General features: G+C 42.7%; 1 protein-coding gene across 1 annotated transcript; it reads left to right on the forward strand.

The window, feature by feature from the left end:
- Positions 1-80,331: 80,331 nt before the first annotated feature.
- Positions 80,332-330,822, forward strand: LOC126237672 (tyrosine-protein kinase Dnt-like). The gene is made up of 12 exons (XM_049947741.1): positions 80,332-81,596; positions 217,998-218,125; positions 230,589-230,695; positions 256,002-256,132; positions 264,689-264,863; positions 294,166-294,493; positions 298,599-298,764; positions 306,340-306,499; positions 309,666-309,815; positions 319,908-320,067; positions 325,612-325,748; positions 328,799-330,822. The coding sequence occupies exons 1-12, from the start codon at positions 81,485-81,487 to the stop codon at positions 328,908-328,910; spliced, it is 1,866 nt and encodes a 621-aa protein (XP_049803698.1). The 5' UTR covers positions 80,332-81,484; the 3' UTR covers positions 328,911-330,822.
- The last annotated feature ends 245,894 nt before the right edge of the window (positions 330,823-576,716 follow it).

Below are 576,716 nucleotides of genomic sequence, written 5' to 3' on the forward strand. Positions count from 1 at the left end.
TTAGGTTTAAGTAGTTCTAAGTTCTAGGGGACTGATGACCACAGCAGTTGAGTCCCATAGTGCTCAGAGCCATTTGAACCATTTTTTGATGATTAGGTTCATCAAACGCCACGGTAAATAATGGTAGAATGTCTGTCCCGCGGCGGCACGTGAAAATACGACATACGCAAACTGAAGGCAGATAACTAATGTCATCCCAGAATTAACACTTCACTCGAAAATGATTTCATGGTTACGCGTATCCCGAGTAAGTTACTACAGCATCCGAAGCTGTTTATAGCAATGATACCGACGCGACGTGACTCCCGACACAGATGGTGTGCTATTCAGCGTCTGGAGAGAACTGGGCCTTTTTTCCTCGCGCAGTGTTCTTATATATAAAGCCGCGGTGCGGACGGCTAAGGGAACGCCTGATCAAATCGGCTCTCCCGACTAGCCACTGGGCTAGTAATGCACCACATTAAGTTATTGAATAAATCATAGCTTCTTTTGCTGATGGCCAATGAAGCTCTCAATTTAAATGTGCATTCAGCACACAGGTAAGTAATCATAATAAAAGTGTGATGTGGCTAAGGCAATTATTTTGGGCGAGAGAATTAATTTAATTACACTACACGCAGTAGACGAGCTCTGAACTTGTCCTTTGGAGATACGCTATCGCTATAGTTTTATAGTTATTCAGTTGAAACTTCTCACATCTTTATGATTATAGCGGATCTCCATTCTACTTAAATTTAAACATCCTAGCCTTATTTATTAGCATACTTAATCTATCTTGCTTCCTTAATTTTTAAGACAAAAACCAGAAAATTATGAATTTCAACAAAAATTTTAATTTGTGAGATCCAAAGTACTGTTTCTATTAAATTATTATGGAAAAGGAATCTAAATATAAATTTTTAAATCTGTAGCTCTTTTCTGTTGCGCCAATGATTTTTACAGAAGAACGTCCAAATTTCGAAAATGGTTAAAGCTATTGAACTGACATTCAACACATATTGATTTAGTATTACTCCTGACACGCTAGAAACGTTTCAAGTTATTTACTTGATTTTTAAAGTATTGTGCAACATTTATGACGTCAGAGCAAGTTACATCGTACTGGCTGGCACACAATGGAAAGACTGATGTGAATTTTATACGGCGTGAGTAGGCTGCTTCCCTACAAGCTATAAGGAAAAGATCTGTCAAAAGGGTACTGTACATTGAGGAACAATTTTTTTGAAAGAGGATATGAAGAAATATATGTGGGGTATAGGGACTTTTTCTTGGAAACGAGGTACGGAAAATATGGAAGTACAAGCACTTGTTGAAACTATAAATGCTTAGATAGTGTATTTTGTGGAATTAAATTTTGAAGTAACAGAGGTCTGCCAGAAGTAAATGAAGTTTTGGTAGGAAATTAAGTAGTTTCGGTTGAAAGTTAAGGAGGTATGGGCATGACGGATATTATTGAAAAGAAAGAAAAGTGAAATAGAGAACATAACAAATATGTGGTTAGACAAATTAAAAAATCGACAGTTGAAAGAAATGATCTGTCATAGGACAGAATAACTACAAAAACAATATCAATTTCGAGATGCTAAAGATGGTAGCACAGTACAATAACACAACATCTACTGTTAATTTTTACTACATGTAACATGAGCGCTCAGATCTCGCACATTAGCAACCAGTGACAATAATAATGCCTATATTAAAGTTTGCTTGACCTTCACAACAGAATACTTTGTCTTCAGAACAACGGAAGCTCAAAGCGACCTCCCTGCACGTCCAAATATCACGCAACCCGCCGGATCATACAGCTCTGGACCCCTCGCAGCAAAGCTGCGTCCACAGTAACAAGAGCAGCTTGAACACGCACTACTAGTTTTTTCACATTCGTCGGCGGAGTAGTGCACCCACAGGATGAAATCCAGGGGATTTAGGTCAGGTGAATGCGGTGGGCATACAACTGGACCTTCACATCCGAGTCATTTCCCTGGAAATTTTCTGTCCAAATACTGTCGCACTTTAATTCCAGAGTGTGGAGGTTTACAATGAGAAATTTCTATATGTGTGCCCATGTACATTGGAGTCTGTCATGGGCGCGTTACTCTGCTCGCCACTAGTCCCTGTCTGGTAGACATCGCGTACAGCATAAACAAACCGTCGGTCCGGAGCGCTGTTCTACGTAACGCGCATTACCCCTCTGACATTTTGTTCTGCGTGGTTCATCCTGACATCGCTAACTCTGAAATATACCGTTTCGAATTACACTGTTTCCGTAATTGTTATAGACGTGATGTTTCCACAATCCCATGGATAGAATAATAATAATAATAATAATAATAATGCATTGAGATATGTACTAAATAGCATGCGGTTACCAGACTCAGTGTTGAAAGTCATAGTTAATAGGACTATGGTGATAACACATACAAACAGTAACCGAGTTTGCACATTATTCGCAAAGCACATTGCTACCCCTGCTGGTAACGTAAAGCCCTAACGAAATGTAATGGACCTGAACGAGGCAAGAATAATAGTTAGTACTAATATGGGATCACTGGAGGAGGCTACAAAGCAAACAGGTTTCGCATCTGGTAGATGAAGTGGTGCGAATAAATTGACGCCGACGACGTGGAAAGCGCTTCTTTCAAAGCTGAATTCCACTCCTAAGAATGTATTATCTAAGGGCCAGTGATTTCTAAATGATCCACTGAAATCGCTGTTGACGATTAAGATGCCACATACCATACCACCTGGACTATATTTACCAAATGAAAAACAAACGCCTCAACCCAGGGTCGAACGTCGACCTCCTGCTTGCTGACCAAAATTCTAGCCATTACACATTTTTTTACAAAAATAGATAAACGAATGCCGTTCGTCTTCGGCTACATAACCAGAATAATAAAAGTCATCCCGTTAAGACATAACTATGCTTTATGCTATGACCCGCTGCGGATTTTTCGATGACTGTCGTCTCGTCGCTGTGTTGTTTCCGTTGTTTGACCAATCTCATTAAAAAAACGAACTGGAAAGACGTTCGAAGGTTATCTTCTCATATCATGGATAATCCAGCTGCGAGGCGGATTATGGAATGTGCTCCTAGGAAAATTATGAAAATATGGTCTGTATTTAGGGTTCTTGACGATCGCACAGTGTCGTTCGTTGAGGTAATATTAAAAATCGGGTACTGTCTTTTCGTCATTACCGAATAGGTAGTGAACAGCGTGACCGCTAATCCACGTCACAGAGTTTGTTTTTGCTCTTGGAAAATACACCTCATCTGGGAAAAGAAGGCCGCACGGGATTAGCCGAGCGGTCTAAGGCGCTGCAGTCATGGACTGTGCGGCTGGTCCCGAAGGATGTTCGAGTACTCCCTCGGGCATGGGTGTGTGTGTTTGTCCTTAGGATAATTTAGGTTAAGTAGTGTGTAAACTTAGGGACTGATGACCGTAGCAGTTAATTCCCATAAAAGTTCACACACATTTGAACATTTGGGAAAAGAAGTTATCGTGTAGTTATCCTGTCGGGAGTCGTGCATGTGACAAAATCCAATACCTGACGCACCAAATAGCAAACGTCCTTTGCCGACCCGCTTTCTAAACGATGTTCATCCGTATGAATCACTTGGCATGTGGCACACAATACTGAGTCGGCGAGGTGGATGTGATGTAGGCCGGACTGGCACAATTGTTTGGCATTTACACTTACGTACCATGCAGACTGAACGCCAGTATCAAGGGTGGTGGCATTCACTGCCTGCCATACAGCAAGCCACTTTGCAGTGGGGTATTTAGTTTCAATCATATTCGGCGTCCTGTTCAGTTGGATGGCAGTATATACCCCCTAGTCTTTATCAGGGGTGTGGGTAGTAGTGCGGTGTGGATGTAGCTGAATTCAATGAAAAATTGGTTAATGTAGAAGAAAGGTGCTGGGATGTCCTATATCATCACAGGGGGTGTGAGTGAGGTGGGTCGTAAGGCCTCCAGTAATAGACTTATGAGGCACGTCGGGCTTCGTCCCACAGGTGCATGTGACAGCTACGAACAGTGCCTTCGCTCTGTTACGATCATGACAAAGACTTAAACCCCCTCTGCTCCTTGGGGGGCTTAGGGGCTCGTAACGAATCTTAAATAACATGCCCGTACTAACAAAGGATCCCAAAACCGCCAATACGCGATAAGCTAGATTAGGTGTTATCTGGAGTATCTGTGCAAAATGGGGGATGCGTGACGCCAAATAGACGTTAGAATATCGCGTCCGTTGCAGGAGGTTTAGATTTCTAAGACCGTGGTCACTTATTCCTGCTCTCATCTCATTCAATAAACTCCTGTAGTTAAGGGCTGTCGAGAGCTGCATGTCAGATGTGAAATCAATGCCAAGACAGCGGATTGTGTCACTGATTCGTAGCAGTGCGATGCTTTCGTCGGATAGACCTCTGCCTATAGACAGGGCGTGCGATTTGTGGACATTGAGATTGCTCCCCGATGCCGCGCTGTAGGTCGCCACCCACGCCAGTACTGCACGAACATCGTCATTATTGCGGAGAAGGAGTACCAGATCATCAATGTAGGCGATGAAGCAAAACGTATGTCTACCAAGGGACATCCTAGTCAAGCACTGTCGGAGGCCGCAGAGTAGTGTTTCCAGGGCGAGGGTGTACAATATCGCCAAAAGATAGCATCCTCTCCGCACCGAACGGTGGATCTGTATCGGCGGCGTGAGACGGCCATTATATAACACCTTGGACGTCGCGCCGCGTAGACGCATCACTACCTCAACTATGATGTCTGGATACCCCATATGTCGCAGTACCTCCATCAAAAATGTGTGGTAGACTCAGTCAAAAGCCTGGCTGAAGTCGACTGAGGCGAAAACTCCCAGCATTTGGCGAGCGTTGGCTAGCGCAATCATATTTCGATATCGGCATAGTGCAGTGCGAATATTGTGTTCACCTCCTAACGATGCCTGGTCCTGAGGCACAACACAATGGAGCGATCGCTTTAGGCATGCTGTCAGAACCCGGGTGAAAATATTCATGTCACTGTTGAGTAAGGTCAATGGGCGATAATCACTGATCCCGGATCGGCCTCGTGGTTTGTGAATGGTTGTGTATGGGCACAATCAGCCCTTCTAGGAACGCCTCAGGGATCTGCGTCGTGGTAGACATAAGATCGCGGCAAATATCTGTACATGGCTGTGCCAGCAATTGCTGATATGTCCGATAAAATTCCAGAGGAAGGCCATCAGGTCCCGGGGACTTATGAGCAGCCCCCGCCTGTATTGCTTCAATGATTTCCTCGTCCGTTACGTCTTCAGTCAAATCCACTGCCACTGTCGGAGAGATAGTGCCATAAGTGAGTTGAGAGACTTCGGCGATCACCTCTGGGGGATGTCGGTGTTCCGAGTACAGCCTAGTGTGGTGAGCATGTAGGGCGTTTCCTATATCGTGCTGGGTATCAAGGCGTCATCCGTCTTCCGTCGTGATAGGTTGGATCAGTGTCCTGCGTCGGCGCCGTCGTTCTGCAATGAAGTGGTACACGGATGGTTCCTCCTGGGCCTCTCTGTCTTGAGTGCACGCTCTTACGATCGCACCCTCAAGGTGGCAACGTGTAAATCTGATGTTCTGTGACTTGGCACGGTTCACCGTCACCTGATTTGCAGGTGAGTACGGCAATGTTGTACATCCCCTTAAGATGCTGTAATAAAATTCCATGGTATGTCTCTTCCATGCTGCTACATCTTGACCGTAGCCTATCAAGGTCTTCCAGAGTGCTGTTTTAGCGGAGAGTAACCACCACGACAGAGTAGACCGGTAGGTGCCACGCCGGCGACGACAGGAATCGCACGCATTCTGTATAAGGCGCCGACATTCCTGAGAGGCTAGGTGGGCGACGTTCTACTTCCAAGGACCCCGGCTGTGCCATACCTTCTGGCGGCCGAAGGTAATGGCGCAGATGTAGGCCTCGTGGTCAGAAAACGCCGTGGGCAAAACTACAGGAGCTCTTGTCCCCCACCGGTTACTGTGGCCGAGCGGTTCTAGGCGCTTCAGTCCGGAACCGCGCGACTGTTATGGTCGCAGGTTTGAGTCCTACCTCGGGCATGACTGTGTGTGATGTCCTTAGGTTAGTTAGGTCTAAGTAGTTCTAAGTTCTAGGCTATTGACGAACTCAGATGTTAAGTCCCATAGTGCTCAGAGCCATTTGAACCATTTCTTTCGTCCCCGCGGCTAGGAAGCGAAGATTTAAATCCAGTTGATGGGGCTGGAGGAATGGCTGGTGTAGTGCGTAAATCCGGGTCGATCGCCACAAACATGTTCCCAAAAGTCCACCATTTGAAGATTATTTATAATTGTCTCAAGTTCTGTGCAGGGAGAATGGTGTGGTAACTGATCCTTAGGTGCTTGCCTACAGGTGAAGTCCCCTCCTAATATCAAGGCGTCCTGACAGCCCAGAAACAGGGGCCTGATTATATGAGCGAAAAAGGTGGAACGTTCGCGACGCTGACCAGATCCTGGCGGCGCATAGATGTTAATAAGTTTGACTCCTTGGATAGTAGGAGCCATTCCTCTGGCGTCAAGGAGATAGTCGACGTCTTCTGCGGGTATACCTTCGCGGAGGAGGATCGCCACACCACTGCCATTGTCCGACGAATGTGACGCCCAAGTCTTGTAGCCATAGGGTTCCTTGAAGTAGTCGACATACACCTCTTGAAAGTCCGCAATGTCGATGTCTGCTGCATTGAGCAGATCCTGTAGCATGGCTAGGTTATGCCGGGCACGTATGTTATTGATGTTAATCGTAGCTAGACGGCATGTTTGGTCAGCTAGGACGGCAACTGGGTTGTTTAGGAGGCCAGGTGTTGGCGGCAGGGGCGGCCTCACAGACGCTGACGATACAACAGTAGTCACTGTGACTGGTCGGAGCTGGGTACAGCCGAGGGAGCATCTCTGCCCTCGGCATCTTCCGGACACTGTGGCTCATCCTCGACATCATCAGCTCAAGAATCAAACGTAGCAGTTGGTAACTGTTGATCAGTTTTGTCATTAAAGCGCTCGCCCGCATGTTCAGTAGCAGAAGTGGTGTTGTCAGTCTAAGGATCAGGAATTTTATTCACCGTAGCATAGTGAAGGGACGGGCGGGTTGTGGTGGTAGAGTCCTGTGTGTCATCCGATGCCGGATCTTCGTCCCGGTCACACATCCGAAGCAGGCAATCATCGGATGGCGTATGGTGCCGTTTCTTGCACTTTCACGGGGACCGTTGTTTTCGGACATGTTGTTCCGTGTCAGAGTGTGGACGGCAATCGTCTGATGCGATCTCCATTGGTAGGAAGGCAGAAGTCGGGACAATTTCTGTCTCTACTTCTTTTTAGGCTCGTCTTGATGGCACCATTGATCAACGCCTTGTGGTAATTCTGCCAATGACGTCGTGGGCGGGGGAGGGGGGGAGTTACGGTATCCACCACACTGTCATCGACCATTGAGTGCGACATAGTATTTCGATCCTGGGCAGGAACAGCTGTTGCGGTTGCGGCCGTTGGGGAGTGAAGTAGGCTAGGTGTCGCTGGGGATGGAACTTCAGAAATCGGTGTCTGAGTCAGTCGGTGTTGAATACAGGCCGATAAGACATTTCCTTCCTGGCCACAGCCGGCGCAAGTACGTGGTTGTCCTTCGTGCATGACAATTGCTCTGCAGCCTCCAATTACTAGACAGGATGGCACGTAATTCGTCAGTGCAGTTTAAGACGGAGTATGTCTCAAACCTTTTCCATTTTTCAGCCATGTGGCTTAACACGTTGCCGTACTGTTTGAAAGCTGTCATCAAAACATCTGGCGGGACTTCGAATGGCAGCTCGAAGACCCTCACAGTGCGAAGGCCTAATCCAACGTGGTCGATGGATACTGTACCTATGTGGCCATCAGGATGCTTCAATTTAAGTCCATGAGTGTGTCTGCACACAACGTCAGTGCACGCTTCCTCATTTATCCGTTTTATGTACACGACACTGTTTGTTATAGAAAACTGGATCCCACTGATGTCTTGAGGTGCAATATGAAGTTCTTCTCGGATGAAACGATCAAGTTAAAGTGCTCGAGGTCTAGCGTACTCCGCTTGAAATGTGATCTCAGTTGTGGAGTTTGGGTACGAGTGTGCCATGACGCTACCTGGAGACGTACGCGTTTCACTCGCCGCAGCGGAAGGTAAACAGGAAAATACTCGCGCGCGCGGTACGCTAACAGGCGGGACACAGGCACGACGTCCTTGCCCCACTGCTGATAACATCGGACTGTTTGCACTAGTTGTACAGCACATCTAATATGTGCTGACCGAGGTGGTTACAGTGTTGCCAGATTGCTACTCTTTAACGTCCTTTTCCTGCGGGATGTACTGGCTCTAAAAAATTTCGTGAGATACATTTTTTTATGTGAGGAGTCGCTTTGCCAGGCCCGAGTGCGCGAATTTTGCTTCACCCTGTATAATCGTCAAGACTCTTCAGTTGTGAATATGCACCCTCACAGTCGCAACAGATGGCTGCTGGCCATCTCTACAGGGACTACAGTGGGTCTGCACCTTTGGTGGCCCACTACTATCATAAGCTCAGTAGAGCTACAGAGATACAGACTACAGCGGATCTGCTCTGTGGTGATCCACTAATACCACCAACATTCTTCAAGACTTCGATTGATACTGCAGTGGGTCTTCTCTGTAGTGATCCACCAATAGTACCAATATCTTTCAAACTTCGACTGATACTGCTGTGGGTCTGCTCTGTTGTAGCCTGGTACCAGTCTTACGCTACCATTTCAGAACTTCATGTCAAGAGCCAACACTGTGTTTCCGTGTGGAGGAAACACTACTTCTTCAAGACTGCATGGTTGTGCACTACTTACTTGTGCATTTTCATATACTGCTCAACCTTTTTGCTTAAAACTGGTGTAGACTTCTCTTCTCGTGAATTATTAGGACTATCTTTAGGGACTGTGAGGACGATTTTTACTTTATTGACGAACAGCATATTACATAACCTTTGTGTGCATCTGCTCTATTTAATATTGTTAACATAAAATTTTTAACAACTTAGTCTTGGCCACTGCCCAAAACAATTTGCAAAATTTTTCGAGGAGAGCAGTGGGGCTATGTAAGTAGCCTGTTTGTATGTTGGCAGTGTAACAGTTGTGCTACTAAATGTAACTGGGTTCTCTCTTTTGATGCAAGTCAATTGTCAGGATGAGCATTCTAAGGCATTCTGTCAGGGTGAAAATATTAAATAAATTAATTTTTCTCTCTTAACAACATGTGGGCAGGGTGGGTTCTTCCTTGGCTCGGGTATGAGGTCGAATGAAACATCATTTTTACATAAGATAACTTTTATTGAAGATTTGTACAACTGTATCTTACGGGATGTTCTGGTTCGGAGAGCGGCAGCTGTGTCGTTTGTGAAGTCTTCTGCTGCGGCAGCGGCGGCGGCGGCGGCGTCTGATTACGCGTAGCGGTGTGTATCTCGTGTCGCTGTCTCGCTCAGTTGACTGGAGAAGCGCAGCGCGAGGTGGCCCGTTTAATTATTGCGAGCGAAATCGTGCATCGGATGATACCTTGGGTGTCGCGTCCCAGTGTTTCTCTTCTCTAAGCGGCCGCGTGTGTTCTGCGTCGGCCAGCGGAGCGGCGCGGCGGGGGAAGGCCAGTGTGGCGTACTCGAACCACGGACTCCTGCTTGCCAGTATTCGGCTGTCAGGTCTTCATCCCAGCTCACAGGTGACTGCTGATGTGAGGCCGTCTCCTTCCCGTCCTCACGAGTCACCCGGGTATGTAAAAATCCGACTTCAAATACCTTTTAACTTCTGTCTTCTGGCGCAGCGGCTGCTGCTTGCTATTCCATTACAGCGGCGGACTTGGTTCGTCTGTGCATGATGCAGACTCTTCTTGCATGACGGTCTTCAGCACCGAAACTGACTGAAAACTACTGCTACTCTTCTTTTCTTCCTTCGTCTCTCGTCTTCGTCTCCGTCTCCGTCTCCGTCTTCATCTGACTTCATCCGCATCTGTCTGGCCCACTGCGTCTCGCGTATTTATTCACTTCAGTTTACTGGAGGTGAACGACTTCACGGTCATTGCCTCGTCTGTCACGTTGAAAAGCTTCTCGAAGAATCTTCTTAACGTCGGTCGTTGGCTCTTGGAATGTAGGTGAGGGCCTTTGATCACATGTGACGACTGAGAAACACGTGAGCCGGTCATTGCCTCTTCTGTCACGTTGAATAGCTTCTCGAAGAATCTTCTTTACGTCGGTCATTGGCTCTTGGGATGTAGGCGAGGGCCTTTGCTCACATACGACAACTGAGAAACACGTGAGCCGGTCGGGCGATGCCCTGACGGCTGAATCGACAGCGCCCGCTTATGTGTAAGTTGCTGACTTCATGGTCATTGTCTCTTCTGTTCTGCTGCTCGGCCCGCTGCTTGCGAGTATGTAACTCCCTAAACTAAACCAAGTTTTTCATTTATATCCTAATTTCTAGTTCACTTTGATTTCACTAATTTATTTACTTAAGTACCACTCAACAGCAGTGCTATAGACTGTGTTAATATCGTTGACAGCGATCTGCGCCCTCGGCAAGAGATTCTGTGGTTGGATGGACTAACAGTTAACGAGTGGATAGGGAAGAGTACGGATATGATATTCTTAGTGGAGACCCTGTGTTGGTAGGACATTCATTGTAAAGTCAGATGAAATGATGTGTTTACAAGAAAATAAGCAAGAAAAGTATGAGGATGGGTATATGCTTGATAATGTTTGGGTAGTGGAATTATTGACAACTATAAAATTTTTGGAACTGGATGTCATATGAATAAGATAAAAGTTTCAAAATACATTGTTTACTCTTCAACAAAATGTATCTATTTGATAACCATACGCCTTCTAGTACTTAGAGTCTATAGTAATTAGAATCTTTTTATTTAGCTGGCCATTGTTGCTACTTGCTGTAATTGCTGTAGTTCGTGTAGATTTTCTGTGAGGTGACTGACTTACGAAAAAAATGAGGTTTGCATTACCGGGTTTTATGATTGGAATGAGGTGATTAATAGAGTCGGAGCTAGTTTCATATTTCTTTAATTTCATGCTTTTTGGATTTGTATTATTGCTAAGATTTTTTTGCAATTCAGCCCATTCTTTTGTGTTAGTTATTGAAAGTCATGTTGTCAATGTATAGCAGTCTGATTGCATTGGGATTGTATACTGTGGGTAATTAATGAATAGGTTAAGTTTGTCAGATAAATGTCTGTAGGTCAGTGCTTAACAAAGAAAAAAAATTGAAGAGAGTGATTCAACGTGTCACCTGTCAGAGTCTTATCTAGACATACCAAGAGTCCCATATCACTCCAACTGCACGCGCCCCACACCATTACAGAGCCTCTACCAGCCTGAACAGTCCCTGCTGACATGAAGGGTCCATAGATTCATGAGGTTGTCTCGATACCTGTAAAAGTCCATCTGCTCGATACAATTTGAAATGAGACTCGTCCGACCAGGCAACATGTTTCTAGTCATCAACAGTCATCAAAAGCCCGTAACGATGATGTTTCGTTGAATGTTTCGCACGATGAGACTTATTTATGGCCCAGCATTGAAACCTGCATCGATTTACGGAAGGGTTGCACTTCCGCCACGTTGAACGGTTCTCTTCAGTCATCGTTTTTCCCTTTCCTACAGGATTATTTTCCTACCGCTGTGATGTCGGAAATTTGAGGTTTGGCCAGATTGCTGATAATTACGGTACACTCGCGAAATGATCCTACGGGAATGTCCTCACTTCATCGCTACCTGGGAGATGCTGTTTCCCATCGCTCGTCCACCGACTTTAACACCTCGTTGAAACTCACATAAATCTTGATTACCTGCCATTGTAGCAACCGATCCAACAACTGCTCCAGACACTTATTGTCTGATGTAGGCACTACCGACCGCAGCGCGATATTCTGCCGGTTTACATGTTTCTGTATTTGAATACGCGTGCCTATACCAGTTTCTTTGGCGCTTCAGTGTGCAAACGTGTACAGAATGAAACCTACGTGAAAAATAAAGTTTTAGTCATACCGGTAGGAACATGCCACTTGGTGGCTATAGATCTAGCAAGCTTCCAGTAATTTGCCATAGGAATCGAAGTTAGTACAGCCATTAAAAGTTTGCAGAATTCTATTCGGTGTTGAATTCCTGAAACTGTGCGTATGAAAAACTAACTGAACCTTGAAGCTTTTATAGTAAGCGATAAGCGCATGCCACAGCAGTGGCTTATCACTTCTAGATCACTACTGGAACCTTGCCAAATGTATAGCCACTGAACAACATATGCCTATCACGAATGACAAAAACTTTGTTGTTCATTTATGTTTTACTCTGCACAGTTCTCTTAAAGCTACAAACTTTTTATTTGGTGGTTTTCATCAATTTGCTGTATTCACTATACTTTTGAAATTTGTCTTACTATAGTATTATTTGTCTTATTATAATGTGTGTTTTTCGCGTCGTTTAAATCACTTGATAATAGACTAGTGTTCAACATTAAAGCCACAAACCACTATTTCCCCGTCCTGTGTCTAATTCACGATATGTTCATACAAACTGTCAACAGATGTCCGTACCAGGTGTCCTGCACGGAAGAGGGCGTTCTGATCAACGGACATCCACGCCATAAATGACTTCATGGCACACTATCAAACGGGATAGTGTTTGCCAAGTAGTCCCAATCCATAATCACTGTGTACACAGTCACAGACGGTGCAGCATGGCACAGTGAAGACTCCTACTAAGCTCTCTGCAGTGGAGGGCCATGGGAAGAATGGAAGCAGGGCAGTCGCGAAGTTATGCGGCCCACTGGCCTATTGTGAATCGTTCTGTTGCTCTTCGGTTGTGGCGACAGTTTATAGAGATCGAAACTGTATCCCGAAGACCAGCACGGGGCCGATCAGGTAAATCATCAGAAAGGAAGAATCGTTATTTGGCTGTGAGGGCACGACGTTACCGCCTTAGTACTGCACTTCAACTGGCATCTAACCTCGCAGCATCCACTGCACGTGTATCGAGGAAAACGACATGCAGAAGGCTTCGGCAGAGTGGCCTTTATTGTCGGAGAGCTGCTGTATGTCTACCTCCGACGGTCTTCACAGAAAGGAACGTCTAGAGTGGAGCCGTCAACATGCCACCTGGACGGTCGAAGAGTGGGCCACGTTCTTTCCACAGATGCTTCGCGATTTGGTCTGAATAGTGATTTTCGACAGATTCGCATCTAGAGGAAACGTAGAACACTATTTCGGGACCCAGCCAGTGGGGAAAGAGCCAGATGTCGAGGATGATACCTAATGGCGGGGTCAAGAATTATGTTGACCAGTTGAACACCTCTTCAAGAAATTGTACGGTTAAATCGGCAACGTTTAACAGCTGTCGGGTACAGTTACGAGATCTTCGGATATCATGTGCGGCTGTTGCGAAGTGCTGTGTGCCCAGACTTCATATTGGTATATGTTAAACATCGACCTCATAGAGCAGGAGGGTTGACATTTTTTTGGAAACGCCCTCTACGTTTGAATCCTGTAGAGCACGTCTAGGGTGCACTAGAGACAAGAGTTGCATCCCGTCAACATCCACCAATCACTCTTCAGGACTTGCGAGCAGCGCTAAAGGAAGAATGGGCGTTATTTCCCCAAAATGAGATTGATGACATCATTCACAGCATGTCCTGTCGTTTGTCAGGCCTGTATTGGTGCCAGCGGTGGCAACATACAATGTTCAGCATATTAACCATTTGTCGGAATGTGTGTTGTAAATCTGTTAAGTTGCAAATAAATAAATAAATAAATAAAATAAAAATAAATAAAATAAAATAAAAATAAAAAATAAAAGGAAGGACGTTTCTGTCTACCGTTATGCATGTTGGACTTGTTTACGTTCACTATTCTTTATATTGTTTCTACTTCACTATCACCTTATTGTACTGTTTTGTGACAAAATAAACGAAACCTTGCAAAATTTCAGTTTGCTGCCTTAATTTTGGACACCAGTATATTTTCTGTTTTATTGTGCATTTAAAATTGTCAATTTAAATGTAAACGGCGGGGCTAGCGGGTCACATGGCATTCACTTCCAGTTCCTCAAATAGATGGCCTCAGTATCGTGTAAGGGATCCATGATCCCACGAACATAGATACTAGTATCCGATACCCAGGTCGATTGCAGACCGGAGTCGATTGTCGAGCACTGCAGGAGGTAGTGAGACTAGTGTCGAGTGAGCAGTTGTATTGGGGAGATTGTCAAGAATGGTGGTCGAGTGAGTAGTAACCGGTAAATTCACCGGAGTATGACAAATGAGCGCGTCCCCCTAATCGTCGTGGGGTTGACCCTCACTGATACCAATTCGCGAGTGATATGAAACCAAAAGTGACAAGTGCCGAATTACGTGTTACGCGTCAACCGCATCGGCCAGCAACAACCATGGATTGCAGTGAGGATTGTTGTGAATGTTAACCACCATCATTGCGTGTGACGAAGTACCTAAAATCAGCAACCAATAAAAGATATAAACGTAATTAGACGTGTAAGGCGAAGGTAGCAACTGCCTCAGAATTTGTGTGTTAGTAGAAAATACATATCAATTTGTGCATCGCAACCTTTATGGTCTTTAATAATATACAAACATTCAATCATTAACTATTCCGTCTCAGAACAGCCGCACTCGGTTGAAATAACCCCGAAACCACAGCAGAAAAACCGATAGCCTTTCATCCATGTGTCATATAATCATACTAATTAACTGTTTGGCGGCTTTGGTAAATTACACAAAACCCAATAAAGGACATAAACAGGGGTGTTTCAATCGTCAGACCAAAAATCACCAATTTTCTCCTTCCTTTGAGTGCGCCACCTCGCTGTTTGCCCTCATTTGCGTTGGTCGCCTCCGGCTTACCCAGTCTAGCTGCAGTCGGGCTCGCAGCACACCACCTAAGTGTTCCGGCTACTATCTTATACCGTGCCACTTCATCTAGGCGGCTTATGTGTTTCAGTATTAGTTGTCACCACGGTATTGCGACTTTTCGTCGTATATAGCCCAACTGCTGTTAGAATATGATAAATGGTAGTTCTCATTAGCTTTCATTACATTGTGCGTACAAGTGTATGTAAAGGTAATTATGTGGCGCACAGCACTTGTTTTGTTTCAGCAACGGTCGTGCATTTAAAAATAATTACGATGCTCAGTTGTGGATATTAACCCAACAGGATTGTTTGTTCCAGAATATTGTTTCTAAGAACAAGCCATTATGATTTAAGGATGCATTAGAGCGACATGCCATCGGCAAGAAGAATAGATGGTGTAGTTTGTCCTTGTTATCTACCGTTCGCAGTACTAGTAGAGCAAGGCCATATTGATTAATATTACTAGACAAGTTCACTCTTCAGACCATTTACCCTGCAATAGAAGGCTGCTGCCCCTCTCCAGGAGCCACGGAATAGTCAGCCCTCTCCACAGATACCCCTCCGATGTGGTTGCAACTATGGTAATGTTATCTGCATTGTTCAAGCACGCAAGACATTCCACGTTGGCGAGGCTCGTGTTAGACGCATAGGGGGATGCGCAATGTGTTCATATGTGTATGATTATTTAGTTGGTTTATGAATTATTCATATGATTTTGAAACGTATCCCTGCTGGTTTTTGAACATCTGCCGCGTGCTATTAGCCGAGCGGTCTAAGGCTGGTCCCGACGGAGGTTCGAGTCCTCCTTCGGGCATGGGTGTGTATGTTTGTCCTTAGGATAATTTAGGTTAAGTAGTGTGTAAACTTAGGGACTGATGACCTTAGCAGTTAAGTCCCATAAGATATCACACACATTTGAACATCTTTGAAATCATGCTATTTTGATTTCTGAACGACTCATATGTTGATTTTTGAATGAGTGCATGTCTGTGGCAGGAGAAACCCCACCGCATCAGGAAATAAATAACTTTCCCACCGACAAAACGGAACAGGTCTACATGAGCTCAGTCGAATAAACCCGAATGGCTGAATGACAATCGCTGTTTTTTATGTGGTTGGTTTGATGTGTGAATGATAAGCGTTTTTATAATTACTTGCGAAATCCATAGATTCAGACTACCAGAGTGGAAATAAACCAGTAACAGGGATAACACGTAATAAAGACTACATATTATGCTCTCGCTCTACAATGTGGTCCATTGATCGTGACCGGGCCAAATATCTCACAAAATAAGCGTCAAACGAAAAAACTACAAAGGACGAAACTTGTAGAGCTTGAAGGGGGGAAAACCAGATGGCGCTATGGTTGGCCCCCTAGATGGCGCTGCCATAGGTCAAAGGACGAAACTTGTAGAGCTTGAAGGGGGTAAAACCAGATGGCGCTATGGTTGGCCCCCTAGATGGCGCTGCCATAGGTCAAAGGACGAAACTTGTAGAGCTTGAAGGGGGGAAAACCAGATGGCGCTATGGTTGGCCCCCTAGATGGCGCTGCCATAGGTCAAACGGATATCAACTGTGTTTTTTAAATAGGAACCCCTATTTTTATTACATATTCGTGTAGTACGTAAAGAAATATGAATGTTTTAGTTGGACCACCTTTTTCACTTTGTGATAGATGGCGCTGTAATAGTCACAAACATATGGCTCACAATTTTAGACGAACAGTTGGTAACAGGTACGCTGTAATAGTCACAAACATATGGCTCACAATTTTAGACGAACAGTTGGTAACAGGTAGGTTTTTTTTTAAATTAAAATACCGAACTTAGGTACGTTTGAACATTTTATTTCGGTTGTTCCACTGTGATACATGTACCTTTGTGAACCTATCATATCTGAGAACGCATGCTGTTACAGGGTGACTACTTGTAAATGTTACGCGATACGTGTTACGTGATACCACGAATTTATACGTTTGTGGCTATTACAGCGCCATCTATCACAATAATGCAATAAATGCTCAAAATGATATCCTTCAAACTCAATGCATTTGGCAATACGTGTAACGACATTCCTCTCAAGAGCGAGTAGTTCGCATTCCGTGATAGAGCGCGTGCAAAAAATCTGTCATCGTCCCGTAATTTCTCTTGTGCCCAGTGGCAAAACTGTACACGACGTTCAGAGTCGACGCCATGCAATTCATGGTGAATAGAAATATGGTACGGGTGCAATCGATGTTGATATAGCATTCTCAATACCGATGTTTTTGAGATTCCCGATTCTCGCGCAATTTGTCTTCTACTGATGTGCGGATTAGCCGCGAAAGCAGCTAAAATACCTACTTGGTCATCATCATTTGTTGCACGTCGCGGATGACGTTTCACATGTGGCTGAACACTTCCTGTTTCCTTAAATAACGTAACTATCCGTCGAACGGTCCGGACACTTGGATGATGTCGTCCAGATACCGAGCAGCACACATAGCACACGCCCGTTGGGTATTTTGATCACAATAGCCATACATCAACACGATATCGACCTTTTCCGCAGTTGGTAAACGGTCCATTTTAACACGGATAGTGTATCACGAAGCAAACACCGTCCGCACTGACGGAATGTTAGGTGATACCACGAATTTATACGTTTGTGGCTATTACAGCGCCATCTATCACAAAGCGAAAAAAGTGTCGAACTAAAACATTCATATTTCTTTACGTACTACACGAATATGTAATAACAAATGTGGGTTCCTATTTAAAAAAACCGTAATTGATATCCGTTTGACCTATAGCAGCGCCATTTAGCGGGCCACCCATAGCGCCATTCGGTTTCCCCCTTCAAGCTAGACGAGTTTGGTTCTTTGTAGTTTCTTCGTTTGATGCTTATTTCGTGAGATATTAGGCCCAGTCACTACGAATGGACCACCCTGAATATGTTGTTGTGGTCTTCAGTCCTGAGACTGGTTAGATGCAGCTCTCCATGCTACTCTATCCTGTGCAAGCTTCTTCATCTCCCAGTACCTACTGCAACCTACATCCTTCTGAATCTGCTTAGTGTATTCATCTCTTGGTCTCCCTCTACGATTTTTACCCTCCACGCTGCCCTCCAATGCTAAATTTGTGATCCCTTGATGCCTCAAAACATGTCCTACCAACCGATCCCTTCTTCTAGTCAAGTTGTGCCACAAACTTCTCTTCTCCCCAATCCTATTCAATACCTCGTCATTAGTTATGTGATCTACCCACCTTATCTTCAGCATTCTTCTGTAGCACCACATTTCGAAAGCTTCTATTCTCTTCTTGTCCAAACTGGTTATCGTCCATGTTTCACTTCCATACATGGCTACACTCCATACAAATACTTTCAGAAATGACTTCCTGACACTTAAATCTATACTCGATGTTAACAAATTTCTCTTCTTCAGAAACGATTTCCTTGCCATTGCCAGTCTACATTTTATATCCTCTCTACTTCGACCATCATCAGTTATTTTACTCCCTAAATAGCAAAACTCCTTTACTACTTTAAGTGTCTCATTTCCTAATCTAATCCCCTCAGCATCACCCGATTTAATTCGACTACATTCCATTATCCTCGTTTTGCTTTTGTTGATGTTCATCTTATATCCTCCTTTCAAGACACTGTCCATTCCGTTCAACTGCTCTTCCAAGTCCTTTGCTGTCTCTGACAGAATTACAATGTCATCGGCGAACCTCAAAGTTTTTACTTCTTCTCCATGAATTTTAATACCTACTCCAAATTTTTCTTTTGTTTCCTTTACTGCTTGCTCAATATACAGATTGAATAACATCGGGGAGAGGCTACAACCCTGTCTTACTCCCTTCCCAACCACTGCTTCCCTTTCATGTCCCTCGACTCTTATAACTGCCATCTGGTTTCTGTACAAATTGTAAATAGCCTTTCGCTCCCTGTATTTTACCCCTGCCACCTTTAGAATTTGAAAGAGAGTATTCCAGTTAACGTTGTCAAAAGCTTTCTCTAAGTCTACAAATGCTAGAAACGTAGGTTTGCCTTTTCTTAATCTTTCTTCTAAGATAAGTCGTAAGGTTAGTATTGCCTCACGTGTTCCAACATTTCTACGGAATCCAAACTGATCTTCCCCGAGGTCCGCTTCTACCAGTTTTTCCATTCGTCTGTAAAGAATTCGCGTTAGTATTTTGCAGCTGTGACTTATTAAACTGATAGTTCGGTAATTTTCACATCTGTCAACACCTGCTTTCTTTGGGATTGGAATTATTATATTCTTCTTGAAGTCTGTGGGTATTTCGCCTGTCTCATACATCTTGCTCACCAGATGGTAGAGTTTTGTCATGACTGGCTCTCCCAAGGCCATCAGTAGTTCTAATGGAATGTTGTCTACTCCCGGGGCCTTGTTTCGACTCAGGTCTTTCAGTGCTCTGTCAAACTCTTCACGCAGTATCTTATCTCCCATTTCATCTTCATCTACATCCTATTCCATTTCCATAATACTTTCCTCAAGTACATCGCCCTTGTATAAACCCTCTATATACTCCTTCCACCTTTCTGCCTTGCCTTCTTTGCTTAGAACTGGGTTGCCATCTGAGCTCTTGATATTCATACAAGTGGTTCTCTTATCTCCAAAGGTCTCTTTACTTTTCCTGTAGGCAGTATCTATCTTACCCCTAGTGAGACAAGCCTCTACATCCTTACATTTGTCCTCTAGCCATCCCTGCTTAGCCATTTTGCACTTTCTGTCGATCTCATTTTTGAGACGTTTGTATTCCCTTTTCCCTGCTTCATTTACTGCATTTTTATATTTCCTCCTTTCATCAATTGAATTCAATATTTCTTCTGTTACCCAAGGATTTCTATTAGCCCTCGTCTTTTTACCTACTTGATCCTCTGCTGCCTTCACTACTTCATCCCTCAGAGCTACCCATTCTTCTTCTACTGTATTTCTTTCCCCAATTCCTGTCAATTGTTCCCTTATGCCCTCCCTGAAACTCTCTACAACCTCTGGTTCTTTCAGTTTATCCAGGTCCCATCTCCTTAAATTCCCACCTTTTTGCAGTTTCTTCAGTTTCAATCTGCAGTTCATAACCAATAGATTGTGGTCAGAATCCACATCTGCCCCTGGAAATGTCTTACAATTTAAAACCTGGTTCCTAAATCTCTGTCTTACCATTATATAATCTATCTGATACCTATTAGTATCTCCAGGATTCTTCCATGTATACAACCTTCTTTTATGATTCTTGAACCAAGTGTTAGCTATGATTAAGTTATGCTCTGTGCAAAATTCTACAAGGCGGCTTCCTCTTTCATTTCTTCCCCCCAATCCATATTCACCTACTATGTTTCCTTCTCTCCCTTTTCCTACTGACGAATTCCAGTCACCCATGACTATTAAATTTTCGTCTCCCTTCACTACCTGAATAATTTCTTTTATCTCGTCATACATTTCATCAATTTCTTCATCATCTGCAGAGCTAGTTGGCATATAAACTTGTACTACTGTAGTAGGCATGGGCTTTGTGTCTATCTTGGCCACAATAATGCGTTCACTATGCTGTTTGTAGTAGCTAACCCGTACTCCTACTTTTTTATTCATTATTAAACCTACTCCTGCGTTACCCCTATTTGATTTTGTATTTATAACCCTGTAATCACCTGACCAAAAGTCTTGTTCCTCCTGCCACCGAACTTCACTAATTCCCACTATATCTAACTTTAACCTATCCATTTCCCTTTTTAAATTTTCTAACCTACCTGCCCGATTAAGGGATCTGACATTCCACGCTCCGATCCGTAGAACGCCAGTTTTCTTTCTCCTGATAACGACATCCTCTTGAGTAGTCCCCGCCCGGAGATCCGAATGGGGGACTATTTTACCTCCGGAATATTTTACCCAAAAGGACGCCATCATCATTTAATCATACAGTAAAGCTGCATATCCTCGGGAAAAATTACGGCTGTAGTTTCCCCTTGCTTTCAGTCGTTCGCAGTACCAGCACAGCAAGGCCGTTTTGGTTAATGTTACAAGGCCAGATCAGTCAAACATCCAGACTGTTGCCCCTGCAACTACTGAAAAGGCTGCTGCCCCTCTTCAGGAACCACATGTTTGTCTGGCCTCTCAACAGATACCCCTCAGCTGTGGTTGCACCTACGGTACGGCCATCTGTATCGCTGAGGCACGCAAGCCTCCCCACCAACGGCAAGGTCCATGGTTCATGGGGGAAGTACCCTGAATATAACAAAAATATATATATAACCAAATATATATATAAAATATATATAAATATATATAAATATAAAATATATATATAAAATATATATATAACAAAATTAAATATAACAAAATTAAAATTTGACAGAAAATTTTTGCCAAATCGCTACAACAGTACGGGCCACTTGTACAGTCCCTGGTTAGCTGCCGCCTGAATACGAGGGCTATTCGGATAGTAAGGAACGATAGATCGAGAAATGGAAACCACAGTGAATATCAAAACTGTTTTATTTGCAACAGTTTGCTGCACCTTCTATCTACTTCTTCACACAGTCGCCGCTCAGACTTAGACATCTGTCGTAGCGTTGTACCAACTTTTAAATTCCCTCGTTATAGAAGACTGCCGCCACTGCATTTCGAAAATTTTCTACTCTCGACTGCAGCTTGTTGTTTGTGTCAGAATATTGTGTTCACAGCGAGCGGTTCATCTGAGCAGAAATGAACATCAGGGGTAACCAATTACAGGCTGTATTGTGGGTGATCAAACAGTTTCCATCGAAAACGCTGCAGGAGCATCTTCATTGCCCCTGCAGAGTGCGGTCGAGAATTGTGGTGTAGAACGAACCGCATGACAGGTATGTGGATTGCATAGCTTCAGGCGCAATCTTCCGCCAGGCCCTCATACTTGGCCAGAGATGCTAATTTCTAGCCATCTTTAAGTTCTCACTGTGAGCTCAGAACTGAAAAGAGACATGATGTGATCGACGGGCGTACTAGGCACAGTGCCCAACGCATCTGTGCAAAGCTTCATAAGATTTTCACTCTATTTTCCATTTCTCGACTGATCGTTCCTTACTTTCCGAATAACCCTCGTACTATTCTCGGAACAGCGCGGAAAACGCTTTGTACAAACACGTAATAACGCCTAACTGGAGAATAAAAGTGGGACAACTATACCGATCATTCTGGCATGTTTCGTGAAATTAACGGAGAATAAGTTTTGACAATGGCAAAAACAGTTACAGAATTAGTGCGCCGGACTAAGACTCTGCCAGGAAGTTTCATATCAGCGCGGCAGAATGAAAATTTCTTGTGGACGACAATATTGTTTGCTAGAACGAGGAAGAAGAATAAACGAGGACAGCACAAAAATTACATGGAAGGGTACGACGATTTCAAATTTATACAAAAATTTGTCACTCATGCTTGAGAAACTGGAGCATATCAGTGAATTGTGAAACTCTTTCCTAACATAAAACCTGTAACATATAGCTTGTAGAAGACCTAATAGGCATTTGATTTTGGTACTTCGTGAATTATATTCTGTCTGGTGGCTTATGTAAATGAGATAGATAAAAATGACGACTTGTGCCAAAACAGTCTCGCTTATTTAGAGCGTGTTGCTGTTGTTGCTGTATTACAAAGACCTGTTTCGGTTTACCTCGTAGAAAGTGACAAAAAGACGTAATAAAATCGAGAAAAGAAACCAGTCTTGTGTTCCATCTGTAATAGCAGCCTTTTTAGTGTTAGACAACGACATTTTAATTGTCCATTTAGCAAACCGTTTGCGAACTTTGATGAGGTAATAGATTCTTTTGCGAAAAGGAAAGCACGCCGTGTAGAGCTGTAGCAAGATTAGATAGAAAAAATGCTGGGACCGAAGGACTGAAGAAATGTGTCCTGCCTCTCTTGTCTTTACTGGCTTTAACCTTCCTATATTTAATTTTATGGCACACAAAAGAGAAAGTTATTAGCTATTAGACAATAAAGAATGAATACTTTCTGTTGAGTTCTTATTCTCCTGGTCACAAAATAATACCACGTAGTATAAATTCTGAGGTGGTTTTGAAAGGGGGGGGGGTAGGATTTTAAACCGACCGTCTGGGAGCAGGAGAGGCACCAAGGAACTTTTACTTTCCACTGCCCTGAATATGAGTTTCTGGTTTCCGTTACAAAACATACACGTCTGAATTCCACAGCAAATTACAGTGAAGTGATTTAGAAGAATTCTCTGTAGAGAGGCACACTTAAGTCCAAATAATATTTCTTACATTTCCTCGAACATATACATTTTATATATCAACCCCTTTCGTAAAATGCGCGCTACAAAATGAACACATTTCTGAAAAACCGATTTTTTTAAAAAAATTCTTGACTTACTATTTCAAAGGGGCGCCACTATCCGGTTTCTGCCCAGATTCTGGAACATCGTAGATGCAGGGCTGACGAGTACTTTTCTCATAACTGTATTTGTGCAAACCGATAAACCTAAACTTGTTTGTAATATTTTGATAAAGTAAATGGAGAAAGCATTTCGTGTTAAATTACGCAAATTTTTATTTAATGGTTTTAATTATAATTCCACAGATTTTGTGGACCCAGATGCAAAAATTTCTTTTTCTTTCTCCAATTAATACTTGATTATACAATGAATCGCCAGGGAAACTCTTATATGAATACATATTTGAATACAGAAAGCCGTGCGGAATGGTCGCGCAGTTTGAGGAGGCGCCATGCCACGGATTGTGCGGCCCCTCCAGCCGGAGGTTTGAGTTCTCCCTCCGGCATGCGTGTGTGTGTTGTTCTTAGCATGAGTTAGTTTAAGTAGTGTGTAAGTCTAGGGACCGATGACCTCAGCAGTTTGGTCCCTTAGGAATTCACACATATTTGAACATTGTTTGAATACAGTGATATGTAAACAGGCAAAATACGATCCTGGCTTCGGCGACGCATATATAAGACAAGTGTCTGGCGCAGTTGTTAGATCGGTTACTGCTGCTACAGTGGCAGGTTATTAAAATTTAAGTGAGTTTAAACGTGGTGCTATAATCGGTGCACAAATGATGGCACACAGCATATCCGAGGTAACGATGAAGTTGGGTTTTCCCATACGACCATTTAAGAAATGTACCGTGAGTATCAGGAATCCGTTAAATCATTAAATCTCCGGAAAATAATCCTGCATGAACGGGACCGACGACGACTGAAGATAATCGTTCCACGTGACATACGTGCAATCCATCCACAAATTGCTGCAGATTTCAGTGCTGGGCCATCAACAAGTGTCATGGTGTGAACCATGCAACGAAACATCATCTATATGGTCTTTCGGAGCCGAAGGCCCTCCTCGCATACCCTTGATGACTGCATGACACAAAGCTTTACGCCTCGCCTGGGCCCGTCAGCACCGTCACAGGCCTGTTGATGCCTGTTAACATGATGCCTGATCGGACTAGTTTCGATTCAAATTGTATCGAGCGGACTACCTCAAGAATCCATGGATCTGCATGTCACCAGGGGACTGTTCAATCTGGTGGAGGCTCTGTAATGGTGTGGGGCGTGTGCCGTTGGAGTGATATGGGACCCCTCATAGGTCTAGATATGACTCTGATAGGTGACACGCACGTTAGCATCCTGTGTGTCACCTGCATTCATTTATGTCCACTGTGCATTCCGACGGACTTGGACAAATTCAGCATGACAATGCGACACCCCACACATCCACAATTGCTACAGAGTGGTTCCAGGAACACTTCCGTTGACCACCAAACTCCCAAGAATATTATTGAGCCTATCGGGGATGCCTTGCAACCTGATGTTCAGAAGAGATCTTCGGCCCCTCGTAGTCCTACGGATTTATGGGCAGCGCTGCAGGATACGTGGTGTCAATTCCCTCCGGCACTACTTCAGACATTAATCGAATCCATGCCACGTCGTGTTACGGCACTTTTGCGTGCTCGCGGGGGCCCTACACGTCGTTAGGCATGTTTACCAGTTTCTTTGGCTCTTCAGTGTATTTACACCATAGCCTATGTTAACTTTGATGTTTGTGAGATTAATAAACTATGAAAAGAGGCCCTCAGTTATGTGTCCACCCTAGTCAACCGCTCCCTTACTTCCTGCAAAACGGATTGTTATATACTCGAGGAAACGAATTGTTATACACTCGTATGTATATTGCGTTCTTCACGACAACCAACACAACTAGATGAATGGAGAGCTGGAAACTGTAATCTCGTTTACCCTGAGATAGTAATCTTTGTTTATGTTGTAAGCTTTACAGAACTTGCCTTGTGACAGCCATGGACAGCCATAGACACGGGTTCCCAGGTAGATGCCGTGTTTCTTGACTTCCGCAAGGCGTTCGATACAGTTCCCCACAGTCGTTTAATGAACAAAGTAAGAGCATTTGGACTATCAGATCAATTGTGTGATTGGATTGAAGAGTTCCTAGATAACAGAACGCAGCATGTCATTCTCAATGGAGAGAAGTCTTCCGAAGTAAGAGTGATTTCAGGTGTGCTGCAGGGGAGTGTCATAGGACCGTTGCTATAAATGACCTTGTGGATGACATCGGAAGTTCACTGAGGCTTTTTGCAGATGATGCTGTGGTGTATCGAGAGGTTGTAACAATGGAAAATTGTACTGAAATGCAGGAGGATCTGCAGCGAATTGACGCATGGTGCAGGTAATGGCAATTCAATCTAAATGTAGACAAGTGTAATGTGCTGCGAATACGTAGAAAGATAGATCCATTATCATTTAGCTACAATAAAGCATGTCAGCAACTGGGAGCAGTTAATTCCATAAATTATCTGGGAGTACGCATTAGGAGTGATTTAAAATGGAATGATCATATAAAGTTGATCGTCGGTAAAGCAGATGCCAGACTGAGATTCATTGGAAGAATACTAAGGAAATGCAATCCGAAAACAAAGGAAGTAGGTTACAGTACGCTAGTTCACCCACTGCTTGAATACTGCTCAGCAGTGTGGGATCCGTACCAGACAGGGTTGATAGAAGAGATAGAGAAGATCCAACGGAGAGCATCACGCTTCGTTACAGGATCATTTAGTAATCGCGAAAGCGTTGCGGAGATGATAGATAAACTGCAGTGGAAGACTCTGCAGGGGAGACGCTCAGTAGCTCTGTACGGGCTTTTGCTGAAGTTTCGAGAACATACCTTCACCGACGAGTCAAGCAGTATATTGCTCCTACGTATATCTCGCAAAGAGACCATGAGGATAAAATCAGAGAGATTAGAGCCCACACAGAGGCATACCGACAATCCTTCTTTCCACGAACAATACGAGACTGGAATAGAAGGGAGAAACGATAGACGTACTCAAGGTACCCTCCTCCACACGTCGTCAGGTGGCTTGAGGAGTATGGATGTAGATGTAGATATAGAGTCACATGCTCACCCTAAAAGAACGATGATGCCCATTTCCTTTGTCCCCAGACCTATAGTTCCCCTCCAACCAAATACGAATTTCAGTCTTTGACACAAAGTAGATATGAAGTGTTCCAGACAAATCCGTAGTCTGTTGGAACAGAGCGACGGGCCCATCGAACACCTTTTATTGTGCCACTTACATGCAGTTATCACTGTTAGCAAGAGGTTATCGCCAAGCGTGAAATTTCATCGTTGTCTTTTCAATTCTTGCTCTAAGGGAGATAGGCGGGCTGCTTGCTTGCTGTACAGAATATGTAATAGTAAATCAATACTTAAATACACAGCTCTAAAACTGGCAGTATATTTACAATGAGCCGCCGATATTTTTATTGGTAGGTACGTCGATATTATTTTGTCGATATATCGATCCTTGTTTCCGATACTTCGAAAGCCGATAATGGTACATTTTTTTATTTATCGATAGGTAGTATACCCGATGCTTTCAAAAAAAATCAACGGTCGTAGTTTCACACCCATATACTACCAAGAAGGGAGCCCTAGTGGGACTACAATTTGTCTGGAGTCTCACCAACTGACCAGTCTGGCATGTGTGAACCTACCAGGAGTATTGCTCCCTCCAGCTTAGCTCAATAGGGCACTGAGACGAACAGACCTCCCCACCAACGTTAAAGTGGTAGTCCGTGGGGAGGGGTGATAGTCCAAGATGTTGATAGGAATGATACACTGAAGAACGGCAAAGAAATTCGTGGGATTATTAGATAACATTTTAGGAAAGGGCATTAGATACGCAGTTCTGACGAGATGACTTGTCGACAACAGAGAGATTGGGAACGTAGAATGATACTAGATATCTGTAAGACTAAGAAAAATACGTACGGAAGACCAAATAAGAAATGTTCTAGTTCAACATGAGTAAGGGACATTTGCTGTGCCAAACAGCATGATTGATTTCCCTGCCTCTCAAAATTTATTTACAGTGGTATGTCATTGTGATTTTTGTTGCATCTGTAAGTTACCTTTTGTACAGCTGTGTACTTGTAACATGGAACACTCCATAATGCTTGCAATCTAGGCACTATGTGCAAATAATAGCTTCCGTATTAAATATGTATAATAGCTTGCACGCGAGGTGCGAAAATAAAGTAATGAGACTGATGCGAAAAAAAAGTTTCTTACCGTTTTAGTCAAGTTTCCTGTTGTCTCCCTCAAATTAGCTCCCTTCTGACTGCACACACTTTTTCCAGCGCTTCTGCCATTGATGGTAACATTTCTGGAACTCATCTTCTGTAATATCCTCCAAGACCGTCGACACAGCTTTTTGGACATCTTGTGTTGTTTGAAAATGGTGTCTCTTGACCGCCGTTTTGACCCTTGGAAATAGAAAAAAGTCGCATGGAGCGATATCTTGTGACTAAGTAGGCTGCGGTAGTACTAAGATTTGTTTTTAGGTTAAAAATTGCTGTACTGACAGGGCAGTATGGAATGGCGCATTATCGTGATTTTTGCACAAATCTTTCTCATACTAAGATCTTCAGTTCTTATTAGACGAACCGTTTCTCAATGGATGTTCAGTTCTTCTGCAATCATTTTCACGGATAATCTTTGATGAGATCGTACGAGTTCACGCACTGCGGCCAAGTTGACATCTGTCCATGAGGTCGATGGTCGTCGACTGCGGTCTTCATCTTCAACATTCGTTCTGCCTTCACTAAACGTTTTATGCCAACGAAATAATTGAGCTCTTGACATAACCTCCTCTCCAAAAGCCTTCTGAAGTTTATTGTAAGTTGTCGTCGCGTTTTCACCCAATTTAACGCAAAAAGAAATGGCATACCATTGGGCAATATTATGCGGTTCCATTTCAACAAACACTGTTAACTTATTAAAGCACAGCCAACGACTGAGCAGTTGCATCGATGTCAAAGATATTGTGCCTACGCAAGCCTGCAGGGTTGCCACAACTTGCAAAGAAGAATGATTTCCAATATGTAACGTCTTACAGTATAAAAGCTAAAAAAATACAGTGACGTAACACAGGCTGGGACAATACTAACCTGACAATAGCAAATGTTGAAAATGACCACCATTCATCTCTTGGCGGTTATTGGCCCTGATCAGCTGGATGCTGAAGGCAGATCAAAGCTGGACTGCTGGAATTGCTGCAGTCTCATTCGAAATGTTCTGCCGCAGTTCTTGAAGACTATGAGGGTTGATGCGACACGCCTTATATTTGAGGGTGACCACCACAAAGAAATCATAATTCGAAGTACGACTAACTTTTTATAAAATAGACTCTTTTGCATGTACACTAACTATGTACACAGTCATTCATCGTCAAACGTGCCGTTAACCGATAATGACCATTTTCGTTGGATATTTTGGCTTGAATTTAATTTTTATCCGAGCTCGTAAAGTCAATTAAGCTGATCTTATTTACAGGATAAATAACAAGTTTTTACAAGAATTTTAGTTGCTAGAGACAATAACTTCACTTCTCTCTTTTCTACCGCCTTCGTAGCGGATCCTTTTGTTTGAAACTCTATGATATGCATGAACAGCAAACTTAAATAATAAGAAAAGAAGCCTTCAAGTGGCTAGCATTTATAAAGACGTAAATGTGATTTTATCGAGTTTCTTGCTTATACAAATTTAGTCACCCCGTAACTGCAATCTGTACTTTTCTTTTTTATGTTACGTATGTGTCCAATGATATAATCTGATACACAGAAAGATAAAGGAAACAAACCATAATAAGCCAACTTCAAACAACAAAACAAAAAATCAAAAGTAATTTAAATAAAATTTTACAATGTGGACGTTTTTGGCTAATAACATAGAATACTCCACCACATATGAGGTGCCTATGTGTGTTATGCACTGAGATTGCAAAAGATATAGGTTAGCGATATGCTCATATACAGATGACGGTAGTATCGCGTACACAGGATACAAAAAGGCAGAGCATTGGCAGAGCTGTCGCTTCTATTCAAGTGATTTGTGTGAAAAGGTTTCCGACGTTATTATGACAGCACAACGGGAATTGACAGACGTTGAACTCGCATTTGTAGCTGGAGCTAGACACATGGGACATTCCATTTCGGGACCGGTTAGGGAATTCTGTATTCCGAGATCCACAGTATCAAGAATGTGCCGAGAATACCAAATGTCAGACACTACCTCTCACCCAACGCAGTGGCCTACAGACTTCACTGAAAACCGAGAGCAGCAGCGTTTGCGTAGAGTCGCCAGTGTTAACAAACAGCAACACTGCGTTCAGTAACCGAAGATCTCTATGTATGGCTTAAGACGAACTTACCTCTTAGGACAGCTCGGCGAAGTTTGTCGTTAATGAGCTATGGCAGCAGACGACCGACGCGAGTTCCTTTGCTAACGGCACGACAACGGCTGCAGCGCTTCTCCTGCGCTCGTGGACATATAGTTTGGACCCTAGAGAATGGAAAACCGCGTCCTTGTCATACGAGTCCCGATTTAAGTTAGTAAGAGCTGATGGTGGGATACGAGTTGAAACGTCCCCTTTTAACAATTATACAGGACTGTGCTTAACCTGACACACAATATTTTTAGCGCAACAACATCTGACTTTCAAAAATCCCTACAAAAGAATGGCCCTGACTAACATTAACCTATACCTTTCACAAATCACTTACCTCACCAAAAATCTTCGTTACTCGAACTACTGCAAAACAGCGAGCGCCACTACTGCCAGCTAAATAAAAGATTCAAACTCCGGAAGGCACTAACTACTGATAGGCATAGTTAGCAAATGAAAGATTTTAATAGAGAACAAACAATGTATTTACCTTAATAGTGTTGAAAAACCATAATATACATGTTCATGACATCCAGTCTTACAAATTTCCAAAGTCCGCCATCTCTCTCCCCACATCCACCACTGCTGGCGGCTCACCTCCAACTGCGCAACGCTACGCGCTGTTCACATCCAGCTGCCGCTGCCCAACACTACAATGGCAGACAACAATGCAAACTAGCCACAGACTGCACACAGCACACCCAGTGATTTTCATACAGAGCGCTATGTAACGTTGCCAATAAGAAAACATAAACAGCCTACTTACATAGCCCCCATGGTCCCCACAAAAATTTTTACAAATTGTTTTGGGCAGTGGCCAATAATGATTTGATAAAATTTTTCATAATTACAATAACAAAGAAATCAAAGGCACACACTTATTAATACAATGTTCGTCAAAAGCAAAAATTTTCTCACAGTCCATAAAGACAGTCCTGATCATTCATCACAGTAACATTGCAGTGTTTTTCTCAAAGTCTGAGCAGTAAAAGAAAATGCACACGGAAGTAGTGGATTTCTATGCGGTCTTGAAGAAGTAGTGTTGTCCTTCCAACGGAAAGACAGTGCTGACTCTTGACATGCTGACAGATAATGGGCCACAACAGAGCAAACCCACAGCAGAGTCATTCGACGTTTTGAAGAATATTGGTAGGTAGGTCATCACAGAGTAGACCCACTGTAGTCCTGGTAGAGAGTATGGTATTGGTGGGCCACCAGAGGTGCAAACCCACTGTAGTCCTTGTAGAAATAATGGTATTGGTGAGTCATCAAAGGTGTAGACCCACTGTAGTCCTTGTAGAAATAACGGTATTGGTGGGTCATCAAAGATGCAGACCCACTGTAGTCCTTGTAGAGATGGCCAGCAGCCATCTGCTGCGACTGTGCAGGTGCACAATCACCCTCGAAGAGTCTTGCAGACAATATAGCAAGTCCATAACCACCACTTGTGCACTCACAAAGTTTTTGAAATTGTCCTTAGAACCAGCAATGCTGTTATCCAGTCCCTTGCTGAATTTTTAACACACGTGCAAACACTAACAGTCCCTACTTCTCACATATTGTCCATATACTATGACCAACAGAAACGTGTGCAGTGAAATGGAACTTACAAGTTACTTAATTTGATGAACTGGTGTCAATTACAATTGTATAACATAAGAATACACTTACAAAGGTACAAAATACATCATTAAAGAACATAACAATACAGATAACATTTGTAGTACAGGCTTTACAAAAGAATCGAAATAACATATACATCAGTGTTACAGCAATTATGACATAAGTAAATACATAAAATATCAGAATAATTATTGAAACATCAACTTCACACATGAGCATTAAAACACAACAGAATTAATAATGTCTAACATCTTTACAAAGTAAATAACATATTATTAATGCAAATTATATTTGAGGATAACAGTATTCCTCATCATAGTAAATTTAGCTTAGTATTAGAAGAAGAAAAAATTCTTTGAAGCTACACAGAGACAGGAAGAAAACAAATACACAAGGGTACACAAACACATAGTGGGATAACACAAAAGGAAAGGACAGGGTTTGTTTTCAGTGTAACATTTGGTACTGCAGTCCAACCCAAAACTTCATTCCATAGATCTTTTTTTTCTTATTACAACATTTGTTTCCACCAAAAAAATCCTATCCAAGCATGCTTTCTGTATTCTGTTCATATCCTCTTTCAAAAAATAGTTTTTCTCCACTGTACACTACTTTTTTGGCCAAACCATTTTCTTATAGCTTCTCAATGCATTTCCTCCAATCCATCATTGTTAGTTTCTTATATAATCTACCCCCTCTTAAGCTAACTTAAATCTACTGAGCTCAGATGCTAAACTAAGGGATGAGGCAATGCAACAGCATAAAACAATTAATACAAACAGCAATAAAAAATGGAAGTTGTCAAACAAAGCTGCAGTAAATCTAAATTACCAAGCAATGCAACATTATAACTATTATGAGCCAATGTGCAGCAACAAGAAAAATAAATCAGTAGTAAAACTAGATTAACAGAGCAATACAAAGTGAAATTTAGTAGCACTATGCCTGGCAAACAGCAGCAGAAAATGCAGTAACTTATACCTAAACATGACATAGCTCAAGCAGAAAAAATATTACACTAAAGACAACAATGCAGATAAGGGAAATGTCTATTCACATCTTAATGTCTATGTAATTAAAGTGGTGCACCACAACTTATTCTACGAGAAATATTACCAAGTAGTTGAAAAGAAAATTCTGTATGCAATTCCTGTGAAGGGAAATGTCTTTTTGTGCTCCTTTGTTTGTTTTGAAGTTCATCATAAAGTTATTCTTTACTGGGTCAGTAGGCATAAAATATTCATATTAGTACATCTATAAAATTTTATTTTAACCAATGCTGCAGGGCAGCTAGAAACTAGATATTAAACAAAATGAGTAAATAAATACATAAAGCAAGCCATATGGCATTTCTCTCAACTAGCAAGACAATAACCGTGAAATGTTTCTCATCGTTTCATTCGGCATTTTAGTAAATATCATACATTAAGAGCTCCACAGTATAATCATATGTTTTCAAGTTTGAGCGTGTCGTATTTGCGATGCTTTCTACAAAGGAATATCAATAGCGAGGATAATGGCCTCCCCTTTTTTTTGTACCTGTGCCTCTGAAACTGCACACACTAATGGCTTTATCTCCAGGCGTCTGACACAGCTGGGTGCCCACGACACATTACGTGCAGGTGGTCACTTAACTTTCTTACGGAAATATTTACGACAGCAGTTTCCGCTACAGTGACAGTCTCATATAAAAATATTTCACAGGTCAAGAATTTGCATTACAAATCTGTAGAAACAAAATCCTATTGATATAACAGTCCAAAAAGTTTTCGTCGGCATTGTGATACATTCACGCATTTACACACATTTCATAACTCTTAAAGTATGATTCTTGGTTTCCAACATCCTCTTCCACAAATCAGAGTCCCTAAACACTACTCATTATTCCTTACCTTATTACACATATACATATTCGTCGACACTTCTTCAATATTTCATCATAATACATATGTAGCATAATCAAATTCCACATATAGCATCAGCTTATTGATCATAAACATACCTCAACAGCATAATACACATCGTCATCGTAATAATAACATCATAACACCTCAGTCAAATCTCAAAAACGTCGTAGCTTTCTGCAATAATGTCAAAACCTAAATAAAAAACCTCTGCTCATTTCAACAGTGTCATCTACCTCCAACGTACTTTAAAAATCATGATCCCATACCAAATATATTATTCAGAGCTCTCATAGTATCACAATGGTTCCGAAAAAATACGAACAGTTCACAAAGTACAGACAAAATACAATTTCGTAAGTATGAAATTATCCAACTGTGTAATTGCGTAAACATGTGTCACTGATGTAGTAAAAAACATGTTTATCTCTCAGTTAAATGATCAAATAGCTTTGTAATTTATGTGTTAGAGAAATATGGTACCGATGTGTAAAGTTGTATAAGCAAATACCATATTAGCTAGGGCTCCTTGTGCTTGCCAAACGCACGGTACACAAAGTAAGCGTGTACCCCCCTGAGGATTAATGTAATTATACCATCAGGTGTTACAGATTACAGCAATGGAATGAAATGTATCACGGAAAACCTTTGTATCATTGTACTTCAAATATCTTTAAAAATAAATGATTTAAGTACAAAATTAATCACTCAAATACGTGTCCTGTAGCGCTTAATGTACGTCTTGCTGTAAGATAATCTCTGTGGAAGTGTCGTAGTTATCGTCCTCCGAAAGCTAAGTTCTGCAGAAGCCAATGTACTTACCTCATGATACACCAGATTTCCAGTAAACCAAAATGTTGCATTAAAATCTCATTAGCAGTACCGGTAAATGTTCTAAGTATGTGAGCCTTATAGTCGTTACGTAATCGTGCAACTAACAAGTAAGAATGTACACACACAATAACACTGTGTCGTCTGTTCACTATAACAATGCATTCGTAATTATTGTCTAAATATGTTCCCTTGGTTCTTGATTGGATATTTAACTTCAAACATTGTTGCATATTAACAGATTCTAAGTCTGACAAAGCATACTAGTAATGTAAAGTGAAAAGTTATATGGCAAAGACAAAGTTAAAAAGCAGATTATTTTTCAACAAACGGTTTTACATGTGAAATGTGGTGTAAACCTTTACTCTTACTACTATGCAGAGCTCCAGCTTCAACGGAATCATCGTGTGGTATATCTCGGTAAAGAAGGTTAGCATCTATGTTATTTTTCTCTGAGCAAGCTGGCGCACGCTGCCGCCTGCTGTGCGAGTCATTGTCTCTCTCTTTGTTGGCGCGCGTCGTTATTAGGATTAGGAGACCTAACTTCTACAAATTCACCTTGCCGAGAATGCCCTGCCCTGTTTAAATCACGCCAGTTCTGATGCAATTCAGGTCCGTCGTTACGAATATATCGTCTGTCGTAATGTCGGTAGATTCCGTAGTTTCTTCCTTGTCCGTCACGTGGTGGAGAATTTCTCCCTGAATCGTAACTGTGCGCCGAACTGTTGCGTCTGAAGTTTTTATGTCTCCCTTGATGATAATTGTTTTGGTACCCATATTGTCTGTTTCAATGGTTATCTCTATCATATTCATTACTACGGAAATGCGATCTTTCTCTGTAACTATTACTCTGCCGGTGGTCGTCATACGGGTGGTGTGTGTTTTGGTAACGATTTACGTTGTAAGAATAGCCTTGTCGTGTATTATTTCTGTCAACGCGGAATTGTGACAGATGTGACCTGTAATTGTTGTGCTCCTGTTTTCGCGTTCCGCGATTGTCAGTCTCAATTTCCAGTTCTTGTAACAGTCCCTGAAAAGCTTCAATGTCGTCTTTGCAACGTCCTGCCAAAATAATATGTCGTAAATGTTCAGGCAATTTGATTAAGCAAATGCGGATGAGTTCTGAGTGGCTGTATGGGTTTGACAGGTACTGATTCTTGTGCAACATGTCTTCAAAATATTTCACAAGACTGGAAAATTCAGATTGTTCGAAATGTTTCATCATTATGATGCTATGTTTTACTCGGTCTTGTGTAGCTTGAGACCAATATGCTGAGAGGAAGGCATGATAAAATTCTCCTTCACTGTGATAATCGTGAATGACCGATCGCATTCTTACAGCTGGTTCATTCTCCAAGTAGCCACACATAAATTCTAACCTGTGCTCCAATGACCAGTTGGGAGGAAAACAATGAGAGAATTGATGGAGCCACGCTTGTTGATGAATGTCGTTGGCAGAATTCTTAAACGTTTTGAATTTACATGTAGTAATGAACAGCTTATAGTCAAAATCATCGTGTCGGCGAGTAGCATATCGGTCATTGTTACGTCGTGTCGGCGGTTCCATCTCAAAATTCGGTGCACCTTGCCAATTTCTTTCGTAATTTCCGAAATGCCCTGTGTTATTATTTTGTGGCTTTTCCGTATTTCTAAGTTCCTCTTCCCGTGTTGGAGCGCGAGCGTCCTCTGAAATATGAAATTTTTGTATTACTTGTGCCAACTGATCTTGTACTTACCGGATTTCTCTTTTGTATTGCGTGTTAATTTGATTCTGATTTTGTTTGAATTTCTTAATTTGTTCATACTCTTCCGTGTCACTGATGGCTACAGGTCTTGTGTCATTCAGATCATCATCTACCTTTGCAGATAAGTTAGTGAACTGATCCGAAAGTTCGGCTACTTTCTCCGATAGTGTACTTATTTCCTCAGTGTGTTTTTCTGAACCAAGTTTCAGAGTGTCCATTTGTGTTGAAATCGTATGTACTGTGTCCTTTAAGCTTTCTTGAGTTTTTGCAAGTTGCGTAACTGAATCGGTAGATGCAACTGAGTCAATTTTAGCTTGCAAGGTGTCGTGATTTTCATGAACAATAGTTTGCAGTTCTTTTATGGCTGCTTCGTGATTCTGTAATGCATTTTCATGACGCGAAAAAATAGGTTGGAAATGCTCACAAATTTGTGTTTTTACCTCATTACAGACTTTTTGACATTTCGATTCGATGTTACGTAACTCAGTAGTTAAATCTTCACGTGTTTGTTCAAGCGTGGTGTCTAACTTTTGAAGATTTTGTTCCATTGTGTCTAACTTTTTAAGATTTTGTTCCAATGTGTCTAACTTTTTAAGATTTTGTTCCACTGTGTCTAACTTGTGAAGATTTTGTTCCATTGTGTCTAACTGTTGCTGTGTTTGTCTCTGGTGTTGTTCCATTGTGTCTAACTGTTGCTGTGTTTGTCTCTGGTGTTGTTCCATTGTGTCTAACTTTTGAAGCCTTTGTCCCATTTGTCTCTGATTTTGTTCCATTTGTTGCATTAATTGCAATAATAATGTATTAGTGTCTGGAATCTGTTTCTCTATGCTTTTTGGCAGTGCATTTTCACCGGCAACATTCACATTTTGACAAGCAGAAAATGTGTCTTGACTCATTTGAGAAGACGGTGAGGACCCAAAACCTAAGTCTACAGTATTTGCAATATTGTGTTCTGTCATTTCGGATTCCTGAGGCGAGCTGTTGCCGACCGATCGATCGATAATGCTTCCTTGTTCACTACCTGTTTCACTGTCTACACCATTATTTGCCGCCCGCTCCATTTCCCTATGCACAATTACCAAATTACTACTTCGAATGTCTGTTAATTCACTACACAGTGGTGCTGATAAGCTACACTCGTCATCACTATTATTTCTCAGTTTACTTTGAAACCTAGTGTTACGTTTTTCACACGCCATTATTGTCACAATATTTCACACGATAACACAGAGAAGCACAATTTGAAGAGCAAAAATAAGAGAACACATTAACATAGCACTGAAAATAATATGTAGTTAATTGCAAGCGCAGCTGCGAAATACTTGGTGCAAATCTACATGCATGCCACAACTGTTTTACTGTACAACAATGAAAGACTGCAACTACAAAGGAGATTCTCTCTACAATTATGCACTAGCAATAAACAGTAGCTACGCTAATTACACAAACTACAAGAAAAAATCAGAAGATTCCAGTGAGGTATCCTGGCAGGGTCGCCATATGAAACGTCCCCTTGGAAAAATTTTACTGGACTGTGCTTAACCTGACACACAATATTTTTAGCGCAACGCAATCTGACTTTCAAAAATCCCTACAAAAGAATGGCCCTGACTAACATTAACCTATACCTTTCACAAATCACTTACCTCACCAAAAATCTTCGTTACTCGAACTACTGCAAAAGAGCGAGCACCACTACTGCCATCTAAATAAAAGATTCAAACTACGGAAGGCACTAACTACTGATAGGCATAGTTAGCAAATGAAAGAATTTAATAGAGAACAAACAATGTATTTACCTTAATAGTGTTGAAAAACCATAATATACATGTTCATGACATCCAGTCTTACAAATTTCCAAACTCCGCCATCTCTCTCCCCACATCCACCACTGCTGGCGGCTCACCTCCAACTGTGCAACGCTACGCACTGTTCACATCCAGCTCCCGCTGCCAACACTACAATGGCAGACAACAATGCAGACTAGCCACAGACTGCACACAGCACACCCAGTGATATTCATACAGAGCGCTATGTAACGTTGGCAATAAGAAAACGTAAACAGCCTACTTACGGAGTGTGGCGCAGACCTCACGAATCCATAGCCTGAAGTTGTCAACAATGCACTGTGCAAGCTGCTGGTGACTCCATAATGATGTGGCTGTGTTTACATTGAGAGTAATGGGTACTCTGGTCAAGCTGAACCGATCATTCACTGGAAATGATTATGTTCGGCTACTTGGAGACTATTTGCAGCCATATAAGAGCTTCATGTTCCCAAACAACGATTGAAGTTTTATGGTTAACAATGCTCCATGTCTCCGGGCTACAGCTGTTCGCGATTGGTTTGCATAACATTCTGGACAACTCGAGATATTGATTTGGCCTCCCAGATCGCTCGACAAGTATTGCATCGAACATTTATGGGGCATAATTGAGAGCTCAGTTCGTGCACGAAATCCAGCACCAGCAACACTTTCGTAATTACAGACTGCTATACAGGAAGCATGGCTCACCATTTCTGCAGAGAACTTCCATCGATTTGTTGAGCCCATGGCACGTCGAGTCGCTGCATTACGCCGGGCAGAAGAAGATTCGACTTCTGCGGCACCTCAGTGTGCTACGATGATCTTAAAATTGGTCTCTGCCAGAAACTAACTATAAAATGAATAAATAAAGTAAAATTTGCAGCTTTGGATTGGATTTTCGTTGTACCTCAGTGAAAAGTGTTGTCAATCAGGTAGACAGTTCACAGCCCATAAGCTATCTCAGATCTGTTGTTAATATTAATTAATTACATCATTTATGAAACTAGTGCTACCAAGATAGCTGACTCCGTGTGCAACACGAACAATATGAAATAAGGGTATAATTTTATTATTTCTTCTTGAAAAATCTTGATCTGGCTCAATATTTCTCATATGCTGCTGTTTAAAACGAATATACAAAATTTATTAACACGGTTTCAGTCATGGGTGTCATGGTAAAAATAGGTAAAATCATAATTATGGGAAATGTTGAAAACTGTCATCATGAACTGTATGGCCGTGGCAGCGGATTTTCTGATATAGCAGCTGGTTGTGTAGAACTTTCAGCTGAGATTTAAGAGTTTATTCCACAAATTAGCCACACTATTGAACGTTCGTTGAGTTGATAAAATATCTGAAGAAACGATGAACACAGCTTTCGATTGCTAACAAGACGCTTTCAGTGCTAAATGGAATACATTCATTCCAAACTGGAAATTTTTCAGCCCAAACAGGATGGTTTTCGGTTGAAAATGGCTGTCATTTTTCTATAGTACTGCTGGTTGGCTGTGTGCTGGTTCTTTATATATTTTTAATTTATATTGAACCTGTGTGACCATCTCCTCGCGTTACCTTAGAGAATTGTACTCGACTTTGCGTCCTGGCTGCTAATATACCAGGCCCATAACAAATGGTGTCTATATTGTGACCCTTATTTGATTAACTTGATAAACAAATTAATTATTTTTGAAATGTGCGCAACGGAAACTGGTGCGAGTTTCTCTAAGATAGCACGTTCTGGGGTGGTTGAACTCAAAGCCGTCACTATAGCAGCTGGCAGCCTATCTAAATTCACATTGCAGATTACTTCTGTCTTTCATTAACTTTAGAAAATCGAACTGAAAAGGCTTCCCAGGTTTAACTGAACTGAATAAGATACATCCTACCCATTTCATGTATCAGGTGACTGGGGGAATATTTCTTAACTGAAATGCTGACTCTCATTTAATAGATTTATTTTCTACTTTGATGAAAACTTTAGGAAACGACACATTAGAATCTTTCTTTAGTTAAAAAACTTATGCCTGAATCAGCGTTAAACCTCTCATGGGTAGAAAAATGACAAAACGAAAACACTACACGAATAATTTCATAAATGACACGTAATTTCATAATAACACAAAAATTATATGACACATAATTTCATAATAACACAAAAAATACATAAGTGGGCCACACCGTCTTTAGCGGGATAATCGTCATTCACTCTTTAAGACTCACTTATCATCATGCATGAATTACACCACTAGAAATTTAAGGTAGGCCACTGCTGAAGGTAGAAAACCTCTATCAAAGAAAAGATTCTGGGCAAAAATGATGTACTATTGGCGCCAAAATGAAGTGCGAACTGAACTCGCAAAGAAAGTACCAATAATAATTAAATTTCGCGACAGAAATATCTCGATTTACCATCCGATACACAATCTGCACTCATTGAGCTAAAAGTGAAGCTTATAACTCGGGAAATAGCTACATGAACTGATGGTTCCTGTTGCATGCTCACTACCAAAAAGCAAAATTTCACAAACACATTTTAGAGAAAACTACTGCAAATAAATTAAAACCGTAACCTGTACCGATGAAGGTATGTCGAATGCGTGCTATGAGCATACCCTGTTGTGAATTTTTAGCCATATTACCTCATTTCTATCTCACCAAATCTGCGAGCTGCTATGCTCCCGCGTCCGGTCCTTCTCATGGCTGGCCCCATAGCGCTCTCCACGCGCCAAAATCCGACCAACGTTCCTATTCAAACGCGGTGGTGGGGAGACTCACCTCACCCCCGCACCAACTTTGTAACCTACCCTCGTGCCTGTTTTCATCTTTGCTTGCTGCTCTGGCCTACCTGCCGATATTCTTGTAATGTTGGCAATGACTGCTATTCCCTTAAACTGTTCCCTTTGGCCCATGCTCCCGCTACATTTGACTTCCATTCATACCCATGCACACTCATACACGATGGAACAAGGAGTATACATATAAACGGCGTGTGACCTCTTTGTTAAATGATGAAAAGAAATAAACAAATGCGTCAAATATTCCTTTCATCCAGTGAAGTATCGAAGCTGCTAGCAATCAAAGGAAAACTTGTATCTCGATATAGAAAACATAATTACTTCCTACTGTCACCTGAGGCAAAACGAAAGTAACGCCTCAATTTCTCGATTAACGAAGAAACTGATGGATGGAATGGATTCAATTTGACTGGAACAATCCAGTCTAAAAAAATTGTTTGGCAGTTAACCGCAATAGCTTCAGCTTCTGAACAAGAGGTGAAGAGAGCAATTGAAGACATGCGCGGAAAAATGGTCAAATCTCAAACGTAAAAGTTTAGTGGTAAGTGTTGCCATCTGTTGTTGGGTACGGGAACTATTGATTGATCTGTCCCCTACATATCATGTTTGGATGTTTGGGGTCTCACCCGTAAATATCGTATTGGGATATCTTGGAATGAGACCAATTTAAATTTTGATAGTTCCCATACCCATAAACAGATGCTAACATTTTTCGCTAAGTTTTTACGTTTGAAGGTTAGCCCGTTTTCCCGCCCGTATCTTCAATTTGACGTACATACCATAACTTACAGGGCCAGAACTGTTCTCATGACTTTACGAAAGGGATAAGATGCATAGATAAATGAGAAACAAGTACGAATTTAAAGTTGTGGTACTCAGTCTGACAATGTGCTGTCATCGAAGGGATAAGCTTCAAGGAAACTAATAGAATCTGAGCTGTGTCAAATTAAAATTATCATGCTAAGGAACTCCCAGAGTTGCTTTACGATGTAGTGGCACATATTAATCATATGAGGAGAAATAGAGAATGAGACAACAGTTTGGGAAACCGAAACTGCTGAGTGTTGCCAAACATATGAACAAATTGAAAAGTCTTTCATGCCCAAGTATTCGTCTGAATGTGCGTAGGAAAGTATCAGGAAAAATGTTTTTAATCCAGTGCCCTTCCATAGGTAACTTGGTAGTATACGTAAATACTTCGGGAAATATTTGAACAAAACGTGGAATTGGGATGAAGTAATCTCACACCGAGGAGTGTTTGGTATTTTAAAAACTAAACTGCCAATAAATAAAACTGAAAAATTAGTAAATGTTCTTGAAACGAAATTAAAGCATTTTATGTCTGTACTGGACTCGGTTAATTGGGCAAATGAAGATTCTAAAGTAAGTAACATCACTGGCGCTGCTCATTTCACTCCGCTGGGTAATCATTGCAACACTGAAGTAGAATAGACGAGTGCCGCGACGCTGCCGTTAGGGCGTCCGAAGAACAATTGTAAACAAGTACACCAAAGTCCGGTGAGCCTAAATAAAAGATAATGAAGTCGTAACGTCCCCTTTGTAATCGGACTACTGCGTTGCGATGTAATTGACCGTAATCACGTATACCTAACAAAATTTTACAGTGATTACGGCAATCGTCACCGGAGGAAAGTGGTAGCGGTTAGTAGGAGGAAAGTGTACAACAGAACCTTCTGAAGGAAGAATCATTCTAAATATTCATAAAAATTTTGAAATTAGTGGACTTTATGCCAATCGCTCACGAACTACCCCAGGGGGAAAAGAAAACCACGTAATATTTTAATCCAAAAAATACTCATAAAACGTAAAATACTGATTAGCAAAAAAGCGATCATTAAACGGTCGCCAGCCCAATAGGGCAATGAATATCCAGAATCTTAGAAAGGAAGTGGCAAAGAAAATTATGCAAATAATCACTGTCGTAGCAGCACAACAGTTCACGAGAAAATAAATGAATCAGAAAGCACTGAGTTTGCAATTACTCAATCCGAAATACTAGATTTTGAAAGTAAAGTTAAGTGAAGTTGCTGGTAAATAAATGGTAGACTGTAACTGAAACTTCACTTGGTAAAAAAATTATTTTCAGCAGCCTCAGCATAACGTAATGCAAAATTGAGGAAAATGCAGGAAATTTACCTTAAATTATTGAAAGACTGAATTAAATCTACTTTTAGCAAATGAGCTACTAATTTACTTTTAGCATAACAATAAGGTACGTACGAAGCCAGCAGAGGTTACTCGCTAAGCTAAATACAGAAGATATAAAAATTTTCTCTCTTAATTTGTGCTGTATCTTTAGTTATTAGTTTTGCCAATGAAATTTTATGTTACTTTAAGAGAGTGAAGTTAATACAACTGCAAATTATCTAAGCCTCTATTATGCAATACAAGAACGAACAGTTACTGAGGCAGCAAAATTTTGACTGAATGTGGTCATTAGCAAACAAAGAATAGTGACAGTAAGTAGTAAATCAATTTTCGTATTTCTACTACAGTCGGTGATTGAATGGAAGGAAAGGGACCTTTCTCGGTATAATGTCTGAGGACAATGACACAAAGCTGTCCTACAAATTTTATCTACTGCAGGTTATTATTGACGAAAATTAATAAACTTTATGAAAGAAATGGCACTGGGTAATGTCTGCACAATATTAGTCAACAGTCTTACGATGTTGCGGCTGTGCTTACGACGAGGGATGTAGCCAACGACAATACTTAGCTGGTTCAAAAATGGCTCTGAGCACTATGAGACTCAACTGCTGAGGTCATAAGTCCCCTAGAACTTAGAACTACTTAAACCTAACTAACCTAAGGACAACACACACATCCATACCCGAGGCAGGATTCGAACCTGCGACCGTGCCGGTCGCGCGGTTCCAGACCGTAGCGCCAGAACCGCTCGGCCACCAGCGGCCGGCAATACTTAGCTGGCACTGTTCCTGTTGCTGCTGCTGGTTGAGAACCGCGAGACGTCTCCAGAGGCACCGATAATTATGGGACAGGCAATGGTTAGAATAACAGCTTCCTCTGCCTGTTCACTCCTACCGTGCTGTCAATACTCGCGGGTTAACGAATTAGGTTCACCTACTCTGGCGCGAGCGTAACTACACACCGCGTCTGCGAGAGCGCGCAACGAACACTTCCGCACTCTTTAGTGACTCTCGCTGCTCTGCTTTCTCTCTGCTCACAGCGTAACAGATACTCTCCATACACAAAGATAAACAACGGCACAGGTACTACAATTTCATCGTTGCTATCGATACATTAAAATAAATTTTCCTTGTCTATTACCCAGGAATTTACAATATTTACATTATAAATACAATCAGTTATATACAGCCAGAAATAAATAAACTACTATATCCATTAAATATTAACTACAGCTTGTTCTGCAGCTTACATATGCAGAATGAGAAGAATAGTACAAGTTATCAACGGATATTAAACGGCGAAAAGTTTTTGATGGTGCAGAAAGTATTTTATCTGCATTTTCGGTGTTATAAAGTGATAATGGATGCATTCTTGCATACCTTGCTAATGGAGGTAATCAGTGGTATAACAATCAACACGGTAGAAGGAGTCCAAATATCAGAAAACATAGTCAACAAATTGAACTAGTTAATTTGGTAGTAAAGTACGAAGTTGCGTTTGGAGACAATCCAGGTATCATTAATGATTATGAATACAATATGGAGGTAATTCCTCAAAATAAATGTTGTAGTACGTCTTACTCACCCCAGCGGTAAAAGCAACAGACTGTTATCAAATAAATATGCAACCTGTTATCCTTGAAGGTTATTGAGCCACGGGTATCCCTATACTGTGATTCCTGTTCGCTGTGACTAAAGAGTATGGTAATGTTTCCTTGGCCTTGACACTAAGGAAATTAATCAAGTTTTACTGTTCGTAAAATAGATGCTTTGTAGGCCTTGACAAAAACCTCTCTACATTGTTAATGTAAAAGTACAAAGGTTAAAAGTAAACCAAAGAAACAGTATTGATCAGAACGACCTGTAGTCATGCACTTATTGTGTATAATTCATGTACATCCTTTAGTTTCTTAATACATAGTTCAAAGAACATGCAGTAGCAGAAATTACCTTCTATCAATTAAATGAGTGTTATGAAGTCAAACTGTGAAACAGTGTGAGTGACTGAGTAATGCTCTCCACATCTACTGTATTTGTATGTATGTACGCAGTGTGAGAAAGCACACAGATTACCATTCTTTTGAAGTATTTCAATTAGGATCAGGTCTATTATATTAAAGACTAACTATTGTACTACTGATATCTGTATCTGTGTTGATATTTGTCACAAATTTATCGACCTGTTAACACTAAAAATATTATGAGATGTTCAGTTGCATGGACAGTTCAAAATGATATTCATGTGTTCAACTATAAAAACGCAGAAAAGTGCTGAGACAAAAACAGTACATTTTTTCTATTCACATTTTCATATATTTTTAGAGTCAAACGTACTTACACAAAAATAGCGGGTAACACTAACTCAGATGCCAGTGCAGTCCAGAGAAGAGACTGATTGTTTACAATTTGTGTGGTATAACTACGATGTTTTTTGGTCTACCACTGGCACACGGTGAAAAGAATATTTCTACTGCCATCATGGATATAACTGATAAGAAAGAGAACATAAGATAAACATGAACTTCAAAGTTCCAAGACCCTCCTGCTGACGTGCTCATATATATATGACTTCTCACACAAATGATTCAAGTTTGTAGTAAATCCAGTTGTGTTAGATGAACTGTTTTACGTAGGCAAGTGCATACAAGGTCACTGGAAGGAAGCAGTAAATGACCATTGTATTCGCTATCTTTATAAGCGACAACACTGCCAGTACTGCGCCAGATTGTCTAAGTGGAATGTTGGATACATAACCATTATTGACTTAAATGGTGCAGTGCAAATTTTGAAACTTCACCATACGAGGGCACTCAACAGTGTACATAGTGAAAATTAGCATTTATAACACTGGCCTGTAATATATACAACAGTCTGTGAATAACAGGCGATAATTCAAATCAATATTCATATTTTGTGTATATGGGTCAGTGGACTATGAACAGACTTGCAGGTTCATCAAGAAAATCTCAGATCTGTTTAATGTATTCAAATAAATAAAAAATTTGTTATATATATATATATATATATATATATATATATATATATATATATATATATATATATATGTGTGTGTGTGTGTGTGTGTGTGTGTGTGTGTGTGTGTTGTGTTAATAAGATATTTATTTCAGAACAACCTAATGGAAGTCTTATGTGTTATTGATACAAATATACAACTCCTTGAAACCAATGTATTCTGATGTCCATGAGCACTTACCACCTCACTGGGTGGCTGTCCAGTTTCCTACCCTCTATAATGTGTCCTGTCATCGACAACCGACATTTCCTTCCTACCAGAGTGTGAGCACATTTCATCTCAACACAGAAGATCATATGTCGATCGCTACCATCCAAAATATTCAAAAGTCTCAAACCAATTATTTTATTTACATAGCTTTCTATTTTTCATGTGTTCACAAAAGCCCATGGTTCTTACAAAACGGAACTCATCTTTTCTACGAATGAAGACAAATTTCTTTCCTATTTACACTCTATGTATACGTGATGCATTTGGAAAGATTAATGTGACTTAACAAATTCCACTGAATTTAGTTATTTATTCTCAAACAAAACATCTTCACCATGACACTATGTTCACTGCTCAAGTACAAAATTAAATTTTTTGGGTGCTGAATTCTCCAGAATGTTTCTACTTTTACTAAATCTGTTTCAAGAGTATTAACTTTACCTAAAACCATGTACTCATATTGGTTTCCAAAGACCTCAGATTCATTTTGCGCAAAATGAATTCCACACTTCATTTTGGCATGCACCTCTCGATCCATACTGTTTATAATTAGGAATGAAGCTAATTTCGGAATGCCCTCTCCCAGCTTTTAGCTTAGATTTCCCGTCTGATTAGGGGTAAATATATTAAACATGAGACTGAGCGATCATACAGTAATCCAGACTTTACCCATAGGCTATGATCTCTAATTATCTAGCATTAACTTCATCAAAACTGTAACTAATTCGTGAAGCGAGTGTCACTTCACTGAAAGACTGTATTGGCAATTTTTGTTTTGTAAACCCGCATTTGAAGGAAAACTGGTATACTTCTCTTACCACGAACATTATGCAGTCTGTTACAATAGCCCATTGACTAAAAGTTACTGTACCTTTGCAAAGTTTTTTGTACAAGTGAAATCAGTAGCATGCAGTCGAATGATAGAAGCGAGATTGTACTAATAAACACTAAATTCGTCATTTAAGGGGAGTGCATAACTTATTATTGGAATAGAACCACAAAGGTGAACTCTCATACCTGACTAAATAGTCTTTGTTGGACACGCTAAAGATAATAATGTCAAGTGATACTCTTGCATTTCAATCCAATGTAATAATTCCTAATGTTATTTCAGTTAAAGCGTTTGCAGCATTAAGGCAAAAATATTGAATGAATAGCAAAGAAGTATTTGAACCTATAAAAAAAGAGAATATTCGGCTAATTAACCTCTGTAAAGCCGTTATTGATCTTTGTTCTACAAAGCTGTAATTATTTTATCTATGAAAGAAGCGACATTAGTTGTTTCCTTTAGTATCTTTCTGGCAGTGGCACAATATGGATGTAGGTGTCTTCACTCTGTCATTTTTGCCATTAATAATAGGAACACTATGTTTCAAATTCAGTTTTATTTTGCTGAACGACCAAACTCACAGTTCTCCTCTTTAACTATATAATGCAAGTAATATGACGGCTTGCTTGGCGAAGCAACGTTCGAGTGCGTTAAGCGCTCTATTATTAGTTATATTATTATTAGAAAGTCTGACGTGCATCTTAATTCGAAGTACGATCAAATTTTTACAAAATAATATCTTCTTATATGTGCACTAACTACATACATGGTCATCCGTAAACAAGCGCACCGTTAACCAACAATGAATATTTTGACGTGAATTTAATTTTCGTTCAGTCCAGTAAAGCCATTGAACTTGATCTTAATTAAAGTGAAAATAATCAGTTCTTACTACAATTTCAGTAGCAAATAACAATAATTACACTTTCTCCTTTTTTGCTTTCTTTAAAGTGGATGCATCTGTTTGAGACTTTGTAACACACATGAAAAAGAAACATAGTCAAATAATATGAAAGGAATTGCTTCAACTGACGTGAATAAGTGTTACATTGCAAATATCACTGAGCTTAGGTTATTGGAAACACTATTTATTTATTGTTTCCAGTTTAGCGCACGGTCTAATGTTATACCTCAAAACTTCAGGTACTTTCTCATCTAAAAAAGGCCTACGTAAGCTACTTCTTGGTTATTTTTGAAATCCATGTATGCAGTTTCTTTCAGATTGATAATGAACTAATTTCTGATGGGCCATTGTGATTTATTATTAACTGATTTGAAAATGATTGCCTCAAGTGCTTCAAAATTATAGGAAAGATTTAGCACAGCTATACTATCAGCACACTATATTTCATTTTAACCGTCATGTGATTGTTCAGTACTTACAAATATATTGAACAGTATTGGTTCCATTACAGATGAGTGACGTACACCCTAGTCAATGCTTCCTGCTTCTGATCAGTATACGTTGGTATCGGTTACATATGGCCTTCTGATTGTGAGATATCATATAATTCAATTAGTATCGTGTCTACGAATATCAGCATTCTCTTGTTTCCTTACAAGAACTGAATGTGTTGTTCTGTCAAACCACTTGGAAAAGTGAAGAAAAAATCAAGGCCCTACCATCGTGTTGTTCAAGGCCTGTACGGTAGATTCTGTTAGTGATTCAGTTATGTTTCTATTGATTCCCCTTTCCGTTATCCATGCTCTGCTAGCTATTGGCTGTTGGTCTATTAAGGGCGAGCACTTCCAATGATTTTGAGAAGCCTGGTACTAAAGATGCCAGTTTGGAGTTAGGATCATCATCCTTTTCCATTTCGTACACTGTACTAGTTTAATTAATTTAAGCTGATTAGCAAACACTCCTTCTGGAATAAACAGTTGGCAATACCCAGTAGTGGTGCAGTTATTTTTGCTGTCATCTTCTTGATTAGGTAGTTTGACACTCCATCAAGTGTAGCAGAATGTTTTGCTTTTATGTATTTTTAAAATTATTTTTTTTTTACTTCCTCTTCAAATGCTAATATCAGGAATAATGAGTGGGTTGGCTTATCTGTAGTGGGTTGGCCTATCTGTCACTGTGGTCTGGTAACTTCCTTGGTTATTACATCTATGCTTCAGATTTTCTGCTGTATCTATGTTGTTACAATATAGGATGTTGGCAATTTATATTTTCTCTGTGATGATTTCATTACTCCTTTCCATACTTTCTGTTTCATTTGTTTTATTTGTGTATTTCTTGTTGCAACTCTCAGAATGAATTACATCCCAGGCCGTTTTCATTTTATTTCTTCTTTTTGAAATATCTCATCAATCGAATTTAACTTTTGCTTGTTTCATCAACTGTCCATACTGCTTCTGGTGCTGTTTATAGGTTTCAGTACTCTTCCCGTTTTTATTTCTCTGAAGATAGCCCTCAGTTCTTTTATTTCTTTTGTGAACCATTGCTTCTTTTCTGATTTTTTTGTCTTAGTTTTTGGAAACGCTATTTTGAAGGGATCTGTTAGTGTTTTTAGAAAACCATTTTTCATTTGTCCCTAGGAGCGTGTGCCCACTGTTCTTTTCTCAACATTACTCTGAATATGTTAGTGTTTTGCTGGCTGAATAGCCTAACACAACTTTCTCCGTTTTCGTCATCTGTTCGTGATGTCAGACTAGCGTAAACGTCACATAACTGTCCCAAAGTATCATAAAATTCAGTTTGTAGGACCTTTTTCTCCTTATCCATTACTATTAATGATATTGACAGTATTATCAATGACTGACTCGGTTTCCGAAGTCACTCTTGTTGGTTTCATTACAACTGCTTTAAGGTTGTGTATTTCTTGTTGCACCTCTCAGAATGAATTACATCCCAGGCAGTTTTGATTTTATTTCTTCTTTTTGAAATAGTCTCATCAATCGAATTTAACTTTTGCTTGTTTTATCAACTGTCCATACTGCTTCTGGTGCTGTTTATAGGTTTCAGTACTCTTACCTTTGTGTTAACAGCTTCTGTAATTTCTGCTTTCTTTGTGTCACTCGTCCCATATCAGAGTCAGCACACATTACAAAATTCTTAATTTTGTTTTTCTAGTAATAAACTTCCTGGCTGGTTAAAACTGTGTGGCAGACGGAGGAATGAAATTGTGGCTTTTACCTTTTGGGGGCAAGTGCTCTGCCGATTGAGCTACCCAAGCACGAAGCACAATCCGCCCCACAGCTTCACTTCGCCACAACAACTTCTGCCGTCCCATATTAACAGGAGTACTCCTGCGAAATTTGCAAAACTAGCAGATATAGAAGAGAGGATACAGCGGAGACATAACTTAAACACAGCCTGGGAAATGCTACCAGAAAGACTCATTCACTCTGCACCTGAGTGTGAGTTGATATGATACTTCCTGACTTATTAAAGCTTTCTGGAGGATCGAGACCCAAACATACAGAATACTCTTAACATTTTGTTCACGAAATCTGTAATGTCTAACGATTTCCATTACTTTTGGATAAATTTGTGTGTTTCCTGATGTCGGTGGTCTGGACGAGAAGCCATTTTGGCGTGGCGGCCTAGGTCCCTACAGTCAGCTGTTGCAAGTGGAACCAGCAACATCTTCATGAACCCAGAGCCGTCGCTGCGCTGTTGTCGGTGGACTCCACGAGAAGCCATTTTGGCGTGGCGGCCAAGGTCCCTACAGTCAGCTGTTGTAAGTGGAACCAGCACATTTGTGGACACAATATACTGGTGGAGCGGTTGGGCTCTTTCTCAACCCAGATGGACACCGATCCCTGTGGAGGCGGAGGGAGTGGCTTCTGAGATGTCCTATGGAATGTACCTGATCATCCAAAACGACTACATAATCTTTGGCAGTAATGCAGCCTTCCAGAGTAACATGGAATACCACGGAGTACCATGGCGTGGATTCTCAGGTCAGGACCGATCCTCCACGATATTTCACTCTTGGGACGTAGACTCGGCCAGAAGTTGGAAACAGTGTGAAACAATACTAATCCGACCAAATGACTTTATTTCGTAGTCTAGGCTTTATGGCTACGGGCCTTTGCACCACTGATGCGTTGTTTTGGAATTCCAGCACGCTCTGCAATTCCCAGCTGTAGGAGCTCCCTTGATGTCGTTTTGGTAGTGACAGCGTTCGCGAGAGCAGTATTCAATCCTGCAGTAACTTCTGCAACGGTAGTCCTCCTATTATTCATCACAGTCTTCTTCAGCTACCTTCTGTCAACATCACTCGACACACCCTTTCGAATGTTTGTGGTTTAGCGGGTGATGATTTTAAAACTTCCCTATATGTGGTATAAATCAATTGATTCGGTGCCTCTAAGTAAACCGAACATTTTGGCTACCTTGTTTATGGAAGCATACAGCATACGAACGTAAACAGTTCACCCACGTTCGAGTTCTCTTGACTCCGACATAATGCACTCACATCTACACAGAACACTGTCCTCAACACGTCTGCCACTTGCAATATGTTGAAGATATTCCAGAGGACCCATTCGTGTTCAAATGCAACAGCGCAACGTGTAGGCTTTGCTAGTATCTGGATTTATGTCAAAGCATGCATTTCACTCGGTTTTTTCCGTATTTTGTCCAGCCTGTGTATACGTGTTGGTAAACTGCAGGTTGCAAGTTCCTCTCGTGGTACGAAACCTCTGTACATATATTCCTGTTCAGACACAAATCCGTAGGAAGCGCTTGACGAGACTTAAAGTAAGTGGCTCGTAGGACTTCATCCTATAAGTGATTAAGGAGATCTGTCGATGATGTTGACCCTTACAGCAGCTCTTCTGGCACAATAAAATCGTGAAGCTATATCTTGGGAATGCGGCTACGTAATCTATTTGAAGTAAATCCTGATCCGCCGTTACGCATCACTTATTAGTGAATACCATAAAACAGTTTATAATTAAAGTAGTGGAAGCAATTCATCACAGAAAATAATTACGAAAACTTCTACAGAGAAATGACTGACGAAAACCTATTGCTGACTGGCTAGTTTAATGAACAGCAGAATTCTTGTGTATACCTCCTCCAACTTGGTATGAATCTAAATGTGAACGGTAGTTGAATACTTACTTGGTTTTATATTTAATGGGTTTACTGAATAGTTGTATTGTAGTATAAAACGACAATTACGCTCTTCCTAGCATCTAATATGCCAAAGGCTGACACTTATAGTAATTAATATTTGTTACCGAAAAGTTCTAGAGACCTTATGTAGTAAAATCCAGATTGATGCTATATTAATTTAGTGATTTATTTATTGTGATGGCATTTCGGCCATCTTGAGAACATCCCGGAAAGTTACAAAATATTTTTCATTATATTATAATGTCAGTGCACCGTATTTTAGAATACAAAGATTTGTTAATTAATTCCATATGTGATCAGTGGTCGTTGTCAATCTACGTATGTTGTATTACAATGTTATGCAGATTTTGGATTCTTATGCTATAAGCCGTTTTATAGTTGTCTCCTGTTGTTAACAGTCCTTTCTTGTAATGTTTATAATTTGACGTTTTAGCGTGAAATTCGACAGACTGACAGTTGAGATAGTTGGCCAGCGATGCAATATGGGTTCAGTTCCTACAGCGTGTTGATGTTATCATTTTAGGCCATCTTTGGTCACGAGTGCAACAAAATTTTTTACGAAATGTTTATGTTTTATATCCGTTAGTTCGTTGAAAATGTCATCAGGGTATTGTATTGTGTGTAGGTAGAGTTCTACCTTCTCGAGTAAATTCATTGTTAAACTCTTAGGTATTACACGCAAAATATTCATTGCTACCCCCATTTGTTCTGCCCTTTGGTTATCGCTCTTTAATTGGTTGAAGTATGTAGACGAATTATTTTCGCTAATTCTCGTGTGCTTTTGATAACTTACACTGAAGTTCCGCTCCGCCTGTCCTATGTGAAATTTATTGCAATCCTTGCATTTGATTTTGTGTATGATTGGGTTCGTGTATATTGCTAATTTTATTTTCCCTGAGTAAATATAAGCCGGACGTTTTTGTTAATTCCATAGGCGAAGTAGACACTTTTGTTCTTCTTTAATATGTTTAATTTGTTTGATACTGTATCGAAATATGTTATTGGTATGTATTTTGATGTTTCTGTGGTCGGTTGTAGTCCTTATGAATATTTGGTTATGTAGCTGTAGTGTTTCTTTTCTTTTGCGTATGTGTATTTCCGTGCCTCGGTTGGAACCATTTTGTTGTTTTATACATTGTAAATTATCGAGTTCCTTTTGTATGACATGTCAGTTCAGTGGTATTATGTTGATCATGGCTTGGAATATTCGTGCTTCTGTGCATTGGATGGTAGGAATTAGCATGGATGATGATGTCAGTTGTTTCTTTATATATATCTTTGTTGTATGGCAGCTTGGTTAGAGTTAGATTTTTTGATAGTAATTCCTTGTAAGTATATAGAATAGAGAAGATGAAATTTTACTTTTTATGCATATACAGCATACTCGGGAGAGTATATGATTAAATTTGTAGGTTATCTGAGGGTGTAACACGAATAAACTTTTGTTAATAGAGATGGAAACTCTGGCAGCTACAGAGGGTCTGTCTCAGATGGATATCGAATGAAACTAAGATCTTTGATGACGGATACGGGTACATCATTCCACTGTGCTTCGACTCTGCGCCAGAGTTCATCAACTCTACTGTATGGTGAATCGTGACGTGCAAGTCTCTAAAACCCATGAGCAGATGTTTTCAGTGGATGACAGAGCTGGAGAACGTGCTGACCAGGAAACACTCGAACACCCTTGTATCGAGATAGACCAGGACCGCAAGGGGTCTTGCTTTATCTTGTTGAAACATAACTTCAGCGTCAGAAGTATAAGATTGGCCATCCAGATTACCAGTTATGTGAACCAGAGTCTCTGCGGCATATAGCATCAGGACAGATGGTGAAATTGTCTGACAGTGACGAATGATATCCATTAAAATTAGTTCCTTCTTGGAGTCCCCAAACACGGGTACACCTAGCGTGATGCTGTCAGCAGAACAAGGAGTAATCAGGAACGACGACTTCGTACCACCTCTGTGTACGGCTTTGGAATCACTGCTGTAAGCGTGTAGCTCTAGTTAGGAGCTACCGTGTCAAGGGATGTTGCAACGACGGTCGCCGTGCTGACAGACTGTGGTGCTTCAGACGCCACCACGCTCTCTATGTAGATACTTGCCTTGCTGCAAACCAACCTATTTCCTGACTCAAGTAATGTAACGGGGCTGTACGATCCTTCACAGCCGACCAAAAAATATGTTTGTCCGTTACGTTTATATCTTTTGCTGGTCGCTATTGAGATCCTTTACGGCGCTGGGAATGACCGTCCTAATCCTATGAAACCCATATTCGTATGACAGTCCTGGTTTCCCGCGCGGCGATATCGTGGAACGATACGCAATAGTCTCGATGAGCTGCTATCCTGCTTCTGTCTAATTCCGACACGTGCTAATAGAAGTTTCTCCTTCATACGGGAAGCATAACGCAGTCCTTACGCAAACAACGTTCAAACACCGTTTCTGAATCATAAACCTGTTATGTAACGTTTCGTAATTATTGTAATGTAGTTGGTGTCACTTTTACGTTCTTTATACGATTACACTAAATTTTAATTGTTTGCATTTACAAATAAGTATCACCCTTCATGCGCAACTGACATTCGTTGAAACTCACCTCCATTATGTTTCAATATCAAAGGTCAACAATGTACAAACAGAAACATCAGTGTTCGACGTTCCGTCGACCATTTGGCCATTAGAGATGGAGCACTAGCTCGAACTGAGGAAGCACAGAAAACAAATTATCTGTATCTTTTCAAAGGACCATCCAAGAATTTGCACTTAAGCGAGTTGGAGAATCCCCGGAAAACATATATCTAGGTGACCAGCGGTGAAGTGGGCGCCTTAGTGAATTCACCAACTTATACGGTAAGATGTTATTGAAGACACAGTGTAAGAGCGCGCGCTTGTGTGTATGTGTGTGTGTGTGTGTGTGTGTGTGTGTGTGTGTGTGTGTGTGTGTGTGTATGTGAATTCCTAAGGGACCAAACTGCTGAAATCATCGGTCCCTAGACTTACACACTACTCAAACTAACTTATGCTGAAAACAACACACACACCCATACCCGAGAGAGGACGAGCCTCTGACGGGAGGGGCCACTCAATCCGTGACATGGCGCCTCAAACCGCGCGGCCACTCCGCGCGGCTACAGTGTAAGCGCTGGCGATACGTAGCCCTTCACCTTAACTTATTGACCAGAGTTACTGAATCCAGTGACGGAAACAACCATCAGTAATTCAGAAGTATTATATGGCTAGGATACGATGATATCAATGAACGAACTATAAGTGAGATGCAGCGATCGGCCTAACAGTAATATACGCAGGAGTACTACTTGATGGGTACTTGATTGAGGGGACAGTAGTAGTTCTGTGGTTGCAGAAATTAGCTTCCGCCTTTCTTTTTCCGTATCTTTTCTGTAGTATTATTTTTGCAGTATCAGCAACTAGCAGATACTGAGAATTATTATATACAGCCTTTATTATACACAAATCAACTGACCGGTCAAAAATTAGTGACCACAGTGCATACTCCCAGGTGATTCATTAAGTCTTTACAAATCATACAGTGATCCAATCACGTGGACAACCACGTACGCACTGCCTCTACGTGAGCATGACACGGTAAGACGTTTATGTTTCAAGCAGACATTATATGTAGACATCAGTAAATATAAGGACGTGACAGAGTGGCAAAAAGGGGCAATCGTGTTTGGCCGCGACATAGCCATACGGTATGTGAAGTTATTGGTGTTTCGCGGAGGACTGCTCAACATATCCTCAAGCAGCGCAGTAAAACTCGTGAACACGAAACATGACGTCAGAACTATGCTCGGGAAAGGATACTGACAGAGAAGGACGGGAGACGATTTTCACTAGTTTTGAATCAGTCGCTTCCAATCCAGACAGGGTTTGCTGTAGGCAGTGGATGAAGGTCAATCCCAACATGATAGTGAGAGAACATTACGGCGGGAACTTCATGCAGTGAAGATTTGCGGCCGGTCACCTCTCAAGATACCATTGCTTACACAGGCGCATGAAGAAGACAACGCAAAATTCAGGGAGCTGGTAGATACGCGTCTGAATTTCTTGACACTCCTCTACCATATTACACTCGACTCGTCAGAAAAATAGCCTGACTTGTACCGCGTAGGAAACCTGTGGGACTTACTGGAATAGTGGGTAAAACGCCGACATCAGCATCCCAGCAGTTTGGTGGAATTGTGTGATCGAATGTAAAAAGCCGACATCAGCATCCCAGCATTTTGGTGGAATTGTGTGATCGAATGCTCAGTGAGTGGCGTGACCTGGATGCGATGTACTTGCGCAACTTTGTGGACGTTTATCAAGTCCAGGGCTTAATCACACGGCATAAAATGATGCTTGTATTTGTTTTTCCGGTGAGCGTATCTGGGTTGTATGTCCTGTTTGAGTTATTCAGGCTGTAATTCTGAAGTTAAAAAAAAATTTAAAATTTAAGTAATGTTCTTGACCTTCGTATCGATTTAGACTGTTAATAACTCGTACATGAATATCTTAAAACTGCCAGTCAGAATGCAGTCTGGGAATATTCTGACATTATGATACACTGCTCAGCTGGGACATGTTGGAATATGGCAAACAAAAATTACTAGTCCTTGAAAACGGTGTGCCGCACCGATACTCGAACTCGGGAACTTCAATTTCGTGGGGCGACTCTCTACCCACTGAGCTGTCGAGTCACGACTCGCGAACTGTGCTCATAGTTTTGATACTGCCTGTACCTCATGTCTCATTTTCCAAACTTGATAGAAGTTCTGTTGTATAACTTGGCGAACTAGCACTTCTGGAACAAAAATATTGAGGAAAAATGGCTTAGCGGAAGTCTACGGAATTTTTCCTGAGTGCATTTTCACTCTACATTGGAGTGTGGGCTGATATGAAATTTTCTGAGAGATTAAAACTTCATGCCTTACCGTGACTTGAATCGAGGACATTTGTGTAGCATGTACTTGGGTGGAGCTGCACGAACCACCCTTATCATGAGAATTCCATATAACAATGGACTTTAGTGATGCCGGAGGTGAGCATCTACTTGTCTTTGCGCCATTCCCAGCAGAATCGGACAGGAAGCTTGCATGTCCAATACAAAAGTCGACATCACCGTCCCTTAAATCAACTTCTGACTGCTAACATGCCGTGTCCTGCCGATGATGTAGCTCGTTTAGTCAGGCGGAGAACACGCCACACGGTATTCGCTGTAAATCAAGTCTCTCAGTTTTATTGCGTTCCTCGCCGGAAGCACATTCGCAATATTTTTGGATGCGGTTCGGTGAAGAAGGACGCCTCGTAAAGGTGTCATTTCTAAAGCAGTGAGCTGTCTACTTCCGAAACGAAAGATAACAACTCTTCAGAGATGACAATCGTCATCTTTGTTGTTTTTGTCTCCATATTCGGTAAATAATGGCCGAGAATGTGCAGCGAATATTCGGTATGAAGAATATGAAAACTGAAGTTTGGAAATCTGGCTGTATCAGACAAATGCTCACTCGAATTAAGGTCCTAGAGTGGAGTAACTTACAATACACGGTGTGCGCTTGAGTACCTCAGTATACGTGCCCTCAACCGATAGTAATACTCGACTGCTTCATAATCTACGACGTAATTCTTTCTTACCTTAATATTGTTGTCTCCTAATTATTATTTCCCGAATTACACCGGTGCTTGGGTAGTAAAGCTGAAGATTTACAGAAAGGAGAGAAAATAAGCCTATAGCTTATCTGTAGATGAGGACAGATCGTTACCCTAGGACCAACTTTTTGAGATACTGCTACCATTTTAGGCAGATGTGTTTACGCTAACATATTTTAAGAAGATTACAGCTGTACGCCAATACATATTCGCGATGCCTTTAGCTGACGTAGGTCTATCAACGTATATTATTGCACTGGTATAACGAACATTGGTCTAGAAATTTTCTGTGTCATTAACTGAAATGCATGCATATACAAAGGAAAAAAAACACTCCGTCTTCAGACCACAAATGGCCCATCGGGACCATCCGACCGCCGTATCATCAGGTGAGGATGCGGATAGGAGGGGCGTGTGGTCAGCACACCGCTCTCCCGGTCGTTATGATAGTTTTCTTTGACCGGAGCCACTACTATTCGGGCGAGTAGCTCCTCAATTGGCATCACGAGGCTGAGTGCACCCCGAAAAATGGCAACAGCGTATGGCGGCTGGATGGCCACCCATCCAAGTGCCGACGACGCCCGACAGCGCTTAACTTCGGTGATCTCACGGGAACCGGTGTATCCACTGCGGCAAGGCCGTTGCCCTATATACAAAGGAAAACTGCATCATAATTCGTAATAACACAGGCTCGGCAATAACGATACCGGGGAAGCGACTTTCAAGTAAAATTGCTCGCCTGTACGGGTATATACATAATGGATGTACGAGTACAGTCTGTAGAGACATGGTCGACGACATCTGCAAGTTTCGATCTGCCGGCAAGTCATCCTCGGATAGCCTCGCGATAAGCGAGAAATCAGGGTCGAAGTCCCGGTCCGGCACATATTTTCACTGACATCATTAGATTCTACAGCTCATAGTTGTCCATATTCGCAATTCATAGCGGTTGTAGTCGCCACAGTGCCTGTTCCTTTGAACCTGCATGCATGTTCTAAGGAACATTGCATCGTAATTCGGGATAACAGAGGCACAGCAATGTCGTATGGTACGTCACGTTTGATGCCGAATAGGTGGACCAGTGGCAAGCACTAGTGCCTATAATTTTGTCGCCCTGTCGCATCGTTGGATGTCGTTTTCGGACACGGGTTCCTATTCTCGATTTGTTCCTCAAAAGACCCTCTATAGTCCATAGAAGTTTGTCGCAGTATTCCTGGGACGCTCTGTATTGCGTATTGAGCATCAATGGATGTACCACGAAACGCATGGAAAGAATAACAAAGTGCCAACAGCTGGTGAAGTGAAATTTTTAAAGAAGCAAGTCTGGCCTTTCTGCCACACACCTCATTCTGGAGGACAGAATCACGGTCTCCTTCGGAAATATGGCATACACAATTTACGAAACGATTAAGAAAATCACAGAGAGTAACAGATCACCCCAAGACAAACGGGAACCACTCACAGCATCAGTGTTGCGGAAAAATGGATATAGGAACTACAAGACGATCAATTAACTACAGGATCACCAAATGTAAGCAAAACTGCAGTCTTAGAGAGATATAAAAATGAGCTGATGCTGAGCACAGGTGCGGTTTGTTCCGAATACGCATCGAGACCGTCAACAGGATAGCCAACAATCTCAGGTTAAGCGGATATTATTTTTCTGTTTCGTGCAGGACGGACACTGTAAATAGCTAGTGAACAGGCACAGAAACTGAGGCCACGGAAAGATCATTGCGCATGCTGGCACGAGTAACCCTATTCCTCTAGCTACGGAGAACAGTTCTTGGAGAATAGCAGACGCTCGCGCTGGCGAAACGTCAGTTTGCCAAACAGCTTTCGGCCATCAGGACAAACGGCACCAGCTTTTCCTGTCCTAAATATAACTGCTCCGACTGCCATTTGCGTTTCTCTTCTTGTTGTGCGAAGACCTTCAGCTGTTTCGAGCATGGTGGAATTTCTATACTCCTATTGGTGCGAGGCCTCTTGCCTCTTCCGACTAAAGATTATCGAGCGTTCCCTTGTTCCTATTTTGTTACCGATACCCTTGTCAGACGTGCACTATATCCTGGCCATTATAGTTCCAGAAAGGCTTTGGCTCATTGCTGCAGGCGCATTTGTTCATTGTCTGCCCCTTTGAAGCATACCTATACTTTCACTCTGCTTCTTATTGTTTCACTTCTTCTGAAAATGTCCTACATTTACAAAGAAAACAGCATTTCTTCTGAACTCACAATTGTATTTAATATGTGAATTGTACCCGTGGTCTAGGGGTAGCGTCTTTGATTCATAATGAAAACGTCTTCGCTCCCGGGTTCGACCCCGCCACTGTCTAAAGTTTGATAAAAAATCAGCATTGGCGGCCGAAGACTTCCGGCATAAGAAGTCAGCCTCATTCCGCCAACGGCCTTGTCAAAGAGGGCGGAGGAGCGGATAGAGGTTCAGGGCACCGTCTTGTCATAGGGGTGGGAAATTGCCCCTAAAGGCGGAAGAATCAGCAATGATCAACGACATGAGGATGCAGAAGGCAATGGAAACCACTGCATTAAAGACACGTAACTTGTATCCACAGGACATGCGGCCTGTAATTGAAGAAGTACTATGATGATCTCTCCATTGGCAAAAGATTCCAGAACAATCCCCCATTCGGATCTCCGGGAGGGGACTGCCAAGGGGGAGGTTACCATGAGAAAAAGATTGAATAATCAACGAAAGGATAACGTTCAACTAGTCGGGGCGTGGAATGTCAGAATCTTGAACATGGTAGGGAAGCTAGAAAATCTGAAAAGGGAAATGCAAAGGCTCAATCTAGATATAGTAGGGGTCAGTGAAGTGAAGTGGAAAGAAGACAAGGATTTCTGGACAGATGAGTATCGGGTAATATCACCAGCAGCAGAAAATGGTATAACAGGTGTAGGATTCGTTATGAATAGGAAGATAGGGCAGAGGGTGTGTTACTGTGAACAGTTCAGTGACCGGGTTGTTCTAATCAGAATCGACAGCAGACCAACACAGACAGCGATAGTTCAGGTATACATGCCGACGTCGCAAGCTGAAGATGAACAGATAGAGAAAGTGTATGAGGATATTGAAAGGGTAATGCAGTATGTAAAGGGGGACGAAAATCTAATAGTCATGGGCGACTGGAATGCAGTTGTAGGGGAAGGAGTAGAAGAAAAGGTTACAGGAGAATATGGGCTTGGGACGAGGAATGAAAGAGGAGAAAGACTAATGGAGTTCTGTAACAAGTTTCAGCTAGTAATAGCGAGTACCCTGTTCAAGAATCACAAGAGGAGGAGGTATACTTGGAATTGGCCGGGAGATACGGGAAGATTTCAATTAGATTACATCATGGTCAGATAGAGATTCCGAAATCAGATACTGACTCAGATATAGACTCAGATCACAATGTAGTAGTGATGAAGAGTAGGCTGAAGTTCAAGACATTCGTCAGAAAGAATCAATACGCAAAGAAGTGGGATACGGAAGTACTAAGGAATCACGAGATCCGTTTGAAGTTCTCTAACGCTATAGATACAGCAATAAGGAATAGCGCAGTAGGCATTACAGTTGAAGAGGAATGGACATCTCTAAAAAGGGCCATCACAGAAGTTGGGAATGAAAACATAGGTACAAAGAAGGTAGCTGCGAAGAAACCATGGGTAACAGAAGAAATACTTGATTTGATTGATGAAAGGAGGAAGTACAAACATGTTCCGGGAAAATCAGGATTACAGAAATACAAATCGCTGAGGAATGAAATAAATAGGAAGTGCAGGGAAGCTAAGACGAAATGGCTGCAGGAAAAATGTGAAGACATCGAAAAAGATATGTTTATCAGAAGGACAGACTCAGCATACAGGAAAGTCAAAAGAACCTTTGGTGACATTAAAAGCAACGGTGCTAACATTAAGAGTGCAACGGGAATTCCACTGTTAAATGCAGAGGAAAGAGCAGATAGGTGGAAAGAATACATTGAAAGCCTCTATGAGGGTGAAGATTTGTCTGATGTGATAGAAGAAGAAACAGGAGTCGATTTAGAAGAGACAGGGGATCCAGTATTGGAATTTAAAAGAGCTTTGGAGGACTTACGGTCAAATAAGGCAGAAGGGATAGATAACATTCCATCAGAATTTCTAAAATCATTGGGGGAAGTGGGAACAAAACGACTATTCACGTTGGTGTGTAGAATATATGAGTCTGGCGATATACCATCTGACTTTCGGAAAAGCCTCATCCACACAATTCCGAAGACGGCAAAATATGACATGTGCGAGAATTATCGCACAATCAGCTTAACAGCTCATGCATCGATGCTGCTTAGAAGAATAATATACAGAAGAATGGAAAAGAAAATTGAGAATGCGCTAGGTGACGATCAGTTTGGCTTTAGGAAAACTAAAGGGACGAGAGAGGCAATTCTGACGTTACGGCTAATAATGGAAGCAAGGTTAAAGGAAAATCAAGACACTTTCATAGGTTTTGTTGACCTGGAAAACGCGTTCGACAATATAAAATGGTGCAAGCTGTTCGAGATTCTGAAAAAAGTAGGGGTCAGCTATAGGGAGAGACGATCCATATACAATATGTACAACAACCAAGAGGGAATAATAAGAGTGGACGATCAAGAACGAAGTGCTCGTATTAAGAAGGGTGTAAGACAAGGCTGTAGCCTTTCGCCCCTACTCTTCAATCTGTAAATCGAGGAAGCAATGACGGAAATAAAAGAAAGGTTCAGGAGTGGAATTAAAATACAAGGTGAAAGGATATCAATGATACGATTCGCTGGTGACATTGCTATCCTGAGTGAAAGTGTAGAAGAATTAAATGATCTGCTGAATGGAATGAACAGTCTAATGAGTACACAGTATGGTTTGAGAGTAAATCGGAGAAAGACAAAGGTAATGAGAAGTAGTGGAAATGAGAACAGCGAGAAACTTAACATCAGGATTGATGGTCACGAAGTCAATGAAGTTAAGGAATTCTGCTACCTAGGCAGTAAAATAACCAATGACGGACGGAGCAAGGAGGACATCAAAAGCAGACTCGCTATGGCAAAAAAAGGCATTTCTGGCCAAGAGAAGTCTACTAATATCAAATACCGGCCTTAATTTGAGGAAGAAATTTCTGAGGATGTACGTCTGGAGTACAGCATTGTATGGTAGTGAAACATGGACTGTGGTAAAACCGGAACAGAAGAGAATCGAAGCATTTGAGATGTGATGCTGTAGATGAATGTTGAAAATTAGGTGGACTGATAAGGTACGGAATGAGGAAGTTCTATGCAGAATCGGAGAGGAAAGGAATATGTGGAAAACACTAATAAGGAGAAGGGACAGGATGATAGGACATCTGCTAAGACATGAGGGAATGACTTCCATGGTACTAGAGGGAGCTGTAGAGGGCAAAAACTGTAGAGGAAGACAGAGATTGGAATACGTCAAGCAAATAATTGGGGACGTAGTTTGCAAGTGCTACTCTGAGATGAAGAGGTTAGCACAGGAAAGGAATTCGTGGCGGGCCGCATCAAACCAGTCAGTAGACTGATGTTCACTAGATAAAAAAGAATGGCTTTACTTGGCCTTTACTTCCCTTGAAATAGATCATGATGCCAAAGAGATGGAAGATGTCCTGGTGACTGCCACATTATTACAGCGGTCGCTTCAGATACAGGTACCTACTCACAACCACTTCGCACAGGGGCACACTTGAAGACTTGCCGTTGATATCATCACCTGCGATTGGAGGAAACACAGGTGTACTGCACATGTCGAAGAAGTCTTCGACATGCTAACACACACACACACACACACACACACACGATGATTTAATTCAAGGGTTGTCCGGAAAGTAATTGCGAATCGGTCGCGAAATGGACACTAAAGTGAAAACGTGCTGAAGCTTTGCACAGATGTGTTGAGTAGTGTCTCTAGTACGACCGTCGATCGCATCAAGGCGCTCTTTCCAGTTGCGAGCGCACTATGAGCGAGTAAAGGTGCCTAGAAGAACGATGTCTCCCGCCAAGTAGGATGGCCTGCTGAGAGGCTTCGCCTTAATGAATGCAGCCCACGTAACACAACTGCCACGCACTTCCTTCTTCATGGCAATTTTCAACCGCTCTCTGCAGTGGCAGTGAAGACGCTCCTGCAGCCTTTTTTATGGGAAGTGTTTGATCACCCACAACACATCCCTAATTGGCTCGTCCCGAGTATCATCTCTGTTCACATGGAACTCTGGATACGAAGACAACACTTGGGTGCAGGCTACGCGCTATAGACCAGTGCAGAGAATTATCGGAAAGCACAGGCGGCTGCATTCTGAGATGGCTCTGAGCACTATGCGGCTTAACTTCTGAGGTCATCAGTCGCCTAGAACTTAGAACTAATTAAACCTAACTAACCTAAGGACATCACACACATCCATGCCCGAGGCAGGATTCGAACCTGCGACCGTAGCGGTCGCTCGGTTCCAGACTGTAGCGCCTAGAACCGCACGGCCACTCCGGCCGGCGGCTGCATTCTATGATGATGGTGTTGGAAATTGGGTATTATGCTCCGACAAATGTCTAAGTCGGAGAGGCGACTATGTAGAGAAGTATCTTGGAAGTGTAGCTAACTTTTGCAAATGAAATGTTTCTGATTTCCACTGTGGTTTCCATTTAGCGACCACTTGGAACTTACTTCCTGGACAACCCTCGTATTTTTGACTGGGTCATATAATGACGGAGTTAATTCAAGATAGTCTCAATACCAAGTTATGAAAACTGTTTTCTAGGTGTTTCTCTTCTTAGTATGGCAAATGAAGCAGCTAGAAATAGCAACTGGGATCTCCTGGTATTTGGTTGAATGGAATAGCACTCCATAATGTTAGAATTTCGAACATCTCTTTTCTACCAATATTGATAGAGAAAGAAACGAATAAAAAAAGAATCCGGCTCGGGTTCTGTCTTACCCACTCTAGCTCTCATTACATGTATCTGAAGTCAATTCTGCTCTGCGCTAAGCCCTGTTGTTAGGTGATGTGTAACGTTTGCTTCTGTATCAGGTGTATATGTCTCTTAATCTTCCCACATCTCCCCACCGACGATGGGTTTTCCTCAATAAACAGTTTTTCCGTCTTTTGATTCTCAGACCAAGCTAGGATGAGCAGTGCTTAGCATTCGAGGGGACAACTGTTCACGCCCGGCCAATGAGATGCAGGTTTTCCGTGATTTTCTTAAGTCACTCCAGGCGAATGCGGGATTGTTCCTTTGAAAGGGCACGGACGGTTTCTTTCTCCATTTTTGAAACAGTCCAACTTTGTTCTCCCTCTCTAATGACCTCCACGCCGACCGAACAGTAACACCAACGTTGCTGCCTTCCTTCTCGGTATGTACTCCAGCCTCTGTATCCTCCTAGACCTGACAAATGCTGGTAATCCTGTTTGAATAAGTTATTTCCGTATTTCTTCGCTGTTCTCCTACTATGCTCTCCGTTTTGTCCAAATACACTAAAGAGAGTTTTCTTGTGACTATTTTTTTGTGTCAATAGTTTAGTTGTCACTGTACAAATATCTGTACCCTACAACAGTATGGCCTTCACCACCTTAGGGTGGGGGATGAAAGTACAGAAAGTACATGCTGCACAGGAACTTTCACGTTAGTTGATTGACAGCACCAGACGTAAACGGAAGCGGTGCTCACTGATCAGATGCCGTGCAGGAGTGAGGCAAATAATTTTTTGGTATCCAACGAGATTGCTGGAAGTCGCTAATCGCAGACATCAAAATAACCTCTGGTGGAATATCTAACATCATGGGGCTTTGTATGACTTACGAGGTTAGTCAAATGTCACATGCAAAATACCAACATCACTTGAAGTAACAGTACCGTATCAGTTTCCGACAGCTCCTGACAAAGACGGAGAAATTCGTGGACAGCATAACATATCATAAAAAAGTAAGGGAAAAAGGAAACAGAGCGTATTGTTTCGCAACCATTATAACTTTCAAATTGATGACTTTTGGTGTAATATTAACGAGAGCATAGAAGTGCATAGGCAAGTCATTTATAACAGACATAAGAAAAAACGGGATAAACTTCTTCGCCTTTTACCTGTAAACAAGGCAAAGTGCACTGATAATTTTGAAAAAAGTGATCATAAGTTTTTTAATAGGATTTTAAATATAACTGACATAATTTTTACTAAAGATGAAATCTCTTTGTTAAGAAAAGGTTTAAAATACAATGTCAAACCAAACTTATCTGATCAGCATGTAATAGAAAATATCATTGTTGAACTTAAAACTTGTTTAGATAGTATAAAAATCGAAAGATCGCAACAGACCAGAATTGCTCATGATGTATGTAATTTGCTTAGTAGAAATGTAGTTTGCCCTGAAAGTGTCAATTATAATCAAAAATTAATCAACTCCATTAATTTTAAACTTAGAGATAATGATGCTCTCATACTAAAATCAGATAAATGTAATTCTCTTATTATTGCTACAAAAGATGAATATGTAGCAAAAACTTTACAATTTTTGAGGAAAACAATATTTCTCAGCTACAGGTAGATCCTACCCCAATTTTACAAAAGAAATTAGATCCGCGGTCAATGATGCAAATTCCTTACTTAAACCTTTCCAGAAAAAACAGCTGATTAACATGAACCCCCAGCCGCCTAAGCTTCGATCCCAGTTTAAGGTACACAAAATAAATCACCCTATTCGGCTTATTTCTAATAGTATGAATAGCGATTAGCACGATCTAGCAAAATTCCTTCATTATAAATTAAAAAGGTCTTATGTTTTTCGAAATAATTACTCTATAGCTAACAGTCAGAGCCTTATCAACAAAATAAAAGACATACATTGCGACGAAAACACTAAGATGTTCTCATTTGATATTAAAAACCTTTATACCAATGTGCCTCTACTAACGAGTTTAGATATCATAGAGAATAACTTACGTTTGTTCAAAAAAGAACTCTCTGATGAACAGATCACTGATTTCATTAACCTAATACAGATCATAACAAAGTACAATTATTTCGAATTCAATGGACAGCTGTACCAACAACCTGATGGTCTTGCTATGGGCAATCCCTTAGCTGCCATCCTAGCAGACATTTTTATGTTTATTTTAATAATTTTTATGTTATTCCAAAACTCTGTTATAGGTAATGTAATTTTTTTTTACTTCTGATGAAGGCTGCCTTAGAGCAGTTGAAACCTAGGTAAAGTTGAAAAATTTTTACCTGTGCAACCGAAGAGCTGTATTTTCAAGTAATATTATAAATTTCGTCTACGGTTGCTGCATTATCGGCCATGTTAAAAATTTTTATCTACCTTCATTAGAATCCGTCATGCCAGGCATTGGTGTTCAGAAAGGATCCACGCATTGGGTGTAAATTATAAAATTAAGACGTACGATTAAAGTGAACTGGTGGAGACGGGTTGGGAGAACACCATGTGGCGCGAGTTAGGCAGTCTGTAATTCCAGATGCTTCATTACGGAACCCCATCGTAGCTCAGTAATGTAATGCTGACAGAGCACGGTGTCAGCTGGCAGCGGCCCGTGACAGAACTGCTTCCGTCAGCGGCGACTGCAGCTCCGGGGAACGTCGGATATCGGCGACCAAGTGTATTATGTATGGCACGGCTCCTGCACCCTGTGCTGTCCAGAAGGCGGGACCCTGGTGATGTAATGCAGTGACCCACTGCTCCCAAGTCGATGGATGGTCAGCTGCTTCCGAGGTCCGTTGCTGGTTAATCGTGGCAATGGTTCCAAATCCCGCGGTCTCAAGCAGGACTGCCGTGACGCAGAGTCGAACTGACGCCCATGAACAGTATTTCAGGTAGCAGCCAAGAGACACAGCCCCGTGGTCATTCAGCTTTGACACTAACGGAGATGACTAGGTATTTACAAGCCTTATAACTGTTCTTGTTTGAGCTTTGTTTTGCTTAGTGGCTTGTTTACTAAATATTTCGGCGGCCGCCGATGTGGAAAGTCTGATGGCTCCTGCCGCTTTGGTACTGCTGTGTTAACTGTCTCTACACCTTTCAGGCCAGCTCACCTCGCAAAATTTCGGTGGCCGTGTTGTATTTACTAGGCCATAGCCAGCTGGCACTGTTGCTATTCACTTCCAACGTCATGCATTTCTGACCAAATACACACATCAAAAAAAGTTGTGCATCACCCCGGCTCCCAGAACTAAATGTGAATGTCGTATCACACAGTCCCTTTGACTGTTCTGAGATGTTACTAAACCCGCCCAAAGATGTAAACAACCATGCATGAGTAGCGCCTATTAGACGGAGGGGGTCCGTAAGCCGATCGGTTCCAGTCATTCCACCAGGAAGGAGGTACACGGCTCGTGTTATCTGTAGCTGAACCATGCCTAGGCGGTCAATATCAACAAGGGAAGTGTCCAGGCGTTGTTACGTAGGAAGTTATTACGAGATGCCATTCGTTGTAGTAAGGCACACAGCCGTTTGGTAAGGTCGCTGCAAGATGGCTATTATTTTTTTTTTTTTGTCTCTTTACTCACAGCGCAGCAGACGCTCCTTGCGGTGAGAACTGCATAGCGTAACAGTCAGTCAGTACGAAGATTCATACCCTCTACGAATCTAAATAATGCATATTATTTGTTAACCGATTTAGTTCAAATTTGGTACACAGTCTTTTGTTATTAATGTGAATGATACTGTCAAAATTTCAGATTTTTATTTATTATAGTGCCGGAGATACAGAAAATTACCTAAAACCAATGCTTGTTTTTAAAACAATGTTAGGAAAAATACAGATTGACTTGCATTATCATTTGAAATCATTACAGTGCATAAAAATCAGTTAACAGAATTTTCTTCTTTAACACTTTAGTCACTGTGCATTACGTAATAAAAAATCGGTCAAAATAATTATTTGCGTATATTTTGTTGCGTGAGTGCGTGAGAATGATTTAGAGAGTGGATGTCACCTCGTCGTCGGAGCTGAATCGCTGGGACCACAATTAACGCTGACAGGTACTGTGACACTCTGAAAAAACTCAAACGGGCAATTCAGAACCGGAGAAAAGGAATGTTGAGGAAGGGCATACACATTCTCCATGACAACGCTCGCCCACACGTCGCTCGGCAAACCGTTGCTCTCCTGCAGCAGTTTCAGTGCAACATAATCAGCCACCCACCCTATAGTCCTGATTTGGCTCCCAATGACTATCCCCTGTTCCCTAGGTTAAAAGAACATTTGGCCGGAAAGCGATTCAGCTCCGAAGACGAGGTGAAAGAAGAGGTTCATAACTTTCTGAACAGCATGGCGGCGAGCTGGTAGGACATGGGCATACAAAAACTGCCACAGCGTCTACAAAAATGCATCGACAGGAATGGTGATTATGTCTAAAACTAGCTAAATGTTCAAGCTGTAAACTGATGTAAACCATTGTAGAAAGAAACAGGTCTATGTACTAGTAAAAAAATTAGGAGACCTTACTTTTGGGATTACCCTCGTATAAAAGCGGCCAGAATGAAAGTCAGAGGCGGAATAAGTTTATTTATTAATATGGAGAATAATTAGTACTTCACTTATTTTGATTAAACGGTATACTAGAAATTGAAGTTTTAATGACGTTCATTACTATCAGATTATTGATTGGATTAGGTAAGTTTTGCCGCGAGAATGATCGGGAAGAAACATTCTGATTGGTCGTTTAGATCAACAGCCAATTAGAATTAAGCTGTTCCCGCGCGGGGAATATACTGGGGTGGGCAGTGAGTAGAACAGTTCGATACAGTCGCTTGCTAACCGGCCAACGGAAGACACCGTATTGGATATTTCCGTAAAATTACTCTGAGAAATGAAGAAACAGTTAGTTAATTGCGGTTAGAATACCTCGTGACTAAAGCGACTGGAGTTACGAATATTTTAATGAAAGTTTGGTGTTTCTAAATTAAATAGTTTCAGAGTTACGAGCGTGTGAACTTTCTGGTCGTAGTAACTATCCGGCGTGGCTTGTTTCGTGCTTTGTATAGAATACTTTGGCGAGCACTTCTTTCAAAGAAGACCACTGAAACGATCGAATGTTTAACTCGCGAATAGTTGTGGGTCGGTACCTGGTAGAATCTGAAAACTAGTCGGTTCGGACTTGCAAAAATTCTGACTGCTTTTCGAGTGAAACTATTTTGTATAGACAGTGAACTTTTAATGACTGAGCACTGCCATATTAAATACGGACTTGATAGCCATTTCATGTGTTTCCATATGAATAAAAAGCAGATTCAATCTAATTGTAAATGCTTTCTGCATGTAGACTGCATCCTCCGAACGTCCGATTTTTTAAAATGAACTTTCAGGAACTGACTTTTAACTGCTTTACACTGCCTTCACGTATCTGCTACTACAGAGTGAATGGACGTCGGAAGGAAGCATATCGAGGTAGTGGACTTTCGATAAGTGAAAGATAGAATGAAGACGACTGATCCCGCCCCGCCACAGCATCTGGGAATGAACCAAAGCGATGTTGTTCGGACATGGAGGAGATACAGAGAGATAGGAACTGTCGATGACATGCCTCGCTCAGGCCGCCCAAGGGTACTAATGCAGTGGATGACCGCTACATGTGGGTTATGTCTCGGACGAACCCTGACAGCAACGCCACCATGTTGAGGAATGCTTTTCGTGGAGGCACAAGACGTCGTGTTACAACTCAAACCGTGCGCAATAGGCTGCATGATGCTCAACTTCACTCCCGACGTCCATGGCGAGGTCCATCTTTGCAACCACGACACCGCGCAGTGCGGTAGAGATGGGCCCAACAACATGCCGAATGGACCGTTCAGAATTGGCATCACGTTCTCTTCACCGTTGAGTGTCGCACATCCCTTCAACCAGACAATCGTCGGAGACGTGTTAGGAGGCACTCAGACTGAACGCCTTAGACACACTGTCCAGCGAGTGCAGCAAGGTGGAGGTTCCCTGATGTTTTGGGGTGGCATTATGTGGGGCCGCCGTATGCCGCTGGTGATCGTGGAAGGCGCCGTAAATTTCTATACGATACGTGAATGCCATTCTCCGACCGATAGTGCAACCATATCAGCAGCATATCGGCGAGGCATTCGTCTTCATGGGCAACAGTTCGCGTCCTCATCGTGCACATCTTGCGAATGACGACATCGCTCGACTAGAGTGGACAGCATGTTCTACAGACATGAACCCTATGGAACATGCCTAGGATAGGATGAAAAGGGCTGTTTATGGACGACTTGACCCACCAACCACGCCGAATCACCGATGAGAAAAGAGACAATCAGAACCAACAGTGCCTTGATGAACTTTCGGATAGTATGTCACGACGAATACAGGCATGCATCTATGCAAGATGACATGCTAATGGGTTTTAGAGGTACCGATGTGTACAGAAGTCTGTACCACCATCTCTGAAGGTATCACTGTATGGTGGTTCAACATGCAATGTGTGGTTTTCACGAGTAATAAAAAGGGGGAAAATGTTGCTTATGTTGATATCTATTCCAATTTTCTGTACAGGTCGCGGAACTCTCGGAACCGAGGTGATGCAAAACATTTTTTGATGTGTGTATAAACATTGCACTGTAACAGTAACAACTTATGTGTATTGTGACGTTCGTAAGTAAAACTCACAATTTGACATTTAATATAAGTTGACCATCAATATAAACAAATGCAACGTATTGCTTACACAATTGCAGAACAATTATCTGAAGCCGTTAATTCCATAAAATATCTAGAACTAAGCATACGGAGTGATCTGAAGTGGAACGACCACGTGAAATTAATCGCGAGTAAGGCATATATCAGACTAGATTTCATTGGAAGAATCCTCAGAAAAGAAATCCATCTACAAGGGAAGTAACTTACATGATACTCGATCGAGCAATATTTGAATATTGCTCGTTACGGCTTCATTTAGTAAACAAGAAAGCTTCACAGAGTTGTTCAATCACCTCCAGTGGCAGACGGTGTGGTGTGTTGCTAAAGTTCCGGGAGCGTTCGTTCCTACAAGAGTAAACTAATATATCACATTCTACCACGTGCTTCTCGCGAAAAGACCACGAAGATAAAATTATAGAAATTCGAGTCCACATGGAGTTTTACCTGCAATCGTTCTTCCCGAAAATACACGTGACTCGGATAGGAGAGGGGAGGGGTGAGTGACAGTGGTACATAAAGTACCCTCCGCCACACACCGCAAAGTGGCTTATGGAGAACAGATTTAGACATATAACTTTACACTCTGATTATGTAACCATGGGGCATGAAATTGTGTTTCATTATATATCTGTGACATTTCAGAATCATATTCACTTGTTTTAATAATTGAGATTTGTTATTAACGTTAAAATGTTTGAAGCTTGTACCACTGGAAAATGTTCTTAATTCAAACGTACACTGACTTCTAACAATGTGTAATGAGATCAACAAATGTAATATATAAAATATTACTCACTTAAAATTTGGTACATGACTATGAATGAGTAAAGCTGTTAAACTACTGTAGTTTACTTAGACTACCATTAGCGTAGACTACAATCTTTCTCCTAGTTTTTGTTGTTGTTGTGGTCTTCAGTCCAAAGACTGGTTGGATGCAGCTCTCCATGCTACTCTAGCAAGTGCAAGTTTCTTCATCTCCAAGTAATTACTGCAACCTACATCCTTCTCAATCTGCTTTTTGTACTCACCTCTTGGTCTCTTTCTCTCTAAGATTATTACTCCCACGTTTCCCTACAACACTAAATTCACGAATTCCCTTGATGCCTCAGAATGTGTCATAGAAACCGATTCTTTCTTCTAGTCAGGTTGTGCCACAAACTTCTCTTCTCCCCAATGCTGTTCATTACCTCCCCATTAGTTACGTTACAGACCCATCTAATCTATGGAATTCTTCTGTAGCACCACATTTCAAACACTCCTTTTCTCGTCTTGTCTGAAATGTTTACCGTCCTTGTTTCACTTCCATACGTGGCTACACTCCATACAAATACTTTCGGAAAGGACTTCCTGACACTTAAATCCATACTCGATGTAAACACATTTCTCTTCTTCAGCAAAGCTTTTATTGCCATTGCCCCTCCACTTAGACTATCATCAGTTACGTTAATTCCCAAATAGCAAAACCCATCATTTCGTAACCTAATTTCCTCAACATCACCTGATTTAATTCGATTACATTCCGTTATCCTCATTCTTCATTTGTTGTTGGTTATCTTATATCCGAATTTAAAGACACTGTGCATTCCCTTCAACTGCTTTTCCAAGTCCTTTGCTGTCTGTGGCAGAATTACTAAGTCATCGGCAAACCGTAAAGTTTTTATTTCCTCTCCCTGGACTTCAATTCCTACTCCAGATTTCTCTTTTGTTTCCTCTACTATTTGCTCAATGTACAAATTGAATAACGTCGGGGAGATCCTACAACCCTGTATCACTGCCTTCTCAACCACTGCTTACCTTTCATGACTCTCGACTCTTATAGCTGCCACCTGGTTTCTGTATAAATAGTAAATAGCCTTTCGCTCCCTATATTTTACTCTGCTTTCTTCAGAATTTGAAAGAGAGTATTCCAGTCAACATTGGCAAAAGCCTTCTCGAAGTCCATAATTGCTAGAAACGTAGGTTTTCCTTTCCTTAACCTACCTTCTATCAGAGGTCGTAGAATCAATATTGCCTTGCGTGTTCCTACATTTCTCTGGAATCCGAAGTGATCTTCCCCAAGGACGCCTCCGCCAGTTTTTCCACTCATCTGTAAAAGATTCTTGTTAGTATTTTGCCGCCGTGACTTATTAAACCGATAGTACGGTAATTTTCATCCCAGTCAGCATCTGCTTTCTTTGGACTCGGAATTATTACATTCTTCTTATGGTCGGAGGTTATTTCGCTTGCCTCATACATCTTGCTCACCAGATGGACGAGTGTTGTCGTGATTGACTCTCCAAAGGCTATCAGTAGCTTTAAGGGAATGTTATCTATTCCCGCGACCTTGGTTCGACTTAAGTCATTCTGTGCTTTGTCAAATTCTTAACGCAGTATCATACCTCTCTTCTCATCTTCATCTATGTCCTCTTCCATTTCCATACTATTGCCCTCACGTACATCTCCCTTGAATAGACCCTCTATATAACACATCCACGTTTCTGCTTTCCCTCCTTTGCTTAGAGTTGGTTTTCCATCTGAGCTCTTGATATTCATACAAGCGATTCTCTTTTCTTCAAATGTCTCATTAATTTTCATGTAGCCAGTATCTATCTTATCCCTTGTGATATATGCTTCTACATTCTTAAATTTGTCCTCTAGTATTCCTGCTTACCAGTTTTGCCCTCCTGTCGGTCTCATTTTTTAGACGTTCGTATTTCTTTCGCCAGTTTCATTTACTGCATTTTTATATATATTCTCGTTTCATTGATTAAACTGAATATCTCTAGAGTTATCCAAAGATTTCTACTGGCCCTCTTCCTTTTACCTACTTGATCCTACGCTGCCTTCACTAGTTCATCTCTCAAAGACACCCATTCTTCTTCTACTGTGTTCCTATCCCCTCTTCTTGACAATCGTTCCCTAATGCTCCCTCTGAAGTTCTCTGCAACCTCTAGTTCCTTCAGGTTCTCCAGGCCCCATCTCGTGAATTTCCTGCCTTTTTGCAGTTTTCTTAGTTTTAATCAGCAGTTCATAGCCAATATATTGTGGTCAGAATCCACATCTGCCTATGGAAATGTCTTACTATTTAAAACCTGGTTCCGAAATCTCTGTCTTACCAACATATAATCAAGCTGAAACCTTGAGGTGTATCAAAGTCTCTTCCATGTATACAGCCTTCTTTCATGATTCTTATGCCAAGTGTTATGTATGGTTAAATTAGGCTCCGTGAAAAATTACATCATGCGGCTTCCTCTATCTTTACTTTCCCCCAGTCCATATTCATCTACTACATTTCATTCTCTTCTTTTCCCTACTATCGATTTCCATTCCCCTCATCACGATCAAATTTTCGTCTTCCTTAACTACATGAATAATTTCTTTTATCTCATCATAGTTTCCCTCAATCTCCTCCTCATCTGCCGAGTTAGTTGGCATATAAACTTGTACCGCTGTGGTGGGTATGAGCTTTCGAACTCGGCTACAACAATGGGTTCACAATGCTGTTCATAGTAACTTATCCGCGTTTCTATTTTTTATTCATTATTAAACGTACTCCTGCTTTACCTCTATTTGAGTTTGTATTGGTAACCCTGTATTCATCTCACCAGAAGTCCTGGTCCTCCTGCCACCGAACTTCACTAATTCCTACTATTTCAAACTTCAACCTAGCCATTTCGCTTTTTAAATTTTGTAACCTAAGTGCACGAAGACGGGATCTGATATTCCTCGCTCCCAACCGTAGAACGCCAGTTTTGTTTCTTCTGATATCGCCGATCTTCTGGGTAGTCCCCGCCTGGATATCTGAATGAAGGACTATTTTACCTCCGAAGTATTTTACCCAAGATGATGTCATCATCATTTAACCATACAGTAAAGCTGCATGCCTTCGGGAGGAATTACGGCTGTAGTTGTCCCTTGCTTTCAGCCGTTCGCAGGACCAGTATACCAAGGTCCTTTTGGTTAATGTTATAAGGATAGATTAGTCAATCATCCAAACTGTTGGCCCCGCGACTACTGTAAACGCTGCTGCTCCTCTTCAGGAATCACACGATTTTCTGGCCTCTCAACAGATACCCCTCCGTTGTGGTTGCACCTACAGCACGGCTATCTATATCGCCGAGGCACGCAAGCCTCCCCACCATCGGCAGGATCCTTGGTTCAGGGGAAGTAGGGTCCCTGTAGCGTTTGTCAATGAAGATCACAACCACTTTGCCTATTTGTTAGGTGATATGCATACCTATCGGCTGATACTTCATTTCAATCACTTTCTTTGCGTATAGAAACTGCAAATGATGATCCCTCTAGAAACTGACTGAGGGTGTATAAATGGCTGTGTAACTCACAGAACTCTTTCGTATTACACATTTATGCTCCTGTCTGTTACTTAGAAATAAACATTATTTACAATAAAATTGAACCTGTCGCTGTATAATTGAGGTTTTCCTCGAAAATTGTTGATTTGTAACATCTAACAGAGGGATGTTGTAATAAAGATAAGAAATACGGGTTTACCATATAGTACTAGAAAACGCAGTTGCCTAAAAAAAGGTAAAATAAGAAATGAAAAACATAATCGTGTCAAATATTGCTTGGACGGCCGAGGTGGTCGAGCGGTTCTAGGCGCTACATTCTGGAACCGAGCGACCGCTACGGTCGCAGGTTCGAATCCTGCCTCGGACATAAATGTGTGTGATGTCCTTAGGTTAGTTAGGTTTAAGTAGTTCTAAGTTCTAGGCGACAGATGACTTCAGAAGTTAAGTCCCATAGGGCTCAGAGCCATTTTGATATATTTCTTTTTGTTTGTTCGCATCAGAAATAACTGTTTCAGTGCCACAAAAGTAAAGAAGTTACGCCAGCAGCTAATGTGTTCTCACTCATAAAATGCAATTAATATTTTATAAGGATATGAAATGCTGAAAATTGTACTAACATTGAACGATTTGCGGTTCTGATTATGTGCAAAACAAACAATAAAGAACAGTCATCGGCTCATCGTTGCTCTCTCCGACATTCATTTATGTCTCTTTCACTATGTGACTGGTAATTCAACCATTTACAAGCGAACTCTGATCCTTGCTGAGCGCAACTCTGTGCGTAGCTGGAATTTCGTGTAGGCTATAATTTAGCGTAAACACAAGAATTTTAATCTGATCTTATAAACAGTATGTCTGACTTGTAATATACAAAGATGTTAAAATAGAATAAGGCAAATATCACAGTTAGAAACTGTGTACTTTTCTTGAGGCAGCTTAATTGATAGCCTGCAAATACCTGGACTTTATTCATCCAGCATTTGAGAACCAGAGCACTTAGCGACTTCCAACGAACTTTACACGTATCTTCAAACCTTCGCGAAACCATTTTACTGATGTCCCTCCACTAAACTATGAAAGGAAGAAAATTTATCTCGTACTGCGTTTTCCTTGTTCAGACATATCTGAAAATTGTTTACGGTTCCTGAGAAAGAGTCATGTTTAAAACTGTAAAATTTTCGTTGTTCTTACGTATCAGACGTGATATTTTAATTTCTTATTTCTTTACTGTACCAACTCTATTCGAAGCGCATTTTTCAGACATTATCCATACATACCAGAGAATGTACCTGCAGAATTATATCATTGTACGACGGAGAGTTCAGAAGATATGACATGATAATCACTGACATGTGTGAAAAACAAGATCCAGCTTAATGTGTCACACCTTCTACATCTACATTTATACTCCGCAAGCCACCCAACGGTGTGTGGCGGAGGGCACTTCACGTGCCACTGTCATTACCACCCTTTCCTGTTCCAGTCGCGTATGGTTCGCGGGAACAACGACTGCCGGAAAGCATCCGTGCGCGCTCGAATCTCTCTTATTTTACATTCATGATATCCTCGGGAGGTACAAGTAGGGGGAAGCAATATATTCGATACCTCATACAGAAACGCACCGTCTCGAAACCTGGACAGCAAGTAACACCGCGATGGAGAGCGCGTCTCTTGCATATTCTGCCACTTGATTTTGCTGAACATCTCCGTACGCTGTCACGCTTACCAAATAACCCTGTGACGAAACGCGCCGCTCTTCTTTGGATCTTATCTATCTCCTCCGTCAACCCGACCTGGTACGGATCCCACACTGATAAGCAATACTCAAGTACAGGTTGAACGAGTGTTTCATAAGCCACCTCCTTTGTTGCTGGACTACATTTGCTAAGGACTCTCCCAATGAATTTCAACCTGGCACCCGCCTGACCAAAAATTAATTTTATATGATCATTCCACTTCAAATCGTTCCTTACGAGTACTCCCAGATATTTTACAGAAGTAACTGCTACCAGTGTTTGTTCCGATATCATATAATCATAGAATAAAGGATCCTCATACAATAAAGGATCCTTGAAACTTCATCAGGCATGACTTTTTAATTTATTGCGTTCTTACTACTAACTCTATTCGCAACAGACTTTACAGACGGTATGTACATGTACCACTGAATCCACGTACAAAGTTATATGATATTACAACACATGATTCAGGGGATAGGAGATGCGTGAAAGAAGGAGCCCGAATTACACAGATTGTATTTTTCCAGTGTTTCATGGTGAGAGCACTTAGCGATTTGAAACAAATTTACAGTATAAGTTTTTTAACATTTTGCAATTTTTTTGTCTTATTTACTTACTTTCAGACATGCAGCACTTAAGCGGGGTAGGACGTCAAACGAGCATCACAGTGCATTTTAATTTCCACTGTCTATACTTCTACAAATAAATGCATACAATTTTGTCAGCATGACCAGGAAAATATTTAGAATTTACACTCACAGTAGTGGAAGTTCGAAAACATAACAAAATAATTTTTTTTACATGTGAAATTTCATCATTTTTTCACTAATGGCAGCATTTGTTGCTGTAGGTACACTTTTCTTCATAAGTAAGAGAGACTCTTCGATGAATTTTGCACAGCATACAAACCATACTCAAAGCTGTAGTAAACTCTAGAGTTTTACAAATCTATTAAAAACTGTGGTAAAAATTGAGGTAATTAACTAAAAAATTTGTGTTTTTTCTAAACATGAAGTTTAAAATATAACAGCTCATTCGTTTTTTCATACATTAAATAAATTCTAGAGTTTCATACACCTGTAAGTATGGTTTGCATGGTGTGCAAAATTCATCGAAGAATTTCTCTAACTTATGAAGAAAAGTGTACCTATAGCAACAAATGCAGCCATTAGTAAGTGAAAAAATGATGAAATTTCGCACGTAATAAATTTTATTTTGTTATGTTTTCGAACTTCCAATGCAATGGGTGTGAATCCTGAATCCTTCCTGGTGATGCTGACAAAGTTTTTGAATATATTTGTAAAAGTATAGACACTGGATATTAAAATCTCCTGAGATGCCTCTCCTGCTCCAGGTCGGCCTGTTTGACGTCCTACCGCCCTTAATTCATTTGTAGTCATCAACTGTTTTCTGCATGTGAGTCCGATTCTTTAAAGGTTCAACGTTTACTGGTGTATATGTTCTAATGCAATTTTCGTATAACTATACTTCGTGTGTAGATGCCGATATAAATTATGCATTAAATAAATTAAAAAGCCATCTTCGCAACCAGAGTATAATTTATTTACAACTGTAAACTTATGACACTTATGACTGTCCCTTGTAGAGTGTGTCAACACAGAGGTAACAACTGATTTGCACTAAAACCACAGTGCACAATAATGCTGTAGACACACAAAGCCTTAGAAGGTAACAATGCAGACTACATGATCTCACCAATGGATCCTGTCTCTGAATTATTGTACAGACATCAAGCCCTCTGTATACGGTACTCTACTGACGTACTACCTTAAAGGTCAGTTTGGTCAGACTAGGGCCATTAGTAAAAAACAAGAGCCCGGAATAATTTTTTTTGACAATGAACCCATCATCATCCCACATTTATATTTTGCCATGTGATTGACAACAGTATGAAGTAGTTATGGAAATATTTAGAAAATTTTCAATTATGTAATTTTTGTAAAAAAATTAAATCAAAATATTAATTACAATTTTGAAAAAGGTTATTAATTAGAAGCTATGTTTTTTGTATATCACTGGAAAGAGCATGAAAAATGGTGCAAAATGACACCTTTCCCAGTTCTCTAGCTCAATTAGGGCAGCTCCTAGGGCAATTTAAAAAAAAGTCCGTTCACACATTTTTGGCCAGTTTTGGAAAAGTTTACGTGACCATATTTCAGGAATGGTTTGAGGTAAAAAAAATTAAAATTGGTATTTTTATTAGTTTCAGCACCCACTACAAGTATACCAACTTTCAGCAAAATCTAAGAGGGTAAGGTAAAATTTTTATTTAAAATGTGTTGATTTGACATGAATTGACTCGTATGAGTGTGTGTCTTGAGTGAAGAACAGTAAACAAGTGGAAGTCGCTCGGAGAGCCAGGAGGAGTACCGCCCTCGGCGGCACTCCAGCGCGCCTGCAGAGACGGCCGAGTACTGGCGCGGCGCACAGCCCTGCAAGTGGCGTCTGGGTCGGCCGGCGTCGCGGCGGTGCGCATGCGCGGCCGGCGCAGGGGGTGTGCGCGACGCCGGCCGGCCGGGCAGCAGCCACCCCGCAGTGGTCCGGGGCGCTCCAGCTGCGCCACTCGTCCCGGCGCTCCGCAGCTCCTACTCGCCGCCCCGCCTCGCTCACCTCGCCCACGAGACGCTGACGACGACGCCGGCGACGCCGACGCTACTCCGCGACGTCTGCCGAACCCACGCCACGCGGACATGGCCTCGCGGTACACGCGCTGTCGTTCAGCTCTGCTACAGAACTAATCCGCCGCTCGTTCCGAACAATAACTGCGTCTGTCGGAATTCTCTGTGACGCGTAATAGAGACGTTGCGTGTTTGGCTAGGCGATGGACGGATATAACGCTAGCACAGTGATTGTCAACAGCGATGAGGAGCGACCTACTTTGCGCGCTGTGCTGGTGACCGGGCCGTGTGACCGCGAGATGGGCGTGCCTTCGCCCGTGCTACTGCACGGTTGTACGGTGTGCTTACTTGACTTGGGCATACACTTGTGCCATTAATTCCTCTTGTTGCGAGTTGGAGTACACGAGCGAAAATCTTACCAAAGATTCTTACCAAATGTGACGTTCTTAACAAAGGTAGTGTGTGTTGTCTTTGAAGCCATTTGAAGCTACTTGCTTCCACACTCTTTTAACTTGCTCAATATCGATTAAGACACGTCGTATCCTCCTTAAATAGTCTCTAGCAATGACAAGTGGTAGTAACATCAAAACTCATAACGGCTGTTACTACGTTATACAGCACGCCTCTCTCTTGAGAATTTTCTCTTCTGTTCCATCTTTGTGATAGTCTATTTGCATTGAAATTCATACCACAATTCGTACCACAATTCATACCACAATGACACAGTAAAAACGTATTTCCACTATTTACTCCGACGTTGGAGTAATACGTTCTTCTGTGACGAAAATTTTCAGTGACAATAGTAATAAACTTTCTTAGTCTGAAGAATAGAAACCTCTTTCTGTGTTAGTACTCCTCTTAACATTAATTTAATCGCAACTGCATCTTTCGTCCAACACCAGATTGGCTGCATAAATTAGTTCTTTCGCTAAAATGGTGATGTGAGAGAGGTACAGATTTTCCTCATCTGTGAATTTAACTAGAAACTCTTTCTGGATATTAAGATCTGTGAGTTACCGCAGCAGTAACCGTAAGTGTCCACAGGCACTACAATATACTCAGACCTGACGAAAGTTTAATCGGTACGTCAGAGGCATCGCTTGTTACCAGAAGTGTTTAGGTACCCTGCTCAGACATTATAATCTAACTCTCGCGAATATCACTCCACGCCAGCAGGGACGACAGCCGTGCACGGATGCTGGAAGCGACTTCAATAAGTCTGCCAAGCCTTGGCGGCTCCGCCTGTTTTTTACGGTGTCCTGCAGCAGTAAGTCACAACTTTAGCCGCCGCTTTGGTAAAGTTGTTGCGTGCGCCCGGGCCGCCGTATAAAATTCAGCGCACGTCCGCGCAGCGAGCATCCCTCCTGGCTGCACCCGCCCCCCGCCGCCCAGCGACCAGGCTGGGTGCCCTCCTTTAACCTCCCGGTGGAATCCCGCTGGGAGGGCAGTTTGTGAACTACTTTGGCAACTGGTGCAGCTGAGAAAAGGAACGTAGAGAGCTACGCGTCTTCTCATTCTGCCCCCCTTCTTGCAAAGGGACAGCTTCAAGTGACATTTTTTTGTTAACTTCAGTGTTGCCCGATCGGAGATTGCGAGCCTTCTGGTCATGTAGGACGGCGGCTGATGTTTTGAGAAGTTCTGCTTGCACATATGGTAGAATCGGTTAGTGACCAGGGGGAAAGAACTGCAAAATTATGTCGGTGACCTTCCGGAGAACAGACTGTTGGCTTATAGTTCGCAAAGTGGAGCCGTTCGCCGAGTGAGATGTCGTTCCCGATGCTGGTACTTCGAGCCCTGACGCTGCTGGTGACGGCATCGGTCGCCAAGGCCCACCTCAATATCTTCATCAACCAGGAGGAAGTGATGAAGTTGCTGGGTGAGTACATTTACTGCCATATCACAACAGCATAATGCTACATTTTGTGTACCTATATTTTTTTACAGTATATCATGGTGACCTTTCACTATATAATTATTTATTCACATTATTTTGCCAGTATGGCCAATACCAAGTGGAATACTATGAAAAGTGTGCCTTAGCTCATGTCAAAACTAAAAATATCTGTCATATATCCTGGTCTATCCCATTTATCTTGGCCACTCGTTCAAAAAATGGCTCTGAGCACTATGGGACTTAACATCTGAGGTCATCAGTCCCCTAGAACTTAGAACTACTTAAACCTAACTAACCTAATGACATCACACACATCCATGCCCGAGGCAAGATTCGAACCTGCGACCGTACGGTGGCGCGGTTCCATGGCCACCCGTGATAACTTTTTGTCCAGAGGTAAAATAAAAAAAAAATTTTTTTGAAGCAAATTTTGCCTAAGTTTCCATGGGGTCTCTAATTAGCATGATTAGCTTTCTTGTGTTTTTATTCGTCACGGAGATACGAATAACAGCACGACTTTTTTAAGTAGTATCCTACATACAAGGGCTTTTCGGAAAGTAGGGTCCGACCTGCCGCGAAATGAAAACCACAGTGAAAATCAAAAACAGTTAGCCACACCTTCAAGCTAACTCTCTAGGTAGTCGCCACTCCGACTTAAACATTAGTCGTGGCGCCGGACAAACTTTCCAGTACCCTCGTCACAGAAAGCAGCGCCTGTGCTTCCGCCAATTCTCTACGCTGCTCTGCCTTTCGTTGTTTGTGCCAAAATGTTGTCTTCGTAGCCAGCGGTTTTCCATTTAGCACCTATTAACAAGGGAGGGAGCCGTATTGTGGGTGATCAAACACTTCCCATCGAAAAAGCTGGAGGAGCGTTTTCATTGCCCCTGGAGATGGTGGCTGAAAATTGTCTTGAAGAAAGAAACGCATGACATTTATGTTATGTGGGCTTCATAGCTTCAGGCGAAATCTCTCACTAGATCCACATACTTGTGTAAGGTATTTCTGCATGATCCTTTGCACTCTCACCTGAAAAGAGCGACATGAATCGATCGACAAGCACTCTAAAGACACTGTCCAACACATCTGTGCAAAGTTCCATCGGATTTTCACAGTGGTTTCCAATTCGCACCAAATCGTGCCTTGCTTTCCGAACACGCATCGTATTTTATCTGGCAGTCAGGTTCATCTCCTCTGTTCAGAAACGTATCACAGCGTGCCAGTCACGTACAAACGACGTTATTATAAAGGTAACACAAAACTCTCCTGTTCACGTTGTAAGTACATGCCATACCGTAACTCGTTCGCTTACCGGAGTTGACAGTAAACAGAACCACATTATTGGAATTAATGTTCTCCCCACCTACATTCTTTACAGATGAGCGACATTTCTACTTCCTCTTTGATGGTGTACATTGTACTCAAATAAGTCTTCTACGGAAGACGACTGACAGAGTGACCGCTGTATATTTTTGTTTACTGTCAGAACTAGTTAAGTGGTTGACTTACATCGCTCTCGGTACCTGCATTGTGTGCTAGACGCAAAATCATTTTGATGTTGCGGTTTTATCAATGTCATATCTGTATGAAAAGTACACCGTGATGCGTGTTTGGATAGGTCCTGAGGAGAGGTAGTGGATTACCAAATAAAATATATTTATTGTTGTTTAAAAAACACATGTGACTGTTCATTACTTTGTAACGTATGATGCTACAGAAAAGACAAGAATACTGGTCAGTATCCCCCGGGTAAATGAATAACATTTGCTTGACACAGTTGTTGTTTCTGGATAGTAAGCTATTTTAGATGGTAAAGACAAATGGACTACGCGCTCGTCATTATGTCCGTATTTTCAGTGTATCACATTAAACCGATAGGCATATTCGTTATTCCACTTCATAATGCCCACACTGACGGAATTTTAGTATTATATTCTATATTTGATTATATTTCGCAGACACGATGTCCTCTGAAAACTTTTGTTGATCACATATCCCGACCATGAGCAATTAATAGAAACGTAAATATCTTAAGGCGTTTTTGGACGTATTTGCTTTTGGATTGGAAGAAAGGATTTACCTAATCTCGTCTACCAGAAAGTCACGGGGTACGAATAATTAATTCTGTAATGTAGGGGAATGATTCGATAGTTCTGTTCTCAAGGAAACCGTCGGGACATTCCACTGGGGTAATTTAAGGAAGTCGTGAAAAATCACAGTATGGCGATCCAATGGAGACAATCATGAATCACTGCCTCGGTTGCTTGGAAACTGTGTCTGTCGTCGATGACGATGATCTTAATTCCTGATCAGCATTACCAAAGAATGTGAGGCCTTTGTCAGATTATATTGATACCATTTGATTACAGCTGGACGCGACATTTGGTCCATATACACCAGAATTTTATGATGGATTTGTGTGCAATTAACACGTTTTGATCACAGGAATCATAGAGTTCCACGTACTTGAGTTTCGAAATACTTTTCCGGTTTCCGCGCTTTTTCGATCATACACTCTGATGTAGTTGTTGTCCAGGCCGCAGCAGAATTTCGTCTGCACACATGCTGCGTAATGGTCTTAGTGTGGGACGAGCTTACTTTCTGAAATCCTTTATCACAAGAGGTCGTGTTTATACTGTTATGGGTAATGTCACTTGACTGAGAACAAACGAAATGAATATTTAGGAAAGAAGAAATAAGTACTATACAGATAAAATTTAAAAGTAACAAGCATTATAATCACCATAGAGTGTGGGGAGAAAACGATCATAATATACAGTGTTCATTATGTTTCATGATGTATAACGACGCCAGAGCACATTATCATAGCCTGTACTCCCTATTCATCATATTTCTGAGTGTGAGAAGTTCTAGGAAGGGTCTAATGACTATTCCCGGTTTTGCATTACGGTCGTTTTATTTGCATCGCCCTCTGATGCGCAGCTCTTCCTCGCCGGCGCTGAATTATCCGACGTACTGGATGTTGTGTCGGCCTGGTATGATACGGTACTGCGGGTTTGCCAAGTGCCACGCCAGTATCGAACGAAACACTCGCTTCAACATATCTCTTATATGTATCTCTCTCAACCCTAGTTGCACCCTGTATCATTTTCTCATTACCTATCAAGTTCCATTCGTGCTATCAATTCTACTGTTTCGACTTTTATGCTGTACTGAATTTGGTGTGGTAAGGATGGAGTAGGGGGATGGGGATTAGGTAACTGTCGTATTGCGGAAATTCTTTCTATAGGTGGAGATAGAACTGGTCACTAACATGTCCATTACGTCGTTGTATTAACCTTCTCAACTATGAAGGTGGGATGTATCTGGATACCCCAGTTCCTGTAACTATTGCATTCACAACAGTTAGTGTCGGAAACGCCAAGAGAACAGACATGCAGTGGCAACGGTCGTTCCGGAAAGGAACGTGTGGAAGTAAGGAAACAGAGTAGTTATACACACGCTAAATCCTTAGTTTCCTACATCTTCCTGATGGTACCGATATTTCATTTAGTATTCTCAATTCGTGAATTACCTACCTGCTGGCTCTGTGGTGGTGGCTGTATCGTATTTCTACCCCCTGTTGTATTAAACTTTTGGTACCATGGAGGGAAACTGTATTGCACAGCTCTTTGGAATAATACATACACGGAATCTGGATCGATACTGAAATATCTTTGACATACATTTCTTGCCGTGTCTTGGAAGATATTCTGAGCTCAAATCTAATGAAGTGTCAGAAACAGAAGACCTCCTTCACGCCAAACGTGTTGGATTACGAAATCATCGCCACGCAAAACCGAACTAGTGTTTTTCTCCGCTGAATTCCTGAAAGCACATGTCTTAAGATTTTGAAAAAAGCTAAACAGGACAATTGTTCACAACAGATTCAAATTATCCATAGAAAGCCTACATATAAAGTTTTGAGAACCAACCGTAAGTGATGCGTCTAGTACTATACCAGCACCCTCTACGTATCACCCCTGTAGGGATCGCGAAGACAAGATCAGATTGTCAGAAGCGCGCACTGAAGTGTTGAAGCGTCTCGCACACCACACATGAGTGGGACGAGCGGGAGTCCTAATACCGGCACACTGTTAAGTGTCTTCTGCCATGCTCTCCACAGTCGTCTGATGAATATGGATGTATATCTGTAGATGTATTGATTTGGTGCGTAAGTTCGTATCTTTTTTCATAAGTTTAATAAGCAAAACAAATAATATACAAAATAGAATTTTAGTCATCAATGGTATAGTCTCGTTCACTATTTACAACACTGCCAATGCTGTGGTACGTTTTCGATTCCGCGACCACAGAAATCACATAGTTTTGAGACGAAGAAGTCGTCGAGCCATGTTCGACGCGGAAAGGAAGTTCCTTGAAGGTGGTTCGATAGAGAGCGGAAAAGGTGAAAATCTGAGAGCGCGAGATCAGGTGAATAAGGTAAGTGGCGAATGACGTCGCAAACCCACTACTCCACGGTGTCTTTTGTCGGTCTAGCAGAATGCCGGCAGGCGTTATCGTAGAATAGCATCACTTCACGCAATCTTCTGGTTGTTGTTCTTGGACTCCGTCTGCAAGACGTCTCAGTTGTTGATAGTAAATGTCAGCAGTGATCATTACGTCTTGCGGAAGCATTTCGTAGCAGATCGCATCATCGCTGTTTCACCAGATGCATAACATCATCTTTTGTGAATCTGCGTAGATCTTTGTGCGGGTTGCTGCTGCTTTGTTTTGGCTCAGCCTTTCCTTTCATTCCGTTATTTTAGCATAAAGACACAATTTCTCGTAACCAGTAATGATGCAGGATAGGAAGGGTCGTAAATACACCATTTCTCCTCACTAGTAAAGACACAGAATAGGAATGGTCGGGGTCGTTCACGAGCTAATTGATGGCGATTAAGCAGAAATGCACATATGGCCACCATCTCATTTTTGTGTTTTTGCGGATTAGCATGCGGTACACATCACCCGATTTTTGAAGCTACCCCAATGCCTGAAAATGTCACATGGTGATAGAATGTTCACTGTAATTCAAATTTTTCAGTTCTCGAGTGCACTGACGGTGACCATTGTGGATTAACGAGTCTAAGCGATCTTCATTAAACACTGAACGTCTTCCTAAACATGGAGAGTCACTAACGTCAAAACGGCCGTCCTTAAACGAGAAAACCATTTTCTTCACATACTCTGTCCAATGGTATTATCCCCATACACGGTGCAAATGTTTCGGCTGCCTCCGGTGCTTTCATCCCTGTAATGAACACAGACCGAAGAAACTGTCGGTGATGTTCCGATTTCTCCGTTTGGCATTCCACTTTCTGGCGTCAACAGCTACATTCGCTATCTCCAGATTACAAAATGACCATATGTAAACTCATTTGGCAACAGTGAATTACACAAAAAATGACATTCGTTAAATAAACGTATACCACCAGGAATACCAACATGCAAAACAAAAACACCAAGAACTTATACACCAACCTAATAAATGTAGCAGATCGTCACGACGCTCATCCTGAACATCTTAATATAGTAGTCAGTTTTCTGTAAGTACAGTAACTCTCACAAAAATATTTTGGAAATATGGAAGCCGATTGCTTTCTCCAAGAGCTATCATCTGCAGTAATCTTATTCAGCGGAGAAAAACACTCGTTCGGTCTTGCGTGAGCGATGGTTTCGTAATCTAACACGTTTGGCATGAAGGAGGTCTTCTGTTTCTGATACTTCATTAGATTTGAGCTCAAATATCTTCCAAGACACTGCAAGAAATGTATGTAAAGATATTAGACGGTGATTTTCTGAATCAATTGTGTTAAACCTCTTATAGACGGGTGTGACATGTGCCTTATTCTTCAGTCACGGGGTGCGGCTCTTTGTCAGAGAGATTTATGGTTAAAATAGAGGCAACTCAGCTGCAAATTCGGTGTACTGTCTAAGAGTGTCAGGCCTTTGAGATTTGTTCAGTTTTAACGGCTGCAGCTGATTTTCAACGTCACTGTCACTAACATGTGTGTCCTTCATCTTTTCAGTGGCGCGGGTGTTGAACTGAGCTTTTCCTACTAAATGAACCTTTGAAAATGATGTTCAATATATCTGTTTTTTCATTGCAATCCTCAGTTTCAGTTCCGTCTCGTCCATGAGTATCTTACTGGAGAAAAATTTTCACTTGCTCGAAGTGTTCTTGATGGAAGGCGACTAACATAAAATAAAATAGTAATCTATTTCTTCAATTCTTCTCGTGGTAAACGGCACCGTACAGTTGTACTGTTTGAATCATTTGATATTTCATGGCTGCGATAACAGTACAACGTTTTCAAATATTTTGAAATTTTTGTCCGAGACTATAACACCTGTTTCCTACAGTTTAAAGTTCATATCAATAGCAAAATCATACAGTTACATTTCGCTACCAGTCTATCCATCGTAACAAGACTGACATCTAGTTGTGAATGTCAATAGTGCTCCTGCAATTGTTAATATTTACTACAGTGTAAGTCGTCCTGAATTATTTTTTATAAGGTGCTGCCAATCTGTTACGTGAGTTTATGATTAATGGTGCGGCTAGTGCAGGTTCTCTTTGCAAGAACTATTAACGTTACATAATATATTGTTTACGCACGCAATAAGTGGCTTTTTTTCGTTATTATCAATTTAGACAGTTCAACAAACATAAATAAGTACAGCAGCATATTCAAAACTATGGCCGTTTTTGTGCTCGTATCTTATAACACTGTTTAACAGTGACATAATATTGAACACGATGTTATTCCAGTTTATGGTCAGTAGATAATCGTTGTAGAGTCGGAACTATTTAGTGACTGTGACTGCGAAGAAAAGTCTTGCGAAAGGTATCATTCACGATTGTGACAGCATGTCGGGTTTCGCTAACCCTACCAACACTGACATGTGAAGCAGACACAGATGTGAAGTGAGCTGCCAAACGTCACAGGAGTGATTGTTTCAACAGAAGATATGCCCCGTATGACACCTAAGTGCTGCGGCGAGATAAACCGCGTTGCACGAGTCGGAACCTGACTCCGAACGTGCAAGACGCGTGGTTCATAGCATACCGGATATTGCACAAGGATCCTGCTATCCGAAGTTAACGGTATCTACGCAGGAGCCTCAGTATTGCAGAGACATTGTTTCCTCATGCATAAACAGTGTTTGTCGAATGGTCGTCGCTTCGCCACCACACAGCCATATGGAGTGATCGACGATCTGCGGTCGCTCTACGTGCATCAGAGACAAATACATTGCATATTCAGCGGCCTAAATCAGACTTCTGTCGTAGCGCTTTACCATTACTTTTGGACAATGGGCGCAATGTGCGATTTTCCAGCGCATAAATTCGGCAGTACTGTTATTTTTTTTTAAAGAAGAAAAAGGCTGGATCCATGGGAGAAATCTCGTGTACGAGACGACTGTAGAGACTGACAAATTTGCTCCTCCTGCGACACTGTCCAAACAACACCAGGGATATTAGCAGAAGGGGTTGGACGTAAGTCTGTGCGACGATGCCATGACCGCTTTGACACTTGGAGACGCCATTTTGAACAACTGTTGTAAAAGTAAGAACTTGTGTAACTTGTGGAGATAAATGAAATCCTATTACTGAACCGCAGTCTTAGAATTTTCGGTCTCTCTGACATGAAGTTATGAGTCTCGTTACTATTCCTTCAACAGGGGAACTTATCTGGGAATACTGAAGAGTATTCAACGGACTTTCTGCACGTCGAGGGCAGGGTTCGGGAGTTGGAGTCCTTAGTTTGAGTGCAGAGGCTAAGGAGGAACGTCAGTAGATTTTCTCTTATACCTTCCGACTTGGTAGTTTCCTGAGCAGAGTCTGTAACTTAAAACTGATAAATTATCCCACCTTCCCTGAATCTTTGTAACATCATTACTGAAACACCCTTCATAATTATAGTCTTATCCGAACGTACGCTCTTCGTTAGGACCTGTGCATTGCTTGCAGCGGCTACCACTAGAGAAGAACGACCACTTCGCTCTCCTGCCTAGTTTAAATCTTGTCTGACTTCTGTATTAATGCTGGTATAGGTTGTGGCCTGCGGGGTAGTAGTCAAAATATCGTCGAACGATAATATTCTAAGTTGTCTCTATTGTAGATGACTTTTACTGTCTTGAAACTCTTCCTATGATACTAATTTAATAACGTCGTCCCTCTCTAAATTAGAGTAGATGCATATCCCCACATTTCCCTCTGTTTCCGAATTGAAGATTTATTTACGCCTAAGGATATGTCGTACCAACCGATCCCTTCTTTTAGGCAGTTTGTGCCCTACATTTCTTTACTCTATAGCTCAAGTCATTAGAATTCGTTAGTTATCCTATCTGACAACGTAACCTTCATCATTCTCCTGTAGCACACTATTTCAGAAGTCCCTGCACTCTTTGAGCTTTATCGTCCTCATTTCGTTTCCGTATATGGCAATACTCCATGCAAATACTTTCAGAAAAGATTTCGCAGCACTTCACTTTCAGTATTACCTAATTTCTCTTTTTCACGCTATTGCCATTCTGCATTTGAAGCACTCTCTAGTTCGTCCGTGGTCACTTATTTTGCTGACCAGGGACCAAAACTCTTCTACTACTTTAGTGTCTCATTCTTTAATGTAATGCTTCTTCTTAATGTTTCTCGTAGTCTATTTTCAAGACATTATTAATTCCCTTGCCTTCACTGACAGAATGTATCTTCAGAAATCAAAATTTTAATTTCCACTATCTGAATTCCTTTATAAATTTTTCCTTTGTTTCCCTCAAAGCTTTCTCAATGCAAATTGTATATTACATGGAGGATAGCATGCAGCATCGTTTGATGTCCTTCGACATTTATAACTGCAGTCTGTTTTCTGTTCAGGATCCAGATAACATTAACAGCCCAATGTTTTATCCTAACTACATCACAATTTCAAATATAGTCCTCCAGGAAACAATGTCAAAAACTTTCTCTAAATCTACATAATAAAATTTTTTACGATAAGTCGCAGGGTTAGTATTGCCTCCCATCTTCCTAAATTTCGCCGAAACTAAAACTGATCTTCCCCGAGGTAAGCTTATACCAGTTTTCCCATTCTTCTGTAAATAATTTCTGTCAGTATTTAGGCACTATAATATTTGAAACTAATATATCGTAATATTCACACCTTTATACTTTAGGAACTGATATCCGATGCCACTTCGTTTATTTCATGTGTCTTGAAGACCAGGTGAAGTAAGTTTTGTTCAAAAAAAAAAAAAAAATGGTTCAAATGGTTCTGAGCACTATGGAACTTAACATCTGTGGACATCAGTCCCCTAGAACTTAGAACTACTTAAATCTAACTAACCTAAGGACATTACACACATCCATGCCCGAGGCAGGATTCGAACCTGCGACCGTAGCAGTCGCGCGGTTCCGGACTGCGCGCCTAGAACCGCTAGACCACCGCGGCCGGCGAAGTAAGTTTTGTCATAGAGGGTTCTTGGAAGGATCTGGTTAGTTCTCAAGGAAAGTTGTATGTTCCAAGGACCTTGTTTTGACTTAGGTCTGTCAGAGGTCTGTAAAATTTGTGTCGCAGAGGGATACCTCTCCTCTAATCATCATCATCGACTTCCTCCTCGATTTCCATAACAATGTCTCTAACTTCGTATTTCTTGAATAAAAACTAAAAACTAAACTCCTCCCGCACAGGCCATGAAGGCCCAAAGGTACCGACTGGCCGCCGTGTCATCCTCAGCGCATAGGCGTCACTGGATGCGGATATGGAGGGACATGTGGTCAGCACACCGCTCTCCCGGCCGTAAGTCAATTTCCGAGACCGGAGCCGCTACTTATAAATCAAGTAGCTCCTCAGTTTGCCTCACAAGGGCTGAGTGCACCCCGCTTGCCAACAGCGTTCGGCAGACCTGATGGTCACCCATCCAAGTGCTAGCCCAGCCCGACAGCGCTTAACTTCGTTGATCTGACGGGAACCGGTGTTACCCCTGCGGCAAGGCCGGTGGATATTTCTTGAAGAGATCTTCGATATATCTCTCCACGTTTCAGCCTTCCCCTCTTTGGCTAGTAATGACCTTACACCTCTTCAGGCATCATTTCGCTATATCCTGGTCTTAACTATACAATGACACTTTAGACGAAATAAAATGCCTTATAATGTGAAGTCTGTAGTAGAATCAACCATTAGGAGCGACTACATGAGAAATGAAATACGTATCATTAGATGAAGATGTAAAATTATGTGACATTTCCAAGGTGTTAACACGAAGTAAGGAGAGCGAGGAAAATATGGGTATTGAAAAAAGTGAATGTGTAAGTGGAATTTGAAGCGCAGAAGACAAAATAGACGCACCATATGTGTCTGCTCTCAAGTACGTTAGATGAGGAGACGTTAAACGGAGTGAAATTGTTATACTGCTATTAACTCTGGATGAACTTTTTGGAATGGAAAGCGAAGGAGTAAAATACATATCCGTTAACATAAAAGTTTGGTTCCTTACCAGATATTTGTAGCGCTGTACAGCTATTACTATTTTTCGAAAATAGATACCTTGTTTATACTTGTTGGCTACGTAATTTTCATCTTCATCTTTCAACCAGAGAAATGGACACTCTTTAATAAATTCGACCGACCTAAACTACAGTATGTTCCATGTAACAAACACGGAGCGAGATGGTGTAGTGGTTAGTGCGGAAGACTATCATTCGGGAGGACTATGGTTCAAATATTTTGTAAATGTTATCGTTAAGTGGTACTCTGGAAATGACCAAAAACATTTTATCGTACGCCATATTGATGGTTAAATGGGTTTTAATGTGTATTCTTTCTGAAGACGTTCGATAGCTCCGAAAAACAACGTCGAATTTATGTGATACCAACTGCATTAAGCCTTGACTCATTTCATATCAGAAGGTGGGGAAACCATAAGAAAGGAAGATTAAGATTTTCGGCAAAACACTATTTTACATTTATCGCCACGCAAATGCCTCGCAGACGGTAGAATAACGGAGCGAGAACTTTGCTACATAATATTTAGCTTATTTTCTGAACTTTTTTGAAAATTTTCACAATCAAGATATAGAAGAGCAGTACTATATAGTACAGCTTTTCATATGTTTAACTATCATGAGAAGTACACAGATAAGAAAGACAGTTATTTCTTAACGAAGTAGTATGAATCATAAAAAGTGTTAAAGTTTAACAGCTGCACAGTTTCAAAAAGGAGACAACGAATGATGTGCTTATAACGAATAAAGACCCAGGGTATGATGGATGTCTAATTAGATTTTACATTTAATATACTGCCGGTAGGCAGCGGTTTCCAATTCACTCAGGATTTATGGTTGCATAAGTGCATGTGGAGTACATGAAATGATTACATTTACAGATAATTCAATTGTTTCAGAGGTACCAGGTATCGGAACATGCTGAAACACCCATATTAGGACATGGTGTAGCCACCACGGGTGACAATACAGGCGCGTAGTCTGTCATCCAGTCGATCGTACAGATGGCAGATGTTGTCTTGGTATACGTTATTCCATGCCTGGTCGATCGGTTCAGGTAGTTCTGTAACAGCTGCTGCATGACGAGTCGCACGAGTCGCTTCCGTAGCATCAAATCCCGCACATGCTCGATTGGAAACAAGTGCGGAGATAGTGCTCGCCAGGGTAATTGCTACACTTCTAGCAGGGGACGTTGAGTTACACGGACAGCGTGAGGGAGAGCGTTATCCTGTTGGAACAACCCATCTCCTTCCTGTTTAAAGAACGATAAAAGAACTGGTGTAACAACACACTGTACGTACCGAGCGATGGTCAGCGCCACCTTCAGGAATGACAATTGTAGCTTATCACATGTCAGAGCACAAAGTCTGGGGTGAGGCCAGTGTGTCTCAGATGAATGCGCTATACCAGACAGTGCTCACCCGCTCTACGACATACGCGCAAACGACCATCACTTACGTGTAGGCAGATTCAACGTGCACTGCTGAAGGGCATGGTGCGCCATTCCATCTTCCAAGCGATCCTCTGAAGGCATCAGTCGAGCCGTTCAAGTCGATGCTATGGCTCGAGTGGAAGAGGAGCTAGTACCCGTAGTTCCACTGTTAACAACTGGCTAGCAACAGTTCGTGCTGACACGTCTAGGTTCAGAAGACCTGCTGTCTGTACTTTGATAACTGTACGATCTGCCACTGCCGCCCTTACAGTACGACGATCTTGGAGAGAGTCGGTGATACGTGGCCTTCCAGAACGTCACCTACATCTGTGAGAAGGTTCGCGTGATCACTAATACCAGCATCGTTGCACAACTGACGCAACACGGGTGGCAGTTTTCTGAAAGGACCATCGCGCCACTCAGACGGCAACAATTAGGCTCCTTTGAAACTCGCTCTGTTGGTTGTAGGAAGCGGGAGGGCATCTCGGTAGCATGGTTGCCTACTTGCTTCACATGCACGCACCATACAGAGACTCCTGACCGTGAGCATTCCCTGTTAAAGGATAGAGACAGTTGGTGCTCTGTTAGCTATCTATGCCAGTACGCTATCTGTTGGCAAACTACGTCGAAACCATTATTAGCACATCTACTATCCGACTGGTGGTATATGTCGTTATCGGATCAAAATTGACGTCGTCTTTTATGGTGTAATAATTTTTTTCCAGCACTATACACACAAAAATTTGCCCCTTCCCTAGCTCATATTTATCAAAAGTCCTTTGCTCATGCAGTAGTCCCGTCTGATTTGAAAAGAGTCCAGGTCACTTCTGTTCAGAAAAGCTTAATACATAGGATGCACATAATTACAATCCAATACCGTTTACGTGCGTCTCTTGGAAGAATCTAGAGCATATTCTAAGTTGAAACGTTATGACGTTTCTGGACGTTGGTTGGTTATTTGAGAAGGGGCCCAAACAGCGAGGTCGTCGGTCCCATCGGGTTAGATAAGGATGGGGAAAGAAGTCTGCCATGTCCTTTCAAAAGAACTATCCCGGCATTTACCTAGAGCGATCTAGGGAAATCATGGGAAACCTAAATCAGGATGCTTAGACGCAGGTTTGAACCGACGTCCTTCCAAATGGGAGTCCAGTGTCCTAACAATGGCGCCACCTCACTCGGTGCTTCTGGAAGAAAACAAACTTTTCTCAGAACATCAGAGCATGATTTCATGATAACCACTGCTATGAAATACAACTTGCTTTTATAGTATCGTAGTCCTCCAAGGCCAGAGCCAGCGGACAGAGACGTTTTGTGGGTATGATACCGCGTCATTATGTACTATTGAGGAAAAACTCGCAGCGCCATAAAATAATTAATGTAGAGTGATGAAATTTCAGGAATACATTTGTTCAAAATGGTTCAAATGGCTCTGAGCACTATGGGACTTAACTACTGTGGTCATCAGTCCCCTAGAACTTAGAACTACTTAAACCTAACTAACCCAAGGACATCACACACATCCATGCCCGAGGCAGGATTCGAACCTGCGACCGTAGCAGTCGCGCGGTTCCGGACTGCGCGCCTAGAACCGCTAGACCACCGCGGCCGGCGCACATTTGTCTAGGTAACATATTTAATTGATCACTGGTTAATGTAAGCGCGACATAAGTCACTGCAAATGTGAAGATTGTCAATCTTTTACACATGCTCGAAATTTAGCGCGGATTTCAATGCGAGGTGCTTACAACAGTTTCCACGACGAAACTTTGTCTCGAAAGCTGGCAGAAAATCCAAAGAGTTTCTGGTCGTATGTGAAATATGCTAGCGGCAATACACAGTCAGTGCCTCTCTGCCCGATAGCAAGGGAGATACTATCGATGACAGTGCTGCCAAAGCAGAGTTACTAAACACAGCCTTGCGGGATTCGTTCACCAAACAAGACGAAATAAATTTTCCAGAATTCTAATCAAGAAAAGCTGCGAAAATGAGTAACGTAGAAGTAGATATCCTCGGAGTAGTGAAGCGACTTAAGTCTCTTAACAAAAACATGTCTTCCGGTCCAAATTGTACACCAGTAAGGTATCTTTCAAAATATGCTGATACAACAGCTCCATATTTAACAGTCATATACAGCAGTGCGCTAGACGAAAGATCCGTATCCAAAGACTGGAAAGTCGTACAGGTCACACCTATATTCAAGAAGATCCACTGAATTATAGGCCCACATCATTAACGTCAAAATGTAGCAGGATTTTGGAACATATATTTTGTTCGAACATTATGAATCAACTCGAAGTAAAAGGTCTACTGACATACAGTCAACACGGATTTAGGAAACATCGTTCTTGTAAAACACAACTTTTTCTTTACTCGCACGAAGTACTGAGTGATATTGACAAAAGATTTCAAACTAATTCCGTATTTCTAGATTTTGAGAAGACTTTTGACACTGTACCACCCAAGCGGCTTGTAGTGAAATTGTGTGCTTATGGAATATCGTCTCAGTGACGTGATTTCCTGTCAGAGAGGTCACAGTTCGTAGTAACTGACGGAAAGCCATCGAGTAAAACATAAGTGATATCTGTCGACCCCGAGGTAGTGTTACAGACCGTTTCCAGTACATCATCCATATAAACGGTTTAGGAGACTATCTGAGCAGCCGTCTCATGTAGTTTGCAGACGACGCTGTCGTTTATCGACTAGTAAAGTCATCAGAGGATCAAAAACGATTCAGAAACGATGTCTATATGGTTTAAAAATTGATAATTGACCTTGTATAACGAAAAGGGTGACGTTGCCTACGTGAGTGCTAAAATAAATCCGTTAAACTTCGGCTACACGCTAAATCAGTCAAAGCTAAGTAAATAGGAATTACAATTACGAACAACTTAAATTGGAAGGAAAGCATAGAAAATGTTGCGTGGAAGGCTAACCAAAGACTGCGTTTTATTCGGGGCCACTCAGAAAATGTAACAGATCTACTAATGAGACAGCCTACACTACGCCTGTACGTCATCTTTTAGAATACTGCTGCGCGTCTGTACTCGAGTCGAGCGGCAGCGAGGTCAGCGTCTGTCCATCTAGTAGGTGCGGCTGTATTATATGCTCCAGGAACTGACAATCCCTGCTTCTAAACACCCAGTGGAAACACTGGACCAAAACTTACAAGCTATCATGATTCGTGAGAGTAATGACAGAATTACCCCAGGTGGTAACCAATCCACTCGTCGACAGACGACAACTGGGTTTTCGGATTCTGGGGAACCCGGGCCATCACGATCAGAGTTCTCAAGCAAACTTCGTCCCAAGGTTCCCATGTACATTGGTACCTTTAACATTCAGACCCTAATTCAACCTGGAAAATTACACAACTTAGTAACAGAGCTAGACCAACAAAAAATTAAGATCTTAGCGTTACAAGAAACTAGATTCACGGATGAAAATACAATAGACTATGGAAACTATCGCATCTTCAAGAGCAAGACTGACAAACGAATTGCCAATGGTACGCCACTCCTGGGCATGGCATTTGCGGTGCACAGAAATATATTAGGCTCAATTAGAGAGGTCTCTTCCATAAATAATCGCCTCATGACCATGCGTATCCAGTGCACCAACAAGAAATACACATTGATAAATGTTCATGCACCCACAAACATAGACAACAAAAAACGCCAACTACAAACTGAAAAATTCTGGACTAAACTTGAAGATGTCATGGCCAAAATTCCCCGGGATGGTATCAAAATCTTAATGGGAGATTTCAATGCACAAATTGGCAGAGAGAAAGAACACCAAAAAACTGTAGGAAAATATCCAGCACACAGATTCACCAACAGAAACGGACTGAGATTTATTGAACTATGCCAACAAAATAATCTAAAAATAATGTCTACATCTTTGAGAAAGAAACCTAGAAAACAAAAGACCTGGAGGTCCCCCATACAAGAGATCGGCGAATATCAGATTGACCACATTGCCATCTCCTATTTCGTACAGAAAGAGATCCATGATGTCCAAGTCCGCAGAGGGGCGAACATTGACTCAGACTACTACTTAACACGCATTAAAGTGAAATTCACCCCAAAAAAATTCTATCCGAAGAAAACACACATTATGAAATTTGACACACGAACAATCAAAGAAACCAATCTGAAGGAGGAGTGGGACAAGGAACCAGCTGACTCTTGGGAAACATTTCGAACAAAAATTACAAAGAAGGCAAAGGAACTGATCCCATTGAAAAAGAACACAAAACACCCCTGGTGGGACTCTGGATGTGAAAAAGCGCTGGAAGGAAGAAAGAAAGCCTTTCTGAAGTATAACAGTAAAAAATCCCCAGAAAATCTAGATCACTTCCACAACACCAGAAGACAAGTGGCAAAAACAATCAGACAAGTCAAGAGGAAGTACCTCAAGGAACAGTGTGAGTCTATTGAAGAAAATTTCCGTAACTATAATGCACGAGACTTCTATAAGACCTTTGCTGGGAGAATCAATGGATACGGCTCACGAAATCTATGTTTCAGAAAACCAGATGGAAAACTAGCGCTCACAAATCGGGAAAATTGTGAGGAGCTGGCAAGATACTTTTCCGGACTCCTCAATTGCCCTGAACCTTCTTCAAGATTCCCTCAAGAAATTGCTGTCTACACAAATCCAGAATCCCCACCACCTACACTAGAGGAGATCCAAAGACATATTCATAGACTGAAAAACAACAAGGCATCCGGAGAAGATAATATCACTGCAGAACTACTTAAAAATCTTGGACCAAATTCCCTCAAAGAACTCACTCAAATCATCACAGACATTTGGCAGACAGAAAAACTACCAGAAGATTGGAAATGCACCCTAATTCATCCACTGCATAAAAAGGGAGACATGGCAGATATAAACAACTATCGAGGAATCTCCCTTCTCCAAGTCACTTATAAAATCCTCTCAGCTTGTCTTCTTCAACGAACACAAGAACAACTCGAACACAGTATTGGTGAATACCAAGCTGGCTTTCGCCCTCACCGATCCTGTGCAGAACAAATTTTCAATTTGAAGACAACACTAAAATACAAAGCAGTCAGAAACAGTCCGATCATTTGTTCCTTTGTTGATTTCGCAAAGGCTTATGATTCAATCGATAGGCAATCTCTCTTTATTATCCTTGAGGAGCTAGGACTCGATCCGAAAACCCTAAACCTTATCAAAGAAACGCTCACAAACACAACTTCTAAGATAAAATTCCTGGGTGAAATATCAGAGCCCTTCCTGATCAAAACCGGCGTCAGACAAGGTGACGGCTTGTCTCCACTCCTCTTCAACCTTGTCTTAGACAAAGTCATCCGAGAATGGGAAAAAGAACTGAAGAATCAAAATTACTGGAAGCCTATACAACTAGGAAGATCTAAAGATGGTATTAAAATTTCATGCTTGGCATTTGCAGATGACGTGGCCATTCTAGCAGAAAACGAGACCACAGCAATTAAACAGATAGACATTCTCAAAGAATGCGCCGAAAAAGTTGGGCTACAAATTTCCTTCCAAAAACCAAATTCATCTGCTCAAAATTTGAAACTCAAAAACTGACTACAAAATATGGACAAATTGAGAGAGTTCCATTCTTTAAATACTTAGGCGAGGTCCTAGAACCCACAGGGGGAGAGAAAACTGCACAAAAAGTTCGACTGCAAAAACTGAAAACAGCATACTGGAAAACCCACAACATCTACAATAAAAAGTGTCTCTCCATTCACTCAAAAATACGACACTACAATACAGTAATCAAGCCCGAAGCACTATATGCCAGCGAAACACTCACACTCCATAGAAAAGGCGACCTGGAAGGCATCCTGAAAGAGGAACGCAAAATTATCAGAAAGATTCTTGGCCCAAAAAGAACTGAAGATGGATACAGGTTACAGTCTCGGAAAACTACAGAAAAATTATCTAACCTCGCCGCAGACACCCGGAAAAGAAGACTAAAATTTTACGGTCATATCCACAGACTCCCAACACCCAGACTCTCCCACAAAATTTTAATATACATTGAAAAATTGAAAACCATACCCTGGATACAAGAAACCAAAACAGATCTAGCAAATGCACAAATAAATTCTTCAGAAGTTATAAACAGAAATGTATACAGGCAAAAAATCAATAGTTGGAAAGTACTACCCGAGAATGAAGTTTGCAAGAGACAGGGGACAAAATGGACAGAGGAAAGAAAGAGAATTCATGGGGAAAGAATGAGAGAAGTTTGGAGAATTAAAAAATTGAATCGGAAAGCTTTGCGTGATCCGTATGGGTCCAATCGCACATAATAATAATAATAATAATAATAATACTGCTGCGCGTTCTGGGATCCTTACCCGACAGGATTGACGGAGTACATCGATAAAGTTCAAAGAAGACCAACACGTTTTGGACTATCCCGAAATAGGGGAAAGTGTGTCACTGAAATAATAGAGGATTTTGATTGGACATAATTAAAAGAAAGGTTTTTTTAGTTGCGCCGTAATCTTCTCACAAAATTTCAGTCACCAACTTTCTCCTCCGAATGCAAAAATATTTTGCTGACGCCGACCTGCATAGGGAGAAACGATCACCGTGAAATAACGGAAGTCAGAGCTCGCCCCGAAAGATATAGGTGTTCGTTTTTTCCGCACGTTGTACGAGTTTGGAATAATAGAGAATTATTGTGATAGTGGTTCGATAAACATAGTGCCAGGTACTTAAATGTGATTTCCAGGGTAACCATGTAGATGTAAATGAAATGCTTGACATTAACAACCGGTGTAACCACTACAATGTTGAAGGTTAGCATGCAAACGTGCATGCATTTTTCTGCACAGATGCCAGATGTGAGTTTGTGGGATCGAGTTCCATGCCTGTTGCACTTGGTCGGTCAATACAGGGACTCGTATGTGGATGACGTTGGGGTTTTATTATGTTGATTTCCCATATGTGCTCGTGTGGAGACAGATCTGGCGATCGAGGAGGCCAAGGCAACATGTCGACACTCAATTGAGCGTGTTTGTTACAAAAGCAGTGTGTGGAAACGTTTTATCCTTTTGGCGAACACTCCCTGGAATGTTCCTCATGAATGGCACCACAACAGGCCGAGTCACCAGATGGACGTAAAAATTTGTTGTGAGGGTGCATGGAATAGCAACAAAAGTGCACCTGCTGTCAAACGAAACGGCATCTGAGACCACAACTCCATGTGTAGGTCCAGCGTATCTAGGACGCAGACAGGTAGGATTTGCATTTTGCTGGTCCTCATCTGGCCTACTTCTAACCAACACACAGTCATCATTGGCACCGTGGCAGAACTAGTTTTAATCAGAAAACACACCAGATTTTCACCTCGCCGTGCAATGAGCTGTCGCTTCACACCACCGAAGTTGCAAAAGGCGACAATTTAGGCTTAGGCTCGGAGCTATCTTTCAAGTAACTAATTTGAGACAGTTCGTTGTGTCACTGTGGTGCCAGATGTTGCTCAAATTGCTGCTGCAGATGCAGTGCGATGCACCACAGCCATTCGCCGATCACGATGGTCTTCCATCTCGATAGTGGTACGTGGCCGTCCGGAGCCCAAACTTCTTGTGTCCGTATATTCTCGTGACCACTGCCACCACCAATCATGTACGGTGGCTACATTCCTGTCAAGTCTTTCCGCAGCACTGCAAAAGGAACAGCCAGCTTCTCGTACCCCTGTTACACGAACTCACTGAATCTCAGCAAGGTGTTGATAATGGCGTCTTTGTCACCTTAAAGGCATTCTTGTCCAGCAGGAAGTCACCATGTGCAATCTCGAAGGTAACTAACTCTGACGACCGTTAGATCGTGTATATAAAGCAAACCTGATTTTCATCCTTAGCGCCACTATTACGTGACTGGCGCGAAATCTGAACAGACATCATCTTTCACACGTAGAAACACGTCTACCTACTTTCGTTTATGTCCCACAACTTCGTCTTGGTGCTGGAATCCCTTTTCGGATGTATATGACGAGGTAATATATCTAGAAAACATTTATTTCGACTACCTGTCTGTTTCCAACACGACAAAACAATAGATGTAGGTGAACTGGTAGAAGACGTTTTCCTAAAGCTGCAAAGGTGTTTCACACTATACCAAATAGTAGACAACCACGAGGAAAATATAAAAAAATATGTGATACTGGATGACGGAGGTACTGTAGAAACGAAATTGTCATAGTGTGAGCCACAAGCAAGCAAAACATGACCACCAATGTTTTCATCACACAGAACATTTATCACATTAGTTCAGCAGCATTGCAAGATACTTCGCGTACGATCCTGTTGTCTATAGGAAAGTATCGTCGTTGGTTAACCGTAAGGAAGTGGAAGACACGGGGAAAAAATTTGTCGTTTTGTGAAAAGAACGGTGACTCTCTTTAAGTGCGGACAAATGAAAGAGAAGAGGAATAGTAGTAAAGATCTTGAGCGTGTCACATTATATAACTAGTTGTGACTTTAAGAACCGATTCGAAATGAGAGAATTAGTGAAATGATTATTATGGTAGGCGAAAGGAATATCTAGCAGTTCTATAGTACTGGTCTAAAAAAATGGTTCAAATGGCTCTGAGCACTATGGGACTTAACTTCTGAGGTCATCAGTCCCCTAGAACTTAGAACTACTTAAACCTAACTAACGTAAGGACATCACACACATCCATGCCCGAGGCATGATTCGAACCTGCGACCGCGCGGTTCCAGACTGTAGCGCCTAGAGCCACTCGTACACTCCGGCCGGCAGTACTGGTCTAGCGTTTGGATCTGTTGTTCGCCTGTTATATATATTAAATGAATTTAAATGCACTATTGGGATGGAAGAGGACATTATAAAAGAAATCTTCTAAACTAAACTAAACTCCGCCCGAACAGTCCATGAAGACCCAACGGTACCTACCAGCCGCCGTGTCATCCTCACCTACAGGCGTCACTGGAGGCGGATATGGAGGGGCATGTGGTCAACACACATCTCTCCTGGCCTATGTCACCTTACGAGACCGGAGCCGCTACTTCTCAATCAAGTATCCCCTCAGTTTGCCTCACAATGGCTGTGTGCACCCCGCTTGCTAACAGCGCTCGGCAGACCGCATTGGTCACTCATCCAGCCCAACCCGACAGCGGTTAACTTCGGTGATTTGACGGAAACCGGTGTTACCACTGTGGCAAGGCCGTTGGCCGCCAGAAACCTTCGGGAAACATAAGTAGGAATCCTTGCAAGACAGACCACGCAGATCTTGCGAAACATAGTTCACTATAGCTACAGACCGTGTCTGAAGAGAAGACTGTACGACTATTCTGCTGGCTCTGTCGTATATTTGTAGTAGGGATCATTCACTCAATATCCGAAGAGAACGGACAGAACCACCCGCCGCTACGCAATGTACAGTGGCTTGGCGGTCATATGTGGTGTAAATACCAGAAAATATTACCGATAACAGCAGATATTCAAAGAGGAAGTCGACTAAAACGAGTACTTCAAGTAAAATATACGAGAATAGGTCTCCGTCTACTGGAAACACTTATAAACTTTATACTGCTTACATGACTGGTACGTTTCTCCCTCTTAATGTACTACCGTCAACAGAAATAATACATAGAAAACAAGGGGCATAAATATACCTCTTCGTTCCCGTGACTGACGTCGACAGGTGGCGCTGTTATATCGTGCAGATAGTGACGCGCGGACGACAGCGCGCCCGGCTCCCGACAAAGAACGTTATCACACTGCGGGGGAGCTGCCACGTGGCGGCCAGAGATTGGAGCTGGAATGGGCGCCAGCGCGGCGCTCGAGCAAAGCCGAGTGAAATAGTAGAGGCGGTCTATTAGGACGTCAGGCGCACGCTGATGAATAGTGTGCCGAACGACAATTACGCGGGCCCAGAAATAGCGGCGCCTGACGGCGGCCTCGCACGCAACCCGCCGGACAATTCGCCCCCGCCGACGGCGGACCGCCCTCCCTCCCCACCCCCCCCACCCCTCCCGGTCACCTAACAATAGGGCGCAGCGATTGCTCTCGGGGGAGCGAGCGTGGGTGGCGGGGGAAAGGATGGGAGAGGGCGCTGTCAGGTGTGACACTTCCGGAGTTTTTATCGCTACAGCTGATCGCTGGAGCTGCCGGCACCTCGGCGAACAATGGCCGAAGTCGACGTCGACAAATATAGACACACTAGCTGGCTACCCGGCGTCTCTCGGTTAGTCTTTTCTCCGGATCTTGAACTAGACTAGACAATGTACAGGGTGGTCAGAAAATGTGTTAAATGCTTCTAGGGATGTTACAGGGCAGGTTGTACTGAGACATAAATGTTAAGAAAAAAATTCGATACGTTGCTCCGTTTCTGAGTTATTTAGCGTAGAATGTAGCCAATAGGGGCGTCGCGCTCTCACACTCAAGCGGCCTGCCAGGGGTGGTGTTGCCCAACGAGTGCTTTGTCTCGTTAGCTGAAACTTGAGTTTACGCGCGCGACGATCTAATTGTCTAACTTCAATGCTAAATAACCCGGAAACGGCGCAACGTATCGCATTTTTTTCTTAACATTTAGGTCTCAGTACAATCTGCCCTACAACATCACGACAAGCGTTTCAGACATTTTCTGACCACTCTGTATAAGTGTAAAGATAGAGTAATTTCATTTGCGTGTGTCTATCGAGACCAAGCGTAACTACATTTCGGGCCATTAAAACCATAACATAAGGAAGGCGGCAAACAACAAAAGTCTTATGTTCGTAAAATGATCAAATATATGTTGCATGCTTAGATAAGTAGCACAAAGTAGCTAGGAGTAACGCTGTCTACACTCTGTATGTAAATCAAGATCACCCAGAAGGCTTTCTCATCACTATAATGACTATAGGCTGAAGCAATGAATTAAATTTTGTAGCAAGGCCGGGATTCGAACTAAGGTCTCCTGCTAAATAGACAGATGAGCTAACTACGGCGCCACCGTGACACTGTGGGTAACACAGCTGCATGGATTATCCTAGTACATATCACTCCCTAATAAAAACTCCAAACCTCCACCCCTCAGTCACCTTTGGGCTGTATTCATTATCATAGCTAAGTTTGAGACTTCATATGTCTCTAGAACATATAAATTCCTATGATTAATATATCATCCACTCCTGCGGTACGGGCAGTATTATACCCATATCATTCAATGCTAAATTGCTATTCTAATGTTGGAGAGCCTCTGCAATACTGATAAGAGTTGAGAAGGGGAACATTAAGATGAGGTGAGGCACGAACAGGAGTTTGTATTAGGGAGAGAGATGTACTATGGTAATGTGTGTAGCTGTGTTAGAAGCATTGCTACGTTGGCACAGTGGTTAGCGCATCTGCCTTGTGAACACAAGAACGGATTCGAAGCTTGGCCTCGGTACAAATTAGTACTTCGGCCTACATACATTAGCAGAGATAGGAATCCTCACGAACAGGCTGACGACCTCTGGAGGGGCATGGTCGGTCAGCACAGTTATCGTGGTTGGGGATCCCCTTGACACGCCAGTAGTTAGACGCATTGACAGTGCTGCGCTCAACAACAATACTAGACACAGGAGAGGCACGACGTTCTCTTTTCAGACGAATCCTGGCTCTACATACAGCATCACAGTGGATGTAATCGCGCGTGGAGGCTTTAGGGAGAACGGACGTTGGCAGATTATACCACTTGACGTGATGATATGTCATGGTATTTCGAATAAAACAGTTACCTACGGTATTAATAGTCAGTAATTTGGCTAATGAGTGTAACATTTCTAGCGTGTTGGGCTCGGTGGCTGCGCCCTATCTTTAACGCGTCCGCAACATTATCTCACAAGAAGATAAAGCAAAACAAAAGATTGCTCTTGCTGTCTTGAACTACCTCGGGAAACAGAGAGTTCAAGTGTTGTCCTAGCCAGCATGTTCTCCAGGTCTCTGTCTGGTAGAAACACCTCGTCTTGGGTTACCGAGATACTGATGAACTCTAACTTAGGCACGCCCGGGTTCCCGGGTTCGATTCCCGGCGGGGTCAGGGATTTTTTCTGCCTCGTGATGACTGGGTGTTGTGTGGTATCCTTAGGTTAGTTAGGTTTAAGTAGTTCTAAGTTCTAGGGGACTGATGACCATAGATGTTAAGTCCCATAGTGCTCAGAGCCATTTGAACCATCCAACTTAGGGTAAATCAGCATGGAATGACGTTCCCGAATCTGACAATGAAGCTCAGTTCATCTCGATGCAGCTATGATTAATGCAAATCACACTTCCTTTCAATCCAGACATGATAAATAATAAGAGGTTTATTTCACAGTATTATTTTTGAAAGTCGAACACGTTGTTTCTTAAAAAAAAAAGTCTATAGTGGACAAAGAAACAACCAACCAGTCTACAAGATATTATATTAAACTGAAGAAACGGGGTGTTAATAAGGAAAACGTTTCTGCTGCGAAGTTTTGCAATATAGCATAATAATAATAATAATGTGACCTCACTCGTGGTAACATGTATACTGAAACGTCAAAACAAGCAGAGACGATTCGGGAATCACCTTAGTAAAGATGTAGGCTGCAAATAGGGAAATCAACTGAGGTAAGTCACTGATTATTAGGCAAAGCATGTGGACGAGTATCTCGCAAATGGCGAAGCTCGTCGAATGTCCACGTGCTGCTCCCGTGAGCATCTATGGGGAGAGGTAGGAGGACAGTGAAACTACAACTAGACCCTAAATGGCTGCATGTCCACGACTCTTCTCAGAACGCGGAGTTCGGAAGCTTGTCTGCTCTGTAAAGTAGGATCTGCGGAATATCTAAAGAAACAGCACAATGTTGGCGCACGCAAAAGTGTCTCGGAGCACACTGTTCATTGTATGTTATTGAACATGGAGCTCCGCAGCAGAGCATCGCTACGTGTTCATATGTTGACCCAACGACATCGTCAATTACGATTGCAGTGGGCACAGGACCATCGGGATTTAACCGTGGATCTGTGGAAAACTGTCGGTGAATCACATATTTGCTGCGCTAAGTCGATGGTCGTCTCCACAAACGGCATTATCGAGGCCAACGGCGGCTCGAACGTGCAGCGCCCCACGGACGCAGGCTGGTGGGAGCAGTCTTATGCTACGGTAGACTTACGCCTGCGCTTACATGGGACCTGTGGTAGTAACTGACGACATGCCGACAGCTGTGAATCACCTGCATCCCTTCATGCTTAATGTCTTCCCCGACGGCGACATCATGTTTCAGCAGCAAAATTGCTTGTGTCTCAATGCCAGAACCGTGCTACAGTGGTTCGAGGGGCATTATAGTGAACTGTCGTTGATATTTGGGCTACCAAATTCGTGTGACGAAATCCTAGGGAACCCATTTGGGTCCCTATAAGGCGCCATCATGGCTTACGCAAATCAGCTGCCTGTTATTTCCTCGAATTACGTAATATGTGCGTAGACAACTAATGCCACATACCTCCACAAACCTGCCAACAAATTGTCCGATCCCTGATACACAGAATCGATTATGTATTTCGATCCAAAGGCGGACAAACAAGCTATTAAGCAGGTGATCATACTGATTTGGCTCATCTGTGTATAAAACAACATAACTAATGATCTCATTCATAAAAGAAATTTAACTCTACTTCCCCTACGTCAGATCTATCAGATAATCGCCATGGAACATAAATCAATATGTAGACGTCAAACGGATATTTAAAATTACAGCCAGAAAGCTAAGTTCCATCGAAAAATAAATAAATATTTGACAGATTGACAGACCATACAGAAAATCACATCGCAGTGGAAAAGGTAATAGATAAGTATGTTCATTGTGACAATATATTAATTAAATGCTAATCAAAGTCTGTTTCAAACTAAGAACTCATCCGCAATATAGGCAGAGGGAAGTAAACGTTTTATTACTTAAAATCCGTACCGAATAATTGAAAGTTTTATTTTATTCTCAGATGGATCTTTATGTGTTTTTCAGCTATCACGTTGGAACGGAAAGAGTTTTTTCCTTCGATAATGCTGAATAAATGAGGTGAGCACTAGCCAAAAAGGAAGAGTAGATAATTCTGAGGAGCATAGACGTGAAAGGGGTTGATATAGGATGGAGTTCGGCTATAGTACACATTTGTAACTTGTCACGAACTCTTTAGCCTAACTCAATCAGTATGTGTAGAACAGAGGAAAGCTCTAGATTGAAAATTAATAGCAATGAACAAACGTAAATATCTACTCCGCCATAGGTAACGTCGCCAATGCACGACAGCAAAGTACTGAGGTATTGGACCTAAAGGAAGCTGGCGAAAATTTTGGTGATGGAAGAACTTTTCTTCACCTGTATGTTGGTCGCGGTGGATAATACCATTCATCCCATATGACAATGCATATATTTGTCATCGCTGAATTTCTTCGGGGTGAAATGTTTCATGTGAAACAAAGTGCACCAAAATGCTGTTTTTGTTTGTATATGTATCTTAAAGCAAAATGATCATTTCGATTCGTGAACATTTCGTTAAATAAATTTCCATTATCTCTGCTAATTCTACCACTCTAGCTAGCATCTAGCGCAAGTGGTCCAGAATGTAATATTACTGTAACACCATTTGATGATGAGACTGCAATGGCTCGAGAAATAGTCATTGGTACAACAAAACATATCAAACTAAAACGCTAATGACTGCATAATGCACATACATTAGCTGTCATCACGATTAATATTTCTCCAATTCTCAAATGAAAAGTGGCACATTCCGTGTAATACGAGAAAATTTATCGAAATATATGGATGAATTCTAGCAACATTCCCAACAGAAATACCATACAAGATTCCTATTTCACCAGTGAACACTACTTTAGGAAGCTCTATTGAACGGGAATAGACACCTCTAAAGAGGTCAGTAATATTAGCTGGACAGACAAACATAGGTACAAGGATGCAAAGAAATAGTGCTTAATAAGAAATAACTAAACTCATCGACACGAAGAAGGAAGTACAAAAATGTTATGGAAAAAGCAGGAATAGAGTAATATAATTCAATTAAGAATGAAGTAAATAGAAAGTGCAGGCAAGACAAACGAAATGACTGTGGAAAAACTGTGCGAAACTGAAAAACAAATGGTCGCCGGAAGGGTTGGTTCAGCATATAGAACAATCACAACAGCCTTAAATAAAGTTACAAACAAACCTGTCACATTAAGAATGCAATGCAAACTCCACTGTTACACGCAGCAGAGAGAGCAGATAGGTGGAAGAGTGCATTGGAGGCCTCTTCTACAGAGGAAAGACTTATCTATTGTGACCAATGAAGAAATAGGGGCCGGTATGGAAGACATAGGGAATTCAGTATTGGAATCAGATGTCAACAAAAGTTAGGAAGACTTGCGATCAAGTAAAGTAGAAGGGATGGATAACATGCCTTTCGAAATTCTCATTTAATTTCGGAATTGAGGTACAAAGCGACTGCTCGAATTCGAGTGTAGAACTTACTATCCTGGTGTCGTACCATGAGATTTTCGGAACAATATCAGGTACACAAACCGAAACAGGAAGGGTAGAACTACCGCGCAGTTGACTTACCGGTTCACCCATCAAAGTAGCTCAGAAGAGTAGTATTCAGAAGAATGGAAAAGAAAATTGAAGATCGGAAGGCGACCATGAGTTTGGCTTTTGGAAATATAAAGGCATCAAAGATGCAGTTCTGGCGTTAAGATTTGTAGTGGAGCAACAATTTAAAAAAATCATGACAGTTATAGTGTATGAGGTGGGATGGTTATGACTGAAGTAGTGCATACCCATGACATGGAAAATTGAGGAGGAAGAGGAGATTAGTGTATAATGTCCCGTCGACAACGAGGCCATTAGAATCGCAGCAAAAGCTCGGAAGAATAAAGAATGCGTCCGAAAGCTTTCGAAAGAACCGTTCTGGAATTTACCTTAATCGATTTAGGGAAATCACAGAAAACCTAAATCAGGATGGCCGTTCTCGGGTTTGAACCGTCGTTCTCCCGAATGCGAGTCTAGTGCACTAACGACTGCACTACGCCTCTCGATGCGAAAATCCAGAATGCCCGTGATTGGAAAACGGGGCAAAACTCCCTATGCAGGCATACGAATTTACTTTGAGAAGGTAGGTTAACAACCAAATGACAGCACATTGTAATAAATGCGGGCATTTAACCAATAAATGAAAATTCACATTTATAAACGATACTACATATGCCCTTAATATGCATTCAGTTGGGAAAAACTTCAACAGGATAACACTGAATGCAAAGTTAAAGAGACAGTTATATCTAGTTTCAATCTTGATACCAATTTTAGTGTCGTGTAGTGAATATTTCCAATGATCAAGCAAAGAGCGTATCAGTAAGCGCCAGTGAAAAGTGAACTTAAAAGAACAAACATCACAGACAAACGCAAAGTGCATCCTGCACATACAACTAAGTCCGGTCAACAGTTACAGAAACGACTAACTGCGGTAAGTGAACCAATACCGCGCCCCATGCGTCATTCCACGGAAAGCAATTGCTGTCCGAATCTCACCAAATAATTTCCAGTACTCGTCTGCATACGCGCCGGCTGCGAGCGGCTGTAAAAGGCGTACTGTCTCCATCTTCGAGTGTCTGGGACGCGAGGATGCCGGCAAGACCGTTGTACGTGGAGGCAGAAGGCGGAGCGTGGCTAAAGAGAAATTGAAACTTCTCTCTCAAGTATTGCAAAAACTCCAAGACTTTGACCACTGACGGTAATGATTCCGAGTGTCGTCCAATCTCTATCCAAGTTATGCTGAGATTGAAGTTTCAAGATATCCACAGAGTGACACCAAGGGTAAGACGTTTTGTTTATTTTGTGGGATGGGGGACAGACAGGAGCCAACCGTTTTTCTAGTCACTTACCAGGGCAGCTGTTGAGATGTGTTTTGGAAATCCCATGGAAAACTTCCAATGTACGCATCGCAGGTTTGCATGAACACTGTTTCGCTTCCGAGGGCATTAACTCCCGTTGCGTTAACATGGTCAGCCCCGAGTCGGGTTAAGCGCTTGGCTGTTGGCACCATTGGCCCTGAAGACCACTTGAGGCTGTGGCGAAGGTCATCCGATAGCTCAGGCATGTGCTTTATTAGCAACGTCCTCCATATAGCTTTGCAAACTTGTAAACGATTGGGGACGTAGCAGTTTTTAAAGTGTGTAAGAAGAAGCGAGTTGGCCGAACAAAATGCCCATGGCTAAGTACCTGAAATGAAGGATAACATTTATTAAGTTCATATAATTTTCAGTTTTCTCGAGCTCGGGATTATAGCCACGTCTCACTTCCGCGTTCAGAGTGAGATCCTGCCGTTATGTGACTTTAACTTCTATTGAAATAGGACCTCAACCAGCAATCATTCGTTATGACAGAGAGCGATTCGACGGAAAAGCGATACTAAATGATGTAGGACAAATTTGAGTGAGGATTACTGTTAACAACAGCATAAAGGTACGCAGCATCTCATTAGTTATTATACCGTAAAACAACCGTTTATTTTGCTGCGATATATACAAGGATGTGTCAATAGTTTTATACTAATTTATCTCCTGCATGCTCAGTCGTACAGTGTACGGATAATGTTCCATTTTCACTGAACACGTATATACTGCTCATGATTAATTCGGAACAACCAACAATATGCAGCGCTCCCCATTGAAACGCCAGTCATCAGAGACGTAACAACTTTTTAGCACTGTTATATTCTGCCGTCTTTTGCTAATTATTTCTTTGTTACTTCAGGTGATGCGCTAAAGAATATAATGGATAAATTTAAGGTAAACATTCACTGAACACGTATATACTGCTCATCATTAATTCGGAACAACCAACAATATGCAGCGCTCCCCACTGAAACGCCAGTCATCAGAGACATAACAACTTTTTAGTACTGTTATATTCTGCCGTCTTTTGCTAATTATTTCTTTGTTACTTCAGGTGATGCGCTAAAGAATAAAATGGATAAATTTAAGGTAAACATTCACAAAAGAACAAAAAAGTACGAAAGCCTCGTTCTCGAACTGATGCTGATAGTGAACCAGTACTGTATATACAGGCACTTGGCTATATTTTGATTCCATGTTACTTTTAGAAGATATTTGAACACCGCGATTAACAGTAAGGAACAGCCAAGCAGAACAATCAGCAGAGACAAGCTGTTACAGTGTTGATGAGACTAGGGTTCATGTCAGCGATGAGCCTGAACTTCAGATTCCCGAAAGCGAACAGTCATATCAGGCCATGCTGCTGATTTCCTGAGTTACATAAACAACACAGACAGATAGCTTCACTTCAGGCTATCCAAAACTTGTAATGAGGTATAAACGTAAACAAAAAAAGGATGGGCTACATGCTTTTCTGAGGGCATTAGAGAAAGAGAAGAATAAAAGCATGTGCCTGGATCAAGAAGATAACTATGACGAAGTTCTACTTTGGTTCAAGTCGATATTGCCATTTACGAAACAGTTCCCATCATTAAATAAATTACATTTTAGATCGCCGATGCAGGAGTTGTTAGTAAAGGGGATGTCGAAACCAAAAAGGCCACAAGTGCCACAACTTGATCATTCAGATCTTACTAAACGTTAAGAAATGCAAAATAGTAGCTTCATGTATTGTTATGGAAAAGGTAAATAGAAGAACTGATTTATTATTAATTTTTTATCTTACCTTGAAGTCACCAGCAACTTTTCTTGAACAGAAATAGGTCGCTGGAAATGAACTGCAGCACAGATTTTATGATATCCACTATATAATCAATCGTTCTAAATAAAATTCCAGCATACGTCTTGAACAGTAATTATTGGTCTTTTACTTATTCATACAAGTTGTGAAATTCTCCATAAATATGGCTTTCCAAATAGATACAATTAGTTTTACTGCTTTAACACAGACATTGTTTCTTCAGTAGCGTTTTCTAGTAAAATTGTCTCTCGTCTGTCAGTTTTAGATGTGCAGTGCCGAGTGGGCGGGAATATTCACAGCAGAACAACGCGTCTGCTTCCAGAAACTGTTCACTTGATCGTAGCGCGCTTAGGCAGCGGGCTCGGCACCAGCGCACTCAAACAAAATGCTTGACGTTCTGTTTTCTCCGTACTGTAGTGACATTCGTTTCAGCTTTAAAAACAATTTAGTTACAATTTTAGCGGCGCCATTCTCTTTCGCCTCTGAGAATGGGTATCAACCAAGGAAACTCACGGCGTCCATAGAATATATCTTTGACAACCGACAGCCATTTGAACCATGATGTCACCATGGAAATGGCATTCGAAACGGTGCCGTGACCCGGCGCTCAAAATACTACCAAGCTTCTAAGTTTCCGTATTACTATGAAATTTTTTGACGTACCAATCACACTAATGTGAGGACTGGGGTATTTAATCGTTACATAGTTACTATTTACATATTATTATATTACGAACATATAATTGACCATTTAGCAGTTGTCACGGAAACATTGTCAGCGTCTTGCCTCCAGACGACGTTCTGGGATACTGTTTAACCTATCACGTTGGATTATTATTTAGTTTTTTATAAAACTGGTTTTAACTTATACGATGCCCATAGGATATTTAATTCCTTTTTTTTAGCTGTTTACTGTTAAAGTTATGAACAATATTTATGAAAACGGATGTTCAGATCTTATAATACAACTCGTAAATCGCTTCCCATTGGCTGACACTGACGTCATGGGCGTGCCATCTTTCGCTCTATTTAACCTGTGGGTGCTCAACCGTCAGCACCAGTTCTGCGACTGGGCTCAGCATAGGTGTTACTTAGTGGTACTTCCTGGGGAGCAGTTCGTACCACCTTCCTCTGTTTGTTACGGTTCCTTCTCCGTTCGAAACTAGACTATGGGTGTTTCGTTTACGAAACTGTACGTCTGTGCCTCCTGCGCCGTCTTAACACTATCCGCCATCGTGGAATCCGGCTGGCCACTGGCTCCTTTTACGCTAGCCCGGTTAAGACCCCGTATGCAGAAGCTGCCGAACTACCGCTGTCCTACCGCCATGACTTTCTCCTCAGCAGACACGCATGCCGTTTGCCTGTCACCCATCGTATGCCTCCTTTCTCGGCGGCTCCTTTGATGCTAGTATGGGGCGCGTCCCTCTTCTCTGTTACCTATTGGATTTCGCTTTCGGCCATTACTCCGGCAGCTTAACTTTACCATAGATACCACTTTCCCGGCGGGTGTGGAGCATTCACCACCATGGCTTCGTGCGGCGGCTTGTTCGCCTTGGCCTTCATTCGCTTCCTAAGGAAACTACTCCAGCATCGCTCTATGGCCTTTAGCTTCACGAACTTCGCAAGTAACTTAGCGATAGTATCTTTGTGTACACTGGTGGCTCTCGGACTGCCCATGGTGTCGGGAGTGCCTTCGTCATTGGCGCCGACGTTTTTCCGTATCGGTTTCCGGAACGCTACTCAGTATTTACGGCAGAGCTTTTCGAGCTGCATCAGGCCACGCAGTACATCCGGTAACGCAGGCTTTCCAATTGCTCCGACTCTCTCAATGCCCTTCAAAGCGTCTGTATGCTGTACGCCGTCCATCCCTTTGTGCAACGCGTCCAGGAACGCTGTCACTTGCTCACTCATGATGGAAGTACTGTGATGTTTATGTGGGTTCCTGGTCACGTCGGTCTGACAGGAAACGAGGATGCTGACGCTGCTGCCTAGGCTGCAGTCCTCGTACCTCAGCTCGCTAGTTCTTACATTCTCTCCGATGTTCTCTGTGTTGCCGTCTGTCAGCAGGTGGTATTCCTTTGGCATCACCGCTGGCCCTCTCTTCACGGGAACAAGCTCCGGGTTATTAAGCCTCTCCCAGCGGCTTGGACGATTTACTCCCGGTCCTCTGGCAGTGAGGAGATCATTTTAGCTATGTTGCGCATCGGGCACTGTCTTTCAGCCATCGTTATTTGTTAAGTGGTGCTCCCCCACCACTTTGTACTCACTGTGCTCTACCTTTGATTGTCCGCCAATTGCTGACGGATGCCATTTATTTAACCCATTACGTTCTCATTTGTGTTTGCCGTATGAGTTACGGGCTGTTTTAGCGAACGACGAGTGGGCTGTTGACCGCGCTTTACTTCTTATCCGTCGTAGAAATATGGCGAAGACCATTTAATTTTTCGTTCAGGACCTCTGTTTCTCTATTGCTTATTTGACAGACCTTTCTCGACGTCCCTGTTTTTAGCTGTGTTCTCTTCCGTCCTTTGGGATCAACGTGTAGTCGTTTCTTGCTCCTCTCTTTGTCTTCGTGTTCTACAGTTATGAAATGGGTGAGTATGACCCAAGTTGTTTTTACGCCCTAAAACAAAACAAAATAAACAAAACAGGTATTCGAAGCTTCGTCGTCTTCAGCCACATGGGTAACGACGCATCATTTTAACGTATGTTCTTTATAATGTTCTCTGACTTCCCTGTTTGAATCGACACTTTTTATTTCAACTTTAGAGTGCCTTATCTATAGACGGACGTCTACTAGAGTCCGAAACTAATCATATTTTTAATACATGACTATGCGACGAGACTTTTTCTCTATAATTTTAGAATTTTGATACGTTAGCTACCTTACAATGAACCAAACGTAATGTAGCTACCGATTTCGTGTTTACCTGTAAACCCTTCTCAATTTTATTCAATAGTTTACTTAGCAATTAAGTATCACAGTAACTGTGACTACTATCTAAAAAATTGACATTTCATCAGCTAGATATTGAAACCATCAGGTACGAAAAAAAAATCAATTTCGTGTGCCGGTTACTTTGCTCAGAATCGGATGAGAGTTATTACACAACAGAGAAATAGCGCTAAACTGAAGGTAATGGTTTTCAATTTTTTAGAAGAAAAGGCCCCCCCATGAACCATGGACATTGCCGTTGGTGGGGAGGCTTGCGTGCCTCGGCGATACAGATGGCCGTACCGTAGGTGCAACCACAACGGAGGGTTATCTGTTGAGAGGCCAGACAAACATGTGGTTCCTGAAGAAGGGCAGCAGCCTTTTCAGTAGTTGCAGGAGCCACAGTCTGGATGATTGACTGATCTGGCCTTGTAACATTAACCAAAACGGCCTTGCTGTGCTGGTACTGCGAACGGCTGAAAGCAAGGGGAAACTACAGCCGTAATTTTTCCCGAGGACATGCAGCTTTACTGTATGATTAAATGATGATGGCGTCCTCTTGGGTAAAATATTCCGGAGGTAAAATAGTCCCCCATTCGGATCTCCGGGCGGGGACTACTCAAGAGGACGTCGTTATCAGGAGAAAGAAAACTGGCGTTCTACGGATCGGAGCGTGGAATGTCAGATCCCTTAATCGGGCAGGTAGATTAGAAAATCTAAAAGTGAAATGGATAGGTTAAAGTTAGATATAGTGGGAATTAGTGAAGTTAGGTGGCAGGAGGAACAAGACTTTTGGTCAGGTGATTACAGGGTTATAAATACAAAATCAAATAGGGGTAATGCAGGAGTAGGTTTAATAATGAATAAAAAAATAGGAGTGCGGGTTAGCTACTACAAACAGCATAGTGAACGCATTATTGTGGCCAAGATAGACACAAAGCCCATGCCTACTACAGTAGTACAAGTTTATATGCCAACTAGCTCTGCAGATGATGAAGAAATTGATGAAATGTATGACGAGATAAAAGAAACTATTCAGGTAGTGAAGGGAGACGAAAATTTAATAGTCATGGGTGACTGGAATTCGTCAGTAGGAAAAGGGAGAGAAGGAAACATAGTAGGTGAATATGGATTGGGGGAAGAAATGAAAGAGGAAGCCGCCTTGTAGAATTTTGCACAGAGCATAACTTAATCATAGCTAACACTTGGTTCAAGAATCGTAAAAGAAGGTTGTATACCTGGAAGAATCCTGGAGATACTAAAAGGTATCAGATAGATTATATAATGGTAAGACAGAGATTTAGGATCCAGGTTTTAAATTGTAAGACATTTCCAGGGGCAGATGTGGATTCTGACCACAATCTATTGGTTATGAACTGCAGATTGAAACTGAAGAAACTGCAAAAAGGTGAGAATTTAAGGAGATGGGACCTGGATAAACTGAAAGAACTAAAAGTTGTAGAGAGTTTCAGGGAGAGCATAAGGGAACAATTGACAGGAATGGGGGAAAGAAATACAGTAGAAGAAGAATGGGTAGCTCGGAGGGATGAAGTAGTGAAGGCAGCAGACGATCAAGTAGGTAAAAAGACGAGGGCTAATAGAAATCCTTGGGTAACAGAAGAAATATTGAATTTAATTGATGAAAGGAGAAAATATAAAATTCCAGTAAATGAAGCAGGCAAAAAGGAATACAAACGTCTCAAAAATGAGATCGACAGGAAGTGCAAAATGGCTAAGCAGGGATGGTTAGAGGACAAATGTAAGGATGTAGAGGCCTGTCTCACTAGGGGCAAGATAGATACTGCCTACAGGAAAATTAAAGAGACCTTTGGAGAGAAGAGAACCACTTGTATGAATATAAAGAGCTCAGATGGCAACCCAGTTCTAAGCAAAGAAGGGAAGGCAGAAAGGTGGAAGGAGTATATAGAGGGTTTATACAAGGGCGTTGTACTTGAGGACAATATTATGGAAATGGAAGAGGATGTAGATGAAGACGAAATGGGAGATGAGATACTGCGTGAAGAGTTTGACAGAGCACTGAAAGACCTGAGTCGAAACAAGGCCCCGGGAGTAGACAAAATTCCATTAGAACTACTGATGGCCTTGGGAGAGCCAGTCATGACAAAACTCTACCATCTGGTGAGCAAGATGTATGAGACAGGCGAAATACCCTCAGACTTCAAGAAGAATATAATAATTCCAATCCCAAAGAAAGCAGGTGTTGACATATGTGAAAATTACCGAACTATCAGTGTAATAAGTCGCAGTTGCAAAATACTAACGCGAATTCTTTACAGACGAATGGAAAAACTGGTAGAAGCGGACCTCGGGGAAGATCAGTTTGGATTCCGTAGAAATGTTGGAACACGTGAGGCAATACTAACCTTACGACTTATCTTAGAAGCTAGATTAAGAAAAGGCAAACCTACGTTTCTAGCATTTGTAGACGTAGAGAAAGCTTTTGACAATGTTAACTGGGATACTCTCTTTCAAATTCTGAAGGTGGCAGGGGTAAAATACAGGGAGCGGAAGGGTATTTACAATTTGTACAGAAACCAGATGGCAGTTATAAGAGTCGAGGGGCATGAAAGGGAAGCAGTGGTTGGGAAAGGTGTGAGACAGGGTTGTAGCCTCTCCCCGATGTTATTCAATCTGTATATTGAGCAAGCAGTAAAGGAAACAAAAGAAAAATTCGGAGTAGGTATTAAAATTCATGGAGAAGAAGGAAAAACTTTGAGGTTTGCGATGACATTGTAATTCTATCAGAGACAGCAATGGACTTGGAAGAGCAGTTGAACGGAATGGACAGTGTCTTGAAAGGAGGATATAAGATGAACATCAACAAAAGCAAAACGAGGATAATGGAATGTAGTCAAATTAAATCTGGTGATGCTGAGGGAATTAGATTAGGAAATGAGACACTTAAAGTAGTAAAGGAGTTTTGCTATATAGGGAGTAAAATAACTGATGATGGTCGAAGTAGAGAGGATATAAAATGTAGACTGGCAATGGCAAGGAAATCGTTTTTGAAGAAGAGAAATTTGTTAACATCGAGTATAGATTTAAGTGTCAGGAAGTCGTTTCTGAAAGTATTTGTATGGAGTGTAGCCATGTATGGAAGTGAAACATGGACGATAACTAGTTTGGACAAGAAGAGAATAGAAGCTTTCGAAATGTGGTGCTACAGAAGAATGCTGAAGATAAGGTGGGTAGATCACGTAACTAATGAGCAGGTATTGAATAGGATTGGGGAGAAGAGAAGTTTGTGGCACAACTTGACTAGAAGAAGGGATCGGTTGGTAGGACATGTCCTGAGGCATCAAGGGATCACAAATTTAGCATTGGAGGGCAGCGTGGAGGGTAAAAATCGTAGAGGGAGACCAAGAGATCAATACACTAAGCAGATTCAGAAGGATGTATGTTGCAGTAGGTACTGGGAGATGAAGAAGCTTGCACATGATAGAGTAGCATGGAGAGCTGCATCAAACCAGTGTCAGGACTGAAGACCACAACAACAACAACAGAAGAAAAGGAAAATCTCTACCGAAAAGCTAAGTCCAGGAGTTGATCTACGTTCGATTAATGAACATAAAGTATTTTTTACAGCAAGCAATTCTGAAAACTCATTTATATCATGTTGTATCAGGCGTTCCTCGCAGCTGGGCTGTAAGGGTGGGACAGAGTAGCCAACGTGACGCTCCGCGCTCTCACTAGACCGCTCACGCAGGGTGAGTTCAATGCGATTGCACTCTGCTGTCATGGCAGTTTCGAAAATCTGTCAAAACAACTTCTACATCCGTGACTACACATTTCTGCGGCACAGCCAGGAAAAGTATCACACAAACGGTAGAGGCGACTCGTGCTGCCTGTTAGTTGCGAACAGCAACCCTCGCTGTCACGAGAAAAAGGAGCGGTTACTCTGAGTAGTGCACGCCCCGGGTCTCGAAAACGACCATCAGAGAGCGTCACTGGGGCAGCAGCGTTGTTTTCAGCACGAGACGGAATTTCAAAATCGTTGAAGGACCGGACCACTCGGCACACAGGGATTAAAATTCAGGATGGAAGTATATCACTCATAAAATTGGTTGATGACGTTGTAATCTCTCGCGAAAAAGAAGGAGAATCACAGAAGGTTGTCTAATAAGTATAGAATATGGATTGAGAGTAAGGCGAAAAAGAAAGTAATCAAGAATGGCAAAAATAAAAATTAACGATAAACTCAACATCAAAACAGAGAATCACGAAGTTAAGGAACGTTACTATATCTGTAGCAAAATAGCTCATGACAGACGAAGTAAGGAAGACGTAGAAAACAGACAAGCCCACGAAAGGAGGGCATTCCTAGCAAAGAGGCGTCTACTAGTAACTGGAGGAAGAAGTTTCTGAGAGTCTACGTTTGCGGCATAATATTGTATGTTAGTGAATCATTGATTCTGCTAAAACCGGAAAAGACGAGGCCTGAAGCATTTGAGATTTGCTGCTGTAGAAGGAAGTTGAAAATTAGATGGACAAACAATATGAGGAATAAGCTGGTTCTCCGCAGAATCGGTGAAAATACAAACGTATGGAACCACCCTGGAGAAGGAGGGACAGAATGTTAAGACGTGTGTTAAGACATTAGGGAATAACTTGTATGATACTAGACGTAGCGATACAGGGTGAAACTGTAGAGGAAGACAGAGACCGAAACAGACTGACGCAAAAAGAAAATTGCAACTCCAAGGAATCGTACGAGATAAAGGGAAATTGGCAGGCATGTTTCTACATCTGAGATAAGAAGTGTATTCAAACTTTGCGGTAGCCACTTCAGAGTGGTGGTAGTAGCCCCACTATGAGCATGCAAATCACGTTTACTGTGAATACTCTCCGTCGTGAGCGTTAGGTACCTATGATGTCGGACATGGTGAGTTGATATTTGTCAAGAACGTCTTTAAGGCGTGAAAGACACCATTACCAACCCCTCACTGAGTTTGAACGATGTCGGTTATGGTCTGGGGTGTGATTTCGTATGACAGCACTAGCGCTCTCGTTGTTATCCTACGAACACTGAATGCAAATTTGTACGTCAGCCTGGTAATTCGATATGTTGTGCTGCCATTCATGAACAGCATTCTAGGGGATGTTTTACAACAGGATAACGCGCGCCCCCATACCACTTTTGTAATCCAACATGCTCTACAAACTGTCGACATGTTACCTCGGCCTCATCGATCGCCAGATCTGATTCCAATGGATCACATCTGAAACATCAACATAAGCAAACTCCTGCGTCACCCTCAACCAGCATCAACAGTCCCTGTGTCGAGTGAACGAGAGCAACAGACACCGAACTCCATTCCACAGACTGATATCCGTTACCTGTACAACACAATGCGGGCACGTTTGGATGCTTGGATTCAACATTCTGGAGGTGTCATCGGTTATTGATGCACCAGCATTTCATATTTGCAATGGTTTTTATCGCACGTACATCAAGCTGTGAAATTCCAACGTGTATGACTTAAATATATTACCTACATGTTACCCCCATGAACCATGGACCTTGTCGTTAATCGGGAGGCTTGCGTGCCTCAATGATACAGATAGCCGTACCGTAGGTGCAACCACAAAGGAGGGGTATCTGTTGAGAGGCCAGACAAACGTGTGGTTCCTGAAGAGGGGCAGCAGCCTTTTCAGTAGTTGCAGGAGCAACAGTCTGGATGATAGATCTGGCCTTTTAACTCTAACCAAAATGGCCTTGCTGTACTGCGAACGGCTGAAAGCTACTACAGCCGTAATTTTTCCCGAGGACATGCAGCTTTACTGTATGATTAAATGATGATGGCGTCCTCTTGGGTAAAATATTCCGGAGGTAAAATAGTCCCCCATTCGGATCTCTGGGCGGGGACTACTCAAGAGGACGTCGTTATCAGGAGAAAGAAAACTGGCGTTTTACGGATCGGAGCGTGGAATGTCAGAGCCCTTAATCGGGCAGGTAGATTAGAAAATCTAAAAAGGGAAATGGATAGGTTAAAGTTAGATATAGTGGGAATTAGTGAAGTTAGGTGGCAGGAGGAACAAGACTTTTGGTCAGGTGATTACAGGGTTATAAATACAAAATCAAATAGGGGTAATGCAGGAGTAGGTTTAAAAATGAATAAAAAAATAGGAGTACGAGTAAGCTACTACAACAGCATAGTGGACGCATTACTGTGGCCTAGATAGACACGAAGCCCACGCCTACTACAGTAGTGCAAGTTTATATGCCAACTAGCTCTGCAGATGACGAAGAGATTGATGAAATGTATGATGAGATAAAAGGAATTATTCAGGTAGTGAAGGGAGACGAAAATTTAATGGTCTTGGGCGACTGGAATTCGAGAGTAAGATAAGAGAGAGAAGGAAACATAGTAGGTGAATATGGATTGGGGCTAAGAAATGAAAGAGGAAGCCGCCTGGTAGAATTTTGTGCAGAGCATAACTTAATCATAGTTAACACTTGGTTCAAGAATCATGAAAGAAGGTTGGATACATGGAAGAACCCTGGAGATACTAAAAGATATCAGATAGATTATATAATGGTAAGAGAGAAATTCAGGAACCAGGTTTTAAATTGTAAGACATTTCCAGGGGCAGATGTGGACTCTGACCACAATCTATTGGTTATGAACTGTAGATTAAAACTGAAGAAACTGCAAAAAGGTGGGAATTTAAGTAGATGGGACTTGGATAAACTGAAATAACCAGAGGTTGTACAGAGTTTCAGGGAGAGCATATTGAAAAGAATGGGGGAAAGAAATACAGTAGAAGACGAAGCTTTGAGGGACGAAATAGTGAAGGCAGCAGAGGATCAAATAGGTAAAAAGACGGGGGCTAGTAGAAACCCTTGGGTAACAGGAGAAATATTGAATTTAACTGATGAAAGGAGAAAATATAAAAATACAGTAAATGAAGCAGGCAAAAAGGAATAAAAACGTCTCAAAATTAATATCGACAGGAAGCGCAAAATGGCTAAGCAGGGACGGCCAGAGGACAAATGTAAGGATGTAGAGGCTTATCTCACTAGGAGTAAGATAAATACTTCCTATAGGAAAATTAAAGAGACCTTTGGAGAAAGGAGAACCACTTGCATGAATATCAACAGCTTTGATGGAAACCCAGTTCTAAGGAAAGAAGGGAAAGCAGAAAGGTGGTAGGAGTATAGAGAGGGTCTATACAAGGGCGATGTACTTGAGGACAATATTATGGGAATGGAAGAGGATGTAGATGAAGATGAAATTGGAGATATGATACTGCGTGAAGAGTTTGACAGAGCACTGAAAGACCTGAGTCGAAACAAGGCCCCGGGAGTAGACAACATTCCATTACAACTGCTGACAGCCTTGAGAGAGCCAGTCCTGACAAAACTCTACCATCTGGTGATGCAAGATGTATGAGACAGGCGAAATACCCTCAGACTTCAAGAAGAATATAATAATTCCAATCCCAAAAAAAGCAGGTGTTGACAGATGTGAAAATTACCTAACTGTCAGTTTAATAAGTCACAGGTGCAAAATACTAACGCGAATTCTTTACAGACGAATGGAAAACTGATAGAAGACGACCTCGGGGAAGATCAGTTTGGATTCCGTAGAAACGTTGGAACACGTGAGGCAATACTGACCGTACGACTTATCTTAGAAGAAAGATTAAGGAAAGGCAAACCTACGTTTCTAGCATTTGTAGACTTAGAGAAAGCTTTTGACAATGTTGATTGGAATACTCTCTTTCAAATTCTGAAGGTGGCAGGGGTAAAATACAGGGAGCGAATGGCTATTTACAATTTGTACAGAAAGCAGATGGCAGTTATAAGAGTCACGGGGCATGAAACGGAAGCAGTGGTTGGGAAGGGAATGAGACAGGGTTGTAGCCTATCCCCGATGTTATTCAATCTGTATATTGAGCATATTGAGCAAGCAATAAAGGAAACAAAAGAAAAATTCGGAGTAGGTATTAAAATCCATGGAGACGAAAAAAAAAATCTTTGAGGTTCGCCGATCACATTGTAATTCTGTCAGAGACAGCAAAGGACTTTGAAGAGCAGCTGAACGGAATGGACAGTGTCTTGAAATGAGGGTATAAGATGAACATCAACAAAAGCAAAACGAGGATAATGGAATGTAGTCGAATTAACTCGGGTGATGCTGAGAGAATTAGATTAAGAAATGAGACACTTAAAGTAGTAAAGGAGTTTTGCTATTTGGGGAGCAAAATAACTGATGATGGTCGAAGTAGGGAGGATATAAAATGTAGACTGGCAATGGCAAGGAAAGCGTTTCTGAAGAAGAGAAATTTGTTAACATCGAGTGTAGATTTAAGTGTCAGGACGTCTTTTCTGAAAGTATTTGAAATGTGGTGCTACAGAAGAATGCTGAAGATTAGATACGTCGATCACATAACTAATGACGAGGTATTGAATAGAATGGGGCAGAAGAGGAGTTTGTGGCACAACTTGACTAGAAGAAGGGATCGGTTGGTAGGACATGTTCTGAGACATCGAGAGATCACCAATTTAGTATTGGAGGGCAGCGTGGAGGGTAACAATCGAAGAGGGAGACCAAGAGATGAATACACTAAGCAGATTCAGATGGATGTAGGCTACAGTAGGTACTGGGAGATGAAGTAGCTTGCACAGGATAGAGTAGCATGGAGAGCTGATCAAACCAGTCACTGGACTGAAGACCACAACAACAACAACAACATAAATCTATTGCTGATATGGAATTGCTATACATTAATTATTCCTTTGTGCCGTGATTTTATTTCCCGCCAGTGTCTACTGGGTGGTCTATTGATCGTGACCGGGCCTATTATCTCACGAAATAAGCGTCAAACGAAAATACTACAAAAAACTAAACTTGTCTTGCTTGAAGGGGGAAACCAGATGACACTATGGTTGGACCGCTAGATGGCGATGCCATAGGTCAAAGGGATGGCAACTGCGTTTTTTTTTTTACATAGGAACCCCCATTTTTTATTACATATTCGTGAAGCACGTAAAGAAATATGAATGTTTTAATTGGACCGATTTCCGCTTTGTGATAGATGGCGTTGTAATAGTCACAAACATATGGCACACAATTTTAGACGAACAGCTGGTAACAGGTAAGTTTTTTAAATTAAAATACAGAACCTAGGTACGTTTGAACATTTCATTTCGGTTGTTCCAATGTGATACATGTACCTTTGTGGACATACCATTTCTGAGATCGCATGCTATTATCTGTAAATACCACATTAATGGAATAAATGCTCAAAATGATGTCCGTCAACCTCGCTGCATTTGGCAATACGTGTAACGACATTCTTCTGAACAGTGAGTAGTTCGCCTTCCGTAATGTTCGCACATGCATTGACAATGCGCTGACCATGTTGTCAGGCGTCGTCGGTGGATCACGATAGCAAATATCCTTCAACTTTCCCCACAGAAAGAATTCCGGGGACGTCAGATCGGATGAACGTGCGGGCCGTGGTATGTTTCTTCGACGACCAATCCACCTGTCATGAAATATGCTATTCAATACCGCTCAACCGCACGCGAGCTATGTGCCGGACATCCATCATGTTGGAAGTACATCGCCATTCTGTCATGCAGTGAAACATCTTGTAGTAACATCGGTAGAATATTACGTAGGAAATCAGCATACATTGCAACATTTAGATTGCCATCGATAATAAGGGGACCAATTATCCTTCCTCCCATAATGCCGCGCCATATATTAACCCGTCAAGGTCACTGATGTTCCGCCGGCCGAAGTGGCCGTGCGGTTAAAGGCGCTGCAGTCTGGAACCGCAAGGCCGCTACGGTCGCAGGTTCGAACCCTGCCTCGGGCATGGATGTTTGTGATGTCCTTAGGTTAGTTAGGTTTAACTAGTTCTAAGTTCTAGGGGACTAATGACCTCAGCAGTTGAGTCCCATAGTGCTCAGAGCCATTTGAACCATTTTTGATGTTCCACTTGTCCAGCCATCGTGGATTTTCCGTTCCCCAATAGTGCATATTATGCCGGTTTACGTTACCGCTGTTGGTGAATGACGCTTCGTCGCTAAGTAGATCGCGTGCAAAAAATCTGCCATCGTCCGGTAATTTCTCTTGTGCCTAGTAGCAGAACTGTACACGACGTTCAAAATCGTCGCCATGCAATTCCTGGTGCATAGAAATGTGGTACAGGTGCAATCGATGTTGATGTAGCATTCTCAACACCGACGTTTTTGAGATTCCTGACTCTCGCGCAATTTGTCTGTAATTACTACTGATGTGCGGATTAGCTGCGACAGCAGCTAAAAGACCTGCTTGGGCATCATAATTTGCTGCAGGTCGTGGTTAACGTTTCACATGTGGCTGAACACGTCCCGTTTTCTTAAATAACGTAACTATCCGGCGAACGGTCTGGACACTTGGATGAGGTCGTCCAGGATACCGAGCAGCGTACATAGCACAAGCCCGTTGGGCATTTTGATCACAGTAGCCATACATCAACACGATATCGACCTTTTCCGCAATAGGTAAACGGTCCATTTTAGCACGGGTAATGTATCACGAAGCAAATACCGTCCGCACTGGCGAAATGTTACGTGATACCACGTAGTTATACGTTTGTGACTATTACAGCGCCATCTATCACAAAGCGAAAACAGTGGTCCAACTAAACCATTCATATATCTTTACCTACTACACGAATATGTAATAAAAATGGGGGTTCCTATTTAAAGAAAACGCAGTTGAAATCCGTTTGACCTATGGCTGTGCCATTTAGCTGGCCATCCATAGCGCCATCTGGTTTCCCCCTTCAAGCTAGACGAGTTTCGTTCTTTGTAGTTTTTTCGTTTGATTCTTATTTCATGAGATATTTGGCCCGGTCACTATCAATGGACGACTACTACAACTAATCGAAGATGTACGGTGCAAGTGTTACTCTGAAACGAAGAGTTGGCACAAGAATGGAATAACTGGTGGACTGCGTCGAATCAATCAGGTGACTGATTTCTCAAGAAAATAAATAAAGATTTAAATGAATTGAAAAGTCCCTACTGCCATGATGACACGTACTGAAAAGAATTTCAATTTGATTCGAGGTCTTATCCGCAGTAATTCGGCAGTATCTTTCAAACACACTGTGCAAGACCTTTCTTAATGAACGACTACACTAGAAAGCTTTGTTGAGTACTCCATTCAACGTCTTTATGTCGTTACTTTACCTGCCGATGTGGTTCCAAGCGGGATTCCGATGTAAGTCGTCAGACTCGACAAGCAGCCCTCAACACCTACCCCAAAAAGGCGCGGGCTGAGCGCGCCGCTTATCTCGTGAGATCCCGTTACGGGGCGCGTAATCAGCGATCTCTTTGTACGGGCGGCCGAGCTGGCGGGAGGCGGCAGCCACCACCAGCGCCCGATTACCATCTCTTTGAGGCGGCCGCCTCTCTATGCTCGTGCCACACCAGCTTCCTCGGGGAACCGCCAAACACCTGCTCTTCAATATCAATTACTCTCGAGAACTCTTTTGCTGGGAAACGAAACGTTGCCGCTACACATTGCGTCTTCCTCTTGTATTAGTCCTACACCCCAAATTGTGTAATCACCGAAGCTGTTTTGATTGTAACCCTCAAATTCAGGAAATAATATAGTCGATTCTGAAACTCCCTGTAAACGAGATGTGGAATCTTACTTCTTCTGTCTCCTTGTACACATACCGCCCAGCTTAGCCAGGGCGCTTTGCCTCTTCTTCCGCCTTTGTTTCCCTTTTAACTGCACCAGGGCTAGTGTTTCTTGGACAACATGGTTGTGGAGATGAAGCAGCGATTAGTATGATTAATCAATTATTCAAAAACAGTCTTAATCGCATTTATTATTATTATACCGTTAACCGATTTCAACCCGACGTAGGGGTCATCTTCTGGGCGTTTACATTGTGAAATTATAGATATCCGTCAGAAAGACTCTACTGTACAACAGCTAAAATGACGTAAATTTAAAATGTGTTACCAATTGGTCGACTGCTGGTGGTGTCACTCCTGTCTACATAACGGCAGGAAACTATGCAAGACTAACCCTTCGTATGGGCTTAAATAGCGTGCTGAGATCACGTGAATAGACGGCAACACCCCCAGTGGCGATCAACGGCATTTAATACAGTTTATTAAATGTAATTATTAGTCACCTTGGTTTAACATAAATTTAAGTGACAGTAGTTAACAGAAAACGGAACCATTCCATTTAAAAAGAGTTACAGTTATAGTGTTAGTTATAAAATAATAACAAATGTTCCGTAGTCAACTCGTAAAATTCGTAAAAGTATATTACATTATGTGCCATAATATAAAGTAAAACAATTTGTGACACACAAGAAGTGGTGTCGTCTTGTATTACAATATACACTCCTGGAAATGGAAAAAAGAACACATTGACACCGGTGTGTCAGACCCACCATATTTGCTCCGGACACTGCGAGAGGGCTGTACAAGCAATGATCACACGCACGGCACAGCGGACGCACCAGGAACCGCGTTGTTGGCCGTCGAATGGCGCTAGCTGCGCAGCATTTGTGCACCGCCGCCGTCAGTGTCAGCCAGTTTGCCGTGGCATACGGAGCTCCATCGCAGTCTGTAACACTGGTAGCATGCCGCGACAGCGTGGACGTGAACCGTACGTGCAGTTGACGGACTTTGAGCGAGGGCGTATAGTGGGCATGCGGGAGGCCGGGTGGACGTACCGCCGAATTGCTCAACACGTGGGGCGTGAGGTCTCCACAGTACATCGATGTTGTCGCCAGTGGTCGGCGGAAGATGCACGTGCCCGTCGACCTGGGACCGGACCGCAGCGACGCACGGATGCACGCCAAGACCGTAGGATCCTACGCAGTGCCGTAGGGGAACGCACCGCCACTTCCCAGCAAATTAGGGACACTTATGCTCCTGGGGTATTGGCGAGGACCATTCGCAACCGTCTCCATGAAGCTGGGCTACAGTCTCGCACACCGTTAGGCCGTCTTCCGCTCACGCCCCAACATCGTGCAGCCCGCCTCCAGTGGTGTCGCGACAGGCGTGAATGGAGGGACGAATGGAGACGTGTCGTCTTCAGCGATGAGAGTCGCTTCGGCCTTGGTGCCAATGATGGTCGTATGCGTGTTTGGCGCCGTGCAGGTGAGCGCCACAATCAGGACTGCATACGACCGAGGCACACAGGGCCAACACCCGGCATCATGGTGTGGGGAGCGATCTCCTACACTGGCCGTACACCACTGGTGATCGTCGAGGGGACACTGAATAGTGCACGGTACATCCAAACCGTCATCGAACCCATCGTTCTACCATTCCTAGACCGGCAAGGGAACTTGCTGTTCCAACAGGACAATGCACGTCCGCATGTATCCCGTGCCACCCAACGTGCTCTAGAAGGTGTAAGTCAACTACCCTGGCCAGCAAGATCTCCGGATCTGTCCCCCATTGAGCACGTTTGGGCCTGGATGAAGCGTCGTCTCACGCGGTCTGCACGTCCAGCACGAACGCTGGTCCAACTGAGGCGCCAGGTGGAAATGACATGGCAAGCCTTTCCACAGGACTACATCCAGCATCTCTACGATCGTCTCCATGGGAGAATAGCAGCCTGCATTGCTGCGAAAGGTGGATATACACTGTACTAGTGCCGACATTGTGCATGCTCTGTTGCCTGTGTCTATGTGCTTGTGGTTCTGTCAGTGTGATCATGTGATGTATCTGACCCCAGGAATGTGTCAATAAAGTTTCCCCTTCCTGGGACAATGAATTCACGGTGTTCTTATTTCAATTTCCAGGAGTGTATTTACGTAGAAAACATTTGAGTCAATTTAATAAAACGGCTAATATGGAACGACCACAAAGCCTTCTATTCCTTGTGGTTAGCTGTTGTATAATGGAATCTTTCTGACGGATATCTATAATTTCACAGTGTAAACTCCCAGAAGATGAGCCCTGCGTCGGGTTGAAACCGGTTGGCGGTATTATAATAATAAATGCGACTAAGACTGTTTTTGAATAATTGAGGGCTAGCGCTGTCCATAGGCACTGTTTGAGTGAGCAATGTGGGGTCTATCGAGTTTGGTGTCCGAGGGTAGAAGCTCGGCGCGTGGTTATTGAAAGTGGGTAATACGGTTGATTGACAGGGAAGAGGCTAAGTGGTATAACGAGTGATTTACGCGCAATGTATCTGACGCTGATTATTACAAATTACTGAAATAATCATCGTTGGTAATTGCCTCATATGTATGAAAGACAGAATAGTATTTTCGACAATGTGCTTGTAAATGCTAGAAATTCTAGCCTCTCCAATGATGTACTGTAATACTTTCCAAAGCTCCATGAAACCTGACTTGCACTGTTATTATTCAGTACAATGAAAGGACGAAAGTCATGAGACCTTGATATGTTCATATACAGATGGCGGTAGCACCGCGTACACATCGTTTGTACCCACGTGGTTCATGTCAAAAGGTTTCTGACGTCATTGTGGACGCACGACAGTTGAACGCGGAATGGTTATAGGAGCTAGACGAATGGGACTTCCATTTTCGTTACGGTTGTATATTTAGAGATCCACAGTGTCAAGAGAGTGCTAAGAATACCAAATGTCAGGTCTTACCTCCCTTCGCGGACTACGCAGTGGCCAACAGCCATCACTTACCGACCGAGAGCAGTGGCGTTTGCTTAGACTTTTCTGTGCTATCAGGCAAGCAACGCTGTGTTTAATAACCACAGAAATCAACATGGGATACATGACAAACGTATGCGTTAGGTAAGTGCGGAGAACTTTGGCGTTAATGGGCTCTAGTAGCAGACGACTGACCCAACTGCTAACTGCACGACATCTTCTGCAGCGCCTCTGCTGGGCTGGTAACCATATCGGTTGCACCGTAAACGACTGGCCTGGTCAGATAAGTCCCGATTTCAGTTGGTAAGAGTTTATGGTAGGTTTCGAGTATGCCGCAGATGCCACGAGACTATGGATCCAGGTTGTGTAGAAGGCACTATGCGAGCTGCCGGTGGCTGCGTAGTGGACTGGGCTGTATTTACATGGAATGGACTAGGTCCTGTGGTCCAACTGAACCCATTATTGACTGGAAATGGTTATGTTCGGCTACTTGTAGATCACTTGCAGCCATTCATGGACTTCATGTTCCGAATGATGTGACTGGCTCACAATTTTTCGTCATTGGTTTGAAGGAAATTCTAGAGAATTCGAGTGAATGATTGTCCACTCACATCGCCGGACATGAACCCCATCGAAAATTTATGGAACATAGTTGAGAGGTCACCTAGTGTGCAAAATAGTGAGCCGGCAACAGTTTCGCTACTATGGACTGCTATAGAGGGACCATGGTTCAAAAATGGCTCTGAGCACTATGGGACTAAACATTTGAGTTCGTCAATCCCCTAGACTTACAACTACATAAACCTAACAAACCTAAGGACAGCACACTCATCCATGTCCGACGCAGGATTCGAACCTGCGACCGTAGCAGCAGGGCGGTTCCCGAATGAAGCGCCTAGAACCGCTCGGTCACAACGGCCGGTAAGGCAGCACGAATCAATATTTCGGCAGGGGACTTCGAACAACTTGTTGGGTCTACGGCTTGTCGAGATGCTGCATTAGGTCCGACACGATATTGTGATGTATCCCATGACTTTTGTCATTTTAATTTACTTGCGTGGTCATTAACAGCATATTCTCATAGTAACGACTCTTATCGTAGTCGTAATGGTAAAAAGCACACCGCCAATAGATATGAACTCAACTATTAATTAAATAGTGAAACTGGCGCAAATTAATTAAATTGTGATAGCACAAATATTGCATCCTTCCCTAATCAACTGTAACTGTATGTTAAGTTTGTTAATTGTTGTGCATATCACATCAGTGCGAAACGCCTTGAAAAACTTAAATAATGTAATTATTACAAAACATGGTCACTAGTACACAGTGAACTATTGCACTGAGTATCTAATTAGTTATTCTAAGAATGGTTTCCGTAACTTGGACAAACAGAAGTATTTACTCTTACCGAGTGAGTTTGCAAAGTGTTTACACAATCGAGTCTCATCCGGGAGGACGATAGTTCAAATCGCCATCAGTAATCGTGATTTATGTTCTCTCTGATATCTCCAAATCGCTCCATACAAATTCCGTTCCTCTGAAACGGTACGGCGGTTTTCCTTCCCCGTCGTTGAAACAATCTGAGATATGCTCCGTCTCTAATAATCTCGATGTGCCGGGCGAGGTGGCCGAGCGGTTCTAGGCGCTTCAGTCGAGAACCGCGAGACCGCTACGATCACAGGTTCGAATCCTGCCTCGGGAATAGATGTGTGTGATGTTCTTAGGTTAGTTAGGTTTAAGTAGTTTTAAGTTCTAGGGGACTGATAACCTCAGATGTTAAGTCCTGTAGTGCTCAGGGCCATTTGAACAATTTGATCTCGATGTCGACGGGACGTTAAATTCTAATCTTCGTTCCTTTTTTGCGTTTACTAGTACGTAAATGCGTCGGGAGTAGAAAACGAAAACTCATAATTAAGTTACTTTAATGTATCGGACCATAATTCCTGTCAAATTTGGAAAAAAGTTCATAAATATTGTTACTCAAACGACGTTAAAACGCACGACACAACAGCACTCGTGGAACTTGTTTCCACTGTCGAATCTGACTGTTAAAATCATTTAACTTAATCATACATAAAACAATTATGCACTCAAAATGATAATTCAACGTCGAAATACTGCACGTCGAACTGCGAGGTCGATGCTGTAAAAATCACGGCTATTAGAAACAAGACAGAAAATCTGAGAAAAAACTACGTTGGAATAACTATTAATAAACAAATTGAATCAAATTCCTTTAATGACACTGATTATCTTCTAATTTTTAGACTAGGGTCTTGACTACACTGTTTAATTGTTGAGGCATTTCAGTGAGCTAGAAAGTGACATTTAATTACTACTGCAAATAAGTTAAGTGGCTCAGTTATATGATGTATTTATGCGAATGATTACATTCACATGGTAACGCACGGTTAAAATTAGGAATTTCAAGATCTTATTGTTGGTGATAATGGCATCAGGGCCGAGCGGGGTAGCCGTGCGGTCTAGGGCGTCTTGTCGCTTTTCGCGCGGCTCCTCCTGTCTGAAGATCGAGTCCTCCCTCTGGCATGGGCATGACCTCAGCAGTTTCGTCCCATAGTCCTTACCACAAATTTACAGTGGCATCGGGATAATGACAAACACTAACCACAAAGCTACAGTTACAATAATCATCTGTTATGTCATTTACCATTGTTGACTCGTGCTCTTGTTCTTTCAGCGTTCAACAGTCCTCCTTGAGATAAACACATGTTTATTTTGGTGCATTATTTCATAACAGTTATCTGCTGTGCAAACTGAAAATGTTACGGAGACGACGACTATCACACGAGGAGATAAAGGAATTGTTGGAGCACTCTTCTGATTCTCAAAACCCACCTAGTGAATGTGAATCAACTAGTGATGGTAATGATAAAGAGACAGATGTTCCCAAAACTCAGAACTACACGACGATGATGAAGAATCTGTTTATGAAGGCGGAGAAGAACAATTTAGTGCAAATCCTGTTCAGTATGACGTATTGTTTTCCCGTAATGGGGATAAAATATGGCTACACCTACCGAATCTGGGATTTCTGCTATGTGGAGCAAACAGGATGTACTGAAAGAACACCAGTGAGCTTCAAGTTATTCAGTTAACAACTGCGATGATGAAGAATCATGTTTTATATTGTTATTTGTTGTATCCCTCATTGACAAAGCGTGTATGTGAACCAACAATGAAGGTCGAATCGTTTGCGAGGACTGGGTGCATATAGATTATCATGAAATGAAAGCGTTTTCTGTGTTCTGGTCCTGACTGGGGTTTAGAACTGTAAATATCAGTGAGCTTTGGAGTGCTGAGAATGGCCGACCACTGTTGAATGAAATTATATCTTTCAACCGCTTCCATGCTATTTTAAGGCTGTTGCGCTTTGATAGTGCAACAGCCCGACATAAACATAGGTCAAGTACCAAAATGGAACCAACCATAAAAGTTTTCATTGAAGTTTCTGAGATGTGAAAAATTAGCCTTAGGGCTGCCTACAGGATAGTGTATGACCATTGATGAGCAGTTGGTCACATTTCGAAGTCGCTGTCCATTTCGACAAATCATCCCTCCAAAACTTGGTAGATGCGGAATAAAGTTCTGCGCAATCTGTAATAGTGAAACAAGCTACTGCTGGACGATGTAAGTGTATTTTGGGGAGAGGGAAGAAACTGGAGCCGTGTGACCTGGAGAGAATGTTGTAAAAATCCTGGTGATTGAACTTGAAAACTATGGACGTAATACCACCCGTGATAATTTTTTACATCTCTCGATTTGGCTCACTATTTGTTGTCAAAAGTTCTGACACTAGTCGGTATTATTCGAAAAAAAAAACAACCGAAGGTGAACTGCTGGAAGATTTTGTTACACCTAAAGGACGTGAAGTATATTCTGCATTATTTGGTTTTCAACCAGATGTGACGATAGCATCTTATATTCCTAAGAAAAAAAATATTTTATTGCCCTTAGCTCTTTTCCTGGCCAACCAAGGGTGTCATCATCATAAGTAACTGAGCCTGAAGTTACAATGACATAAGATGCCACAAAAGATGGGGTGACACCACAGACTAGAAAACGCGATGCTACGGCATGAAGAGAAAAAGAAAGCGCTGGTTATTGGCGGTTTTCTTCAACATGTTTGATATAAATTTAGTAAATGCATAGATAATTTAGATAATGCTGGCTACCAATAACAAACTCAGACGTCGAACTTTCATCACTCTAGGAAAGCAAGTAGTAGGGATGAAGAAGTCTAAGAATTCATTTAATAGCACCCAATCCAGCAATGGCAGTGAAGCCACCAGGAAACAAAAGTGGAAGAGGTGCATATTGTGTAGAGCAGAAAGACAGAAAAAGTCAAATTACATGTTATAAGTGCACCAAACCTGTATGCTCACAACATTCTGTTATTGTCCGTAGAACCTGCGCAAATTTACAGTAAGAATAAAAGCCATAAATAAAAGTATAAAATTGTGTATCTTATAATGTGAACTTGTGATAAAGAAAGTTATCTTGAAAGTACTTGTACCTGAATAGTCCTTGACACCATACGTACTCAAAATGGTGTCAATTTATGTCAGTTTGGACAACACGGGACTGACTGGTAGGCAACGATAAACAGATTTTCTGGTAAGAAGATGGTTAAAGGAGTAGAGCTGCCACTCTCTGTGATACGTAGAACGTCCACCAGAGTGCATCAGTGCTGTTCGTTTTTAGTGTTGTCACCAGGTCTAGTAGGGTACATAAGGGGCGGGAACAAGGTAAGACACTAAGTGATACTGTGAAGGACACGGGGATGAAGCGTACACGTGTGAGACGGCATATCAGCACCTGATAATTTGAATGGACCTTCATTGTGGGCGTCATTCGGCCGGGTAGTCGAATCGTGCAACAGCCATATTCGGGTGACGTAGTGGGCAGATGCTGGGTTGCTTGTGAAGTAGAGGGTGGGTGCATACGTCGTCAAGATTCCACTTGACTATGTCTGACAGGCACAAAGGAGAAACGCTGTAATGTGCACGTAGCACGTTCCTTCACATATGGCTCTACAATCCAAAACCAAATAATGGATTCCCTGAAACATTCTGTGTCTCCCCGTAGCATTGTTAGGAAACCAGCAGGAGTCGGACCAAGAAATTTCGGGCCCATACTTAGGCTGCCATTAACACCACACAATAAACGGCTGCATTTGTTGAGGTACCGTGTCCGGGGAGCACGGACAGCTGATGAATGTCCTCGCGTTCTCCATAATCTGTCTCTATGATGCTGGCTCATTATCATGGCGAGCAAATTCGCCGGATACGTTCCCGATAGAACATTTGCGTTACCGGCTCGAACTCGGTCTCAGTGACAGTATCTAGAATATTAAGGACCATAACAACAGTTGAGGACCAGCTTGGTTCAAGACAGAAAAATGGCTTTATGACACCCTAGTCAAGGGAAAGCAGAAAGGTGGAAGGAGTATATAGAGGGTCTATACAATAGCGACGTACTTGAGGACAATATTACGGAAATGGAAGAGGATGTAGATGAAGATGAAATGGGAGATAAGATACTGCGTGAAGAGTTTGACAGAGCACTGAAAGACCTGAGTCGAAACAAGGCCCCTGGAGTAGACAACATTCCATTAGAACTACTGATGGCCTTGGGAGAGCCATTCATGACAAAACTCTACCATCTGGTGAGCAAGATGTATGATACAGGCGAAATACCCTCAGACTTCAAGAAGAATATAATAATTCCAATCGTCAAGAAAGCAGGTGTTGACAGATGTGAAAATTACCGAACCATCAGTTTAATAAGTCACAGCTGCAAAATACTAACACGAATTCTTCACAGACGAATGGAAAAACTGGTAGAAGCCAACGTTGGGGAAGATCAGTTTGGATTCCGCAGAAATATTGGAACACGTGAGGCAATACTGACCCTACGTCTTATCTCAGAAGAAAGATTAAGGAAAAGCAAACATACGTTTCTAGCATTTGTAGACTTCGAGAAAGATTTTGACAATGTTAACTGGAATACTCTCTTTCAAATTCTAAAGGTGGTAGAGGTAAAATACAGGGAGCGAAAAGCTATTTACAATTTGTACAGAAACCAGATGGCAGTTATAAGGGTCGAGGGGCACGAAGGGGAAGCAGTGGTTGGGAAGGGTGTGAGACAGGGTTGTAGCCTATCCCCGATGTTATTCAATCTGTATATTGAGCAAGCAGTAAAGGAAACAAAAGAAAAATTCGGAGTAGGTATTAAAATCCATGGAGAAGAAATAAAAACTTCGACGTTCGCCGATGACATTGTGATTCTGTCAGATACAGCAAAGGATTTGGAAGAGCAGTTGAACGGAATGGACAGCGTCTTTAAAGTTGGATATAAGATGAATATCAACAAAAGCAAAACGAGGTTATGCTAATGGAATTAGATTAGGAAATGAGACACTTGAAGTAGTAAAGGAGTTTTGCTATTTGGGGAGCAAAATAACTGATGATGGTCGAAGTAGAGAGGATATAAAATGTAGACTGGCAATGGCAAGGAAAGCGTTTCTGAAGAAGAGAAATTTGTTAACATCGAGTGTCAGGACGTCGTTTCTGAAAGTGTTTCTATGGAGTGTAGCCATGTATGGAAGTGAAACGTGGATGATAAATAGTTTTGACAAGAACAGAATAGAAGCTTTCGAAATGTGGTGCTACAGAAGAATGCTGAAGATTAGATGCGTAGATCACATAACTAATGACGAGGTATTGAATAGATTTGGGGAGAAGAGGAGCTTGTGGCACAACTTGACAAGAAGAAGGGACCGGTTGGTAGGACATGTTCTGAGGCATCAGGGGATCACAAATTTAGTATTGGAGGGCAGCGTGGAGGGTAAAAATCGTAGAGGGAGACCAAGAGATGAATACACTAAGCAGATTCAGATGGATGTAGGTTGTAGTAAGTACTGGGAGATGAAGAAGCTTGCACAGGTTAGAGGAGCATGGAGAGCTGCATCAAACCAGTCTCAGGACTGAAGTCCACAACAACAACAATAGAATATGTGATGACTGCTGGAACCATTCGGTACAAGACAGACTGTGACAGATCTGGGATAGCTGCCGCACAGTACTGTTTCAGCATTTGAATATGACTAATATAGAGTACAACTAAATGTCACGTCCAGTCATCAATTGACCTAATTTTGAGTGGCAATTCGAGACGCAGTTTCAGCTCACGACGTGCAGTACGCTTCGCAGAGAATGATAGGAAGCATTCTTAACTTTAGATATTCATTAGTTGATCCAGTCATACAATTCAAAGTTTTTTTCTACGCTCTGGAGTCTTGTCCTTGCACGTTTCTCAATAATAGCTCCTTCGATTTTAAATTCTTTCTGTCATTGTGCAATGTTACCCAAAATTCCATTAACATTTGAAAATGTACTGATTTATAAAATAATGTAGGTTAAGAGGTAAAACTCGGCATACATGCCTTAAATGACATGCGGTTTTGTTGAAACCAAAAATGAATGCAAAAACCGACCAAAAGACGGAGTTTTCTTCGAGGAAAAGATGCTCTTCAAGCTATCAGCGTAATGAATGCGAAGTACGCCGATATGCTGCAGAAACGCAACATCCACAGCCTGGCTGGTAAATACCGGTAGAAAGGTACGACTTTTCACTTCCGTGTGATTATCGGTTGTGGGGGCATCTGAAGTCACAGGTCTAAGGCGATCGTTCAACCTCATTAGAGATTTACTGTAGACGCAGACATATCGGGTACACAGTCTCTGTCCCGGGTTTAGTATTTGTGTCAGGAAGGGCATCCTGCCACGAACACGAGAAATAAGAGCAATAAGAAGTAAAAGAAAGTTTGGAAACACGACATTTTGCCCTAATGTTTTGGTCAATTTTGTACTAGTTTGTTGTTCAGGTAGGTGGCCACTTCAGTCATTACACAAATGCATTCGCCACTGCATCCTTAAACAAACGACACTATAGACCTAACCTAACACACCATATTCTGTCGTTACATAGCATACAAACAGTATTCCAGTGTTACTAGAATCAGTATTATAGAACAATTTCACATTTAGCGCGATTTTGAATTGCAACTCTCAGTTTCAACGGTTAAAGTCGGCAACCGAGAAGCAAAGTGGCTTTTCCGCTATCGATATTCTAAGCAGTGCGTCAGTGAGTGCAGCGTTCGGACTCCTCCTACACATCTTGTAACTTGCGAAGCCGATGGAAGAGATCCGCCTTAGGCTTGCTGGATCAGTTTATCGGTATCGGTACAACTTCTGACGAGTTCGGCGTAAGACTTGGCCGCATACCAATGTTCGACGTATTTGTTACTCCGAGAGTCGTCACGCGGCTTTAGAGATGAGTTTCACAAAGTCAGAGATACTGACTAACCACTGCTTGGAGCAGAGTGTTGTGGGCGCGATGTGAAGCCAGGTGCCCCTGCCTCCTCGCTGAGTCCGAAGCGGTTCTAACTTCGAACGTGCTGCGGCGTACAGTCCCCTCATAATAAAATGACTTGCCTTACTTTAGGGAAACACCCACTCTGATTCAGGTGTAGCGTTCAACATCCAAGGTAGCAGACTAGCAGGAAGCGAACCTACAGTCACAGAATATTCGTTACTTTACACAGAACGTAACCTCTGAAGCAACTAATATGGGCAACATAATGTGAAACATTTGGTAAACCTTTATATAGACACACACAATACCCAAACTGGAATGTTGATAGTGCGTAGCAGTGGAGATCAAGTTCTATCTTCTAACTAACCTAAGACATCTAAGTAAACTATCTAATCAAAGGGTTGTAAACGATAATTGTTTACAGCATTCCACAGTCGGGTAGAGAAAGTCGAGACGAAGAGTTTGATACAGGACGGCTGTGGTCCATCACGTTCAGAAAATTACCATAAACTAACCAACAAAAACCAACTAAGATACAGTGCGTGCACTATGTGCGAGATTCTCAACATTTGTTGCCCCCTTGTGCCTCGATTATTGGCTCTAAAAAAAAAAATTAATATATCTTTTTTGCAGGAAAGGTAATGGGATACGTTTCCGCTAGAGGCCATGATTTCCGAGCTATTGAAGAAAAACATACAAAAGTAGCTTCCAAATACAACCCCACATCCACATTCACACCCCACCAGCCAGGACTTTTAGTATGTTTATCATGGACTTCGTTTCTACCACTGTACAAAAATTTGAGACCACGAAATTTATTCGCCATATTCGTTCTTCTTCTGTCTTAAATGACTGGGCTATTACGAAACCAGTATATCGTTGACGTTATTAATTTAAACTCCTCGTGAGGGAATTTTAAAGAAAGAAGGCCTTTGTAAACGTCATGCGTTAACTAATTAAGCCGTACAGCCTCAGTAGTGTAGTAGGTTTAAGGCCAGAAAACCCAACAATTTAATTGTTGATTAAATGCTGGTGCATTTCACAAAATTTTCCAATTTATAAGTGGCTCTCTACGCCGGTGACGTAAGATAGCCGAGTCAAGGAAGACTAAAACAGGTCGAATAGAGGAAATAATTCATTTAGTGGCAACCATCCGAGGCTGAGTGTGGCTGTGGGTGGGCATTAGAAAGCAACTTTTGTACGTTTCTCCTGATAATTCGAAAACCACAGCATGTAGCGAAAACGGGCCCCAGTACGAAATTGAAGAAAATTAAATTTCCTAAATATGTTCTGTTCATTTTTCTATAGAAAGGATGGTTTATGCACAGACAACGAAGGAACACTGAAAAGCTCGCGCACCACTGTGGTATGTTGTATGCAATTGTCGTTTGCTCCCTGCATATGGTTGTATGTGCGCTGCGGTTTGTGCCAGTCATGAGGTTCACTCTTTGAACCAGAATTTCAGTCCCGTAGCTGCTAGATTTACGGCCGTCACGGATGATTAGCGTTGGCCGGAGCTGTAGACTGGAAAGCAGCACGGAAAACCTGTAGGAATTGTAACTGTATCCACAACTATCGAACTGCAGAAACTGGCTCAGTGTGTTCGCAGGACTCAATTTATCCACGAACGGTGGAACAATCTCGTTTCTGTGATCTCCTTGGCGAGAACCGAAAAGTGGTTCCGGTACCAGAGCTCTCTTTGGTGGATGACGGAACTAGCGGTGGATTTTCTGAAGCTTTCGTGGCAAACGCGGAAATTTGTTCCATCCAGGCGGCGATTATCTGAACTCAGCGTGGTACCACGGCGTGGAGCGTCACTCATAAAGCTGTCGTCATACAGCTGCGTACAAAGGCGAATCGAGGTTGTGCGGACCGAGAGAGGTGGCGCGGTGGTTAGCACACTGGACTCGCATTCGGGAGGACGGCGATTTAATCCCGCGTCCAGCCAACCTGATTTAGTTTCTCCGTGATTTCCTTAAATCGCTCCAGGCAAATGCCGGGATGGTTCCTTTGAAAGGGCACGGCCGACTTCCTTCCCTAATCCGATGAGACCGATGACCCCGCTGTTTGGTCTCCTCCCCCAAACAACCCAACCCACGTGAGCCGGGGGCAATGGGTCTACAGTCTCTCAGAGAACTGCAATTGCTTCTCAATCTTCTTCCTGCCCCCTCCCCCCCCCCCCCACGCCCCATCCCTCGCACAGAAAGGCATAATGTACCTTCCATACTTAAGTGTAAGACTTTAGAAAATTTTCTCGCTATAGTAGTTCGTACTGTAATAGGTTAAGAAAACACCTGCCTTTATTCTAGAGAGTTTGGAGATGGCACGGTGATACAAAATTTCTTAGTTCAGTTCCCCCTACCATCCAGACCAAAATCCTGGATTCGATTCTGGCTGCGTACCATGTGACTACGTACTCACCCTGTAGATTCAAGACCGTAAAGAATTACTGGGAGATAATCAGTCTGTACTCAGAAGGGTATTAGGAACAAGAGAAGCTATTCTGATACTGAAGCATCTTATCGAAAAGTAAGAACAGAAAAATAAACTAACTTATATTGCTTTCGCTGATCTGGAAAAACCATTTTATAATGTTGACCGGCTGAAGAAAGCAGACGTAAAACTTGTTGGTTTGTACGTGATAGCTCATATAAGAACGAAGTGGCTATGACTAGGAATTCTCATCATAAACAAGAAGCAAGATTCTCCCTCCTCTTATGCTGACTGCTTACTTTCAGGAAGCTATAGACTACCTTCGCGGAACTTCTGAGGTGTGTATCAAAATTAATGGGCAGAAGATAGACACGCTACGTCATGCAGATGATACTGCTGAGGTTGCGAAGACTAGAGATTATCTAGAGAAGGTGTTCAGCACAATGGAAAGAATTTTCTGTAATCACTTTGCTATGAGAAAAAACAAACGAAAGACTAAGGTGGTGGTATACAGTAATGAAGAGGAACATTAAAGTCTAACTATAAAAATTTGTAGAGAGAAGTTAGACGTGTTAGAGGAATTTACCTTTTTGCGAAAGAGGGTCACAAGGGTTTGTAGAAGACAGAAAGGAATTCTGAGCAGAATACAGCAGACCAAAACTGCATTGAGTTTGGGAAAGAGCTTACTCACAGCAACAACATAAGTCTGGAAATGAGGTAAAGGGATCATGAGAGTATTTGTTTAAAGTGTGACCCAGTATGTATGTGAAACTTTGACAACAGGAAACGAAGGGAGGAGGTAGCTTGAATCTGTGGAGGTTTGGTGCTGCAGAAGCATGACGAAGATCAGATACCAATGAGGAGTTGCTGAGAATACAAGAAACGAGATCTGATTCGAGGTACAAGCAGTAAAGAACAAATTTGTAGAAGGTTTTTAAGACACAATAACATTACTGCAACAATAGGAAAAGGAGCTACTGAGGGGCGGAATCGCCGGGGATGAGTAAGAATGTCACACGCGTAGCAGATTACAACGACACAGAGGCAAAGATAAGACACTAAAAGGCGACGATGAGGAGTGCTGTATTATATGCAGCTGAGACGACGACACCAGGAAGAGATGGGGCAGAACAACTAGAGAAAGAAGAGAGAAAAATACTGATAAAAATACTAGGTCCCAAAAGAGGTGGAGAGAGGTGGATGCGAAGACCTAGGGAAGAATTGTACCGGAAAATGAGAACTATATCTGGGGAAATCAGACTCGAAAGGGCAAGGTTTGCTGGACATGTAGTTAGGATGAGTATGGACGGAATGACGGAGGGATACAACAGGGAGGACAAGGGGAAAGACAGGAACCAAGTGGGTTGTTGAACTTCAGAAGGACTGGTTGGAATTGGGGATCAAGGACGAAGGAAAGGAAAATTGGAGGAACAAATATACACCGACCAATATGCCGGAGATCAATGACAGAGAAGAATACAGGAAAAGATTAGAGTGTCATCAGTGGAGCCGACAGGAGAAACGGAAACTGAAGATCTCGGAAGAAAGGCGGGAGAGAAGAATAGAAAGAACGAAGAGGTTCTGGGAGAAGAAGAGGAAAATGCAGTCCAGGAAGGGGCTACCCGTGGTCCTACAAAGGCCATAACGCAAGAAGAAGAAGAAGAAGAAGAAGAAGAAGATTACAATGACGTACGACCGGCTACATATGCAGAAATGAAGAGGAAAGCAGACATAGGAGAAGAATGGGCCTACCAACCGCGCCTAGAACACTGAGGAAGAAGACTATAAATAAGAAAAGCAGTCTCCACACGAAAGAAAGTAGAAAAGAAGGATAAAAAGAAGAATAAATAGTTCTTCCATTAAAAGGATCCACACACATTGTTGAGTTTCACCCCATTAGGATGGCTTCCACGTTCTGTTATACTGTGCCGCAGTTGTTGCCGATTGCATTCGGCGTAGCATTTCGGCGAGCCTCTCTCGCGGCACAGCGGCGGCAACATTGTCGCGGGCTGGTACGGGGAACAGGTGAGATAATATCAGCGAATTAATACGCGGGCCGGATCGATGGGATTATCGGTGACCGCCGCGCCACCTTTGTGCGGAATACCGCGGCAGCATTAGCCGGGACCGGAACAAAGCTTTCATTAGGAGCACTTCTCGCGGAACAATTGCCGCAGACGGTCGGCACTCGGAGACGGCGTTGCCGAGCGCGCGTCCCTTATTTGTATTTCTGCGTAATGCGGCGGGCGTTTATCACGCATTCACACGAGTGGCGGGATCGCCGCGAGGACGTCTGCGGACAATTACGTTTAGCGGCGCGGCGTAATTGCGCGCTTTATTCGCGGCTCGCCGACTCGTCTGGCGTGAGCCGCGTGTGCTGCAGCCGCCCCCACGCCCGCACTCGCCGTCTCGGCTCTCTTTCTCCTTAGCTCTCGCGCAAACACGGGCGAAATGAAAATGAAACTGTTTGCCCGACGAGAGGGCCCCCGAGTCCCTCTTTTCATCGCGCCGGGGGTTCTCCCCTTTTACCTGGCACGTACTCAAATTAATGCGCTGCTACGATTTGCCATTAACTTAATTAAATCCGACCTACCCTTCTGCGATGGGCTATTATTAGGCAAATTATACACTCTCCGTCTGGTCGTCCTGATATTATGGAGTGCGCACACGTGGCGAAATCTCATTCCGCCGTCTCACATTTGGAACAGAGGATTGGCGGAGCTGGTGGAGGTCCGTGGAAGTCAGCCTTACCTATTACATCTGTGTAAGTACTCCGCAAGCCTCCGTACAGCGCATGGCGGAACGTAAATCGTGCCATTAATATCACTTTTCTTTCCTATTCTTTCACGTACTGAGCGAGAGAGAACCTACTGTCTGAATTCTAAATTACTCTTTACACCTCCTTTTTTGTTTTATTGTTTCATCAGTTCTTTAGTTCATTGTGGCATGCCACAAATTGCTCCCTTGATCTAAACTCTTCATTTTCTTTAATATCTTCAACGTCTTCAGTTACTTGCTGGATGCTACAATTTATTGGATACCTCTGCGTTATCCTAGAATCATTAGCCTCTACACCTCTCTGTAATGCCATAGAACTTATTCCCTGAAGCGTTATGATGTCTCCAGTCATCCTATTCCTTTTCAAAGTCAGTATTTACCATTGTCTCCTTTCTTTGCCAATTATGTAAGAAAACTCCTCATTCCTTATCAGTTTCTAATTGATTGACCATTCCTGCGCTTTAACACAGGCGTTTAAATACAGTTGTTAAAACTTCTAAAAGATAAAAATGAATGAAAAGTCCGTTAGTCTACAATAGCTGTATTTATTCAAGTCGGTTAGAGACGCACGCAACCGGTTTCCTAACTTTTAAGTCGCACCAGCTGGTGTATATAATGCTATACTATACGGTATAGGGAGCTGTAACAAAATGCAACAGAATAACAGTTGGCGTGGCTAGGTAAAGGTCTCAGCCTTCTTCAGTTGGTAAAAACCATCATCAATGATTAAGTTCTAGTCTGTGTTAAATTCACGAGGAACTGACATCACTTGACCAGGTAAAATATGTTCCAATTTGACTATATCAAGCATCGGACGAAGCTCCTCGTAAAAGTCCGTTGTTTGACATACGCCCACAGGAACATATTTTAATTGGTCAAGTGACGTCAGGTCAATGTGAATATAACATAAATCGGAGCTTCATCATTGACGATGGTTCTTACCAATTCCAGGATGCTGAGAACTTTGCGTAGCCACGCCAGCTGTTATTTTTTTTCTGAGTCATTTTGTAATAGCTCCCTATACCATATGGCATAGCATTATATACACCATAAGGAAGTTGCGAAACCTGTTGTATGAGCCTGTCATTGCCCAACTCGACTTCAATAAATACAGCTATTGCGGACTATTGTACTTTTCATTCAGTTTTATATTGTAAAAGTTTTAATATTTGTATGTAAACACATGTTTTTCGCTGTTCAAATAGTCGATCAGTTATGTATAATTGCTTTAGCTGTTGCTGCCCTATTTTTAAAATTATCCTACCAGTTCAAATCCCTTTCGACATCCTTTTATTTGCACCACATCCCAACTCTCCTATTTTCTGTTTTTCCAAGAGCCCGTATCTCACTTCCACGCAATGTTGTGCTCAAAACGTACATTCTAAGACATCTGTTTGTTAAACTAAAATCTGTATTTGATAATAATATAATTCTTGTCTAGGATGCCTAGTTGGCACGTGCTGCTCTTATCTGTACTGCTCTCATTTTTATGTCCTCATTGATTTCTCTGTCACGTGTTATTTTGCTTCCACGGTTCGAAAATTTCTTAACTTCGTCTCCTTCATTGTTAAGTTCTGTAACTCATTTCCCATTCCTAGTACCATTTATTGGGATCTTCCAGATTGGACAAGCCAGTCTGTCCAGTATAGCCTGTTCCCTGTAGAGAACTTTACAAATCTACGTGTGAGCACCTACCTGCTACTTTGTTCGGGGTAGAGACGTACTGCTGAGAGACCATAGAGTGGACTCCCGAGCTACCTCGGATAAGCCAGGGAAGTACCGCAGCGAGCGTAATGCATTGTATCTTCCCATGTGTCAGAATGCAGGAAGCGTGAGGATCTTGTAATGCATGGAAGCATTCTCAGACAGCCAAGTGCTGCAGTGAGAAAGACGGTCCACGTTGCAAATGCTTCAAAAATGGTTCAAATGGCTCTGAGCACTATGGGACTCAACATCTTAGATCATAAGTCCCCTAGAACTTAGAACTACTTAAACCTAACTAACCTAAGGACATCACACACACCCATGCCCGAGGCAGGATTCGAACCTGCGACCGCAGCAGTCCCGCGGTTCCGGACTGCAGCGCCAGAACCGCTAGACCACCGCGGCCGGCGCAAATGCTTCAATGAATAAATGTATTTTTGTATAACAAATTGTGTTCCGCCTTACCATTGAAGTGGAAGGTCAGTAAGTCCTCTCGCAGTCTACACTGAAAACTTAAATGTAGCAACGCAGGACCAGAGACCTGCAAGTGAATTGCATACATGAGCTTTTGTGTTAATATCATTAATCTTCCTCATTACTTTCGTCTTTGTTCGGTTTACTTTCAAACTATAGTGTTTTCTAATTAGACACTTAATTCCATTCACCAGGTCCTGTAAATCTTTTTACTCTCATTGAGGATAGCAATGACATCAGCAAATCTTATAATTGATATCTTTTTGCCTTGCATTTTAATTCCACTTCAGATAGTTTATTTAAGTAATTGCTTTCTCAATGTACAGCTTGAACAACTGGAGCGAAACTATGCATCGCAATGTAGTATTCTTTTTAATCCGGCCACTTCTTTCTTGGTCTCTCATGCTTACTGGTCCCTCTTTGTTCTTATGCATAAAGTATGTGCCCCGTCTCACTCCACGGTTTACACTTTTTTTTCTAGAGTTTCAAGCATATTTCTCTTCCTAGGTCTACAAATCCTGTGAACATGTCGTAATAATAATGTATGGACCAACGGCCTAGCACAAGTGTTTCAGTTATTACAAGCCACTTCGGTGGCTTACGTGATCCAAAGCAAGGCCAATAACTATCCGGGCTTGACGTTGCAGAGCTTCGGTGTTCGGAGGAGATTCGGCGTATCCACTTTATCATGAGCATTGGTATGCACTTTATCAAGTGCAAAGTAAGAGCAATCTCCCTGCTTCCTTTAAATTCCAAAAAGAGAAACTGAAGAAATCTAACAGACCTTCACTTCTTTTCTATTCTTCTGTACATTATTATAGTCAGAAGCTTGGACGCCCGAGTTGTTAAGTTGATTCTTTGATAGCTCTCGCACTGATCTGTCCTCACTGTCTTCGGAATTGTGTGAATGGTATTTTTATGAAAGCCTGATGGTGCCGCCCCAGTCTCATACATTCCACATACTAGCTTAAATAGTTGTTTGATTGTCACTTACCTTAATGGTTTTAGAGATTCCGAAGGCTTGTTATCTATCCCTCCTGATATGATCGCAAGACTCGGACTCTAATACTGGATCCCCTCCTTTATTTATGTCTTCTATAACAACGTCGTCTATGTTCCCATTCGTAGAGGCCTGCACACTTTCCACCTATCTGGTCTCTCTTCTACATTTATCAGTGCAATTTACATTGCAATATTAACGTTGAATCACTTGTTTTTACTTTCATGGAAGGTTTCGAGGTGCGGAATCTATCCTTCCGACAAACATGTGCCGGCCGGAGTGGCCGAGCAGTTCTACGCGCTTCAGTCTGGAACCACGCGACCGCTACGGTCGCAGGTTCGAATCCTGCCTCGGGCATGGATGTGTGTGCTGTCCGTAGGTTAATTAGTTTTAAGTAGTTCTCAGTTCTACGGGACTGATGACCTCAGATGTTAAGTCCCACAGTGCTCAGAGCCATTTTTTGACAAACATGTGTATTTCGATTTCCTGTTATAATTTCGTTTTTTCTGTAGTAATTTTCCCTTGGCTTTCCAGCAACTGCACTCGGAAAACAGCGCTAAAAAAGAACATTTTCCAATCAGTTACATGGTTGTATGAACATTATGTACGTTGTACTCAAGAAGGGGTAGACTGTAATACGCCTGAAGCGTTAAAACCACCATCTTAACTTCTCTCTGGTATTTTATTAATAGTGTAACGAAAATTATTGGACCGATGGGTACATTACGATATGTAACGTCAGTGTCTGGGCAAGAAACACTCCAATAGTAGTCCTAATAATATTTTATAACATATAGCCTGAAAGCAAGAAGTGAAGTACCCAAAACTGGAGAAAGAAACGAAATGAGGCTTAATGGGCTGAGATGGTATGTGAAATTATTTCATTTATTATAATAGCGAGTATGAGCCCGTCTGGGCTGCATCCACTATGTAATCAAAAGTATCCGGACACCTGGTTGAAAATGACTTAAAAGTTCGTGGCACCCTCCATCGGTGATGCTGGAACCCAATATGGTGTTGGCCAGTCCTTAGCCTTGATGACAGCTTCCACTCTCGGAAGAATACGTTCAATTAGGTGGTGGAAGGTTTCTTGGGGGATGACGGCCCATTCTTCACGAAGTGCTGCACTTAGGAGCGGTATCGATGTCGCTCGGGGAGGCTGACACGTTGTCGGCGTTTCAAAACATCACAAAAGTGCTCTGCGATCGCCAGATTGCATGTAGCCAGCGGGCGATGTAAGCAGGCCACACGCGAAACACTGCTGTGTAGTAGGATCGTTGATGCTAGCCGTAGGATACCATAACTTCCATTTAAGTTCCCAGAGCATTCCTGTTTCACTATCCTATGGGCTATACCGAAATGTTCCGATCTTACTTGGACATTTTTGAATTCGCTCCAGGTATGATGTTATATCTCCTTGCTAATGACTCCAAACACTGGAAGAGTGTTCTGCAAGCGGTCAGACTAGAGTCGTTAGTGCTATGTTCTTTTCAGATACACCGGACTTCTGCAAAATCCTAGAAAATCTAAGTTTACCATTATTCTTCCCTAATTCTGAGTTAACGTGACCATCCCATTGCATTTTGCCTCTTAGGATTGCGGCTAAATTTTTACAAAAATTTACTAGGACTTGGATAACCAAAGCTTCCAATATTGCTCTGTTAGAGAAGTTAATTAGTGAAAACGTCCTCCGTAGCCTAAAGGTGTGGTAAGGTATTGGACAGTTGACTGGTATCGTCGGGCCATACTTTTTGAAGACAACATGACTGGCCAATGCCTTTCAATTCCGGGTGGTAGAAGGCTTTAATTAACAATTGCTTCATTCACTAGCTACAGGCACATTGCCGTTTAAAGGCGATATGGTTTTAGCAAGATTGGGCTATAGCCCATACGGCCAATATTCAATGGCTACACCGAGGTCCAGCTCTCCATGTCGAGTAGTCTCACGATTCAGTGACTTCCGTGGATGGTAAGATCAGCTGATCTTTCAGCTCCTGATATTTTCTGTGGGGTCTTCTCAAGAACAAAGTTTTTCACAGCGCCTTGACAACACTCATGAGATGAAAGACGCAATCCTTGATGAGGAGCCATTCCTGAAGAACTGATTGAGAATGTAATGAGAAGCTTCCTCGAATATCTTCAGAAATGCTTCACCAGTGATGGAATCTATTTGTGTGATGTACCTTTTCTTAGAAACAAACTTATGGTGGCCTTTTAAATAATGGTACTGTGTTGTCTGTAAGTAAATATACCATAAAATACAGAACAACTAAACGACAATTTAGTACTTCTCGTGGGCTACCCTGTATATTCCTCTAGCTAGAATTACTCATATTATTGTTTATAAGTGAGCGAATATGGGCTCTCATGTTTCCCAAATTCCATGTACCATCCCAGACGCTGGCGAATTTTGTATCTCCTGTGGCTCACAATGAATTTCGCAACCATACACCCAAGTGCTACTCTTACTGTAAACACCGTTTTATTTAACACTGGAAAAAGAGTAAAGGAGGGGGATAAAGAGAACAGTCGCAACACTTACTTACACAGCAGTTAGAGCTCCGAAATCGGAGAGGGCAGGTTGCTTCTCGATTGAAGTTGAAGATGGCGGGGAAGAGGTCACAGACAGTTCCCGCTTTGGACTGATATCGACCAACCGCATCGACAGAATCTGATTCGTATGCGTCATTTTTTTCGACTCTGATGGCCATACGAGTGTTAGAATGATTGCACAGACCATTAGATAGTCCTGTACACACCGTCGTGACAAGCAAGCACGACATGTGAAACGTGTTTTGTAAGCTGGTCCCCAAAGTGTTGAAAACGAGCAAAAGGACAGTACAGTGAAGATGACGAATGAAATTTTTGAACTAGTTCAAATCGAACCTCTTTTTCCGACAATGTTATTGCTGGCGACGAAACTTCAGCATTTGAGCACGACCCGGAAACAAAGCACCAGAGTGCTGAATGTTACAACCTGGCGTCTCACAAGCCAACGAACTGCAATGTTGAGCATGTCGAAAGTGTACACACTTTTGACGCAACGGGTATGGCCCGCAAGGAGTTTGTATAAATAACAATAAAATAGTATGTGCCTCCAGGATCGATTGCAAACGCTGCCAGTTACGTTGATGGTCTCGAAAGATTGAGAAAAAATGTCCTTCGAGTGCGAAAGGTGATAATGAGTACCAAGCTGTTCCATCATGACAGTGCTTCCAGCCATACAGCTCTACATGTTCAATGGTGCCTGGTCAAGTACAACTTGGCAACGTCGCCCCAGTTCCCGCTTAAAGTCCAGAACTGACTCCGGCGAATTACTTTTCTTTCCGAAGCTTAGCCGGCCGCGGTGGTCTCGCGGTTCTAGGCGCGCAGTCCGGAACCGTGGGACTACTACGGTCGCAGGTTCGAATCCTGCCTCGGGCATGGATGTGTGTGATGTCCTTAGGTTAGTTAGGTTTAAGTAGTTCTAAGTTCTAGGGGACTGATAACCACAGCAGTTGAGTCCCATAGTGCTCAGAGCCTTTCCGAAGCTTAAGACCACCTTCAAAGGAGACCGTTTTGACGTTATTGAGCCGATCCATGTCACCTCTGCTTCCACTTATGAAGATAAAAGTGAATTAAACTTTCATCTTGTCACATAGGACTGTTTATTCTTCTTTCAAGGATTTAAGTTTTTATCCCTGTGATTGGCAAGGTTATGTGTTGGTGACCATATTTAATCATTTTCTCACGCTTTGAGAAACATCATGGAATAGTCTTTTCAGTACACTTCTCTGGGCATGAAAGCGTCATTTATCAATAAGTAACTCATTTCTACTCTTTGATTGATACCTTGTTTGGAAATTCCTAATATAACTTCTGCCCAGTAGATACATAATGCATGTAAGTTGATTATATCTTACAAGGAGTTGTGCTAGACCTCAAGATTTTCTCATTCCCAACCGAATCATTGTAATCCGCTATACTACATTCACATCAGTCTAAGTCTAAACGTGTATGAATACTTTACTTATGAACAAATATTATACTGGGGATATGAATAAAGAAGGAAGTACAAAAACTTCCGTAGGAATTCAGGAACACAGAAATAAAATTCGCGGAGGAATGAAATACATAGGGAATCTAGGGAAACAAACACGAAATGGCTGCATGAAATATATGAAGAAATCTAAAAAGAAATAGTTTTCGGAAGGACTGACTCAGTATATAGGAAAAACAAAACAACCTTCGGTGATATTAAAAGCAAGGTGGTGGGATTAAGAGTGGAATTGGAATTCCACTGTTAAATGCAAAGGAGAGAGCGGATAGATGGAAAGATCACATTGAAGGCCTCTAGGAGGGCTAATATTTGTGAGGTGTCATAGAAGAAGAAACAGGAGTCAAAATAGAAGCGACAGGCATCTAGTATTTGAATCAGATTTTTAAACATCTTTGAAATAATTGGGATCGAATAAGGCAGTAGGGGTAGGTAACACTCCAGAGGATTTCTAGAATCATTTGTGGGAGGGGCAACAAAACGACTATTCACATTGGCGTGTAGAATGTGTGAGTGTGGAGATATAGCATCTGACTTTAGGAAAATATCAGCCACACTATTCCAGAGTTGGCAAGAGCCGACAAGTGCGAGAATTATCGCACAATCAGCTTAACTGCTCATGAATCCAAGTTTTGACAAGAACATCATAACATCATACAGAAGAATTGAAAGGAAAATTGATGATGTATTAGATGATGAACAGTTTAGGTTTTGGAAAGGGAAAGGCACCGAGAGGCAATTCTGACGTTGCGGTTGATAATGAAACCAAGACTGAAGAAAAATCAGATCACAATCGTAGGACCTTTCGACCTCGAAGAAGCGTTTGACAAATGGAAGTGGTGCAACATGTTCGGATTTCTGAGAAAAGTAGGTGTAAACTATAGCGAAAGGAAGGTAATATATAATATGCAGAAGAGCCGTGAGGGAACAATAGAGTTGAAAACGAAGAACGAAGTACTCGGATTAAAGAGAATGTAAGATACGGACGTAGTCTTATCCCCTTACTGTTTAATCTGTACATCGAAGAAGCAATGATGGAAATAAAAAAAAAGGGTTCATGGGTGGAATTAAAATTCAAGATGAAAGGACAACAATGACACGATTCGCTGAGGCCATTGATATACTCATTGTGTGGTGTCACTGCTAGACACCACACTTGCTAGGTGGTAACTTAAATCGGCCGCGGTCCTGTAGTACATGTCGGACCCGCGTGTCGCCACTGTGTATTCGCAAACGTAGCGCCACCACAGGGCAGGTCACAAGACACGGACTTGACCTCGTCCCAGTTGTACGGACGACATAGCTTGCGACTAGACCTACCAAGTATTCCTCTCATTTGCCGAGAGACAGATTAAATAGCCTTCAGCTAGTCCATCGCTACTACCTAGCAAGGCGCCATGTGTATCATTGCTAATTGCTTACTACTATGCAAGAGATGTATTTCAACAAGAAGAACATCATTAAAAGTTAAGTAGATGACAATCTCTCTTCTTTTCTTTATAGTTTTCATCCAGTCTCCTGTTTCAGACTTTACGCCCGTCTGCGTTAGTTTCGCGTGCACCTAGCCACTCATTGTGTCGAGACCTTAGGGAATCGACACAACACATTGGAAGTGAAGAATAATGACATTATTTGCTGGATGCAGTGAACAGGCTACTGATTACAGAATATGGTTTAACAGAAAATCGAAGAAAGATGACAGTAGTGAGATATAGCACACATGAGAGAAGCGAGACACTTTAACAACAGAATTGCTGATCACGAAGTAGATGAAGTTAAGGAATTCAGTTTCCTAGGCAGCAAATTAACCCATGACGGGTGGAGCAGGGAAGACATATAAAGCGTACTAGCACTGCCAAAAAGGGCATTCCTGGCCAAGAGAAGTCCGCCCGTATCAAACATAAGTTTACTGATTTGAGAAAAAAATAATGAAAATGTGCACTTGGAGCAGAGCATTGTATGGTAGTAAAACATAGTCTGTGGAAAAACCTGAACAGAAGAGATTCGAAACATTTCAGGTCCGGTGCTACAGAAGAATGTCGAACATTAGGTGATATAATAAGGTAAGGAATGAGGGGTTCTCTGGAGAATCGGCAAGGAGAGGAACATATGGAAAACACTGACAAGAAGAAGGGACAGGATGGTAGGACTCGTGTTAAGGCAACGCGAAATAACTTCCATAGAACTAAAGGAAGGGTAAAAACTTTAGAGGAAAACAAAGATCGGAACACAGCCAGAAAATAACTGGGGACGTAGATAGCAAGTGCTGCTCTGAGATGATGAGGTTGTCACAGGAGAGGAAATCGTGGCGAGTAGCAACAAACCAATCACAGGACTGATGACTAAAAAATAAATAAATAAATTCGGCGATGGTGCTAAACCTCCATCATTTTTATGAGATGGATTTCCGAGCTGAGAATTACATAGGATTACATAGGAGAGTTCCCAAAACACTGTGCTATTGTTATAAGTGTATGTAGTGTATGCCAAGCATATTATTTATGTGGAAGCAGGAAATCCCTACTTTGGTGGCGATTGGCTGCAGTCCCCATACGGGATAGTATGTACCGTTACATCTATATCCTCCGTTCTGACTTCTGACCAGTTGAGTTACACCTCGTTGCAAGTACTCAGTCGTCGGCGAAACTGAAGTTCCTTGATTCTATTTTCGGCATGTCTGCAATGTACAAGCTGCAGAGAAGTGGAGAAAGGACTGATCCCTGTCATAGATAGTTTTAAATTTTGGTGGGCACTTGATGTTGGTTCCCATCACTCCTTTTCGGTCAGGACAACCTTGCGATCTTCTGTCCATAAGACACATTCAGTATGTCTTATGATCTGATATGTATATGTACCCGAGGTGGAATCAAATAGGAAGGACGAATAACAACAAAATTAGAATTATGTTAATACCTTCATCTGCTAACGGGCGTTGATATATATCAACGGGGACAGGTGAAAACGTGTGCCCCAACCGGGAGTCAAACCAGGGGTCTCCTGCTTACATGGCAGACGCTCTATCCATCTTTTTTACCAGACGTCGTATTAGCTAGTCTCGCGTTTTACCTCCTCTTTTTTTTCTTTTCCTTTTTTTCTTTTTTTCCCCTTTGACCTCTTCCACTCCCATCTGAGCCACCGAGGGCACAGAGGATAGCGCAACTGCAGGGACTATCTCGCGCACGCCTCCCGCGAGACCCACATTCTCACCTTGTATGTCCACACACTACATTCATAGTGTCCCACCCCAACTCGTGGAAGACATTCTTACCAAGTCCCGTAAGAGTTCGGGGAATATGTGTGCATCCGCACAGAAGAAGGAGGTCATGGCCGGTATTGCCAGAACTGTATACTTATATGGATTTGGTGTCTATTCTTTCAGACATGTTCGAAAGAACAGACACCATGCCCATATAATTAAATAACAACAAACGTTAGTCCCTGACTAATAACGCCGTACGAGCAATTACATTTTGGTTTTTAATACAGAATTCATCTGACTGATTCGTAAACGGCTTTAGACCCGTAGAGACAACGTGAGAAGCAGAGAAAATGCTAAGCAGTGCTGTGGTGAGGCGTCAAGGAGTGCGCCTGGAGGCTCGTTATCTGGAAATTTTTTGGTTCGAATGGCTCTGAGCAGTATGGGACTTAACATCTGAGGTCATCAGTCCCCTAGAGCTTAGAACTACTTAAACCTAACTAACTGAAGGACATCACGCACATCCATGCCCGAGGCAGGAGTCTAACCTGCGACCGTAGCGGTCGCGCGGTTCCAGACTGAAGCGCCTAGAACCGCTCGGCCACACCGGCAGGCGAAATTTTTGGGAAATTTGTGGTAAGTTCCTGTGGGACCAGACTGCTGAGGTTATCGGTCCCTAGGCTTACACACTACTTAATCTAAACTAACTTAATCTGAGGACAACAAACACTTCCATGCCTGAGGGAGGACTCGCACCTCCAATGGGGGGAGGGGGAGGGGAGCCGCACGAACCATGGCCAGACGCCCGAGACCACGCGGCTACCCCGCTCGGTTCGTTATCTGGGCAGGCAGCTGCCTCCGGTAAGATAACACCCAGCCACAGACACCGACAAAGCCCGGCTGCCGGGCTCTTTAATGACCGGCAGGGCGCGCTGCGCTTGACGCATGGCCCCTGGCAGCGTTCCCTCGCCGTCTCCGGTAGCGGCATCCTTCAGTGGCAGCAGGGTCTGAGTCTCTGCCGTTCTAGTGGTGGTGATGTGAGGAGCGACCGGGATGGGACCACGTGCTGCCGACGTGCGCCGCTTCTCGCCGCTTAGCTCCCTCCTCCTTTTGGCAACTACCTGCTGTCGTCGTCATATTCAGGCATTCCCGTGTTTACCAATACGTATAAGGATCAGTAACATCTTTAACCAAGATTTCTGATTATGTTTAAATCTTAATGCATTCCGAAACAGTTTATTCGCATTGTGAGTTCCGCGCATTGTTTCGACTGCGAGGGCTAGGAGAAAAAAAGTATGTACCGTCGCAAAGCAATGTGAAATCGGAACATCTTAAGTCTGTAGTAGGGTAGGAGGATGGTGACTTCGATTTATCGGAAGATTTTTAGCGAAACATGGTTTAGCTATAAAGGTGACCGTATATGGCACACTACTGCGACCCATTGTTGGGTACTGTACGAGTGTCTGGGAACTGCAGGACAGATTAATAGAAGACATCTAAACGATTCAGAGGCGAACTGCTAGATTTGTTACCGGTTGGTTCGAACAAGGCACAAATATTACGAGATGCTCCGGGGTCTCAAATGGGAGTCACTGGAGTGAAGGCGACGTTCTTTTCGAGGAGCAGTATTGAGAAAGTTTAGAGAACCGGCATTTGAGGCTGACTGCAGAACGACTCTACTGCACGATTCGTATAAAGAACATGAAGATAACATAAGGGAGATAACTGTTCGTATGGAGGCATATAGACAGTAGTTTTCCCGTCGCTCTACTTACGAAAAGACTAATAGCATTACAGGGTACCCTCCACTACGCACCATACGATAGCTTTCGGAGTACGTACGTAGCTGTAGATGTACGCTGAGTGCCGTCCACAAAGTTCCGAGACTGTTTTTATGCCCGGCTGTAAGAGACATCAGCGAAATTAATTACGGTGGTTCCGTCAACTAATAATTATGAACAGCAGACCTGCATTCGACCATTGTTCTTAGCAGGTTGTGTTAAGTAGTGGACGTGTGGCCATAATGTGTCAACGTTTTTACATCACGAACTCTAATGGAGTAATAAAGTGAACGTCACTACTTTAAGTATTCGAGACATTCTCCAGACTGTTTAGAAGGTGTGTGCAGTATTTATCCCGCGCACCTTGACACCAGCACGAAAACAACGCATGAATCAGAATATCTGCGGCAACTTGACTGAAATGTAAAGCCATCACGAGTGACGAGACTGAGTGCTATCATTGTAAAGCTACCACAGAACGACAAAGTGCAGATGGGTCTGTGATGGTTCGCCAAGACCGAAGAAGTGTGAATGTGACTTGCTAGTCAAACAACACCGTAAAAATGATAATTTCTCATTCTGTTACATGGTTGTTTGCACGTTATGTACGTTGTACTCAAGAAGGGGCACACTGTAGTACGCCTGAAGCGTTAAAACCATCATCTTAACTTTCTTTACTATTTTCTTTTTGGACCGGGGGGTAAATTACGGTAAGTAAACCCCGTATCTGGGCACAAAACACCCCAGTAGTTTTCCTGACAATATTTTATGCCATATAGCATGAAAAATAGAAGTGAAGCATCCAAAACGGAAGAACGAAACGAAATGGGGCTTCACGAGCTGAGATGGTATGTGAAATTATTTTCAGTTATTACAATATCGAGTATGAGCCCAGTTATCATTACGATCCTTACATCCCCTCTGCACTGAATACAGTACGTGATCCAAAATATACGTACACCTGGCTGAAAAAGACTTACAAGTTTGTGGCGCCCTCCATCGGTAATGATGTAATTCAATATTGCGGTTCAAAAATGGTTCAAATGGCTCTGAGCACTATGGGACTTAACATTTGAGGTCGTCAGTTCCCCAGAACTTAGAACTATTTAAACCCAACTAACCTAAGGACATCACGCAGATCCTTGCCCGAGGCAGGATTCGAACCTACGACCGTAGCGGTCGCGCGGTTCCGGACTGTAGCGCCTAGAACCTCGCGCGGTTCCAGACTGAAGCGCGTAGAACCGCTCGGGCACACCGGCCGGCCTCATTATTGTGTTGGCCCAACCTTAGTCTTGATGACAGTGTCCACTCTCGGAGGCATACGTTTAATCAGATGCTGGAAGGTTTCTTGGGGAATGAGAACCCATTCTTCACGGAATGCTGTACTGAGGAGAAGTGAAGCCTGGCACGAAGAATTCGGGTGGGGACTCTGTGCAGGCCATTCCATTACAGGAATGTTATTGTCGTGGAACCACTACGTCACACGCCATACACTATGAACTGGAGCTCCATCGTGTTAAAAGATCCAATCGCCATCCTCGAATTGCTCTTCAACAGTGGGAAGCAAGAAGGTACTTAAAACATCAATGTAGGCATGTACTGTGATTGTGCCATGCAAAACAACAATGGGTGCAAGCCCCCTCCATGAAAAACACGACCACACCGTATCACCAACGCCTCTGAATTTTACTGTTGGCACTTCACATGCTGGAAGATGATGTTCACCGGGCATTCCTCATACCCATACACTCCCATCGGATCTCCACATTGTGTACCCTGATTCGTCACTCAACGTTTTTCCACTGTTCAATCGTCCAATGATTACTCTCCTTACACCAAGCGAGTCGTCGGTTCGCATTCATCGGCGTGATGTGTGGCTTAGGAGCAGCCGCTTGACCATGAAATCCAAGTTTTCTCACCTCCCGCCTAACTGTCATAGTACTTGCATTGCATCCTGATGCAGTTAGGAATTTCTTGTGATGGTCTGGATAGATGTCTGCCTACTACAAATTACGACCCTATTCAACTGTCGGCGGTCTCTGTCAGTCACCAGACGAGGTTAATCTCTACGCTTTTCTGCTGTACGTGTCGCTTCATGTTTCCACTTTACTATTACATCGGAAACAGTGGACCTAGGGATGTTTAGGTGTGTGGAAATCTCGCGTACAGACGTATGACACAAGTGACACCCAATCACCAGACCACGTTCGAAGTCCGTGAGTTCGGCTGGGCGCCCCATTCTGGTGTCCAGTGACTACTGAGGTCGCTGATATGGAGTACCTGACAGTAGGTGGCAGCACAATGCACCTAATACGAAAAAAGTATGTTTTGTGGGTGTCCGGATATTTTTGATCACATAGTGTATATGCACTGCAAACCCGTTACAATCTTGTTTTGAGGCAAGCTGGCCCAGAAACGATGTAGCTGTTCGTTGATATGCTGTTGCTGCCACTCAGATGGAACTGACATGAAAACAGGTTGTACACTTTCTAACGGGGACAGATCTTGGAATTTTATTGGTCATGTCAGTACCTAAATAGCGTGTAGACAGTTTACAGAGACACCTGCCATGTGTAGACGACCATTCTCCTGTGAAAAATTGGCACTACGATGCTATCGAATGAATGGTACCACAGCAGAACGCAGGATGTTCGTGACGTACCTTTGTGCCATTAGAGCTCGTCGTCTATCAGTGCCAGGTGTGAGCTGAAATCATACCCGATGGCTCCCTATACCATGACGCCAGCAGTAACGGCACTGTGTCTCTCCAAAATATTGTAAGAATGGGACCTCTCCCAGCTCTCTTCTATACGCGCTGAAATTGTTCTCCGCGATACATGCAGAATCCAATGCGATTCGACAGCTGCCCTGCTTCCCGGTCACCGCATCAATCCAAACGCAGCCGTTTGTTTTGTGTTGATACCTACAGCTTACTCGTAGAATGGTAATCCCGGAGTCCTGCTGCTGTTAGTGCCCGAGCAATGACGCCGTTTGCCACATAATGCAGTGTTTCACTTGTTCTGGAATGGCGGGTGCAGATGTTAAGGGGTTATGATGCGTCTGGTACACAATAAGGCGAGCCCACTTTGAGGTCCTCAGACGGGTCGACTGTAACCTTGACGACGAGTATGCTTGCCTTCGCGTTTCAATAGAGTCCAACATTGGTCTTCTGTCACATCCAAACGCCCAAATATCTGGGTATGGCACGGTTTGGTCAGCCGTCCAAATGGAGACCCACGACGAGGCCATACTCAACCCCTGGCAGGCGGTTACGCGATACCTGGCAGAGGCTTCATCCAACCCCCTTCACAATAGTTCTCCCTTATTCCAGTATCGAATAGCGCGCGGGAAAAACGAACACCAATATCTCCCCGTGCGAGCTCTGATTTCCCTTCTTTTATTATGACGATCGTTCTCCTTGTTCAGGTCAGCGTCAACAAAATATTTCCGCATTAACAAAGTTGTGGATAGAAATTTCATGAGAAAATCCCTCTACACGAAAGACGCATTTGTTTCAATGGTGTCCACCCCATGTCCTGTATCATGTCCATAACACTCTCTCCCCTATTTCTCGATAATACAAAACGTGCTGCTCTTCTTTAAACTTTCTTGATGTACTCCGTTAATACTATCTGGCAAGAATCCCAGACCGGGCAGCAGTACTCCAGAAGAGGACAGACAAGCGTAATGTAGGCAGTATCTTTAGAAGAGATGCTCCATTTTCTAAGTGTTCTGCGAACAAAACGCTGTCTTTGGTTTGCGCCTTTGCAACATCTTCTATGTGTTCTTTCCAATTTAAACTGATCGCAATTGTAATTCCTGGGTATTTAGTTGGATTCGCGCCCTCGAGGTTTGACTGATTTATCGTGTAACCGAAGTTTGACGGATTCTTTTTAGCATTAATGTGAACGACCACACACCTCATTATTTAGGGCTGATTTCCAATTTTCGCACCCTTCATATGTCTTTTATAAATCGTTATTCAATTTGTTTTGATCTTCAGATGAGTTCGATGGACGATAAACGACAGCATCATCTGCAGACAACCTGAGACGGCTGCTGAGATTGTCACCTAGATTGTCTATATAGATAAGGAACAGCAGATGGCCAATAACACTACCGTGGCGAAGGCCAGAAATCACTTTTGTTTCACTCGATCACTTTCCGTCATTTACTACGAACTGGGACGTCTCTGACGGAAAATCGCGAATTCGGTCACATAAGTAGACGATATTCCACAAGCACGCAAATTCAGTTCAAGCCGCTTGTGTTGCACGGTGTCTAGAGCCTCTTGGAAATCTAGAAACACAATCAATTTGAAATCCCTTGTCAGTAGCACTCAAAACATCTTGTGTGTAAGCAGCTAGTTGTGTTTCACGAGAACTATGTTTTCTAAATGCACGTTGATTGTGTGTCAATAGACCGTTCTCTTGGACGGAATTCATAGGTTCGAGCACAGTATATGTTGCAAAAACCTGTAGCATATCGACGTTAACGATATGGGTCTGTAATTTAACGGATTACTAAAATTGTAAATTTGTGGTAAGGACTATGGGACCAAATTACTGAGGTCATCGGTCCCTAGGCTTACACACTAATTAAAGTAACTTAAACTAACTTACCCTAAGGGCAACACACACACCCATGCCCGAGGGAGGACTCGAACCTCCGACGGGGGAAGCCGCACGAACCGTGACAAGACACTTCAGAGCGCACGGCTACCCCGCGCGGCTTAATGCATTACACCTATTACCTTCCTGGAATATTGATGTGACCTGTGCCACTTTCCAGTCTTTGCGTTCGGATCTTCCATCGAACGAGCGGTTGTATATGACTCTTAAGTGTGGAACTATTGCATCAGCCCACTGTGAAAGGAACCTAATTGGTATACAGTCTGGACCGGAAGACTTGCTTTTATTAAATCATTTAAGATGCTTCAGTACTCCTAGGATATCTACTTTTAAGTTACTCATGTTGCCAGCTGTTCTTTATTCTAATTCTGGAATATTTACTTCGTCTTCCTTGGCGAAGGAATTTTGGAGGGCTGTAGTTAGTAATTCTGCTTTCGCAGCACTGTCGTCCATAGTATTTCCATTGTTACTGCGCAAAGTAGGCATACTGTTCTGTACCGTGTCTCAGAGTACTGAGTTATCTAAAAGGGTGTAGTGTTTGGAGGGAGCTCTACCCGGAAGGGCAACAGGTGCTACGAACCCTGATGACGGCTTTGAAACACTTATGACGTTGTAACAAAGTAGAGTAATTAGTTTATGTTTGATTAGTATTGAACACGATATCCATAGTGAACTTCCACGAACACCAGAGTTCGAAAAGTAAATCTTCCATTTGAAATTTTTGTTATTTTTAAAACTTAGTGACGATATATATTGGTTGGTGCTTTATTTTAAAGGTCTGTCTGGATCACATAAATTTTTACATTTCACTATGACCGGTTTCGGCTACTGTCATCTTCAGACCATAAAATATTCGGATGTAGTATCAACGTCAAACTAAACATGTAGGTACATAGTAAGTAGTATAAACGTCAAACTAAATATTTAGGTACATAGTATGTATCTACATGTTTAGTTTGACGTTGATACTACAACAGAATATTTTATGGTCTGAAGATGACAGTAGCCGAAATCGGTCAGAGTGAATGTAAAAATTTATATGATCAAGACGGACCTGTAAAATAAGGCGCCAAAACTATGATCACGGACTCATTTTCAGACTTTAGGACTTCAATTGTTATATTGGTTGGTTGGTTGATTCCGGGGAGATGACCAAACAGCGAGATCATCGGTCCCATCGTATTAGGGAAGGACGTCGGTCGTGTCCTTTCGTAGGAGCCTTCCCAGAACTAACCTGAAGCAATTTAGGGAAATCACGGATAACCTAAATCTGGATGACGGGACGCTGATCTGAACCATAGTCTTCCTGAAGCGACTCCACTGTCCTAACGTCGGCGCCATCTCGTATCAATAATTATACGTCTTAGTGTTGTGCGTCTGATAATAAATGAAGATTCTACAAGATGTAGTTGTGTGTAAACTCTAATAAAATTCCAGATTTTTGTGAATTCCTGGAATACATTAGCTAGTCAACTCAGAATAACTTGTGGTGTTTGAGGTCCAAAGACAATATGAAATTCTGAAGTACACCATCTTTCCGCCGTTGAATAGAACGCCTTACCAGTAGTCAACAATCTTGGCCAGTATAAAAATATCGGGCCGGCCGGTGTGGCCGAGCGGTTCTAGGCGCTTCAGTCTGGAACCGCGCGGCCGCTACGGTCGCAGGTTCGAATCCTGCCTCGGGCATGGACATGTGTGATGTCCTTAGGTTAGTTAGGTTTAAGTAGTTCTAAGTTCTAGGGGACTGATGACCTCAGATATTGAGTCCCATAGTGCTCAGAGCCATTTTATAAAAATATCGGAATACTCTTGACAACGGCCCTGAATCTCCCGTTTGTACAACGGCCGGTTGTTTGTGACTGGTGCTATAGCATAGTTGTAAGTGGTTGACAGTGGCCTAAGTACCGAGATTCCTATCGTGTGTCAAAAAATATGACCTTACAGATCGTGTGCATGAAATAGCCCCATTTTCCAGTCATCTGAGAGCGCATAGGTAGTGCCCACAACCCAGCGATAGAGAGTTCAGGGCAACCTTTGCAGATGCTGAATACTCTGCCACAAGATCAGTGTAAGCGGGGCCGGGGGGAGGGGGGGGGGGAGGCAGGTAATTCATTTAAAACACCACTGGGAACACCACGTCAAAGAATAAAGGCATACACAGAATGTAGGGGCTTGTAATCAGCTGCCAATCGAGCAATCGAGGCGTCCTGGCAGACGAGGACGGGAAGCGTATGGCCTAAAGGTACTGAGTGGAAGGCGCTGAGGCGACGAGGATAAGTGTTTGCCTCTCGCCGGAGGTGTCGCGCTTCAGCAGGGGCGACCGCCTCAATGGTAGCGGCGAGGCGCGGGGCGCTAACAAGAAAACTTCGCCGCCGCACTGTCTCGCTGCCTGCCAACAGCCAACAGCGACGAGACGAGCAATCGCTCAGCCTTCGATGTCACGTGACCAGTGGAAAAAAAATTCTACTCAACGGATATCTTACAAGTACTTTGGCACCACTCTTGTGAGATTTACTTATCATCGAACCTAATATCTTTCACCCGTTGTCGTTTACGTTAAATAACTGTAACTTTAAATATTGATTGTTGTTCTTTTCTATGCTGCTCTGATGACTGTAGTCATTAAAATATCAGTGTTTGCAGAGTCAACTGAGAAATTAATTCTCCAAAAGTAATGTCTGACAGGGTAGCCTTGTAGTAGTTACGGCTAACTGAACAAGAATGTCCTGAATAACTGTAACATTCACACTTGTGCAAAAGCAGTGAATCTATATTTTAATGGAAGAAAAATTTGCGTTCAAGTTTTGTGCTAACTTATTTGTCACGTCTTCAATAAATGGAAAACTGAAGAACTTATTTCCTGACAAAATAGCAAAAATTATTAAAAATATAACGGATGAATTAGTGCAACAACTATTTCAGGCTTACGTGCAGTTAATCGTAAAACTGTGGACGTAAACAAGGAATACCATTCAGCTTCAATAAGTACTGCAGTTTCTCAAGATCAATTGCCGGAACAAAATGTACTGGAACAATAACAGAAATCTCGGTTATTATACAGGGTGATTCAAAAAGAATACCACAACTTTAGGAATTTAAAACTCTGCAACGACAAAAGGCAGAGCTAAGCACTATCTGTCGGCGAATTAAGGGAGCTATAAAGTTTCATTTAGTTGTACATTTGTTCGCTTGAGGCGCTGTTGACTAGGCATCAGCGTCAGTTGATGCTAAGATGGCGACCGCTCAACAGAGTACGGCAGAAGTGAATCGACGACAGTTGTTCAGCGTGCATTTCGAACGAAGTATGGTGTTAAACCTCCTGATAGGTGGTGTATTAAACGTTGGTATAAACAGTTTACAGAGAATGGGTGTTTGTGCAAAGGGAAAAGTTCTGGACGGCCGAGAACGAGTGATGAAAATGTAGCACGCATCCAGCAAGCATTTGTTCGCAGCCCAGAATTGGCTGTTCCCTCAGCTCGAACAAGAAGCACAACAATTCATATTTCAGCAGGATGGAGCGCCACCACATTGGCACTTATCTGTCTGTAACTACCTGAACGTCAACTACCCGAGGCGATGGATCGGCCGCCAGGCAGCCCGTGACAGAGCACTTCATCACTGGCCTCCAAGAAGCCCTCATCTTACCCCCTGCGATTTTTTCTTATGGAGGTATGTTAAGGATATGGTGTTTCGGCCACCTCTCCCAGCCACCACTGATGATTTGAAACGAGAAATAACAGCAGCTATCCAAACTGTTACGCCTGATATGCTACAGAGAGTGTGGAACGAGTTGGAGTATCGGGTTGATATTGCTCGTGTGTCTGGAGGGGGCCATATTGAACATCTCTGAAGTTTTTGAGTGAAAAAAACCTTTTTAAATACTCTTTGTAATGATGTATAACAGAAGGTTATATTATGTTTTTTTTATTAAATACACATTTTTAAAGTTGTGGTATTCTTTTTGAATCGCCCTGTATATTATTACTATTTACACTCATAGAGCATGCGACATACAAGAAATGGTATTTCGAGACGGTTTTTTAACTTTTCTTTGTGTCCATATTTCATTCGTTGCCCCTGAGTAGTTATTCTTTCCTATAGTCAGCTCAAATTGTTCGCGTTTTATTAGGTCTTTCTGTCATGTTAACTGTCAATTAGACGACCACAATTTATTTTCTTCGGTATATCAAGCTAGTGGTTGCTTCATTCACTTCTTCTTTTGCTGAACCAACCTATCTTATCAGTTCAGTTTCAGTTTTATTGTGACTTTCACACAAAACTTGTCTAGTTAATTTCTACAGCTCCATTATTTTAGTATACTCACAGAGTTTTAGATGTCGAATGAAATTTTCCGCTCTAGCTGTTAAAATACTTTTAATTAAAAGTCACTAACAGTTTCGCATCAGTAGATATGCATCTTCAGACGATGTGTACAAGAAATTAAAACACTGAAGAATTGCAATCGTTTGAACATAGATGTGTACTACCATAAAGCGACAATATCAACTCACAGGTTACTTGAACAGTCACTGATCGGCACAGTGACTGCTCAGAGCCGAGTCCCGCCGTTGAAGATCTTGACTATGAACGACGGGACTTGACCCTAGGCAGCCACTTTGTCGCGCCATAACTGTTTAAGAAATCTGTTTAAGGAGCTTATGAGTATTTCTGTATGACTTTTTAAGGTTGTACGCATCTATTTTCAAACGATCATAGAATTTTGCCTGCGTTTTTTAATACTCGAATAAATACTAATGTACTTTTTAATTTCCTTCTTTGTTCTGAGACTGCATGTTCCTACTTCAGAATATAACTTGGGTCCAAAATTTAGTTGATTACTTTCCGTTTTGTCTTTGGGTTTCGTCTATGTTTGTCTAAAAGGAGAGTTCTAACCTCAAAAAGAAGTCATTTATTTTATTTTTGACATTTGCCTTCTTATTTTAGCTTTACTACAAGAATTTCATGAAATAAAATATTTCAGTCGATATCAACAACAGGAATTACTACTATATTTTTGCTATTATAGGATAAATTATTTAAAAAGAAGGAAGTTAATCCCTTCAGTGATGTAAATGTACTATGCAGCCTTATCGTTTTCTGTACTCATTGAAAGTGATGCCCTACTATATGTGCTGCAGACCAATAACCTATTACATATTCATTGTTCTTTAGAAATCAACTGCCTTCGACTTATCAAACGAATTTTAGTGATATGAGAGTAAACTGGGAAAAGAAAAAGATAATGTGAACTAGCAGAAATAAGAACAGCAACGAGCTTAACTCAGAATAGGGTATCACGAAGTAGAAGAAGTTCAGGAATTCTGTTATCTTGGAAGCAAAATTACCCATGACGTACGAAGCAAGGAGGACATCAAAAGCAGACTAGGAAAGACAAAGAGGACATTCCTGGCCAAGAAATGTGTACTGGTATCAAACACTGGCCTTAATTTCAGCAAGAAATTTTTGAGTACAGCATTGTATGGTAGTGAATCGTGGACAGTGGGAAAACCGACAAAGAAGAGAATCGATATGTTTGAGATGTGGTGCTACAGAAGAATTTTGAAAATCATGGAGAATCATAATATAAGGAATGAGGTTCCCCGTAGAATGGGCGAAGGAAGGGAGATGTGGAAACAATGGCAGGAAGAATGGACAGGAGGATAGATACACTATGGAGTAACTTTTATGGTACTAGAGACAACTATTGTGGGTAACAACTATAGAGGAATACAGAGATTAAATATGTCCAACAAATAACTGAGGATGTAAGGTGGAAGTTCTGCAATAAGTTTCGGCTACTATTAGCGAATACTCTGTTCAAGAATCATAAGAGAAGGAGGTATACTTGGAGAAGCACGGGAGATACAGGAATACTTCAGTTAAATTACATCATTGCCAATCAGAGATTTCGAAATCTTATGAAAGACTGTAACGAATACCCAGCGGTGGGTATAAACTTAGATCACAATTTACTTATGAGCAAGAACACCCTGAAGATTAAGAGCCTAGTCATGAAGTATCTGTGCACAAAGAAGTGAGATACGGACGTACTAAAGAATAACGAGATAAGCTTGAGTTCTCTGAGGACATAGATACTGCGATAGTGAAAAGCTCAAAAGGTAGTTCAAGGAATGAACATGTTTAAAAATGGCAATCACAGAAGTTGATAGGAAAAACATAGGTACAAAGAAGTAACTGCGAAGAACCATGGTAACAGAAGAAATAATTCTTCTGATCGATGAAAGAAGGAAGTACAAAACTGTTCAGGAAAATTACGAAATACAGAAATAAAAGTCGCTGAGGAATGAAATAAAGAGGAAGTGCAGGGAAGCTTTGGCGAAATGGCTACATGAAAAAATGCGAAGAAATCGAAAAAGAAATGATTGTTGCAAGGACGGACTCCGCATATAGAGATGTAAAATCAGCCGTCAGTGAAATCAGAAGCAAGGGCGGTAACATCGAGAGTACAATGAGACTTTCACTGTTAAATGTAAAGGAAAGAGAGAGGATAGACTCAAAGAGTACATTGAGGGCCTCTGTGAGGAGGAGGACTTACAATGTGACTTAATAGATGAAGAAACATGAGTAGATAGGGAAGAGATCCGGTATTAGAATCAGAATTAAAAAGAGATCTGGAAGACTTAAATAAAGCAGAAGTGGTAGATAAAATTCCATCGAAATTACTAAAGTCACTGGGAGAAGTGGCAACAAAACGACTATTCATGTTAGTGTGTAGAATATATGAGACTGACGATATACCACTAGGCTTACCAGAAAATATCATTCACGCAATTCCCAAGATTGAAACTGCCGAAAAGTGCGAATGTCATCGCAAAATCAGCTTAACAGCTCATGCATCAAACTTTGTGACAAGACTAATATTATCTATTATATGACGATCAGTTTTGGTTTAGGAAAGGTAAAGGCATCAGAAAGGCAGTTCTGACGTTGCAGTTGAAATGGAAGCAAGGCTAAAGAAACAGCCGAGAGGGAACAATAACAGCAAAAGACGTAGAACGAAGTTCACGGATTGTAAAGGTGTAAGACAGGGTTGCAGTTTTTCGTCACTGCTGTTCAATCTGTACGTCGAAGAAGCTAAGCCGAAAACGTTCAAGAGTGAAATTAAATTTGAAGGTGAAAGGATACCAGTGTTAAGATTCGCTGTTGATATTGCTATTCTCAGCGAAAGCAAAGAACAATTATAGGAACTCTTGAACTGAACGAAGAATCTAATGGGTCCCGAGTATGGAGTGAGAGTAAATCTAAGAAAGACGAAAGTCAGCGAGAGACTTAACATCACAGTTGGTTATCGCGAAGTAGATGAGGTTAACTAATTCTGCTACCTAGGCAACAAAACAACCCATCGTGGGCAGAGCAGGTAGGACATAGAACGTGGACTAATACTGGCAAAATGTGCATTCCACTCCAAGAAAAAATGGCTCTGAGCACCATGGGACTAAACATCTATGGTCATCAGTCCCCTAGAACTTAGAACTACTTAAACCTAACTAACCTAAGGACATCACACAACACCCAGCCATCACGAGACAGAGAAAATCCCCGACCCCGCCGGGAATCGAACCCGGGAACCCGAGCGTGGGAAGCGAGAACGCTACCGCACGACCACGAGATGCGGGCTCCAGTCCAAGAGAGCTCTACTGGTATCAACCACTGGTCTTAATTTGAGGAAGAAATTTCTTAGGGTGTACTTTTGGAGATCATTGTGTGGGAGTGAGACATGGACTGTGGGAAAAACAGAACAGAAGAGAATCGAAGCGTTTGAGATGTGGGGGTGTGCAACAAAAAAAATGTCGAAAACCTGGTGGCCTGATAATGTAATGATTGAGGAAGTTGTTCGCCAAATCGGCGAAGGAAATAAAGATATGGAAAACACTGATAAGACATCACGGAATAACATACAAGGTACGACAGGGAGCGCTAGAGGGTAAAAACTATAGAGGAAGATAGAGATTGGAATACATCCACTCAAATAATTGAGGGCGTAAGGTGCAAGTGCTACTCTGAGACGAAGAAATTAGCACAGGAGGGGACTCCCTGGCGGGTCGCATCAAACAAGTAAGAAGACAGATGACTCAAAAAAGAAAGAAGAAAAAAGGCTAGCTTTTCGAAGAACGCCACCGAGGAAACCAAGACACTCTGGCCGCCTTGCAGTAGATGTATGATTTTAACTCGTAATAGGTGAGTCTCTACTGCTTACAAGTCTTGGCCATGAGGTGGTGTGCACGTGACTGTCGGTTGGACGGCACCAGCGACGACGCCTGGATATATTACCCCTTCCAATACAGTCGATTTCATAGTCGACCGGAATATAGGTAAGTCTAAATCATGTTTCTGAGACGTTACAAAGAGTACTTCGAGCAATGAACATTTTTTTTGACTGATAACTAAATTTTTATTGAAAGAACAAATATTAAAAGAAATAGAAAGACGTTTAGTTACGTAAACAAAAGCCTTCGCTCAGAGCGACGCGTAAAACTGCATGTCCTCAATGGCGGGCACTAAATCAGATGGAGAATAGTTGGTTGGAGAGCTCTCGTACCGTCCAACGATATGATATTTTCCCTCATATGAAATGACGCAAGGCGCCTAAACAGCGTCAGCCCAATTAGGCGTATGGAAGATGTGGGCCAGGTGGTTTCGTGAGGCTCTGGACGTGTTTCCGTGCCTTGACGAGTGGCCATTCGCTCAGGTTACAGTGAAGATGAATCAGAACTCTTATTTCGACATTACTGGTGTCAACATGTGGCCCTTCTTTGTCGACTGTTTGGGATAGTCAGATAAAACAGCAGTCAAGTAGATTAGAAATCGTACTAGTTTAATCAGGAAAAATTACAGGGGAAAATTACGCTACGGATTATCATGCAAGACTGATAAATGAGGTAACATTATGTGGTCACCCTGGAAAGGTTTGTCGTGAAACCCTAGCACCGTGATGTGTAGTACGAGGCCTGTGTCTGCAAATCGGTGTCCTTTGCGATAACATCCATCCAGATACGACGATCTTCAACGTTGGACAGCAGTACGCTCCGATTGGTGAACTCGAAGTAACTCCGGTCTGAGTCTTCGGTCGTCGATACTGGAACTTCACTCAGTGTCTTGGCTTTCCGAAACTGGTGGGGTTCGCAACACGAGGTGTTGTGCTCCCATTCACGTGGAGAATGCGGTCTTTTGATTTGAATATTTTTTTAGCTGCTTACACTGTAGTGAGGAACTGTGGCAGGCGTGAGAGATCCACGATATTGTTGAGTGGTCCAGTTGTAAGGTCTCTTGATACGTGTAGAGTGAGGAGGAGAGCGCGACTCTGAAGAGATTGCAGTTGCTTCTTGTTTTCTGCGGCTGTCTTCCCCCAGACCTACTCTGTGACAGGGCGAAGCAGCACCTTGTACGGTGTAACATCCAGTATTTGAGAATGAGAACATAACATTCAACTTACTTTACATCTTTGAAACTTTTTTTTCTCGCTTACAACCACGCTAAATAATAAGAGGGCAAAAGTTCATCGCTTACTACACTCTGCTGTTCACGCAGTAACACTACCACATGGCCTTTTAATTTATTTTTCCCTTACTACTAACTTTAATCGCCAACGGCTTTGCTGCAGTGGTAACACTAGTTCCCATCAGATCACCGAAGTTAAGCGCCGTCGGGATGGGCTAGCAGTTGGATGGGTGGGCATACGGTCTGCCGAGCGCTGTTGGCAAGCGGGGTCCACTCAGCCCTTGTGAGGCAACCTGAGGAGCTACTTGATTAATGTCGTAGACTGATATATCGCCGGGAGAGCGGTGTTCTGACCACATGCCCCTCCGTATCCGCATCCAGTGACGCCTGTGAGCTGAGGATGACACAGCAGACAAACGGTCAATCGGTACCGTTGGACTTTCATGCCCTGATCAGGCGAAGTTTAGCGAGTTTTATTAACTTAAGTCACTTTGCATACGGGCTTCACACATACCACCCAATTAACCTGCAAAGTTATATCACTGAGTGACACATACATTGTCCACATTCATTAATGTGACCACCTGCCAGAAGCTTCAATAACCACCTTCTGCAGCGTGGACCGCTTCGAGACGTGCAGGATAATAGTCGACGGCATTCTGGAAAGTACTGACACAGGGATGTGGAGCCGTGTGGACTCCACTGCCGTGGCCAGCTGCGCGAGGTTTCTCTATTGGTGATCAATGGCGCGAACAGCCCGATCGAGCTGGTTCACAGATTCTCGATTGCATTTAAATCCGGGAGCATGCAATTTCCTACTGTTAGATACCAGTATGCCGAGGAAGAACAAATGGCGTGTATGCATGTGTCCCCAGGGACAGATGCATACTTTTGTTGATCCATGGTGCCTTCCAAAATAACGGGATCGCCCATGGAATGCCCTCTGGTCTGCATTACGATTGGTGAAGGGTATTTGCTTTCAGATGTTTCACGCCGTACACGCCAACACTTGTCCGATGGAGCATAAAACTGAGTCATCTGAAAAGGCCACCTGTCGCCACTCAGTGCATGTCCAGCTGCGGTATTGGTCTGCAAATTCCAGCCTTCGCTGCCGATGAACAGCAGTCAACATGTGTGCGTGCACCAGGCGTCTGCTGTGAAGGTCCATACGCAGCGACGTTCGCTGAGCTGTTGGTAGCCCCTTGGTTCATCTAGGAGCAAATTCTGTCCACCTTCGTGGCAGTCAGAGCCCCTCGCGCGGAGAACCACGCCGATTTAGCGATCGATTAATTGATGCGAGCCGGCACAACTGAGATACAGTACGCAGTGCCTAGTTCACATAACCAGCAGTCCGTGCATTCCTGCCTGCTGATGACGTGGTGACATTGCTAGAGGAGGCGATAGAAGTTGTGTTCATGGAGGGGTGCCTGATGATGGGATATAATTACTACTCGCTATAGCACAGCAATCAGAGTAACAGAGGGGAACAAGGGCCATCAAAGCCACCACAGTATCTCGCAATTAGTTAAACATCGCTTCTTGATATTACTGACATCAGTCTACTGTTTTCAAGCGGCACGTAACCTTTAGTCTATTGTGACAAAATAAAACACCTACAGCCGTGCTTATGATTTTATTTTATTTTGTTGCAACCAGTTTCAGCGCCTCAATGCGCCATCTTCAGGCTGAAGACACCACCTGGTTGCAACAATACAAAATAAATTTATAAAGACGGCTCTAGATGTTTTATTTTGTCATAATAGTAAACGGCCACCGTCCCAAAGACTTCCTGCCAAAAGGATGGACATACAATACCTTTCGTTGGTTAGTCTACTAAAAAGTTGAGGGAAATAATTTCATGAGATTTACAATAAATACGGCCAGTAAGTCGACATATGGATGGACTCTGATCCTCCCACAACCGTTCAAGGGATTCTGTGGGTCTCAAGTTCACAAGCGAATATAGTGACGTAGCTACACCTGAGAAACGTTTAATGGATAGTAAAATTGTTCTAATATTGTTGTATTTGATTTATGATCTTTTCATTCAATGAAAGAAAACATGCGTCGGTCATTTTTGCAGGTGTTCTGCCCAGTGTGACCTCCTGGAGCATGCTGGTCCAAGCACACTGGATGTTCGAATACTCTGACAACAATTTAGTACAAACCAAAGAGGAAATAAGAAATTTATGACAGAAGTTTATTGTTTAGTATTTTGACATAAACAACTTGAACTCAAAGTGTCACAAGAAGAACTATGAAGGGCGTTTCTGTGGTGGGGCCTCCCTTACAATGCTGAGAGTTAGTGACACTGCGACATCATCAGTGCGTGTAAATACGTATAATCTCCATTCAAGAACTGATGGCTTTTTTAAGCTGACTGTATGTAGATTTCTTAAGAGTTTTAGCCTCTGCTGCTCGTTAGATTATAGTAATTGATGCCATGCATTAGCAACTTGTTAGATGATGTCGTTAACTCGTAATTGGTGCAGGCCTATGTCAGTCACTTCGAACGAAGTTACAGTCAGAGTCAATAATCTACCAGTGACGTAACGACTTTCGCAGCAATATTTATAATAAATTTTACCTTTAAGGCTTATAGGAAAAGTAATGCTTCCGAATATTTTTTGTGAAAACTCTTAAAGCTTTTTAAATAAAATTAACGTCATTAACACTCCACGAATTTATTGTGCATGTGTACATATATGCAGACCTCAGCCGTAGAGAACTATGAATTGTAGAGCTTAACGTTGCGGTGTGTAACTAAACTACACTATGTGATCAAAAGTATCCGGACACCCCCAAACACATACGTTTTTCTTATTAGGTGCATGTGCTGCCACATACTGCCAGGTACTCCATTCAGCGACCTCAGTAGTCATTAGACATCATGAGAGAGCAGAATTCGGTGCCCCGCCGAACTCACGGTCTTCGAGCGTGGTCAGGTGGTTGTGTGTCACTTGGGTCATACGTCTGTACGCGAAATTTACACACTCCTAAACACCCATAGGTCCACCGTTTCCGATGTGACAGTGAAGTGGAGACGTGAAGGGACACGTACAGCACAAAAGCGTACAGACCAACCTCATCTGGTGACTGACAGAGACCGTCGACAGTTGAAGAAGGTCGTAATGTGTAATAGGCAGACATCTATCCACACCATTATACAGGAATTCCAGACTGGATCAGGATCCATTGGAAGTACTATGACAGTCAGGCGGGAGGTGTGAACAATGGGGTTTCATGGTCGAGTGGCCACACATCACGCCGGTAAATCCCAAACGACGCCTCGCTTAGCGTAAGGAGCGTAAACATTGGACGAATGAACAGTGGAAAAACTTTGTGTGGAGTGACGGATCATGGTACACAATGTGGCGATCCGATGGCACGGTGCGGGTATGGCGAATTCCCGGTGAACGTGTGTAGTGCCAACAATAAAATTTGGAGGCGCTGGTGTTATGGTGTTGTCGTGTTTCTCATGGAGGAGGTTTGCATCCCTTGTTGTTTTGCGTGGTCCTATGACAGCACAGGTTTATATTGTTTTAAGCACCTTCTTGCTTCCCACTGTTGAAGGGCAATTCGGCGATGTTGATTGCATCGTTCAGCACGATTGAACACCTGTACACGATCGAGCATCTCTTCATAATGCACGGCCTGTGGCGGAGTGCCTACACAACAATAACTTCCCTGTAATGGACAGGCCTGCACAGAGACCTGACCTGAATCCTATAGAACACCTTTGGGTTGTTTCGGAACGCTGACTTCGGGCCAGGCCTCACTGAAAGACATCGACACATTTCCTCAGTGCAGCACTCCGTGAAGAATGTGCTGCCATTCCCCAAGAAACCTTCCAGAACCAGAATGAACATATGCCTGCGAGAGTGGAAGCTGTCGTCAAGGCTAAGAGTGGATCAGCACCATATTGAACTCTAGCATTACCCATGGACAGCTCCACGAACTTGTAAGACATCTTCAGTCCAGTGTCCAATACTTTCGGTGCATAAGAAACAGCATGATGTAATCGCGTATCGCATTCGAAGAGCCCGTCCATACATGGAGCACCTTCTACGTAAGTATGAAAATGCTAGAGCACAGACGAGCGTTGCGACATTTGCAAGAATCCTATCCCTTGGGTTCATGGCCATCGTCCGTCCTCCATACAGTGCTGACGTTATCCTCAACCGATTTTCACTTGTTTCCAAAGCGGTGGAAGCAGAGGTAAGGACATTCTATGGTGACAGTAACAACAAACTGGTCTCTCTTTGGGAGAAATTTGTTCGTATCCAGGGCGACTTCGTGTAGGCTTGAAGGATAAAGATATAGAACTTTAATAACATTTGTTTTATTAAAAAAAACCTTAAGCATTTCCCCGTATATAATGCGGTGGGTTCACCTTTTAAATTCTTCTATGGGGAGAAGTATGAATATTCGTCCTGCTACAGGTCATTGAATAGTCATAATGTAGGCAGTAGCCGGGGAAAAACCATAATGTACGCAGTAGCCGAATCAAATTTTCATTATGTATTTATACAAAACATTTAGAGACTTAGGACGTCCTCGTTGGATGACTGTCTACTTCAACTTACAGTGTTTTCATCTGTCAAGGGAACCTCACAGAAAGGTTCTCCTTGAGTTTCATTGTACTTGTAAGATTTGATGCTCACTGCCCGGGCATCAGTTTCTTCAGGCAGTATCACGTAACTCTAAAAGTCTGTAACTGAGGCGAAACATGGGGACCATCCCAGTATTCACCTACTGGGATGTGGAAAATGCCTAAAAGCCACATCCAGGCTGGCCGACACACAAGCTCTCGTCGTTAATCCGCTGGGCGGATTCGATCCGGTGCTGACCAAAGTTCAGGAAACACAACATTAGAGCTCTCGGATAACCTGGCGGGTGAAGATTTAACGCAAATTGTGATAGTGAAAACAGCGAAACAATAAATCCATAAAACAAAATGTGACAGTTTGCGCGTAGATCAAAATAAATCTGCTTATTCCTTTCACCAAGACAGTTAGTCATTGAAAGCATTATTATTATTATTATTATTACTATTTCTTTTAACCTGCAATATATTGCTCATCCTTCAGAAAGCCTCGGTGGGTAGTAAGCCATACACAATACGATCTTGCTTCAAAGCATTACAGTGTAGCCGCATTTCCAGTCCACTGAATGCTTTCTTGTGTGCTACGATACCAAGGTTGGCACTACCTACGCTTAACAGTATCAATTCTGATATCTTCAACCTTTTAGTGGTGATAATACATTCATGTTCAGAGAAAGCGGAACACACTAGAGATCGGACTTTCATATTCAAAGAACGTGTACATCAGTATGTTCCGTAGAAAAGATGAGAATTTCAGTCACCTCGGTTCAGCATGCGTCCTGTTGCCTAGTAGACATAGGGTCCACCATGGGCCCTGGTAATTTATCCCGTGCGTGATGGCACAGACGCGTATAATGCGCCAATGGTGTCCTGTGTTATACCCATCCACGACGCATTCATCTGGTTCCAAATTTCATCTGTTGTGGTTGGCACTGGGTCATAGTGCTGCACCCGTCGTTTGACCATACACCACAGATCTTTGATTGATGAAAAGTCTGGTTATCAGGAGAGCCAGGACAAAAAGTTGACATCCTGCGACTCGAAGGAGGCACGTGTTAGTGCAGAAACATGTGGTTGTGCATTATCCTGCTGAAAAATGGCGTCTGGGGTGTTGTGCAGAAAGAATATGGCTACAGGGTGCCGGATGTCATTCACGTAGGTCCCACTGGTCACAGTTCCCTGGGCATGCACCAACCGTTATCTGTGGTTGTACAGAACAGCACCTCACATCATAAGGCCTTGAGGTGACGATGTATATCTTGTGCGAATGCAGTCACTGTGGTGCCGCTCCCCCTGCCGGCGGCCAACAAAAATGCGGCCATTATTTTGAAACAAACAGAACCTTGATTCGTCGAAAAACACCGATATCATACCTGGCCCCTGCGACGTCGTTCGATACACCATTGAAGTCTAGCAGTTTCCGCACATTTGGAAAGGGAAGGCGATGAAGTGGACGACGCGAACGTAACCCTTGCCGTAATAAATGTCGACCGATTGTCAACCCTGATAGTGTACGACGTGTTACACTGTTCCACTGTTACACCTGAACCGAAGAGGACGCAGACCTGTCCTGAAATCCCCATTCGTATGTGGTATCGATCTTCTTGGGGGTTGTCTGGGTGGTGCATCCTGACCCATCTCGCCGTGTTCTACGGCCTTTCGTGATCCATTCTGCACACACCCATTGCAGTGTGGAAACACTTCGTCCCACAAAAGCAGAAATTTCCCGGATGGATACGTCACATTCTCTCTTTCCAATAATGCGCCCTCTTTCAAACTTTCTGGTTTGACGGTACAGTTCGCGCATACGTCTGCGAGGCATCCTGCACGCCCGCTCAAGTCACACTGATCTATCAACTTTGATTTATAGGGACAACTAGAGCCGCAGTCACATCATACTGGTAGATGATTTTGTGCCTCGATATCGACGTTGACCTAGAATCTGTGGGCTGACATGGTTCAAATGCTAATCTCCTATGCAGAACATACAAATGTATAAGTCCTGTGGAAATGAACGTCCAACCTCTGGTCGTTGAAGATGTTCGGTTTTTAGCGAACATGAGCGTTTTTTCCGATGCTTTATCGAAGTCGAAATCTTTCCTGTCATTTATACAGTCTTAAAATGCCGCGTAGGCCTTGCGCATGTAGTAACTGAGACAACGCCAGCTTGAACTTGATACCTGACTTTTTCAGCACTTCTTGATCAGAGAAAAATCCCGGTCGGAAGAAGAGAAGCTGTGATCCATTCTTTCAAACACTCCTGGACTGACCAGAAAAGTTTAGGGGGACACCATAATGCGGTTTTATATTTGCCCGCACTCCTGACACGTAGTTCTTTTAGTGTGTTAGAGGACCGTCAGAGTCATTAACAACTTGAAGCAGACAAGATTCCATCTTGTTTTTACATCTAGAGTACTCTCCCTTATCAAAAACACACATAATCTCATCTTCAGTATCACAAAGAAGAAAGTTGAAATTGTGTAAACTAAGTTTAGTACGAGTATAGGTAGCTGGAACACTTCCTGTAAGTCCATGGTTACAGCTTACGTAGTGCTCTCAGACAGTGGTTAGGTAATACCGTCATTTCTCATGTCAGACAATGGTTAGGTACTACTGTAACTTCTCATGGCGTTGAAAGCTACTTCAGCTTTTCTGTGGTCTAATTAACGATATTTCCAAAAGGAAAGTTGAGGATAGTCATCGTTGAAAACTCTGGAATGAAACTTGTATGTGACCTTACCCATTAGGGTAATTGATCAGAAATACCTTTTCTGCCAATGAATATTTAAATTACAACTCAAATACTCGTCCTGTGGCTTCAGTCTGTTATAATGATTTAGTTCTCTGGGTATGGAATTAATATGTTCCTCAGTTTGTTCCATACCGGACAGCAAGAATTTGCAATTGGTTCCTCCCCCACTCGTTCCTTTATATGCAGATTTCCTCCTTGTTTCCTCTTCACCAGGTTTACAATAAGCTTTGAAGTGATTAGCAAAATGTACATAACAATCTTCTTGCATACCCTGCAATATTCTTCGTTTTCGTCTGGAACAGTGAAGGTTACCGAACATTGTCTTCGATCCTTGGTGAGATCAGTATATGAGCGATGTCGACGTCTTTCATTTAGCAGTAACTGCAATGAGCCTAGTAAGCAGCTGCCTGACTGTGTGTATCTTACTTGCAAAAGCATGGAAGGGAATCTTCTTCACATTAAGAGTGGTGGTCATGCACTCATAGCGGCAGCTACATATAACTTGAACTCAAAAACTGTGTGATTGTACGTAACCTGACAAATGCGTAGGTTGACATGGCATTATAACAGTTTTGGAAGACTTATTCTTCCACTAGCTTCTGCACTTGAATCTAAGCATACACAGGTTTGCAGAAATGCAATTGCTGATAACAACTTTTCAGAGCAGTTACGCTACAGTTGGACGACTTTTGTCATTGAAGTGCATATTCTCTTTGTTTTCTCTGAACGGCAAGCAGCAAATGTATCCCCCCCTCCCCCTTCAAATTACCTCTTCCTCACTGAAATACAGAGGTTTCAAAAAAGAATGACCTGATTTCCGACGGTAATAATTACGAAACATGGGACGCACGGGAAAGGAAACATGTTTGTTTCAATGAGCGTTGGCTAGAGTTTCGGAAAATCAGTTAATGTCAGTCACTGTGTCTTCTCAGTTTGCACTTAGTCACAAGTAACATGGTAGCTGCTCAACAGAAAGCGTTCAGTTTGCTGAGGTTTGCAAAGAGTGAGTCAGTGATTTTGGTCCGGCGTGGTTCTTGTCGGTGTTTTGGCATTGATCCGCCTGCACCCAAGAAATTCGTCGCTGATATTGCCAATTTGAAGAGACAGGATGCTTGTGCAAAGGTAAGAGTCCTCATCGACCTCGCACTTCAGATGACGCTTTGGAAAGGATTCGACAAACGCTTTAGCTGAGCCTACGAAAGTCTACTCGCCGTATAAGCAGAGAACCGGCAGTGCTTCATACGACTATCTGGTGAGTGCGAAGGTGTCTTTCGTTCTATAAATCATACAGGCTACAATTAGTGCTAGACCTTCAGGGCCGGCCGGTGTGGCCGTGCGGCTCTAGGCGCTTCACTCTGGAACCGCGTGACCGCTATGGTCGCAGGTTCGCATCCTGCCTCGGGCGTGGATGTGTGTGATGTCCTTAGGTTAGTTAGGTTTAAGTAGTTCTAGGTTCTATGGGACTGATGACAACAGATGTTAAGTCCCATAGTGCTCAGAGCCATTTGAACCATTCAGTTCCTGAATGACACTCTGCGTCAACGCACGGGACCCCGCGACATTGCCATTCAATCTGGGCCTCCAAGGTTGCCAGACATGACCCTATGCGATTGTTTCTTATGGGGGTATGCGAAGGAAAGTGTGTCATACCGCCTTTACCTCGTAACATAGAACATATGAAGAACATAATAACATTCCCAATAGCTTCTGTAATAGCAGATACATTGTGTAAAGTTTATTACAGATTTAGCTAAGGTCTACACGTCGTTCGCGCTGTTGCTGCTGATGTACACATAGAACAATTTAAACAGCAGAGCTACAATTTTGAGAATTTTAGAGTATTTTGCACCATGTTTGTAGTATGTCTTTGTTGATAAATAGAGCGTTTTTAAATCAGGTCGCTCTTTATGAAACGTCCTATATGTTTGTTGCTCATCAGATGCTATTTTAAATGACTGTAGAACTGTCTACATTTCAAGAATAGTTGCCTGAAAATATTACTTATTAATATATAATTATGTATGAAATAATATTAGCCCATACACCTACTCATTTAATTTATTTTCTAGCTCCTCAAAATTTCAGTAGCTTCAGTACCTTTCACTACTAATCCTTGAATTGTTTTGTTGTTTGTTGGAACTCGTAATGTTCTGTTTAGATTCGGAAATCGTGTTACTAGTAGAACCAGAAGCTATATCGCTTGCAGACATGTTGAGCGGGAATGAGAGATGTACATAACCACACATGCTAGGAGTCATGCAAAAAGCGCTGCAAATTTCGAACAGTATGGTCATACACCAAGAGCCATCTATGAATAGCCACTTCAACTACTTGCAGCAGGAAGACTACATAGCGCTTTTAGCAGGGAACTGACGTTTATACTACAGTACTGGCCATTAAAATTGCTACCCCACAAAGATGACCTGCTACAGACGCGAAATTTAACCGATAGAAAGAAGATGCTCTGATATGCAAATGATTAGTTTATCAGAGCATCCACACCAGGTTGGCGCCGGTGGCGACACCTACAACGTGCTAACATGAAGAAAGTTTTCAAACGATTTCTCATACACAAACAGCAGTTGGCCGGCTTTGCCTGGTGAAACGTTGTTGTGATGCCTCGTGTGAGGAGGAGAAATGCGTACCATCACGTTTCCGACTTTGATAAAGGTCGCTATTGCGGTTTATCGTATCGCGACATTGCTGCTCGCATTGGTCGAGATCCAATGACTGTTAGCAGAATATGGAATCAGTGGGTTCAGGAGGGTAATACGGAACGCCGTGCTGGATCCAAACGGCCTCGTATCACTAGCATTCCAGATGACAGGCATCTTAACCGCATGGTTCTAACGGATCGTGCAGCCACGTCTCGATCCCTGAGTCAACAGATGGGGACGTTTGCAAGACAACAACCATCTGCACGAACAGTTCGAGGACGTTTGCAGCAGCATGAACTATCAGCTCGGATACAATGGCTTCGGTTACCCTTGACGCTGCATCACAGACAGGAGCGCCTACGATGGTGTACTCACCGACGAACCTGGGTGCACGAATGGCAAAACGTCACTTTTTCGGCCGAATACAGGTTCTGTTTACAGCCTCATGATGGTCGCATTCGTGTTTGGCGACATCGCGGTGAACGCACATTGGAAGCGTGTATTCGTTATCGCCATACTGGCGTATCACCCGGCGTGATGGTATGGGGTGCCATTGGTTACACGTCTTGGTCACCTCTTGTTCGCGCTGACGGCCCTTTGAACAGTGGACGTTACATTTCAGACGTGTTACGACCCGTGGCTCTACCCTTCATTCGATCCCTGCGAAACCCTACATTTCAGCAGGATAATGCACGACCGCATGTTGCAGTCCTGTACGGGCCTTTCTGGATACAGAAAATGTTCGACTGGTGCCCTGGCCAACACATTCTCCAGATCTCTCACCAATTGAAAATGTTTGGTCAATGGTGGCCTAGCAGCTGGCTCCTCACAATACGCCAGTCATTACTCTTGATGAACTGTAGTATATCGTTGAAGCTGCATGGGCAGCTATACCTGTACACGCCATCCAAGCTCTATTCGACTCAATGCCCAGTCGTATCAAGGCCGTTATTACGGCCAGAGGTGGTTGTTCTGCGTACTGATTTCTCAGGATCTATGCTCCCAAATTGCGTGAAAATGCAATGACATGTCATTTCTAGTATAATATATTTGTCCAATGAATACTCGTTTATCATCTGCATTTCTTCTTGGTGTAGCAATTTCAATGGCTAATTGTTATGGCAATAAATTATTCTCAATAAAACTTGCGCTTAGATATTTCGACTCTACAATTATAGCAATGGTGGAAGACGCAGAGAAGGACTAGTGGTGCTGCTCTGCAGCCGATCTCTCTTCCGCCACTCATTGTCAGCAGACCTTCCCGTTTTGAAGCTGGCAGACTGCTGCCTACTGGGGACGCTGTGGACACTTCCTCTCGGTGCTCTTTCTGCCGCCACGTTCGGCAGCCCGTCTCTTTCCTCGCACCTCTCTGCCGCCCACGCTCCCGCTGGTTCCGCACCACAGCCCTGCTCGTGGGGCCGCCGCCCGCGGCGCGCTGGCGCCAGGCCTGCGCCGGACTGCCAGTTGGCGTGGTCGGCCGCGGCTATTAATCACTGCGAGCCGTGAAGAGAGAGGAGGGAAGGGAAGGGCGCGAGTCAAACGAGTGCGGCCCGGCGCCGGCCGCTGCCACGGCCGCAATCAGCATATGAAAGGCGGCCGCGTGACAAATTGCCAGCGAGCCACGTCCCTCTCCCTGTCCGCCGCTCTGCGGGGGTGGCTTTAGTTACCGCAGCCGCAATCCCGGCTCACACCCGGTCCTCATCCCTGTGCTCTGGCCCGTGTTCTCGCTGTAGTGCCAGGACTTCTGCGGTTACCGCCAGTTGCCGAAATTCGCGCACTTCCCCACCTAACCCCCGTCTTCGGAAAAATTTGCCGGCGTTTCGGCAGTAGCTGATTATTGATGTTCTTGAAACTGCTTCAACCGGAACCAGTATCGGGAAAATATCTTCTACTACTGTCTACTAAAAATGAAACGCATCCAGAGTCGTCGCTTGGAAACTCTACATCGGCACTGGCACAGAGCAGTAAACACATATGTGTTCTGTGGACAATTGGACGATTGACCATGTACAAACTACCCATAACAGCAGCTCATAACCAGTCGGCTTCTGAATGGGTATAAATTGCTGCTGGTGTCCCATAGGGCTCAATTATAGGACCAGTATTGTTTGTGCTATACACAAATGATCTGAAATGTTATACTGACGAAGCAGAACTAGTAATCTTAACTGAATATGCAACTATCATAATCAGTTTTAAAAGAGCTGGAACATCGAATGTAGTCATATCTAAAAAATTTAAGTATAAGAAGCGAAAAAAAGGTTCCATTCGAACGCTGTTAAGTCCAGAATCAGTATGTGTGTGGTGTCACCGCCAGACACCACACTTGCTAGGTGGTAGCTTAAATCGGCCGCGGTCCATTAGTACATGTCGGACCCGCGTGTCGCCACTGTCAGGATCGCAGACCGAGCGCCACCACAAGGCAGGTCTCGAGAGACTGACTAGCACTCGCCCCAGTTGTACGACGACGTTGCTAGCGACTACACTGACGAAGCCTTTCTCTCATTTGCCGACAGACAGTTAGAATAGCCTTCAGCTAAGTTAATGGCTACGACCTAGCAAGGCGCCATTAACCATTTGTAACGTTGCATGTACCTCAAGATAGAGTCTCACTTGTATCATGAAGAATGCTGTATACCAAAGGACAATATAAAAGTTAAGTGTTCTAGTAGCTACGTTCTTTTCTTTATCACATTCATTACGAATCCTGTTCCAGACTTAACGCCAGACGGCGTGAGTTGACGCGTGCCCTTTCGGCTACTTCACTGTGGACTGGCTGACTTAACAGTCCTCTACAATGTGAGTATAAATACGATAATCCCAGCGACGCACCAGGATGAAGATACCCGTTTGGTGAAAGGTAGCGTCCTGCTACGTAAAGAAATACGACACTGCCTCGTCCAACAGAAATCGTCGACCCTTCAAGGACCCCTTTAAGGGAATGAGCTTGCCGTTTTGGCCGACTGGTTCTAGGCGCTTCAGTCCGAAACCACGCAGCTAATACGGTCGCAGGATCAAATCCTGCCTCGGGTATGGATGTGTGTGATGCCTTTAGGTTAGTTAGGTTTCAGTAGTTCTAGGTCTAGGGGACTAATGACGTAAGATGTCAAGTCATATAGTGCTTAGAGCCATTTGAACCATTGAAGGGACTGAAAGCGTGATAAACGCATGGGATGAGATCTGGCTTAAAGGGCGAATGCTCTACTGTATCCCACTTGAGCTGGCGTAACTTCTGCGTAAGATATTTGCGAAATTGGATCGTGCGTTATCTGTCGCACCTTCCCATAACGGTAGTTATCGACAGACATGCTCCCGCATACACATGTTTCATTCTCCGATGGATTTCTGTCGGTGTTCCTCCTTCGGCGGCCAAGAAAGGAATAACAGCACGCTGATGTTGATCAGAGGGAATAGCGTAACCTTACTTCACGCTTTCGCATTTACCGCACGCACGTCTGACCGACACGAATATCACAGTAATCCACTGCGTACATATCAGTGCTTTCTTATCCGCAATGGAGTCACGCTACGTTGGATATAGGCTTGAACAACATCCTCAAACGGAAACGCTTTGACCACCCATTGAATTAGTAATTGTTTCTTGGTAAACTGTCTGTGACTCAACTTCATCTAATTCTGTAGAAGGCTAGATACTCGTCAACGACAGAGGAAGGAAACATATGGAACCAATAGTTCAAAAATTCCTGGGGTGCATATTAGCCACAATTACAAACGTATTGTAAATCTTCTCGAAATTTTTTTCCACAGTATTTGCTCTCCATTAAACTGTTGACTTCGGTGACAATATTTATTGACGTCATATGGAATACTTTTCTCGTGCAGTTCCGCACAGTTACGTCATCAATACACATAGAACAATTTAAACAGCAGAGCTAAAATTTTGAGATTTTTAGAGTATTTTGCACCATGTTTGTAGTATGTCTTTATTGATAAATAGGTGCCACGGCAGCTGGACAAGGGGGCTGTCAACTACAGAATTCCACTGCCGGTTCTGTAATATTACTACTTAGCACTTGCGCTGCGCAAGTTGCCTTAGAAGGCAACAGGTTGCTCCGCAGCAACGCCTGGGGCAGCACCTTTCAGGTCTACATGAAAGCTAGCACGGGTTTTAGACGCAAATGACGCTGTACGGGCAAGTGCGAGTATATCTGGCCCATCAGGACTATCATAGGTGACCTGCACTGGGGACTCGTCTCTCGTCACCTGATGTGCGTTCTGCCGTGTCCCGACGTGACAGGGCTTCTGACGAGCCTACTACAGGCGCCGTATTCCGCTTCAACACTGTTTTTTTTTTTTTTTTTTTTTTTTTTTTACCACTTACACAATCTATAAGACAGCCGGGCACCTCCACGGGCCGGGCCTGTCATTATACGCAGTCTCACGTACGTCTGTTCCTGCGTTCGGTCTGGGTCGCGATAAGCCCGGCTATCCTGTTCGCAGACTGCCCGCAACGTACGTTGTAGGCCGTTATGTGCTGCGGCTCTGTATCGCCGGCGCCTGCCTCAGCAAAGCCACCCTGCCGACTGCTGCATTTCCCAGCCACGAGCACTGGCGATATTTACTACATAGAATGCACTCCCAATGAAAGCTGTTATATAAGGAGAGTATTCTCTGGCCTTGCAGTTTTCACGAATACTACATTACTCATCCCCTGAGGAAACCCATACTCAACATCCAGACAGTCAGACTGTCATCCTACTACCACTGGGTGACCATCAACAACGCGGACTGCTACAACATATAGACACCCATGTCTATCCTCGAAACAAATGTGAGAAACGTTTAAAACAGTTATTCATACGAACAGCGGTCTCACAATAGATTTAGTGTCATAGAAAGCTTGTTGTGAAGTATCAGGCACAATCTGAAGTTAAAAGTACAATTAATAAATGCAAAATTGGAACAAATATAGTCACCACTATCCACAATTTAGCCTTACTTCTTCACAGGACGGAGCAAAGTATGTAGTCATAAAATTATACGACCGTCTTTTTTTTTGTACTAGCAAGTAATGAAAAATTAAAGTAAAAATTTAAATCATTTAAACTTGGTAATTCCTTCTACACCATACATGAAAAAATTTCTGAGTAAATAGTATGTAATAATTCTATTTAATTTAGTAAATGTCGCTATAGATTAAGATTGGGAAAAGAAATTGCAGAGAAAGCGAGGAGGTGAGAGGTTAATATGCCAAGTCACGAATATAATATTTGAACCAAGAAAGACAATCTTTATTTATAAACCTGTACTCCCAATTGTTACTTTGTATTTCTGTAACGCGTAAAGTCTGCTGTTCTATGATGAATGCAAGCAAACGAACAATACAGTTATAGAATTAGAAATTCAACCATTGAATTTCACTCAGCTCTGGTGATTCTGACAATATAGATGAAATAAAGCATAGTATGGTTCAAATGGCTCTGAGTACTATGCGACTTAACTACTGAGGTTATCAGTCGCCTAGAACTTAGAACTAATTAAACCTAACTAACCTAAGGACAGTACACACATCCATGCCCGAGGCAGGATTCGAACCTGCGACCGTAGCGGTCGCTCGGCTCCAGACTGTAGCGCCCAGAACCGCACGGCCACTCCGGCCGGCGGCATAGTATGTACTAAAGCAGATGGAAAAACATTTCAATTAGCAAGTGGTCCATAATAATAAATTCACTATATCAAACATTTGGCCACTATAATAAAAACAACAACAATAATAATAGTATTAATAATAATAATAATAATAATAATAATAATAATATAGAACACTGTGAAACTAGATGGTCAACGATAAAATATGTATAAATAAAATTTAAAGAAGAAACTGACTTCAATAGTGAGTAGTAAAGTTAATCCAGAATTCCAAAGCTAGCACAAATAATACCGATGAATTACGAATCGGGCTCGAAAGCGATAGACAGGAATATCTGTAACATGAGCAGTGAGCGAAGCACATGGGCTGATTTTGAACTGAGATTAGTACGGCTAGTTCCGTAATAGAGTGTATGAATAAAATACGATCGTGAATGCACTCATGGCTTCGACTAGGACAGGAAAACTGGGCTAGCCTTTATGATTAGATTAGATTAGATTTACTTTCATTCCAATTGATCCGTAGTGAGGAGGTCCTCCAGGATGTGGAACATGTCAGAAAAACAACAATACATGACAAATATTTACAACTAAAACAAATAAGCTAATGTACCATTCCACAGGTCCCAAGTGGAATGATCGTCATTTTTTAATGAACACTAAGAGTCATTTTACAAATACTAATGCACTGAATTTAAAATAAAAAAGTTTTTTATTTATTTATAAGGTAATACAACTACTGTAATACTTATTTACAATGAACACATTACTGCACTGAAATGGTGCAGAAGTTAGATTATACTAACACACACACACACAAATTTTCAATGAACACATTACTGCACTGAAATTGTGCAGAAGTTATGTTGTACTTATATACAAATCAGTTGGTTTTACTAAGAAATTCATCAATGGAGTAGAAGGAGTTGGCCACCAATAAATCCTTTAGGCTTCTCTTAAACTGAATTTCATTGATTGTTAAGCTTTTTATGGCTGCTGGCAAGTTATTGAAAATGTGTGTTCCTGAATAATGCACACCTTTTTGTACAAGACTAAGTGACTTTAAATCCTTGTGAAGATTATTCTTATTTCTAGTATTGATTCCATGAATTGAGCTGTTGGTTTGAAAAAGTGATATATTTTTAATGACAAATTTCATTAAGGAATAAATATATTGGGAAGCAGTAGTTAGTATCCCTAGTTCCCTAAACAGGCTTCTGCAGGATGTTCTTGAGTTCACACCACATATAACTCTCACTGCACGTTTTTGTGCCCGGAAAACTTTAGCTTGGCTTGATGAATTACCCCAAAAAATAATCCCATATGACATTATGGAATGAAAGTAAGCATAGTATGCCAGCTTTTTCATTTTTATATCCCCTATGTCTGACAAAATTCGCATTGCAAACAGAGATTTGTTAAGACGCTTCAGAAGTTCTGTGGTGTGCTCCTCCCAGTTGAATTTATTATCAAGCTGTAATCCCAAGAATTTAACACTGTCCACTTCTTCTATCTTCCTGTCATCGTATGTTAGACATATACTCTTGGGACACCCCTTACAAGTTCTGAACTGCATGTAGTGTGTTTTTTTCAAAGTTTAGTGACAAAGAATTGGCTAGGAACCAGTGATTAATGTCCACAAATATTTTATTGGCTGATCTTTCTAACACTACATTTGACTTGCTATTTATTGCAATGTTTGTATCATCGGCAAACAAAACAAACTTGGCATCTGGTAATGTTACTGATGGAAGGTCATTGATATACACAAGAAAAAGTAAGGGCCCCAAAATGGAACCTTGTGGGACCCCACATGTAATTAGTTCCCAGTTGGATGAGGCCTGATAGCTTGATACATGTCTCTTTCCTAATAACACCCTTTGTTTCCTGCCAGAGATATAAGATTTGAACCATTTTGCAGCATTTCCTGTTATACTATAATATTCTAGTTTACTTAAAAGGATATTGTGATTTACACAGTCAAATGCCTTTGACAGATCACAAAATATACCAGTTGCCTGCAATTTTTTGTCTAATGAATTAAGCACATTTTCACTGTAAGTGTAGATAGCCTTCTCAATATCAGAACCTTTTAGAAATCCAAACTGTGACTTTGACAGTATGTTATTTGAGATAAGATGGTTATAAAGACGACTGTACATTACTTTTTCGAAAATTTTTGAGAATGCTGGCAACAGTGAAATTGGATGGAAATTTGATGCTATTTCTTTACCTCCCTTCTTAAACAGTGGCTTAACTTCAGCATATTTCAGCCATTCAGGAAATATTCCACTAATAAACGACTGGTTACACAGATAGCTTAATATGTTACTTAGCTCAGAATCAGATTCTTTAATTAACTTTGTTGATATTTCATCATACCCACTAGATGTTTTTGATTTTAAAGATTTTATGATGGACATTATTTCTGTTGGGGTAGTGAGGGTCAAATTCATATTAAGGAAGTTACTTGAAATGTCTGGTCTAAGGTAATCCATAGCAGCATCTACCGAACCTGACAACCCCATCTTTTCAGTAACAGTTATAAAATGTTTGTTAAAAAGTTCTGCAACACTATCTACATCTGTCACCAATGTATCATTTACTCTTAATGCTATTTGTTCCTCTTCATGTCTGGTTCTACCGGTCTCCTCCTTCACTATATCCCATATTGTCTTTATTTTGTTATCTGATATGACTATCTTTTCCTTGTAATATATTTGCTTTGACATCCGTATTACAGTCTTTAATATTTTGCAGTATTTCTTATAATGTGCTATAGCATCAACATTGGAAATGTTTCGGAGTGACAGATACAGTTTTCTTTTTGTTTTCCAAGATACCCCTATTCCTCGAGTAATCCATGGCTTCTTTGTAGACTTTGCTCTAACCTTGGTAAGTTTTGGGGGAAAGCAGTGTTCGAATAAGGTAAGCACTTTATTAGCAAAAATGTTATATTTTTCATTCATGCCATGAACGCTGTAAACATCAGTCCAGTGAATGTCTCTGAGGAGTGTCCTAAAATAATCAATTTTTGGCTTACTGATTACCCTTTTGAGCTCAGATTTAACAGATTTTATATCCTGTTCAGTATTAACATTTAACAGAAGGAACTGCATGTCATGGTCTGAGAGGCCATTGACTATTGGTTTTGTAATATAATTTTGTTCATTGGACTTTTCTATAAAGATATTATCAATGACTGTTTGTGAGCAAGTGGCTATCCTAGTGGGGAACTTTACTGTGGGAATTAAGTTGAATGATAGTGTTACTAACTCAAACAAGTTCTTATTGGGAGAGTCTTTAAGGAAATCTACATTGAAATCACCAGCAACCACTATTTCTTTGTTTTTGGTTGTTAAATGGGCCAGTACAGCTTCAAGGTGGTTGACAAACAGATTAAAGTTACCTGCAGGTGCTCGATATACACTTAATATTATGAAGGATTTTTTGTGAAATTCTAATTCTATTGCACATGCTTCCATATGCTGTTCTAGGCAAAATTTATGAATGTCTATGTTCTTAAATTTATGACAGTTCCTGATGAATGTGGCAACTCCTCCTTTCTCCATTTCTGATCTACAAAAGTGAGATGCTAACCTAAACCCTGTAACACTTAAAAGTTTTATACCAGTGGTCACATGATGTTCAGAGAGGCAGATTATGTCAGCTGGGTTTGAAGACTCTAATTCATCTATGCAGATAGTTAATTCATTAATTTTATTTCTCAGTCCTCGAATATTTTGATGCAATAAAGATAGCTGACATTACTCATTGACTGAGTTAAAATTGGGTGGAGTTAAAATATCTGCTGACAGTTGAAAATTCTTAACCAATGGCTGTTTATGCTGATGTAATAAGCTGGAATTATGTTTTTTGATTTGTGAACATGCAGTAGGTTACAGAAGCAACTCAACAATTAACAACGTGGCTTAAAGCCAGTAGACAGACCAGACAGTGACATAAAAAATTACCAGTGTCACTTAGTGCGACAGGTAGACTCCTGTTAAATAACATCGTGGTTAATCCAGGCTTAAAACATACGGTTTACAATACCAAGTGGTGCAATGGATAGCTCCGAATAGCAGCTCGTGCAGCCCACACTTGACTAGCTCTGATTCAAAAGCCGCCAAATGCATTTTTCGTCGATTTTCAATTGAGCACACAACACGATAGAATACGTTTCAGGGTGTAAAACCCGCTGTAAACAGTTGAAACTGTAGAAAATTCTGTTCGGGTGCAATAGCCGCTAATTTCAAGTTGTCTTCGGGTAAAAAGCCCGCTAAATATCCAACGTTTGCAAAACCCGCCAAGTTCAATAGGCATGACAATCACCATGTCATGTCCGGATGTAAAATACGCCAAATGACATCAGACTTAGCAGTCTAGGCATTCAAAACTACCTTTTAGTTTCTTACAATTGAAAGGGATATTTTTCTTATTCAGAGATAGGTTGGCTCCGCTGTAGCGAACAGATATACAACAATGAAGCTCTCACTGCCGATATGATGCCGAAATGTACGCAGGTAAGCACAGTTCAGCTGATCAATAGGATGTTCGTTGACTTATTTGCATGAGTCTTTTGGAGAATGTAAACGATTTTATGGGCGATTTTAATGCAGAACGTGGTGCAAACGAAGTGGGAGTAATTGGAAAAGGGAGTACTTCTGCATAAAGTCGAACCCATCATTGTAGTTGCAAATGACCAGAACGAGACCGAGGGCGATGGACCCTCCAGGAAAAGGAAGGAGTGTCCTGATCAGTGAAAAAGAAATGTTTCCAGAAGAGAAAGGTATGCACAGGAAATGTATTATCAAAGCTATTCTATGCAATGAAAACTGCGTTGATACTAATTGTTATGACGTACGTAGAAGGATTAGTGAAAGTTACTGGTAATTGGTATCTCCAGAATCAAAAAGCCAAAAACATCGTGTTCACGAAAAGAAGATTTGTCTAGTTCATGGGGATGCCTTTTAAAACTTTGAAATAAGAGGCAAGAAGAGCATCTTGAAGAGGGGAAAAAGTTTCGACAACGAAACAGCCCAAAACCTAACACAGCTGGCGTAGAACTTTCAGAAGCCGAAATCGGACGCGTAAAAATAGTTTTGGGGCTCCAATTTGTTGAAGACTGGGCGACCACCGACAAACTCAGTTTCTACACCAAGGTGTTAGAAGAGCAGCAAGTCACTCCTAGAGACGCTCCTGCCGCTTTCAGTCATCAAAACATGCAGGAAGCAATTTTGAAATGATTTGCAGTGTTGAGGTACATGTCACTTAAAATCAATTTTCAACTAACTCCATTCTCTAGAATCTTTTGTCACTGTTTTAACTAAGATGAAACTTTCCGCCAATTTAATTATATTCTAAATTTTGTTGATGTTTTACTAAGATGAAATTTGTAGCTTATTGTATTTTATATAATACCTTGTCATCTGAAGAACGTGATAGTGTATTTTTTTTTTTAAAAAGAACTTAATGTTTAACATTCATACGTGTTCTCTTTTTGAAGTAAAGTCAGTTTTTCCTGGTGAAATAATGTCAAATTCGTATTTTTATTTGCCAATTTTGTAGAATTTTAGTACTTCTCTTTGAAATAAAAGGTTTTCTGTTTTTATTCGCAATAATTAAATTCCACCTTTCTGTCATTCCTATGACCAAATAGCGGATTTCACAAAGGAATGCTTGTTTTGTAATTGGATCGATATGTTCGCAAAACTCGTTAACTGCTTAAATCGGAAACCGCTAAGTCAGTATTTCACTTAAGATTTTAATATACAAATCATAATCGCAGATTTCAGCCATTAATGCCGTGCAGCTAATTATATTTTTATTTTTTTCTATAAAGAAAATTACGTCTTTAACAGTTTGGATGCGACGAGTTTTTCGCGATTATTTGTTTCGCTTACCATGAAGTTAGCGGCTTTTAGATCTGTGCTACTCAGCTGAAAGTGCTCACCAGACAACTCCGTGAGGCTCGGGTATTCCACTTAGCCCATGATTTCTGTGGATGCAAAACAGCAGACGCAATACCAAATCCGATCGACATGTTTCTCAGGCGTGTAAATCGACAGATTAGCAATACACACTCTCGCTCAAAGTCATATTTAAAGCATCCTTCTGCGACGTATCTGCCAACACTTGCCACTGGGTGGCCATCCTCCAGTTGCCGGCTGTCAACGACCGTCAGCGAGCTCATGCGGACCGCCCGTTAACTAGGCGCGATGGAAAGCACCCATGCCCCATAGCGGAACGCGAATGGGGCGGTTACTTTGCTATAAGCAAAGAGGCTATATCGAAGTTTCGATATGATATCGAAACAGCGCAGGGGGCAGAAAATGTCCAGTCATTTAATTGGCCGTTATGTAACTACGTTTTCACAGAGAAAATATATCGTATTTGTACATCTACTGACACGTCCCATATAACAGTAAGTTTTCGCGATTATTATCTACAAAACTTGAAAAAAATACTGTAAATTGTACCAAAACGTGCATTATATTTCGGAGCACCATATGGAAGTTGGGGAATGTTTTATTTAGCCTTTTGATTAGCTTTCTGTAGGACCAAAATTGTAATAGCCTCTGAGCATCAAGACTTAGGTTTTCATTGCTCTTCCCAAACCACTTTAGGACAATGCCGGAATCTTTAATCTGAAAAGCATACGACCGATTTAGTTCCTCATCGTTTTCCAATCCTAGTTTGTGCTCTGTTTCTAATGAAATCATAGTCAACGAGACGTAAAATCCTAACCTTCCATCTCTTGATTATCAAACTGGGTAAGTAAGCGTTATAGTCTCCAAACGGTTGTATCAGACTCCTAAATTTGTCCCTTTTTCCGTAATGTGACAATCGCTCCTATGGACCAAAACTGCTTCCCTTTAATTTATGCTATGTCTTCCAAAATTCTTTTTGTTGTATTATTGCAGGTTTGAGTGTAGTTCAGAGTAATGCAATTAATTGTGTGTTAGTAGGTGTAAAGTCAAAAGCTTGTGGTTTACCTCATTTCATATAAAAATTACTTGCCGTTATCCGTTCCTAGAAAATTTTGTAATTTCTTGATTGATTAATGCACACCTTGTTACTTCAGAGTGAGTCGTATCACAATCGCCCGCAGCCTACCTAACGACACATGTTCGTGCGATGCTGCTCAGTAGCTATGAACGTATTTGTAGGGGAAGCGCTCTGTTATTTGGGATAATTCATTTTGAGCGATGTTACTTAATAAAACTGTAAATTAGATTCATGAAGAATCAGTTCGTGATTATAATACCTTTGTGTCAAAAGATGGGTGAAACCGGTAGTGTAAAATTACTAGCATTACAATATACACTAAACGGATAATTTTCCGTTAATGTCAGGAGCGCATCGTTATAAGGAAATACTACAATTCACGGAATTTTCAACTGCGAGCCTGCTGTATGCTGTCTATTCTGTCACTGAAGTGTCCATTTCTTTTGGGCGTGATGAGTCAGCTGTTATTAATGTCGGTACTCCGAGGAACATGCTCAGAGTCGCCCTTTAGCACGTTCATGATGGGCTGCTGTTTTGGATGAGAAGCTGCGGACGGTTATCGCAGCGTATAATGAAATCAGTGGAACGCCATAAGTGCGCTACGATGAATACTAAGAGTGATCGAAGCTTATAACGTTGGATATTTCTCTCCTAGCCTATTCTCACAAGACATCATCGTACATTTCATCTCAGATGACGCAACGGAAGACGCAACGGGACATTTGTAATGCTGTAAGTTGTCTGCATTGATGAGAGAAGGCTCAACTCCGATGTCAGTGACAGTAGTGTGCGATTGCGTGTTCAACGTTTAGCAGAATAAGTGATGCGTCAGGTAGACATCTAAGGGGCTAACTCCTGGCATCATACGTACATCCTGCTCTCATAGTGTACTTCCGATGTTCATTGGCGAAACACTGTACAGTCAGGATATAACCAGGATCATCTATCCCAGTCTACGTCCATTACCACTACGTCAGCAAGGTGTGTTCATATTTCAGACGAAGATCGTGCATACAGATCCCGAGTTACCTAAAGCTGTCTCCGAGATGTTCAGCTGCCCTGGCAAACATGAACACCATACATCCTCCATTTGATCTTGGCTGAGGGTAATGGAGAGGCAGTGATCAAATTTTCATTTCTGTCGTTAACTATTTAAGATAACAGAAGAAAACGGAAAGATGGTAAATGACACTTTTAACATCTTCTATGTGCATGATAGCTGGACTGAATTGTAGCTGGAGAATACTATACACGATTTTGACATTGCGTGGAAGTCAGTGCCCATAAGTGTGACGTGGTGTCTCTGTTCCCATGTATTCTACAAAGTGTATAATATGTTAAGGAAACGTCATTAATATGGAGTTCTTATTTCAGACTCATTTCTTCATTTTCCATTTCAGTTTCTTACAAACAGTGGCACAACCGGAATAAAGTATTTTCTCTCTTTCATGCATCTGTCTTTCTGCAACTTGGTGTGCCAACAGAAAAGTGACTATGAAGAGTTTACCAGTATTATGTAACTAGTCTGGCTGGGTGAGAGAGAGAGACGGCAATCAAACATTTGAAAATTCTCTACTGCCGCTGCTGCCAAAGTGACTGGCTGCCCAGTGGTGTAAGTTAGATTGCAAAATGAGAGGGTACACCCAGAAGGAGAAAATGAAATGTGGACAAATAGTTTTTCATATGGTCCAGTAATTTGTATAACAACCTACAAAGTTGAAGCAAGGTTAAAACTTGACGGTACTCTAAAATAGGAGCACTGTTCCCGTTTTAACAAATCTGTACGGTAACTTATACCTAGTTCTACGCATATCTAACACGATTATTCAGTCTTGAAGATTTGGGAGCCAAATGAATGAGAGGAGTGCATTTTAAAAGGCCTAATCGGTACATCATTAGGAGCAGATAGAGGGAGAAAAAAATTTACTTCCATTCTTGCATATATTAGATACAATGTAGCTATTTACAGCTGTACTTCGTTTCTCTACCGTTTTGTGAGTAGGTGCACTTCATATTAAGAATTCATCGACTACTGATATTCCCACACAACAAGATATGATCAATGGGCCAATAATCAGTCACAGACCACATATATTTGAGTCATTACTATATTAATACGTACCGAGTGGTAGCTTAACTGTACATCAATTAGAACAGTCGCTTTGACCTTTCGTTTTCCAAATGATGAACTGGCACTCAAACCTGAATTAACTTCTACATTTTTGCCTTGAATGTGGCTTCTTGGAGCTATATTAAACTTGCCTCTAATAGCACGGCATCGAACAAAATTTATGGGAAATAATCTTCGGTTTTAAAGCAATTTGATACAAGCGCAGTTCCTTCAATCCAGCACTAGCCTGATGACCACCAGAAAAAGTTCTACTGTCACCTCTGCGAAAGGGTTAGGATGCTAAACTAAGAGTCACACGACGATGAACATAAGTAATTGCTGGTGGTAGCTGTTCTAAAGGCAGAGGCGGAAACATGTGCAATGGCAAACTCGGTGAGAAAAAAAGCCTACAACAATCTGAACGGGTAGTAAGGCTGTTGGCAAATTCCTACCAGCAGCGACAGTTCATGCGTGGATGTTTGGAAATGTTACTAGAGGGATGTTATCGTCATAGCTGCAGCGTCAGCATACTTGTAACATCTGAGTGATGGTCTTAAAATAGGCCGCTCGTTGTGCAAGATCGTGTGAGTTTTCTTTGTTTTCCATGTGTTTGGCTTCCTTATCTACGCCGTTTGGTAGGCTCTATGGCTACAACTGGCGGGGCCTGTTATATTTGCTGTCATACAGGTGTTTGCCGATATGGCCATTGTTGCAGGCTTTATTTAAACTTGCCTTAGGAGGTTAGATACCACGAAGGAAAAGTGTTTTTCGAGTGTCTGGAGTTTTTCTACAGGCAAGTGCCGAATTTGCTGAATACCTCGACTAGAGTATCGAGGTGGAATTCATTATGCAAATCCGCGGTGTGTGCGTGTTTTGGAGCAATGCCTATGATTCGTAGCATCTTGTTCTGTATGATCTGCAGGCGGCACAGACGGGTTGGAGCTACGTAGCCCAAGACTGGAGCTGCATACGTCATCAGTGGTCTAATAAGTGTCATGTACATGGACCTAGACTCCCTACTATTCAGTGTGCCGTGCCTGTTAGGCATAGGGTATAGCTGTTTCAGCCTCGCTTATGCTTTGTGTTGTGTGTGTCTCCCCATACGAGGTTCCAGGTACTTAGAACACCAATGTGTCTGACTTTCTCACGGAAACGTACTGGGCGTGCCTGTAATGTGATTTGCCTACAGTGTTGATATTCGTGCAGTTGTTTGGGTCTCTGTGTGAAAAGAGCGGCCTCACACTAGTCACACTTGTAGACGTTAACTCTGATATGCCATTTCTCCAACCAAAGATTCAATAGATCTGAGTCCTGCTGTAGTCGTGGGTTTCCAATCTTGCGCAAAGATCGCCGTATCATCTGCGTAGGTGGCAATTATCATGTTGTGTGTTGCTGAAATATCGTTAATGTTGATGTTAAACAAGAGGGGCCGCAGTATGGTTCAAATGGCTCTGAGCACTATGGGACTTAACTTCTGAAGTCATCAGTCCCCTAGAACTTAGAACTACTTAAACCTACCTAACCTAAGGACATCACACACATCCATGCCCGAAGCAGGATTCAAACCTGAGACCGTAGCGGTCGCGCGGTTCAAGACCGTAGCGCCTAGAACCGTACGGCCAATTTGGCCGGCGGCCGCAGTATGCTGTACTGGAGCACTCCGGCTAGTGTACATGTGGTTCTTATTGTTTACTCTGAATGTCAACATTGAAGTTTATGTGTGTGAGATATGAGTTAACGCGACATACGGGTCGGTTAGGAAACGCAAGAACGCTGGGTTTGTGATTGACGCCGTAGGGCCATAGACGGTCGAAGGCTTTTTCGATGTCTAGGGAGATAGCCCCCGTTGCTTTGCCTGTGTCATACTCTGTCTCTTACGTGCTCTGCTACGTGGAGGTGTTTCTGTGTATGAGAGTGAGGGTTTCCGAAGCGAATTGCTCCAGTCGCAGGGTGTAGATGTTGACGCATTGCCTAGTGAGTCGTTTTAGATTCACCTTCTCAACAATCTTTCCGCAGCGAGCTCAGCAGGCGGTTGGGAACCATTCTAGAGACGATACGCGGTTGCAAATGGAGAAATCCAGTGATACAAGACACTTTCACAAAGCGTGAGAAGTGGTTGAAGGACGGTGAAAGCATAAGTAGGCTCAAGGCGTTGCACGTTCACGCTTCATTACAAAACGTGGACGTCGGAGACCAACACATTCAGTAAAACAGGACAGTCGGCGACCTGTGGCAGATCATCTCACAAGAAAATAAGATGCAACTGTGAGCAGAAGAGTTTCGGCGTACATCAATCAGTACACCTACCGATATACAACGAAACAACCAAACGGCTCTGCAGAAGATAAACCTCTTGTGTTCTTGTGTTGAAACAATTGCACTGGTAATTACGACTGCAATGGGCACGGGACTGTCGAGACAGGATCATGGACCATTGGAAACTTGCCCTCTGGTCGGATGAATTACGATTCAGGTGTCCAGATAGGGTGTCTCCATCTTGAACGCCTGCTCGAAACATACGCCATGTCATGGAGTGTCCAGGAAGGGAAGGGAGGCAGCATTAATCTGTGGGAGCGTTCATACGAGCAACAATAGAAAGCACCAAGACATCTCCGGACTACATTAACATTATTTAGGCCGCCTCTTCATTCCAAGGTTGACGTCTTCCCCGACTGCGACTACATCTGCCAGCAGGATAACTGTTTGTATCATAGGCCAGAATTATGGTACACTGGACCGATCAGCTTGTTACTGACCTCATTTTGATGACCTAACCAGCAGATGTCCCTGATCCAAACACGATGCAATACATATGGAAGGCTATAGCTGGTTATTTCGTTAGACATGCGTGACCTTCACTTAGACAGCTTGAGAGGTGGCATGCCACTCTCTCACTTTAACAACATTGTCCAGCAGATTAATATTTACATTTTAGGGAATGACCTCAGTGTTCTCTTGTACTACATTTGCTATGTGTGGTTAATGATTTATTCTACTTGAGCAAATTGCGGGCAGAATGTTCCCGTAACTGCATGTGTAACTTGTTGAGAGCTTGCACCCGGAGTGCCATAGTAAAGGTGACCAAGGACAGAGAGTGAGAAGAATTGCGTGCCATAAATGCTGAGCGTAGCCATCTGGCCGTACGACTGAAACAGCGTTCAGCGGTTCTTATCTGCAGAGGGACTTCTGGCTGAAGTTCTCTCCTCCTTCTTTTGCTTCGAGTAGAACTGAAGGGTGCTGGTTCGAAAAAATTTTTACCTGGACGAAGCGCCAGTCCATTTCAGAAGATGGCTGGAGGGCTGGGAGGAAACCAATTAGGAGAGACTGCTGTAAACTGAACTTTTGTGTAAACGATGGGAAAGTCCTAAAACTCCATACATTCTCATGTTAGAAGCTGGGATGATACGGACGCTGTAGCTGGTGTTCACATCTAGTGGAAGTAGGACTGTAACCCCCACCCCCTTGCGCCAGGAAGTCGACAAGTTCTTTTAGTGAGTGGCAAAAACACATAATTCGTGGGAACGCTTGTCTGGGAAACTTAGCAGCCTTCTTTCAAAAACTGGAAAGAGTCGGCCTGAAATGATTAGCGCACTTCATAAATCAGGGACTGTCGTCGCATCCAGGTAGATGTTTTTTGATAAAACGTGTCGTGCTTACCACTAGAACGACGTCTCCCTACTCCAAAATCCTCTTTTTTCATACATTAAAGACGCGGAGTCGCTGATTGGTTCATCTCAGAATACACAAAGTCGAGGCTTGCTCGCTGAGCGTGGGAATCTCGGTGCTCTTTCTGGATTGTTTACCGGACCAACAGAACAGTCAACAGGGAAAATTCAGTGAGTAAAATATTGTTTTACTGGTTTGTGCAATGTGGGAGTAGTTTTCGTTTTGATAATTCAGCTCCCGTACCAATCCTTGATGGGAAGTAGTGGTGATAGTTGGAGGTCTTAATCTGATCGTCTTCCACTGGTGTAGAACTTCAGGTGTGAGATTTGTGGTCTGTATCTTGTGGGGGACTAAGAGCCTGTCGCAGTTTCCAACTGTACCGGCTATGAAAAGGCATATCATCTCGGAAATATTGTCCGTCATGTGGGTGAACTTATTCGTCCTGAGTCAGTCGTCTGACGTTTGACAATTGCAGCATGCACCATCGTACCTGTGAGTCAAACTGATTTCTACAGACCAACGAACGAGTACACAAAAATGGTTCAAATGGCTCTGAGCACTATGGGACTTAACATCTATGGTCATCAGTCCCCTTGAACTTAGAACTACTTAAACCTAACTAACCTAAGGACATCACACAACACCCAGTTATCACGAGGCAGAGAAAATCCCTGACCCCGCCGGGAATCGAACCCGGGAACCCGGGCGTGGGAAGCGAGAACGCTACCGGACGACCACGAGCTGCGCACGAACGAGTACACATCACACTGAAATCTTCCGGCATTTCAGCGCTCTGATAGGATAGTTTCCTGCTTTCAGATAATCAAACGGCCAGACTGTATAGTTTGCATATTTTAGAGGACTCGTCAGAACATTACACCTGCCACAGTGACCACTCCTCGCCCACAGCGCGCCGCTTCCTGCTGACACCTGAATCAAGTTGGAAGGATAAAGTACTTGTACTGCTGCCCTGGCGAAGGGTTGTCAAATGATACAGATGGCTCTCTGTACTCAGATGAACCATAGTTTGTGGTGTAGCTGACCGTAGTTGATTCAATTTGAATGCAATTGGACCTCGCAGTGGATTCATGTAAACAAAGCAAGATTGCGTTGTAAGAGGGATTACTTAAGGGGAGAATTTGTGTAGCTTCCACTCCAATGTATGCCTTTTCTATCAAACACCATTCCTTATTGATTTGTGTTTGTGATTTTTGTAGAAAATTCATCAACCGGTTGTCCAAAAAGTTGTATACTAAACGTAAATAAAACTTGTCATTTTTTCGTAAACTTAATTACGCCACTGTTCTCATTAATACCCCATTTACTATTGGCTCAAAAGGCTCTGAGCACTATGGGACTCAACATCTTAGGTCATAAGTCCCCTAGAACTTAGAACTACTTAAACCTAACTAACCTAAGGACATCACACACACCCATGCCCGAGGCAGGATTCGAACCTGCGACCGCAGCAGTCCCGCGGTTCCTGACTGCAGCGCCTGAACCGCTAGACCACCGCGGCCGGCCCATTTACTATTCATTGCTGTTATTTTATTGTAGTGGTACATGAGTGCACCAGCAATTTAAGGTTCAACACCATTAAATTAGTTAAGTGGATTATCAATTTGATGTCTGAAAGTGATTACATGCATAGGGCAACAAATGTGCCATGAGTAATTCACTAATGTGTACAGATGACTCATGTGAGTAGCACAGGATTTGAAGATTATTGACCAGATAGCATTTTTCTTTATGCAAAGATAATATTTAGCCTCAAAATGGTTCAAATGGCTCTAAGCACTATGGGACTTAACATTGGAGGTCATCAGTCCCCTAGACTTAGAACTACTTAAACCTAAGTAACCTAAGGACATCACACACATCCATGCCCGAGGCAGGTTTCGAACCTGCGACAGTGGCAGCAGCGTGGTTCCGGACTGAAGCGCCTAGAATCGCTCGACCGCCAGCGGCCGTCATATTTAGCTTACCCAGACATATATTCATGATTAAAACAATTGAGGACTTGCAAAATGGCGCCACATACTGCCTGAAATCTATCATGTACTTGTCGGAATCGCTACTTCATTCGGTTCCAAGGATGGACCAACATGCTATTAAGATGGTTGTAATGGTGTGACTCATGAGTGTTTGAAGTGTGTGTTGTGTAATTGAAGCACACTGTAGTAACTAACAAACCAGTCATCGGCTTCATTCTGTGACACACATTTAGGTCCTAACCACAGTCTTGTAGTTGCCAGAAAGAAAGAGATCGTCCTCGAGTTTCTGTACAGTGGATTGCTTTTTCTGGTAGAAGGCTTCGAACTAAAAGCGTTTTTTGAACGGTTTCTTGCACAAGATACATTTTTGTCGTGAAATGTCTCATGTGTTACGGATTCTTTATTGTTATTTAAGTTATTCAACGGAAATATCCATTATAGAAAGAATAACAGCATTTCCAAGTCTCTCTTACCTGTCTACAGAGAAATTTGCTATGAAATTCGGCAATTAAGGACGAGATCTCCTGCATCACATTCTGACTATCTCTGGCATGTTATACTCTCTCTGTTCACGTAAGCGGACCCTTTGGCCGTAAGATGGGAGAACTACGAGGATAAGTGAAGTACAGTGTGTCAGCAGCAAATTATTACCCAAACGATCAGCTCTGTAAACGTCAATTACCTGGCCCATGTGTAAATAGTAGGAAAAGATACTTTATTGTGTTGCCTGGATCGGCTGCTTATATTTTTGAAAGATTGGTCAGCGTTTGACAATATTGACGGGAGTACATTCGGAGTGAAATGCTATTTGCATTTTGTACAGAAACCACACAACATATGTAAGAGTCGAGGGGCATGAAAGCTAAGCAGTGTTTGAGAGGGGAATGAGACATGTTTGTAGCCTATCATTCGATCTATACGTTGAGGAGGCAGTAAAGGAAACCAAAGAAATATCTTGAGTGTGGATTAAGTTTTAGAGAAGAAATAAAAAGTATGAGGTTTGCCGATGGCGTTGTAATTCTATCAGAGACACCGAAAGACTTGGAAGAGCAGTTAAATAAAATGGACTGTGACTTGAAAGGAGGACACCAGATGAACGTCAGCAAAGGCAAGACAAAGGCAATGGAATACAGTCGATTTAAATGACATGTTACTGAGGGAATTAGATTAGCAAACGTGACATTTAAAGTCGTAGTTGTTATTTGAGCAGCAAAATATGTGATTATGGCCGAAAAAGAAAAGGTATAAAATGTAGACTGGCAATGGCAAGAAAAGCGTTTCTGAAGGAGAGAAATTTGTTATATTACATATAGATTTAACTGTACTGAAGTCTATTCTGAAAGTAAGTGTATGGAGTGTAGGCAAGTATGGAAGTGAAATATGAACGATAAACATTTTAGACAAGAAGAGAACAAAATCTTTTGAAAAGGAGAGCTACAGGAGAATGCTGAAAAGGAGATGGATAGATCACGTAACCAATGAGGAACCACTGAACAGAACTGGGGAGAAAACAGATTTGTAGCACATTGTGAGTGGAAGAAGAGATTGGGTAGTGGGACACGTAGCGAGACATCAGGGGATCACAAATTTAATAATGGACTGAAGTGTGGTGGTAAAAATCGTAAAGTGAGACCAAGAGATGAATACCTAACCAGATTCCCAAGGATGTAAGTTGCAGTAGTTATTCAGAGCTGAAGAGTTTTGCACAGGGTAGACTAGCATGGAGAGGTAATTCAAATGAGTCTTCGGACTGAAGACTACATGACAGGAGACAGCATTTTATGCAGTATCCTTGCTCGGTGCAAACGAATGAATATCTGTGATACTGTAAGACAGTGATGCTCATTTTTACTAAGATGCTACACAATTAGTACTATTATACGTTGGGACTTCGTGAGATTATTGGGATACAGTAGCTTTCTCTCCTGCTAAAAATTACTACCCTAAGAATGTTGGAGGAACAGAAAAGGAAATCGTTTCGTCTTTTTCAGTGTGCTGCAATCATCCGACTTTTACCTCTGCTCGCGGCCAATCGTGGCTATGGAGACAATAGTTATTGAAACATGAAATGTTAATTTGACAATTCGTCGTCCAAATATCAGACGAACAATGAAAGAATTATACCGTTCCTGCTATACTCCAACGAGACCGAAGTGAAAACATTAGTAATGTGTTAGACACAGACAGATCAATAAAATAGCATATACTCATCACTGTTATACAGTGACTTACGATACACAATAAAGATACTCTAGCCTAATTTACACAACCTGAACACTTTGAACTACGTTCAATTTCTGTAAATTTCCTTTAGTGCTTGGAAGAACAAACTAACAATTACTAAATATGGGAAAAGGCCTGATATTCTGTAACTGACTTTATAAAGCCACAAAGTCACTTCCACTTCTTATGCAGTAGGTTAGTCTGTTAAAATGTATGAAGTACGACGGTAAGTCAATTATTATCCGCAATTTAGTTATATTTTTGTTTATTTTGGTAGTACTGTCGTTTCACGTTTATGACACATGCTTTGTTTGTTTGTAGTTATATCTTTGCAATTTTCCGGCTGCTACATTAGTTTCGTTATCACTGCCATGCTGTTAATCATGGCTGCTACGTTGTTTACTTGTACCAATGAAGAGCAACGTCCAGTGATCCGTTTTTTTTGTGGTCGGAAGGAGTATTAGGGGCAGAAATTCATCGAAGACTTTCGGTACAGTACGTGAACAGTGTTTTGCCACAACGGAGTGTCTACGGATGGACTGAAAAATTCCGAAATGGTCGCACAAGTGTTAGGCATGATGAAAAAGCCGGACGACCGTTTACAGCCACAAATAAAGAAACCATTGAGCGTTCACGTGAAATGATTCTCTTACACAGAGGATTAACTATTGACGAAGTGGCACATCGTCTGAAAATTAGTCACGGTTCTGTCTAAGAAATCATCCTCAACAGACTTGAGTTTCATAAAGTTTGTGCAAGATGGGTCCTAGAACAACTCACACAGTCGCGTAAACAAACGTGCTTGGACATCTGCAGAAAACATTTGGATCGCTATGGTAACAAAGTGGACAACTTCTTAGACAGGATCATTACTGGTGGCGAAACATGGATCCATCATTACGAGCCAGAGAGTAAACGGCAAACTATGGAATGGAAACATCCAAGTTCGCCGTGCAAGGATAAGTTCAAGACCTAACCGTCCGCAGGAAAACTGATACTTACTGCCTTTTGGGACGCACAAGGTCCAGCACTGGAACATTATGGGGAAAGGGCACAACAATAAACAGTGTAAGTTACAGTGAGATGCTTACTGCCAGGCTAAAGCCTGCAATTCGAATCAAATGCCGAGGATTGCTTTCAAAAACGTTGTGTTGCTGCACGACAATGCCAGTCCGCATACTGCTGCCCACATTGCTGAAACGCTCCAGAAACACAAATTTTAAGTACTGGGTCATCCTCCATATAGTCCTCATCTTGTCCCTTCTGACTATCACTTGTTTGCTCCACTCAAACAGGCATTAATGGGCCGTCGATTTGCCTTGGATGAAGCACTGAAAGAAGCGGTGCATTCCTGGCCCGCATCTCAACCGGAAACCTTCTTTTATGCGGGCATCAGGAAGCTTGTACAACGATGGCCCAAGTGCGTTGAAACGCAAGGAGATTATGTCGATAAATTATGTTATTGTAAGTTTCTTATTGAATTATAATAACTACCTTGTGGATAATAACTGCCGGACGTGGTGGCCGAGCGGTTCTAGGTGCTGCAGTCTGGAACCGCGCGACCGCTACCGTCGCAGGTTCGAATCCTGCCTCGGGCATGGGTTTGTGTGATGTCCTTAGGTTAGTTAGGTGTAAGTAGTTCTATGTTCTAGGGGACTGATGACCTCAGATGTTGGGTCCCATAGTGCTCAGAGCCATTTTTTTTTTAATAATAACCGACTTACCCTCGTAATTTTTCCTCTAGAGTGAAATGACTGACGTCATGGGACATTGATATGCACATATACATAAGGCGGTAGTATCGCATACACAAGATACATAAGATCAATTTACTGGCGGAGCTGTCATTTGCACTCAGGTGTTTAATGTACAAAGGGCTTACGATGTGACTGTGGCCACAAGATGGGAATCAACAGACGTTGTACGCAGAATGTTAGTTCTAGCTAGTGTTGTGGCGTAACAAGCTAGCTACGCCACACTGAAGTAGCCGAAAGGGCACGCGTCAACTCACGCCGTCTTGCGTGAGGTCTGAAACAGTATACTTATGAATGCTATAAAGAAAAGAACGGAGCTTAGGTTTACTTAACTTTAATTTCCTTGTGGTACATATCTCTTGATAATACAAGTGAGACTCTCTCCAGATATGGTTAATGGCGCCTTGCTAGATCGTAGCCATGGACTTAGCTGAAGGCTATTCTGTCTCTCGGCAATTGAGAGAAATGCTTCGTACGTGTAGTCGCTAGCAATGTCGTCCGTACAACTGGGGCGAGTGCTAGTAAGTCTCTCGAGACCTGCCTTGTGGTGGCGCTCGGTCTGCGATCCTGACAGTGGCGACACGCGGGTCCGACATGTACTATTGGACCGCGGCCGATTTAAGCTACCACCTAGCAAGTGTGGTGTCTGGCGGTGACACCACAGCTAGACATATGGGACATTCCGTTTCGTAAACCGTTTGGGAATTCAATACTCCGAGGTCCACAGCGTCAAGGATGTGCCGAGAATACCACATTTCATATCTCTCATCTTGGTCAACGCAGTGGCCGACGGCCTTCAGTTAACGAACGAGAGCAGTGGGTCTGCGTAGTGTTGTCAGTGCTAACAGACAAGCAACTCTGCCTGAAATAACCGCATAAATCAACGTCGGACGTACGGCTAACGTATTCGCTACGACAGCGAGGCGAAATTCCGCATTAATGGGCTATGGCAGCAGACGACTGACACGAATGCCTCTCCTAACAGCACAACATCGTCTGCAGCATCTCGCTTGGGCTCGTGATTCTGTCAGTTGGACCTAAGACGACGGGAAAACCATAGTATTGTCATATGAATTCCGATTTCAGGTGGTAGGGGCGATGGTAATATTCGAGTGTGGAACAGACGTCACCAAGCCATGGATCCACGCAGTCAAGAAGGCACTGTGCAAGGCGGACGTGGCTCCATCATGTTGCTGATTACGTTTACATCGAATGGGACTGGGTCCTCGTCCAACTGAACCGATCATTGCCTGGACATGATTATATTCGGTAGCTTGGATAACATTTGCAGCCATCCATGGACTTCATGTTCCCAAACATGTCACTGGGCCACAACGGTTCGTGATTGTTTTGAAGAACATTCGGGTGAATGATTTGGTCACCCAGATAGCCCGAATTGATTCCCATCGAACATTTATGGGACGCAGTCGGCAGCACCGGCAACACTTTCGGAATTATGGACGGCTATAGGGGCAGCATGGTTCAGTATTTCTGCAGGGGACCTCAGACGACACGTTGAGTCCATATCACGTCGAGTTGCTGCACTGCGGCGGACAAAAGGAGATCCGACACAGTATTTGGAGGGATCCCATAACTTTTGTTACATCACTGTATTTTTTTGTTATGCAATATGTTCTTCACTGGAAATTGTTTTTTTAATTCAAAAACTTCGAGTTTGGAAACATAACTTTCTGCATTCTCAGTTCGTAATGGTAAATTCCTCACTGAGCTTTATACTGCTGATTCGTTTTTTTTAAAGAAAGAAATCTGGCATTAAAAAGAAACTTATCTTACAACCTTAGCTAACTGTAAGTGTTTTGCACTATGAATCGTACAATGATGATAGCTGGAAGACTACTGTTCGGAGGTTTAGGAGGTAATTCTAAATAGAACGACCTTTAAGGACAGGAACACGAAGCTACGAATGTTTTTGGAGAAAAGCTACATATATATCCTTTACCAGTAACCAGTTAAATTTTCTCAGACTGCCCAAATAAATGTTATCACAACCAGGAAAGAAAGAAGACAATTTCATCAAAGGAAATATCGGAAATCAGAACTGCTGGCCAGTGAGTCGGCTCACCTCTACGTACGTACCTGCTTCCTTTCCACTTCACCGACGCGTCTGTTGGCTGCTTTTCCTTGAAGGATCGCTTCCAATAACAACCGGCGAAGGGGAACAAGTCGCGAAACACAATAACGTTGTTTACCTCTCTGTTTTCCTTTTCCGGCTGCTACTGCTATCGACCGTCTGCTGTTCCGTCAATTATAATTGCAGCGGCAGACAGATCTGTCGGGTACAAAAACATTTCGGTTCTGCTGCCTCGGAGTCTGTGTTCTCAGATAACACAGCTCTGTCAATGTTTTTCTGTTTCTCCGCTCGTAGCCGGCTGTAACTTTTATTTGTAGCAGGTAGCGCTGGACAGGAGAAAAAAAAAAACAGGGTTCAATCAGGAAAACTGTCGCTTGCTGCTACTAGAAATCGTTTGACGGCCACAACATTAAGAATGGATTGAAAAATTCCGAAATGGTCGCACAAGTGTTGCGCACGATGAAGGAGCCGGACGACCGTTTACCGCCACAAACGAAGAAGCTGCTTTGCTCTGCAGATTTTATTGGATTGGACACTATCTGTGAGCATTACCAACATATTGCTCAAATGTACTGAATACAGAGAAACAGATTTTTTTTGTATTTCACAAAGAGGCTTAATACCCTATTGCTATGTTATTAATGTATCAGTGTAGGAATATCTTGTAAAAGTTTAGGAGATACGAAAATAAATGATTACATGGGCTCAATCATAGGTGGCAGATTTCGGTTCTTAGATATGCTACTGGGAAAATGCTGTAGATCTACAAAGGAGATAGCTTACAAATTGTTCTTATAATATTGCTCAGATGTATGCGATTTGTAACACCTACGAATAACAGAGGGTACTGAACGTGTACAAAGAAGAGCAAAATGAATGGTAACAGGCTAGTCTGACCCAACGAAGAAGCTGTGGAACATAAACTGGCAGATGAAGATAAACATCATCTACCACACGAAACATTAATTACAAAGTCTCAGCCGGCCGCGGTGGTCTAGCGGTTCTGGCGCTGCAGTCCGGAACCGCGGGACTGCTACGGTCGCAGGTTCGAATCCTGCCTCGGGCATGGGTGTGTGTGATGTCCTTAGGTTAGTTAGGTTTAAGTAGTTCTAAGTTCTAGGGGACTTATGACCTAAGATGTTGAGTCCCATAGTGCTCAGAGCCATTTGAACAAAGTCTCAAGAGCCAGTATCAAGTGAGGAATCTAGAAATGTAGTCAGCCCCTTGAACACTGCTCCAGTAGCGATCGCGAAGGCGAGATAATGATAATTACGGCACATACAAGGGCTTTGAAGCACTCATTTTTGCTGCGCTACATAATCGAATTGAACGAGAAAAATCCCTGATCTTTTAGTATGGCACATTGGAAAGTACCCTCTTCCATGCATTTCACAGTGTCTAGGAGAGTATGAATGTGGGTATGGATACGGCAGTAGTGCAATATCGAAAATGGATGGAAATTGAAGACACAAAGAAGAGAACTGCAAATAGTTACAAACTTGTTCATTCAACTTTTCGTGCTACTTATATTCTGAATATAATACTGAGAAAAATAAATAATCAATCCCAACTGTAAAGTGCTTCTGTAGACTTTGATGGCATTTTTTCTTGCAATTCTGCATTGTCTAAAGCAAACATTTTGTACCTGACGTTTCCCCTCCTAATGCGGGAGATATCTTTCGACACAATGAGGATGTCGTTTTTGCGCAAGGCAGAACCGTTGGACACTTGAATATACGTCAAAGAGAGCAATCGAAGCGCCGTGGGTCTGTCACTAATTATAATTTTACAGCGTTCACGGTGATAATGACTCCCACGAAAACTGCTGCCGCTAAGTACATGGCTGTCGAGAGTAATCACTCAGCGGAGGGCAGATGTCTGCCCTTAACAACACGAAGATTTCCGTTGATGACTGTAACATAATTATCTTCATAGCTGATTGTTGCGGTTTCTCAGGAAACTGTGTAAAGAGCGGATGGTGTATGTCAGTGATGCAATAGCGCTTACTCCGCAACTGCAGAGACGAAAATGTTTATTGTGGAAACACCAATACTTAAATCGGACTATCAATCTCGCTACAGTTTGCAGAGGTATTCTCGTCTTGCATTTATTTGTTAAGCTGTACAGTCACTGAGAATGGTGAATGGAGGTCATTTTTTGGAGACTGGGAGTAGGGACATGTCTTATTTCATCAAATGTTCGCATTTTTGCTACTTGTTGATGGTACAATATTAACGCTCAGAAGTGCAGACATGAGTTAGTGTAAAGGCATGTGCGACTACAAAGGGCCGCAATTGTTCCAGTGATCCATCTGCAGGATGATAATGTCTGTGCACACTGAATTACTGCGATCGATGAACTTTTCAGAAAGAATATATCCAGGGCAATATTTCTGGATCTGCGCCGCATAGGACATATCTAGAGGGTGATCAGAAACAGCCTGAAGAGCTTGTAAGAGTGTTACGGGGTAGATTGTGCTGATAAGTAATCGTTTAGCAAAAAAGTACGATATGTTGCGCTGTTCCGATGTTAGCCAATCAAGTCGTTGGGTGCGCATATTCAAACAGGCTGCCACAGACAGTGTCGCCAAACGTGTTCTTCATTTGATTCCCTCAAACCGAACAAACGTAGCTCTTGTTCACCGGGTTTGAATGTATTACTTCCGAAAACGCACAATTTGGTTGATAATGAATAACTGATAAGCCACAGACACACAGATGTCGGTGCATTACTGCATTTCAGGAAGTGAAAATGCTTGAGTTTACCCGTGAAACATCCTGATTGGCTAACGTCAATGCGAATTAAATCGGAAAAGTTGAGACGTAGCGAATTAATTTCTCAATAATTATTTTTCAGCACATCGTAAGTTACAACACACTTAGAATCTTTTCAAGCCCTTCTGTCACCAAAAGAAATCATGAGACGTGTAGAATTTATAAGGAATAAGATGTACCGCCAATAGAACTCGTGAATCATATCACAGATATTATTCCACGTCGCAAATGCAAGATGATTTCGGTCCGTCCCGTCATCATAGGCTGGCGTCAAGTAATTTCTACATTATTGTAACTACTGTCCACACCATTACCGTAGCTTGTGATCCTTTTTTCTGCGTATCTATATTTCAAATTTCGCTATCAATGAAGGTTACCAGACAGAGAAGTATCATTTCCGATAATTAGCCAGACAGAGAACTAACATTTCCCAAAATCAGTGATGCATCCATTCACAAACTTTCATTCATTGTCATCAAGTAAAACAGTCAGCAGCTTTCAATCGTCACAGCGTCATCCAGAAGTCATCTCCCAGTCATCATGATCATGACTGTTATCAAAGCATCATCCAGTCCTAATCGTCACCGTATCATCATCAAATCACAATCATCAGCAATATAATCACCACCGTTAGTAGTAGCTAATCGTTGTAACAACTCTTTACTCCATTTTCTCGATCACTGTTTACATTTTGCCATTCATTCATCGTGTACATTCTGACCGAAATTAAATACCAACTAGCAATCCCTGACTCACTAACTGTCACATTCCTACAAGCTTCCCATGTGCGATTTGAATGTTAGATATATTTACGAGAATGGTTATCATATCTAAAGTGCTGTTATGCAGTCACCGCACTAACGGTTTTCCTTTGCTAGAAAAGAACCTACACGTATTATGAATTACTATTTACTGTAATTAATTCAAGATAGATGCGCATCTTAGCACTTGGTCTTCAAGATGTGACTGCCCCTTACAGATGGCCAGTTGGCCACTACGTGTTCGTACATGGAAAACAAATGTTGTGTCCTAAAAGAGTGTTAACAGCATGTGAATATCGACTTCCACGTACGTGAAATGTCAGTAGCGGGGCCTTTTCTAAAGATGTCAGGAGCTTATGTAGAATAGTGTTTCACGCTTCTGTATGCCTTTGGATGGCGTAAAAGTGTTATTTACTAAAGGAGCTCTGCAGATAATGATAGCCGATCAACCGATGACATTCATTAAGAATAGAGAGAAGCCAAACAGAAGGGCCGAAAATTATGTCTTCCCCATATTGCTGGAAATTTACACAACGGCAAATTTTAGCACAGTAATTTAGCACGAGTCAAGGGTTTTGTAGTGCTGAGAGATTTGACTTTCTTCGAAATATCCACTGTTTAATTCCACATGATCAGACCCCGGAACTTACGAGAAATCCATACTTAATGGCACGCCATGCATTAAAAATCATTATATTCCCCCAGAGCGAAAAATGTATCGATGACTAGGTTGAAAATCTTTGCGATATCAGTGACGACATTATAGGTGAACTGATATTAAATGTCAAACAGCTCAGTGAAAATATTGTGTAGAAGTTAAAAAAAATCTGAAACAATTCTGCATACAGCAGTGATAGACAAACTGACTTAAATGTCAAGGAAGAGTGCTAGAATCGAAAAAAGCAAACTTTTCTAAATGACCATAGGTTGGTTACGCCTTGTCTTGCACCTGGAGCTCTCAAATGGTAACGAGGCAGCGACAAGAGCAGAGAAGATGGTGCCTTTATCCTAGGTTTCACCGGTTATTACATAGGCTCATCTGTTCGAATGCTTAATCTGAGCTGTCAGAACTATTAAACCGTTGTGTTAGAATTAGTCAAGATATCTTTACGTTAGACGTCAATTCCTGTGTTTTGTACCGGGTAAAACAATACTTAGTTCAGGTGCTGTAGGAAAACCCAATTGTCATTAAAGTTCGCAAATAACAAGACAGCTATATAAACAGTCTATATGTGGGGAGGACAACATGAAGTAGGCTACTGTTCATATCAGGTTCCGCACATCTCGCATTTAATGCAATTCACAAAACTATACTGGGCCGCATCCTTTTACTCCATGGCTGCTGGATGATTTTCCAAGTTGTATTTGAAAAGTGTACATGAACTATCTGAGTTGAATATGCCGTTTGTAAATCATCCAACGGCCAATGCTATCATGGGATACGGGAATGGTGTAATAAACATTGAAATAGGTTTTCATTCGAATAGTAGGTGCCGTTTTAATAACGAAGTATTTTGTCTTGCTTTTTGACAGTGCATTAAAAAATCAAGAATGGACAATGGACTTTCATCCTAACATATTAAGAAATGCATTTTAACAAATGAACTAGGAATAAAATAAAATATATTATTGATTTCTAAATTAAAATTTTGCACAAAATATTCCCGACAGTTGTGCCTGTAACATACTACTTACGTCCATTCTTTCTGGCTACCTCTCGAAACACACACTCTGTCATCAGAGAATGTGGCAAAATAAATTTTTAAAATTTTATTTTCAAAACACCTCTCATCTGCTTTCATTCTACGGTTTTGCTTTAGGACCTTTAGACCGATACCGGTAGGCGTTTTGAAGCGTTCTATGATCGTATGAAATGCAAATCAATTGTTAACATACAAATTGCTTAATGGAGCAAAACTACACCTCTAGACACGCCTCACTCTTTCTTTCCAAGCTATTTCACACACTTCTTGTTTCGATACAGTCTTAATCTGTATAGATGGACAATTGTGTTTTTCAACGTATTGTTTCTCCAAGAAATTTCCTTCCACTGAACGTCTATTACGGTGTTTCAGCGTTGGTATCAAGTCATTGCTCTGTACCTTGAATATTTACTGCATATTTCGGTTTGTCTTAAAGTTACATTTACAGCGCGGATAAATTTAATTTTCCGAGTGCAGAGATCTAAGGTACTGAGTGTGACGACGACTATGCATGCACAGAAACAGAGGATGGTGGTATATCCTACTGCATACGGAAATTAACCAGTTCTCGACGAACTCGCTAATGTCAAAGCAACGAATTTTGTCGAATAGTTTATACTGATGCAGTCACTTTTATTAATATTTTATTAGCACAGTGCATTTCGCCAGCATACTGCCATCATCACGTGCATTATACAGTTACTTATACAACAGCTCATAGGTTATGTACATTAGCTGTGTGTGCCAGTGGAATTAAGAATCGAAACATAAACCAGTGTCGAAGGATAAATCCGTTACAGTATGTACATTATGTGAATAGCATGATTAGATAATATATTAATACGTTTACTTGCATTTCTGTTGGCGATTTCATTCTCTGGCACACAGAGCACAGTAACGGGTAAATCAAAACTTAGCATTTTCACAAACATCTGTTTACATCTCTCCAAAGAGTTTTAAAATCTAAGATAAACTACTTACAATTTCCTAGACTGTTAACATCTTTCTAGAGAGTTATTAAATCTAAGCTAAACTACCTACAATTTCAAACACAGTAATATATGCCTATAGTGAAGATGAGGACTCTTATGTAGAAGTATTGGCAATATGGAGAATGTTACATGGATACTTAAAGAAAACTATTCTGTCAAGGAAACAAAAATTTAATCTTGGGGAAGTTTTTAAAGAAATTAACATTATTATTTTGAAGCTTATAATTTAATAATGCATCTCCATGTGCTGTGCCATGAATGAAGATATCCAGTTCTTCATATAAGTCCATTTATTGTCCCTTATTCTTTACTTGTTACTGTGCTCTGTGTGCCATAAAATTAAATCGCCAACAGAAATGTAAGCAAACGTATTAAAATATTACCTAGTCATGCTATTCACATAATATACACACTGTAACAGATTTATCCTTCCACACAGGTTTATGTTTCGATTCTTAACCCCACTGACCCACACAACTAATGAACATAACCTATAAGCTGATGTATAAGTAACTGTATAATGGACCTGATGATGGCAGCATGCTCCTGAAATGCATTGTCCTAAAAATAAAATATTAGTAAATAGTGACTGCAGCAGTATCAATTATTCCACATAATTTTATAATACAATCGCAAATCCCAAACAACATCCATATAACATGGATAAATTTAAATTTAAAAAACGAATTTTGTGTTTATGTCTATTATTCACTTTTATTTTACTGCTTGCTTTGTTTTCGAGACAATAAAAGGGTGAAAAAGGACACGATATGTGTACAAAGAGTATTATCTGAGACCAAACGTAAGAAACTGAAATACGATTTAAGTTATACAATACCTGAACAACGAAAAAGCCTGCTCAGTGCATAAATAAGAACGTTGATCAATGACCAGTTCAGAAAGAAACCTTCAAAAAGCAGAGATCGCCGGTAAAGCATTTATTTCGATAACCAGATAAATTGACACTTTATACTGCCTTCTAAATGTTGCAAAACTGTTGTGGCATTTGTGACCACTTGTTAACATATTGATTTTCGGCCACCAGTAACAGACGACGAGCCTTTGAAAGTCCTTGCCATTAGTGCTGGTGAAACGCAAGAAATTTCGTTGAACAAACTTCAGATTGAGTAAACGTTTGAAAATGGTTGGATGAGAATTTTTTTTCAGCTGTAAGTTCTCAGTTGTGCAGAGAATTTACTGTACCGCCTCATTCACGAACATCCAGCGTGCATCTTCCTTTCGTTACTAATAAAATGTGTTATCATCAGTAGCTTATTAATTCAGTTACTATGTTTCGACATTTTTAAAGAAGGAGAGTCGCTTACAACCACTCTTCAACGGTTGAGGCGCCAAAATGCACAACAGACACCACGCACGACACTCACAATTTTGCTGGTGACGTACTTGTACAAACGACCATTTGTGAAAAGCGAATCGCAATTCAGCACAGGTATTTTCACGAGCGATCGACTGAGACAAGGAAGTCACTCAGGTAAAAAGGGCTCCACTGTTACTGTGTTAATCTCTCTGGAATTCATATTATTCATTAACAATAGTACTGCATAAAGGCTGGATTAGAAGCTAACAGAAAAACCGTGGTTAGAAGAATGACTTTACTGCTGGTAATGTAACACTTTTCGGACTCAGCCTTCTTGAAGTATCTAGGGGCAACATGCTGCATGTAAATATAAAGGTTACAAGATGTGCACGCAACAATCATTAGCAGAGTGTGACCAGCAAAACACTGAGTCCTTTTATGACTGTTACGAGGTGTGGCTAGAAAAAAACCGGACTAGTACTGGTGAAACAATAAAACGAATGCAATAAGGCTGAAAGTCGCGTGGCCTGTCACGTGACTCTCGCTCCGCCTACTGCTCGAGTTTCATCTGCCTCCTGTACTCAGTCTGCCCGTGGCGTCTGTTTTAAGTAGTTGACGTTTTGTCTGTGCGTCGGAAAATGTTGAGTGTACAGAAAGAACAGCGTGTTAACATCAAATTTTGTTTCAGACTAGGAAAATCTGCAAGTGAAACGTTTGTAATGTTACAAAAAGTGTACGGCGATGATTGTTTATCGCGAACACAAGTGTTTGAGTGGTTTAAACGATTTAAAGATGGCCGCGAAGACACCAGTGATGACACTCGCACTGGCAGACCATTGTCAGCAAAAACTGATGCAAACATTGAAAAAATCGGTAAACTTGTTCGACAAGATCGCCGTTTAACAATCTGCTCTGATTGTTAAACGGCGATCTTGTCGAACAAGTTTACCGATTTTTTCAATGTTTGCATCAGTTTTTGCTGACAATGGTCTGCCAGTGCGAGTGTCATCACTGGTGTCTTCGCGGCCATCTTTAAATCGTTTAAACCACTCAAACACTTGTGTTCGCGATAAACAATCATCGCCGTACACTTGTTATAAAATTACAAACGTTTCACTTGCAGATTTTCCTAGTTTGAAACAAAATTTGATGTTAACACGCTGTTCTTTCTGTACACTCAACATATTCCGACGCACAGACAAAACGTCAACTACTTAAAACAGACGCCACGGGCAGACTGAGTACAGGAGGCAGATGAAACTCGAGCAGTAGGCGGACCGAGAGTCACGTGACAGGCCACGCGACTTTCAGCCTTATTGCATTCGTTTTATTGTTTCACCAGTACTAGTCCGTTTTTTTTCTAGCCCCACCTCGTATGTGCACATCTTGTAACCTTCATATCTACAAGCAGCATGTTACTCGTACGAATCTGAAGAGGGCTAAGTGCGAAACGTGTCATTTATGAGCAAGAAAGTCATTCAGTTTTTGAAAGCCGGCCGCGGTGGCCGAGCATTTCTAGGCGCTTCAGCCCGGAACCGCGCGACTGCTACGGTCGCAGGTCCGCATCCTGCCTTGGGCATGGATGTGTGTGAAGTCCTTAGGTTAGTTAGCTTTAAGTAGTTCTAAGTTCTAGGGAGCTGATGACCTCAGATGTTGTCCCATAGGGCTCAGACCCATTTGAACCATTTGTTTTTGAAGCATGGCTTTTCGGTTAGCGACCAATTCAGCCTTTACGCAGAGCTACTGTTCATTATCAACTTTGTGTCGCAATTGTGTTAAAAAGTTAGTCATTCACTTAAAAGAGCCCATGATCACTATGAAGGTCTGTTCAAAATATTCCAGAACTCCTTCCACAAGTTGTTTCTACGCTTACCTTTTACCTATTATGCATGGTATCCTTCGAAATGCTCTTCTGCACAACTGATACACCGCTCCTAACGCCGTTTCCACATCCGGAAGTACTCTTGTTGCGCCTCTTGCTGGATCGCGTGAAGCGCCGTCTGACTGGAGACATGTAGTGACCTCCGATTTCGCTTCTTTCCAAGTTCCGGAACGTGTCGGTTACACCCTGGGCCGAATGAAACGTGTAACGGAGAATGTGTGGAGAGAAACTTCCTGACCGAAGATGGTTCTGCAATGTTTTCCGTGGTGCTTTCCACACGTTACGTACACTAATACAGGTTACCATTAAGAGGAACGTTGAAAATTATTTAAAAATTCTCGGTGGTCAAGTGTTGCCGTTTTTTCTTCACCTTTACTACTAGTAGGCTGTGTACATATCCGTATTCCAAAACGACAACACCTGTGGTCACAGGGCTGCACCAATACCAAGTGTTACCCCTTCCAGAAAATGAAATTGGAATTGAAAAGATGACGTTTTGTCTCCGTATAAAAGATTCAAGCCAAATTGCAACTGATTCAGCAAAGTGCCAGCAGTACTTCCAACAATGGTAAAATCGCGAGTAGGGTTGCATACAAACACGAGGGAACTATTGTAAAGGTGACTGGAAATGAGGATACGTTGTCTGATGTTTAAGGGGATATTATCGGTAATTTTAGGTATCATCTGGTCCTCATCTACATCTACATTTATACTCCGCAAGCCACCCAACGGTTTGTGGTGGAGGGCACTTTACGTGCCACTGTCATTACCTCCCTTTTATGTTCCAGTCGCGTATGGTTCGCGGGAAGAACGACTGTCTGAAAGCCTCAGTGCGCGCTCGAATCTCTCTAATTTTACATTCGTGATCTCCTCGGGAGGTATAAGTAGGGCGAAGCAATATATTCGATATCTCATCCAGAAACGCACCCTCTCGAAACCCGGTGAGCAAGCTACACCGCAATGCAGAGCGCGTCTCTTGCTGAGTCTGCCACTTGAGTTTGCTAAACAGCTCCGTAACGCTATCACGGTTACCAAATAACCCTGTGACGAAACGCGCCGCCCTTCTTTGGATCTTCTCTATCACCTCCGTCAACCCGACCTGGTACGGATCCCACACTGATGAGCAATACTCAAGTATAGGTCGAACGAGTGTTTTGTAAGCCACCTCCTTTGTTGATGGACTACATTTTCTAAGGACTCTCCCAATGAATCTCAACGTGGTACGCGCCTTACCAATAATTAATTTTATATGATCATTCCACTTCAAATCGTTCCGCACGCATACTCCCAGATATTTTACAGAAGTAACTGCTACCAGTGTTTGTTCCGCTATCATATAATCATACAGTAAAGGATCCTTCTTTCTATGTATTCGCAATACATTACATTTGTCTATGTTAAGGGTCAGTTGCCACTCCCTGCACCAAGTGCCTATCCGCTGCTGATCTTCCTGCATTTCGCTACAATTTTCTAATGCTGCAACTTCTCTCTATACTACAGCATCATCCGCGAAAAGCCGCATGGAACTTCCGACACTATCTACTAGGTCATTTATATATATTGTGTAAAACAATGGTCCCATAACACTCCCCTGTGGCGCGCCAGAGGTTACTTGAACGCCTGTGGCGTCTCTCCATTGAGAACAACATGCTGTGTTCTGTTTGCTAAAAACTCTTCAATCCAGCCACACAGCTGGTCTGATATTCCGTAGGCTCTTACTTTGTTTATCAGGCGACTGTGCGGAACTGTATCGAACGCCTTCCGGAAGTCAAGGAAAATGGCATCTACCTGGGAGGCTGTATCTAATATGTTCTGGGTCCCATGAACAAATAAAGCGAGTTGGTCTCACACGATCGCTGTTTGCGGAATCCATGTTGATTCCTACAGAGTAGATTCTGGGTTTCCAAACACGACATGATACTCGAGCAAAAAACATGTTCTAAAATTCTACAACAGATTGACGTCAGAGACGTTTGTGGCTTCATGGACACTCCGGCATCCTATTGAATCTCGACTGGCTGGCTAAATCACCAGATGTTAACCGCAAAGAAAATCTCCGGGGCTATTTTACGGGATGTACTCGTAATCATGAATGAGAGGCTTACACTGTTTATGGTGAAATTGGAGATATTTACAGAAGTTTTTTCTCGCTGGAACATGGACGTTATCATGGCGGAGGCGGTATTGCACGGTGTTAACGTGATGTCTTCTGCGGTGACAAATTATTTATCCGATATGATTACCTCAGATAGGCTACAGGAAGACAGCTCAGGATGTCCTGTCGTCATGTGGGAGCTCATCTATCCGCGTAGCCAGCTGTGGCGCCTCAAGTGACGGCGTGCTTGTGTTTGTTGCAGGCCTGTCGGCGGAGCTGTTCTACGTGCGAGAGGGCGTGGTCAACACGTACGCCATGAACTTCGTGGTGCCCGTGCCGGCGCACATCAGCGATCTGGTCTTCTCCTGGCAGTCGCTCGCCAAAAACCCGGTGCGTATTTACATTCAGAGCTCTGAATGTTTTAGAGCAACCAACTTCCGTAGCTTTTACTAAATCCAGTGTTGTAATTCAGTTCTATCCTCAGTTAATTGTGTACCAAGAAAACACTGGCGATCCCAGTGTTCCACTTACTCTTAGTCTGCAATCATTTCACATGTGGAACAGAGCAGTGACCCATGGAGACTCGTTCCAGCAGATAAGTGGCCCCTTTCTGTCAAAGCGCGTTATGCTGAGGGGTTTCAACCTTGCCTAGTGAGTTCTCAGAATGCACATGAAGTGGGATCATTTGAACAGACTATTGGCTGCTTGCTTCTCGCGAAAGCAGTGGAACTACTCAGACTCTGTGTTCTTCATCCGTTTTGTGAAAGCACACTCCGACGAAAAGAGGCACCAAGACCCGATGGGATGAGATTTTCTTTTTCCGACAACCGATAACACAGAACCCGTTGGTTGTTCCGAGAAACAGCTAGTGTGGAAAGTCAAGAGCAGTTCTCCAAATTTTTGTGCAAGAGATGACCGTCCGTGAATTGATAGGATAAAAAAGCGAGCCAATGACGTAAACTCGTGAGTCCCTGATTCTCATACAGTGCAGCCTAAAAGGCTGCCGACTGGAGAATGAGTTTTACTCAGTTTTCGTTGGGAGAAAAAAAGTAATACGACAAGTACAACAATAGCTAAAGTTGGACAAACTTTTTGTCACCGGTGGGCATTTTTGACGTGAACTCTGAGCAAAGCACACACAGGAGATGGTGAAAACCCAAAGATTTCACTTAGCTACAAAGAAGCGAAGAAGACGCACTTCTCGATATCGCTTCGAGAATAATACTGGCACTTAAATTTCTCGCTGTTTGTGAGGAAATTTTAATTCCCATCACGTTTCCTTTGTTTAAGTGTACATCATCCGCAGTCTGCAAAGATTTCACTTAGCTACAAAGAAGCGAAGAAGACGCACTTCTCGATATCGCTTCGAGAATAATACTGGCACTTAAATTTCTCGCTGTTTGTGAGGAAATTTTAATTCCCATCACGTTTCCTTTGTTTAAGTGTACATCATCCGCAGTCTGCTCGTCAACACATAACAGTTTCGGTGAGAATATCTAGCGGCATCGGCTGGTTAGGAAGGAACGAGGTTAAGAATTTTCTAGTATTTCAACGCATCCATGTAAGTTCACCCACGATTAGGCGGAGAGGCGTCGTGGTATGGTTAATTTACTTTCTCTACCGGTACAGTCCCGCAATCATAATTATCCACCCGCGACTACGTTATAATTCTAGGAAGTTGGTCACTACCGACCACAGTTTCTTATCCGACAAATTTACCAGAACTATTGTTGTTTATCATAATTTATTTTCATGTTTCGTTTAGTTGTTCTTTGTCATGTGTTCAAGTAATTGTATGTAATGTCCATATTAATATGTGAACACTGAATACTCTGTAATAAAATTTGCTTCGCGAGGCAGAATGTTTTGATTTCATAGCTAGTGAATCCCGTTTCTCATGCAGTTTATTCGTACTGAACTCCGGGAATGTCAAGACCTACGACTCACTGGCAGGGCAATTTCTGCTTTCATAATAGCGTTAGTTGAAATCAGTTAACAATTTTATTGAGTCTCAGAGTTGTTCAAGAACCGATCTGCCTCTCAGCAGCGCAGCTGGTGCAGGAGGAAGGCTCAAATCGATTGGCACCTCATATACTGCTGATGTATGGTATCACATCCAGCTTATTCTTACTAAGTATAAGTTTTCACTTACGCTCTGTAAGTCGGATGTGACATGTTTCAGGAATGTTGCATTCTTTTGACAATGGCAAGCTACTGAACCGCGTAAGGAAAGAACAAACTAAATATTTGATGGTCAATACGATGGTGTCATTATAAACACAGAACACGACAGCCATATCTGATGAAGCTTCCATGCAGTTTTTATACGCTGACAACGTACAATGAGAGGAGAATGACTACATTCATTCGATAGGGAAACAGAGAGGCAAGCAGGCAAGTCCCTGCTATTTCCACTTACTTTCGTTACAAGCAGTTCCTAGAGGCTTTTCGCCGGTCTTGTTCTGGTCGTTCCATAGCGCGCCTTTCAAATGAGTTGTAAAGCACGGATAGGACTAGCTAGGAGTTTTGATTTTCCACTAAGTGTGTTAAGTATGTACATAACACAAAAATTCGTAACTAACTAAAGCAAGAAATGCACATCAACACAGTCTACGTAGATTCGTTGTAATTGTGACATAAAGTCACGCAGGAAGAATGCAACAACACTGAACATTAATATGAGTGCTCCAGAATTACTGAATTGGTCACGAAACGAAATGCCACTAGTCAAAATCCAGTGGGTTTATTTGACGCGTTTCGGGAGAGGCATCTCATCACATAGTTAGGAAACCAAAATACAAATGACAGAAAACGTACAAAGGTATAGAGAGCAACATGACAAAGGTATATTTACAAAATTTCATCGTATTGAGAGCTGCCATATACACCATGATCATCTAGGTATGCGGATGCAGAAAGAGACGTTGTAACGGATACAGCTGTCAAGGCAGACTAATCTCAGAACGACATTATGTTTTCCAAATAAACAATTTGTGCCACCAGGGTGCGATGAAGCATACAAAAGTGGTGCCGCATAGCGACGATAACAGAATAATAAATTACAATACATTTACAAAAAACTGTTGAATAAAAAAGAGAACTTTCACAAAGGTATATAAAGCAAGAAAGTTAAACAACATGCCGAAAAACAATTCTTACATTGGTATAAAGTACCATCAATAGAATAGGCATATAAAATAAAATGCATAAGGTATACAAATCAATTAAACAAAATCAATATTAAACGGTGTATTGACAAATACCGTACCACATAGTGATATACAGTAAAATAGGTGAAATTCCAATGTTAAGCGTGCCAAGTGTAAACATCCTTTTGCAGTTATTGTAATCAACATACGAAACCTCGAGTTGTCTTCTGATGAGCGGCGCTTGTTCAGAAAAGAATTTTAATCTCCCAACAGCAGTTAACAACCAAGGTGTTAAAAGAGCTATTCCTGAAATTAAAAACGTTTGTGAACAGTATAAAATTCCTGAATCTCTTCAGGCAGCCATTGCAGTAAAACGCGTAAGGCCTTTGACAAATCATTTAAGACTCAATTTTCCTCCAAAGCACTTCTGTTATCAGTCATGAATCTCAACACAAAATGATGTGAAGGTAGTGTTATCGTAACAAGAGCCTACAATGACAGCCTGTCCTACTTATCTGAGCTAAAGATTGTGTAACTAAGACTTTAGAAATTTTTGGAAACAACAACACTAAGGAAGTCTAGAAAAATCCTATGCTAAAACATATCGATGATTTGAAAAACAAAATATATGAGCAATTCAAATGTTCTGTTCTATTCAGACGTTGCTAAGAAAAGATGTTTAATCACGAAACCAAAACTTCCAAAATTAGGGTCACAGGTTAACCTTCATAAACAAGGTTCTCCCGTAAGACCTCATGTGAATGGATGCCAAAGCCAATATTTGTCATAAACAGTTTGTATTACACCAAATTAAAGAAGCTTACGTTTTTTCTAACACGTGGTCCGTTAAGAACAATTACGAAATGAAAGCATTAATTAAGAATTGTAGTGTGCCAGAAGATTCGTTGCTAGCTTCCTTTGACATCACTAATCCTTACACAACATTCCGCTGGACGAAACTTTCGTAATAATTCATATGAATTGTTGGAAACATAAAACATTAGCCATAGGAGAAGCCTATGAACTTCTTGAATTTATTCCTCTGATCTTTTCTTTCAATTTTTTTGTTCCACATGGTAAGATCTATCATCAAAGTGGTGGGCTTGTGATGGGGTGCAGCGGCATCAGTTATTCTAACTGCAATACTTTTTAATGACTCAGAGAAAACCTTCTTCAAAAATAGTCTGCCCATTATGGTTAAAACTGTTTTTTATTGTAGATAAATGGATGACATTGTGATTGTGTACCTTGGTAACGAACTGGCATCGAACTACGTGCATCCGAATTAGAGAATAGTAAACGACTCAGCTTTCTTGATCTTATGTTAACGAGAGAGATGGCACATCATTCCCCTTAGTATCTATCGTAAGCCAGCACCCACTGACAATATTTTCGGTAATGATTTTGCCCATCCACTTGCACAAAAACGTGCATACTTTCAATAAATGTACAATACATTAAGCAAGTTTTAGCTCAGCACTGAACGCTTGAATAAAGAGTATGATATTCTTATGCAAGTAGGTCGTGCCTATGAGTATTCGGATTCATTCATATTTGCTATCGAGATAAAAGTCTTTGATAAAAGTCATCTGAAAAACTTAATGTGTCTGTATCTTACACAGGACCGCATTGTGAAACCACTGCACTTTCTTTCAGGCAAGCGAAAGTGCAGATCAGTTTTTAGACGCGAAAAGTTAAGTTCGTTGAAGCGGAATTCTGTTGACGATAAACCTGATAAATATAACTGCTCAGGCAGCTACAAAATTAAATGTGGTTCCTGTGAATCTACGTTGGTCAAACTGGAAGAAGCTTTGCCACTAGTTTCGTGAACATGCTTATAAAAATAATTCCGCACTTGGGTGCCGTTTAGCAGGTGAGAGACATCGAAAGCTTCCCATAGACAGAGGAATGAATACACTTCCTGTCAAGCCAAAACGGAGTGAGTTAAATTTTTGGAAGAGTTAGAAAGATTTTTACACCAGTCGTGTGACCCATCTTCAGTGTTGAATGAACAGCTGTTTTCGAGACGCCAAAGATTCCACAAAATATTTGAGGAAACACTACACTTGTAATTCTATGTAGTTCCCACCGATTCTACCCTACTCCACACATATATTCGTCCGCTGTTGGTTGTTACGCTTCTTACTTTCGTAATATTTTATTAATTACGATGATTACGGGAATTAGTTTGCTTGCGCCACTTCCTTGCATTATACCTACGTTTTGTGCTATTCTTTACGCTCTATGTTGTTTTAAGCAGATCTATTTTCGTGTGCACACTTTTCATATGGATTTCTCTTCAGAGTTTGAGTCCCTGACGCCTTTGAGATTCAGAGTTATTTTGTACTTCATTTACTAATTAATGAGTTGTTATTACATTTTCTATTTAAGCACAGTATTTTATATATTACTTACGATATCCCTCATCTTGTCCTGTGACGGTGGGAGTTACTCCTCTAATTCTATGTATGTCACAGTTTTATGTTTCATTACGCAGTGATAGGTTTTCCGTACATAATGCATTAGATGTGTCTTCTGGAGGGTTTGAACCGCTCTGACAGCCTTTAAATGTAAATTTATTTTCGCTTATTTGTTATATTATCTTGTTCTCTAACTCCTAAGTATTTCCAAAGCATTATTACGGACTCTATAATGCTTTATATTCCTGGAGCTTTGCTACATTATTTTATGTATTTCTTCTTTCTCTGATTTATTTTAGCATCTTTCGGTGGTTCTAGTCCCTTTACCTAGTCCTGCGAGTGCTCGTATTCGTTTCGTATGTCACGACTGTTTCCTTCTTGTTTTTTAACACTGAAATTTCACATAATTCGCTGTACCTCACTATGTGGTATGGTTCACACTTTTTGTCAATACGTCATTCGCGCACAATTTCGATTTTGCGTAACACGTTTGTATATCTTATCCGTTTTATTTTACGTGTCTTTTCTACTGACGGCAATTTATAGCAGTGTAAAAACTGTTTATAGCACGTTTAACGTTCTGGCTTTGTTTAACTTTCTGGAAGTTACGTTTTGTATTCAACAATATTTTGTAAATGAATTAAAATTTATGACTCGGTTTTCGCCACTATGCCGCACCACCTATGTTTGCTTCACTGTTCTCTTGTGGCTTGAAGTGTCTACCTGGAAAGCACGATGTAGTTTTGAAACTAGTCTGCCATGACAGCTGGATTGGTTACAACGTGTCTTTATGTATCTAAATACCTGGGGATCACGGTGTTTATGTCAGCTTTCAATATGACGAATCTTTGTTTTTGCACTCTTGTCATGTTGCTCCCTATACATTTGTATAATTTCTGTGATTTGTATTTTGGTTTCCAAACTGTCTGATGATGAGTATTTCCCGGTAAGCGTCGAATAAAGTCATTGGTTACTTTACTAGTGGCATTTTACTTAGCGACCAATTAAGCAATTTTGCAGCACTAATATTAATACGTGGATATTGCTCTCTGGTGTGCAGTGTTTGAAGTCAATATTATTCATGGTCATCCCGTACGGCAGGTAAGGCGTTCTGCCAGCCACGGCCACTTCCCTCGTCACGCGTGCTGCTCTCTCTTAATCACGAAACTGTACCAGCACACGTGTCCGCCCCCGGTAGCTGAGTGGTCATCGCAACAGAATGTCAATCCTAGGGGCCCGGGCTCGATTCCAGGCTGGATCGGAGAGTTTCTCCGCTCGGGGACTGGGTGTGGTGTTGTCCTTATCATCATCATTTCATCCCCATCGACGCGCAAATCGCCGAAGTGGCGTCAAATCGAGAGACTTGCACCCGGCGAACGGTTTACCCGACGGGAGGCCATGGTCACACGACATTTACATTTAGCAGCACACGTTATCACTTGGTATAACTACCACGAATCTGTCTACAACACGACAGTGCCCCAAAACTCGTACGCAGTGCAGGAACTTAGCAAAACAGAGTTACTGGAGCGCAAAGCTCATGGGACATTAAACACATGTGAACGAGGAGCTGGTGACGTCACAGAGTGGAATTTCACGTTGCGTTACTCTGCGGATAGTGAAGTGAAGAAACTGGTACGTCAGATTTTTGTCTCGTCGAGTGGAACGTGATAAGTGAGATGCGACATCCTTTTACGTTGCACGCAGAAGTCACGAGCCACCATATTTTATTGAGTTAAACTACATATTTTGTAGGTTTCCTATATCATGGAGTACATGGTATGAAAATAAGCTGTTTCAAAGCATCAGCAAACTGAGAATCTCTCGAAAACGCGTCATTCTAGCTCCGATTTCTTTTAATGCAGGAAACCGAATATAGGTAGTTACAAACTTTCACCATTTGATGTTTTTACAGCTATAGCTCATGAAAATACACCATTTCAGAGCTGCGGTACAATCACAATGTATAAAAAACGCGTCCTATTTGATACAGTTTGTCGCAATTGTTATCAAACAATAACACTTGTAGATACAATCTTTAGGCAGTGTGCCACCACATACGGAGGACCAGCTGCCATGTTGAAGTCTTAGCTGATAGCATCATGAGCTGTGAAGCAAAAGGTAGCAGGTTAGCGTCTACCTTGTTCCTAATTTTGTTTCACCTTTTGTTTTCTAAAAGATTCTGCGTCTTTCTTATTAATTTAACTCAAGTGTTAGCTGCTGCAGTCGATAGCATTTATAAAAATGCATTGGCTTCAATTCTTGTGGCAAAGGCCAAGGACTGGAATGTTTACCGAGTATCCAGAAATCTTAACGTAACTGCGAGTCTCTGTCAGAAAGTAAACACAGGTTACACACTGGAAGTTTCTGCTGTCATGAAACTTTATACTTATACCTATATCTTGGGTTTGCAGACCACCTCATATTTTAACTTCTCGGTAAACTACTTTTTCAGCCGTGGTGAGCAGCTACGAGAAAGTCTCCTCCTTTCAAATGAAATTACGAAACGATTCTCGATCTTAAAATCTATGTGATGATGTACATTACTTCACAGTGATGGTACTCAGTGCAACATCAAGAGATTGGATACCATGCATGCGCAAACTGACATTAGATACTGCAACTATATTCAGCTTAAAACAAAAAATGAGAGGAAGATTCGAATGAGTTAACGAATAACGTCTACTAGCATATTTGTCAAGTCGTTGTACAGCTTTATACGCTGTTCATGCCATCGACGAGTCCAGAATCGGCAGCAGAGATAATGCATTTGTTTCACGCGCGTGAATTTTTGTGAAGAACCTGTGCAATTTACGCACCGATGCCACGACAGGCACCACATCTGGCGGGCTTCGCGATGTGAAACACATGTCGTATGATGACGGCTTAAGAGTACGATTCGAAACGTCTTGCTGGATTGGCGGTTGCGCTACACACTCACGTGGGAAATGGAAAGCAAGATGCACATTGTCCGTCACATCATGCAACATTTAAACTAAAACTAGTAACTGGGCGGACTTGTGGATTGCACCACTACACTGTCCTCCAGACCTATAAAACCTTGACCTGATCCATCCTTTGCCACACGAATTTCGCATGGATCTCTACCCCACCCAAGTTCTCTCAGTCCCTCCAAATCCTCGAACGCCATACACTCCGCCTCACTTTCCACATCCGTTTACCTTCCCCCACAAGGATCCTTTACCAACTCACCAGATTCCGCCTCTCCTTAGTCACACTGAACGCCTCTGACCAATGTACACCATCCGCAAACTGGACTCCGATAATCCCATCGTTTCCCCTCTACTTACTTTTCTTTACCAACAGATTCAACCAACTCTGCACCTACACACCGTCCACTTCAGCTTCCCCCTCCCACATCATGAACTCCGCCCTGACCCACTATAAGTCCACCCCACTCATTCCAAGTCATCAGTGCTTCCTCTCCCTCCTCTCCCCACATTCTCTTATCCCCCTTCCTTCCGACTGCCTTTCTTTCCGCACCCTCCTTTCTTAACAACTATTAGAGTCACTATTTATCCCTTCTACTTTACCCATCCTTTTGTCACAACAGCCACTCCTACCCCATCGCCGTAATACACCAAGCCCTCCATCGTTATACCACACAGGCCTCCCTTCCTCACCTGGCCAACCCTTTCCCCTTCAACTTAAGACTCCGTAACCCAGCTCAGTTGCTTCCGGTTCTTACACCCAAACCTCCACATGTCAGACACTCAGATCGGCACCACACGGTGTATGTCGACAGAGTACCAACTAAAACACCGATTTCGTGTGTTGTCGATCAGTAGAACATAAGCAAACAATAACTGAAGTAACGCCAGAACTACGGAGCATTGTAAAAGCGTATCTGTGACAATTGTTTCGAAGATCCCGCTTAGGTGGTGTTTTAGAGCGTCAGGGCATCGTACCAAATGTCCTGCGTTCTAACTCCACTGATTCAACTCTTTGTTTTCTTTTTAAGTGTTCACTCTTGAAACTGTTACGTCGGAGAACATTTTCCTGACATGTGAAAAGACTTTTCGGTGTTTATAGCAATCTTCACATGACAGTCTGCTTTCGCTTCGTTAGGTGAAAGTGGCAAACCTATAGAGTACATTTGTATAGATAGGAGTGGTGTTCTGCTGTACATGTCAATACAAACTTACTCTATAGGTTCGCTACTTTCAACGAACGAAGCAAAAGGATACTGCCAAAATAACGTTGCTACAAACTCCGAAAAGTCCTTTTACATGTTAGGAAAATGTTCTACCGTATAGCAGTTTCACGAGGAGACAGTTTAAAAAATTGTTATTATTGAGGTTTGAATGCTGGAGATTTGGTACTATGAACTGATGCGCTACCAACTCATCTTCGCGAGATCTTAGAATCAAATGTCATAGATACGGTTCTCTTAAAATCCGTAGTTCTGGTGCTACTTTTAATTACCGTGTACAGATGTTTTACAGGACGACAGCAAACAGCAATATATAAATCGGTGTTATGGTTGATACTCTGTTGACAAGTAACGTTTGATACCGATCTGAGCGTCTGACATGGAGGTTTGGGTGTTAGTCACAGGAAAGATCTTTTAAATATCAGTCTTTCAGCATCAAGTTTTAAAAAATTTTAATGCGGGCCTATTGTGTTTCGTTTTGCCTTTTATTGTTACTGATGTTAACTACCAGTGTAAGAAATCATGTCTCTTGTATATGTAAAAACATCCATTTCATTTTTCCCCTATAAAGTATTTTAAATTTGATGTAAATATATCCCCTATTTCATTCTGGTCTATTTTTCATGTTATTTAATTTTTGTTGTCAGTTGGCTAAAGAACGGGTTACCTTCTCCTCTGACAGCCCTCCTTAATCCCTACCCTCCACCCGTATGAGTGAGGAAAAAACTAGCATTTCAGAAATTTCTTCGACAACTTCCCTTGACGTCATAAATCGGCTGCTGTGAGACTCTTGACAACAAATTGGCATTCAGCTTAACACGTATGGATGAGCTAGTTAGTCAAAGCTGTCGTAGGAGCCAAATCATTATTCCCCCACCGGAACAAAATAACGGGGCAAGGCGCTGCGTTCACAGTCGACGTAGCAACGGTAAATAGCCCTCTCTCAGTGACAGGTGCGACTCGTTAGGGCGCGCCCTGTCCCCTCGTGGCCCAACTACAGGACCTACCGTGCCCCTCCCACCGCCCCCGCCGCCCCCAACCACCACGACTCTGCCTCCCTCTCCGCAACCAAAGCAGGTCCCGCCCACCGACACGTCCCCGTGCGCATTCTAACTGCATAATCCTTGCTTGCGCCGCCGCCCGCGCCGCGTAATGGTTTTCCGATATGAGGATTCCCGTCATTACCCCTGCCGCAATTGGCAATTTCCTCCTCCGGTGCCGCAGCGGACGGCACGGCGGCTGCTAGCAGTGAACGCTTCCGGCAGACGGAGCCCGGAGAACAGTTTCCGCAGCGACAGATCTGGCTCGCTGGCGCGCTGCTTCCGCCCGCTCTGCAGGCGCGCCGGGCCCGGCTAACTCCGCAGGCGCTGCGCACGTTGGCGCAAGGGGCGAGTAACAACTCAGGCGAAAATTTCTTCTAATGAGAGCTACAGTATTCAAAACCAAGTTTTCTCAGTCGAAAACAGTACATAATGGGTTTGGGAAAAAAATGTGAAAACACCGCGAGAAATTCGTGCTTGAACATAAATGCAGAATTTAGCCCAGCCCTCAGGTTGGTTGCTGTACCATATTTGACGACGGACGGTAGTTATCCAATATCCTCAATACGTTAGAGGTGTCAGTCGGGGTCATAACAGACTACTATGTAGTTGTGAGTGTATTACGTCGGAGCTCAGTGATTTCGAACATTGAGAAATTGTTGATCCTCGAGTTATGGTGCTTCCGTAACCGAGGTTGCCGATGTGTGTGGTGTTTCAAGAGGCGCCGTATCAATGATTTATGCTCTGTACAGGAAAAGCGGAGAGATATCATCCGCTAGATTATAACGAGGGCGATATTGTATGCCGGGTGATCGTTGCAGACGGTCATTTAAGAGAACTATGATGGAAAATTAGAGGACGGCAATCTCAAAAGTCAGTGCAGAAATGAATGTCTCCCTCTAGAACCCGGCCAGCACGAAAATAACAAGATGGATGATCCATAAGCAGGGCGCTGAAGGGGGAGCTGGAGTTCCAAAACCACTCGTTGCTGATGCAGATGCCCATAACAGGAAAAAGCCGTGCCGAAGCCATAGTAATCTAGACTACGGAGCAATGGAAGAATGTCATTAGGTCGGATAAGTCTTGTCGCACACTGTTTCCAGCATCTAGTCGAATTTACGTTACAAGAGTGGAAAACGGCGCAATGGGCTCCATGGGTGCTCTACAAGGTCGCATTGCTGCCAAGGAACATGTGACCATTCTGGCTGATCAGATCCATTCCATGGTACAATGTTCGTTCCCCAATTGGTTCCAAGACGACAGGACCCCTCCTTATACAGATCGCATCCGTTCGAAATCCCGAAGGACACAAATTTTCAAGTATTTCGTCTATCAGGGAGACACTGTTTTTCACCTAGTTTCACACGATCCTGAAACTTTTTCTTTGTAATTACTAAGAATTACACATTAACTGACGAAGGAAGAAGATAGAAGATTACACACAATATCTAAGAAAACTCGTATCGTCGTAAGTTATTCAGATTCCGATAAGGGACCTATCGAAAAATATAGTTCGTTCAGTGCAAAGCTGTCTAGCATTAGAAAAGAGATTCCTTTAAAAATGAATTAGATATTAACACAGTTATCCCGGTATCTACCATCGGTGGCTCCCACTAAACCCCCTTCCCCCATCGGACTGCGTGTAACAGGAGTAGGTCACGCTCGACTCTACGGATTATGTTACCAGCAATATACTACCGAATGATGTTTTACCCATCATACAAGCGTTACGTACTCTGAATGCAATTTTGTGTGGCCCCCCAGCGAGAGAGCTTTCTGAACGAATGAGATATCACATACTTTGTAATTCAACGAAAATTATTTTATGTAATCTCTTGTTGTCTTAAAATAATAAACTTTTAAAATAAAAGATCAGTATATTAAAGTGGCCTTCGAATGCGGGCGCCGCCCTACTTCGAGAAACACAGTTCTCAGCGCCAGCGAGAACGTGCTAAATATGGTGAGAGTAATCAGCAGGTGTGTGGTCTCAAGCGTCAACGCAGCTACAACATCGTACCTCTTGAATCACGAAATCTGCCTGTAGACGTGCTTTTGTGTGTGCTGTCGCAGCTGCCGTACGTGCTGGCGATCGACTACGACAACCACGAGGCGATGCGCCCGCCGCAGCTGAACATCTCGTCCCGAGGCCTCATACCGACCAGGGTGCAGACTTTCAGGTAAGCTGGGAGCCTACATACATCTTTTACTACTGCCCAAGCTTAATTTCAAATAGGGACTTCTTCATTAGCTATCTTACGTTGTTAATGTGATACGCAGACATCTGGTTAATTTTTAGTGTCGTAAATCTTTATTGATATAGTTATCGTTTCGTAACCAAATACTGAGTTTCCCGCATTGTTTCCACCACTTTGAGCCCGGCGCGCCAATGGCAATATTTCAGTGTTCATTTTGTTAATGAGTCCTTCTGAAGCAATTTTGTGGTAAGTGGTGTGTGTAATTTTCGACAGCAGTACTTTTCTCTATATGCAGTGGTAGTCAACATGGTCACTACCGTCCACTAGTGGGCGTTCCAACTTCCATGGTGGGCGGTAGGCAGCAGGGGTCTTAAAAGCATTTTCGTTAAATTCACATCTAATTTTGACCCAAAGTATTTCGTAAGTAATTATTATTATATGCTTTGACTTTCGGCAACTCGGCTTTGTCAATTTTATCAACTAAAGTTATTTCCATACTTTATAAGTTACTATTAATGTAGAACCGCTAGGTGGTTAAAATTTTTACTACCAAAGTAGATTTGAAAGCAGCAAAATTAGAGATATCTGTTATGTTGTAACGATAATAATCATTTCTTCTCGTGCAGAAAAGTTATTAATCTTCTAAACTCGCTCTCTAAGGCATGGTCAGATTTTACTTTACAGTTCGCATTATAATGGGCATGAAACAATATCTCAACGTAAGTGATCTCTACGGCCACTACTGGTATTAGACATTCCACCGACAGTACGAGTGTTATAAAGATTTTCAGTACGTTGTGTCTTGCAGCTCTCAAATATTGAGGAAAAGACATTTTAATACCAAAAGTGCTGCTTATTTATTGGCCAATTACTTGTGGGCTTTGCCCATTTCTACGAGCCACCTGTTACAGAGAACAACATTTGTTACGACTAGATGTTTAGAATGTGGATAACAAAGGTATCAGTGATAAGATATGGTTGGTGTGAAATGTTCTGTTTGCGTCATCATACTCATATTTGCGTTAAATATGCCACAGCTTTAGTTACACTTTACAAAATTATTTTAATGATGGGCTGAATATATATTTTTTTCGTAACTGTGGTACATTTATTAGACCGATTGTACACTGTAGAAATAGTGCAGCATACTTAATTGAGAAAAAAACTGAACAAAATTATACTTCACAATTACACATCAATATATGATATATTATTAAAAACTGCACAGACTTAATTGAAAAAATTAAAGAGCTAAAACTCTCAAAGAAAAGAACAGATTATTTTCCTTAGATGTAACTAATCTACAATCCTGGAAATGGAAAAAAGAACACATTGACACCGGTGTGTCATACCCACCATACTTGCTCCGGACACTGCGAGAGGGCTGTACAAGCAATGATCACACGCACGGCACAGCGGACATACCAGGAACCGCGTTGTTGGCCGTCGAATGGCGCTAGCTGCGCAGCATTTGTGCACCGCCGCCGTCAGTGTCAGCCAGTTTGCCGTGGCATACGGAGCTCCATCGCAGTCTTTAACACTGGTAGCATGCCGCGACAGCGTGGACGTGAACCGTATGTGCAGTTGACGGACTTTGAGCGAGGGCGTATAGTGGGCATGCGGGAGGCCGGGTGGACGTACCGCCGAATTGCTCAACACGTGGGGCGTGAGGTCTCCACAGTACATCGATGTTGTCGCCAGTGGTCGGCGGAAGGTGCACGTGCCCGTCGACCTGGGACCGGACCGCAGCGACGCACGGATGCACGCCAAGACCGTAGGATCCTACGCAGTGCCGTAGGGGACCGCACCGCCACTTCCCAGCAAATTAGGGACACTGTTGCTCCTGGGGTATCGGCGAGGACCATTCGCAACCGTCTCCATGAAGCTGGGCTACGGTCCCGCACACCGTTAGGCCGTCTTCCGCTCACGCCCCAACATCGTGCAGCCCGCCTCCAGTGGTGTCGCGAAAGGCGTGAATGGAGGGACGAATGGAGACGTGTCGTCTTCAGCGATGAGAGTCGCTTCTGCCTTGGTGCCAATGATGCTCGTATGCGTGTTTGGCGCCGTGCAGGTGAGCGCCACAATCAGGACTGCATACGACCGAGGCACACAGGGCCAACACCCGGCATCATGGTGTGGGGAGCGATCTCCTACACTGGCCGTACACCACTGGTGATCGTCGAGGGGACACTGAATAGTGCACGGTACATCCAAACCGTCATCGAACCCATCGTTCTACCATTCCTAGACCGGCAAGGGAACTTGCTGTTCCAACAGGACAATGCACGTCCGCATGTATCCCGTGCCACCCAACGTGCTCTAGAAGGTGTAAGTCAACTACCCTGGCCAGCAAGATCTCCGGATCTGTCCCCCATTGAGCATGTTTGGGACTGGATGAAGCGTCGTCTCACGCGGTCTGCACGTCCAGCACGAACGCTGGTCCAACTGAGGCGCCAGGTGGAAATGGCATGGCAAGCCGTTCCACAGGACTACATCCAGCATCTCTACGATCGTCTCCATGGGAGAATAGCAGCCTGCATTGCTGCGAAAGGTGGATATACACTGTACTAGTGCCGACATTGTGCATGCTCTGTTGCCTGTGTCTATGTGCCTGTGGTTCTGTCAGTGTGATCATGTGATGTATCTGACCCCAGAAATGTGTCAATAAAGTTTCCCCTTCCTGGGACAATGAATTCACGGTGTTCTTATTTCAATTTCCAGGAGTGTATATACCAACGTAGTCATTGATCAAACTGTTGACATAGTAAAAGAAAACCTCTTCAAATGCGGGAGGCTATATAAAGCAAAAGTAGCAATACTAAACACAGTATTATGTCAACTATTTTAGCTCCAGTGACAAAATATTTTCACAGACTGATGGTCTCACGCTGGGTAGTTGCTTGTCTGTCACCCTTGAAAATATATTTTTAGTCCACCTAGACAATAAATTTTTTGAAGAATAAGCTCACTGGAAGAGAAAGGTTATATACTATCTAAGGTACGTAGATGACAACATTGTTCTGTTTCGTATCAACAGAAGAAATTAGCAACTTCCACAAACAATTCAAAAGCATACACAAAAGCATCGCCTTCACTATAGAACACGAGCTTAACAACAGCGTGAACTTCCTCGACATAACTGTCACCAACACGAACTCGGTACATACTTTCAGTACCTCCCGCAAATTAAAAACTACAGATATCGCCATTCATAACTGATTTTGCCATATTGGAGCAATAATGAGGCATACTTTAGATCAGCAGCAGATCGAATCACAAAATACCCTTCCAGCAATGCAAATATTAAATCATAACTGAACCCCCTCAGAGTAGTGAGAACCATAATGGCTGTAAGACAGACCTAGTCCACAAAGTATACAAAAAGAACTTAAATACAGAGCACAAAATCATTATAGATGACATCACGCTGACAAAGACTGAAACATAATAGAAAGATAAATACTGCGAATTTGTGTCAGAATAAATTACTCAGTAACGAAAGCAAATCTCAAAATAGAGTTCTACACCATCAATACATTAGGAACCTGCATCATTCAAAAAACAGACAAAGCACAACAATGTAACAGTTCCGGCGTTTACAAAATCGAATGAAGCGGTTTTAATAAGGCCTACATTGGACAAACAGACAGAACTTTTAAAACGGGATATGGAGAACACAAGTGAAAGTAACGTTTCAGCTTTCAGCACACATCTCACAGAAAGTAAACACTCCACTGAAAATCCCGAGAGTAATCTCACTACCTTGCATAATGTCCCCAAAAGCCAATTAATGGAGATTTTAGAGGAAATACAAATCTACATTCACATGAGCAAGCACCCAGAGCAAATGTTAAAAAAGCAAACCGGACTGCGCAGCCAAAGGTTCATAGAAAATTTCCATAGCGCTTTAATCAGCCCATGAAAGACACCCCATCTTGCGTTAATCACCAAATTCGCGACCACAAGCGATTCATACAAACCTTCAATAGCACCTTTAATCAGCATATGAGTTGCACTCCATCTTACCTCAATTACTCACCAAATACGAGACTACAAACTATAGAGTGAAACAATAGGCTTCCTATCTTACACCTATGATGTAATGGAACGTTGTGTCTCACACTGAACTCAGTCAGTGATTCTCATACTCATCACTAATCATTGAATATATCAGAGATTATGTAAGATCTCATAATAAAAATTACTCGGATCAAAATCTGTCAAAATTAAGATAACACCTACAATAAGTAAGACACCATGACACGCAGTGTAATGTAATGAGGACACATTTCCAGTCCGTTGACTATACTATTGTCTCGAGGATCACATAATGATGTATAATAAAACTACCACAATTGACAATAAATAAATAATGCATACCATTACTAGAACACTGTGAGGTGTAACTGCATCCGTGGCATCTTTTAAATTATATAAGAGATACATTACGTGTGATGACGTAAACAGAACAATCCGCTCTTAAATACAAACACATAAGTATTTACTACACGTATTATTTTAACACTGATACCTTTATTATCCATATTCAACACGTCTAGTCATAACAAATGCTGTTCTCTGTAACAGGTGGCTTGTGAAAATGGGCCAAGATCGGACGTAGTCATCCAGTAAAGAAAATGCAGCTTAAGTGTTGAAATGTCTTTTCTTCAGTACAAGTGTTGTTGCCTACCATGAGTTCCATGACCTGAGTGAAACCAGAGTTGCTATTGGCAAACTTTGTGGCAACAACCGTATATAATTAAAGGAAGGGGCTGTCGATTATCTTCGATTGTTGCATTAATTACACACATTTAAGTGTAACAGATCTTTTGCTGTCTTCTTAACGACCAGAAAACGGACCTGTAGCAACAGAGATTGTAGTCGACCTAAGGGATGACGCGCAGCAAGCGTGTTCTCCAAACATAACAAGGCAAGAAGCATGAGAGCTAACATCCCAAAGATGTTCGGGTTCACATGCGATTGCTCTTCGTCGAAATGTCTTGGCTCAAACTCGTCAAGGGATTGAACCGCACATGTTGCATTACACGCCACAAATTAGACACTTGTGACCCTTTTGTTAAATTGTATGGCTGATGGCAAGTTTGCGAAATACAAAATTAACATAACATATAATAACATATAATAACTGAAATGCGATAGGGTGACGGACTTTCACCATTTCTCTTTAATATCATTCTTGAAGAAATTATCAGGACATGGGAAAAAGAAATCAAAGGAATCCAAATTGGCATTAGAAAGGATAATAGATTCAATGTGAGGTGTTTAGCTTTTGCAAATGACCTTGCAATCCTCACAAATAATAGAAAGGAAGCCACTAACGCAATAGAGAAGATACACGAAATTGCACAAAGAAGTGGCCTGCAAATCTCGTATGAGAAAACACAGTACATGGAAATAGTGCTACAAGACAAATTGCCTGTTGTGACAACCCATGGGAAAATCGTACAAGTACCACGTATTAAGTACCTGGGAGAAATCATCCAGCCATCAGGGATCAATCTAAAGTCCAAAGAGGAAAGAATAAAAAAAACTACAGAAAGCATATAAACTCACGTGGAACTATTATAAAACAAAGTCCATATCCATTAACGCAAAATTGGGGCACTACAACACTGTCGTACTTCCAGAGGTACTGTATGCATCTGAAACAACACAAATAGATGGACAAACTAAAATCAAAGAAATAGAGAAACAAGAAAGGAAAATCCTCAGGAAAATTTTTGGTCCGATACAAGAGTAAGGAATCTGGAAGAAGAGACCAACATCAGAATTATATAAATACACAGACAAGATTACGGATAAAATAAGGAAAAGAAGATCGCAGTTCTACGAGAATATCCACAGGATGAGTGAAAACAGAAATTTCAAAGCGAATTCTTAAAGTCGTCAACACAGGCAGGGGAAAAACAAAATGGATAAAAAAAATGGTTCAAATGCCTCTGAGCACTATGGGACTTAACATCTATGTTCATCAGTCCCCTAGAACATAGGACTACTTAAACATAACTAACCTAAGGACATCACAGAACACCCAGTCATCACGAGGCAGAGAAAATCCCTGACCCCGCCGGAAATCGAACCCGGGAACCCGGGTGCGGGAAGCGAGAACGCTACCGCACGACCACGAGCTGCGGACAATATGGATAAAAGAAGTTGAAGAGGACCTCAGACAAGCACACATAACAGTAAACGATGCAGAAAATAGAACTGAATTCAGGAACATCATCAAATACATAAATTTGACACCACAACACAAAAGAGACCAGGATGCAAATGGACAGTGGAGCGAAAGAAACAACACAGTGAACACATGAAGAAAATTTGGTCTCAGAAGAAAACAAAAACAATCATCATAAAGGGATTTAAGTTCAAACTCTCTCTTTCAATGGGAATAATCTAAAATAATAATAACATAATAATAATAATAATAAACAGTAATGATAATATCGGGAACGAAATTAACGACCCATAAATGATGTAGGCCACACAGTTGCGATTTGGTTAGAATAGTATTTATTCAGTAAGCTAACTAATGGCGAAAATGGTAGTATTTAGAAATACTGCTACACTCGAGCGCTTATTCATTTGACACAGTTCGATAATTCACAATATCATCGCGAAATACAAGTTATCTATGCGAAATGTTAAAGAGTTCATACTAAGCGCCCGGCTGCTCACCGCTCAGAGACAAGTCCTGCAATACCACACAACGCGAAATTTTCTAAGTCGTTTCACTTCCTAGATGCCTAAAGACCAACCGTCCGCTTTTGCTTCTACATCCGAACATTTACCCTTTGGTGTCTCCAGACGAACCGTCCCTCTGCCTGTCCCCGGGCGCTTTTCCCGCGTGCCGAATATCCTCGCTCAACTGATTAGGACATTTCCCTATCCTGAAGGCGTCCATCTGATTATTTTAGAAATTAACATATTTAAATAATTGAAGCTTGACAACTTTCACGTTCTAAATAAAGTAACAATAATTTCCATTATATAATAAACGTTAAATTCTTTTACGTAAAACCAATACAATTTCCTATTTAGCTTTGAATGCCATGGCCAGTACCATTGCACCAATGTGCTTTCTGATTAAAAAAAATAACAATAGTAACTATTATGCACTAAACTTTACAACACATATTCTATTACCTAATGATTCCATAAGGTGTCATGCTGTCATCGTTCGATGAGTTTTGTGTGGAGGAAATTATGATCTGATGCTCAACTGAAAATACTGTTAACTTAAATTTATTATATCTTTTAAACAAAAAAGCCACAGAGTTGATCATTACAACGTTTGTCATTTTAATGATGCTCTTGTATATGAAATATCGATCGTTAAGATCGACCAAGGCGTTCAGACATTAGCATTCACGTCTTTGTTACAAAACTTGTTAATTTCACTATTATAGATATGATCAAAATTCAAGTTTTATTGGGATCACCATGAACATTTATGGAGGATGGGAGATTAAAATTACTGTGGTTTCAGTCCCTGCATTACTACAGAATTAAATAGTTTCCATAAATGTTTCCCATTATGGCCGATCTTAGGTCCGCCATGTTTAACATTGCTACGTCTCCTTGGCCACAAACTCCTTCTACTGGGTTTCCCTATGACGTAGGTTCTCGTCTGTCTCACTCATACACTACAGCTCTTAGGCCTCAATAGAATAGACGACTGTGAATTTCCCCATCTCGTGGTGAATCTGCACCCTTTGTGGCACTCAGCCATGGACGACAGGGTTCGTTTCACAGTTCCTGCAGGCTGACTCTATCGCCCATACATTTAAATGAGAGCGAAATGCCCGTTAACTCGCAAGAAACTGAAAAAGACAACGTTTAAGTTAAGTATCTTGTGTTCCAAATATATGTGGAAAGCCCAATGAACCTAACTGGACAATGTTTTAAATAATAACAATGTGCTAGTCAATTATATACTTTTGTAGAACATGTGAACCTGACAGTGTATTTTCTGCCATCTAATCCTCTATACTATTTGAAGATAGCAGGTTTACGTGAAGTTCTAAAGGGCTTCAAGCTTACGAGACTAATGCTGCACCATTACAGTGCTGAAGCACTAGCACGTCACGCCTTAAGCGCAACGTGAAAAGTATTATATGACGCAGAATTTATGAGCGTTGACCAGTGTTTTTTCGATTATACTGTACCTGAAAAATGCGATAACAGCCTTTATCCAACAAGCCGCTTTTCTCTGTTTTATTATAAGAGCTTAAGCACTTGCTGGCATCGTCCACACCATACCTCTCTTTATTCCCCTGCATTTCCGTCCTTCTTCGTATACACAAGCTACCACCGAACTTTTAATATTTTATTTGTGAGTCTATCACCTCCGTGGCTATTCGGTAAGCTGTGTACCATCACGGAGCTTCGCACATACACATAAAAACTACGTTTAAGCTTATGATATGATCCAGCTCAAATTTCATAGTAATAATGTAAGTGTGGATGCAAGGTACAGCGCGTATTAGGCCGCAGTCTCTGTAACAATATATGTCTCAAGCATGGAATCCATGCATTTCCGTGCATAAGTTCATAATAGCGTATTTGTTCTTCATCTTCTCATACATCAATCCCTAGAGTTCATACACGGTGGAAAAAAATCACCCTGTGTAAGGAAGTTTGCTACACTCCAACCAACTATATTACTGTTCAAATTTAAAAGAAAATCTGTAAAACTTGAAAAAGAAATAACTAAGTTTCTATCGCATGTCATTTTTGATTACCAAAGCAGTAGGTAACTAGTTTGAATTGTATATAGGCGTCATGTGAATATCAGGAATTCTGTGTTTCTGTAGCGCATTCTAGACAGTGCTGTGTGGCTGTTCTCGGTAACGGTAAACTTGACGTCTAAGTTTACTGCGCTACCTATCGAATATTTTCTTGACAGTGTACAGAAGTGTTCTTCGAACTGCAAGTGGTACAAGAGAAACGAATTATCCATGGCGGGTTTCTTAAAGTCACAGCATAGATGATAGCGTCCTGAACGGTCTGTAAAAGCTGCTCATTGGATCACATTGGATGCGAAATATTTTTTATTTGAGTGTTTCATGTAGATGATTTCGCCTGATGCCTTTGTAGAGTTGTTGTTTTTGTTGTTGTTGCTGTTATTGTGGTCTTCACTCCGAAGATTGGTTTGATGCAGCTCTCCATGCTGCTCTATCCTGTGGGAGCCTCTTCACCTCCGAATAACTACTGCAACTTCCATCCTTCTGGATCTGCTTACTGTTTTCATGTCTTGGTCTCCCTTTACGATTTTACCCCTGACACTTCCCTCCAGTACCAGCTGGTGATCCCTTTATGTCTCAGAATGTATGCTATTAACCAATCCCTTCTTATAGTCAGTTTATGCCACAAATCTCCATTCTCACCGTATCGGTAGTATCATACTGTTAATGCTGGCATTTGTTAGGATCGGAAGCTAAGTGCGTTTTCATTCCAAGTAGAGTGACTTATATCCCGCCCACCCCTTCCAGTTGGCAGCTGTAGAGAAATACTAATTGGAGGTCATCAAATTGTTAATATACTTTCAAATCTGTACCTTGTCCATGAAGGAAAATACGAACGGCGAGAAAAGTATATAAAATCTCATTTGAAACAAAATTCCTTCACACACTCTCAAAAAATACAGTTACATCAGTAATATACGCTGAACCGCCAAAGGAACTCTTATAGGCATGCGTTTTCAAATACAGAGATATGTAAACAGGCAGAATACGGCGCTGCGGTCGGCAGAGCCTGTATAAGATAACAAGTGTCTGGTGGAGTTGTTAAGTCGGTTACTGCTGCTACAATGGCAGATTATCAAGATTTAAGTGAGTCTGAACGTGCTGTTATAGTCGTCGCAAGAGCGAAGAGACACAGCGTCTCCGAGATAGCGATAAAGTGGGGATTTCCCGTACAACCTTTCACGAGTGTACCATGAATATCAGGAATCCGGTAAAACATCACATCTCCGACATCGCTGCGGCCAGAAGAAGATCGAACAAGAACGGGACCAAGTACGACTGAAGAGAATCTTTCAGCCTAACGGAAGTGGAACCGTTCCGGAATTTTCTGCAGATTTCAATGCTGGGCCATCACCAAGAGTCAGCGTGCGAATCATTCAACAAAATATCATCGACATAGGCTTTGGAAATCGAAGGCCCACTAGTGTATCCTTGATGCCTGCGCGACACAAGCTTTACGCTTTGCCTGGGCGTGTCAACACCGACAATGGACTGTTGATGACTGGAGACATGTTGCCTGGTCGAACGAGTCTCGTTTCAAATTGTATCGAGCAGATGGACATGTATGGGTACGGTGGCAATGAATCCGTGGGCCCTGCATGGCAGAAGGGGACTGTTTAAGTTAGTGGAGACTCTGTAATGGTATGGAACGTGTGCAGTTGGAGTGATATGGAACACTTGATACGATTAGATATGAATCTGACAGGTGACACGTACGTAAGCATCCAGTCTCATCACCTCCATCCATTCATGTCCATTGTGCGTTCCGATGGACTTGAGCAGTTCCAGCAGGACAATGCGACACCCCACACGTCCAGAAGTGCTACAGAGTGGTTCCAGGAACCTGCTTCTGAGTTTAAACACTTCCGCTGGCCAGCGAACGCCCCAGACATGAATATTATTGAGCATATCAGGGAAGCCTTGCAACGTGCTGTTCAGAAGAGACTTCCACCCCCTCATACTCTTACGGATTTATGGACAGCCCTGCAGGATTCATGGTGTCAATTCCCTCCAGAACTACTTCAGATATTAGTCGAGTCCTTGCCACGACGTGTTGCAGCACTTCTGCGTGCTTACGGGGCCCCTACACTATGTTAGGCAGGTGTACCAGTTTCTTTGGCTCTTCAGTGTATATTGTCACAGTACGACCCACACAGACTGCATCTAGTTATTGAGATAGATGGGAACAAATGAAAAGTGGAAATGTCAAACGTTTTAAATACAATTTTTTTTTTACAAAGCGCGTTTACAGCGCAGTTGTGTTGGCGGTGCTCCGCTGCGTGTCCCTAAAGATGTTCCAAATGTCAAATCATGAAGAAAATGTTTCCTTCATTACGGGGTGGTGCATACTCTTTCCCTCTGGAGCTCATCTACATCAGCATCTACATTTCACTCCGGAGGCCACCTAATGGTGTGCGGCAGAGAGTACGTCTGATACCACTAGCTAATCCCCTTACTCTGTCCCATTCGCGTATGGCGTACGGGAAGAATGATAGTCGATAACCGTCTGTTTTGGCTCTAAGTTCTCGAATTTCCTCGACGTGGTCATCACACAGAATGTGTATGGGAGGAAGTAATGTTGTCTTACTCTTCCCTGAAAGTAGTCTCTCTAAAGCTCAATAGTAAACTTGTCCGTGCTGCACAACGCCTCTTTTGTAACGTCTGCTGATAGATTTCTTGAGCATACCGGTAACACTCTCGCACCGACTAAACGATGTCATGACGAAACGCGCCACTCTTTGTTCGATTATCTTCATCTCTTCCACCAGTTCTAACTGATAAGGATCGCATATTGATGAACAATGTTCAAGAATCGCTCGAACAAACGCCTTATCAACCGCTTCCTTCGTGAATGAGCTACATTTTTCCTTAAGATTCTTCTAATGAATCTGTATGGAATCTGCTTTTCCTACAATTTGTTGTATGTGGTCATTCCACTTAAGGTCGCTCTGGATAGGTATTGCCGGCCGCGGTGGTCTAGCGGTTCTAGGCGCGCAGTCCGGAACCGCGCGACTGCTACGGTCGCAGGTTCGAATCCTGCCTCGGGCATGGATGTGTGTGATGTCCTTAGGTTAGTTAGGTTTAAGTAGTTCTAAGTTCTAGGGGACTGATGACCTCAGATGTTAAGTCCCATAGTGCTCAGAGCCATTTGAACCATTTTTTTGGATAGGTATTCCTAGATACTTTACGGTACATAGTGTTTCTATCATTTTCTCATCAATAGTACAGTAGAGCATTTTTTTCTTATGTAAGTGCAGTATGTTACGTTTATTTACGTTTCGTGTCAACTGCCAGTGCGTGCACCATTCATCAACCCTCTGCAGGTCATTTTACAAATCGATACGAGGTGAAACATTGTCAGTACATAGGCCTTATCTATGTATGTTTCGCTTCGGGGCCAGTGTAGTCTCTGAGCAAATGAATAGATGATCTCGAATCGCTTCCTGATTTTAAATAACAACAGAATCTCTCAGGGTTTTTACTCAGGTCGGTTGACACACATTACTTTCAAAGTCATTGATTGCTCATTGTTCTCTTTACGCTGAACTTCGTTTCATTCAGCTATTGTTTCTCACCTTGGTTTTGACTTCTTCTTAATCTGAGATGAAGCTACTAACTAAAACATTTCTGCTGTACTTCTGTACTTGTATCTCATGTTTTATTAATAGGAATTGTAACAAAAACTGTTTGTCGGCACTTACACACAGACAGTTCCCTGGTACGGGAACGTTCTTCATAAATGATTTATATTCTGATTTCTCATAATTTTTTTCAGTGATGAAGAAAGCAGCACAGAAAAATACATTCTCATTGTTTTGGACACAAATAGGCTATGTACTCGTACAAAAAGAAGTACATAGTTTTCGGTTTTCATGAGATTTTTAACTCTTCAAATACGTGAAATAAATATATGTATACATCAATGTACCGGATGATTATAGTTAAACTTTCTCTACTTAACACGTTATACCACGGAAAGTAATCGCCGTACGAGTATCAAACTTGCTCGCATTAACGACCATAGTATGAGGTGCATGATTTCCAGGCGTACAGCGCCACCGTCCAGTTCCAGCTATGGCCACCAGGTGATCAGTAATCGTGATTGGTAGTCTCACACACCTGACCAGTCGCAGTGCGCTTGTTGACGTGTCAACATGATAGTGGACAAAAGGAGCAGGGCTTTGTTAGTGAAGCTCTATTATCAAAACAACAGTAATACTGCAGCTGCACTTCGAGAATATGGCCGACTGAAAAGATTACGGAAGTGTCCTCTTTCTCCACCTGCTGTGTGGAGCTTGATGAAGAACTTAGAATCAACTGGAGATCCGGACGTCACTCTGGAAGGAGGTCGACGACCGGTTGCACCACAACTGGTTGATGAAATCGCTGTTGCTAAGGCGGACAACGCGGCGTGCAATTCCCAATCCTCAGGCAGTGCATGCGCTGTGACACGACAGTTCAACATCTCGTGGCCCGCTATATGTAGAATGCTTCGAAACATTCTCAAATGGTATCTGTACAAGATCTGTATCGTACAGCAGCTTGCACCAAGTGTTTACTTCGCTCTCAACTTTCTTCGCAAGGACGTAAGTTGACGAGGGCTGGTCCTGGACCATCCTATGAACAGACGAAGCTCATTTTTCTCTTTCGATTGAGGTGAACACAAAGAATTGCCGAGTGTAGGGATCTTCAGCTCGAGTCACTGGGCATGGAGCGACTCTGTATGGTGAACGTGCCGACGTTTGGTGCGGCTTCATAGCTACGTTCATTATTGGCCCAGTGTGTTTTGAACGGTTTGGCGCTCAAGGACCAAAGATGTTCATTGTGACTGGCCAGTGTTTCTGCGATATGCTTCGCTATTGCATACCGCTCTACAGAAGAGAAACACATTGAACTCAACAGTTTTCACGCAAGGTGAAGCCTCACCGCACATCGCTCGTGAAGTTCATCAGCTTCTCCGAAACACATTTGGAAACGACCGAATTATAAGCCGATCGTTTCCAAATGCTTGGCCGGCACGATCACCTGATCTCACTCCCTGTGATTTTTGGTTGTGGGGCTACCTGAAGAACAGGGTTTACCAGTGGAACATTCCACACATGTGCTGATCTGAAGCGCAGCATATCAAGAGATATAGCCAGTATGCCTACGGACATGCTTTGTTCTGTGGTGCAGGCTGCAACCTGCCCTTTCAGACTCTTCTGGACACTGATGGCAGCCATACTGAGCCCCTTTTGATGCAGTAGCGATACCGGTACGTAATGGTATCATGCCGTAGCAACACATTAAAAGTGTTTCAATTGAAGTGAGCCGGCCAAAGTGGCGGAGCGGTTCTAGGCACTACAGTCTGGAACCACGCGACCGCTACGGTCGCAGGTTCAGATACTGCCTCTGGCATGGATGTGTGTGATGTCCTTTAGTTAGTTATGTTTAAGTAGTTCTAAGTTCTAGGGGACTGATGACCTCAGAATTTAAGTCCCATAGTGCTCAGAGCGATTTGAACCATTTTTTAATTGAATTGATTCTGCATTATTTCTCTTCCCCATGTCCTTGACATTAATGCTACCAAGTGTGGTATCGTACGGTAATTAGTTTCCGTGTTATAACGTGCTAAATAGGGAAAGTTTAATTATAGCCAACCGGAGTATTGGTAGGTAGCTTCCCACTCTGGAGTGACTATTCGGTATCTTACGAATCAAGATATATGCAAATATTATACAGTACTTTTTACTCCTGCTAATGTCTACAAACGTTTTAACATTATCATTAAAGAAAGTTGAACGCTACCGTGTTTACTGACACTGCATGTACTTGAATATTAGTATAGGGTTTTTTCTGCACGCAAATAATTTTTGAGCGATTGTTCTTGTTGAGTCTATCTAAGAACGCGGAGTTGATGTGAAAAAGTAGTAATGGAAAAGAAGAAAACCAATATTTTCATTAGAGGACGTAACAAAATACTACAATTCATTGAAAGCAATATGGAAGTTGATTCGTTTACTAGGTGTAGGGATTATACATACGCTACATATTTAAGACTAAGATAATCACTATTATGTACCAACGTTTAAATTTGCAGTTACTATGCAGCTAGAGATACTCGTAGACGTCGTAGTTAAGTTCAGAGGAATCAGTATGAGACTACGAGGACTAAAATGAAAAACATAAGCATTCTAGGCGCTGTAATCGTGTGGAAGGTAATATTAGCTCCAGCTGACAGTTTCCGTGTTCATTTGGAGTCGGCTTTGCATTCATTTTAGAAATTTAATTTTGTCCAGTGTTATACTGTAGGAAATTCTTTCCGGCGTTGTAATTATTTTGCCACGGCTTCATTCTACTGTTTTCTAAGTCATTCGTTCTAACAGATTATTTATTGTAACGTCTCTGGTTTCAATATTTGTTGAACTACAACAAAGAGATAGTCAGAAGTCATTTCAAGCTTTGGTCGATGCATAGATGCTGAAATTCTACATGTTCAGTATATCTAAGAGTTGCACTACAATTACTGTTTACTTTCGTAGTCATTATAAGCATTATCATTTTTCAAGAGATAAATTTTTACCGTTACATTTCAAGTTCGCAGCAGTTTGTGGTGTGCGTACTGTAAGACCTTCAGTACACACACCATCAGATTATTTGACTTGTCGCTCTAACGAGGTAGGCGAGTGTCAGCAAGATGTCTCGTGGTCTTATCGTGGCGTGTTTATCTTCTGCCGTTAGGTCAGACAATAGAAAGGCCACTTCCACGCTTAGAGTAGCAGTTTGACGGTGACCAACTTTAAACACAACTTGATTAATTTTCTCACACATTTATTAAAATAATAACAAGCATAACAATTACTTAACTTGGTTCCGGAAGCTATTTACAATTGACAATCTAGAGTTCCTTTGGTATTGGTACATTAATCTTATTCTCACATATATCTCTGATACTTGACAAAAGTGTCTATACATTTATCTTCATGGCTATATACAGGAATGTGGTAATCTTATTAGGCGCAGAGTGAAACTTGACTATAGACTGGTACAGACAAATGTAAACTGGTACAGACAGGTGCCGACAAATGCAACTGGTACAGACTGATGGAGACCGACTAATCGGAGGTCTGTCTACTCGCTATAATACCTCACGCGTTCATGTATCACTGTGCGAGTGTGATCCGCGAGGACAAAAAGGTTCTACGTAAGCAGCAATCTCATTGGATGTGTTACATATTAATACGCGGATAAGCGGAAGCAGAATTTGGTCTGTCTCTCTGGCAGCGCCATCTCGTGGTGCGGAGACGGACGAGCGCTGCGCCTGCGCTTTTGTGCTTAGCGGGGCGCGCTCTAGTGGGAAAGTTATGTACGCGCTGACTACGTGGAACTACACTCCTGGAAATTGAAATAAGAACACCGTGAATTCATTGTCCCAGGAAGGGGAAACTTTATTGACATATTCCTGTGGTCAGATACATCACATGATCACACTGACAGAACCACAGGCACATAGACACAGGCAACAGAGCATGCACAATGTTGGCACTAGTACAGTGTACTTACACCTTCTAGAGCACGTTGGGTGGCACGGGATACATGCGGACGTGCATTGTCCTGTTGGAACAGCAAGTTCCCTTGCCGGTCTAGGAATGGTAGAACGGTGGGTTCGATGACGGTTTGGATGTACCGTGCACTATTCAGTGTCCCCTCGACGATCACCAGTGGTGTACGGCCAGTGTAGGAGATCGCTCCCCACACCATGATGCCGGGTGTTGGCCCTGTGTGCCTCGGTCGTATGCAGTCCTGATTGTGGCGCTCACCTGCACGGCGCCAAACACGCATACGACCATCATTGGCACCAAGGCAGAAGCGACTCTCATCGCTGAAGACGACACGTCTCCATTCGTCCCTCCATTCACGCCTGTCGCGACACCACTGGAGGCGGGCTGCACGATGTTGGGGCGTGAGCGGAAGACGGCCTAACGGTGTGCGGGACCGCAGCCCAGCTTCATGGAGACGGTTGCGAATGGTCCTCGCCGATACCCCAGGAGCAACAGTGTCCCTAATTTGCTGGGAAGTGGCGGTGCGGTCCCCTACGGCACTGCGTAGGATCCTACGGTCTTGGCGTGCATCCGTGCGTCGCTGCTGTCCGGTCCCAGGTCGACGGGCACGTGCACCTTCCGCCGACCACTGGCGACAACATCGATGTACTGTGGAGACCTCACGCCCCACGTGTTGAGCAATTCGGCGGTACGTCCACCCGGCCTCCCGCATGCCCACTATACGCCCTCGCTCAAAGTCCGTCAACTGCACATACGGTTCACATCCACGCTGTCGCGTCATTCTACCAGTGTTAAAGACTGCGATGGAGCTCCGTATGCCACGGCAAACTGGCTGACACTGACGGCGGCGGTGCACAAATGCTGCGCAGCTAGCGCCATTCGACGGGCAACACCGCGGTTCCTGGTGTGTCCGCTGTGCCGTGCGTGTGATCATTGCTTGTACAGCCCTCTCGCAGTGTCCGGAGCAAGTATGGTGGGTCTGACACACCGGTGTCAATGTGTTCTTTTTTCCATTTCCAGGAGTGTATGTACACAACACAGTTCGACAGTCTAATGTGACTAGACAGTCTTATATGTTTCCGTTATACAGGGACCGAGCGAGGTCGAGTCTGCTTTCGGCTGGTGACCAGCGAGGACGTCTTGTTTACGTCCCGTCCGCAGAGTCGCGAGCGCGCGTAGTTTGTTTACTTCCTCGCCGCAGCTAATACTCCCGTCCGTTAGCATTGAGTCGTCATAGCTCATTCGTACAGAAAAGCTACCATCAAGATCAGCTTCCAGCCCGGCTACGCACGACTACGAGCCGTTGAAGTGGAACGATTCATCCGTGACGAAGTTCAAGTACGAACACAGCACATCATTGGTATCCACCTATCCAAGTAGCGTCGTTTACGTCAAGATGGTCGATGACGAGTTATGTCACGCAGTTGTGAACAGATGCGCGAACACTCTCAAGTTCAAACACTCCGATGGTCACATCGGTGAGGTTACTATTGACCATGCTGTACTAGGATTATGCACACTAAGAGTCTTCGAACTCCCTTTCGAAGTGCCACTGGACGTCGTTACCTCAGCCTTCCGCTCTTGTGGGACGGTAATTAGCCACGTGGCCGAAAAATGGAACACCTTCGAGACATACCAGGTCCTCAACGGCGTCCGACAAGTGAAAATTAAATTAAAGAAACATGTGCCATCCTACTTAGTCATAGGTGGCCGTCGAGCAATAGTAACGTACGACGTACAACCTCGTACTTGTTCTGGTTGCGGCCTGGAGGGTCTTGTGCGCTCGGCGTGTATTCAACGTCGGGTTACACAACTTCCATTACATGACAAGACACCATCTCCTACACTCACGGCCCTCCCCCTCAATTTCGCAGAGGTGACACGATCGACCGTCATGACAGGCGACAACCCCCTTGGAAGACAGGAAGCGTTAGAATGCACACCTGTCGCCAGTCCTGGATTGACCAACACCATTACGGTGTCTGCAGAGATTGAAGAATGCCGCCCATCGACTCCACATGAAGATTTGGACGAGAGAATGGAACTCGACGCTAGGGTTGTACCGACCTCTGCCTTTCTACCTGAGGAGGATGCGATACGGGAACCACAAACTCTTTCGGACACAGAAACCCACGTCCGCAAACAAAGGTCACCGAGGAAATATAAAGAGCGACGTCGCACACCCTCTGACGATTGCCTCCAGCGGACGTCTTCTCCAGTTGACGACCGGACGGCCGACGAAACGACAAGGAAAATGGATGACACGAGATCGCTCTCACCTGTCACTTTGTCTGATTTTGACAAACCCGATTCCGCTCTCTCGGGCAAACGGATGGCCAGCACAGCGCCCGCCGTTGGTACACAACCGGATACAACTGCGGATTCACCCTTAGTCTCTCAGTCCACCAGTGTTCTACCGCAGCCACCTTTAACTTACGGACCTTCGGCGGATGACATTGAAGACGATTCTACGGCCGCTGTGGTGGATGAGGAGAGAGGTCTCTCCTCCCACATCTCGGCCCCTCCCGAGCAGCAACATATGATGGCGCGGACGCGGCCAGCAGATCACAGGCCCCACCTTTAACGGCGACACTGACGGCGGCCCCCACCGCAGGAGACGATCTACAGACCTATTGCTTAACGACCATCAACATTAACACCATTCGGACACGTAAGAAGTTGTCGCTGCTCCAAGACATGATCAATGCAGCGTATGTTGATATTGTCTTTCTCCAAGAAGTCTTCGTCGCCGATTTCCCGGGTATGTACGGTTTGCGGCTCATGTGTACCACGCCTCGCCAACTAACAGTGGAGTCGCAGTTCTCCTCAGAGAGGGCCTCGAGGCGGACGAAGTCCGATATCTCCTTGACGCTAGAGGAATGGCCGTAACGGTGCAAGGCGTCCGGTTTATCAATGTGTACGCCCCTTCCGGAACGAATCGCCGTCGTGACCAATCGCTCTTCTTCGCAGAAGGAATAGCACCGCTTTTTCAGCCAGGCACGGTGACTTGCTATTAGGGGACGATTTAAATTGCACCCAAGCACCTAAAGATCAGCTGACACGCCATTCACCGTGCCCCGAACTTGGGACACTCATCGGCGATCTCCAGCTGGTAGATGCATGGGGACATGTCCGAGGAAATAGACCGGGATACACCCATTTCACGAGTCACTCGTCTAGTCGCTTCGATAGGATTTACGTCTCCCGTTCTCTCGCGGCAATGGTGAGTGACGCGGAGGTGTGGCCAGTAGCCTTTTCTGATCACGAGGCCTATATATGTGCCGTCACCCTTCGTCGCCAACGGGTGTGGCACAGCCGACATCCCTGGAAATTAAACCTTGCTCATCTCGCTTCTCCGGATTGTCGATGCGCCATCGAAGACACATGGAGTTTGTGCGTCCGCCGCATCCCAACGTATCAAACGTCGATTAGTTGGTGGTTAACCTGCGCCAAGCCGGCCCTACGGAGAACCTTTATTACGTATGGTCGTGAGACTGCTGCTTGGAGGCGGCAGACCCTCGATTTTTATTTCACCGTCCTTTGCGAATGCGCCTCCTTGCCACCCACACCGGAACGACAGTTGACAGTTCAGACTGCAAGCACAGATCGTAACCCATATGCGTCGACACCTCGAAGGGACGATCGTCCGTGCGCGAACACAAGACAGACTCGCAACGGATTGACCCACCATGTACCACGTCATCCGAGAACGTACACTGCGAAGACGGGCGCTGATACATGCCATCACCACTGAGGACGGCCGTCATCACACCACACAACGCGATATTGCTGCAGCCTTCTTCGACCATTACGCACGACTTTATTCTGCTCAATGTTCCGACCCGACGACGGTGATAGCAGTCTCACAACTGGTTTACGGCATTGTCCCATAGGATTTACAAACTGAATTATTGAACGACATTACGGAAGACGAAGATATCGGCGCCATCGGTAAAGGAGCGGCGAATAAGTCTCCTGGCCCCGACGGGTTCCCTGTGGAGTTTTATAGAACTTTCCAGTATTTACTGGCTCCCAAGTTAACAATCTGTCGGGAGCTTAAATTCCCCGCGGTGCCGCTCCCTGCGACCTTCGTAGAAGGAATAATTATACCAGTTCACAATCCTAAAGGTGGGGCTCGAATACAAGATTACTGCCCACTAACACTCGTCAACTGCGACATGAAGATATTCACCAGACCATTAGAGCCAAGCTTTTGATCGAGTGGATCACACGTACCTAACGTCCGTTCTCCAGCACATGCAGTACCCACAGCAATTCACAGACGTCGTGATGCGCCTCCTCCGAGGGGCGACTTCCAAATAGCTCGTTAACGGGTGTCTCTCGCAGTCCTTCCGATTTTCCGCTCCGTGCGTCAAGGCTGCCCCTTGTCAACGTTACTATATGCTCTGGCACTGGAACCGCTCCTCTGTGGCCTCCGTCAACGCCTCACCGGTCTTACCCTACGTGACGTCACATTTCGCTGTACAACATATGCAGACGACCTGGTTCTCGTGTTCCGCAATCGCGACGATGTCATCAGAGCACTAGAATGGATTACCACGTACGGTGTGGCTTCCGGCAGCTGTCTCTACGTCGCCAAATCGGTCGCCACGGCCGTAGGAGACGGGTTGACCCCAGCGTGTGTCGAACCCCTACAGCTTCGTGGCACTACCAAATGTCTCGGAATAGAGTTTCACGACGACATACGGCGCACTGCGGCTCTTAACTACCGCCGCTTATTACAACAAATTTGGGTCCAGATCTTCAACCTTCGTCTGCGGACCCTCGACATTCTCCAAAGGACACACTTCGTCAATGTTTACCTCGCATCACGCCTTCCACACATAGCGCCTGTTCTTCCAATACCGTTACTGATGGCTCGACGTCTATTAGCGGCATTCGGAGCCTACGTCAGTACAGGCATACTCTTCAAAGTCAGTTATGAGTCACTGACCCTTCTCCCAGAAAGGGGAGGTCTTGGTCTAGTCCATGTCCACGATAGAGCTGTGGCCCTGTAAGTCAGCTCACAGAGCAAGCTTTGACGCCACCACCCGGAAAGTTTGACAGGTTTGCTGTTGGAGTCCCTAGCTCCGCCCTCCCTTATGCCCCCACAGACGACGCAAGACATACCCCCACCCTTCTACTACTTCGGGAACTTTTACAATGAACACAGCTATGTCCGTATCGTAGTACCACCGACGAAACAGGGGTCGGCGCGGGATATATATCATGTCGTACAGCAGAGGCGCCCACCAAACATCGTGGAGACCAAGAGCCCTCAGGTTAATTGGAAGGTGCTGTCGAAGACGATTCACGCGGTTACACTGGACATAGCCGTCCGATCCACATGGTACATCACAGTCAATGGTAAGCAGATCACCCGATCACGCCTCCACAAGATAAACATGGCGGAATCGCCTCTCTGCGTAGACTGCGGGATGCCAGACACGGACGAACACCATCTCACATGTGGCGCGGCAGAAGAAGTATGGCGCTTGGTGCGACAAATTTTGTCGTATTTTCTACGAGTGACTCCGGAACACATTACACCTCGGTTTCTACAATTTCCGGATCAACGGTATTACCCACGCGCCAAGACCAACGCTGTCACGTGGATCCGTGCACATGCGGTACACTACTTATTTCACGATGGACCTAAAGATGTATTCGACTTTTGGAACTACCTACAAGAACGTCATTGCAAGATCGTACGCAACCCAAAATACAGACAGTATTTTTCTAATTAGTTAGTTAGTGCCCTACGCGACCCTCCATGCAGCTGGATCATCAACAGGTAGGAGAAGACACCCATTGAGTGAGCTGACAAGACTAAGTTCGATTCTCGGTGGAATAACATGATATACGTGAAGACGTACCTGGATGATGAAGCGTAAGGAGAGTACCGACACACCCTTCTGCATCCTGTATGCAGCACTTTTTTTTCGTTTTCCCCATATACATTACCTCGGTGTAGGAACGTGCCGAGATATTGTTTTCTTTGCTCAGTGCACGATGAGGTGCTAGATGCATTTATTTTTGTTGTGGTATAAAGTAAAACCACACTAAGAATGTATTAAAAACAGTAAATAAAATAAATAAATAAATAATAACTCCCACAAAAGATTTCCTCTGCCCATCCCTGATTCCTTGATTCCTTGACGGACGAGGGGGACACTGTGACCAGGTAACGACCCCTGATCGCTCTGCCTTCCTCGCCCTCCCGCACCTCTTAAAAAAAAAAAAAAAAAAAAAAAAAGATGGCGCAGTGGACTCGCATTCGGGAGGACGATGGTTCAATCCCGCGTCCGGCCATCCTGATTTAGGTTTTCCGTGATTTCCCTAAATCGCTCCAGGCAAATGCGGGGTTGGTTCCTCTGAAAGGGCACGGCCGGCTTCCTTCCCCGTCCTCCCCTGATTGACGAGACCGATGACCTCGCAGTTTGGTCTCTTCCCACAAACAACCCAACCCAACCCGTTATACAGGGTTACCGTTAGTGAAACCGACAAACTGCAGGGACGGATTCCTGACTGGAAAAGGACGGAAAAAGTTTCTATGAACATCTGTCCGGAAATGGACGGTGAGTCCACACACTGATTCTGTGCCGATACTGATGAGATGTCTGCAGGTTACTGATGAAGATTATGCAGATTGATGCTGCTAGTTCTGGTAAAAGTTAGCCCGCATCTCGTGGTCGTGCGGTAGCATTCTCGCTTCCCACGCCCGGGTTCCCGGGTTCGATTCCCGGCGGGGTCAGGGATTTTCTCTGCCTCGTGATGGCTGGGTGTTGTGTGCTGTCCTTACGTTAGTTAGGTTTCAGTAGTTCTAAGTTCTAGGGGACTGATGACCATAGATGTTAAGTCCCATAGTGCTCAGAGCCATTTGAACCATTTTTTCTGGTAAAAGTTGCTTTGTCGGCAAAAAGTGCTGATGACGTAAATTCCATAATTGCAATGGTCTGGTGCAAACACCAGAGCCGGCCGCTGTGGTCGAGCAGTTCTAGGCGCTACAGTCCGGAACTGCGCTGCTGCTACGGTCGCAGGTTCGAATCCTGCCTCGGGCATGGATGTGTGTGATGTCCTTAGGTTAGTTAGGTTTAAGTAGTTCTAAGTCTAGGGGACTGATGACCTCAGATGTTAAGTCCCATAGTGCTTAGAGCCATTTGAACCATTTTCCAAACACCAGAGACAAAATGCTTCCTTAGAGGGAAATCCGCTGCTGATAATCCTTCCACACGATGGAGATGGTAGGGATAATTGCGGTTGTCGTGCAGGATACACATAATCGTACTTCAGCCTAAACGATGTTGCCTGGAGCTGTTAGTAGGGTTCGTCTCATCATTCTGCACAGCACGGTCCTCCAGATTTTGTGTATGCACAGTCCACCGCCCTCCTGCACGTTTGTCTGTCTGAAAGGACGAATGATCACACGAACGTCCATAAAGAGCTAAAAATGTAGTGTGATGTGGTTGGTGTCTGTGAGGGTACTAGTTCTATTGTAGCCGTGCTGCCTGTTGACCATTTTCATCTGCTTGGTCGTACACAAACACCATCTCGGCTTGTTCCCGGCGTGTTTACCGGATCATTCTGTTGCTTACAGTACGCTCCGTTAATTACACAGCCTGCAACACACAAGGAACACACGGCACATGGTGAGAGGAACTTTCATTCGTCATCGCTATCTACCGTGGAAGCGATGAATTTCCGGACACATGTTCATGGGACGTTTCTTCCTCCATTCCCAGTCACGAGTCCGTCCCCGAACTTTGTCGGTTTCATTAACATTCACCCTGTATACTAAAGTTGAAACAAAATTTCCAGAAATTTCCATAATGGTTCTGCTACCTTTTGACACCTTCCAGAAAAAATGATGACTACGCACAGTCCACATAGTATTCAGTTTTTCCTTGGCATCTTTCTTTGTTTCAAGTTGGATATTCTCCTCTCATCACAGAAATAGAGCCGAGGATTTTCTCTATGTTCTATTTGTTTCTAATTATATTACTTTTAGTTTCTTCACCTGCTGCTGTTCGTGCTATTACAACAATAATGACTGCAACTATTTATACTACAACTAACAGAGCAACTACTTATTATATCATTCTTCTTCACTGGAGATACAAAGCCACATTCTTAAGGAATCAGTGCAGCATTTTTACGATTTAAGCTGTTATTTATGTAAACTGTTCTATCATCTCAAAACTGGTTTCCGCTTTTTAAGCCATTTTTCATCAATAAATGGGAACACAGTGTTGTGAAAGTAAATTAGCCGAAGTATAGGTAGCTACGAAAGTTCTCATATTAATAAAAATTGCAGCGAATTTATGTCTTGTGTTACTTTGCAAATGTTCTTCATGTTTTGACAGTTAGATTGTACACAAATGGTGAGAAACGCGCAAAGAAGTTGTCTTTACCAAGAATGAAAGTGAGTGTCGTCTACTAATTTCGAAGATCTGTTTGTGTACATCTATACGCAAAGGAAAAAGAGTAATTTGCTTCCACAGCAGTGTATCCCCATTTTGTAGCTGGACAATCGCTTAAAAAGCCGAAATCATTTGTCAAACGAATAAAAAGTTTAAATAAATATCAAATTTTGTGGGAAAAAGTGTATCATTCGTTCATTCTGATGAAAGGTGAACAAGCTTCTCTTCTCTTTTCAATGAGTGCCACTCGCTGATCGCGTATCATGTTGTGGCCGGTTGTTCACGTTCCCTGGGCTCCCATACTAACTTTTCTCGTCGACTGTTGAGTATGTTTAGCTCTTGCTTCAGGTACCACTAGAAGATGAAGAGTATCAAAATATTACTTTTTCCGTAAATTTTTCGAACGGATCTTACAACTATGCTCACGGACGTTCCAATGCTTTAAGTAATGGGGCTGCCAGAATCACCATAGTGTTTGCGGGTCGCAACGCTATAATCTAATTGAAGGCGTCAGCTGCTGTGTGGAGTGCTGAAAGAGGCTGTGGTGCTGCGGTTGCAGGGTTCGGTTCCCGTGCACAGGAGTGGTGAGCGCGGAGATCCAGGTGCTGCTGCAGCTCAACGTGAGCTCGCACAACCCGCTGCACAACCAGACCTGCCTCAACTTCCGGCGCAACAAGATCTGCCTTAAAGGTCAGTCAGAGACTTGGAACTTCTTGATTACACAATGAATGAAGGTAATCCACCGACGGGCTTCGTCTACATTTTTCGTTAATTTTGTGAAATTTGTATGTGCCCAAACTTCGCAAATGTCATATTTGTACATGGAATACAGACTAATGAAAGGAATGTTACATATGGTTAAGAATCTTTAAATAGTTGGCAACCGATTAAGCAGATGAACAATATCCTTATAACAATGAAATACTATGGGAGAGTAGCGCTGGAAGATTCAGACGTATGTGTTCAACAGCGGAGCGTTTTCCACCAGAGTGAAAGATGGGGATTCTACGTAGTCCCGGTGCGACATGCAGCTTGAATTTGTCTTACGGTTACAAAGTTCTGTAGATATACAAATCAGAAATTTTGTTAGTACATGAACATGAAATTGTGTACGCTGAATGTTTCGATGCGCAGTTACACACATCGCACTAGTCAGTCTGTTGCATTAACTACACCTACCGATATGTGAAAGAGCTGTGTTTTCCAGATTCGTGTTACTGAAATGCATTAGCTGTCGAAACTGCAGATGAATATATTAGTCACTGACATTATACTCGACTATTCATACATAAATCATAATAAGAAAGAGATGTAAAGAAGAGAATCACTCTAAATGAAAATCAGAATTCCTGGACAGAAATCGTCAGTCTCTGGAGTAAATGCGTCTTATTTCTTTAATAAGCGCATGATTCGAAGAAAACTGAAGTAAGTCTATGTTTTGTCGATGACAGCTCAGAAACGTTTGAACTTTCATTAGGAGCAGGGCACTGGCACTAAGTGCAATTAGTAACGTAAGTCAGTGTGAGATTAGATTAGATTAGATTAATACTTGTTCCATAGATCATGAATACGACACTTATAATGATGTGGAACGTGTCAGGTTAATAAAAGATGTCTGTACAAGATATTGCATGACACAAATGTTTAAGTTGGTTTTTTTCCCTCCCTTAATTTATATCTAAAAATTCAGTCAATGAGTAGAAGGAGTTGTCATCTAGAAATTCTTTTAATTTATTTTTAAATGCTGGTTGGCTATCTGTCAGGCTTTTTATGCTGTTTGTTAGGTGACCAAAGACTTTTGTGGCAGCATAATTTACCCCTTTCTGTGACAAAGTCAAATTTAACCCTGCATAGTGAAGATCATCCTTTCTCCTGGTGTTATAGCTATGCACACTATTATTACTTTTGAACTGGGTTGGATTATTAACAACAAATTTCATAAGTGAATATATATACTGTGAGGTTACTGTGAGGATCCCTAGATCCTTAAATAAATTTCTGCAGGATGACCGTGGGTAGGCTCCAGCAATTATTCTGATTACACGTTTTTGAGCAATGAATACTTTTCTACTCAACGATGAATTACCCCAGAATATGATGCCATACGAAAGCAGTGAATGGAAGTCGGCATAGTAAGCTAATTTACCAAAATTTGCAATAACCCTAATAGCATACGTAGTTGAACTCAGGCGTTTCAGCAGACCATCAACGTGTTGGTTCCAGTTTAACCTCTCATCAATGGACACACCTAAAAATTTTGAAAATTCTACCTTAGCTACAGACTTCTGTTCGAAGTCTATATTTATTACTGGAGTTGTGCCATTTACTGTACGGAACTGTATATACTGTGTTTTATCAAAATTTAAAGAGAGTCCGTTTGCTGAGAACCACTTAATAATTTTGTGAAAAACATCATTTACAACTACATCGGCCGGCCGCGGTGGTCTCGCGGTTCTAGGCGCGCAGTCCGGAACCGTGCGACTGCTACGGTCGCAGGTTCGAATCCTGCCTCGGGCATGGATGTGTGTGATGTTCTTAGGTTAGTTAGGTTTAAGTAGTTCTAAGTTCTAGGGGACTAATGACCACAGCAGTTGCGTCCCATAGTGCTCAGAGCCATTTGAACCATTTGAACAACTACATCACTTAGTTCTTGGTTTTTGGATGTTATTACTATACTTGTATCATCAGCAAAAAGAACTAACTTTGCATCTTCATCAATGTGGAATGGTAAGTCATTAATGTATGTCAAGAACAGGAAAGGACCTAAGACCGAACGCTACTTTGGTCACTTTTTGAGGTTTCTACGACTGCCGCCGCCTCTCGCATCCCACTCTCCATCGTTCACCGTCATTCCAGTCTCCTTCATTAAGACCTCTCGCCGCCATTGCTTCGTTGACTTCATCTTTCACCATCTCGCAGATCCACCGAGCTTTCTTCTTTGATGTGGAGTCGATTTCCATACACGTTTTGGCCATCTTGTCTCGGGCATACGCTGTAAGTGACCATACCAGAGTAGGCGCTTCCTTTCTATGTGGACTAGGATTGTGCTGTCGACATTTATAACCTCTCTGATTCTATCGTTTCTAATTTGATCAAGCCTGGAATATACACAGCTCCGACTACAGAAACCCAACTCGACAGCCAGCAGGCAATCTTTCTGCTTCTGAGTTAGTTCCCACAACAGTGCACCATGTGTTGTGAAACTTTCAATGCTTCTGTGGTAGACGGTATGTCCTGTTCTGCGGGTTATGTTTTTGTGTCAGAGAATACCATTTAGTTGTTCTATGGATCGCTTGACCTGGCCAATTTTATTATTTAAAGGATCCGTACTTCTACCACTGGACGACAGTTCACTCCCGGGTACTTAAAATTATGACTCCCTTTAACAGTATCAGCACCGAGTTGTAAATCGTTAACAGCATTTTCTCACACTTTCAGATACTTTGTTTTAGATACATTTATGACAAGACCCCATTTTTCACATTCTTCTTTTAATTTGCGGAGCATGTAATTTGCATCTTCCTCATCTTCAGCTACTAACAATTGGTCGTCAGCAAAAAATAAAGTGAAAAAGATCTTATCGTCTATAGGGATTCCCAATTCTGCCGCATTTCCTTTTCCAGGATTTTAGTGCCTCCTATAGGTAGATTTTAAAGAGTGTATGGGCGAGTGTGCATCCCTGGGGTAGTCCCCTTGTCACCTCAAACTCTTGAGATAGTTGATTCCTCACTTCTACCATTGCCATACAAACTTAGTAGAGGAGTCTGACAGCTTTCATACAGCTCGGTGACACGCCATTATCAGTTAGACTTGTCCATAGCTTGTTCTGTGGAACTGTGGCGTAAGCTTTCTGGAGGTCTACAAAGACAAGGTGGGTCGTAAGGCCCCTTGCTGTCCTTTTCTCCACAACGTTTTTAAGGGTAAATACTCCACCACTACAGGAGCGACCAGATCTGAGTCCATTTTGTTCTTCAGATTCAGTTATTTCTTCTTGTATCCTCTTTTTTAGGATACGGCCATAGACTCTAGCCATGGATAGCGTCACACCAACACCAAGATACTTTGCACAGTTTCTCATGTTGCCCTTCTTAAGTATTGAAGTAATTGTTGCCTTTTTCGATTCCTTTGGGTTTTCGTCACCTCTAACACATTTGTCAAAAATCACTGCCAATATTTCAAAGAGTTTTGACGGCACTTCTTTGACAGTTCTATACAAATTAATTCTGGAACTGGCGACTTTGTGTTTTTCATGGCATTAATTGCATTTTGGACTTCCTTCGGGGTTATCGGTGGTATATTATAGTAACTGATTTCAATTTCTGGTGGGTTCTCAGCGACTGCCACTGTCTTCTCAGTCAGTAATCCTTGGCAGTGTTGTACCCATTCGTGCATGCAAATAAGGTTTATATCTACTTTGTCTTTATTCTGTGTTCTCATTGTTTATAATACCTTCCAGGTTCTATTTGCTTGCGTATTCCCCATGATTTTTTTTGTTTATCTTCACCGGTTTTCTGCCAGGATTCGTTTTTGGCCTTAATTATTGTTTTCTGTGTATATTTTCTCCGCTCTCTGTATTCCCGCCAAACATTGTCTGATCTTTAGTTCAATCATTTCTTATAAGCTTGCTTCTTACTTTCTACCTTCTCTTGTACCGAATGGTTCCAGCAGTCATCACATATTCTATTGTTGTTGTTGTGGCCTTCAGTCCTGAGACTGGTTTGATGCAGCTCTCCATGCTCCTCTAATCTGTGCAAGCTTCTTCATCTCCCAGTACCTACTGCAGCCTACATCCTTCTGAATCTGCTTAGTGCACTCATCTCTTGGTCTCCCTCTACGATTTTTACCCTCCACGCTGCCCTCCAGTACTAAATTGGTGATCCCTTGATGCCTCAGAACATGTCCTAGCAACCGATCCCTTCTTCTAGTCAAGTCGTGCCACAAAGTCCTCTTCTCCCCAATTCTACTCAATACCTCCTCATTAGTTATGTGATCAACCCATCTAATCTTCAGCATTCTTCTGTAGCACCACATTTCGAAAGATTCTATTCTCTTCTTGTCTGAACTATTTATCGTCCACGTTTCACTTCCATACATGGCTACACTCCATACAAATACTTTCAGAAACGACTTCCTAACACTTAAATAAATACTCGCTGTTAACAAATTTCTCTTCTCCAGAAACGCTTTCCTTGCCATTGCCAGTCTACATTTTACACTCCTGGAAATTGAAATAAGAACACCGTGAATTCATTGTCCCAGGAAGGGGAAACTTTATTGACACATTCCTGGGGTCAGATACATCACATGATCACACTGACAGAACCACAGGCACATAGACACAGGCAACAGAGCATGCACAATGTCGGCACTAGTACAGTGTATATCCACCTTTCGCAGCAATGCAGGCTGCTACTCTCCCATGGAGACGATCGTAGAGATGCTGGATGTAGTCCTGTGGAACGGCTTGCCATGCCATTTCCACCTGGCGCCTCAGTTGGACCAGCGTTCGTGCCGGACGTGCAGACCGCGTCAGACGACGCTTCATCCAGTCCCAAACATGCTCAATGGGGGACAGATCCGGAGATCTTGCTGGCCAGGATAGTTGACTTACAACTTCTAGAGCACGTTGGGTGGCACGGGATACATGCGGACGTGCATTGTCCTGTTGGAACAGCAAGTTCCCTTGCCGGTCTAGGAATGGTAGAACGATGGGTTCGATGACGGTTTGGATGTACCGTGCACTATTCAGTGTCCCCTCGACGATCACCAGTGGTGTACGGCCAGTGTAGGAGATCGCTCCCCACACCATGATGCCGGGTGTTGGCCCTGTGTGCCTCGGTCGTATGCAGTCCTGATTGTGGCGCTCACCTGCACGGCGCCAAACACGCATACGACCATCATTGGCACCAAGGCAGAAGCGACTCTCATCGCTGAAGACGACACGTCTCCATTCGTCCCTCCATTCACGCCTGTCGCGACACCACTGGAGGCGGGCTGCACGATGTTGGGGCGTGAGCGGAAGACAGCCTAACGGTGTGCGGGACCGTAGCCCAGCTTCATGGAGACGGTTGCGAATGGTCCTCGCCGATACCCCAGGAGCAACAGTGTCCCTAATTTGCTGGGAAGTGGCGGTGCGGTCCCCTACGGCACTGCGTAGGATCCTACGGTCTTGGCGTGCATCCGTGCGTCGCTGCGGTCCGGTCCCAGGTCGACGGGCACGTGCACCTTCCGCCGACCACTGGCGACAACATCGATGTACTGTGGAGACCTCACGCCCCACGTGTTGAGCAATTCGGCGGTGCGTCCACCCGGCCTCCCGCATGCCCACTATACGCCCTCGCTCAAAGTCCGTCAACTGCACATACGGTTCACGTCCACGCTGTCGCGGCATGCTACCAGTGTTAAAGACTGCGATGGAGCTCCGTATGCCACGGCAAACTGGCTGACACTGACGGCGGCGGTGCACAAATGCTGCGCAGCTAGCGCCATTCGACGGCCAACACCGCGGTTCCTGGTGTGTCCGCTGTGCCGTGCGTGTGATCATTGCTTGTACAGCCCTCTCGCAGTGTCCGGAGCAAGTATGGTGGGTCTGACACACCGGTGTCAATGTGTTCTTTTTTTCCATTTCCAGGAGTGTATATCCTCTCTACTTCGACCATCATCAGTTATTTTGCTCCCCAAATAGCACAACTCCTTTACTACTTTAAGTGTCTCATTTTCTAATCTAATTCACTCAGCATCACCCGGCTTAATTCGACTACATTCCATTATCCTTGTTTTGCTTTTTTTTCCATAGTGCTTCATAAGCTGCGTTATGGATGGCTTGTTTAACCATCTCATACATCTTATCTACAGAGGTTTCTTCAACGGCAGCAAGTTTTTTTGCTAGCCATTGCTCGTACAAGAAGCGGGTAGAACTATGGTCAAGGCTATGTAAATTATATTGAATTTCCTCTGACTCGGTTTCCACTTGAATTTCTGTGTCTTTGATAAACATGAATAATGTCTTAGACATTAGCAAAAAATGGTCTGCTCCGCACTCTGCACCCCTCATAGCCCTCACGTGTTGTGCTACTAGCTTTGTTGTTTGCTTTGTCGTGACATAGTCTATAATGGACTTGATGTTAACGCTTGATTTCGCCCATGCGTATCTGTGGATGTCATTATGCTTGAACGATCCATTCAGAATTCTTAAGTAATTTAGCATGTAGAATTCTATCAATCTTTCACCATTATTATTTATGGTTTCTTCACCATATTGCCCCACTATGTTATCATTAGCTTTCCATCCTGTTCTGGCATTTAGGTCTCCTTGTAAAATGATTTCCTTGCGATTTTCTATATTTTTAAGAGATCTTGTCAGTTGAGTGTAGAATAAGTCATTCTTCGCTACATCAGCGTGCTCGTTTGGTGAATAGACCACAAAAATCACCACAGAATGGCCCTTTATTTTCATCTGTACTTGCAGAATTCTATCATTGACATATTCCCGGCTGGTTAGGTTTTTCTTGAGTTGTTTCTTTAAGGTAATGGCAAGTCCACTTTGGGCTCGTTGTTCCTTTGGCACTCCAATATAAATGTAAATGTAATCATTCGTCTCTTCTGTATCATGCCTTTTCTCTTTGGTGTCTGTTAGGCCCATTATTCCGACGTCAAGGCTCTTTATTTCTTTAAAGACTTCACGTTGCTCTGTAGAAATTCCTTGTATATTCCATGTGGCAATTCTCATTGTCCTTTTTCGTGCCTGTTGTCGTCTTCGTTTGATCCATTCCGTTCCGCGGCTAAATTGGGAGGTTTTGCATGTGATTTCTTTTGCTAGGGTGGAGTGCAGGTCCAAAGCCCCGACTAGGAGGTCAAGATGATTTTTAATCGTGCTTTTCTTCCACTAGACGATTGCCTTTCTGGGGTCAGGGGCTCTGTCTGTCCGTCCCTTGGACTACTTTGGGAATGAGGTGCCACTTACGCCAAGTCCGCAGTACCGAAGTCCATCTTCTTCGCCTTCTTTGCCGATGTGGTCTCCACCCGTAACCCTGGGAATGGGTAACACGTTATACCCCGCGTTACTGGGTCCCCAGCAGAACTTTTCCACCAGCTCGAAAGCCGGGCCCACTTCCGCGACATGGACGCGCCTGATGAGAATTACCCATGTGCGCTTAAAGAAGGGGGCTCTAAGCACCCTGGACCGGGTTAATGTGCGTGTATGGTTCCATGCACAAAGGCTAGGCACTGTTTTGTGAGTAAAAATTATGGACACATTTAGCAGGCCAGACTCAGCAGTGGTTCACCTGGGCAACATGTTATCTGAAGTGTTTGACGAGACTAATGTAACGATCGTCGCAGGTTAGTCAACAGCGATTTCTACAAGATATTTTCTGGAGAATATAGGAAGCCGTCATAGCAGAAGTTATTCTGTGTGACAGGTATCCGTCAGTGTATATTTCCTACAAGGAGGTGCTGAGAAGACGTCATTTATTATGGAGTCAACAACGTACAGATCACTCTTTGAGTGAATGAATTCTGCTTCATCTCGACTTGAGTTGCGTGCCTGCCTGCAAGGAAACTGATTGCCGTTACAGTTATAGGAACATTGTTAGAAGCTACAGGCTTTACGGTGGTGGTTCTCGTGTGAAGGAGAATCGTACTGGAAAAATATCTTCATTGATATCTGGAATACCCTTCAAGGTCAGAGCAACCTGTATCAGGTATTAAAGATACACATGCCGTATTTACCACGTGTAGGTCGTACGGGTTGCCCTTTTATTCAAAGAGGTGTAGGTAGCCGAACTTTTTGCACGTGATATAGTTTACTGAATTCTGACACCTACCGGGCGTATAGAACGTGTTAGTGACGGAATAAGGTGGCAAAATTTTGCCCTGCAGCCGCTACGGGTCACATCATGTGACTCTTTCCTACCAACTCAACAGGATGCTTACGGAGCTTTAAACCATCACGGAGAGAATACTGTTTAAGCAAACGAGTGGGTGTGACAAGTACGTATGATACACTATTCGTAATAATGAAATCGTAAATGGTGTTAAGGAAGAAGGAGAACTCGCACCGATGAAGAAGTTATGTAGTATCATAGCCAACCATTTCGTTTATCATTCCTGTTACTAGAGTTCCACAGATCGTTTGGTTATGAACAGTTCATGGAAAAGCTTCTGACCCCAAGCAGAAGTGGGGGACGTTATTTAAGTGACGACACAACAGAAGTAAGACACTACGTAATCCGTCTCTTTGTTCAGAGGAGGCGTCGCCGCGAAACGACTCGATCCGGCTGGACCCCGCCTCCCTGGTGACGTCTAGCGGCACCTTCTACGTGGCGGTCGGCTGCGCATGCGCTATGATCGTCGTCGTCATTGCCATCACGTCTGTTGTCTACGTCAAGAGCAAGAAGCTGCGAACCCAGCAGTCGCTGCAGTGAGTAGACCACAGATTTCGGCTTTTATCCTATGCCCTTTTTATATGGTTAACATACGTTATTTATGTAAATATTTTACATATAATAGAAAGATGAAAAACAAGGCTTATTTACGTACAATATAAGTATAGAAAGAGAGTATACAACCTTATATTGCGCTGTAGAGGATCCATGTCAAATAACAGAAAAAGTAGACTCAGTTGTATTAAAGCAATAATGTCCCAACGACATCTTTGAAACTAACTTTGTATTTAAGTAGTGCTTTTATTTATTTATTAGTATGGCTCACATGCATGAATTATATACTTACAGGTACATTACAATAGTATATGTGTATAGCAAAAATACAGAAAAGCAAAATTACGTAAATATTAACTAAATGTCAATATCTAAGTTCCTAATTCATATAAGAGCTGTATCATCAGCTTTCATCAGGTCGCCCCAACTCCTCTGATAAGAATGCAAGTATAGTAACATAATGTGCTTGATTGTCTGGTTCGCAGCCCATAGTCAAAAACCGGAGACCCTTTATTATTTGTAAAGTGAGTCTGCGCATCGACCATGCCCAGTTCAATTTCACCCATAGTTTCTTGTCGTGTTCTGTGCCAGCAGTACCACAGTTATACTTTAGGAACCACTCATGCTCTTCAGGATTTTCAGTAAGCTGACACTTCTGATCTGACAGGTCTCTCACCTCGATATTATAGCTGTTTTCCTTGCCGTAACGGTAGGTTTCTTGAAAGGAAGCTATTTCGTCGTAAACTTTGTATGTAATTCCCTATGGGTAATTCCAGGTTCTCATGTACCTTACGGTATCCCTAAGAAGGGCCTCGCTTCTTTGGAATTGCGCGTGGATAGATGTTGCTCAGCAGAGGAAGCCATAAATGGGCGCTGGTCGGATGGTCCCAATTATTAACCTCACAGTGTGGTTCAGCTAAATGTCGATCAAGTTGGTGTGGCAGCTGTTTAGCTATAACAGGGCACAACACTCTGCTGCTGAAAAGACCAGCTCAATGGATGGCGTGGGAAAGGTACCTTGTAAAGTAAGTAAAAGTGGTCGTATTATGTCCGCTGAAGTTGTTTGTAACAAAATTTGTACCCTAGCGACGATCGCGTTTGTGGATGTTACACAGTTAACACTCGTGGTTCTAATCATTGAAAATCCGTGTATGTGTCATACTATGGTACACGCACAAAGTAATTGACAGAGAGGCCCTAGGGGTAGGGAACACCAGAGGACGTTCCACTGTCAGAGTGATGGAAGACCTCTTGGACTGCTTGCAAAACAGCACTCCTCCTGAATAAGTCCCGTTTTTTTTAATCTTCACAATCCTTAAACCACTTCGTTCGTATGGCATAAAATCAGCTTCCACAAACAATGTGTTCAGGTGCAGTACGTACATAGCCAGGACGGTCATGTAGTTCAGGCACATAAAAATAGACAGTGCCGCTACATTTTTCAGTCAAGGGCAAAAAGCTTCCTACATCTACCAGGCAAACAAAGTGCGTTCATAGCTGGCTAGGACACAGCATTACAAGCAATCGTTAACCTATTAAGTCGCGAAGAAGATGAGTCTCACTTGAATTGCAAATCTATTCACAAAAATCTTGAAAGTCCATCAAGATATCTGATAAGAACTCGGCATTTGTGTTGAGAAAATTATCTCCTAAAATGGTATTTCAAGTATATATCCTTTACTTGAATGAAAATGACCTCGGATGGTGTTTAGAGCAATGTACAGGTAACATGAATATGTGATTTCAGTTTGCATAGATCTACCGACACCTCATGAGATATGACCAAAAATACCAAAGTACTACTATTTCACGGAGTGTGAAATCAAGTGCGAGTTAACGTCAACACCTGAGCGAATATATTTGTAAACAACTGACCTATAAGGAGATTTTGAAAAAAAAAAAGTCTTACGCCATTGCCCCAGGCGTAAATTTAGGCACCTAATCATGCAGGGGTTTCTCAATCGACTCCCAATGACCCTTCTTCTCTTACCATGAAATATTTATGTTTTATCCGTTGAAAGTAGGAGGCATGTTAATGTTGTATGATGGTCTAAAAGCCTGCTACCCTTAAATGGCATCAGGGGGACGGCCGGGATTCCCAATCACTTCCGACGGTCGTATCACCATTAACGGTGCCACATGTCTTCAGCAGATGAGACGGTATGAAGAGGTTTAGAATTCAGCTTAGGACACTGGCTAAAGTGTTGTGTTTAGGAACTGTACACCACCACTTCTCCACCTTTTTCTGGCCAATCACTGGTGGTGAACAATTCTTCTACCCAAGAGTCGAGTTCCACGGCAGAGACGTAAGAAGCCTCGGCTATGGAGGCGGGTGGTCTCTTGAAAAGCTTTGTCATACCACCACATGTCATTTTGAAAGAAGAATACTACTGGGAAAGTTACTCTTTTGTCGCACCAGTGGACAGAAAACAGTTGTACCTGACAGCGAATGGGTGCTGGACCACGTATATTCTCCACAGTTCCGTTACACCACAATGTTGTTCACATGATCACAATAGACCGTTCATCCACGGTCCCGGCTCGACGCCTGGAAGCAGAAACCAGTTTACATCTTACGTCGTCGAATGTTCGACTCCATTTGATGCACGACGATATGCAGGCTCTCATACAGGTAATTGCGTCGGCTTCCACTGACTACAAAGCACAAACATGTTACTACGGAGCTAACTCTTGCGTGATACCTTTAGCCTCTTGAGAAGACAAAGTATTCTCGAAAGTGTCCCGATAGCATCATTTTACGATAATGGCTGTAGCTGTTAGGCGGTGTCATAGCAAACGCGCCCTTCCTTATTGAACGCCATAGCTGACATAACGCCAGTTGTGTTGGGTGCCTTTGGATACAAGACAGGACATCGATTCCTAATTTTGAGATCATTTCAAAAAGCAGTCATCAAATGAAGATCCTAAGATTCCACAGCCTTGTTTAGGTAGAGCAGGTCAATTCGCGGCCAAATGTCTTAGATGAACAATCAGTGGCACCACTGCTAGCGCGCTTTGGATATTCAGTCAACATGTGTAGCACTTGGTGTGGGGTATAACTGGTCGGCAGCTTGGTCATCACTGCCTTTTACACTGGTGAACAAAATTAAAGAAACAAACGGAAATTTTTCAAGGTTGTATTTATTTTGCCACAAAAAGTACAAACAGGCGATAGTAAACAAGAAACAATGTACAGAATACATAACGTAAACAACTGCTACAAGCTTAATGGTACACAAAAGTAATCCTTGTTTTTTTCCAACTTAACGGATTTGCACACACATTCGACAACTCGTTAATGTTCTCGATATGGAATGTGAAAACCTAAAGCAGTAATACAGGTCTGACAACGACGGGGCATGATGTGAATGATGTCATAAATCTCATTTTGAGGCAGTATCGCCAATTCTTCCCGCAGAGCTACTCGCAAGTTTTGGAGAGTGGTTGGTGGACGCCAACGTGTTGCAACCGGCCTCCATAATGCGTCCCAGACATACTCTATTTCATTCAGACCTGAAAAGCGAGCAGGTCACACCATCTGTGCAATGTCTTCCACCTCCAAGAAAACATCAATCACCTGTACTCTATGGGGTCGAGTACTATCGTCCCTTAGTACGAAGTATGGGCTCACGGAACCTCGCAACAAAAGCAGATGAGGTCCCAAGATCTCCTCACCATACCTGACAGCAGTTACACCTTGGGCCAATTCACCCATACAGTTTCAAGAAGATGTCTCCGAGTACTCAACATAATCCCTGCGTACACCATTAGGGATTGTCCTCAATACTGATTTCTTTCCCTAATGTTTGGATTCCGAAATCATTTTCTACTTTCCCTCCACATGCGAATCCGTCGAGAATCACCCTCCGGACGAAATCTGAGCTCATCTGCCGAAAGAACATTGGCCCATTGTTCGACCGTCCAGTTAATACGTTGACGGCTCCGCTCTAGACGTTTCCATCTGTGAAGACGCGTCAGACATACACATACAGCCGGTCTCCGACAATAAAGGCTACTCTGTCAAAGTCTTCCGTACACCATTTGCCTCCATACAACGCGTCCAGTGAATGCTGCGAAGTCAGATGCCAGTTGACGTACAGTACTAGCGGGTACCGTCCTGCTTTTACAGAAAAATTGTGGTCCTCTCTTTCTGATGTTATACGTGGTCGAACCTGCCCTGTTTTTGAGGATACAGTCTCTGTCTCTGTAAACTGTCAGCACTCCCGAGAAGCAACAGAACGATTCACATTAAGCCATGGGGCTACATCAGTTTGTGACTGTCCTGCTTCCATTCTTCCCAGGCCCTCAACCGCAGAGATTCTGCTATGCGTCTCTGTGCGTTGCTGCACCGTCTGTGACCGTGTCCACAGCGATTGTGGATATGTGGCTAACAGGCAAGCAGTAACCGGTTTGATACGTGAACTGAGATCATCATTGGCGTGGTTGTCCGTTGTCCGGCATCCCACCTTCCGTGCAGAACACGATCGTACGCATATCTACAGACAGTTTGTATGATTAGAACGTGAATGAGACAGGATGGAGAAATACGTTTGTTGCTTTAATTTTGGACACCAGTACATTAAGTACCATTCATGTTACTTGGACTCGTATAAGGACCGTCGAAGGGTCCCTTTGGAATTCATGCCACATTATTTAAGGGTATTTGACTGCAACAAATGGCTGTCTGTGTGGTTTCGTAAGCATGCTAAGTTGAGTTTCACACCGAACTAGGTGGTGCTGTGGTTAGTACACTGGACTGGGAATCGGGATGAGTACGGTTTAACTTCCTGTCAGTCGATCCAGAACTAGGTTTTCCGCGATTTCCCTAAAACGCTTAAGGCTAATACCACAATACTTCCTTATAAATGGTCACAGCAGATTTCCTATCCCATCTTTCCCTAATCCGAGCTTGGGCTTCCTCTTAGAGGCCTCGTTATTGATGGGACGTTGAACTCTCCCTTTTCTGGATGATATAATCTGTAGTAAAAAAAATTTTCGTAGCATTTACCTTTTCGCAAATTTCGAAAGCGTTTCTGTGCCTCCTATACTCCTGGAAAATCGATTGAAACATATCAAATAATGAAAGAGAGAAGTATAAGAAACAGTATTATTCCTAAAATGAGTAAGTATATTACAAAGATATCTACGCTTATGAGGACTGTTTGAATATTGGACGGCAAGTCGTTGTAATTTTCGTTTTGGGCGGCCTTTCATAAATCCAACTATCATGAGTGGTAAGGTAAAAGTATTCTGCCCTTCAAAACAAGCCAATATTGTCTGGTAACTGCAGCTTTAAATCAATAGTTACTACCATTACTGTACTGTGTAAGTATTGTTATTGTTGATACATTTTCGGAAGAAACTACGCACTTCACATGTACTGTTCTGAGATTATCATTAAGTTTAGATAACAGGACATAGCTATGAGGAAAGGAGAGAAACGTTATTGAGAGTAACGTTCAAGGTGTAGTCTCATGTGAACACGAGGATGTGGGGTAGTGCTCCGTGTGAAGTCAAACTGCTGTAATGGCTAAGGAAGGACAACATCCTTGGGCGTCACCATGAGTGGCAGACGCTGGCATACAGTTAGAGTGTTCAAGAAAGTTCTGGAAGATTCTGGAAGAATCTTGGTCGTTAGGAGGACCTTGGGAAGAGTCACCGAAAGAAAGTCACAAATGAGTCCCTGAAAATCCAGTATACAAGGCGCTAGTGCAGAGAACCGAGGAGACTAAATAACTGTCAGCAAGGAGTGAACAGCTGGCAGTGAGGAATGAACCTTCAGTACCATCAGTCAGAAGCAGTCATTAGTAGCAAGTACTCACAGTGAATAGCCGTCAGGAGCAGTATCACTACCGAGCATTGAAGTCATTACGGAGTGACACTTATATGCTGCTGCAGTGAGGCGCCAAGAAGGCAAGAGGACTGTACACATCTGAGGGAAGACAACTGAGTTACCGATAAGAATCCAGCAACCTCTATTATCTTCATGTTTTTGCCTGTTACACAAAAAGAAGCGCTATACAGTTTGTCCCTAGTAGCAATGTGTAACACATATTCATCTATATTTGTATCTACATCTACATGATTACTCTGCATTTCACAATTAAGTGCTTAGCAGAGGTTTCATCGAACCACCTTTGTGCTATTTCTCTATCGTTCCACTCTCGAACAGGGCGCAAGAAAAACGAACACTTTAATATTTTCGTGCGACCTCTGATTTCTAACATTTTATCATGATGATCATTCCTCCATACGTAGATGGGCGCCAACAAAATATTTTCACATTCTGAGGAAAAAGTTGGTGATTGAAATTTCTTGAGAAGTTCCTGCCGCAGCCTTTGTTTTAATGAGTTCCACCCCAGTTGTCGTATCATATCCGTGGCACTCTCTACTCTGTTTCACAATAATACAAATCGGGCTGTTCTTCTTTGAACTTTTCAGTTTCCTCTGTCAGTCCCATCTGATGCGGATCCCATACCACACAGCAGTACTCTAGAAGACGGCGAACAATCGTAGTGTAAGCAGTCTCTTTAGTGTGCCTGTTTCATTTTATAAGTGTTCCGTCAATTAACCACAGTCAGTTATTTGCTTTCCCCACAGCATTAAAAATGTGAACGTTTCAATTTAAGTTTCTCGTAATTGTAGCCCATAAGCATTCAGTTGAGTTTACAGCCTTAAGGTTTGTGTGATTTATCGTGTAATTGAAATTTAGCCGATCCTTTTGAGTACTCATGTGGAAAACTTCACACTCTTCATGATATAGTCAATTTCCACTTTTAGCATCATACAGATATACTGTGTAAATGGTTTTGCAATTATCTTTGATCATCAGATGACTTTACATGACGACAAATAACAGCATCATCTATAAACAACCTAAGAAGCCTGTTTAGATCGTCTCCAAATGGCTCTTAACATCTGAGATCATCTGTCATTAAAACTGTCTCCTAAATCGTTTATGTAAATGAGGAATATCAGGGGCCCTATAACACTTCCTAGGGAAACCGAAGATGTTGTGCTTCATTCGATGACTTTACGTCAGTTATTATGGACTGTGATCTTTCTGACAGGAAATCAGGAGTCCATTCACACGACTGTGACGATACTCCATAGGTACGCAATTTTATTAGAAGTCGCTTGTGAGGAACGGTGTCGAAAGCCTTCCGGAAATACAAAAAACATGGTCTTAATTTGATGTCCCCTGTTGATAGCACTCACTACTTCAACAGAGTAAAGAGATAGTTGTGTTTTACATGAACGATATTTTCTGAATCCGTGTTGACTGTTGGTCAATAAACAGTTTACTTCGAGATAATTCATAATGTTCGAGCACAGTGTATGTTCCAAAATCCTACTGAAAATCTATGTTAGTGATATGGATCTGTAATTCAGCGAAATACTCCTATTACCTTTCTTGGGTATCGATGTCGCTTCTGAAACTTTCCAAGTATTACGGTACGGATCTTCCTTCGAGCGAGCCGTTGTATATGATTGGTAAGTATGTAGCCCTTGTGTCAGCATACTCCGAAAGCCGTTATGAAGTCTGGACCGGAAGCCTTGCCTTTCTTAGGTGTTTTAATCTGCTTCTCTTCACCAAGGTTGTCTACTTCTAAGTTACTCATGTTAAAGTTGTTCTTGATTAGAATTTTGGAATACTGACTTCGTCTTCTCTTGCGAAGGAGTTTCGGAAAACTGTCTTCAGTAGCTCTGCTGTAGCGGCGTTGTCATCAATAAAATCATCATCGTTATCTCATTGATTGCATCTACCACTGGTGTATTTTATATACGAGCAGAATCTCGTTAGATTTTCTGCCAGGTTTCGAGACAGGATATCGTTATGGAAATACATTAAATTTGCACTAAATTTCGAGTTTCTGAGAAACTTCATGAATCTTGGGGTTTTGCGTTCTTTTAAATTTGGCATGCCTTTTTCGTTGCTTCTGCAATAGTATTCGGCTCGTTTTGTGTACCGCGGAGATCAGTACTATTTGTTATTAATTTATTTTGTGGGTATCTCTCAATTGCCGTCGATACTTCTTTTGAATCCAAGCCACATCTGGTCTACGCTTACATAGCCAGTTTGTAATGGGTGGAGACTCTCTTAGGACGGTGTCAGAGGAATTTTTATATGCTTTTTAAACAGGTGTATGCGCGTTTATTTACGCTGGGTTTGGATGTTACGATATTCAATCTAGCTATAAGATCCTGCGGTCAGTATCTTTCTATCATGATGCTCCTTACTTGGACAGGATTATTTGTTGATAAGAGTTGAAGTATGCTTTCGGAACTATTGCACTTCGAATGTGAACCTGAAGTAATTGTTAAAAATAATTTTCTGAGAAGGCATTGAGTATGATTTTGAACGATTTTTTGTGGCTACCATCGACTTTAGTCATTTAGTTTGCCAAAGTATCTTGGGTAGGTTGAAGTCAGCACAAGCTATAACTGTATGAGTGGAGTAACAATTTGAGGTGACCTTCCAGTTTTCTTTGAACTGTTCAGCTACTACAGCATCTCAGTCAGGGCTTGGTCAAATGAACCAACTACTGCTTTATTCCAGTTGACAAGTATAACCTCTACCCGTACTACCTCACAGTAACCATCTACTTCAATTTCACTTCAAGGCGAATTACTTCTAAGGCCAATAAACACTTCACAACCAACTGTATTTGATTTCTCCTTACTGAACAGGGTTAGGTCATTTCTAGAAATGTCCACTGAATTTATTTTCTGCTTTAACCAACTTTCCGTACCTACGACGATTTGAGATTCAATGCTTTCTATTAGCACTTGGAGCTCTGGTTCATTTTAGACACAGCTACGACAGTTTACAACTACAGTATTGGTTTTTCGTATGTCTAGCCTCTTCTTGTGTTTGTAGTGCACCTTTTGAAGCTGAAACCCTTTCTACACTTTCCCGAGACCTAACGTAAAAACCAACCAGTCCCTTCAACTCAGCCCCCGCTATTCGTGTAGCCGCTTCCTACGAATAGTGACTCCTGACCTATTTGTGTATCAGAATACACGGAGGCGTAAGCCCTGTCCCGTACTTGTCTCCTGGTACGAACAAGATATCTGACTGCATAAATATCACAACGAGTAATACTCAATGTTTTATATTTGTCAGAATACAAGTTGAACGAGTACTTCCTCTCATTGGTCTTCAAGTGTAAATATGGTACCTAACTGCGCAAGTTACAACGAATAATAGGGAGTATTTTCTGGCCGTCAGAATATAAGGGGGAGGAAGTATTGTCCCGCAGTTGTCTCCAGTTATGGTTGAGTTATTTGAATGTATGAGTATATTGCCTGAGCAAGTTCTAAGCGGCGGCGTTCTCGTCTCTGATAGAGCAAGTTAGAACTTAGAAACTGGGAATCGCTGGAAAGGCTTTACATATAGAGTGGTAGGATATATGTTTGCAGTTTAAAACTGCTGCAAGACGCCTCTCAGAATAGGACTGAACTAGTGGCAAAAGAAATTGTCCTTCAATTGACCCTTAAGTATTTGCAGTCTGTTTCACTTGCTATGAATTACAACTTCTCCTCTCCGTTCCACATTCACCTATGTTAAGTACCCTAGAAGTTATTATCCCTCTTATTCTGTTAAAGATGAAAGACCACTTTGTCCTCAACGTTGTGATTGCTTTACACTGGCCTCATCTTGGTTAGAAAACCAACTCGAGATGGGCACGTATTAGATATCTTGGCGACAAACAGACCTGCTCTTTTTGAGGAAGTTAATCTAGAAGAAGGTTTTAGCGACCATAATGTCGTTGTGGTTTCTATGTCAGTGGAAATTGCAAAAAAAAAAAAAAAAAAAAGCAAAGAAAAGTGTCATTAATGAATATCTTCATAGTCAGTTCCAAACATTCACCGCGGGACACAAAGATATTGAGCATCTTTGGTCGGAGTTCAAAGGTATTGTCCACCATGTGCTAGAGAAGTATGTGCCTACCAAAAATTTAGGGGGCCGGCCGTAGTGGCCGAGCGGTTATAGGCGCTTCAATCTGGGACCGCACGACCGCTACGGTCGCAGATTCGAATGCTGCCTCGGGCATGGATGTGCGTGAGGTCCTTAGGATACTTAGGCTTAAGTAGTTCTAAGTTCTAGGGGACTGATGACCTCAGATGTTAAGTCACATAGTGCTCAGAGCCATTTGAACCATTTGAGCCAAATTTAGGGGAGGGAAAGGATCCACCGTGGTTCAACACAGATATTAGGAAGTTGCTGAGTAAGCAGAGAATTTTTTACAGTCATCTCAAACGTAGTCACTGATCGCTGACAAACAAAAATTATGTGAAATGAAAGCAGCTGTCAGAAGGACAATGAGAGATTCTTATAACGAATTTGAAAGAAATTTTTATCTGCAGATAACCCCAAAAAATTTTGGTCGTACGTAACAGCTATGAACGCTAAAATTAATTCAATACCTTCTCTTGCTGGCAGTACGGGTAGTGTAACGGATGATGATAAACAGAAGGCCGAAATTCTAAACCTAGCCTTCAAAAACTCGTTTACGGTAGTGGACTGCAGCACCATTCCCCCTTTCAATTATCGAACAAACGACATAGTGTTTAGTGTATCTGAGATTGTAAAACAGTTAAGATCCTTAGACGCCAGGAAGGCATCTGGCCCAGACGGTATCCCCGTAAGATTTTATGTTGACTATGTTACAAATATAGCACCTTTCTTATCCATCATCTATCAGAGATCATTGGAACAGAAGTTCCACGGGACTGGAAGAAGGGCCAGGTAATAGCAATCTTTAAAAAGGGTAGAAAATCGGATGCACATAATTACCGGCCAATTTCACCGACATCGATTTGTTGTAGAATCATGGAACATATTTTGTTTTCAGACATAATGACCTTTCTAGACTCTGAGAAGCTCATCTGCCGAAACCAGCACTGTTTTAGGAAACAGCGGTCATGCGAGACACAGCTGCCCCTCTTTGTGCATGATATACAGCAGGCTCTAGATACCGGCTCCCTGGCTGATGCCATATTTCTCGACTTTCGAAAGGCGTTCGACTCAGTTCCGCACTGTCGCTTGCTACAAAAAGTGTGCGCTTACGGTCTATCCGATGATATATGCGGTTGGATAGAAAGTTTTCTAACAGATAGGAAACAGTATGTCGTCCTGAACGGGGTGACTTCAACAGAAACAAGCGTATCTTCAGGCGTGCCCCAGGGCAGCGCAATAGGTCAGCTGCTTTTTACGATTTACATAAACGATCTGGTTGATGGTATTGACAGCGGCATTAGACTGTTTGCCGATGATGTTGTAGTCTACAGGAAAGTAGTATCGCACGAAAGTTGTGAACAAATCAATGAGGATTTGCAGAAAATAAATGAGTGGTGTTATGACTGGCAGTTATCTCTCAATATTTTAAGTGTAACCTACTGCGTATAACAAGGCGAAAATCCTAAAATCCTCATTAATGTACGAGTACAAAATAAATGCCCAGTCTTTGGAAGCGGTAACGTCTGTGAAGTATCTGGGTGTGACTATTCTAAATGATCTCAAATGGAATGATCAGATTACACAAGTAAGGCGGGTAAGGCGAACTCTAGATTGCGATTTCTTGGTGGAATCCTGAAGCGATGCAGTCCTTCAACAAAAGAAATAGCTTACAATACATTAGTTGGTCCAGCCTTGGAGTACTGTTCGTCTGTATGGGATCCTTACGAGTTGGATCTGATTCAAGAGATTGAGAAGGTCTAAAGAAGAACGTCAAGATTCGTGACTGGTACATTTAGCCATCGCGAGAGCGTTACAAATCTCATAGAAAGTTTGGAGTGGGACACACTTGCAGATAGACGGCGCTCTAAATAGAAGGGCCTGCTCACTAAATTCCTAAATCCGATCTTCACCGAGGATGTAGAGCATATATTATTACCACCAACTTTCAAATCGCGCAATGATCACCATTCAAAGATTAGGGAAATAAGAGCTCGTACTGAGGCGTACAGACGTTTTTCCCTCGATCGATCCGCGAGTGGAACAGAGGGGGGGAATATGACTTCGGTGCGAATTGTGCCCTCCGCCACACCCCGCTTGGTGGATAGCGGAGTATATATGTAGATGTAGATGAAGCTGGTGATAGCACATGTTGCCAGATGCGACAAGTTACTGAGCTTAGCTTGTTGTAAGACAACACTCTTACAATGTTGATCCTACAGTAATTAACAATACACATAGGTTTCTCTGATGCTCTCAGCCTGTTGTGATTCATAGTTGGAGTCAGCAGCGATGAGAGTCTGGTTTAGGCATATGCGCACCTATGTCATGCATTCTCTGAAACCCAATGAGCATTCAGTAACGTTCTGAATGCTCTGCTGTGTATGTCGTGTCCCAGGTGTGGGCAGTGTTTGGTGATCCATGGACCTGATTCATAAACAAACTTAAGATCGTTGGCCACCTCACCTCGCGACGTGACAGCAGCAGTTTTAGCGGCCGTGACGTTACTGTTTATGGGGTAAAGCACCGATACGAATGCCACCCCTTTGCGGAAACACCTCGCCAACGAATTATGCCTCATTACACGCCTTTTTGAGGGAACCTTCATTTGATGTTCACCCCCTTTTGTTACTTACGCGTCGTGAACCTTATTTCTTAAATTACAACGTTTTGCTACAGCTATCTTAAAAATTTACGTTGCTTAAATTCTGCAGATCCTTGCTCTGCTTCCCACGACTTTCTTCCGAGGGGAAAGTGAGAGCCGGTTCCTGTCGGTTGCAAGTATTAATCTTGATTATAGCGAGGCATTTAGTGAATTTTTATTCTGTTGGTTGCGAGCTGTCATCGCTGCGCTGGTCGTAAGTCTTCCCACTAACATGTTAATAATCTTTACGGCCTGGTGTTTGCTGCACAGTCGTACTGCACCATTAAGTGGAGAGTACCGCTTTGCGTCCACTCGTCCACACTTCAAAACCTCAGCTGCTGCTCAGGTCAAATTAAGCATTGATTTCTTGCTCTTGCCACATGTACTTCGAGTTGATAACCGCTCTGAGAATATACGACTTGTAACGGTCATAGTTATTAGTCTGCAAATGACGAAAATACTGATGCAATGTTGCTAAGTATACCGTCCTCGAGTTAAACCGTATATAAATAAAGTTTACAAGATAAATAATATGAAGCAGATCGTCTCTCTCTGAAATGGAGAGCAAAATAAAAGTACATGTTTTGAAGCTGCCTATATATCATTAGCTCTCTGACGCAACTGCACCGAAAGCCAGATAGCGCCAGAACAGGCACCGTATCTTTCTTCAAATCAAGCGCTATTGAGGAGTCTTCAGGGAACTGAAAAATTTATATTGGAAAACACGCCTGCAAAGTATAGCACAGACTTCCGTCGCTGCGATGAACAGAAGAACGAATCTCTCCCAATAAAGGGTTTAATACGTTACTGCATCTATGGAATCAGGAAAAAGAGAAATTTTAACTTGATCAGCCCTGCCATACGCTGCAGATATGAAGAGGTAGACGCTATCTCTGGCTGCTGCTACCCCCGGCTCCCGCATCCATTCAGATACAGTATTTCCATTTCAACAGAAACCCAATCAGCTGGTAACAAAAGCGCCCGCAGACTATTTTGCACGTGGCACAAAAACAGATAACCTGTTTATCTTCCTCTGCGCTGCGTTATTATATTGAAGCCCGGCTCTGGACGGCGCGACTCTTATTGCCTCCTCTGTTGTATACGCATTTCCCAGCAGGCGCTCCCAACAAAGGAGTGACGCGATGACAAAAGGGTCCTCCCCGGAGCCAAAAGGCGCACCACCGTAAGTCTTTATTTGTACAAGATGTACACGCGCCGTGTCGGCCAAGTTGATTACAGCACCAGGCGCTCCAGAGCAAAAATATTGCAGGAACTGAAAATATTTGTACAGTGGTTTTCTGTAACAAGTTTTCATTTCACCGTATGTCTCCCAATTCCAGTGACCACAGAGGCGGATAGAGTCAATCACTATCCTACTAACCTGCCAACGAGGGGCAGGCAGGTGTGCCAGTATGCATAAATCTGTGGCGTATTGAAGACTGTTAGATATAATGTACAATGCGTCTCGCATTAATCTCGCTGCAGCGTTGAATCGTAGTTCTTCTTAGTAGAAGTAGTGGGACTTAATAAGACGGCATTCGCATAAACCTGTAGAGATTAAGTGGACCTTTTTTATATATTTTTTTATGTTTTTAGTCATTGAGTTATCCCCCGAATTACTTTCCTGCGCTAACTTTTCATTTGAAAGCAGCGCTTGCAAACTTGCAAACTGCATCCTCAATTATGTGCATGATGTATTCCAACCTTTGTCTTCCACTACTGTTCTTACCCTCTACAACTCTCTCTAACACCGTGCAAGTTATTCCCTGATGTCTTAACAGATGTCCTACCATACTGTCAGTTCTTCTTGTCAGTGGTTACCATACATTCCTTTCCTCGTCAATTATCCAGAGAACCTCCTCATTATTTGCCTTATCAGTTTACCTAATTTTCAGCGTTCTTCAGTAGCACTGCATCTCAAATGCTTCAATTTTCTCCTGCTCCGATTTTCTCACAGTTCATGTCTCACTACCACGCAATCCTGTGCGCGAAACGTACATTCTCAGAAATTTCTTCCTCAAATTAAGGGCTATGTCTGATACTAACAGACTCCTCTTGGGCAGAAATGCTGTTTTAGCCAGTGCTAGGCTGTTTTTATGTCCTCCTTGCTCCATCTGTCATGGTCTACTTTGCTGCTTACCTTCACCTACTCCGTGATCAGCAATTACGATATTAAGTTCCTCGATGTTTTAATTTCTGATACTTCTCATTACATTGGACTATCTTCGATTCCCCCCCCCCCCCATGAACCTTTTCAGTAGTTGCAGGGGCAACAGTCTAGATGATTGACTGATCTGGCCTTGTAACACTAACCAAAACGTCCTTGCTGTGCTGGTACTGCGAACGGCTGAAAGCAAGGGGAAACTCCAGTCGTAATTATTCCCGAGGGCATGCAGCTTTACTGTATGGCATGGAGAGCTGCATCAAACCAGTCTCAGGACTGAAGACCACAACAACAACAACAACAATCTTCGATTTACTCTGAGTCCATATCTTAGACTGCTCACTTCGTTCGAAATATCTAGCATTTCATCTTCACTTGGACTGAGGATAACGAATCTTATCATTCATGTTCTTTCACCTTGAATTTAAATTCCACTGCTGAAAATTTCTTTTATTTCCATCATTGTTTCTTCGATGTACAGATTGAACAGTAGGGGTGAAAAACTACATCCCTGTCTTACGATCTTTTTAATCCGCGTACTTCATTCTTGGTCTTCTATCATTGTTCCTACTTGGTTCTTGCACATGCTGTATATTACCTGCCCTTCTCTACAGCTTACCCCTATTTTTCTGATAATTTCGAACAACTTGCATCATTTGACATTGTCGAACGCTTTCTCCCGGTCGACGAATCCTATGAATGTGTCTTGATTTTTCTTCGGTCTTGCTTCCATTACCAACGTGAGAACCGAATTTCTGGTGCCTTTCTCTTTCTTATAGCCAAACTAATCATCAACTAATAGATACTCAAATTTTCTTTTCTATTCCTCTGTATATTATTCTTGTCAGCTACTTGGATGCGTGAGCAATAATTGTCGCACTTGTCGGTTTTTGCAATCTTTGTAACTGTGGGGATGTTGTTTTTCCGAAAGTCTGGTGGTATGTCGCCAGTCTTATAGATTCTGCATCCCGCAACGTGAATAATCGTTTTGTTGACACTTCCTCCAATGGTTTCAGAAATATCGGTGTCATGTTATCAATCCCTTCTGCGTCATTTGATTTCGAATCTTACAGAGCTCTTTTAAATTCTGATTGTAATACTGGATGCTCTATTTCTTCCCTATCTTGTATCACGTCGTCAGAGAAGTCCCCCCCCCCCCCACCCCCTCTCATAGAGGGCCTCAATGTACCGTTTCCACCTGTCCGCCCTCTCCTTTGCATTTAACAGTGAAATTCCCATTGCGCTCTCCTTGTTGCCGCCCTTGCTTCTCACCAAAGGCTCTTTTGACCTTTTTTTGTGTAATGGCCCATCCGCCTGCAAAGTTTGCGAGGAACAGTCATGAGAAGTTGAAAAGAAATTCCGTTGCGAAGGTCTGTGAAACAGAAAATTATTGAGGGTTTCGCAGTCACTTGTTGACAAATCGCGCTTTTCTCGGGTTCTTCGACCTCCGTTGATTTGATTATTTTTCTGGCGTTCCACCCGCACGAGTGGCTGGCATTGTCAAAACTTCACCCTGCATTGCTGATGTGGACTGGAGTAGAGCTGGCAGCCATAGGTATTGTGTATCTGGTGAGCCAACTTCCAGCGGCTTCTCCGTGGTCGTTACCACTGTAGCTCTCCTCTTCTCACCTGCAACGGTCGTTCGCAGGACGAGTATCCTGGATACGTTCACCTTGAGGCTTTCCTGTTTCTTGTTGAACCAGTCTTCATGTTGTGGAGCTCTAACGATTCCCTGGAAAAGCGGGCGCGGTAGCTCCTCTCCGTAGCAAGAGTTTCCGTGTTAGCGAATTTTGTTACGTGTTGGGACAGACGCGTAGCACGTGCTCCGCCTCGTCCGATTTCTCCTCAAGTCCCAGTCTGCAGCGGCCCTGTCCGCCTCAGTAGCTGCCGGGTCATTCCAGCAGATACGTAACCGAAGGTACCCGGCTTCGATTCCCGGAGTCGTCGGAGATTTTCTCCACTCGGGAACAGGATGTTGTGTTGCCCTTCCATTGGTATGATCATTGCTGACACGAAAATTACCTCAAAAACACTGTCATATCGTCTTTTCACTATTCAGACGGCTGCATGGGCGCGAACCGAAAGCCAATGAATTGATACAAATTTAAAAAAAGAAGAAACCTGCAATGACATATATGATCGGCAATCGTGGCGATGATTAATAGTCCAGTCGTTCCAACACAGACTTTTCCTTGTGTGCAGGAACTGCGGTATGCTTTTGACATTGTCAGTTGTTCCCTTTTGCCCTCAACCGCTCTGAGCAACCCTTTGCTCTTGTTTGCCCCTTCAAAAGTAGTTTGCACAACATACGGCCTATTCTGTTCGACACCCTGGGAATGTATGGCATATAGGCCGAACCCTCCTTCCCTGCATCACTCTGTCGAGTGTTGGATTTCGAGACACCACCTACGTGATGTACGAGGGTTGCTCAGAAAGAAACGCCCCGCATTTTTTTCTCAGCTGAAAACAATGCTACGAACACGAAACTTTACCTATTTATTAATTGAAGTCTTCCGAGGGAGCGCGTCAAGTTTCCGTCACTTCCGACTGATAGCGTAACTGCAGGATAGTTTCTAATGGTGTCTGTAGATGATGTAAGTTACAAGCAAGTTCCCTTCATTGAAGTTCTCACAACAGAGAAAGAGAACGTGGGGAATATTCACAAATGCTTGTGCGAAGTCTGTGAAGCATCTGCTGTCGACAGAAGTACAGTTAGTTGCTGAGCACGGAGGGAGCGGTCATCAGAAGGCGGTTCGGCGGGGCTCACCGATTTGCAGCGGTAGGGGAGGCCATCCACGGCTGTCACATCTGACATGTTGCAGGGTGCTGATGTCATTCGCGAGGACAGACGCATTACGACTCGGCTGTTGGCACTGCATCTGTCAATCAGTAAAGGAGGTCTGGATGCAATTATCCGCACTCTTGGATATTCAAAAGTGTGCCCAAGATGGGTCCGCGGTGTCTAACGGTGATCACAGATAGCACAGAAAAAACATTTGTCTTGATTTGTTGCAACGTTATGACGCTGAGGGGAAGGCCTTCTTGTCCCGGATTGTGACAGATGATAAAACCTCGGTTTACCATTTTGAGGTCGAAACAAAAGGACAATCGATGGAATGGCGCCATTCCCACTCCCCACAGAAGAAAAAATTCAAAGCAGCTGCTTCCGTCGATAAGGTCATGATTACCGCCTTCTGCGGCTATGAAGGTGTGAATCTCACTGGCGTGATGTCAAGAGGAGATACCATCAATTCAGAAGGATATGTCAACAAAACTCAAGACGCGCTTCCGGCGACTTCGTCGCCACGGCAACCCTGGAGATATTTTGCTGCATCATGATAACGCTCGGCCTCTCACAAGTCTGACGACTGCTGCACAAATCGCAAAACGGGGTTCGACAGTTTACCCCGTTCACCCTACCCTACAGCCCTGACCTAGCCCCCTCAGACTTCCACCTGTTTGGGCCATTAAAGGATGCTATTCGTGGAAGACATTTTGAGGACGATGAGGAGGTGATTCAGACTGTGAAGCACTGGTTCCGCCACCAGAACAAGGATAGGTACCGACAGGACATAGACGCCCTTGTTTCGCGCTGGAGGAGGGCTATAGAACGGGATGGTGTGTAGATAAAACACCATTCCTTCGCCTGTGTAATTCTCATTATGTTCAATAAAGAACTGTTGAAGAAAAAAAAGCAGGCATTACTTTCTGGGAAAACCTCGTACTATTGCTTCTCTGAGCGTTTTCCAGGTGTTTCATCTCGTCTCGGAGAAGTTGTGGCTGGCATATTCGTGTGCGTTGTGTATCTAAAGATCGTATGGGGGCCCAACGGCGTGGTTATCAGCGCCCTTACACTTATTAAAACATAAGAATGTGGAAATGATCGCATTTTCGCCTTACGCGCGTTATGAGCGTATAAAGCATCCCTCAGGTGCTGACTTCACAGTTTGTGCAGGTATTGGTCCGTGTGTGTCGGTTTTCGATACACGTTCTCTCCCAGGTTCTCTTCATCCCTCGTACGCAGCACATCTGGAAAGGGTAGCTGTTGGGTCTTTTCTTCTACAGTAAATTTTAACTTGACATACAGATTGTTCAGATGTCTTAGGAAGTCACCCAACAGTATATTACTATGGTTGCCATCGCTTCAGGAACAGCTCAGCACAGTGTCTTTGAACCGTTATACCGCTGAATTACTGAACGCTAACAAGTGGGGCAAAAGAGTAATCTTTAACAATAAAGTTATCCATATTGCATAGCTGTTAACGTACAAGTGCAACTGACAGGAAAACCAACCAAGCAGAAAAAAGCAATACTGAATGTACGCTTGAGAATGGCTAGTAAACTCGGCATCACTGTTGTCATCAGAGATTATCGTGCGTGACTGGAAGGGGGTTGTTTCCAGACATGACTCACAAAACGTACCATCGTGTTTTGGAGTGTTGTGCAGCTATTAAAAGTAAAAAGATAAATAAAAAATAATTAAACGTAAAAGGATAAATGGTGGTAAGAAATCAAATAAAATTCAATTGCTCTCTATCCTGACAATGAGTTCCACGTCTCACTTGTACGAAAATATTCTGAAAATGTCTCTCAAAAACTAGAATGAGATTTTCACTCTGCAGCGGGGTGTGTGCTGTTATGAAACTTCCTGGCAGAATAAAGCGGTGTGCCGGATTGAGACTCGCTCTCGGCACCTTTGCCTTTCGCGGGCAAGTACTCTACCGACTGAGCTACCCAAGCACGGCTCACGACTCCTCCTCACAGCTTCACTTCTGCCAGTACCTCGTCTTCTACTTTCCAGACTTCACACAAGGTGCGCGTAAGAGCTTCTTTGGAAGGTAGGAGACTAGGTACTGGCAGAATTTAAGCTGTGAGGACGGGTCGTGAATCATGGTTGAGGAGCTCAGTCGCCGGCACGGTAGCTCAGCGTGTTCGGTCAGAGGGTTAGCTGCCCTCTGTAATAAAAAAGAACAGAGTTAATCGATCAACAAAGAACTTAAACGGATATCTTACGACGTCCGCCCTGGGCAGATGCAACGAACAAAAACGAACAAAATGAGATTTAAAAAAAAATAATGAAAAAAGTCGGTAGAGCACTCGCCTGCGAAAGGCAAAGGTCCCGAGTTCGAGTCTCGGTCCGGCATGCACTTTTAATCCGCCACGCACTTTCATACCACGCCAGCCATTAAAATTTATTCGGTGGAGGACGGGCTCATGCTGCGTACCCGATACTTCTGAAACTCGTCGTATTCACGTCAGTGTAGCCTTGATATTCTCCAAAAAGAAAAAAAAAATACTTTTCTGTGGACATGTTTCCGTTTTCGAAGAAGATAGTATCGGCTTCTGTGTGACATAAGAAACGGGTTTAGTTCAGCTATTGTGGCGAACACGAGTATGTTAGGGTCCTGGGTTGTTCGGACACCCAGTTGTTCCACTGTAGTACGTCGATTGACAGGCTCCCACCGTCGTGTTTGGCGCTCACCTCGAATATCATGGCAAGTGTACTTCCAATACCAAGCATACTACTGTCATTACTCTACTCTCGCTTTACTAACAGGATACCAGTAGACGGTAAATAATGTGACATGGACCTTTTTAACAATATTACTAGGGCGAGTCAATAAATATGTCGCAAACACCAGAGTATCGCATATTGTTTTAAATTTTGGGCCCATAAGGATCTAGAAGGTACAGCATGTCGCGTGAAAGGTAGCCGTTACACAGTATTCCGTGGCCAAGATGACGGGTGTGCTATCCGATTAGAACAACACAATTTTTGTGAGCCTTGAGACTCTTCGCAGAGGACATTCAGAGAGCGGTATATGGTCTTAACTGTATTTCATACAAAGTTGTGTTCCACTGGATGCAGGAATACAACAAAGGATAAGAAAAACTCACGAATAAGGAGAGTACTGGACGACCTGGTTATCTAGCCATGTAATATCGGTTCTACGTTTTGCTACACCCAGGACACATCAGTCTTGTGGGCTGAAGCCATTTAAGGAAGCAATAAATTTCCTTCAGCCGGGTCACCCGTCAGATGCCAACGCTGCCACAAGAATTCCATGCTGTAAACATTGAAGAGCTTGCCGAACGATGGCATAAATGTTTCAAAATGTTTTGAACTTGGCTGCGTGGTCAGTGATCATTTACAAAGTAAATTAACAACAATAGCAGCCCTCCGTCGCAAAAAGGAGACTTTTGACCCAGATTTCGGCACTTCTATGACAATATTTGATTTCGTGTTCCATCGTGTAGTTACCGAAAAATTTTTTCTATCTAAGTCAACTCATAATGTTTTTAAAAGTTTATATTAACTGCATTTCATGTTATACCATTCTTTCCTGCTCGCTGAGCTATTCAGCTACCTTTGTATTTCTAAAATAGCGTTTTCAGCCTTTAAACTGTATTTATAAGCTCTTATGTAGACAATTTGTTACCGTGTCTGCAGCTATCAGGTACAATTACTGCATTTTACAAAATAATGTTCATCGTAACATTCGTCTGTCTATATTTTGAATGCTAAGTAGCCTGTTTGTACACTCCTGGAAATGGAAAAAAGAACACATGGACACCGGTGTGTCACACCCACGATACTTGCTCCGGACACTGCGAGAGGGCTGTACAAGCAATGATCACACGCACGGCACAGCGGACACACCAGGAACCGCGGTGTTGGCCGTCGAATGGCGCTAGCTGCGCAGCATTTGTGCACCGCCGCCGTCAGTGTCAGCCAGTTTGCCGTGGCATACGGAGCTCCATCGCAGTCTTTAACACTGGTAGCATGCTGCGACAGCGTGGACGTGAACCGTATGTGCAGTTGACGGACTTTGAGCGAGGGCGTATAGTGGGCATGCGGGAGGCCGGGTGGACGTTCCGCCGAATTGCTCAACACGTGGGGCGTGAGGTCTCCACAGTACATCGATGTTGTCGCCAGTGGTCGGCGGAAGGTGCACGTGCCCGTCGACCTGGGACCGGACCGCAGCGACGCACGGATGCACGCCAAGACCGAGGATCCTACGCAGTGCGGTAGGGGACCGCACCGCCACTTCCCAGCAAATTAGGGACACTGTTGCTCCTGGGGTATCGGCGAGGACCATTCGCAACCGTCTCCATGAAGCTGGGCTACGGTCCCGCACACCGTTAGGCCGTCTTCCGCTCACGCCCCAACATCGTGCAGCCCGCCTCCAGTGGTGTCGCGACAGGCGTGAATGGAGGGACGAATGGAGATGTGTCGTCTTCAGCGATGAGAGTCGCTTCTGCCTTGGTGCCAATGATGGTCGTATACGTGTTTGGCGCCGTGCAGGTGAGCGCCACAATCAGGACTGCATACGACCGAGGCACACAGGGCCAACACCCGGCATCATGGTGTGGGGAGCGATCTCCTACACTGGCCGTACACCACTGGTGATCGTCGAGGGGACACTGAATAGTGCACGGTACATCCAAACCGTCATCGAACCCATCGTTCTACCATTCCTAGACCGGCAAGGGAACTTGCTGTTCCAACAGGACAATGCACGTCCGCATGTATCCCGTGCCACCCAACGTGCTCTAGAAGGTGTAAGTCAACTACCCTGGCCAGCAAGATCTCCGGATCTGTCCCCCATTGAGCATGTTTGGGACTGGATGAAGCGTCGTCTCACGCGGTCTGCACGTCCAGCACGAACGCTGGTCCAACTGAGGCGCCAGGTGGAAATGGCATGGCAAGCCGTTCCACAGGACTACATCCAGCATCTCTACGATCGTCTCCATGGGAGAATAGCAGCCTGCATTGCTGCGAAAGGTGGATATACACTGTACTAGTGCCGACATTGTGCATGCTCTGTTGCCTGTGTCTATGTGCCTGTGGTTCTGTCGGTGTGATCATGTGATGTATCTGACCCCAGGAATGTGTCAATAAAGTTTCCCCTTCCTGGGACAATAAATTCACGGTGTTCTTATTTCAATTTCCAGGAGTGTATTTGCGGCTACTAGATGGCACTCTTGGTGTAATATTCACGACCGCGCAATTGCTAACGAGGGCGCCTCAGTCAGATGCTGCCGTAGCTTGACGCAATTGAACAGCCCATAGTAACTTGCTTTTTATGTATTCTGTTTTACAGCTTTTGTGACTAAAGCTTTATCGCTTGATTTTTAGTTTAATACGTGACATGTAAGTACTGTTCCTTTTTGTACTACCAGCCAGTACTAATACTTAACTTTTTTATTATTTCCTGTAATTTTATAACTATGTTGTAGGCCAATTAAAGAGGTTTATTTCTGATGAAGGCACTCATAGCAGTGCCGTGGCCTGGGTAAAAAGAATCCTTTTTTGCGACAGACGGCTGCTATTGCTGTTAATTTAATTTAAAAATTTTTCAGTTTACAGCAGGATAGTTCTGAAAAACAGAATAAATTTCAGGCTGGTATGTGCGGCGCTGATGCCTCTACACAAGTTTGCGACTTACTTATCGTCTAACCCTTGCGTTACCGTCCGACCTGACCCCTAGCGAAAAAATCACATACTGCTAAATCGTTCCTGTACCTGAGTGTACAATGGACATCACTGGCATGTGGCATCTAGTACTGGCTCGGTAACGAGCTGTTACATAAACATTATTATTTTGTGTGCCTCAGTGACCATGTGTAAGTCTGTCAATTTTAGGCCATTTCATCAACTTGTGTGTCCCTAATCTCTCCTAGTTATCCAACCAGGGGAAGTGGGACCTACAGTTTAAGGAGGAGTCCGAACCGCGGCCCGTTTCTGTCGAATCTCTGCATCACTAGAAGGTGCAAGACAGCACGACCTGTGTCCACTAGGAATACTGTCAAACAAGGGTGACATTAGATGTTTTAAATGACTTCTTTGTTCTGGCCCTCAGCTGTAACGCATCAGGAACATCTTGGCGGAGGCATTCAGTTGCTTCTCGCGAGAATCAATAGATGTTCGGTATTCTGACACTGCAAAGATTAGGCCTGAGCATGGCGTCACTTGAATGCTGCTATGAGCGAAGTCTCCAGCTGTGGCCATGATGACAGTGTGCAGAACCGCTGATGTACAGAACAGCTAACAATACTGTGGAGGCGGCTGTGCACGGATGGCTGAGTACTTATACGCTCCAGAGTATGTTCGTTTCGGGCTTAGGGCATGTAAACATTTCCGTGGTGGCAAGTGAGGAACGGCTTCTGACCTTCCACTAGCGTATGGCAGTATCAGCATTTGCTATACCAGGCTCAGCTGGCTCTGCTTCACGAAGTACAGGGTGATTCAAAAAGAATACCACAACTTTAAAAATGTGTATTTAATTAAAGAAACATAATATAACCTTCTGTTATACATCATTACAAAGAGTATTTAAAAAGGTTTTTTTTTTCACTCAAAAACAAGTTCAGAGATGTTCAATATGGCTCCCTCCAGACACTCGAGCAATATCAACCCGATACTCCAACTCGTTCCACACTCTCTGTAGCATATCAGGCGTAACAGTTTGGATAGCTGCTGTTATTTCTCGTTTCAAATCATCAATGGTGGCTGGGAGAGGTGGCCGAAACACCATATCCTTAACATACCCCCATAAGAAAAAATCGCAGGGTGTAAGATCAGGGCTTCTTGGAGGCCAGTGATGAAGTGCTCTGTCACGGGCTGCCTGGCGGCCGACCCATCGCCTCGGGTAGTTGACGTTCAGGTAGTTACGGACAGATAAGTGCCAATGTGGTGGCGCTCCATCCTGCTGAAATATGAATTGTTGTGCTTCTTGTTCGAGCTGAGGGAACAGCCAATTCTCTAACATCTCCAGATACTGTAGTCCAGTTACAGTAGCACCTTCGAAGAAAAAGGGACCAAAAACTTTATTGGCTGAAATGGCACAGAAAACGTTCACCTTAGGCGAGTCACGTTCATACTGAGTTGTTTCCCGCGGATTCTCAGTGCCCCATACACAGACATTGTGACGGTTGACTTTCCCGTTAGTGTGGAAAGTTGCTTTATCACTGAACACAATCTTTGAAACGAAAGATTCATCCGTTTCCATTTGAGCAAGGATAAAATCACAGAAATCGATTCTTTTAATCATATCAGCTGCAGACAGTGCTTGAACCAATTTCAGACGATAAGGTTTCATAACTAACCTTTTTCGTAGGACTCTCCATACAGTTGATTGTGGAATTTGCAGCTCTCTGCTAGCTCTGCGAGTCGATTTTCCTGGGCTGCGAACAAATGCTTGCTGGATGCGTGCTACATTTTCATCACTCGTTCTCGGCCGTCCAGAACTTTTCCCTTTGCACAAACACCCATTCTCTGTAAACTGTTTATACCAACGTTTAATACACCACCTATCAGGAGGTTTAACACCATACTTCGTTCGAAATGCACGCTGAACAACTGTCGTCGATTCACTTCTGCCGTACTCAGTAACATAAAAAGCTTTCTGTTGAGCGGTCGCCATCTTAGCATCAACCGACGCTGACGCCTAGTCAACAGCGCCTCAAGCGAACAAATGTACAACTAAATGAAACTTTATAGCTCCCTTAATTCGCCGACAGATAGTGCTTAGCTCTGCCTTTTGTCGTTGCAGAGTTTTAAATTCCTAAAGTTGTGGTATTCTTTTTGAATCACCCTGTATATCGGCCGTGTTTTGCTTCGCAATGCATCACACTCCCGCCTGTCTGTGCCTGGCTCTCTGTTGCAACTCAGTTTCGTCTGTTCTGGCGTACTTCTTGATTGAATATGGTCGATGCACTACAATGAGATGTGCAGCCTGTGAATGGTCCAAGCTTTCATCATCAGGAATATTTCTCAATCTAAAAGTATACCCCGAAAGACACCGTAAGGTGTTCGATGGAGGGTACATTGTACCAACATTAGTAATTTACTTGTTCCCCTAGCAAATGGCGTGAGATAAAGACGACTGTGTATGAGCCTCTGCATGTGTCAGAATTCCTCTTACCGTATCTTCATTGCACTTATGTGAAAGGTATAATGACAGCAGTATAATTGCTAAGCAGTCAGTTTCAGGTGCCAGCTGCTCTTTAAATTTTTTCTTCAGTATTCCGGGAAAGATTGTTGCCTTCCCTCCAGGCGTTCCTACCTGAGTTCACAACACGTCTCTGTAACACCCACATGTTGATCGAACCTACTGGGATCACATCTAGCAGCCCACCTCTGAATTACTTCAAAGTCTTCCTTTAACCAGACCTGGCAGTGGTACCCAACACTTGAGCAGTACTCAATAATGCGTTGCATTAGTGTTCAGCATACTGTCTCCTCTATACATGAGCCAAAATTTTCTAAAATTCTCCCAATACCTCGAATTCGAACATTTACCAACCCCACTACCGCACTCGTCACTTGCAACTTATTGGGATATTACCAGGTTGTTTTTCTACTCATTTGGATTAATTATATATTTCTACATTTAGAGCAAGCGTCACAAACTACAAATTTTGTATTAGTCATCTTGTATCCTCATAAAGTCACTCAACGACGACACCTTTGCATACACCACAGCACCATCAGCAAACAGCTGCAGATTTCTTTTTACCATGCTTATTGGATGATTTATGTACGTAGAGAATAAGAACGTTCTTATCACACTTCCATGCTCCTCTCCCACCCATCCCTACTCCGGACACCGTTGTCTTTGGTAAAAGCTCACCGTCGAGCACACTGTACAGGGTTCGCCTAATTGACAAGTCTTTGAGCCACACACATGTCTGGGAACCTATTCCATATAGTCGTAACTTCGTTAACAGTCTGAAGTCTACCGATTTAGTGCCGCAGTAGTTGAAAGAGAGTCGGAAGCAATAAAACTGCATGACTCTCGATTACATCGTTATGTGTACTCAGTAAGATCTCACAACGGTGAGATCATTCTGTGTGCAGATTTCGTCGTCTGCGAAATTGAGATAGTAATTTACCGTCTAGTAAGGTCATCCGAAGACCAGTATCAGTTGCAAAGCGATTTAGAAAAGATTGCTGTATGGTGTGGCAGGTGGCAGTTGACGCTAAATAACGAAAAGTGTGAGGTGACCCACATGAGTTCCAAAAGAAATCCGTTGGAATTCGATTACTCGATAAATAGTACAATTCTCAAGGCTGTCAATTCAACTAAGTACCTGGGTGTTAAAATTACGATCAACTTCAGTTGGAAAGACCACATAGTTAATATTGTGGGGAAGGCGAGCCTAAGGTTGCGTTTCATTGGCAGGACACTTAGAAGATGCAAGTCCACTAAAGAGACAGCTTACACTACACTCGTTCGTCCTCTGTTGGAATATTACTGCGCGGTGTGGGATCCTTACCAGGTGGGATTGACGGAGGACATCGAAAGGGTGCAAAAAGGGTAGCTCGTTTTGTATTATCACGTAGTAGGGGAGAGAGTGTGGCAGATATGATACGCGAATTGGGATGGAAGTCATTACAGCAAAGACGTTTTTCGTCGCGGCGAGATCTATTTACGAAATTTCAGTCACCAACTTTCTCTTCCGAATGCGAAAATATTTTGTTGAGCCCAACCTACATAGGTAGGAATGATCATCAAAATAAAATAAGAGAAATCAGAGCTCGAACAGAAAGGTTTAGGTGTTCGTTTTTCCCGCGCGCTGTTCGGGAGTGGAATGGTAGAGAGATAGTATGATTGTGGTTCGACGAACCCTCTGCCAAGCACTTAAATGTGAATTGCAGAGTAGTCTTGTAGATGTAGAAGTAGATCCACAGTACCACCCAAAAATCGAATTCAGGTTAAATTAGTTGAACCGTAATAGATATAACGAAATATATTCGATATTCTTGTGGCGTTTCTTTGTCATTGTCATGTAACGGTAATGTAGTCAGCAATTTTACAGGATCTCACAGAAATGTTGCAAAGCCCTCGAGGGGTAATAGAGAGTGTCTTGCGGATCAAACTGAGGTCCGGAAATCGGAAACGTCATCCAAAGACGCTATAGGGCATCGAAATTATAGACGCCAGCTGCTACTATTAAGCCATCCCTTAGGTAGCAAATGTGACTTTGTACACCGAAGGACTGTATGCAGTACCTATCGCACTGGTGTTCTTTGTTCAGTGATCGAGACTGATTCCCATGATCGCCAGTGGAGAAGATGGAGTTATCTGATGCATAGAAAGGCCTTGTCTCCCATGAATGTAATGCTCGGTTGCCTCGGTGGGTGACGGTTTCGGTCATGAGTTTGCACCTGAAACCCCCTAATATCTCCAATTTTTTCCGCTATACGGGTGAAAAATAAACAGCACATGGAAATCCTCGTCTGAAACCGTCATCCGCCAAGACAACAGAGAATCGCATTCATAGGAGACAAGGCCTGTCTATGCAGCAGCTAACCTCGTGTTCTGTACTGGCGATCGTGGCATGCAATCATGATCATGGAGTAACAAACAGCATTGAGAGACATTCCGCCTACAGTCCATCAGCGGACAAAATCACGTGTGCAGCCGAAGTGGGGCCTAGTGGAAGGTACCAGTGCCTGTATCTTCGACTCTCTGTAGTGTTTTCGGATGACGTTGTCATACACAGTTCCTATCCTCGATTTGTTTCCCAGGGTACTCTCGACAACCTCTTAAAGATTCTCGCAACATCTATGGAACACCCTGTGTTGGCTCCAGTAGCTGGTGATTATGATAATGGCGACGTCGCTATGTCATTAGCAGGTATCGTCGTTTTTGTTGTTTCTCAGTGGTGCACAAGCATTATTTGTCTGTCCGCGCTGATAGCTGAGTGGTCAGCGTGACGGATTGCCGTCCAACGGGCCAGGGTTCGATTCCTCGCTGGGTCGGAGATTTTCTCGGCTCAGGGACTGGGAGTTGTGTTCCTCATCATCATTACATCCCCATCCGGCGCGCAGGTCGCACCTGCACCAAGGCGGCCGGTCCGGCAAGGGACCTCCCGACCAATGACGCCAAACGCCCATTTCCATTTCTGTTACTTGTCTGCCAATAGCATATGCAGGCTATAATGGTTACAACTCCAGACATGTCTGCCGGTGTCTGAGGACAATGTACTGAACAGCATTAGATAAGTATTTTCGTCATTTGCAGACTAATAATTATAGCTATTACACGTCACATCTTTTCATATTGGGTAGTACCTCCAAGTACTGCTGTGGCAAGAACAAGGCATTAGTGATTATTATTCTACTGGGCAGAATGTCAGATGTTGATGTGTGGTTGCGTGGGAAGAAAACAGTGTAATCACGAGCTTCCGTCAATCTTACAGACGCTCTGTCACGACCATTCTCCAAGGTAGCAGAGGAAGTGCCCATTTCATACTCTTAGCAAAGTTGTTGTGTAATGTACAGTATTTGTCCGGTGTAGAATTTCATGCAATCTTCTAGAATGGTAGAACCTCTTGTCTGAAAGCGAATGCCCTATTGGACAGGTCGGAAGAGATGACGAGTTTTTGTTGAAGTTCAGAAGACAGACTCGATGTTAAATTTTGCAGAAGGTGCCTTACTGGTAGTGAGACTAGGAGCAAGTGTAGCTGGGGCGTGTACAAGGACACCTGCTGCCGCTTGCGCAGCACTACGTACACGAGCGCGGCGTACGGCAGCAGCCCGAACGTGTTCATCCGGCTGGAGGCGCTGGGCCGCGCGGGCAGCGTGGCCAGCGGCAGCTACGCCACCATCGCCAGCTTCACCAAGGTGGCGCCCGCCGCCGCCGCCGCCGCCGCCGCCGCCGCCGCGTCGCCGCTGCCGTCGCAGGCGCACTCGCTGTCGCAGCCGCCCTGCCCCTACGCCACCACCTTCCTGTCCGGCACCGCCACTTCTGACGACTACCACGTCTACGCCAAGCCCGCCTCCCTCTGCCCCACGTACTACGCTTCGTCTCGCCTGTCGCAGCTGTCTCAGGTAAGCGCAGTTCTGAAGAAATGGGTAGGTGTGTAAACCTTTCATACTCGCCTGACTAACGTGCTGCTTTCCGAGCGGGAAGGCGTGCCGGTCCTCGGCACGAATCCGCCCGGCGGATTAGTGTCGAGGTCCGGTGTGCCGGACAGCCTGTGGATGGTTTTTAAGGCGGTTTCCCATCTACCTCGTCGAATGCGACCTGCTTCCCCGTATTCTGCCTTAGTTACACTGTGTCGGCGATTGCTGCGCAAACACCATTGCCAAGTAAGCGTACACCACAATTTTTCTACCACGTAAACATGTGGGGTTACACTCGTCTGGCATGAGACTTTCCCGGGGCTTCCACTGGGGGCCGAACCGCATAATAATCCTGAGTTTGGCGTGGGGCGGCGGTGGGGTGGGTGGACTGCTGTGGCCTGTTGTGTGAACCACTGAGGGCTACGGCAGTACGAAGCCTCTACGTCGTTTCTAGGTCCTCGGTCTAATACATACATTTAACACATACAAACATTTGATAGCATTATTTGGTAACATTCCTGTCTCTTCGTGATTGGTGATGCGAGTGTCACCTCCAGAAAGGGGGTGTATGAGGTCTTTAATGTGCTCTTAGGCGCTGTTCTCATTGAGGCGATACAATACAATAAAAGTTGTGGGACCGTACGATTAACCGTGCGACACTCGTATTCCCACAGGAGTGATACGACAAGCAACTAGACACAACAGGTTGCAACAGCCTCACATGTGCCACGACGATGTGAGCGTCCTTAGGGAAATTTTCCAAAACTGTCACGTATTTAATAGAGATTGGAAAGATGGATGACTCTCCTTCCAGCGCTAAAAACAGTTTCGGTATATATCCGCAGACTGAAGCCAGGAAAGAAAATGTGTACCAAGGCCAGGATTTGAAAGCATGTCTCCTGCTCACTTGGCAGACATGCTAACCATTACGCCACCCTGACACAGTGGCTTTGCACAACTACAAGGACTACCGTAGCACACCTCAATCCAAATTCCATTCGCACCCCAGCCCCTTTCGCATTCCCCCTAAAATCAAATAGCGTTGCAGAGTCTGCACAACTGCACTGAAATAGAAACTCAGCATCGAATGAAACTGGGGATCCTGCCTGAATCCCGGGCATAGGTGTTTCATTCAAATGAAACATTATGGTTGGAGAGACGTTTTCAGATGACAAATATCTGTGCTGTATGTATGCAGACTGACTGAGGAGAGAGAGCTGTGCTGTGATAGTCCGTGCAGTTATGCAGAGTCACTGCGTCAGGAAGGGGTAGTGGTTTGTTCATCTGCCTAATGAGCAGGAGACCTGGGTTCGAATACCGGCCTTGGTACAAATTTACGTTCGTCGCATGAGTCTGCTATATAAATCATAGATGTTTGAGACTCAAAAAGTTCTCTGGAGCCCGTACTTCAATTTGAATTTTGTTACATTGCCATATTTGGCATACAGCACTGTATGACCTAAATTGCACCAAACGAAAACTTGCCAGTGACAACATTTTTTACAGCAAACTTGTCAAAATATTCTCTGCCTTTTACTTAATTTCGAAGTATAACAGTACCTATTGAAAGTAATAAGAAGGAAACCAGTTCATCATTAAGCTGTGATACCATATTATAAGACGCAAAAACTAATTTTTTAATAAGTAATTCCATCAAAGTGGAATGAAAAATTTGCTTAGCAGAGGGCTTGTGCAGTGCGAATCCCAAAACAACGGTTTTTAATTTTTCACACAAAAAGTCAAAGCTTTACATAGAAACTAACTACAGAGACTTCATCTACATCAACCATTTTTTTTTTACACATCTGAAATGACTCGACATTTTCGTCTCCACTCTCGTACAATACAGTTGCTTGGAGCAACCAGCACTCCGTATTATGATTGGTGATACGACAGACAATGGTATCGGTGTTGTATTGCTGCCGTTCTATTCTGAACCAATCAAGTCGCTACGTTTCCGCGCTCCACCAATATGGGTTGCTTGTGCGTCGTATCGCAAATCACTTCCCCATCATAGTGCACGTTGCATCGCCTCGGAGTGAGCAACGCCTTACGGTGTGAGTATATGCTTCTCTAAAAAGAATCACTAACTGGTAATTTATAATATATTGCAATACAGTACAACTGGGCCAGTGGCCTATGTAATGAATCTTTTAGAACAATATCATAAGCTCGCTGAATGGATACTTAACCAAAAGCCTTAATGTACACAAAGAGATTACAGATTTGGGATGGATCCCATTAATAGACGTACAGGGGCGGCTGGATGCACATAGCTGAAGACATGTACAGAAATGTCTTCACCTCTCGAACACTTGATGCCAGATGACATATATAGCAAAACAATGCCTGACGAACATGGAGCAGAAGGTGTCTGCAACGCATTAGAGCTATTCAGGGCGGTCAGAAGCAATCCAGAATGTTTATACGGGCGTTGCAGAGTAGGCTGTGCTGAGAATCAATTGTTAAGAAAAAAATCCGTAGTGCTGTTTACAAATTAATTAGCACTGAAGTTAGCCAAATAGGCCGTTTCAAGTAGTCTGCCAGATAAAATTAGTGTAGGTTCTCATAGCGTAGATGATAGCGTACGACAGTGCTCAGCCTTTGGCATTGCCTCGATCCTTGCTACCGACGAGCTCTGTTGTTCCCTTCTAGGAAACGAAATGAAGGAGACGTTTTGCAACATTGTCTCTGGGACCGCTTGAAATTGAGCGCGTAACGGCCCGACTTGCTAACTTCAAAGCAAATTAAATCGGAAACGGCACAACATATTGAACTTTTGTCTCAACAATTATTTCTCAACACAACCTACCCCACAACACGCTTCAAGATTTTCAGCCTGTTTCCGTTCACCCTGTAGAGATTTACGCTTATCGCTAGGTCACCATGAAACATACGTTATTTGATTTTCAAACAGCTGAGCAGAACTGAACGTACTCAGACATTTGTCACTTATTCCGATCAACACTAAACTGACACACAATATTTTTAGCGCAACGCAATCTGACTTTCATTAATCCCTACAAAAGAATGGCCCTGACTAACAATAACCTATACCTTTCATGAATTCTTACCTCACAAAAATCTTTGTTACTCGAACTACTGCAATACAGCGAGCGCCAATACTGCCAGCTAACTAAAAGATTCTAACTACTGAAGGCACTAACTACTGATAGGCATAGTTAGCAAATGAAAGATTTTAATAGAGAACAAACAATATATTTACCCTAATAGTGTTCAAAAGTGTATATATATATATATATATATATATATATATATATATATATATATATATATATCAGTTCACGACATCCAGTCTTACAAATTTACCGTGTCTGATGGACACACGTCCAGATCATCCGCTCTCAAAACTCCGCCATTTCTCTCCCCACATCCACCACTGCTGGCGGCTCACCTCCAACTGCGCAACGCTACACGCTGTTAACATCTAACTGCCCACTACAATAGAGAATTGTTCAACAATGCAAACCAGACAGACTGCACACAGCACAGCCAGTGGTTTTCATACAGAGCGCTACTTGGCGTTACCAATATAAAAACCTAAACAGCCTACTTACAACCATTCAGCAACAAACGGGAGTTTGAATAAAATCATTTTAGGCACTACGCGCCATCAGTACAAAGAACTAAAACAACTGTATCATAGATGTTTGTTCACAAATAAAATGTGTATTTTGTAATTACGTACTTAATTGCGACGTTGTGGTTTTGGAGTTACCCAGAGGAAGACATGTTATAAATTCACCACCACAATGGCCGCCGAGGCACCAATCATACAGTTCGCTGCTCACAGTAGAACAGTTATGACGCTGTTGGGCCCTTTTGGACAAGATGAAACCATTACCATCCAGTGCTTATGGAGTTTGTCTTTTTTCTTAATTTCCTGGCGTAGTTAAGGTTATTCATAATTTGTAGCATGTTAGCTTACTGGGTTCTTATTTCGGATGCTCGTATTCAGTGAAAGAGTTACGATCATCAGATTTGGCGCAACGATACAGTGTTAAGGGTAGTCTGTGTGCTGCGATCTACACTGTGGCACTGTCTTTAATGTTTGCTACGTGCGCGGCAGCACTCGCTGTACGACCCGCGGCTGACGGACCCCACGAGCCGGCTGCGAGCTGTCGCCGTGGAGCGGTCGTCCATCTCGGTGCACGAGCTGCTGCACGAGGGCACCTTCGGCCGCGTCTACCGGGGCATCTTCCGCAACCAGCAGGTCACCGTCAAGACCGTCTCCGGTGAGTACCCGACACCGCCTAACACACGAACACTTGCTGTAATAGTACCGTACCGTGTTTAGCGCGTGCCCATGTCGCTAACGCCATACTGGAACTGCGACGTAATTTTGGTGAACACTGTCGTTTTAGACTTCAATGTCGCACACACTTGCCACGTTTTTATGTATCTACTTACACAGTTAGGTGGCGAAAGTCGTGGGGTATCAATATGCGCGTATACAGATGGCGATAGGATCGCGTACACAACGCAGCTTCCCCAACGAATATGTCCTTTGTACCCATGTGATTCTTGTGACTAGGTTTCCGACGTAATTATGGCCTCACGACGGGACTTAGCACACTTTAAACGCGAATGGTACCTGGAGCTACATGCATGGGACATTCCATTTCTGAAATCTTAAGGGAATTAAATGTTCCGACATCCACACCTTAAGGAGCATGCTGAAAATACCAACTTTCGGGCATTACCTCCCACCAAAATGCTCATATGTGTGTGAAATCTTATGGGACTTAACTGCTAAGGTCGTCAGCCCCTAAGCTTACACACTACTTAACTTACATTATCCTAAGCACCAACACACACACCCATGCCCGAGGGAGGACTTGAACCTCCGCCGGGACCAGCCGCACAGTTCATGCCTGCAGCGCCCTAGACCACTCGGCTAATCCCGCGCGACTTACCTCCCACCACGAACAACGCAGTGGCCTACAGCCTTCGCTTAACCATCTTGAGCAGCGGGGCTTCAGTAGAGTTGTCTGTCCCAATAGACAATCAAACGCTGTGAGAAATAATCAGATAAATCAATGTGGCACGTAGGACGAACGTATCCGTTAGTACAGTGCTGCGAAATTGGGAGTTAATGCGCTGTGGCAGCGGATGACCGACGCCGGTGTCTTTGCTAACAGTACGACATCGCCTTCTTTTCGTCTCTTTGGGGCTTGTGACCACGACGCTTGACCCCAGGCGACTGGAGAACCGTGAACGGCTCAGACGAGCTCAGATTTCAGATTGTAAGAGCTGATGGTAGGATTCGAGCATAGCACAGACCCATCGAAAGCATGGGCCCAGGCTGTCACCAAAACACTGTGGAACCAGGTGCTTACTCCACAATGAAGTGGACTGTGTTTACATGGAATGGACTGGGCCCTCTGGTCCAACAGAACCGACTGCAAATGGTCAAATTCGGCTACGTGGACACCATTTGCAGAACCGTTCATCGAGTTCATTTTCCCAAACGACGGTGGAATTTTTATAGATGACAATGGGCCATGTCACCAACCCTCAGTTGTTCCCAGCTGGTTTGGTGACCGTTCTGGACAGTTCGAGCTTGTGATTTGGCCACCCAGATAACCCGACATGAATCTCATTGAAAATTTATGGGACGCAAACGAGAGACCAGTTAGTGTGCAAAATTTTGCACTGCCAGCAATTTCACAATTATGGTTGGTTATAGAGACAGCATGGCTAAATAATTCTGCAGGGTTTCCCATCAACTTGTCGAGCTCATGCCACGTCGAGCTGCTGCACTACTTTGGACAAAATATGGTCTGACACGAAGTATGCCATGACTTTTGTCACATCAATGTAAGTAAGAGCAGTGCAAATGAACTGTTGGCTCTAAAGTAAATGAGTGGTTGATAAGAAAGACTTATTTTGTTGGTTTATGTGGCGGATTGTTTTGAATTGTTACTGTACTGGTACTTTTGACTGCCCAAGAGCATCAAACGCTAAGTTATGTATTTGTTGTTGCTATGGACGGAAACTGAAGTACGTCATGACAAAAGAGTTGGATCTGAAACGTGGACGACGACAGAAGCAGATAAAAACAGGCAGAGGGCATTTGAAAGGAAAATCCTGTGAAATTTTTATGGTCCAGTGAGAGCGGCAGATGGTTGTAGAGTAAGGTAAAACGATGGAATACAACAGTTTATACAATCGAAAGCTATAGTGAAATTTGTTAAATCGAAAAGAATACGCTGCTTAGGGCACCTGGAGTGGATTCCAGATGACAGGATGCCCGAACGATTAATGAAAGGCAGATGGTATTCCACGAGAAGAAAGGGACTACCAATTCTCGAGGGCAGGACAATGTGTTGACTCACCTTACCAAGATGGAGGCCCGAGGATGGAAGACTAAAGCAGAGAGGAGGATGATTGAGGAAGATTGTTGAGGGGGCCAAGGCCCATCAAAGGCTGTAGTGCCAAACAAGAAGAAGAAAAAAAGCAAAGAAAAAGTAAAAAAAAGAAAGCTTATGACCAAATATTATGCTACAATGAAGGAGCATCACCTGCCAGCCAAGTGTGTTGATGATGAACGTGAATTCTCACTACACAGATCATCGTACTCCATGAACTCTCTGGGGTACATTAATTGAGTCACCCTGATTACTAGAAGCTCGGTTTCCACAAAAAGGTATGCAAACATCTATTCGTTCTTCGGCAACTTCAGCTCTTCTTCTAGAGATAACTGTCGTCGTCTGTTAATCGAGTGAAGCAGGCAACACATATGGCACAATTTCGACATATGAAGGTTTGATACTACCCCTTCCTGCTTTCATTGTCGCTATCCTGAGTTGATTACCTTCGCCCTTCACGCTGCCGTAAAAACGTTGGGGCTTGAAATCTTCGTAATTATTCAGACTCCTCTACACCTTGCCTATTTCAACAAGGAGAGTCATGCAAATACCGTGGCCGCACATGTCAATGGTTTGCCGATGACATATTACTGTAATTGTATCAGTTGAACGAATGCATAACGTATTGAAAAAAAGACTATGAGAAGAACTCCAAAAAACTAAAACAAAAGTAATGGAATGTAGGCCAATCGAATCGGACGATGCTGAGGGAATTAGGGAACTAGGCACTTAAATGTAGTAGATACATTTTGCCACCTCGGCGAAAAAGTAAGTAGTGACAGTAGAATTAGAGAGTATATAAAGAAACAGATGGGAAATAGTATAAAAACGTTTTAAATTGATAAATCTGTTTACATCTAAAATAAATTTCAATGTTATAAAGTCTGTTCGTAATTTGTTTTGTCTGGTATGTAGCCATATATGGAAGTGAAAGTTGTAGGACAAACAGCTCATACAGGAACGGAGTAAAAGCCTCTTAAATGTGTTCCTACAGCAGATTGCCGAAGATTACTGGGTACGTCAAATGATTAATGCGTAGAGTCGAATAAGGATAAAAAGAAATTTGTCACGAAACTTACCTAAAGCATGGGGTCGGTTGATAGGTCGCATTCTGAGGCATCAAGAAACTCAGCTTAGTGATAGAGAGAAGCGTGGAAAGTAAAATTTGTAGAGAGAGATCAAGGTTATAAAACAAACAACCATGTTCAGTTGGAGATAAGTTAAAGCATAACTCAACGTGAAAAGCTGGACCAAATCAGCCTTCTGAATGAAGACTATAACAACAACAACATAACATTTTTCACATCAATACACTTCGTTCATGACGAAAGTTGTCGAATTAAAAATGTTTCGAGGTAGTCGCTCCAAAATAATTACGACACGTCCTGAAAAGAACGGATTAGTAGAAGTGCGCGGTGTGAGACACTACACATCCACATTCACATTTTAGGACCGTAGTACACACAGTTACGTTGTTTTACAGTTTTTTTTTTAATTTTACTCCTCAGACCATTTAAGTATTTCGGAAGATTTCCTATATTCCGAATATTGTCGGAAGTCTCCCGGTATCGAGAGCTTCGAGCAAATAAATCCTTATCCATAGCGTCCACTAATTTTGGGATATACATCTTCGTCTTTATGGCCTTAAAACTGTCCTAAGACTAGATCAAGTTAAACAACGTTAGTGTGTTCACCACGCCACAGTTTTTTACGCTCATCGTCTCATCGCAGCACTGGTAACTGAAATTTGCACCAGATGTGGACGCCCATAATCATCTCACGCGTAGCAGGAGCTATAAGGTTGCATCTGATTCCGTTCTTCGACTGTCTATCGTTTTTAATTGATTTCGGACGTCGACTATAGTCACTAATAGAAAATATCATATCATTGAGGCTTGTCTCACGAGGGGTAAGATAGATACTGCCTACAGGAAAATTAAAGAGACCTTTGGAGAGAAGAAAACCACTTGTATGAATATAAAGAGCTCAGATGGCAACCCAGTTCTAAGCAAAGAAGGGAAGGCAGAAAGGTGGAAGGAGTATATAGAGGGTTTATACAAGGGCGATGTACTTGAGGACAATATTGTGGAAATGGAAGAGGATGTAGATGAAGATGAAATGGGAGATAAGATACTGCGTGAAGAGTTTGACAGAGCACTGAAAGACCTGAGTCGAAACAAGGCCCCAGGAGTAGACAACATTCCATTAGAACTACTGATGGCCTTGGGAGAGCCAGTCATGACAAAACTCTACCATCTGGTGAGCAAGATGTATGAGACAGGCGAAATACCCACAGACTTCAAGAAGAATATAATAATTCCAATACCAAAGAAAGCAGGTGATGACAGATGTGAAAATTACCGAACTATCAGTTTAATAAGTCACAGATGCAAAATACTAACGCGAATTCTTTACAGACGAATGGAAAAACTGGTAGAAGCGGACCTCGGGGAAGATCAGTTTGGATTCCGTAGAAATGTTGGAACACGTGAGGCAATACTAACCTTACGACTTATCTTAGAAGAAAGATTAAGAAAAGGCAAACCTACATTTCTAGCATTTGTAGACTTAGAGAAAGCTTTTGACAACGTTAACTGGAATACTCTCTTTCAAATTCTGAAGGTGGCAGGGGTAAAATACAGGGAGCGAAAGGCTATTTACAATTTGTACAGAAACCAGATGGCAGTTGTAAGAGTCGAGGGGCATGAAAGGGAAGCAGTGGTTGGGAAAGGAGTGAGACAGGGTTGTAGCCTCTCCCCGATGTTATTCAATCTGTATATTGAGCAAGCAGTAAAGGAAACAAAAGAAAAATTCGGAGTAGGTATCAAAATTCATGGAGAAGAAGTAAAAACTTTGAGGTTCGCCGATGACATTGTAATTCTGTCAGAGACAGCAAAGGACTTGGAAGAGCAGTTGAACGGAATGGACAGTGTCTTGAAAGGAGGATATAAGATGAACATCAACAAAAGCAAAACGATGATAATGGATTGTAGTCAAATTAAATCGGGTGATGCTGAGGGGATTAGATTAGGAAATGAGACACTTAAAGTAGTAAAGGAGTTTTGCTATTTAGGGAGTAAAATAACTGATGATGGTCGAAGTAGAGAGGATATAAAATGTAGACTGGCAATGGCAAGGAAATCGTTTCTGAAGAAGAGAAATTTGTTAACATCTAGTATAGATTTAAGTATCAGGAAGTCGTTTCTGAAAGTATTTGTATGGAGTGTAGCCATGTATGGAAGTGAAACATGGACGATAACCAGTTTGGACAAGAAGAGAATAGAAGCTTTCGAAGTGTGGTGCTACAGAAGAATGCTGAAGATAAGGTGGGTAGATCACGTAACTAATGAGGAGGTATTGAATAGGATTGGGGAGAAGAGAAGTTTGTGGCACAACTTGACTAGAAGAAGGGATCGGTTGGTAGGACATGTTTTGAGGCATCAAGGGATCACAAATTTAGCATTGGAGGGCAGCGTTGAGGGTAAAAATCGTAGAGGGAGACCAAGAGATCAATACACTAAGCAGATTCAGAAGGATGTAGGTTGCAGTAGGTACTGGGAGATGAAGAAGCTTGCACAGGATAGAGTAGCATGGAGAGCTGCATCAAACCAGTCTCAGGACTGAAGACCACAACAACAACATTCTGGTATGTTCCCAGTACAATAGTACTTCATAAAAGCTTTTTACTCTTCGTTGAGAAAACATTACATTATACTACTTCTTGTAGTTCCAGAGATACTGTCGTCAAAGTGAGGATACCTTTCCGTCAGCGTGCTTAAGCTTCTCAGTTTTGTACCGACATTCACGTCTGTATGATAAACTGTATTCGCTGAAAAGTCAGTGAATATTCTGCGAAACAATTGTTGCTATTAGTAAGAGAGTGTAAAGCGCCTTGCGCCAGCCGGTTCAATCTTATAAAAATTACCTGCTCATTTGCAGCAGTCAGTCAGTTTAGTTCTTTTGCAGTTAAGTGATGCGGACTTGCCAGTGGTGCTGATTGGTGCATTCCAAAATAACAAGTAAACTCCACGTCACAGATGTTTATTACTGAAATTGTTTCGTGATGGAGAAATTTGAGTTGTAATTCTAAAATTCAGACACATGTCGTTTAGAGATGGAGCAATTTCTATTGTAATTCTAAAATTCAGACACATGTCGACCATACATGACATGCATCGATGCACGTATCAAGTTAGTCGTGATAGCAGTCCTATTCCTTCGTGCTAATTTACTAAATTTCATCTACCTATATGACAGCTGACAGTTCAGCATTTTCTCCGGTCGAAAACTGCAGTCCATCTTAGTAGTCTTAAATACTGCTGCTTAGCATATCCTTATTCTGCAGTAACTGCTTCTCGACCACAATCCTATATTTTATATTTTCTCCATGCTACAAAGGGTCTTCTAGTACCCCAGAAAATAACTGACGCCTGACTTTTAACTTGTTAATACCTGCCGTCAGTGGAACGGGTTTGCACGATAACTGATTACAAACCTTGTACGGGATATACTCGTTCACAAGCATTCGTATAATTATTCCAATACAGCGATCATTCAGTTACAATGGAAGAAACGTAAATTGTAACATAATTTCACAGTAGCTTCAATTGACCTGTACATAACGGCATTTCTTTTCAGTTCGCAGTCTCGTTGCAATTTTTAAATGGCATCATGTTCTTCATAGACTGCACTATTTAATATAATTTAAAAGTTGCGGTACAATCGATATGTAAGAAATGGAAAGAAAATCTGTTTCACAAGATTTATTTTGGGTTGTTGCATTATGGTGTATGTGATAAATAGTATTTGCGTATTAGTTGTGGATGAGCTGTGCCACAACAGTAGGAGAAGTTCATCTTTCAGCATTTAAAACTTCAGTTTTTCCTGCAAAATTCTCTCGTGTATTATTCCCTCGCGTAAATGTGCACTCTAAATATTTTTGTTTACACTAGCTACAAAATACTTTGCACAAATATTTAAAATTACTTACACGAAACGAATCATTCCAATTTTACGAACTCCACTGCTGGCTCTGTGACTTCGAGAGACTGTCGTGTCATCCTCTGCTAATGACGTCATTGGAATCGATATGGAGGGCACGGGGTCAGCACACTCCTCTTCTAGCCGTTGTCAGCTTTCCACGATACAAGGACCTCTACTTGTGATTCACATAGCACCTCGGTCGGCTTTAAGAGGCTGCTAGCTCCCTTTTCCAGACCTCCCATCAAGTAAAAACCCATGGAAACCAAGCCTTGGTGCTCCGCATGACAATCAGAGGTGCTGGTCGCTTAACTACAGACGCAGACAGTTACTTTGATAAGACTCTACATTATTCCTGTGACTAAACAACTTTAATTTTGTGTGTAAGAGTAAGAAAATCTCTTCGGTGGGGCTACAGCATGTGACTCAATGTGTATGTGTGTGGCTGCTTGTTTGCAGACCAGGCGTCGCGACTGCAGGTGTCGCTTCTGCTGGCGGAGGGTTCGATGCTGCACGGCCTGAGCCACCAGAACCTGCTGCCGCTGCTCGCAGCCAGCGTGGAGGCGCGCCTGCCGCCGCTGCTCGTCTACCCGCACTGCGCCAAGGGCAACCTCAAAAAGTGCGTGCACTGCCTAACTCCATTTGCTCCAACTCAATTTACTATTATTACTCCCCAACAGTCCTAGTAATATGCATAAATGAAACTACTTAATCACCATTACTTATTAATAATAACCATTTTAAACTAAAACCATTTCGGTCTAACTAGCAGATCATCTTCCGATATAAGTTGGAAAGAGAAAAAATATGACTTCATAACATAAAAAATACAAAAGTTTAACACTGTAATAACAACGACAACGGTATTACAAATAACATTAAAACATAATATCTTACTCGTGCCTAGTATGTCAAAATGGAATTTGTCAGTACCACTGCTGACAAACTGCCCTGCAGCACTAGGTATGAATAAGTTCATGTTTTAGTGTTGTTTGTAGTACTATTGTCGGTATTATTTATATAGGCAGTCCTAATGCTTTGTTTCATCAGTGTATGCCGGAATAACGTATGAGCATTAGCACGTCTGAAAAATTTAAGTTTGGCATTAAGTTCACCAAATCAGTCGTAGCTAAAAAAATGTATTTAAGAACTCAGGCTGTGAAAATAACTCTTTACACATTTCAAAGTGATATTTTCCTGGTTAAATCATCTGAATATTAGCAGAAAGGACATATAAAAGCAATCGAGTTATCTACCGAACGAGGAAATTCAGCGCACCTACGATATGGATTCTTATTCGAGGAATTGCAGCTCCAATCCTCCAAAACAAATTATTCGTTATGGTTCTGGGATAAGCAGCTTCATTGTGAAAAAGGAAGATGGTAGTCAGAAGCCAGTGATAAGTGATAAACGTGTCATTAGTGTGTCGTTTCCAAACTTCAGTTGTATGTGTGACGATTGTAAACTTAATAATGAAGAGAACAATGGGTACTTAAGCAAATTACAGAATTAAGCAGAATTAATGACATAGTTACATTTATACCGATTCACTGTTTTAACTCCAACCAAATACTGATACAGATTTTTGTCAACAAAATAGTGTCATTGTATTAACTAAACGAAACACTTTTATCCTCCCTCGTTTCACGAAAGTTATTATTTTTGTACGATCTAGGTTCAGGTTGTAAACTCCAACAGACAACTGATTCCAAAGACCGCAATCCACCTAAGGTAAATAAAGGCTAACTTCTGAATCAATCTACTGACGTGCGTTTATCTTTTCGCAATTTTCGTCTTCGGGATTATTGCTGTAGTCTTACTGGAAGATGGGCGTACAACTCGAAACGTAGGTCGCATTAAAATAATGCGACCTCTTAACCGCAAATCTCCCTGTAGAGGACAGTGCACAAATCCGAACCCCATGTTGTTATTGATTTTTAAAACATTGGAAATATGAAAAAAATATGCTTTAAAGCATGTAGTATTTAGTTTACAATATTATGCATCTTTTACGTGTAGCTCCTAGGTAATATAATCAGAAGTAAATATGAAAAAAAGTTATGAAACTTTGCACTTAGCGAGTTTGAAAAGTCGTTGCCAAAATTGGAGTTGTTCGAAAAGTAATCGAAATAGCCCTAAACAAAATTGGAACAAGTTATGAAATTAGAGAAAACGTAATCTAGTTTCAAAGTGGGTGTAATATAAGGGGCGATCACGAAGTTACCATTGGAGGGCATTGCTGCAGCGTCTATGCAACATAGAGCAACTCCTATGCGCGTTTATAAGCACTGACATATAGGCATAGGTTAGTGTGACATTTGTAACTTCCCCACGAGCTTCTGCTGAACGTGGGATCGTGAACTATGCCGACGTTAGTACCAATTCGTCCCAAACGGACCAAGGTGCTGTTATTGTTTTGTTGGCTGCTGGAGGGCAAACACTGGTAGTCATCCATTGGAGAATGAAGAATGTGTGCGGAGCAGCATGTCTGTCGAAAATGGCCGTTGTGGAATGGTGCGACAGGGGATTCTGCTACTTCATGATGACGCTCATTATCGCAAATGTCGTAAAGCAGACATTCCCCAACTCCAGTGGGAGACATTCGAGTAGCCTCCCAATAGTCTGATCTCTCCTCATGCGCTTATCCCGCCTTCAGTCCGTTAAAAAAGGCCCTGATGGGTCGGCGATCCGTATCGGACGAGGATATGCAGCAGGCAGTTACGGACTTTTTCCCACAGGAGTATACCGAGTTTACCTAACTCAATCTTTAACCTGATGCGTCGGTTGGATGGTTGCTTCAGTGCGATTTTTCCTGACTGACATATCCATTCTGGACTGTACGGCCCTCGAATGGAAACTTTCGATTTGCCCACTGTATAGCATTTTCCAGAAGGTTACGGCAGACGGCTTTGCCGTCATCGTAATACCAATGCCCGCCAGATCACCGAAGTTAAGCACAGCTGTCGGGCTTGCATAGATGATCGTCCGGGTCTGCCAAGTGCTGTCCGCAAAGGGAGTGGACTCGGCCCTTATGAGGCCATTTGAGGAGCTAAATGGCAATACTAAAACAGCTCTTCGTCAAGGTTTTTACCCAAAATTGTACGTTTGCCTCCGTCTCATTTTTTCAGCTTCCTCAGTTGTACCATACTTTAAACTCAACACCTCAAAAGTGTTGTTTTTGATCACTAACTGATATTCTCACAATCCATCGTCTTTTTCTGAACAGAATCGATAGCTTTAGTCATTTTAGACGGACTCCACTTTCTTTGTTCAACTTTCGCCATTATTGTCTACGTATCTGCAGGAGAATTACAAAAGAAATAGTGTGTGTGCTAATACAGGCAGACTTTGAACATGAAAAACAAGTGTAGAAGGACCACTTACGTGACTACAACTTGTTTTTGCTAACCAATAAATTTTTAAGCCCATGTCTAAATTAAATGGTGTGATAATAAACATTAATTTTAAATCTTTCTGTTCAGTTATACATACAAGTCTCACCTGCCAATACCTATGAGAAATAAAAAAAAATATAGAACACTGTAAAAACTTTTTCCATTGTTAGAATGTGTAATGGCGATTAGATGAGAAATAAAGCGGGTGACTTGTGTGCTCTGCTACAGAGTGGCAGAGACCTGTACTACTATTTGTTTGTTCTTGGTCCCGCTAGAGTTCTAGAGTTCAGGAGATCACAGAGCCAAGTGGCCAGGGGGTCCAGTTTATGGCACTTTCCACTGCCATTAACCTTGTTGGAGTGCGTAACACAATACTGTGCTCGACTGTAGGTTCCTGCAGAGCTGCCGCACGCGGACGGAGGATCAGTGCACGCTGCTGACGCAGGACATCGTCGACATCGCTATCCAGCTGGCGCTGGCCGTCATCTTCCTGCACAGTCAGAGGGTCTGCCACAAGGACATCGCTACCAGGAACTGCGTGTACGTAACCGCTCGCTCAGCCGAAGCATTACAATATCCATCCACTAGCAGCTGGTCCCGAAAACTAGCGTTTGTTAGCATGTCTGATTTTGTGGGATTCTGTGGACGACGTGATGTTCACAAATGCTTAGCAGCGACCTCGCGATGTTTTCTGTAACACTTCAACAGTTTCAGATATCCTCAGTTATTGTTTAGCATTTCACTTGCTCTGTGTTATAAATTTATTTCTTCAAGTAGTCTTGAGTGGAAGTGTGTGTATCCCTAACAGTTGTCAGCCCATTGCCTCCATGAATGTACTGTAGTTAGCATCTTCAATAATTCTGTGCGAAGATTACAATATTTGCTCTTCCCTATAATTTTGACCCTTCACTGCTCTTCCGCACAAAATTAAGCGATCACCTTCTCGAAACCCCATAGCTGTCGGCCATTCTGACGCGTTAAGTTTGAAATTAGTCTCGGAAGTGGCTGAAATCTTTCTCTTCGATAGCCTCCTTGCTGCTGTAACGCCTGGTGATTAGGGAACCCCTTCGAATACCCTTAGGTGCCATCTGCCTACCTTCAGGGGATAGAGCAACCGCGAGACTAAATTGGAGTCGAAGTTAGTACATTTTTCAAGTGCTCAAAAAAGCTGTGAGGGTGCAACCGAGGATGTCCCCACACTCGGGAGGCCCCACAGGGATCCCTTGCCGTTTTATCCAAGTACATGATATTCTAACACCTCCTCTTAATCATACCACAGGAGCGTGAGAAACAGAAGCGCGGACAAAGCATAAAATCTCTTTGCTGCTTCGGATCACGTTCAAATTTCGTCGAACAGTTTTGAACGGTTGCTAGTTGTTCCATCCTGTATACCAGAGTAAAAATAGCGGTCATATTACACTCCAAAGTAGTTAGATCACGTTCAGCGGGGTAGCAGACCACAATCCCCTAAGATAAGTGTTGAAACATCGGAGGGTGTCAGCGGTATCAATGGTTATCAACAACATTTTCCTGTTGCTCATCCTACAGCGAACTGTCGTTTTCGACCGCGAAATGTGTGTAAATGAACGCCCCAAGGAGAGAGGTGGTTTCATTGACGTCCTTTATACCACCCAAGAGGCCCTTTTGTGTCGATTCTCAGTGACGGTGTGTCTGCAATATTTCTCCTCCGCCGCCCTCAAGAAAACCACGTGATTTCAACACTGGGTGTAGTGCCTCTGACCTCCGTCGGAGAGAATGCAAAAAGAAAAAAAAAAGGTGTGAAATGTGGGTAAAAGTGGCTGTGACGACGTTACCATCATGTTACACGTCCATGGTGGTGCTGGGTAGAATTGTGATGAAGTTTGGTGCCAATATGACATCATTAACGCACCTTATAGGTCACATGAACTTCTGGATTGTGACTCTTATTACGCATTTGTCAGCACCTTGCTCTTTGGTGTGTCGCCGAGCCAGAGGCTGACATCCTAGGTCGCCACGCTTTTGCACCGTCACAAAAGGAGGTTTTAGGAACCTTTGAGCAAAATTTCAAATTTTTGCGTCGGAATCGGAGGTAACTACGGGGTTTAGAAAAAAACTATTCTTAAATTTGACTATCGGTACCTTCATTCTTGATGATTTGTAGTTAAATGGCCTAAGTCACGTTTGTACGCTTATACCTACGCAACAGTTGTACTTATGAGCTTGTTAAGTTTGAAAACTCAAACTGCGTCTTTATAACTGCGATGGTTTTTGCTGCAATGGATACGGAACGCTATGCATAGAAAAGTGCCTTAGACCACATAACAAAAATATCAGCAACCGAGTAGTAATTTTTTCCATCGGATGTGGTCTATTAGATTCTACCTTTGCATGCTACATGCGAGATTTTCATTACATACTTTATTACTCCTATCTCAATATTTTTTTTTCGTGCAACGTATTTCACGACACTCTCATTTCTCATTTTCGCTCGTATTTTTATTCAGTCTAGAGTTAAGCACAAAGTTGTAGAAGTTACTGCCTTCCTGAAGCCAGCTGCGACTTCCTTGCACTGCTTCTCATGTCTCTTTCTTTTGAACAGTCGTGTTATAACATATAGTCTTAACCGAAAACTTCCTGCGCTTCTTCTCTTATGTGTCTTCGAGGTTTTATAATTGTTTTTGTTGCTTCTCACTATCTATTCCGTTATCTCCTTCGGGCAAGATGCAAAAAAAAGTGAATTAAACCGTTTACAGAACCATGCTCTATCGGTATATACGTGTACATTGTTTTAACATTTCGACAAAAATCACTGAAAACAAGTCACAGTTCGCAAGGGTAACTGATCTGTTCTTTAGAATAAGAGAAAATCAACTTCTTCCATAACGGGTATGAAACGATTACAATATCTTAAATCTCTTAATACGTGAATGTCGGGAAATTCCTTGAAGATAAAGGGAACACCTGCCTCAGGAAAAATTTGTCCAAAGTTTGTCTAGTTCTGCTGAGAATGATAATAATTTGCTCTAGATGCCTCTGGGATATAAGCTTTTTCTCTCTCATACTATTAAGTATCTGTGTGGTAATTCTTTTTAAGAGTAGGATGCCGATACCAGGTAGAAAACGATTTCAATGAAAAACGATATCGTATTGACGAAGATACACAGGAAAGGACTGAATGACAGATACATTTAGTTTTTCTTGTGGTCTGTAGGTACTAGTAAAATTAAGCTTGCCGTTTACAGTGTGTAATACAAAAAATTTAAAAACTGATTTCCTTGTATAGTGCAAAACATGGTAAACGTTGAGCAGGCTTGAGATTGAAAGCGAACCTCTCGGTACTATGTGACAAATAACATGTTTTCTTACAAGCCAAACTCCCCATTGCAGCCCACTCAGACTTAGTCGTAATTGATACAGTGCATAACCCGTCAAAAGGCATACACAGGTCAAGCATGGAAACTTGGAAGAAGGTGCACTGAAATGTGAAGAAAGATGCAAAATAGAAATAGTGAACGGTTTAGATTCAAGATGTGCAACATCGAGCGAATTGCTAGAACAATGGCGTCGTGGTTCTGCGGTCATGGTGTTTGGCTAAAAAGGGGGAAATCTGTGTTCAAACCTCACTCGGGCCCCATTTTTTTCACAAATTAATGAACATTACGTCTGGTCATTGACATGTCTGTCCTCCTTCTTGGCAGCTGTCATACTATATACTGGTCATAGAATACAAGTCGTGTGATTAGAATATATTACCGTCGCAAGTAAATTAACGAATAGTGAGAGCAGTTGAGACGCCGCATAGTCCTCTCACAGAAATGAAAACAACCAATAAACAGGTGTGAACTACTTTGTACGTTGCAGCAAAAGCAGTCAAGAGTCAAAGCTTCCAAAACGGACAAAAGAGTCATAACATGTGGTACTTTTGTGGAACGAGTATGAGGTACGAACGTCTGGAGGTCCCTTCCTTACACCTCGCTATTGCAAACGGATGTTACACCGAGAAACAGACATAAATCTGAATACAGCGAACAGAAACGTCGATAAGCACCTTGCGCTGCGAGGCAGACTCGAACACGGATCTCCTGCTTTGGAGCCCGTGACCATGACCACACAACCACGACGCAGATACTCTTGAAGCTCACTTAATGCTGCACATCTTATTTCTATGTTGATTTTTTTACAGTTCATCACACCTTCTTCCAATATCCAAGCTTGATCAGTGTTTAGTTTTTGCCGGCCTATTCACTGGGTAATTTTACCACTAGGTTGGAGGAGGGTGCGATTTGGAGTCCCCTCTTAAAAACTTGCAGAAAGAGTAATGAATATGTTACACAAGAATAAAATAGTGTGTTCAGATGAGAAGATGGAACACTGGCTGCTCATGAGTATACATTATGGGTGTTCACTAATTTTTAGATTCAGATAAGTATGAGCGTGTGAAATTAATATCATCTGCTGCATAACAGTTATGTTTATCAACAAGTTTATATAATTTCAGCCAGTACCAATAATAAGAAGCATAAGTTATCTGGCAAAAGAAGAATTGCTTTTGTGGAATTTTGTTGTTTTGTACATAGTTAAGTACAGTTTCAAGCAATAAAGAATTAATGTGTAAGGTTCCTTAACTCTGCATCTCGCATTTTTGTGTAAGTGGGAGTTTTCGTGCTTTTCCATTTTTTCGGACAAATGTACAAGACCCATAACAGATGTATTAATTCACGTATTTACTTACGGGCTGGAAACCAGATAATCTTACGCTCCATCCAAACAACTTGTCCTAACTGTATGCTTCCTTGTTAAAAGCTCGTGTGTAGTCACACTTATTTGATTTCGTCACTCTCTCAATCAAAGGATCTGTTCTTGGAGGACCTAGTTCCTTTAAAGCTAACTTTTCCTGTTAATTTACTTTTATGTTCCCAGAATAAGATTTTCACTATGTAGCGAAGTGTGTGCTGACATGAAACTTCCTGGCAGGTATAAGGTAAGTGCCAGACCGAGACTCGAACTCGGGACCTTTACCTTTCGCGGGAAAATGCCTAAAGACTGAGCTACCCAAGCACCACTCGCGACCCGTCCTAACGCTTAACTTTACTGTTAGTATTTAAAATAGATTCGACAAAGTTCATGTTTACATTGCAGTGGAAAGCCGATTCCTGTACAGTAAACAACCAACTCCAAACACAAAGTGCCGTTTGTGGAAATGATTAAACTCGAGTAGTAATGTCTACCAATAAGCTCACTAGAATGCAATTGAAGCGCTGAGGTTCATAAGAGCCTAAAGCACACAGCCATCGATCCCACATTCAAGTAAATATCAGACAAACCAGTAATATAGCTCTTCGTGAATTTTCATATCTACATTGTGGGCCTGCAGCGCAGATAGACCTGACTCACCATGAGAGCAACAGATTTCAGAAGGATGAATAAATGCTAAAATCTTACAATCGATGGAGATATGCTTTAGGCCCTTATGATTCCCGGTGCCTCAAACTGATTAGTGAAAAAAAAATTCATAGCTTCATATACTATAACTCATTCAGAAACCCACAAAACAGGTTTACTGCCAGTACAACTTTAACATATGCTGACGTCCGATCTAATTTTACTACAGCGTATACTGAGGGAATTAGCACATCGGAGAAGTGTGCCACAATTTTGCTGGATTTATGCTGATATTGCGGGGATAAAACACTGTCACAGTGTGCTACCACCAGGTGACTCTGACGTAAACTTCTATCTGAGTAGCAATGGCTAGCTGTGTACATCGTGAACCGTGCACGTAAATCCGTATGTTTATGACCGATAGAGTAATTATGTCACGTTAGTTGCGCATGCTATAAAGTTCCTAAATACGTGCACAACTGAAGGTGTGCTCACGAGCCTGATGCCAAGTTTCACGGAATCTAGAGGAGCAGTAGTGCGGTAAATATAAGTGTCCTATCTTCCAGATTGCAGCATGTATGTTACGTTTAACAGCAGTCGAGGGAAAAGTAATCAATAAATCTGCAAGGGTCGGAAGTTTTGCTATTATATAGCATCAGCCTCTGAGGTGGAATACGTAAGTAATAAGCTGTGACTCTTGCGAAGCTATAACCAGCTGTGAAACAACATTCCTACTGGTCTGTGGCTTAAAAATTATTCGGTATTTTACCCGAAAACTCGTATGCCTGACAAAAATCCTTTGCTCCTGCACTTCACCGAAAGAGGTAACCCTTTATTTGCCTTAAAACTTTAGTATATACAGTTGGATAGGGCTACAGTACATGTATTCGTGCCAATTGTTTGCAGTTTCTCAAATCCGCCCCTTCAGTGAACAAAATACGATGCATAGTAGGGTTTCCGTGATGTAGCATTTTAACACTGCCATCAGAGACCTGGCCAACGGCCTTGCCGCAGTAGTAACACCGGTCAGATAACCGAAATTAAGCGCTGTCGGGCTGGGTTAGCCCTTGAATGGGTGACCTTCCAGTCTGCCGATCTGGTTGGCAAGCGGGGAGCACTCAGCCCTTGTGGGGCAAACTGAGGAGCTACGTGATTGAAAAGTAGCGTCTCCGGTGTCGTAAAGTGACACACGACAGGGAGAGCTGTGTGCCGGCCACATACCCCTCCATATCCGCATCCAGTGACGCCTATGGGCTGAGGATGACACGGCGGCCGGTCGATACTGTTGGGCCTTCCAAGGCCTGGTCGGACGGAGAAGAGAGAGAAGCAAAGACCTCCAGACTACATTAACCGGCGCACAATTTCGATTAGCAACCTCGAATAAAACCACAGTATATTGACTCCAGGAAATAAAGTAGAAAAATTTAGCACTCGCCAGAAAAAACTCATGAGAAATTAGAAACATAATTTTCAGAGACAGATCGTTGAAATGGAAATCTTCAGATACAGTGAAGAGACTACACCACATTAATTCTGGTGCCAATGAGATATTGCAGATAGCACTTACCGGGCCATTTCTTAACGCTGGTCCAGTTCTTTTCGTAACATAAATTACATCTCACGTCCTTGCAGAGGATTGGTAGAAGAACAACGGCTGTTACTCTTACGCAGTAAGTATACCTAAACACGTTGTACGGTACTGTCATCACGTTTAGGGTACTGGTATAGCAAGAGATTAGGTGGCAGGCCCTGAGGTTAGAAATTTCTCCGGAACGTCTGGAGTAAGAGGTCTCGATATCTTGAATCTGACACAAATTCTGGAGACAAGACACTGTAATTTTTTACACATTTCATTGAGTGTCAGCGAAACGAAGACAGAAGCACTAAAGCTTTACGTACTCTTGGATAGTAAATACGGGACAGAAGCTGTGTTCAAAAGCGGCGAAAAGAATGTAGTCTCTCATCGTATTATGTGATGAAAGACCATATGAATCTATACCGTGTGACAGACTTGGTATGTGACTTACAGGATTACAATATGCCATTTCCGCTAAATAAAGTGTAGCCCTAGGTAACAACATCACTGAGACAAAACAATACATACACTGCCGCGAAAAATGTTAGTAAACCGTTTTACAGGTTTCAATTTCTCCCAAGATTTATTGTTGCAATAGTGCATATGGAATACATGAAATGATTACATTTACAGATTAATAGTACAAGCGGCTCTGAGTCACACGGTATCGACCCATGCTGCAATACCCATACCGGTACGTGGTGTAGTCTCCACAGGCGGCAATTCAGGTGCTGACTCTGGCATCCAGCCGTTCATACAGAAGGCGAATACTGTCTTGGTATACGTTATGCCACATCTTCTCGACCCGTTCACGTAGTTCTGTAAGTGATGGTTGACAAATAGCACGAATTACTTCTGGTCCCATCATACCCAACAAGTGTTGAATGGGAGAGAAGTTCGGAGATCGTGCTGGCCAGGATAGTTGCCGCCTGTCTTGCAGAGGACGCTGAGTTTCACAGGCAGTGAGTGGGCGAGCATTATATTGTTGGAACAACAGATCTCCTTCCTGCTGGAAGAACGGCAAAAGAGCGGTTCCAACAACACTCCGCACGTACCGAGTGCACGTCAGCGTCCCCTGCAGAAATACCAAAGGTGAACGAGGGTTGTAGCTTACCGGGTCCCAGACCACAGAGCCTGGGACGTGGCCGGTATGTCTTGGATGAATGCTCTCTACGAGACAGCAGTCATCAGGTCTCTACGGTCTCAGGTTCGAATCCTGCCTCGGGCATGGGTGTGTGTGATGTCCTTATGTTAGTTGGGTTTAAGTAGTTCTAAGTCTAGGGGACAGATGACCTTAGATGTTAAGTCCCATAGTACTTAGAGCCATTTGAACCATCATCAGGTGTACGTCTTACGCGCAAACGTTTGTCACGTGCGTGCGGGTAGAATCTCCTTTCATCACTGAAGACAACGGCTCACCATTCAATCATCCAAGTGACGCTCTGATGACACTAGTCAAGCCGTACACGTCGATGTTGTGGAGTGAGAGGAAGACTGGCTGTATTTGAGCTTGCCCATAGTCCAACTGCTAACAACCCATCCGCAACAGTTGGTGCTGACACGTCAGGGATCACGAGTTCTCTTATCTGTGCTGTGGTACTTGTACGATCTGCCACTCCTGTCCTTACGATGCGGCAATCTTGGCGGGCGTCTGTGCTGTCTGGGCGTCCAGAACCTCGTCTACGGAGTGAGAATATTAGCGTGTGTTCGCGTGACCACTGATACCAGGATCATTGCACAACTGACTCAGCAAGTCCAACCTCTGTGCCAATTTTCCGAAAGGACCCTGTCGCCACTCGGAGTGCCAGAGTTTGGTCTCTTTCAGACTCGCTCAGTTGGTTTTAGGAAGCACAAGTGCGTCTATGTGGCATGGTTGCCTCCTTGCTTCACACCTAAGCGTCACACTGAGCCTTCTCGCTACGAGAATTCCGTGTTGAAGGATAGGCATCGTGGTAGGTATGCCGCTACGCTTTCAGACTGCGGACGACGTTGAAAACATTATCATACATCAGGTGGCATATGCCGTTATAGAATCAATATCGATGTCGTCTTTTCCGGTGTACTAATTTTTATCTGCCAGTATATTCACTGAAAAGTTTATGTAGTGAGTAATGTAACATAGTAATAATAATAATAATAATAATAATAACCGCTAGAAATGAACCACAAGCAAATGTAACGGCGATAGTACAAGATAATGGAAAAGACAAATGTCTAGCTTACTTTGTGGTGCTTGAAAGAAAACCAGATTGTCATTTAAATAAAAGGTTTCACATAAGGTTTTAAGATGGAAGCGCTACCTGCGACCTTGCTCCGGAACCGATATAACAGAGCCATGCGTAGATCGCCCCATATTCTGCAGCTTGTATCTCGGATTGTGTCAGGTAGAAATCTGCACTGACAAACTACGAGCGTCCTAGGAAGGTAGTCAGGGAATTTCGATGTCATTTAGGACTTCAGTTCCCTGTATCAGTAGCAACTGCTCTACCAACTGAGCTACCCAAGCACGACTCACGCCCCGTCCTCACAGCTTTACTTCTGCCAGTACCTCGTCTCCTACCTTCGTAGAGACTTTCCCGCGAAAGGCAAAGGTCCCGAGTTCGACTCTCGGTCCGACACACAGTTTTAATCTGCCAGGAAGTTTCATAAATGTTTGACTTTAATATGATGAAGTGCTACCTATAGTCATTAAAAAATAGAAATACGTTTATGCAGTCGCATTAAAATGGCTTAGTATAACTGAGTAATCTTCGTACACAGTAACAACCAATTCCCATTGCTCTTGTGTCATATTTCAATAGATACGTAAAAAGCAATTAAGGGCGTATCGTTAGTCTACAGAGTGCACTATACATACGACTGAAGTTGAATATTAACGAGTTGTATGGTGCTAGCTGCATACAACTTAACAGACTCGGTGGAAGCGATTCCATTTGTTCATGGATTTCACGAGGAATGATGTACGTAATTTAGCTGCAATACAATGAAATTATTTAACTGTGAAATTATTTAACATTACGGTATTTAAGTGCTAATTCTCATTATAAATTAAATTAAAAACTAAAATTTATAGCTTTCCTTGAAGATATTCTTCAATGGCGTTGAAGGAATTGCGCAACGTAAAAGTTATTCAGTTCAGTCTTAAACTCCACCACATTATCAGTAGGAAAACAGAAGACACACAATCGAACCATGTGGTGTAGCTCATCTGATGGCTTGAAATCCTGAGTAAAAGACTGTAAATGATACACCATGCATTCTGTAACTCACATAAGATCAAAACCGTGAACCAGCTGTGCCTATTATTCCTAACATTGTATCTTCCTGAGTCAAAAAATTTAGTTGTAACGAGGTCACAGCCGTGATAAACGTTTTGGAAGAAAGGGGTTGCTACACCTACTATACTATATTTTAGTTTTATTTTTATTTTGAATAGTGCAGCGTTTCATCTGCGTGTGCATACTAAAGCAAAAAGTTTAATCTGTCAGCTGTAGCCATGAAAACCCTTAACCTAAGTACTTAACGAGTTGAATGTTTTACTTGAGAATGTTTACACAGCCAATACGCCGCAGCAAACAAAATAAAACTAAAGTGGAAATAGACACAACCTGCTATCGAAAATCTATACCTGCCTGAGTCCTTGTGCGTCACTGCTTGTGCTGAGCCACCCTCTCTGCCTTTTCTGCCTGCAGACTGGACGAGAAGCTGCGCGTACGCCTCACAGACAACGCGCTGTCGCGGGACCTGTTCCCCACGGACTACTACTGCCTCGGAGACAACGAGAACCGTCCTATCAAGTGGCTCGCAATTGAGAGTCTCGTGCACAAGCAGTTCAGCGCCGCCTCCGACGTGGTAGGTACCACTAAGCAAATTTAGTTTTTTGGCAATTGCAGCCTACACAACAACGTGACTGACGTTCGTCAGACATTGAGCAAGCGAATATATCAGATGTAGTAAATCCCAATAATAATAATAATAATAGAAGGATTTGGGACGAAAATCTGTTGTGTACGACTTCATTCACATAGGTGAGAAGAGGTGGACTACAGAGTGATGTGGCGACGGTTATCGTAGGAAAGCGGGATAGGACAGAAACGTTTAGTCAACAAGTAAACACAGCAAACAGAAAATTTACTTAACTTGTATTTCTCCAAGCGAACGAAGACTAATTACAAATAATGCAGCAAGAAATAAGTACAGCTCTCAGTGTCAAAAAGTTTGGGGCTCTCTGACCTAGAGCAGAGATGATGATGTTGCAGCCACTGTTACGCAGTGTCTGTGTAGCAATACGAACTGAACAGGCTCCAAGTGCTAATGGACTGTGAAGCAGCCCCGCTGATCTAAAATGCAGCAACGGAGGGCGCTTGTAGTCCAGAATCACTGGAGATGTGGTTCAGTGGGCGTGCACCATTGGGCCTGCCGTATCACTTATATCACAGATTCGACCAAAATTTACCCGGAAGCAGAAGATACGAAATGCACCACTTTCAACCAACGAACGTAACACCGCAACCAGTGGCGAACGTCGGGCAGTGCGTGTATTTAACTTTGCAGGGGACACTCAGAAAGTAATGCCTCAAATTACTTTTTTCTCCTTCATTAAATGGTAGTGCAGTAATTGGCGTACCACCGCAAACCTCCTTCTACAGTCCACTCGAAGCACCAGCGTCCTATATCAACAGCTGGCAGCAGTGTATAAGTTTAGAAAATTGCTGACATTCACGCACATATGCGAGAACATTCTGTGACTTAATTCCTATCTACAATTACATTCATAAAACGCTGAAGAAGATACGTTGGAATGCTACAGTAGTTAGACGATTCGATCGTTGTTGTAGAGAAACTAAAACGAAAATACAGATGACGGGTCAGCGGTCGACCAGGGGCCGCAGAGACTTTACGTAAGCGTGTCGACCGAAATATCCGTGACGACCGCTCGATAACAACAGAGGCATTGTGTCACGAATTAGCTATCTGTAAGGGCAGTGCGATAAGGAGGTAACGAAAAAGTGGGCTACTCCAAGATTTATACACGCTGGGCATCAAAAATGTTGACCGCCCAGAATTGCATCAAATCAGATATCTTTCTGTTAGGCCCACTCAAAGATACGCATCGGAGGCATCACTCTGAAGATGTGGAGACGCTGAAAAATTCCGTACGCCAGTGGCTGAGGAAGTAGGGCACAGATATACGTGCTCTTGTGTCAAGCTGAAAACCAACTGTGAACAAAGATGATGATTATATAGAAAAGTGGCGAATTAATCGCAGATATCGTAGCTTTCATCCTATGGACAAGACATTTAATTTTCTTGTAAAATGAAAATAAAAAAGAAGGAAACATCGCTTTGTGGTTAAGCCTCGAACGTGCCGCTACCAGTACCAGTTAGACTAAAGGGCTCAGTTACTGCCTAAATTAGATTGAGGAAATAGTTTATGTTGAACTGTCGAAGCTAGGCTTACTGGTTTCGTTAGACACGGATTTCCTTGTGGTTAATAGGCAAATCTCAACGCTTTAGGTGTATAATTCAATTTCTCAGCTACGTTCCCGATACAAATTTTTTTCATCTTCTTACACTAATCAGTGTGGTACTATAGATAGTGCATAACTGGTACTTCGTGATCTGATGATCCTCCACCACTGCCGTAAATTGTGGGTGTATGTGTAGAACGTAACATATGTCCCATCATCCTCTCTTTGATACTTATGTCTATTTTCCCTATAGAAGATCGGTTGACGCGAGTACATGATAGAATATCTAGAGATATATACTCTGTTTGGACGTGCCCATGGCCACACCGAGAGTGAAGTTGCCATATTTTTTGACTTATCAACGCGGTCTGTTTAATGTGTCTACAGGGAAATATATACCACTCCCATCCACGGTAACAAAGCATAGGCCAGTGGTCGTAAAACGATCCTAACCGACAGCGATCGGGGACGAACTTGTCAATGACATTTTCCTCCAGTTCGGCTGGAATTACTGCGGTTACTGAGTGCCGGTCAATCTCAACAAATTAACTAAGAAACACTGTGAAAGAGAATTGCGTGTAGTGGATACTTGGAATAGTGAATCTCGGAAAGGGCCATTCCTCACAGCGGCAAACAAAGCCGCCCGTAGTCAACGGTCAAAACGATACTGGAACTGGACAGTGGCGGACTTGGGGCGTGTTTGTGTGCTCCGACAAGTAGCCATTACTGCCTCTCTTCAAAAGATGCAAAATGTCGAGTACAACGACGGCATGTAAGACGTGTAAGCCACTGAATGTGTGCCTTCAGAACTCCTTCGTAGCATAACTTAGCTCTACTGAGGTTACCGTGAACAAGAGCCAGGATGTTTATTTCAACATTCTCGGAGACGAAGTGTTAACGTCCCTCATAAACAGCATGCTGTGGATACTCCCATCTTCGATGACACAACAGCCGTGTTAACAGAAAGGCCGGCATTCCTGCTTTGACGAACGCTCAGGCATAGATTTAGCGTCGCTGTACATAATATAAAGGTCGCCACTTTGTATAATGCCTTAAGCACCTCGAAATATACTGCTCAAAAGAATTAGAGGTTCATGACTTTGGAGGTCCGGTATACTCTATTGAGCAATAATTGAGGACTCGGTGTGATGCTCTAAACAATTAAGGGACACAAATTTGGGAATCTGCCATACTCCACTGAGCAATGATTCAGGATGAGGTAAGTTACCAAATTACTCCTTTCTCTTTCAAAACATATGTACACAACAAACCATTATTACATTCTGTCTTATTTACATGGAAAGAACTGAAATATCCGGCAGATGTTGAAAACATCCCCGAGATTGGCGATCTCTTACAGAAGCTTGAAATTTATCGCCGACTTCAATGAGAGAGATGTTTATAACAGTTTCCACAACGAAACTTTGTCTCGTAACCTGGCAGAAAATCCAAATAGATTCTGGTCGTATGTGATGGATGTTAGCGGCGAGAAACAATCAATGCTTTCTGTGCGCGACAGCAATGGAGATGCTATCGAAGACAGTGCTGCCAAAGCAGAGTTACTAAACACAGCCTTCCGAAATGCCTTAACAACGGAAGACGAAATAAATATTCCAGAATTTGAATCAAGAACAGTTACCGACATGAGTAACATATAAGTAAATATACTCGGCGGAGTGAAGCAACTTAAATCATTTAATAAAAGCAAGTATTCTGGTCCAGGCTGTAGACCAATTACGTTCCTTTCAAAGTATGCTGATGCATTAGCTCCATACTTAACAATCATATACAACCGTTCGCACGACGAAAGATCCGTACCCAAAGACTGGAAAGTTGCGCAGGTCACACCAATATCCAAGAAAGGTAGTAGGAGTAATCCACTAAATTACAGGCCCATATCGCTAACGTCAATATGCAGCAGGATTTTAGAACATATATTATGTTATGAATTACCTCGAAGGAAACGGTCTATTGACACGCAGTCAACATGGGTTTGGAAAACATCATTATTGTGAAAAACAACTAACTCTTTATTCGCATGGAGTGTTGAGTGCTGTTAACAAGGGGTTTCAGATCGATTCCGCATTTCTGGATTTCCAGAAGGCTTTTTCGATGCTGTACCACACAAGCGGCTTGTAGTGAAATGGCGTGCTTATGTAATATAGTTTCAGTTGTGTGACTGGATTTGTGACTCCCTGTCAGAGATGTCACAGTTCGTAGTAAATGACGGAAAGACATAGAGTAAAACAGAAGTGATTTCTTGCGTTCCCCAAGGTAGTGTTATAGGCCCTTTTCTGTTCCTTATCTATATAAACGATTTGGCAGACAATCTGAGCAGACGTATTAGGTTGTTTGCTGATGACACTGTCGTTTATCGACTACTAAAGTCATCAGAAGATCAAAAAAAATTGCAAAACGTTTTAGAAGAGGTACCTGAATGGTGCGAAATGGCAGTTGACCGTAAATAACCAAAAGTGTGAGGTCATCCACATGAGTGGTAAAAGAAATTCGTTAAACTTCGGTACACGATAAATCAGTCAAATTTAAAGGCTATAAATTAAAATCCTAGGAATTACAATTACGAACAACTTAAATTGGACGGAACACATAGAAAATATTGTGGCGGAGGCTTCACGTTGTGGGATCCTTACCAGATAGGACTGACGGATACATCGAAAAAGTTCAAAGAAGGGTAGCACGTTTTGTGTTATCTCGAAATATGGGAGAGAGGGTCACTGAAATGATACAGGATTTGGGCTGGACATCATTAAAGGAAAGGCGTTTTTCGTTGCGACGAAATCTTCTCACGAAATTCTAATCACCAACATTCTCCTTCGAATGCGAAAATATTTTGTTGACACCGCCCTACATAAGGGTGAAACGAACACCATGATAAAATTAGGGAAATCAGAGCTCGTACGGAAAGATATAAATGTTCGTTGTTTCCTCACGCTATACGAGATTGGAATAATAGAGAATTGTGAAGGTGAAGGTGGTTCGAATCCTCTGTCAGGCACTTAAATATGATTTGCATGGTACCCATTTAGATGTAGCTATTGTCATTTAGCGTACTGTCACCGGTGCATCTTTAAGCAGGTTGTCATTGGACAGAAATCCGTATACAGGCCGAATATTTTCTTGAACTAGTTTATCGAGCACCTACAGCTGTTTGTATTTGGCTCGGCCCACGGTTCCAGTAAACGTTCTGTAGCTTCTAAAACACTTTCATAATAAAAAAAATTCTTTTACCGACATACTTTATGGATGCAAATTATATGAAAGAAGAAACCCATTTCTTTCATCAGTCTTGTCCGAAACCTCCCGCTAAGCAGATGGTCATAATGTTTTGTCTCAGTAGCAGGTTAAGTGGTGCATAGCGAAAGTGTAATTTCACAAGTTACAGTAACAAGTTACAATATACAGTAAAAATCCGTTTCAATTGCTAGTAATTTTCTTAGTTTATTCCACGACCGGTTTCGATGCTTAAAGCCTCATCTTCAGATGCTCCTAAATAATTATGAAAACATAAATGTGTGATGATCGCGCCAATCAATCACTGTGGATCACACGCACGTTCAACAAACGTGTGTCGTACTGTCCAGGTATGCATTGTGGTTGCAGGTTCTACGCTCTCATTCTTTTGCTGAACGTGGGTTTAATTCCCATTGATTGACTGGCTCGACTTCCATTCATTTATGTTGTCACAACTATTTGGTGGGACGTGAAGATGAAGCTTTAAGCTTCGAAACCGGTCGTGGAATAAATTAAGAAAGTTACTAGCAACTGAAACGGATTATTACTCTATAAATGCGTTCCTCAGTTGCGAATGTTCATATGCTCAAACTGCGTCCAGCCTAACTAGGAGTGGTAAAGTGGGAAAACGAGTGCTGTGCGCTCACAGCCTTTGTTGTTGTCGTTGCTGCAGTGGGCGTTCGGCGTGCTTCTGTGGGAGCTGACGACGCTGGGCCAGCAGCCGTACGTGGAGGTGGACCCCTTCGAGATGAGCGCCTACCTGCGGGACGGCTACCGCCTGTCGCAGCCGCTCAACTGTCCGGACGAGCTGTGAGTGGCCCCTCACCTCTACCTACACCCGACTTACTCCTGTGTTGGGCTTTCAGCGTTTAATACCCAGTTTACAAATCTTCAAAGGATAACCACGAACTTCAAAACAGGAGGATCGATTAAAAAACAGCATTAGCGGTCGTGGACGTATGCAAATTGTCTAAAGAGCCCAATCCAGATAACGAATTTATTCATTTCCAATGACCATTTTGAGCCAGCACAGGCATTCTTCAGATCTAAAAACTCTTTGCAACAGCCATTGACGACAAGTAACAGTTTCCGCGATTAGTTTTTAAACCTAGAGGTGGCTTATACTGGCTCAAACCAGCCACAGAAAAATAATAAGTTTGTTATCTAGACACTATTACTCAGAGAAAAGGGGGGTTTCTGACCGGCAGCTGAATACTTGGAAGTCATTGAAGGCTCCACACATTGTTCTTTTGACACCCAAACACCTCATTAGAAACTTCCTGGCAGATTAAAACTGTGTGCCGGACCGAGAATCGAACTCGGGACCTTGCCTTACGCGGGCAAGTGCTCTACCGACTGAGCTACCCAAGCACGACTCACAACCCGTCCTCACAGCTTTACTTCTGCCAGTACCTCGCCTCCTACCCTCCAAACTTTACAGAAGCTCTCCTGCGAACTTGCAGAACTAGCACTCCTGAAAGAAAGGATTGCGGAGACATGGCTTAGCCACAGCCTGGGGGACGTTTCCAGAATGAGATTTTCACTCTGCAGCGGAGTGGCAAAGGTCCCGAGTTCGAGTCTCGGTCCGGCACACAGTTTTAATCTGCCAGGAAGTTTCATATCAGCGCGCACTCCGCTGTAGAGTGAAAATCTCATTCTGGGGACATCTCATTAGTTTTGCACCTTTTATGTTGTTAAGAGACAAAGAAACTACAGACATTGGCTGTGATTGGGCGTTCATTGAAATCAATGGGGAAAATTGAAAATCTGTCTCGAACCAAGATTCGAATCCAGGTCTCCTGTGTACTAGGCAGTTCCGCTGACCACTGCACTGTCGAGTACAGTAGTCAGCACCATTGCACACTTTCATGATTACTCACTTCCCCCAAATTATATTCCTTCACAAGTTTCCTCCACTATACCCTCTACCGTTCGATACTTTTCCGTCCTCTGTGAGCCCTTATGTCCTTTTCCACGTTGTCTATCCATCGCATTCATCATATTCATCTCTGTATCTCCAATTGCCCTACGTTCATAAATCTTTTCTGTTCAGTCAGCGTCCATTTTTAGAACATGTCCAAACCAGGTTATACTCTTACTTGTTTTATTATTGATCTTACAATATCAGCTCCTTGTGTAAGGTGACCCAACTCACCATTTGTTCTACATCGCCAAGTATCATTACTATCATTAAAAGCCCGAGGCACTTACGTTTCCACATCAATATGAAGTACACTCATGATGTTCGTTAATTTTGATAATATATGTAAAACTACATAAATGTACTTCGGATACTATTAGCCCCTAAATAAAAATAAGACACGGCAAGTTGTTAACAGAATATTACTGCTATTTTATTATGCATGTGCATACATGTCAATACTGGTAAGAATCTCTCGAGCTTCCAACAGCGTCAAGTGGTTTAAAATACAAGTTGTCAAGTTGTGACAAGTTACAATGGCGGAGGAGGACTCGGCCCTGAATGCGTACATTTTAAAACACATGACGCGGTTGTAAGCTCGAGAGAATTTTACCATTACATATCACTGCGGAACCATGCATTCGTATACGATAATACTATTTTAGTGTTCCTATAATTATGTTTCGACAGCTATTAGTTTTTTTTATAACGGAGGCTGATATATTTTACTCTCACAGGAAATATATGCTTTGTAGACTACACACGTGAAGTTACCAATTTTTGCCGCTTATGACCTCGAATATACACACAAACTATTCCTGTGTATCGACATAATCTGATCCCCCAAGCTAGAGCTGCTTTGACATAGCGCGCGGCTCTTAACACTCTTGAACTTCTGGGCCTTTAGTCAGAAATATGTGCTCATAAAATTTAAGCGTATTATTATACTTCCATTTGTGTGAGAGTTCGACTTTTACTGAAGTTTTCGGTCATTATTCTGAAGCATCTACAGGCACTATTCATTTCCAATTTTGAACCATTATCTGACCAACATGATAAACATAAGAGCATAAAACTAACTGATCATGACAGTTGATCTTTGGTAGCTCCATTCACTTAGCAAGAAGGAAACCTGTAGTCAGCGAAATAAATAGGTAAATGTCACTCTGTGTCTTGTGCCCCTAGTTGTTAACCTCCTTAGGTGACAGTGCAGTAACGCGTCAAGACTGTACCAATGTGGGGGCAAGTGTTGATCCCATTGTTCGAATTACAGGCAAATAGAACTGACGGTTGCTGGCCGTTTTACACTCTGACTTAGCGTAGACTGTCTCGAAGTTGCTGCGTCCACGGCAGTGGGACGTCAGTAGCACATTTGCTATATGTAGTGTGTTAATACGAGTGCATCTCATGGATGGTGTAGAATTTTTCACACGTTTCTCGGAAGTTCTTCTCCCAGAGACTTCGTTAGAGCAAAGACATAGTCCATAGGGCAGATGTGTGAGACTCACTTGGCTCAATGTATCTATTTGGAAGCCTCTCCTTGTGAATGTAGGGGTTGTTATCCCTCTTAGCTTGGCGTGGCAGGGAGGCCGCGTCACACTTTTAATTAATTTTCAGGCCCTTCGCATGCGATTTCAGCATTGAAACTTTGGGAACTTATTGTCCATGAGTTGTACTAACAAATAAAAAATAAATCGAAAGTTGACATTTTTGGTCAATTTCATCAATGTCCCCCCTTAAAAACAACATGACAGAGAACTTTCGGTCGTATCGTCTATGAAATTGTGCTCCAACGTTAATGACCCCGTGGACGACGTTCAACCCCTGTCCTCCTCATTTCTTTTTTGTTCTACAGTTCTTGCGTTTTGCTTGATAGCAACGATAGAAAATATCTAATGAAACGACTGTCATGTGTATCTTCGCTCTTGCTATTTCGCAGGTTCACTTTGATGGCGTGGTGCTGGCTGTCGAAACCTGAGGACCGCGTCACGTTCAGCCAGATGCTCTCTTGTTTGCAAGAGCTGTACACGGCGCTAGGGCAGTACATCTAAGAAGACGCCGACCGGCAGAGCTATTTTTGTAATGAGTGCGGCGCCACGTGATCTGAGCGTAGAGACGGCAGAGGCGCTCGCCACATCACTACGTCGGCGTTTCATGTAATGAATAAAACGTACTGAAGCCTGGAAATATTTCACTTGTACACATCTAATTAAATTTGCCGTAAGGAGATATTTTGTATAGGCAGCCGTTAGTCAGATAATGTGATGTTTGTGATAATTCGAACTATTTTGTATTTTTGTAGATTTTGTTATGATAATGACTATTTAAAAAAACGGAAAAATATTGACAATGTTAGGCGATAGCCAACACACTAGACTGGATGTTCTATGTATATGGTTTAAAGAAATGGGAGACATGTATCTAGCAGGACGATTTGTTCCATGGACTGCCTGAGAGAAATATATGGCAGACAAAAGGCTTTTTTTATGAAAATATATTTATTCAAACAATTTCATTGTGTTCATATCAATGTGGTCTTTTGATTTTGTGCTGCAGCACACTTTCGAAATGTGAACATGTTTCTCATAATTACTGAATGTGCTACTCCTTTAGAAGCGGAAAGAGTCGTAATGGAAATTAAGCATTTGAGATCAATTAAGGTCCTAGGCTAAGAACTGACTCAATATTTAAAGATGTGCCATATATTTTTGGGTGTAATTTTAAGTGAACTGTTAGAATTCGTTACGACTGTGTAATGAAAAATAATTATGTTATGGAACAGAAAGGGCCTAATTTTGTGCAATAGTTTAGTTTTATTCCCATAAGGAGAGTCAATGGTATAGTTTATATTTAAAGAGAAATTTATTCAAATATATTTATTTCAACACAGCATGAAGTGATATTTCACAACACTGACAGACAACACTGTAACAATGTTTTTCCTCTACTTCCCTCGATGTGTCGCAAGCATGCCTGAGCTGGTCATTTACTTGAAGCAACGTATCTTTTTCACCGAAGAAATTAGCGCAAATAACTTGCAATTAGTCTTCTCAGAATGGAACAAGCTCTTCATCTATCACTGTCTTTGTATTTCGGTTTATTACTCACTCGAATATTTCTGTCAACCACTTGGATCTTTCAATATCTGGTATTTCTGTGCTTTGCATAATATATCTGTACTAGTGGCTCAAATTTCATCCTTGGCTTAGGAAAGATAACAGAATTCTTTTCATACAATATTCATTACTGCTACCTTCAGAGTTGAAGGATTTAATGCCTCTCCTTCTCCGGCAGTATCAGCTATGCCTCTTTCGTTTTATAACTATTAAGCGTCCCTCCTACAAGTACTTGCAGTTTGTTTAAGGAATAACAGGGTTGTTGGTTGGAATGTATCATAAAATGTAATGTAATTACTGTAAACGTTTGTTAATCATTAATGCGGAATATTAAACATATAATTCAGAAGTTTATTGTAATGTTCGGAGTTTTTATTGCATGATATCGAAAAATTTGTGTCTGATTGTTAATGTAACTACAGCTAGACTTATTTGGTGTTATTAAATCTGTGCGTGAAGTATAATGCAAAACATATGGACTTAGTTGTTCAAAGCGAAATGGTATCTCATAATGAAAGTTCATTCTCGTTTGCAGTTGCAAGTCAGCACCAAAGACCCTCTATATAAAATAACCTCAACAACACCCTAAGCACTGCAGGAATGCACCTCTTATCAATTAATGTGGAATATATCGATTTCTATCTGTCTGTCTAGAGGCTATTTCGCTTTTAATTAGCCTATATACACATATACTTTGGAACTATAATATTCTGATTGGTGTTCTTGTAACCGTCGTTGTATTCTTATCACCCATTGATGTTTATTGAGATTTGTATATTGTTTTAAAAATTATATTCTGTATGTATGTGGACTCTCGCTGCATGTGACTACCTCTGTTTTAATATTGGTAGAACAATTTAGTTTGTATGTACATCATTGTTCAGTTCAAAAAATCATGTACAATACAATTTGTAATATGTTATTATAGACATTTTACATTGTGCTAGCTTGTTCAGATCAGTTCTGTCATTCAAGCATTATCCTGTATTTCTTTGTTGTATAATTTATTTATCGTTGTTCTGAACGCTAATTGTTTCTTGTTGCAAAATTATGAGTTTATTTAAATTAAAATCAATAAACTGAAAGTTTTTATTTATTTGTTGAAGCATGTCCTTAATAAACATATATTGGATGTGTGCTATAGAATGCAGCCCCAAAGTATGAGACAACAGTTGCAATGTAGATATTGCTGATGTAAGTAAGTACTTTGTGAAATCGCAAGGGAAATACAGTAGAGAAAGACTCAACATTCTGAAGAAACAGGCCAAAAGGGTGCACAGTATCGAACGTTGTACAGAACCTTTGTATAGGAGCAGATAGCAACTCCGTTCATTGTATCTTGGGTATGAAGTTGTCCCCCTGAGCTCCAGGGCCCGATGAAATCCCTACCAGATTCTATAGTGAATTTTCGGCTGAGTTGGCCCCTCTTCTAGATATAATCTACTGAAGGTTCCTTGAACAATAACGGATCCCAGTAGTTGGAAGAAACAACAGGTCACACCTGTTTACAAGAAAGATAGTACAAGTGAACTACCAGACCACTGTCCAATATCCTTGAAACTGATTTGTTGTAGGATCTTACAGCATACTCTGACCTAAAACATAATGAGGTATCTTGAACAGAATGACCTCTTCCCTGACAGTCAACATGAATTCCGAAAACTCGCACCTGTCTCACAATTAAGCAGTCATGTAGACGCAGTATTTCTTTATTTCCGAAATGCATTTGAATCAGTGACACACCAACGCTTACTGTCAAAAGTTCGATCATATGGAGTATCAAGTGAAATTTGCGACTGGACTGAGGACGTTTTGGTAGGGAGGACACAGTATGTCATCTTGGATGGAGGGTCATCCTCAGATGTAGAAGTAACTTTGGGTATGCCCCAGAAAACTGTGTAGGGATGCTTGCAGTTCATATTGTATATTATTGATCATGGAGACCGTATTAACAGTAAAATGAGGATTTTCACAGAAGATGATGTTATCTATGATGAAGTACTGTCTGAAATAATCTGCATACATATTGAGTCAGACCTTCATAAGAGCACAGAGTGATGCAGAGATAGGTAATTTGCTTTAAATGTTAAGAAATATAAAATTGTTCACTTACAAAACGAAGGAACGTAGTATTCCATGACTATTATTTCAATGGGTCACAGCTGGAAGCGAATAGCTCATACAAATAGTTGGGGGTGTGAAATGGAATGATCACATAGGCTCAGTTATGGGTAAAGCAGGTGGTAGATTTCGGTTAATTGGTGGAACACTAGGGATGTGCAATCGGGCTATCTTTGCACTGCCTTTCCACGGAATCTCGCTAACCAAGTTTTACTAGTTTTGTACTGCATGTAGTATGTGTGGGGTTGGAGAAAGAGAGAGAGAGAGAGAGAGAGAGAGAGAGAGAGAGAGAGAGAGAGAGAGCGTGCAATTGGGGCTAGCTTCCTCGCTGCTCATGAAGTAAATTCCTATTCTGTCCTAATAGTGTGACGCCCGTATGAATGAACTTTCATTAGGACCCTGCAGTGTGTTGGTTCACTGAGCATGCAGAGATAAATGCAGCTGTGATTGCTTTTAAAATATATGAGAGAAGTAAATATGTGTTTCCTCTCCGAAAATATAATGTGTTAGTTTGTAATTGTCAAACGTATTGGGACAAATGTGGTGTAAAATTTTGTTTGCCTTTAAAACTTTTGTGAGGAATAGGAGCACGTCTCCTTTTAGGAAAAAGGATTCAGAGATTTAAACTGAAACACCATTCTCTTGAACTTTAAGAATCCTTTATTTCTAATCCAACCAGGAAGCCTTGATAATTCTTTAATAATTCGATAGAGAGCATCAGGGGTAGCAATGATAGGGCAGCATATTCACTAACCACTATAATGTCAATTAGTATGGACCAGCCACATAGTTCACCCTCACTCTAGTGCGAGTATCGTGGCAATTGACAACAAATATGGTGGCGACACCGTTGAGCTTGTATTAGTAAATTTAACCAATGTTTATCAGGCCAGATACATGTTTTATAAAACATGACCCTAAGTCAGCTGCCACAACAGCCTGACAGAGTAGTATCAGAAACTGTAAACAGTAAAAGAGTGCCCCTATCATCAACTATTTTTCTTCTTAATCAGTGAGCCGGGATTTCGCACCACCTACCTTACAATCTTCACAGTAGTTCTCCTGCGAAAGCGCAAAATTAGCGCTCCTGCAGTCGCCTTCTCATCAGAATCGACAGCAGACCAACGTCGACAACAATAGTTCAGGTAACAAGCCGACGTCACAGGCAGAATGTGAAGAACCAGACAAAGAGTATCAGGCTAATTCAGTACGTAAATAGAGGTGAAACTCTAATAATCGTGGGAGATTCGAATGCGGTTGTAGGGGAAAAGGCAGACACAAGGGAAACAGGAAAATATAGGCCAGATAGTAGGAATGAGAGAGGAGAAAGACCAACTGTGCCGTGAAATAAATTTCAGCCAGAGAATACTCTACTCAGGAATTACAATAGTAAAAATTATACGTGGAAAGGGCCCGGAGACATGGGAAGGTTCCAGCTGAATCACGTCATGGTCACACACAGATACAGAACTCACACACCTGATTGTAAGGCGTACCCAGAAGCAGATGTAGACGGAGATGAGAATTCCAAATGTTGCACAGTAGGCTGAAGTTTAAAAGAAACGTACAGAGGAATCCAAGTGGAAGGAGGTGGGATACTGAAGTACTGAGGTAGCATAAGATGCGTTTCAAATTCGCTAAAGATGTGGGTACTGCGATAAAGAATAACACAGCAGATAATTCATTCTAAGAGGAGTACACATCACTAAAAATAGAAGTCACAGGTTTTGGGAAGAGAAACATAGCTATCAGCTCTTACAGGAGAAAAAACGAGGGTAACAGAAGAAATATTGCAATTGATCGATGAAAGAAGAAAGTATTTAAATGTTCAGGGTATGACAGAGATACAGCAACATAAATACTTAGAAATGAAATAACTGAGGGTCGCATGGAAGTCAAGGCAAAATGGCTGCAGCAAAAAAATGTGAAGATACAGAAAAAGAAACTGTTCCGGGAGGACTGATAGCGGGAGGATTGATCCAGCATACATAAATACACACATCAAAAAATGTTTTGCATCACCTCGGTTCCGAGAGTTCCGGAACCGGTTCAGAAAATAGGAGTAGAGATCAACATAAACACCATTTCCGCCCTTTTTATTGCTCATGAAAACCACACAGTGCTTGTTGCACCACCATACAGCGAGACTTTGAGAAGTAGTGGTTCAGATTGCTGTACACACCGGTACCCAGTAGCAAGTCCTCTTTCATTGATGCATGTCTGTATTCGTTGTGGCATACTATCCACAAGTTCATCAAGGCACTGTTGGTCCAGATTTTCGCACTCCTCAACGGCGATTCGGCGTAGGTCCCTCAGAGTAGATGGTGGGTCACGTCGTCCATAAACAGCCCTTTTCATTCTATCTCAGGCATGTTCGATAGGTTTCATTTCTGGAGAACATGCTGGCCACTCTAGTCGAGCGATCTCGTTATCCTGAAGGAGGTCAGTCACAAGATGTGCACGATGGGGATGCGAATTGTCGTCCACGGAGACGAATGCCTCGCCAATGTACTGCCGATATGGTTGCACTATCGGTAGGAGGATGGCAGTCACGTATTGTACAGCCGCAATACGGCGCCTTCCATGACCACCAGCGGCGTACGTCGGCCCAACCTAATGCCACCCCAAGGCAGCAGGGAACCTCCACCTTGCTGCACTCGCTGGACAGTGTGTCTAAGGCGTTCAGCCTGACCGGGTTGCCCCCAAAAATTTATACTACGATTCTCTGGTTCAAGGCATACGCGACACTCGTAGTTGAAGAGAATGTGATGACAATCCTGAGAGGTCCATTCGGCATGTCATTGGGCCCATCTGCACTGCGCTGCGTTGTGTCGTGGTTGCAAAGATGGGCTTCGCCATGGACGTCGGGTGTGAAGTTGCGCATCATGCAGCCTGTTGCGCACAGTTTGATCCGTAACACGACGTCATGTGCCTAAGCGAGGCATATCACCGACAGTTTCTGTCTCTCTGATCTCCTCCATGTCCGAACAACATCGCTTTGGTTCAGTCCGAGACGTCTGGAAACTTTCCTTCTTGAGAGCCCTTCCTGGCACAAAGTAACAATGCGGACGATATCAAACGGCTGTATTTACCGCCTAGGCATGGTTGAACTACAGACAACACGAGCCGTGTACCTCCTTCCTAGTGGTAAGAATGGAACTTATCGGCTGTCGGACCCCCTCCGTGTAATAGGCGCTGCTCATGCACGGTAGTTTACATCTTTGGCCGGGTTTAGTGACATCGCTGAACAGTCAAAGGGACTATGTCTGTGATACAGTATCCACATCAACGTCTACCTTCAAGAGTTCTGGGTACCGGGGTAATGCAAAACTTTTTTGATGTGTGTATATCTACAAAGACAGAGAGGGAATAATAAGACTGGAAGGGTAAGAGAGAAGTTCTCACATTAAAAAGGGTGTAAGACGGAGATGTAGACTCTCGCCTCTACTGTTCAATCTACACATTGAAGAATCAATGACGGAAATAAGAGATAGATTGAAGAGTCAAATTTAAGCTCGGTGTGGAAGAATCTTAACGATAACATTTTCTGATAACATTGCTATCCACAGTGAAGGTGAAACAGAATTACATGATTTTTTGAATGGCACGAAGGGGCTTATAAATACAGCACATGGATTGAGATTAAACAGAAGAAAGACAAAAATAATGAGAATTTAGCAGAAATGAATAAAGCGGGAAACTTGAGGTCATAATTGGCGATCACGAAGTAGACGAAGCTAAGGAAGTCTACTGTATTGGAAGCAAAATGGTCCATTACGGACGAAGCAGGAGTGCACAAAAAGGAAACTAACACAGAGGAAAACGGCATTACTGGTCAAAAGAAGTATACTAGTATGAAACATAGGCCTCAATTTGAGGAAGATATAACTGGGAATGTCCATTTGGAGCACAGCATTGTACGATAATGAATTATGTACTCTGCGATAAACTGAACAGAAGAAAGTTGAAGCATGTGAGACATGGTGCTACAGGAGAATGCTGAACATTATGTGGTCTCATATGGTAAGGAACGAGGAGATTCTCTACAGAATCGGCGAAGGAAGAAACCTATGGAAAACATTGACAAGAAGAACGAACAGGGTGACCGAACCAACGTAAAAAACACCAGGGAAGAGCCATCAAGGTATTATAGTGTACTGTAGAGGTAAAGGCTATACTGGAAGATAGAGCCTGGATTATATCCAACAAACAATTGTGGACGCGGGTAGCAAGAACTACTTTGAAGTGAAGACATTGGCAAATGAGAGAAATTTAAGGCGGGCCGCATCAAACAATAGGAAGAGCGAGAACTAAAAAAGAAAAGATCATAGCAGAATATATCATATGGATGTCTACTTATTGAAACAGTAAAAACCTTAGAATGACTTTTGTATCCAAGCTAAGCAACAAGTATGTGGCGTATAGTACGGAAATTGCTTTAATTAAGACGTTACAATGTGTAAATTCCTACTGTAGCAATCCAGCATAGCATGAAAAGGTTTCTGAATAGACGGAAGACTTACAGGGAATACAACGTACGTTGGTGGCAACGGAGCTGAATCATCAGATGTGTAAGCAATTCACGGTTACCATTGGAGAGTGGGATTTGACTATTGCTAGTCGTAATTGTGTACAAGAGGTGGTTTGTATATTAGGAACCTGCATCAGACTTATGATATTACGCTACTTTATACTGTATGGCTGAAGTTCCAGAGAACTGTAAATATGTACTGACACCGGCAGGACGTTTTCACTTGCTTGTGACGTCATTACGTACCGCATGTAAATAAATGGAAATTCCATTTACTGTTTACTACATCATCATCCAAGAGCTATTTCATGTGCAACCATCACATAGTAGGAATATTAAATACCTGACTAAGAATCTTAAGGAGATGTAGATCGTCGACGTAAATGATATTAGCTGAGTCTGTTACCATGGGAGGGGGGGGGGGAGGTTGGAGGGGAGTTCGGGAGGGGGGAGGTTAAGAGATACAGGAATTAATGGAAGTGGGCGCTTCGTAATAAAATCGTCCAGTCAATGCAAAAGCGTCATAGAGATACAACTCTACTGACGGATACTACAAACACTATGTGACCAAATATCCGAGAGGAGGAGGGAGGAGAGAAGTGTTTAACGTCCCGTCGACAACGAGGTCATTAGAGACGCAGCGCAAGCTCGGGGGAGGGAAGGATGGGGAAGGAAATCGGCCGTGCCCTTTCAAAGGAAACATCCCGGCATTTGCCTGAAGCGATTTAGGGAAATCACGGAAAACCTAAATCAGGATGGCCGGAGACGGGATTGAACCGTCGTCCTCCCGAATGCGAGTCCAGTGTGCTAACCACTGCGCCACCTCGCTCGGTTCCAAATATCCGGACACCCCCAAAAAACATACGTTTTCCATATTAGGTGCATTGTGCTGCCAGCTGCTGCCAGGTACTCCACATCAGTGACCAAATAGCCACTAGACATCGTAAGAGAGCAGAACGTGGTCAGATGATTGGGTGTTTTGTATCATACGTCTGTACGCGAGATTTCCACAAAGCCCTAGGCCCACTGTTTCCGATGTGATAGTGAAGTGGAAACGTGAAGGGACGCGTACAGCACGAAAGAGTACAGGCCGACCTCATCTGTTGACTGACAGAGACCGCCGACAGTTGAAGAGGTTCGTAATGTGTAGTAGGCAGACATCTAGCCACACATCTATCCAGACCATCTCACAAGAATTGCAAACTGCATCGCGATCCACTGCAAGTACTATGACAGTTAGGCGGGAGGTGAGAAAACTGGGATTTCACGGTCGCACGGTTGCTCATCAGCCACATACACGCCGGAAAATGCCAAACGACGTCTCGCTGGCTGTAAGGAGCGTAAACATTGGACGATTGAAAAGTGAAAAAACGTTGTGTGGAGTGACGAATCACGGTAAACAGTGTGGCGATCCAATGGCAGTGTGTGGGTATGGCGAACGCCCGATGAAGTTCATCTGCCAGCGTGTATAGTGTCAACAATAAAATTCGGAAGCGGTGGTGTTATGGTGTGGTCGTGTTTTTCATGGAGGGGGCTTGCACCCCTTTTTGTTTTGCGTGTCAGTATCACAGCACAGGCCTACATTGATGTTTTAAGCACCTTCTTGCTTCCCACTCTTGAAGAGCAATTCGGCGGTGGCGATTACGTCTTTCAACACGATCGAGCACCTGTTCATAATGCACGGCCTGTGGCGGAGTGGTTACACGACAATAACGTCCCTGTAATGGACTGGCTCGCACAGAGTCCTGAGCTGAATCCTATAGAACGCCTTTGGGATGCCGACTTCGTGCCAGGTCTCATTGACCTAAATCGATACATAACCTCAGTGCAGCGCTCAAGAAGAAGGGACTGCCATTGCCCAAGAAACCTTCCAGCGCTTGATTGAACGCATGCCTGCGAGAGTGCATGCTGTCATCAAGGCCAATGGTGGGCGAAAACCATATTGAATTCTATCGTTACCGATGGAAGGCGCCACGATCTTGTATTTCACTTTCAGCAAGGTGTCCTGATACTTTTGATCACATAGTGTATGAGGGTATGTTGGACGGAGAGCCTTAGAGTCCAGATTAAGGGAAGACACTTTTCTGAGACGAGTCATGTAACAAATTAAGAGACAAATTTGTTGCAGTTTCAGACCATTAAAAAGTTGACGAAGTTAGATTTTTACAATACTGATTATTAAAGTAAATTAAAGTGAGCTGCAATATTAAATTGATGGGAACTGTCCCAGTGTATTCCAGTCACACCTCTCGGCCTTTCTCGGTGATAGCTACGCTCTGACACTCACACCCATTCCAAACAGGACACTGTCATTAAGTCGGTGTGTAGTGCAGACGCTACGCTGTCCTAGGGTGCGAGAAGGCGCTAAGGATGGGAAATCCGACCGGTTAAATCCGACACTGGTCTGTTTTTTCAGAATAATCGGTATTTTTCGGTTTTTGTTTGGTCTCGGTTATAGCAAGTACGCCTGTTTAATTCTTGCTAAAAACCGAGTAAGAAGCCGAAATATCAATATGCAATGGCAGCAGTATTACAATTTTTCGTTTTCAAATAACCCTTTCTTTAATAGAAGTGGGGCAATTCTTATTCGTAATATTAGCATTGTTTTTAAATATTATGTTGTTATAGAAAATGGTGTAACGTTCCTGTATAAAAACAAAAACGATAATTTTTTGTTAATATCTTAACTCATCAGATCTGTTAAATTTTTACGTAAGCAGCGCTACGCCATGGCTCTGTGTAATCAATCTGTGAGAAATAAACTGAAAAGTTCTTATGATGGTGTCGCCGGATAACGCTGTCTATATATCTGCTCGTAAATGGCACAGCTTAGTGCAATTCTGTCCTATTTACTAATACTGGACAACATTTGTCTGACATCTGAATTATTACAAAAACTGACTTTGGTTATTGACACAGCTGCATAGCGGGTTGTCTGATTACTAAAGAACCCATGACTATGATCTGAGAAAATTTCTGGAATATTTAAATTTAAATAAATGACTGGATCGGGAATGGTAATGACTTATGGCAAAGTTGTTCCTTCTTTTCTTTGTTAACTGGTAAAAATTATATTCTGAAAATCTTTTACATTATTCATAAAAATCTACAATCCATTGTATGAAAAATTGAGTATTACAAATCTGAGTCAACTTGTGCTGACGAAACACAAAAAGATTGAAACAAATTCATATTAACATCTCAGACAAATGACTTAACTACGCGCATGCCAAGAAAAATAATAAAATTTACCTTACAATACATGGCTATAAACTGCGCTGTCCTAGCGACAGACTACAACTGCACTGTAGCAGCGATCGACTGCAACAACTCTGTAACCGAGCGATTTGAACAATTGCCGAGACTGCTCTGACCTGCGACACTATTGCAGCAAAGATATTTTCTGTAGCAGGCACCGAAATTACATTTGCTCTAGCACGGTGGTGAACGTCTTACAATGGGAAAAGCGATTACCGCTGTTTCAATACAAACTGCGAAAGACACGACCAACAAAGGAATAGAAAAAGAACACGTGCAGCATTGCTGAGACAGTAATGTCACTGTCGCGATGTGTACATTAGTACGCGTGTACGTGCTGTGTGCAAGACTAGCGACCACCTGCTCTGTACGGTAGTTTCTCGCTATCCTCGCCGGACGCCCATTGTATTGCAGAGTAGTACCAACCGTAGCCTCGAAATATTTTTACGAAGTGAGGTAGCAATGAAGTTATCGATTCATTTGCATTAAAAGATTAAAGATTTGTCTGCAATTTCTACGGAATAACAAAAGACGAAAGAAATTATGGTATGAGTTATAAATTAAAAACTAAACAAGAGTTCATTGACAGCATAAAACAAAAGCAGAAAGTAACTGGTTTGCTGCCTGTATCTATATAATATGACTTTCTCTTCTTGTAGTCCTTGAAAACGGACAAATTCACACGAAAAACAAAGATCTTCAGCCTCAGTTTTCACCCTTGAGCACTGACTAATCGTGGCGCCGAAATAGTGGTAGTATCCCCGACTATTTGTAATGTATTGCGAATACATAGAAAAGAAGGATCCTTTATTGTATGATTACATGATAGCAGAACAAACACTGGTAGAAGTCACTTCTGTAAAATATCTGGGAGTATGCGTACGGAACGATTTGAAGTGGAATGGTCATATAAAATTAATTGTTGGTAAGGCGGGTGCCAGGTTGAGATTCATTGGGAGAGTCCTTAGAAAATGAAGTCCATCAAGAAAGGAGGTAGCTTACAAAACACTCGTTCGACCTACACTTGAGTATTGCTCATCAGTGTGGGATCCGTACCAGATCGGGTTGACGGAGGAGATAGAGAAGATCCAAAGAAGAGCGGCGCGTTTCGTGACAGGGTTATTTGGTAAGCGTGATAGCGTTACGGAGATGTTTAGCAAACTCAAGTGGCAGACTCTGCAAGAGAGGCGCTCAGCATCGCGGTGTAGCTTGCTGTCCAGGTTTCGAGATGGTGCGTTTCTGGATGAGGTATCGAAAATATTGCTTCCCCCTACTTATACCTCCCGAGGAGATCACGAATATAAAATTAGAGAGATTCGAGCGCGCACGGACGCTTTCCGGCAGTCGTTCTACCCGCGAACCCTACGCGACTGGAACAGGAAAGGGAGGTAATGACAGTGGCACGTAAAGTGCCCTCCGCCACACACCGTTGGGTGGCTTGCGGAGTAGAAATGTAGACCTCGATGGAGATGTTACAGGAGAAAACGTTATTTTTTTGTAGTATTCAATCACTTATCACTTTTCGGGAAACAGGGCTGGAGTATGTTTTCTCTTATTTGATGTTTACCTTGAAAATGAAGGAGTAAAATTTTCCAGTATATGTTCCATTTCTACGTTAATTGCAGGAAATAAGGGGAATAAAAGGCCGAAAATCGGTTATTTATGAAACCGGTAATTTTGACCGATGTTAACAGTCAAGTTAAGGCGGCACTGAAGAAAACGATACAACCAAAAACCGATTGCTTTAGTGACAACCACCATGAGCGCAAATCGTGCTGATATTTCTAATGCTAATGTAACTGGCGATGAAAATAAGTAATTGTACTTGTTAGCTATTAACTTTCGTGGTTATTTCAAATCATCCTGATTCTACTCCTTTCCACATCGGTTACACTCCAGTCACATTTAATATGACGACGTGCCAAAAGCCCGAGTATCCCCCTCTTGGGGCAAGGACCGCTGCGAGACGGTCAACCCCACAAGAGAGTGTCCGTGAGGTTCAGGAAGATACCAACAGGGATGTGGGGCCATGGCAGCTCAAGTGCCGCGGCCAGTTGCACTTGGTTTGTCGATTGAGATTCTGTGACACGGTCAGCTTCTCAGCTGTCTCTAAATTCGGGGACTTTGCTGATCAGTGGAGTGCTCATACAGATGTCTGAATCGCGCACCTACCCTGCGAGCTGTACGACACGTTGCATTTTCCCGCTGGTAGATGCCAACGTGTTGAGGAGAAACCAACTACATTTTTCACGCAGTAAACACCAACAGCCATCTACGGCCCGTTGCCTCGGCGCCGGTTCTGGATAGCGCCATTTTACCATCCACGATATACTTTAACCATGGCGACACGCGGAATGTTTAAAAACTTAGCCATTCGGTAAAAGCTTCCAGCCGTGCCGCAAAAGTCAGTGATCACGTACTTTTAGTCTTCAAATGAAGCTCTCCATTTCCATAGCACCGTTCCCGCTCCTCCCCCTCCCTGCCTTCCCCCCCCCCCCCCATCGGCAGCCCGACACACTTTATATATTCTCCATTGAAACCGCTGACACATGCCGTCTGTCAGTGGTGAGTGCACATTGACGTCGAACATAGGAAATGGTCAAATTAATGTGACTGGACCGTGTTCAATTTCCATTACTCTTTCTTAGAACCGTACCTTATCAGCGTGATTGCAATTCAGTTTTTAATTTTTAAGCATTTGATCTCTTATCGAAGTATTAATTAAACGGTGCGCTGACCCCTGATTAAATCGACTCCTGGGATTGCCGGGCGGAGTGCCCGTGCGATTCTAGGCGCTACAGTCTGGAGCCGAGCGACCCCTACGGTCGCAGGTTCGAATCCTGCCTCGGGCATGGATGTATGTGTGGTGTCACCGCCAGACACCACACTTGCTAGGTGGTAGCCTTTAAATCGGCCGCGGTCCGTTAGTACACGTCGGACCCGCGTGTCGCCACTATCAGTGATTGCAGACCGAGCGCCGCCACACGGCAGGTCTAGAGAGTCTTCCTAGCACTCGCCCCAGTTGTACAACCGACTTTGCTAGCGATGGTTCACTGACAAATTACGCTCTCATTTGCCGAGACGATAGTTAGCATAGCCTTCAGCTACGCCATTTCCTACGACCTAGCAAGGCGCCATTATCATTTGTTATTTATCTTGGGATGCATGTACAGTCAGACCGATGTTCACCAATTATGGATTAAAGTTAAGTATTCCAGCAGCTACGTACTTTTCTTGACAGTATAATTACTTTACCTGTTCCAGACCTCACGCCAGCCTGCGTGAGCTTAAACGCGTGCCTTTCGGCTTCATCCAAACCCCGTGAATTGGCTCCTGCCAATTCACAACAGTATGTGATGTCCTTAGGTTAGTTAGGTTTAATTAGTTCCAAGTTCTAGGCGACTGATGACCTCAGAACTTAAGTCGCATAGTGCTCAGAGCCATTTCAACCATTTTTTTTTTTTTTTTTTTTTGACTCCTGGGATTAGAGACAAGGGGTTTGCTTGTCAGCCAGTCTGGATGTAGGTTTTAGGCTGATTTCCGTATCAGATTAGGCGAATATCACGCTGGTACCAATGTTCCGTCTCAGTTACACGAATCATAAATACGCAGAAACCATTCGCAATCGAAACAGCGACAGGCGCCGACTGTTTGGGGGTCGGGGGTTACAGGAAAGCCATCCGGCCAGCCTCTGCCACTAAGAATGACAAGTCCGAGAAGTAATGTCCCGACTCCATGAAGATACGGGATCAAGGCCAGGGATAAGAAAAAAGACCGACGTGTCACGTTAGCATATAACTTGTGTATCCAGTAGAACCCGAAAGAGCTTGGGGCATTTACACTGTAGAAAGCACAGTGATGTACATCTTTTTAGCTGCTACATTCAACTACTTCGGTAAACTGCTGAGGGTCTGTCACATATTTAACCCACTCTTACTCGTTAGAGTTCAGATTATTTTCGACAGCAGAAAAATGACGGGTTCTCTGTGTGAACGCTTTCTGTTATTTTTAACCCGTTTCTGTTTGTAATATGATGTAACCGTTAGTACGCAGGTCACATCTACCGTCACAACATCAACACAGAGTAAAGGTTGGGCCGTGTATATTGTCTGGTGCCTAATGAAAAAACATAACTTCCGTTCCCACAAGTCAGACAGAGAACATGCAGAGAACTGCCGTAAATAGCGGACGTAGCCGCGCACCTACACAGAGCGATAGCCTGGCATGTGCGTCGACCCTCTTTCCATTTGCTGGTCCTCTGGCATACAAAGAACCACACACCAATACACACTCACGTACACAGGCGCTGTTGGAAATTTCATTGGGCAGACAGAGCCATACGGGTGTTGCGTGGGTGGTGTGGCGGCTCGACCTTATTGCGGCCGAAATTTATAAAAACGCCGGCCGCGGCTTCGCACACAATTAAGCCAAAATATGCGGTCGGCCGAGCGCCGGAGCGTGGGCAGCATTCGCGCCTGCGCACTCGGGCGTCACCGCGTCCAAGTCCGTGCATTATGGAATCATCACATTTCTTGCGGCCTTTGCGGACGTAGTAAACACAGGAATGCAGAATGTAGGACCGAGCGAAATAGCGACGCAAATGAGCAGGTTGCCTCATTTACTGCGTAATGTTAGCCACTTTGCAACATACTTTGTAGGGGAAAAAAATTAAAAGTGGCTTCACCAGAAAGTACTTAACAACTACACTATAAATTTTTACTGAGAAAAAAGCAATAGGCAAGGTGATCCCCTCAGATGTCTTTAAGGGTCTTAAATCCTCCATGACAGCACTTTCAATCCGTTTGTGCCAACAGATGTTGCGAAATATAGCTCACTCTGAATGTCCATGAAATCCCGTAGACAAAGATACTCAGGATGACTCTAAGTTCCTTGACTTGCTGTCGCTATTCCATACACATAATCCTGATCATCTGTGCTCCATGGCTGATTCGTGTTAATATTAATAAGACGCACTAAAGCTGTGTTAAGGTTCATTTACTACGTAACAATCGGCTTCGTTCAACGAATATCACCAGGTGACACTGCAAATAATTTTCGTGAGGAATCTCGTAGAACTCGATAAAGTTTCATGTTGCAGTTTAGTAAACACCGTACGAGCTTAGTCGAAACAGATTTATGACTGGATTCAAGACACCCTAGCTGACAGAAGTTGATAGCTAGTTCTTAATGGGACAAAATTAACGGATGTAAAAGTAAATTTGGTTGTGTGTTAATGTTTATAATTCACGTAACTGATCTAGAGGACAGCGTCGAAGGTTGCATGATTCTTCTTATAGACGAAGTTGTTAACTATAGGAAATCAGTTTTTCCCTGATTTTCCTTTAAATATTCAACGCCTAATGTGATATCTACATTAAGACCTTACATTATCAATAACTTTAAATTCATTTCTACCCCTTGACACTTCACAACTATATCAGCCTGCTCAGATATTTTAACACATTTATTCAGAAATACACGTTTCAGATTCATTGTCGGAATGATTTACAGTTTCACGATTCATCAAAAGATATTTTCAAATTAACTTAGCTTCACTCGCAGTGTGTGCAATTATCGTCATTTCAAAATTGCCAAAACTTACCCCAATTTCAGGACAGAGAAAAGATTTCTTGTAAGGCTGCATCTCTTCCAATAAATGTCATCCAGTATCTTTGTAAAGAGAGAAAAGTTGTTCTCTTTCCACTACGTTCTTTGAGAATCAATTAGTGCTGTGAACTGTTCCTTTAATCCAGTCTCTTCTGGGCTACAGCTTTTAGAAGCTGTCTTTCCATCACTCATTCGTTCATGACATACGTTGTCAGCATGAATGGCTTCAAGTGTAACTGAACTAGCCGCAACATGATCTGTAATTATTCCTCTAACCTCTTCAGTATGTGTCTCTGTGCCCATTTATTCATTACCTTGTTTCATTACCAGTCCGATTCTACGCCGTTTCATTAACACAAATTTCTGTTCACACGCTAGAGTTGCTTTCCCCAAATACGGTCGTTCCACTTTATCTGATGTTAGAGCTGGAGAAGGTATTTCTGCGATATTGTTCCGAGGATCTCTTGTTATCCATTCCTGAGGCCGATTGTTGGAATAACAGTTGTCTCCTTTAAAACCATTTCCACTCCTCGTCCAGTAACCTGTTTCATCGATTTCTGAGATTCCTATTATTTTGTTTCTATGACTATAAATTCCTGTGTTTCTGTTCATAACGTCTTTCTGTCTTAAAGCAATTCCTGTTCTCTCATAATTATTACTCCTAGAAGGATGATTTTCAGAGCATTGAGGTGAACTGTCCCATATTGTCTCTTCAAATAGCGATGGCAATTGCCTGTGAGTTCTGACGCACCTTTCGCCTTAATATACTAATTAGATCCCAGTGAGCCGTGGATGTGACGAAAACAGGTTCCTCTGGTAATTGTAGTTAAAAAAATTCGGTCATAGTTCTCGATTTTCCACAATCCACTTAATTGAATGCAATGAAAATTTCAGCTTCTCCTTAGACTGATGTTTTATGTGGTCTCAAGATCTCTAAAGACTGTATGAAGATGATGATTATGATGATGATTTGAAGGTGAGGACACTGAACAGAAAGGTCATCAGCACCCTTGCGTGTATGATATACATACCAGCGTGGCGCCTATACATTAAAAATAATAATAAATGGGAAAACCAGGTTACATTCGGACAACAGGAGCTGAAAAGACAACCCCAGTAAAGTGAGTATCAAGGAAACATTCAATAAGAGTCAGACGAAACACAGCAGAATAAACAGATAACATCAAGGATAAAATACCAGTATAGAGACGATTGAAAAGGGGATAGACGATTGGCTGGATGGTTTCTAAGAATCAGTGGGTGACCTCACTCTATGACACGTCAGAATCTCTTACCCAATACAGGGTGTACATAAACTCCCGGAACACTTTCAATAATTTATTGCACAAGAACTAAACATTGTAAAGATGTCATACATATTGAAGTTTGAAGAAAAACTCTGAAAGTTTTTATTACAAACATTCGATATGCGATCCATGAGTGACCCGGCAGACGTCAAAACGGTAATGGATTTCTTGCCATACCCGTCGCAGCATGGCATCGTCGACTGTGGCAGTCGCTTCCCGTATTCTCTGCAACATGGAAGCGTACGAAATGCCAAACACAGGGGGTTTTGACGCCTTATATTGTGTTTTGGCTTCTGCGCTAGGGATGCACTTGGTCACTTTCTTTTTCCTGAATTTTGAAGTTCCTTAGCCAAAATAGGGCAGTCTCAGCTCTAGACTGGGTGGCTTGCAGAGCAGTTAATGCATGTTGCTGGAGATGAGCAGGCAGTCCCGCAATCATGGTCTACCTTTTAAACTCCGGACAGTTCGCTTCACCTCTACGGCATGGTGTTGTATGGCCAAATCGCTGGCATTTGTAGCGCTATGCAGGCTGAGGTACGTAGCACCTAACTCTGAGCCGGAGGAATTCTGCCAGAACGTGTTCAGGGAGCGATGGAGAACTGAAGGTCACAATAAAGGTGGCAGTCTCCTCAGTTTCTTCATCATTTCTATGACAATCACGCCATAGTCACCCAATTTTCCTGATTTCCTAAGTAGATCCACCTGCTTAGCCCTGTTAGTCTCGAGCAGTAAGGAACCATTTCGAAACCAATTAATAGATTTTAAGGAATCAGTTAACCCTTATAAGCCGTTGTGAATGTAGAAGTGGATACTTCTTAAAACGTCACCTCCTCCCTCTTCATCACTACAAACACGTTCTGATTTACAGTTACTTGTGCCCCGTTACTGAATACAATTTGATTACCAATACTGGCCTCCCTCATTCGTTAGGAAGAGTGTATGTGAGTATTCCCAGCAGGTACATCTATCGCGCAGGGAGTTGATAAGTTTGAATTCGAAGGTTCTATCTGAGGCCTACGAGCAACCAGGGGAATAACACTTGCCTGAGTAATCCTTATACAACTGAGGTTTGACAGATCGCTAGAGGTCACCCGCTTACGTTCCATCTCATCATGCATCTCATGACTGAAGCTTTTTTGTACTGTCCTCGCGACTCAAACGGTTAACACAAGATCCTCGACCCCTGTCACACACAGCGTTCCACCGCTGCAACGCTCGGGGATCGCTGAAGCATGTCCAGAGGTTACGGTGATGGAGGACTGGCTGTGCAGACCAGTCCACAGTTCAGGAACCCTAGGTCACCAACCAGTACCTAGCAAACGAATGCTGAGAGCCTAGAGGCTCCAAAATTTCACTGTAAATTCTTCTGCGCTGTGGCAATTCTCGGCTGTCGATATTGTCTGTAGTTTCGTATGTCTGTCAAAATAAGTCTCGTATATTCATACAAAATGGTTCAAATGGCTCTGAGCACTATGGGACTCAACTGCTGTGGTCATTAGTCCCCTAGAACTTAGAACTACTTAAACCTAACTAACCTAAGGACATCACACACATCCATGCCCGAGGCAGGATTCGAACCTGCGACCGTAGCAGTCGCACGGTTCCGGACTGCGCGCCTAGAACCGCGAGACCACCGCGGCCGGCTATATTCATACAATTTTATGTGAAAATTTTACTTGAAAGTCTCTCAGGCATGCAGCCGGATTGATTGATTGTAGTAGGAAGAATTTTCGACGGCGCAAAGTGCCATCATCGTCAGGTTACTCCTGCTGACTGACGTCCTGGACTAGTGGATGCGATATACACTCCTGGAAATTGAAATAAGAACACCGTGAATTCATTGTCCCAGGAAGGGGAAACTTTATTGACACATTCCTGGGGTCAGATACATCACATGATCACACTGACAGAACCACAGGCACATAGACACAGGCAACAGAGCATGCACAATGTCGGCACTAGTACAGTGTATATCCACCTTTCGCAGCAATGCAGGCTGCTATTCTCCCATGGAGACGATCGTAGAGATGCTGGATGTAGTCCTGTGGAACGGCTTGCCATGCCATTTCCACCTGGCGCCTCAGTTGGACCAGCGTTCGTGCTGGACGTGCAGACCGCGTGAGACGACGCTTCATCCAGTCCCAAACATGCTCAATGGGGGACAGATCCGGAGATCGTGCTGGCTAGGGTAGTTGACTTACACCTTCTAGAGCACGTTGGGTGGCACGGGATACATGCGGACGTGCATTGTCCTGTTGGAACAGCAAGTTCCCTTGCCGGTCTAGGAATGGTAGAACGATGGGTTCGATGACGGTTTGGATGTACCGTGCACTATTCAGTGTCCCCTCGACGATCACCAGTGGTGTACGGCCAGTGTAGGAATTCGCTCCCCACACCATGATGCCGGGTGTTGGCCCTGTGTGCCTCGGTCGTATGCAGTCCTGATTGTGGCGCTCACCTGCACGGCGCCAAACACGCATACGACCATCATTGGCACCAAGGCAGAAGCGACTCTCATCGCTGAAGACGACACGTCTCCATTCGTCCCTCCATTCACGCCTGTCGCGACACCACTGGAGGCGGGCTGCACGATGTTGGGGCGTGAGCGGAAGACGGCCTAACGGTGTGCGGGACCGTAGCCCAGCTTCATGGAGACGGTTGCGAATGGTCCTCGCCGATACCCCAGGAGCAATAGTGTCTTTAATTTGCTGGGAAGTGGCGGTGCGGTCCCCTACGGCACTGCGTAGGATCCTACGGTCTTGGCGTGCATCCGTGCGTCGCTGCGGTCCGGTCCCAGGTCGACGGGCACGTGCACCTTCCGCCGACCACTGGCGACAACATCGATGTACTGTGGAGACCTCAGGCCCCACGTGTCGAGCAATTCGGCGGTACGTCCACCTGGCCTCCCGAATGCCCACTATACGCCCTCGCTCAAAGTCCGTCAACTGCACATACGGTTCACGTCCACGCTGTCGCGGCATGCTACCAGTGTTAAAGACTGCGATGGAGCTCCGTATGCCACGGCAAACTGGCTGACACTGACGGCGGCGGTGCACAAATGCTGCGCAGCTAGCGCCATTCGACGGCCAACACCGCGGTTCCTGGTTTGTCCGCTGTGCCGTGCGTGTGATCATTGCTTGTACAGCCCTCTCGCAGTGTCCGGAGCAAGTATGGTGGGTCTGACACACCGGTGTCAATGTGTTCTTTTTTCCATTTCCAGGAGTGTAGATATCGATCATATGCCCCCTCCACTGACCGGTGTACGGGCCGGGCAATGTGTCAGCTGCGTTGCTGGAAGTAGCTCAGGCTTAGGAGTCTCGTGGCGGTCCTCATTCTCTGCTTTACCTTCGCCATGATCGTTGATCTGTTTCCGATCGGTTTGGAGAATTTTCAGCAGCGATACTCCAAACTGATATCCCGTTTCACTTTCTTAGCTGTTATCTTAACAGCCCATATTTTTAAGCGAAGTTTGACTGCCTGATGTATCCCTGTACAATAGCAGTTCTTGCAGGACTCTGCCATTAAGTGGAACGCATCCTTTTCCACACAGCTCGTGAAAATCAGACTCTGCTGCCCAGCGTATCTGCACTGTCCGAATTCAGACGCTCGTTGTGACTCTCGTTCCAGAAAACACAGCCCGACCCAACATTATAGCTGCCTGTCGTTTTCCATTACACGGGGAGTGAGCGGTGATTCTGTGAATAGGGCTGGGGACTGACTTACTGAAGTTTTATGGTCCTGTTGCGCTTCCCTCGTTCTTCACTGAGGCCAACCTTGCTTCACAGTGGCTTCTCATTTAGTTATCCATAGGAAATTTCAATGTAAGTAGTTCAGTATTCGCGTTCACCGACACTAATTTACATTTCATTATGCGGTGGAGATTAATTTATTCCGATTTGACGCTTTCTTGTGGGTCTTAAATAAATTACGAGACAGTTTGGTAATGAAGTTCGCGCAACACGGGCACTACCACCGCGCGCTTTCCCGGCAACCACTGTCGCTGAACGCTATGCTGGGCTTGGTACTAGAAATGAGGGAGGAGAAAAACTAATTGAGTTCCTCAATAAATATAGGTTACTTAACAACGAATACTCTGGTCAAGAGTTGCGAGACGACGAGGAGGCATACTTGTAAAAGGACTGGAGGTAAGCGAAGATTTCACTTAGATTACAGCATGGCCAGGAAGGGTTTCCGAAATCAGATACTGGATTGTAAGGTGTACCCAGCAGCAGATGTCGAATCAGATTACAGTTTAGAAACGACGAAGAGTAGGCTCAAGTTTTAGGAACTAGTCAGGATGAATCAGTGCGCAAAGAAGTGGGATATGGAAGTACTAAGTAATTAAGAGATACGCTTGAAGTTCTCCGAGGCTATAGATACTACGGTAAGGAAAAACTGAGGAGCCAGTGCAGTGGGAGAGGAATGGACATCTCTATAAAGGATAATCACAGAAGATCGAAAGAAAAACATAGTTACTAATAACCTAAATGTGAAGGAACAATGGGTAACAAAGGAAATACTTCAGCTGCTGGATGAAAGAAGGACGTAGAAAAGTGTTCAGGAAAATTCAGAAATACAGAAACACATAGGAATGAAATAAATAGAAAGTACAAGGAAGCTAAGGTGAAATGGCTGCACCAAAAATGTGAAGAAATCGCAAAAGAAATTATTGTTGGAGGGACAGACTCAGCTTACAGAAAACCAAAAACCAAGTTCAAAGAAATTAAGGGGGCAAAGTTGGTAACGTTAAGAGTATAGTGGGATTTCCACTGTTAAATGTAGAGGAGAGCGTGGATAGGTTAAAGAGTATGCTTAAGGACTTTATGAGGGGGAAGATGTGCCTGCTGACGTGATAGAAAAAGAAACAGGAGTCGATTTAGAAGAGGTAGGGGATCCAGTGTTAGAATCATAATTTAAAAGGTCTTAGGAAGACGTAAGATGAAATAAGGCAGAAGCGATTGATAACAGAATTTCTAAGATCGTTGGGGAAAATGGCAACAAACTTACTATTATTGTTGGTGTACAGAAAGTATGAGTCTGTCGGTATACAATCTTACTTTCTGAAAAATATCATCCGCAAAATTCCGAAGACTGCAAGAGATGATCATGCGACAATTATCGCACAAACAACTTATCAGATGATGCATCCAAATTGCAGACACGAATAACACGCACAATACTGGGAAAAAAGTAAGAATATCCTAGATGACGATCAGTTTGGCCGTAGGAAAAGTAAAGCGAAAGGGAGGCATTTCTGACGTTGCGGTTAATAATGGCAACAAGACTAAAGCAAAAAGTCAAGGCACGTCCATACAGTTTGTCGATCTGGAAAAAGCGTTGGACAGTGTCAAACGGTGCAAGATGTTCGACATTATGAGCAAAATATGGATAAGCTTTTGGGAGAGACGGATAATGTACAACATTTTGAACCAAGAGAGAATACAGTAAAAAGAGTGGAACATAAAGAATAAGGATCGCTGATGATATTGCTATCGTTAAAGAAAGTGAAGGAGAATACAGGGTTTGCTGAATGAAATGAACAGCGTAACGAATACAGAAAACTGACTGAGAGTAAATCGATGAACGATGAACGTAATGGGAAGTAGTAGAAATGAGAACAGCGAGATATTTAACACCAGGATTGGTGATTACGAAGTAGATAATGTTAAGGAAATCTGCTACCAAGGCAGCAAAGAACGGACGGAGCAAGGAGGACACAATAAGTAGATTGACAACGGAAGAAATGTCTTTCTTGGCAAAGAGAACCCTACTGGTGCAAAACATAGGCCTTAATTTGAGGAATCAATTAAGAGATCGCTCACTATGGTTTTTCGAGCGGATCTTTATATGTACAGTCATTCTCAAAAGTATCCGAACGACCTGAATTGCATTTCGCCTGATTCGCATGCAACCCACATAACGCAGCTGTCTAGCAGGTCCACTAATCACTCCTTGGTACAGTCGTTTGACTATTGAAAATGGTTCCAACACGTCACCACTAGAAAACACTGCTCTGTAGCGCATAACTCAAGATGTAAAGTAATACTACGGTACTTCAAATATCAGGAAACACCTTATCACAGGTAAGACTGTCCTTAAGGCTTGTAAGCTCACATTTATTACAATAAATGACATACCTGAAATTTTAGCACTCTCATTATTACGTCGGATAGGTAATGAACGTAGTAAGTTCGTCGTATTCATGATTTCCTCTTCAAAGTAACATACCGTACTTATTATTTAACACAAAATAACATTAAAAATTTAAGTTATTCATGAGCAGCTAGTTGAGAATATGTATGAACTTCAAATGACACGACGAACAGTCTCGTTCTGCATATGGATTCAAACCCAGGTCATGCAGACTAAACAAAGATTTCGTGACTGACGGAAACTAACAGTCATTCCTGATTAGGCATACAGAGAGTGCTATTCATCGATTTTAGACAGTATCAATTAGCAAATACCAACTTTAAATTACGTAACGCAAACATCGTTAACGGACGCGAATTCTTACCCAGCACCTATTGTCCCTGTTAACGAACTACGAGAGATGTTAAATATTGCTTCTTAAGAAGTAACTTACTTGAAATACCGTGAGGTAAAGTTTTGTGTTGGACAGGGATTCGAACCCAGAACCTAATCGGATAGATATAGAATCACAATCAACTGTGACATATCGGATTTTCTCGGCAGTAGCTAGATGTTTTAACTGAAATGACGAGACGAAACATAAATTTTTTCCTTCCCAGGACTCCAACGCGGCACCTATCGCTGTCATATTCTAGAGAAAACGAACGTTAAATATGGATTTCCTGCACCAGCAGCGACATGTGAGCATGTTTGAACTAGAAATAATATGACGAAGAGTTCAGTGCTGACTGGGAATAGAGCTCCACACATATCGTTGACCACACACAAACAAATGAAAATTCATTAAAAATCGAAATTATTATCCACCAGCAGATAGGTGTTCTCATGCTAGAGCTTGATAATACATATTGAAATCTTTAGTGCCGGTCCAGGATTCGAACCTATTCAAGCGCAATATGTGGAGATGTTAAGGGATCGGCAGTTTTGAACAAACAACAAATTGTATCCGAGCTGTATTGTCACGAAGGGATCAAATTCCGCGTTAAGGGCGGTCTGAGTTGCATTCCCAGTTCAGAACCAAATTTATCGACGTACAGAAGCTCAGATAAAAGCTGGAATAAGTGTGATGTGAGCTTACAGTGCGTTTATTTCGTCACTAGACATAAGTAACTAGTATAAGAAAGGTTACTGGTGACAGAGTTTCTACATGTCGCCACTCCATACCTTATTGTGGCTCAACCTAACGTCTACTTGGTAGAGAAGGAATATCATTTTTAATGTGAATTTCAGGCCAAAATGTCATTATATCTTCTTCACTTGGTGTAGCCAGGAGAGAATGGAATCTGCCTCTCCCTATCTAAAATCATTGACAGAAGCTGGAATCGAACCCAGACCATAGATATATGAACCTATCACCATCCCCACAGTCCACCAAATCCTGTTCTCAGTTGCTCATTTTTCTGTCTAACGCCGGTGTGCCACACTGGCTTATAATTCTGACACACAGGCTCCCTGTATCAATTTGCAGCATCTTCAGTAAATTCATTTACTTGGTTGACCGAATCGCCATGAACTAGTTGCCACGGCTACCCAGTGCATACATTCAACTTTATTTTGTAATCACCAAAATAAAATCACGTAACTGCCACCAACACAGAACTGCCAACAGTGTAGGATGCAGAAATTTAAATAGGAAGTATTCCTTTCCACTTCAGCTACTCTATTGTGCTATGTGTTTGTTGAAAACGTCGTGCAGTGCAAAAGAAAAGGTATAACTGTTAGTCTCTCATAAGTATTCACCTGGACATATGCATTCTCCCACAGCGCTGTGGAATGCAGAGGTTCTGGAGCAATTGTCGTTGACTTCTGGAGCTACTGTAGCTATGTGTCACCTCGTAGCATAATGGTAAGTATCGTACACGGTAGATAAGATGTCGCGAGTTCCAATAAATTCACTGCTATATTTCTTTAAACGCAGTTCTGCTGTCTGCTAAAGGTATCAATCTAATGGAACTGTAACATAATTCCCTTCACTTCTCAACCCAAAGTAGTCGCATGTGGGGAAAGGGCTAACTTCTGCGACATTTTGTTCATTTCAGGTTTAATAGACAGCCAGAGCATAGAGGCATCTCGAAACTTTTGTATTGTGTATGGGTAGAGCGCATCGTGCCAAATTACGTCGGAAAAGTATTTTCTACATTAGCTGTCGTCTGGTAGCAGCATTTTATTCTTCTTCAAACCTTGTTTGACAGCTTTAACTCAGAACAAGTTTTCTACATGCATGTAATCAATAAACGGCATATGCATTTTCAGACTGTTACAGATAACATCAGAGAATTCGCCTATATCGTTCATGATTAATTTCTCTCTCATGTTTACTAGTGTTTTAACAACATTAAAGAAAACCTTACGAAAATTGTGAACTTTATTATAAAAAGTGAAAGAAAACCACCCATGATAACCTTACGACGAAAGTCTGTTTTAATAAAACTGAGTATCTGTACACAAGCATGCCTCTATCGTCACGAATTAGTAAAATAATACTCACATAGATTTTGATTGGGTCTGTGTTCAATTGGTATGCTGTGTCATACTCAAGAGGTATGCAAATGTGGTATTTCATATATAAAGTTATGTATTCCTAGAAACCCAAAATTTGCTTGTCAGAAGCGGAAAGAGGCGTTACCTGATGTGCATCATTGTAAGATTTTTACCATTGTACTATGAGCCAAAAGTATTTTCTTGCGCTTTCCTTATCGATGTTTGATCTCACTGTTTGTAGCTCTTTCACAGAAGGGATAAAAACGCTACATTCAGTGAGACTGGAACTGCGAAACATAACAGACGCTTTGTCACAGGTCAGCACGTTACCACAAAGCTGGCAAAGAAATATGTGTCTTAGGTTCCTCTTACGAGAACAATAGCAGCTAGAAATCGTAAACCGCTATTTTAAGGATGAGATTAGTAGCGCTTTCCTCGTGCAACGACTTTCCTGGGCTGAAAACCGTAAATTTACGATCTTTTGTTACACCCCAAGCGATAATAAGTCAGATTATTCAATGGAAATGACAGGTAAAATCAAGTGAACTTTGAGACTGAATTCCGTGCACACCAGGAAGTAACTCGTCGATCACAGAGTTGCCAAACATACATTGTCTTGTGGCACCAGCTATGGTCATTTGCCAGCCCGCTGTAGGCTCTCATCGGTTCGTCTTCTTCCTCCTGGTATTGTAACTGATGTATGCGAATTCTCTGAAGTTATCTGTAACAGTCTGAAAATGCACATGCGGTTTATTGATTACATGCATGTAGAAAACTTGTTCTGAGTTAAAGCTGTCAAACAATGTTTGAAGAAGAATAAAATGCTACTACCAGACGACAGCTAATGTAGAAAATACTTTTCCGACGTAATTTGGCACGATGGGCTCTACCCGTACACAATACAAAAGTTTCGAGATGCCTCTATGCTCTGGCTGTCTATTAAACCTGAAATGAACAAAATGTCGCAGAAGTTAGCCCTTTCCCCACATGCGACTACTTTGGGTTGAGAAGTGAAGGGAATTATGTTACAAGTTCCCTTAGATTGATACCTTCAGCAGACAGCAGAACTGCGTTTAAAGAAATATAGCAGTGAATTTATTCGAACTCGCGACATCTTATCTACCGTGCACGATACTTACCATTACGCTACGAGCTGACACATAGCTACAGCAGCTCCAGAAGTCAACAACAATTCCTCCAGAACCTCTGCATTCCACAGCGCTGTGGGAGAATGCATATGTCCAGGTGAATACTTATGAGAGACTAACAGTTATACCTTTTCTTTTGCACTGCACGACGTTTTCAACAAACACATAGCACAATAGAGTAGCTCAAGTGGAAAGGAATACTTCCTATTTAAATTTCTGCATCCTACACTGTTGGCAGTTCTGTGTTGGTGGCAGTTACGTGATTTTATTTTGGTGATTACAAAATAAAGTTGAATGTATGCACTGGGTAGCCGTGGCAACTAGTTCATGGTGATTCGGTCAACCAAGTAAATGAATTTACTGAAGATGCTGCAAATTGATACAGTGAACCTGTGTGTCAGAATTATAAGCCAGTGTGGCACACCGGCGTTAGACAGAAAAATGAGCAACTGAGAACAGGTGTTGGTGGACTGTGGGGATGGTGATAGGTTCATATATCTATGGTCTGGGTTCGATTCCAGCTTCTGTCAATGATTTTAGATAGGGAGAGGCAGATTCCATTCTCTCCTGGCTACACCAAGTGAAGAAGATATAATGACATTGTGGTCTGAAATTCACATTAAAAATGATATTCCTTCTCTACCAAGTAGACGTTAGGTTGAGCCACAATAAGGTATGGAGTGGCGACATGTAGAAACTCTATCACCAGTAACCTTTCTTATACTAGTTACTTATGTCTAGTGACGAAACAAACGCAATGTAAGCTCACATCACACTTATTCCAGCTTTTATCTGAGCTTCTGTATGTCGATAAATTTGGTTCTGAACTGGGAATGCAACTCAGACCGCCCTTAACGCGGAATTTGATCCCTTCGTGACAATACAGCTCGGATACAATTTGTTGTTTGTTCAAAACTGCCGATCCCTTAACATCTCCACATATTGCGCTTGAATAGGTTCGAATCCTGGACCGGCACTAAAGATTTCAATATGTATTATCAAGCTCTAGCATGAGAACACCTATCTGCTGGTGGATAATAATTTCGATTTTTAATGAATTTTCATTTGTTTGTGTGTGGTCAACGATATGTGTGGAGCTCTATTCCCAGTCAGCACTGAGCTCTTCGTCATATTATTTCTAGTTCAAACATGCTCACATGTCGCTGCTGGTGCAGGAAATCCATATTTAACGTTCGTTTTCTCTAGAATATGACAGCGATAGGTGCCGCGTTGGAGTCCTGGGAAGGAAAAAATTAATGTTTCGTCTCGTCATTTCAGTTAAAACATCTAACTACCGCCGAGAAAATCCGTTATGCTACAGCTGATTGTGATTCGATATCCATCCGATTAGGTTCTGCGTTCGAATCCCTGTCCTACACAAAGCTTTACCTCATGGCATTTCAAGTAAGTTACTTGTTAAGAACCAATATTTAACATCTCTCGTAGTTCGTTAACAGGGACAATAGGTGCTGGGTAGGGGTTCGCGTCCGTTAAAAATATTTGCCTTATGTAATTTAAATCTGGTATTTGCTAATTGATACTGTCTACAATCTACACCTACATCCACATCTACATGAGTACTCTGCAATTCACATTTAAGTGCTTGACAGAGGGTTCATAGAACCACAATCATACTATCTGTCTACCATTCCACTCCCGTACAGCGCACGGGAAAAACGAACACCTAAACCTTTCTGTTCGAGCTCTGATTTCTCTTATTTTATTTAGATGATCATTCCTACCTATGTAGGCTGGGCTCAACAAAATATTTTCGCATTCGGAAGAGAAAGTTGGTGACTGAAATTTCGTAAATAGATCTCGCCACGACGAAAAACGTCTTTGTTGTATGACTTCCATCCCAATTCGCGTATCATATCTGCCACACTCTCTTCCCTACTACGTGATAATACAAAACGAGCTACCCTTTTTTGCAACGGTTATGAAAGGAAAAAATTTGGATTGTGCCAGAAGCGATTTTATCGAATGTCTGTTAGTTTCCGTCAGTCACGAAATCATTGCTTAGTCTGAATGACCTGGGTTTGAATCCATATGCAGAACGAGACTGTTCGTCGTGTCATTTGAAGTTCATACATATCCTCATCCAGCTGCTCGTGAAAAACTTAAAATTTTAATGTTATTTTGTGTTAAATAATAAGTACGGTATGTTACTTTGAAGAAGATATTATGAATACGACGAACTTACTACGTGCATTACCTATCTGACGTAATAATGTGAGTGGTAACATTTCAGGTATGTCATTTATTGTAATAAATGTGAGCTTACAAGCCTTAAGGACAGTCTTACCTGTGATAAGGTGTTCCCTGACATTTGTAGAATCTTAGTATTACTTTACATCTTGAGTTATTGCGATACAGAGCTGTGTTTTCTAGTGGTGACGTGTTGGAACTATTTTCAATAGTCAAACGACTGTACCAATGAGCTATTAGGGGACCTGCTAGACAGCTGCGTTATGTGGGTTGCATGCGAATCAGGAGAAATGCAGTTCAGTTCGTTCGGATACTTTTGAGCACGACTGTACGTGAAGTAGATGTAGAAGACACCACAGAGCGCAAGAGCTGGTACTGTCTCTCTTCATGTTAAAGAGATTAGGACATAAGGTCTCTTTCAATATATACTACTGCTCGCCATCACGAAACATGCCTCCTTAATCTTTACCGTTGAAGCATGTTATTCCAATGCAGCTTTACATTGAGTTGTATGGGTTAAATTGTTGTGGTGAAAGAAGTTTTAATAATCAATTATTGATATTTAACAGGGTAAGTAGTAGTTAATGTCATGAAGTTTTTGATCACCATAACAAGTTCCTACATCCCGGTTCACACTCACAGAGTTAGAACGTCTGGAGATTGGTCACTTTGCTTAGTTCAGAGCGTGTTACGTGATGTAAATGTAAGTAGAAATGTAGTCTGCACTCACTGTCTCTCCAAAGTCGTACAAGTAATACATACAAGCCTCACGGACACGAAACTAACTACTAATGGAATTAGAATGCTCTGTAATGTATAGTCGAAAATATCCTAAAATAAATACGTCTGGTAGCAGCCTAACATGGAATTTCCTTGTTTAAAATGACCCGGCCGTCGAATTGTATCGCCCTCAGGGGCTCATCATTCCATTGCCGGGTAGGGGTTTGGCAACCTCACAGTTCCTTATTTGGAGGCTGGTAAGTGCTGCCAGTCCCTTGTCAACGTAAATCCTGGGCACACTTCAGCGACCACTATACAGCGTGGCGGTGGAAGGTTGTGTGCCGCAGGGGACGGGGATATTGACTTGAGCGACCGGATAAAGAGGATTGTAAAAACCTCTATAAAAGTCCTGAAGCTGTGCTGCACGTCGATGAGATTCACTGCTACTGAGGCCGAACAGTCTTTAGCGACCAACCTCTGCCGCACCACAGTTGTGTCTTTATCAGTCACGTGAGGCTCTTTCTGAATAGACCCTTATTTTGCTACCTGCTCACGGGACCGAGATAGAACACTCGACATCAAATTATTCAGCTCACAGCAGAACGAGTGTCTCACTGGTGGGTATCAACACCCATTCTGAAAAAAAGTTCTCGTGTAACCAGTCCTTCTAACTCAGTGATTTTTCTGAGTTGTTTTGCTAACAGTAACAGAACACATGCTGCCACTCAATACGTGTTTTTTATAGTTAAAAGGAAAGAGGGCAGCTCTGCGGAAGTTCGCTATAGCAGTGGTTCTAAAACACAGGCAACTCCAGACACCACTCAGAGACATTGGCCACATAATGGCAGAGCTTTTAGCGATGACTATTGCCACTGACAGCCAAGATCCAGTGTCCCATCATTTTAGTTATCCCTACGAGAGGAGTGGGTTGGACTTCCGGCCCAACAATTCAGAATGTCACATCAGTCCATTCTCCATATCGGAGCTGGATTCGGCACTGTTCCCGGTCATATCAAATCTGATACAGCATGCTGCGGAACTAGTAAATGGCATCCACATCATCTTACAATTAAATGTAGTTTCTGTAATACGGCTCACAGATTCAGAATTACCAATGTATTACAAGTTACCAACGGTTGTGAAACGAAAAAAAATGGATTGTGCAGAAGCGATTTTATCGGCATTTTCGGTCTACTACTCGTGACTGTACGTTTCTAGCATTTGTAGACTTAGAGAAAGCTTTTGACAACGTTAACTGGAATAATCTCTTTCAAATTCTGAAGGTGGCAGGGGTAAAATACAGGGAGCGAAAGGCTATTTACAATTTGTACAGAAACCAGATGGCAGTTATAAGAGTCGAGTGGCATGAAAGGGAAGCAGTGGTTGGGAAAGGAGTGAGACAGGGTTGTAGCCTCTCCCCGATGTTATTCAATCTGTATATTGAGCAAGCAGTAAAGGAAACAAAAGAAAAATTCGGAGTAGGTATTAAAATTCATGGAAAAGAAGTAAAAACTTTGAGGTTCGCCGATGACATTGTAATTCTGTCAGAGACAGCAAAGGACTTGGAAGAGCAGTTGAACGGAATGGACAGTGTCTTGAAAGGAGGATATAAGATGAACATCAACAAAAGCAAAACGAGGACAATGGAATGTAGTCAAATTAAATCGGGTGATACTGAGGGTATTAGATTAGGAAATGAGACACTTAAAGTAGTAAAGGAGTTTTGCTATTTAGGGAGTAAAATAACTGATGATGGTCGAAGTAGAGAGGATATAAAATGTAGACTGGCAATGGGAAGGAAATCGTTTCTGAAGAAGAGAAATTTGTTAACATCGAGTATAGATTTACGTGTCAGGAAGTCGTTTCTGAAAGTATTTGTATGGAGTGTAGCCATGTATGGAAGTGAAACATGGACGATAACCAGTTTGGACAAAAAGAGAATAGAAGCTTTCGAAATGTGGTGCTGCAGAAGAATGCTGAAGATAAGGTGGGAAGATCACGTAACTAATGAGGAGGTATTGAATAGGATTGGGGAGAAGAGAAGTTTGTGGCACAACTTGACTAGAAGAAGGGATCGGTTGGTAGGACATGTTTTGAGGCATCAAGGGATCACAAATTTAGCATTGGAGGGCAGCGTTGAGGGTAAAAATCGTAGAGGGAGACCAAGAGATCAATACACTAAGCAGATACAGAAGGATGTAGGTTGCAGTAGGTACTGGGAGATGAAGAAGCTTGCACAGCATAGAGTAGCTTGGAGAGCTGCATCAAACCAATCTCAGGACTGAAGACCACAACAACAACAACTCGTGACTGGTGCAGGCGTAGAAGGACGAGCCCCCCCCCCCCCCCCCTGACGGATGATCATTTTCGTGCAGTTGATCACAGTCCTAGTGTCAGCGTAAGGAAATTAGATACAAGTAATGTTGACAAATGAAATGAAATGATCGTATGGTAGTGTTGGCTGGAAGGCCCCATTCGGGTTCGTCCGCCAAGTGAAAGTCTTATTGTAGTCGACGCCATATTAGGCGACTTGCGTACTCATGATGAGGATTAAATGATGATGACAACACAACACCCAGTCCACTAACAGAGAAAATCTTCAACCCGGACGGGAATCGAACCCGAGCCCGCTGCATGGGAGACAAGCACGTTAGCAATGAGGTACGCAGGCGGACGTGTTGATTATTTATAGAGCGCTACATGAGAAACCACCTTATCCGTCCTTTGTGTAGGAACTGAGTTGTAGCATTAAAATGAATTTCGGGGCCATGTTCCTATGACAAATTTAATTCCTGAAAGTTTGACCATAACTTTAGTTACATCGCGTATAGAGGGCAACATAACAAAACAGCATCGAATAATGCTTTGTTGCTGTTTATTTGGTTTAGATTTTCCTTGGAAATTCAGCCCTAAACTGTTCTGACGCATAAACCTCATATTGTACTAAGGATATCCATTAAGGCAGTCTCAGTTACTACCCCTGCTTCAGTGTTAATTAATTACTGGTCGAATCCGTTCTGTAGTGCTACGTTTCTCTATACCTTGCAGCTCTTCATCACACACTTTACATCTCAATGACACTGCACGCGTTTAATCAGTGAGTCCTTCATGACGGGCGAACCTTGCTTCAGTACGTCATTGGCAACTGTTTCCTCCCGTTGGAACAATGATTCCCTGATTTCCCCTTGCATTTTCGGAAGTAAATTTTAGCTTGATCGTTTTTATTACCCCTCCTTCCATTTCTTGAAGTGCCGTCATTACTAGTGGAACGAATCTGCTACGTTTAGAAATAAATGTGTCAATACCACAACATTATCTACAACATCCGCAATATAATGAGACCACCAACAGTTCCCGTGTGTCCTTCAGAGTGTCTACAACAATATTACCTTCTGCAGCTGCACTATGCGCGACACAATGATCATCAAATTACAGTAAAATGAATACCCTTAGCAGCATACAGGCGTTGATATAAGTCAATGGGGACAGTTGAAAATGTGTGCCCCGACCGGTACTCGAGCCCGGGTTCTCCTACTTACCTCGCAGACGCTCTACCCAGCTGAGCCACCGAGAACGCAGACGACAGTGCGACTGCACGGACTTATCTCTGGTACGCCTTGCGTGAGACCCACATTCGCAACTTATTGTCCCGCACTATATGCTTAGTGCCCCTGCCCATCACATTCATTACTCGCGGCTTTACCGCCGATTCCCTTAAGAGTTCGGGCATCCGCACAGAAGAACATGGTCAAATGGCCGGTTATTTCTCAATATAACCTGTGTTCAACGCCCATACAAACTTTTCAGTCTGTTGCTGCCCATCCTGTGTAATGTCCACATCAACTTCCAACTGGATAGATACCATTGCACCTTATGTAATCCGTGTGCTATTCCCAATACTACCTTGTTTTTTTCTCTGACTATATGCTTCTGTGGTAGTAATACCATCATCTAACTTCTGCCTATCATTATGATTTAACCAACCATCCTGTGCATCAACAGTCATCTCCCACGTTCAACCCTTCTCGCTTCATTATTTTTCGTACTCTGTCTATAAAGCCCTTGAGAGTATTAACTAGACGAATCTAGGACGGGAATAGGCAAACTGAACGGGGCTCTGTCCTCCGTTGCAGCATCTAACTTGTTGTTAAGTTCCGCATTATTTGCTCTCAGCTGAGCTACTTACTTCAAGGAGGGCTGTACTGCTTCCTAGATGCCAACCCCCTGTATTCTTGACTCAGTCATTGTGGAGCCACTACCTCACACAAGACAAATAACACGAGAAACGAGAAACGAAATGGGAATAACGCAATTCCTGCTAACTTTATCACACAGATAGTCCTATTTCTTCTGCCTATTGTCAGCCATCACGACACTAGCAAGCGTAATTCCCGTACTGAGATCGTGTGGAACATGTGACTGTGTCAGATTCTGTACAGATTTCACAACTGCGTGATAAATTACGGTTATACTACAGAATGGCTTTGCACAATGACGTCATGTCTTAGCCAAAAATTATATATATTTAATTTTTGAAAACGAAGTGTAAATGTAAATAGATGAATGTGGCTTTAAATTAAATATTTTTGTGTATGCTTTGGGTCTTACAGATCGTCACTTGAACTGATACTCTAAAAAGTTCTTTTCTGGATTTTGTGCTGAGTTTTGCTTAATAGTGGTATAAACTAATAATATGGTAAATAATAGGGTATAAACTAATAATGGGGTGCTAATAGTCGGTTTTTTGGTATTTTCGCTTTGGGTAATAGTGGTATCACCTTCAGTTGACCTATATGTGTTAACCGAACAATAGGAGACTAATGTTCTGCTTCTTGTACTTCCAGCATCCTGGAATAGCTGTAGGTCAGCTACTTCTGTCAATCAGTACACCAAAAATCCAGTCCGAAGTTACAAATTTCCTTTTTTTATTCACTCGAGACCGATTTTCATATCATCCTAACATGGTTTTTCGATTTACTGTTTATGTTTTTAGTTTATTTTGACGTGGATATTACTATTATCTTGTTTTTCAGTTCACCTGTATAACAGGATACTAGTGGTCGGTTCGACGTATTTCTCGCCATGGGTAATACCGGTACCCTGTTCTACAATTGAACTATGTACGTCAACTGAAGAACAGGGTACCAATGTTCAGTTTATCGTCTTTTTCGTCTTGCGTAATAAGATTTTCTTACAATTACAGGTTTGCGACATGTAGGTCTACAATATCTGTACTCTGTGCTACATTTATTTGTTTCGTTATTTGCCGGCCGAAGTGGCCGTGCGGTTAAAGGCGCTGCAGTCTGGAACCGCAAGACCGCTACGGTCGCAGGTTCGAATCCTGCCTCGGGCATGGATGTTTGTGATGTACTTAGGTTAGTTAGGTTTAACTAGTTCTAAGTTCTAGGGGACTAATGACCTCAGAAGTTGAGTCCCATAGTGCTCAGAGCCATTTGAACCATTTTTGTTTCGTTATTTCATTTAAAGCATGGGGCAAATAAAAGACGCCCGAAGGAAAGATTTCCAGGTTCAAAGATATACAGCAGAGGAAAAGGAAACATAGTACTAACCTGACTGTAGCAGATACTAAAAGTCACCATTCATCTCTTGGCACTTTTGGGTTCTGGTCTGGAACATTTCATGGCTTTATCAAAACTGATCCTGTTTGAGGCAATTTTCGGACTAAGTGGTTCATGACACTCTTTGCTGACGCTAAACCATTAAACGTCTCAGCAAACAACTAACCACGACTTGCCACAACGAACATCCGCTACTCCAGTGTATCATCGTTCCCTTTGCACTGTTCCACTCACACTCACACAGCCAGCGATATGCTCTGAACCAATTCGTATCACGTGCCAGAAGTACATGTGATGTGTGCCTCACGGGGTGTGGTTACATGCGTAGATTCATATACAGTCGCATCCACTCGCGTAGACCACTGTATAACATTATGTTAAATGTATGGTTTAGATGATATACCCTGCGGTTACTGTTTTTTGTGCTACATTTCCTTGTTTCTGAAAACATGTTGATGGTTTCAAATGTCTGCTCTGTATCATCTTTGGCTTTCATATGACTTCAGTCGTCACAGGGGTTATACTCCATTCTTTAGTATTCTTCAAACGAACTCCTCGCACTTGTGTAGCCTTCTGTCGTATTCTCTTGTAGTGAGTGAAGTCTATGTCCGCACGCAGCCTAACAATCTAAACCCTAAATTTCATAAGATAGTCAAAATAATAAAAAAAAGCACCACTCACTCAGTCACTTCACTCATCCTACTGTATTCTTGATGCTGTAAATCGCAGCTTTCCACTTGCTCACTGCTACCTCCCGTTGGCAGCAGTCGTCCACCTATGTCGCTAGGATAGCCGGTGAGATCAGGTTCTCCCTACAGGAGCGAATGACGCTCAGTGTCGATTAGTAGGACACGGTTCATGGAGTGAGGTGGAGATCCGATAACAACCCATAAGCACAGCAGTTACGCCAAAACGTATATTTTGAGCGAAATATACAAAACTCTTCTTGTTTCCAGACAACGCTCAGTGACCCCATTATTCAGGCCGGTCTGGGTTGCGGGAAGATACTTTGCACGGCAAGCAGCCTGGTATAGCGCCGAGTACACGGCGTCACCTGTCGTGTAGGTTGTAGCTGAGTTGCCAGCGCTCCAGCTGAATAGCACGGCCTCCGGTCCCCGAGGTTGGCGGATAGCACACCGCTATAATAGACTCTTAGTCGGTCTCGTTTACTGGTGTGGATACGCGACTCGGTGAGAAAGCACTCTAGCGTACAAGACTGGACCTATATCCCAAGAATTGCTCCAGAGGCTGTGTCTGCAAGGCAAAGCCATATTGTCGAGCGTGCCCGCACAAGGCAAGCCAGCAACAATAGAGGGGTTGGTTGATTCCGGGGAGGAGACCAAATTGTGAGGTCATCGGTCTCATCGGATTTGGGAAGGATTGGGAAGGAAGTCGGCCGTGCCCTTTCAAAGAACCATCCCGGCATTTGCCTGAAGCGATTTAGGGAAATCACGGAAAACTTAAATCAGGATGGCCGGGCGTGAGATTGAACTGTTGTCCTCCCGAATGCGAGTCCATTGTGCTAACCACTTCGCCACCTCTCTCGCTACAATAGAGGATATTACACATAAGGTGAAGAGCTGCTCAACAAAACCAAATATGAACTATGGCCCAGCAAGTAAGCCCTCCGAAGGAGAAGTAGGCAAGCAGATGGTTGTCCCCCTGCTGGAAGACACCACTTCGGCTACTGGTTGCATAGGGCTGAAGCGCTGCCAGTTTTTACGAATGTGGCAAGGGTAGCGTCTACTGGTAGCTGCTAGATGGATGCTAGCTGAATGCAGGTGATGATAGACACTACGTCGGTGAAAAGGGGAATTTTTATGCCTTCTCGATCCATCACGATTTTGCCAACCAATCAGTCCTCATCACGTGGAACATGGAAGTGACCTGGCGTCAGGCTTGGAATTGTTGAAATCCAGGCTGGTGTTGCTACCGTCTGCTTCCTTGCAATGTTACCACCTTAGCACCGATTCTTGTTGTCCTGGCAGATTCCATTTGTAGCTTCTTGCCCTACTAACTTACGACTTCTTCCCTTCTCTAACGCTTGTTGCGTCTGCCTTTGCTGTCATTTTTCTACTGACCCGCCGACTTGTTTTCGACCGTCAAGCAACAGGAGCAGTTCTGCAAGAAATACTTTGTAACAAGTCTCCTTTGTAGATCGACTGAAATTTAACCACCTACAATTGTGCCTATTCCTGGTGCGTAATGTAATAGCAGTATCAACAAAAGACCATTAACTGAAGACGAGGAATTACACATAGTAGAAGAGAGGCTGTATTAGATAAGAAGTGAATCCCCTCGTGTAGAACATAAGGTTAGGCAAGAAATGGACAAGGTGAGTGACGACGGAAACAGATACCACTTCGTGATGGTGCATGAGTATAAAAGTTATTCCAATCTGTCATACGAACAACATCCATGTGCTTGGCTTGAGGGGTCTGAACGTGCCCTTCCATTTAATAAACTTGGTGGTGAATCGGCCAACACAAACGAAATGAATAATGAGTGACTGTGAGGATTATAAGAAATTTAAGAGCGCATTTTTAGCTAAGTTTTGGCTACCCAGCGTCCGAGATCAGTTTAAATTAAGTATAAGAGTGTGCCCCATTACAATGATTGAAATTTTCGTTCTCCAAAAGTGTTCTTCAGACAAATGGTCAAAAAGAATCAGTACCCTTGTTCTCCATATGACCTGCCAGAATTATTGAGGATATGCTTCACAAACACTTCTGGCTCGGTTATGGAGTGATATGACAGTGTTATTGCTGGAAGAGACATGGGAGACCTCAAGTTATTTCAAACACAGCTCCAGGAAATCTGGTGTGACAGAAGTACGAAGGATTATGGACATAATGGACAGAAAAGAGCTATTTCCGAGCCAGGCGTGAAGGTCGTGTTTGACTACGATATTTTAGTGATGGAAGTGTTAGACAAGGGCATTTCTTTTCTCATAATTAGCATAACCAAACGCGGACATCATATTGATAATGGAGTGCATGGTACCGACATTGTGACTATGACAGCCATAGGTGCATTTTAGAAATGCTCAGAACGATGCTGCATTGAAATTCTAGGACCTGTGCTATGCAGTAATGACCATAACAGACCACAGGGTAAGAAAAATATGGAGCGACAGATGTTTGAGGCAATTAGTTGTCGGGATGATACAGGAATAAAGAATTAATCATGTGTTAGATGAGTCTTACATATAGATTTTAGTGAGTGAGGACAGACGACGATGAGGAGACACCTAGTGCCAGTTATCCCACTGTAAATATGGAAACTGATTGTGCAATTGTATAATGTTCAGAAGACACAGTGAGCCGAGTGAGTGTGCTTGGTGAAAATGTCTTTCAAAAATGACTCAACAAGAGGATATGACCTGTCCTACTTTTGCAAAAACCTAAGATCAATAGGGAAACACCTGCAAAAGATGTAAATGTGATGATTCAAACATAAATTGAATTTTTATGTCAATCACATGTATTAAATGTAATTTTCTCACTGTTCCATTGCCTTTGGTAGAAGCTATTTTAGGGTTAGATTTCTGAAAGCATTACCACTGTGTAATTAACTTCATAGAAAAATGTATATCCGTGCTCAAATGGCTTCACGATGAGACTTGAGTTTTCAGATTATCTGGAAGGAAAGAAGCCAGGAAGCAAATTCATGGTGTTAGTACTGCATACTGAGTAACAAACAAAGAAATGGGTATAGGTTACCTGTAGAAGTTCGATTGAGACTGTTTCGAGTGATAATTCATCGAAAATGGCCAGTCTGCGTAATGTCATAAATGAAGTTATCACTTTTGGAAGACAGGTGAGAGAAAAGAAACCGCATTCAGAAGGGAACAATTTCAAACAAGCAGCTGTTGTAGGACAAGGTGTCCTACCAAAAGCCCACCGACTCTCAAGAAAGCAAACGTCTATTTTCAGTAAACTGGTTGGTCACTATTACACGTCCTTTCATGTAAGGATGATAATTCATGTGAGGATAGAGTCCCTCGGGTCTAAATGTTCCTGCAGAGTGCATCACATCTGTAACTTCAGGCCATGTAGTGAATTTAGTGAATTAAGTGAATACGGATGCCTGATTTCTTTTTCAATTTTAAGCTATATTCAGGTTTTGTTTCACATTATGTTTCACCTGCTCTAAATCACTGATTTCCTTGAAATTTTCGTAGTGTTTCCTTGGGATTGTATATGTGGTCATTGAAACCAGCACTCCTGATCATATCTTGTGAGGTATTTCTTATCCCTAGTATCATGTATTAGTCGCTTACTTCTTGTGTTTATAAATGATGTACGATGGTACAATAGGTGATTCTATTCCCTGTAGTGCAGGTATAAGGTTGAGTGGAGGATGAGTACAATCTGACAAACCTTTGAACGTGTGTGTGGCAATCCCAAAACCGTGAGGTGATTTGGATATCCTTTACATAGCATAATAATAAATGCTTTAGGTTCCCAAGGAAATATTAGTGACAGCGTTAGTTAAGTGCCCATGCAAAGGATGTAAGGCTGTTTGTGGATGATGTCGGTTGCCAAGAGAGCACTGTGCTGATATGTGACGAAAAAGAGGATTGAGGATTTATTGCTCGCTGCTGGATGTGTGCTAAGCCCGTCATGTGTGATACGGTTGGATGGAAATGTAATATTACTGTATGTATGTGGTGTGAAATAATCAATGAGAAGGAGTCTACTTTGCGGAAGGAATGATCACTCAGTATTTAATGTTCGTTATGTTTCTTGTGACTGAATGTTTTAAAATGACGTTTTTATTCATGTATTTTTTCACAGGAGTTTGAGAGAAAATGGTCCTGATGCCTGTTACAAATGTAATGAATGTTGATAACTGAGAGAGAGCAGTAACGACCAGATAAAAGTTAAGACATAGTTCAACATCGAGGGAAACCATCAGATATACTAATCGATATGTTAATAAAGGAGAGAGCATGCAAAACGATGTAAGTAAGAGAGTAACAAATCAGTTACATCTAATTAGATAGGGCAAAGATCTTGGCATGTTCATCTTAAAATTTGCTTATGTTTACCATGTGTTAGTTCCTATGTTCCAGGTGACAGTCCATTGTCAGTTCAAATACAGATCAACAATGGCTTATAGACACCCTAAGAGAACAAAGTGAATGTTGTATCACATAGGTATCAGCTGTACTTACGAGAAAGTGACTCGAAAAATAAGAAAAAAACCAACAACTGAAATGGAGTGCAAGCAGTAAAGAAAGGAAGTTGTAGGATGACAGGTGATTTAATGCTGCGTTTGGTATCAATTATGTAGCGTTTGGGTGTTGTACAAAAGGTTAATTTTGAGATATAATTAGCTGGTATAAGGTGGCAGTTTGGTACAATACAAATGGAAGACAGGTGTAGTGATTTGAAGTCTGTTTCCACAGTCTCGTTCTCGTCCAACTGTAGTTATAGAATATCTTGTATGTGAGATGAAATGTGCCACAGAGAACTATTTGACAGAACCGAATATCGTGTGATACTGTTTCTTCGTCCCATAGCGCTATCAGTTCTTACAGCTGACAGCCACTGAGGCTCATAAGTTGTACTGTTCTTTTCAGTTTTTGCACCGTAAGGGTTCACACTGCTGACAGATACTTGGTCTCTTCATCTGTACAGTAAGTTCTTCTCTTCTGATATTTTGGAAAATATTTAGACATTAATGATCGTGTGATTCTTGAGTTTCTCCCGGCGTATTTGATAATCAAATTATCCACGGGTGTACTGCCGGTCCACAGTGTCCAACGGGCACAATATTTCGGCGATCATACATGTCGCCATCATCAGGTGAACAGACGGACTCAGCTCCTGTGAACGTGTCGGCACGGAGATCCGTACACTATGGCTGCTCAGGGGGAACTGGGTTCGGTCGCGGCGGCGGCCGATTTAAATACCCTCCGCCCGCGGCGCGCTCACTCCGCCGTCCGCGCCCCGCGCCACGGTCGCGCGGTGGAACAGATTGCGACGGCGTCTGAAATGACGTCGGTGTGATGGCTCTGTCCTCCGTGGTCGTCACAACTATACATTTGCTCGATTTACTCTTGATTAACCCAATCGCTGGTTCCCAAGCCTTGTTAAGATTATAGCCACAGTCACGGTTTATGAGGTCGTCATTGGTGCGAATTTTGATGGCCTCTCTAACAACGCTGTCCCAGTATCTCGACGTCTGTACCAGAATCCTCGTGCGTTCATACTCCGTAGCGTGATTTTCCGACAAACAATGTTCAGCGACCGCCGACTTGCTTGGATACATCAGTCGAGTGTGCCTCTGGTGTTCACGGCATCGATCCTCGACGGTACACATCGTCTGACCCATATACGACTTGCCACATTGACACGGAATCTGGTACACGCCGGCCTTCCTCAAACCGAGGTCATCTTTGGCGCTCCCCACCAGTGCACGAGTTTTATTCGGAGGGCAAAACACAGTTCCGACCCGGTGTTTCTTCAAAATGCGGGCGATTTTCCCCGAGAGTGCGCCTGTATATGGGATAAACGCAGTGCCTACCTCCTCCCTCGTGATTTCATCCATCTCCACAGGTTGTACTGTAGTGGGTGGGTGGAGAGCACGTTGAATCTGCCACTCTGAGTACCCATTTTTTCGAAATACAGTTCTCAGATGTTCCAATTCCTGGGGTAGACTCTCTGCGCGCACTATCTCTCACGCAGAGAGTCTACCCCAGGAATTGGAACATCTGAGAACGGTATTTCGAAAAAATGGGTACTCAGAGTGGCAGATTCAACGTGCTCTCCGCCCACCCACTACAGCACAACCTGTGGAGATGGATGAAATCACGAGGGAGGAGGTAGGCACTGCGTTTATCCCATATACAGGCGCACTCTCGGGGAAAATCGCCCGTATTTTGAAGAAACACCGGGTCGGAACTGTGTGTGCCCTCCGAATAAAACTCGTGCACTGGTGGGGAGTGCCAAAGATGACCTCGGTTTGAGGAAGGCCGGCGTGTACCAGATTCCGTGTCAATGTGGCAAGTCGTATATTGGTCAGACGATGCGTACCGTCGAGGATCGATGCCGTGAACACCAGAGGCACACTCGACTGATGTATCCAAGCAAGTCGGCGGTCGCTGAACATTGTTTGTCGGAAAATCACGCTACGGAGTATGAACGCACGAGGATTCTGGTACAGACTTCGAGATACTGGGACAGCGTTGTTAGAGAGGCCATCGAAATTCGCACCAATGACGACCTCATAAACCGTGACTGTGGCTATAATCTTAGCAAGGCTTGGGAACCAGCGATTGGGTTAATCAAGAGTAAATCGAGCAAATGTATAGTTGTGACGACCACGGTGGACAGAGCCATCACACCGACGTCATTTCAGACGCCGTCGCAATCTGTTCCACCGCGCGACCGTGGCGCGGGGCGCGGACGGCGGAGTGAGCGCGCCGCGGGCAGAGGGTATTTAAATCGGCCGCCGCCGTGACCGAATCCAGTTCCCCCTGAGCAGCCATAGTGTACGGACCTCCGTGCCGGCAATTTCACAGGAGCTCAGTCCGTCAGTTCACCTGATGATGGCGACATGTATGATCGCCGAAATATTGTGCCCGTTGGACACTGTGGACCGGCAGTACACCCGTGGATATTTTGATTATTAATGATCGTGTGTATTCACGGGTGTACTCTTTGTTCTGTAAAATAATATGAACATATGAAGAGAAGATCAGTGTGTAGTGTGCAGCTGAACACAACGGTCCACACCAGAAGAAGCAGGAGCTACCAGCTACCGCAAGTGGCTACAACCACACCCACCCACCATACATCACTAGCGCACGTATCCTGCATGGATGCACGTATTGCTGCCAAGCTACATGGTTTGTGCACCTAAACATGATTGCACACACTAGAAGTAGGAGTTGTCTGCTATTGCAAGTAGCTACCCTCATTTACACATCCCAGATGTTAAGTGCATTTATCCCACATACATCCAACATGGCATTTGCCATTGGTACCACCAATTCAACATGGCATTTGCCCCTGGTTGCAACAGGTCACACCAGAAGAAGAAGGGTCCAACTCTACTGCTAGTGACTGCTGCCATGCCCACTTCCCAGTTATGAAGGTGTGTGTATGCACACAGATTGCGTTGCCTGAACGTTACAGTCTACACCATAAGGAAAGGGGCTGCCTGCTGCTGATTGTGGCTACTGCTATACATAACTACTGAATGCCAAGGGTATGTGTAGCCCACAAGCGTACACATGTTACCACTATACAACAAGGTACATGCATCTGAACATGAAGACATAAGATAAGGGGCTGTCCACTACTGTAAGTGACTTCTAACGCAACCACTCTGTACATGCTGATGCCACTCTAGGATGTTGTGCTACTGCGTGCCAAACAGAGATTTAGTCAGCAATAGTATTGAAAACGATCACTTAGCAGGTATGAGGCGAGAGGAGATTGGATTTTCCTCCTGAAGACACCTGTTGGATGAAGTTTTGTCCTCTTAAACCAAACTACCCAGTCTACTCATGTCTGTGAGCTCACACACAATGATGTGTGAAGAGTTATGGATGTTTGATGTTCGAGCAGGCTGTTAAATTTAAAAGTTCTGTGAATAAGATAATTAATGAGTCGCTTGGTGTAAGGCTCATGAATAATTTCCAAGTATGTTCTTTGAATACTTTTTTGATGAATGTCAAGTGCAGTTTCGGTGTGTTCTGTTTTATCTTTGAACATAATATGTCTTAATGATTTTTATTGGGTATGGTCTGTTGGCTTATAATTTTTAACCTTTTTAGGATATTGTTATGACGATATAATGGCTCTGTGACTGTGAGCACAACCCCTTGTTTTGCTTACACCATTTTCATATATAACTCGTCCATCGTTCATTAAACACACCTATAGAGTTGCACACATGCTTTTACTTGCAATTGGCGTTGTCCCCAACACCAGTACACATGCAATTCTAATTTTTTCCGTCTTTTGATGCCTGCTGGAAATTGTCTCTAAGATTAAGGCTATTACCGTAGTGTAACTCAATGTTTATAAGAGCACACGCCTTAATGATGAAAATAAGTCATTCAACACTGACTGACCATGTAGATGTTTAGTTTCTACATGTCTCCTAGTAATTATTTTATTGCTATATATGTAACTGAGGTAACGAACGAGTGATGCAATCTGGTCATGAACCACTCAGATTTCAGCAGATGTCAATGTATTTGGGTACACATGTATTATTCAGTTAATGTGGTACACTGTTTATAATAACCTTTCTTTCTTTCAACTGTCTATTTTATGAGTAAGAACCATTTATGAACTCACTAAGTGAGGTGCTCAACCAAAATTCATCATATCCTGTGTGACATTTCTTGTCATTAGCGTCATGTATTAATCAGGTTTCTTTGTGCTGACAAATAATCTGTGAAACTTAGTGACACCACCATCTTGAAAAGCTTAAGCAAGACAGTCACTGTTCAATATATGTATATGTTCGTGAATGCACAATACTTACAACAAGCATCCACACCTTTTGTTGTTGTTACAGTGATTAATTAATGACACCTCTAGTTTTTTTCTTAATTGATACAGAGTTATATGTATATACACTCCTGGAAATTGAAATAAGAACACCGTGAATTCATTGTCCCAGGAAGGGGAAACTTTATTGACACATTCCTGGGGTCAGATACATCACATGATCACACTGACAGAACCACAGGCACATAGACACAGGCAACAGAGCATGCACAATGTCGGCACTAGTACAGTGTATATCCACCTTTCGCAGCAATGCAGGCTGCTATTCTCCCATGGAGACGATCGTAGAGATGCTGGATGTAGTCCTGTGGAACGGCTTGCCATGCCATTTCCACCTGGCGCCTCAGTTGGACCAGCGTTCGTGCTGGACGTGCAGACCGCGTGAGACGACGCTTCATCCAGTCCCAAACATGCTCAATGGGTGACAGATCCGGAGATCTTGCTGGTCAGGGTAGTTGACTTACACCTTCTAGAGCACGTTGGGTGGCACGGGATACATGCGGACGTGCATTGTCCTGTTGGAACAGCAAGATCCCTTGCCGGTCTAGGAATGGTAGAACGATGGGTTCGATGACGGTTTGGATGTACCGAGCACTATTCAGTGTCCCCTCGACGATCACCAGTGGTGTACGGCCAGTGTAGGAGATCGCTCCCCACACCATGATGCCGGGTGTTGGCCCTGTGTGCCTCGGTCGTATGCAGTCCTGATTGTGGCGCTCACCTGCACGGCGCCAAACACGCATACGACCATCATTGGCACCAAGGCAGAAGCGACTCTCATCGCTGAAGACGACACGTCTCCATTCGTCCCTCCATTCACGCCTGTCGCGACACCACTGGAGGCGGGCTGCACGATGTTGGGGCGTGAGCGGGAGACGGCCTAACGGTGTGCGGGACCGTAGCCCAGCTTCATGGAGACGGTTGCGAATGGTCCTCGCCGATACCCCAGGAGCAACAGTGTCCCTAATGTGCTGGGAAGTGGCGGTGCGGTCCCCTACGGCACTGCGTAGGATCCTACGGTCTTGGCGTGCATCCGTGCGTCGCTGCGGTCCGGTCCCAGGCCGACGGGCACGTGCACCTTCCGCCGACCACTGGCGACAACATCGATGTACTGTGGAGACCTCACGCCCCACGTGTTGAGCAATTCGGCGGTACGTCCACCCGGCCTCCCGCATGCCCACTATACGCCCTCGCTCGAAGTCCGTCAACTGCACATACGGTTCACGTCCACGCTGTCGCGGCATGCTACCAGTGTTAAAGACTGCGATGGAGCTCCGTATGCCACGGCAAACTGGCTGACACTGACGGCGGCGGTGCACAAATGCTGCGCAGCTAGCGCCATTCGACGGCCAACACCGCGGTTCCTGGTGTGTCCGCTGTGCCGTGCGTGTGATCATTGCTTGTACAGCCCTCTCGCAGTGTCCGGAGCAAGTATGGTGGGTCTGACACACCGGTGTCAATGTGTTCTTTTTTCCATTTCCAGGAGTGTAGATATGCTTTTATGTTTATGCTACGTTTTGTGTGGTTTTGGGAAGTTGGTTCTTAAAGAGGATTTGGAGTCCCATTCTCGTTTTGAAATGCTACAGGACTTAAAGAAATGTTACAGGTTGTCAGCAAATTGATACTTCATTTCAGATTATTTTATTTAACTTTCCTGCTTCTCTAGTCGCCTAACCTATGGTAAACAGGAATACAAATGTGTATAGCTAATTTTTCTTTTTTCTGATGCAGTCCCTCTTTTCTTTCATTCTCCCCTTTGCATGAGTGCATCTGTGCACCTGGAAATATCAAAATCTTCTGAAGCACTCCCTTGTAGACAGTACCTGAGTGCCAGTAGCGTGGAATGTCAGCTTAACTTTTCAGCTACTTGCTGTAGGACGAGAGACAGTTGAGTAACAGAAAATGAACGCTCTGCCATGATGAAAGATGCAGATACTGGCATCTTACTTGTCCATCACAACACGGGTTAAAGGCGTGATGGAAGACAGACGTTTGACACACTGTTTACGGTTACTAAGTAATAGATGTGTTTGGGTTGCTCTGCTCTGAATTTGTGAACAACTCCACTTCATACTACAGTTCATTCAAATCAGTCGTTCCACGCAACAGTGCAGAGTGTAAGTGAATCTTCAATATTCGGTACTTTGTTGTAAATTTACGTGATAGAAAGAACTTCAAGTATGTTACTTCGTTATGGGAAATCACTTTACGTCTGGTACTCTGAACTAGAATCTACAGAATAACTATACGGGGGCTGCTTGTAGTGAGATTTAATTTTCCTTGTGTCAGCATATTTCATTTCTGTTTATTCTTTCGTCTAAGTTCTGATGACGTACCCGTTCTGTAACTCATAATTTGACCATCAGCCACCGCTTGCCCTCTAACTTGAAACTAGCACATTTTAACTATGTTTAGAGAACAGACTTACTATTTGTTAGTTCAATGAATCCTTGTAGATCAGCCTAACCTGAACAATGTCGGAGTTCAAGAATTCTTAAGAAACCGATAGAATTTGACTACCAGCTACCCCGTTTTCTGTCATGAATTTACATGGCCACGTAATTCTAATCTGAGGCTATAACAAGATAGAAGTGAAGAACAAGGTAGTTAATTACATATCCGCAAGGTTCTGCCATTAAGCGACTTTTACAATTCAGTGTCTTTGTATGTGGTAGCGACGAATTGACGTGTATATCGACGTTCAACTCCCTGACAATTTGCAACGTACTCTACGTTCTGCCGAAAGATTGTGAATACACTGCGATTACATTGTGACGGATCTGTCTCTCATTGTATGATACGGACGCCGTAGGACGTGCTTGGAAGATGGCATTTCCCAATACGAAAAACGCGCTCATGGTTTATGGTGAATGTAGGAAGTATGACGTTTGTTCGTATTGTTGTATGCGGAAAGATGTCCCAACATACGCCAACCTCTTGAACGTCTTCAATTACAGATGATATGAAACGGTGTATTACTGGTATCTGCGCTGCAATTTTGGCTGAAATGCTAGAACGTATGCGGCAATCGTTGTATGGCAGCTTGCAAGCTTATACTGACGCTGATGGTAGTCATTTTGAGCACTGGTAGTGAGGGCACGTTGATTCTTTACGTGTCAGACCGCACGTTCGTACTGTATTCGCTTTTATCCGTCTTTTGTTAACCCTAGGCTGTGTAGGGCTGCGCATACGCACTAAGTGAAATTCACATTACTTTGTGCTACAACATGGAATAAACCACTGTCAGTGTTTAGAATGTTCAGATTATATCTCGTAAAATACTGGCGCAAGACTTCTGCTTAAAACACCACTGAAGTTCTAATTTAGTACACTTCGCTTGGTGCGCTATCAGTAGACATTGCCTCATTGAAATATGTTTACACATCAGTGGCGTCTTCCATTACCGAAATATCTGCGGTGCAAGTTGCAGGTGATTCACCCTATGTACTTAATTTTTCCCGTAAGACGTCCGCAACCGCATCGGGTGGTATCCAATCTCGCGTTGGCGTGTGGTCTTTGATATGTCTGCGTAAGCAGAAGAAACTAACGATCAAAGTCCGAAACAATTTATTGGACTGTTCAATTAACCAAAACCAATTCTCCAAGTATAACACCAACACAAAACAGTGATCCGTCTTCGAATCACAATTACATACAAGAATAAGATAGAAAACAACTGAAATAAGTTCGTACTAGTCTCCGCCAGAGACTTCTCCGATATACCAAACCTAATCAAGAGATCAGGGAGAAGATCCAAGCCGGGCTGCCTGGGCGGAAGCTATCCAAGTCTGCTGGCCGATGTGCAGCCGAGCGCCAAACTTTATAGCACTTCGGCGGATGAGTACCTCGAAACTATTTTCCATCACGTGGTTGACGTGTGAAAGTACACTCCTGGAAATTGAAATAAGAACACCGTGAATTCATTGTCCCAGGAAGGGGAAACTTTATTGACACATTCCTGGGATCAGATACATCACATGATCACACTGACAGAACCACAGGCACATAGACACAGGCAACAGAGCATGCACAATGTCGGCACTAGTACAGTGTATATCCACCTTTCGCAGCAATGCAGGCTGCTATTCTCCCATGGAGACGATCGTAGAGATGCTGGATGTAGTCCTGTGGAACGGCTTGCCATGCCATTTCCACCTGGCGCCTCAGTTGGACCAGCGTTCGTGCTGGACGTGCAGACCGCGTGAGACGACGCTTCATCCAGTCCCAAACATGCTCAATGGGGGACAGATCCGGAGATCTTGCTGGCCAGGGTAGTTGACTTACACCTTCTAGAGCACGTTGGGTGGCACGGGATACATGCGGACGTGCATTGTCCTGTTGGAACAGCAAGTTCCCTTGCCGGTCTAGGAATGGTAGAACGATGGGTTCGATGACGCTTTGGATGTACCGTGCACTATTCAGTGTCCCCTCGACGATCACCAGTGGTGTACGGCCAGTGTAGGAGATCGCTCCCCACACCATGATGCCGGGTGTTGGCCCTGTGTGCCTCGGTCGTATGCAGTCCTGATTGTGGCGCTCACCTGCACGGCGCCAAACACGCATACGACCATCATTGGCACCTAGGCAGAAGCGACTCTCATCGCTGAAGACGACACGTCTCCATTCGTCCCTCCATTCACGCCTGTCGCGACACCACTGGAGGCGGGCTGCACGATGTTGGGGCGTGAGCGGAAGACGGCCTAACGGTGTGCGGGACCGTAGCCCAGCTTCATGGAGACGGTTGCGAATGGTCCTCGCCGATACCCCAGGAGCAACAGTGTCCCTAATTTGCTGGGAAGTGGCGGTGCGGTCCCCTACGGCACTGCGTAGGTTCCTACGGTCTTGGCGTGCATCCGTGCGTCGCTGCGGTCCGGTCCCAGGTCGACGGGCACGTGCACCTTCCGCCGACCACTGGCGACAACATCGATGTACTGCGGAGACCTCACGCCCCACGTGTTGAGCAATTCGGCGGTACGTCCACCCGGCCTCCCGCATGCCCACTATACGCCCTCGCTCAAAGTCCGTCAACTGCACATACGGTTCACGTCCACGCTGTCGCGGCATGCTACCAGTGTTAAAGACTGCGATGGAGCTCCGTATGCCACGGCAAACTGGCTGACACTGACGGCGGCGGTGCACAAATGCTGCGCAGCTAGCGCCATTCGACGGCCAACACCGCGGTTCGTGGTGTGTCCGCTGTGCCGTGCGTGTGATCATTGCTTGTACAGCCCTCTCGCAGTGTCCGGAGCAAGTATGGTGGGTCTGACATACCGGTGTCAATGTGTTTTTTTTTCCATTTCCAGGAGTGTAGTTCCGGGATTTGCAGCGACCTCTTCGTTATGTTTATGTGGGCCGGTAGTGACCCCTGGTGGCCGCTGGTGTCTTTGCTGTGGTGTTGTTGTTGTGGTTGTTGCTGTGGCCGTTTATCAATATTGCCTGTCGGTTTTGTAGTGCTTCGGTGTGCCTGCGAAGGCGGGCTACCCGCGGCTGCAGGCTATCAGTTTGATTGCTGATATTCTAGGTGCCGTGATGTCTGTTGGAGAAGGCCACGGCAACCTTGATGTCTTGGCCATCAGTGTATGCAATCCGCGTATTCAATTAGTGGATGTCTCATCGAATGGTGGGCATCTGCGACACTTTCTGGCGTCGGCAGCGTCCTGTAGATTCCTCCCTTGCAATCTATGGTCTCCGTCAGTCTGCGGAGAGTCCTGCGCCTGCGCGAGACAGGTGCTGCCATAGTCTGCGCGGGTCCCGTTGCCTGGCACGCTCTCTCTTGCTCTGTCAGCGGTCGGCGCGGCGTCCGGCTGCGGCAGTTAAATTAATTTGGGCGCCACGGCGCGCTGTGACACGGCGGGCCGCCTGTTACAGTATGGAAATGCGTCGCATTTGCATCGCCCGCTTCCAAGACGGCCGCGCCGCGCCGGCGCTCAGCGTTCAGAGCCCGCAGCTTCCGGCGGTGTCTGCGCCGTGCGCCGCCGCGTCCCGGACATACCGCCGCCTGCATTTCCATCATCAGTCGCTGCAGACACAGCCTTGTGGGAAACTCTGCAGCAGCTGTACGTGCAGGCGGTGCCGCAGTTCACTCCGGGATGCCTTCAGAGAACCGTGTTCTCTTTTTCGCTTCTCGTAATTCGTCGGTTGCTGCGTGATCTTTTGTAACTTGGTGTCATACTCACAGAAATGGGAAGTGTTACATTATGAACACCGTGACTGAACGTTCTTAATATTCCAGTATTTAAAACATTTAGGATATGTTGTTTCAATAATGGAGACATATTTCAGGAAAAGAGCTATTCCTACAGATCGAGTTTGGTGTTAGTTCTTAATCATTATTGGTTGCGTCTAACGTTACTGGAAAATTTCAGGCGGAGATTGTAAACTACCATGCTCTGAGGACGTGCTTGTGCAGCTTTTCGAGTTTCGTACTTTGAAGTTAGTTGAATCAAATTTAACATCTATCTTCGTCATATGCTGCTTTATCAAAACTGATTACTGGTTCCGGCTGGCCGATATCATGAGATATTATGATTATAGCAGAGACATGTAGGTGCGTAGTCAATATAAGTGTTGACTATGTCCGATTATGAGCTAAGTAAAGTGTTACTGAAATGGATATTGATCATATCTATAAGCAGCATTTGGTGTATGTACCTTCACGAGATGTCGAACATAAGAAATGGTGCATTTAAACAGGTATAGCATAGTATATTTTTCTTTCCCTACTCTCCCCACTAGATATGCGTGCTCTTCACTAGAAAATCTCTACATTTGAAAACCATGAAGCGGCTGTTCTTCGAGAGGAGGGTATATTTATTTATTTCGTGTCTTTAAAAACACGCGTAAATGTAATTGAGTGTTCCAATATGAAAAAGTGGTTAACTGATTTTTACTACTAAGACTATTACGTGAGAATGAAAAATAACACTATGATAATTAGCCTCGGCGTATTCGTACTTTAAAGAGCATGGACTCAAACACTGAAGTTATTGTGGACCCGCAACCCTCTTGAAGAATGCTCCTCTTATCGTCATATTTGGGCTGTGGTATTTGAAACATGGCTCTTGGCGTAAGCTGAAAAGTAGAATCTTAAAATTAATGTTGCTCTCCGCTGCAGCTCACCGCTGTGAAAAAAATGTTTGATAAATGTAAAAACGTGTGGTCTCTGCGCTTCCGCTATGATTTCGCTTTTTAGATCGACAAGTAATGGCGTCCGTTGAAGCAGAGGCCGCTAAAAATGTGGAGCTGTAAACGTCTTAGTAATAACTAAACGAATGCAAGGAACATGACAGAGGGCTCACTGTACGTCGAAGTAACCCACATATAAACTGTAACGTACGATATTAAGAAGGTTAACAGCATAAATGCTTATCGTGATTTCTTAACCCCAGAAACAAGCGGAGAAAGAGAGAAAAAAGAACGATCTAGGAACGTTCTTCTCTCTTATTAATATCGGAGAAGTTGTATACATATTATGTTTACTCCTTGATACTACGATTAAATTTAATATTTACTATAAAACATGGGCATTTTACGCCGCCTATGCGGTCAGTGAACACATTAAGCTCTTGTACATTTATTCCGTCACAAAATAAACTTCTCGTTCCAAGATTTTTGTTTTAAATGTCTTCACCACACAATTGTCGCTAGGATGAGACAATCATAAAATGTTAGGAATGTAACAAAAATATTTCAGTCAGTTACTCCTGCGATTTAAAAGCAGTGTGCAGATCATTAAATCAATAAAGCCGTATTTCAGTACACAGCACGGTTGAAAGTTTTCTATACGACCATATTATAATGTTTTACTCAAGTTAATTAGATTTTCCAAATCATTATCATCTCACTCTTTCTGGGCATTTAGTAAATCTTGTCTGGATAAAGAGAGAACAGATGAATGTGTGTCTATCAGCCACAGGTTCACACATTTATTGTAACTATGTCTATTTTGTACCTATTGAGTAAACCGAAAGTGGAAGAGGGAGAAAGGAAAGGGGAGGGATGGAACTGATGACGTCAGCTGCATCTGGACTTTTTGCAGTATTGGCGGCGACTTGTGAAACTGTGTGCCGGACCGGGACTCGAACCCGGCATATCCCGCTTTCTAGGCAGCTGCTTTAACATCTGCGCCATCCGCACACAGTGCGTATCACTAATGCGAGGTCCGAGCGTGCCGAGGTAGTCCGTGCGTGTGTGATGAGCACTGTAAACGGATGGCGCAGTGGTTCACGCAATTGCCTAGTAAGCAGCAGATACCGTGTTCAAATACGGCACACCTTTTCACTTCTCGCCGTTGAATCCGCCTGAAGTTCCGATGCATCTGATATCATCAGCTCACCTTTTCCTTCCATTTCTCCACCCTACACTTATAATTTACACATTATGTTTCACGGCTACGGATTTCGCATAGTGTCTGTTCTTTCGGACTTATCTGGAAGAAATGCCACGAACCATCTATATAACACTTTTTGTCTGGTTTACCTATATATATGTAGATTATTTAAGTATCTGTTTCCTCTACCTTCCACAATATTGTCTATGATGTTATGTGGTATTCCTATGTCTGTTTGCCATTCTTCTCCTCTTTGAATGGCAGAGTGAGTAAAAGTGCCTGCATGTAGCGTTTCAGTAGTGGGTGTAGTTTATCTGCTGCTTTGGCATTTTAGCCACATGTATAGACTGATGTTGAGACGAAGACGTTAGACCTGCATCCCCACCCCCTCCAGCGAAGTGCAATTTTTTTTTTATCATGGTACGGAAAATTTTTGTTGGCAGAGTCCGAGTGTTAGCGTTCTAGGCACTCGTCCCTGCGACATTGTTGAATTCGGTTGCTCGTGAGAGCTCCTCTGAATAGTTTTAGTGCGATGGCTGAGACCGTGCGACTTTCAGCCTAGATGAAGAATTACTCCATTTATATTACAGCCTTAGCTCTTCTTAATGGTGTCAAATAATTTTAGCAACATTGGGGGTGCTAGGATCTTGGCTGTTATTCGATTTTCGTAGGTAGCTGCTTTTTTTCAACCAGTTTACGAATGTTGGACCGTGGTGAATGAACTGTGCTTGGTTTCCGCTAGTACTCTAGTTTTCGCAATGTGAATGTGCGTGTGTTAGTGTCTCTTGCGTTATAACTCTTTCTTTTTCAGTTTGTTCTGCAATTTCTATTTGTTTCGTACGTGTGCCTCTGTCTGTTCGAGTCCACGTGTTCCTGTATGGTTTAGAGAACCTTCATTTCTCTGACTCTCTTTCCCTTTATCAGTGCTTTGCAGTAATTTTCTTATCACAAGCGATGAGCGGAAAATCCAGATTCGAGTCTCAGTCCAGCACAAATTACACAGCAGTTAATAGTCCATATTCGCAACTGTGAATGCATTTCAAGTAATTCATAACGGTTGTAGTCACGATGGAACTTTGTGAAGTATTTCTGAACAACACAGTCACAGCGATATTGTATATGGAAAACACTGACAAGAAGAAGTGACAGGATGATAGGACATGCGTTAAGACATCAAGGAATAGCTTTCATGGAACTAGAGGGAGCTGTAGAGGGTAACCACTGTAGGGGAAGGCAGAGATTAGAGTCATACTCCAAATAATTGAGGACGAGATGAAGAGGTTGGCGCAGGAGAGGAATTCGTCGCAAGCCTCATCAAACCAATCAAATGACCGATGAAAAAAAAGTGCATTCTATGATTTAAATTTCGGGGAGTAAAATGGCTCTGAGCACTATGGGACTCAACTGCTGTGGTCATAAGTCCCCTAGAACTACTTAAACCTAACTAACCTAAGGACAGCACACAACACCCAGCTATCACGAGGCAGAGAAAATCCCTGACTCCGCCGGGAATCGAACCCGGGAACCCGGGCGTGGGAAGCGAGAACGCTACCGCACGACCACGAGATGCGGGCATTCGGGGAGTATGAAGCAGGCGAAAATATTTCTATGTTTCACAATTCATAACAAAAGCGGCATTTCGGTTATTTAGGAAATCGATACATCGAATAACACGGCTTCCATTATCTCCAGCGGAAATAATGGAAGAGCTTGGCAGATTAACGTAGGTCGCACATGAAATTGACTATTACTCAAAAATGCTAGACACCACATACGACAAAATTAAAATATAAGTACAGGAAGTAAACTAGATGTACAAATAGTATACGATAAGGTCAAGTACGATGCATAGGCAAAACATAAGATGGAATCAGAATTCCAGAGAAGTGCGGGTTAAAATTGCGTTAGGGTTTGAAATATAAAAATGCAAATGCCTCATAACATCCCAAATAAGAATAATAATTATGGGAAAACTGTGGGCTGTAAAATATCACGCTGTGACTGCGAGAAACTATATGGCCAGACAATAAGGTCTTTTGAGGTAAGATTTAAAGAGCACCCTTACGCTAGCAATAAGAAAGCACTTGACTTGCATATGCAAAAGGAGGAACCTTATATTGGTAACCCCGAGGAGCTACTACACACTTCACATAAAGTTGAAGAAAGAAAACATTTAGAAATTTTAGATGTACTGAAGGTTTACATTACGAAGCTGAAGAACCAGACAAACTCTTCAATGCCCAGAATCAGTTTGCAGCAGATGCATGTTTTAATATTTACGACGATCTGTTCAGCCGAGGCAGTCATAGCGTGCTGAATACATGCTCTAGCTGAGGGTGGGGCCTTCGTGCGACTGAATGCCGCACTGTGTCGTCCGAGCCGCGCCATCATTTGGCAATATCTGCCCAGCAAACGTAAACACACATGTCAGCTGTGAGACGGATTCCGGCGAACTGCAGCAGATTGCCGCTCTTGTCGTCGTCCATATTGTCTCTTCTAAGCATATGGGCAACAGTGTAAGCATGTAGTAGGCAGAAATCCCGCGCCATCAGGCGTCAGAAATTTGTACTATAAGGACTGCTCGTTTGTTTCCTTTTATTGCAGAATCCTTACTCTGTTTTTAAAAACGATTGCACTGAATTTATGAATTTGACATGCGTCGGTCGATTGTCGGATTGGCACATGTCGTATGATATTTACACCTGATTTAAAACCGTAGCTATCTCAACTTTTTCACATCAGTTAATAAAATAATTAGTGGTTAAAGTGATCAATAACGCCTGCAAAAGATTGTGCCGTCTGTTTCTATATTAATTTCTTCTGCTCCTTGATGGCAGTTCTGCGTGTAATTTTCTTCGCAATTTAGTTGTGTGCCAGGACGGTAGTAGTGGGCCAGGCCAGTGATTAGAAGTTCGGACCAACCTCCCACCCCGTGGCTGTGACCCACCTTTTCAGAGGAGCATGAGCCGAGGCGAGGCGAGGCGACGACCCAGAGCAGGTAGCGGCCAGAGACTTGGCCATTGTTACTGCTGTCATCTGCGAATCATATCTGTAAAGTTTTCATCATAATGTACCCTGTGTGATACGCGATCAAGGGCTACTTTTACAGAAATCCTTAACGTAGCATGGAAAACACCTGCTCTTGATGATAGAATCAGTTTTTTGCAAGTAGGCCATCCAGTCAATTCACACTTCACAGCAATGTGGTTTTCTGCTGAAAAGATGCCTTCCAAAAATGCTGTACGAGGAGCAGTCAGTGGCAGATGAAGGTCTCCGCAATCTGCGAGGCACATCTCGACTGCACTGTGAACAGGAATGCTTTTCTCTTTGTTAAGCTATAGGCTGACTTTCTGTCTACCCTTACATGGAGCAAATAACCTTTGGTCTAAAATAATTTAAGAAGGCTCGTCATTGTCTAACCTAAGAGGTAGTAACAGAAGTTCAGGACGACAGTTTCCGAGAAGTTCGGAAGTGGAGGTGAGCGTATTGGCTGAAGTAACAAACTTAGCTGCAGAATGGAAAAGTTAAAAGAACTGCATGCTTGGCAGTGTAACAATTGGTTATTGTTGTAAAACGTTTTTGAAGGAGCGGAGGCGTCTCATCAACAAAAATATCATCGTCCAGCATTCTGTTGAAACTGTTTCATCGATGCATGATAACTCACGCATTAGTAGAGTGGTGAAGGAAATCTGTGCTAGAAGAGACCACACTATGGTTTGAGACGTTGGGATGAGATATGGAGAGAGCATCGTGCGCAGGTTAGGGACACTCAAAGACCGAGTTCTTAGCGAAGAGAACGCACTTTGGCTTCAGCTCCGGAGGAGAGGACTTCATCTGGAGAAGAGCTGAAGTGTTGCGATATGCAGCAGACTATCGCACCTGTTGTGCGAGTGTTGAATGTGGTGAGAGACTGCAGCTTCGGCGAGCGGGGTATGAGAATTGTCATTTGTTTATAGATATGCCATTAGGATTACCACATTTCCCTATTCAGTACTTTTCTCGAAAGGTTAATGGCTCATTCATGGCTCAGTTAACTATGTTCGTAGCATGTGAGGTTTTCCATTCTTCTAGCGGATTCAGGCAATCACTGCACGGCCACCACAGACTAATCTTCTCATTGTTCGGGCACATATGACATTCTTGACATATTCACGTAACCTATCCAACCTTTGCCCCGGTGTTGAAATAATCGCTTACTACTGTCCAATGTGAACAATTCAGAAGTATCTTATCCTCTGCATTCTGTGTGATCGTACACACCCTGTAATAATTTGTTATTCATGTATGACATGAAGAAATTCTGTAATGAAAAGGGAGTCATGTGGACAATTGTTTCATTTCACAGTGAAATGAAGATCCTGTTTACTATCTTTATTGGGGTTATTGGGGTGCCTATGTTTGCTAGGGCCACATCTGACCTGTTAGTTATCTGTTGCATAACACCTATTCCATTTAGTGCACATCAGACCAGAGAGGACGATCGGAATATCGACCAGTCCAACTGATGCGTACTATTCTGGCATCCAGAGGGGCATGTCGAAGTCTCAGCTGTAGGCCCACACCCTGTAATTTGTTCTTATATTTGACGAATATAGAAATATTAGATGTGAATTCTCGCCACAATTTTTTGGTTATGAACTGTACACTAAAAGTGAAGAATCTACAGAAACGATGGGAACCGGATAAACTGAAAGATGTTGTAGATATTTTCAGAGAGAGCATTAGGGAACGATTGACAAATACAGGGGGAAAATACAGTAGAAGAAGAATGGGAAGCTTTGAGTGAATGCAGCGGAAGATCGAATAGGTAAAAAGACGTGTTCTGGTACAAATCCTTGGGTAACAGAAGAGATATTGAATTTAATTGATGAAAGAAATAGTTCAGATGGCTCTGAGCACTATGGGGGACTTAATATCTGAGGTCATCAGTCCCCTAGAACTTAGAACTACTTGAACCTAACTAACCTAAGGACATCACACACATCCATGCCCGAGGCAGGATTCAAACCGGCGACAGTAGCGGTCGCGCGGTTCCAGACTGAAGCGCCTAGAACCGCTCGGCCACTCCGGCCGGCAGGTGCATCTTTTAAGCAGATTTTCATTGGACAGAAATCCGTGTACAAGCCGACTTGATGAAAGAAGAAAATATACAAATGCAGTAAATGAAGCAGGCGAAAAGGAATACAAACTTCTAAAAATGAGATCGACTGGAAGTGCAAAATGGCTAAGCAAGGATGGCTAGGGGACAAACGTAAGGATGTAGAGCCATGCAGCTTTACTTTATGTTTAAATGACGATGGAGTTCTCTTGCGTAAAATATTTCGGAGGTAAAATAGTCCCCCATTCGGATCTCTGGGCGGAGAGTACTCATGATGACGTCTTTATCAGGAGAAACGAAACTGCCGTTCTATGGATCGGACCGTGGAGTGTCAGATCACTTAATCGGGCCGGTAGGTTAGAAAATTTAAAAAGGGAAATGGATAGTTAAGGTTAGATATATTGAAGTTCGGTGACAAAAGGAACAAGCCTTCTGGTCAGGCGAATACAGAGTTATAAATACAAAACCAAATATGGGTAATGCAGGAGTAGCTTTAGTAATGAACAACAAAAAATACGAACGATGGTAAGCTACTACGAGCAGCACAATGCACACATTATTGCAGCTAAGACAAACACGAAACCCACACCTACCACAGCACTACAAGCCCATATGCCAACTAGTGGCGCAGATGATAAAGAGACTGGAGAAAAGTGTGATACGATAAAAGAAATTACTCAGATAGTTATGGGAGACGAAAATTTAAAAGTCATGGGGGAATTGAATTCGATAGTAGGAAAAGGAAGAGACGGAAATGTAGTAGGTGAATACGGACTGAGGGCGAGGAATGAGAAAGGAAGCCGCCTGGTTGAATTTTGCACAGAGCACAACTTAATCATAGCTAACACTAGGTTTAAGAATCGTGAAGGAAGGTTGTCTACGAGAAAGAGGCTTGGAGACACTGGAAGGTTTCAGATATTAATTATATAATAATAAGACAGATATTTAGGAACCAGGTTTTAACTTCTAAGGCATTTCCAAGGTCAGATGTGGACATCGACCACAATTTATTGGTCATAAACAATAGATTAAAACTAAAGAAACTGCAGAAATATACAAAGTTTATAGAGATGGGACCTGGATAAACTAAAAGATCCAGAGGTTGTAGTGAGTTTCAGAGAGAGCCTTAGGGAACGATTGACAAGAAAAGGGGAAAGAAATACACTCCTGGAAATTGAAATAAGAACACCGTGAATTCATTGTCCCAGGAAGGGGAAACTTTATTGACACATTCCTGGGGTCAGATACATCACATGATCACACTGACAGAACCACAGGCACATAGACACAGGCAACAGAGCATGCACAATGTCGGCACTAGTACAGTGTATATCCACCTTTCGCAGCAATGCAGGCTGCTATTCTCCCATGGAGACGATCGTAGAGATGCTGTATGTAGTCCTGTGGAACGGCTTGCCATGCCATTTCCACCTGGCGCCTCAGTTGGACCAGCGTTCGTGCTGGACGTGCAGACCGCGTGAGACGACGCTTCATCCAGTCCCAAACATGCTCAATGGGGGACAGATCCGGAGATCTTGCTGGCCAGGGTAGTTGACTTACACCTTCTAGAGCACGTTGGGTGGCACGTGATACATGCGGACGTGCATTGTCCTGTTGGAACAGCAAGTTCCCTTGCCGGTCTAGGAATGGTAGAACGATGGGTTCGATGACGGTTTGGATGTAACGTGCACTATTCAGTGTCCCCTCGACGATCACCAGTGGTGTACGGCCAGTGTAGGAGATCGCTCCCCACACCATGATGCCGGGTGTTGGCCCTGTGTGCCTCGGTCGTATGCAGTCCTGATTGTGGCGCTCACCTGCACGGCGCCAAACACGCATACGACCATCATTGGCACCAAGGCAGAAGCGACTCTCATCGCTGAAGACGACACGTCTCCATTCGTCCCTCCATTCACGCCTGTCGTGACACCACTGGAGGCGGGCTGCACGATGTTGGGGCGTGAGCGGAAGACGGCCTAACGGTGTGCGGGACCGTAGCCCAGCTTCATGGAGACGGTTGTGAATGATCCTCGCCGATACCCCAGGAGCAACAGTGTCCCTAATTTGCTGGGAAGTGGCGGTGCGGTCCCCTACGGCACTGTGTAGGATCCTACGGTCTTGGCGTGCATCCGTGCGTCGCTGCGGTCCGGTCCCAGGTCGACGGGCACGTGCACCTTCCGCCGACCACTGGCGACAACATCGATGTACTGCGGAGACCTCACGCCCCACGTGTTGAGCAATTCGGCGGTACGTCCACCCGGCCTCCCGCATGCCCACTATACGCCCTCGCTCAAAGTCCGTCAACTGCACATACGGTTCACGTCCACGCTGTCGCGGCATGCTACCAGTGTTAAAGACTGCGATGGAGCTCCGTATGCCACGGCAAACTGGCTGACACTGACGGCGGCGGTGCACAAATGCTGCGCAGCTAGCGCCATTCGACGGCCAACACCGCAGTTCCTGGTGTGTCCGCTGTGCCGTGCGTGTGATCATTGCTTGTACAGCCCTCTCGCAGTGTCCGGAGCAAGTATGGTGGGTTTGACACACCGGTGTCAATGTGTTCTTTTTTCCATTTCCAGGAGTGTATAATAGAAGATGAATGGGTGGGTAGCTTTGAGAGATACTGCCAACAGGAAAATATAAGAAACCTCTGCAGAAAAGAGAATCACCTGTATGAATGCCAAGAGCTCAGATAGCAGAAAGGTGGAAGGTGTATATAGAAAGTCTATACAAGGAAGATGTACTTGAGGGCAATATTATGGAACTGGAAAAGGACGTAGATGAAGATGAAACTGGAATATTTTTTAGTGCGTGAAGAATTTGACAGAGCACTGAGAGACCTAAGTCGAAATAAACACAGACAGTAGACAACATTCCATTAGAACTACTAATAGCTTTGGGTGAGTCAGCCGTGACAAACCTCTTCCACTTGGTCAGCAAGATGTATGAGACACGACACGTGAAATACCCTCAGACTTCAAGAAGAATGTAGTAATTAGAAACCTAAATAAAACAGGTGTAGACAGGTGTGAACATTGCCGACATCTCACTTTAATAAGTCACAGTTACAAAATACTAACACTAATTCCTTACAAACGAATGGAAGAACTAGTATAAGCCGGCCTCGGGGAAGATCACTTTGTATTCTGCAGAAATGTTGCAACAGGCTAGGCAATACTGACCCTACGATTTATCTTAGAAGTTCGGTTGAGGTAAGGCAGATCTACGTTTCTAGTGCTTGTAGACTTAGAGAAAGCTTTCGACAATGTAGACTGGAATATCCTCTTTGAAATTCTGAAGGTGGCAGGGATAAAATATACAGGGAGCGAAAGGCTATTTAAAATTTTTACAGAAACCAGATTGCAGTTATAAGAGTGGAGGGGGCATGAAACGGTATCAGTGGCTGAGAAGGGAGCCGAGATTGGGTTGTTGCTTATCCCCGGTGTTACTCAATCTGTATATTGAACAAGCAGTAAACACAGCAAAGAAAAATTTGGAGTAGGAATTAACATCCTGTCAGAGACAGCACAGGACATGGAAGAGCAGCTGAACGGACTGGACAGTGTCTTGAAAGGAGGACAAAAGATGAACATCAACAAAAGTAAAATGAGGATAATTGAATGAAGTCGAATTAAATTAGGCAGTACAGAGGAAATTAGATTAGGAAATGACGTTCTTAAGTAGTAGATGAGTTTTGCTGTCAGGGAAGCAAAATAACTGATGATGGTCGAAGTAGAGAGGATATAAAGTTTAGACTGGCTATGGGAAGGAAACCGTTTCTGAAGACCAGAAACTTGTTAACAATGGGTATATATTTAAGTGTTGTGAAGTCCTTCCTGAAAGTATTTGTATATATTGAAGTGAAACATGGTCGATAAATAGTTTACAAAAGAAGAGAACAGAAGCTTTTGGAACGTGGAGCTACAGAATAATGCTGAAGATTAGATGGGTAGATCACGTAACAAATGAGGAGGTGCTGAATAGAACTGGGGAGAAAAGGTGTTTGTGGTACAACTTGACTAGAAAAATAGTTATGTTGGTGGGGCAGGTTCTGAGGCATCAAGGGATCACCAGTTTATATTGGAGAGGATCGAGTAGAGTAAAAATCGTAGAGAGAGTCCGAGAGATGAATATACTAAGCAGATTCTGAAGGATGTAGGTTGCAGCAGTTACTCGAAGAGGCTTGCGCAGGGTAGAGTAGCATGGAGAGCTGCATCCAACCAATCTCTGGGCTGATGACCACAATAACACAGCAACAACAATGTCCATATTGAATCATTCCAATTAAATAGACTAGAAACATGCTAAATGTGAACCGTAGATGTGCCGAAATATCCAAGCTTCTCTCTCACTGCCATGAAAACACGGGATTAAGAGCCTGATCTGCCGCCGGTCAGTATCTCCTGTTAAGTGAATCTATTTGATTATTTCACTCCTTGCAGCCTAATGTTTTCGAAATATTGTGCTGGGAATATTATTACTTTCAAATCTTTGTGTTGGCCAACTAGGATCTCGTTACAGCTTCAGTTCCCCTCCTATCACTGTTATTGTTCCCTATTTTTCCAGTAACCTATCATCGTATTCCCATTTTGTCTTTTCCTTTCTTTTGCGCACATTGTTCCAGATTTCTTCTTCTGACAAAGACTTCCAGATTTATTATTTAAATTCTTAAAAAGGTGTCTTTCTGCTGGCCCCAAATTCTTTAATATGGCTGTCCTTTATATCATTGCCAATGTTTGTAATCTATGCTGTAGTCGACGTCTTATTCCAGAAATACAGTAATATTTGTTTCGTTCCCCTCTTCCCCGTTCATTCAGTACAGGTACCCAAACAAGATTAATTTTCACTTTATTAATACTTTGATGCTCTCTCTATATTTTCGAAGGTCTCCGTGTTACTTTTCATTTTCTACCCATGTGTAGTTAGCATGTCACCCAATATTCTTCTAAAAATCGGTCTTTCAAGTACCTTTGTTATGTCCAGCTTATAGTCATCGTTAAGCACATACATGCATGTATGAATTCTGAGGCCCCTGTTCTAGATTTCTTTCTAGAAAGGTAATTTTTGTTGTAGATACTTTTTGTCAAAGGATATGCTCTTTCGATTTATTAAGCCCTACATTTGTTGCAAATTTTTTTTAGTCCATTCCGCTGCATTGCTTCTGCAAAAGTTTAAATTTACTAATTCGTACTATATTACCTGTTTGTCTTCCTATGTATCTTGGTGGACTTCTTATATCATAATTTTAATGAATTTTGTTTTTTTCAACTAAAACTTTATTTTTTTCTAATGATTTATACGAGTAACTGCTTATGTCAGATTTTCTGAAATTAGCCCAATATCGTCAGCACAAACGTGTTACTTTGTCTTAATTTCATTTGTTTTGCATCCCTGAATTATAGATTAAATTTTGTGATTTTTAGTTCAAAATTCCCAGATCATTACAATTTTATCTAAAGCACAGTTTAACATTAGAGGCGACAAGATGACCTCTTGTCTAACTCCATTTCCGTTTCAAATGTCTCATTCCCCACAAATTTTACGTTAGTTATCGTCTTAGTTAAATTTTTACTACTTATGTTTGTTAATTTTGCTTTAACATCAAATTGACTATTGGTTTTGCCTATTGTTTTCCTATCTACAGAGTCAAATGCTTCCTTGAAATGAGTAAGTTATACTGTTATAGTTTTTCTAATTAATATTCTGTCGCAAATTATTCATTTTAAGAGACATTTCTGTTCTGTTTAGGGCCTTCCTTTTCAATAACAACCCTGATATTCTCCTAGCTGTTTGTCTAAAGTTTCTTCATGTCTTTTTAAGGAGTGTTCTTGATTGTCTTTTGTATTTCACTGCAGAAGATATACTCGTCTATAACTGTTCTGAATTTGTTTGTCTCCTTTTTCACGGAGCTGTTATCTACCACTTTTCAGAAATCTTTCTGATTCCCCAATGTTCTGAAAAACAAAGTGTAAGTCACTTATAATGCTTGGTACTGATTGTTTCCAGAATTTTGCTTTAATGTAGCGTTCTCTACTTTTGTTGTTTTTGAGACTTTAAAGGCTTCAAGCAATTGTAGGTCTTCTGGTGCGTAATCTTTGTCAAGATATTGTGGTACTGCTGTAAACTGTAATTTAACAATTGAATTTGGACAGTTCAGAGGCTCACAAGAAAGTTTACCTACTATTTAAAGATTTTCCTTTTTATGTAATGCTATTTTCCCATTTTTATTTTTGAAGCAAGTACTGTGTGTGTGTGTTTGTGTGTGTGTGTGTGTTTGTGTGAATTCCTAAGGGACCAAAGTGCTGAAGTCATCGTATCCTAGACTTACACACTACGTAAACTAACTTAAAATAACTTAAAGCTAAGGACAACACTCACACCCATGCCTGACGGAGGACTCGAACCTCCGGCGGGAGGGGCCGCACAATTAGTGACATGGCGCCTCTAACCGCGCGGCCACTCCGGGCGGCAAAACTAGTACTTGGTGCTTGTATTTTTACAAGTAAATGTTTTTGGAAGGTTCTTTGAATTTTCCATGTTTTTGTTCTTCTTTCTTTTCCCTGTTCTCTGGATTGTTGTAGCTGTTCTTCTGTTTTTTGAACATTTCTATTTTGTCCATTTTTTTGCTCTATCGCTCCTTCCCACTTTTCGTTCCATCATGTCTTCTTTCTATTCTTGGCAAATCCTAATGTTTTCTCTCCCTTCGGCCGGTGTGGCTGAGCTCTTCTAGGCCTTCAGTCTGGAACCGCGTGAACGCTACGGTCGCAGGTTCGAATCCTGCCTTGGGGGTGAATGTCTGCGCTGTCCTTAGGTTAGTCAGGGTTTAAGCAGTTCTAAGTTCAAGGGGACTGATGACTTCAAATGTTAAGTTCCATAGTGCTCAGATCCATTTTCTCTCCCGATTTCGTAATTTCTACCGGGAGTTCATGGCAATGGACTTTCTAGTGTTCACAGTGTCTTTTGTGAATTGTTCTACATTTTTCATTGTAAAATTGGCTCTGCTGGAGCCGTGTTGGTACATTTCTGGAATTTCTTTCATTTTACGTGGAGAACTCGTATTTAAAACTTAGAGAGTGAACCTAAATCAAATTTTCGGCTTGTGGTCACTTTGCTATTCGAATTTATTTATTTTTTAATACATGGTTGTGTGATATGTTTAAAACTGTCCTGGATTTGGATTTGGAGGTACTGAAGTTTTGTCTTCAGTTGGTAGTTCGCGAAAGCGTCTGGAAAGTAGTTTTCACTGGAATATTCTGAACAGATTGACCTGGCTGTCATCTTGTCTGTTAGTTATTAAGTGTGGTGGATATTCGCTTATAATATTCTTAAACATGTTTTCCGTCTGCACTTGCACACTGAAGCTGCCTAGATATAGTATGAAGTGGTTTTTAGGTATGCTGGAGATTTCAAATTAAAAGATCTCAAATTATATTTGCTTCCTGCAGATGTCTTCTGTCGTCTTCATTTGTGGGGATACAGTTTTATTCCTGTACTTTATTTTTCACATGGTCATTCTTTCTGATCTTGACTTAAAATTTGTTGTGCTATCTACGATTTTCTAGTTTACATATAATGCCTTTGCAAACTTTTACATCTTCTCCATTATTCCCTCTACTGGCTTCCCTTTATAAATTCTGTATTGTTGTGTATCAACGACGTCCTCATCTAAGAATATCATTTGCTGCACTGTAAAAATTTGTATGTGGTTAATTGTAGAAAAATTGCAATGCCCTCTCTTTGACAATTTTCAGAAAAGAATTTACATTTAGTGTTCCAGAGTAATCCTTTTCCTTGACCTGAAACTTAGAATGCATTTCAGTACATTCCATTTCCTCTTTACGACAAATATTGAGTCTCACCACAATTTTAGGTTTCACTGGACTACCAGATAGTGAATTCGTTACCAGAGCCACTGCCTGGCGTAGTGTACCCATTATGCGAACTTCCAAACTTTCCGTTCTGTGACTTGAAGTAGTAAGTCACAGAAGGAAATTTAGAGTCATCCCTTACTACTGACAATGAGACCACGTTGTTATCCTGGCATTTTAATGATTCACCTACTACTACTGACGGGGTACTGTTACTGATATCTGGAACTGTCGTGCCCTCTGTCCATTTTTAGCCTTTGACAACAGGATGCTTCTGTCGCCAGTGGCGCCGTTCCAAAAGTCCATCTTTTCTGTGTACGGTGCAGTTCAGACCTTCACCGTAAACTTGGTAGGCGATCCGTATGTAATATTATCAGGTGAGCTATCTAATCTGTCACTCCGCCCTTACTGTGGCTTGCAACGCGAAACCTCGGAGCCTTCGGGCTCTGTAATATGCCTTTCAGAAGATATGCCGTTTCATGTCAAAAAAATATTGTGTTGCAAAAACTCTACTCATGAAAAATTGCTAGTGTCAAATAGTGAACAAAATATTCAACCCGCTGCACAACGTTAATTTCCCAAATGAGTTTACATTTATTGATGCGCTTATAAAATATTGGGGATGTTTATGTATCGTCTGGCTGCTTAATAAATAACCATTCAGAGCGAGAAATGACATTTCTAAGAGATGATGTTAAAAAATGATTGATATTTGAAGAAAACTGTTGAAAGCTACGAGGGTAATTTGAAAAGTTCTCTGAATCACCACGAGAAGTCAGCGATAGCGCGTGTTGTTCACGTGATATTCATTGGACTGTTTCTCGTAAACACGTGTCACGTCAGTGGTCTTGGATGAGAGCTGTGGTTGTGACGTGGCTCTGTTGTCGTTCCCGCGTAGTGATTTGCGAAGATGGAAAAATCGAGATTCGAGCAGTGACTAAGTGCTTCGCAAAGAAAGGTATGAAAGCAAAGGACATTCATGCCGAATTGCGGAATACACTGGGTGACTCTGCTCCTTCATATTCAACTGTTGCCAAGTAGAGCTTAGATGATGATCCGCGCAGTGGGCAACCAAAATGTCTCACTACTCAAGAAATCATTGCAAAAGTGCAGAAATTGGACGTGGAAAATCGCCGAATGAAAGTGCGTGAAATTGCTCACGCTTGCTAGAATTCATTTTAACTCAAGAATTAGAAAGGAAAAAATTGTCTGCAAGGTGGGTGCCGCCATCAAGACAATGCGCTACCACACACATGTGCCATGACCATGGCAAAGTTACACGAGTTTAAGTATGAATTATTGCCACACTAGCCTTATTCAACTGATATGGCTCCGTCAGAGTTCCATCTCCTGTCAAACTTGGAAATATTTCTTGGTGGACGAAGATTCACTTCAAACGAAGAATTGGTAACCGGAGTAGAGAACTATTATGCAAGCCTGGCAGAAACTCATTTTCGAGATGGGGTCAAAGCACTGGAACATGGGAACATGGTTGGACCAACTGCATTAATCTACAAGGAGACTACATTGAAAAATAAAAAAGTTTTCAGTGATGTAAGTACTCTTTTTTCCATTCCGATCTGAGAAAGTTTCAAACGACACTCTTAAATTTTCCACAATCGTTAGAAGTGATGCTCGTGCACTCAGTATCAAATGGACGTCATTCTTAACGAAAGACTTTATAATTAATGCATTTATAATATGGTACATGAACAATTCTTAAGAATTTCAAATTTTCACCTTGTTTGGAAGTCGTAACCAACTCGTAAGACAAAAGTAATTCCTCTAGCACTTTTACAATTCCCTTATATTACAAGATGAGAAAGTAATACACTACTTCGAGGTAGTTCCTATAGACGAGAAAAAGTTCCTTATCACGTAGAATACAGAGGTGATGGAAAATGATTCCTGTAAAAGATGAAATACGTTTAATCTTTTACGTGAAATGCTGTTTGTAGGCGCCCTGGAGAACTGCCCTTCCAGCTTTGTCTTATTTCCTGATTCAAGAACAGAAGCATTATTAACAGCGCAGACAAAATCGTTTCTGAGTATCGCGAGACCTCTGCAAATACGTGTTACAATTCTATTTACGTTTGTGTGCTCTGCACCAACAGAACTTGAGTCGCAGACTAATGAATATTTGCTCATGCATAATGGAGCCAGCTTACGTTCCCATTCGAATGCAAAAGGGTCGCCATACACTTTGTGGCAATTATTCAATGTCTCCATTGTGGGTCATCCTCCCTATGCCTTGCAGCCGCGTCTGTTTTATCGCTCTGTCTTCATTGTTCTCTGTCTTTTCCGCTCCACCACTACGACCATGTGTGTGTGTGTGTGTGTGTGTGTGTGTGTGTGTGTGTGTGTGTCCGCTCATACTTTTTTACTGTGGTACTTACGTGCTTCGCGGCTTCCTCGCTTCCCTAATGGTGCTGCGCACAGTTTCCAGTGAGCTGCATATTTCACGGTAGTGTGACCTTCCGGGAATCGAGGTGTTAGCTTGCAATGTTAACAGGACTCCGCAGTTCTGTAGGGGGTCCACCGATAGTCTAACGTCAGGTGGCATGCTCGCTGCTGGATTACCGTAACAGCTACTTAAAGCATGTTCGGATTAGCAAGATACGCCACAGTGTGCAGTTGCCTCTAGTGTATGTTCGTGACTTTATAACAACCAGTAAGACCTCACCCAAAATATGAGCTGGCTTTTGTGGCCGAGCGGTTCTAGGCTCTTCAGTCCGGAACCGCGCTGCTGCTACTGTCGCAAGTTCGAATCCTTCTTCGGGCAGTGATGTCCTTAGGTTAGTTAGGTCTAAGAAGTTCTAAGTTTAGGGGGCTTATGACCTCAGATGTTAAGTCCGATAGTGCTTAGAGCTATTTGAACCATCACCCAAAACATCAAGAACTTTCTCGGAGTATCGATTACATTACCTGTCACCCTTTAACGTGCAGTGGAAAATTCGAATAAAATAACAGTGTAACTGGGTTACATAATGTACTACGCTTAGTGAAAATGTTTTGAAATTTGGTAGCAAAGTGCTTGTGCTTCTGTAAACCAAAATTGAGAACTAAACTTAGAAATGATAGAGTAAATACACTGTTGGAAAAAATTAGTACACCCTTTTAGAGGTTTCCAGTTCACTCAGAATTTATTATTACAACGGTGTGTGTGGAGCACATGAAATGATTGCATTTACAGATCAATAGCACAGCCAATATTGAAGTACCACGTGACGATCCATGCTGAAACACCCATATTTGTACGTGGTGCAGCGTCCAAGGGCGGCAAACTCAGGTGTTGACTCTGGCAACCAGTCGATCGTACAGACGGCGAATGTTGTTGTTGTGGTCTTCAGTCCTGAGACTGGTTTGATGCAGCTCTCCATGCTACTCTATCCTGTGCAAGCTTCTTCATCTCCTAGTACCTACTTCAAGCTACATCCTTTTGAATCTGCTTAGTGTATTCATCTCTTGGTCTCCATCTACGATTTTTACCTTCCACGCTGCCCTCCAATACTAAATTGGTGATCCCTTGTTGCCTCAGAAGACGTCCTACCAACCGATCCCTTCTTCTAGTGAAGTTGTGCCACAAACTTCAGTATTCTTCTGTAGCACCACATTTCGAAAGCTTCTATTCTCTTCTTGTCCAAACTGTTTATCGTCCATGTTTCACTTCCATACATGGCCACACTCCATACCAATACTTTCAGAAATGACTTCCTGACACTTAAATCTACATTCGATGTTAACAAATTTTTCTTCTTCAGCAACGCTTTCCTTGCCATTGCCATTCTACATTTTATATCCTCTCTACTTCGACCATCATCAGTTATTTTGCTCCCCAAATAGCAAAACTCCTTTACTACTTTAAGTGTCTCATTTCCTAATCTAATTCCATCACCCGACTTAATTCGACTACATTCCATTATCTTCGTTTTGCTTCTGTTGATGTTCATCTTATATCCTCCTTTCAAAACACTATCCATTCCGTTGAACTGCTCTTCCAAGTCCTTTTCTGTCTCTGTCAGAATTACAATGTCATCGGCGAACCTCAAAGTTTTTATTACTTCTCCATATATTTTAATACCTACTCCGAATTTTTCTTTTGTTTCCTTCACTGCTTGCTCAATATGAAGATTGAATAACATCGGGGATAGGCTACAACCCTGTCTCACCCCCTTCCCAACCACTGCTTCCATTTCATGTCCCTCGACTCTTATAACTGCCATCTGGTTTCTGTACAAATTGTAAATAGCCTTTCGCTCCCTGTATTTTACCCCTGCCACCTTCAGAATTCGAAATAGAGTATTCCAGTCAACTTTGTCAAACGCTTTCTCTAAGTCTACAAATGCTAGAAACGTAGGTTTGCAATACTGTACTGGAATGACGACTCACACGAGTGATTTATCGTTCAATCACATCGCACAAGTGGTCAATTGGAGACAAGTGCGGAGATCGTGCCGGCCAGTGTAGTTGCTGCACGTCCTTCAGAGCATATTATGTTTCATGGACAGTATGTGCGCGAGCATTATCCTGTTGGAACAACACATCACCTTCCCCGAAGTGGCCGTGCGGTTAAAGGCGCTGCAGTCTGGAACCGCAAGACCGCTACGGTCGCAGGTTCGAATCCTGCCTCGGGCATGGATGTTTGTGATGTCCTTAGGTTAGTTAGGTTTAACTAGTTCTAAGTTCTAGGGGACTAATGACCTCAGCAGTTGAGTCCCATAGTGCTCAGAGCCATTTGAACCATTTGATTTTATTGAACCATCACCTTCCTGTTGCAAGAACAATAAAAGAACGGGTCTGACAACATTTTGGACTTACCGAGCTCCGATTAGCGTCCCTATCAGGAGCAGAAAGATTGAACGAGAGTTGTTGGTTATCGCACACCAAACCAGGAGGCCTGGAAGGGTGTCGATCTGTTTTGGACGAATTCTCTGTACTACACAGCGATCAGCAGGTTTACGTCATACGTGCAAACGACAATCATTTGCGTGCAGGCAGAATGCGCTTTCATCGCTGAAGACCACAGGGCACCATTCAATCTTCCAAGTGATCCTCTAACGGCACCAGTCGAACCGTGCACGTCAAAGTTGGGGCTTGAGTGAACAACGGAACAGAGGTGTGCGTCGCCTGCTAATAATCGTTCCGCAAAAGTTCGTAGTAACATGTCTGGGCCCTCAAGCCCTCTTATCTATGCTTTGGTAGTTGTACGATCTCCCACTGGTGTCCTTACAATAATCCAATCCTGGCTGTCTGTGCATGTCAGGTTTCCACGACGAAATTTATAAATGTGTAGTAAAGAGTGATTACGTCATTATCTGCTCATTTAATTCCTTATTACAAATAGATGCAGTATGTTAATGCCTTTCAGAAGTGTTTATAGTGCCCAAGTAGTTTTCCTGTTATTTATTTACTTCTTAATAGCTTTTGGAGCTGATTTTAAAACTCATGTACAGTTGAAGTGTGATTTCACGATCACAACAGAAGGGTTCACAATAACAATCATATAGATTTAGCCACATGCCTAAGGTATGTACTCTGGTGCAAAAGTATTCATCAAGTCCCCATTTAATATCAGTCAAGAGTTTGAGAATTCCACCACTATTTTAACATAATAAAAATATTCGTCTGTAGCTACTGCTGTCACAGATCACCTGGTTACGTAGGTCCAGCTACGAAAATTTCTGTTAGTTGCACGGCACATATTAGTGTTGCTTGCAGACATGCTTGACAAGTGCGAGTGTACTCTTGAGTGACCTGACAGTCCACATCAGACAAAGAACCGAAGGTACGTAAAGTAAGTAAAGGCAAGTGGAAAGTGATGGATAGTAGCAGATATGATAACAGCTACTATTTGATTATCGTAACGAATGACGTGAAACATTCTCGTCTCGAGGGAGGTACATTACACAAGACGATTGAAGCTGGAGGATATCAGAAGTAGAGTCTAAAATGAATTAAAGTGTCACTTTTTCGAAACCCCGTATTTTGTCTCCGATTGAGACCCTCGGGCTCTGTCACGCTTCAGACAGAAAGGTGTCAACACACTCGAAAGAAAATGCCAGACCTCAGAAGACAGTGTGAGGTGTGAGGCGAGTTAATGATGTCATATTGGCAGCACCACAATTATGACCAATGGACGTGTCGTACGATGGGTAATATCTCCCCCCCCCCCCCCCCACCTCCCAATTACCCATATCTCAACCTTTTTCTTGATGACTCTGTGACGAAAGTCAGAGCCGCCATGCCCAGAGTTGAAATCACGCGGTTTTCTTATGGGTGAAACACCGCCGTACCTTAGAACTCACACGAGAAGGCCTTGGGAGGTGACGTGATGCGAGTCAATGAAATCACCTCTTCCCTTAGGGCGTACAGTTACAAACATTTGCGATCGAGACAACAGTTTGCTTTGCACTGTGCAATGAAACGACGTTCCTGCCAACTTTTGCCACTGTTCGCACCTTCTAGGCGATTGAACCTTTTTGAATGGTCACGATGTGGCTGCAAACTTACTGAATGTGGTTTGACACATTTTGAATGTATTGCGACATCAATTTTTCATAAGGTACACAATGATCGTTCAAACTCATTCGACGAAATTTGAACGTATCCTGAAGCAACAAAGGTTATTTACGTTTTTTCAGACTTCCTAATTTGCTCCCACCTGTGGCGTGGTCACCGGCTGGTTGGAGGGAAGGGGTTGTGACAGCGTGTGAATAGTCCTGTAAAGTGTCCCTGTAACCCCCCCCCCCCTCCCCGGCATCCGGCATGTTGGTAACACCCTCAGTTTCACTTTCGTATCTTTTTCCACTTCCAAAATATACCTTTGGAGAGACAATCTTTGACAGATTTCTAGGCGTCTACGGCGGGCAACTCCTTTGACACGTCTCAGAGTCTGCATCCCTGCAAGCAGGCGCTACATCCGCAGCGTTATAGCACTAAGATGAAGGGTGTTGAGGGCTTGTCTCCCTCTAGAGCTCAGGGATCTGGGCTGTCTCTGTTGTCAAGTAGATGTTTAAAATCCTCAACAACGAACGTACACTGGCAACACCAAGGATGTTGCCGAAATGGAGTTCTTATAGAGCCTCTTAGCCGCTTTATGCAGGGATGTGTCAAAGTCGCACCCCCCCTCCCCCCCCTCCCCCCGTGTTCACTCCAGAGGAGAGAGAAACAGGAGGACCGAAACATCGTAAAATACCCTTGCCGCTTCGGATCATTTCCGGAGAGGGGCGGGTGGGCGGCGTTTCAGCAAACTCAACAGTTGCACATCGCAATGTAAACTCTCGTTTTTGACCGCTAAATATTTGTGAACGAACGCTCCAAGAGAAGGGGTGGTTTCGTTGACGCCCTTCATGTCACATCCTGAAGCCTTTAGTGTCAATTCGGAGTGGCGGAGTTTCTGCAAAATTTCCTCTTTCACTCACAAGCAAACCGGGTGATTTCACAGTTCTGACCTCCTCGCTGCGCACTCTTGCACTCCTGTTTGATTTTCCCAACTTAATTTAAAAGCAGCTGTAACGCTGCATCAGCACAGAATAAAGAAAATGTTTTTGAAGAAGAACTTGCTATCAGGTAATCTCGAGTACAGAGATTTTTATTCATATATTGAGCGGTTGATCCTCAGTTACTTGACATATGGGTATTTTTGTGTCACTTATGACTGTTAGTTGTGTTGGCATGACACATCTCGAAACTGACAAACTCGATTATATAGAGAATGGTAATTTTTGAGCATTGCTTCCCCTGAAAAAAATTCCGTACGCGCCCCTCCTTGTGCACAGCTTCTGCCTGCCGTAATTTTAAAGATAAATTGATAGTTGTTAATGTACGTATCAACATTTGTAAGACCTCTGATTCATTGTGTTTCAGTACAGTGAGGGATTGCAGTCAAAGGAGAAGGAAATGTAGTGTAGTGGGAGGGCAAGTGTGAAGTGTAACGTACTTGATTCGCGTCCAGCTATATCCGAATTCCTTTTGTTTACTTCCGCGTTTTCTAAAATGTTCTGAGATTTTATTTGCCACATTGTAGGATACATATTTCGTTTATAAATATTGTGTGTGATTGCGTGCTCAAGCTAATATGTAAACGTATGCACGTACTGTACACACCCGCCCGCCCACCCATCCATCCACCCACCCACCCACCAACCCACACACACACACGCACACACACACACACACACACGCACAAGATCACATGAAGTACAGAAGTTTAACAGAAAAATTTAAGTAAATAAATGTTTATGTGGAATTTATGTGAAATAGAGTTTCCACTAATTGCGGTATCACAAAATAAGATACACAAACTGTCAGGCTACGATTGCATACAGAACGAGGTTAACTCAGTTATCAGTCAGGAGGTGCCCACAACATGCCCCATACCAATCTGTACAACGTGGTAGAAAGAATGGTATCGGGCAGGAAATAAAAATAAATTTGCGAAAACTACATTAGAGCAAATCCCCGTACAACGGGTTAACACTAACAAAGGAACATTTCCAAGGGTGAACAAACGATCTTGACGAAAGTTGGCAGGTGTGTAGAATGGAAAAAAAACCGCAATACGAATTGTTTTGTTTTTGTTCAGTTTCACTTTTAAGAAGTGAAACACATCTCGAAAAGCAATTTGATATCAGAGGTTTAGAGAGAATATCTCCAAAACGATGAAATATAAAATTTGTTCATACAAAAATCGATGCGTAATTAACGTTCTTGAAAACTTGTTAAGTAAAAATGGCTCTAAGCACTATGAGAATTAACATCTAAGGGGATCAGACCCCTAGACTTTACTTAAACCTAACTAACGTAAGGACATCACACACATCCACGCCCGGGGAAGGATTCGGACCTGCGAGCGCTGCAGCAGCGCGGTTCCGGACTGAAGCGCCTAGAACCGCTCGGCCACAGCGTCCGGCACTTCTTAAGTAATATAAATAATTAGAATAATGATGAATGTTTAGCTATACTAATAAATTATACTGAAAATTCTCCGACAGCACGTTGCATACAAAATGCTTTCCAAAAACGGTATTAAAGCTTTATTAATCTAATTTATGTTTTAACCAAAGTTTAAATTTTTCACATTTACTTAATAGTGGTGGGCTATTTCGGAAAATTTCAAACTATTATAAAAGTTAATTATACAGTTCTTAAGAACGTTAATTACCTATCAAGTTTTATGTGGAAAGCATTATTTACATGTAATCGTTTCAAAAATATCCCTTCTAAACCTAATATGTCAAATTGCGTTGAACCTTTGAAGCGAAGTTTCCACCCTCCCCCCTCACCCCCCACCCCTCCCCAACCAAACACACGACTTTCATTAAGAACGTTCACTGACATTTGCGAATATTCCCTTGTAAATAAAACAAGAAGAAGCACAGGGAGAACAATGTATGTAACATAAGGACAACGGAGGAAATTTGCTTTTTATCCATAATAGGCATTACGTAGTGTCCATATTGTGAGCAAATTATATGATTTACGAGTCAAATACAGATGAAAAACTGCCGCTAGGGAGCGCTGCGGTCGTAAATCACGATGAGGAGCAGGTTTCGTGTGATGAACCAGCAGCTCTAATTGTGCGTCAGCTACGATGAAAACCACGGCTGACGGGCTTCACTATCGGAAACACGTCACTTTCGAGGGCGGCTTAAGACGGAAGAGAGGTCTACATGAAACAAGACGAAATACTGACGACTGGGGAAAATGAAGTTTGCTACTACTGGCAACGTTTGATGGTCGGTACTGTGCCACGGCTGGTACCGTCAAACGAATGACCTAAGCTGGAAACATTTCCACCGTCTGCGATTCACGAGATCACTGCCAGAAAGAGTGTGTATCAGTGGGCCAGCAAGCAGACAGTCGACGGTGACAGTACGGAGCGGGAAGAGGGAGCGGACAGTTTTGACGGCTTTCCTCGTAAACAGACGTCATCAGCTGGTCTGGGGTGAGCCCGTAACACTAGAAGTACCGGACTCCGCCGTACCTCTGATAGTACCAGAAGGAGGAGGAGGAGGAGGATATTAGTGTTTACATCTACATCTACATCTACATTCATACTCCGCAAGCCACCCAACGGTGTGTGGCGGAGGGCACCTTACGTGCCACTGTCATTACCTCCCTTTCCTGTTCCAGTCGCGTATGTTTCGCGGGAAGAACGACTGTCTGAAAGCCTCCGTGCGCGCTCTAATCTCTCTAATTTTACATTCGTGATCTCCTCGGGAGGTATAAGTAGGGGGAAGCAATATACTCGATACCTCATCCAGAAACGCACCCTCTCGAAACCTGGCGAGCAAGCTACACCGCGATGCAGAGCGCTTCTCTTGCAGAGTCTGCCACTTGAGTTTATTAAACATCTCCGTAACGCTATCACGGTTACCAAATAACCCTGTGACGAAACGCGCCGCTCTTCTTTGGATCTTCTCTATCTCCTCCGTCAACCCGATCTGGTACGGATCCAACACTGATGAGCAATACTCAAGTATAGGTCGAACGAGTGTTTTGTAAGCCACCTCCTTTGTTGCTGGACTACATTTTCTAAGCACTCTCCCAATGAATCTCAACCTGGTACCCGCCTTACCAACAATTAATTTTATATGATCATTACACTTCAAATCGTTCCGCACGCATACTCCCAGATATTTTACAGAAGTAACTGCTACCAGTGTTTGTTCCGCTATCATATAATCATACAATAAAGGATCCTTCTTTCTATGTATTCGCAATACATTACATTTGTCTATGTTAAGGGACAGTTGCCACTCCCTGCACCAAGTGCCTATCCGCTGCAGATCTTCCTGCATTTCGCTACAATTTTCTAATGCTGCAACTTCTCTGTATACTACAGCATCATCCGCGAAAAGCCGCATGGAACTTCCGACACTAACGCCCCGTCGACAACGAGGTCATTAGAGACGGAGCGCAAGTTCGGGTGAGGGAAGGATGAGGAAGGAAATCGGCCGTGCCCTTTCAAAGGAACCATCCCTGCATTTGCCTGAAGCGATTTAGGGAAGTACCAGAAGGAAACCACAGTTTTATTTGTATGTGGGTGGTCTTTTGAGTGTCGCTCTGTTGACAATACGTTGAGGAAGACTCTACCACAGGGTAATCTGGTCTTTAAAATGAATAATCCACTGTCAAACATAATTTATTTTAATTTTACCGACTAAAAACCACAGTCTTATATCAATAATCATTAAAACAAGTAACTAAAACAGTTTTCAATTTGCTTCTTTATAAAATGACTGAAGCAGAATCAAAACATATTGTTTATGTATTAAGGGAATTTTTACTTTTACACACAAGTAAGGTAAGTACCGAGTGTTTGTGAAAAATCCTACAAGGTAGTAGGTGACTAAAATGTTCTGCTCGTTTTCTTGCTTATTGTAATAGGGATACTAAGACATAAGAAGAAACAACGTCAGTGTGTAATTGTAAATATTTGGAAATATTTAGGAACAAGGACTTGATAGAATTCCCTAAGCTTGAATGGGCTCACAGTTCACAGATTCGACAGTAGTTTTTGCTTTGCAGCTTTTGCACACATACTTGTAGCGCTTTACGCATACGTTTGATGCTTTAATCCACTTTGTTGTTTTGCTGTTTACAGGAAGCCTGAATTTGACAACATCTTTTAATTCTATGTTGGCCAGCGCCAGTATCAAGTGCCTGCGAGGGGTGATTGGCTCCTCTCTGCAGTTTGTAGGGGGTAGCAAGCTCATGTGTTATTCTGAGGACAAATTCCTGAATTTGACACTTTCGGTTTCGATATCTGTATCGCGTACCTGCAGTTTTTATAGGGTAGCAAGCTCGTATGCTACTCTGAGGATAAAGTCTCGGTGAGATATCTTAGAGATAAGCAACCAAAAGACTGTGTGAGCGTTGATCATGGCAATGTCAAGTATACTGTAAAAGACACGAACAGGCCATCGGTGGGTGCCAGTTCGGACAGTGTAGTGTCTAGACGCTTGGTCAGCTATATCGACTCCATCCTTTGTAACTATATCCTACATCAACTCCACCCTTTCTTCCATTATAAGACTTCACAATTTCATCTGACATCCAGCCAGCATTTTACTCGGAAAAAGATTTCTTTAATTGTTCCTTTCGTATGCTGTGAGAAAATTCTTGCATGATTCGTGTGATGTGTATAATGTGTCATCTCCACTTCTCGCTGGAGGTGGGACCACTTTGACTGATCTCCAAGAGTGCCAGCTGAACTTTTTCCTCTCTGTTTCAGCTCATCCGCCAGTTCGTCGGACGTGAAGAAGTTATCAATCGTGATGATCCGTAAGCGTGACACGTCTTCCATGCTGTCATCTAAGAGAACTGTTAGCAGTGCCCCAGACAGCAGTGTAGGATGACGGTAAGGGGGGCGGCTACCGCACTGTATAATACACAACTGGCCATTAAAATTGCTACACCAATAATAAAGGCAGATGATAAACGGATATTCAGCGGACAAATATATTATACTACAACTGACATGTGATTACATTTTCACGCAATTTGGGAGTACAGATCTTGAGAAATCAGTACCCAGAGCAACCACCTCGGGCCGTAATAACGGCCTTCATACGCCTGGGCATTGAGTCAAACAGAGTTTGGACGGCGTGTACAGGTACAGCCGCCCATGCAGCTTCAACACGATACCACAATTCATCAAGAAAAGTGACTGGCGTATTGTGACGAGCCAGTTGCTCGGACACCATTGACCAGACGTTTTCAGTTGGTGGGAGATCTGGAGAATGTGCCGGCCAGGGCAGCAGTCGAACATTTTCTGTATCCAGAAGGGCCCGTACAGGATCTACAACATGCGGTCGTGCATTATCCTGCTGAAATGTAGGGTTTCGCAGGGATCGAATGAAGGGTAGAGCCACAGGTCGTAACACATCTGAAACGTAACATCCACTGTTCAAAGTGCCGTCAATGCGAATAAGAGGTGACCGAGACGTGTAACCAATGGCACCCCATACCATCACGCCGGGTGATACTCCAGTATGGCGATGACGAATACACGCTTCCAATGACCGATCAACGCGATGTCGCCAAACACGGATACGACCATCATGATGCTGTAAACAGAAGCTGGATTCATCCAAACAAATGACGTTTTGCCTATTCGTCCACCCAGATTCGTCGTTGAGTACACCATCGCAAGCGCTCCTGTCTGTGATGCAGCGTCAAGGGTAACCGCAGCCATGGTCTCCGAGCTGATAGTCCATGCTGCTGCAAACGTCGTCGAACTGTTCGTGCAGATGGTTGTTGTCTTGCAGATGTCCCCATCTGTGGACTCAGGAATCGAGACCTGGCTGCACGACCCTCTACATCCATGCGCATAAGTTGCCTGTCATCTCGACTGCTGGTGATACGAGGCCGTTGGGATTCAGCACGGCATTCCGTATTACCCTCCTGAACCCAGCGATTCCATATTCTGCTAACAGCCATTGGATCTCGAGCAACACGAGCAGCAATGACGCTATACGAGAAACCGCAATCACGATAGCATCTTCTTCCTGTCGGTTAAATTTCGCGTCTGTAGCACGTCATCTTCGTGGTGTAGCAATTTTAATGGCCAGTGGTGTATGTTATTGTGTAGTTTCACTCCGCAGGTCCGCTCTTAGCCAATCCGTAGAAAACGGAAAGCCGCGCTGATACAAAGTATCACCAGACCTCCGAATTCTTCGTATTTCCCGTTCTTTTTGGCCCAGAATGTCGTAATACACTCCAACATTTCATGAATACCGTCGAGGAAAGCCCAGAAGCTATTTAATATCTGAAAATCCCCGTTACTGATATCCAACTGCGTTAAAATGCACATAGGTAAAAAAATGACCCACATGGTACTACTGGTACATTTTTCATACTTGTAGATGGACTAGGGGGATGAAATTTTGGTGAGTTGTACAACTCCGTAAATGATGAAAAGTCACTGGAGCCTTTGGTCCCGCGATGAATATGGAGGGGGATAGGGTCCTCGGAAAGCCCTTGTGGGTGAAAAATGACCCAAGTGGTACTTCTAGTGTTAAGTTCATGCTCTAAAAACCGTACGTCGGGTGTCTGTATCTTGCTGGGCCTGTGGGATGAAAGAGAGTGCATTTGTGGTGTGTGTAGCGAGCCTGGGCTGTTCTTGTTCTTTGTGCTAAAACATACTGCCATATTTCCTGACTTCCACCTTCGTTAGCAGTGAGCGTATTGAGCCCACCGACAGACTGTATTCCTGTATTAAAGCACGCAGAGTTTTACTTTGGGCACCAACTTTTCTGCTTTCTGTTTTCTGAATTCGAGTTGTACACACGTGATTAACTATTAGTTACTAGGATGTATGCTGGTATTTAATCTGGCCTGCAGTTATAGTGAAAGGAAGAAATGTTAAAACAGTGATTACTGGCTATTAGTGATAATTTATTACAGGTTCGATTACCTTTACGTTTATCACTTGAACGAATCGGTACCCTAAATGCCTGCCACATGTTGGAAGGAGAGTGACACCGGTGCAACTCACCGTTTATGCATTATAATCTCGTGAATGTACTGTGTCTGTTATTATACCGTTTCCTAATGTTAGTTGAGCGTGTTGAAAGATAGTTTTTCTTCGGATTGCTGTAATAGTTTCTGAGCAGTTTCATTCCCTATGTTTGAGTAATAACATACTGAAGAGAACCATATGATCAAGAATTCTCTTCGGTAGTATGTGTGTATTGTCTTATTTAATCTTTTACCATTGAAGCGCACTTGCCGGCAAGTCTTATACAGAGTTCATTTTCTTCGTAGATATTCGTTCTTTCTGCAGATATTAATTTCTGGCTATTGCGTTACGTGTCTGCCTTTCTTTTTTCTGGTACTGTCATTATTTTGTGAATTCAGTGTTGCTGGTAAACCAGCTTAAATAATTGAAAGACATTTTGGCTGAAGCTGTCTTCGTGAGAGGTTGTTTGCTGAAGTGATTCATATACGTGAAAGCTTAAGTCTTTTAAGTACTTTTGGCTTATTTATTTTACAGGCCCGTCTTGATGACACAAACTTTTAGACATCACTATTACCGGTTTCGGCTATTCACATCTTCGGATGTGTTACAAATAAAAACTGGGTCTTACCAACTAAGTTTTGCTGACGCTAAGTTTGTAAAATGCCTGGTGCTACATAAGAAGGATAAGGAGTGTTTACATGATGAACAGCCATGGAAAATTTGGAAATTTGTGATAAGTTCCTAGGGGACCAAATTGCTGAGGTCATCGGTCTCTAGGCTAACATACTACTTAATCTAAAATAAAGTAACTCACACTAAGGACAACACATACACACACCCATGCCAAAGGGAGCACTCGAACCTCCGCCGGGGGAGCCGCGCGAACCGTGGCAAGGCACCCTAGGCCACGTGGCTACCCCGCGCGGGTAGCAGCCATGTATAGTAGCCATACATACTATAAAACATTCTGATGTAATATCAACCTCAAACTAAACATGTAGATACATAGTAAGTGCTGGTGATAATCATAATGCATCTGTTATTTATACAAAAAACTGAGGCCAGCACATTGCATTATAGCTAAGTTACATGATTAACCAATATGGCAAATGTAATGGTTAAAATGCAATATGCGTAGCCGGCCGTTTTAGCCGAGCGGTTCTAGGCTCTTCAGTCTGGAACCGCGCTGCTGCTATGGCCGCAGGTTCCAATCCTGCTTCGGGCGTGGATGTGTGTGATGTCCTTAGGTTAGTTAGGTTTAAGTAGTTCTAAGTCTAGGGGACTGATGACCTCAGATGTTGAGTCCCATAGTGCTCAGAGCCATGTGAAGCATTTTTTTTTTCTTTGCAGTATGCGTTGTCATTAATTAAAATTACTCGACCTGGTAACACGAGCGTCTGACAATAAAGTGTGTACTGACATAATATACGTGGAATTAGATCATACTTAACATCCACATGCAAGGTGCGAATACCAATAATGTGAAACTCCTAACACGTAAAGTAAAACATACAACTATGTAAAAGCCAGCATAAAAAGTTCAAGAATAAAATCACATATATAAAACGAAATTTTCGAGCATGACAAAACAATTACTGTAACCGTGAGTATAAGGTGGTTAACGAAACAGTCGCTATTAAAAGAATTAAAAAATCCATAGCCGATAATAGATTTGTAGTGGGATGTCGCGGTCAGTGCACACAATCGCACGCCAAGCAGCTGGGGCGCTCGGCGTTGATCAGACTTGTAGGTTTGCGAATATATTAAAATAAGCCGGAAAGGGAGTGCACAATAACATATTTGGGGCAACTGGTAATACCCCTTTGTCACTGTGAAGCGCTACTGCACGGGACCAGCTTCAGGCGCTGGCAGACCACAGCCGTCTCCATGAGCGTATAGTCTCTGTACAGTCCGTCGCCAGCCTGTCGCTGTTTGAATAATCGATTGCGCCAGCGCTTCCGCCGCCTTCCCTGCACGGCTGCTTGCTACAACTTGAACCTAATACCGCATTTCGTCCCTTAATATTTGAAATTCATGGCAATATGTACTGTGAAGGCGCAGTTACAATACTGAGCTTTTTGAAGGGACAAGATTCCCGCTAGTGAACACCAAATAGTATTCTTACTGCTCGCTTTTGTGCAATCAATACTTGCTTTATAAGTGATGTATTACCTCATCCCAGATGACAAAAGCGTAACCCTGCACCTTTTTCCAGTGTTACCTTGTACATACCTCACGCGTTGCAGGCATTGACTGTCAGCGTAGCGTGGTAATTGGGTAGCCTTACGCCTGCCACAGCTAGATGGCAAAGTCACCGTTTTCTCAGCCACAGGGGACTGCACTTCGTCGTTGCTTAGCCAATTAGCATGAAATATTTGCATATTATGCACACAACCCTTTCTTGTGAATCACTCTATTACTGAAAACCGTATCAAAATCTCTAGAGTAGTTCTTGAGATTTTTTTTGCTGATTACAAATGCAATGTAACTTTGCAATGGAAAAAAACACGTGACATAGTTAGAGATTAACAATTCTGTTTTCTTTCCTTTACTTGTACTGTGAAACCTTGCTTCTAGTCAAATTTCATGATGGTAGGTTAGCGTGAAGCATCCTGTAGGAAGTTTGCAAGTGTATATTTTGATTGAATTGACTTAGAAGCTAAAATTTTTTACGCCACGTAGGGACCATAGATCTTAGCTTATACATAAATGTCAGCTTAGTATCCCTACGCGTTCCGAGAAAAAGTGGTCTTTACAGTCTCACAGACAAACAGGAAGGCACACTTACAACAAAGTGGTCGTATAAGAGTTCCGTTTTTACCGACTGAGGTGTGGAAACCTAAAAATAAAACAGTGAAATGTGCCTGTATAATTACTTTTATGTAGATTATTTCTTCAATGCGACCGCTATTAATTTTTTACCGGCACAAATATTCATATTGTGATAAGCAGTGTCGTAGTACTGGTGAGCCACGCAGAGTTTGTTTATAAACCGTGGCAGTGAACGGCGTGCGTTCGATGACCCTGCCGTCTCCTGTGCGCAGGATTGCTGCGGTCGCCCTTTTACTTCGCCTCCACCCCAGCGCCCTCTGCCCGCCGTAGCCCACCTTTCCACAGAGCGCTTCGGCTTACCCCGCCTCACCCCTTCCAACCCCTTAGCACACCACCGGCGCCTCGCCCGCAGCAGGTCTCGGCCGGCTTTCAGCGAAAAGGCTCGCGCTCAAAGGATTTCCCCGTGTATGCCACTCAAGCATCCAATTTTCTCGGCGCTGGCCCGCTGTGCGTTTTAAGTGGGCTGCCTTATTAACTTTTTTCGCGAGTACGCCGCAGTTTTTTCGGTATCGAGCCACGTTTTTCAGGTATCTGCTTCGTGAATGGACGCCACGTGCAGCACGTAACATGTACGGCAGTGGCAGATTGACTTAGTTCTTCATGACACTTCGGCGACACTAGTTGTGAGCGTTAGTACTGTTAGTAACAATAGCCACAGTTTATGCCTCTGATAGCGTCCTCGAATACGATTTTATATAACTCTTTCTGACGTGATAGTTTACAATTTATACTTCTACTACATGTTTCAGTTCTATATGCCTATTATTTATGACATGTCGCCATCCGAAGAGAACATTACGAGCACGTGTTGTAGTTTCACTTCATCGAATCTTCGGGAAATAGTATCTCGATGAAAGAATTCAGTATGATGTATCTTGAAGCACATGTGAATTATTGGCAAAGCGGCAATACAATGTGATTTTTAATATGCTCAGTAGTGAGTTTGAATATGAGATAGTCGATAGAATAAAAGAAATTCCAACCGGCACCATGCATCGTTGTTGCTGTTGTTGATGTTGTTCAGGTCTTCAGTCCGAAGAGTGGTTTGATCCAGCTCTCCACACAACTGTATCCTACGAAGGCCTCTTCATCTCCGAATAACTACTGCAGCTCACATTCTTCTGAACCTCTTAGTCTCCCTCTGCAATATTTGTCCCCAGCAGTCCCCTCCAATACTAAATTGATGATCCCTTCATCTCTCAGAATGTGCCCTATCAACCGATCACTTCTTTCGGTTACGTTACGCCAGAAATTTATTTTCTCCACAGTTATATTAAGTACGTCCTCATTGTCTTCATGATCTGTCCATCTAACCTTCGGCACCACATCTCAAAAGCTTTCATTCTCTTCTTGTCTGTGCTCTTTCTGTCAATATTTCATTTCCAAGGAATTCATTTCAGACAATTACTTTCAGGAAAGCATTCCTAACACATAAATCGATATCAAGTGTTAAATAATTTTTCTTCGGCAGTGCTTTTCTAGCCATTGCCATTCTGGATTTTATATCCTCTCTACTTCGGCCATCGCCAGTTACTTTACTGCCAAAATAGCAAAACTCGTCTACTGCTTTTAGTGTGTCGTTTGCTGATCTAATTCCTACAGCATCGCTTGGCTTAATTCCACTGCATTCCATTAGCCATGTTCTGCTTTTGTCCTACGTTCTCTCTGACAGAATTGCAACGTCAACGGAAAACTCAGAAATTTTTTTTTCTCTAGAACATTAAGTTCATTTCGAAATTTTTCTTCGGTTTCGTATACTGATTGCTTAGTGTACAGATTGAATAATATCGGTGATAAGCTACAACCCTATCTCACAGACTTTTCTATCACTAGCTCCCATTCATGTCCCTCCACTTTTATAACCTCCGTCTTTTTTGTGTACAACTTTTATATAACCTTTCGATAATTCCATTTTAGCCCTGCTACATTCAGAATTGCAGAGAGATTATTCCAGTCGACATACTGAGAGATCTTTTCAGAATATTCAAAAGTTATACATGTAGATATGCCTTGACTTTGCCTGTCTTTTAAAAAGAGTCGTACAGTCAGTATGGCCTCACGTATTTCTACGTATCTCCGGAATCTAAACTGATGTTCCCCGAAGTCGGCTTCTAATAATTTTTCCGTTCCTACGTAAACAATTTGTGTTAGTATTTTGCAATGATAACTTATTAAACTGATATTTCGGTAATATCACACACTTCACCATATGATTTCTTTTGTAATTAGAATTATAACATTCTTCGTCAAGTCTGAGGATACGTCGTCCATCAGGTGGAATATTTTTGTTATAGCTGGCTGGATCTCCCAAGAATATCAGGATTTTAGAGGGAAAGTCGCCTACTCCATGGGCCTTGTTTCGCCTTAGGTCTTTCGGTATCATATTCCCTATCTCATCTTCACATACGTCCTCTCCTCTTTCCATGATATTGCCTTCTAGTTCGTTTCCTTGTACACACCCTCTACATGCTTCTTTCACCTTTCAGTTTTCCTTTCTTTACTTAGTACTGACTTCTCGTCTGAGCTCTTGATATTTATTGTCATATATTGTATATACTAAAATATGTTGCTTCAACCTGCAGATGATTTAACAAGAGGTCACCAAAGTTAAACAGCGACAAGCGGAATTGTTCACTTGAATGATGCACAGTCCATTACGACCATATCTGACGTATACAAAAAAATCTTCGAGGACGTAAAATCCGTTGTAGAATCCATGAGGAAAGTGAATAAGAGACAAAATTTATTTCTATTACAGAATTATCTCATAAAATATTGTCATGTTTCAAGTTCAAAACAATAATGGGCACAGATAGTACCACAGCCACGCCATGCAAATATATTTAAGTACAGTTATGGCACAATGAAATTTCTGACGACCTCGCCGTGCTTCTTCATAACAACATATTATATTAGAATTCAATAAGGCAACTCGATACAGCTGACAAGAACTGTAAGAGCGACATATTTCCCATGAATTGTAGAAAATTATTATTTACCTTCTACCAGATTTGGTTGTAGGGTGCATCTTCGCAGGGTATACATTCCTTTTCCTGCTTGTGAAGATAACTGGTAGAAATTAAACAATAAACTTGTACAGCTAATGGTAAACGTGTGATTCTTTGCACTACACCACATCAATTCCACCGATCACGGTGCACACTGACATGCTGTATTTTGTTCGGTGCAAAACTGGCAACTATCAATGCCCTCCAACTGCACTCGTGACCACAAGGAGCTCACATGATGCTGAGCTCATTAGCACTGTAACAAGAACTGTCCACCGGCCTTCTACATTATGAGATGCCATCTCCGTCTGGATGCCAGGAGGAAGATACTATCTGCTACCACTGTTCGCCAGTGTGAGCATTACATCCGACCACGGCTGGTGCTTACCTTCGCATTTCACTGCTACTGCTTCCATGCTGTTCTCGGTTCAATGGCACTCTGCTTCCCCAGGGTCTATTATTATTGTTGGTGGCCATTCACGAACAGCAGCATGTTCTTCTACACTGAACCCCTTCCTGCGACAACTCCTTGCATGAGTATGTCCGGCTACTGTGCCATACAGGGGCTCGTCAATGTCCCACAAATTGTCAGGCATTGCCCACCGTTGCCTTGAGTTCCCGGCTCATGCTGCCATGACCAGCTTGGAGGGCAGAAAAGTAATGTGCTTCGAATTTCAATTTACCTCGTTACAATACTGGCCACTACCCCACCACCAAGACAAAAACGAGAGCAGCAACCTCTGGATAGCCACTACAGATAAAACATATTTACGATCATAACATGAATGAGACCTATGCCTGCCCCCAAGGCACCAACCAAAACAAACAATACAATCATGCCCTAAAAAGGATTCTGGCGTAGCACTCCTAGTCATGATCTAGGACCACGACTGGCAAAACAGCTCAAAAAACAAAACAATAACAGTCCCTTAGATATGCAAACATTCTACCACAACTGCTCAAGTAAGCTTGCCAACGTTTACTTTTCAATAATGACGTCCGCTGCCCATTGCACTGGAGTATACCTGGTATGTGTGTATAACAAGTGTAACATTTTCACGTCACTCAGCGCAAACACCTGTTATCATTCGTGTAAGGTAACCAGGTAAAATCAAACATTACACCGTTTGCATTGTCGAGTTTATGGAAATCTCACGGTTGTACATCATTTCTAGTAGCGGGTATGATAATATGGCCAACTGTTTACCTGAAGTTCTATTTTACAGCCATCATCCTGCTTGGTAAATATCGCCCTGGGGTGTGAGATTTACATTCGTCTTATTGCTCTGTGAGGATGATGCTGACAACGAATCACTTACAACAACACCTGCCTGTACCATCGGAGTTTTCAGTTCATCAAAGACCTCCCTGCTTGCTGTTTCATTAGTTGAGGGTATTAAATCATTTACCCCAGTCTGTAATACGCATAATGAAAATGGGAGAGCACCTGGCCCACCAAGTCAACCTCAGTCAGTCGACTGAATACTGTTCTTATCTTTACTTGTGTCTATCTGTTTCCTCGGTGTCAACTAAAACGGATTCACGATCACAAGGCGAAGCTGTTAACTTGACAACATATCTTTCACGAGCCTTCCTCGAATGGTCATTCCATAGTGTAGTTAATTCTTATGACCCCAAAAGGCACCGAACATGCCCGTCGTGGACATAATTGAAACAAGACAAAGAAAGATAATAAACAGTCTCCAGAAAATACTATACTAAGGCTACTTCGAGTAGTACACTAGAACAGTGCACTACCATAATCTGCTATCAAAATTTTGTACAAGATTTAGGTGGGAGTGGCGTTTGACTAGTTTTCTGAAGGTTAATTTACAATATCAGAATTCAAACGAATACAACTGCGCTCAAAGTCTTCTAACATATAACTTCAGATATCAAACGACACAAAAAGAACAATTGTTCGCCCCACAGTAATAAAATAATCTTCGCCAGAGGACGACGAGTATGTTACTCGTCGAAAGGTCGCAGTTTGCAGACACCGCCACCCGGCTGGAAGCCCGACAACTCTTCGCCAAAATAATCTTTCTTCCAAAGAGACTGACAAAGACTTATTCTAAGACACTGGTGTACATTACACCAATTAAAAAGATATTGCTTCATCCTGCAAATGACTTTGCAATATGGCACCAAAATAAAAAAAGCAAAGATCAGAATTGGTTACAGTCCACTTTTACCAACACCTTCACTGTTTTCCAGGCAGACAAGAGACAGGACAACAAAAGTACATGGGTATAAAACCTACCACAGAATCTATAAGGAAAATATACAGCAAGCAAAATGTACAATAAATTATCTCTAATACACAATAATCTCACAATGACGTGACCATGTTTACATTCAAAGCAACAGTGATACGTCCAGATATCACCATGGCTACGGTGTGCTAATAGTCTTATATGCAGTTATCGCAAAATGAAATTTCTCAAGTGCTCATCATGCTTCTTCAGAACAACCAACTATACCAGGCACATTTTACCGATCATGGCCGTACTGACACACTATATTATGCTCAGTTAAAAATAGGACCACTAGTAATGCAATTATGGCCACAAGAAGGACACACCACTTTAAGCTCTGCTTTGTATCACGGTAACCGGAAATGTCCACTGTCCTTCCTCCTTGGCTATGAACTGCTTCGTTCTTCTGAACGTCAGATGGAAGACACTGTGTGCTACCGCAGATCAACAGCGTTAGCACTGCAGTCGGTCATGCCTCACTCTGACCAGTAACTGGTGCTTTCATGCTGCTCTCGGGTCCATAGCACTCTGCCTCTCCAGGTTAGTGGCCGTCCACGAACAACAGCTTGCTCTTCTTCACCAAATTGTATCCTATGCTGGTTATTCCTTATGTCACCCGTGACAAAGCAAATGAAGTCCAGCTAGTGTGCCATGAAAGTCAGTGGCACCGTCTCACGACTTACCAGTCACTGCGCACAGCGGCCTCTGGCACTGTCTCAATTCGCTGTCGTCACTTCAGCACTGCACTTCCAAATCACACTGACTCAACACGTCCTGGCCCAAGCTGCTGTCAACTTTGATCACACTAAGTCTCTATAAAGCACGATGACCTCTTTTCCCCTAATCGTGTATTTCGGCAGCAGCAATTACATTCCAAGTGCACACTGACATGCTATGCCCTATCTTCGTTGTATATGTAACGTCACCTTTGAACAAGATAGTACTATATCTCATATTGCACATTCTGTCCCAATCTACATTGACACAGAATGTATTCGATTGTTTCCCTGGTCACGCTCTCCAGTTCTTTTACACAGTGAAAACTTCTGATGGAAGGTTGCCAGAAATTTCCAATTTCGGCTGATAATACGTTTGATGTATCCTGATGTACAGCTAAAGAGCGTAGTTTGAAGTAAAAGTATATACACTATGTGATTAAAAGTGTCCGGACACCCCCAAAAACATATTTTTTTCATATTAGGTGCATTGTGCTGCCACATACTGTCAGGTACTCCATATCAGCGACCTCATTAGCCATCAGACATCGTGAGAGAGCGGCATGGGGCGCTCCGTGGACCTCACGGACTTAGAACGTGGTCAGGTGAGTGGGTGTCAGTTGTGTCATACGTCTGTGCGCGAGATTTCCACACTCCTAAATATCCCTAGGTTCACTGCTTCCGATGTGATAGTGAAGTGGAAACGTGAAGGGACACGTATAACACAAAAGCGTATAGGCCAACTTCGTCTTTTGACTGGCAGAGACCGCCGACAGCTCAAAAGGGTCGTAATATGTAATAGGCAGACATCTATCCAAACAATCACACAGGAATTTCAAACTGAATCAGGATCCACTGCAAGTGCTATGACAGGCGGAAGGTGAGAAAACTTGGATTTCATGGCCGAGCGGCTGCTCATAGGCCACACATCACTACGGTAAATGTCAAACTACGCCTCTCTCGGTGTAAGGAGCGTATACATTGGACGATTAAACAGTGGAAAAACGTTGTGTGGAATGACGAATCATGGTACTCAATGTGCCGATCCGATGGCATGGTGTGGGTATGGCGAATTCCCGGTGAACGTTATCTGCCATCGTGTGTAGTGCCACCAGTAAAATTCGGAGGCGGTGCTGTTATGGTGTTGTCGTGTTTTTCATGGAGGTGACTTGCACCTCTCGTTATTTTATGTGACACTATCACAGCACAGGCCTACATTGATTTTTGTAGCATTTTCTTGATTCTCACAATTGATTGGCTATCTGAGGATGGTGATGGTATCTTTCAACACGATCGAGCACCTGTTCATAATGCACAGCCTGTGGCGAAGTGATTACACGAGAATAACATCCCTGTAGTGGACTGGCCTGCATAGAGTTCTGAGCTGAATCTGATAAAACACCTTGGGGATGAAACTTCCTGGCAGATTAAAACTGTGTGCCGGACCGAGAACTGAACTCGGGACCTTTGCCTTTCGCGGGCAAGTGCCCTACCATCTGAGCTACCCAAGCACGACTCACGCCCCGTCCTCGCAGCTTTACTTCTGCCAGTACCTCGTCTCTTACCTTCCAAACTTTACAGAAGCTCTCCTGCGAACCTTGCAGAACTTGCATTTTCAAAAATTTGCTACCTCTGAAACAGTTTCTTCGGCTATCTTGACGTAGCATTCACTTTCCTGTAGAGACTAAGTGTCTTGCTTCTCACATGATGACGGTTCTACAGACGTATCTCGAGTTTCCGACAGTGTATTAACACTGGAAATGTCAAATTCTTTCTTATTCTGGTGCATGTATTACCTGATCGGATTTCGCTCGCATTACGGTTCAGAATCAAAGACTTACTTCTTTGGTGGATGGTGGTAAGCAAAGAGTGGTCATAGATTGGCGTCGTAAATCCACAGCGGTAGTACTATCTTCAGACGACCAGTTAGTACATAGTCCTTTCATAACTACCTGTTGTTTCACCGTCAGATGAAGAGCCCGAAGCAGTTTTTGAAGATGTTTTAGTTTCAGTAACTTAGCGCTACAACAAGAGACGATCCCGTCAGTCTACATTCTCTGCCCTAAGGGCTTTTATTTCTGTTTCCATAACTTGAAATTTTAGACGTAAGCACACACTGGAGTGTTCCCATCTTTTTGTTTTCACAGTTAACGTTTTGTCTAGTGGCAATTTCTCCATTAGTGGGCAATATATTTACCTGTAAAACATCTTCTTCTTTTCGGTAATTTATCTTTTATGCCCGAATGTTTCTCTCATTATTAGGTTCATTACCTCGCCCTAGATCAGCGCTGGAGAAAGGTAGGTTTACGATAGAGTTGAACAGTATCACTCTTCAACTTGTGTTTCGAAGGAATATTTAACAGTTTACTTTTTAAATCCTTTTCACAATCCGAATTAGTAAAATGTACTGAGCAGACACGAGCTTTTTGAACTGAAAAACTAACCTGCACGTTTACAAGCATTTATCCAATTTCATTTCGTCTCATTGTCTTTAGGAAATATATGAAACTTAACCTCTAACTTGCTTTTCTGCTGTGGTTAGTGCAGACTTATTCTAAAAGAATGCCTCAGCAAACCAGTAATTACGGCATAAATCTGAACCCAGTTGCAAAACACTAATAAAAAATCATACTTCCCAAAATCTCCACGTTTCCGTTCGTTAACACAATTATAGAACAGAACGTTACGGCGATTGCGCTGTACTAAAGGTAGGTTTGGTTCACTCTTACGTCAGAAATTCATCTTATGACTGCGCGTACGTCTCGTGATTGCTACCGTGCGTTCTAGAATTCGTGGAACTTCATGATCTCTGCCCGTCGTGAGTTAGTACGCCGGGTGTCTTTGAGGGCACGTGAGACGCCAAGGAAAATGTGAAAATTGAGTGGAGACTAACGAGGAATCACTCTAGCGACGATGCGCATCGCAAATAAGAATACTCACTAACATAAGTGACTATCACAAAGAGCAAATTTTTACTGTTTGGCGAATGACAACAAGAACTGCGAAAACGGCCAAACTGGTGAGCTGTCCGAGTGTTCTTGAGGAGAGAATCTATGGAAAGTGGTCGAAGGACCGTGAATCTTCTATCAGGCAAGAAGGAGTTGGACGTTAATGTGTCTGTACAGTAAATATCGCGTCACAGACTGAAACCGGTGACGTCAGTAGCGGGCCGAGTTTCATATTCGCCTGGGCTCCCACCATAGCTATGGACTATGAGAACATTATTGAGAACCACCATCGTTCTTTCAAGCTTAATATCATTCCCGGTATAGATTACATATTCCCTTAGGAAAACTATACGTGTCGCAAGACCACTGTCCTCTTACAGTGGTTTGGGAAGAGTGACACTGATCTGAAGCTGAAGTCTTGGTAACCGATTCGGCCTATGTGAACGTGACGGCACACAAATGGGACACTCGAGTGACAGAAACTATCGACCCATAACTGTAACCTACGGGAATTGCGTGACCCTTGCGTAGACGCCTGGTAGCACATACCTCCAGAAACCAAGTAACGTATTTTCGAGCCTGTCCCACTCTCAATTGCTGTATTATTGTTTTCCAAAGATGGACTAACACGTTATTAACTACTTTACTGGAGAATCTATAAAACTGATCCAGGGAACTCAGCATTTTATGTCCAGTTCGACCAATAGAGATAATGGGAGAACAATATTCAAAGATAGATTTTAAGGTGTCTGGTAAGCTTTTGTTTCAAGGTATTCCTATCCTTCCTGTCTATAAACTTGAGCCGTCCGCCTTGCTTTTACCAAATTCTCCTGTGGTGGTTTTATTGCACCTTGTAAATTCTTGAATAATTCGATTGTTCTCTTGAAATTTTCCCGTCAGAGGATTTCCCGTGCGACGAGCGCGAGGCTCTATGGGCTCGAGAACGTTGCTGCGGGTTTGACTTCGAGAGTAGCGCCCTGGGCTGTGTGGTGGGTGACCGCGAATTGTCGCGAATGACGTGGACGGGACGAGAGGCGCCGGGGGCAGGTGGCTGTAGCGTGCCTAAGGCGGCTGTTACTTGTGTAGTGGCGAGGTCCTACTTGCCATTGCTAGAGGCGCGTGTGTCTCGAAAGGCTCAGTTTGCATCCCGAACAACAGACCAGGAGACTGTGGGGTATTCTGGAGTCTGCAACGAACTGGTGACGTTGTGGTAGACTATTTTGGGAGTCTGCTATCCTGCCACCACTTTGTTAATTCTAGATGGTCTTGAGAGCTAAGCTATGTGCCTGGTGATTTCCTTCTACCGTACCCTACAGAAAGTGGCGACAATTTATCTACTAATTATACTGTTCCCACGCACTGATTGCATTCGAAAGCTAAGTTATGTTCATTCTTATGTCAAAATCTGGACAGTGCTGTGACCTCAAGTTGGTATTATTTTGTTAACATTCTAATAAATAACTATTGCACGTAACAAGTGTATAAGTGCCATCCTTTATGTTTTATGTTGATTGCTTGTGGTGACAAATATGTCTTTCAAGTATTGTTACACAAACGTTCTTCTTTGTTAACGCATTGTGAAGGCCACCTTGATGACTGATGTTTTGTTAAAACCCAAGAAGCATCCATTTGACATTGGGGGCTGTACCTGATGTTATTAATTGAAGCCAGGCTCTAAAATAAAGTAATCTGGGTTTTAATTTGTCATGTTGTAAGTTAGTCATGTTGTATGATAGTTGCAGGAAATCGCAGTTTCATTCTAAGTTGTCAGTACCGTTTTCTTGTAACTACCACAGCTTCTAAGGAGCTGCATCAGCTCCTTTAGGTAGGTACTGTTTGAAGAGGCTGCGTGTCTGACATTTGCCTACTTAATCTTTAAATTTTAAAGCATTCACTAACTGAACTTATGTAATTATTGTTGCTCTTTTTAAAAATTGTTCACTGCAGTGAACTTCGCTACAAAGCGTTTCACAGGTTTTAATAACTTACATGGTAATTGCAAATTCATTGTTTTTGAAGTGATTTACGTGAACGAGCAGCAAGTTTTTCTTACTCAGCCTTTAACCTTTATAGTTGTTATCTAAACTCTAGGAAACTGATGTCCGTTTTGAAATTTTCTTTTCGTATGCTACAATTACTGAAAATTTGTGTGTCAAAATGGTTCACATGGCTCTGAGCATTAAGGGACTTAACGTCTGAGGCCATCAGTCCCCTAGAACTTAGAACTACTTAAACCTACCTAACCTAAGGACATCACACACATCCATGGCCGAGGAAGGATTCGAACCTGCGTCCGTAGCGGTCACGCGGTTCCAGACTGTAGCGCCTAGAACCACTCGGCCACTCCGGCCGGTATTGGTGTTTCAGATTGCTTCCATGTGGACCAAATGCGGATCACTGTTAAACTGTCATTCTTGTAGCACGATGTCATCATAAATGGTAATATGAAGTGCTCAGGTTAAATGAAATGTCTTTGGTTTTTAATATTGAAATTCGAATTAATGCGTAATAAATTATTTTAAACAGAATGTTTAACGTATCTTCTGTCCGGCACCTTAGCACTTTCTCCCAACTCCTACCACTACAAAAATTACGATTCATTTGTTTGATCTTAGTAGATTTCTCAAGCTTGCACGTCATTTACAACATACCAATGTTGAAGCGTAGGAGAAACCATTTACGAAGCAAGATATGCTTTAGTTGTATATTGATCAGAAAAAAGATTGACATGTGCTGTGTATTCAAAAATATATCTAGTTGCTGCACCACTACTTCGCATGTAGTTGTTTGGGTAGTGGTCACAAGTTACAATGTGGATTTGGTCGTTTACCTCTCTTATCCGTGGAACTACGAGCTGGGAAGAAATGCAAATACTTTGCGTGACGGGAAGAGGGCTGCTCTCGTGCGATTCAAACCAAGAAGAAACACAAGGGAATGCTAAGCACGCGAAACAGTTCGAGCCTGGAAGGGCTGTTAGCACTCATTTACGACGTAAGGTAAGCAACTCTCTTACGAAGTCTTGATTCGATAAATAACGCAGTTGAATCTGCTAGAAGGGAAGGATTACTAATCGTGCACTTCATCAATCTACATAAAAGAACATCTTATGATCAGCTCACGATTCTATATACTGGCCTCTATTGAATAATTTCATGTTTACGTAACACAAATGCAAAAGCTCTGACATATACTGACCAGATGATACAATCTGTGAAAAGGAGCTACGCGTTTTCGAAATACTTGTAAATGTTTCAGTTTATTTCTTGTTTGAGGCAGGGTCTTAAGCACTCAGCCACAAACAGCCTTTTCCACAGCATGTCGATCAGATCAGCGACTTGTGTCTTACACGCCCATTTATACACACAACACAAACACACACACTTGCATTGAGACTCCATATAGCACTATGTCCCAAGGAAAGATCCAGGTTCCAACTAGGAACCCTCCTATCCCTTTGTTCTAAGCAAACTGCTGGAACTTGTAATCCCCTTACCAGTATTCTCAAGCTGGAACTCTCTGTCCTATTTCCACTTTGTTGGAATTTGGCTAAAGGGAAGACAGTCTAGAAATGGACTGTATATCATGCAGTCCCACCTACACTTAGCCATAGATGAAGAACGAACCTGATTCAGCTTTGGGATGAGGAGAATGCCAGCTCACATACAGGTTTATTTAAATGTTACATGATTTTCTTAAACAATTTGGTAGAGCACTTGCCCGCGAAAGGCAAAGGTCCCGAGTTCGAGTCTCGGTCGGGCACACAGTTTTAATCTGCCAGGAAGTTTCAGTATTAAGAAACTTCCTGGCTGATTAAAACTCTGTGACTACCCATGTAACAAATGCAAACGTTTCACTTTCACTACAAATGTCATTACAGAATCTGCCATCCAGGCGTAACTACATTTTTGGAAGTATCTCTCACTTACTTTCCAGTTTTACAGTATAGTTTTTACCATACTGCTCTGTAACTTTATTAACAAACCGTTATTCACATGAGAGTACCCAGTACGTTTAAATTATCAACTTTTCATAAAAAGTAATATTCAAGCAATTGAATCTCATACCAATGATTTTCAGATGCAAGTAGTAATCTTTTCTGTAAATCTGTACGGTGATGAGTTCCTTTAGAGTTTTTCTATAACTTGACAGAGACAGCCGGCTATGAGAGCAGACAAGGCTGGCTCTGATCACTATGGGACTTAACTGCTGAGGTCATCAGTCCCCTAGAACTTAGAACTACTTAAACCTAACAAACCTAAGGACATCACACACATCCATACCCGAGGCAGGATTCGAACCTGCGACCGTAGCGGTCGCGCGGTTCCATATTGTAGCAGACAAGGGCTCCACGGGAGAGTGTGGCAGGCAGGCAATAAAGATGTTTTCGCCGAAAGCCAAGATTCAGTCAGCTACGGATTTCACAAGCCAGGAAAAGACCACTGTCTTTTTGGCAGATGTGTTGAAAACACCAGAGGGTTATGGAATGGGTGGTGGGGCGAGAGAGAGTGTCCAGCAGCTTGTATATTTTCAGAATTCGAAGAACTTAAAGAATGACGTTAGGAAAGAAAAAATCAACTATGGTAGTACAACAACTCTATACACAGCGTGGTAGACAGTTCTTATATGCTGAAGGAGGTCACAAGTGTTTAAATTTTGTAGGAAAGCCTATGGTTGCCCCGTCACAATTAATTTTGTAATGGTGGTGCAGACTCAGGAGCGCATACATGCAAGCATTTCCACTGGGCGAAACGTGAAAACATATCTTAGCGGGATAGAATCTCTGTCTACTTTTTGTTCATGTGAAGGGAAATTGTTCCAAACAAAGTGAGCTTTTCATTCGGAGGGGCTTGGGTGTGTGCTATGATATGCAACCAAGATTCCAGCGCTGATACAACGAGCTAGATTTTGTGGAGGAGATGTGAAGGACACTTCATCTCGGGACGGCAGCATGAGAGATTTTGTCGCAGGGCATCAGGGAGAAAGGTCTAGAGCTAATCACAGACACCAGACGTGAACGTATAATTCTCAGTCACTACAGCAGACATCTTGTGCACCTCTCAGGAGAGTAATAAACACAACCCGCACTTGCATACACTGTGAGATGTGGCAGGGAAGTTAGTTGTTTCGAGTCAAAATTTCGTTCTTCTATATTATCTCCTACCTGCACTCAGCATGCGCTTAGATGAGAAAACTGGCGCTTAGTAGAATTTTTTTTTTTGGTAGGTAACAAATAATTCCGCAATCATTGTCGATGTTCTTGGACTCCAGTTTGGTGTCATTCTATCTCAAACCCACTCAACTGTGCTAAGATCTTTCGTACATATCTTCGCATCCTGGTGCCATTTCGTAACTATTTGTATTGTTCAATCAGTGATTAGAATCGGTTTGTTATTGCGAGCTTTAGTTTGATTTAGTAGATTAACGGAAATCCTTAGCAATATTTCAATGTGAGCTGTGGTATCCATACTTCACGTTCAGATGGGCTACCCCTATTTAATTAAGACAGGCGATTAATTATACACTGCATGACTTTATTTTTCATTCGAGATGATCCCTTGCGGAGCAACTGATTCATTATATAGGTCACTGGGTTCCGATATCATTGCATTTCAGGGGTATTCTAAAAGCTTAAGCTACTTCTCGCACCTAGACGTTCTTGGGTCGCTTAGTCGATGAGAACGATCCCTGCAAAAGCTGAAGAATCCATGTTGAAGAGCAGAGCAGGGTACAGTCATATTCTAAGTTAAAAAAGTGACTAATGCAATGCACAAGTAACTATGATTCTTTCTGGCAATATTTCGTTAGACCTGGGGTTGCTAACCTTTCTGTGCTATTACCCCTGAGTGCAATCAGGTATCAGCTAATACCCAACCTCCACAGCGATCAACAACATCAGCATTAGCATCTAATTACACTTGGCAATAAAAACTATTATTTGGAAATTTTTATTTTTGAAATTACAAAAGACAAATATTTAATTTTTTGGATTTTATTAATCGATGAACTAATGAAGCAACGACATGATTAGTACCCTTACTTCTAACAAGCTTTTTTATAGAACAATGAAGCGAGTGCTACCTACAGCTCCCTCTCAAAAAAGGAAGCTAGATGTGCGCACTGAGGTACGGTACACAGTAATGGAAAACATGCTTCCTCTGCACCACTCACCTCCCTAACACACAAGTTTCACCCACAACCTGCACTCCCATTTCAAGTAAACCAACGTAAAATGCCTGCACTATGCTTACAGTTTGTAAACCACTTGATTTCTGGACATCTTACTCCTGAAATGGCAGAAACTAACGGACTTCAGGCTTCAATGATTTGTGTACGACCAATGCCACTGACAATAATAATAATAATAATAATAATAATATGTGTGATAAGTTGGTTCAGGACAGAACTAAAGAAGCCTCGGACAAGCTCCGTCATGGTCGGGGACGACGCTTGAACCCTACGCCCGCCCACAATGGTAACGACACTGCTAGCCAACTGGAAAATGATTTAAATCCAAATAGAGGTGTTTTGCAGGATATGCTTCCTGCAACCACCCTAGAAGGAAAACAAAGAGGATGAGATGGTCAGATGAAGTTAATCGACACCTAATGTTCTGTTATTACCAAGCAACAAACCTAGGAACCAACACAACTGGATACAGATCACAAGTATACACAACATTTATTACCAGATACCCAGAATTAAAATTTTTAACAGAACAACGACTAGCTGATCAGATCTGTGTAATAACCAAAAATAACAGGATACCCCAGTCAGAATTAGAAAACATCAAACAACAAGTACAACAAATACTGGAACAAAATAATGTGCAATCAGAAGAAGAAGAAAATACAGTAATGGACTCAAACATCCCAGAGCAAACAAACAAAGAACAACACACATCAATTAAACAATCAGAGGAAAACGAAATCTTAAGACAGCCACCAGAAAAAGCACAAATAGAACACGAAGTGACACACATGTTAGATATAGAAGAAAAATTTCAGCTGACATATATAGAATACAAATACACAAATACAGACATTAGACCATTCTTACATAGACCGCCAAATAACCCACAAGTCGAAACAACAATAAAAACTATCAATACAATCATACACAACAAAATAAATGAAAACACAACCATGGAAGAGTTACAACTACTGGTTTATATAGGAGCACTCACTACACTAAATATACACACTAGGCAGAGATCAGAACCAACCAACACACAGAAGAAACCCACAAAACCAGCATGGCAACACAGGCTACAGATCAGAATAGAAAAACTGAGAAAAGACATCAGACAGCTAACACAATTTATAAGAAATGAAATGTCAGAAAAAAAACGAAAAAGGTTAGGTAAAATCTCACAACAAGAAGCGATAGAGCAATTAGATGAAAAGAAGCAGAAATTACAAGCATTGGCCAAACGACTTAGAAGATACAAAAAAAGTGAAAATAGAAGGAAACAAAACCAAACATTCAACACAAACCAAAAGAAATTTTACCAGACAATAGATAACACACACATTAAAATAGACAATCCACCAAACATTACAGACATGGAACACTTCTGGAGCAACATATGGTCAAACCTGATACAACATAACAGGCATGCACGGAGGATACAAGCAGAAACAGACACATACAAAATGATAGCACAAATGCCTGAAGTGATAATTTTGCAACATGAAGTCACCCAAGCAATTAATTCTACTCACAATTGGAAAGCCCCTGGAAAAGATAAAATAACAAATTTCTGGCTAAAGAAGTTCACCTCAACACATTCACACCTAACTAAATTATTTAACAGTTACATTGCAGACCCATACCCATTCCCTGATACACTTACACATGGAATAACGTATCTGAAACCTAAAGATCAAGCAGAGACAGCAAACCCAGCAAAATATCGCCCCATAACATGCCTACCAACAATATACAAAATATTAACTTCAGTCATTACACAGAAATTAATGACACATAAAACACAGAACAAAATTATAAATGAAGAACAAAAAGCCTGTTGCAAAGGAGCACGAGGATGTAAAGAGCAACTGATAATAGATGCAGAGGTGACATATCAAGCTAAAACTAAACAAAGGTCGCTACACTACGCATACATTGATTACCAAAAAGCTTTTGATAGTGTATCCCACTCATGGTTACTACAAATATTGGAAATATACAAAGTAGATCCTAAATTGATACAGTTCCTAAACATAGTAATGAAAAACTGGAAAACCACACTTAATATCCAAACAAATTCTAATAATATCACATCACAGCCAACACAGATTAAGCGTGGAATATACCAAGGAGACTCATTAAGTCCTTTCTGTTTCTGCCTTGCTCTGAACCCACTATCCAACATGGTAAATAATACAAATTATGGATACAATATTACTGGAACATACCCACACAAAATCACACGTTTGCTATACATGGATGATCTAAAACTACTGGCAGCAACCAATCAACAACTCAACCAATTACTAAAGATAACAGAAGTATTCAGCAATGATATAAATATGGCTTTTGGAACAGACAAATGTAAGAAAAATAGCATAGTCAAGGGAAAACACACTAAACAAGAAGATTACATATTGGATAACCACAGCGACTGCATAGAGGCGATGGAAAAAACAGATGCCTATAAATATCTAGGATACAGACAAAAAATGGGAATACATAATACAAATATTAAAGAAGAACTGAAAGAAAAATATAGACAAAGACTAACAAAAATACTGAAAACAGAATTGACTGCAAGAAACAAGACAAAAGCTATAAATACTTATGCTATACCAATATTGACCTACTCATTTGGAGTAGTGAAATGGAGTAACACAGACGTAGAAGCACTCAATACACTTACACGATCACAATGCCACAAATATAGAATACATCACATACATTCAGCAACAGAAAGATTCGCATTAAGCAGAAAGGAAGGAGGAAGGGGATTTATCGACATAAAGAACCTACATTATGGACAGGTAGACCATTTAAGAAAACTCTTTCTCGAACGAGCAGAAACTAGAAAAATGCACAAAGCAATCACTCATATAAATACATCGGCTACACCACTGCAATTTCATAGCCACTTCTACAACCCTTTAGATGACATAACATCAACAGATACGAAGGAAGTAAATTGGAAAAAGAAAACACTACATGGCAAGCACCCGTATCATCTAACACAGCCACACATCGATCAAGACGCATCCAACACATGGCTAAGAAAAGGCAATATATAGTGAGACGGAAGGATTCATGATTGCAATACAGGATCAAACAATAAACATCAGATATTACAGCAAGGATATTATTAAAGACCCCAATACCACAACAGATAAATGTAGACTTTGCAAACAACAAATAGAAACAGTAGATCACATCACAAGTGGATGTACAATACTAGCAAATACAGAATACCCCAGAAGACATGACAATGTAGCAAAAATAATACATCAACAGCTTGCCTTACAACATAAACTTATAAAACAACATGTTCCCACATACAAGTATGCACCACAAAATGTACTGGAGAATGATGAATACAAATTATACCGGAACAGAACCATTACAACAGATAAAACAACACCACATAACAAACCTGACATCATACTCACCAATAAAAAGAAGAAATTAACACAACTAATCGAAATATCCATACCCAATACAACAAATATGCAAAAGAAAACAGGAGAAAAAATTGAAAAATACATCCAACTGGCTGAGGAAGTCAAGGACATGTGGCATCAGGATAAAGTTGACATTATACCAATTATACTATCAACTACAGGAGATACCACACAATATCCACCAGTACATCAATACTTTCTCGTTCCGGGCGCTCTAAGCACAGTATTCTGGGGGCGTAGTGCAGTGCGCCGGTTCTAGCTTTGGCGTGTTGTTCCATTCTTGCATTTGGTTTATTGGACGTAGGGTAGCTTCAGCAAGATTATCATTAGTCCTTCGTAAGGCTGTCACTAGCCTGAGCTACCATCTTGTGACGTAAATGCAACTCTTGGCCGCCTATCTCATCGCTCGCGAAAGTGTTTGTTGCCGGACATACTCAGAGGTCGATTGCCGGAACGCAATCTGTGACTGGTCCTTGTGTTTTGTTATTGTATTATTTATTACCATACCTTGTAATGCCTACACTAAAGCTTATGTATGTGTAGTTAATAGTTCTGGTCGCCTTCTGTTAAAAATCTAGCAGTGTAAGGGTTGTGTTACAAGGTTTACCATCATCTTATTTCACCCGTTTGGTGGTCAGTTGCTTGTTTCTTTTAATTAACATTTGTTCGTATTTGCTGTTTTTTGGCACGTTTCTAAATTTTTATATAATTGCCGTTCCTGGCGCGTAAGGCTTTCAGCCGTGATTGTGGTCATTTGCTTTAAATGTATATTAGCAGAAAGCCTTAAAATCTTATTTACTCCCATTGCTGGCGTCTGATACCTTTGCTGTGTTTGTGACCACTTACCAAAAAAGTGGTTCAAATGGCTCCAAGCACTATGAGAATTAACATCTGAGGTCATCAGTCGCCTAGGCTTAGAACTACTTAAACCTAACTAACGCAAGGACACCACACACATCCATGCCCGAGGCAGGATTCAAACCTGCGACCACAGTATCAGCGCGGTTCCAGACTGAAGCGCCTACAAACGCTCGGCCACAGCGGCCGGCGCCACTTACCTTTTAATATTTCAATACCTGTAAGTTGTAATTGAAGCGAGTTCTTAAACATTTTTGATTTATTGCCGTTCTTGGCTTGTAGGGCCTTCGGCCGTGATCACAGTGGCTTTTTTTTTAACACTATCTGTATCTGTATTTTATGGTACTTTGCCAAATTGTAACACATTGAAAACACTATTATTTACACAGTTGTTTATTCCTTCATTAATAACGTGTGGTATTTCTTTAGTTATTGTTGAGTGTGGAATTACTGTTTTAAAAATAAATATGTGTAACTGTAAAAGGCAGTCAATAGTAACTGATTACGGCTCCGTCCACAATCGTAACCGAACCCTGCCTTCCCTTGACTACCAGGTTTCAGAACTGTTTCCCTTTTACCACTCAGAAAATTTCATTTTGTCCTTCAGTGGGTGGTTATCATCATGTTGGGAACTGCGTTAGGCTGAGTCTAACTATTTTTCCGCAGTATCTATTCTCCAGAGCGTGCTGTTACAGTAACACACGCAGGGGAGTGTCGAAGAAGTGTGGAATATAGAAGAGCGTTATTGGCAGAACCGGTGCAGTGAAGGCTGGTCGTGAGTTCTTCCTATATAGCTTAGTTGATAAGAGCAATCCTCGCAAAACGCAAATTTCTGCCATCCATCTCCGGATCGACACACATTTTGAAGTGCCGGGATCTCCAAATCAACGCACATTCCATGACGGAGTCAAACATTCATACTGAAAAATCCAAGAGTGATCCTTAAACAAGCCGCAGCCAGTGATCTCCCAATCTATTTCAAACAAACGGGCTCGTAAACCATGATTAAGGACCTCTGCGTTGTAAAAATCATGAACGTGAACTGATTCTTCTTTTAAGAAGAGCGCTTCCATCACCCTTCTATATAATGTGAAAGAGGGGCGTTCTGATTGACAGCGACATCTCATGTACTTGTTGGCGATCAATGATATGGTCGTATATCATACTGAGGGCAGCGAGCGAGCTGCTGACGTTATGTGTAAATGCATTCAGTTATAGGGTAGCTATCTCCAAGGAAATGTCGCCGAGTGAAAGCAAACGGCTTAACTATAAACGGACAGATAGTTAACAGTGTTAAGTACGCAGATGACACTGTTGTCATAGCAAATGATCTACCTGCAGTCCAACACATGAGGAACAATTAAGTCCAGTGCAGTGAAGAGTTTGGCCTGTCTGTCATTAGTTCCAAGACCAAAGTTATAGTCCTGTCTAAGTGAAGAATCCAAGTAACCTTGTCAGCAAAAGGAAGAAAACAATGAAAACAGTGTCCTCTTTGAAATCCTTGGGCACTGCGACTACTAGAAAGAGACCAGATCTAGAATTGAAAAGGTCTGTAGACAATATATTAGTATGAAAAAGCTTTTCATAAAATGGGATTTCAGCCTGCAACCGAGAGTGGGATTGATTCGTTGGTACGTGTTCTCCGGTTTTGTCCCTTGAAGCGAAGCCTGGATCCTAGAGAGAACGACTGTTGCTTTTCAAGTTATGTGTATGGCCGTTTCTTACTCTTACCTTGGGTACTGAAAATTCCAAACAAAGTAGTGCTCCATCGGACGAAAACGGAAAAAGAACTATTGCTCGCCATAAAACAAAGGAAAAGTCCGTATCTACGATACATAGCAGAGGGCGAAAAATACCAATAACTACAGTTCACCACTGAAGGGACAATACAAGGGAAAGGAAGACGGAGGAACTAGTGGTTGAGGGATATTCATAGATTGTACAACTGACGTCAGGAGATGTCTTCCGAGCTGCCACATTACGTCCAGAGCTGACTAGATGGACCGCCAACTTACGTTAGGAGAAAGCACCTTTAGAGGAAGAAGAATAATAATATCCGCTACCAGCCACTTACTGAAGGTTGTTTAAGGTGTGATCGGTTTCGGTCTCGTGTTCATCTTCAGGTGATTATACATTCACCTTCACGTATCCCATGTCTCCAAGTTCAGTGTTTGAATATAAGGTAAAATACGTGATCCTGATTAAGTAGATAGAAGTGAAACATGTGTAAGTGAGAAAGGTGCATGTTAATGTACTGGAGTTTCCAAACAATAATTACACATTTGTCATATTGTTTTGACAACACATTCCGATTTTCACACATTAATTGCAAATTTGTCTGCATAGCAGTTATTTGAGGTACCACATTACGGCTTTAAATAAGTGATGAAACTTTATATGTTAATAACTGTAAATGACATGAACTCGCAACATCTTGCGTGCTTGCATTGGAACACAGAAGTTATGGGCAAATAATTTAGATTTTAGGAATAAGGAGGTGTTATGCACATGGAAACATAGGAGATTTACAAATTAAGAAAGCGAGAAATGTTTCGCGATTGCGGAAATATACATTAACTGCCTGTTTGTCCTCGTAATAATTGTTGGAATCGCCATGGCATCTGTGAAAATTTGAAAAAGGGGCTCCACGTTGAAACGGGATCGTCGCGGTGAGGTAAAAGTGTTACACTCTCAGCTAAACCCTTTCTCAGACCAACCGCAACCGTTTTCTCTTCCACTGACGATCAACAAACAAGTAATAACGTTTCTAGTTTGTACTAGTTCACCAGTTCCTATCATAAATGAGGAAATATATGCTCAGGTAGGTTCCCCGTTTCTTCATCCGATAATCCTACAGCATGCACCACATACTGCAGCGCGACAAATGCACTGAACTGTCTTGTAAGTCCGCCGTCCAACGTGTACCATCACGCTTGTTCATCTTTTGGTTTCAAAATAGTAGACATCAACATTGTATCAGCAGCTGTGCCATTCTATGAGCTTGATACATTAAGGACGGAAGTTCCACACATGTTTTAATCAGGCTTCGGGAGTGCAAATAGTTACACAGCTCACATTCAGGCAAGGTCTTCTGCTGCACGTCGCTACTTTATAGTTAGATCAGGTTCAGTAGCGTTGCGAGATGGTCTGAAGTCTTAATCTGAACGTCTGTTGGAACAAGATATCTTCACAGATATCATATGAGCCAATAGGCAGAACCATTGGCAGTATTACGAAAACGGAAAGGCTCCCTGTGTGTTGGAGGTGACTTTAAATCAATTGTAAACGCGTCGTCAGAGACTGAGTTCTACCTCATTCCAAGGCTAAAACAGCTTATGTCAAGACTGAAGCTGATCTATCCGACGCTTATTTACAATTGCTAATATATGCACAATCCCGCCAGTTCACAGTCATCAACATTCCATTTTCATTGTACAGTTATGAAATGTGACCTTTCGGAATTGCTAGTACACCAGCGATTTTACAACGTTTTGCTCAGCAGCTGAGTCAAAACATTGCGAACACAGTAAATTATCAGGATGATGCGATGGTGAGTCAATAAATTAGTCGCAGACAGGGGTAGAGACATCTGTACCGAGTGCTCCAGCCTGAAATTTATTTCCTTTTTCAAAATACCCACTTTGTATCATTCAACAAGGCGTTACAAACCTGTGTCATAGAAATCTTGTGGCAGCGTTCGCATCTGACTCGTGACCTCCGGTATATTAAAAGTTCATTGGTTCCTCAAGTTGCTGCAACTCACAAGACCGATGTCTCGTGGGGTTAACGAAATACCCTTACACGGGGAAGGAATATTCAAGCAATGGACAACCAGCACTTCCAAGACGCTCATTGTTTGACTTTTTATTGTGTTTCGGTGTATTCTTCTGTACAGCTGAACACAAATTTCCATGAAACGTAGTTCTAACCAAATACTGGCCGTGCTCTGCGGCAGTGCCTCGATTCACAAAAATCGCATTTTTCTAGTCAGGTACCCACTCATAGCAAGCCTTCCATCCTGGTCCGAAATCATTAACCATTGGCCGTGTAAAATTGCGTATCAGCTATCTTCCACACGACATGTGCTACAACCTTCGAGACACGTATAGGGGCGTAATTTAAATGATATAAGCGATTATGCTATTAGCGACTTTTTTGCTGACTCACCGTGGAACACTATAAAGTGGTTATGAATGAGAGCTATATCTTATGAAGTTACATTTACTGATCGAGAAACTACATCAACATTGACTGAAGTGATACCTAGAAAATTGGGAATTCTTTCAAGCGCAAGTGATTACTTAGGCCACCTATTGAATCTAAAGGACTTCATAGACTACCTATTGGCTTCTGTCTCGGGTTCTTCGGCCGACGTTCATCTAATGATTTTTCTGACGTTTCGCCAGCACGAGTGGCTGGCATTGTCAAAGCTTCACCCTCCATTGCCGGTGGTGAAGTGGAGGCGAGCTCGCGGCCGCAGACTATATGTACCTGGCGCGCCAACGTCCGAGGGCTCCTCCGCGGTCATTTCCGGTGCGGTTCTCCTCTTGCTACCTGCGACGGTCGTTCGCTGCAGTACGGGAAGCCAGGATCCGTTTACCTTAAGGCTTTCCTCTTTCTTGTTGAAACTGTTCACGTGTTTTTGGATTTCTACAGCTTCTCTGAACAAGCGCGTGTGATAGTGCTTCTCTACAGCCAGAACTTCCGTGTCGACGAATTTTATTACGTGGTCGGTCTCATTCAGTGCGTGCTCTGCCACGGCCGATTTCTCCACCTGCCCCAACCTGCAATGTCGCTTATGCTCTTTGATCCTGGTGTTAATGGATCGTCCAGTCATTCCGACATAAACTTTTCCGCATGTGCAAGGTATACGGTATATTCCCGACATTGCAAGTGGGTCTCTTTTCTCCTTCGCCGATCTAAGACACTCTTTGATCTTCCTTGTCGGTTTGAAAATCGTCTTTACGCCGTGTTTGCGCAATATACGGCCGATTCTGTCCGTCACTCTGGGAATGTATGGCAGAAAGGCCGTACCCGACATTTCTTTTTCTGGTTCCTTACTTCGCCGAGTGTTTAGCTCTGTTACACTTCTAATGTAATTTGTGGAGTACCCATTGCTCCTCAGAACAGTTTCCAGGTGTTGTATTTCTCGTTTGAGGTGTTGAGGCTCACATATTCGTCCTGCTCTCGTTACGAGCGTACTAATCATGCCTCTTTTCTGGCTCGGGTGGTGGTTTGACAGTTTGTGCAGGTATCGGTTCGTGTGTGTCGGTTTTCGATACACGCTGTGTCCCAGGTTTTCGCCGTCCCTAGTGACCAGCACATCTAGAAATGGCAGTTTCCTGTCCTTTTCTACCTCCATGGTAAATGTTATGTTGGCATGGAGGCTGTTCAAGTGTCTCAGGAATTCACAGAGCTGTTCTTCACCATGGCTCCACACCACGAAAGTATCATCGACGTACCTGTACCACACCTTAAGTTTGCAAGTCGCCGAGTCCAGTGCCTGTGCTTCGAATTGTTCCATGAAGAAGTTGGCCACCACTGGACTGAGAGGACTACCCATGGCGACGCCTTCCAGCTGTTCGTAGAAATCGCCATTCCACGTGAAATAGCTCGTGGTGAGACATGCATGGAAGAGCTCTCTGCTCCAGCCACACGTGGGAAAGACCGACACATACATTAAGGACTCAGGACATTTCATTGAGAAGCTGAAGAAACTGAAACTTGCGCCAAACGACATCCTGGTCAGTTTTGATGTTGTTTCGTTATTTACGAAAGTGCCACTCAGCGACGCTCTGGAGCACATCGGTTCCATGTTCCCGCAAGACATCAAAAAGCTCTTCCATGCATGTCTCACCACGAGCTATTTCACGTGGATTGGCGATTTCTACGAACAGCTGGAAGGCGTCGCCATGGGTAGTCCTCTCAGTCCAGTGGTGGCCAACTTCTTCATGGAACAATTCGAAGCACAGGTACTGGACTCGGTGACTTGCAAACCTAAGGTGTGGTACAGGTACGTCGATTATACTTTCGTGGTGTGGAGCCATGGTGAAGAACAGCTCGGTGAATTCCTGAGACACTTGAACAGCCTCCATGCCAACATAACATTTACCATGGAGGTAGAAAAGGACAGGAAACTGCCATTTCTAGATGTGCTGGTCACTAGGGACGGCGAAAACCTGGGACACAGCGTGTATCGAAAACCGACACACACGGACCGATACCTGGACAAACTGTCAAACCACCACCCGAGCCAGAAAAGAGGCATGATTAGTACGCTCGTAACGAGAGCAGGACGAATATGTGAGCCTCAACACCTCAAACGAGAAATGCAACACCTGGAAACTGTTCTGAGGAGCAATGGGTACTCCACAAATTACATTAGAAGTGTAACAGAGCTAAACACTCGGCGAAGTAAGGAACCAGAAAAAGAAATGTCGGGTACGGCCTTTCTGCCATACATTCCCAGAGTGACGGACAGAATCGGCCGTATATTGCGCAAACACGGCGTAAAGACGATTTTCAAACCGACAAGGAAGATCAAAGAGTGTCTTAGATCGGCGAAGGAGAAAAGAGACCCACTTGCAATGTCGGGAATATACCGTATACCTTGCACATGCGGAAAAGTTTATGTCGGAATGACTGGACGATCCATTAACACCAGGATCAAAGAGCATAAGCGACATTGCAGGTTGGGGCAGGTGGAGAAATCGGCCGTGGCAGAGCACGCACTGAATGAGACCGACCACGTAATAAAATTCGCCGACACGGAAGTTCTGGCTGTAGAGAAGCACTATCACACGCGCTTGTTCAGAGAAGCTGTAGAAATCCAAAAACACGCGAACAGTTTCAACAAGAAAGAAGAAAGCCTTAAGGTAAACGGATCCTGGCTTCCCGTACTGCAGCGAACGACCGTCGCAGGTAGCAAGAGGAGAACCGCACCGGAAATGACCGCGGAGGAGCCCTCGGACGTTGGCGCGCCAGGTACATATAGTCTGCGGCCGCGAGCTCGCCTCCAGTTCACCACCGGCAATGGAGGGTGAAGCTTTGACAATGCCAGCCACTCGTGCTGGCGAAACGTCAGAAAAATCATTAGATGAACGTCGGCCGAAGAACCCGAGACAGAAGCCAATAGGCAGTTGGTCAACAAGTGGCCACGAAAGCCTTAACAATTTTGTACTTCATAGACTCATCATAACGTGGAAGTCATAAAAGAAATCCAAGTGACTGCGGATTTAAATGAACTTACGTTATTTATCGAAAAAATAAGTTATGATTCTAAAATTGCACCAATAATCGCCCAGATCGCAAGACCTATTGATAGTCTACGCAAGTAATATACAAAATAAGTGTGGTTTAAGCTGCTTCTCAGAATTGTGCACCTTGATTGGTGAACCACGGCCCAACGAAACGCTTTATCCTAGCCACCGCCGGGTCTCAATACGGCATCAGGATCGCTCTTTCTCACGAAAGCTATGATGGATATGAACGACCCCTTCGGAGACAACTGTAGTGTCGCGGAGTAGTAAAGAGTTGGAAACGTGGAATATTGTCAAAGTTTCGTTGCCTACGCCGAGAGCCAGAGGCAGTGGGTTAGCCAAGACTAAGAGGATTGCGCATGTATGGAATGTGTCGTCACGCAGGGGCAATGGCCTGGTTACACACAACAAGCGAGAGAGAATTGCTTAGCACGCGGGTTTGTGTTAGACGGAGACTTTCGTAGAGTGCAAGACAGAGGTATAGCGTCAGCTGTACTGCATTTCACAGCTTCGCGTAAGTCTGCTGTAACAACACGTAACACTGTCGCAAGAACACCTAAGGGGCGAGTACGACAGATGAATCAGCAGTATAGGTGGAGCGAAGGCGTTCATTACAAACGAGCATGACGTTAGGACGTCGCTCGTGCTTCCTTTAAATACGCCAGCTTTGATAGCAACAAGGCACTCGCAGTTTGACTTGCAGTTAGATGTGTACTGGTCACTGCGTAGCGCTCACTTTCTTCTTCCCTCCTCCTCCTGGTGATCGACATGTTAATCATTATTAAGGAGATGTTGCAGTAAGGGCGGCCCATCCAGCAGCAGACGTGAGGGGACAGTACCAGCCCTGGTCTCTCTGCTGCCGCTGTCAATCCCCAACCCAGGATTAGCAGATATCGTGGCAGACTCGCTCGCCGCCAATGCTGACCACATCAGTGAGCCATTGTCGAGATCATGTGGGCGTTCTCGTAGTGCAAAGGGTACTCTGTCCCACCCCGTCTCCTTCCCTGCTCCTCCTGGTGGTCAATCACTAACCCAGGATTAGCAGACATTGGGTCAGCCGACGATGCCGGGGGACTGCAGCCCGTTCCACCCGTCCACCGCGGACGAGCCACCAGGAGGAGCAGGGAAGAAGACAGGGTGGGATAGAGTACGCTCCGCACTACGAGAACGCCTCTCGTGCCGACAGCGCCGGGACTCCAACCCGGAGCCTCCTGCTGTCCGCAGCCAAGCCGGCCGACCAGCCGGGCGCCACCAACCACGCACAGCCGAGGTACGAAGTACGGACATTCCTTTGCTACGTCACAGCACGCGGCGTTGCGCTAGCAAGACTGTGCGGCCCGGAGCCGGTGTCATCGCTACGAGTCAATGAGAACTTGGGGAAGGTCGTTGATATCACCAAGCCAAATTGTACTCGGCAGGAATAAAGGTGTTATGAATTAATAATGTTTCTTTGGCGTTTCTGACGCGTCCACAGTCACTTCCTAGCATCCTGAAAACTGGACAGGTTGAAACGTCCCCTTTGAACAACTATAAAGGACTGTGCTTAAACTGACACACAATATTTTTAGCGCAACGCAATCCGACTTTCAAAAATCCCTACAAAAGAATGGCCCTGACTAACATTAACCTATACCTTTCACAAATCACTTACCTTACAAAAATCTTGGTTACTCGAACTACTGCAATACAGCGAGCGCCATTAATGCCAGCTAAATAAAAGATTCAAACTACGGAAGGCACTAACTACTGATAGGCATAGTTAGCAAATGAAAGATTTTAATAGAGAACAAACAATGTATTTACCTTAATAGTGTTGAAAAATGATAATATACATAGCAGTTCATGACATCCAGTCTTACAAATTTCAAAACTCCGCCATTTCTCTCCCCACATCCACCACTGCTGGCGGCTCACCTCCAACTGCGCAACGCTACGCGCTGTTCACATCCAGCTGCCGCTGCCCAACACTACAATGGCAGACAACAATGCAAACTAGCCACAGACTGCACACAGCACAGCCAGTGATTTTCATACAGAGCGCTACGTGGCGTTACCAATAAGAAAACAGAAACAGCCTACTTACAAGGTCACCACTCGGCCATCCAGTCCACCGTAGGCCACCGGGACCACCGTGGCGTCTACACAACTAAAATTCTTTCAGCCAAAATCAGTTCCTTATATATTGAATGAGTAGCACTGGCTACCATATTTGCTTCTAAAAATTCCATACATCTCTGTATGGTACATAATCCCCACTCAACAAACAATAAATTTCCTGCTTCAGTCCTAAAATCCAGCTTCCAGAAAAAAACCACACAACGCTTACAAACCTGAGCACTCTACCCTAGTAATTACAATTACTCAATTCACTGTCAGCTGATAGAACAAGATGCTAAGACCGCGACCCAATGAAAGCATCCTGAAAAGAGTCAACATTTGCCTCTCGGCATACATTGTCTTTCTAAAAATACGACACCTTAGAGAATCGCCTGTAGAAGTTTCCTGTCACTGCATCAGTAACTGCAATGGATCCAACTTATTCTGAAATACACTCCTGGAAATTGAAATAAGAACACCGTGAATTCATTGTCCCAGGAAGGGGAAACTTTATTGACACATTCCTGGGCTCAGATACATCACATGATCACACTGACAGAACCACAGGTACATAGACACAGGCAACAGAGCATGCACAATGTCGGCACTAGTACAGTGTATATCCACCTTTCGCAGCAATGCAGGCTGCTATTCTCCCATGGAGACGATCGTAGAGATGCTGGATGTAGTCCTGTGGAACGGCTTGCCATGCCATTTCCACCTGGCGCCTCAGTTGGACCAGCGTTCGTGCTGGACGTGCAAACCGCGTGAGACGACGCTTCATCCAGTCCCAAACATGCTCAATGGGGGACAGATCCGGAGATCTTGCTGGCCAGGGTAGTTGACTTACACCTTCTAGAGCACGTTGGGTGGCACGGGATACATGCGGACGTGCATTGTCCTGTTGCAACAGCAAGATCCCTTGCCGGTCTAGGAATGGTAGAACGATGGGTTCGATGACGGTTTGGATGTACCGTGCACTATTCAGTGTCCCCTCGACGATCACCAGTGGTGTACGGCCAGTGTAGGAGATAGCTCCCCACACCATGATGCCGGGTGTTGGCCCTGTGTGCCTTGGTCGTATGCAGTCCTGATTGTGGCGCTCACCTGCACGGCGCCAAACACGCATACGACCATCATTGGCACCAAGGCAGAAGCGACTCTCATCGCTGAAGACGACACGTCTCCATTCGTCCTTCCATTCACGCCTGTCGCGACACCACTGGAGGCGGGCTGCACGATGTTGGGGCGTGAGCGGAAGACGGCCTAACGGTGTGCGGGACCGTAGCCCAGCTTCATGGAGACGGTTGCGAATGGTCCTCGCCGATACCCCAGGAGCAAAAGTGTCCCTAATTTGCTGGGAAGTGGCGGTGCGGTCCCCTACGGCACTGCGTAAGATCCTACGGTCTTGGCGTGCATCCGTGCGTCGCTGCGGTCCGGTCCCAGGTCGACGGGCACGTGCACCTTCCGCCGACCACTGGCGACAACATCGATGTACTGTGGAGACCTCACGCCCCACGTGTTGAGCAATTCGGCGGTATGTCCACCCGGCCTCCCGCATGCCCACTATACGCCCTCGCTCAAAGTCCGTCAACTGCACATACGGTTCACGTCCACGCTGTCGCGGCATGCTACCGGTGTTAAAGACTGCGATGGAGCTCCGTATGCCACGGCAAACTGGCTGACACTGACGGCGGCGGTGCACAAATGCTGCGCAGCTAGCGCCATTCGACGGCCAACACCGCGGTTCCTGGTGTGTCCGCTGTGCCGTGCGTGTGATCATTGCTTGTACAGCCCTCTTGCAGTGTCCGGAGCAAGTATGGTGGGTCTGACACACCGGTGTCAATGTGTTCATTTTTCCATTTCCAGGAGTGTAGATTGTGAAATATATTCCCAAAGGTTGCCTGGAACACCTCCGTCACCACTTTCTTCAAGAATTCCGTACATATATTTCCCTAAGAAACAGGACGCAGGTGGTACATGGGGTACTGTTGCCTACCTCAGACAATGACTAATACCTTGTGGCCTTGTGATTATTCCGACGCCACTACATCGGAGTGTCATAAACATTCCTTACGCTGATCCCACAGACATTACGCACTTGAAGGCACTGTAAGGCGGCATACGTACTCCTCGGCATCAAGCAACCCGTTGGGAAAATAGCCGGATCCTACGATAATTTCGCATCCAGTCAGCAATCCCACAATAGTTACACAAGTGGCTTGGGTTGTACTGCCTGTGGGAATGCGTCTATGTGGACTTAGCCAGACCCATCCTCGGAGAGATATGCATCTTCATAGAGTTATTTTCCAAGTTCCCTAACGTAGCTCTCATGTGAGATACCAGAGCAACAGTGACACTCAACGCCTTGCAGAAAATATTTTTCACTGAAGTGGACCTAGAAATATTCGGGACAATAACTTCTAATTTTCATACAGGTCGCCGTTCCGCCCAGCCTCCAACGATGAAGCCTGCTGTGAACGGGGAAATATTCATAGTGGATGCCGATGGCGCCATTTTGTTACGACTCGTCAGCTGTGCTGGTGCTTGGGTGCATCTTCAATTCGCAGGGGCCGCCGGTGCATCCCGACTCTTGGCAACATGTGCAGTGGCGTTCCATGCGGTCTAGTGGACAGGGGACGGTGGGCGATACGTGCTTTGCGATCGGGAGTCTTACCAGCGTAATTACATGTGGTTGGTGTTTCATGACGGTATTCCTTGCGCGATAGTAATAAAAAAGAAAAGCAATAGATGTAATTACTTCTTACAAGACCTACGTCTTCCAAAGCAGCAGAAAATGATAATCAAGGCAGATCCAACCCCAACAAATTGAATTTTTTGTAAATAAACAATATACCTGTGAATTTCCTGTTATGAGATCCTTCCTCTACATCACAGCGCCATAAATTTCCATATATTCCGTACACTCCCTTGAATCCCATAAATTGTTTAAGTAAACAATATTCCACACATTGTCTAAATGCTGTAAACAGTATTCCATACACTACAATCGCTTTCGTGACAAATTCTTTAACTAAACAAATAAACTATATTCCATACACTGCCATAAATAATTAAGCAATATTTTATACATTGTTTAAACTATTTAAACAATATTCCATCCTCTGCAGTCGAGTTCTCTTCACATGACCGATCTACTGAGTCTTTTTCCCACCAATTTCCAGGAGGGGGGAGGCGTTTACCAGAGGGGAGGGGTTAATTAACTGATCAATTAAGCAGTCAGTCAAATTGATAAGAGTGGCAGGAGCTATTCCAATAACTCAGACCTGAAAGTGTACCAGTAGCAGCGAGGGGAAAGGGGTGGGTTGTAGGTTACCTGAAGGTGGCGGGAAGAGTGGGGGATGGGGAGGGCGGCAGGTTAACAATAGGTTAAGGAACTGTCAATCAAAGGAGAACAATAAGTGAATGACATGTCAATCAAAGGAGAACAACAAGTGAATGACATGTCAATCAAAGGAGAACAATAAGTGAATGACATGTCAATCAAAGGAGAACAACAAGTGAATGACATGTCAATCAAAGGAGAACAATAGTTCTTCCTCTGAGTGCATACCTGCCCCTGATATAAGCAACCAGCACTAACAAAAAGCACTGGTGTCCTTGTTGTTCCACTACTACTGATGTGTAGTGCTAGGACATCACGAAGTTGCTTGCGTAGCATCGCCAAAGGCCACGTATAGGGCATTTTGAGGTAATATCTAAGGAAATGAAGCAACAACGTTTCCCCAGAATACACACAGTGACACCAGATGTCGGGATGGAAAGCCAACCTGTAGCTGTCTTAGCTACCCACTCGACCTCTCTGCCCCTTTACGATACCAAGAAGAACACTTCCGACACAACGAGCTGATTAATGAGAGTAGCGATACTATATCATCTGACAGCGAGATCCATGCACTGCCACATTCGATATCAGTGACTCTCCGGGCGCCCTGTCTGCTGACGTCAGGCGCAAGTTAAACTGACCACCAGGAGGCTTCAAGACACAGCGATTCGTGCTGTGCCAGGTCTCTAACTCACTTGCACCATAATTTCGTCACCTTCTGTATATTGAATTTGAACAGAGATACGTTTTGGATTACTGTGATGAAGATTATTGACGGTTTTGCCTGAGCCAAAACCATCTGAATCATTCTCTGGGTGTGTTCGGTAATTTTTGACGACCAGACACAGCCTGTAATTTTGAATCTTCAAGTGACTACAGTGTGAGCATATTTTTTGTGTAGTAAAAAGTGGATGCAAGGAAGGATGATTAGAGTTTAATTTCTTGTGGACAGTGGGGTCAGCAGAGACGGAAAACTAGCCCGTAGTGTGAAAAGATGGGTAACTCAATCAGCCGTGACTTTTTAAAGGAACCATCGCGGCATTTACCTTGCGGAAAAAATCTGTATGGCCGGTGAGGATTTGAAACGTGCTCCTTCTGCATGCGAGTCTAGTGAGCTAACTACTTCGCCACCTCGCTCGATCAATGAAGTGCTTTTTGCAACGCAGCAGCTGTAATAGCAACATACTAAATGTTACATTAGCCCCTTACATGCACTTCTGAAACAGGTCACATGGGATATTGTTTTTAAAATGGACCGTTTACTCAGCAGAGCAGTAAGCCCTGTTTTGAAACTTTCTGGCGGTTTAAAACTATATCGCAGGGTGTAGCTTCTACTCGATTCCTCGATCATTGCAACCCATTTTCTCAATAATTACTAGCACGCTACTTGTCCAACAAGAGCTTCAGTGAAGTTTGGGAAGGCTATCTGTGTGAACCTGGAGCAGTCCGGATAGCTCATCCAGTAAGATACGTAAGGTTCCGCAGCTGGACCCCGATCTACCTCACAGTTTTAATCAACGAAGGAGTTAAGTAGCTGTAGCACCCTGTCAGACTCTTCCAAGCATTTCAGTTTGTGGCATTCCATTATATTCATGATAGACGAACAAGTTCTGCTGGTAGGGACCCAAAATTCCATCAAAATGAAATATTTGTTGGTGCAGGTAAATCAACTAAAGAGTTATTAATGATTTTAATTAAAGGATTTGTCGTATTATAAATACGCTCAGTATCTCCTGATACTCCATCTCTCATATAATGACATGTGACTGAACAATAGTTCCGTTATTTTGTATACCCTAAATTATTGCCGTCAGTAATATTACGTAGTACATAGTATTACTAGAAGGACTCTGTCCATCGTAGCTCATGTGACGATAGTAGTAGTGAGACACTGTTCACATGGACAGTAAAATAAATGCAACACAAGCCGGAGGAAAGTATTTTACAGTGTCCTCTACTGGCATCTGAGACTGTAGACGGGGAATTTCAGCGACACTCGCCGCCGTGCAGTTACAGGTAAGTGGGAATTGTACGCGTGGCTGGTTCTGCTGCGCGTCGGAAGCCGAGCGGAAGAGTACGCCGGAGAGCGAACGTCAGAGAGCCGGCCGCGCCTGTGATTGCCTTTCCAGGGCCATCGCGCCGCGTTGCCGCACTGTACGGCGACGCACGGAAAGGGAAGGAAAAAGTTGCAAAGGAACGGTCGCGGCGCGCGGCTCGTAACAGGGTGGGATTTCGACGGCGCTGTCTCTCCCCCCGCTGTAAGCTTTGATCGGTAACCGCTCGCACGGCCGCTTTGCCGTTTCTGCGGAGTGTCCCCAATCGTAGCAGCGGTGGCGGTGGCTGCAATGACACTGGGGGTGCTAGTGGGGCGGTCGCATTCCCACAGCGATGCCTGTGAGAGAGAATGACAGACTCCACACGAAGCAGACGATATCAGAGAACGTAAAACATAAGAAAGACATGAACTATTGATTTAATAAACCAAACCGCAACGCAGCGTATTTCTTATGCGTTATCAAAATTTTCCTTATTTTTGAGACATCTTTTGAAGGATTTGTAGGCATTAATTTTTTTTGTTGTTTCTCAGTACATTCACTACTAAAATCTGTCTCTCTGGTAATTCATAAGTAAGGTCTGAGAGGATCGAACTAATTCTTTAGGTAATGAAAATCACTATTCTCGAACATTTTATTCAACATGAAAGAGTAAAAGAAAGCTGTTATGCAACATAATAGGGGAATACAGACACCGAACCATGAATTCTCATTCAAAGGATCAGTAGCTGTGCTGCTTGAGAGCCGACATTGCAATGATATAGAGTGATGCGACGTTTTCTTTAACGTAGTGCTCTTAATATGGACAGTACTACCAAACAAACGTGCGATCACTGTAATTTCCTGGCAGATCATATCTGTGAGATGGACCGAGACTCGAACTCGGGACTTTTGCCTTTCGCGGGCAAGTGCTCTCCCACTTGAGCTACCTATCAGCTACCTGTCATCAAAATTTTAATTTCGCCAAGACCACATCTCTGGCCTTCCACGCTTCACCGAAATTCCCCAGCGACACCTGCAGGACCTGTACTCTTGGAAGAAAGGATATTGCGGAGACATGGCTTAGCTATAGCCTAGAGCAGGGCTTCCCAACCTGTGGTCCGCGGACCCCTTAGGGGTCCGCCGGCCCTTTCTAGGGGGTCCGCGGCCACCTTTCACCAAATCGTGTAAAATAATGAGTAAAATTATTGAATAAAAATGTGAAAATCAAATTCATCACTATTTTTTTTCGTGTGAAAAACAAGTGTTCTTTTACTTCAGGTCGTATCCCCAAGCAGCCTTTGCGGTTCCTAAGTGAGAACGTATACACAGTTTACTGCCGGAGAATGCGGCTTCTCTGATCGACTGTTTAGCAACAATACGGGGGTCGTTTGTGCGCTGGCTCACGGCGCTAGATCCGCTGAAACCTTATACGCATGCGCGGAGCGAGCTTCGTCGACCAATCACACCTCTCGCTGGCACGTATGCGGCCCCAGGCATCATTCAATGTTAAACTTCACTTGTCAGTGCACTACCTGTTTCATAAGTCGATTTTTGACCAGTTTATAACTTCTAACATGGATCGGTGCCTGAAGTCAGGATCATCGAAGAAGGCTGCAGTTTCTCCATCATCTTCACAACAAGGGAAGTTTCCAGTTGAAATGAATGAGGAGGGAGGACGACCAAAGTAATACTTTACATACATTCGAAAATTTTTCTTCGGATTTCACGAGAAACCACACACACGACTGTTAGGAAATATGCATGCTACTTACACAACAGTAGCCAAACAGTCGAAGTGAACAGACCATAAGCGGCTGCTTGTCAACAGCGAACAGTTTGGACGTGACGTTGATTGCTCTTGGAGGAAGAAAACTCCATCGTGTGAAATTTCAATTACCAATTAATTTTAATCAGGCTATAGTGTGTTGAACAAAGAGAGTAGATCCACTAGTAAGTGTCTGTATACAGTGGGAATTCAAATTGGATTGTTAATTTCAAATTTTTTCCTCTAAACCAAAGACTCTTGATACTTCGGGGGGGGGGGGGGGGAAGGGAAGGGGGATGGGTCATTGGGAACATAGCATCTGCATTAAGAAGCTTTCAATTCCCATGGGTTTCGCTCTGAAATTTTAAGTTACTGTGCTGTTGACTGACTAGGGGTCCGCCATGGATTTTCGACTGAAGAAGGGGTCCACCAGCTGCAAAGATCGGGAAGCCCTAGCCTGGAGGATGTTCCCAGAACGATTATCCATTCTGCAGCAGCAGAGTGTGCCCTGATATGAAGAACGAAGGTGACTTATGCTAGGCTCGGTCCAACACAAAAATTTAATCTGCCAGTAAGAGCCCACCCTGCACTGCACAGTGAAAATTTCGTTCTGAAAATATTCCCCAGGCTCTAGCCAAGCAATGTCTCCGCAATATCCTTTCACCTAGGAGTGCTAGTACAGCAACTTCTGTGACGTTTGGGAGGTAGGAGATAGGTACTGACGGAAATAAAACTGTTAGGACGGATCACGAGTCGTTCATGGTTAACTCAGTAGCGTCAATATGTATCTGACTGTGTGTCTAGATTTTGGAGCATACATTCACGGTTTCTTGCAGTTCTCTGCAGAATAAGATTAAAATAGATACCAGCTTCCTCGAAAAATCGTTTGATGATCCTCAGACAGAAGAAGTGGCACAAGTTCGTATTTTCTTGCACATCTTCCTTAAGTAATGCCCTGTAAGTTGCATGTTAAATTTTTAGGCCAGGATTAGGAAAACGGTGCACATCGACGCAAACATTTTTAGGAATGGCTTATGAGCTGAGGTCTGTAAGCTTCTTAGCCCTTCAAACTTTTTCGGTCGGGAAAGAGTAAGTTTCTCATTCAGCACTGCTTATGAAGTTTGAGTTTCTTCTGGAGGACGGTGTAAAGGTAACAAGAAAATAATCTCTTTCATTATACCGTCTTGCATGATTCAGAAACACTGCAGTAGCCAATTATCAACGACTGCAAACTTGTAATTAGTTCTACATATGACAGCGTGAAGACAAGGTCTTTTTAGATCTATTTGTTTACCATTGTGCTAAAATTGATCGTTTAACGCTACAAAATTATTTTTCTTTTTTAATTTTTAATGTTTATAGGAACATCTAAACGACCATATAACAGCGTAAGACTCCGCGGCCAACGTCAGTTTACATAAAATTTATCTCGGTACAGTACCATATCTTAGTACTTATAAAAATAATTAGTGATGAGACCAACATTTGAGCCATGGTTACTGTTACCTACTTCTCGGTTTACTAGTACGTCATCTACACGTTCGTTAAGATATCTTTAATAAAAATCTTACATGATATAATTCAAGAGGAGATGAATGACCAATGAAAAATGAACGGATAATTCAGTGAGATACTTCATGTTTGAATTTTTCTTACGACTCCATCTCCATTACTACACACGAAGTACCGCAAACTACGTCTATTTCCATGCGAGAATGATCCATTTTGCATCAGTTTTAAGACTCATTTGACGTGACCCGCCACGGTTTCCCCTACTGCTTTAATCTCTTCACCTTAAAGCAGCAATCGCTACCATAAAACTGTCACCCTCTACATATGTTCTTGGCACAATGAAAGTTATTTCCTGATCTCTTCAAACATACCATCCTACTGAACCTTCTTCTTGTCAATTTTTTCCATATCTTGCTTTCTTCACAGATTCTGTGGAGAACCTCCTCATTCTGTACCTTTACAGGACACATACTTTTCAGCAATCCTCTATATCACCCCGTATCGAACGCTTTGATTCTCTTCTTCTCCAATTTTCACTCAGTGCCTGATTCACTTGGATACAGTGCTGTGTTCTAAACGCACATTCTAAGAAATTTCTTTTCCAGTGATCACTGACGTTTGATGCTGATAGGCTACCTTTGGCCTGTTATGTTGTCTTCTCGTGTGCGATTTTACATTTTATGGACTCACTGCTTCGTCCCCAAAGGTTTATTTTGCTTACAAGGTAGATGAATTCTTTCACTTCAACTATTTGATCGTCACCATCTCTGATTTTAAGGTCTCTGCTAATCTCATTTCTTTTACTACTCTTATTTTCGTCGTTGCTTTGTTTATTCTCAGTTTATGTTTTGCATTAGTGACTGTTAATTGTGTCCGACAGCCTTGTAATTCTTCCTCAGTGTCACTGATGAAAGCAACTTAATCTCTTGTCTTATTTCCATCATTGAATATTCGATGTATAGATTGATAGTCTGGCAGCGTTATTAATCCAAGTACTTTGTTCTTGGACTTCGATTCCTATTGTTCTCACTTAATTTTAGAAACTGTGTTTTACCCATTTTACCCTGTAGCTGAAACCTATCTTTTTTTTTTGAGAATTTAGAACATTTTTCACTATTTTACACTGTTGAACACTTTCTCCAGAATGACAAGACCAATGTACGTTTCTTGATTTTTCTTAAATTTTACTTCCACTCTCAACTCAGTGACAACGTTGGAATCGCTTCTCTCGAGTTTTTACGTTTCCAAAAGTGAGACTGGTTGTCATCTAAGAGATTCTTAATTTTGTTTTCCATTCTTCTGTATACTGTCAGCTGCTTTGATATACGAACTGTGAAGCTAATTTTTGCAATTTTCAGGTATTGCTATCATCAGGATTGCGCACATATTTTTCAGAATGTCTAGTCGCATACAGTGAGTAACAGAAGTCATTAGGTGCCTCCTAATGTCGTGTCGGATCTCCTTTTATCCGGCGTAGTGCATCAACTCGACGGAGAATGGATTCAATGAGTCGTTGGATGTTCCCTGCTGAAATATTGAGCCATGCTGCCACTAGCTCCGTACATAACAGTGTTGCCGGTGCAGGATTTTGTGAACGAACTGATCTATCAATTATGCACCTCGGGTGTTCGATGGGATTCTCACCGGGCGATGTAGGTGGCCAAATCATTCGCTTGAACCGTCCAGAATGCTCTTCAAACCAATCGCGAACAGTTGTGCGCCAGTGACATGTCGCTTCGTCACCCATAACAATTTCATCTTTGTTTTGGAATGTCAAGTTCATGAATGGCAGGAAATGGTCCCCAGGTAGGCGAACATAGCCATTTCCCGTCAGCGATGTGTTTATTTGGACCAGAGGACCCACTCCATTTCATGTGAAAACAGAGCACACCGTTACAGGGCTTGCCCCACTGTAGCTTATTGACTACTTGGGACTTTCCCCGTCTTGTAGAGTGCAATCGAAATGATCACGAGTCCAGGAGAGGCGCTGCAGGCGATGTTGGGCGTTTAGCAAAGGCACTCGCGTGGATCGTTTGCTGCCATAGCCCACTATCGGAAAATTTAGCCTCAGTGTCTGATGCGTTGATGCTACGTCCGACAGTTTTTTTTTTATTTATTGTTCCGTGGGACCACATTTAGGAGAAGTCTCCATGGTCATGGAACGAGTCAATACATGAAATTATAACACGATTGTAGAAACAGATGAAATTATAAGAAACATATTCAGGCGACAAGTCGTTAGCTTAAATAAAGAAAATCAATAATGTAACACTGGAATTTGCTTAATTTTTTAGCTCTTCCAGGAGCTCCTCGACAGAATAGAAGGAGTGGGCCATGAGGAAACTCTTCAGTTTAGACTTAAAAGTGTTTGGGCTACGGCTAAGGTTTTTGAGTTCTTGTGGTAGCTTATTGAAAATGGATGCAGCAGAATACTGCACTCCTTTCTGCACAAGAGTCAAGGAAGTGCATTCCATATGCAGATTCAAAGAAAACACCTAACGTTCGCAACCTTTTATTTAATCCGTCCAAAACCTCACAGAGAAAAGAGACTATAGCATTTTCAGTTGTTAAGCCATTTCTAAAACCAAACTGTACATTTGACAACAAATTATGTGAATTTAAATGCTGCAGTAACCTTGTATATACAACCCTCTCGATAACTTTAGCAAACACCGATGGCATAGAAATAGGTCTCCCTTTTTATAAAGTGGCTTCACTACCGAGTACTTTAATCGGTCAGGAAACCGACCACTCCTAAACGAAAAGTTACAGATATGGCTAAGTACTGAGCTAACATACGTGGAACAATACTTCAGTATTCTGCTAGATACCCCGTCATATCCATGAGAGTTCTTGGTCTTTAGTGATTTAATTATTAACTCAATCTCCCTCTTGTCAGTATCATGGAGGCGAATTTCAGGTAACAGTCTCGGAACACTTTTTTCTAAGAGCGCTATATGATTCCCTGTTGGGACTAGGTTTCTATTTAGTTCACCTGCTATATTCAGAAAGTGATTATTAAGTACTGTACATATATGCGACTTATCAGTAACACGGACATCCCCACTACGCACTGATTCTATATTCTCGATCTGTCTCTGCAGACCAGCCACTTCCTTTACGACTGACCATATGGTTTTAATTTTATCCTGAGACTTAGCTATTCTATCAGCGTACCACATACTTTTTGCCTTCCTAATAACTTTTTTAAGCACCTTACAATACTGTTTGTAATGGGCTGCTGCATTTAGATTGTGACTGTTTCTAACGTTTTGATATAATTGCCACTTAGTTCTACAAGATATTCTTATCCCTTTAGTCAGCCACCCAGGCTGCCTGTTTGTGCTAGTACCATGTTTTGAACGTTCTAACGGAAAGCAACTTTCAAAGAGCACGAGAAAAGTCTTCAGGAAAGCATTATATTTATCGTCTACTGTAACAGCACTATAAACATCTTGCCACTCTTGTTCCTTGATAAGGTTTACAAAAGTCTGTACAGCAACTGGATCAGCTTTCCTAAAAAGTTGGTAACTATATTTAACATGTGTTGCAGCACAAAAATCTTTTAGACTTAAAATTTGTGCATCATGATCTGAAAGGCCATTCACCTTTTTGCTAACAGAATGCCCTTCTAATAATGACGAATGAACAAAAATATTGTCTATGGTTGCTCTACTGTTCCCTTGCACTCTCGTTGGAAAGAATACGGTTTGCATAAGATTATATGAATTAAGGAGGTCTACCAGCATCCTTTTCCTTGCACAATCACTTATCCAATTAATATTGAAGTCACCACATATAACTAACTTTTTGTATTTCCTATAAAGTGAACCAAGAACCTCCTCTAGCTTTAGCAAAAATGTTGTGAAATCGGAGTCTGGGGATCTATAAATAACAACAGTAAGAAGTTTAGCTCCACTAAATTTAACCACACCTGCACAACATTCAAACACCTTTTCAGTGCAGTACTTTGAAACATCAATTGACTCAAATGGGATACCGTTTTTCACATACATGGCTACTCCCCCACACCGCAAAGAGCTCCTAGAAAAGCTGCCAGCCAACCTGTATCCTGGTAAAGGAAGCCTCTGAATTATCTCCTTATTTAAGAAGTGTTCAGATATACCAATAATTTCAGAATCAACATCTATAAGCAGTTCACTAACTATATCTCTAATACCTTGTATATTTTGATGAAATATACTAATTCCCTCATTAATCGGATACCCAAGCTTTGTAGAAAGTGGTTTCTTTGTTAGAGAGACTTCTCTTAAGCAGGAATACCTATCAGCTGACTTCAATCTAAAAAAGGTACAGCTCTAACACCCACAACTACCGGAATTTTCCCATGAGTGATCCCACCACCCCCACCTATGCTGTCACCTATAAGTTTTGCCAACCTCCCCTTCCCATACCTATTGAGGTGCAGGCCATGTCTAGTGAAACCCGTCCTGCTGATAGACTCCACCGACACCACTGAAATGTGACTCATGCCTTCTGTCATCAGCGCACCCCCAAGTCTCGTGTTATTACGCCTGACGGCTGTATTAAGACGAGGCCGATCGTGACGCTGAAACAGTTCCACGAAATGCACATTCGTGTTGCCAGTCTGAGTGGCTATCTTTCCCAGGTCACCATCTATGTCATACTCCCCATCCCTATCAATACTATTACCAGCCCCACCCACAATCACTACCTGATCCTCTTTAGTAAAATCCCTACATAACCCCCCTATGTTAAAAGTCACCTGAGCCAATCCTGCATTAGGCTTCACAATGCTGGTGACCTGGTACTCACTCCCCAAAACTTCCTGCAACTGCTGGCCTACACCTCTACCATGAGAACTACCTAACAGCAGAACCTTCTTCTTTCTCTTAGACTTTGCAACTGTCCTAGCCACCGTAACTGCTGAGGTCTGCTGCATACTTCCTACATCTACAGCTACTAGAGATTCCTCTCCACTAGACTCTGACAGTTGGTCATATCTATTACAAACACCAATAGTAAAACTATCTGAAAATCTCCTTCTCCTAGCAGATCTCTTGCCAACAGCCAGCTCCCATTCCCCAACCCCCTTCTCCCTCCTCATCCTATCTAGCTCCTCCTGTGCGTTTTTCAACTGCACCTGAAGGGCACAGATCTTACGCTCCTGCTCCTCTATCAACTTACTCTTGCTACATAACCTGCAGTTCCAGGAGAGGATCTCACCAGAATGCCCACTGGCTTCCCCACTGCATTCCCCCGAGTGAAAATATTTCGAACAAGTCTCACACCGCAATCCACTGCTCACGAACCTACGGCAAAGCCCACACTTCTCACTCATGATAAAATTTTACAATTATTGAAACAAGAAAACAACTTTATCTAAGTTCCGCTACTACAATAAGAAGATGTTAAAAACTGACTACAATAATCACAAACTTGCTCTACAAGGGAAGTAACTACTATTATTGACAGTATTAATCAACAACAAATGAGAATATAACAAAATACTAACACAGAAAGAAAATCAAACGTCTAATGACAGTAACGAAACTGAAAGTAGTTCGCAAAAATTTCTTCTGAAGTTATTTCACCGGAAAACACCAAGAACACCGGTTGAAGACTACTAAAGTTCCTAAATAAACTACTATACACAAACAATTAATTAGTACTTAGCTTTCGATGCGCCGCTACAGCTGCAACTGGTCAGCACGAAATGTAAACACGGGTAAGAGGTTAAGTTGCTCGATACGAAACACTCACAAATATCAGGCCACAACACAAGAAATGCAGAGGTGAATCTTCCTCGTTTATTTGACGCAGTGTTGCTTGCCTGCTAGCGCTGACAACTCTACGCAAACGCCGCTGCACTTGGTCACTTGGTCGTTAAATGAAGGCCGCCGGCCTCAGCGTTGTCCGTGGTAGGAGGTAATGCCTGAAATTTGGCATTCTCAGCACACTCTTTACACTATGGACCTCATAATATTGAATTCCCTATCTACTTACGAAATGGAATGTCCCATACGTCTAGCTCCAGCTACTATTCCGCATTCATTTCCGACTCATTTATTCAAGATGCCCCATTCAGTATTTTCAATACTTCGTATTTAACTATCAAGGTACAAGAAGAAGAACTCTAATCATAAGGGGCTACAATAGTATAGATGAAAGTATGTACAATAGAAAACTTCTGGTTCAAATGGCTCTGAGCACTATAGGACTTAACTTCTGAGGTCATCAGTCGCCTAGAACTTAGAACTACTTAAACCTAATTAACCTAAGGACATCACACACAACCGCTCGGCCACCCCGGCCGGCTAGAAAACTTCTGTATGATCGATATAAGGTTTGTAGGAAGAAAACGATAGAAGTATACTAATAATTATATTCACAACAGTAAACTTCTGCGTAATCGATTTAAGGTCATTTTTGTAATTAAATATTCATACGCTTAGAAATATTCTTAAGTAGCAAAATTTGCGTAATTAGTCTATGTATATGTTTCCTAAAGCTGATTTATTGATGTGCCAGCTGCCTCTCTCTCTTGTAAAACTCTTTCTTAGGGCATATCTCTCCGTATTAAGTTCGCGACAAGCCTATAAGAAGTGATCTCCTGTTTGCTCAGCACATACAAATAACACTTGGAGCTAGTCTGAACCGATGGCAGTAAGACATTAATTTTCCATCCCCGGATAACATAGCTGAAAGTCTAGGCGACTGCGGTAAATTTATGGTAAGACAATGTTGAGCAGTTGGGAAAAAAGTTTGTGATAGCACTTATGTACTTTCAGTCCATTTTCTCTCCCATTTTTCTTTCGCAGTGTACCTTAACTTTCTTCTCATCTCAGACGAAGGGATTCTGTTGAAGCTTTCTGTTGTGTTTCCTCGAGCTGTTTGTTTGGCAAGCTTGTCTGCCAGTTCATTCCTAGGAGTACTTCCGTCCATTCGAAGTTAATATGCCATTTCCTCTACCGCAGTTCCCTAATTTTGTTTATGGTCTCTTGTATTAAATATTTATGAATCGTGGAATTTTTTAGTGAATTCTGATTATTAATGTTGATATTATAACATTTTTTTCCTCATAAGGTTCTCAAAGTGTGCCGGCCGGTGTGACCGAGCGGTTCTAGGCACTTCAGTCGGGAACCGCGCTACCACTACGGTCGCAGGTTCGAATCCTGCATCGGGCATGAATGTGTGTGATGTCCTTAGGTTAGTTAGGTTTAAGTAGTTCTAAGTTCTAGGGGACTGATGACCACAGATGTTAAGTCCCATAGTGCTCAGAGCCATTTCTCTAAATGTCGCAAGAATGCTAATTCTTCTGGTTGGTTAATGGCACACCTGTTCCTTAGTGTATACTTTATTTGACAGCCAGGTGTCCCATTAATCGTTATTATAAATCGTGAACCTGTTCTGTTCTCTGATTAACTTCCATCAGTATATATCTCTAGAGGTCTTTCCTTGAGTGTGTAATTTTCTTCTAAATGTAGTGCGCTTGCAGGATTGGGCCACTGTTTGTAATCTAAATGTGTGTCTATAGAATGAGACGCGTGTTCAATTTTTGTATTTTTATATTCTTCAGCTATTACCTGTAGTTTAGTAATTATTGGTGTAAGGCCTGTAAGAATGTACAACGCTTCAATTGACGTTGTTCTGCAAGCCTTAGCTATCTTTATTTTGATCAAACGCTAGACTCTATGAATCTTCATGTAGTTATATTGTCTTCTTAGTGCGTGAATCTGAACAGGAGTTGCATATGCCAATATTGGTAGTACTGCGCCTTTCTAAAATATTTTCGTTTCTCCTTAGCGAATCCCCAGTTGAGCCTTGCTGATTTCGATAAAGAATGAATAAGTTTCGTGCATTTTTCAGTCATGTAGTGTATATGTTCAATAAACATAAATTTAGAATCAATAATTATACCCAAGTATTTTAATCGTTCAACTTTTTGCAAGCCATTATTGTTTAGAACGGTACTAAGTGTTGGTTCAAATGGCTCTGAGCACTATGGGACACGCATCTCGTGGTCGTGCGGTAGCGTTCTCGCTTCCCACGCCCGGGTTCCCGGGTTCGATTCCCGGCGGGGTCAGGGATTTTCTCTGCCTCGTGACGGCTGGGTGTTGTGTGCTGTCCTTAGGTTAGTTAGGTTTAAGTAGTTCTAAGTTCTAGGGGACTTATGACCACAGCAGTTGAGTCCCATAGTGCTCAGAGCCATTTGAACCACTATGGGACTCAACTGCTGAGGTCATTAGTCCCCTAGAACTTAGAACTACTTAAACGTAACTAACCTAAGGACATCACACACATTCATGCCCGAGGCAGGATTCGAACCTGCGACCGTAGCGGTCCCGCGGTTCCAGACTGCAGCGCCTTTAACCGCACGGCCACTTCGGCCGGCTACTAAGTGTTGCTTTGTCTTCACACCTTCTCCTTGTTATTAGCATTACTTTCGGTTTTGCGCATTAAAAGGATGTTTTTTGCTCGAACTGTGATTTTTTCATTTCTCTATTGCAGAGCTCCTCAGTAGCAATGACACTATCTGCTTTGGTCAACAGATTAAGTCATCTGCAAATGCTACCGTTTTTGTGTTTGCTGTGCAATCCAAATCAAGAAGCGAACTATACTGTGTACTGCACAAACCTGGGCCACAGCAGGACCCCTGCAGGCACTCTTTAGTCAACTTCTTTTCTAGTTGTTGTTAAAAGCCAGCACTGCTGTTCTGCCACTGAAACATTTTTTGCTATGTTATGTAAGTTTCTAGAACATTGAAATTCTAGTAGCTTTACCGATGCTTGGCCAGCCGGCTGCGTCAAAAACTCACTGAACATCAAGACTGACCATTATTATATAGCGACCTTGCGATATAGTTTCCTCTACGTAGTTCTTGATAGCCAACAATGCATCGACTGTTCCTTCGTGTGGAGTAAATCCATACTGATTATTAATTAGCAGATTCCTGGAGAAGACTTGGTGTGTAATTCCGTTAGTTAGATACCTTTCCAACACTTTTCCCTCCTTATACACAAGGCTGATGGGACGAAATCTGGATGCTTCCGTGCTGTTTTCTTTACGGGATTTGTGAATTGGTACTATTTTAGCTCTTTTCCCAAATCTCGGAAATCAACACTTCTTTAGGCAGCTGTTATATTCACCATTAAGATAATTGAGAAAAACGCTATCCAATCGACAAACAATTTTACTAGGAACACCTCTTACACCAGGAATCTTATTTTCAAGCAAGTTCGTTATTATTTCCTCTATTTATGTCTGTGTGAAAGCTTCATCATCTACCGTTCCGTTGGATCGTAATGTCTGCGATCTTATTACTTTATGGTATTCCGTGTCTTGAACTTGATCGTTCTCAGGTACAAAATATTCGAGCATCTAGTTGGCCGTTTCGGTTAAATACGAAGTTGTCGTGCTATCACTTTCTATAGCGTTGTCATGGGAGTATTATTTTTGATTTTTCCTGATGCGATTCGGTAGAACGCGTTCCTAGGTTTGTTTGTTGGGGTCAAGCTGCAGTATGGCTTGCCGGATTTTGTTCTTTTTTTGCGTTCTCTATAGTTGTGCTGCATTTCTTCTTCTCTTTACTGTATTGTTCCCTTCGTAGCTCCCTCAACTGTTCGCTCTCCTTTGTTCTTTGATAAATTCGCCTCAATGAGTTTTTCGATGTTTTTTCTCTTGCAGTTAATACAGATGCCCACAAGGGGACAAATTTTCTGCCAGTCCTGTACTTCAGCTGGATTTGTATCTTGAACACTTTATTGCATGAAGTATATAAAACTTCTTAAAATTCTGTGTTTCAACTTTTGTATCCGCATCAACTTTGGCTTTTAAGTTGTGTAAGTCCGTGTTTGGCACATATTTGTAAATCCAACATGTACCCATCAAAGTCACTCAGGTTTTCCTCTCTAACAGTAATTTTTTTAGTTTTAATTATGCTTACAGCACACATTGTTATCAAAATTCCTATGTTAACAGTAATAATCCTGTCGTCGGAGCAGTTCTCTTCTTCACCACACGTTCATTGGCTTGGCATCGGCAGTAGATGGTCATAGTTAAATCGATATTATTCTATCCTTAACTATTTTGAAAAAGCTGGTCTGTGATTCCCCTCGTTAGTAGAAACAATTACTGAAAACCAGATATTCTTGAATTTCCTTTGGTTTGGAGATTGTTGATGCATCATGCCACATGCTAGATGTTGGACTGCTATTCATAGCAGCTACTAAGCCAACTACTTTGTTGTACGCTATCACGTCATCAATTTCTCTCAAGTCGTCTGTGAGGGGTTTTGTGACACCTTAGTAACAAAAAATATCAAATTTTCTTTTACTGTTTCTACGAATACTGCATCTTTGTTGGGCAAGTGGCTAATCATTACGAACTCAATATCTTTTTGGTTATCAGTATTGCTGCCTTTTTCCTTGTGTCATTTGCGCTAAATATCTCGATTCCTCTAGTGTTTCCACCTGCGTTTTGTTCAAAAGAATATGGTTCTTGTATCAAAGAAATGCCATCTGATATTTCACAAGAAGCTGCATTTGGTTAGCTTCGCAGTCCTGGAGCACTGTAGATTTATTTGTATGCACTTAGTTTCTTTTTGAAGAGACCAAGTCGTTTGGCTTGTGTTTGGTTTTGCCACTGGTGATAATCAGTGTTCCGGTTACGCTGTGTACTATTTATTTCGGACGTATTCACGCCACTGCATTGTTCTTGTTCGAACACAGAGGTGACGAACACGGACCTCATTTAGAGGCTGTTTCTTTCTTAATCACACTTAACAATCGCTTAAGTGACGACGTTCGTCATTTGCTTAGGTTCTTGTAAGTTGTGTTGTTTATCAATTAATTGTTGCAAAGCTAATAGAAATTTAGTGTGCTCTTTTGCAATCTGAAGTATCATTTTCTGATATCTTGTCGCTTTCAAAAAGGTTCTGAATCCTTTTGAAGACATGAGGTAATCTTTATGGACATCTTCCGCCAGAGACTCATCTCTCAGTGTGGATTATAAAGCTGACGAACCACATTCGGATTCCGTATCTGTCATGTCGTAGTGCTGTTGTGCAGCGAAAAATGCCAGTAGTGTATTAGTAGTAGCTCCCGACCAGGCATACCCGTGGTCTAGGGACGCCAGCACGGTAGCTCAGCGTGTTCGGTCAGAGGGTAGGCTGCCTTCAGAAAAAAAAAAACACCTGAATGAATGGGTCAGCAATGAACCTCGACAGATCTTATGGTACGTCTGCCCCGAAGAAATGCAACAAATAGTAACTAACAAAATGAGAACCACAAAAAAGGGATAACGTCTACGAAACCCACCACCGCTTAAATTATGATTAATTGTTGGCATTGGCGGCGGAAGACTTCTGCATAAGAAGTCATCCTCATTCTGGTAACGGCCTTGTCAAAGAGGGCGGAGAATTGGACAGATGGAGAGATGTTCAGGGCACTCTCATGTCCTTCGGGTGGGAAGCTGCCCCTAATGGTCAACGGCATAGGGATGCAGAAGGCACGTAACGTGTATCCACAGAACATGTGGCCTGTATTTGAAAAAGTGTCATGATGATCTCTCCGTTGCCAACAAATTACAAAATAGTCCCCCATTCGGATCCCCGGGAGGGGACTGCCAACGGGGAGGTGACCGTGAGAAAAGATTGAATAATCAACGAAAGGATAACTTTCTAAGAGGCGGGGCGTGGAATGTCAGAAGCTTGAATGTGATAGGGTAGCTAGAAGATCTGAAAAGGAAAATGGAAAGGCTCAATCTAGATATGGTAGGGATCAGTGAAGAGAAATGGATGATAGGACAAGTATTTCTCGTCACATCATCATAGGGTAACATCAACAGCAGAAGAAATTGTATAACGGGAGTAGGATTCGTTATGAATCGGAAGGCAGGGCAAAGAGTATGTTACTGGGAAACGTTCAGTGATATGATTGTTCTTATCAGAATCGACTAAAAACCTACACCGACAACTGAACACATATATGTGCCGACGTTGCAGGCTGAAGATGATGAGATAGAGGAAGTTTATGAGGCTGCTGAAAGGGTGTTACGGTACGTAAAGGGAGATAAAAATCTAATAGACTTGGGAGACTGCAATGCAGCTGTAGGGAAGGAGTAGAAGAAATGGTTACAGGTTAATATTTGCTTGGGACAAGGAATGAGACAGGAGAATAGGGAATAGCTCAGCAGGCAGTACAGTTGAAGAGGAATGGACATCTCTAAAAAGGGTAATCACAGAAGTTGGGAAGAAACATAGATACCAATAAGGTAACTCCGAATAAATCAAAGGTAACAGAAGAAATACTTCAGTTGATCGGAGAAACAAGGGAGTACAAATATGTTCACTGAAATTGAGAAATACAGAAATACGATACGCTGAGGAATGAAATAAATAAGAAATGCGGGGAAGCTAAGGCGAAATGGCTCCATGAAATATGTGCAGAAATCGAAAAAGAAATGATTGTCAGAGGGAATCACTCAGCATGTAGGAAAGGCAAAACAGCTTTCGGTGACATTAAAAGCAAGGGTCGTAACATTAAGGGTGCAACGGGAATTGCACTGTTATATGCAGATGATGGAGAGGATAGGTGAAAAGAGCGCAATGAAGGCAGCTATGAGGGGCAAGATTTCTCTAATGTCTTAGAAGAAGAAACAACAGTCGATTTAGAAGAGATAGGGTGGCCATTATTAGAATCAGAATTTAAGAGAGCTTTGGAGGACTTAAGTTCAAATAAGGCAGAAGGGATGCATAAAATTCTATCAGATTTCCTTAAATCATTGGGGGAAGTGGCAACAAAACGAATATTTACGTTGGTGTGTATAACATATGAGTCTGGTGGCATACTCATTGACTTTCGGAAAAATATCAACCACTCAGTTCCGAGAACTGAAAGGGCTGACAAGTGCGAGAATTATCGCACTATCAGCTTAACAATTCGTGCATCCAAGTTCCTGAAAATAATAATATACAAAAGAATGGAAAAGAAAATTGAGGATGTGCTAGATGACGATCAGTTTGGCTTTAGAATAGGTAAAGGCACGAGAGAGGCAATTCTAACGTTGCGCTTGATAACGGAAGCAAGACTAAAGAAAAATCAAGACACGTTCATAGGAATTTTCGACCTGGAAAAAGCGTTCGACAATGTAAGCTAGTGAAAGATGTTCGAAATTCGGAGAAAAATAGGGGTACGCTATAGGGGAGATGGGTAAAACACATTATGTACACGAGGAATGAGGGATTAATAAGAGTGGACTAATAGAAGGAAGCACTGAGATTGAAAAGGGCGTAAGACTGTTCAATCTCTACATCGAAGAAGTAATAATGGAAATAAAATAATTGTCTAGGTCTGGAATTAAAATTCAGGGTAAAAGGATATCAGCGATACGACTCGCTGATGAGGTTGCTATCGTGAGTGAACGTGAAGGAGAACATGAAATGCTGAATGGAAAGAACAGTCTAATCATTACACATATGGATTGAGAGCAAATCGAAGAAAGACGAAAGTAAGGAGAAATAGCAGGAATGAGAACAGCAAGAAACTTAACATCAGTATTGATGGTCACGAAGTAGGTGCGGTCTAAGGCGCTGCAGTCATTGACTGTGCGGCTGATCCCGGTGGAGGTTCGAGTTCACCCTCGGGCATGGGTGTGTGTGTTTGTCTTTAGGATAACTTATTTATTTATTTATTTATTGTTCCGTGGGACCAAATTAAGGAGAAGTCTCCATGGTCATGGAACGAGTCAATACATGAAATTATAACACGATATTAGAAACAGATAAAATGAAATATAAGAAACATATTCAGGCGACAATTCGTAAGTTTAAATAAAGAAAATCAACAATGTAACACTGGAATTTGCTTAATTTTTTAGCTCTTCCAGGAGCTCCTCGACAGAATAGAAGAAGTGAGCCACGAGGAAACTCTTCAGTTTAGACTTAAAAGAGTTTGGGCTACTGCTAAGATCTTTGAGTTCTTGTGGTAGCTTATGGAAAATGGATGCAGCAGAATACTGCACTCCTTTCTGCACAAGAGTCAAGGATGCGCATTCCACATGCAGATTTGATTTCTGCCTAGTATTAACTGAGTGAAAGCTGCTAACTCTTGGGAATAGGCTAATATTGCTAACAACAAACGACATTAAAGAAAATATATACTGTGAGGGCAATGTCAGAATTCCCAGACTATTGTATAGGGGTCGACAAGAGGTTCTCGAACTTACACCACATATAGCTCGAGCAGGCCGTTTTTGAGCCAAAAATACCCTCTTTGAATCAGAAGAATTACCCCCCAAAAAAATAATAATAATACCATACGACATAAGCGTGCCGGCCGAAGTGGCCGTGCGGTTAAAGGCGCTGCAGTCTGGAACCGCAAGACCGCTACGGTCGCAGGTTCGAATCCTGCCTCGGGCATGGATGTTTGTGATGTCCTTAGGTTAGTTAGGTTTAACTAGTTCTAAGTTCTAGGGGACTAATGACCTCAGCAGTTGAGTCCCATAGTGCTCAGAGCCATTTTGACATAAGCGTATGAAAATATGCGAAGTAGACTACTTTTCGTGTTAAAGTGTCATTTATTTCAGATACTGTTCTAATGGTAAATAAAGCAGCATTTAGTTTCTGAACAAGATCCTGGACATGGGCTTTCCACAACAGCTTACTATGTATCCGAACGCCTAGGAACTTGAACTGTTCTGTCTCGCTTATAATATTCCCATTCTGTCTGATCAAAATATCGCTTCTTGTTGAATTGTGAGTTAGAAACTGTAAAATCTGAGTCTTACTGTGATTTAGCATCAAATTATTTTCCACAAGCCACGAACTTATTTCATGAACTACATTATTTGTTACTGCTTCAATATTACACACAAGACCCTTCACTATCAAGCTGGTGTCATCAGCAAACAGAAATATTTTTGAATCACCTGTAATACTAGAAGGCATATCATTTACATAAATAAGAAACAGCAGTGGCCCCAGCACCGACCCTTGGGTAACGCCCCACTTAACAATGCCCCATTGGGACTGAACATCACTACCACTCTCAATATTGCGGAGAATTACCTTCTGCTTTCTGTTCTTAAAGTAAGAGGCGAACCAATTGTAAGCTACTCCCCTTACTCCATAATGGTCCAACTTATGCAGTAATATTTTGTGGTCAACACAGTCAAAAGCCTTCGTTAAATCAAAGAAAACACCTAGCGTTCGCAACCTTTTATTTAATCCGTCCAAAACCTCACAGAGGAAAGAGAATATAGCATTTTCAGTTGTTAAACCATTTCTAAAACGAAACTGAACATTTGACAGCAAATTATGTGAATTTAAATGCTCCAGTAACCTTGTATATACAACCTTCTCGATAACTTTAGCAAACACCGATGGCATAGAAATAGGTCTAAAATTGTCAACATTATCAATGTCTCCCTTTTTATCAAGTGGCTTCACTACCGAGTACTTTAATCGGTCAGGAAACCGACCACTCCTAAAGGAAAAGTTACAGATATAGCTAAGTACTGGGCTAACATACATAGAACAATACTTCAGTATTCTGCTAGATACCCCGTCATATCCATGAGAGTTCTTGGTCTTTAGTGATTTAATTATTAACTCAATCTCCCTCTTGTCAGTATCATGGAGGAGCATTTCAGGTAACAGACCCGGAACACTTTTTTCTAAGAACGCTATATGATTCCCTGTTGGGATTAGGTTTCTATTTAGTTCACCTGCTATATTCAGAAAGTGATTATTAAATAGTGTACATATATGCGACTAATCAGTAACACGGACATTCCCACTACGCACTGATTCTATATCCTCGACCTGTCTCTGCAGACCAGCCACTTCCTTTACGACTGACCATATGGTTTTAATTTTATCCTGAGACTTAGCTATTCTATCTGCATACCACATACTTTTTGCCTTCCTAATAACATTTTAAGCACCTTACAATACTGTTTGTAATGGGCTGCTGCATTTAGATTTTGACTGTTTCTAACGTTTTGATATAATTGCCACTTTGTTCTACAAGATATTCTTATCCCTCTAGTCAGCCACGTAGGCTGCCTGTTTGTGCTAGTACCCTGTTTTGAACGTTCTAACGGAAAGCAACTTTCAAAGAGCATGAGAAAAGTCTTGAGAAAAGCATTATATTTATCGTTTACTGTATCAGCGCTATAAACATCTTGCCACTCTTGTTCGTTGTTATGGTTTACAAAGGTCTCTACAGCAACTGGATCAGCTTTCCTAAACAGCTGATGACTATATTTAACACGTGTTGCAGCACAAAAACCTTTTAGAGTTAAAATTTGTGCATCATTATCTGAAAGGCCATTCACCCTTTTTTTTAGGTTAAGTAGTGTGTAAGCTTAGGGACTGATGACCTTAACAGTTACGTCCCATAAGATTTCACACACATTTGAACATCTGCTACCCAGGCAGCAAAATAACCAAAGACGAATGAAGCAGGCAGTACATCAAACGCAGACTATCACTGGCAAAAGGGGCATTCTTGCCCAAGAGAATTCTACTAGAATCAAACATAGCCCTTATTTTGCGTTCGAGTAACATACACTATGTGATCAAAAGTATCCGGACACGAACAAAAACATACGTGTTTCATATTAGTTGCACTGTGCTGCCACCTATTGTCAGGTACTCCATGTCAGCGAATTCAGCAGTCAGTAGATATCGTGAGAGAGCAGAATGGGGTGCACCGCGGAACTCACGGACTTCGAACGTGGTAAGGTGATTGGGTGTCTCTTGTTTCATACGTTTGTACGAGATTTCCACACTCCTATACATCCCTAGGTCCACTGTTTCCGATGTTCTAGTGTAGTGGAAACGTGAAGAGACACGTACATCACAAAAGCGTACCGGCCGACCTCGTCTGCTGACTGACAGAGACCGGCGACAGTTGAAGAGGGTCTAAATGCGTAGAGCAAGACATCTATCCAGACCATCGAACAGCATGTCCAAACTGCATCAAGATCCACTGCAAGAGCAGTTCGGAGATGGTGATTCATTTTTCAACACGATCGAGCACCTGTTCAGAATGCACGGCCTGTGGCAGAGTGGTTGCACGACAATAACATCCCTGTAATGGACTGACCTGCACAGAATCCTGACCTGAATCCCATGGAACACCTCTGGGTTGTTTTAGAGCGCCGACTTCGTGCCAGGCCTCACCGACGAACATCGATGCCTCTCCTCTGTACAGCATTCCGTGAAGAATGGACTACCATTCCCCAAGAAACCTTCATGCACCTGAGAGAACGTATGCCTGCGAGAGTGGAAGCTGTCATCAAGGCTAAGTGTGTGCCAACACCATATTGAATTCCAGCGTTATCGATGGAGGGCGCTACCAACTCTGAAGTAATTTTCAGCCAGGTATCTGGATGCTTTTGATCACATAGTGTATGTCTGGAGCGCGGCATTGTATGATAGTGAAACATGGACCTTAGAAGAACCGGATCAGAAGAAAATGGAAGCATTTATGAATTGGTGCTACAGAACGATGTTGGAAATTAGGTGGACTGATAAAGTAAGGAATGAGCAGGTTCAGCGCAGAATCATAGAGGTAAGAAATATGTGGAAAACACTGACAAGGAGCAGGAGCAGGATGATAGGACATCTGTTAAGACGTCAGGGAATGACTTCTACGTTACTAGATGGAGATGTAGAGGGCAAAACCTGTAGATGAAGACAGAAATTGGAATATATTGTAAGTAGGCTGTATAGGTTTTTTATTGGTAACGCCACGTAGCGCTCTGTATGAAAATCACTGGCTGTGCTGTGTGCAGTCTGTGGCTGGTTTGCATTGTTGTTAGCTATTGTAGTGTTGGGATGTTGGCTGTTATAAGCGTGTAGCGTTGGGCAGTTGGAGGTGAGCCGCGAGCAGTGGTGGATGTGGGGAAGTGAGACGGTGGATTTTTTTTTTTTTTTTTTTTTTTGAGAGTGGATAATCTGGACGTGTGTCCATCAGAAACAGTACATTTGTAAGAATGGATGTCATGAACTGCTATATATATTATGACTTTTGAACACTATTAAGGTAAATACATTGTTTGTTCTCTATCAAAATCTTTCCTTTGCTAACTATGCCTATCAGTAGTTAGTGCCTTCAGTAGTTTGAATCTTTTTATTTAGCTGGCAGTAGTGGCGCTCGCTGTATTGCAGTAGTTCCAGTAACGAAGATTTTTGTGAGGTAAGTGATTTGTGAAAGGTATAGGCTAATGTTAGTCAGGGCCTTTCTTTTGTAGGGATTTTTGAAAGTCAGACTGCATTGCGCTAAAAATATTGTGTGTCAATTTAGTATTGATCAGAATAGGTAAAGAGCGAAATGTCTGAGTACGTTCAGTTCTGCTCAGCTGTTTGAAAATCAAATAACGTAAAGGATTTACAGCAATGTAATTCAACAAATTTTCTAAGGGGACTTTTCATATTGACACCTCCCTCCCCCCCAAAGTAAGGGAAGTAAAAGTAAAAGTAGGTGCTGCTCCTGGCGCTATGTGGACTTTGGTATCAGATTAATTAGTCTCGTTAAATTAACTTAAGTCGTTAGTTAGCATACGAAGGACATTGATAGTTTCCTCTGACTGGCTTTTAATCTGGTATTCATTGGAAGAAGTATTGTTATCAGTTACGACTGAACTATTGAGACTATCCTTATTAAACTCGAAACCAGTACAATGTCTTCTAGTTCATATTTATGTGAGAGAAAGAAGAATTTTAGGAACTACTCCTTGAAGCGATGCCGATGTTTCTAGTACTGTAGTAGAAGAGTGAAATGTATGTTGCTCTTTTCCAGACTGCGTGAGAGGCTGAGGAATTTTTGGAGCTGCTTCTTGAACCAATGGTACAGTCTTTTGTGTAGCAGCATTGTGTACTAGAGCAGGAAATTCGCTAACGCCTTTTGGAGTAGTCAGTAACTGCTAGCAATGTTTCTTGATACGTCGAAAACCTCCACAATGATGACATACACCTTCATCCATGTAATTTACTTCATAGGGGTCCATATCGTAGTTAGTACTTTGCTTAAATAGTCGAGTGTGTATTGAGTAGTGTTATGAAATGATTTTATATGAGAGATTTCGTCTTGTACACGTCATCGGGCAGTTTCTTCTCGTCTTAGAGACCTTCAGTGTGAAGAGAGAGCTGTACCTGGGATCACTTTTCAGACTTTAGAGTCCACCCAGCCTTGTATTCGTTATTTTATTTTATTTTTGAAATTACCAAAATTATTCAGGAAAAATAAGACATTTCCAAATCTGAAAAACATGTCATAAGCTACGAAATCTCAAGAAAATTGAAGTTGTAGTTTTCCTTGCTACTTTAATGCCCTAAAGCAAATCCAGTTTTATAATGGCTAACGTGGCTCTGTGGTAATATGATCGTTTGGCATAGGGGTGCCGTAGGTTAGATTTCCAGCTGCACTACAGTTTTAAACAAAGGATCACGTTTTATGAGCATTTACGTGACGTGAATAATGCATAGAAATGAAAACAAAAGAATATGTAACGCTTTTTAAAATCCAAACATTCTTGATTACCAATCTTTTATAAAAGAATGTTGCGTGCGATATGTAATTAGAAATAAAGAAGATGTGTATTTTCCACACAAATGACAGGTATGTGTTAATTATAATATACTTGATAAAGTTCATATTTAAATGGTGTAGGTATTCGAACTAAACAGGAAAAAAGGAAAAATTTATGACCGAAAAGAGACTGTAACCAGCGATCCAGCGATTACACTAGTTAACAAATTAAAACATTTTCTGCATCTGGTTTGTAAATGGGTAGATTTACCTAATTTTGCGGTGCTGAATACACTGGTAAAATCAGTTTTCTCTATGACGTCACATTTCATAGATACACAGCAGACTAAAATACGGTTATAGCAAAAATTGACACAATTAAGTCAAATAAAAATAGATATTCAGAATGTTTGAAATCAATACTACTTTGTGTTTATATATGGGCATGACGCCAATAAAAGGTCCGAATTAGTTCAGAAGATATATTCACCTTTAATCGTCTTTGGTTTTTGAAAAATGCGACGACGGAGCTCATCTTTTGTTTGCCGTTTCAACACTTTCCCTAACAAGAATCTAGCAGTAGTCACCCATCATCGAAGGTTTACAATGGCCTTGGTAACGGTGTTTCATGGGAAGAATGTCTTGGTGAAAGAGTTCACCATGCTCATCGCTTACGGCTCCCAAATTTTCCTGGAAGAAATCAAGGTGTGAATGTAAGAAGTTATTTTTAAGCGACATTCTACACCCCATATTCTTATAGTTGTCCAACAGCTCATTCACAATGGTAACATAGTTTTTGTCTTTTCTGCTACCCAAAAAGCCCTACACAATTGCTTTAAAAGAAGACCAACCAGCTAATTGGACATCTGTGAGTCTGGAATCAAAGGTTGGATATTTCAGCCATTTTCTTATTTGTTTTCCAAAAAAATTTCCTTTTATGCTTGCCTCACTTAATTTTGGAAACTTTTCTTTTAAGTGATCGAAGGCCTAACCTTCTTTATCCAGAGCTTTTACAAAGTTCTTGGTAATGACCAACTTGATATGAAAGGGAGGCAAAATGATTTCATCGGGCTCAACAAATGGGGTATTATTCACATTTACATTTAGAGAAACATGTGACTTCCTTATAGGCCATCTCTTGACTGTATAGTGGGTCTTGATGTCACGGCTATCCCAGAGGCACAAAAAGGAGCAGTATTTCTTGAACCCAACCTGTAAACCAGTAAGGAGTGCAACAACTTTTAAATCACAGCAAAGCTGCCATTCATGATCCTTATATTTGATTGCCTCTAGCAGCAAAGCCATGGTTTCATAAAGTTCTTTCATGTCTACTGCATAAGCTAGAGGTAACGATGTAAATGCATTTCCATTATGCAGAAGTACTGTTTTCAAGCTGCTTTTACTGGAGTTAATGAACAGTCGCCACTCCTTTGGATTATGTTGTACACCTAGCTGCATCATCGGACCATTGACATCTCTACTTATACACGTGGAATACTGCATACCGAAATATTGAGTGAAGGAAGCACCTCTTAATCTGAAACAGGAAATTTTTGTACCTGGAGCTAGAAGGTTCCGTTGTTGCAGTCTCGACCCCAAGAGCTCAGCTTGCTGTTTCGAAAGTCTTAGATCGCGAACTAAATCGTTCAGTTCTTTTCGGTTAAAGAGATGAGGCAAAGTGTCATGATATTGACTACAGTACTCTTCTATATTTTCAATACTTTCTGATTCACTTGACACGGTGTCTGCTTCCGTGGCTTTCAAGTTACAGACACAGAAACAGTCCCCCCACCCGCTCATCATGAGGCACAGGCAAATGCACTGAAGATACATTTGGATACTTTGTTTTATGTCTAGTTTTGCTTGAATGTCCCAAAATATTTGCAAGACAGTATGAATAATGGTCATTAGGCTCACACCACACCATCGGAACAGCGAATGGCATGGCTCGGCGTTTTCCTTTCAACCACTCGGTTAACTTTGTAGTACAGGTTAGGCAGGCAATATGATTTGCACAATTTTTATCTTAATCACCAACAGCACAATCAAAATACACTTTATATACCTTCCGAACCAGATCAGTGATTGGTTTTCTTTGGGCTTTTGGAGTGAATTTCCCATACACATAACAAAAGATGTCGGGGTGGGGCCGGCCGCGGTGGCCGAGCGCTTCTAGGCGCTTCAGTCCGGAACCGTGCGACTGCTACTGTCGCAGGTTCAACTCCTGCCTCGGGCATGGACGTGTGTGATTTCCTTATGTTAGTTAGGTTTAAGTAGTTCTAAGTTATAGGGGACTGATGACCTCACATGTTAAGTCCCATAGTGCTCAGAGCCATTTGAACCATTTGCCGGGGTGGTTTGGACAGCAACGAGATTTACTAGTTGCCATTTTTCTTAGTGTAAATTTTAAACACAAAAAGTTTGCATTATCTTTCACAGGAAACACTTACTGAGGATCTCTTTCATAGCACTGTATTACCACACCAATCATTTACTGACAATTTGTATATCTTCTAGCTCTCCTCTGCAAATCAGAAACAAACAATTAAACATCAAAACCGAAGAACAGCAAAAAGCGAAATACTGAATACGAAAAATAAAAAACCTTTAAAAACTCAAGATTGGTACGTGATAGAACATTTTGAAAGGTATATTCGCATTCTACACACCAAAATAAATACTAGATGAAGTATCACATCCCAGATGCAAAACGGCTGTTGATTAGCGTTATCAGTCTCGAACACTACAGACATTTTTTCCTTCCTTGTGTATTTTACATTTCACAGAAATTCTTGAAGAACACGCACCTTTGTGTAAAAACTTCCATAAATTGGGAATCGAATGCAGGACACCCAAGTAGTAGGCGAACAGTCTACCACAGAGCCAAGCTACCTGCCGAGAAACTGTCCTTCGTTTGCGGTATTACAGACGTTCGGAAAATTTCAAAGACGAATTTCTCGAAAATGTTTAGTTGCTGCATCGAACTGCTTTTGAGACTGATTACTGTTCTGAATTTCCCGTACCACAAATATAAGAAATTACAAAAATCTGAATGTCGTGTGGTCTCCTTGTTAGTGGATCTGTGCGGAGATGGGATTAGACATAAGTTTCATATGATTACTGGCGGAATTTAAAAATTTAAAATACTGAGAATGTTGGCACTTACCGACTTCCAGCCTACTTTATACTTGATTTCAAACTTTTCGTAGTTTTCTTCTCACTAATGACTCCAGCAAAATAATGGAAGGAGAAAAGTTTATCGCTTGCTACATTTTCGCTGTTCATGCAATAAGACTTCAGTATCAGGTATGACGTTTTAATTTATAACTACTTTGCTACTAACTGTATTTGGGACATCATCTGCAAGCAACATGCAGATGTACCACTGATGAACCTGAAAAATTAAATCATTGTGCAACATATGGTCCAGGAGGTACTGCGTCATAAGCACTGATATGCGGGAAAAATGGGCTTTTCTGAAAACGGTGTGCAGTTGCGCAGTCTCCCAGTGTTTGACAGTGAGAGCACTCGGCGATGTATTTAACTCATTAAGTTGTTTTTAATGTAATCAGTTGCTTTAGCTGTTTCAGTCATTCGAGTTGGATTCTTTAAGTAACTGTCGATTGTGACGTTATCCGTTGTTACTAGTCGAAAAAGCGAAAGACCGAACGGAGGTTAGCGACGTTCTCCACTGACGTCACTGTATCGCCCCCTTATCGCGACCAGCCGACTCTCATCCGGTTAAAGCACCCAAAGTACCTCGGCAGCGTCTATTTTCGTTGCAGGCGCAAGAGCCCGCTTCTGGGATAACACAGTCTCCGCCGAGAAAGGGAACGTGGACATTAACGTGACTTAAATATTTTTGCTTCACTCTTTCCGTTGCAGTTTACTGAGTGGGTGGGTCGTTACCAGAAACATAGTAAGTATTAAGTGACTTGCGTGGAACAATAATTACGTGATTGTAGAGAGGGATGTAATTTTAGCCAAAATTATCTTCTGTTGAACGAACAGTACTGTCTGCCTGTCGAGGAAATAGAAACTGGTGAAAAATTTGGGAGTTTCATTCACTTTGCAGTGCAATTTGTCTTCAGCGCACAAAACAGCTGACTTACGTACCGATGTTCAGCCTAGGTGTACTTCACAGTGAGAAGAGGACCTGTTATGTAATACGTGTAGATAAAGAATGCTGAACTATGAACTGGGCTACAACATCTTAGAAGTACATCAGTCACACTGCGTTCCTGGTCGCGACGTAATAAACATATCCACTTTTTGTGATCGTTGGACGTTCCACTTAGCTATACGATCACAGATGTGTAGAAAACTGAAACCTTGAGTCTTCCCCCCCTGAGGAACGTTGTGATGGAGTAAATGACAACGCACTGCCCCCTAGGAAACAAAAGTATTTCATTTCAGTAATATACCAGAGGTCCTTCCCCCATGAACCATGGACCTTGCCGTTGGTGGGGAGGCTTGCGTGCCTCAGCGATACAGATGGCCTTTTCAGTAGTTGCAGGGGCAACAGTCTGGATGATTGACTGATCTAGCCTTGTAACATTAACCAAAACGGCCTTGCTGTGCAGGTACTGCGAACGGCTGAAAGCAAGGGGAAACTACAGCCGTAATTTTTCCCGAGGACATGCAGCTTTACTGTATGATTAAATGATGATGGCGTCCTCTTGGGTAAAATATTCCGGAGGTAAAATAGTCCCCCATTCGGATCTCCGGGCGGGGACTACTCAAGAGGACGTCGTTATCAGGAGAAAGAAAACTGGCATTCTACGGATCGGAGCGTGGAATGTCAGATCCCTTAATCGGGCAGGTAGGTTAGAAAATTTAAAAAGGGAAATGGATAGGTTAAAGTTAGATATAGTGGGAATTAGTGAAGTTCGGTGGCAGGAGGAACAAGACTTTTTGTCAGGTGATTACAGGGTTATAAATACAAAATCAAATAGGGGTAATGCAGGAGTAGATTTAATAATGAATAAAAAAATAGGAGTGCGGGTTAGCTACTACAAACAGCATAGTGAACGCATTATTGTGGCCAAGATAGACACAAAGCCCATGCCTACTACAGTAGTACAAGTTTATACGCCAACTAGCTCTGCAGATGATGAAGAAATTGATGAAATGTATGACGAGATAAAAGAAATTATTCAGGTAGTGAAGGGAGACGAAAATTTAATAGTCATGGGTGACTGGAATTCGTCAGTAGGAAAAGGGAGAGAAGGAAACATAGTAGGTGAATATTGATTGGGGGGAAGAAATGAAAGAGGAAGCCGCCTTGTAGAATTTTGCACAGAGCATAACTTAATCATAGCTAACACTTGGTTCAAGAATCATAAAAGAAGGTTGTATACCTGTAAGAATCCTGGAGATACTAATAGGTATCAGATAGATTATATAACGGTAAGACAGAGATTTAGGAACCAGGTTTTAAATTGTAAGACATTTCCAGGGGCAGATGTGGATTCTGTCCACAATCTATTGGTTATGAACTGCAGATTGAATCTGAAGAAACTGCAAAAAGGTGGGAATTTAAGGAGATGGGACCAGGATAAACTGAAAGAACCAGAGGTTGTAGAGAGTTTCAGGGAGAGCATAAGGGAACAATTGACAGGAATGGGGGAATGAAATACAGTAGAAGAAGAATGGGTAGCTCTGAGGGATGAAAAAGACGAGGGCTAATAGAAATCCTTGGGTAACAGAAGAAATATTGAATTTAATTGATGAAAGGAGAAAATATAAAAATGCAGTAAATGAAGCAGGCAAAAGGGAAAACAAACGTCTCAAAAATGAGATCGACAGAAAGTGCAAAATGGCTAAGCAGGGATGGCTAGAGGACAAATGTAAGGATGTAGAGGCTTGTCTCACTAGGGGTAAGATAGATACTGCCTACAGGAAAATTAAAGAGACCTTCGGAGAGAAGAGAACCACTTGTATGAATATCAAGAGCTCAGACGGCAACCCAGTTCTAAGCAAAGAAGGGAAGGCAGAAAGGTGGAAGGAGTATATAGAGGGTTTATACAAGGGCGATGTACCTGAGGACAGTTTTATGGAAATGGAAGAGGATGTAGATAAAGATGAAATGGGAGATAAGATACTGCGTGAAGAGTTTGACAGAGCACTGAAAGACCTGAGTCGAAACAAGGCCCCGGGAGTAGACAACCATCTGGTGAGCAAGATGTATGAGACAGGCGAAATAGCCTCAGACTTCAAGAAGAATATAATAATTCCAATACCAAAGAAAGCAGGTGTTGACAGAAGTGAAAATTACCGAACTATCAGTTTATTAAGTCACAGCTGCAAAATACTAACGCAAATTCTGTACAGACGAATGGAAAAACTGGTAGAAGCGGACCTCGGGGAAGATCAGTTTGGATTCCGTAGAAATGTTGGAACACGTTAGGCAATACTAACCTTACGACTCATCTTAGAAGAAACATTAAGAAAAGGCAAACCTACGTTTCTAGCATTTGTAGACTTAGAGAAAGCTTTTGACAACGTTAACTGGAATACTCTCTTTCAAATTCTGAAGGTGGCAGGGGTAAAATACAGGGAGCGAAAGGCTGTTTACAATTTGTACAGAAACCAGATGGCAGTTATAAGAGTCGAGGGGCATGAAAGGGAAGCAGTGGTTGGGAAAGGATTGAGACAGGGTTGTAGCCTCTCCCCGATGTTATTCAATCTGTATATTGAGCAAGCAGTAAAGGAAACAAAAGAAAAATTCGGAGTAGGTATTAAAATTCATGGAGAAGAAGTAAAAACTTTGAGGTTCGCCGATGACATTGTAATTCTGTCAGAGACAGCAAAGGACTTGGAAGAGCAGTTGAACGGAATGGACAGTGTCTTGAAAGGAGGATATAAGATGAACATCAACAAAAGCAAAACGAGGATAATGGAATGTAGTCAAATTAAATCGGGTGATGCTGAGGGGATTAGATTAGGAAATGAGACACTTAAAGTAGTAAAGGAGTTTTGCTATTTAGGGAGTAAAATAACTGATGATGGTCGAAGTAGAGAGGATATAAAATGTAGACTGGCAATGGCAAGGAAATCGTTTCTGAAGAAGAGAAATTTGTTAACATCGAGTATAGATTTAAGTGTCAGGAGGTCGTTTCTGAAAGTATTTGTATGGAGTGTAGCCATGTATGGAAGTGAAACATGGACGATAACCAGTTTGGACAAGAAGAGAATAGAAGCTTTCGAAATGTGGTGCTACAGAAGAATGCTGAAGATAAGGTGGGTAGATCACGTAACTAATGAGGAGGTAATGAATAGGATTGGGGAGAAGAGAAGTTTCTGGCACGACCAGAAGAAGGGATCGGTTGGTAGGACATGTTTTGAGGCATCAAGGGATCACAAATTTAGCATTGGAGGGCAGCGTGGAGGGTAAAAATCGTAGAGGGAGACCAAGAGATCAATACACTAAGCAGATTCAGAAGGATGTAGGTTGCAGTAGGTACTGGGAGATGAAGAAGCTTGCACAGGATAGAGTAGCATGGAGAGCTGCATCAAACCAGTCTCAGGAGTGAAGACCACAACAACAACAACAACAACAACAACCAGAGGTCTACAAATAATTGTGTCTGTAGAGTTTGGTGGGCTGGATATCAATGACAATTAATTATAGTTTCTTCCAAAACACCGTCCCACGTTTGTAGGTTGTTCCCAAGGACAGATATAGCAATTTGTGTAGTAGTAGTAGTGTGTTGGTATTTCTCTTTCTACTGGCGTCTGTAAAGCTCTGTTTCTACCAGCTAAGCTATTACATGTTTTCGTTTATACAATGTGTGTACCAAGGAATCGAATATGGAAAGGAAATTCAAATAAAAATGACGCTACATTCAATTCGATACATTGTATTGTCAAATCAAAGTAAAAGTTTTACTATTATTGTTGCCAAAGACGACAATTAACGAGCCACACTTCTAGAAGCATACTGAAATGTACCATGAAACTAGCTGTCAAACACAGTTGGAAGCAGTTTGCTTGGTAAATATTGAAGAACTGTGACGTGGTTTCTGTCGCTACAGAAGTAGCTGCAAATGTATATTTGGAAACCTACTCATATTACAGTATGCTTCGACTAAATTGACGCTACAATATACGAAATGCAGGTACTGCAAGTCTTTATAAAACAGATTGTTTTCAAAACCGGAGGTAACATTAAGAGATTCGTTTAATCAGTAGCAAAGGGGAGGCGTTAGTATCATTTATTTTCTCCTGGGTTCAGCACGAAGTAGAACAAGAATGGCGCAGCGGGCTTATCCCTGCGGTGTGCGGATCGGGTGTCATGCACACTGCCACGCGCCGTGCACAAGTATCGCACGCAGTGAAAGCCACTGCAGCTGCAAAAGCGGTGCACCCACCCCAGGAAGCCTACTCTTGGGTAAGGGCACACACTGTGTAAAGTTGCAGCAGTGTTGGAGCAATGTTCGAGCAAGGTTAGAGCAAGGTTGCGATATCACTAGAGAGCTGGAACTTCGCTTCTTTTTTGGTGAGTTTTAATATTTAGTTGATTTACTGCATCATCTAAAGTTCTTGCCGCCGTCGTAAACTGATTGCAGTGGGTGTGTACTTCTCTTCTTCTAGCATTGAAATTTGCTTGTCATATGTATGGGGGTGAGCACATCCTCTGTTAACGTCATGCAATATTAAAAATACTGTATTGTGCGACCGCCAGAAGCTGACAATTACGAGTTCTCAGGCTGCGCAGTCTCTCCTGAATTTTTCCCAGTTTCAACTTGCTACACTGCTGGCACTCAAAGGTTCGTTCTTCAAGGTGCTACGCATGTCAGCAGTTATGTATCAGATCTGTTTGGCCCATATCTTAATATTCATAGATAATGCTTTACTGCGATGAAACAGATATTTTCCGTCCATTTACCTTAAAAAGTAACAGTTACCTGGGACATATTGCATCGTTACAAGGTCAGTTATGGGGTACGACATAAATTGGTTGTATTCTGCGATCATCTACTAGTCTTCAATCATTCAGATCTATTACTCATATGCATGAGGGTGGAAGTAGTTCTATTGAATCATATTCCTCTTGCTTGCTTGGAAGTCCAGATACTCGTAAATTTCACCTATTTGTGTATAAGCCTGTGAATACGGACTTGTGGATTGTTTCTGCTGCTGTCATGCGTATATTAGTGTGTGAAACGAACATCTCTACGTCCTCCTAGAACTTTAACAATAACAAAACCCTAAGTATAACGACATGCATATATAATAACAGTTAGAGATGGGTGAAATTTTCCTGAGAGGTACTGCAACTTATTGCCTTGGAAGGCTCAAAATTAATTTACTATCTAAATGTCAGGCAGACACATGTTTCCATTTCATTCTATATATTTATACGTCTTATCGGCATGTTCGAGCTTGCTGTGTCGTGAGGTCATACTTTACAACGTCAATGTGTTACCACAATCAATAAAAACTAATACACTGCAGATTGGAGAAAATCACTTTATAATTTATGCTAACATTGTAGAATGAACAAATATGCACATAATTGTTTACTTACGTCAGGTGCTGACAATGTACCATAGAGATACGCAAAACTTCTTAGTTATCCAGTAAGTGCACACACTTACTCACAGAACTCCTCATTACTCCAGGTGCTGTATATTTTATCTATAATTAGACACATACCCCGTGATCTGATGTTTCGCTGATACATAATACACGTCATTCACTGTAGGTAGGCCTTACAGTTTCATTCCTGACAGTACGTTAAGGACAAACCTATAGGCAAACGTTTACATATTTAACATCAGCTTAACTGGACGCAGGATGTCAATATCTTGAATGTATATCGCTGCGCTTTGATGCGGAATAGTTCGATAAAGTTACAGTTCTGCTAGAAGAAAATAGTAACGTAATTTTTTTACAAAATACACTTATTATGATGTAGACTAGAATACAACATAATAGTAAAAGATTTTCTTTGATAAACTGTTCCGAGTAAACTGCCTAAGAGCAGTGTAGAGGGTCCCTCAATAAGAATTTCCGCTATTTAGCAGATTGTACTATGACATCATTATTTTGCTCTTTTATTTTAGCTCTGCTTCACACTCAAGCGAATGAAAGGACTCGCGTAATGATAACAACGATAAAAATAATTTATTGTAACAAATACCCACAGGCTAATCCTCTCCTGCAGCTCAGTAAGCTAGAATGGCGAGCATATTTTCCGAAAGCGATTGTGCGCCTTCATCTTCTCAACAGCTTTAAGTGCAGACGGCAAATGATGGCGCTCACGCAGTTGAATTATAAAAATTAAAATTGTTCAAAGCGTGGGGGTTTGCTTACACACTATTGCCGATTACGTCAGAGCTCCCAAGCGATTGGCAGCCATCACGATAATGTTAACGCTATATGAGTGAGCAACCCTCACCCTCTCCATCTCCTCTACTGCCTTCCGCACCATTCGTCTATCCATATATGAGGGTGACATTGACATGTGTCACCAGTGATCTTGAATATGACACTCAGAACTGCGTTGGATGTAATATGACACCAATTTCATTTGAAGGATATCTCGGTCCCTACCTGACACCCTTCTAACGGGACGGCCACGAATACTAACAGAACAGGAAATGACTCTAGTCATCTAATGAAAGTGGAGGGGCTCCGATACGTCTCCCCTGATGCATCCCCTGTTTGTATTTAACTGATAAGAAGATTCTTTAACCTTCCCCAAGGTTAACTTAAAATTATTCCCTCATGCGTAACAAAGACTCATATAATTACTAAACGATGAGATTCACACATCTGCAGAAATCAGCAGTGTCCTACCACCAAAGAACTTCGATAAACGCATTAGCTATCGGTGATTCGCTGCTGTATATTAAAGTAATGGCGGATACCGCATAATGCACCTTATTGTCAACACAAGGCGCACGAGAATTGTTACAAAAACAAACAGATCTCATAAACAAAGTTAATGTACATACTCGTATATTACATAAATGAACTAGAAATAGTGCGTGAGGGCTTTGGTATAACGTCAGGAATAATGAGAACACTCAAGAAAGATACCAAGTTTGCAAGGAAATATCATGTGTAATAACCATTTATTTAATGAACGAAGTTGATTTTAGGCTTTGCCCCTGAAGGTAATTGCAAATGCCTTTCAACATGCAACTTCAGTTACTTGAAACGATGTGACGATGACGAAGTAACGTAACTTTAACACAAAACTTCAATCACAAGCTGTTCCTAGCAATAGTTCACGAGTTTTGAACTTTGCAGGTATAAAGTAAATATTTCTTAGTTGATGCTCAAATGGCTCTGAGCGCCATGGGACTTAATATCTGAGGTCATCAGTCCCCTAAAACTTAGAACAACTTAAACCTAACTAACTTAAGGGCATCACACACATCCATGCCCGAGACAGGATTCGAACCTGCGACCGAAGCGGTCGCGCGGTTCCGGACTGAAGCGCCTAAAACCACTTGGCCACAACGGATGGCTTAGCCGATGCTGACGGAGAGTTCTCGAGATCAGTTTTGTGGATGCAACACCAATGAGTGATAGTTGTAGAGTCCTCTCGGTTAGCATAGCTGCAACTACCGACGGATATAAGACACCCTTCTTTGAATTAATCTGTGATGTATTCCTATGTGTTAACCTTCTATCCGTTCATAGTCACACTTTTGAATTTACGTCTTCTTCTTCATGACCCGAAAGATTTCACAGGACCACAATCCGCAATAAGAAAGTATACTGGACAGTGAAACGGTAACGACAGAGTTGGAAATAAAGTAAGAAAGCTTTTTATTGTTTCAAAAGTAATCGTTGTAACTATTAATATATTTATCCCCCTGTGATGCAATACGTTAATGCCTTAATGGAAAAACGTTTTGGGTTGCCTGCGGATCAATGATTGTACCGTGGCGTGCACTACTTCATACGAAGCAAGTCGACGGTCACGAATGTCCTTAAATATGGCTGTCACATGCGGAGAGATCGGGCTTGGATTGAGGATTTGTAAGGGATTTCCAGCGAAACTTGTCTAGTGTAGCTGACATATCCTGCGCAACATATAGGCTCACGGTTCCGCAAAAGAATTAGTGACTTATGGATGCAGAAAACAGACCTCTCGCCAAGGATAAAATCATTCCTATCCTCGCGGAAATTGGACGCCACTTAATGCTTCATGTTCTGCTTTCAGTTCGCGTTCTTGAGGGGGAGATGAAATCTACTTGCATTTGAGTGGGTAACTGGAACAATGGAAAATCTTGGGCACGCATCTACCTTTTGATAAGAGCGTGTTTGATTGTCCTCCCCTCCCCCCCCCCCCCCCATCAAGTTAGTCGCACTGGTGGAAGATTAAAAATTGACATGGAAGTTTTGATGAAGAGCTTCGTCTGCAGTACTATTGGTCGCGGGGGAGGTAACGACGCGGCTCTCCACGGCTACGTGGCTAGATAAAGTTATATTTTTGCTTCATTTGGGAAATGGGCATCTATAAGGTAACTCTTTGGTCGATCCTTTTGTGTTCGAGAATTTATAATGTTAACTGTTTTTGCTGAAAGGAAGTACCGACCCCATCCTGCAGCAAGGAAGGCTTGTGGATCTTCCAAGACATAATCCTTTTCAAGCGTATTTTTATGTACCTATTTGACGACAAAAATGGTACATAAACGTATATGTAATGTATGAAGGGGATACATTCTTAGCAAACTCCTACAATTCGTTTGTTCAAAACCGTAAATCTCCGAGTGTTCTTCACTAATTCCTTTGAAATTTTGACACAACAATGGTGCTTTTGTATATCTCCATGGGGTGCCATGTGATATATATATATATATATATATATATATATATATATATATTTGGCCCTCCCGTAGATGCATACAAACTCGGACGTGTTCATATGTAACGTTGTGTCAAAATTCCAAAGGAATCGACAAAGAAAATCAGGAGACTGAAGATTTTGAGCAAACGGACATTTACAATCATATCAATAAAAATGTAAACGTTCTTTTGTTCAAAAGCGTTAATCTCTGAAAATTCTTCACCAAATGCTTTGAAATTTTGACAGAACGTTGCATACAAATACGCGCGTGCTGTTGTATACTTACTGTAGCGCTGTGTGTAATACATAAATACTAAAGCAAACTAAACTTAACTCAGTCCGAACAGGCCTTGGAAGGCCCAACGGTACTGACCGGCCGGCGTGACATCCTCAGACCACAGGCGTCACTGGGTGCGGGTATGGAGGGGCATGTGGTCAGCACACCGCTCTCAGTTTACGAGACCGGAGACGCTACTTCTCAATGAAGTAGTTCCTCAGTTTGCCTCACAAGGGCAGAGTACACGCCGGTTGCCAACAGCGCTCGGCAGACCGGATGGTCACCCGTCCAAGTGCTAGCACGGCCGGACAGCGCTTAACTTCGCTCATCTAACGGGAACCGCTGGCTATACATAAATACGTATGTAATAATTATAGGGGAACTCTTCATCAAATGTGAATGTTCGTTTTCCAAAATCTTAAAGCTCCTAAGGCCCGTCACCTATTGTTTCGAAATTTTGACACAAAGTCGCATTCAAATAGGTGCGTGTTCTGCAGACCTATTCCTTTAATATAGGTAATATATAATAAATATACACTGTGTAAAGGGGAAACGTTATTATCAATAATCTCGAGAAGAGACTTTTGCACAGTAATGATATTTCAGGCATAGTCTATATGCGATGGGCGTTCAATAAATAATGCCACACTTTTTTTTAGCTTTGTGACTTTAAGTTGAGAAAAAATGGTTCAAATGGCTCTGAGCACTATAGGACTCAACTGCTGAGGTCATTAGTCCCCTAGAACTTAGAACTAGTTAAACCTAACTAACCTAAGGACATCACAAACATCCATGCCCGAGGCAGGATTCGAACCTGCGACCGTAGTGGTCTTGCGGTTCCAGACTGCAGCGCCTTTAACCGCACGGCCACTTCGGCCGGCTTTAAGTTGAGAAAATGTGAAATTTGTTGTTAGACATCGTTGAATGTTCCCGCTTGAGTCCCTATGTTTTCATGAAGTTCCGATAGGCGGCGGCGCTATTTGTAGGCTTCAAAGTGGCGTCTGTAACGAAGGTGTGTTCCGAGCAGAGAGTTGTCATTGAGCTTCTTTTGATGGGAAACCAGAGCATCGCAGATATTCATTGGCACTTGTAAAATGCCTACGGAGATTTGACAGTGTACGAAAGCACAGTGAGTCGTTGGGCAAGGCGCCTGTCATCATCGCAACAAAGTCGCGCAAGCCAGGCCGGCCCCACTCGGTTGTCACTTCTGCAATGTTGGAACTTGCGGATACAATGTGTTCTATATTTTTAATGTGTTGACTCATTTCAGGTGACTGTCCGATCACAATTAAACACTTCGGAGCTCAACTGGACGTCTCTGTTGGTAGTGTTGGTACGTTCATCCAGAGATCGCAGTACTTAAAGGTGTATGCCTTTTGGGTTCCGAGTCACCTAACAGAAGATCGTAAAGAACAACGAAGGAGTATATCTTTGGCCTAATGAAAGGTGCACTCCGCGGGAAGCAGTGCTTGGATGGTGATGAGGTTGTTGATGCAGCAGAACGTGGGCTTCGCCGTCGACCAGTAGAGTGGTGTCATGCGGCCATACAGGCCCTCCCAGTTAGGTGGCGTCAGGACACCGCATTAAACGGAGGTTATGTTCAGTAATAGGGTTTTGTAGAAAAAGGGTGGGGAATAACATGGTGCATTGGAATTCTGAATAGAGATAACCTGCTTCCAACAAAAATATGTTGCTTTGCTAACTGAACGACCCTCGTATTTTAATATGTCTGTAATATACAGGGTGAACGTTAGTAAAATCGGCAAACAGCAATTACAGAGTTCTGACTGTAAAGGGAGGGAAAAACGTCCTATGAACATGTGCTGTATGTTCCTTGAGTGATGCAGGCTGCGTGATTGGCGCTTTGGGGGAGCCTACTAAGCAGTGGAATAGCGGAATGGTCCGGTATTCATGTCGGGAACAAGCCGAGGTGGTATTTGGGTACGGCCAAGCAGATGGAAACGGTCGAGAGGCAACACGGCCATACAAAAAGGAATGCCCTCACGGACACCAACGACATCATAAAATATTTCAATCTCTTTTTTGACGTTTGAATGATTATATTTCTGATGCTCACAGACTTAGTAAGCACTAAAGTTCACGATAGTCCCTACACTATGGATCTTTAAGTAATACCGAAACTCGAGCAGGGAAACTAACAATGTAGCGTTATGTATAACGCCATTTTGAGGCACCTATAAAGCTGCATACGCGGAAACTGTTTGACGTATGCAAAAGCAGTCCATCAAGTCCCAGGCATATGTCACTTCATGATGTTCAATAAAGACAAACAGTATTGCAATTAAAATATTTCAATAACAACAACTGAGGCGGTGAATTATTCAGTACCTTAAGGTATCAACATGGGTGCTAGATACGATATAAGGATCCGGCATAATATTATTGCCTTATATTTCTATATGCGTGCCGTGTTGGGCAGGGCACCGTCCGGCACTAACTTCCCAGCGGCGACGCCGAGCTTGGCACGTGGTTGACGTAGAGGACGCCGTTACTCTGGCTTTGGCAAAGGTGGACGCATCCACACTACCCACGGAGTTCTCTTCCACAGGAGTTCGACGGGGAGCGAGCAGTACGCTGACGTGGCGCGCATAGTGTGGCTGCGTTAGCGGTGCATGGTGCATCGACTGATTTGATGCTGAGAACTTCGACGTGTTGGCGGTGTGGTCAAAGAATGTTGTTGGATAAACGCAGACGTGGTCCATAATAGGCTGTAATGTGATTCTTTTATAGTGCGACCAGCTAACTTCGACTAGTAGTCGTTGTCAAGCACCTATAAAACCAACATGGAAATGCACTCCATTCTCTGCATACATCGCCACGGATAGATAATACTTTAAGCACCTCACACTTGATCTTAATGTGAGATGTGTAAAGTATTATTTATCCATAGCGATGTTTGCAGACTATGTAGTGCTGTTCCATGTTGGTTCTACAGGTGCTTGACAATGACAAGTAGTCACAATTAGCTGATCGCACGGTTGAATAAAAATCACATTGCAGCCTACTACGGTTCTTGTATATATTTTTTAAATGTCTAGAGGCTGTGAATCCCCACAAATTAAAAATTTTAAGAATTTCATTGGTTTTCTCCCGTGACACTTACATCTATTTCAAGCTGTTTATTGGCTACGTAGTCTGGTGGAGTCATCTCTGATGTGGCACCATGTCACCACAGTAACTAGTTACAGTGCCGCCTTGATTAACAAACAGACCGTGCTTTAATAGTCAGTTGGAGGAATCTTGTTCATGTACCTGTTAGTGTATTTTTTAGAATATATCCATAACTAAGCGACTCCCGTAGATAATTCTGTGCATACAGGTATTTTGATATCATATATCTGTATTTTGTGTACTATACCTTGTGGAGGTTTATCGGCAAAATTATTTCGCTGCCATAGTGTTTCTTCTCAGAGTTACATTTAGTGATGTGTTTAAATAAGTGATTTTGGAGCAAACAACGCCGGTCAGCATTAACATCTTAGTTATATGTTGTAGAGCTGAATGTTCAATGAACATGTAGTGATGTTTTGTAAATATATATTGCACTCAAGGGTCCATCTCCGCAGTCAGCCTGTATAATAGGCAAGTATTAATAATGTTTTTCTTTTTCACAAAAACTAATGAATTTATCAACGTAAATCCTTTTGCTTATTATTTACTGTTTCTTGTGAAACATTATGAGGTATTTTTTAAGAAAATCAGTCTTCAATATGCCCCCTTCTGTGGAGTTGTATTTGCAGTGCCCAAAACGAGGTGTGTCCATGATGGAAGTCGTGTAGTCTGCAAATCTTATCTGAAATCAAATTTTCTTAATGTGTAGGATACTGCGCACAGAGTAACAGCAGTTTCTTTAAACATCGAAAAACAATAAGATAGCATACTTCTGAACAAAAGCGCCGTTTTATCGTGTTTTTTGGTCAGGTTTTTTGCAATAACTAACGACTAAACTCAAATAAAAAATAGCATACTTTTTCTTGCGCACATCCCCGAGGACTAATTCAGCCACATTTTGGAAAGACATCTTTATTAGTGCGCCTGCAATCCATTCCATCAGTGTGAAGAACACTGTATCGAGAAATACGTTTTGAGATATAAGTACGAGTTCTGTCAGATTAATAATGAATTTCTGTAAAACGTTTCACACTGACAGCTAATCTGTTATTCCGGCACAGAACACGAGTCCTTCCACGACCTCGAACTGCTCCCGCTACACAGTTTCCCCGTGTTTTCCGGCAGCCCGCGCTTCGCGGGAATCTTGGAGCGCATGGCGGAGAGCGGAATGAAGGCGATCGGTCGCTATTGATGGCAAATGTTCCTGCGTGGGAGCAACTTCGACTCCCGTGATTAGCAGCATTTTCCAAATTTTTTTCTTACTTTCATTGAAAATCGAAGCTGTCATAAAGCACGGTAATTCCAATGCTTGCTAGCCGCAATTGATGTGTTACGGAGCAAATTGCCAGATGGCACATACTGACTGCTAGTCGTGTGTACCATCAAATATTTGACGGAGAGTGGCGAGCGTGCCTGCATTTGCATCTGTCCTCAGGCGCGCCACAGGGAAGCCTTGCACGCCTTAATTAACGGTTTCGTTGCTGTGGTCGTGCATACACGTTCTGCTACGAAGTTTCCCATATGCTGTGGATGTGTAAATGAGCGACACTTTGGTTTCCCTACAGTGCTATGGACGTCTGAATGCGTCCGCAGCCACCGACCGAGTTACTGCCGTATCTCGCTCTCGTTGAATAAAAAAGATTAGAGTATTTGATATACAACATATGTGCCTCATTGCGGGCTGTCATTTTCAAAAACCTCGTCCCGACATCTTGAATCGGTTGTGAGATGTCATTATTGTTAAGACCTCATGATTTGCTATGCGCAGTGGCTTAGTCTCAAATGACTGCCCTTCGGATATAAAATGCAATAGATCGAGGAGAAACACTTCTGCTCTCACTTTTAATTGAAGTTTTGATACCTTATCGACATCTCATCACAGCTTTGTATGAGCTATAATGTACAGTGCGCAAAGTTTACATAATCCGTTTTTACCTCTGCGAACTCTTTAAAATTTCGTTCAATGGTTCATTTAACTTGCATAGTAACATAACGGATAACGAAACGAACTTCAGTTCATTATCGAGTGAAGATATCAGATTGTAAAATGTGCAAAAATCAGATTCTTTCAGGAAATCTTGAGGCTTGGGGCTTCGACATCATGTTATCCTCATTGTAGCTTAAAAAAATTCATAAAAAGAAAAATCGAGTTTTAGAACGCGACTAAAGAGAATGGACCGTTAATCAGGCCTCTTCTAACATTCCCCTTCTGCTTAGAGACAAACTTAAACTCTCGGGTTGACCACTCACGTTTAAGATGTCCGTTGGTTGTATACTGAAAACGGCACGCACAGGCTGTTACAGCATTTATTGCACAGTGGTTCAAGTAGAGCATATTATCCAAGTTGTCACAAAATACCAACACAGCATGTGCAAATGAAGTCACATGAACACTGACCGCATCATTTTGACTGCTATAATGTCTGCTGGTAACAACAGTGCACCTTTTGGTAAGATTTAGCTTGCATCAGGTAAAGTGACTTAAAAAGAGAGCATCACCTCACACTATTTCAATCTTAAAATTGGTGATTGACCATGCAGAAATACATACGAAAATGAACTATTAACAACAAGTGTATTGTTTTTTTCCTTTTCTTTTATTTGAGTCAACATTTTGTGACTCGTTTCATGCGGCCTGCCACGAACTCCTCTCCTGCGCCAACCTCTTCATCTCAGAGTAGCACTTGCAACCTACGTCCTCAGTTATGTGTTGAATGTATTCCAATCTCTGTCTTCCTCTCTGTTTTTGCCCTCTACAGGTCCCTCTAGTACCATGGAAGTCATTCCCTGATGTCTTAACAGATGTCCTATCATCCTATCCCTTCTCCTTTTCAATTTTTTTGTACATATTCCTTTCCTCTCGGATTCTGCACAGAACCTCCTTATTCTTTGCCTAATATTCAGTATTCACATGTAGAATCACATCTCAAATGCTCGAGTCTCTTCTATTCCGGTTTTCCCACAGCCCATGTGTCACGACCGTACAAATCTGTGCTCCTAACACACATTCTCAGAAATTTATTCCTGAAACTAAGGTCTATGTTTGATACTAGTAAACTTCTGTTGGCCAGGAATGACATTTCTGCCAGTGCTGGTCTTTTGATGTCCTCCTTGCTATGTTCGTCATTAGTTACTTTGCTGTTTATGTAGTGTAATTCCTTAACGCTATCTACTTCGTGACCAATAATCCTGATGTCAAGTTTCTCGCTGTTCACATTTCTGCAACTTGCCATGACTTTCACCTTTTTTTGATTTATTCTCAGTCCATATTCCGTACTCATTGTATTTGTCATTCCATTCAGCACATCATGTAATTCTTCATTCGTTATTAGAGGTTATATACTTTGACCTGACTGCAGTCTAATTAGAAAGAATTACACCAGACGCGTTTCGCTTTTAGTAATTCTTCTTCATTAGTTATTAGAGGTTATATACTTTGACCTGACTGCAGTCTAATTAGAAAGAATTACACCAGACGCGTTTCGCTTTTAATTACAAAGCATCTTCTGTGGAATTCTATAAATTGGTTACACACATTTGTACACATTTTGATTTCCTTAGGTAAAAAACACTATGTCCGTTTGTTCTTTATAAACTCGGTCTGCAAGCTGCTTACGGTGTTTCTGTACGTAATCTGCTCCTTCCCTTCTTGCTAGTAGTGGTTGGTGTCGACGGGCTTCAGTTCACATTTTCTCCTGGCAGTTTTTGGCATTTTGCGTTATTTCCTGCGCTACACTATTTACATTTGACTTTCTTAACTGTTTTCCATTCATCAGTGCCACAGTGTTTATGCCTATTCGTTTCCTTTCGTTCATTTTTTGAGTGCTGCCAACCTTTGAAATGATTTTCTGTGTGTGTGTGTGTGTGTGTGTGTGTGTGTGTGATAGAGAGAGAGAGAGAGACGAGAGACAGAGAGAGAGAGAGAGAGTTAGTGAAATTGTCTTGCATGTCTTGTATGTAGGTAGAGATGTGAGAGGACACGTGCTTTTTTTTTTTTTTTGCAAGTGGTGGCGGGGGAGGGAGGGATGAAAGACAGGGATGGCCTGGGCAGTCATTATAGGACTGATCTGGGAAGAAACGGCAGTGATAAATGGAGCCTGTGGATATATGTGTACTTTTAATGTTATAATATGTGGTCAGTCAGATTAAAGAGTGTATAATTCTTTTTAATTGGACTGCAGTCAGCTCAAGACAGATAACCTATAATAACGGGTTTTAACAGTTGATGCGGAAGACGGCCACACAAACAAACGTAAATGGACGCCTTGTCACGCATTTCGAAGTGGCCTCTGCATGAAGTCTATGAGGATACATCTCAACCTGCATAAAACTAACAAACATATAAAGTTTAACAATACTTACACATCAAATAATATTATACCTAAATATATTAATGCACAGGTTAAGAACAGTTCTGCCAGTGAACAAAAAATGAAACAAATAGCTTAAAAAATTTGTATAAACAACGAAATTGAATCTCTTTATGACAAGAAACAAATCCTAAATTGGGAGCTATATAAAGCACATCTTAATCTTACGAGTGTTCTGAATAATACCTATGTTTTCACACATCTCGTTATCAAGGTTGAAAATCGTACATATGCAGTGATAGAAAAAGTGAAAACACAAAAGAAAGATAGCAAATTTAAAAGCTAAAGAAACACCCACCACCGCCACAAATCGCACCCAGTATAACGAAAAACACCAGTTCTATCCAAGACTGGTAAACATGACTCTCACTATTTTGCATACAGAAGAAATAAAACTACGTGGGAGAGGTCTGAAACATTAAGTCAGAACACAGATACACGAAAAATACAAAGAAAACCTCATAGGTGACTCAGAAAGCATTCTCACACAGGAAAACAGAAAAGAAACAAGTAAGGAAAACATTGGTCTGACGAGAGAGCTGGTCAGTGATAAAATTAGAAATATAATAACACAGATGAAAGAAAACAGAAGACACCTAAACAATACAGGTTGTATAAAACTGACAAAACCTAGAAAGAAACCACAGGAACACAACACCATCATCACAAAGGTTCTCATGGATAAAGAGCAATACATCAGTAAGACACAAGAGTTCATAAAAATTATAAAATTATAATCAGATCCAATAAAAAGATTCCAAACGAACCTGAGATACACTCTGAAAGATATTGAACATACAACAAACAACAATGTAAAAGGAAAACTGATATAAACGAATCCCAGTGCATCTTACCTCCGAAGCAAACCAAGGAAGATCACCCTTTCAGAGTTATTATGAATTATAGAAACTCTCCCACTTACCCACTTGCTAGATACATGTTGAAAATCTTATCAGAAGATACAAATTACAAGAAGACACGACTATAAGAAACACCACGGAGTTGATTCAGTACATAAAACACATACAAGTTCCCGACACAACCACAATCCTGTCATCTGATATAGAGAATATGTATTGCAATTACCAATAACGGAAAGAATACACATTATAGTACAAAATATTAAGACACACGGTACACTTCCATATGAATACATCAAAGAAACAGTCGGGCTTCCAGAGCTAATGACAGAACAGAATTATTTTCAGTTCAATAATGCATTCTGTTAATAAAGTGAAGGATTACCAATGGGATCTCCTGTCCGCCCCCGGTACCTGAGTAGTCAGCATGACAGAATGTCACTCCTAAGCGTCCGGGTTCGATTCCCAGCTGGGTCGGAGATTTTCTCCGCTCAGGGACTGGGTGTTGTGTTATCCTAATCATCATCATTTCATCCACATCGACGCGCAAGTTTCCGAAGTGGTGTCAAATCGAAAGACTTGCACCCGGCGAACGGTCTACCCTACGGGAGGCCCTAGTCACACGACATTATTATTATTATTATTAGCTCCAGTTTTTGGAACTATAACAAACTTATTTATGAACCATGTAGAACAGATTATATTTAACAAAATAGTGCCAATTAGGTACAACGTCCTATACGGGATTAGATATATGTATGACATCTTGTGCCTGACGGATGAACTAAACAATAAAAGTGACCAATTACACACAAACATAAATTCCGTTCATGATAAGATACATTTTACGATAGAGAATGAGCAAAATAGACAGATAAATTTCTTGGGCATCACCATAAAGATTCAAAACAACCAAAACACTTTTGCCATTTACCGAAAACCGAGAACAAAAGAACCAGTTATATGAGACATAACAACACCCCAACTCTCAAAAGCATGCAGCACTTAGATACATGCTCCACAGACTAAACGTACTACCATTAGATACAGACAATTACAAAATAAAATGAATCCTGTGTTAAATACAGCCACAAACAATGGATACAAAGAGAACTATGCAACAAAGCTGAACAAGAAAATTAAGAAACAGAAAAGCACAAACACCCAACTGCCACCAACACAAGGACAAAATCATACACAGACAAATACACAAAATACAAGAATAGAAACAACACAGAGTGCGAAAGAAACAGAAAGTATCAGAAATCAGGAATATACCAAGTGAAATGCAATACATGTGTTGGAAGATACATAGGTCAAACCAAGACGACATTTGACACCAGATCCAAAGAACGAAGAACATGTAAGAGCATGGATGTATAGGACAAATCATTTAACTTTTGCAGAACACTTACACCAACACCTACATAAAATTACGACCAGAGACTCAGACATGGAAATCATAAGGATAAACAACAACAAAAAAACCTCCTCACCTTACAAGAAAACTATCACATCCATAAGACCATAACAGAAAAGAAACATCTGATAAATGATCAGATCAACTTCGGAAACCACAAACTCTTTAAACTGATTGACCACTTAATATAACATTAAAAGTACACATGCAACCACAGGCTCCATCGCCTAGGCACAAACACTGAGGCATTGATGAAAGAAAAACAGATATAAATAGTGCAGCGCAGGAAATTACGCAAAATGCAAAAACTGCCAGGGCCGGATGTGAAATGAAGCCTGTCGACGCCAACCACTGCTAGCAAGAAGGGAAGGAGCAGTTTACGTAAAGAAAGACCATAGCTTGCAGACTAACTTTATAAAGAACATGGTGTTTTAACCTAAAAAAATCAAAAAATGTACAAACATGTGTATCCAATTTACAGGATGCCACAGAACATGCTTTGTGAATGAAAGCGAAACACGTCTGGTGTTATTCGCTTCCATTAGATATCAGTCAGCTCAAGACAGATAACTTATAATAACGGGTGTTAACATTTGATGCGGAAGATGGCCGCACAAACAAACATATAATTCTTCTTCACTCTCACTCAGGATTGCCACGTCATCCTTTCACATCGAATTCTAATTCAACTGCTGAATCTTTCTTTCGTTCCTGAAACCAAACTGATCGTCATCTAACACATTCTCAATTGCCTTTTCCATTCTTCGGTATATTATTATTGTCAGGAACATGGATGCACGAGCTGTTAAGCTGATTTCGTTAGCTCTAGTAGTCTTTGTAATTGTGACACTTCCCCGAGCTACTTTAGAAATTCTTCCGACAGTCGTTTCTTTTGCTATTTCGTCACATTATTCATGGAGCCATTTCGTCTTAGCTTCCCTGCACTTCCTATTTGTTTCATTCCTCACTGTCTTGCATATCTGAATTCCTGAATTTACCTGAATGTTTTTGCAGTTTCTTTTTCATCGGTTACTCATGGTTTCTTCGCAGTTACCTGCTTTGTATCTATGTTTGCCTATCGTAATTGACTTTTTTTTAGTTATATCAAGTACTCTTCAACTATACTGACTGCTGAGCTATTCCTTATTGCTGCATCTATAGCCTTTGAAAACTTCACGCGTATCTCGTCATTCCAACTTTTTTTCGTATTGATTTAATTGATTAATCTCTTAAACTTCAGTGTACTCTTCATTACTACTACAATGTGATGTGAGACTATATCTGCATATGCGTATGCCTTACAATCCAGCATCTGATTTCGCAATGTTTGTCAATCAAGATGCAATCCGACATCTTCAGATTGCGACGTCAGCACGTATACCTGAACTATCGTTGTCGGTTTTGGTTTGCTGTCGATAGAGATAGGAACAATCCCATCACTGAAATGCTCACAGTAACACACTCTTTAACCTACCTTCCTACTCACAACGTATCCTACTCCCGTTTTACCCTTTTCCGCTGCTTTTGATATTACCCAATACTCATCTGACGAGAAATCCTTGTCTTCTTTCCTTTTTACTTCACTGAGCCCTACTACAACGAAATTGGGAATTTTCATTTACTTCATCACATTTCCTAGCTTCCCTAACACGTTCAAGCTCCTGACATTCAATGCCCCGATTCGTAGAAAACTATTCTTTCTTTCGTTATTCATTCTTTTTGTCGGGGTCATCTCCCCCATGGCAGTCCCCTCCCGGAGATCCGAATCGGTGACTATTCCGGAATATTTTGCCAAAGGAGACATCATAATGACACTTTTTTTCCACTTGCAGGCCACATGTCCTGTGAATACACAATATGAGTCCTTCCTGCATGGTTACCGCTGAGTTCTGCGACCTCACGCCATTGATGATTTCTGATTCCTCCGCCTTCAGGGGCAGTTTCCCACCGCAACTACAAGACAGTGCTTTGAACCTCTGTCCGATCCTCCTCCCTCTTTGACATGGCTGCTGTCAGAATGAGTGTGACTTCTTATGCCGGAATCTCCTTCGGCCGCCCGTGGAGATTATTAATCAAAATGTTAACGGTGGCGGATCTCTAACCCGCAACAGAGGACGTATTGATTACTAATCAAAGACCATACCCGTAGACAACTGTTGTTTTAAGCGGCTATTACACTGACGTGCCAAAACTTCATGGTAAAGCAACATCCAGATATGCACATGGCGGTAGTAATACATACGCAACGCAGTGCACTGGCAGATCCGTCAGTTGTACTAAGATGATCCATGCGAAAAGTCCTACGACGTGATTATGGCCGCACGACGGGAATTAGAAGACGTTGAGCGCGGAATGGTAATTGGAGTTAGACACATGGGATATTCTAATTCGGAAATCGTGATGGAATGAAAAATTCCGAGCCACAATGCCAAGTGTGTGCCGAGAATAACAAATTTCCGGCGATACATCTCACCACGGGCAATGTAGCGACCGACGTCCTTCTCTTAATGGTTCAAATGGTTCAAATGGTTCTGAGCACTATGGGACTTAACATCTATGGTCATCAGTCCCCTAGAACTTAGAACTACTTAAACCTAACTAACCTAAGGACATCACACAACACCCAGCCATCACGAGGCAGAGAAAATCCCTGACCCCGCCGGGAATCGAACCCGGGACCCCGGGCGCGGGAAGCGAGAACGCTACCGCACGACCACGAGCTGCGGGCCTTCTCTTAATGACCCAGAGCAGCGGTGTTTGGATAGAGTTGTCAGTGCTAACAGACAAGCATCACTGCGTGGAATAACTGGAGATATCAATGCAGGACATCCGAGAAAAGAAATCTGTTACGACACTGAGGCAAAACCTGGCGTTAATGAGCTACGGCAATAGACGAAGGACGCGAGCGTTCTTTCTAACAACACGACATTTCTTTCTGCGCCTCTTCTGCACTCGTGACTGTATTGGTTGGACGCTAGACGACTGGAAATCCGTGGCCTGGTTAGATGAAAAAGATTTGATTTGGTGAAAACTGATGGTCGGATTCAAGTGAGGCGGAGACACTGACTCAAGTTGTCAACAAGCGAATGGACTAGCTGGTGGTGCCTACGTACTGGTGTGTTCTGTGTTTATGTTCTGTGTTTACATGGAATGGACAACGTCATGTGGTCCAACTGAATAAATCATTGACTGGAAAATGTTCGGCTACTTGAAGACCATTTGCTGCCATTCATGAACTTCATGTTGTCAAACAACGATGTCATGTTACCGGGCTACAATTATTCATGATTTGTTTGACGAACATTCTGAACTATTAGACCGAATGATTCGGCAGCCCGCATCGCCCGCCATGAATCCCATCGAAGATTAATGGCACATATTCTGGAGGTCAGTTCGTGCACAAAGTCCTGCACTGGCTACATTTCCGTAGGTGGGGACGGCTATAGAGGCAGCATAGCTCAATATTTCTGCAGGAGACTTCTAACTTCTTGTTGAATCCATGCCACTTCGATTTGCTACACTAAGCCAGGAAAAAGAAGGTCTTACACTATATTGGAAGATATCACGTGAACTTTGTCACCTCAGTGTAAAGCTGTAAAAGAGTGAGCCCTGGTAAATAATTGCTGTTTTGAAGAGCGCGCCGCAGCGTGTTGTGTGAAGCAGTCGCCGGCCGCTGTGGTCTCGCGGTTCTAGGCGCGCAGTCCGGAACCGTGCGACTGCTACGGTCGCAGGTTCGAATCCTGCCTCGGGCATGGATGTGTGTAATGTCCTTAGGTTAGTTACGTTTAAGTAGTTCTAAGTTCTAGGGGACTGATGACCACAGCAGTTGAGTCCCATAGTGCTCAGAGCCATTTGAACCATTTTTTGAAGCAGTCGCCCTCCGTTTCTGTCGGTGGCGCCGCTGTGGTAATCGCGGATTTGGTGTCTCCCCTGGTGGGAAAGCGGAAAGGTTGCCTGTTCACGTGCATTTAAGGGACGCTATCAGCTCGTCTGGGGGTCAGTCGGAGTAAGGCTAGGTCAGTCCCGCGTCACCAGTTGCTGGTCTGTCTCTCGTTTGCATTTGTGCCGCAGTTAGTGTCTGTCTGTCGTTGGAGTGCTAGTATGTCTGTCGTTTGGATCAGACCTTAAAGCCAGAAAATGAGAGTCTTGCCACTCCGCCAGTAATAGAACTGAGCTAGTGTTCGCCCAGTCGGGGATGAGTTACTGCATCTGAGTCTGCGCGTTAGGCCGCCAGTCTGCTCGAGTTGCTCGGGCAACGGTCATTGGTGGTTTTTTTGGCGGTTGGTTGGTCGCGCACTGAGACACGAGATGACTTGTCCGCCTTGAGCGTCGGCGCATGTGAGGTCTTCACGTGAGTCCAGTGGGCAGCGCCGTATAGAAAGGGGTAGTGGCTTCGCGGTTCACAAGAGAGCAACAGGGGCGAAACCACGACATCGGTCTGGCCGGGGCGAGCTGCGACGCCGTGAGACGGGAGATCAGCACGCCTTCCTGCGTCCATTGAAGCGGCTGGCAGCGGACGGTTCGGGAGAGCGTTCGGGATGCTTCGCCAGGTCTTCGCCAGAAATCGCAGTTTATTAGAAGTTAAGTGATTGCAGATATGTTGTTTCACTTACTTGTTAAATTGTACTTATTTTTTGGTGAGGTCACCAGCTACTTTGTTTTGGGGTCGTCCCACCATTCTTCTCCGTTTGCCCACCCGCGGGAAGATGGTTATTGTGAATTGGTTGGTCCGTTTTTCCCTTGTGGAATTGGGGAGGTTTAAAGCAATCTGCGGTTCGGGTTGTTTAGTAACCCCGCCCTCCTGTCAATTTTCCATACGTTAATAGCTGCCTCTGTCATGGTTGTCGGATTCGGTGTTGACGAGTTTATTGCTTAAAGGCCGAATTCTTGAAATATGCTACTATCTTGCTTATCATCTTGCGAGGTGGTATATGTGTAATGTAGAGCATGTTGTACATTTTATGTAAGTCTGCATTTTATGGGTTTTATTTAAATAGTTATTTTAGCTTATAAGCTTGCCACCCTTCCACCGTAAGAGTCCTTTAAAAAAACTGCACTTTCGGTGGCAAATAATTTGAGGGTTGTACCATTTCCATTCCTCTTACGGGTGGCATAGTTTACATGTTTGCGTGAGTTGTTAAAAATTTTTTGTTTAAAGTAATCTGGTGTGTTGCAGATTTGTACCAGTGTACTCTTTCGGAGGTTGTTGTGAGCGGTCATGACTACGGCCGTGTTGAAAGGGAGGAAGCAAGCTTCTCAGCCCGAAGGCTCCTACTGTTAATATTGTTCCTTCCATCTAAATAAAACTGTAACTTGATATTTAGAGGGTGCTTTCTGCTAACAATTATAAATCTGTTTTGAAAAGGCTTTTAGGAATAAAATTCACATTTGTTAAATTGTGATATCATATGTCGTGTGTGCTTTTCTGCTTATAATTTGAAATCTGCTTTGAAAAAGCTTTTAGGAATAAATTCACATTTGTTAAATAGTGACTTGATATTTCGAGTGTGCTTCTCTGCTCATAATTTTAAATCTGTTTTGAAAAAGCTTTTAGGAATAAATTTACATTTGTTAAAAGTAATTTTCCATCAATTACTTCCTGGCAACTACTTCCACTCTCACCCATTGTGATTAAATGTGTCAATGTTCTTGATGAATCGCCAGTAAATGAAAATTCTTTAAAAAAATTTTTTGAAAGTAAATTCACGGTTCAAAGAGACGTGCTTATTATTCACATAACTGTCGCAGGCCAACTGTAGGACTGTAAGTCGAAACGAAACAGTTTATTTGTAGACACTGGGGAAATACACTAACGTGAGTGCTTACCCTTCCACTATGTATCTGTGTCTGTCTGTCTGTCTCTCTCTCTCTCTCTCTCTCTCTCTCTCTCTCTCTCTCTCACACACACACACACACACACACACACACACACACGCGAGCGCGCGCGCGAGCAATCACGCGCACACACACCACAACCCCATCTTCCATATCCAAATACACTAGTGATCCGACTGTAATGAGCATCTCGTCGGCGGCACGTTAAATACGGACAAGACCATCACCATGCGCTCGTGTCAACAGGCAAATGTGGCGGTCTGGCCGTAATGAGGGTGACAGCCCGGTGGCGGCGGCAGCTGTCAGCGCGAGGTGGTCGTCCCGCCATTCGGCGCTGCGCTGCGTGTGGCCTATGCTGTGCTGTGCCGTGCACGTCCGGGCCAGCCGCCGCGCCGCTCCAGCCGCCAGTGCGCGTAATTGCAGACAGCGGCTGCCGTTTGTATGCGCGCAGATGTACGCGCGGCCGCGCTGTCTCCGGCCGCGGCAATATACTGGCGCGCCGTGCGCCAGTGCAGTCGGCGTGGCGCCGGACGGACACGCCATTACCAGTTGCTTACACCTCTTCATTACTCAGCCAGCTCATGCACTGACGGTGTGCTGCACTCCAGCAATATTCGCCGGGATATCGTGTCTCGTGCTGCATATTCAGTGTCTCATTTTACGGAACAGAGAGTGGAACATCCAAGTTTATCGTCTCGTCGACGGAGAGGTCATTAGAGACTGAAAACAAATTCGGTGCAGACGTGGTGGGGCCAAGAAAATGGCCATGATCTCTTCGAATGAACCCCTCCAACACTGGTAATACACTGTTCAGTAACATTACTGTGACCACCGCCCAAGTTCGACATCAACGTGCAATAACCAATCACAGACGTCAGGTGACAGCCCTGGCAGTGAACAGGCAGGGGAAACCGGGAAAGGCTACGCACTTGGCATTTAACCGCTCATACCTATAGATGAGTAGGTTAAAACAAGCTTTACTTATTACAAATCATTGCTGCTTTACTTCGGAACAACATATATCAGTTACAGCCAATTGACTCTTAACAAAAACCGTAAATGTCAACATATTTGAGGTACTTCGCGGCATTGTCTGGTAGCAGTACATGTTGTCTAGTCAAAGAGTACATTCTAACATAAATCACAAGAAAACTCACCAGGTACTTCACAGCCAGTGCGTTCTTCGAGTAACACAATCCAGTCTTCGATAATAGACTCTTTGTAGACTTCACCACACCCTGGGCAATTCAATACATCAGGCCGCTCTTTCGATTTGGACCTTGTTGTTCCTGAAGATGATGGCACGGTTAAATCCATATTAGTCCTAGAGATTCTGCATTGCTGGTACTGGTACTTTGTCTCTTATTGGTTTTGTCTGGTTCAAAAATGGCTCTGAGCACTATGGGACTCAACATCTGAGGTCATCAGTCCCCTAGAACTTAGAACTACTTAAACCTAACTAACCTAAGGACATCACACACATCCATGCCCGAGGCAGGATTCTAACATGCGACCGTAGCAGTCACGCGGTTCCGGACTGAAGTTCCTAGAACCGCACGGCCACCGCGGCCGGCGGTTTTGTCTGGATTAACTTTTTTGTCTAAGAATGCATTTATCACGAGGTTTTTTTGACATATTCTTCCTTTTTGTGGTTCGATCATATTTTAGCAGACAACCTGTGCGTTTTCTAGTAAAACGATTTAGTCTTCCTTGACAGGCTCTTCGTAGACATCACCACACCCTGGTCAATTCAAAACATCAGGTCCCTCTTTCGATTGGGACCTTGTTGCTCCTGAAGATAATGACCCGGTTAAGTCCATATTAGCTCCAGAGGTTCTTTATTGTTGGTACAGGTACTTTGTCTCATCTTGGATTTGTCTGGTTTAACTTTTTTGTCTAAGAAAGCATTTTCAACGAATTTTTTTGACATATTCTTCTTTTTTGCGGTTCGATCATATTTTAGAAGACAACCTGTGCGTTTTCTAGTAACACAATCTAGTCTTCCTTGATACGCTCTTTGTAGACTTCACCACACATTAGGCAATTCAAAACATCAGGCCCTCTTTCGATTTGGACCTTGTTATTCCTGAAGATGGAGGCGCGGTTAGGTCCATATTAGCCCGAGAGGTTCTGCGTTGTTGGTACTGCTACTTTGTCTCTTCTTGGTTTTGTCTGGTTTAACTTCTTTGTCTAAGAATGCATTTTAAACGAATTTTTCTGACATATTGTTCTTTTTTGTGGTTCGATCATATTTTAGGAGTGGGAAAGTAATGTATAGGCCTACACCTGTTCGAAATCGACTCTCCGAACCTCGTTTTCATTACGTTCTGGGTTTTTCCTGGTAACTGCACAGACAAATCATCTGTGACTGAGGAGCATCATTTGTCCGTGGGCTTCTCTTAATTCTAGAGTTGTTGGAAATCCGGCTCTCTCAGTGATTACCGATGGAGAAAGGTCTTCTGCTGTGAACACATCCGGACTGAATGGGAATATTCCCCTTCACTCGAAGGATTTATCGGCTGTTTGGATTGCGGCTACTCCATGCAGCTCGGTGGCGCAGTCTTTCTCGCTATGTTACAGTGCTCCAAAAAATATTACAGATGGCAGTCTCTGCTTGGTTCCCGTGTTTGTCGTGCAGTGGTGTTCCTCACAGAATGGTGAGTCTTTTGGTTAATAATTCGATTTTCTAGTGCCTATCTAGATAGTGCTTATTGCTTCCGATATACAACTTAAAGATTACTTCACTAGAAACAAAAACTTATATTTACCTGCTACAACTAATAAATCAAACGGAGATGTTCAAGAGTACCTGTGACGGCGTCAATAGAGAACCAACAACAGAATGGAGATTTTGTGGTCGGTCAGTGTTGCCAATGTAGAGAAAATTCCACTGAGAACTCTTACCAGGCGCGTACTCGCAGTCGAACTTACACAATATAAATCGTGTCTGGAGATTCGGAAAAACACTGCAGTCGATGTCGTAATAGGGATACGGAAGAATTTATCTGACGCCCAGACAGGCATGGTCGTTGGCTTTCGGGTCAACCTTCGCAAACTATTCGTGTAGCGCCGAAGTTAAACAATATCGGGGATGGCAAATTGGTTATAAAAACAACGTCCTAATGATCTGACTGGTTTTATGCGGCCCGCCACGAATTCTTGTCTTGTGGTAACCTCTTCACCGCAGAGTAGCAGTTGCAGGTGGCGTTCTCAATTATTTTGTGGATGTATTCCAATCTCTTTCCAATTTCTGTCTTCCTCTAGAGTTTTTGTCCTCTAGAGCTCATCCTACTACCATGGAAGTCATTACCTGATGTCTTAACAGATGTCGAATCAACCTATACTTCTCTTTGTCAATGTTTTCCACATATTCATTTTCTCTCCGATTCTGCGCAGAACCCCCTTATTCCTTATTAAATCAGTCGACCTAATTTTCAACGTTCACCTGTAGCACCACATCTCTAACGCTTCGGCTCTCTTCTGTTCTTGTTTTCCCACAGTCCATGTTTCACTATCACACAATGATGTACGCCAAACGTACATCCTCAGAAATTTCTTCCTCAAATTGAGGCCTGTGTTTGATATTAGCAGACTTCTCTTGACCAGAAATGCCCTTTTGGCCAGTGCTAGCCTGCTATTTATGTCCTCCTTGCTCTGTCCGTCATTGGTTATTCTGCTGCCGAGGTAGCAGAATTCATTATTTCATGTACTTCGTGACCATCAGTCCTGAGATTAAGTTTCTCGCTGTTGTCATTTCTGCTAATTCTCATTTATTTCGTCTTTCTTGGACCATATGTGCATACCTTGCACGTCATATATGTGCACTGAAATGATAAGAGCTGCAGGGGAATAGATAATAGCAATAGCTTTAGCTTCGTGTATTGATAGATATTTCTAGGGACGTAAAGACTATTTGAGCATTTATATGGATATCGTTTGACAGAAATGTTATGACTAGTGTTAACTGGAGTGGAAAGAAGGTTCTTATTATTATCTGATGTTCCGCAAAATAGTTATTATCAAGCAACACGCAACTCTGCTTGTGCAGCTGTATGACAGCACACATCAGACAGACCACTTTCCCGCCAAGGTCCGTTGCAATATAGACATGAGTTGGAAGAGGTGAAACTAACCCTTTAATTATTTTTGTTGTACACTGATCTACCGAATTTTCCGTGACAAAGTCATCTCAGACTTAACCTATTCATTTATTACCCACAATATACAAGTCCAGTGCAATGTGACTGCTATACATTGACAATAAGACTTCCAATAGTTAACACAAAAGAATGGCCCTGAATTGCTAGAAATCCTAACAATAAAACAAATTCAAAAATATTAAATTAAAGAAATATGAAACTACCTCCAACTCTGTTAATCGTGTAAACTCATTTCAGTCACGAATCCTGATATTGGAGACACCCATTTCTTTTTATAAGACAATCTTCATAACATGAAATACAGCAATTACAGCAAGTAGCAACAACGGCCAGCTAAATAAAAATAGTCTATTATCCACTCTAACTACTTGGAGGCATATGGATAGCAAAAGAAAGATTTTGTTCTAGAGCAAAGAATGTATTTAGCAAGTTTTACCTTATTCATGTGATATCCGGTTCGGAAAATTACATAGTTGTCAATAATTACATTGCCCAGATATTAACAACCATACATCCATCCTCATACCTTTCCTTGTATATTTTCTCATAAGAAATTTCATCTCACTTTACATTGCCTGTCCTACCAACACATAGTCTCTATTTAGAAGAAACATGTCCATACACTTCCCTATCCACTCACTAACTGCTAGTCCATCCAACCACAGAATCTCTTGCAGAGGGCGCTGAGTTTCTCAGCGATATTAACACAGTCTATAGTGCTGCCAACATACAAACAGGCTACTTCCAGAGCTATGACTAGTTGAAACATTCACCCCATTCACCATATTTCACACACTCTGATTTCCAGCTACACCTGTAGGAAAAGAATTACGTGTTTATGTACACTCCTGGAAATTGAAATAAGAACACCGTGAATTCATTGTCCCAGGAAGGGGAAACTTTATTGACACATTCCTGGGGTCAGATACATCACATGATCACACTGACAGAACCACAGGCACATAGACACAGGCAACAGAGCATGCACAATGTCGGCACTAGTACAGTGTATATCCACCTTTCGCAGCAATGCAGGCTGCTATTCTCCCATGGAGACGATCGTAGAGATGCTGGATGTAGTCCTGTGGAACGGCTTGCCATGCCATTTCCACCTGGCGCCTCAGTTGGACCAGCGTTCGTGCTGGACGTGCAGACCGCGTGAGACGACGCTTCATCCAGTCCCAAACATGCTCAATGGGGGACAGATCCGGAGATCTTGCTGGCCAGGGTAGTTGACTTACACCTTCTAGAGCACGTTGGGTGGCACGGGATACATGCGGACGTGCATTGTCCTGTTGGAACAGCAAGTTCCCTTGCCGGTCTAGGAATGGTAGAACGATGGGTTCGATGACGGTTTGGATGTACCGTGCACTATTCAGTGTCCCCTCGACGATCACCAGTGGTGTACGGCCAGTGTAGGAGATCGCTCCCCACACCATGATGCCGGGTGTTGGCCCTGTGTGCCTCGGTCGTATGCAGTCCTGATTGTGGCGCTCACCTGCACGGCGCCAAACACGCATACGACCATCATTGGCACCAAGGCAGAAGCGACTCTCATCGCTGAAGACGACACGTCTCCATTCGTCCCTCCATTCACGCCTGTCGCGACACCACTGGAGGCGGGCTGCACGATGTTGGGGCGTGAGCGGAAGACGGCCTAACGGTGTGCGGGACCGTAGCCCAGCTTCATGGAGACGGTTGCGAATGGTCCTCGCCGATACCCCAGGAGCAACAGTGTCCCTAATTTGCTGGGAAGTGGCGGTGCGGTCCCCTACGGCACTGCGTAGGATCCTACGGTCTTGGCGTGCATCCGTGCGTCGCTGCGGTCCGGTCCCAGGTCGACGGGCACGTGCACCTTCCGCCGACCACTGGCGACAACATCGATGTACTGTGGAGACCTCACGCCCCACGTGTTGAGCAATTCGGCGGTACGTCCACTCGGCCTCCCGCATGCCCACTATACGCCCTCGCTCAAAGTCCGTCAACTGCACATACGGTTCACGTCCACGCTGTCGCGGCATGCTACCAGTGTTAAAGACTGCGATGGAGCTCCGTATGCCACGGCAAACTGGCTGACACTGACGGCGGCGGTGCACAAATGCTGCGCAGCTAGCGCCATTCGACGGCCAACACCGCGGTTCCTGGTGTGTCCGCTGTGCCGTGCGTGCGATCATTGCTTGTACAGCCCTCTCGCAGTGTCCGGAGCAAGTATGGTGGGTCTGACACACCGGTGTCAATGTGTTCTTTTTTCCATTTCCAGGAGTGTATTTAGGAAAATTTTCGGTTTTTATTATAACTATTTGAGAGATAATATTTGACTTTGTGGCACTGAGCCGCAGCAAGTTGTCTGACGTTTGTATAATAGACACGTTGCACTTTATTAACTATAGATTTCGGATGGCATACGTCAAACCGTGATGAAACCACCATTTCGGGACACAGCAGTGACTCAATCACAATATGAAAGTTTATAATCGACACATCCATGCGAAACGGCTGCCGGTAAACTGTAAAGTTCAAAAGAGACTGTACGTGCAAAATATCGCAATATTTTGGAAACCCCCAAAATGAGAACTGAGGAATGAACTCTACTCACAGAAAAGCACCAGATAACGTCCATTGACCTTAAGAGGAACTACCTCGAAAGATAAATGCAGTTCTCACTGTCAGCCAAAACAGTTTTTGCCTTGCCAATGTCGTTATTAGAAAGCACAAAGCGCTATAACCACTACTGAAACATGTAAGTTTCACATAAAGCCACGCAAGGAAAACGCCACAATATTGCAGATCAATAGGAATTTCGTGAAACTGCTGTAGAGGAACTAGAAATACTTATACACCAATCGTGCAACCCAACTTTAACTATGAACGAAGAGCTGTCGTCTAGACATAAATGGTTCCTTAAAATATTCAGTGAAATACTGGACCTTTAAATCCAAGCATTCCTGAGCCTAATATCTTATTATTTACATCTCTACGTCCATGCAGCTGTTTCCCATCCTTATCACTTTTGTTACGAGTATTTCCTGATGGTGTGAGCACCCGGCATCCTTGACATATATTATTATAATTAATGCTTATGAACCGAATGGTTGTTGTTACTGGTTAGCCTCATGCTTTTGGAAATTGTATTACGCCCTCTATTTTCCTTACCGTCCCTGTGGTCTCCTGTTGTCACAGTATATCATCCTATTATTTACGGAGTGTTACTTGCACGATCTCCCTTACCTAGTCTTCCGAGGGTTTCAGTCCTTGCGCTATCTTACTATTGCTTTCATTGTTTCTGTTTTATTGTACCTTATTAACGTGTTTTCCTCCATTTGTTTTATTCACGTTATTTCGTATGAAGGCTCGAATTTATGTTACTGTTCTGGAACTCTTTTTCTCTTTGTCTGTCATTTTATATGTTTGTTCTTTTGTCGACGGCATTTTCTATATTACTGTAATTTCCTATTCTTCGTCCATTTTATTATTTACACTTTATAAACCTCTGTGAAAGTCTAGTTATGTATACTACATTTCTTACGGAACAAATAAGCTATTGTCGTTACGTGGCACTACTTTTGTATTCGTCGCCGCAATCTGATTGCTTGAATTTAAAATTGTCTCGTAGTTATCGCGTTTTACCTGATCAGTTAGCCTGCCACGTCATCTTTGTTTGTTAAATACTGTCTTTATATATCTTATCTCCAAAACATTCATGGTGAGTATTTCAGCTGCTTAATTTTGACGGTACTTACAGTTTCAAACCCTTTTATATTCTTTGTATAGCTACATTTTCTGGTTTGCAAACGGAGAATGGGTTCTGCTCGAAAAACGTGGAATAAAGTAGTAGATTGACCAATTGGTGGCTCCTGATTTAGTGACCAGTACAGGAATTGTGTAGTACTCCTGTTGACTACTGGAACAAACAAAGAGGAAATGGAACGTGTCCTTCGGAGCCACGTATGGCACCGTATCCTTGGGACCAGCTACATGTGTACAAAAGAAGGAGCTTGTTGAGCACAGGTGTCTGTGAGGCTGCAGCACGTAGAAGGGCGTGCCATTTCTATGGCGCGCCGCAGTAGCAGCAGGAGCCGCTACGTGCCGAGGCGTAGCCGGCTGGTGGCCGCGGTGAATATGCGGGGCACGCGCGCCCTCAATTGTCGTCCGAGACGCCGCCGCCGGGGCCACCCCCTCCGCCCACACCAGAAAACAGCTGATCACTGGCCTCCCTGGGACTGCGCTGCGCGCTACACTGCCATCGACTTCTTCAGGAATTTATGACGCCCATTCGCCACCGGGTGCTGGATATTTCATCTTATTCATTCCAAGCACGCACGGGACTCTGATCAAACATTAGCGACACGTACCAGAAGTGTAACGTAAATTATATTCCCATAAACTGTCGTAGCCAAAATTCAGGGATCTATTGTAGTATAACATTTAAGGTAACACTATACCTATGCCAATATTGCGTGTGGGCACCAGGTGACATCACGCTAATGGACTCAGTTCTGCGACAAAGAGGGTTAACAAGTATTTTAAGATGCCCCATATACACTACTTGATCAAAAGCATCAGGGCGCGTCCTAGTAAACATTAATACGTGGCGTGTCCATCCTTCGCCTTTACGGCGGTTTCACCCGTGGTGGGGTTAGTTTCAATGAGGTGTTTGAATGTCTGTGGAGAAAAACAGAGAAGGTAGTGATGTTGGTCGCTGGGATCTGGAGCGATTTCAGCTTTCTAATTCAAAATATTCCTGAGTTCAGGCTGGTACTCTGGGCAGGCTAGTTCATTTCAGAAAGTTATCGTTCACAAACTACCGCCACCACGATGCTGCTTTATGACAGGGTGCTTGGTCACATTGATACAGTTGTCGTCTCCGAGTTCCTCCCCTACAGTGCGCAGTACAAAATGCTGTAAAATGTTATCATATTCTTCGGGTACTCGTGAGTGCAATAGGGGAACCACACGCTAACCACAAAAAAACACCCCATTACAGTAACACGACCTCATTTGTAGTCCATTCTTGGAGCTAGAAGTTCTCCAAACATTTTCCAAAACTCTAACCACCTATTGGATTCCCACAAAGTACGGCGGGATTCATTACTGAAAATATTTATTTCCAGTCCTCCCCTGTCCACATACGTAGCTCGTTATACCACCTCAAGCGTCGGTTCGCATTACTGCAACTATTGGAACGTGTTGCTTCTCAGCAGACAGCACAATAATGCCCGCCCCTTTTATACTCAAAGGTTCGCCTCTCGTGATTTTCTAGTGTTCAATTCCGGGTCACACAAGGGGGTAAAGATATTCTACATCAAATAATAAACATCTGCAGGCACATATTCGCGAAAGGATCCTGCTCAGTTATCATAATGAGAGAAAGTTTCTAACAGGTAAATGGGAATCCTGGCGCAATTTTGATATCAAAGTGATACACAAATTAATTTAATTGATCGATTAACTACACCTACCCCCTCCCCCCCAAGTGATATCCGATTTCTCCAGTCCTGGATGACGTCATAGGTTTTTCTCCACAGCCAGAACGCGGCTCCCAGCGCCTCCTCCCTCACCACCCCTTCCCCAACTAACATATTGGCGGGAATTTCGAGTTTTGGCGGGAATTCCGAATTTATGGGGGAATTTCTTTGTCCAGGGCTGTGCTGACATCCCACCCTCCACATCGGAATTGACGAGAAATTAAAAACGACGGTGCCATTTCTGGGACTCGAAACTGTAGTACAGATTGGACCTAATAACGTAATTAATCATAATGATCGTAAAGATCAGACCTAATTACACAACTATATGCATAGCGCTACACAAGAACTGCCTAAAATCGCAATACAGTTCAAAAACTGGTGATGACATATATCTGATGTTATCCTGTTGTGAAAAGTAGCACAATACCACTCGAAACTAGTGACAGACACACTCACTTCACATACAAGCTGGTGGGAAAAACACTGAGGGTGTAAGATACTACATTATTTGTGGCAGGAAGCATGTACAACTCACGTGATACTGGTGATGGACATACAGGAGTGTATTACCTGTAAGCATACAGCTGAAGACTGCACCCATTGCTGTTTAATATCAGGGCACGCTACAGATACCTGATCGACAGTCATCCTGCAGCCCAGGTAATCAAGGCCAACATACGCTTACACAATAAATGGGTCGTAATTCAACAGATGTACTAAGGAAAATCATTTTACATTCGACAACAACGAACTATAATTCATGAGGATATCACAGTCCTGCACACTATTGGAAGTCCTCTTTTACCAATACAAAGACAGATCACATCTGCAATTACGATATCCTATAAGATTTTAACATGTCTCCCTTTCTTCCATTGCACTGAAATCAATTACTATGTGCATGCTTATATTTGACTTTTTTTTTTGTTGTTCCATAACTCCCCTTTTCTGATTTGCCTTTAAAGCTGCCATCATACTACAGATTCTTGCGTCCTAGTTTTGTAACGAATTTTAGCTTCACAGTCTGTTTCACAAAATCTACTCACAAGTCGAGAAATAACAGTATCATTTGTAGGTTTCACAACGAGCAATAATTCAAGTGCTGACGACTTTATAATTAGAGGTTATGAAATATGATACAACGCAGGACTTGAGCTGACACCTATTTTTTAAACACACAGTCACGATGATGGTAGTAAAACAGTCATGATTACATGAGGATAGATGCAGCTTATTTCTATTCATTTTATCAGCAAAATCGGTGTTGTTTCAAGAGAACAATCTGTGTCCGAATTTTAATTAGTCATACCACTCCTTGGAGTGTGTCCTCCTGTAAGATTTTACTGCGTCTCTCTCTTCTGATCCACTGAGAAACAAATACCATCTACAAATTGTTGGCATCGAGCATATTACGTATATACATATCACTGCATTGGAAGTGTGACACAACCAACCAGTGTATAACTAGAGCTTTGTACAGGGCCAAACACTTCGTTTTTCTACCATGACTTCCAGGTCTGTGTCAGCTGCTAAACCAACATTAACATGTTTTGATCCTTTGTTTCTCACAGTCAGCTGAACATCGCATGGTGCAAACTATGCGGGTCCCACAACGAACAAGTTGGTGGAAATTGACAAAAATGTGACAGACATCGCAACATATGAAAACTGGATAACTTTTCCGCATTGTAGGGCGTTTCCAACAGCTACCCAAACGTAATGAGCTATACAGTTAATCTCATCTTCCACAGTGACGGGATAGCAGATTTCTCAGTGTTCCATTTCGGAGAGCATTGTTTCCTCATTTTGCAGTCAGGTACATGATTACTGTTCCAGTTTTGCTCATTACCAGAAGATGCTGTTCACAATATGGGCAATGTAGTAGAAATAAAAAGAAGTTCTGTTGTCTTATCAGTGAAAAAATACAATACAAACACATGGAGTAGTCGCAGCATAAGGAGATAAGACGAGTCTGCAGCTTCAAGGAATGGTTGCAAATAGCTGTCTGGAGCTGTCCAATTCTCCCATTGAAAAGTACCAGATACCCAATCATCCACCAAGTCTCCCTTCAATCATTATGCATAATCAACAGTGTACCAGTGGATGGACGGGATGGGGAAGACACCGTTGATAAGGGGCGATGAACAGTATTACACACCTTTGTTGACAGCGCGACCAATTTCAGGAATTCCAGCAGTTGTTCCGTAATTTCAACGCCAACCAGTAACAATTCAGATTGCTTCACAGTTTCTGTATCATCGTTAAAACATCCCTCCACTACTTTGCAGGTTCAGTATACTAAAATGCAACTTCCTGGCAGATTAAAACTATGTACCACACTCGAACTCAGGACCTTTGCCTTTTCCAGGCAAGCGCTCTACCATCTGAGCTACCCAAGTACTACACACAAACCCCCGTTCCCCTCACAACTTCACTTCTGCCAGCACCTCGTTAGTCCCGAGTTCGAGTCTAAGTCCAGCAGACAGTTTTAATCTGCCAGGAAGTTTCATATCAGCACACACTCCACCGCCGAGAGAGAATTTCTTTCTAATACCACATACTAGATAGCGAATGCCGATAGATAATTGTGCTTACGTCTTTTTGGTAATACACAAGTGATCAAAATTAAAGCAACTAACCTCTATTTGTCCATCCTGTGTCAAATTCACGATATATTCATACAAAGTTTCAATATAAAAATGGTTCAAATGGCTCTGAGCACTATGGGACGCAACTGCTGTGGTCATCACTCCCCTAGAACTTAGAACTACTTAAACCTAACTAACCTAAGGACATCACACACAGCCATGCCCGAGGCAGGATTCGAACCTGCGACCGTAGCAGTCGCACGGTTCCGGACTGCGCGCCTAGAACCGCGAGACCACCGCGGCCGGTCAGTTTCAATATAGCTCCGTATATCGCATTCTGCATGGAAAGTGGCATTCTGGTAAACGGACAACCTCACCAACGTTGACGTCAGTGCACCTATCAAACGGTGTACCGTTCACCGAATAGTCCCACATCCAAAGGCATTGTTATCACACTCACAGACCGTGCAGTATGGCACAGAGAAGACGCTTAATGTGTATCGTTCTGTTGTTTCTTGATATGGCGACAGTTTATAGAGACCAAAACTCTATTCTGAAGACCACGGCTAGGCGAGCCACGTTTGACATCAGAAGAGAAGACCATTATTTGGTCGTAAGGTCATGAAGGTAGTGCCTCGGTACAGCACATCAAGTTGCATCTGACCTGCCAGCATCCACTGGACGCGTTGTGTCGAAGTAATGGAGTACAGAAGGCTATGGTAGAGTGGATTTTACTGTCAGAGACCTGCTGAATGTGTACCTCTGATGCATCTTCACTGAATGGAACGTCTAGAGTTGTGTCACTCACATTCAGACTTGATGATCGAATAGTGGGGCAATGTTCTCTTCACAGATGAGTCCTGATTTGACCTGGAAAGTGATTCTCCACGGATTTACATCTGGAGGGAAAGTGGAATGCGAGATTTTGACCCAAACACTGTGTAAAGAGGAAGATTGCTAACGATGTGAGCAGGAATTACATTGACCACTCAAACACACCGTCATGAAATCGTATCAGTGCATCGGCAAGGTTTAATTACTGTCAGGTATCGTGACGAGATCTTGGGATCTCATGTGCGGTCACTGTGAGGTTCTGTGGGCCCATACATCGTATTAATGGACGATAATGTTCGGCCTCATAGAGCATGGGTGGTTGACGTTTTCTTGGAAACGAATGATATTGCGCACACGGTGTGACCTCGCAGCTCTTCCAATTTGAATCCCAAAGAGCATATCTGGGGTTCCCAAGGATGGATATGAAATTGATGACATCATTTACAGCACGCCCTGTCGTTGTCTTGCATGTACTGTTGCCAGAGGTGTTCAAAGTCCACACTCAGCACATTAACCAGCCGTCGGGATGTGTGTGCAAATCCGTTGAGTTGGAAGAAACGAATAACATTTTTGTCATCCGTTATGTATGATGCAGTTGTGTACGTTCTGTATTCTTCATATTGTTTCTACTTTACTATCACCTATTTATATACTCTTTTGTGTGCAAAATAAACGCAACCTTGCGCCCAGTACCCCTTCGTCTCAAGCCCCCAGAGTAGGGCAGGAGGCGGTAGGCGGGTCCTGTGATCCAGTAAACCTGATCCTATCCTCCCACTGGTGGATCCACCACGGATTATATCCAGGACAGCGTGTAGAGGAAGATCCGCAATGCAGCACCTCCAGGATATGTTTTGAAGGTGGATTCACCAGCGAGAGGTGTGGCTGAGGTTTATGACAGCTATCCATAACACTCGCATAGACATGGACATACAGGAAAATAGAGCAAATGTACTGCATCTGTAGAATACATGGTTGTGAGTGACTGGGTGCTGTCGGGCGAAAGATACCTTACAAGGGAACCACCCCATCGCACCCCCCTCAGGTTTAGTTATAAGTTGGCACAGTGGATAGGCCTTGAAAAACTGAACACAGATCAATCGAGAAAACAGGAAGAAGTTGTGTGGAACTATGAAAAAAATTAGTAAAATATACAAACTGAGTAGTCCAGGCGAAGATAGGCAACATCAAGGTCAATGGGAGTTAAGGAGCGCCGTGGTCTTGTGGTTAGCGAGAGTAGCTACGGAACGAGAGGTCCTAGGTGCAAGTCTTCCCTCGAGTGAAAGGTTTAATTTTTTATTTTCAGTTTATGTGACAAACTCTTATGTTTTCATCACTTTTTTGGGAGTGATTATCACATCCAGAAGAAAACCTAAATCGGGCAAGGTAGAAGAATCTTTTTACCCATTCGCCAAGTGTACAAGTTAGGTGGATCGACAACATATTCCTGTCATGTGACGCACATGCCGTCACCAGTGCCGTATAGAATATAGCAGACGTGTTTTCCTGTGGAGGAATAGATTGACCTATGACCTTGCGATCAAATGTTTTCGGTTCCCATTGGAGAGGCACGTCCTTTCGTCTACTAATCGCACGGTTTTGCGGTGCGGTCGCAAAACACAGACACTAAACTTATTACAGTGAACAGAGACGTCAATGAACGAACGGACAGATCATAACTTTGCGAAAATAAAGAAAGTAAAATTTTCGGTCGAGGGAATACTTGAACAAAGGACCTCTCGTTCCGCAGTTACTCACGCTGACCACGGGACCACGGCGCTCCTGAGTTCACGTTGTCCTTGTTGTTGCATATCTTGCAATGGACTACTCAGTTTTTATGTTTTACTAATTTTTAGTTCCACACAACTTCTTCCTGTTTTCTCGATTGATCTGTTTTCAGTTTTTCAAGGCCTATCCACTGTGCCAACTTATAACTTAATCTGAGGGGGGTGCTTGTTAGAAACACAGTCAAGAACATCCATACTGAGCGACTAATGTGTTGGTCTGTACCATACATTAGAATAATACTCAAGAACAACTGTCTCCATCCTTCTGAAGGACCTTAGAAGTTAAGTCCCATAGTGCTCAGAATCATTTTATTCAACATGGTGGCTTTGCTGTGAGGGTTCCTCGGAGCCATAATCCACTGCTGTAGTAGCCCTTGAGTGGCCTGAGCGAGGCATGTCATCGAGAGTTCTTGTCTCTGTGTATCTCCTCCATGTTCGAACAACAACGCTTTAGTTCACTACGAGACGCTTGGACACTTCCTTTGTTGAGAACCCTCCCTGGCTCAAAGTTACAACGCAGATGCGTTCGAACCGCGGCAATGACCGTCTAGGCATGGCTGAACTACGGACAACATGAGCCTTGTACCTCCTTCCTGGTGGAATGACTGGAACTGATGGGCTGTCAGACCCCCTCCGTGTAATAGGCACTGCTCATGCATGGTTGTTTACATCTTTGAGCGAGTTTAGTGACATCTCTGAACAGGCAGAGGGACTGTGTCTGTGATACAATAACCACATTCAACATCTGTCTTCAAGAGTTCTGGGAACCTGGGTGATGCAAAACTACTTTTGATATTTGTGTATACAAAAATCCGTCGATATTTGAAAATTTAATAATTCTCAGGATATTGTGAGTAGCACTGCCTCGCCTTCTTCTACAACAAGATTGAACAAGTGTTTTAAGGAGCAACCAACATTTTGAAAAGCTATCGAATGTCACTGGAATGGTAAACTGTCCAATTTCAGAAATCGTATGTGCCGCAATTAATAGATGGCAGTAACTACTACTGTTTATAATACAGGGGAAATTTTATTTTAGCTTGAAATATTGGGGCCGTCATGCTTTCTATACACTCTGTATTTCATTCAATACGATAAGCATAATTTGCTTCTAGTATACAGCATAAAACAATTAATAATTACTGTAGCGCAGAAAAATAAAGAAATCACAGTTTACATTCATTGAGTTTCATAACATTGAAATGTGCGTATGGTATTTTTGTCCGAGAGGCTCTTACATGAGGGTTCGGTCGCCTGGTGGAAGTCAACTACTTTCTTATTTCACGCCATTTCGGCGACTTGCTTGTTGATGTCTTTGAAATTACAATGAGAACAACACACACACACACACACACACACACACACACACACACACACACACACACACACACACATACATACATACGTACATACATACATACATCTAGTCTCTAGCGAAGAAATTCCCTGACCCAGCCGGGAGCCGAACAGGGGACACCGAGATCGGTAATCAGCGACTCCAAGTAGCAACCCACGAACTTTACTAAATAAAGGTAGAGACAAATTACAGTGTGGTATTTTTAAGCTGAGAAGGCTAACTGCGAAGGACATTGGAAAAGGATGGAAGAGAGGCTTAAAGAGGAACGTGATAAAACCATCTTTATGATGATAAATGAAAATAAAAATAGATGACAGACTGAAAAATGAATAGAGCAAGATGCGTAAATGGTGGGAGAAGATGGGAACATTTACTGTTTGACGTCGATGAAAACTGACCGTAAGCGTAAATTTTAGGGGAAACGTTATGGGGATGACGGGAAGAAGCGTTTCTGCTTCGTCTTAAAAGTAACAGGGCATTGAATTGTGCGAAGGATAAATGGTCCATTGACCGAAAGGCTGACTAAGTGTTCCAGTGATGAGCTGGTAGAGGAAACATAGCGTGTGGTAACCACATATTATGTTCAAAATGGTTTAAATGGCTCTGAGCACTATGGGACTTAACTTGTAAGGTCATCAGTCCCCTAGAACTTACAACTACTTAATCCTAACTAACCTAAGGACATCACACACACCCATGCCCGAGGCAGGCTTCGAACTTGCGACCGCAGCGGTCGCGCAGTTCCGGACTGTAGCGTCTAGAACCGCTCGGCCATCCCGGCCGGCACGTATTATGTCTGGCTGCAACCAAAGTAATTGGGTGGATGAAGTTCATGTATGGTCTTATTGATGGATGTTGTACATATAATGCGTACAGCCGTTTATGGTTAGTTATAACTGTCTAGTGTTCTCACTATTCGTGCAGTAGTGGATTTCACTGCAGTAATGGAGGTTCGGTAGGACGATTGAAACGAGTGATTGCACAGATTTACGTTTCACTTCCAGCGGAACCATAATTCAAAACTTTGGAAGGGCACAGAGGCAAATGGGTGTCTTTCTGCACATGAACTGCCCGAAATGGTGATTCTTTTTCAAAGTTTTGGAGTGCTGTCGAGAAACATAGGTGCCAACTTATCACAGAATTTAGAGCTTATTACTTTCTAATGCGATAATTGTTTATTAACACACAAACACATATTGAGTTCTTTGTTTCCACATCACAAACCGTGTCCAATGAATATCTTGCTTCCATATGTGGCTGCTGGTGTTAACAGGAAGCCTCGTAGGCGAACGACGCTCGTGGCACCCTCGGTAACTACCACATCGTCGGCAGGAAGCCGCCTCGCGCAAGGCAGAATGAGAAAGTGCAAGACGTTGAGGGGGGGCTTGTTGGCCGGCCGATAACAGCGCAGCATAAATATTTGCGCTCGGCTATTGGCGAGCGCTCCGCCCTGATTATACGGCACCACCAGCGCCCTGAGCCGAAGGGAGGAAGGAGGGCGAGGGGGCGAGTGCGCGACGTGAGTTCGCCAGCAGCGTCAGCCTCAAGGCGCCCAGTAGCTGGCGGAGAGCGGCTGGGGCGTCGTGTAGCCGCACAGTGGTAGAGGCGGGAGAGAGAATCGGTTACCGTCACGCAGTAATGAACCACAGCACAGGCACAGCCCATCCAGAAACTGTATGCCACCTTGTGACACTGCGGACATTTGACATGGTGGGGAAAGCGTACAAGTGTCTCAAACGTTTTCGGTCAGATTCAAACGGGGTGTAGTTAGCCCTCAATCAGTTCTACGTCTACATCTACGTGATTACTCTGCTATTCACAATAAAGTGCCTGGCAGATGGTTCAATGCACCACCTTCATGCTGTCTCTCTGCCGTTCCACTCTCGAACGGCACGCGCGATAAACGAGCACTTACATTTTTCCGTGCGAGTCCTGATTTCTTCTATTTTATCGTGATGATCATTTTTCCCTATGTAGGTGGGTGCCAACAGAATGTTTCCGCAATCGGAGGAGAAAACTGGTGATTGAAATTTCATGAGAAGATCCCGTCGCAACGAAAAACGCCTTTGTTTTAATGATTGCCACTCCAATTCACGTATCATGTCCCTGATACTATCTCCCCTGTTTCGCGATAATACGAAACGAGCTGCCCTTCTTTGTACTTTTTCGATGTCATCCGTCAGTCCCACCCGATGCGGATCCCACGCCGCACAGCAGTACTCCAGAATAGGGCGGACAAGCGTAGTGTAAGCAGTCTCTTTGGTAGACCTGTTCCACCTTCTAAGTGTTCTGCCAATGAATCGCAGTCTTTGGTTTGCTCTACCCACAATATTATCTATGTGATCGATCCAGTTTAGGTTATTTTTAATTGTAATCCCTAAGTATTTAGTTGAATTTACAGCCCTCAAATGTGTGTGACTTATCGCGTAATCGAAATTTAGCTGACTTCTTTTAGTACACATGTGAATAACTTTGCACTTTTCTTTATTCAGGGTCAATTGCCACTTTTCGCTCCATACAGATATCTTATCTAAATCATTTTGCTAGTCGTTTTGATCATCTGATGACTTTACAAGACGGTAAATAACACCATCATCTGCAAACAATCTAAGACGGCTACTCAGATTGTCTCCTATGTCGTTAATATAGATCAGGAATAACAGAGGGCCCATAACACTTCGTTGGGGAACGCCGGATATTACTTCTGTTTTACTCGATGACTTTCCGTTTATTACTACGAACTGTGACCTTTCTGACAGGAAATCACGAATCCAGTCGTACAAGTTATACTGAGATAGGGAATCTATGCTCAGAAATGTATATTTATTGTATTACCGACATACACAGCATACACCGCATAACAAAAATGTTGCTCATGGTAACTGTTCAAAGTGGCGACCACCAGTATTAGTGCATATATTGCAACGGAACATGAAGTTTTGCCACTCTCGCAAAGGTCCCAGGCGTCTGTTGTACACTGCAATAGGCAGCAGGTGATAAACAGCGTACAATCCTGACCACTAAACAGATATACTGTATGCTACTTAGCTCATAGCACCTGTGCCATTTTGACGATCGCACACATCGCACTGGCGCATGAAACAGTGCTGCACACACAGCTCTATCCCTGGCGATTGCTTTGCAGTGCATCACACAGCTTGTGATGTGTCCATAGTGAGGTGTGTTACTGTGTACAGTGCGTGATGCACAGTCAACGACGGAACGTTTGTCATCAGCAGAGATGGCACACATGAACCTACTGTATGTTGGGGCTCAGTAGTGCGTAAAGCAGCAAGAATGTACAGAGAACTCTTTCCCAATAGGCATCATCCTGATTGGAAGAAGTTTATCTCCGTGGATACCAGCTTACGATAGATGGGGTCGTTCACACAATGGAGAACCGGCCGAGGTTCTCGCAAAAGACATGTGCGAACTCTAAACTTTGAGGTGATGGTGTTGGATCATCTGGCCGACCACACAGCGGAAATAATCCGTCATGTTGCCTGTTAAATACACACTTCGAAGAATACAGTGTTGAGAGTACTGGTGGATCAAGTATTACACCCCTGTCATAAAAAAACACGGTGCAAACACTGGAACCAACTAATTTTGAGCCCCAAATTTCTATCAGGGGGTTATCCTCTGCAATGCCTTTGTAACGAACTTTGCACAGTTTGTATTGTTCATGGATAAGGCCTCATTCACTCATGATGATATTTTCAACAGCCATGTCCAGAGTGAGGGCAATCCCAATGCCACCCACAACGGTGCCCACAAGCAACGATTCTGTGTTAACATATGGGCGTGGATTGTCTAATATTACCTAACATGATCTTATTTCCTGCCTCATCATTTGACTGGTCCACGTTACATAGTGTTCCTAGGAAATATGCTGCCAAAGTTTCTGAATACTCTTGTTGTTCATGTAAGGAAGTGGTTTCATCATGACGGTGCACCAGCCACTTTGATGCGAGCGTCAGAAGAAGATGTTCCCTGGAAGAGTAGGTCCTGTCCCTTGGCCAGCGTGATGGTCGGATCTTACACCTCTGGACTTTTGCCTCTGGGGCTACAAGACTTTTTTCATGAAAGCCTCATTGAAATGGATGAAGATCTGCTTGCTGCAGACCAAGCTACCTGCCTCTTTGTACAACAGACACCACGGATCATTGAGATTGTGCGACAGAACTTCATGGCCCATTCACATGCGTGCACAGAGACTGGCGGTCATCACTTTGAACAATTACTATAAGCTACATTTATGTCATGCAGAGTACCCTGTGTATGTTTATAACACAGCAAATGTGCATTTCCGACCATTTGATCCGTGTCTCAATGTAATCAAGTGTGGAGCAATTATCACCTGTTTAATTTCACTCAAAGGGTTTGAGACAACATGTATAAACGTAGCAAAGACGGAATGGGGAATCACTTAAGTGACTGTGTGGGTAGAAATCGGGGAAATCCACTTAGAAAATTACTTTAATAAAGAGCAGATTATTCTGGAATGATGACGTGGAAACTATGAAATTGGTTCACGTGCTACTGCCACGGGTACATATGGAATGTGGTGGTAGGACGGTGGAACTACGAGTGCTAGAACTACGAGGTGCTGAGGGTGAACGCTTTATCACAGAATGTGAGGCCAGAGGCTTGTGCGCTCTGAAAGGGAGAATCGGTGGCGATCTGTGGCAGATCTAAAGATAGAGTATAATGACGGTGGAGGCATAAATGTTTTGGAGCACGCAGCTCGGCGCACAGTGTTGAGCGTTGGGATTCGCAACAGGCAACTCCTAGTGTTCAAATGTTGACCCGACGGCTTCGTCAGTTCCGGCTCAAGTGGACACGAGATCATCGAGATTGGACCTGAAATCAATCCAACGCGTCGCCTAGTCACATGGGTCATGTTTCTAGTTATATCAAATCGATGGCCGTGTATGGATACGCTGTCATCCAGCCGAAAGGTTGTACGGAAAACCTACCAGCCATGGGCGCTGGTCAACTGTTGACATGTTACGGTCGTGGCTGAAGGGCGGTGAAACCACGAGCAACCGATAAGTTTGTTGGACGTTAAAACATCATCACAAAACAAGGAGACGGGAGACTTACCCACTCTGCAAAGGTAGTGATCTATGGCAGATCTGACGACAGTGTACAATGCTGGCACATGCACGGGTGTTTCGGAACACACCAGCACATAATGCTGAACATCGGGCATCATAGCAGACGATCACTAAGAATTCCCGTGTTGACCTCGTGATGTCGTCAATTACGTTTCAGTAGACATGAATTATCGAGATTCCACCATGGGTCAGGGAAAATGAGTCACCTGGTTGGATGACTCATGTTTCCTGTTACACTGGGCCTAATCCCGGAGAACAGATACTGGAAGCATACTCTAACAACGGACGCAGGCCGGTGGAGGCTATTCTATGTTGTTAGAGGCATTCGACTTCCATGTGATCTGTGATATCAAACAAAGTCATCAAGACACCTGCAGACTACGTGAATATTATTGAAAATCTTCTGAATCCCTTCATGCGCCCTCCGCACAGTGGATGTCTTGCCCATCAATTTCGTGTGATCCGTACGCAGTGGATCACATGGATCACATTTGGGGCGATATCGGGCGCTAGCTCCGCGCTCACAAACCACTGCCCCGTAATTTATGGGAACGGTGTGACCTGCGCACAAAGTTGGGCATATTCCTGGAAACCTATCAAGGACTTGACAAATCCATGAAACGCTGAAGCACTGCTGTACAGCATTCAAGATATGTTCCAACATGTCATTACTCAGATGGTGATTATGTTTTGACTTATTTCTGTTTGAGATATAGTGTGATATCTACCTGGAAATTTTCAAAAATTGTTCAATGATGTTTTCAGAGTTTTTTGTTATAGAGGACTTGTGACTTTCAGTGGCTCGTTACATTGTAGTTAAAGTTCGTTTGATGGTGTTGATAGGATTAGACAGTAGGCTGGAGGATTCCGTTCAGACGTCACTCAGCTCTCAAATTACCCTCCACACATCCGTATATGATATCAGTCCACAAATAAATCAACCACCGCACCACCATTTCGTGGGACTCTAAGCCTGAGACATTCAATGGTACCTGGTCACCACCTCACTCTTGTACGACGATATGAGTATCACGCAAAGTCTCCTTTCGCCGGTGAAGGTAGCACCACACTTATGGACCAAACTGCACTCATTCCACTCCAGTGTCCCTACCCACCTTCATCAAGCACAGCTGTGCTGAGGACTTACAATGACCTTCGTAATCGATTCCCAGAGGCCAAATTGATCCTGTGGATGGAGTTATGTACTGTTTGGATGGAAACAGTCCATTGTGTAGTTTCCAAAAAGACACCATGTAGCTTTGTTCATTCTCCATGCTATAAGAAGTCATAATATGCAGACAGCAGAAATCATGTAGTGGTGTCGGGTGACTGTGCCTCACAATAGCGGATAAATGTGCGAATGATGGACCTGTGGTGTACGCCAACTCGGACGACAGGGCTGCATCCTGTTACAACCTTTTGCTTCGTGATGACTTTGCACCTACGGCATACGGTTGGCACGCTAAAGGTCATGATGTCTGACTGAAGAGTGCACGTAAGCCATATTTACCCGTTCACGATTGGAAACACAGTGTGCTCTTCCGGATTGCACTGAAAATCAAGGATACTTTTTATTTCAGTTATATTATCTTTTTATAAAGTCGAAAGAGTGCTAACATAAATGGTACTGATCAGAATAACACAGAGCACTCAAAACTGTGGCATTCTTTAAAAACAAGAGAAGCGCTACTAAGCGTATTTTGAGAATTCAGGAACCACAATTGGAGATAACTTTCTAGGTCTCGTCCTCTTCCGTCAACATGCTTGTTGGAGTGTTACGAGTCCTTCATGTGATGAAACTGAATAAAAATTACTTATTATTCCGTTTCCAAACTTTAATCAACCAATTCAGTTATCGCCAGAACACCTAATTAGTTCATTATATAGCCCCATAATTCTACTTTCACACGATAAAGTTTGACACTGATTACACAGTTAATTGTCAATTTGCACAGATGTACATTACTGCTGCCTTAGAAATCTTGGTGCTAGAAAATGTACACAGGGATACTAACTTAGCAACAGACTGGCGCCTTCTTCCAGCACTCATCGTACGTTTGTTTGCTGCTTGTTGCACTATCTGGGAGCGCGTTGCCAACTGCAGACTGACCATGCTTTTCGCTTGTTCAAGGTAACAGTGAAGGTGTTTCCTACACGACACCCCTCTTGCGTTAAGTTACGTTCTATTTTTAACATACCAGGAGAAGGATCATACTTGGTACGAACCTGTGTTTCATTTTTATTATGATTACTTTTGGTATTCAGCACACCGTGTTTCTTCAACCATATTCATTAAACATGAATGATCGCTAGATTTTATGCCTGTGGGTCCAACAGCAAAAGCTTGAAACTTAGCGAATTCAGGTCGAGACTTCTGGTCCAGCTTTGTATAAGAGGCCTGGGAACGGTAGCTGAGTTCAGCTGTTGAAACTGGCTTGATGCGCTGGTCTGGTGGAAACACATCTCCCCGCTTTCTTAACGTGAGGCATTGCAGTTGGTTCCTTCAAACCCACGTTCACGGCAAGTGTTCTTTAAAATTTCAGACACTGAACTGATGGAAAAGTTTGAGCGAGGGAAAAAGGTGTGTCTCGTGACTTTTGATTCGATGAGATACGTAGGACCTCAGAAAAATTCGTCTCGTCGACTGGTCATTTTACCGCCTCCAAACTTTTTTCGGTATCTGTACTCGGACGTGAGGCAGGTTGGATTCTGTACAGAGCTAGTCACTCGCAGCTCTGTGGGCAGGTAAATATGACATGCCGCTTCTGTTGGCACCTAGATGGTCGTTTTCGATAGGAGCTAGGTAAGAGTTTCCTGTTAGGGAACCGTTTTAATATCAAGCTTGACTGTTAGAAGAATTATGCTGATGTGTCAAGTGACGATTTCCCTGTAGTTTCAAACGTTGCGCGATCAAAAGCTCGCGCCACGTCTCCTGGAACACCATCTTTCGCGTGGCACATTTACCGTGAGTGGTTGAGGCCATTTTCCGGAATAGGTAGTGAATGAAGTGGCACGGACAGCGGTCTGTGGGGCAACGAGCAGGCTGTTTGTCCTACCGATCATGAGACTTCCAAGTTTGACTGTCTAAGCACCTTTCCAATACGAGGGACATGCAATGGAAAAGGGAGTGAACACATTATTCTTTGGCTGACCAGATTTGGTGGAGAGCGGAGGATCGTTGACATCCACATATCTCCTGGCGGCTCCAAGTTTTCCACTATCTGGCCCCACACAGGTGCTTTGGATACTTTGTGAGCTACTTTTAGTTCGTTGCTTCGGTGCTGTGACCATGCCGCTTTCGGAAGGACTGGTCTTGCTGTTCGCTGTGAGTACGATAATTGGGCTGATTCACTTCCTGCACATGTTTGTTTCTTGACGCTTCTACATAAGATACTGTTCAGCCTCCTGTTGTTACTGTTCTCTGTTCCACTGTCTGGCCAGGCGATTTGCGGAGCGTGCCGCTGGTATGAAAACATAATGGCTTCAGTTTGGTAATTGTCGTAGAGTTGAGATTAAATTATTGGGATTTTATAAATTGCTTTATGTCCAATTTGTCATTATTCGTGACGTTCTAAAAATGGGTTTTGACTGGTACGCTATGAACTAAGTTTTGAAGTCAATTTCTTCAGTTATTTGGAGCCCGCAATCTCGTGCACGGAGGTAAATCTTGTTGCATGTATTTTGATGGATTATACATGCAAATAAAGCTTGTGTTAAACATAGCTGAGGTTCATCAACCAACCGTTCACATCCTCTCCCTGTGTTTCGTGTCCCGCTCAACCATTAGGTGTTAACCGTTTCTGTCTCATGGCGTGATTTGACGCTGAACTTCTATACAGTCAGATTTAAGTGCACAAACTGTTTTGTCCGCACTGCAAGTGTGTAATCTGACGACTGAAATTTTTACTTTTTTCACTTAAAAGTTACTTCTCTGCTCATCACGATATCACTGTGTATTTTTGCCTTGGGGCGTGTACCCGCTAGTCACCTAGAAAGGAAGTGTGGTGAGCAGTGTATCGGACCTGCCCTGAGATATTTCGGGGCCGCGGGGCAGTTCGTCCAGACCAATTGTCCAAAGCATGGTCGTGTGATATCAAGCAAGTTTACTTGTTTTTCTTTTCTTTTAACGAACTCCCTTTTAGGCATGCCTGAATTATTTGTTGTATTTTAGTCACATATTCTAGTGATGTATTCTCTGCCCGTTTTGAAGACTGTTTTTATGTCATGTTATTGTAAAACGCTGTTATTTTGGAAACTCTTGAGTTTTGTGCTTAAACCTTAAGAACCCTTGAAGACATTATTTTATCGATTATCAGTAACTGTTCTTAAACTGTCTTATGTAATTGAACGGTTTTGCATTAATATGTCAAAGTCCTATTGACTTATTTGGTAAAGCTTCTTTTTTGTGAGGAATGCAAATAAAAATATTGATTAAAATGACGTTGATTACTTATTTTTTTCCGGGCCTTCCCCTCCCAGGCAGCCTTACGCCAGTAGTGGGTACCATTCTGGTGGCAGAGCGCACACGAACACGCACATGCACACACACACACACACACACACACACACTCACACACACACACACACACACACACACACACACACACACACATATGACGCTCCATTCTCTGCCAATCCTCTGACATTATTCTTGTGTCTCAGCTGGTCCCTCTGAAGACAGCCCGCTCACACCACGACTCAAGGCTCCATAACAACCTAATTCACCTGAAACTCAAAACCAAAAAACAACAAATTATGCCTAGCCACGCGCAATACAAGTATTAAGGTATATATATATAGTGTTCAGGGGTGTCTCCTACTGGGGCAGGACATGTGCAGCCAGAACAACCATTGCTCAATTGCCGTAGTCACTTGCGCTACTTTGTCTGACCCTTCTTCCACCATCTCGACAAGCACAAACAGAGGTTAATACGGGCAACCGCGAAAAACTGCATGTGCTGTGGCGTGTCATGGACCATCACGGATAGCAAAGAGTATTGGTAGTAGCACGAAAGGTCACACTGGAACAAAGCGAACATGGAATGAGGAGGGAGAATTTGAAGAACTGACGACGTTTCTGTTTCAGCTCTAATGATTGCCACCACATAGTAAATCGAATAATGAGATGGTCACAACTGATTGTGATGGAAGCATGCCATTATTTTGTATCAGTGGAACATTTTCTTTTCCACTGACCTGACAATTGATGCATATTCGACTAAGTGGATCTTGCAATTCGATGGTGTTCTGCCAATGTCATGGAACCATCTCTTTAAAATGATTCACCCGTGCGGGTGCAAATGCGATGAGCCAGACGCAAGGAAGTATTTTTTTTTATGAATGACTGTCGGAAGTTTTAGGACTTTAAACGTGTGATGTTGTCCAGGCTCTCCTCGTGGAGTGCACAACACTGGGTGAAAATGAGCATTTTAATGTCAGAGTTGTAGGGTGAAGTCACCTTCACTGATTAAGAAATGGTTAAGAAGAGTCGATATCTCAATGTACCATATGATCCATGTCTGATGAATCTACCACAATATCTTAATGGAAGTTAGTGATCAGTAGAGAGTGTATGAATGACGAGTGCACATTCCACTCGTTACACCAGGAACTCGGGTGAGATCGTAGCAGTTAGGCAAGAGCGTCTGTCTCACCATAGGTTAATATTGCAACTCCTGCACATCGTTTAGAGAGACGAAACAGATTGAAACCATGTCACCGACTGCAAAGAAGTACTGATCATAGCTAAAACCAATGACGAGACATTCAACTTGCATTCTGTAGACTCGGCTGAGAAGGGATTGTTCAAGAAAGAATGCTTCATGCTACACATAGCATGTGATAAACATGAAGTACAGTGTGCAGAAATAGATTTAAATCAGTTATAAATGAAAAACTAGGGCATCCGGCGCTGACCAGTGACAGTACAAATAAGTGATATTATAATTTCACATCGTTAGGTATTATCAGAAACAACTGGTACCATTAACAACTTTGAGTACCACTTCAGCGTTAAGTCAGACTTGACTTTCTTTGTGCAACTGTATTAAATCCAGTAACGTACGGGTGGGAGGGGATTTACGATCTATTGCCGTGAAAGGAATTATTGAAACCACAACAAGACCCAAAAATATCCCATTTCCGTGAGTCACCAAAAAGAATCGTTCCATTGGGCTGGTGCTCTACTCACACCGCATTAATACTATTATGAAGTCTGAAACCGATCGTCCTTAGACTCTAGAAGAGTTATTGCAAGACTTCCACGGGGTGAAAGCGTTCACATCTGTCGACCACTAGGGAAGTTATTGGTATGTAGAGTTTCGTCTTAAGTGCCGATAATACACTTTCTTTCAGATGCTGTTTCCAATTCAGGAAGGTGCCATTGGGCCTTATCGTCTGATTGGCTAATTACAGGTCTGAATGTCTTCATTCCAGAATATCTGTGAAAAAGTGTTGCGCTGTGTATAAAAAACATAGTAACTGCAGAGAAAACTTGGAATAGACACAAAACATGATAGTAAACCTCGTGAAGTTGAGTAATAAGCAAGTTAACTTACTGGATCATGTAAAATCATGTCGAGGAATTAAGCCAGACTCCGGAATACTTCAAGCAGTTAAGAATTGTGCTATGCCTAGGACCAAGAAAATACTTCACACTTTTGAGGTATTGGTAAACATCTACAAGAGTTCTATTGACATGAGGCGCGTCTGCCAACTTATTGCTGAGAAACCATCTTGTCATGGGACGCGGAGACACAGAGAGACTTGGCAGCACTAAAGGAACCATTGGTCAGTGGCCACCTATTCTTGATTCTCTTCCGACTCCAGCAGCTCACAGGCAGGTATAGGTATACATTTGATCCGGATAATACAATAGAATGGCGAGAAGACAATTCAAACAATTTTATTTGTGAGTCGCATATTAACAAAATATGAGCTTAACTATCCATCTACAGATCTCAAAGCACTGGCAACTGTATGAGGGTTTACGAGGTTCTATTGTTTTTGATTTGGGAGACATGCAAATATGTATTATCATCACAGAGGACTGCGAAGCTTACACATGCGTGCTCGGTGCAGTAGTCATTATCCCGCCAGGAATTTGGGTTCAGCGTTTTTTTTTATATTTCCTAAAAGCATAACTGACTGGTGGACATTCTGTTATGTACTCTCTCAGAATTAATACTCGACGACATCGGAGAACATCATGAGAATGTGTTTTTAACCGGATATCTAAAATTAGTGTCCTTCAATAATTTCTTTGGAGTTCCTCTGGCATCTCTACGGAACAGGACAAAAATATTATGGAATAAAAGATGAGACAGAAAGACAAGAATGAAATCATGATGCAAAATCATTATTAATTTTAATAAAAAATGGGGTAAAATTCAGGAAACAAACTCCAATACACGACAACTGGTTGTTGTGCAGGCAGGGAGCTTTATTAACTAATTAATATAACCAGAATGAGATTTTCACTCTGCAGCGGAGTGTGCGCTGATATGAAACTTCCTGGCGGATTAAAACTGTGTGCCCGACCGAGACTCGAACTCGGGACCTTTGCCTTTCGCGGGCAAGTGCACTTGCCCGTGAAAGGAAAAGGTCCCGAGTTCGAGTCTCGGTCGGGCACACAGTTTTAATCTGCCAGGAAGTTTCATAATTAATATAGCATTTGTACCTTAGCTCTGCACATTTGAGTGCAAATAGGTGGTTAGAGGTTGAGAGAGTTCGCGACCACATTTTCATTTGTTCCTGTAATAAGGTCGAGTGGTCAGCAATGTGTGCCTTTGACAGTGAACTGGTCTGGAGTGCTACCTGCAGAGCGTTTCCTGTGATTTTCCTGAAATATATGGGGGAGTAAGTAAAGGGATATCAGACAATTGGTCCAAGTTTAGGTCTCGAGAATGGCAAACTCTGCATCAATGGAGAAAGGTCACTCCCATATTTACAACTCCTTATCACTCTGAATCTAACTAAACGGAAAGGATAACATGTAGACTAGGGAAGTTCTGGCAGTATATTCTAACGCTAAACATAAAACTGGGACGTCTTCTTGGCTGATTTCCATTAAGTCATGAAAGGTTTATCACAAGAATAACCACCATGCACCCGTGCTCATCTTAAAAAATAAGTGTCCTATGAATAAAGTTAGTGAAGTTGTCTACTCTATAAATCGCTAGTGTAGTAAAGCACGCTCATATCATGTGGATGGCAACTGAAAGTATTAGGATTGTTGCAGAACGAAAGAAAGCGAACTGGAAAGATAAACTTCGAGATATACACCTGTGTGTTGGTGACGAAGTGGTTATTGAAGCTCATCTCCTGTCAAACCACAGACAGTTCCACTGCAGTAAGTTTTTTAATGTGTATTGTTGTGTATTTAGGTTATGCAGGGTCCTGCAGCAAACCTCAGTCGACGTGGAATCCTTATGCACAAAGACATTTTGGCATTAACCACATATCGAAAGTTCAGACGTTCGTAGTTAAGTACAAACTCTGTTTACTGGGATTGTTTTGATAGTGGCAGTGTAGTGTGATGGACAAGGAGGATTAATGGTTGCATCAGGGCGTGAGCTACTATGGAAGGAATCTTCATGTAGAAGCAGGGAAGAAGACGGATCCGTTGTATGAGTTATGAACTATGTACGAAGAGCGGTATTGCAGATGAAATAATGGGAAGAAAATGCCAAGTGCCAAAGAGTGCACTGAGCAAAGTTTTGAGTACTTGAAACTGAATGCAGAGGTAAGTATCTCCATGTGGATGCGGAGGTAAGGTTGGTGATGTAATTGTTGTCTGCACGAGTACAGATAATTCTATGATTAAGCTGTCGTATGCAGACCCAGACCTGCAATAATGAAATCGTAAGACAGACAGAGAGAGAGAGAGAGAGAGAGAGAGAGAGAGAGAGAGAGAGACAGAGAGAGAGAGAGAGAACTGCAAGAGTGTAGCCAACTGGTTTGTGTCTATCTCCAACCAGGTGCGTGTCAGAATTTTCGTTAATGATAAGATTTTGCATTTCAATGTACTGTTTCATGAGAAGTCTAACCATGTCGAACCATATGTGTGTAGTTCCAGTGTATATTCACAATGTCCAGGAAGTGGATTCAGTCAAAAAGAAGAGAGACCACGAAAGGGCTGCACAGCGGAAGTTTTCATTTTTGCTTGTCGCATGTAAATATTACCCCGACGGTAACAAACTCGCTTTAGCTCGTAGACGGAGATCTGTAGGACGTCGTCTTGTATATAAGTGAATGAAATTTGCACGTGACTGTTTGTAAGGACGGCTCAAGTGTAAACAGAGTGAGAACATATAGTACTAGGCAATTCTACATCGACGTGTTTCATTGAGAAGAGAAAGAATTAGATAGTATATTGGCATGTGCCATTCGTAATGGAGTGCATGTTTGATGAAGTCAGGGTACGCACTTTATAAGAAACTCCAAGAACCCATCCCATATCCTGAAGATGTCCGCGTTTTTCATAACGTGAAAAAGTAACTGAAAGGAATACGCAATGTGACGAACAGAAGTCACAATTTTTTCAAAGACAATAACCAAGCAGAAGTCGCCACGATTCAGGATGGTCCTGTGGACATTACAAAAGGCGGCTCATGGTTCTTAATATCGTGTGTGATCACCATGGATGGCAGTATATGCTCTGCAACGTGCTCCCATGCTGACAGACAGTTGGTAAGGAGTTCTGTGGAAGAGCTCTCCATTCCTCCACGAGTGGCTTTACAAGGTTTAGAATTGCTGGATAGTCGTTGGTGGACGTTCTGCAATATCTCTCCCAACGTACCTCAGACGTGCACGATGGGACTTAAGTGGGAGGAGCAGACAGGCCAGTCCATTCGCCAAGTGTCCTCGCTTTCCTAGCGACCCCCCCAAGACCGCAGTTCGATGCGGACGCGAATTGCCATCGAGAAAAATTAAGTCAGCGTCAGATGCAGTCGTGGAAAAACGCACATGGGGAAAGAACTCAGTGTCACTATGATACGGTCTGATGAGTGTACAGTACGCAAATGCAACATTATCCCTCCCCACACCATAACACCAAAACGATCATGTTCTAATATGGTCCTGAGTGAACTATGTAGGCTACACCAATAAAGGCAAGACGTGGGAGCACGTGTTTAGAGTCACTTTACATAGCATCCAGTAAACCTTCACAAATCGCGGTGACATCAGAGTGATTCTCTTTCAGTAAAAGTGTCATTTCTAGTCGTCTCATAGCGTATTTTTTGTCAACTTCTGTACTACACAGTGACAGTTACTTCTATGTATGCTCTGAACCGTGAATTTACATTCAAAATCTTTTCTTAAAGAATTTACTTTATTAATTAGCGATTCATCAAGAACATTAACACATTTAATCACACTAGGTGAGCCTGCAAGTAGTTGCAAGGGAGTAACTAATGAAAATGAAACTACCTTTAACAAATGGGAATTTTATTCATAAATGCCTTTTCAAAATCAGATTTAAAATTAATAAGCAGAAAAGCACCCTCGAAATATCAAGTTACAATTTTATTTAGAGGGAGAAAGAACAATATCGACAATATGAGCCTTCGGGCTGAGAAGCTTGCCGCTCCCTTTCAACACGGACGTAGTCACGACCGCTCACTACAACCTCTGGAAGACTACACAGGTGCAAATCCGTAACACACCAGATTACTTAAAACATAAAATTTTAACAACTTACACAAACACATTAACTATGCACCTCGTAAGAGGGATAGAAATGGTACAAACACTCAAACTAAGAAATTATTTGCCACTGAAAGTGGAATTTGTTTTTGAAAGGACTCTTACAGGGGAAGGGTGACAACTTTATAAAAATGACTATTTAATTAAAACACATGAAATTCAGACTTACATAAAACGTACAACATGCTCCACATTACACATATACCGCCTCGCAAGATGATAGGCAAGATAAAAACATATTTCAGGAGTTCGGCCTTTACACCTTAATTCTATAAATTCGTTAACACCGAATCGGACAAACATGACAGAGGCAGCTATTAGCGTATGGCAGATTGACAGGGGGATTACTGAACAACCCGAACTGCAGATTTCTCTAACCCTCCCCAACTCCACAAGAAAAAAAAAAAAAAAAAAAAGAAAAAAGAAAAAAAAACAGAGCACCCAATTCACAAATAAACACCTTTACGCGGGTGGGCAAATGGAGAAGAATGGTGGGACGACCCCAAAACAAAGCGGCTGCTGACCTCACCAAGAAAACAAGTAGAATTTAACAAGTAAATGAAACAACATATCTCCAATCAGTTTACTTCTAATAAACTGCGATTTCTGGCGAAGACCTGGCGCAGCACCCCAAACGCTCTCCCGAACCGTTCGCTGGCAGCCGCTTCAACGGACGCAGGGAGGGGCGCCGATCTCTCGTCTCATGGCGTCGCATCTCGCCCCAGCCAGCCTGATGTCGTGGTTTGACTCCTGTTGCTCTCGTGTCAGCCGCAAAGCCACTACCCCTTTCTATACGGCGCGGCACATTGGACTCACGTGGAGACCTCACATGCGCTGAAGCTAAAGGCAGACAAGTCATCTCGTGTCTCAGTGGGCAACCGACCACCGACCGAGCCAACCGCCAATGACCGTTGCCCGAGCAACTCGAGCACACTGGCGGCCTAACGCGCAGACTCAGATGCAGGAACTCAGCCCCGACCAGGCGACCACTAGCTGAGTTCTGTTACTGGTGGAGTGGCAAGACTCTCATTTTCTGGCTTAAACTTTGATCCAAACAACAGACATACTCGCACTCCGACGACAGACAGACACTAACTGCCGCACAAATGCGAACGAGAGACACACCAGCAACTGGTGACGCGAGACTGACCTAGCCTCACCCGGACTGACAGACTGACCAACTGCTGAGCTGATAGCGTCCCTTAAATGCACGTGAACAGGCAACCTTTCCGCTTTCCCACCAGAGGGAGACACCAAAGCTGCGATTGCCACAGTGGCGCCACCGCCAGAAACGGAAGGCGACTGATTTACACTACACACTGCAGCGCGCTCTTCAAAATAGAAAATTTATACCACGGCTTATACTCCTTGTTTCATCGTGGTATGTTAGTTGACAGTGGCACAACATGCGAAAGCTACTGCCCTCCGGAAGGTTTGCTCACCAGTGAGTTAACGTTTTGTCTCCGAAGCATCTTTGTTTGAAAGTTCGTGAAAAATTCTTATCGGATGGAATATGGGAAAAAATGATTTCACCTTCACGAAGTGATAAATACCATTCTATGCCGTGAATTATCTGTTGATATAGGAACCAGTAATAAGACAATACTGTCCTGCACCAAATTTCATTAATCTCTATGTATAGGGTCTCACAAACATTCCTCACACCCCGACTAAGAAATTATATTATATCAACAAAGGTCTGGAAATGCTTTGTTTCCATCTTACGACTCATTTTCTCCAACTCATTAATCGTAGGAAACATACACGAACAGTACTTTACCAGCATAGCGCATACAACTCTTTCTCACAGGAGATGTTCAATATGCTCCCCGTGAGCACTGACACTTGCAACAACATGCCGTCGTAGGCTGTCGGATGTGCTGATGTATTCCTAGAATATAGCTTATGGTTTCACGGCCTCTATAGTACTGGCACGGAGACTCTGAACATGCCCTCACAAATGAAAGTGCAGTGGGTTTAGATCCGGAAATCGTGAAGGCTAGGGAACTGATTCATCTCTACCTACCTATTTGTCACAGAATATATTATTTAGAAGCAGAAGGACATTAGCTCTAAACTGAGGAGATGCTCCATCGTGCATGAAATACATACTTTGTCGCGCAGCTACAGGCACATCTGCCAACGGGTAAGGCAAAACATCCTTACGAAATCATGATAACTCTCTCCGTTGAGCCAGGGTGGAAGAAAGGGAGGCTCTACCAAACAGTCACCAACAATGCCGGCCTAACAAAATATTTGTCGAGGACTTGCTACAACAGTTGCCTGAAGATAGACGTCTGCCATATACGACGATTGTGAAAATTTACAATTCGATATCGTTGAAATGGCACTTCATTTATGAACAGCATCATTGCACTACAATTAGGTTCGACAGTTTGTTGAATAAACAATTCGCAGAACAGTACCCGTGCAGGAAAATTAGCTGGTGATAGTGCCTGCACACGCTGTAAATGGTATGGATACAACTGGTCCTGCTGTTACACTCGCCACACAGTCATGTGATCAACATTCAGTGTTGCAGATACACGTCTTGTTCCGACACTGGGGTCGTCGTCAACCGCATGAAGAACTGTCCCTTCCCCTTGCGGTGTCCCGATCCGTCAAGGTCTCCCTCGGTGTCGAGTATCATATTTAAATGCCCCATATTCTCTAAGACGACGCTCAATGGCTTCTAACGTTCCCGTGTTGGGGCAGCTTCAACCTAGAAATCTTTCCCAAAACACATGCTCAGCGTGAGGGCCATTGATCTCAGCTAATCAACTAGGCATCTGCCATGAATGTACTTGTGTACACTGCCATTGCACTACCCAAGCCTGTTATTACCTCCATGTAGTAATGTGTGCCGTTTCAACTGCTAGCTGGAACAGTTGATGTTACCTATAACCAATCAATGTCCACCCCCGGTAGCTGAGTGGTCAGCTCGACAGAATGTCAATCCTAAGGGGTGAGTGTGGTAACGTGGAGAGAGTAGGAAGGACGGGTATATGGACAAAGGAGGGGCAGGAAGAGATAGGTACAATAAGTGGTGGCGCCGATGGACAGAGACAGGGGAAGGGAAAATGGGCAGAGAGAGAGGGGATAGGAGGAGATGGACAGAGAAAGGAAAGAGGAGAACAGAGACAGAGCAAGGAAGAAATATGCCGAGAGGGGGACGAATAGATAAACAGAAACAGGGGATGAAATTGACAGAGAAAGGGAAGAGGAAAAGAGTAAGAGGAGAGAGGAGGAGATGGAAACGTATTGGTACAAAATGTTCAAACGTGAGTGTGATCCTAGACTTACACACTAGTTAAACTAACTTAAACTAACTGATGCTAATAACAACACACGCACCCATGCCCGAGGAAAGAGTAGAACCTACGGCGGGAGTGGCCGAGCAGTCCATGACAGGATGCCTCAAACCGCGTGGCCACTCCGCGCAGCACACGTAGTGGGTGCTGGAAGAAGTGAACAGAGAGAGATGATGGTGGAGCTAGATAGAGTGGAGGTAAAGGAAGAGATAGACAGAGACGGAAAGGAGGACGAGATGGACTAATAGATTATTAGAATAAGTACATATCTGCGTAACGCCGGGTACTCATCTGGCAGCCGGCCGAGGGGGCCGAGCAGTTCTAGGCGCTACAGTCTGGAACCGCGCGACCGCTAGGGTCGCAGGTTCGAATCCTGCCTCGGGCATGGTGTGATGTCCTTAGGTTAGTTAGGTTTAAGTAGTTCTAAGTTGTAGAGGACTGATGACCTCAGAAATTAAGTCCCATAGTGCTGAGAGCCACTTGAACCATTTTTTGAATCACCTAGTATTTAAAACAGTAAATAACAAGTAAATAGGTTACACAAGTATAAGAATGCCTTTCCCCAAACACAAAAACCTATAAACTACTACATTAATACAAAAAGAAGCACCAGCACTAATCTCAGGATCAAATATTGTACGGCAATGACAGCTCTAAACGTTACGGATATATATTTAAGTCCTCATGTGAAATACTCGACACTTAGTTTTGTCGTCTTTCTTTTCTCTGACACAGAAACCGTAGAAAGCTCTTTTCCTTTTTCCGACATGGAATGCACGATACGTTTTTACGTTCGTTTTATTTCTTCTAACACATAATACGTGATACATTATTACATGGATACAACACAATTTGCGACCGGCGCCCTGTCTGTGGTGTGCGCCGGCCATAGCAGCGGCTGTAGCGTTTTCTTCTAGCCGCAGCTGTTACAAACGGAACTCGGGACTCATTTGATCAGACCGCTGTTTTCCAGTTGGCTAGGTTCCAACCGATATGGACATGAATCCAGATGGAGCGCAGCAGACAACTTCTTAACATTAAATTTCGCCGCACTGTCCTAACGGATACGTTCTTCATACGTCCCGTATAGATTTCTGTGGTTTCTTGTCTGTTAGCCTGACAACTCTACGCAAACGCTACTGCTCTCCGTCATTAATTGAAGGACGTCGGCCACTGCGATGCGAGTGGTGAGAGATAATGACCGCAATTTGCTATTGTCGGTACACACTTGACATTGTGGATGTCCGATACTGAGTTTCCTAACCGTTTCCGAAGAGGAATGTCCCACTCGTTTAGTTCCATTTACTATTCCGCTTTCAAAGTGTGTTAACTGGCATCGTGTGACCACAATCACTCCAGACACCTTTTCACATTAATCATCTGGATATAGATGACAGTTCCGCCAATGTACTGCCCTTTTACACGTTGTATAAGAGATACTGACGTTATCTATATGCGCGCACATCGCTAACCCATGACTTCTGTTACATGAGTGTACAGGGTATCTAAATTCTTCCTTCGATTAGTCTACGTTCTGACGTATCTTTTAACTCTTCAACCGTAACTCCTTGGAATGGACGTCATGTTTTGCTATATTATCTTTTTTTTTTAAGCTGTTCCCTGACCTTCACCGTTTTATTACCTATTTCCGCTTTTATTTCTGTTCTCTTGTCGGCTATACTATAAGTAATTTCTTTAACTTTTGTATGGTTAAAATGGCTCAAATGGCTCTGAGCACTATGGGACTCAACTGCTGAGGTCATAAGTCCCCTAGAACTTAGAACTACTAAAACCTAACTAACCTAAGGACAACACACACATCCATGCCCGAGGCAGGATTCGAACCTGCGACCGTAGCGGTCGCGCGGTTCCAGACTGTAGCGCCAGAACCGCTCGGCCACCAGCGGCCGGCTTTGTATGGTTACCTGCTAGACTGTCCCTCATGCCATACATCCCTTCCCTCACCTCATTTGTTATCTAACAATGTAGACATTGCTTCTGTTTCATCTGACATTTATTTCATTAGACGACATAAGCCACATTAATGGCCCTGTGTTTCCGTACGAACAGTTATAACTGTATATTAGTATCGAAGAATTATCTCCCCCAAAAATTAGTTACAACTACTAAGCTAAACAATATTCCTCACAATTACTGTCTATGGTCGCTCCTCGTCCTCGACTCACAGAAGGCGCCATTAATTGTCACATTATAATTCATGAACAAAAATATCTGTCAGTCAGTATGAGTCAACAAGTATTTCTACTTTGGTAAAATAACAGCAAATGTGAGCGCTGATGAATGTAGCAGGGACGTGACAGTGGGATGGAGCCACTGCGGTGTGTTGTCAAAAATTAATCTAGCACCAGGAACTGTGTCGCCACCGATTTGAAGGGTCAATTTCAGTTGGCCGTCTATTAAGCTCGCCGAACTCGAATTAATAGCGCTTTTTCGACAAAGAAATCTCTTTCCCCTAAATAATTTCCTCTTCTTTTTGTTGTCTTCAGCTTCATCTTTGTGTCTGTGCCTAGAATCTTTGTCTTCGTACTTGTAACTTCTTTCTTCCAGATGATCGTTTTTATAGATTTGGTCGTTCTTTCCCTTTTTGTGCTCATTATTCCCTCATCTACGTATGGGAGCTACTTAAAGTGCTATGACGCACGAACGTAGCACCAGGATAACCGTGTGTCAGCCTGATTTAGCCTCCATCGTTCAAATGTAAATAGCGTTGCTAAATATATGTATCGTCTTAAGACTTTGTTTCTGAAGTATTTTGGGTTGCAAATTCGTCTAAAATACTTATTAATCCGTAAAGAACAGAAACTATCTTGTCTTCATCTAGTAATAAACTCTGATTATGAAGATCGGTAATGTTGGGTAGCTGATTATATACTGCTATAGGAAACACAGGTAATACTGTGTTTAGATCTTTGATTCTGAATTAAGTTCAGTACGGTCACTTTTAAATAATTAGATATTATAATTTTCGATGACAGACCGTTTATTGCTTCCTTCCTTTCAGAAATTATCGAATAATTTTTTGTAAAATATATTTATTGTTCAAATGGCTCTGAGCACTATGCGACCTAACTTCTGAGGTCATCAGTCGCCTAGAACTTAGAACTAATTAAACCTAACGAACCTAAGGACATCACACACATCCATACCCGAGGCAGGATTCGAACCTGCGACCGTAGCGGTCGCTCGGCTCCAGACTGTAGTGCCTAGAACCACACGGCCACTCCGGCCGGCAATTTTATTGTAATATTTCAATAACTGAGTTCAGTTAACTATTGCACTTTCTTTTCGTACTTGCTCTATTGTTTTCATTTCGATGATCAGCGCCTTGTGTACTAATCTTTCCGCAGAGATAGAGAAAAATAGGATTTAAGAAAGGATCTTCAATTAAATGCACCACACATACAAATTTATATACATACATTTTCTGCAAATCAAAGAAATTGAGTGCACATCGCAATATACAAGAGTTCCCACTTGATAAAACTTTACTTCACTCGACATATATCTGAAGGCAAGTGTGACTATAGCAGAACTCATCACATACTGCTAAGATAGTTTGTGTATCTAAACTTTAACAGAGAACTAGGGATCTATGACAAAGAATGGGGAAGATCCGTGGAGCCCGATGTAGGCTACAACACAATGGTGTCCAGCGAGTCAGTAAAATCTGTGTATTGTGGCCAGAAGATCTCTTTGCATGCGCCTAGTTTCCACGTTGCGCACGTGTCAAATAAAAAAAGAAATTCAGCCAGGAAATTTGTAGGTTTTTGCAAAAGTTAAAAAGTCGAAATTGTTTAACATGCCTAAAAAATAAATTATAAAACGCCCTTCACCGTATATCAGGAAGGTCTCAGATGTACACAGTGCTACATCGTCAGATGATGTACCACCACATTACCACCACGTGCACGTTAGTAATTTATTGTCTTGATTACATATTGGCAAACAAACAACGGGAGAGATACAAGGAAAACGAATCTCGGCGGCGAGGGAGTGTCAGCATGGCACATCGTGGATGCCAATCCAAATATATTACAGTTAGGTTTCTGCTTTAGCCACTAGCTATCTTTATTTAAGTAACCTATCTTACGAACTTCTACGTGCCGATAGATTTCCAGCGATTTTCGAGGAACCATGATTCTTGTCAAACATTTCTCAGACATTTATTTCAATTCCTTCGTAAATTAATGCAGTAGGCAGTTTAATAGACGCGAGGGATTAGCCGAGTGGTCTTCGGCGCTGCAGTCATGGACTGGCGGCTGGTCCCGGCGGAGGTTCGAGTCCTCCCTCGGGCATGGGTGTGTCTGTTTGCCCTTAGCATAATTTAGGTTGAGTAGTGTGTAAGCTTAGGGACTGATGACCTTAGCAGTTAAGTCCCATAAGGTTTCACACACATTTGAACATTTTTTTTTTGAGCAGTTTAATAGCGTTCTACTTCGAAGTGAACTTTGATTAGTATCAAATATATATTTTAATATTAATTCGATAATGAGAACCTACCTCCAACACATTACCAAAAGCTGCTTAACAATCTGCCTACGTTGTATAGACTTAAGAAGGACACTCGGCATCTATACTTCGCCTAAACGCCAACATTCCCCATCGTTACTTAAGAGGTCAGTCAATGCCTTTATTATATTACACTATACAGTGAGATAAACACTAAACAGCTACTTTCTATGACAGAAGTAAACACTGTTGGGCAGTACCATAAAGCATTATATTATTTAAAGTCCCATGATACTTAACTGACGGCAGAGTTTTTAACAATTACAAACATTAAACGACACAAAGTTGTATTACCTGATTACAATTAATTAATAACTGATGTGGATGGAATTAACCCTTTAAGCGCAGAAATGACTATAATACATATTCAGTTTCTGATACAGTTCAGAATGTTAGCTTTGAAAAGCTATATGAAGCGAAATTTGCACTCAATACGTTTATAAAGCTTGGTGGAAACACGTCGTTAACACACCTATCTTGTTCTCTTTAGGTGCTGTCCTATACAATAATATTCTGAAGAAATTAATCTTTGAGGAAGAGACTTGCTGTGCATAAGCTTGATTCGCAAAGTCAGCATGTGCTGTCAGGGTACTATCACATTGCATGTACTTACAGTGGCTCTCTAAGGAAATAAGACATACTGTAGACATAATTCCCAAAACGAAGTTTGGTGATTTCTGTCCTAGCATCATCACATTAAACACACGAACTACTGTGTTCTTCTGTATTTTTGGCATACGGCGAGAGTGATGTGTAATGCTACAGAAATTTTCAACTCTTCCATTAAGATGTCGTAAAATGCCTATGCTGAGCAAAGTTTATATTGGTAAGCAGCATAAATTTTGTAGATACCATTTTGTAACTTGTGGTACATGCATGCAGCGTAAAAAGCAGAAAGAGTTACTAAATACTGTATGCACGTGGCTGTGAATAGGTTACATGCATCGATGTATAAATGTGAACTTGTGATTATTGCTTGTAGCCTCATACTTTCAACACAGTTATGAAATGTCATACTAATTGTTTCCAGTACGTGTAACTACTAATTTTCAGAATAATTGTATTGTGCGAAGTACCTGTAGTTATCTTACGTGCAGTATAGAATGTATTTAAATCAGTTCAGGATGGATCCTATAACTAATAAATACGACCAATAGATTTTCAACCTATAATAAATTGCTGTTGCTACTTCATTATTACTTGTTAGGTATGCAACCATTTGCAATCCCTACATACCTGCTCAGCAAAATGAGGGCTAGAAGCCTCTCAATCCTCGAACCATCTGATCGCTCGCCCTAGTCTCTGTCTCTCTCTCCCTCTCCCTCCCTCTCTCTCCCTCTCTCTGTGTGTGTGTGTGTGTGTGTGTGTGTGTGTGTGTGTGTGTGTGCGTGTGCGTGCGCGCTCGCTCGCGCTCGGCGGCCAGCCCTGTCGCTTCCCCAAGACAAAGGGGAGGCGGCCCCAGGCAGCCTGTGCCAGAGACTTCCTCCCCCACGTCTCATCTAAAAGCGATCTCAGAGTCACTGAATGTTTTCATGATTCACTTAGCATCTCCGGTGCCGCAGTCCCCACCAGCCTTCACGCTTCCTCTTTTCGGAAAACATTGGCCTTCTAGAATACGAGAGCATCACAGAGTTCATTTCGCAGAACAGTGCGCCAGCGTTCATTAACACGTAGGCTCTTCTTTGGTGCACGCTGCCCTAGTTGCTGTCACTTTGGGGAGGTGACGCTTCTGTGACTTAACACGCTGTTAGCGGAACTAAAGATCAGAGAGTAGATAAAACAGAAACTTTGCTCACGCCATATGAATACATAAACAATGTGCTAAAAGAAATGTAGCCTGATGGTTATAAAATGTTATCCATTCTTCACTATTTTGCGACAAACGGTTCTGTTTAATCATCTTGCTTAGGGGATGGTTAAGAGCATGTACGAATTTAAAAAGAATGCCTAACAGTGTCCTGCCTGTAATAATGTTATTTTATTTTGCTGCCAGCTTCGGTTCTGAACCACCATCCGGCAGGAAAATTACCACACATGTATCACACGTCATACATGGTTTAAAAATAAGCAATCACAAGAAATCACAATCGCCAAGGTAATATAAAATCGAAAATTATAACAAGATAAATACATAATGGCACGTTGAAACAAGAACAGCAAGAGATGTACCAAAATTGCTGTCCTTGTGTCACTGTCCCACCATATTTTACCTTGTTGCAATTTCCGATTTTGTGTTATCTTGGGATTTATGGTTTCCTGTGATAACTAATTTTTAAAGCATGTATGACATTTGATAATTTTCCTGCCCTTGATGATGGTTCAGAACGGAAACCGGTAGCAAAATAAAATATTATTACACACAGATCATCGTTATGCATTTTTTTTTTAATTTCTCCTTTTTATATGCGCTGGTAGAAAGTTTTTCTAACTTTACATTTTACGAATGAAAGGAAAATTACTTCATGAAGTACATACTCAAAACGATTAAATAAAAATAGCGTAACTATCTCCTACGCAAGAAATAATGTCCTCTCGCTCTGTAGAAAAAAATGTATGTGCTACTGTGTTTGACGTGACTGTGTAAGTGGACTACGTTTAATGCTTCACTTCTCTTTCTAGAAAACGCAGTTTTTCAAATTTTGACAAATTGGAACATTTGTTTTCTTGATTCGATTTCACCTGTACAGCAGATGAGAAGGATATCTCGATGAACAGACTAATGTTTCATGCAGTTGAGTGCGTAAAATGACTTCGAAAATTGTTGATTGTAGATGTAAAGTTACTATTAAACGAAGAAGAATTATACAGATTAATGGTTTTACGCTTCTTAGAACACACTGCTTGAGGGTAGTAATAGTTCGAAGTAGAATGAAAGTAACCTTGAAAATTGGGCTTAGCAGGCAATGCTTTACCTAATAGACATTTGCACTGATGCGATGCTGCATGATGCTGCACGGAGAACTCGTAAGAGACATAAAAAGTTGTCAAGCATTTAACCAGCGTTCGTTTCTAAGCGCGCGGAGCCAGCACAACATTTTATATTTTCCCTTGATATGTTCTTTAAAAAATAATTATGAATCTCCGCAGTCTTCCATTTCGAGAAAATCAACGACAATACATTGAGATTTAACTAATTATAATTGTTTCTTTATGTCCATTCTCTTGACGGGAGGTCTTTGGGGCGACGGCCGTTTACTACTGTGACAAAATAAAACACCAAGAGCCATCGTTATGATTTTATTTTATTCTGTTGCAACTAGTTTCATCTTCAGGCTGTTGTTGACAATTGATGGTTGGAGTGCTGACACATTATCTGCGTAGCTAGTTATGCTGGCAACTGATGTGATATATACAGGGATCATATCAAACCTTACCGCATCAACAACAGCCTGAAGATGGCGCAATGAAGCGCTGAAACTGGTTGCTACAAAATAAAATAAAATCCTAAGGACGGCTGTAGGTGTTTTATTTTGTCACAATTATAATTGTGGTATCGGCCTATGTAGGGCCTATACATACTGTAGCTTATGGCCTTTGTTAAACATTAGTCTCTGTTTTCACTATTTATAGCGGACCGGCTGGAAGAATATACTGGAAGGTTGCCGATAGGGAAGTTTGTTTGACCATGAAGTAAACCAGCGACCTGAAGCCCCAGCTATTCACTTTGTTCTTTGCTGTATTTTGCGAAGTTCTGTGAGTAAATAGACTAAGTAGTTACTACTGGCCCATGGGATTGATCTGCACATGGAAAATATAATTTTTTTACCTCGTTTTCTTTATTGATGCACGACCACTAAACGACCTTCTGAATAAATAAACTGTGCTCGGTACTAATGACGACCTCAGGGGCTGGAATTTTTGTCGACACTGCTGCTGGATCACAGGGGTCCACGATGTGCGCCTGACGAACAAATTATCTTTATTGTCCGTGACTTGTCGCTCGGTGTGGGACGCAGTACACAATCCGTTACGTCTCAAAAATTGTGTGAAGAAGTTATTGTGTCGAACCAACTAACGGTAATGTGCTGTGTCGTAGAATTACTAATGTTATGATGTTGCATCATTTATGTGTGTGCGTGTGTGTGTGTGTGTTGTATGCGCAGAGTATAATACCTGATCAGGTGTCAATGAACGTATGTAAACACTAAACACTGTTCCGTGTGCTTAAGAAACACTAAAATTGCTTCCACATTATTGGCTGTAATTGTAAACAAAATACATATTCAGTCACATTCTGGACGGCTTAAAATTAACCTCCATGTACGTCGTTATGTCTTTATACCCTGGTCAAGTAAATGAACCAATCACATAGTGGCACATTGTAACTTGGGTGAGAAAACGGACACAATACGCACGGTATTTAGAACTGACTCAATAGAAACTCACTTCTCAATGTTTCAACAATACGATACGTCATGCTAGTGTTTTGTGTGGAAACTACAAAAAGAAAATAAGAATAACGGGCTTACCTCAGAACAGTAACCCACTAAATATTGTCTTTTGCAGAAATCTAATCGACGTACATATAGACGTCCAATGCCTTTCGTAGTCAATTCAGACGTGTGTCGCACTTTTGGTAGCTTAGAAAAATAAGTGTTAAATCAAAATAAAGTTCCTTAATTCATTGTTCTCATATTTAAAAATAAGCAGCAAATAGGGGACGGTTGGTTTGAGTGCCAGACTATTTTGCTAGTCACGATCCTATTGGAAGTGGTATGGCATTGCCTGTCTCAGAATTTCGAAATGACTTACCAATTCACTTATAATGTTTACCTTCAGATGGGGGAAATCCCAAGCAGCACCCTGGTTCGGCATGTACTTTAAACCGTGAGACCCATTATAATTGATGAGGTACCCATCTTGTATAAATCCTTGTTATACCCACGTAAACGTATCTGAGTGTAGTGTGTAGTCCGATGGAAGACTAGTCTTTACGTCCCTTTAAAAAACTTTCCTTGCAGATGAATGAAATCGTACGCTACAATGTGTCTCAACATTAATCGCTAGTTTGTTTTGCTCATTGTTCACAAAACTACGAAAGTTAAAATCTTAGTTTCTCTGACCATTTTTAGTTTTAACTCCAAAGTGAATTAACGTTTTCATAAAAGCTGAATGAAGAGGAAATAAATTACATCGGTTGACATTTTGTTTATGAAAACCACGACCGGTTTATGACACTGTGATCAAGTAGTTACCCGCTTATCATCCTGTAGTTACTTACAAACACGCAGTATGCATATGCTTATTACTTTAATAATTTTTCTGTTGGGAATATGCATCTGTGTATCTCCACGATGATACGCTATTAACTACTTAAAAATGGCCCAGGTGGCAGGAACAGGTCTTGGTTTTCAAAATAAAATTTTGAACTAATGCTACAATGTTTTCCTGTTAACTACTAGGGATACTGATTCCCTGATACTCAACACTGTGGAAAAGAAAAAAAATTAGTTTACCTGTAGGTCATCATTATATACATCCCACCTCACATCAAACCATAGAAAATGACCTACAACTAAAAAGTAAATGACTGGGCCCTAACGTAAGCTATACTATCAGACAACTGAAGAATAAGTCTAAAAAATAATTAATTTTTCCATCCTAGTGTCTTCATGTACATAGGGTAGCCAACGACAGAATTCGCTTTCAAAGAACACATTTCAAAATATGGCGGCACTAGCCAATGTGAAAACCAGAAAGAGAAAGTAAATTTTAATTACTCACAGCAGTCAAACCAATGACGTAAGTAATGCTATTTTTTAACATAAGAAAGTGGGAGAGTCACACAAGCTGCCTCTTATTCCGAAAAGAAGTCTGTTATCATGGCGCGGTGAAAGTGACTACTGTTCCCCTGGCAGGGTAACTTGACTAAAAAGTCATCCATGAAATTTAACTATCAAATGAGTGCATTAAATCTAGCCTAGAGTTTTGCTCTTCCTTAAGTGAACGAGTGAGTTCTGGGCGACATATATTCTACATCTACATCTACATCTATACTCCGCGAGCCACCTTACGGTGTGTGGCGGAGGGTACTTATTGTACCACTATCTGATCCCCCCTTCCCTGTTCCATTCACGAATTGTGCGTGGGAAGAACGACTGCTTGTAAGTCTCCGTATTTGCTCTAATTTCTCGGATCTTTTCGTTGTGATCATTACGCGAGATATATGTGGGCGGTAGTAATATGTTTCTCATCTCTTCCCGGAATGTGCTCTCTCGTAATTTGGATAATAAACCTCTCCGTATTGCGTAACGCCTTTCTTGAAGTGTCCGCCACTGGAGCTTGTTCAGCATCTCCGTAACGCTCTCGCGCTGACTAAATGTCCCCATGACGAATCGCGCTGCTTTTCGCTGGATCATGTCTATCTCTTCTATTAATCCAACCTGGTAAGGGTCCCACACTGATGAGCAATACTCAAGAATCGGACGAACAAGCGTTTTGTAAGCTACTTCTTTCGTCGATGAGTCACATTTTCTTAGAATTCTTCCTATGAATCTCAACCTGGCGCCTGCTTTTCCCACTATTGTGTCCGGTTCTCCCATCGTCTCAAATTTATTTATTTATTTATTTTTATATTGCGGTTTTCTGCGCCACAAGTGGCTCGCGCCTCAATACCTCCAAGAGGTAGCTTTAGTAATGGAGCATACGCTGGATAATGAGTTTTGGTATTAACATTTTTTAAATAACAGTTTAATGGGGGAAAAAAACTGCTAGTTGCTAGTTAATCGCTTCAGTCAGGGAAAACAAAATTCAGGAAATAGCGCCACACATCAACAGTACCATTTCAGTGCATGCACTGAGGTGACAAATGTCTTGGGACAGCGACATGCACATATACAGATGCCGGTAATATCTGGCACACAACGTGTGAAAGGCCTGTGCATAGGCCAAGTCATTTGTACTCAGGTGATTCGTGTGAAAACGTTTTCGACGTGTTTATAGCCGCACGACGGGACTTAATATGTTTGAATGCGGAGTGGTAGTTGGAGGTAGAAGCACGGGACATTCTATTTCGAAAAACGTTAGGTAATTCGATATTTCGAGATCCACAGTGACAAGAGTGTGTCGAGAATAACAAATTTCATGTATTGCCTCTCACCACAGACGGCCTTCACTCAACCACCGATAGTAGCGGTGGTTGCCTAGATTTGTTAGTGTTTACAGGCAAGCAACTCTGCCTGAAATAATCGCAGAAATCAATTTGAGACGTAAGGTGTAACATATGCGTCAGTACAGCGCGACGAAATTTGGCGTTAATTTTCAACGGCAGCGGACGACCGACGCGAGTGGCTCCGACAACAGCACGACATCGCCTGCTACGCCTATCCTGCGCTTGTGATCATATCGGTTGGATCCTAGACGACTGGAAAACCTTGAGTCCAGATTTAAGTTGGTAAGAGCTGATGATTGCGTTTGAGTGTGGCTCAGACCCCACGAAGCCCAAGTTGACAACAAAGCGCTATGGAAGCTGGTGGTAATTCCTTTGTGGTGTGGGCTGCGTTTACACGTAACAGACTAGGTCCTCTGGGCCAACTGAATCAGTTATAGGAAGTGGTTACGTTTGGCTACTGGGAGACCATTTGCAGCCATTTATGGACTTCCCAGATCGCCCGACGTAAATACTGTGTAACGTATATGGGACGTAATCGAGAGATCAGTTCTTGCACAAGATGCTGCACGAGCATGACTTTCGTCATTACTTTGGAAGGCGGTAGATGCAGCGTGGCTGAGTATTTCTGTAGGGGACGTACAACGACTTGTTCCTGCTACATGGAATTACTGGACTGTTGCGGACTAAAGGTGGTATGACATGATATTAGTAGGTATTCCGTGAATTCTGTGACCTCAGTGTAAATGTCAAAGTTTGTGTGTGAATTATTTTTTTTTTTCGCTACAAAGGGTGGTCGGGTTTGGAGGAAATATGGAATGGGATTAGCTTATACCCTGAATTAGCATATAGGCAACTTTATTGATTTGGATAATGTAACGGAAAATTTCGATCAATAATTGCTCTTAGAAGAAGTTATTTTCTCTTTGGCTTGTAAACTGTATGCCTGCAACATGCGGTCGTGTATTATCCTGCTGAAATGTAGGGTTTCGCAGGGATCGAATGAAGGAAGTGCCGTCAATGCGGACAAGAGCTGACCAAGACGTGTAACCAATGGCACCCCATACCCTCACGCCAGGTGATACACCAGTACGGCGATGACGAATATGCGCTTCTCATGTGCGTTCACCGCGATGTCGCCAAACACGGATGCGACCATCATGATGCTGTAAACAGAACTTGGATTCGTCCAAAAAAATGACGTTTTGCCATTCTTGCACCCAGGTTCGTCGTTAAGTACACCATCGCAGGCGCTCCTGTCTGTGATGCAGCGTCATGGGTAACCGCAGCCATGGTCTCCGAGCTGATAGTCCATGCTGCTGCAAAGGTCGTCGAACTGTTCGTGCAGATCGTTGTTGTCTTCGAAACGTCCCCATCTGTTGTCTCAGGAATCGAGACGTGGCTGCACGATCCGTTAGAGCCATGCGGATAAGATGCCTGTCATCTCGACTGCTAGTGATACGAGGCCGTTGGGATCAAGTACAGCGTTCCGTATTACCCTCCTGAAACCACCGATTCCATATTCTGCTAACAGTCATTGGATCTCGACCAACGCGAGCAGCAATGTCGCGATACGATAAACCGCAATCGCGATTGGCTACATTCCGACCTTTATCAAAGTCGGAAACGTGATGGTACGCATTTCTCCTTCTTACACGAGGCATCACAACAACGTTCCACCAGGCTACGCCTGTCAACTGCGGTTTGTGTATGAGAAATCGGTTGGACACTTTCCTCATGTCAGGACGTTGTAGGTGTCTTCACCGGCGCCAACCTTTTGTGAATACTCTGAAAAGCTTATCATTTGCATATGACAGCATCCCCTTCCTGTCGCTTAAATTTCGCTTCTGTAGCACGTTATCGGCGTGGTGTAGCAATTTTAATGGCCAGTAGCGTACGTTACCTTAGTGGAGAGATTTGCAGCACTGCTAAATGCCGGTGATGATAGGATCGACAAGCCTAATCGCCGTACGTGTGGCAAGGTAAGCCAGCTGGTGACGTCACATGTTCAACACTTTTCATCCACTTTTGGGGTAGTTTTCGAAACATTTGTGGTCCAATGTTTATTATACTAAATTAATTGTTCCTGCACCATCTACGTCGCTTCGGGGGATTTTAAAAGATTATAGGAACCGCCTTGTGCGCCACGAAGCCTGATAAGGAGTTCTACGCCTAGAGACGACAGTATGAAGTCTAGGTGGCAGCGCAGGCTGTCGATGACGGCGAACGCCAGTCGCTGAAAGGTGGTGGTTAGGTGGAGGATGCGGGCGCCCTGCGGCGGTGGCGGATGTCTCCGGAACTGCCGATAGACGGCCGGCGCGGCCCGGCCCGGCTGTTCAATTTCCCAGGGCGCCATCTCCATACAGTCGGCAAAACTTTGAGCAAACAAGCGGCCGAGGGGAGCGCGCGGCTCAACTCGTGTTAAGATATCTGTCTGCCTGCGGCCACGGCCGAAGGGGAGGGGGACCGTGTCAGCCGCGCCCGGCTGTCTGCCGCGAAGAGCAAGCACTGTCTGCGGCCGCAGCTCCGGTGTCTGAAATTCAGCAAAGTGCGTCGTAGGTGGTGACGTAAGACTTGGCTACTTTCCGTTTCTTATCCATAATGTACATTTACAGGATGTCTCAGAATGACGTACAAAAATTTGGATGCAGGTTTCTTGTACAAAAGCAAGAAAAAATGTCCGGCAAACATCCTTTACAAAATGCATGCCTTAAGAGCCATGAGAGCTTGATGCTCGAAACTGCGAACCACAACTCTTCTACGGTAATATATTTGTTTTCCTACTTTTGGGAATAGGTAGTATATACCCAAACAAGAAAAACCTGTCTAATGCACATACACTCTAAAATGCATAGCTTAAGAGTTGCGAGCACTTATTAACCTCTGCTACAGTGAAACATAGCTTTTCTACTGAACAAGTGCTCATACACTACTGGCCATTAAAATTGCTACACCACGAGGATGACGTGCTACAGACACAAAATTTAACCGGCAGCAAGAAGATGCTGTGATATGCAAATGATTAGATTTTCAGAGCATTCACACAAGGCTGGCGCCGGTGGCGACACCTACAACGTGCTGACATAAGGAACGTTTCCAAACAATTTCTCATTCACAAACTGCAGTTGACCGGCGTTGCCTACTGAAACGTTGTTGGGATACCTCGTATAAGGAGAACAAATGTGTACCATCACGTTTCTGACTTTGATAAAGGTCGAATTATAGCCCATCACGATTGCGGTTTATCATAACGAGACATTGTTGCTCGCGTTGGTCGAGATCCAACGACTGTTTTCCGAAAATGGAATAGATGGGTTTAGGAGGATAATACGGAACGCCGAGCTGAATCCCAACGGCCTCGTAACACTAGCAGTCGAAATGACAGGCATCTTACCAGCATGGCTGTAACGGATCGTGCAGTCATGTCTCGATCCATGAGTCAACATATGGGGACGTTTGCAAGACAATAACCATCTGCACGAACAGTTCGGCGATGTATGCAGCAGCATCGACTATCAGCTCGGAGTCCATGGGTGCGGTTACCCTTGACGCTGCATCACAGACAGGAGCGCCTGCGATGGTGTACTCAACGACACGCCTGGGTGCACGAATGGCAAAACGTAATTTTTTCGAATGAATCCAGGTTCTGTTTACAGCAGGGCCGGCCAAACGCTGCTCAGTGTGCAGACGTGCGGAAGTGCTGCACATGTGCGCACTTGTGCGACAGCGAGCGACAGCGACATCTGTTATTAGACATGTGTCCTAAATGAACGGCGGCGGCTCCACTTCCCTGTGGTACAAGCAAGAGCGCAACATATCCAGTCTCGTTTACCCCTGGTGATCGTAATCTTAACAGAGAAGTACTGAGAAATGGCAAGTACTGTGAAAAAGCAAAGGATGTGAACTGCAATTATTTTTTGTAGCTGTTGGTAAAAGCTCACAGTATTTGCTGTGCCGCCGAATAATAGGCGTCCGGCGTAAGTTATCAATTGAAAGACATTACAACACATATCACAAAGACGAGTGTAGTGTACTCAACAGTGAAGAACGGCAAGCAAAATTAAATGTCCTTCAGAAAATGGATGAGACACACCAACTCGATTTTACTGTACGTCAAAGTAACTGATACTTCTTGAACTCTTAGTTTCTTGTGTTACATTTATGCCTGTTTTACTGTACGCTGTACAATGTACTGTTTTCAATTTTCCAGAATGACAACCACACTAAATCTTCACTGCGAGCAAGTTTTAAAATCGCATTAAGAATTGCACAATCTGGGCAACCCTTTTCCGAAGGGGAGTTTGTGAAAGGGTGTCTGATTGATGGTGCAAATGGTTCAGATGGCTCTGAGCACTATGGGACTTAACATCTGTGGTCATCAGTCCCCTAGAACTTAGAACTACTTAAACCTAACTAACTTAAGGACATCACACACATCCATGCCCGAGGCAGGATTCGAACCTGCGACCGTAGCAGTCGCGCGGTTCCGGATTGAGTGCCTAGAACCGCTAGACCACCACGGCCGGCTGTCTGATTGATGCTGCAGAACTTGTGTGTCCCGCGAACGTTATCAGGTTTCAAGAAATCAGTCCATCCAAACAAACAGTGACAAGACGTATCAGTGCTATGACCGGCGATCTGCACAGGCAACTAATAAATAAGGCTAAATACTTTGTTGCTTTCTCTGTTGCGCTCGATGAAGCAACAGATCTTACAGATACAGCCCAGGTTGTGATATACATACGAGGTGTCGATAACGCACTTTGTGTAACAGAGGAGCGACATCTGTGCGTAGAAACATGCACTACATGAACGCTGACGGCTGCGGCGTGCACGCTGTGACCCGGAAGTTGCACATGTGCAGGAGCACAGCACGCGTGCAAAATTTCTGGCCGGCCCTGGTTTACAGCATCGTGATGGTCGCATTTGTGTTCGGCGGCGTCGCGGTGAACGCACATTGGAAGAGTGTATTCGTAATCGCCATACTGGCTTATCACCCGGCGTGATGGTTTGGGGTGGCATTGGTTACACGTCTCGGTCAGTTCTTGTTCGCATTGACCGCAATTTGAACAGTAGACGTTACATTTCAGATGTGGCTCGACCCTTCATTTGATCCCAGCGAAACCCTACATTTCAACATGATAATGCACGACCGCATGTTGCAGGTCCTCTACGGGCCTTTCTAGATACAGAAAATGTTCGACTGCTGCCCTGGCAAGCACATTCTCCAGATCTTTCACCAATTGAAAACGTCTGGTCAATGGTGGCCGAGCAACTTGCTCGTCACAATAAGCCAGTCACTACTCTTGAGAACTGTGGTTTCGTGTTGAAGCTGCATAGGCTGCTGTACCTGTACACGCAATCCAAGTTCTGTTTGACTCAATGCCCAGGCGTATCAACGCCGTTATTACGGCCATTGGTGGTTGTTCTGGGTACTGTTTTCTCAGGATCTATGCACCCAAATTGCGTGAAAATGTAATCACATGTCAGTTCTAGTATAATATAGTTGTCCAATGAATACCCGTTTATCATCTGCATTTCTTCTCGGTGCAACAATTTTAATGTCCAGTAGTGTACTTCTTACGGTATGCACTTTAGGGTCCATGTTTGCTGGACTTATTTTTGTTTCGGTATAAGAAACTTGTCCCCAAAATTTTAAAACGTCATTCTGAAACAACCTGTATGGTAAAGAAAATTTAAGATCAGTTATCTCGTCGGTTCGCAAATATTTAGGTGACGGAACATTTGTGAAATACCAAATATTTTCGGAGACCACAAAGAAGCAAAACCTGGTCTTTATCTTCATTCCTTAATCATAATCATTTAATGAAAATCATACAAAAACTGGGACATGATACAATCGGCTGCATAAAGTGATAATCTTAATCTCAAAGTACGTTTCTGGGAATGGGAGAAGAACTGGCAGAGACTGTGTGGCAAGTTGTGACTGTCCATCACGAACCCCACACCTATAATCATCAAGTGACTTTGTTCTGAAATACGATCCTGAGCTGGAATCTGATAACGTTTCTATGAAGGACACACGTGTGTGTGTGTGTGTGTGTGTGTGTGTGTGTGTGTGTGTGTGTGTGTGTGTGCGTGTATGGGTGTGAATTACTAAGGGACCAAACCGCTGAGATCATCGTTCCCTAGACTTACACACTACTAAAACTAACTTATGCTAAGTACAACATACACAACCACGCCCGAGCTAGGACTCGAACCTCCGACGGGGGAAGCCGGACGGACCGTGACAAGGAAGGACTCATAGGAAGAACGATTCATAGGTTTCGTTTGATATATTTTCTGGCTTCTGCAAATTCTGTGCAAAAGAATTCAGGGCCCATGATTCGCTTTCTAGTTTTGTTTTCTGCTCTTCAGGAAAATACTACTCCAAAGATGCAAGCACATCACGGAGACAGTGGGCCAGTTCTTCAAATATTTCGTCTATAACATTTCAGTGGAAAAAATACCACAGCGACCAGCGAACCGGTTACAAATAATCTATATTGACCTACGTTTCACCACCTATAAGGATGTCTTGATCAGAAAGAAATTTTAACAAACGTGAAGTCCGATGATGTTCATTAAACTGTATAACTAAAGCTAGATTTTAAATTTTTTACTTTTAATGTCTTCTCGTAATTTTGACTATCGCCTGCTTGCAATTTAACTTCACGGTTGTTAAAATTTCATTCTGGTGAAGACGTTCTTAGAGGTATCGTAACCTAGGTTAACGTATTAAAAATAATTTTCAGTCGGTTGTCTGTGGTAATTATCTGTTGAAACTTGTATACTGCTGCTGAGAGACATCTACATCTACATCTACATGATTACTTTGCAATTCACACTTAAGTGCTTGGCACAGGGTTCTTCGAACCACAATCATACGTACTGTCGCGGGAAAAACGAACACCTAAACCTTTCTGTTCGAGCTCTGATTTCTCTTATTTTATTTTGATGATCATTCCTACCTATGTAGGTTGGGCTCAACAAAATATTTTCGCATTCGGAAGAGAAAGTTGGTGACTGAAATTTCGTAAATAGATCTCGCCGCGACGAAAAACGTCTTTGCTTTAATGACTTCCATCCCAACTCGCGTATCATATCTGCCACACTCTCTCCCCTATTACGTGATAATACAAAACGAGCTGCCCTTTTTTGCACCCTTTCGATATCCTCCGTCAATCCCACCTGGTAAGGATCCCACACCGCGCAGCAATATTCTAACAGAGGACGAACGAGTGTAGTGTAAGCTGTCTCTTTAGTGGACTTGTTGCATCTTCTAAGTGTCCTGCCAATGAAACGGAACCTTTGGCTCGCCTTCCCCACAATATTATCTATGTGGTCTTTCCAACTGAAGTTGTTCGTAATTTTAACACCCAGGTACTTAGTTGAATTGACAGCCTTGAGAATTGTACTATTTATCGAGTAATAGAATTCCAACGGATTTCTTTTGGAACTCATGTGGATCACCTCACACTTTTCGTTATTTAGCGTCAACTGCCACCTGCCACACCATACAGCAATCTTTTCTAAATCGCTTTGCAACTGATACTGGTCTTCGGATGACCTTACTAGACGGTAAATTACCGCATCATCTGCGAACAACCTAAGAGTACTGCTCAGATTGTCACCCAGGTCATTTATATAGATCAGGAACAGCAGAGGTCCCAGGACGCTTCCCTGGGGAACACCTGATATCACTTCAGTTTTACTCGATGATTTGCCGTCTATTACTGCGAACTCCGACCTTCCTGATAGGAAATCATGAATCCAGTCGCAAAACTGAGACGATACCCCATAGACCCGCAGCTAGATTAGAAGTCGCTTGTGAGGAACGGTGTCAAAAGCTTTCCGGAAATCTAGAAATACGGAATCAACTTGAGATCCCCTGTCGATAGCGGCCATTACTTCGTGCGAATAAAGACCTAGCTGCGTTGCACGAGAACGATGTTTTCTGAAATCATGCTGATTACGTATCAATAGAACGTTCACTTCGAGGTGATTCATAATGTTGGAATACAATATATGTTCCAAAACCCTACTGCAAACCGACGTCAATGATATAGGTCTGTAGTTCGATGGATTACTCCTACTACACTTCTTAAACACTGGTGCGACCTGCGCAATTTTCCAATCTGTAGGTACAGATCTATCGGTGAGCGAGCGGTTGTATATGATTGCTAAGTAGGGAGCTATTGTATCAGCTTAATCTGAAAGGAACCTAATCGGTATACAATCTGGACCTGAAGACTTGCCCGTATCAAGCGATTTGAGTTGCTTCTCAACCCCTAAGGTATCTACTTCTAAGAAACTCATGCTAGCAGCTGCTCGTATTTCAAATTCTGGAATATTCTATTCGTCTTCCCTGGTGAAGGAATTTCGGAAAACTGCTTTCAATAACTCCGCTTTAGCGGCACAGTCGTCGGTAACAGTACCATCGGCATTGCGCAGCGAAAGTATTGACTGCGTCTTGCCGCTTGTGTACTTTACATACAATCAGAATTTCTTCGGATTTTCTACCAAATTTCGAGACAATGTTTCGTTGTGGAACCTATTAAAGGCATCTCGCATTGAAGTCCGTGCAAAATTTAGCGCGTCTGTGAATTTTAGCCAATCTTCGGGATTTCGCGTTCTTCTGAACTTCACATGCTTTTTCCGTTGCCTCTGCAACAGCGATCGGACCTGTTTTGTGTACCATGGGGGATCAGTTCCATCTCTTACCAATTTGTGAGGTATGAATCTCTCAACTGTTGTTGCCGCGTACAAAACTGTCATTTGGTAATTCATCTGACTTACCAACGAACACATACGGTGTTAAAAAGCTAATTCTCTCCTGCCAGCAAAAACAGTTCTAAACTTCACGTTTTATGGTGGTTATTCTGTTACCTGTGGTCTAAGGGTAACGTCACCCGTGGTCTAGGGGTGCGGGCACGGTAGCTCAGCGTATTCGGTCACATGGTTAGCTGCGCTCTGTAATAAAAAAACGGAGTCAACGGCTCAACACTGTGAACTTGAACAGGTGTTATGGGACATCCGCACCGAGCAAATGTAACAAACAAAATGAGAACAATAAAAAAGGGTAGCGTCTGTCATTCGTATTCAAAACGTCTTCGGTCCCGGATTCGAATCCCACCGCTCTTTAAATTTTGCGCAGGCCGAAGTGGCCGAGCGGTTCTAGGCGCTTCAGTCTGGAACCGCGTGACCGCTACGGTCGCAGGTTCGAATCCGGCCTCGGGCATGGATGTGTGAGATGTCCTTAGGTTAGTTAGGTTTAAGTAGTTCTAAGTTATAGGGGACTGATGACCTCAGAAGTTAAGTCCCACAGTGCTCAGAGCCACGTTTCTTAAAAAATTTTGATTAATAATCAACATTGGCGGCCAAGACTCCCGGCGTAAGAAGTTACCCCTCATTCTGCAAACGGCCTTGTGAAAGAGGGCGGAGGTGCTGACAGGGGTTCAGGGCACTCTCTTGTCCTAGGGGTGGGAAATTACCCCTAAAGGCGGAAGAATCAGCAGTGATCAACGACATGAGGATGCAGAAGGCAATGGAAACCACTGCATTAAAGACACGTAACGTGTATCCACAGGACATATGGCCTGTAACTGGAAAGCGTCATGATGATCGCTCCATTGGCAACAGATTCCGGAATAGTCCCCCATTCATATCTCCAGGAGGGGACTGCCAATGGGAAGTAACCTTGAGAAAAAGATTGAATAATCAGCAAAAGGATAACGTTCTACGTGTAGGAAGTGAGGGGTGGGGGGGGGGGGGGAAGGGGGGAAAGTCAGAAGCTTCAACGTGGTAGAGACAGTAGAAAATGTGAAAAGGGAAATGCAAAGGCTCAATCTAGATATAGTATCATATAGTCAGTGAAGTGAAATGAAGACTAGGATGTCTGGTAAAATGAGTGTGGGATAATACCAACAGCACCAGAAAATGGTATAACGGGAGACAGTGTATTACTGTGAACAGTTCATTGACAGGATTGTTCTTATCAAAATCAATAGCAAACCAACGGAAACTCAGGTATACATGCCGACGTCCCAAACTGAAGATGAAGAGATAGAGATAGAGACAGTGTATTACGATATTGAAAGAGTAATACAGTATGTAAAGAGTGACGAAAATCTAATAGTCATGGGATACTGGAATACAGTTGTAGGGGAAGGAGTATAAGAAAAGGTTACAGGAGAATATGGACTTGGCACAATGAATGAAAGAGTAGAAAGATTAAATGAGTTCTGTAACAAGTTTCAACTAGTGACAGAGAATACTCTGTTCAAGAATCACGAGAGGAGGAGGTATAGTTGGAAAAGGCCAGGCGATACGGAAATATTTCACTTAGATTACATTATGGTCAGACAGTGATTCCGAAATCAGATACTGGATTGTAAGGCGTAGCCAGGAGAAGATATACACTCAGATCGTCATATAGTAGTGATGAACAGTAGGCTGAAGTTCGAGACATCAGTCAGGAAGAATCAATACGCAAAGAAGTGGAATACGGAAGTACTAATGAAGGACGAGATACAGTTGAAATTCTCTAAGACTATAGATACTGCAATAAGGAATATCTCAGTAAGCAGTACAGTTGAAGAGAAATGGGCTTCTCTAACAAGGGCCATCACAGAAGCCGGGGAAGAAAAATATAGGAACAAAGAGGGCAACTGCGATAAAATCATAGGTAACAGAAGAAATACTTCAATTGATCGATGAAAGGAGGAAGTACAAGAATGTTCCGGGAAACTCTGGAATAATGTAATACAGGTCGCTGAGGAATGAAATAAATAGGAAGTGAGGGAAGCTAAGACGAAATGGCTACAGCAAAAATGTGAAGACGTCGAAAAATAAATGATTATCGGAAGTACAGACTCAGCACACAAGAAACTCAAAACAACCCTCGGTGACATTAAAAGCAGTGGTGATAACAGTAAGAATGCAACGGGAATTCCACTGTTAAACGCAGAGGAGAGAGAGGATAGGTGGAAAGAATACATCGAAACCGTTTATGAGGGGGTAGATTTGTCCGATGTGATAGAAGAAGAAACTGGAGTCGACTTAGAAGACATAGGAGATCCAGGATTAGAATCAGAATTTAAAAGAGCTTTGGAGGAGTTGAAATCAAATTAGGCAGAAAGGATAGATAACAAAATAATATGTAACGCTTTTTAAAATCCAAACATTCTACATTACCAATCTTTTATAAAAGAATGTTGCGTGCGATATGTAATTAGAAATAAAGAAAATGTGTATTTTCCACACATATGACAGAAAAAAACGTTAGAAACTATTCTAGTATTGAAAACTATTGTCTGTTTTCCTGTAAAGATACATTTAAATCTTTAATTTGTCCTAATAAAAGTGCCAAAGAAGGTAGTCTGAATAATTAAGTCAAACCGCTTAACCCGTCTCCTAATTTAAAATACATGTCACTAATACAAGCTTATAATTGAACTCTTAGTTCGAATACTCTTGTTAAGATCTTGTCCTGAGATAGCTATCTGACCTTGATGTGGAGCTGAAGTGATTTATGTCTGCCACCTAGATCTTCACGCAATACTGAAAGCGATTGGCGCTAAAGAGGCTGTGATTGAACGTAATTGGTTACTTTTTCTGCTTAATCAAGAACCTGTTTTAGATTTGGTGCATCATCTTTATCGTGAGTGGTTGTCTAAGTAGGATACAATTTCTGAAACTACAGTTTATAGCTTTGTCTCCTATTAAAGAGTAGCGTTGAAATTCAGAGCGCAAGGATATCAATGATAATATATTACTATCGCAAGAAAAATTGACGATAAAGTATCGGTCCTAATGAATCGAATGAACAGTCTAATGACGACAGAATATCGGTTGAGAGTACCAAAGAGATATGGAAGTTACGAGATATTGCAGAGGTCTAATTAGGGATAAAAATCAGAAAAAATTGTGACCACGAATTAGATAAAGCTACAACGTTCTCTTACATTGGAAGCAAAATAACCCATGATGGACAAAGAGAGACATAGGAAGCAGATTAGCAAAGGGAAAGTTGTTTTACTAGTCACTGACTTGGCCATATCTGTACAAATATGGATACAATCGTGTAAGTCGGGATGCTTTACTTAAAAAAATTGAAATCGTTTTAAAAATTTCGTTGCTAGTACAGTTAGTTGGCAGTAATTATCACATAAGCAAATCTTACTTGGATGGAACTTTGTACGGAAATTTGCTGTCTGAAAGATTAATGTGTTGTGTTAAAGGCGTCCAACTAGTTCATCTTTGAAATAGCCTGAGAGGTAGGTAATCCGACGCGAAACAGCGTCGTTCGAAAGTGGCAATGCAGGAAGGTGCTTTGAAGATCTTCAATCGAACTGTATTATGTCGGCCACATTTCTTTTATTAAACTGCTTTCATCAAACTGTCAGTGACATGTACACTTCTCCCACTTGTGCAATCCAATAGCTGACCAAAACCGAAGCCGTTGTGCTTTTTTCATTCACAGTTTTGGGTTGCTTACTTCACACTTTTTTCACTTATTGACAGCTAATATTTCTAAAATATGAAAAATTCTTCCTCCTCTTCTTTGCAGTGCGGATGTATAGTTTTTAAATGTCAGCGTACTTAGCAGGTACCGGGCAACTGCACTGACGAAAAAACTCACAACACAAAAAATAATTAATGTAGAGTAATCAAATTTAGGGACACATTTGTCTAGGTAACATATTTAAGTGATTAACATTTCAAGGTGACGGATTCATATAAGCGCAAGATAAGTTATTGCAAATGTTCAAACGCTGATGCATTTATAACCGATATAATCGCCAGAATGTTGAATGCAAGCATGCAAACATGCATGCACTGTGTTGCACAGGTGCCTAAATGTTAGTTTGTGGTATGGATTTGCATACGTGTTGCACATGTTGGGTCAACACAGGGACGGTTAATGCTGGTTATGGATGATATTGGAGTTGTCGTCCTATTATGTCCCATATGTGCTCTATTGGATCGAGCAGGCCAAGGCCTGTTGGGTTATATCAGCGGTATCGACCGAGCGTTATTCTGTTGGAATATACTCCCCCTGGAATATTCATGAATGGCAGCACAACACGTCGAATCACCAGTCAGGGTACGTTGGACAACGACAGTGCTCCCGCTGTATCTCAAATAGCACCGCAGGCTATCTCCGGGTGTCCAGCACGCAGACATGTTGGTTGCAGGTCCTCAACTCGCCTCCTTCTAACCAACACACGGCCGTCACTGGCAGCGAGGCAGAACCAGCTACCATCAGAAAAGACAGCAGATCCACCATCCCCTCAACTGAGCTCTTAATTGACACCAATGAAGTCGCAAATGGCGTTGGGTCGACCGGAGCTGTATTTCAAGTAACCGAATTGTAGCTGTACATTGTGTCACTGTGGTGCCAATTGCTGATAAACTGCTGCAGATGCAATACAATATGGCAGAGACGTACGCCGAACACGATGAGTTTCCCTTTCGGTAGTGCGACGCGTCCGCTGGCATCCAGTCTTCTTAGGACCGTACATTCTCGTGACCACGGCTGTCAACAATCATGGACAGCGGCTACATTTATGCCTAGTCTTTCTGCAATAGCGCAGAACAAACGTCCAACGTGTTGTAGCCCTATTATATGACATCTTTAAAATTCTGTGAGGTGTCGATTATGGCGTCTTTATCGCCTTAAAGGCATTATTGACGAACATCAATTCACCACGTCCAATCTCAAAGGTCAGTAACGTGCACGACCGTTAGTGTGTTTATTTAAAGCAAACCTGATTTGCATCCTCATAGAGGCGCTACTAGCCACTCTTATGAGAAACATCATTTCCGCCCTTTTATTGCTCATGAAGGGGTGTAAAGTTAGTTCGCGTCCGTAGTATAACACTACACGTGCACCCTGGGTAATGCTAAATGAACTAGCCCATACTGGCAGTCAGATAATCTGAGGATCTCCTGATTATAAGACACTTGCAATAAGAGTTATGTCACCAGACAGACCATACGGCCCTACGCAGGTCCCTCTGACCAATAGACTCGGACCCGTGGTTCGAATTTGCCACATAAACATGGAAGGCATAAGCTATGCTAAGTGCCACTTTCTATCAAAACTATTAAAAAATAACAACATTGACTTGGTTGCTATACAGGAAACCCATTGTGATACAGTGCAACAACTAAATAAAAGGGGCAAAATACCAGACTATGAGCTGTTGGGAGCGACCTATCATAGGTCTTATGGAGTAGCCACATATGTCAAACAAGATATTGAAAATGCTTTCCTAATTTCTACATCCACCAACGAAGACATTGATAACGTTGTCACAAAAATCGGAAGCATTACCGTCTCCAATATTTATAAGCCACCTGCTACACCTTGGCCAGCCCACGTTTTCAAACTCAGCCACATCCTGCTGCATACATTGGGGATTACAATAGTCATCATGAACAGTGGAAATATAAAGACAATGATGCAAATGGAGAAGCACTAGCAAAATGGGCAGAAGACGAATACTTACACAATGTATTCGATGCTAAGGATCGATTTACATTTAGATCAGCTGCCTGGAGACAGGAATACAACCCTGACCTGTGTTTCGTCTCGTCCAACAACAGAGACCAACCTCTCATGGCCTCACGTAGAGTTCTGCCCGACTTTCCGCACAGTCAACACCGTCCAATCATAATAGAGGCAGGAACTCAAATTACCCTAATTACCTCTATTCCTCGCCCACGATGGAATTTTAAAAAAGCCAATTGGACTCGGTTCTCCACATATCTGAACAAATGTTTGGGATGGATACCACCTACCAGCAAAAATTACCAAAGATTCGTTGGTGCCATGATAAGCACGGCCAAGAAGCACATACCAAGAGGGTACCGCAAAGAATACATACCTGAATGATCCCAAACCAACGAAGAACTATACCAGAGCTTCCTTCAATCCGGAGATCAGGAAATAGCGGATGAACTGCTTCACAGCTTGGATGCTGCCAGAAGACAAAAGTGGACGGAAACTGTAGAAAGCCTCAATTTCCAAACATCTAGCAGGCAAGCATGGTCACTCCTAAGAAAACTTGGTAGCAGCCCACCAGCACAACGACAAAAAGCAGCTGTAAGACCAAATGCCATAGCTGCACATCTAGTTAACACGTCTAGGACACCAAAAGATAAAACACATACAATCCAAGTGAAGCGAGAACTCAAAATCTTAAAAAAATGAAGACACAGAAACTGAACACTGTCGCCCATTCTCTAGCGAAGACATAGAAAAAGCTCGGAAAGATGTCAAACCATCAACGGCACCAGGTTTCGACAACGTTCACCCTGAATTCATAATAAACTGTGGCAAGTACACACAAGTATGGCTGGCTCAATTTTTCACAAACATCATGCAAACTGGCAATATCCCACAAGAACTCAAACGCTCTAAGGTAATAGCTATTCTAAAGCCTGGGAAGACAGCTAATAACCCAAAAAGCTACAGACCAATTGCCCTGCTGTCTGTAATTTACAAATTACTAGAAAGGCTTATACTCTCGTATATAACAGAATTAGCCCAGAATGGTTCAGGGCGATCCCAGTTGAACAGGCAGGCTTTCAGCCAGGAAGAAGTTGTACTGATCAGGTGTTGTCACTCACTACTTACATTGAGGCGGGATTACAGAGAAAATTGAAAACATCATTCGCCTTTATTGACCTCTCAGCAACTTACGACACTGTGTGGAGAGAAGGCATCATGTACAAAATTCTTCGAGTAATTCCTTGCAAATCTATAGCACGCTTAATAGACAGCATGCTCAATGACAGAGTGTTCGAAATAAGTATGGACACTGACTACAGCTCCACCAAAAAACTAAAGCATGTCTTACCACAAGGGTCAGTGCTCGCACCACTGCTGTTTAGTCTCTCTATTGCAGACCTGCCGGAAACACAATCAAGAAAGTTCGGGTATGTTGACGATTGGGCCCTCGCTACAAGATGTAGCACAATTGAAGCATCTGAGGATATCCTAACGAAAGACCTGAGGATAATGGGTCAATATTTCCGTAAGTGGACACTTCAACCAAATGCTTCCAAAACAGAGGTTAGTTGCTTCCATCTCAACAACAAACTCCCTGGAAAGGAACTCAATATTCGATTTGAAAACACCGTTCTCAGGCATAATAAAACTCCGAAGTACTTTGGTAGGACGCTGGACAGAACACTATCTTTTAAAGAGCACCTAACACAGACTGCCGAAAAATTAAAGACAAGAAACAACATTATTCAAAAGCTCTGTGGTACTACCTGGGGAGCAGAAGCCTCCACTCTCCGCACCTCTGCTTTAGCAATTGTATTCTCGGCTGCCGAATACTGTGCTTCGATTTGGCTAAACAGCCCACATGTAAAAAAGTTGGATGTCTAGTTGCATAACACTCTAAGGACGATTTATGGAGTAATTAAACCATCGCATTGGCTCCCAATATTAAGCCACATCCCGCTGCCACACCTGCGACGTACTGACACCCTTGTACGTGAATACAAAAACTTCATGGGAAATCGAAGCCTGCCAATCTACCAAGACACAGAGGCAGCAAACACTCTTAGGCTTCAATCTAGGAACCCACCAACAAGAACAGCAAGGAACTGTGTACACGAAGGTTTCAGTATCAAAAACACATAGTCTGAAAAATGGAACGCATGGCAAAATCATAACATGCCTTGCATCACACAAAAACCACCTAGTTTTGACATACCACGCAAAACGTGGTCCACTCTAAATAGGATTAGAACTCGTCATGGCAGATGTGCTTACTCCCTGTATAAAGGGGGTGAAATACTAACCCCTCAGTGTGACTGCGGAGAAAGTCAGACCATCAGCCACATTGTTGAAGAGTGTTCCAGAAGGGCCTATAATGGGAGCCCCGACGACTTCCTGCTCGCAACTCCAGAGTCGATACATTATATTAATAGACTTGATGTTTGTTTGTAATCCTTAAACTTTGTTATATTAGTAATGTTTGTTTGAAATTGTTAACGTTTGTTATATTAGTGATCTGTCTGTTTCTTTCTTATGTATCTGTATTGCCATACGATAAATAAATAAATAATTGCTCATGAAAACCACACATTGCATATTGCACCTTCAGAGGTGATGCTCCAGATTGTTGTATACACCGGTAACTCTAATACACAGTACAACGTCCTCTTGCATTGATACATGAATGTATTTGTCGTGGTATACTATCCACAAGTTCATCAAAGCACTGTTGGTCCAGATTGTCCCAATTGTCAATGGCGATTCGGCGTAGATCCCTCAGAGTGGTTGCTGGGTCACGTCGTCCGTAAACAACCCTTTTCAATATCTCGCAGGCATGTACGATATGGTCCCTGTCCATGCTGGCAACTCTTATTGAGCGATGTCGTTATCCTAAAGGAAGTCATTCACAAGATTTGCATGATGGGGGTGCGGATTGTCATCCACGAAGACAAATGACTCGCCAATATGCTGCCGATGTTGTTGCGCTATGGGTGGAGGATCGCATTCGCGTATCGTGCAGCCGTTACGGCGTCTTCCCTGAGCAGCAGCGGCGTACGTCGTCCACACATAATACGACCTCAAAATATCAGGGAAACACAACCTTGCGGCACTCGCTGGACAGTGTGTCTAAGGCGTTGAGCCTGACGGGGTCGCCTCCAATCACGTCTCCGACGATTGTCTGGTGGAAGGCATATGCGACATTTATCGGTGAAGAGAACGTGATGCCAGCGTGAGCGGTCCATGCTGCATGTTGTTGGGCCCATCTGTACCGCACTGCATGGTGTCGTGGTTGCAAAGATGGAACTCGCCATGGATGTCGGGAGTGAAGTTGCCTATCATGTAGCCTATTGCGCACAGTTTGAGTCGTAACACGGCGTCATATGGTTGCACGAAAAGCATTATTCAACATGTTGCCGTGGCTGTCAGGGTTCTTCCGAGCCATAATCCGTAGGTAGCGGTCATCCATTGCAGGAGTAACCCTTGGGCGGCCTGAGCGAGGCACGTCATCGACAGTTCCTGTCTCTGTGTATTTCCTTCCTGTCCGAACAACATCGCTTTGGTTTACTCGGAGACGCCTGGAAACTTCCCTTGTTGAGAGCCCTTCCTTACACAAAGTAACAATTCGGACGCGATCGAACCGCGGTAGGCATGGTTGAACTACAGACAACACGATCCGTGTACCTCCATCGTGGTGGATTGACTGGAACTGATCGGCTGTCGGACCGTCTAAAGGGCACTACTCATGCGTGGTTGTTTACATCTTGGGCGGGTTTAGTGACATTTCTGAACAGTCAAATGGACTATATCTGTGATACAATATCCACATCTTCAGGAGTTCTGGGAACTGGGGTGATGCAAATAGTTATTTGATGTGTGTATATTACCTTTAGTGAGATATTATATATACCTCATTTCCTGAAACGATGGTACTCAAAGTCCTTACATCATCTCCTTGAATCTCAAAACATTAACCAGAAGTCTTGGTCGTTGATGTCATGTTTTCCTGGCGATCCAACTCTGATATTTCTATGAAAGATTATTTTGCAACACTTAAACCGATGCCCCATTCTGTCTTTTAAATTCCACTGTTTAATTTTACAGTTCGATAAACATATAATAATATCACCACCAGATACAGAATTTTTCAACTGTAGTGACAATCCATAAAAACACGAATTGAATATACTGCAATCCGAAAGCGGTGTGCAGAGTCAGGGCACTGAATTAGGCTGTGAACACTGCAGTCGCAAATTCGACTAGGATCTGTGCTCTGTGCTGCACGGTGCGAACCATGTAGCCTTGAGCAGTGCAGCACAGGTAGCAAAGTGACAAATTTCTTTGAGGCTGTTGGTACTGTGCACGAGACAGCACATTGTGAGCGAGCGAGTAGGCGAGCGAGAGAGAGAGAGAGAGAGGGAGAGAGTGAGAGAGAGAGCGACACGGTGGGGAGGGTGGAGTGGGGGAGAAAGAGGTCAACATGGCTTCTGTATGTCGTTCTAGTGCTGAGTATCGAGTCACCTTTGGCTTTCAAAAAGGTAAAGGCATCACAGAGGCTGTCCTCATGTTGCAGTTCATAATGAAAGTGAAACAAAAAGGAAAAAAAAATGGCAAAGTGAAAAAAAAAAATATAGGCCCTGTTGAATCGAGTGAACAGTCTAGATGAGTATGTAATGCGGACTGAGAGTAAACCGAAGAAACATGAAGGTAAAGATGATTAACAAAGCAAAACCGTGATCAGCGATAAGATCATCCAAACTGGTGACTGAACTGTGCATCTTCGTCAAGAATTCATAGCCTGAGGCAAAGATTCTAGTGCGCGGAGAGGTTCAGCGAGAGGGCGCGCGTGGAGTGGTAAAGAGGATTTTGACAGTATGGATCAGCGCAAGGTGGAGCGAGCTCAGTGGCCTTTTGAGAATTAAAGTGATATGGGGTTAGACCGTGGCTTTCTGGGTTCCAAGGCTCCTAGGTCCCATAAAATGTGTAGTGGTCACACAAAACACGGTGTGTGGATAGTGTGATTCCGGTTCAGATGTCTGGTTGGAATGCAGCCGAGCGGTCCGAAAGGCCTGGTCTGTCTGCAGTAGGATCTGCTTTTGGAGGTGTTGCCGTTTGGAATTTCGTCGACCGATCTCCCTGCGCCGCCACCCAGATCAGATATCGTCAATGCTAAAATTACGGTGAGGACATACTTCATGTGGAATTAGTCGAACTACAGTTCCACTCTGTTGTGTAGCTTGCTTCCTTCCGGCGGGAACAATAAAGCGCAAAATAACCTGTAGAATAGTCACTCATTTGTGGTGCGTTGTGCATGTTCTGCTTTAAAAGCAGTGTGAGCGAACCTACATAAATTTTTTGGCATGTCGTGCTCCTTCTTGTGCGCAGTCTTCTTGAGCGTTAAATTTAGTCATTGATCTAATCTTTCCGGAGTTTTCATATACTACACTGGCCTTCAATGAAAATGTTTCAGGCTCAGAAATACTTAATTCTTATTTACATCCATCTGCTAAATTAAAAAATCACCACAGAAATGACAGATCAACTCTTGCCTCTGAAATGAAGTGGCATATCATTTGTGTGTTCAACGTCTTCAGCTTGGGGGAAAATTTGCTCTTATGCTGTTTCTAAGTCGTAAACATAGGTACTGTTGCTGTGACTAACGCATGTTCAGTTACACTGCGAAAATGGCTGAAAATGGAAAAAAGGATCTATTGCTTTTGCTGAGTCTACTGTTTGTTGGGAGCCTACAAACCATACAGATGATTGCGATTTCAGCTTGACTCCACCTATGAAAAAAGAACAGTTCAGTACCCGAATCTTCGCTCTGCTGATTGTCCTATTCCGCATTCAAGTAGTTTATCGGTTCACACTCCATCCGAAAATTGTGTGTTTGAAGTATAAAATGAAGGCAGCGTAGAACAAAAAGAAGAAGAACCAAACAAGCCTTCCACATCTCCAGGCCCTGATTTTGAGGGAAAAGATAATAAACCGCACAGAATAACTCAATCGGAATTGAGTGATATCAGTAGAGACCTTGACCCGTCAAAGGAGATGGCAGAAATTCTTGGGTCTCGACTACAGAAATGGAATCTTCTCGAAACTGATGTCACAGTCTCACAGTATAGAAAACTTCAGATGGAACTGCTTTCCTATTTAGAGAAGGAAAACAACCTTTTTTGTTGCGACAATAAGGGCTTGACGAAATCTTTGAATCTGAACCATGCTCCAGCTGAATGAAGGTCATTCATAGACTCCTCCAAACTGTATTATTTCGCAATAGCAACCGTCTTCATTCTATTCCCGTTGGTTACGCAGTTCACATGGAGGAAACATAAGCAGATATGACAGCCACCTTGGACTCATATCACGAACACAAATGGAAAATCTGTGGCGATCTGAAAGTCTTTGCCATACTCTTAGGAATGCAGCTGGGGTACACGAAACATTGCTACTTCTTATGTATGTGGGACATTAGGGATAGGAAATCGCATTATATAAAAGCAGACTGGCCTGTAAGATATCTTGACCCTAGCGAGAAAAATGTCTTTGCAGAGCTTTTCGTGGACCTAAAAGATCTTCTTCACTCCTACCTATCAAGCTGGGTTTGATGAAAAATTTTGCCTGAAGTCTGAACCAAAAAGAACGGGTCTGTAAGTACATAAGAGAAAAATTTTAGAAATTAAGTGATGCAAAAGCTAAGGAAGGTATTTTTATCGGGTCACAAATTCGAGAATTTGTTGAAGACCCTGCATTGACTAAGTTTTGGAGGGGAAAGGAAAGGAAGCTTGAGAAGGCTTCATGGGAGTTATTCGTGGAGTTTTAGGCATCAAAAGACATGATAACTACGCTCATTTGGTGAAAGTGCTCCTGAAAAAATATCGTAACCTTGGATGCAACATGTCCATCAAAATCCATTTTCTCCACTCTCACTTAGACTTTTTCCCTCCTAGTTTTTGACCTGTGAGTGATTATCATGGAGAAAGTTTCCATCAGGATATTTCTGTTACGAAACAAAGTTATCAGGGACATTGGAATGAGGCAATGCTTTCGGATTACTGTTGATCTTCGTGTAGCGATGCTTCGGAACGTCGTTACAAGTGGCAAGCTAAAAGACGACGGTCTCATGCAGCCAACACATGAATCTCTTCAGACCCAATCATCGGCGAGGTATTCTCTCGGCAACTTAGAACTCTTAAAATGAAACTACCATTTTAAAGTTTCAAATACGTTTTCAATGTCGTTAGCATTACATACTAAAACGTATCTTTTTCTCTTAATCTGATAATATGAATTACTTTCACCTAGCGTGTAGGGATATCTCTATTACCAGTATGTTCCAAAATTTTCTCGAATATCCTGCTAATCAGGCTTACACCATATGCAGATGAAATTGTGGGGGATTACCAAGCTGGCTTTCGGAGGAACAGGTCAACTATAGACCAAAGATTCAACCTGCGTCAAATTTTGGAAAAGAAATGGGAATACAATAAATCAGTTCACAATGTTTTCATAGATTTTACAAAAGCATATGATTCAGTATTTCAATCAAAATTGTACAGAATTCTTTTGGAACTTGGAATACCAAAGTAGTATGTTAGACTTATAGAAGCGAGTTTGAAAAAGACTGAAGGTAGTGTACGCTTGGGGAAATTGGAGTCAGAAGAATTTCTAATAAAGAACGGACTTAAGCAGGGAGATGCCCTGTCGCCGACACTTTTTAATTTAGTCCTAGAATATATTGTACGAATGGCAGCAGATAATTCAGAGGGTGAGCGTTAAATGGAAAAATTAAGATATTATGGTATGCAGATGATCTAAACATCATTACCGATAGGAAAGAATCTGTAACAGCAAATGCGAATGCGTTAATCAAGGCTAGTGAAGATGTAGGTCTAAGGATAAGTGAAGACAAAACTAAATACCTGGTCACCACTAGAATGCCAACAGGAGTAGATCAGGAAATGTTAGGAGTTGGAGACATGCAGTTTCAAAAAGTGAACACACTTAAGTATCTAGGCGTGGACATCACTTCGGGAAATGAGATTGAATCCGAATTGAAGAAGAGATTATGGGCGAGAAATGCGTGCTACTTCTCACTGAATAGACTACTTTCATCACGGATATTGGCTAGGAATTTAAAGATTAGAATATGCAAAACTATTTTTCTACCAGTTGTGCTGTATGGGTGTGAGGCTTGGTCTCTCACTGTGCAAAATGAAAAGCCGTTTCGAGTATTTGAAAACAAAATTTTGAGGAAAATTTTCGGAGCAAAAAGGGATGACGTTAGCGGAGAGTGGCGAAAACTGCATAACGAAGAGGTTCACGAACTCTATTCAAGCCCTGACATAATCAGTATTATTAAATCTCATAGGCTGCGATGTGCGGGTCACGTAGCTCGAATGGATGAGGGAAGGTCAGCGCGCAGAGTACTGGTAGGGCATTTAGAGGGAAAACGTATTGTGGGGAGACCGAGGCGTAGATGGGAGGACAATGTGAAGGCTGATTTGAGGAGCCTAGGTATTGAAGGTGAATGGAAGGAAATAGCCCAAGACAGGGACAGGTGGCGAAAATACGTTGCTGCGGTAATGGACTCTCGAGTCCGGTACGACCAGTGAGTGTGTGAGTGTGTGTAGCGTGTATCACAGAAACTAGAGCTAAGGATAATTTTTCATTGTCATATTTGTTTTTCTTTTCGACCCAAAATTAGAGAGAACTGACTCGTGAACTGCAGGAAACTTTCAAAAATAATTTTTTGTTGGTCAGTGCTATTAAGAAAGAAGGAGAGACAGATACATTCTTAACAGGAATTATTTGTTTGTTCTTAGCTCGCTCACGAGTCGATTTTGTTTCATCGGTCTGTCCTAATCTGAATACCAGTCCGATATTGCGGTTGGTTACTTAAATTGGTAGTTAATTGTTATGTGTACTTCCAAGACCGAATTTGGTGTGCCATAGACATGTTCTGCTCCAGTGCTAGCCTAAATGTCAGAGCTGCGGATCGGTTGATCAGTCGGGGCCAGACGTGACGCTGTACGTCTGCCTGGCCGACCAAGGCGGTTTGTACTCGTGCTTACGTTTTGCTGTCTTCATGATACGCCTGTTAGTCTGTAACTATTCTTGTTTCTAAAATTTTATTTTACCTTTTGTACAGATTTTGGAGCACTGGATCTTCCCCATTTGGGACTCTGAATAGTAAAATTATTTCTTGTACCTTTAAAGTCTAAAAACTGCCTAATAATCCTTGTTCCATTACATTCGATTTGGACATTGGTTTTCCATTAACATTTCAGAATAACTGTTATTTCAAAGCTCTTAAGAAGTGTAGTATAGTACAGTAAGTTCTGTATAAATAGGAATATTGTTCTCAGTACTAAATCCAATTGGAGTTGTAAATATTCTCTGAAGACAGTATTTGAGTCTTATTCCTGTGACTGATTCTAAATAAATTGTATTATATATTAAATTGTGTTATGTATTTTAGGAATTGTTCTTAATCTTCGTTTGGATACAGCCTTTCTAACTCTTGAACAATCAGTAAATCGCAGGAGGAGTACCAGTGACCACAAAATAGACAAAGCTCAAACAAAATAACACGTGATGCATGGAAAAAGACACAGAAAGCAGATTAGCTAAGGGAAAGAAAGCCTTTCCAGGCAAAACATAGGCTTTAACTTCAAGAAGAATATTGTGAGACAGTACGTTTGGAGCACAATATTCTATGTTGGTGAACCGTGGACTGGGAAAACTGCGAAATACGAGAATCTAGGCGTTTGAGCTGTGGTGCTACGTAAGGATGTTGTAAATTAGTTGGAGTGATAAGGTAAGATATGATGAGGTTCTCCGCAGAATCGACGAAGAACACGAGAACACTGACTAGCAGAAGAGAGAGGATGATACGAGATGTGTTAAGACAACAGTACTAGAAGGAGCCGTCGAGGGTAGAAACTCTAGAGGCAGACAGAGATTGCAACCCATTAAACAAATAACAGAAGTTGTATGGTACAAGTGGATATAAAGATTTCTATTAAAATTTATATTAAAAATGAAGAAATTCCTCCAGCTGTATATAAGTTGTCGATTTTATTTTGGCAACTAGTTTCAACGTTGTAACAACGTCATCTTGAGGATCATACACTTCTTGACGTCAAAAAGTGTATGGGCCTGAAGACGACGTTGTTACAACGTTGAAACTAGTTGCCAAAATAAAATCGATACTTTAAATACAGTTGGAGGAATTTCTTAATTTTTAATATAAATTTATACCAGCTGACGTTACACTGTCCTCCATATCAACTATGGATGTACGAAGATATGAAGAGGTTCGTATAGAAGTTGAATTTGTGGTGGGCCACATAGAAACAATCAGAAGACTGATGACAAAAAGAAAACAATGTAAATGCAATAAATACGTCTCTTTGTTCGTGACAGCTGTCGTCACATTTATCAATAAGCGCAACAGTGGTATTGATCCAATTTCCATAAATGTTTCGCCAGCTGAGGGTAGAAATGTAAATACTGAAAACAGTAACTGAACAATGAAACAGTTAAAACATAGCAAACTTTCTAATCGACTAGTGCGTGATTAGGGGACAGAAAGAACATTCCACAAGTCCTCATTCATATTCTTGAGACAACAATAACAAAATCATTTCAAAACACAGATATCCGTTTGTACAAGCAGCTATCGTCATCTAATTATTACCTTGTAAGAATGCGTGGTGGCTGGTCTTTCGGACATGTCCGAAAGAAAAGAAACCACATAGAGTCCGCAGCCGCCCTGGATTAGCCGAGTGGTCTAAGGCGCTCCAGTCATGGACTGTGCGGCTGGTCCGGGCAGAGGTTCGAGTCCTCCCTCGGGCATGGGTGTGTGTGTTTGTCTTTTGGATAATTTAGGTTAAGTAGTGTGTAAGATTAGGGACTGATGACATTAGCAGATAAGTCCCATAATATTTCAAACACATCTGAACACTTGTTGAATCTGCAGGAGTGTCCTTGTGTTTCGAGTGTGTTAATATACAGTAGGTGCCCCTGTTTACGTCTCCACGGACAATATGGTTCAAGAACTCTTACGGCCCTCCGTGAGTCGTCAGTCTGCCAATATGTGTGTTGTACTCTCCGTCGCTTGTACTTTCAGTGGCTTACCTTGTCATAGAAAATGCGCTGGCACGTGAAAATGATGAAAATAGTTAGTGAATTGCTTTTTTCAGTTAACAAAAAAAAATGGCTCTGAGCACTATGGGACTTAACATCTGAGGTCATCAGTCCCCTAGAATTTGTAACTACTTAAACCTAACTAACCTAATGACATCACACACATCCATGCCAGAGGCAGGATTCGAACCTGCGACCGTAGCGGTCGCGCGGTTCCAGACTGAAAGCGCCTAGAACTGCTCGGCCACACCGGACGGCTTTCAGTTAAAAGTGTAATTATACGGACGTGGGCTCTACGTCATGTTCAAGGGTCGAAGCAAGGAGCAAAACCTAGAGACAGAGAAAGAGAGAGGTCGCAAATGAGTGATGGTCTGTCATTATACGTGAACTCGTTGCTGCCTGTTCTTAAAAGAACATTGGTTTGTAAGACAGGAGGCCTAGATAGAAAATGAGAGAGAAGAGTATGTCAAAAAATAATATATAACCTTCAGCCCACATACGGGCTACCATCAGAGCCGTACTTTCAGTGTGACTGTCACCGAGTGAGGAGGAGAGCAAACGTGCGTACATTGGAAATGGAACGTAAAAAGTCCTTTGTGCACCAAGCCTTTGTAAAAAAAAGTTTTGCACATAGACGGAATGAAACATTATTTTGAAAACCGTAACTTTGTGTTTTCAAGTACAGAGTGCAATTGCGCAGCTACGGAAGGCTTTGTTACAGCTCTCGTTACCCGTAGCGAGCGCTTTTTTTCTGCCTGCTTGCTTATTTCGACAGCACTCCAACAGTAAGGATTCGTTTCCCAAGAAAAATATGGGCAGGCTGCGAAAAGTATATGATTACGGCGAGTGGCGGAATTTGTAAAAAGTATCTAGCTCAACGTTGCGTACTTTAACAATCTCGTAAAAGGCATATCGTTTTAAGCTAAGCGTGTCTCTGTAATCAGCGTGTTATGTGTGTTGCCCGGTAATGAGAGCGCTTTCAAAGGCCGGGAAATATGGTCTGTCGAAAACATTCGCGGAGCAAATGACGAACATAGGTAACGAGCGGGTCCATTATTTCGTCGCTCCATTAATCCGAGCACCTTTCCTTTCACCCCTTTCTTCCCCGGAGGCTCCCTACCTTTTTTTCCGCTGGCCAGACTGCGAGGGAGCGTCTTCATTATTAAATGTAGAAGAGGCCATGCAAATGAGCGCCCGTAAGAATTGAGATTCTCATTAATTATAGCAGTCCACTGGGCACGAAACTCTGTCTTTTTACGGCTGTGCAGTTCTTGAGAATTCTGCCGGTAGAAAAAGAAAAAGACCCGGTAAGAATTTACATAATGCCTGCCACAAGGATGGACGCCAGCCGGTGGTCGAGTCTGGATTTCCAACAGCACACAAGTGGATACCGCTGAGCAACAAGACATCCCTTGAATGCTGTCAGCATTTGGTTCGGTATCGTTGCGCAACATTGACTCCCAGCGGCAACGCTGTCCCACGCATATACTTAGTTGAAGTAGTAATCTCAGCATGCGTTCTGCTTCTTACGGAGTACGGGCTGTTTTGCTTGGAGTGGAAATCTCGGACTGTAATGCATGCGAGATGTTGTGCACAAGCAGCACTTCAGCATACGTGCACTCAAACTAAGTCCAGGTAAATACGAGGGTTGAACTTTAAAAGTGGCAACTATTTATTTACTAATCGTACAAAACAGATACGTGTTTCAAAGTTTTACTGACCTTCAGAGTAATCACCAGCATTGTGTATAGCCCGCTTCCGGCGATGTGGAAGTCTTAGGATACTCTTAGCAGTACCAGCTGTGTTGACAGTTCGTGTGGAGCGGCCTATTGCCCGACGAATTTGTAGCAGTTCTGAAGCGAATGCCGTGAAGTGTTCCCTTCAGTTTAGAAACAGAGTTGAACTTACGACGGCTTAACCCTAGCATTACCAACGTATTTTTTGTTACATGTAATACCAACGGGGGGGCCTCAAAGGCCCATAAAGAATACCACAATTTATTTTATCATAAATCAAGTTTATTTACTTCTGATACCTCTAATAACAATTCAAAATGCTTAGACATTGTTTTTGTATACTGGATAATAAAAGATGTTATTATAATAGAAATAAAATGAAAAAATCACGAGATTCAGTTTATATATTTTTTTGGAATAATGTTTCAAAATAGTGTTTTCTTATAAAAACGACTTTTTTAATTCGATACACTACATGAAGCAAACAAAATTTACTGTCTCATTCTGCAACGCATTTTTCACACAACACTGTCTTCCTGCAGTGTTTCCCACAGACGTGTTTGTGGCACTGAGAGCAGGTAACAGTTGACTTTCCCAGCTTGTTGTACTTGATCTTTTTAGATGCAGCTTCTTGGCAGCATAGGTGGCACCGTCCACGTGTTCCTGGTTCTGCTGTTGAGGATGATGGTTCTACAGAGCAGCTGAGCTTCCGTTGTGTGATGCTTTCCATTGCCATTATTACTGGCTTCTGAAGTCCATACAAATTTTGTGCCCGTTTATCTACTTGAGATCTTATTAGTTCGAGACCTAAGTTAGTGATGAAAACTCTTCTGCGGTTTAGCAAATTCTTTTTCCAATTCGGAAAGTTGAGGAGGAAGAGTGAATATGCATTTATTGCTGCTATGTCAATGAGTGTGTAGAAGAGGGACAAAGGCCATCTTCTTGTTCCTCTCTTTGTGCTGTAGTGTCTTGCCATCTGGTCTATGGTGTCCACGCCTCCCTTTGTAGAATTATAAAAAAGATTTATGTTAGTCTTTTTTGAGTCTTCATTCAACACCCCTTCTGAGTGATAAGTTGAAAGCATCAACAGCAGTCGTTTTGGCTTCTCGCGGACTAGCGTTGATGCAAGAGTAACTGGTGGCCTCTGTGTCTGAGGGTCAGTATAAGCAAAGATGGAAGAGTGTAAACTGCGGCCAGTTGTAGTCTTCAGCTCTTCAGGTATGTGTCGTCTGTTAGACTGTAGGGTGCCAACAAGTGTGAGGTGAAAATCATTCCATAGAGTCTCAGCAAGCTCCACTGAAGTATAGTACCGATCTGTGTTAACATTACGGCCTGATTTTTCAATAGGTTTTATTAGTCTCTTTACAATTTCCATCGGTCCATTTGAATGCTGTGTATTTCCTAACTTGCCTGTATAGATGTCCATGCTGATCACATATCTAGTCTCAGAATCAGACAGCATTCGAATTAGAATGACGTATTTTCCAGGTTTTTCTTTTAGAAACACCTTGAATGGACAGCGACCACGGAACAAAGACAACATCTCATCCACTGTTGTATGTAGACCAGGAATGAAATACAATGGAAGTGAAGAATTGAAGCTTTCAAAAATTTCCCTCATTGAAGCAAACTTGTCAGTCTGGCGACGAATTTCTCTTGTGTTCTTATCATCAAACCTCAATATTTTAGTCAATTCGAAAAATCGGGTCCGACTCATTGATCCATAGTACACTTGTCGGCCCTGAAGCAAAGACCATAAATCTTGGACAGGTATCTTATTGTCATGATTTGAACCCATGATTAGCAAGAGTCCTATATAACAAAATAACTCATCTTCATCTGTGTGCTGAATACCTAGTCGAGAAGCCTCTTCATTTGAGTGTAGTTTTATTAGATTCATAATTTGAGGTGTAAAAAAGAGCTCTATAGCCTCTTTCGGAGACGCAATTCTTCCTTGTTGTCCTAGCCCCATTCTTTCTCGCACTATATTTTGTACAGAACGCCGATATTGTCGAGATGGCTTCGTAATATACTCTCGTCCACTTTTTGCAATGAATTTATCACATTCCGTATCATTATCATCTGGTGGATTGGCTTCAACCTCATCTTCATTCTCAGACGATGAATCAGTTCTAATTTCTTCCACATCATCATCCACTTCACTTTCCTCTAAATCTGATTCGTTCAAAACTTCTTCTAGCACTCTTTCAATGGAACTATCACGTAAACGATGTCTACTCATGTTGCTGGTTCAACAGCAGCAGAAACACTGAAAATAACAATGGTCCGCTTCATAATAATATGTCTGAAGGCAACAATGCCAAAATTCGTTTCATGGTAAGAATTTGAAACGAGAGACTCAACCTCGTAAATCTTTCCTTGCTATTACCAACGGGTGGGCTTCTAAGGCCCACAGAGAATTAAATCAAGTAAATGAATTTTAATTACATTTTTATTCCGAAATTCTGTAATGACTCAATAGTACATTCAATAACGAACAATTACCTTTGCTTTCAAGTTCATATATCAAAGGGTGTGGATACAACATAGAAAAACTGAGTCAGTGGGCCTACGAGCCCCCCCCCCCCCCCCCCCCCGTTGGTAATGCTAGGGTTAAGGGGAGTGCAGTAGGTGGTATAGCACTTAGCAGCCCCATCAATCAAACAAATCAGTAACAGAATGACATTTTCACTCTGCAACGGAGTGTGCGCTGATATGAAACTTCCTGGCCGATTAAAACTGAGCGCCGGACCGAGACTCAAACTCGGGACCTTTGCCTTTCGCGGGCAAGTACTCTACCATCTGAGCTAGTCTCGGTCCGGCACACAGTTTTAATCTGCTAGGAAGTTTCAAATCAGTAACAGCTTGCACTGTGCATGCTTGAGCATTGTCCTGCAAAATGATTGTCAGGTCCTGTAGAAAGTGTCATCACTTCTGTTTCGATGCTGTTCATTTTTGGAACACAACCTACGATCAGCTTAGAGATAGAAGTAATGACATTTTCTGCAGGACCTGACCATTAGTTTGCAGGACAATCCTCAAGCACGTGCAGTGCAAGCTATTACTGATTTGTTTGATTGATGGGGCTGCTAAGTGCTATACCACCTACTGCACTTCCCTGACTTAAGCCCTCGTAAGTTCAACTCGATTTCTAAACTGAAGGGAACACTTCACGGCATTCGCTTCAGAACTCCTACAAAATCGTCGGGCAATAGGCCGCTCCACACGAACTGCAAGACAACTGGCACTGCTAAGAGTATCTTACGACTGCCACATCGTTGGCAACGGCTTATACACAATGGTGGTGACTACTTTGAAGGTACGTAAAACCTTGAAACACGTATATATTTTGTATGAGCTGTAAATAAATAGTTGCCACTACTAAAGTTCCAACCCTCGTAGAAAGGGTACAGTACAACTCTTAAACAGATGCACCGTAGTAAGCTGT

This window comes from Schistocerca nitens, chromosome 1 (assembly GCF_023898315.1).
Source record: "Schistocerca nitens isolate TAMUIC-IGC-003100 chromosome 1, iqSchNite1.1, whole genome shotgun sequence".
Lineage (NCBI taxonomy): Eukaryota > Metazoa > Arthropoda > Insecta > Orthoptera > Acrididae > Schistocerca > Schistocerca nitens.

Bases quoted from the DNA above. Each gene is read 5' to 3' on its own strand.
- LOC126237672 (XM_049947741.1), top strand. From the start codon at position 81,485: ATGTCGTTCCCGATGCTGGTACTTCGAGCCCTGACGCTGCTGGTGACG. The intron at 230,696-256,001 runs GTAAGCTGGGAG...CTGCGGTTGCAG, and splicing joins ACCAGGGTGCAGACTTTCAG to GGTTCGGTTCCCGTGCACAG. The intron at 264,864-294,165 runs GTGAGTAGACCA...CCGCTTGCGCAG, and splicing joins CGAACCCAGCAGTCGCTGCA to CACTACGTACACGAGCGCGG.